A 483,554-nucleotide genomic window follows, 5' to 3' on the forward strand; every position below is an offset into this window, starting at 1 on the left:
TAGAAACCAAACTATGGATCTGATTTAGAAGATGGCGGCAAGAATACTCTGTCACAAATGTGACAGATATCCCGTCTGCCATATTACAATCCCCATAGGATAGAATGTGATCATAACACAGCGCATGTGATATCTGTCACAGTTGTGACGGAGTGTTCTCCTTAGCCCTCTACAGATTTCTAAATCAGACTCAATGTATGTATTTGCAGTAGGCTCACTCACTGCAAAGGTCAATTTCAAAATGTTGATGTGTCTTTGAAAACAATGAAAATTGGCCAGAATTTGCAGTGTATTTATTTGTGGAAGAACATTTTGATTTGTCGACACACCAGATCATGTGCACATATCACTATGACACACTAGAGGACACCAAAATGCTTGCCAAAGCAATACCCAAAAAGTTGGATGTGGATGAAATTCCAGAGGAACTTCAGCATTGGAATGTTTATAAAACAATACTGATACAACTTTTTCAAGCAGTAGTTTGTATGGAAACAAAGACTCGGAAACTATCACCAACTGAGCTTCAGAAAGGCTTAAAGGTAGAGTTGTGCATTTACCTTTAGATTATAAAAGCAATTTCGAAACTGTGGATGTAGAGAAAGATTTGGATACCCGCTTGGTATTCTTGTAAATGGTGTGCCTACCCAAAAACAAAAAAAATCTGGCAGGGACATGTGGATGTGAATAAGGTGAAGAAAGCTATTTTCTATCTTAAAGATATTAATGTGTACTATAAATATGAGGATGTTGTCACAGATGGAAGTTGTATGGAGGAAGAAATGGCTTCAAGTGGACAGTTTAAAAAAGTAGATAGAGGTGGGTCTGAAGAAATTTATGAGCACTACAGTATCCATCCACTGCATTCAAAAGAGTTTATGGGGATGCTATTGAACTATATCTGATGAAACAAGCTAAAGGAGCTCCAATGAGTGTGTGGAAGAAATGTTTTGAAGATTAATGGTTTCCTCAAATATTTCCAACTGGGGTAGGTGGACAGTATGATGACTTCCCTGTGCAGGTACCTGTAGGTGAGTATAGATCAACAAGATTATATTCAGAGGATAGCAGATATCGACAAAGTATTCCATATGTATTCCATCTGTTATTTAAAAATTATTTGCCTGGACTGTCAAATGTTGTTAACCACAGGATGTAATTTATTAAATATGTCTGCAAAAGACTTTGTTCACAAAATGTATGGAAAAAATGAGAAACTGGAGTTCAATTTGATAAACCTGGTGGCATGACAACGTGGGACCAATGAGTACTGGTGTCGTCGTCATTGTGAGCTGAAGTGTATGTTGTGAAATTTAGGTGCACCAACTTGGTCTGTACCCCTGAGTTGTGCATAGTATGCATGGGATGATGTACATGACTTTTTGAGAGAAGCAAACTGTAATATTAAAGGCATAGAACTGAAGACACCAGGCTCTTTGGATCCTGCAAATGTTTGCAGGTATTTTAATCACAGATTTAAAGCTACACTGTCCTTCATCTGCAACAAATAAAATCCACCTCTTGGAGAAATTACTGATTTATTTTGGTGAAAAGAGTACCAAGCAAGAGGTGCCCTCTTATTCACATGTTGTTGTAGTGAAAAGATGCACCTAAATTTGGAACAGACAAAGATGAGTCCATATTTTGTTTCATAGAAGATTATATTACATGTAGCATTCCTAAAGAAACTGATGAAAAAGTCCTAAAGCAGCAAGTACTGTGTTTTCAACCACATAGATGTGGAAAGTACTGTCACCTGAAGTACGGAGGAAATGGAAAATTACATACAAAATAATGTTGTGGATTTCCAAGGCCTGTTATTTCAAAAGGAAGAGTGAACAGTTTTATGTCTGCAATAAGATACACACTTACTCGTAACTCACCAAAAAACACTTACAACCTCAGGAGAACAGAGACTTTAAACTATATTAATGACTACAATTCCGTGATTTTAAAAATGTGGACTGGCAATATGGATATTCAGTTTGTAGCAGACAACTCTATAGTTGTTATTCGTTATGTTACTTCATCCATAACAAAGTCTGAGAAGAGGTAGATGAAAGATGTGTTGAAAAGAAATTTCTGCTGAAAAGTCTCCAACAAAACAAATGTACATCTTCAGTTTGAAAATGCTTTCACACATTGAAATTGGATCCAATGAATACAGTGATAGGTTGAGTTTTGCTAAGGTATATTCTAAGTCGAAAGGAATTGTTTGGGTGAATCTAGGCCTAGCATCAAGTCAAAACAGAGTTTTGAAATCTTTTACTGGCAGAGTTAGAGTGATGGTACAGACAGTGTGAAAACAAATATCTTAGATACTTACTATCCAAATAGGAGTGTACATCTAGAAAAAAATCTGTTTAGATGAAGTACTCCAGTCCTGCACATATAGAAACAATGCTACAGAAAAAGTAGATTAAGTAAAATGTGCAGTAGTTGGTTGCAATGGCTGTTTGGTGTGACATAGCAAGGCCGGTCTAATTAATAATTGAAAACTGAGTTGCTACACTGTTAAAAAAGATAATTTTTCTATTCAGCACTCTTGTATTCTTTAAACCTTGGTGTTCTGAAACAGAATTACTAGGAGAGTTTGACTGCTTTGAAGGCTGTTTCAATGCTGCAAAGGATAGTATTGAGTGCTCAGATTTCCAAACTACTTGCAAATGTTGAATGATAAAATTCAAAAGGAAGATACAATTGCTGCTGAAGTAAATGATATGGCTGAGATACCCGCCACCCCCTCTCAACACAATCCCCAAGGATGGGAAGACGGAAACAGTTCTGAACTTGTGGAAGGCGGGAGGGAGTTACCCTCCCGGCCGTATTTATTAAAATATGAAACAAAATTAAAACGTTAAAAATAACAGTTTCATATCATGTACAATTTCATTTACACATTACGATGTTCGTGGCTGACCTTAACACATCTCTAATACAAAGGTTCTCCTAGCCGATACTAAACATCCTGCAAATGCATTACTCAAACTTTGAAATTGTACATCCTAACATTTACGGGCCAACGGCAAGGTCGTAACCGGTGTCAGATCCCCACTACCAGAACTCCCCCCCTCACTTGTGAGGGGCGGTCGCACAGAGGACTGTACCTCTGTGCCAACTTCCAATTTCCCTTGTCTTAGCGGGGGCCCCTTGATGACTCGACGCCATCTTTAGTGGTCGTCCGAGGACTCGTGTGAGGTGCCTAGAAGGTAGCGTAGACCCCCCTCCCACCCCACACAACTTACCACATCTGCCGTCGCAGATGCCCTGGCCCCGGGAAATTCCCAGGAGGGGCCCTAGCCCCTCCTCCCCAGGGAGGGGCCTATGGCCGCCTTCCCTTTCGGCGTCCCCATCCTTAGAGGGGACCGCCTCCCCGTTAGAGGGGCCAATGGCCGCCTCCCCCCGGGCGCTCCCATCCATAATGGGTGACGCCCTACCTCTAGGGATCTTCTAATTCCTGCTCACCGATCATGACCTTACCGCCCGACCAAAATAAATACGACAATCTAAGACTAAAATGGAGAAAAACAATTTATACTTAAGCGAATCGAAGTATAATCTCTACCGAGCATCCGGTGCAACTATTTTGTTGAATAAAACATGCTGAAAAGGAAATAATTATCGACTTTATTACACACCAAATTACCAACTTTATTCAAAACAACCTGTAAGAAAAAACAATATTATGACACTCGACTTTATTCCAGAAATCGCTGTCATCAGGGGCTGGTGGGTGGGTCAAAATTGGCTCTTCGTTCCGTCTCGAGCTCACGTGCAACGGGGAGGTGCAGCTTCAGAGCACAGGAACAAGAGGATGCTTCCTTGGCTTGTCGCTCCTTTTATCCTTCTTCGGGCGGGCGTGTACCCACCTCCAATCCGCCTCCAGGGCGTGGCTAGCGGTGTTGGTGTCTAGGACAACCCCCTCTTGGGCGGGAAAAGGCGCGCCCCGGCTACGCCGCTTCGGGCATACCAGCCGAGACTCGCCTCCCGCCCAAAATGGCTTCCCGGGGGGATCGGGGTACTCCACCATACGTTCGGGGGGACCGAGTGGTCGCCCCTTTCCATATGGCTGAGATACCCGCCACCCCCTCTCAACACAATCCCCAAGGATGGGAAGACGGAAACAGTTCTGAACTTGTGGAAGGACCAACGCCCCAACTGTTTCACTTTTTCCACACTCAGACCCCTGGCTGTAGCCTCTGTAGCAGCCCCTATCCTGAAGGAATGGGTCCCAAACTCTCACGGGTTCAAGCCCGCCGCTGCGATCGCCATCGTTAGCACCCGCTGAAACTGAAACCTAGTCAGCGGGGTGGCGTCGGCGTGCCTCAGCAAGCTTTCCTCCCATGATGCCGCCCTCTGCGCCAAATACTCCTCAACGCATGCTACCGGGCACATGGGAGATCCCGGAATCCGCTGAACCACTACACTGTCCCCGATCGCTTTCTGATCGGTCTTGGACCTGACAAATGAGACTACCATTGTCTCCCCCTTAATTTGGATGTGCTCACGGCACAGACCTCCCCCCGTATCCTGCTTGTTCCTCGCTACCAGCTCGCTTACCCGCATAGCCCCGTGGAATGCTAATGCAAAAGCGGCCCGGAATAGCACTGTCTCTGATTGAGACGAACATGTCGCAGGGAGTACGGACAGTAACAGGGCCAACCTTTCAAGACCTATCGGATGTCTTTCATCCACTCTGCAACCCTCACGGCGTTGCCACCCACGCAGCACCTTCTGCACCAAGAAAGACGCCGTGGGATCCTGTATGCCATGGGCCCGTGCCATGAAAGAAATGGCGGCCCGGTGCCTATTGGCCGTAGCCACTGATTTGCCTGCCTGATGTAATGATAACAAAAAGTTCAGGACATACTCTTCTTGGCCCCACAGCTCCCCCCTAGCTGAACCCAAAAAGGACAAATAAGAACGGAACGTCCCTTCATAAGCCTTCCTTGTCCTGGGTGCTAAACTCTCTCCCACGAGGTCTTGTAGTCCGGGGCACCGAGAGACCAGTGAGCTTCGGGGAATGGTGCCGCCACCGGGTCCGCTGAGGGCAGAAAACCCCAGAAGGCCTGCATACGGGAACGAGAAAGTGCATCCGCTGCCTGATTTAACACCCCTGGTACATGTTTCGCCCTGAAGTGGACGTTTAGTCTCATACACAGCAGGACAATTTCCTTCAACAGTCTCAAGATCCATCTGCAGCGTGCTGCCTGACTATTGATACACTCAACCACGGTCATATTATCAGACCAGAAAACCACAGAGCGATCACGAAAATCCTCAGGCCATGTTTTCAAGGCCACCAGGATAGGGAACAGTTCGAGAAACCCAATGTTACCCGTCAGCCCATTCTCGTGCCACCATGTCGGCCAGGTTCGTGCCGACCAATGATTACCCAGGATGGCGCCAAAACCCACGCTCCCTGCCGAGTCCGTCCACAACCCCAGCTCCACGGAGGAGACCGCTGGTTTGGTCCACACGACACGACCGTTGAAATCCGCCAGGAATGCCAACCATATGCGCATGTCCTGGCGAACCTCTGCCGAGAGCCTTGTGCGGTGATGTCCTTCTTTAAGGCCGACCATGGCTTGAGCAATAGAGCGGGAAAAGGGGCGAGCCATCGGAATTACTCTAAGGGCAAAGTTCAGCTGACCCACAGCTTGCTGCAACTGATGCAAATTAACCTTCGTCTCACCAATACATGTTTCAAGCGATGTCTTAAACTTCGTTACCTTTTCCTTAGGCAAACGGAAGCACCCCTCTTCGGAGTCGAGCTCTATTCCAAGAAACTCTAGCGAAGTAGCCGGGCCCACTGTCTTACCTGGTGCCAATGGCACGCCAAAGCGGGTCATGAGATTACAAAATTCATTCAAAGCCTGTGCACATTCCATGTCCCCGGGTGCCCCCAGAAATAGAAAATCATCAAGATAATGCATAACATGTGTAAACCCTGTTGTTCTTGTGAACGCCCATTGTAAAAAACTACTGAATTTTTCAAAATACGCACAAGAAATGGAGCAACCCATTGGCATACATTTATCCACATAATAGCGTCCCTGAAACATGAAACCAAGGAGACGCTGATCATCTGGGTGTACCGGGAGCAACCGGAACGCCGACTCAATGTCCGACTTGGCCATCAGCGCTCCGGGCGATTCAACATGGCGACAGCCTCATCAAAAGATGCGTACCGTACCGAACAAACTCCTGGGTCAATCGCGTCGTTCACCGAAAGACCCCTTGGGGCTGACAAATTATGTATCAACCTGAATTCCCCTGGGTCCTTTTTGGGGACCACTCCCAGAGGCGAACAAACAAAATTAGCAACAGGCGGCATGTCAAATGGGCCGGCAACCCGACCTCGGGTCACCTCTTTCCCAATCTTAGCTTGTACCACCGCCGTATTCTGCAGAACCAACAGTTGGTTCCTGCATTGCGCTTTACCCTGAAAATCCCCCGCCGGGATGCGGAAACCATATGAAAAACCATCTCGCAACACCCCAGCGGAGATATGATCCGGATATTCGTTCAACCAAGGAATCATTGCCATGATATCAATCGGGGTAGGGAGAGGCGCCCCTCGGACTATTTCAGACCTGTTTGGCGCCCCCCCTACTTCCCGGATCACCATTCTTGGCTCTGCACATGGTCTCGGGGTGAGAGGACTGCCCGCACCCAGTACATTCATGCCTAAACCTGCAAGATCCCTGCGGCCTAGTACATTTACCTCTGTTAAAGCTCCAGCAGACCCCTTTTTTACCTGAGTTGCCATTATTCCTTGTGTGCTGATCATTGCTCGATCCTGCCCGAAAGGGCGTCCCAGACGAATGGCGGGAAAACTCGACCGTACCCCCCCCCCTAAAGATGGCGACTTCGCCGTGCCTGACTTCTCCATTTTCTGCCAGGAAATGGAGTCAAAACAATCCCACGTCAGGGATGAGTCGTGCTCCTTGGACTTACGAAATATGCTATCGTAATACAACCATTGATTGCCACCATATGTACAAAAAAATTCCATGATACGTGTCTGATACACGGCTAATCCCACCAATAATTCGGGCCTACGTTCCCCCATAATTGCAATGAACATTCCAAACCCTCTGCCCCAATTGTCGATCGACTCATCCACTCTGAAAGCGGCCATCTTGGCGCGCCATACACTAGGATGCAGAAACTCTTTTTGATTTTTTACATGCTCAATCTCATAGTGATCGGTCAACAAGGAAAACATGTTCACATATTTGTCAGCCCATATCCTTTCTTTTACATCAATCGGGATATGCTGAACAACTTTTTCCCTCCTTGAAGGTACCGATCCCTCCCCCGCAATCGGCAATGGCTGCTTACCTGAACCGGCCACTGTGACCGTAGTTCCTGCCGAACCAACGCCCGCCCCTGGTTGTTCCACTGGAGCCTGCGGGGAAACAAAAGGAGACGGTGCCTTCGCGGCATCTTTCGATTGCCGCAACTGCTTCATTATTGCCCTGGCTTCCTCAGCCGTGGCCCCCTCGTTTTCTTTGCCTAACCATGCCGCCAACTGGGCAGCCAGCTCAGGAGGCATATCCTCCCCGTTCACAGGAGTGATTACCACAGGGATCGGTTGGCCCACGTCTGGGACCGGAGTCGGGGCCTCAATCGGGGTGACCGGGTGCGCAGGGGGTACTTCGGGCACCGGGGCTTCCCCCCCCGACGCTCCCTTCTTGGCCCTTCTGCCTCTCCCGCTAGGGACTACTCCCGGCAATGCTGGTCCGATGACTCTCTTAGGCCCCCCCACACCATTCATTACCGCCATCTGCTTTTTCATATCCGCCATGTCTTTCATCAGCATGCGGAGCATCTGATCGGTCCCGATCCTCTTTCCGACCTTCTTGCTAGGCATCGTCCACGTATATTCCTCAAAGGTCCTAAGCAGAAAGCCCCGAACTCACTGAAAGAAGAAAACACACGATTAATTCTCAAAATTGGCTCTTCGTTCCGTCTCGAGCTCACGTGCAACGGGGAGGTGCAGCTTCAGAGCACAGGAACAAGAGGATGCTTCCTTGGCTTGTCGCTCCTTTTATCCTTCTTCGGGCGGGCGTGTACCCACCTCCAATTCGCCTCCAGGGCGTGGCTAGCGGTGTTGGTGTCTAGGACAACCCCCTCTTGGGCGGGAAAAGGCGCGCCCCGGCTACGCCGCTTCGGGCATACCAGCCGAGACTCGCCTCCCGCCCAAAATGGCTTCCCGGGGGGATCGGGGTACTCCACCATACGTTCGGGGGGACCGAGTGGTCGCCCCTTTCCAGGAGAGTTAACAAACCAGCCAAAATTCAGGTCCTCAGAGTCAAGACCCGCTTAGAGAACCAATAATTCAAAATGAGACTGCTACTTCAATGAATGAGGTGGAGACTGCCATGGAGCAAGCAAGACAGAAAACAATTGATTTGGCAGATTCAGTTGGATAACTAAATGATGAGCAATTTCAAATATATATGGAAGTGAAAGCTACAGTTGAGCGTGGATGCTTCATGACAGGAAAGAGTGTGCATGTTCAACATATAAGCCTATACTGTTGTTTGTAAGTGACCAAGCTCCTACTGGTAAAAGTTTCTTAATACACGTTCTTACTGATTTTCTAAAGAAGACTACAGACTGTAATTGATCATGTGTGGTTACAGCACCTACTGGACCAGCAATTATGATGCCCTATTCAAAGGAAAACATGTGATTGTTTTTGGAGATCAAAAGCAACTTAAACTTGTGAAGGATCTGCCTGTGTTCAAAACACTGCTCCATGATGAAACTAGAAATTCTTTGGGAAGCATTGGTAATGTGGATATTTGGTTACATTTCAAATACAAAAAATGAATGATGACTATTTGACTAGCATCTGACATTGAATATGGAAATATTCTAAAGGCTATTAGAGTAGGTGTTCTTTCAAAAGAGGGAAAATGTGTTCTAGAAAGTCGTCTTCGTAAAAAACGTTATACAATGAAGACGACAGCAGCATAACTAATGTTCAGTTTTATACTAGAAGGTAAACAAATTGTGTGTCTAATGACTACTCTGGAGGAGTGTGCATCTTTCAACGATAAATTGCTGGAGTTAGAGAAAGAAGAAATTGTGTAACTGAATGCAATAGATAAAATTGAACACCAGGGTGTCACTGTATTGATAAATGAAAAATTACAAGGAAAACTGGATTCATTAGAGAAATCTGTTTCACAAACTGCAGGATTGGAGAAATGTTTAAGTGCATGCAAACCTGTAGAGGTTTGGTTAATGGTGCAATGTGTACAGTTGTTGATTTTATTAATTTTCGTAATAGGGATGTGGTGGAGTGCCTTCTGATTAAATTTGATCAGATTGACAAAACGAAGCAAATTATATCGGCTGCACATTTTTTTGATTGTGAAAGATTTATATGTTCAACGGAAACAATTTCTAGTTTATCTAGCATATGCTGTCACTACTCTTAAATCACAAGGTTTAAAGTAGGGGAGGGCGCCAAACTCTGCTCTGCCGGAGGAGTTCACAGAGTTTTGCCTACTCAGCACGCCGCTTGGAATGCGGAGTTTGGCAAAATCCAACAACCACTTGCGAGCAGAGCAGAGTGCTCAGATCTCAACCCTAAATATAATAACAGCAAGAACTTTCAATGACCCCTGGTTCACAAGTTCGTATCCGTGACGTCGTCATTTCGTGACCCGGCATACCGACGGTAGACGCTGTATTGCTCAAACTCGACTGATACAAATTCTCACAGCTACGCTAAGTGCTGATAGACTAGTTGCCCGAAAATCATCAACCAGCAAGTTTATACACGCCGTATTACAGATCCCATTTCATCTATCGGATCCTTAGCTCCATCAGCAAGTTTTAACAACCTGTATTGCAAATCCCAATCCATCTATCGGATCCTTAGCTCCACAACTCATGCTGCTCTTTATAGCTAGAAGCAAGCCCTTGTGGAAATTTCAGGGGGTTTTCCCAGCAACAAACTGTTTTGTCCTGACGTTGGCACCAACACACGACCATTGTTTATTAATGAATTTGGTTGTGTGTAACAATTTTCAGGAGTTGATGTCTAGTTCTGAACTGATGAGTAGATGTTATACATACCTCTGTTCATAACTTTTTTTCTTGAATTTATTTCTTTGTATTTGTCTCCCCAGATTTTCATTTGACGCTTCATCACTAAATACAAATCTCTTTTGAATACAATTTACTTCCTCCGTGTGTTCTCTTCTCCTTCTCTTGATTTATTCTAGGTAAATTCTCAAGTGTGATATCCTGTGGATACACTGGAGTGTGATACGTTTGTACGACTCTTAACTGAGATTCACTGTTCACTGAATCAAGTCCCTTGTAGCACACTTTGACCTTAATCATCCAGTGCCCAAGCCTACAAGGGTATATTGGGTTTCCCCTGCTTATATCACCAAGTACAGTGTGGCATCGAAGACACTCCAGACTCTCGGCTCTCCCTTTTGTATGCAATTTAGATCTATCAAAATAAATGTGGTGTAATATTTTGTACTGGATGAGACGCAGCCCCAACTTAATCGCCACTTCATGTGGATGCATGAGAGCGGCCTCCCAATCTATATCCTCCAAGACACCAGTGATCTTTTCCCACTTTGCTCAAAGGGGACACAATTTATCGGGCATGTTATTAGTTAATGTTTTGTAGGTAAATGAAATAGCCTTGGCTAGGATTTCCTCTTGGAGGAGACGACCTTCTAAGGGGGTGTATTCCAGTATTGCCGCCCCATCTAATCCCTCCACCCCCATGCGTGTTACAGACAGAGGTACGCATATGTCTAAGTGTCATGAAGTTGACATCGAGCTTGGAGCTTGTTGAAGGAGGCCAACTCACCATGTTCCAGGATTTCCCCTATTTTAGAAATACCTATTAGGTCCCACTGCCTAAAGCCGCTCAAATTTCCAATCTCTTTTAGCCTAGTCCCCTCCTACAGTGGGGTTTCTCTGGAGCACTTGTGGTCCCACTTCATTTGTAGATCAGCACTCTTCCAAGCATCCAGCGTCCTCTGAGTCGCTTGGAGCAGCCTATTATATCCTTTACCTCCATAAATGTAGTGAAGATGGGTATGATCTCTAAACGGCAGCCTTTTGAGCCTATAGGTCGGGTGATCCCCAGATACGTGGATCCATTCCTTGATTGCAATAAGGTGGGCCACTCTATAGTACGACCTAATATCTGGTAGAGCCAGGCCCCCTTTGCATGGATTCCATTGCAGTGTTGGTAGTGCAATGCATGGATGGGCTCCATCCCAAAGGAGTAAGCGCAGTTCACTATCAATGCCTTTGAATATCATATCTGGAATATTAATATAAATATTTTGCAATATGTAAAGCAACTGTGGGAGTGTTACCATTTTGTACATGGCAACCCTCGCCATAATTGCTATGGGAAGCTTCCCCCATCTCTTAACGTCTTCCTGAAAGTTTAAGAAGACCCACCTAATGTTGCAAGCTAGACTGGCAGCCAGATCCATCGTAATGTAAAGACCAAGGTAAGTAAATCCTTCTGTGGACCAGTGCAGGCAGCTGGGGAAATTCCAGGATTCTATCCCCTCCACCGGATACAGGGTAGACTTAGTCCAATTGATCCTATATCCAGCATTGGCACCCATAGTCTTCAACGTTTCGTAGGATTTGAGGGAGTGTCTCTGCTGGATTCATCACATATAGTAAAATATCATCCGCATATAAAGATATGTGTTTTTCAGCTATCTGTCGGGAGTCATCCACAAAACCACCCAGCCCCAAGAAGGCTCTAATGGCACAGGCTAGGGGCTCCAGGATAAGGGCAAACAGTAGGGGAGAAAACCGGTATCCCTGCCAAATCTCTTGCCAGATCAGCCAGATCTCAGAAAGAGTTCCATGACCCTAACGCTGGCCTGGGTGCATTGTAACAGGGCCACTCACTCCCGGAATCCCGGGCGAAATCCAAATTCCTCCAAAGCGTATCTCATAATAGGCCAACGGATGGTGTTGAATGCTTTTGGGCATCCAGGGAGAGTAGCAGATGAGAGTCCTCTCAGTCTCTGACCACGTCCATCTAGTTGGCCACACGCTGTAAATTGTAATGGTGGCTCATTTTGGCATGAAGCCGGTCTGATCTTCATGTATAAAGGAGGTGAAAACAGATATAAGACGTGTCGCCAGGATAGTGGCCAGGATTTTAGTTTCTATATTTAGTAACAAAATGGGGCGATAGGACCCACACTCATCTAGGGGTTTCCCCTCTTTGGGAATCTCCACCACCGTTGCCAGTCTATCGTCTGCCGGGAGCACCCCTTCCTCTTTTGTGGTCATAAACATCTTAAGTAAATGCGGAGCCAGCAGGGCGCTATATGTTTTAAAAAATTTCCCTGGATGCGATTAGGTCCTGGGGTTTTCCCTGATTTTAGTCGACCAATAGCCTCTGTGACTTCCACCAGAGTGACATCCTCCTCAAGCCTGTCCCTCTCATCGGGGGCAAGGCAGGGGATCTCGACCTCCTCAAGATATTGAGTTATGTGTACCTCAGTTGCATGTGTCTGGGCTACATAAAGTGTTAAATAATATCGGGCAAAGGCATCCACAATCTCCTGAGGCATGGCATAAAGCCTGCCTTGTTCCCTGATGGTTGAAACCCACCTCGACTCTTGTTCCTTCCTGCCCGACCACGCTAGCAGTTTACCCGCTCGCTCCCCAGTCTCGTACAGTTGGATTGCAAGGTGATGCGCCAGTGTCTCTTTAGTAACCAGCACCTGGTATTCTCGTTTAGTAATTATCAATTTGACAGAGAGTATCTTCCCTTAGGGGATGGGTGCCCTCTGTTTCAAGGTCTGTTAGACTACGTTCCAGCACCAGTGTCTTGTGAAGGTCTTGTGTTTTTTAAAGGCGATAATATTTTGGGCTCTGTCAGGTATCACAGTCTTAAAAGCCTCCCAGAGAGTGACCGTCGATTGCCCAGAGCCTTCATTTTCTTTAAAATAAAGTTTGGCATCTACCCAATTTCTTTAGCGACTGTTTCATCCTTCAATGCCCAAGCATTCAATCTCCATGTTGCACCTTGACTTCTCCGTCTCCCACCCACCCGCAAATAAAGTGGTGTGTGGTCTGAGATACCCCTGGCTAAATATTCTGTCCCCTCAACGTGCTCAATCTCACCCGCTGGGGCAAAAAGGTAGTCTAACCTTGAAAACACCCTGTGGGCTCCAGAAAAGTAGGAGTATGCACAGATGGATGGATGGTTGTGTCTCCAAAGGTCAGTGAGCCCCAATTCCGCCTGGAACTTAGCCAATGCGGTAGTCTCATATGGCCTCAGTCGCGTTAATGTGCGATCCAAGGTGGGACCCCCAAACCCTCCCCTTTTTTTTTACTTTAGCACACATGCCTTTACTACGTATTTCATAGTAAAGGTATGCATGATAAAGGCTTCTCGTTGTAACCACGCATGCGTTGTAATGCATGCGTATTTATGATGTGCGTGGAAACGGCCGCGTTGTAGTGGCCATTTCCCATGTGATTCCGGGTACCCTGAACCACGATGTATGTGCCCTCCAGGTCCTCCCAACGTCGAGTGACCAGGAAGGGGGGTGACTTTTTGATGAGAATCGCCACTCCCCTCGACCCTCGGGTAAACCCTGCATGTGCCAGAGTGATGTAGTGCCCCCTACCCAGGAACAAGCAGTATGGCCTCATGAGATGAGTTTCCTGTAGTAATATGATATCTAGTTTATGCCTTTTAAGATAATTCAAAACTAACCCTCTTTTAATTTTATTCCCTAATCCATCGACATTCCATGTCATCACTGAATGCCCATCAATAGCCACTGTGTAAAAGAAACTAAAGCATCCCACGCCCCTCTAAGTCCCACAACACTGCCCAAAAAATGCCCGTTCATATCAGTGTCTGTATGCAAGAAAGTTAACTGAACCAAATTACCCTCTCCTCTACCCAAAACATATACTCCAGAACATGTAGTAATATCCATTGTATCCCTCTCCTCAAACTCTGTAGGTACCCCCACCATCCCAAATCTGTCAACGTGACAACACTGGTGCAGGTAAACTACCCGGAGGTCTGTAGCCCTCCCCCATTCCCCTACTCACTCAGCTATACTACAAAACCAAAAAACAACTACCCACTGTATACTTTCCTCTTGTGTGGCAAGGTTCCAAATGTCCTCTAAGCTTCAGGAATCTTACAGCATCTCTAGGAGGGCGTCTGGCCCCAACTTATCATTCCTCCTCGCCAGTATTTGAGTATTGCAGTGTCTGAGAATCCCCGCTAGGAGGGCCTGGGCCCAAAGCCTCCATCTGCTGAATACCCTCCAAAAGAGTGTGGGGATCTTCTCGAGCCAGGGACTTGTGTTTTTCTGACTGATCAAAGTCTCCATGGTCACTTGATCTATGAAACGTTCTTGACGTGCATTCCAGGGCTGTGTCATCATCCGAATCTGGTATGGTAGTTTTCTGGTCTCTGGGCCTCAGGTATCTCCCCGGCCTAGCCCTGATGGAAGTCCATTGTTTGAGTACTCCCCTTTGTCGCTTTTCCCAGGGTCGTTCCCAACTGGGGCTTTGGTCCTTGGCAGGTAAGCAGTGGAAGGTGACCCACGCCTCAGTCGAGGCCGTTCTTCAATCCAGGACCACGCCTCTTCTGGTATCTGGAAGAACTGCGTACTACCATGTGTGAGAAGTTGGCCTGGTATATGATGATCACTAATTCTAGTGAGCACCTTGCACCAGTCCAAACGACCCTTATGATGATTGGTTGTAAGTCAACCTTATAGACCAGCTATCCTAGGGGCAGCATGGACAAAAGCAGTCTTAGGCAAAACTCAAGAGGGCATGTGAAGCCAGCTGTTTTACCATATGCAATCCTTTAAATACCAAATGAAAGGACACCACACAAGTTATATATTACAAAATATATGTATTTATTTCTAGAATAATCCCCTATACTCTTTATGAGCACAGAAGCAAAAGCGTTAAACAAAGAACTCAATATAACATACAATAAGTTGCACAATTATGGATAGGCCGGGTGGCTACTCAAACCATATATTAAAAAAGTGGTATAAGTACCACGTCACGAACAATGGTAAAGCCTAGGGACTTGGGAATTGCTGGGCCTACACTGGACTAACGAAGGTTAGGACATAGGAAGGCCCACAGGATGCGGGTGCAGTGTCTATAGGCAACTGCATTTACCATACAAGTCAATGATGCGTAAAAATCAGAAAGTTATAGGTTTAGGAGACTTCCGACTGGACTAGAACCTAGCCACTTGAAACTATGACACTAGGGATGTAAATAACTACAGGGGCACCGGAGTACCCAGATTACCTCACTTACAGGAAGCAGGTGCATAGGTGCCAAAGTGCATCAGGTTTCTTCGTAGAGTTCTATGGAGCCTGGGGAAAAAGATGCTGCAGGCGGGCAGGAGAGAAGAGTCCGGTTGGATCCAAGGGTGGATCAAAGATGTAGAGTACCTGAAAGCAGAGGAGACAGAGTCTAGGTCACTAGCCAGTGACCAGGATGGAACCAGGACGGAACCAGGCAAAGTCGGGTTGCGATCAGGTGCTGTTGAGTAGTTTGTCTCCACTGCCACGTGGACCAGGAAGGATCGAGGATGACCAGCTGGTGGACACGAGCTGCCCCACAAAGGCTCTTGCTGTCGGCGGTGTCGGTTCTCGAATTGGAGTCACCAAGCCTTGGTAAATGCAACCCACGCAGGACTCAAAGATGTCTTCTGGATCAGACCGGGAAGATCAGATCGGTGGCTCCTTTTCAGGGGAGCTAGGGCCAGTCTGGAGCAACCAGACCAGCAGTTCAAAATTGGAGGTTCGTCATCTCAGAGGCCACTAGCCAACGGGCAAGTGACCGGACAGCGCGTCAAGCAGGAAAAGTGCAACAGGGCACCACGCAGCACTCGGTGAGTGTGGAGAAGTGATCTTCAGTGCACACGCTGCTCGGGCTGGGGCTTCTCAATCCCAAAGCACAGCCTCGAGGGTGTCTCGGGAGCTGCACAGAAAGCACTTTGCTGGCTTTCCAAGATGGCCGGTCCCATGTCTCACGTCACCTCCACGGGTCCAAGCTTTGCTAGGACTGTGGATTGGGCTGTTGGAAGTCTGGGAGTCCAGGTCTTGTTGGTCTCTGTTGTTTGAGCTCCAGCAGGAGCAACAACAAAGAAAACCTTTGAGCGCTGATGGTGCCTGCTTGCAGAGGGGGGTGGCCACTCCTTGACCACAAGGGAGATTCTTCAGTCTTCTACGTCGAGTAGGATGTCGAAGGGTCCAGAGTTTCGTTTCAAAGTTTCAGTCAGGATGATCTGATGTGCCATGGCACAGCTCCTACCTTTATTCCAAATCAAGGAGCTGGATCACCTGCTAGGTCCCTCCTATGGGTGGGACCCAGGAAGGGGGTGGTTACACCCCTTTCCCTTTGTCCAGTTTCATGCCAGAGCTGGGGCTGGAGTGATCCAGCACCGGTTTGAACTGGACTTTGCATGGGACACCTTGTGTGCCCCAGGCAGTGTCTAGTTTCATTCAGCCCTCCCTGCCCCAATCCACTATCTCCTGTCTGGGGTGGTGTAACACCTCCCTGTGACAGGAAACCTTTTGTCCAAGCCTCCTCTGCCGGAGTTTCGGTCAGCAGCAGGAGGCCAGACTCGTGTCTGTGGCAGCAGCATCCATTTTGTGATGCTGAGGCTCTGGTTAGATTTAACCGTGTTTAAGGAAAGTAACATGTCTTCTCCCTCTAGAAGGGTGAAATGCTACCCCGTCACCAGGACTGGTGAGGGGGTAGTATTCCAAAGCGTATGACACCTTACACGACATGTTTTGAAAAAGCCAAACCAAAGTTAGCAAGTAACCGCGAGGATTATAATGCATTTAAGATTATATGGTATGGCAATATCCCAGAACAGCTAAGGGACATGGTTCCGAAAGCTGCAGACAGGCTCAGCTCATGCTAGAGCACGATCTCACATAAAACCAAGCACTCTGCCTCCAGGATTGTTAAGACCCGCCATAGGAGTGACTTATAGGTGTATATGTGTCCAGATATAGGTTTAGACATAGGTATACTATATCTAAGCAAGGGGTGATTACACCACCTTGCCCCAGCTGAGTGATCAGCCAGTTGTGTCATTTTGGATGGCCAGCCAGGGGTGGCAAAAGATATGCTGCAGCCCCTGGTAGGCCTTGGATGCACCCATGCCCTGGGTACCTATAGTACACTGTACAGGGGCTGATAAGGTGACCCAATATCCAATTGGAGATGTACCTAGGGTACATGGATTCCATTTTAAAGAGAGAGCAGATAGCCTGGGGCCCTGATTAGAGAACACCATAATTCTTGTATTCTCATATTTGATCTCACCCTTCTTTCGTAACTTTCGGAGTATGTATCGCTGTCCTGAAAATTCAAGAATCAAGCTATCAGCGGCTGAGGGAGGCCCCCGGTTGCCGTTGGACACCAGGCATCCTGCGCGCTCTTTCTATAACAAAGCATGAGGAGAATTGTGTCTCCGGAAGGGTATCCTAAAGAAAGGTCAGTAGGAAATGTCCCGGGTCAGAGCATTCCGCGTTCTCCTGAAAACCTATAAATCGCAGGTTATTCCTGCGGGCTCTATTTTCGGCATCATCGATTCTCCGGACCACGTCCTTGACTGTCGCCATAAGTCTGGTTACTTCTTTACGTGTGGCCTCGAAGTGTCTTCGAGTTCCAAGACACGCTGTTCAAGTTCGGTCACTCTCTCAGTAACCTTGTGCAGGTCTAGGCACATCTGTGTATGGGCGGGTGCCGATTTTCCTTCTGCCCCTGTATCTTCACGAATAGGTCAAACTTCCCCTGTTTGGATCCACTGGGCTCCTTGTCTTTTGCGATTGTGGGTGTGCTATGACAAACCGCCACCACATGTCCCACATAGAAGAGGTGCCTATCACTGTTCCAGTGGGGGGTATCCCCGCCCCTCTCACCCTGGACCCGTCACCTGGCATGTAGCACTGCAACATGTACTCCTGCCAAGCCACAAAGAGTCCCAGGAGTATGTCTCTGTCCCCCTCACCAGCCAGGCAGGTAAAGAAACAGTTCGCTGCTCCGCTCTCTATTTACGTGTGTCCAAAGTGCAGGCCAGAAATCAGGACAGAGTCATGCACTTACTTCATTCCCCTGGGTGGCCTGTGGGACCAAGCTAGAATCTGCTCCACTCCCTGATGTTATGTCCACAGTGCTGCGATAAGCCCCGCTGCCGCGCCGTCTCACACAATATGCCCGGGAGGTCCGAGCTCAATAGCCCTCTCGTGTCACAACTTGGAACGCTCAGATGTCACAGTGATTGATGTCAGGAGAGTGATGGCGGGTGCACTCCCAGGAGCCACACCACCACAGAACGGGCCTACCTCCAAAGTGCTTCCCAGACCCATGAGTGTGGCACAACCCCTTAATGTGTCCAGGCTCACAGGACCTTAGGCTCACTGTCCGCTGAAATCACCACAGGGCCCAAGACCAATCTTCCAACCACACTGATGCCCTGATTAAGTCAGTAAATATTCTTTTGTTGGGTGCCAGTCCCTGTCACTCAGCTCCTCATTTCAGCAGGAGACCGACCCTTCACAGAGGCACCCACCGCTCCTCAGTCAACAATAGCAGGCTGCAACATTGACCGCAGCAGCCTCAGAACTCTGTTGCTCACCAGCGAGGGGCATCACCCTCCCTTCCGACCTCTTCTCCTCTGGCAAATTTGGCGTCACCGCACCAGCAGAGGGGTTTCACAAGACAATTGCCAGTCAGACTGCGGAGGTAAGAGAACAAAGCTGTGTGCTGCATTAAATACTTCCCCTCAACCGAAGCGGCATGCACCTACTATGACGCGCAAGTAACTGCCGCTCCGGTCTGTAGTGTAGCAGGGGACACAGGGAGTCAGACGTCCCACTGTGCAGGTTCCCACCGCACTTCAGTTGACACCCGCAGTCCCCAAGAGCGGCCGCCATAGCCACAAAACTCTGTCTCCCGCTGGCTCCCCTCTCCTCTGACTTCTGCATTCACCTCGGCGCCGCTGCGCCAACGGCTGGATCTCTCCGATCAGCCCACAAGCCTCTAAGTATGCCACTACAGTGGAGGAGCAGGTGGGGTCGCAGTGCCAGTCTCACTCACCACAGCTGACACTCGCCCAGGCCCTCCACTAGTACACCTGACGAGGGCTCCACAGCTCCGGCCGACAGCCTCGCCTAGTCCGCCCCGGGCCAGCATCTTAGGAGACCGCCCGCTGAACATCGCGCCAAGAACGTCTCGATTTCGGCCAGGAAAAACACCACAAAGCACCCTACTGGGCACACACTGGCATGCCTGTGCCCTCCGACCACCGGCACAGTGTTTTGTAAATGAGGAGGAACAGGATATGAACAGGACTCAGTTAGGGGCCAGTGGAGCTCGTGGAAAATGTAGCTACCTGGCCATGCAGTTGGCCACACCCCCATTGTCAGGATTTCTGACATCATATGGCCAACCAAGGGTGATGGCTTCATAAGGTTTTGCCTATGCTGGTGAGCCTTATATATGTACTAGTACTTCTAAGGATGGCTTTCTCATTATGAGCATATGTTTCTTTGGATTAGTAGAGAAGATATAGGTAAAATGATAGTGAATGTAATGCACAGTCTTGCTTACTTGCACTGAAATACTGAACACTTTTGAGGTTTTTTATACCATCTGTATGGTTGTTTTTCCCCACTGTTCAAGGATTATTCTTTATATAGCACATCATTTGTCTTGTACAAGTATACAAATGTAGAACAGTGTAAAAGGGAATCAAATGTTTTATTCCTATTGTAACATTGCATTGCAGCACTGGAAATGTGTAGGGATGCGTTGCTTTTATAAAGTTATGCATTGCTAAAAATTTAAGTTTTAATATTTTATAAATTCTAATACTAATTCATGTTTTTTCCTTTTGTATGCAGGTGAATATCACAGTTTATTGGAGTAATGTGGTTTACAAATGAGTTCTTCTAGTGTTGTGGTATTACTTTATATTGTGAGTGTGTTCTAGGGTACAATTAAAAAAAAAACATGTAGACCCACGCTCCCCTCCCTCCCTCCCTGTGACTTATAAGGTCAGACAGCCACTTACTCTCCTATACAGTCACTTATACACTCACCCACACACTTAGACAGATAACACACACTCAGTCAAACAGTCATTCACACAATTACACAACCATACAGTTATTTACATTCATGCTAACACACCCATACATTACTGACACGGGTACTGACATGCCTACAGAGCAACTCAATTATTAACTCACACTTTCATATAGTCAGTCACACAGCTATTTACAGATGGAGACGCTTAATCACATAGACTCATACAACCATACAGATCTTCACACACAAGCTCTCACTACCACACAGGCACTCATATGCCAATACAGCTACTCGCAAACATGGATATACTCACTCACATACTGATACACCACTCACACTCCCATACAGCAAGTCACACACACTGATAGCGCCACTTAAACCCCCACTCATACACTGCTACACCCACTCACATACTTAGGCAGCCAATCTCATACCAAATCACACACTCAAACACCTATTTATTCACCCACACAGATACTTACATCCCTAACACAGCAAGTCACTCACACAGCAACTGACATACTCACAGAGCCAGCTACACCCCCACTCATACACCCATTCACAGTCACACACCCACTCACACACCTATATACATACACAGACACACATCCACACACTGATACAGCCACTCACACACCCACTCACACACTGATTCAGCCACCCACTGACCCACTTACACACTGATACAGACACACACCTACTCAGACACTCGCACACCCATTCACAAACCCACCCAGGCATTCACATACTGGCGCACACACCAATACTGCTACACACACCCAGTCACAAACAGTACAGCCACTCACATGACTCACACACTGATACAGCTACTCTCACACTAATACACCGACTAACATACCCACACATACACCCTCACATACCCATATATCCACTCATACACCCACTCTCACACCTACACAGCTACTCACACAGACACTCACAAACCCATTCACACACCCACACAGTCATTCATACACCTACTCACACATGGACGGGGATACACACTGACACACTGATACAGCCACTCACACACCCATACAGCCACTCACACATCCATACAGCCTGTCACACACCCTGTCACATAGAATTACAGCTGCTCACATACCCTCTCACACACTAATACAGATACTCACACACCCACTCACACACCCATACAGCCACTCACATGGACACTCAGAAACACTTAAACACACAATTGCACAACAACATAAAACATGTAGTTAGCTCTTTCTTTGACCAGATGAGGTGGTTCTAACAAGAACCGTTTTTCAGACAATTTTATTGATTTTTTTTATTCTGGTACATAAAAAACCAGGGTTGTAAAGCAGGTAAGGGAATGAAAGTTGGAGGAAGTAACTGGTGTCAGTATTTTGAAGGAAGGAAACATTAAACAGAGAGATCACTTTTGTGTCGGAAGACATACGTGAGAAGGAAGGCGTCGATAGAGGAGATAACTATCTGTGCCTGAATTGGCACAGAATAGCGACGCAGCTACTGTTACATGGCATCCTTGTGATCTAAGAAGTAAGGACACCCCTGAATTACACAGAAGGGAGTAAGTTCCATAAAAATCTACTAAAACAAACTAGTGGGTGACCCCAATGGTCCAGGATTCATTCGTTTTTCCAGGACTGGGAATTCAGCGAAGATTCTTTGTTTGGAGACATTATTTATCAGTCCCAAGACTCCAAGATAAGGTCTGAAGAAGCCCGTGTTGCGCAAAACACGTAGGCTGTGGATTGTATGAATCATAATAAAAGCACTTGGATAATAAGTCAACTGTCTGGAGATCCATCACTCCTGTCGTCCGTTTATGTTTAATGCATAGCATTTGAAGCTAAAATTTGCATTGTACACTTTGCTTCTCCACATATGTGTAAAAAAGTTCTTGATGTAAAGTTAAGACCAACATAGGTGGCTGGTTTTAGGAGATGGGCAATTGTGCGTATTGCGTCAAAAACAAAGGAACAGTGTTTAAGAAACTGCTAGTCAGTGCGGCAATAATCCCTACCACCTGGTTCTGTATTGTAGATCAAAAAAGAATTAACATCTGTGGCTGTTGATTGCATACACAAATGCAGCCATAGAAGACATGTTTCTCCCAACAGGCATGTGGCATTTGCCTCATTGAGTTCCATGGTTGCAGATTGTTCTGAAAACCTGGAATTTTTATCATTTGTTGAGATCCCGAACATTCTCCAGATGTTGTGGCTGCTGTGGATGGGCCAACGGCTGCTTTGCCTCTAATTTGGTATAATTCCGTTCACCGGTTCAAGCTGTATTATGTCCAAACCCCCAATGGTGAAAATTGAATGGGGAAAACACATTTTGGGACACCTCCCTTTTTAAAAACCCTCGCTTGACAGATCAGCCTGAAACTTTACAGTCAGCAGCTGAAGTGACCGCCAAACTACTTTTGAAACGTTTGTGATCTTTCATCAAATGGCACCAAAATTATTAGTGAAACAAAAAATGCTTTTCCTATTGAACTAACTACTTACTGGAAAAGAAATATATATCTTCAAAGTTCATATATGTAGATCAAAAATAGTAAATCTGCACTTACATATATATATACTTACCTTCACAATATTTTGGCAGTCACATTTTAAGTCATAATATTTTTATGCATCAAAATTTTTCCAACATCCTCCTCAAAAATCATTCACAAGCTGTAACCTTTTATCATCTAGTCAGAAATCGCCAATTTGAATGCTTTAAGTGGAACCATGGAAATTTTTTTGGGATGGGTCATATACCTATGCGTTTGTGTGTGTATGTGTCTATCTATATATCTATCTATATATATATTATATATATATATATATATATATATTCGCTAAAAAACTAAGGTTACAAGGATGTTATATTTAGGCTCCGATTTCACTCTTGCAAAACCAATGAAATTCAGCAGTTTTAGTTTCCTGGGCTAACTATAACTTACGGCCCGGCAATGCCCTGCTCATGACCTCACATATTACATCACTAATTAAATGATCAGTGACATTACTGATGACATCTCAAATGACATTACTGATGACATCATCCAGTGAGTGAAAGTTTTTTCTAAGAGTTGAGTGGCTGTTTGAGTGTGTGTTTGGCTAAGTGAGTTGGTGTGTGAGTAGCTGTCTGAGTCGCTGTATGGGTGTGTGAGTGGGTGTCTAAGTGGCTGTATGGGTGAGTGAGTGTCTGTGTGAATGGATGTATGTGTGAGTGAGCAGATGTGGGAGTGCCTGTATGGATGTGTGAATGGGTATGTAAGTGGTTGTGTGGGTGTGTTAGTGAGTTTTGTATGGTTGAGTGAGTGGCTGTGTTGAGAGACTGTATGGGTGAATGAGTGGGTGTGTGAATGGCTGCGTAGGTGAATAAGTGAGCATGTAAGTAGCTATATGTGTGTGTGTGGCTGTGTGAGTGGCTGGTTATATGAGTGGCTGTGTGGGTAAGTAAATAGTTATGTGAGTGACTTTATGAGTGAGTAGGTATATGAGTGGCTCTATTAAGGAGTGAGTAGTTGTGTGAGTATTTGTATGGGTCTGTGAATAAGTATATGAGTGATTGTGTGGGTGTGTGGGTGTATGAGTCGTTATAAAGAGGTGTGAGTGGGTGTGTGACTGATTCTGTGCATGATGTCATCACTAATAACATCAGTGATCTCATTTGAGATGCTATCAATGAAGTCATCAGTGTTGTCACTGACCTTGTCATGAGTGATGTAATGTGGGTCATAAGCAGCGCATTGCCGGGGCATAAGATATAGTTAGCCCTGATAACTATAACTGCTAAATTTCATTGGTTTTGTACCAATGTAATCTGAGCCTAACTATAATGTTCCTGTAACCTGTGTTTTTCAGTGATTTTCAAAGGCTTTTTTAATTCTATGTGTTAACTATACTTTCCCTGTAAGCTTTGTTTTTTCTTAGTGCATTTCTACTTTTTTTAAATGTTATTTCCTAACTATAATGTCCCTGTTATCATTGGTTTTTAAGTGAATGCCTAAGGCTTTTTTTAAATGGTATTTCCTGGCTGTAACCTGTAACCTTTGAGAGTGCATGAGTGTCTGGGTGGGTCTGTGAGTGGGTATGAGAGTGTCTGAGTATTTCTGTTAGTGAGTGGTTCTGGGAGTGGTTGCATTTGTGTCTCACTGTGTGTGTGAGTGGGTGCATAAATGTCTGAGTGGGCCTGTGAGTGGGTGCGTGAACGTCTGAGTTGGTCTGTGAGTGGTTCTGTGAGTGGGTGCATGAGTGGGTCTGTGAGTGGGTGTCAGAGTGTCTGACGCAGGGATCCAGGACAAGGCCCTCGACTGGATCTGCTCCTTCCTCTCTGGCAGAACGCAGTGGGTCAGACTCCCCCTTTCCTCTCGGACCCTATACCAACCACCTGCAGAGTCACCCAGGGGTCCTCCCTCAGCCCTACGCTCTTCAACGTCTGCGTGGCTCCGCTGCCCCCATCGTCAGAACATACAGACTCAACATTGTGTCATACGCAGACGACACCTAACTCATCCTCTCCCTTTCCAATGAACCCAACATCGCCAGACACAACTTTCGAGAAGGCATGGAAGCCGTCGCTAAATGGATGAAAAAAGCTGCCTACAACTAAACACCAACAAGACAGAAGTACTCATCATGGGCCCAAATGCTGACGCCTGGAATGACACCTGGTGGCCCCCCGCCCTTGGAAACCCACACGGACCACGCACACAACCTGGGAATCATCCTGGACTCCGAGCTCAAAATGGACTGCCAGGTCAACTTCGTCTTGTCCTACTGCTTACACACTCTCCGCCTTTTACGTAAGACCTTGAAATGGATCCCCCATGTGCACAGAAAGACCGTCACTCACGCCCTGGTCCCCAGCAGACTCGACTACGGCAGCACAGTCTAAGCTGAATAAACAAAAACCTCACCCACAAGCTACAGAACATCCAGAATGGCGCAACAAGACTAATCCTCTACCTGCTAAGACACTGCCACATCTCCCAGCACCTGCGTTCACTCCAGTGGCTCCCCATCGGGGCTAGAGACACCTTCAAGATGCTCACCCACGTACACAAGGCCCTCCATGACACTGGACCAGCATACCTGAATAGCCGACCCAAATTCCACGTACCCCAAAGGACCCTATGATCAGCCTGCTCTCCTACGCCATGGTCCCTTGCACCAGAAAGACCAGATCGCGAGGCCCCTCCTTCTCCTTCCTCGCAGTCAGAGCCTGGAACGCCCTTCCACTCCACCTCAGACAAACAACATGGCTCCCCATCTTCGCAAGAAACCTCAAAACCTGGCTCTTTGACAGACCCCCTCCTTGATGGACTGTAACCTGCACTCTCCCACCCCCAGCGCCTTGAGACCCTTACGGGTGAGTAGTAGTGCTTAACAAACGCCTGATTGATTGATTCTGAATGGGTTTGTGAGTGCCTCCATGACTGTGTGAGTCTGCCTGGGAGTGAGTGTATGAGTGTCTGAATGGGTCTGTGAGTGAGTGTGTGAGTCTCTTAGTGGGTCTATGAATAGGTGCATGAGAGTGTCTGAATGGGTCTCTGAGTGGCTATGAGTGTGTGAGTGGGCACGAGTACCTGAGTAGGTTAGAGTGGGTGTGAGACTGTCTCTGTGCATCTGTGAGAGGGTGTATGAGTGTCTGAATGGGTCTATGAGAGCCTGTGAGAATTTCTGAGTAGGTCTGTGAGTGGGTGTGTGGGTAGGTCTGTGATTGGGTAGGTAAGTGTCTGAGTGGGTCTGTGAGTGGCTATATTAGTGCCTGAGTGGGCCTGTCAGTGGGTGTGTGAGCGTCTGAGTGTTTGAGTGGGTGTCTAAGTTTCTGTGTGGGTGTGTCAGTAGCTGGGTGAGTGACTGGACCACAAAGGAACCGGACTTGTGACTTAATCCAACAATATTCCACACTTTTGCACAAAATATCTACCCAGGTAGAGGACTTTCTCTGGCGTATTCCTAAGTGCTACCTTCTTGGGTATCTGCCCAGTACGTATTCTACACTACAGGTGCGTAATGGAACATGAGAACATTTCATCAGTGACCTTGTGTGTGTTTTGGCAATGTGATTGTTCCTGCTGTGTCTTTATCAAGAAATATGTGATGACATAAATCCTCCTATAGAGAAGACAACAAGATTACAGAGAGGTAAATCTCCACCAAACAATGGCCTTTCGTCTCAACTATATGTATCAATTGCTTTTTTGTTTGTTGGAGATGTTGTCATATTCCTCAGCATCAACAATGCTTTACCAAAATTGGTGGGGGATGTGCTTGGGGGGTCACTTGTTAAGCTGTCCATCATCCTAGCAAATCCAGGAAGGCCTTTGGATACTACTAAGTTGGGTGGGACCAAATAGCGAAGCTTCCAAGTGATTTGTACATTTGAATACTTGAAGCAATTTAAAGGAGAACCATGGATTCTGCTCTCACCAGGTAAGGACAAGAATGGACCCACTCGGCATGGTCACTACAGAGTGCCTCCAATAGATCAATCATGCATTTACTTCCACAAAGCATTTCTGATCATCTGTAAATATGTAATTGTTGAGAAAGCACACTTGCTTTGCCATTAGCCAAGTCCAGGAGTTAGAATAATTTGTTCTTTACAGAAATGGAGTTGCAGCTGGGACACCTGCTAAGATTATATTTGTAAGCGCTTCCTCTGAGTTTTAATTCATGGGAAATGAAGATCAGGTCCAGGACAGCACAGGGGAGCCCATCCCCTGGGGCTCGACCATGACTTAAGGGGGAAAGAGGCTGCCTGGCCTTCTCCCCAAACCAATTTCTGCCCGTGGACCCCATCCCTGGGGCCTGCCGTAATTCAATGGAGAAGTGGGGGGCAGCAAGTTCCCTCCCCAGACCAATTTAGGCCCCGGGGCCTGGCAATGTCTCCCTGGATGCCCTTTCCCCGCCCAGGGCACCCAGTGGGCATGCTGGGGGCCGAGGAGGAAGCCTCAAGGCCCCCAATGTCCCTAGTCAGCTCTCTCCCTGTCTCCTGTGGCAGCCAGCATTGCTCTCAACCACAGGGAGCTGCTGGAAATGCAGATCCCTATGTGCAAGAGCAATGCCTTAAACTTTTTCCCTGCCTGCCTGCCTGCGGGCAGGGAAAGAGATGAAAACTCAACTCCCAGCCAGCAGGAACGGTTTGACACCTCCTGCTTGCTGGAAGCGGAGTGTTTGCTTTCCTTGGCGGGAGTTGCTACATTAAAAAACCTCAGTTGTTTATTGGAAAAAACAAAGGTTAAGGGAAGTTAGAGTTAGGTGAAAATGTGAGTTAAAAATTGATATTTCAAACTCGAGTACGTATCACTTTTGACCTCGCCATGCACAGCTTATAATTTCACACATTACAAACACTCATGACATGTTCTATGACATAACTGATGACAACTGAAATTACATTATTGATAACGGGCCCGATTCACAGAACTAAATTAAGACAAAATCCTATACTTACTACCATTTTCATATTCACAGAAGGCACTTACTCATTTTGGTATTCACAGAAGACACTTACTCATTTTGGTGTTCACAGAAGTTAGGAGTCCTAACTTTAGGACTCCTAAATGCATTCTATGAATACCGAAAGTTTTAAAGTTAGGATGTTTCTCAGTTTAGGAGTAGTAAAGTTAGGAGTCCTAACTTTACTACTCCTAAACAGAGAAAAATCCTAACTTTAAGACTTTTGGTATTCACAGAAGGAATTTAGCAGTCCTAAAGTCAGGACTCCTAACTTTACTACTCCTAAACTGAGAAAAATCCTAACTTCTATGAATACCGAAAAGAGTAAGTGCCTTCTGTGAATACCAAAATGAGTAAGTGCCTTCTGTGAATACCAAAATGGTAGTAAGTTTAGGATTTTGTCTTAAGTTAGTTCTGTGAATCGGGCCCAACATTCCTGTGCATGGTGAGGCTGCAATTTTATAGTTATTTGACATAAGCATAACTGGTGAATTTCAGTGGTTGTTTTTGTTTAAAAAGTTACATTTTAACTGAAGTTTTCAACTAACTGTAATGTCACTTTAACCTTTATATATTTCACTGAATATATACATACACACAGGCACACGCACACGCACACTCCCTCACACACACTCACTGACACATAAATATATATAACATCATAGGTTAAAGGGATGTTATAGTAAGGGGAAAAAATGTCAGTTAAAACATACTTTTTCAAACTAACAAAACCACTGAAACTCACCAGTTATGGTTATCTCAAATAACTGTTACTCATGCCTTAAAATAACTATAACTCGTGCCCACCATTCAATGGAGTAATCAGTAATGCCATTTCAAATGTTACAGTCTTCTGTAACATGTAGTCATGTTATCAATGATTTCATAGAACATGTCACCAGTGATATAATATGGGAGGTAATTAGCAGTACATGCCAAGGGCCTTAGTTATGGTTACTTTAGGGCAGGGAAACTGTGACCTGGGAGTGGGATCCCTGGGACACAAGAGAAGAGCCGGTCCTGGGGGACCCCAGGGCCTTTCAAGGCTTAGGGAGGGGACTACGCATCCCCTACCCCTATACTAAAGTAGCAGCCCAGTGGGGATGGGGGTCTGTGGGTCCTCGTTGAGGCTCAGGGAGGGGGCTGCACACCTCCTCACCTTTAATTGAAACTTAGCCCCGGAGGAATGGTGTCCAGGGACCTTTCAAGGCTTGAAAAGGGGGGACGTGTGTCTCCCTCTCTGGTAATTTAACATTTTACCGGGACCTCCAAGAGTCTGAGGGAGGGGTGCCAATTATACATAGGTCCTCCCCCCAGGCCAGTGGGAAGGACAGGAGCCCACACTTTTAAAAACAAATGTTGCAGCAGATTCACAGGTACACTGCAAATTTGTGAAAATATTCTTTTAAAAATGTTTTGGGGCCTGTGTGGGGACCACAAGGCCTAGAGGGGGCAGGGTATCCCTTCTCTGACCCTTATACAATTTTTTAACTTTTTTTTTTTAACAAGACTCGGTCCTGGGTCCTAAGACGGCTGCCTCTGTTGTTGTTAATTTGGTGGCAGCCAGTTGGATCTCTTCTTGAGATCTGCCGGCACCACGGAATCTTCCACTGTGTGAAATATCTATATTTTTTTAATCCTTTATTTACACCAAATCACAAAAACCACTCTTTGTGGACCAAGATCTAGCTTTCTGCTAAATTTGGTGTAATTCCGCTGTTGTTGGCGTATAACTGTTCAATTTCCCTAAGGCAAAATTTTGGGGGAAAATGCTGTTTGTGATCCCCCCTTTTTCTTGGTCCCCGCTTGGTGGATCACACCAAAACTTTCCAGCAAGGTGGTGAGTTAGATGAGACATTTTTTGGGAAAGTTTTGTGAAGATTTGTTTATCTGAGCCAAAGTATTAGGAAAACAAAAAGAAATCCTATGGAAACACGATTCTAACTATCACTAGTAATATATAGGTATATATATATCGCCACAAACTCCAACTGTTGCTGCTTTTCCTTCGCAGGATGCACACAGAGTGCACAGACCACCAAGCAGATTTTAAATGCCTTTTAGTTTATTTGCATAGTAAGCAACAAACAAACGCTGGCAGCCATGACCCGTTTCGTCCCTGCCTCTGGGACTTGATCACATGACGCTTCACTACCAATGGCAATTCATTAAATAGGTGAGCACTTTTTTTCAATTCATTTTTTTACGTTTTTTTCAAACCATTTCATTTCTTGTTACAACTCTACTCATTATGGTTGCTTCTCACCTTTGCATACTCTTATCGTGTATACAAACTAACCAGAACTTTACCATAGATTGTGCAACATGATTTACAATTAAATAACATACGCAAAATTAATGAAACAATACTTTGTCTGTTGAGAATGGCGTTGTACTGGCTTAAATGCCGAGATATGTTGATCTTTTACAAACTTTAAAAGAAAGACTTTTTAAATACGTATCTCAATATATACATATATACATATAAATAAATACAAATATGGTATAAAATATTGTCTTGTTTAAACAACCCATTGCCTCATTCTTTACTTGGCATAGTAGTAAAATACCATTTTCTTATGAGGACAACTTGCATTTTCCAAGTATTTAATCTCACGAATTAGAATTCCTCAAATGTTTCACTAATTTGCATTTTATCCTTGTTATCATGCCAATAGTTTGATCTGGTTACACAAAAAGTGCTAGTGATTAAGATGAAAGAAAGTGACTAATAAATAGTGCATAGTGGTTAAAAACGGTAGTAAAAAATAGAAAGGGACATTTTTTGGCTATAGGGTGAAGGGGTAGGCCATGTTGTTATTGTGTCTCTCACGTAGTGTTTTTGATATCTTGCATATATAAGAGACTTAATCTAGGCCTAATGGCCGGGGCAAAATGTAATATCATGGTCCTTCCACTTAGGAATTGTTTGCTTGACACCGACAACTTTCCCCCAAAAAGAAGTTGGGCTGATTTGAATTTCTTGCATGGTAAGGTTATTTAAATTCGACTGGCTTTTATGATTATGTAGAATGATTTATTTAGTTACAGTAAACATGCATGTAGTTCCTCCGAGGTATTTAAATCATTTGGATGCTTACTATCCAGATTGAGGATGTAGTGCATTTCCAATATTCTAAGGTCTCGTTCTCTATCTCCACCTCGCTTGTTCTCCGGGACAGAGTCTATCAAATAGTATTTGAGATCCTTAGAGTTGCCATCATGTTTTTCATGACAATGCCGAGCTACTGGGTAAGATGGATCCTGATTTTTAATAGCTCTTATGTGTTGGAATACCCTCTTGTGCCCAGGTAGAGTTGTACTTCCGATATATTTCAATCCACAGGGGCACTCCAACACATACACCACATGATCTGATTTGCATGTGAGACTCTTAGCTATTTCCCTATTGGGGCCTCCAAAAGGTGTTGCAATTTCAGTGGTGTTGATGCCATGCTGGCAGGCCTTGCACACTTTACACTTGTAAAATCCTTTTCTCTGTGAAAGCCAGTTGCCCTTGGCTGGCGGTCCACATGGGTCGTTTACCATAAGGGTGTCTTTCATTGATACTGCTCTCTTGTATGTAATGAGAGGGTTTTTTGGCACCGTTTTACCTATTACAGGGTCATGTTTAATGTAATGCCTGTTTTTTCTGATAATCTTACGTACTGCAAGATGTTCTTTATTGTAGTCTAAGATAAATCTAAAAGTGTTAGTACTTTCATCATTCACACTTTTCTTTTTCCTGGTTGAAATTAAAGCTTGTCTTTCTACTTGATTGCATTTTACAAGAGCTTTTTGAGGCATGTATTGCTGTAACCCCTATCCTTAAATCTGGTTAAACAGTCCGCCTGTGCTGTTTGTGCTTGCTCGCTATGGCTACAGATTGTTTTAATACGCAATAGTTCGCCATAAGGGATACTTTGTATTAGGTGGCTAGGATGGGCGCTGCTGGCATGAAGGATCGCATTGCCCGCAGTAGGCTTGCGATGTACTTCGTTTCCAGTTTGTTTTGATCAATATAGATTTCAACATCAAGTAAAGTAATTGTCGTTGAACTTATTGTTGCAGTAAAGGTGAGATTTAGATCATTCTGATTTAAGCTAATAGCCTCAACTTCACTACCCTGCCAGATTACGCAAAGGTCATCAATAAACCTCCACCATCCTTTTACATGTTTTCTGAATGTATCTGCGTGTTTTACAATGAGGACCTGCTCCTCCCACCAGCCAAGATGTAAACAGGCGTAGCTGGGGGAGAAACAGGCCCCCATAGCAACACCCCTTAATTGTTGGTACATTACATCATGAAACATGAAGATGTTATTAAATAAACACAGTTCAATCATATCCATGATAATTCTACTATGCTCATTATATAAATGCCCTTTTCTAGCCAAAAAAGTACTTGATAGCTCTTACCCATCACTATGTTTGATAGATGTATATAGTGAGGTTACATCTAAAGCAATCAAAAGATATTTGCTGTCCCATTCAAAGTCTTTTATCTTAGTTAAAAAGTCTCCAGTGTCTCTGATATATGAGTTCAAATTACAATATATATATATATTTTTGTATATATATATTACCTACTGGCGGTCGCCAGTAGGTAGTTATAGTTAGGACCTATTTTCCATCGGAAATCCGCAACATTCTATTTGGAATAACTTTGGCGCAGGTTGATAAATCTTTGCGAAATTTATAAAACTAATGGCCAGCTCCGTTCATCTCCTTTCCTGAAAGTTTGGGGGTGATTCGTCAAGCGGGGGCTGAGAAAAAAGGGGGTCCCAAAACATGTTTTCTCATGCAATTTCCCATAGGACCTTTAGCCACAGCTACAGCCCGAACTGCTAAACGGAATTACACCAAATTTGGCAGAGATTTAGTCCTCAGTTCGGACTCTGCCTTTTTCTTAAATGGTGTCAATCTGTTCAGTAGTTCCTGAGAAAATTACAGTTAAAAGCATATATATATCTATGGGTGCAGTGGATCCGCTGACTGTGAGCGCACCGTAGGCACACCATAAGCGTACCCTTCAGATCACGCGCTGAATGCTAATTGGTTGTCAAGTGGTTATCAACATTTGAAACCAGGAACTGTTGGCAGCCATTTTGTGCCTCGGTAAAAGTGAGGCTGAAGAAGTTAGTGGAACAAGTGTGGAAAAACTAGAAAGGGGGCAGGGTAGAATTACCCTGATCCTCTAGATCTGTTTAGGGGACCCCCAGGGCTCAACATTTTTTTTTAAACCCAGCAGGTGTTTCCCAATGGGGCTTCTTTTATAATTAGTCCCCGGGGGGCCAAATCCCGGGGGCACATTTTTAAAATGTATGGGGGGCCCAGAGGGGCCCCTTAGCCCCAGGGACCACCACCCCTGCTCTCTCTTTCAAAATCCAAACCAAGTTTGCTATGGGAGGGCGCACCCATGCCTCATTGCTCACCTTTTTGTGGACAGGACACCTTCTACATCATGCAGTCCTGCTCTGCCACCAAGAAGTCTGACATATGGTGCAGAGTCTTGATATCGTTATGGGAAAGGTTATACTTGTGCACCTACCTTCATCACAGGTTCCTGACCCGCTCAGTCCCTGCGGTACCACTAACTCATTGACCTAAGAGGCCACGCACGTAGTGGTGGACCATTGTACTCGGTTGTTTGGGCCTACATGAGGCGTCCGAACCACTAGCATGGGCCGTCACAGCTCTTGCGATGGGAGCAACTCTAAAACGGCGTAAAGCACGTGCGCCTCGTCTTTTTTATTGGTAGGGTCACATGTGTAGTGACTCATGTGCTGGATGAGTGTGGTGTGGGTGTATACCAGCCATGAGGGAGTGTGTATGCGCCGTTCTGACAACTAGACCTGGAACTAAGAAATCAGTACAATCAAAATCTGGGCAATGTTGCGTTTTTGTTATTTCCTGGAAGCGGAAGTGGAGTGGGCTGGACTGAAGTATGCCAGTGCTGCATGAGGCTCTGAACTATGATTCCAGAGCTATGGGCGTGGTTCCGTTGTGAGCTATATGAGAAATCAAGTGATTCGGTGTCCGTCTTGTAGTGCTGAGGTCACCCGGATCTTAAATGCAAATGTGTCATTATATCTGTAAAGTTCCACAACATGGCCAACATGGAAGGTACAGGGTATCACTGACTCTAAATTCATTCATAGTTGCATACATAAAAGATGGTGGCTATGACGCATTTCTGCGATTATGAATTTTTGTTGTACATTTAGTGGAGTGTTGTAGCTGTAGTAATACAGGGCTGTGAAAGGTTTAAGTTGCAGTTTTTGGCACATGAAAGGTAGATAATATATATACGTATGTGGTCATTCAGATATACTGTTGAACTTGGTGCTGGAAATCAGTGTTCGAGGTTCGGAGTTGCGTCCACATCCTGTTATTGTAGAGTAATGACGTAATCTACGCGTGCCTGAAAATGTACTGTAAATACGGTGGTCATGTAATGTGTTAATATTGTTTTGGGTTGACTTCGCGCTATATAAATATGCTAAAAAAAAGAAAAAAAAGAAATAGAACACATTTATAAATTGACTATACAGTTTCTTTGCAGTATTGCGATGATCCATTTTGTATGTTCGTATTTGTAGAATGATATAGAGGAGGTTTTATAATCAACGTTTTTGTTATTGACAGAGGTAAGATGGTTGCATACACTGTTTACAGCACAATATGATGTGGTAGGGCGCAGGAGCATCATTTTACAAACATAATAAGTACACTGACACAGATAGATAGTTGAAGTGGGTACGGGCACGTGTGTTCAACTCCATTTTAATACGTTTCTGTTGGTAAGAAGTAGAATAGTAATCATGATATCATACACAGATATTCAATCATAAACGGTTTATACATTCTGCTGTACAAAGTTAGGAGCATTATATGTGAAATAATAAACAGAAGATTCTATCGTAAAGGGTTTATGAGTTGTGGTACTCTGAGGTAGGGGTGGTTTGTCTAGAGCCTGGGATGATGCGTGGTTCAAGCAGAACACACTGGTAAAAATGTCTTTTGGCAACTGAATTTTTTCTTAATAAGGCCACGTGGCGATTATTTATGGTGCACTGAGTTAGTGGTACATTTGGTGCTCAGCGTGTGCTCACCCTGCGATGATGCGTGGTTCTAGCGGTCTGACTAAAAATATTGAGTGTTGCATACTGGTCTGCATGAACTTTGAGGTTAAAAAAAACTACCATCAATGGTTATCAAATGCTCTGATTGCTACCCATAACAAATTAAACGATTGCATTTCATACAGTACATTCTAACTTTCTCAAAATGGGGACGTATGTCTGGTGGCGATGTTGAAGGTGATACCCCAGAGGTACTTGGTATTGCCGGTGGTGGAGGTACATTTTGGCGCTGTGTTCTACATTTTTTGTAAACATAGTTCACAGGATGTAGGGATTAAAGGGGCTTGCACATACTAGCAGTGTCTCTGCCTTAAATAAATCAAAGCTAAATTCTCTAGATCCAAAGCTGAATTCAAGTTGTAAACCCTGCTGTCCGCAGAGTAGATCTTAGTGTGGACTGCATTAGGAAAGATAGAGCATGTATCTAGCATACATATTTTTTATTCAACTAAATCTATGTGATATTAAAGAAGTTTTTGAAGGAAGCATAATAAAGGGATTTTGTGTAGGTTTGATAGGTGTTATACTTATTTTGGTTTGCACTGAGTTAGTGGTATCTAAAACAACAAGGTCATGTGGAGCCTGCGATGATGCGTGGTCCGGGCAGGCCGTACTGTTAGTAATCTTTTTTGTGTTGTGAATGCTGCCTTAGTAAGGCCACATGATAATCATTTTTGGTGCACCGAGTTACTATTTCCTTTGGTGCTTAGCGTGTACATATCCTGCGATGATGTGTGGTCTGGGGGAAGGGGGCACAGTAATTGGAGTAATATCTTTTGTCGATTGGATTCTGCATGAATTCCACTTAAAAGTGATAGTATGCCTCATTGCTGACATAAAACTGTTCACTCTTCTTTCCGATGATTTATGGTGCACTGAGTTAGTAGTATCTTTGGCGCTGAGCTTGTATGTACCCTGCGATAATGCGTAATGCAGGGGGGCTGTAATGGGAGCAATTTTGTTTGCCTAGTGAATTCTGTTTTAATTAGGCTACGAGGAAATGACTTGTGGTGCAGTGAGTTAGTGCTTACCCTGTGATGATTCGTGGTTCGGCGGGGGGTCGCAGTGGTATAATGTCTCTTGTCTACGGGAATGCGTCATGTACAATCGTCATTCCATCTGAATGGTGAGCCCTCACAATGTAGATCGAAGGCAGTAGTCATCACTGACATCAAGAAATTATTTTTTGTCGTATCTTTTGACAAAATCTGAGGACATAAAGTACAATTAACTCTACCTTAAAAAAACACAAGGCTACAGTTCATGCTGTTTGTAGTATAGATTCAAAGCTGAATTCAAGATGTGAACCCTGCTGTCCGCACTGTAAATCAAAGGCAGTAGTCAGCAGAGATATCGACTAATGATTTTTGTCACTTATTTTAACAAAATCAGAACACATACAGTACAATTGTCTCTGCATTAAATTAATCAAGGTTGAATTCCTCACTGTCCATAGTATACATGCAAAGTTGACTTCAAGTTGTGAACCCTGCTGTCCGCAGAGTACATCGAAGGCAGTAGTTGACATAGACATCAAGGAATGCTTTTTTTGTCACATACTTTAACAAAATTTGAGGACACAGTACTTTTTTTACGCCTTAAATAAATCAAGACTGAATTTTATATTGTCTGTAGTGCTTATGCGCCACTGGTATCAAGTGGTAAACTCTTTTGATAGCAGTGTACATTTGAAAACAGAATTCTGTACAGTCATTGAGGAATGTTTTTTGTGGCATCCTTTAACAAAATAGTCTTTGCCTAACATAAATCAAGTATAACTTGAATGCTGTCCATAGTGTAGATGGAAAGCTGAATTGAAGTTGTGAACCCTGCTGTCCGCAGTGTAGTTCGAAGGCAGTAGTCGACACAAACATCGATGAATGCTATTTTGTCACAGTTAACAGAATCTGAGAACACAGTACAATTGTCTCTGCCTAAAATTAATCGAGAATTAATTTAATGTTGTCTGTAGTGCTGATGCCCTTCTGGTATCAAGTAGTGAACTCTATTGAACGCACTGTACATTTGAAGGCTGTACTCAGTACAGACATTGAAGAATATTTTTTGTTGCATCATTTAACAAAATTGTCTCTGCCTTATATAAATCAAGGCTAACTTCAATGCTGTCCGTAGTGTACATGGAAAGCTGAATTCAAGTTGTGAACCTTACTGTCCGCAGTGTAGATTGAAGGCAGTAGTTGACACAGACATGGAGGAATGCTTTTTGTCACTTATTTAAACAAAATCTGAAGACATATTGTAGAATTGTTTCTGCATTAAATAAATTAAGGCTGCATTTCCTACTGTTCATACTTTAACAAAATCTGAGGACATAGTACAATGGTCTTTGCTTTAAATAAATTGAGACTGAATTCAATGTTGTCTGTAGTGCTTAAGAGCTACTGGTATCAAGTTGTGAACTCTTCTGACCGCACTGAAGATCGAAGGCAGTACTCAACACAGATACCGACGACAAACTTGTATCACTTATTTTAATAAAGTCTGAGGACATGGAGTAAAATTGTCTCTGCCTTACATAAATTAAGGATAACTTCAATGCTGTGCATAGTGTAGATCCAAAGCTGCATTCAAGTTGTGAACCCTGCTGTCCACAGTGTAGATCGAAGGCAGTAGTCGATACAGACATAAGTCTGCTGTGCTCTGGTGCTGAGTTTGCAATCTGCCTCTATCGAGGAGGCACATGGTCATGGCGGCAACAATTTGGCAGGGTGAGGACCTTCGCTGTGGCAGAGTCTTTTCTCTTTGCAGAAGTGAACCACGCCCAAGGCATAGGCTAATTATTTATACTCTTACGCTGACATTGCATTCATTGGATCAGCCCACTTCAACTCTGCTTCAAGGGGGAGACAACACAGCAACATGACCGAGATATTCCCCAGAGTCTGAGATAATATGGTTGCGTCCACTGTGCAGTACACATGTATCAATGGTATATCTACACACGGAAAAGTTGTTGGTTTCTATAGTGAGATGTGTATAGCATTTCACCGGAAGTCTTGGCAATGTATAAATTATTGTTGATGTACGAGTTCCTTCCCTTATACATAGTTGGTTGCCACATCTCTGAACATTGAGCTGGTGTGCTGTTGAGGGGATTTATTATTTTGGGATGGTCCGTTGTCCTGTTTTGCGCTACCTCTGAGGTAGTAGAGTTGGAGGGGTGGTTGTAGTGGTAATGGCGCTGGGTATTGTGATTTTGTTGGGTGTCGAAAGTGTAAAATTAGTACCTCTATCACATATTGCTCTTTAAATATGGGTGTAAGTTGGATGTAATTCATGCAGTACATAGTCGACTTCCTTACACTAGTTAAATGTTGATGTTAATTTGTTAGTGGTAAGTGGGACTATTGTCTGTTTTTATTAGGTAGGATTGCAGATTTGGTTTCTTGTTGAAGATATGGTGAAGTGGTGAACATTATTATTAGGAATTGTAATTTAAAAGCATTTGAAATTCACTGAAAAAACTAGGGGTGGGCGTAATTTGCGTAATCGCGTTACGCAAATCTCCACAAAACGGTAAAAAATCTCCACGAACATGCAGAAATTCCGCGAACACGCGGAATTGCTTGTTCGCAATGCTTTTTTACTGTTTGCAATCACTGCTTGCGTGCTCGGGGGAAATATCTTGCAAACACGCATTTTAGAACGCTAACAAGCAAAAAATTTAGCGAAGTCGCGGAACGCAGAATTTTGGGCAATTTCGCATTCTCCGCGGAACGCGAAATTACCCAAATTACCCAAATTCCGCAAATTCCGCGAACGGAACAGAATTAACCACCCAGGCATAGAGAAAAAAACATAAGTTTCAAGCAGGTTATAGTTAAGAATTATCATTTAAAAAACCTTAGAAGTTCACTGAAAAAAACATAGGTTTCAGGGGTGTTATAGTTAGCTGGATATTTCACTCATACAAAACCATTGAAATTCCTCAGTTATAGTTAGTTGTACTAACTGTAACTCTTGCGCCCGCAATCCACTGGTGATGATGTCACATATTACATCATTCATGACATGGTCAGTGACATCACTGATGACATCTCAAATGACATCACTGATTACATCATCCATGTGATTATCAGATACACCTCATCATACACTAGTATAACCTTTCATTTCTCACTGTAAAACACAGAGTACCATATTTGAATCCATTGACACAGCAATACAAGTTTCTAAAAACCCACTCAGTGATTCCTAGATCTACACACACATCTAATCACTTACCTATAGATTCACTCATACATGTTGTCAATGATCAATAGAACACTATCAAATATACTTATCTACTTATATTCACATTACAGACCAGCACACATCCTATTCACTTATGCAGTCATCCTACTCACTTATGCAAACAATAGATCATACTTATATTTACTCAGCTACACACGTATACAAACACCACTTCATTTATTCATATAGATAGTAACTCATATTTAGTGTGTTATAAAATCACTTTTACAAGTATACACTTACCCATACAGTCTCTCATACAATCACTGATTCTTGTGTATACTTATTTATATACAACAAATGTCACATACACTGCCTTTTACTTTTCTAGTTTGTTGGACATGTACCATTGAGAGATATATTTTCTCATCACCGCATCCAAAAAGATATTTAGTCATCCAAACATCTGTTATAACATGTAGTCTTAACCTCATATACCTACTGAATCAACTATTCACACATCTTTGGACAGTCACACCCACCCCAACAAACCACACACACATTCACTCTGCCATACAAATACTCAGTTAAGTAACCAATAACTAATATTGACTTTCAAGTAGCTAGTAACCAACTGGTACAGCAGTTTACACAACAACTGACCAAGTAATACAGATATTCACACAGTTTACTCACTATCCAATATATTTAGTGAGACACTATATATTACTCAAGTAAACAATCAATCACACTGCTACTAAATCCTCTAGCCAGTTATTTATATATCCACTGATTCTTCAATGCAGATTGATGTATATATAATACATATTTAAATAACAAACCAAACCACATTCACTGGATGATGTCATCAGTGATGTCATTTGAGATGTCTTCAGTGATGTCATCAGTGATGGCACTGACCTTGTCATGAATGATGTCCCGAGTGGGATGGGTATGCTCAGACGTGAGTCCCATGCTCTCCACACCACTAAAGTCAAGCTATCCTGGCTGAAGGCGGCTGATAGCCAGAAACCGGTCCTAGGATGCTTGATTCCGGTCCAGGAAAGACATGGCTTGGCAGTTCGGGCTGGACTGTTCCCATGAGGCACAGGGTCAAGGCTGATTTGCATATGGCCATGTCTGAACTGGGGTGGTGTGGAGTACAAAAAAACAATGGATTTAGGCCCAGATCTCTGTACTGGGGTGAATGTATGACATTGTTTTGCATTCTGTCCATTAATTGTTGTTTTTGCATTTGTCACCCCGAGTGGGATGGGTATGCTCAGACGTGAGTCTCATGCTCTCCACACTACTGGAGTCAAGCTATCCTGGCTGAAGACGGCTTATAGCCAGAAACCGGTCCTAGGATGCTTGATTCCGGTCCAGGAAAGACATGGCTTGGCAGTTCGGGCTGGACTGTTCCCATGAGGCACAGGGTCAAGTCTGATTTGCATATGGCCATGTCTGAACTGGGGTGGTGTGGAGTGCAAAGAAACAATGGATTTAGGCCCAGATCTCTGTACTGGGGTGAATGTATGACATTGTTCTGCATTCTGTCCATCAATTGTTGTTTTTGCATTTGTCACCCCGAGTGGGATGGGTATGCTCAGACGTGAGTCCCATGCTCTCCACACCACTGGAGTCAAGCTATCCTGGCTGAAGACGGCTGATAGCCAGAAACTGGTCCTAGGATGCTTGATTCCGGTCCAGGAAAGACATGGCTTGGCAGTTCGGGCTGGACTGTTCCCATGAGGCACAGGGTCAAGGCTGATTTGCATATTTCCATGTCTGAACTGGGGTGGTGTGGAGTGCAAAAAACAATGGATTTAGGCCCAGATCTCTGTACTGGGGTGAATGTATGACATTGTTCGGCATTCTGTCCATCAATTGTTGTTTTTGCATATGTGACATCATCACCAGTGGATTGCGGGCGAGAGAGTTACAGTTAGTACAACTAACTATAACTGAGGATTTTCAATGGTTTTGAATGAGTGAAATATCCAGCTAACTATAACACCCCTGAAACCTATGTTTTTTTCAGTGAACTTCTAAGGTTTTTTAAATTCCTAACTATAACCTGCTTGAAACCTATGTTTTTTTCAGTGAAAAAAAAAAAAATATATATATATATATATATATATATATATATAGAGAGAGAGAGAGAGAGAGAGAGAGAGAGACAGAGAGAGAGAGAGAGAGAGAGAAACAAATGTATACTTTGAGTTGAGTGAGAGACAAGAAAATAATCCGAGACAGAAAGGGCGAGGAGGAGTAGGGAGGAGAGAGAGAAGAAAGAGTGTGGATAGTGTGTGAGAGAGAAAGTGTGACCAGGAGGGTGTGCATGAAAGACAGAGAGGGAGCGGGTGAGAGAGACAAGGGGTGCACTCATGAGAAAGTGAGTTAGAAAGAGGGAGGGGTGGAAAGATTTAGGCTACACCCCTATCCTTGTTCAAGTTGAAAGCTTTACAAACTCAACAAAGTAATAAAAAAATAAACTACATATCAGAGGGAAACACATACCTCCTGATAAAATGATAAACTGAACAGCCAGACAACTGAATGTGAGCAGACCGTTTTATACACAATGAAAAAATAAACACATAGCTGGACTAGACATCTTCTTCAAAGTCAAAGGGGGTCCCTATTAAGAACATGGCACACCCCGAGGCGATTATAAATACATGTATGTCCGAGCTTCTGATTAATTCTACCACAAGTCTCATAGATATGGAGGCGACGGTGCTCAATCCTGAGGTGCCCCTTGATTGTGAAGAACGGATTAATGACACTAGTAAAGTTCGATGCTCTCCAAGAATTGTAGCAGAGAGAACAGTTCCCGAAGTATCCAATAGCCGGATGGTTCCAAACATTAATGTGATTAAGTTACTTTCATGGAACATAGCGGGCCTCCAAAAAAATTGGAAAATCCAGAATGGAACAAATTTATTAATATGTTTGACATTTGTATGTTCCAGGAAACCTGGAGCATGACTCCCCTATATGAAAGTTGGTATTCCACCCATTTTATCCCGGCAACCAGCGTAGGGAAAGGTCGCCCATCGGGAGGACTTTATATATGGATTAGTGTGGCACTGAACTGGGCACTTACTGTGCATAATTTCTCCACTGAGGACATATTATACATTACCGTTAAGTGTCCCCATACTGGAAGCTCCATGGAGCTGTTTAATGTGTATGCTAGAGGTACCCCGGGAGGTCAAACTTCATCTACCATAGCACTACTTGAGGTGGCATTAGCGGGTATCCCCCCTTGTCCAATGTTATTGTTGGGGGAGATTTTAATTGTACATATGAACCCCTAAGTGAGGAAGATTGCCTGGGCTCCAGTGAAGAGGACACTAGACAGTTTATCCCGCCCCTGACTTTGGCTCCAATTAGGAAATGGACACCTAGAGCGATCCAACTAAATGCGCTAACATTAGAATATAATTTACGCGCTTTAAATGGCAGGACTATTTCAGACCCAAATGGTGCGATGACTTACAATAGACTTAGTTGCCTGTCCTGTATCGATTATATTTTACTTGATATCCTATCTTGGGGCAGATTAGTAGATATGGAAGTTAGACAGTCGCAGGATAGTGACCACATCCGCTCTGTATGAAAATGAGATGGGGGAGCGGGAGGGAAGTACCAAATGGTCCACTAATGCTTGCAAAGGAGGTAGTCCCATCTCGTTGTAATCGTAGATTAAAATGGAATAGGGTGATGTGTCAAGAAGATAAATTGATCAGCATCAAAAAACTAGTCGAAGGGGAGACTAGAGTACTTTTACCCCTTAATTCTGTCCAGCCCATTGAACAAAGTATTAAACTCACGGACTCTTACAAGAGTCTAATTAAGAAAATTGGTTTATTTTTTACTATTGGGGATACTAGAGGGTCCAGGAAGAATATCTCAACCATAACTGGTACGCAATGGTATACGGCTGAATGCAGGAAAAGGAGAAAGGCTATATCGAATTCCATTAGGAGGAAGGATATAATGGCAGTAAGGGTGGCCAGAAAGGAATATAAAAATTGTATTAAAAAGGCAAAGAAGGACTGGGAGGAAGAGCATTGGCAACAACTTAAGATTGCTGCCTGCTCGAAGGACTCTACACTGTTCTGGAATCTGATAAACAAACTTGATAGGAGGGGAGTAGAGCCCCTCACCAACCATATAACCGAGCAGCAATGGCACTCTCATTTTTCAAAATTGTATTGTGATGAGGCTGAGATAGGCCAATCTTTGGGGCCACAAAATGATTTTATCATAGAGAAGAATACACCTGTAGAATCCTTCGCAACCCGGGAAGTATATGATGCTATTATGAGTATAACCCCCTCCAAAGCAGCAGGTCCGGACGGGTTACTGGGTGATCTACTCATATATGACCCGAAGCTGTGGTCTGACTTCATTGCCCTTCTAATGAACTTAATTCCTCATGGACATTCTGTCCCTGATTCATGGAAGGGCACGGAAGTAATTACTATCTACAAGAAAGGCGATAGGGAGGATCCTGCCAACTACAGGCCGATTAGTCTGATAGATGCCATTCAGAAAGTAGTTGGCAGGGTCATTATTAACAGAATAGGATCTTGGCTTGAAGAAGGGAACATATTGACTCATTTTCAGGCAGGCTTTCGTCAAAATGTGGGAACAATGGACCAGGTTTTCAGGTTTTGCTCAATATACTGGAAATCTGTGACCATCAAGAAGGGGAATTTATATCTGGCCTTTATAGACCTGAAGAGCGCTTTCGATCTGGTGCCCCGTAATAAACTGTGGAAGGTGTTGTTGGACATGGGGTTCCTGCGATACCTCCTGGAGCTTATTGTTAAACTCCATCAAGATAACTATGCCAGAATCAGATGGGGGAGCCAGGGGCAGTTAACAGAGAGGGTACCTGTGAACAGAGGGGTGCGCCAGGGCTGTGTGATGGCCCCGACACTCTTCTCCCTCTTTATTAATGGGGTGGTTGACCATTTGAGGGAGGAGTCTGCCGCTGCCCCGGTCCTGGCAGGGGAGAAAACACCCATCCTTCTCTTCGCAGACGATACCCTCCTGTTGTCAAAAACCCCCTCTGGACTCCAGAAACTGTTGGACAGATTTAGTGTGTTTTGCGACGAACGTGGGCTGTCCATTAATACTACCAAAACAAAGTTGATGGTGTGCCCCCACTTAAAAAAACAAAGAGAATCCTTATTACTCTCAATGGGTCGCCGTTAGAGGTGGTGGAGGCATTCGACTACCTGGGAGTCAGGATTAACAACAAAATTAAATGGGACTCCCATGTTGCCAAAATGCTCCTAAACCTCAAAAGAGTATCTGGTGTAATTCTGAGAAATCAGCGAATGTCCGTCAGCAGGCCTATAGCTCCGGCTCTTGCTGTTTATGAAGGAAAGGCATTAGCCTCTGCAGTTTATGGGTCTGAACTATGGGGCTGTGAGAATATAGTTGATTTTGTCAGAGCCGAGAATAAGTTTCTGAGGGACTTAGTTTCCCTCCCTATCTCGACTCCATTGAAGCCCTTTTATCACGACATGGGCAAACGCTCGATTTCAGACATAGTTCGCCTCCGCCCCTTGCTGTTCTGGGTGCGCATGAGAAGGACACCAGAACTGGCAAATTACGCCTTGGTGATGGACGAACTGATTGCTCTGAACAGTGCAAACAAGATACAGTGGCTTAACAAATTGAGACAGCTTGTTATAAAGCTGGGTCTGGCAGAATTTTGGATTTCCCAGTCCCCGCCCCCTAAGCAAGCTGTTAAAAAAATCTATTGGGTGTGGGTACAAGCCGAGGAACTAAAGAGAGTAAAGTGGGGAGCCCTAACTACTCAATTTTTGGAACATAGGCCCACTAGGAAGCTCGAACCATTTTTGGATTTTATCCAAATTCCTAAAGACAGATCACTTTTCCTGAAAATGAGGTATGGGACACTCCCTCTTAACAAATTCACTGAGGGCTGGAAAGGAACGCGGGTTTTACATTCTACCTACCCTAGCTACTCATGTGTGACTGAATCCTTACCACACTTTTTGTTCGCCTGTAAAGCTTACAAGAGGGCTAGAGTAAAAAAAAACAGTATGTAGGGAGTTGGGAGTTAGTGACTATAGGGTTGCCCTACGCATCCTCTCATCAGACACAACATCTCTGTTTATTGTATGTGGGGTTGCAAAATATTTATCAAGCGCTTGACTCACACGTACTATATTGTTTAATTCAAACAAAGCCTAGATCTTGCCTCTGTAGAAAGATTATATGTATACTACTGCTGTCGTATTTTAATTCCCGCTACAGGCTTTTATTTTTTATTGTCTTTTATATTTCTGAATTGGATACATTAGTTAACAGTGATTTTAGGTTTGAAATGAATGTATGTACTTTTATGATATAAATATATCGAATAAAGTATTTCAACAATAAAAAAATAAACACATAGCTGGACTAGGCAGAGTAAATCAGAATAAAACCTCTGTACATGACAAACAAACCGAATACAGTTGAACTACAAAGCATACAATCGAAACAAACAGTATCTGCACACAATGAACATACTCAATGCACATAGCTAACCTAGAAACCATACGCCCAAACAGAGAGTCTGCACACACTGAACACACCCAATGCAGGTAGTTGGCTAGTCCAGACAGCTCACACGGGAGCAGAGAATCTGCCCACGATAAAGAAACTAAGCACAGGTAAACTAGACAGCAGACACCCGAGTAGATGATCTGCACATTACGAAGAAACCAAACACCTGCAGCTAAAATATCCAATATACATCCGAGCACAGCATCTGCACACAATTAAGAAACGAAGCACAGGAAACAGAAGTAGACAGCACATCATCTGCACAGAATGACATATGCAAACATAGTCAGTTGGTGCAGGCAACCTACACCCAAGCATTGGTACACAATGGAGAAAACTAAACGCAAGAGGCTGAACTCGATAGCTTTTACCGGAATAGCATCTACGACCAAAACCAAAACAGGTATACAAAGCAAACAGCAGACACTCGAGCATACCATCTGTACACAATGACAAAGCCAACCACAGGTAGGGAAATTAGACAGGATACACCCGAGCAGTGCTTCAGTACACAGCGAAGAAACCAAACCCTGGGGGCTGTAACTGGACCGCAAAAGACCCTCTGTCGTGAACAAACCAACACACATAGCCAAACTAAACGGCAAACACGCCGGCAGAACATCTGTCCAAAAGCGAAGAAACCGTAGCTGAACTAGAAAAGACATAACCGAGCTCAGCATCTACACACAAAGAAGAAATCAAATGCGAGAAGCTGAAACAGGTAGCAACATACGCCCGAGCAGAGCATCTGAGTATGATGAATAAGCCAAACAAAGACAACTAAGCCATTCAGAATATATATCCGAACAGAACACCTGCACGCACGGACAAAGGGAACTAAATGAGGAGGTACCAGGTCAAAAGATGGAGAGTGGAAGCATGTCTACACAGTGGAGCAGAGCTGCCAGCAACATACCCTGCACCATAGAAAGTGACATTACTTTCCCTCACATCGTGCCCCAAGTAAAAGGCAATCACTGCTGGGATGCGCTTGACACGCACTGCCACGGGCAGCGGGTTCCTGTAAGATGGCGGTTTCACAAAGCCTGAGGTGTGTGAAACGGTGTAATATTGGGAAATCTCCTGTCACAAGCCTAAGGTACATTTCCTGAAATACGTGAATCGCGCAGGTGTAATTTATATTTCTCCTTGGCCTTGCCCGGCCATTACAGGATTCGTTTTGTGCTCAGAGAAAATGCAGAACCGGCAGAAAAGGCAACAGGATGTCACTTTGTTGCAAGAGATAAAACACCAAATCCTTGCTTAGAACCGTTCCATAACAAGCCTAATGATCCCCAATTTATCACCATTAAAGAAAAATAAAACCCGCGTCATCCAGTCAGAATCTGCAGGGTTCAGACAGATTTTTGCAGCAGATTATTTAAACCTTCCATCTGTGTTGTCTGAATTCTAACCCGAAGGTTACACACAGATCTTTACAGCAGCTATTTCAACACACTGAGCTAACTGAATTTCTCAGCAGCGGGCGCAATAACCATCTAGGCTACATAAACAGTTTCTGGGTAGGTGCGGCGGAGGGCCCCTCCTGCCCTGCTGGCCCCGCCCTGTGCCTGGCACCAGGTGGTTTGTGGCGCAGATGGAGCGCTCCCAGCCTCCCACCTGCGCGTTATCGGTCAGGAGTGACAGGGCGGGTGAGAACCAACAGGGGTGCTTGCCAGGAGATCACGAGCGCATCTATTCGCAGCTGGAAGAGCCGGAAGGGAGGGCAACAAGCGACTTTCAACCATACACATCAATCAAACAGGTGAGCGGGGGGCGCTTTGTACATTACATGCATTTCCTCCGTGTGGCAGTGCTGGAAATGGAAAAAGAGAAGTGCAGGTACTCTGTACCAGAGTTCCTACGTGTTTCTGAGAAGTGCCGCTACTCTGCAATTTAAAGTATTACGTCACTCTTTAGCAGTACAGGTACTCTCCAATTTAAAGTATTACGTCACTCTTTAGCAGTACAGGTACTCTCCAATTTAAAGTATTACGTCACTCTTGAGAAGTGCAGGTAACCCCCCTCTAAAAATAAAAAAAAAGTGCCAGTACTCTGTATCGCCCTATTTACTTCACTGCCGTGAGGTAATGTCGCTGCACCATGAACTGCATCACTTTTGCTGACTGACTGATTTGTAAGACCCATAAAGTGCCCCTCGTCCTTGTGCCACTGGCACTGGTGAGAGAAGGCCAGACGCTGTCCACCCGCGGGGGAGGGGCTGAGTGGCCATAGTTACAAGTTGGGTCATCCTGTGCCTTCAATGTCATATGAATTTGATTGGGCCTGGTCTTAGGTCTCTAATAAGAAGGGGACAAGCAAGGGCGTTGAAGACATTATATTTCTTGGGGGGCACGATTAGTTCGCCTTGTGAGCCTAGAAAGGTGGTCTGGCTTACCTCTAAGACCAAAACACGGCCCAAGCCATCAAAAGATGTGAACTCAGGGAACACATGTAATGAAACATATAATAAAAGACTTTAAAATGAAAAAAATATCTCAGTTAAATACATCCGATTATGTTACAGAATTGAGTGACATTTATTGAAAGTCATATTTTTTTAAACCTGAAACTTTCAAGAATACAAGGCGTTGCCCAAAATGTGTTAGTTTGTAGTGTTCTCTAGTTACATAGCCTATAGTGTTAGTGAATGTGATGCAAGATTTATTTTATACTGGCCATATATAACTGAGGTTTTTGTTGAGCACAGATCCTATCAGGGTACAAATCAGGGGAACATGGTGTCCTCCTACTATTCTCACAGGGTGGACACCATCCCCCTGCCATGAAGTTGGGGCCAAGTGAAATATGCTGAGTTTTTCCAAGAGTAACTGGCCAATACCGTGACAAAGGCCTGTGAATTGACTAATTTCTGTTCTGAGCAGCAAAGTGTAGGTGGGGCAGGGGCTTACTTATTTGAGATTTCAGCTGGGCCCCCAAAAAAGCCCGAATTTAAAGAGACCATCTGAAGCCTCACAACTAGTTGCCAAAATTGTATCACTTCACAAACTGGACAAATCACTTAATCTCCCTTTGCCTACCAAAAAATATGAATGTGTGCTTGTGTAACGTAACTGTTGCTCATCTAAAGCGCTCCAATAACTTCGGGTCGAGTTTGTGCTATTAAAAAAACTGCAAAAAACCCAAGTATCTAAGAGAAAATATGATTTGGAGGCATGATTTTCACTTTATTTAATCCCTATATATCAGCTATATGTATGAATGCAGGATGTATCGGTCTGAAAGAGTATTTACAGAAAGAACAATTTAAATAAAACTAATTTTGTCAATGTAAATATTTTATTTTATTTTATTGTATTGTATTGCAGCATTTATATAGCACTTCAACCTCTTTGTGGTGTCATGTGTCCCAGTTAGGCCTAGTAGGAACATTTCAGTTTCTACATGTACACAGATGGATCTTTCCTACAGTTGTCTTCACTTTTCACATCTACTTTTGACACACTTTAACATTCGTGACACTTTGTGATAATTTCCTGGAAACACCAACTTTGCTTACACAAATCAACTTCCCAAGAACACTATCACATTGCCTTGGCATTGTGTATAAGGCGTACACATACGTTGTGCAAATGTGTTTGTTATTTATGTCCATATGGTGACACAGCTATCAGTAGAATACAAACAATGGCAGCTTGATCACCATCTCAGCCCAAGGCAAAGCTGACTTTTTCTACATTTAAACGTTTGTTTACAGGTATAATCAGAGGAGGCACTTCTGCTGACTTCGAGAGGTCCCTTCATGCTGAAGCTTTCGCCCAGTAGCTGACTGACATCTCTGTGAGGGGTGTCCAGCTCGTGACCAAGACAGGATCCTGCATTCTTACCCATTAGGCACTATACAGCAATCTTCCGCTCTTCCCATAGATGTCTGGGCCACCTGCCCCTCTTGGCAATGTGGGAATTACCTCAGTGCTGTGAAAGCACCAGTGTCTGTTCTCCTTGTCTCTCAGGACTGCGAATAAGTGTCCTGCGGGTGGCCCGAGAACAAACCAATCCGGTACGCCCACCCTGACCCCTCAGTACCAGCGAGCAGGGACTCACGCCCGTGCTTGCTTTTGGATGACTGGAGGCTTCACTGATTAATTCCTGAATACTTTGCCTACTGCTAGGAAGCTACGAAGTGCGAGCGCCCCCACAACCAATTACTGGCTCTAAATCATCGCAAGGGGGTTCCACACTCATTGGAGAAGACCAAGGCTCTCCTATATGCAACTGTCTCACCTGAGACAGGATGGCACAAATGTTATTGCGCCCGCCAGCCCAACTGGGCATCCTTAGGCTGTCACTATTCCCCGCCTTTGCCCTGATGAAGACCTGCACTGACTAGACAGTAGTGCAGACCCTGGCTTGAAATGTTGACAATATCCCCTAAGTCTCTGCGAAAAGACTTATTTATTTAGTTCGCAGAATTACTTAATATCTATTGTCTTGCTTCCATATTTTCTCAGCACTTTTAGCCACTCTGTACATATTACGCACCATCACTGTATCACTGAGCACCACATGTCACCCTGTCACAGATTATATTTCACAGTGTGTCTTGACAGCCCTTTAAAATCAATTTGGGTATTTATAAATGACGCAATTTATATACATTTCTTAAATACCCCGCATGGTCTTTGTGTGTGTTCCTTTGACTAAAAGCCAACTGTTTTCTACGACTTAACCTATAATTTATTCCGTTGTTTAAGAAATATTTTTTCGCCCGACAGAACCAACTGTGTTTTTTTTGCATATGATTGCCCAGGTTCTGAGGGATACTGGGTTACCCAATTGTTACTAAACCAGGGGGACGACTGTGGCACTTGTGGCCACCCCAGGCAGCTCAGAGCTGTGGCAAGAGCTTCCTGTTGAGGAGGTCGCCTCCGTCGGGGCAGAGCCTTCCACTCTAGCACCCCTGGACTCTCCACTCCTGATCCTCAGTTTGGCCAGAGCCTCCCACCCTGGCTCTTGAACCGCATCTGCCGGCAACCACATGGTGTAGCCACTCTGTTTCGGAAAGGGGTGGTGGGTGGCACCCACTTCCTTGTGCTTCTGGGTGGCGGCCGGCAGAAAACGGAGCAAAGTCTCCATTAGCTCCGCTCTCTTCGGTCCGGCCCTCCACCACGGCTGGGCTCCATCCCAAGTGACATTGGCGTTGCTGGGCAATGCAGAGGACTTCCTGGGCTGGGATTCCTCGCTATCTCTGCGCCGTTTGGCAGCCCGGGGCTACATAGCAAAACCCCAGCTGCAGCAATGTCAACAACGATGCCGGAACACAAGAGGGAGAGCGCTTCTGTTGCTGTAGCTCTCCCCACCCATTACTCAACCTCCCCAGGGGAAATGCAACCCTACACATGCTGCACGGTGACAAGGAGAGACCTTTTCTCCTCTCAAGGCAGGGTGAGCCCGCTCCTCAAGCGAGTGCAGCACAATTTCAAAAGCGCTTACCAAGTGCTTATTAGCAAACAGGGAGGGCTGCCCTACCCAGTCCCTGGTAGAGAGAGACATGCGCTAACCTCCTCGCAGGTGGTTTTGCCTAACAGCACGGTAAAAATTGTAATTTGTAACTTTTAACCAATTTAATTCACTGTTTGGAACGTACCTGTATTGGGGTGTTGTTTTTAATTGATTTTAAAATTGGGAACTTCACTTGCTTCTCGAGCACATCACTGTCCTTACTTTCTTCACCCAAACGGCACTTCCGCTGCAACAAAGCGGTCTAGCGCTCAGGGAGGAACAGCTGCTGCACAGCAGGACTGATAGGTGGGGGGGAGGAGCCAAAACAATATCTGTTATGCTGGAGCAAGCGCGCAGCGCGTGCGCCACAGGTGCACCAAAGACGCATCTAAGGCAAGCCAGTTGGCGTCCGCCGAGCCCGGCCGGAACCACGGGCCGGAACCCCTGACTCTCACATCTACTACCCAGCAGAAGAACTCCTAGCCTTAGCCCATGGTTCTGTCAGTCACTAAATAACAATGTAGCAGACCTCCTCAGAGCGGAAGACTTGCTAAGGATCTCAACTGCAGTAGGAACTGTAGGTACCCCACTGCACCGCCCTAGACGGGCCAAGCTTGCTAACACACAGGAACTCCGGGTAGCTATCCTGAATACCCGCTCCCTGCAGAAGCACAACTTGGAAGTCTTCTCACTCCTCCAGGATAACTCACTAGATATCCAGGGGGTCAAGTAAACTGGCTCGAGGATTCCTCCACACCTGACATAGTAGCAGCCCTGCCCCCGGACTGTGCGGCTTATGGCACAATAGATAAGGAAATATGAGAGGTGGGGAGGTAGCAATTTTATACAACCTACAATTGGGGATAGAAACGATTGCCACAGAAAACATTGAGGGTGCAGATATTTTGGAAGCCAAGATCTCTCTCAAAACAACCTGTCTTGCCCTAGTTGTGGTCTACTGCCTCCCCGTACCTCCCCCAAATTCATTGAGCGCTTTACCGAACTAGTGACAGACCTTCGTTCACAATACCAATGCATCACGGTGCTAGGGGATTTCAATCTACACTGGGACCGGGTTCCCAGAGACATGTATGCACAGCAATTGGAAGATGCATTAGCTATCCTGGAATTCAACCAACTTGTTAATGCACCCACCCATGACAAGGGTCACACCCTTGACCTAGTCTGGACCACCCACCCCTCAGCTAGTCTGGTAGACATCAGCCCTTGCGCCTGGTCCGATCACTTTCTGATCTATTGCGTGATTCCGCTCGAAGCGCGGGCGCCCCCACCCCCAGAATGGAAAGTCTTGCGCGTGTGGAAGAAAATAAAGCATGTGACCTTGTGGGGACCCTATGTCATTCAGCCACAGGAAGGCCAGTACGAGGTAATCTCGACCGGGAAGCAAATCTCTCTCGATTAGGTTGAGGAATGCCATTGATTAAGTCGCCCCACCACCAGTGGCGGCTGGTGGAATTTGAACCTGGTGGGGCTTTTAAAGTAGTCATCAACGAACGGGAGCGAGCGAGCGAGCCCGACGGCAATAAGGGGGGTGTGGGGGGGTTCTCCCCCGCGAAGAATTTTTTAAAAAATAGGCATTTTTTGGTGTAATTTTCCGCACTATTTCTGTGATAAATGGACTGAAAAATCAGTTCTTCTAGGCATTCATAAAAGAAAACTGATACATTATTTCAGAGAATTTCTGTGTTGCCAAGCAAGACTGACTTCTGAAGAGGGCCAGGGTACTAAGCCAGGTTGCACATCCACAAAGAAACACACTTGTAATTTTGTTCCTACCAAAAATGACGGCTGACCATTTCCTTTTCTGCATCAGCTATTCAACGTTGATTGCCCAGTAATCTTTATGACATTTTAAATAGCTACATGTATAAGAAATATCAATTTGAAACAAACATTTAATTTTTAGGAAGTCAGCAAAAGCTTTGCATTTTTGAGCAAGGCAATTTTGCAAAATAATTAAGTAAATATTGTATTTAAAATAGTTCATATAGCGCTCTGAAGCCCTTGGGTCTATCAGTATTTTAGAAAACCACTAAATAAAAATAAGTTAGGAAATGAGTGTAATATGCATTGCTTATAATTTAAGAAATATCCATTAAAAATCTTTCGTTTATTTAAGAAAGAAAGAACAAAAACGTTATTTGCATAAGCAGGCTAGGTACAAATGTTTACTTTATTTTTAAATACTTTGCATGCCACTCTCAGGCCCTTGTGGCAGTCAGTATAGTAGAAAATGGCTACATAAAAATAAAATATGAAAATAAATAAATGTATATTTTAAGAAATATCCCTTCAAAACCAATATGATATTTGTAAACACAAACAAAATTATTTTAAATAATACTATGTAAATTGTTTGAATGCCACTCTCAGGTCCTTGTGCCCTTCAGCCAGCACAGCAGAAAAAGTTAAACAAAAAGAAATCATGGAAATAAATAAATGAACATTTTAAGAACTTTCAAAATCAATATATTTTTAAATATATTTTTAAACTCAATTGACAAAATAAAAATAATATTTAAATACTTTGCAGGTAGAAGGGTTCCTGTCCCTGTCAGTACAGTAGAAAACGGTTAAATAAAAATAACTAAATGTTGTACATATAAAGACATATACCCTCAAAACACTAGCAACAAAAATATTTTAAATAATATTAAAATATGAAAACAAATATATATAAATTCACAGATACATAAGCACACATATATAAATACATATCAACTGTACAGGAGTTGTATGAATATTAAATGGAATGAGAACATTTCCAACAGTACTTCCTAATGTTATTAAACAAAACAAACTGAGCTATAAACACCTGAAACTATGATCACACATCAGATTCATATTTTCTATTTATATAGAAAGTTTGCTCGTCGATCTTTAATATGAACAAACTTTTCGATTGTTCTTTTGTTGAATTCTGGTATTTCCTTTATTAGCTCTTTTTCCATTGACAGCATAGCCAAAGCATTAAGTCTAGCTTGAGTCATAGTGTTTCGCAAAAAAGTTTTTACCCTCTTTAGTGTGGAAAAACATTGCTCAGATTCTGCTGTTGTCATGGGTGTAGTAATGACAACTCATAACCCCTTAAGTGCTGCTGACGGCCAATGGTCGTCAGCAGCGCTACCTCCCCAGTGCTGCGCACGACCATTGAACGTCCATTCAGCACTAGTTCTAATGGACAGCGCAGCACTGGGGAGGAATGTGTAATAGCAGCTATGAGGTTAAGAGCTTTATGGTCTCAGAAAAAGATTTCTCTAAGTTGTTTTCACACAAAAAGCTAAATAAAGCCATGGCACCACCAGTAGTTTGACGGAAGTCTCGTCTTCCATACAGGACCAAAAGTTCTGTACTCAATCTGGCTTTGTCTAACATAGGATAGGCTTCTACCGTTTCTGCGAGTGCCTCAGCTGGTAAAGATTTGTCATGGCTTTCAAAAAGGTCACTTCGCAATAGTGTTGCACTTACAAGATGCTTTGTGAAAGCAAAGCGCTCTCTGGCATGGACCACAATAATGTCTCAGACTTCTTTTGCTTCTTGGGTTAAAGTACTTATTTGCAGTCTCCGGTTTACAAATGTACATTCTTGTGGCAGTGTAGAATCCAAACTGTCAATGGATTCCTGTACTTTGGTGATGCTTGTCACAAAGTCTGTAGTAGCTTTCTGGACAGACACACTGTCAAAGTCTCGCTTTTGCAATTGATTATATAAAATGTCTACCTGGGGCATTATTTCGAAAAAAAGAAACAGAAAGAATATAAACTCTCTATCATCTAATGTTCTACTAAATCCCTTAGCTTCACATATAGTATTCGACTCAAAATCACCACTGTTTGCAATGGTTGACATGCATTCAAGAAGATCTTCTCTGAATTTATAAATTAGCAATATTGCTCGAATATTGAAGTTTCAGCGAGTTGCAGACCCTCTTGGAAGTCTTCTTGAAACTATTTGTTCAAGAATTTCTGTCCCTTTCGGGGAACGTGCAAAAAATGCTGTTATACCACCGATCTCTGAAAAGAAAATTTTAACTCTAGATATTTTGGAGGAAGCCTGTTCCATAATTAGGTTAAGTTGGTGGGCATAGCAGTGAATATAATGTGCATTTGGGTAAACATCCCTGATTTTCTTTTGCACCCCACCTGTTGTACCACGCATGACGCTGGCACCATCGTAGCTTTGAGCAATTACTTTTCCTTTAGCACATTGCTCAGGGAAAACAATGTTTAATTCATTAAGAATGGCTGGGGCAATTGTTTCTGCAGATGAGTCTTTTAGATGTGTGAAACAATAAAATCTTTCAGCTACCTTGCAATTTCTATCAATGTAGCGGAAGACCAGAACTGACTGTGTCTTAGTAGAGACATCAGTTGTATCATCAGCTTGGATAGCTACATAATCAGTGGTTCTCAACTGCTGTATAATATAGTCTCTTATTACTCCCAGCATAGAGTCCAGAAATTCATTTTGAATAGTTTTAGAAGTGCCTTTAAACACGATGGCTGTTTTTAAATGTGTTTCCATAGCACTGTCAATGCTGGAGACAAAATCAACAAGGCCCCTGAACACGCCAGGATTTAGAGACTCTTCAGTTTCATCATGGCCTCGTAATGCCAATTCAAAGTCACCACAAAATCGAATACAGTCAATCAATTTTGATAAAATGTATCGGTTTTTATCCACTTCTGCATTATGTTTTCTTACTCCCACACGGTATGCTTCGTTTAATTGCTGTACAATGTCCGATTTTCCAAAAAGAGATAATTTTAACATATTTGTCAAATGGGATTTACAGGAATCATGTTTTTTTATTTTTTCAGCCAGATGCTTTAGGTCAGTAACTCCTGTTTTTGTCCAGGTAACTTCACCTCCAAAGAGTAAGCATGGGAAACAGAATAAAGCATTTTTAGAAGCGCTACAAGTAAGCCATTCAATCCTATCATACCATGTACTGGTAAAGCGACGTGTGTACCGCTTTCCCCTATCTTTTGTAGACTGCTCAATTTTAATTTGAGGTTTATCAGCTCCTAATGTTTTCACTTGCAGTTTATCTGCATGTGTCAAACCCAAAAATGGGTTTATGAGTAAACTGTCAACTGTGTTCATTGTGTCCAGCAATATATCAGATTGTAAATAGAAAACCTAGCCTGTTTTTTAAAATTCCCTTGGTTGAAGACACAAAAACGATATTACGCAAAATACTAAATAAACACTAATATAAATTGTCATGCACACAGAAGTAACAGCAATTATTCATCCACATCCATCTTCAGTCTGACAAGAATGCAACTGCAGCAGCACGTACAGCTGTTCCCCAAGCGGTATAGCCTTGTAAATTTTTGCAGAATTTCTCCTGGGATCCTGTTAATAATTAAAATATGGTGTGAGCTTTGAGGCTAGGTGCCATAGCATGCACAACACCAGTGGTGATTGAAAAGCTTGAGAATGTCAATTCAGTGATCTGCCTAGAATTTAAAGGGTGTACTTATACATTTTGACTTGACTTTAGATGGCAAATAATACAAAACATATTAAAAAATGTCTTCAAAAGAATGAGAGACTAATTGAGCAATACCCTTTAAAAGGGTTCAAGGCAGATCTCTGATATATCCAGTACTCATCTGTACCCAACACAGCAAAATAAATGCATATTTTTTCAATTAAGAGTTTAACATTGCAGTTAGACCATTTTGATATTCAACACATTGATGAAATGACCTATTTTACACACAAGACAGACTAAAATTACAGCCTATAGACAGTGCTAGTCCTATCAGTGATCCTATTACTAAATGGACAACAGTCACAACTGTCACAACACATTAGATCAATTTAATATATCCAACTCACTGCACATACTCTGTGTGCAGTAAAACCACTGTGTGCAAAAAAATAGGCTGAAAAACATTGCTGTAAAAAATATTGTCGACTGAAAAAACTAGAATGAAAATAAACAGTGGCCTAAAACATGGTAAAATGCCATGCATTATCGAACAAAGATAAGTGTACTGGGATCAGGGGTAAGAGGCATCCTCCTAAAGTATACAGGAGCATTTAAAATGAGGTGGGGTAAAGGGGCCGGAGACTAGCAATGCATTTTAACAATTCAAGTATAGTTATCTTTAAGGGATAGTTAGGAGATTTTAGGGTAGCACTAAGTAGTAGCAGAGGGCTATAATGAATTAGAGTAGTACTTTGTTAAGTAGGAAGAAAGGATAAAATATATGGGCAGTTTGGGGTTTAAAGGCTTTAAGGATGAAAAGCATTAAGGGATAGTAAGGGATTATCAGGCCACAGTAAAATAAATGAAAGTGTATAAAAAAATAAAAGATTTCAAAATCGACATTTTGGGAATTTTCATAGTTCATGATGAAAAACAAAAAATGATTCCCTTGAACTTTCAACTCGCTACAAGCTCACACTCTCTGAACTGTTCTGCTAGGATAAGCCAACAGGCAGTCCTCCACACCTAAAGACCACACAGTTGGCATCCATATACAGCTGAATGTGGACCTTTGCCGTAAATAGAGAACCATGTCCTACCTTGTGGCCTGAGATTAAGGACCACGAAGCTGAGTTTTGATCAATGTCCTGTTACAGCAGAGTCAGAACTACCACTTGTCCTCTTTCGATATCTCTCAGTACTGATCTTGAATGTGATTATATCACGGCCAGTTTGAACTCCAATTTTTCATGTGCTAAAAGAATTAAAACAATAATTATTACCAGCAATTACATTGCATTCATGTAATGTTTCAAGCCAATGTGCTTCCTGTATAATAATGTTTTACACAAAACAAATAAAAATAATAAATTCAGGTGTTTTTTAATGGAATGTGCATGAGTGCAAGTGAGCTCCTGGGTCTCTGCAAGCATGGTGATGTGTGAAATTTTGTGTAGAGTTGAATATTTCTGCAAAGAAGTGCATGCCCATGTTTAAACATGAATCTATGTGAACGAATGTGTGTGTATGTTTGAGTATGTGTGCATTGCAGTGAGCACCTGTGCCGCTGGCCCGAACTCTAGAATCCTGTTGAAGTAGTGAGCAGAGGTATGGGAACACCTCATGTGACTAGAGGAGGGATGGTGAGTTAAGGTTTTACACCGGCTACATTCAGGGGGCTAGAGAGTCAGAGGACAGATAAGCCAGTGATCATTTCCAGCAACCAGACCCCAAGGTTGCAAACTTTCAGCACCAAGGCCACTGCCACCTCTAAGTAGCCTATAGTCCATCGCCTTTCTGGAAAACAACAGTTGGCATAGGGCGACCCCTTGGTTCTACGTGGAGCACTCTCTGCCAGCCGGGTCAGGAACTGTTTTTGTTTATGACTTGCACTAACTGAAGAAAGTGTTTTACACTGTGGGAAAGCAGGCAGTTTGGCAAGAAATTGGTGATTATTTTTTCCAGGCAGTGCCGAAATGTGATTTTGGCAAGAAAATAAGTGGGACAGACTGTATGCTTTTCACGACCACGATGCACTTACTGCCAGCGTGCTTGCTGCCTAAACGCAGCTACTCAGAAAGCATGCAAGGTGGTTAGGGCCCAGGTGTGCTATAGCTTGAATGAATAAAGCATTCTAGTGTGGTGATGCGGACACCAGCACTAGTCTGACCACTAATGAGTGGTACTTGACAGGACTACAAATGTGAAAGTGAACGCTCTTCAACATTTTAAAAAGTGTATCTTTTTAACATTTGAAAGCTCTGACATTATCAAGTCAAATTATAGCACTGCACTAAGACTTAAACATAGAAGGAGGGAGGGGCTGACACCTCCACCTGAATAGGGCTATGCCTATTAGAAACACAAATAGCTATATAACCGCCTGTAGTGTGCCTGGAGCCAGAGAAGACAGGGCAGGGGCCTTTTAAGGATCAAAGACAGCTGTCTTTTGTTGTCTCCCCCACTTCAAAGACACATTTTGGTATTAGTACTAGACCTCGCTGTGACATCCCCAAATTAGTTCACTTTGGGGTCTGGAGGAGACTCTGCAACTATGAGGTACAACACTGCTAGGAATGACTGCCCCTTTGTCACTTGCTTTGCTGTACTGCTTATGCACTCTGCTCAGCTATGTTGGCCTGCTCCCTGCTACCTCTGCAATGAGGGACAACTGGACCTCTATATCCTACAAGTTCCCAAGAGCTTGTTAGCTTTCCTCCTGTTATGGAAGAATCAGGACTATTTGTATGTTATTGGGCCACCAGACACACTCACATAGTCTAGCGCTTGCTGTGTTGGCGCTCGGTCACCTTTTGCTACTAGTCGTACTCGACACTGCTGTTTCTGAAGATACCGCAGCAGTGTAGACCTTTACCCTCAGTCAGCGCCGGGAGCACCGAGTGGCGTGAGCGCATTCTGGTTGCCTAGCAACACAACGATCTGAGCTCACTCTCTCCAGGCTCTTTGGGAGGAAGATTCACAAGACTGCATCTACTGTGGCTGAACACCAGTCCTGCCTGCCTCTGTACCTCTTACCAACACGAGCTCCATGTGTGAGGCCCGCCAACACAGCAATATGGGGCCACAAACCTGCCTGTGCTCCAGCGGCTATGCCAGAGCCCAACTCCTCTTCATACCACGTGGACCCCGTGTGCGAGACCGCCGACAACGAGAGCAGTGACTCCAAGCCCCAGGTACTGTCCCGAAGGCCTGTGCAGGCTAACTTCAACCCCCACTGCATTGAAAACCTTTTCGAGGCGGAGGAGGCCGGTGGGCTCATTTGAGGATTACTGTAACTCTTTTAAAGGTTCCTGAGCACTGTGATGAGCTATTAACGTTACTAGTACTGGCATAACTCTTGATAGACTATTGAATTGCTGTCCTTTAGGCCTGGTTTTAATTACATAAAGATGGTCTATTTTTCTAGAACTAGTGTGGAGTGTTTTGCTTTGTCTTTCACTGTTACTTTACTATGCGTTGCAGAAATACTTTACACATTGCCTCTTTGATAAGCCTCCTCTGCGCCAAGCTACCAGACGAGGAGCACAGGTAATCTTGCATCTGAATTAACCTGAGTGGTAGTGGGTACTGCTTGGCTTAGGTGTATACCTTAGCCAAACAAAAACCCCATTTGTAACTGACACATTCAGCAGCGCCTGCTGCTGCACGTTGCCTGCTATCATTCCGAGCTGCAATGTGCAATTGGAGGGGGGCAGCAGCTTATCAGATTTCACCTGGGCCCATAACAAAGGCCGAAGTTAAAGGGCCTTCAGGCCTCCTTCTGTTCCAAGGAGATATCTGGAGCCTCAAACCTAAAAGCAAATGCCTCGACCAATGGGAAACAGCTTCCCTCTTCCTGCTGGACCTCTCAGCCGCCTTCAACACCGTTTCCCACCACACCCTCTGCACAAGATTCCACGATGCCAGCATCCGGAACAAAGCCCTGTATGGATCTGCTCCTTCCTCACCGGCCAAACACAGAGAGTAAGACTTCCACCATTCAACTGAAAACCCACAGAGATCAGCTGCAAAGGGTCTCAAGGCTCCTCCCTGAGCCCCAAGCTCGTCAGGCCCCATTTGCAGCCATCGTCAAGAACCACAGACTCAACGTTGTCTCCTACGCGATAACATCCAGCTGATTCTCTACCTCACAGAAGAACCCACAGCTGCCAAGAGCAACTTCCACAACAGGATAAATGCAGTCACCACCAGGATGAAGGACAGCTGCCTCAAGCTTAACTAACTCAAACAAGACCTAAGTCCTCAACCTGGGATCCACCCCCAAGTGTTGCCACCCCCTCTGCCTTGGTTGACTCTTGGTGGCCCAGGCAGAGGGGGTCTGCAGCACTTGGAACCCCCCCCCCCACACGCCCACTGACTACGTGCGAAACCTTGGCAACCTCCTGGACTTCTCTCTCCCAATAAACCACCAAATCAACGTTGTTCATTCCTCCTATTTCCACATGCTCCATCTACTTCATGAAATCTTCCAGTGTGTCCCCAGTGAGTACAGGAAAACTGTCACCCATGAGCTTGTCAGCACTCTATCCAGCACCACCCAGAAACTCCATAAGAAACTGCAGAACATCAAGAACACCTCCGCCAAACTCATCCTGAACATCCCACGCCGCAGCCACATCACCGGCTACCTGAGAAGGGAAATATCCATTACAACGAATCCAATACAACGCATGCCATTACAACGCATGCCAACACAACGCACGTACCATTTACATCGCAATGCTATTACAATGCATAGCATTACAATGTAAAGCATTATAATGCATATACTTTTACCACACATGCTTTTACATGAATTTCTTTGTATAGGCAAGCATGGTAAAAGCATATGTGTTTTACATGTAAGTATAAGGTAAGTATAGGGTTTAGGGTGGGTTTGGGTTTTGAGGTGTAGGGGTATAGGTTTGGGTTGCCAAGATTAATTTTAGGGTTCAGGATGGGTATATGTTTTGGGGTGCCAAGGTTCATTTTAGGATTCAGGGTGGGTTTGGATTTTAGGGTGCCCAGGGTAATTTTAGGGCTCGGACAAATTTGGATTTTTTGGTGGCAAGGGTAATTTAAAGTTTTAGGGTTTGGGGTTGTAAGGGTAATTTTAGGGTTCAGGGTTGGTTTGGGTTTTGGGGTGGCAAGGGTAATTTTAGGGTTTAGGGGGTATGGGTATTAGGGTGGTAAGGGTAATTTTAGAATTTTAAGGCGGTAGGGCTATTGGCACTGGTACAAAGGGTAATTTTGGGGTTGCATGGGGGTATTAATATATATATATAAATATATATATATATATATATATATATATATATATATATATATATATATATATATATATATATACGCACACAAACAGAGACACACAATTACTTACCTTAACCCCTTTTACCAAGTATATGCCTTTACCACGCATGTCTTTGCCTTGTAATGGCATGCGTGGTAAAGGCATATGCATGGTAAAAGTGTGCTTTGCAATGGTAATGCGTTGTAACAGCACTTGTGTTGTTACAACCGCGTTATAATGGCATTCTTTGTGTTGGCACGCAATATAACGTCATATATTCCCTGAGAGACCTTCACTTGCTATCTTTCAACAAAAGAATTACCTTAGCTCAAGCGCCTCACGCATGCCTACAAATCCCTCCACAACGCCAGACATACATAGCTCAACCACCAATTCTGCTTCTACACTCTCCCCTGGCATCTCCACTCCGACCAACTGGTGCAGGCCACCATCACACATCTGTAGACCAGTGCTGGAGAAAGATCCTTGTCTAAACTTCTGGAACGTCCTGCCTCTGTACCTCAGGCAATCACCATCACGTCCGCAATTAAGGAAGGACCTCAAGACTTGGCTTGTCAAATCAATCGTAGATCCCCTCCCTCAACACCCCACACACAGCGCCTTGAGACCCTACGGGTGAGTAGTCTTGCTTTAAATAGTAATTGATTTGAAGCAATGGAGCAGAAAGAAAGGCTTAAAGCTTATCACATCATAAGACGCTTGCTTCTGAATTTGTATTTGCAAACATTTTAAATTTAAATACCACTATTTTGTTTTTATTTCTTTTTATAGTGATACTCATCCACATGTAGGGTGTCAAAGCACTTTAGATCACATGTACACATATATTGACAATAAATGAAGAGTATAAATCAATGTACAGGTTGTGTAACAAAAGTAAGTGAGGGTTACAAGGTTGAAGAGTTGCATGCTGTTTATAGCTCACTGTGCTATATGAGAAGGATTAAAATGTATGGACTGTACATAACCAAATGAGCTCTGTATTAAAAGCAGTAACCCACTTATCTAGCTTCATAAAATAAAAATATGTCATCTGCATATTACATAGCATTTTGCATGAAGTGCACTGCATGAGACACATTAACCTTGCAAGTTCATTTAAATGCACTCACGAGTCATGATACTAGACTAGAGTGTGCTATATGTTAAAATAATTACAAAGTAGTATATTTAAATAATGGAAATATTGCAAAAATAATTTAAAAGAACAATAATTAATACTTCACACTTACCCCAGTTATCAGGCAGGTTCTGTCTTGGTCAGTCAGCCGTTGATGCTAGTTGCTGGCTGGCTGTGCTTCTCCTTTTGTTGTCCAGCAGCTACTGGTTCAGAGAGAGCTAAAACAGTAAAGCTTTCACTTTCAGGATGAAAGTGAAAGCTCTACTCTGTGCAGCATGTGACACCACGTCACAGGGTCATGAGTTAAGTCTCATGACTCTGTGACATAAATAAAATGCTTACAGCGTTTTTTTAAAAAATAAAGTTAAAAGTTTATATACAATAATCATTCAGTGTAATGATTATTGTAATTTAAAAAATGACCTTTCCCAAATGAGTCGTTTTTGAGAGATGGCTGGGATCAGTTATGCATGACCCCACCCCCTCCAGTGACGACTGATCAAAGGGTGGGGTGAGGGTGTACTCGTCATCATGCCCCAGCCTTCATGCACACTAGACTTCAATGCAGCCTAGGGCTTACACTGTACCCGCCCGAGGCTGCTGTAAATTTATGATGCTGCCTTGCGTCATTTCTGGGCGGGCCCCAAAAGGGCCATTCTTTATATTCCCGGGCTGGAACCTAATGCGCCCGGTGTTTACATTGCCAGTCTTTAGCCTTAAATTGTGACACATGCGCGAAAGCGCATGTGTCACAAATCACCCCACACGCTGCCTCCATTTCCTGCCTGGCCTGCCTGCTGCTGCAGTGACGCTCGCTCGAGTGCGTCCTAAACTGATGGCAGGCAGGCAGGCAGCAGGATGTCAGATGGCCCGGGGCTTTGATCGGCAATGCGCTTCGGGATTTAAAATGGTAAGTAACATTGCTGTTACTTAGCATTTTAAATCCCTGGCTTGCTCTGTGCCGTAATGCCAGCCGAGTCGATAGGGAGGGCGGAGGCCCGCCGCCCTTGAAAGAAAACCGCCACTGCCCACCACCCAGGGAAAGGGTTAGGTACAAAGGCAAAGAGGCCCCCTGGTTCAATGAGGCCTTGCGAGGGTTGAAACAATCACTGCGCCTATTGGAGAGATCCTGGAGCAAAGCTTACGATCCAGGTGCTCTCTCTGAATACAAAGCCATGTTCACTACCTACAAAAAAAGCCATCATCGACAGGATGGCGGACTACTATGAATAAAGGATTCTGGCCACCAAAAATAAACAGAAGGAGACTTTTCGGATCCTAATGGAGCTGAGATAGTCACAAGAACAGAACCCCCAGGCTTGCCCCGAAGACTGTAACCTCCTGTCGGTCATTCACCATACCCCCGCTGTTCACATCCCTCCAGTGGATGCTCCCAAACTGCTCGTCTATGACAAACCCCTCTCCGCCTTTCCAAAATTAAATCATGACTCTCTGAGCCTCCTATTGGACCACCCCAAATAAGGGTCGCCAGCGGCCCCCTGCCACCTAGGGTATTCCACATGGCACTCCCCAGGTTGGAGAGCGAGGTCGTGAACCTGCTAAATCGGTCCCTCAACACCGGCCAAGTCCCGACCAATTTTAAAGAGGCAAGAGTCATACCCCTGTTGAAAAAACCTGGGGCAGATACAACGAATCTCAACATTTCAGGCCTTTTTCCTAGCTCCTTTTTTAGGTCGAGCAGACCTACCCTCAATGCGTGAGCATTGAAGGTGTCTGCTTCAGACCTATTGTGGCCCGTTAGTGAGAATGCTGGGGAATGAGGACACCAATCTGTTACGAGCTCGCAATTTTCCCCGCGGGAGCGCGCGTCTGACCCGCGCTTGCGCAGATCAACTCACAGCTCCTGCTCGCACACAGCCAGCCCCCACCCCTCTGCATGCACGCATACACAGGCGCGCGTGCGCACACACACACACACACACACACACACAGGCGCGCGCATGCACACGCAGGCATACAACACACATACAGGCTCAATCACACACAGTCACGCACGCGCGCACACACACACTCCCCCCCTCCCCTCCCAGGCATACACACAGGCACGCACGCACTTCACTTCAGCCCTGGGCCCCACTCACCGACTGCGCTCTTCCGGCGGGCTCCTCACGGCGCGGCGCGGCTCGTCTCCTCTTCTTAATCGGGCTCGCGGACCTCGGGAGGCGGGACTTCCGGTCGGCCGCGACCTGATTCGCCGGCCGGCCAAGAGCTTCCGGGTCGCCGCGGGCAGCGCGGCGGCACTCCGATGCGCAGTCCCTTTTCTTCAGATGCAGGGGTGTCCGTGCTTACAGAATTTTATCGTGATTGAGCCTCAAATATTGCAAATAATCCCTGATGTCCTTTTAAAGTGTGGTCCAATTCTTTGAAGACTATTGAATTTAGCTGAACAGATTTTGGGCTGAATTCTCAAAAGGAGCAGTAGAAGTACAGAGACTGCAGATGCACAATTGTTTTATTTACACCACCAAGGAGTAGTACAGCTGGAAAGCTGCAAGAAACGCCGATTTCCATGTGTATTAAGGAGTGAGCCATGTGATTTTTAGGCATGGCTTGACCCCTCAGCTGTCTGCTTAGCCTATTGTTACCAATGTTTTAAAATATATACAGAGTGGGCAGCGGCGTAGTGTGGGTTGCCATTCTGGTCCGATTATTGTGCATTATAATTTATAAATATTTCAATTTTTTAAGTAGACCTTTTAAAGTGCTAAATTTGATTATGCAGCAAGGAAAACAGAAAAACAGATTTTAAGTAACTAGTTTTAAGCCAGAAACATCTCCAAATGTTCTTTGAACGTCCGGGGGTCTCGGTGGAAGTGGAAAGGTGTTCTCCCACTATGACTGTACAACTTGGATGTGCCTAAGGGATACACCAGGCTACTCAATGTGGCCACTTATCCAGTATGAAACTAAGCTTAATGTTTGTCCTATCAAGCCTCTTCCGGGTTTTATGCTCAGACAGAATAGGACATCTATTTTTATGTTAAAATGGTCTGTTGACACATCCAGACAAGCGGGCGGTGTGGTTGAAAATTGACGCACTGTCATATGGTGGAAGCTCACAAACCACAAGGCTTGATTTTTCTCTTCCTTTTTTTATACACTTTTCTAATTTTATAATGCTTTTTCGGAGGCCTGAAGTAACCTCTACAGTATTTTGTAGAGCACTGGTTTTGTACAAAATTGTAGCATTTTCTTTGCTGAAACTATAGATATTCAAGTAGAGGTTTTGGAAGTGTAGCACACACATTTCTGCAAAAAGGGAAGGAAGTTCCTCACCAGTCGTTTGTTCGCCTAACTTCCTCTTCAGTTTGTCTGGTTGTGCTACTTGGTTTTGTAAACTTGTTTTAAATCTGTCTAAAACAAGAAACCAATTTGTTTGGGGAAAATAGGGCATGATGGATGACGGCTAAAATGTACATTTTAGATTTTTATCCTACCGTAACTACTATTTAGAAACCGATTTGAACTGGTGGAGTCGTTCAATTCGGTGAATTAGCATGAGTGTACTCTTACACCGAAAGTACATAACCCTAAGTAGAAGACATTAAACTCCAACTGCGTATAAAACGTGAATGAGAATTGTTTTTTAAACTGTAAAATAAAGTGGGTAATATTAGATAATCTGCCAGAGGGTGGGGGAAAGCCAGCTTTTATGTTGGTTTTAAACCTAAAGTGCTACTTAGCAGTTTTCCTATTGCAGAGGTTGTATATGATTGCATTGAAACAGGATTTCATGGAATACTTTTACTGAGAAACCATTTTGCCTAAAGTGTTTAATAGAAATTTGCATGATGAATGAGATTTACCATTTAAAAGAAAAAAATTCCTAAAATGCCTTTTTTCAGTATTGACTTTTGCATACTTATTAACTTTGAAAAACAGTTCTTTATTCTCTCATAGACCCTTTATCCACACACCTCCTGTCTTTCTATATCCGTCATCCGTTTGGTTTAGACACACATCTTCACCCACCCTCACTCGCCCTCTCACCCTCACTCACCCTCTCACCCTCACACACCCTCTCACCCTCACACCCCCTCTCACCCTCACACCCCCTCACCCATCCTCACCCCCCCTCACCCATCCTCACCCTCACCCTTGCACAGCCTCACACACCCTCACACCCTTACACCCCCTCACCCACCCTCACGTAAATACAACACATATTGCATTACAAATGCTATAGGTGTCACATTTGCGTAAGTTATAACTAGTGGCATTGTAAATGACAACGCGTTTAATTTCGCTGTTTTCACACAACATAAATAAAAAAAATGTCATTTACAATACCAATAGCTCAAACTTTCCTAATGCGAGACCTATTGCATTGCAAATGCTTGTTGACAAAGGTGCTGGAACAACATGTGCTGAAAACCCTATCCCTCCACTTAGAGAGCAACCACCTCTTTCATATGAAGTAGGCTGATTTTAGGGATCACCACAGCCCAGAACTGGTAATGCTGGCAGTCCTGGACAAACTGAGCTTGATGGCCGACAACAAGAAGCCTCGCGCCCTGGTCCTCCTAGACCTGTCCGCTGCATTTGATACGGTTTACTTACCTGTTGCTGTTTGCTGCCACCCTGCTTGCTGCCACTTTGTTTTGCGGTCCCGGCGGGGACGCGCTGTCTGTTGCTGCTGGGCTGCTGGACTCCGGAGAAAAACTACCGCTCCCAGCTCCCCGAGCGCCGCACCCACCGCTGACGCCATCCATCGCGCCAGGAGTAAAGGCAGGGGCCCGCGGTATGCAGGATGCGCACGGGCGGCGCCCGGACAAAGCCCGGGCCAAGGGCAGGCCCGTCTGAGGCAGCCGGAGGCCGAAGGAGCCTGGCCTGGGCCACCCCTTTTCCATATGGCGATTGTCGATGCAAGTTTCTCTAGGTGAGCTAAGGAAATTACAATTTCATATTTAAAAGACTCGTGTGTCAAAAGTATTCATGGGGAAACGTGTAGGACAAGTGGTATTCAGACCTGCCATAACCAGTATTGACACCATGTTGGAAAGAGCAGTCAGCATTGTTAGCAACAAAATCGAACTGACTGAGAGGCATCTCTCTCTTGGCTTAGGGCTACCACTCCAACCTCTTACCTCGGCAGCTGAAGTTAGCAGTTTTATTGTGCATGACTCAGACATATTAACTGCCACCTGTAAGGCCTCAGGAGATGTTGTATAGTCAACACCCCCTCATCAGATACCCCCATGACCACTGTTGCACCTATCGGGTCAAAACGTAAGAGGAAGCCAGTCAAGACTGTAAGCGCAAAGAGAAAGCAACCCACTTGCCCCTGTTCTACCCGCACAACATTGAATTCCTGGATACGTCCCTCTACCAATCTTGCACCAGTTGAGGCTCAAGTGCATGCTCCATACACTAAACCCTCTTCACTGCTCTATCGGCACTCAGACTGAGACTGATCACGTTTTTATAATTAGCAATGGCAGCAGCAGCAGTGAAGGGGCCATGAGCTTAATTATGGACACAATTACTGAGCGTGTCAAGTGTGTTCTTGATAATTTTGTTTCTTCTCTTAGGGGCTCTTTGCCTGTTGTGTTTTCCGCCCTTCCTGACGCCCAATCTACGATCCCTAATATTACTCCCAGGGTAGATCTCACTATTCTTGAAACCAATGGCACAGGAACACCAAGCGAACACAGGTCTGTTGAATAGTAGAGAGGACCAGTTAGTGAATCTCCTAAGTTTTTATAGTTTTTAAACGCTATGGACTTGCAGCAGTGCCTTCTAGGGACGGTCATATTGAACCCACTTATAGAGGAAGGGGTGCATCCTCTACCATTGATTATATCTTTATTACTGCTTGCTTAGAAGATTATGTGACAAAGGTTGAGGTAATCCCCACACTCCAGGGGGACCACAATCCGATAAATATGACCTTAAGTTTTACAGACAGACCAATCTATGACCACGCTCACGGTGCTAGTGATTTAACAACCACCACTGATAACCTCTGACTGGTGTGGCGTGGCATAGATAACAGAGCTGTATTTGAAAGGATGGTAAGATCTTATCCTGATTTGATTGACATCTGCTTGACATTTAGAGAATGTAATCGGGAGGTGGTTGGTGCCTTTACACAGCTTTGTACTGGTATTAAACCCCTACTGTCCAAGCCAAACAAGAAAACTAACTTAGATCCTGGATGGTTTAATGCTGACTGCTCTGTAGCTAACAGAGCCCTGCAAAGGGTCCTTGCTATCAAACATAGGAACAGCTCTCTTGTTACATCGCTTAGGATAAGTTATAAGAGAGCTATTAAAATCAGAAAAGAGGAAATCATTAAAGACCACTGGGATAATCTTGTTCGGGGAAATACCTTAAAAAACTGTAAGGATTTTTGGCAAGCAGTTAAAGGTATGAGATCCCTGGGAAATACAATGTCGACTATTAGCTGCAATATATCTAGCGAGTCCTGGGAGAACCACTTTAGTACGATTTATGCTGCTCCGGACCCTAGTTTAGTCTGTGAGGTGCTTATCCCAATTATTGGGTTACGGATTGAACTATTTAAAGTTGAGGAGGCAATTACTCAGAGCCTGGGACATAAAGCCACCGGACCGATGGTCTCCCCATCAATCTAATAAAGAGTCCCCCGACTTTTGTGCACCATTACTTTTAAACGTTCTTAACAATTTAATAAATTCCCCCATACCCCAAACCTGGTCCTCCAGTATCATAGTGCCAATTTTTAAGAAGGGGGACCGGTCTGATCCAAGTTGCTATAGGCCGATCTCCCTGATCGATAACACATTGAAAAGTTTAGGGAGGGTACTATACAACAGGATCAGATCGTGGGCTGAAGAATGCCAGGTTTTACATCAATGTCAACTGGGGATTAGGAGCAAAGTGGGAACTGTAGAACAGTGCCCTAACCTAAATCTGATTATTGGCAAATATAATATAGCCAAGAAAACACCTTTATACCTCGCATTTATGGACCTCACGTCGGCTTTCAACTTTGTTAATAGATCCCGGCTGTGGTCCACTCTTTTAGCTTATGGGTTGCAGGAGCCATTGGTCTCTCTCTTAGCATATTTGCACAGAGACCTACATGCCAGTGTTCATATTCGTAGGGATGGTGAGGTCTCCAAAGCCATTAGAGTTGGTAGGGGGTCAGACAGGGTTGTGTCTTTGCCCTCCTTCTATTTATTTTATATATTAATGATTTAAGTAAGTCCTTGGTCACTTTAACTCAGGACGTCCCATCTAATAATGGTAACAAAATCCCGGCATTGTTATATGCCGAGGATGCGGTACTGATGGGACGTACCCCAAATGCCTTGCGCATTTTGGTTAATGGCTTTGTAGAGTTCATTGCCACCCTAGATTTATGTACACATTTAAAAAAAATCTTTTTTGATGACGTGTGACTCTAAAATGTATTTTAATTCACCTATAGTTTTAAATTCAAATCAACTATTGAGCACTCGCACTTTACCATACCTTGGCTTGGTGTTCACATCTAATGTCTTGTGGAATGACCATGTGGGTTATTGTAGGAGGAAGTTTACCAACTCTATTAACACCATACCTGGGTTTCCCAAGCCAAGGAGTGTTGAGGTGGTGCAATCTATTCTCAAGATTTATAGACTTCAATGCATAACAGTCGCAACCTTTGGTGCGGAAGTCTGGGGCACACGACTAGTGGTTGCATCCAGGGTGAAGAGAATAGATTTTGTCGTAAACTCGTGGGTGCACCTATCTCCTCATCCAAGTATGCAAGCCATAGTCGAACTCAATCTCCCATACATAGAAGATTATATCAAGGTCAGCGCCACGTTATTTTGGTTGAGAATTTGGAACAACCCTGCAGCAGTGCTAACAAGAGAGATAATTTTACATTGTTTGAATTGTGACAAGGGGATGTATATACCATGGCTGGCTGCGGTTCGCAAAAGACTAGCCAGTGTGAAGCTGGAACATGTTTCTTAAATCCTTAACACATTAGCTCTATTAGCAGTAAATCCCTTCAGAAGACCTGTATGCCTTATATAAAAAAGCTAGATTGACTACTGAATGTAAAAAAACCTCAGTTGTTAGATACATGGAAATCGAGAATGTGACACCAGCGGTATCGAGATATCTGTTGAAACCCATCAGCCGCTGGGAAAGGGGTTTACTTTTCCGGTTAAGAATAGATACTATGAAATACATTTTGTCATTTCCAGTGGGTTTTTCTAATAACCTTGATCTTCTACCCTGCCCCTGTAACAACCAACACAAGCAATCAATGCTTCACTTTTTATTCTTTTGTTCTTATTATTTACTTCTCACCAAAAGATTCTTGATCCCGTATTTTATAGCTCTACAAAAAATGTATTATAAAGCTGCTTATGGGAGGGTGTTAGGTTTAAACGATGATGAATTAACCTTTTGGGTTGGATCGTTTCTGAAAGCTGCAGTGCGCACTCGTAATTCCATGCAACCCTGTTAAAATGTATGCACTTTATTGTATGTTTTTAGTCGATTATTTTAATGATTGCTTAACTATGAATTGTGTACCATGCTACTGGAGTTCCATATTTATTCTGATGTATGCTTTTTAACTTGTACTTTTATGGATATTTTGCTTTTTATCCGAATAAAGTTCATATTGATTGATTGATTGATTGATTGATTGATTGATTGATATGGTCAATCATGACCTACTCTTGTCACTGATTAGGGAGCTGGGAGTCCAGGGGGTGGCATTTCAATGCCTGGTGCCCTTCCTGTCTCAAAGGATCTAACTTGCTGACCAGGTATCTGATGTGGGTGAGTTAACGTGCGTTGTTCCCCAGGGATCAGCACTGTCCCCCCTTCTTTTAAATGTTTACCTCCAGCCCTTGGTGACCGCATTGTCTTGTATGGAGTGCCAGGTCTTCAGCTACGCAGACGACACTCAAATCCTCATCCAGATTGACAACTCCCCTACGGCACAGGCTCAGTTGCAGAATGTCCTAAAATTCACAGTCAACTGGATGACAGCCAACTACCTCAAAATCAACCCGATAAAAACTGAGGTCCTGGCCATCACCACTAATGCTAATCCTTGGAGTGACCTCTTTTGGCCACAAGAACTTGGCTCTACTCCCAATCCCGCCCAAGCTGTAAAGAGTTTGGGTACGAAAATAGATGCCAAACTCTCTATGTCCCACCAGGTCTCGAACTTGGTGGGGACATGCGTGAGCCTGCTGAGATTGCTGCAGAAACTGGCCCCTGTCCTCTCATTGACGGCACTCCATATGGCAGTATCAGCTTTGATTATCTCCCGCCTAGACTACGGGAACTCCCTATATGCGGGCCTCCTGCAAAAACTGCTGACTAAACTCCAGGTAGTCATGTACAACACTGCCAGACTGGTTTTCAGGCTCCCAAGGTGAGCTCACGCCACCCCCCTATTGCAGCAGCTACACTGGCTACCGGTTAAGCAGAGAACCAGATTCAAGGGGCTATGCATAGCGCACAAAGCCATCTATGGTCAGGCCCCAGCATATATTAAGGAATGCATGGTAAATTATATTCCGGGCCGGTCCCTCCGGTCCACTGGTGCTGTGGCCTGCCCCCACTTCTCAACCTCCTCCATAGGGGGCAGAGCCTTCTCTACAACGATCCCCCAACTCTGGAATGAGCTTCCTGCAGGGCTCCGTAAAGAGCCCGCTCTCTTCCCATTTAGGAAAAAATTAAAAACCCTCCTTTTTACCAAAGTCTGGGGCACAATCTAGGCCAAATCGGGGTGCACACTCACAGAGGTGCCAAGGTTGGGCTCTCTTTCTAAGTGCTTAGAGACCAGTAGGTGATAATGCGCCATAGAAATCCCAATTAAAATTAACATTAACAACTGGGGGGGAACTACAGCAGGTAACAAACAGCAGGCTAGCTCATCAGGGTCTCCTTGTCTTGCAGCAGAGTGGCAGTCCTTCTTGTGACGTAGCAGGCGACAGGTAAGCACAGCAAAGAAAGCAAGTTTAGATGGGGGATTTTCCAGGCAATACAGCAGTTCCTCCTGGCACTGTGCCATCCATGCAGTGCCTCTATTCATGGGTCACAGCCCCTGTCTTTATAGTCAGAGAGTCTTTGTTCTGTGGGGGACTTCAAACACTGTTTAGAAGTGCACATCACCCCAATTCACATTTCAAGCCATAGCCCCAGACACACTGTAGGGGGCGGAGACAGCATTGTAGAAGGCAGGCCCTATTCAGGTGCAGGTGCAGGTGCAACTCCTCCCACCACTCCAAAAGCAGACCAGGCCTATTCAAGTGCAAGGGACACTCCTCCCGTCACTACAAATGCAGCCAAGGTCTATTTAGTCTAGCGCTGAGTCACCCAGGAAAAGCAGGACACACCTTAGCCCCCCTTGTGACTGTCTAGTGTTAATGCACATCCCCTCTCTACTGTCAGTCAAAACCAGACGGTGAACACACATCCAGGCAGGGCACACAGACACATCAGCACAAAGAAATGCCCACTTTTAAAATTATTCAGAAAAGGGGGTGGTGATGAACAGAGTTTCTGAATTAAGCAGACCACTCTTACCCAGTCCAAAGATCAGGGCATGATCCATCACCGTTTTCTAGCTCACTGCACCGCCGGGCCGAAGACGGCTGTAATGCCAGAAACCGGTCCCCGGAAGCTTGTTTCCTTCCCAGTATAAGAATTGGCTTGGTAGTTTGGTCTGCCCTGTTCCCATGATGCACTGGGCCAGGGACAGACTAATTTGCATGTAGCCGGGTTCTGAGCTGGGATGGTGCAGTGAGCTAAAAAACTGTGATGGATCAAGGGATTGGTGTCACTACAACGCGGTTTTTTACAACGCATTCCGTTACATCGGAATTTTTACAACGCAGGATCCATTACATCGGATGCCATTACAACGCATGGCATTACATAGCAGATGCTATTACAACGCATGGCATTACATCGTAAGTATAGGTAAGTATACCTTTTTTAAAAAAATGTAATTAAGTTAATTTAATTAATTTAATTTAATTAATTTAATTAAAATACATTTTAAAATAGTAATTAATTTAATTTAATAAATTAAAATCTATTTATTTAATTTAATTTTAATAAAATTTCTAATTAATTTTATTTAATTAATATAATGAAAATAATTTAATTTAAATATTTTTTAAATTGTAATTAAATTAAATTAATTAAAATAATGTATTTAATTTAATTAATTTAATTAAAAAATGTAATTAATATGATATAATTAATTTAATTTAATAAATATATTTTAATTAATTTATAAATGGTAAATATAATTTAATTAGCCCTAAACACAAAACTACCCCTGAACCCTAAAATACCCCTGTACCCCAAAACCCAAACCCAGCCCTAAAACCTAAAAACACCCCTGTACCCCAAAACCCAAACCCTGCCCTAAAACCTAAAAACACCCTGTACCCCAAAACCCAAACCCTGCCCTAAAACCTAAAAACACCCCTGTACCCCAAAACCCAAACCCTGCCCTGAAACCTAAAAATACCCCTGTACCCCAAAACCCAAGCCCTGCCCTGAAACCTAAAAACACCCCTGTACCCCAAAACCCAAACCCTGCCCTAAAACCTAAAAACACCCCTGTACCCCAAAACCCAAACCCTGCCCTGAAACCTAAAAACACCCCTGTACCCCAAAACCCAAACCCTGCCCTAAAACCTAAAACACCCCTGTCCCCCAAAACCCAAACCCTGCCCTGAAACCTAAAAATACCCCTGTACCCCAAAACCCAAACCCTGCCCTAAAACCTAAAAATACCCCTGTACCCCAAAACCCAAACCCTGCCCTAAAACCTAAAAATAACCAAACACCCCAAAACACATACCTCAGTACCCCAAAACATATACTCCTATACTCATACTTATTATAAAAATTACTTAAATTAATATATTTAATTTATAATATTAAAAAACATAAATAAATATATTTATTTATAATTAATAATAATTAAATTAATTATATAATATTAAATAAAATAAAATAAAATTATATACTTACCAATACTTACGATGTAATGGTATGCGTTGTAATAGCATCTGCTATGTAATATCCTGCGTTGTAATAGCATCCGATGTAATGGAACCAGCGTTGTAAAAGCTGCGTTGTAACAGCATTACGATGTAAAAAATGCGATGTAACAGTAACATACCTGGATCAAGCCCTGATCTGTTGACTGGGTATGAGTGTTCTGTTTAATTCAGATACTCTGTCCATCACCACCCCCTTTTCTGAATCGTTTTGTCCACCATAAGCGTGGAAGGGTATACTCAGATGTGAGTCCCTTGCTCATTGCACCATCAGGATTCAAGCAAGCCGGGCCGAAGACGGCTGTAATGCCAGAAACCGGTCCCCGGAAGCTTGTTTCCTTCCCAGTATAAAAATATGGGTTGGTAGTTTGGTCTGCCCTGTTCCCATGATGCACTGGGCCAGGGACAGACTAATTTTCATGTAGCCAGGTTCTGAGCTGGGATGGTGCAGTGAGCTAAAAAACAGTGATGGATCAAGCCCTGATCTGTTGACTGGGTATGAGTGTTCTGTTTAATTCAGATACTCTGTCCATCACCACCCCCTTTTCTGAATCGTTTTGTCCACCATAAGCGTGGAAGGGTGTACTCAAATGTGAGTCCCTTGCTCATTGCACCATCAGGATTCAAGCAAGCCGGGCCGAAGACGGCTGTAATGCCAGAAACCGGTCCCCGGAAGCTTGTTTCCTTCCCAGTATAAGAATTGGCTTGGAAGTTTGGTCTGCCCTGTTCCCATGATGCACTGGGCCAGGGACAGACTAATTTGCATGTAGCCAGGTTCTGAGCTGGGATGGTGCAGTGAGCTAAAAAACGGTGATTGATCAAGCCCTGATCTGTTGACTGGGTATGACTGTTCTGTTTAATTCAGATACTCTGTCAATCACCACCCCCTTTTCTGAGTCGTTTTGTCCACCATAAGCGTGGAAGGGTATACTCAGATGTGAGTCCCTTGCTCATTGCACCATCAGGATTCAAGCAAGCCGAAGACGGCTGTAATGCCAGAAACCGGTCCCCGGAAGCTTGTTTTCTTCCCAGTATAAGAATTGGCTTGGTAGTTTGGTTTGCCCTGTTCCCATGATGCACTGGGCCAGGGACAGACTAATTTGCATGTAGCCAGGTTCTGAGCTGGGATGGTGCAGTGAGCTAAAAAACTGTGATGGATCAAGCCCTGATCTGTTGACTGGGTATGAGTGTTCTGTTTAATTCAGATACTCTGTCCATCACCACCCCCTTTTCTGAATCGTTTTGTCCACCATAAGTGTGGAAGGGTATACGCAGATGTGAGTCCCTTGCTCATTGCACCATCAGGATTCAAGCAAGCCGGGCCGAAGACGGCTGTAATGCCAGAAACCGTCCCCGGAAGCTTGTTTCCTTCCCAGTATAAGAATTGGCTTGGTAGTTTGGTCTGCCCTGTTCCCATGATACACTGGGCCAGGGACAGACTCATTTGCATGTAGCCAGGTTCTGAGCTGGGATGGTGCAGTGAGCTAAAAAACGGTGATGGATCAAGCCCTGATCTGTTGACTGGGTATGAGTGTTCTGTTTAATTCAGATATTCTGTCCATCACCACCCCCTTTTCTGAATCGTTTTGTCCACCATAAGCGTGGAAGGGGATACTCAGATGTGAGTCCCTTGCTCATTGCACCATCAGGATTCAAGCAAGTCGGGCCGAAGACGGCTGTAATGCCAGAAACCGGTCCCCGGAAGCTTGTTTCCTTCCCAGTATAAGAATTGGCTTGGTAGTTTGGTCTGCCCTGTTCCCATGATGCACTGGGCCAGGGACAGACTAATTTGCATGTAGCAGGTTCTGAGCTGGAATGGTGCAGTGAGCTAAAAAATGGTGAAGGATCAAGCCCTTATCTGTTGACTGGGTATGAGTGTTCTGTTTAATTCAGATACTCTGTCCATCACCACCCCCTTTTCTGAATCGTTTTGTCCACCATAAGCATGGAAGGGTATACTCAGATGTGAGTCCCTTGCTCATTGCACCATCAGGATTCAAGCAAGCCGGGCCGAAGACGGCTGTAATGCCAGAAACCGGTCCCCGGAAGCTTGTTCCCTTCCCAGTATAAGAATTGGCTTGGTAGTTTGGTCTGCCCTGTTCCCATGATGCACTGGGCCAGGGACAGACTAATTTGCATGTAGCCAGGTTCTGAGCTGGGATGGTGCAGTGAGCTAAAAAACGGTGATGGATCAAGCCCTGATCTGTTGACTGGGTATGAGTGTTCTGTTTAATTCAGATACTCTGTCCATCACCACCCCCTTTTCTGAATCGTTTTGTCCACCATAAGCGTGGAAGGGTATACTCAGATGTGAGTCCCTTGCTCATTGCACCATCAGGATTCAAGCAAGCCGGGCCGAAGACGGCTGTAATGCCAGAAACCGGTCCCCGGAAGCTTGTTTCCTTCCCAGTATAAGAATTGGCTTGGTAGTTTGGTCTGCCCTGTTCCCATGATGCACTGGGCCAGGGACAGACTAATTTGCATGTAGCCAGGTTCTGAGCTGGGATGGTGCAGTGAGCTAAAAAATGGTGATGGATCAAGCCCTGATCTGTTGACTGGGTATGAGTGTTCTGTTTAATTCAGATACTCTGTCCATCACCACCCCCTTTTCTGAATTGTTTTGTCCACCATAAGCGTGGAAGGGTATACTCAGATGTGAGTCCCTTGCTCATTGCACCATCAGGATTCAAGCAAGTCGGGCCGAAGACGGCTGTAATGCCAGAAACCGGTCCCCGGAAGCTTGTTTCCTTCCCAGTATAAAAATTGGCTTGGTAGTTTGGTCTGCCCTGTTCCCATGATGCCCTGGGCCAGGGACAGACTAATTTGCATGTAGCCAGGTTCTGAGCTGGGAAGGTGCAGTGAGCTAAAAAACGGTGATGGATCAAGCCCTGATCTGTTGACTGGGTATGAGTGTTCTGTTTAATTCAGATACTCTGTCCATCACCACCCCTTTTTCTGAATCGTTTTGTCCACCATAAGCGTGGAAGGGTATACTCAGATGTGAGTCCCTTGCTCATTGCACCATCAGGATTCAAGCAAGCCGGGCCGAAGACGGCTGTAATGCCAGAAACCGGTCCCGGAAGCTTGTTTCCTTCCCAGTATAAGAATTGGCTTGGTAGTTTGTTCTGCCCTGTTCCCATGATGCACTGGGCCAGGGACAGACTAATTTGCATGTAGCCAGGTTCTGAGCTGGGATGGTGCAGTGAGCTAAAAAACGGTGATGGATCAAGCCCTGATCTGTTGACTGGGTATGAGTGTTCTGTTTAATTCAGATACTCTGTCCATCACCACCCCCTTTTTTGAATCACTTCTAAAATTAGCATTTTCTAAAATACACGAGACTTACAGGTACATTAAATATGCTCAACAGTTGTAGACCTATCTTGCCAAGTTTAAGAGAGAGTGCTTTGTAAACAGCAGTGGTAAAGTGCGCATAAAACCAACAAAAACAGGTCAGAAAAAATACAGGAGGAAGGCAAAACGTTCTGGGATGACCTTGCAAACAAAGGGCCAAGTTCAACAAAGTCCTGCTATGGTTTGGAGTAGGACGTGCCGAGGTTCATTAATATCCTCTTTTGAGAGGAAGGCACCCATGGGTATGATATTCTTTTGACCGAAAAGGATTGGCCACCTGATTTCGTAATGGCCAGCCCATACGGTGAAGCAGTAATTTTCCAGCCTTTTTTGACCTCATTCCTGAATCAGTTAAACATTCTTCATACACCAAAGAGTGGGCTCTAGTGCTAGCTCCTGTGTTATACCACAACCATGTGAGATGAGATGAATGATGGTTCACTGTATCATGACATTCCATTGAGGAATACCCCACAACCTGAAAGACAATATCCAATAAAAGATTAAGCTAAACTACAGGTTAGGGAAATCCTAGAACAACTCGAATACCAAGGTGTTCTAGGAAGTTGCACGTCTTCAATGAGTAATTCTTTGTTTCCTGTAATGAAACCAGATCATTCATATTGTCAGGTATTAGATTACAGACATTTAAACACAGCTGCTTGCACATTTGCAGTACAAAACGCACACAGTGCCGCACTAATGAATAACATTGTGTGGAAAAAACACAAAACAACACTAGATATCTCGCATGGATTTTTCTGCCAAAATATAGTGGCTGAAAGCAGATATATGACAACATTCAGCTCACTAGGCTCTCAGAAACAATTCTGACGTTTCCCAGAGGGTATAAAAACAGCCTTGGGCTGCTATCAGCCAAAGTTACAGAATACTTAAACATTTTATTGATCATATTTTGTCCTATGCCAATGACATATATTTGATGGACGATTACCTATGGAACACATGACCAGAATGAACTGCATAATACTGAGGTTTGCTCACATGGGCTATAAATGTAATTTCCAAAAATTGCCCACCTCAGTGTCCTATTTTTGGGATACAAGTTGTCAAGTGAGGCCAAAAGCCTGGCTCACCATTTTTTTTTTAAATGTATGTTGCTTCAACCTCCAACGACACTAAAAAGACTGCAGTCCATATTTGGATTCCTACATTTTGCCAGCACATACATTCTGGATTTCGCAGAATGGGTAAAACCATTCTTTGACATGATACATCCAGACTTTTCAAGCACACACTGAACACAGGAACACATCAAAATGTAATGTTCTGTTCACGCTGACATTATAGCTTCCAAACACCTACACACACATGCAAACACTACAAACCTGGTGATCCGTGTAATCACGAGTACATCAGGGTACACGTATGTCAAGTTCAATGAAGGCGATACAGTACCAATGGCAAATAAATCAAATTTATATACCAATGCTGAAATGAGCTTTGCACCTTCAGAAAAAATACTGACAGCAGGACAGACTGCTGTACTGATAGAACAAGCCCTGGCTCAAGGGAAGCACATACCTGTTGTGGCCCAGGTACCAACCCTGAAGGTGGTCACCAGAGCAAATGTTCCAAATACTAAAGCTCTACATCCAGGATGAATACACTGGGCTAATTCACTCAATGCAACAGATGTAGATTACAAATTTGTTTCTACTCTACAAACACAATCATTCCTGTAGAACGAACAAGAATATCCTCTGTCTAATCAAATCATGCCTCTAGAACGCTATGACTTTTTTGTGTCCTCAAATATCAATACTTTGGAGTTGGAAGTGTTGGAGGTCCGTTTCTCATTCTATCCCAACATTCTGGGGCTTCTCCTGGGTAAGCGCAGAGTGTGAGTGGAGAATATCTTCTTCCCCTTTACTTGAGCCCCTTATTGTCCGCTTTCAGTGCAATTTGGTTACTAGGTTGAGCTAGTCAATATGAACACTCCTTCAAGTTCCCACTTGAATGCATTTATTGCATTGCATAATCATGAGACCATACAATGCATTTCACCATCTTTAATTTGTGAGTTTATTGTTTTCCCAGATGTTCCAGAATGTATTTCTCTTTTCACTATACCCACTCCTGTCTAGTGTATTTACTCTTTGTACGGACGTCACCCACTCTTTATGTGCTGGAGGTGTACATTTTACCCACTTGATACATATCTCTCTTCTTGCTAAAAGTATCAATATAAAGAGAATTTTCTCTTGGTCTTTACTCAACTTAGTTGCTTCAACCTCGTTCTGACTTATCGCAAAAATAACGAAATCTATTCTCATCTCCACCTGTCGTCCTAGTATTTTAGACAAGGTCTTACCCGTCTCCTCCCAAAATTCCTCGAGTTGGGGGCACTGCCGAAGCATGTGTAGGTCATCTGCACCCAGCTCTCCGCACTTGGGGCAACTTAACTCGCCTTGGCCTCTTATCTTAGAAAGCCTCTTTGGGGTCCAGTACGCTCTGTGGATAGTGAATAAGTGGTTTCTTCTCAGTGGTGCAGATTTTACAATTTTCCAACAAGTAGACATAGATACTTGACATTCATGTTGGAAATTCAGCTCCAGCAGTACTCCTCCCCAGGAATTCTGTAGTGTTCCTCCCCCTCTTATATCAGTGCCCAGTACCAATATGCTATTTCTCTTTTGATGATCTTGTTTCCCTGCAGCAATTCCTATACTCTCCCGTTTCCATCTTGGCTGTCTTTTAAGTCCTTGAACCAGCTGATTATTTGATAGTACTTAAATCTCAAGATTGTGCCCTTAGTTCTTTCACTCAGCACTTCCCACTCTATGACAGAGTTCTGTGTCATTAACTCGCCCCATTTTGTGATATGGTTTTCCCTCAGGGGGTTTGCTAGTTTATCTTTTAGATAGTCTGGGGTTCCTGGGGAATCGCATATGAGCGCATATCTGCTTAAGTATGGTATTTTGAGTGTCCTTCTCATTTGGTACCAGAGTGTTGCTGCCGCCTTCAAGGTTTTTAGTTTTATTTTCTTAAAGTACTCGGGGTGACCAAATTTATATAAGTACTGGCTTTGTTCCTTGTTGGCTGCCACCTTCAAGTGGTCAAGATATTAGATCAAAACTTTCTAGAAGTTTCCTAATGTTTTTAAATTGAAACGCTCTACAATATTGTAGGATGTCTGCCTTGTTCCTCCTTGTCTATTTCCAGGCTATCCTTGCCCCCTTTTGCTGCCATGATAAAGCTGCTTCGTTCTCCTTGCAGTTTCTTTGTCTGATCGATGTTGAATTCCAGCGGGATAGTGCTGAACGCGTAGGTGAATTTTGGGAGTATAGCCATTTTAATTATATTTAATCTTCTCATAAAAGACAGCGGAAGACCCCCCTATACTTTTAGCAATTTCCTTACTTGTTTATGAATTCTCTTGAAGTTTAGACTTGCAATTTCCATTATTTCCCTGTCAGGTCTATGCCCAGATATTTTATTTTATCTTTTACTCTTGGGTCTTGGGAATTGTTGTTCCATTCTAGGATTTCTGTTTTTGCTTGATTTGCTATGTACCGTGATACCATTCCATATATTTCCAAAATATCTTCAATTTTTGGGAGAGAGACCTCTAAATTTCTAGTAAACACCATCAGGTCATCCAAACAAAGGGCAACCTTCTTCTCCCAACCTGATGTTTGAACGGTATTATTCCCTCCTCTTCTCTTATTAATTCCGCTAATAGCTCTACGTAAAGGTCAAACAATAGGGGGGTAAAGGGCACCCTGCCTTGTTCCCCTTTTTATCATTATTTTTTCTGTCAACATTCCGTTCACTAGAACCTTCGCTGAGGGGCTTTTGTATATCTGTTTAATTGCGCTCTGAAAAGTATCTCCCAAGTTAAATTTAGCTAGAGTTGCATTTAAAAAGGGCCAGCTCACCCTATTGAATGCTTTAGTGGTGTCCAGAGTTAAAATTGATAATGGGATTGCATGGTGTGTTGCTATATCGATTGTAGTAATAAGCTCATGCGTATGTTCTTGTATATACCTTCCTCTGATAAAACCTTTTTGATTTGTGTGTACCAATGAGCCTGCAATCTTTCCGAGTGTTTTTGCTAGAATTTGTGTATGGACCACGTAGTTGGCATTTAAAATTGAAATTGGTCTGTAGGATTCGCTTTTAGTGGGATCTTTCCCTGGTTTGAGTATGACAGTAATGGTTGCATCATTCCAGGAGGCTGGAAGAGTCTTTTTCCCTATAAATACTTCATTTAGGAGTTCTGTCAGGGGAGTGGCCAATACCTCTTTCAGATGGATATATAGCTTGTTTGGGAGTGCGTTCGGGCCTACCGCCTTACTTCTTTTTTGTCTCTTCAAGGTTTCTAGTACTTCCTCCCTGCTAATACCTTGGTTAAGCTCTTTGTTCTTGTGAAGATTTTGGAAGCATTATTTTTTCCAGCACTAATTGTATCTGCTCTTCCGTGACCACATTTTTCTCTGAGTACAACTTATTAAAACATTCCACAAACTCCTTCCTGATATCTTCTTCTTCTGTGGTATACTGTTAGTCTTCTTTCTGTATCTTTACTATCCTATTACGTGTTGCCTCTGTTTTCAATTTCCACGCTAGTAGTTTCCCACATCCTTCCCCAAACTCGTAGTGTGATATCTTGCTTGCCCCCCATTTGTCTTTTACTATTGTTTCTAGAAAGTCTGCCAGGTCGTTTTTTTTTTCCAACATTCTCTTCTCCTCAATTCTGGTTTTCTCTTGCTCTGTATTATTATTTTTTGTTAGGTTCTAGCTCCAGGGATATTATCTTTTTTTCTAGTTGTCAGATCTTATTTTTTTAATTTGTTTTTATATGTTGTGAGACTGGCTATTTTTCCCTGATAAAGGCCTTATAGGCCTCCCAGGTGATTTGTTTCATAGTCTCTTCTTTGTTTATTTGGAAGAACTCCTCAGTATCTTTTGTTAATGCTTCTACGCTGGTTTTGTCTAGAAAGATACCTCTATCTGCTGTCCATCTAGGGATAGGCGCGAGACAATTTAAATTGAGGTGCAAGATCACTGTGGAGTGGTCCGTCAAGTGTGCTGGTAAATGTTCTACCCCTCACGTAGAGTTTAATAGACCCCTATATATTAGAAAGTAGTCTATTCTTGAAGCATGTCCCAGTGTCTTGTTTTGCAGCGTGAATTTATTGGTCTTATCTCCTTTTACCCTCCATATATCCATGATCCCTAGCTCTCATTTTAGGTAGGTATGGGCCGTTCTTGTTTCTGAACCTGTCTTTCTTCAGATCCAGTATAATATTAAAGTCTCCCCCCATTATTATAGGAGCTTGCGCTGGTAGGAGTTGCGAGTAGATTATTTGGAGTGGTTCTGGGTCATCCAGATTGGGTCTGTAGTATCCAACCACTGTATATAAATTGTTGTGGGGTCCGTAGTATCCAATCACTGTATATAAATTGTTGTGTATCTTCACTTTCACCACCACCCATCTACCTTTCTTATCTACCTTCGTGGCTTCAAATCTCGCTCCCAGAGATTTCTTAAAAAGTATCACCTTCCCTTTCACACAACACTCTTGATTTGTACAAACACAAGTTTCTATCCATTTCAGATTTTTAATAATGTTCTCCCATTCTTCTTTCAATAAATGTGTTTCTTGCAATATCATTATTTCACAGTCGAGTAATTTTAAGTAGTCCAGTATTTTTGCCCTTCTTTTTCTTATCCTAAGTCTGTTAACATTCCATGTCAATATTTTAACAGCCATTTAGACAAATCCCTTTTATACCCATCCGATTTGTTGAAACCTTTCAATTTCTTGTAAGGTTTGTCTGGGACTCTTCTCCCTCACATTGCTTAGCTGGGACATTTTTGTTTTTTCCCCCTATTTTGCTCTCCACCTTGTGCCTTTTTTTGTTGTTACAGTTTTTTCTATGTGATTTCCCCTCCTCTTTCCCCTCCCAGGAGAAGCCTCCCCTGACTCTTCTTGGGGTATTCCTTAGCCCCTTTTTGAGCTCCTCACTCTTTTGTTGCACCAGTTTTTGTTTTGATTTGTTATGCTTGATCCTTTGATTGTGTCTTAATTTGTTCTACGAAGCACTCCACCTCCTTGGGGTCTCTAATGTTGTGCATCTTATTTTGCCACAGTATTCTCAACGAGGCTGGATACCACACCTAATCTAATGTCCCTATTTTCTTGTGGAAGCAGGCTGTCATCAAATTCTTTAACGCTTGTGGCATCTGAGGCTAGTTCTTGTTGGTCCAGTGTCATTAAAGCACTGTACCTGTTGCTGACTGTTGACATTGTTTCGCCGCCTCCTCTCTGGGAGCTTCTACTTGTCCTTTGTTTTGGTTCTTATTGTTATACTTTTCCGCCTTCTGTATTTCCTGTACTTTAAATAAGGACTTTAAGGAGGGTGTTATCTTTTGTTTTGTCGAGCCCAATGCTTTTAGTTTGGCCTGACTTGCTCTGGACAGAGGTGGCTGTGATTTCCCTACTGCAGTTTGTCTTTTCTTTTTTGTGTGCTTTTAGGGACCACAGAGGGAGATACATCAGAGGTAGATGGAGAGGTTTTAATCTTTGAGTATAGCTTTACTGGTTTGGGGGAGTGCTCTGCCTCCACTTCTTCTAGTGGAAGACTTTTGCTCCTTAAACAGTAACCTATGTTCTCCCTTGGTTGCCCTGTTTGAGCTATTTCCCGTGGGGCAGCAACGAGGGTGGAAGGGGCTATTGCTGCCTTGATTTCTGTGCTCCCTTCAGCATTTGCCACCTTTACCTCTACTTCCTCCAGCTCTACAACCTGTGGGTGAGCCTGAGGTTTGTATTTTGTCTCGAGGGCACTTCTGGTTAGCTTACTTGTTTTAGCAACCCGGCTCCCCCTTACTGCATATTGGACCTCTCCCCTTTCACTTACACGAAGAGCATGGTGGCTCCCACCTCTCTCACCTCCACCCCGAGCTGCATATACTGCTGATCCGCCTTACTCGGTGTACGGTAATCTCCGGGGTCGTTTTGTCTTTTTGGTGAGATGTGCAGTCCGGGTGTCTTCCCCCTATATGATACTCTTGCCGCAGCTCTCCTGTAAGACCGACAAGCCATGGCCGCCTCAGCCCACACTGAAATCGCGCAACAGCGCAGCACTCCCTCCACCTCCACTTTCGTCCGCTTCACTTCACGTCCCTGCATCTATTCCAGTTCAATGCTGCCTGCGTTGAGCCGGAATGGGAGGTTCACAGCTCCTGTTCTCTACTTGCTCCGCCCCTTCTGCTCCGTTTGCCTCCGGCTTCCAGCCTCGACTTCTCGGGTAATTTTTCCGTTCAATCGTTCATTTGTTTTTGCTCAATTGTGCTTCTTTTCCTTTTACTTAATATTGCTGAGTGCTCGCATCATCTTCGCATATCGGGATCCTTCTTTTTGTGCTAGTTTACCGGTTCGATTTTCATGTATTTTCATGATAGCAGAGCTCACGACGAGCTCTCTAGCTGGCCGCCATCTTCTCCTCTTTATGACTACATAATTTACACTGATGGTTCTGCTTAGCCTGCAATAGGGACACAACTCTGATACTCAGCCGCATATGCAATTGTTAAAAAGGCGTATGCATGATGGAGAATTCCATGCTGAGAAACCCAACATGTAGTCACTAATTGAGTGCACAGCAGAGCTGGCAGAAGGAAAGGCTCTATTACTGGCACTACAGAATACGGATTCTGGGTTCCCCACACGTATAGTGTGTGATTCATATTATTGTGTGCAGTCATATAATGAGTACCTATGTTATTGGAACCAGAATTAATTCAGAAATTCAAAAGGCTGTACAGTAAAGCACTAGCTGCTTTGGGAATAAGTGGCAAAGCTGAAAGAATGCTTGCCATGGGCTCATGTAATTCATACACTGAGCCATCAACGTGTTGGTGTTCACGTTGCAGGAAATTCAATGGCTGGTGAAGTTGCAAACGTGACAGTTCAGACTGCTGCCATTGCTGCAATCACGTGTTCTAGTCGCAATGACACACACCTGCCAAAAGGCTTTCTACTCAATTACTTCTGCAAGTCAGATTCCAGGAGTGGTGGATAGAGTAGTACAGAACAGTGATCCCAGACTGAGGTTAATTAAAGCTGCACATGAGGGTCTGTCTTCTGCACATGCAAGGGTGGCTGCTTCAATTTCACTATTGAAACAATGCTATTAGAGGCCAGGTTTTTAGAAACAGACCAAGGACTTTGTCCTCAGATGCAACATCTACTAGCAGATGAATGATTCCACCATGGCACATCCACCACAGACACCTCTACTGATTTCAAACAAGCCACTGGCTTGTGTTTATTTATACCATTGCGGCCCCCCTATTATCAGACGGCGCTTTCAAGTATATCTTGGTGGCAGTGGATTTCTGCTCTTGATTCCTTTGGGTCTGGCCATAGCGATTGGCTGATGCCAGAATGGTTATATAGGATCTGCAAGTCTTTATCGGGGCACATTACATTCCAACCAGGGTCCGGAATTTAGCTCTCAGGCTTACAAAGAAGCCATGGGAAGTTTGGGTGTGACCCTTCCTTTCACTTCTCCATACCATCTTGAAGGGAATGTGGAAGTAGAGAGGTAAAACCGTGACTTAAAGCACTCTTTAACAGCAAGGGTTCTAGGCTATGGTCGCAGTTGGGTCCATCACCTATATGGGGTCCAGAGGGCTTTAAATAATATGCCAAGAAAGTCCCTGTGTGGTCGGACTCCCTTTGAGATTCTGTCTGGGGTTAAGATGCAGGTCACAGACCTGTGCAATGACAGCACAGTGGTGGTAGAAACACCATTTGACATCAATGAACGTTTGACTGTTTCACAGGAGCTGAATAATTTCCGGGACAAACAAAGCAACGTCCAAGTAAAACACACCACCGCTGGAGAAGTGAAGGTAGATCTGGCAATGACCGGCAGGATCCTGAACATCAGGGATCTGGTCCAAGAAAAGATTGTTCACAAAAAAGAGTTTGGGCCATTGTATAGAGCACCTGTGCCTGTCCTAGCTGTGAAAGGTACACAAACTGTACTTCTTCTGCCCCTTGCCGTCGAGATAAGCGGTTTGTCTGCATTGATCTGATCAAACCACACCATGTGGCCACTTCTCAACGGTAAGCCGCCTGGGCTCCTGGGAAGCTACCAGTTTTCTCTCATTACCAGACAGGAGGTTAGATGGAAGCTTTAATTGTGAATGAAGCTTGTTCTCTTCAACAAAAGACAAAACTAAATAGCAACAAATTATGTATTCTACCTGTTGCACATTGGAGCAACCTCTGCCCCCACCAGCCCTGCATTTTGAACTGAAGATGCTCGTTTTCAATCTTTGGCTGAAAAGAACACGCGTTGTTTCTCCATGGTTACACTTTTGGATTGCAATTGCATTACCTTTCCTGGTCCTTTGGATTAGTTTTGTGACAGTGTTCTTTCTGCTTCTGAATGGACATTTTATTCCAGAATGCTCTGCAGTACACATGGCAAACTTGATTCTAAAACCACACACATCATCACCATTGTGAACATTTCAGCTGTTCCAGTTTAGATGGGATTATATGGGATAAGGTATCATTTGATGTGTATGATTCTACTGAATTTTTATAAATTCCACTTTTATTTAGAATTTCTTTAAATTAAATTATTACCCCTAGTACTGTTTCTAATTAATGGGACATTGATGCAGTGTATGAAATGCTAGAAGATCAAAGTATTCAACTGTGTTTTCTTCTGATGAGATATATGATGGTATAGCTAACTTTGATGAGATGTTTTATTTTCAACATTATGGTCAACATTTTCTACACAAAGCTAGTATTTCTCGTAAAGTTTTTAACTTTATTCAATGGGAACATTGCTGTAAACCACCATGGGGTAGTACAAAAGCATTACAACAGACGTTTGATTATTTTTCTGGGTATGAAATCCCTAACCTGACCCCTTTCTATTATAGGCTTGCACTGTTTCCTGCCAAGAAAAATATGTTCACAGTCACTAAGCTGATTTACTCTGCTTCTTTCCTTTCCCACCTCCTGAACAAGGTTTCGACTTTTGGAGGGATACAATAGATGTGAAATCTATCTGGGGGACTAAAGATTGGCAGGTTCAGGAAACTGATGCTTTATTTAGAGGCTGTTTAATACTACAACAAATTATTTTCTTGAGCAAAACAGTGCAACAGACTACATGTCTTGGCATTGCCAAGATAAAAGATTTGAATACACCATTGGTTCCCACTCTTACACGATTTGAAAAATGGCAGCAGTTAACACCATACAATGAGGATAACATAGACAGCATGCTGAGTAAGAGTAAGCATACCTCATCAGACCCCAATTGGACGGGAAGGTTATTTTGGACAAACAAATGTCAGGTTCAATTCCTAGAGAACAGCAAGGGATTTACAGCAAATAGGCCCAACATGCGATATGTGCAGACTGACCATTCGTGGGTGGTAACACCTTACAGTGTTGGGAAGTTGTGAATTGATTGGCTAAAGACCTCAACACTGTCTCAGGTACAACAACACTTGTCCCTTTTATCTGATGCACTGGAACCACGTGACATTTTCTTGGGTCCTCGAAAACCATGTGAAAAACGCTTTCTTTAAGCAGTCTATAATGGGAAGGGAAAATATCTCAACAGGAGGCTGCTGAAAGATTGTGCAAGATTAACAGGGTTCACTTAGAACAGGTTCTTGTAGTAGTGAACAATGGTATGACTACCTCATCCTCCAGAATACATTCCCTGGGTAACATTGTATCATCCACCATAGACGCCATACAGCAAGACATGTCTGCATTACAACAGGGACAGTCCCAACTTAGGTCTAGCATATTGTTGAGCTGGGCATTACAGACACTATGTCCTGGCCACAACCATGGTGACACATTAACACCACAAATCTGTTTTCACTTTCTTAACTTACAGAACAACAGATAGCTATGGCATGGAAGATTGCAAAATACACTATGTTATATATTGAAGGACTGGTGAAATTACCTTTCACTGTTGATGAGATAGCATCCTCGGATTGGATAATTAATGGGTACATTACACTGCCAATCTCGACATTCCACTTTCAGTACAGTCTACAACATCATCAAGTGGGCAGATATAAAGGGTTCGGTAAAAGGTTCATACATGAACATTCGGAGCTTCCTTTTAAATTCTGGTGTCGGAATAAAGATACTGAAGATTTTCTAAGCGGTTCTGATTGGGAGAATAATTTGAATGGGTCCGTAGTATGCAGAAATGTTTTGTTGCACGGAGTATGTAATGCCTCTGTGGCAAACTTGTCTTGCTACTTGAAACGCTTTCTGGTGGCTGTGTTACGTTTAACTTTCAGATTACTCTCAAATGGGAGTTACCTGATGTTGAACAGTCAAGGTTGCTGTGGGATGAAACCAAGGGTTGCATATGTGGTGACCTTGTCTTCCATTGTTACTTGTTGTACACAAGTCCTGTTTCTGCCTGCCCGTACAGTTAGGGAGGATACACTATGGCATTCAATTAATCTTTATTGACACCCTGAGCAAACTGAAAGCCTTATTCTTTCAAAAAGATGTGGCCCTAACCTCGGCCAAGGAAAAGTTTGATCTTCAGGTGGCACGTTCTCTTCACAGATTCAGGCGCTACTCCGCACCAACTTCCCACAATATTTTGGGGAAGTGGCTCATTGTATTATTAACATGTTTAGTACAATTGGAATAGCTGAGTTTTTCAGAAGCATGAACTCCGGGTTGGTGAGCACCTTCCAGGTGGTTTTTGGAGTTATTTAATCTTTTATCCACTCCATCCTCGGAATCATCTTTGGAGGTCTTCCACTGGACCTGCTCTAAATTGCTGGGATAATGCATTTAATATTTTTACTCTGCAATGGATTCCCCATTTCAAGATCAAATTGAACTTGCACTCGCTCAAGTCCTGTTGTGCCGTGAAAGCATGTTGCATTGCTTTGGCGCACATTTGCTTCGTGAACTCGATGAGCCTTGCCTCATGCCATCCTGGCCTGTATGGCCTCATTGTGTGCAGTCCGTGATCTGCTGCCTTCTGTTCACTTCCGAGTAGGCCCTGGAATTGGGGTTGCAATTGGTTGAAGCTTCAGACATACATGTACTGATGGACCCACTGAAGCCCCATTTGTATAGATGTCCCTTGAGCATTCCATTGCTCCTGGCCGCATTCTATGAACCTCCCTGGGTTGCCTCTGCGCCTGGTGGTTTGGATCTTGTCTCTGTCTCAACGAAACACCAATTGGCTGTTTTCGCTACCAGAGCGGCTGCTGTTCGGTAGGCATGGGAACATACTTGCTATATCAACTTGCTCTGAGGTGTGCCTCTGGGACCATCATCTGCAGACACAGGGAATAGAAATCTTTTGTCTAACACTCGGAACACATAAATATGTGGCTCTTCCGTGTTGTGGGATCTTTTATTGGCCTGGTTTTAACTTCTTTTAAATTACCCTACGTTTTATAACTTTTATATATATATATATTTTTTTTTTATTAAAGTATAAGTCAGGGCAAACGTACACAGATCAACAGCCGTCTTTGTCTGCATTCATATAACTTTTATATTTTTAAGACATATTTGCTTTCTGTATGCTCTGGCTCTGTGAATAGCTTGAGTGCCAGTTTTCAAGTGCTTTTATCATTATTTTATCAGATGATTTTTAGTAATTTCCTTTACGCATGCTGTTGCATTTTTAGTAGTAGGATTCTTTAGCTTTAGATTGCTTCTTACTCAACTTATGTCCTAGGAGTGGGTTCATGTGAAATGTATGACCTTATAACGCATACACTTACAACACATGCCTTTACAACACAGTTTTTTACATCGCGACATCCTTCACAACGCATCCTATTACATCGCATGCCACTTAATTGCATTTTTAGGAACTACCTTAACAACGCATTCCATTACATTGCATAATACTTTTACAACGTATACCATTACAACGCATACCATTACATTGCATTTAAGGTAAGTATTGGATAGTATAGGGGTAACAATTACTATTCTAACTCCAGGGGTGCAACAGTAGGGTAAGTGTTGGATAGTGTAGGGGTAAAAATTACTATTCTAACTCCAGGGGGTGCAACAGTAGGGTAAGTGTTGGATAGTGTAGGGGTACTATGCATTGTAATGGTATGCATTGTAATGATATGCGATGTTATGACTGCGTTGTAGTGACATGCAATTTAATGACTGCGTTGTAGTGACATGCATTGGAAAGGATGTTGCGATGTAATGACTGCGTTGTAAATGTAGTGCGATATAATGACTACGTTGTAAAGGTTGTTTCCCGGCATGTGTCCCAGTTAGGCCTAGTAGGAAATGTTGCCATTCACTTTTCACATCGACTTTTGACACAATTGCATGTGTGACACTTTGGGTTAATTATCTGGAAACACCGACCTTGCTCAAAAGGAATCAATTTCGCAAGAACACTATCATATTGCCATGGCATTGTGTATAATGCTTACACATACGTTGTGCAAATGTGTTTGTTATTTACGTTGATATGGTGACATAACTATCTGTAGAATATAATCAATGGCAGATTGATCATAATCTCGGCCCTAGGCAAAGATTCATTTTTCTGTATATAAAAATCTATTTTCCGGGCATATTCAGAGGAGGCATTTCCGAGGACTTGAGAGGTCCCTAAGCTGAAGCTTTCACCCAGCAGTTGACTGACATCTCCATGAGCGTTGTCCAGCTCGTGACCAAGACAGGGTTGTACATTCTTACCCAGTAGGCAATGAGGTGAGATCATCCAGTTAGGGGCTTCTTTTTTTTGATAATCAAGTTTATTTGAATTTGAAAAACAGACCAACAAAAGGACAGCATACAATTGCATAGTAAATCAGAGACCATCTCTAACAGACAACAAAAGCCACAGTCATGATTGAAGTAATTCGAGCAGACCACCCCAGTTGAAAGACAGTAGAGCGATATGTGAGGAAAGCAGAGCAAATAATTCAAAACAGTAAGTTCAGCCATTTGCCCCATACCTTGTGGAACTTCCCAGGACATCCCTGGGCCTCAAAGAGAGGCTCCTCCTGGGACGTGCACCAGTCCAACCCCGTCACCACTTTCGCAAGGTAGGGGGTTTGGCCTGAGCCTAGGCCGACACGATGTCTCGCTTGGCCACCGCCGCCGTTGTGCCCAGAAAATGTTTGTCGGCTCTAGAGCCATCCAAACCATCAAATACCCCCAGAAGAAGGAGTATGGGATCGTAGGGAACCTACCATCCCAGAGTCTACGTAAGCTCAGATTCCAGACCCGACCAGAACGGGGCAAGACCAGGGCACAACCAGACCATGTGGTAAAAATCGGCCAGGGCTTGGTCACATTGTGTACAATCTGGGGAGGAGCGCTGTCCCACCTTATGTAGGCACACAGGGGTGAGGTAATAAAGTTTGATGAGACGGAGTTTAGAGGAGGTCGTAAGAGTATTGGGAGCCATAAGGGCCTCACACCAGTCTGCTTCGTCTAGGGGACCAAGCCCTCCCTCTCAGTGGGTTTGCAGCAAGTCCAGGGTAGTGGGGCCATTATTCACTAGGGAGCGGAGTATCCGTGACACCACTCCTCTGGCCAAGTTTCTCATTATAACCTGGGCCTCCAACGGGCTAAATTCTGGAATCGATGTAACTGGCTGAATATGTGCTGTAAGGGCGTTGCAGAGTTTTAGATACTTATACAATTGGGAGGTGTGAAGGGAGTGACGTTGTTGTAGATCGGAGAAGGCCCTGACATGATCTCCCACCCAGAAGTCTCCAAGGAGCGAGATCCTGACATGATCCCATTGCCGGAAGGCTGCAAGGGTCAATGCCATCCGCAGCCACGTGCCATGCCACAGAGGTGTATGTTGAGTAAGTTGCTTGTCCCAGTGCGTATATCGCAGGGGCAGAGTGCCAGGCTACTAGGACCACTCTGGTGATAGGTGGGATCGCCTGTGGAATGGGAGCCCCGTATAGGTAGACTTGGATTTGCGGGAAGTCCATGGTTCTTAGCTCAGTCCAATAGGCCGGGTCAGACCACCCCCCAGTGGACTAATCATGGATGACAAGGAGGTAGCCAAGTAATAGAGATGAAGATTTGTCATACCCATGCGTCTGTCAAAGGGCGAGATCCGGCAGCGGGCCTGGGCTATTCGTGGACAAACCCCCCCCCCACTGGAACTTAGTAATTACCCCATCAAAGTCCCTGAACCAACTACCCGGGAGATGAGAGGTGATACTCTAGGAAGCGGGGAGAATCATCATTTAAAAGAGTGCCCCTCTTCCAAGGGGGTTAAGTAGGAGGGTTTGCAAGTGTTTAAGGTCGTTTTTGGCTTTCAATGACCAGGGGTGTAATATTAAGCGCCCATTCTAACTCTGGGAGCAGAGTCACACAGATCACAAGATATTTAAATGATTGTCTCCTGATAGGGATTTTTGACTGCCAATCAAAGCAAGCACTTGAGATATGGAGGAGGATCAGAGTGGACTTTGCCGGGTTGAGACGCAGGCCCAAGACGTTCGCGAAGGCCCAGAGCACCTCCAGGCAGCGTGGGCCGGCGCACTCTGGGTCAGCCAAGAAAAGCAGGACATCGTCCACGTATAGGGCGATTTTGTCACCTGGTGGGGATCCCAGGACCACCCTCGGATTTGGGAGTCATTACGTATGAGTATGAGGCAGGACAGGGGTTATATCACCAGAGTGAATAAGAGTATTAAGAGGGGGCAAACCTGACACGTGCCTCTTTGGATTTGAAATGCCTCCGAGAAGGCACCGTTGGTCAGGACCCTGGCTTTGGGGTTGGAATAGAGGACACGGAAAAGGCGTCTGAAACGTTGGCCAAATCCCATAGTCACGAGGACATCCTCCAGGTGCCTCCAGCCAACCGTGTCAAAGCCCTTCTCAAAATCTATAAGTATCAGGGCCAGGTATGGTGTGAGGTTGTGGCGATGGGCCAGGGCGAGGTGGAGGCGCCATGTGCAGTGCCGAGTGCTGCGTGCCGGCATGAAACCACATTGGTCTGGATGGAAAGGTTTGTGCAACAGGGGATGGAGGCGCTGGGTCAGGGCAGTGACGAAATTTTTCATTTCAATGTTGATTAAAGAGATTGGACGGTAGTCCGCACAGGAGGAAGAATGTGGTGCGGTCTTCGGGATGAACACTATACTAGCCACATCAGTCTGGGGGGAAAGGAGCCCTCCTCAGCCATGTGTTGGAAGAGGTCCACCAAATGGGGCACCAATAAGTCTCTATAGGCCGCATAATACTCCTGTGGGAAGCCATCTGGCCTTGGTGTCATCCCAGAATTCAACAGGGAAATAGCCCCATGTGTCTCCTCTGGGGTAAAGGGGAGATCGAGGTCCGTCAACTCTGCCTGGGGAAGGCAAGGGAGCCGGACAGCCGCCTGCCCCAACAAGTCGACCAGAGAGGCCCCAGGGGGGTGGGCCGATTACAGCTGGGTGTAGTAGCCCGTAAAAGCCTGGGCAATAGCCCGCGAGGTGAAGTGCTGGGTTCCAGCAGCGTCTCGGATTTCGGGGATAATTCTGTTTGCCTTGGGCTATGAGACTAAGTTGTGAAGCAACTTTCCATTCTTGTCACCCCACCCGTACACACGCGCCACAGAGGAGCGTCACAACATCTTGGCAGAGTCAAGGGAGATCTGATGGATCTCATCCTGGATCGCTGCAAGCTGTCTGGTGGGTTGAGCTTCAACCGCAGTTGTGAGGGTCAGTTCCAGTTGTGTGGCTGCGCCTCCAGCTGGGACAAGTGAACAGTCTGTGCTGCCCGTTTCGTGTGCACTAGGCCCCTGGCTATGACACGTAAGGTAGCCTTGACCGGCCTCCTAGAGTGTGCCAGGGGAGAGGACCGAACTCTGGTTGCTAAGGAAATAATACTGCAACTCTACTGCAAGCACGTCCTTAATCTCTGTGTCTTGCAAAAACCACGTGTTAAGTTGCCACACCATCCGAGTCCCATCAGTGGCACCTCCCAAGTGTAATGAAATGGCTGAGTGGTCTGAGATTCCGCAGGGGAGAATAGAGATATTAGAGACATGTTGGCAATCAGTGGCAGGCAGGAGGAGCAAATCGACGCAAGAGTGAGTGTGGTGGGCCACTGAAGTGTGGGTATATTGTTTCCCCCGGGGATTCCAAATCCTCCAGGTGTCACATAGACCAAGGGCAGCTGACCAATCTGACAGCCTCTTGGAGTGAGATAGGCGCAACAAGGATGGTTCTCCAGTTGTGTCAAGTGACGGTTGCATAACTGCATTCAAGTCGTCCCCAATTACTGTCTGACCCAGGGGCAGCGCGGAGATTACAGCTGTATGTTCATGGAGAGTAGAGGGGAGTGTGGCGGGTGGGATATATGTGAGATTAGGTTCAGGGCGTGACCTTCAAGCCTACCGGATATGGTCACATAGCGGCCCTGTGCGTCGGTCGTCCCCTGTGCAGGGGTGAAGGGAAGGCCTCTCCGGATTAGTATGGCCACCCTCCGGGAGCCCCGGGGGAAACCGGAGTGCCTCACCCTGTCAAACCTGTATGGCTTGCTAGAAATGGACAATGGGTTCCCAGGAAGTGAATCTCCTGAAGGAGGAACACGTCAGGAGTGTGACGTTGGGCGTATTTGAGGATCACTGCACTTTTGATGCGATCCAGCAAGCCATTCACGTTCCATGACAGAACGTGGAGAGATCTACTACTGGCGGGCATCTGGATAGTATTTTAGATGTGGGCAGGGAGGACCAAAGGGGCCCGGGTCCCAGGGGGAGCAGAACATCGCGGCTAGGATAGAAAGGTGTTGAATGTGCAAGGTGATATGCTGTCTGTCGATGGTGATGTTGTGTACAATTGGCAGGCTGTCGTTAAAAACATAAAACAATGGCTCAAACGGAACCAGGACAAAAACAATTCGGAGGACAATGGCCATCCCCCTCCCCCAACCCCCCTACCACCCCCACCCTATACTTCCGGAACTGAAGCATCTGTCGCCCTGAAAATAAATGAGTTAACAATAACAAATAGCTAAGCTAAAAAGTTTAGCAGGGCAGTTTGTGGCAATGATGGACCCCTCCATATTGACGGATATCATAATGTAATCAGTGGCTTATTAACGTAAGATACCACAAGAGTTCGGCCTCAGTTCCAGCCTCGTAGGCCTCTACAAATCAGATTCCTGTGTCCTCACCGGATCCTTCGAGCGCTGGACTTCTAGACAGATTGGAGTCTGACAATGTGGGGCGCACTGCCCCAGATGGGTCCGCACCATGGCTCAGATAATTCAGCAAACGGGCTCGGCTGTTGTTGTTAGGAGCTGGAGGAGCCTCAGAAGAGATCAACAACTGGGACCCGACGCCCGGCAACTGCACTGTCCCCCCTTGCCGATTCCCCCTCCTGTGGAACTGGGTGTGTCTCTGTTGGGGCTTGGGAGGAGATGAGTGTGTTTGTGGAGGATCAAACAAGGTGGGAGGGGAAGCAGACCGGATCCACAGAGGTCGTTCTTCAGTGAGCCAAGTCCAGACAGCCTGCGGGGTGTCAAAAAATATTGTCTTGCCCTGAAAGACGACTCTGAGACGAGCAGGGAAGAGGAGACTACAATGCAGTCCTAGATTGCAGAGTTTTTGTTTGACGTCTGCATACGTGTGACGCTGAGCCTGCACCTCTCTCGTATAGTCTGGAAAGAGCATAATAGTGTTGTTTTGGTATTTCAAAGGACTGTGGGCCTTTGCCTCTCTAAGGATAGCATCTCTGTCCCGAAAGTTGAGGATCCTGATGATGATGGGATGGGATGGGGCCCCGGGCGGAGGCTAAGGCACCAGGGAGCGATGAGCGTGCTCGACTGCAAACTACACAGAGAGAGCGTCTTTGGGTATCCATGACTTCACCCAAGACTCCACAAAGGTGTCTGCCTGTCCTTGCTTGACCCCTTCGGGGAAACCTATCAGGCGTAAATTGTTTTTGCCGAGAACGGTTTTCTGCATCTTCTGCTTGACGGTGTAGTTCCAAGTTTTGATTCTGTAGGTCAGCCACTTGGGTTTTCAACTCTCCCAGTTTTTTTTTTGCTGTGGAGAGATGTGACTCCGCCTCCGAAATTCTCACAGTGGAGTTACGAAGGTCCTGACAGATAAGGGCAATGTCCACCCGGACTTCACCGATCTTGCTCTCCATTGAGGCCAGGGAGGTGCTGATAGCTTGCATGATGGTTGAAAGGTCTCCCTCAGCAAAGGAGGAACCACCAGATGCCCCCTCCGCTGGGTTCCCCTCGGTGGTGGTGTACTGGTCCATTTTAGTTTGAGTCTGTGGAGCTGGTGTCTTCGAAGCGCGATCTCTGCCCATCTCAACCGTGAGTGTAGGAACCCGAATATCCGGTTGGCTGGGGGTTATAGGCTCACGGAGGAGACGCTTTCCCGGCTGGAGAGGCCGAGTGCCCAAGTCGTAGATACTCAGGCCCGGACACCAAATCCACCCCAGCACAGGCCCACCGACGCCGAGGTACCTGCCAAGTCCGGACACCTCTCCCCCCGCCGCCCGAAGTGGCAGCCAATCCAAGAAGAACAATATCTCACCCAGTCCGGTGATGGCACCGCAGGCCAAAGGGAGGAGGAGAGGATGGCGGAGTAGGTCCGGACCCCGGGCCCCCAAAGCCGCTCGATGGCTGTGGCGGGTTCTGCCTCCCTCCGTGGGACCTCTGCAAAGTGTAGTTGTCAACTTGGTCAATACTCCTGGGTCGGTAGCACAGGATCAGGCATCTGGGACCAGCAGGGCCTGGTTCGGACTCTCTAGGAGCAGCATCAGGGTGACGAGCCGGCGGAGAGGGGCCTGGTGGTGAGGACCCCATGCCGCTCGGTGGGTGCAGCCGATATTGCCCCTTCTGCCTACAGTGGTGGGAGCACTCCTAGGGTTGGAGCCACAGTACCGGTCATGTGGGCCCTAAAGACAGAGGTCCATAATGATTTCGGGCTGCTGCAGAGCCGGGGTCAAGGATAGGGAGCGATGGAGGGGGCCCTCCTCCAGGACCACACGCTGCTCGACCAGTGCGGCCGATTCCACCTCCTAGTAGGTGACTTTCAGCACCTGGGGTGCTCCCGAGCCAAGGCTGAGGATAGGGAGCTGTGGAGTGCGCCCACACCCAGGACCCGTGCCGCTGGATATGTGTGGCCAATTCCACATCCCAGTAAGTAGCTTATAGCACCTGGTGCACCGCCCCACTCCGGGCCGCAAAGCCAGCAGTGCGAGTCTGAGCCTCCAGACCCTGCAGATTCTGGCCATGATCACAATGGCAGGTGACGGAGGGCACCCCCAGGCTCGTGGAAAGGGCGGAGCTGCAGGCCAGGTCACTGACCCTCAGGAGTACTGCAGAGCAGGAGGGGGGACGGGGAGTGTGGGTGTTGTTGGGGACCCCCGCTCTGCCCCATCACACAGACAATCAGGCATCCACTTTCGCTCCGGCTCACCGGTCACCACGACAAGCAGGCAATATCTCAAGGCGGAAGACCAGCTGTGTGTGGGGCGGCCTACTGGGCCAGTCACTACAGGTAGGCCGCAGCCGAATACCAGGAGCACAGGCAATAGAGAGTGAGGGGTGTGGCAGCCTAAACAAGGATGATGGGATACTCTGCCGCAGTCTCCGCAGGGGGGCCGCCCCCAGGGTGCCTGGCAGGTCAGACAGTCAGGCCCCGGTGCCCTCGGCATGCCCAGTGCTCTCAAGAGGCCCCGTGAGATCGGTCGGGCACCAGAGCGTCAGCGGGAGGCCGCAGGTCACACGTCTACCCCTGGGGTTCGGGAGCTCGATGAGTGTGGCCGTTGGGGCAGCCCAGCCAACAACAAAAATCAGCCCAGGCCACACAACAGTCCGTCCCAGTAGCCGCAGCAAGTTCACGCCTCCAGGAGGACCTCAGGGATCGCTTATGCCAGCCCCAAGTCCAACAGATTCAGCGACGGCCCGCGGCAGCAGCCGGGCGGGGCCTCCAGGGGCACAGGGTTCGGACCATGCATGAGCAGAGAGAGGCAGGCCCCGGGACTCTGCCGCTTGAACCAGCGGCCGAAACTCCGGCTATTGCGTGCCCAAGCAGGGGTCTCTGACTCCGGCGTCACATGCCAGGCCAGCTGTTCACGTGAGCCCGGCCAAATGGGGAAGGAAGATCATCTCTCAAGGCGAAAAAAAGATCATCAGGCACCCCACCTCCGCAGCACCGGGGATCAGCAAGGGAATCTAGACACAGCGCGGGAATGCCTGCCCCCAGCCAAGCTGCGCCGCGCTGCAGGTGCTATCTGAGAAAGGAGCCTTGGGGAAAAATGACCGCCATATTAGGCGGGGGCACGCCAAAGTCTGAGTAAGGGGCTTCTTACAGAATATATACATACGTCCTGGACACGTAGGTTAGAGTCTGCATTGTAGGAGTACACAAGAGTATCCACTCTGGAGCCGGAGTGGCTCCTTCAGAAACAGCAGAGATGGGGAATCAAAAGTATGCCAGGTGGCATCAGTTCCACTATTGTGGGTGGGAAGGGAAGGAGATCCTTTTCTTTATACAACCCTCACTCACTCTAATAGTGCCATGTTTCATCATCAGGTTCTCCCGAGCATGGAATCCAGAATTGATCCCAGGATTTTTGCTTTCACTTTGTGTAGTTCTGCCACTAAATGGTCATCTCTTTATTTCTCCTTATTTCACCCTGCCTCCGCGGCACCAGGGATCAGCTAGGGAACCTAGACACAGCGCGGGAATGCCTGCCCCTAGCCAAGCTGCACCGCGTAAGTAAGAAACTTCTTCAATAACTCTTTTGGGGTATTTAATCAACTATAATATTGTTCCATGTATAACAAGAAGGTAAAGCCTTTTATGGTGCACATGGCAATTGACTTGCATGTGACTTCTGCCTCCCACGAGTCCTGCAACTTCATGCACCAAAAATTAAAGACTAAAGATGAACCTTTTATGTAAAACAGGAGAAATTAATGGAGGGGTAAAATGTACTATTCCCACTCCAGTGCGTGCCACAAGCAAAGAAAGTGTTGGACTTCAGAGGGTTGAAATTTACATTTCCCACTCCAGTCTGTGCAACTGGAGGGAAAGTGTTGGACTTCGGACGGGTTAACTTTATTATTCCCACTTCAGTCTGTGTAACAGTAAGGAAATCGCTGGACTACCAAGGGGTAAAATGTACTATTCCCACTCAAGTGTGTGCAACAGTTGGGAAAGAGTTGAATTTTGGAGGATTAGAATGTATTATTCACATGCCAAGCTGTGCAACAGTAGGGAAAACGTTGGACTTCGGAGGTGGGAAGATTAACTATGTCCACTACATTCTGTGCAACAGTAGGGAAAGCATTGGACTTCACAGGGGCAAGATTTACTACTCGCACTGCAATCTATGTATCAGTAGGAAAAGTGTTGGACTTTGGAGCGGTAAAGTTTACTATTCCAACTCCAGTCTGTATAACAGTAGGTAAAGCGTTGGACTTTGGAGGGACAATATTTACTATTCCCACTCCAGTCTGTCCAACAGTAAAGAAAGCATTGGACTTTCGAGGGATTACATTTACTATTCACACTCCAGTCTTTGCAGCAGTACGGAAAACGTTGGACTTCCGAGGTGGGCAGATTGACTATATCCACTACATTCTGTGCAACAGTAGGGAAAGCATTGGACTTCACAGGGGCAATATTTACTACTCCCACTGCAATCTATGTATCAGTAGGAAAAGCGTTGGACTTTGCAGGGGTAAAGTTTACTATTCCCACTCCAGTCTGTGCAACAGTAGGTTAAGCGTTGGACTTTTGAGGGATAATATTTACTGTTCCCACTCCAATCTGTCCAATAGTAAAGAAAGCATTGGACTTTTGAGGGATTAGATTTTCTATTCACACTCCAGTGTGTGCAACAAGAGGGGAAAGAGTTGGACTTCGGAAGGGTTCACTTTTCTATTCCCACTCCACTCTGTGCAATAGTAGGAAAATTGTTGGACTACGGAGGGGTAAAGTTTAATATTCTCTCTCCAGTCTGTGCAAAAATAGGAAAAGCGGTGTACTTCAGAGGGGCTAAATTTACTATGTCCACTCCAGTTAGTGCCATATTAGACAAAGCATTTGAGTTGGGAGCGGTAATATTTACTATTCCCACTCTAGTCTGTGGAGCAGTAGGGAAAACATTGGAGTTCGGAGGGGTTAAATTTAACTAATCTCACTCCAGTCTGTGCAACAGTAGAGAAAGTACTTCACTTCAAACAAATAACAAATGTGAATAACCCTATTAATTCACAACAAATATCTAACTCTTAACATGAATATTATTAAGTAACCCAAAAAATTATACATATAAAAATAAAAGACAATTAAATAATTTTCATGATATTTAAATGTGTTCATTTTATTTTATTTAGTTTTTAGAGTTTTATATAGCGTGAACTAGACCCGAGAAATCGGATATCAGAGCGCTTTACATGAGCACCATTTTCGGTACAGATGGACACATTCCTTTTTTTTTGGGTTAGGCAGGGGAGATTAAGTGATTTGCCCAGAATCCCAGGATGTTGAGCGTCGTTGCCGATACTCGAAGCCGGTTACCCAGCTTCGAGTTCCACCGCTGTAGCAGTAAGGCTACATCCTCTCCCAATTAATAATTAACGATAAATTAATAATAATTGTTATTTAATTATTTAATACTTTACTTCCCACACTATACCCCCACAATCCTAGCAGTCCACATCTAAAATAACTACTAAAATGAATATGTTTAACACAATTAACATAATTAATAATCAATTAAGTATTAACTAATTAACTTCCCACCCTATGCCTCTGCAAACCCAACAGCCCACACCTAATATATAACTAAATTATATAATTAGTACATAATTAACAACATTGATAATTAATGTAATAATTAATGATACATTAATAATTAATTGTTAATTTATTATTACTTGATTACCTTCCCACCCTATACTCCTACAAACTAAGCAGCCTGCACCTATTATAGAACATAAAATATATAATTATTACACAAATAACATAATCAATTAAATATTTTATAATACATTATCCATTAATTGTTATTTAAATATAATCAATTTCCTTCCCAAACTTTACTCCTACAAACCTAACAACCCACACCTAATATATAACTTTAAAAATATAATTATTACAATTAACATAATTAATAATCAATTCAATAATAATAAAATAAATAATTAATTGTTGTTAATTAATTAAACTTAATTAACTTCCCACTGTATACCTCTACAAGTCTAACAACCCGCTACAATACTATTAGCAATCAAATTAAAAATGATAAGTCACTTAAAATTACAACCTAAACATAAAACTAATAAATGAACTAAAACACATGAAGATTATTGAAAAATATATTTTTTACAACTATATTATTGAAAACAATATTAACAACAACAATCTTCTTGATAGGGATATGCCTAAATAGCAATATTTTCGTATCACAATTTGTGGCACGATATTTCTGTATCTTCTTATTGTTGTGTTCAATATTGTGTCAGTGATCTGAAGAACAAGTGACTCACCATCAGTAACACTATTTCCATTAGAGACTCTAACTAGCAAAAGATTCCTCACAGACCCTGCTGCCTTCCCAGTTCTGTGGTTGGACTCTATCCATTAACAAGATCCCAAGTCTAAGAATCTGCACACTGGTCACACCAATTTGCTTTGGTGGCTTAACCTTTGAGGGCAGAGATACTCTCAAAAGCAACTGACGTCAGCACTCAGGAGTGATGCCTATATGGGCTCTGTATGCAATTTCCAGACTGGAGTGGTCTTAGGTGCAGAGCTGCACAGTGCAATCCACTGGCACATAGGGTACTGTTGAAAAGTTTCCAAATTTTTTTAACAATATTCTGTAAATTGATATTTAAACTCAATATTTTATCCAAATACCATCTTCTTCTGATAGAGACTTCTAGTTGCAGATTTCTCACCTTTTGAGTAGATACCAAACCAGTACATATCTAGAGGTGCTTCTGTGAATGGTCTCAAACCGGAAAGTTCTGCAGGACCAACCGGCAAAATGCCCTTCACTGCAAACCTTCCTGCCCGGACAATAGTGCTTCATCGATCTTAGCCACTTGAGAAATGTCCAGGGCAACAATTCTGCATGCTAAACCCAATGGTAGAAACTTCAGCTGTGGTAGAATGATCATGCAGTTCTTCTGGAGGCTGCTTTTAGCCCAGTGCATAACAAATCTTAGTGCAGAGCACTATCTAGCAGATGTTCACTTCTGTACAGCGTTGCCTTTTATGCACCCCAGAGAACCCTACAAAGAGCTGATAGTCCCGCCGGTATTACTTTGTACTATCTATATAACTCATTGCTCTTGTGCCATCCATGTAATGCAGTCTCTTCTTTTCTTTAGTGGGGTGAGGCAGAGCATAGAATGCTGGCAGGGTGATATTCTGGCCAATGTAGAACAGTGTCACAACATTAAGCAAGAAAGATGCCCTTGTCCACAAGACCACAAGGCGCCCTTACCTTTATTCCTTAACCTTATTTCTAAAAGATCAGGTACACCCATAATGGGGAGACACAGGGTGGTGGCATACCCTACAAGCAAAGAGCCTCTTTACATTCTGTCAACACTATGGATGCATTTCTTCAGCATACAGCTGAGGTCCTGGACAAGGATATTGAACTGGTTGCCAGACGCCTATCTCGTTCACCGGTCCAAGATCCTGTTCTGATCTCCCCGACCACCCCACAGGTTGACACTCATTCCCGGCTCCAGTCCTTTCCGGTAGACCGGGTTGATCTGTCGCCATCTCAGATGGGTGGCACTGCTTTTCTTTCTCCAACAGTCATTATGCGCTGTGGCACACTCTCGCCAGTTCTAGTTCCAGATTCTGGACCTGACCAGGAAAGTCTCCTGGCAATGGCTTGAGTGCAGGAGGTGCAAAGAGGAAGCACCCACCGGTGGGGGGTCCATGTAAATGTAGTAAGAAAACAGGACCCCAGTCAAGTCCAGTAGTATACTAAGCAACTTCCATCCTGGATGCAACTATGCTAGATATGGTTTTTACAACAGCAAAGGTGCACCACAAAATATAATAAATCAATGTATATTCTACAATGAGTCGCATACGATGGTTTTCCTTTGGATTTCAAATCTTTATTTCAAGCGTATAAATGAAGCACCACACAGCCGACGCGTTTCGTCCCACGCAGGGAACTTCTTCAGGGCTTCTTCAACCAAGCCAATTCCGTAGGAAATCTATTAATTCTCTCGAGGCATTCAAGTTCAGGTGTATCACCATTTACGGGATGGATGTCAGTATATGTAGGTCTCTTAATGGGATAAACCGATTCTGTAGTGTTTCTATGTTCTTTTGAGAGGATCAAGTTGATGTGTAAATAAAGGGGTCCCCCGTCCAGACCACGATGCGTCCTCCGGTAGCCCGTGACGGGCTACCGGAGGACGCATTGTGGTCTGGACGGGGGACCCCTTTATTGAAACCTACAGGACGGTCCTATCAAGACTGATCTGGCATGGACTTTTCTCTTCTACTCACATCCTGATCCTGGATATAACTAGAGTGATTTGGCTATTTGAATCTTAGATAGATATCCACATATATTTACCTACCCCGTAGCTGGTTATACACATCAACTTGATCCTCTCGAGAGAACATAGAAACACTGCGGAATCGGTTTATACATCTGAACTTGAATGCCCCGAGAGAATTAATAGATTTCCTACGGAATTGGCTTGGTTTAAGAAGCCCTGAAGAAGTCCCCTGCGTGGGATGAAACGCGTCGGCTGTGTGGTGCTTCATTTATATGCTTGAAATAAAGATTTGAAATCCAAAGGAAAACCATCGTACACAACTCATTGTAGAATATACATTGATTTATTATATTTTGTGGTGCACCTTTGCTGTTGTAAAAACTAGATTGAATTCCCTAGGGTATAGGCACCGTTACGGTGGGTACCATTCAGTGTGCACCCGACCCCTTTTCTAATACTTAGGGAGAAACAAAAATACATATAGGGTTATTGTATATTAGTTGCTGCCAAGAGGAAGGGATCACCATTAGGCCTGTTTTGTCTCACAATGCTAGATATGCTTCAACAGGTTTATTGTCAGCTTTGGACATCAAATTGGACCCCATTTTACTCGCCGCATTGGAAAAGAACCCCAGTAAATTAGCAGCCGCCTTGCAAAGGGTCCGTGCTTCTCCTACTGCTAACCTTCCCCCTGCAAGACCTTCATCTTCTACTGCTATCCCTAGCTTCAGCGGCAGCGGTTCGGGGGTAGGAGACGCAATGGCGTCCACGGCAGAACAATGGTCTAACCTTGTGGCTAGAGTCACCACAGTACCAGCCTTGACCAGGCCCACACCAACTGATCGCCCAATCACCAGAAGGAGGGTTAACATCTCGAGCTCTGTCTCCTCCCAACCTCGCCAACCTCAGAGTGCAAAGGTCGGCGGATTGTCTCGTTATGCTGTCAGGCTAGATGGTTCTGAGGGTATGCCCCTTTCCTGCAGTGTGGGTTCTGTTCACCTTCCTCCTGAGTCCACTCCACTTGTTGTGGTGCTAGACAACGTACCGCGCCTTGAACCTGGGTCCAAGGAAGACTTTTTTCAGCTAAAGAATAAGGGGGTACATTGGTTCAATTCTAACATTGCTCCTGGTCCCAGGGTGGAAAATCCAATTCTTATGGTGCGCCGGACACAGTGGGTTGGTGTCACTAACAAATCTTGGCAGGGGGATTGTATCATTGTTAATTTTACCAATTCAGCTATTGTCAACCACATTTTAAGCTCAGTAGTGCAGTTTGATTATAGGTGTCGGAACTCTACAATCCTGGCTCTCCTGTTGGGTTTCTTTTGCCGACCAAGTACTCCCTTTTTTGGACCCCCAACGTGAGAGGCCTTTTGCTGGGGGTTATGGGGTTCATGTGGAAGGGATCCCAGGGTTTACCACCGTAAACAGATTTGCTCCATTGAGTACGTTGGAAGATTGACTCTGTGCAGGTCCCTCAGACCCAGTGATTCTTGCTACACAGGGAAAATCCCATCCCCAGAGCAGGTAATAAGTAAGTACGGCGGGTGTACGTTTCTTTCTTGGAACATTGCGGGGCTGGTGAGTAAGATCAACAACCCTGGGTCGTGGGACCTTGTGAAAAGATTTGAGGTAATATGTCTCCAGGAAACCTGGGCTATTGAGAATAACTATCACCTGGATGGCTATAAACCCCTGTTTGTTCCAGCTATCCAGTCCTTGTCTGGGAGAGCAAACGGGGGGCTTATCATATTTGTCTTATTAGCCGTCCTTGACATTTCAGCATCTGTACTTCATGCTTCATCCAACGTACAGGTGATGTTGTTGTCAAGTGACAAGAGTAGAGTTCTTTTTGTAAACTTTTACAATGCAGGAGTCACACAAGGGTGTGAGTTACTCATAACACAGTTGGGGTCAATATTGGGGGGTTGCATCCTGAATGTCCAGAATTATTTTAATATCTTCCTAATGGAATTTTAATATCCACATGTGTGGGGATATTAGATTAGGAGGAGTGGAAGTCATGGGTTGTGCACGACAATCAAGCCTGCATATGGAACATACGGCTAGGCTTTCCTGTTTTCAGTTTCTATTTTTGGTAAATTCTGGTGGGGTTTTTTCAGTTTTTTCAATACCTTAAAAAACAGTGGTTATCAGTGGTTACACATTTTCGTTCCATTAAAAACAACAGAAACAGTGTTTTTCCGGTGTTTATGGAATTTTAATTTAATTTTAATTATTGCTTGCTTTCTGCACTGACAGTGCATGTGTATAGGTAGCGTATTCACAGGGTATATGAGGTCCAAATACATTTTTACTGCATCAGAATGGACTACAAAGTTATTAGCATTCTTCATTAACTCTGAAGATTGTAAAGATGCTTTCAGCATACCATCTAGCACGTGGCAAGGATCTCTTACAGGGAAGCACTTCAGCTCAGGTATCTATTTTGACAGATCATCATACACCTTTTTCATATACGTAACTGAATTGCTGCAAATACAAACAATATCGCTCAAATCTTTATTGAACTTGGAAGGAATTTTTTTCAGCAACATTCCAAGTGACACTGCATTCCAGGTTTACCAAACGCCTGGTGTAATGTTTTCACCACTATCTCAGATGCTTGGTGACAATATTCTTTTCACATATACCTGTCACTACATCTTGCATTGTATGTTTCAAGACTGGGGTGTTTGGCAATTCACTTACAATCAATACTGAATCACTAGAAAGGGAGTTGATGTATCAAAGGATTTCACCAATTCTCTGTCAGTAGGTAAATGTGATGGTACATATTTTGAAAGATTCTTATGAAACCAGCCAATTTACCTATTAGTGAAATTAAATGTAGCTAACATTTTAAATTTGCTTTTGATACTTCCCGATTCTCTACAGTTTATAAAATAACGAAATAAGACCTAAACATGCTTCTAAACACTGCATCTTTAGAACAAAGACCACAAAATTGAAAAAAGCAGAAGGAAGAAGAGAAAATTTTTTAGCGACATCCTTGAACAACAAAACTCAAGCAGAATAATGTAAGCCCAGTCTTTCTTGATGCTACCTTGTATAACAAAGTTACATTGTATTGACCCATTCAGGAAGAAATAAAAATTACTCTTTCACTCATCTTTTCCTTTCTATGAATGGCACTTAGTTTGTGGTTGCAAAGGTGTTTTTTCAGTGTTTATATGTTTACACCGGTGATGGCTATTTTCCTTACGGTGGTGTTTTATCAGTTATTATAGGTTTAAACCTAAAACCAGATAGCCTAAACATACCCCTCAGGGTACTGAGCTTAACTCACTTCTTCTGGAGTTCGACTTAATATCAGTTATGAATAAGCTGCCCCCAGGGAAAACAGACATTAACCCCACTTTTATCTGTAGAGGGTGCAAGACTTTTATAGATTTTACCTTTGGGTCTACCCCCTTCTTTACCTAGGTCACAGATTTTTCTGTCCAGGCAAGTGAATTTTGTAACCATGATTCTAGCTCTATAATAACAGGTAGGTCCCGTGCACATGGACGTTCAAAGTTGGATGGGGGAGGAGTCCTTCTCAAAGTGATCGAGGTAGGGAGGAGCTTAAAATGGGGGGTGTATAGAACCAGAGTTGGCCTCGCTGGGCTAGGAAGTGCAGATCTTTATATGAACCCTGAGGGAATTATAAAAAGGACCTCGTTTGGGCAAAGGAGGTTTATTTAAAAACATGTAATTGTGATAGAGAGGGCAAAGAGTTGTGTATGCATAGTGCGTCAAAGTATGTCGTATTGAAAACGGTGCCAACTACCGAGCCTTATCTTTTAGGGCTTAAAAGTATTCACAAAGGATTTTTACTGACAAGGTTTTGGCTCGACCTCTTTGACTACTTAATAGCACACCCCCAAGGTTCCCACAGAGGCCAGTGCCTCATGCCCTGTGGCTGCAACGGAGAGTCTCCTCAGGACATGTTGCAATTTTTAATGTTTTGTATTTTTTATATTGTACCTAGAAAGCTATTTATTATTCCCATTTTTTTAAAAATGGGTTTAGGAGGGTGAGACCAGCTTTTATTTTTTTACAACTTCTCACTAGCGATTCTGTCTTGTACACTCTTAACTTTTTACGGGTCGCCATCAGACTCAGGACAAGCTGTAACTAATATTTGTATGGTGAATTATGTACTTTTATTCTGTGTTTTGATTATCTGGATTTTTTCATTATTGTCAACCTGTAACTTGAACATTGGAATATTGTAGGTTGTTTGACTTTTATGGTTTTATTTTTAAAGCCAAATAAAGTTTGTTGAGGATGATGGTGTGGCTAGAAGTCTCTATCAGAATACCTACCACTCATACCTAAGCCCAAGTGCATTTTCCACTTACTGCTGCATATTTGTGAAAATGCATAACCTATGTATTTATTACAAGGTAACGTAGGCGATGTGCAGCATGGCTTCCGAGAGACATGCTCTGTCTGTCACTATTTGATCTTCACTTTTGGCTTTAAAATCTGGGATGGGTGGGGGGGGTGATAAATCCTCCTGTCTCCTACGGTTCTTCTGCCCATGAGCACTAGAGTAGTTGGTGCCACCAACAAGTTTGGGGACCCTGGGAGGTTTCAGATCATCGGGATGCTCGGCCGAGCACAACCCAGGCAAAGGACGGGGTCCCCTGAATAACCATTTCACTGGCTTTTCCTGAGGACCCTTCTCATCACCCGTATCCCAAATTCATGGGGATTTCACTGCTCACAAATGAGAAGTGTAAATGATTCTACCACTCTACCACTATACCACTATGGCACTCAGCTAAGAAGTGGCTATGGTATCCCATTAAAAATGTGGCAGCCCACCTGATAAGTGCCTGCAGGACACCATTACAATGTGGCAGTCCAGTCCAGCAAAGATGCCCAAGCACAGCCCCATTAACAGTATGGAAACCCAAATGAAAAGTGCCTAGAGCGTGTCTTTAAAACTATGACCCCCACCTAAAATGCAATTAAAGATATGGCAGCCCATGTAGTAGACCATTAAAATTATACCAGCCCAGCTGAGAACTACGGATATAGTCTCATTAGTGGTATAGCACCCTAACTGATGTGCTTGTAGCGGGCCTTCAAAAATACGGCAGCAAAATTGAGAAAAAAACATTAAAAGCCTAGCAGCCTATCTGCTGGTACTGTCTCATATGAAATGTAGCAGCCCAACTGAGAAATGCCTGTAGTTATTAAAGTCTAGCAACACAGCTGAGAAAAGCCAACAAAAGAACAGTAGCCATCAGAGAAGTGTCTGGACTGCCCCATTACTAGTTTAGAAGGAGTGTTTCGTTTAAGCCGACCTTGGGTCCCAGCACTTATTCTTTTTAGAATCTAAGCACTGGTAGAAGCCCAGCCAAGAAGAGCAGACTCTAATCAAGTTATATTCATAAAGGCCCAACTGAGAAGTGACATTTGTTGGTCATAAAAAAGTATAAAAGCCGAACTGAGAACTGCAATTATTGTCCCATTAGAACTATACCGCAGCCCAGATGAGAAGTGTAAATACAGTGCCAATAAAGTTATGGCAGCTCTAATGGCAAAGGTTACTAACGTTACATTAATGCATAGCACCCTTTGTGAACAGTGACTTTTGGACACCATTAAAAGTACAACAGCCCAGGTGAGGGGGTTACGATCGACATTGATAATATAGCAGTCCATCTGAGAGTTGCTAAATTTTGCCATTAAAAGCACAGCAACCCTCCTGAAACTGGTTGCCACGTGCACAGAGGGTCATGAAGATGAGTATGTTTTGTAGCTTTGGAGGAAGGCTTCCATGCTCTCTCAAGTGAACATCAGTTTGCTCACACACTTAAGGTAGTCACAGGTGGTGCAGTAGATCAATAAAACCAACCTGCCATTTTTTTAATTTATTATTGATGATGCTGTCACCAAATTGTACCAAATGTTGAAGCTTCGGTGTTTTCTGTTTCCTCTGATAACATTTTCAGATTGAATTCACCAGGCAGAGCATCTGTCTGGTTGCAAAGACATATTGTGGGCTTACAAAGAACATAAAGTGGCTTGCAGCCCACCCATTGCTTAGCAAAGAGTAGCTTTACTGTCACTCTTATTTACCTGCTTCTTATTCAATGACCTGCCCCTGTCCTTCCCATAGAGCAGGGGCCAATCTACTTGTGTCCTTCGACTGCTCATTTTAAGGGAACTACTTTTTTCTTTTGTCTTAAGCACTCAACGAGTGTGTATGTGTTTTCTAGCTCTCTCCCCAGTGTGCTTCTCTTCCACCCTCCATGTTCCATGTTGCTCTCTCTCACCCCTCGGCTTCTGCCTTATATCTATCTATGATGTGCTTCCCATATTGCTTTCTCACATTTCTGCTTCTCTGCACCAGCTCCACATTGCTCTATCTCTTGTCCAATTGCTTTTCCCTGCCCCAACTCGTGCCCCCAGTGTTGCTTTCCTTCACTCGCACCCCTGTGTCAATTCCTCCCACCCATGCCCCCTGCATTGCTTCTGTCCCTAGGGCCCCCATGTTATCACCACTATTTTAATGTCCCCTATGTTTCTTCTGACTCCCCTCCCATGTTACTTCCGCCCGTGCTGCTTCTCTTTACCAACTTTCAAAAGAAAAAACACTTTCATACACTTTTTTAGTTATATTTCGTACTCTAACTTTGATCGATTATTAAAAAGAAAGGCATGGACATGCGTGTTTCGTGCACCTACACAATGATGCACCCGTTCCTGTTCTAGGCCTTTTTATTTTAGGTCTCGCTTGCCGATGCGCTTGCGCATTCGAGCTGACGAGAGATTAAGGGGCTTATCCAGAGTTTAACCAGACTGGCGATTTGATGCAGTGCAAGTGCGCTTTTAGCTCAATGCACAAGCGCAATAAGTTAAAATGCGCGTGCACAGCATCAAATCGTCAGCTTGGTGCCGCCAGCAGCTCTTCCCGCTCCGCCCCCTGCTGCATCAAAGGCTTTGCGCTCTGCCTCAGCCCAGCCATTCTCCTCCCCTAATTGCCCCCTGCTGCATCAAAGGCTTTTTCACGGCTGGCTGGCCGGCCGTGTCTCCTTTTTTTTAACTAGCAGTGGCTATTGACACATAGGAATTTGGTTTCCTAGTCATTCTTTCCATTAGTTTACTTCTTGTCATCATCTGTTTGTTTTGTAGGGATTACCGTTTGCCTTCCATTTTTTTTCTGTTTATTTTCTTGTTGCTGTTTTATTTTGGTTTGGTGTCATGTGATTTGCTTTGCAGAGAGCATGATGCCCAGCCCAGTTCGCCCTCCGGTTGGGTGACTTGGCAGGGTGGTGAACGTCACGGATATGTGTTGCCCTGGACTAATGCAGCCGTTAACATAAAACTGGAGTTTGGGAGGTGCTTGGAACACATGTGTAGGACGTTTTCATGCGTCACTGGGGAATCTAGTGAGTGTGCGCTTTCCAAAACGAACCTATTCAAAACAGGCATTTAATTTGTTTGAAATCGATGACTGGGACGAATTACCTCATAACAACGTTCAGTTTCTTTCTTTTTAGCATCACATGGCAGTCTGAAAATAGAATTCTTAATCAGTGTTGCAGACTTGTGCAATTTAATGTTTTTAGGTCTTGCGGACAGAGAGCTGTAGTTATTCATCAGAGATGCCATTTTACCACACAGTACAGAGAGAGTGTGCTTTTGGTTCAGCCATTTGCTGTTGCCTATTTTATCCGCTGGTACGATAGTCATGGCAATGTAAGGAAGGCTGCATGAGTGTGACATTATTTTCCGACTGGGTGTTGTGATAGGGTGAGGTTATATGAAGATCCTTTTCCCTGTGCAACAGTTCATTCTGCACCTCTTCACAGCTCAGTGCCCTGTTGTGCAGGATGTGGCCCCTCTCTCAGCCATTTAGCTTCTGCCTTTGCCAGTGCTTGTTGAATTGTGTCGTAAGCACAGACCATTGCAACCGCGGAGCCCAGCCATTTGAGGTGTTATTTTTTCATGCAGGCATACAGCCAAAGGGATCTAGATGTTGCTTCACACAGTACCAAGGCCATTTCACCCCCTCATCCTCACACACCCTCACTCACCCTCACACCCTCACCCCCCTCACAACCCTCTCACCCTCACACACCCTTACCCTCACCCCCTCACCCTGACACACCCTCACACCCTCACCCTCACACCCACTCACCTCACTCCCTCACCCTCACCCCCTCACCCTCACACCCCTCACTCACCCTCACACCCCCTAACTCACCCTCACCCTCACACCCCTCACCCACCCTCACACACCCACTGACCCTCACACACCCTTACCCTCACCCCTCACCCTCACACACCTTCAGTCACCCTCACACTCACACTTCCTCACCATCAGCTACCCTCACATCCTCTCACCCTCACACACCCTTACTCACCCTCACCCACCCTCACACCCCCTCACCCTCACACCTTCACTCACCCTCACCCCCTCATCCTCACACACCCTCACTCACCCTCACCCCCTCACAACCCTCTCACCCTCACCCACCCTCACCCTCACCCTCACACCCCTCTCCCTCACACACCCTCACACACCCTCACCCTCACACACCCTCACCGTAACCCCCCTCACCCTCACCCCCCGCATCCTCACCCCCCTCACCCTCACACACCCTCACCCTCACACACCCTCACCCTTATACACCCACAGTTACCCTCACACCCCTAACCCTCACACCCTCACACACCCTCACACACCCTCACTCACCCTCACACCCGCTTACACCCCCTCACCCTCACACCCCCTCACTCACCCTCACCCTCACACCCTCACACACCCACACACCCTCACCCCCTCACACCCCCTCACCCTCACCCACCCTCATTCTCACACCTCCTCACCATCACATACCCTCACATCCTCTCACCCTCACACACCCTCACTCACCCTCACCCACCCTCACACCCTCACCCACCCTCACTCACACTCACCCCCTCATCCTCACACACCCTCACTAACCCTCACACCGTCACCCCCCTCACAACCCTCTCACCCTCACCCACCCTCACCCTCACCCTCACCCCTCACCCTCACACACCCTTACCCTCACCCCCTCACCCTCAGTCATCCTCACACCCCCTCACCCCCCTCACCCTCACACACCCTCACTCACCCTCACACACCCTCACCAGCATAGCATAACAAAACCTAGCATAGCAAACATAACATAGCATGACAAAACAAAGCATAGGATAGCAAAACAAAACCTAGCATAACAAAACAAGAAATAGCATAGCAAAACACAATAAAGCATAGCATAACAAAATACAACAACACATAGCATAACAAAACATAACAAAGCATAGCAAAACAAAACATAGCATAGCATAACAAAACACAACAAAACATAGCATAACAAAACTTAACAAAGTATAGCAAAACAAAACATAGCATAACAATACACAACAAAACATATCATAAGATAAAACATAACAAAACATTGCATAACAAAACATAGCAAAACACAAAGCATAGTATAACAAAACACAGCATACATAACAATACATAGCATAACAAAGCATATCAAAACATAACATACCTTAGCATAACAAAACACAACAAAACATAGCATAGCATAACATAACAAAACACAACATAGCATAGCATAACAAAACAAAGCTTAGCATAGCATAACAAAACAGAGCATAGCATAGCATAACAAAACATAGCAAAACAAAACATAGCATAGCAAAAAAAACACAGCATAATAAAACACAACAAAACATTGCATAGCATAACAAAACATAGCATAACAAAGCATAGCATAGCAAGACACAACAAAACATAGCATAACAAAACATAGCATAGCATAACAAAACAAAGCATAGGATAGAAAAACTAAACATAGCATAGCATTAAAAACAAAGCATAGGATAGCAAAACAAACCATAGCATAGCATAACATAACATTACATAACATAACACATAGCATAAGAAAACACAACACATAGCATAAAAAAACATAGCAAAACACAACAAAACATAGCATAGCTTAACCCCTTAACTGCTGGGCCTTTCCCCCCCCCAGTGCTGAGCCCTTTTTTGGCTATTTGTAGTAGTTCGCGATTAAGCCTCTGTAACTTTTTGACCACATAAGGGATCCATGTCATTTTTGCGTCCTTTTCTTCCAACATCATGGGGATTCTAAAGGTACCCAGAGTTTGTGGATCCCCTTTGAGGGGTCCCAGAAATTAAGCAAAATACAGTGAATTTTTAGGGTTTTTTTGAAAAATTTGAAAAACGGGCTCCAAAGGAAGGCCTCTGGGTTTTTCCCTGCAAATGGTATCAAAAAAGGGTTTGTGGGGCTGAAATCACCATTTCCCCAGTTGTTAGGGAATGGCAGTCTTTTGTCATAGAACAAATATTTTTCACACAGTTTTGGCATTTTTCTGGGACATAGCCTTTTTTTGCTATTTTTAGTGCTTCCAACCTCCTTCTAGTTAATGGTAAAAATTAGTATGAAAGTAATAATGGATCCTGGAATACTATACATTTAATTAAAGTAGACAAAATTCTGAATTCAGAATGGGGTTATTTGTCTAAATCCATGAAGGTTTCTTTATAGAAACATGCATTTACTTTTTGGAAAAAATGAAAATTAGTTGAAAAAAACAGCCTTTTGTGTCAACGTTTTCACCTGTAACTTCTTATATTTATGACTGCTCTCTGCAAGCAATATACCGTTACATTTGCTGGACCTTCCTGGTTGTGGAGATATATAGGACTTGTAGGTTTACCAAGAACCCGACGAATCCAGAGCCAAAAACTGCGTAGCAACTTACAATGGAATTTTATTATATACTGGCTTTAGAGCAATTATTCTTTGAAAATGTATACATGGAATAATCGTTATGAAATACACCAATGTATTTCTGAAACGGGTACAAATTATAGAATTTAGAAATAGTTCATATTTACACATTTTCAAAATTGGGAATACTCATACTAGCATGAGAAATATTGGTCATTTTCAAAATGACTTCTTTTTTACACGATGTCTTTCATTTGGAAGGCAGAAAAGCATCAAAACTCAACAGGCAATAACAGTTACTTTACAAATCTGAATTACCCTATGTCTCTCGATAAAAATGGTACCTCACTTGTGTGGGTTGGCCTTGTGCCTGCGACAGGAAACGGCGTAAAACGCGACGTGGACACTCCTCAATTTTCGCAGTGAAAAATGACCCATTTTTGACAGAATGCCTAGCTGTAGTTTTTGTACCCTAGCTCGGCCGGCACATAGGGAAACCTAGCAAACCTATACATTTTTGAAAACTAGACACCCAGGGGATTTCATGATGGGGTGACTCAACTGCCTCCCACCAGGTTCTGTTACCCAGAATCCCCTGGAAACCTAAACAAATGTGAAAAAAACCCTTTTTCCTCACATTTCTGGAATCTGCGTGGATCAACAAATTTCCACCCACCCAGCATTCCCCCAGGTCTCCCAAAAAAAATGATACCTCACTTGCGTGGGTAGGCATAGTGGCTGCGACACGAAACGCAACGTGGTCGCACCTCAATTTCCCAGTGAAATCTTGTGCTCTTTGGACAAAGAGATTACCTTTTGTTTGTTATACATTTTTAAAAAGTAGACACCCAGGGAAATTCAGGATGGGGTGACTCCTCTACCTACCCTCAGGTTTTGTTACCCAGAATCCCTTGAAAAGCTAAGATTTTGACAAAAAAAACACATTTTCCTGACATTTCTGTGGTGGAAAGGTCTGGAATCTGTGTGGATCAACAAATTTCCACCCACCCAGCGTTCCCCCAGGTCTCCCGAAAAAAATAGTACCTCACTTGCGTGGGAAGGCATAGTGGCTGCGACATGAAACAGCGCAAAACGCAACATGGTCGCACCTCAATTTTCCAATGAAATTTTGGCCTTTTTGGACAAAAAGACTACCTTTGGTTTTTGCGCCCTAGCTCTGCCAGCACCTAGGCAAACCTAGCAAACCTATACATTTTTGAAAACTAAACACCCAGGGAAATTCAGGATGGGGTGACTCCTCTGCCTACCCTCAGGTTTTGTTACCCAGAATCCCTTGCAAAGCTAAGATGTTGACAAAAAAAACACATTTTCCTGACATTTCTGTGGTGGAAAGTTCTGGAATCTGCGTGGATCAACAAATTTCCACCCACCTAGCGTTCCCCCAGGTCTCCCAAAAAAAATGGTACCTCACTTGCGTGGGAAGGCATAGTGGCTGTGACATGAAACAGCGCAAAACGCAACATGGTCGCACCTCAATTTCCCAATGTAATTTTGGCCTTTTTGGACAAAAAGACTACCTTTTGTTTTTGTGCCCTAGCTCTGCCAGCACCTAGGCAAACCTAGCAAACCTATACATTTTTTAAAACTAGACACCCAGGGGAATTCAGTATGGGGTGACTCCTCTGCCTACCCTCAGGTTTTGTTACCCAGAATCCCTTGCAAAGCTAAAAATTTGACCAAAAAAACACATTTTCCTCACATTTCTGGGTCGGAAAGTTCTGGAATCTGCGTGCATCAACAAATTTCTACCCACCCAGCGTTCCCCTAGGTCTCCCCAAAAAAATGGTACCTCACTTACGTGGGTAGGCATAGTGGCTGCGACATGAAACAGCGCAAAATGCAACGTGGTCGCACCTCAATTTCCCAATGAAATTTTTTGCTTTTTGGAAAAAGAGACTACCTGTTGTTTTTGCGCCCTAGCTCTGCCAGCACCTAGGCAAACCTAGCAAACCTATACATTTTTAAAAAGTAGACACCCAGGGGAATTCAGGATGGGGTGACTCCTCTGCCTACCCTCAGGTTTTGTTACCCAGAATCCCTTGAAAAGCTAAGATTCTGACCAAAAAAAACACATTTTCCTGACATTTCTGTGGTGGAAAGTTCTGGAATCTGCGTGGATCAACAAATTTCCACCCACCTAGCGTTCCCCCAGGTCTCCCAAAAAAATGGTACCTCACTTGCGTGGGAAGGCATAGTGGCTGCAACATGAAACAGCGCAAAACGCAATATGGTCGCACCTCAATTTCCCAATGAAATTTTGTCCTTTTTGGACAAAAAGACTACCTTTGGTTTTTGCGCCCTAGCTCTGCCAGCACCTAGGCAAACCTAGCAAACCTATACATTTTTGAAAACTAGACACCCAGGGAAATTCAGGATGGGGTGACTCCTCTGCCTACCCTCAGGTTTTGTTACCCAGAATCCCTTGCAAAGCTAAGATTTTGACAAAAAAAAACACATTTTCCTGACATTTCTGTGGTGGAAAGTTCTGGAATCTGCGTGGATCAACAAATTTCCACCCACCTATCGTTCCCCCAGGTCTCCCGAAAAAAATGGTACCTCACTTGCGTGGGAAGGCATAGTGGCTGCGACATGAAACAGCGCAAAACGCAACATGGTCGCACCACAATTTCCCAATGAAATTTTGGCCTTTTTGGACAAAAAGACTACCTTTTGTTTTTGCGCCCTAGCTCTGCCAGCACCTAGGCAAACCTAGCAAACCTATACATTTTTTAAAACTAGATACCCAGGGAAATTCAGGATGGGGTGACTCCTCTGCCTACCCTCAGGTTTTGTTACCCGGAATCCCTTGCAAACCTAAAAATGTGACCAAAAAAACACATTTTCCTCACATTTCTGGGTTGGAAAGTTCTGGAATCTGCGTGCATCAACAAATTTCTACCCACCCAGCGTTTCCCTAGGTCTCCCCAAAAAAATGGTACCTCACTTGCGTGGGTAGGCATAGTGGCTGCGACATGAAACAGCGCAAAACGCAACATGGTCGCACCTCAATTTCCCAATGACATTTTTTGCTTTTTGGAAAAAGAGACTACCGTTTGTTTTTGCACCCTAGGTCTGCCAGCACCTAGGCAAACCTAGCAAACCTATACATTTTTAAAAAGTAGACACCCAGGGGAATTCAGGATGGGGTGACTCCTCTGCCTACCCTCAGGTTTTGTTACCCAGAATCCCTTGAAAAGCTAAGATTTTGACAAAAAAAACACATTTTCCTGACATTTCTGTGGTGGAAAGTTCTGGAATCTGTGTGGATCAACAAATTTCCACCCACCCAGCGTTTCCCCAGGTCTCCCGAAAAAAATGGTACCTCACTTGCGTGGGAAGGCATAGTGGCTGCGACATGAAACAGCGCAAAACGCAACATGGTTGCACCTCAATTTCCCAATGAAATTTTGGCCTTTTTCGGACAAAAAGACTACCTTTGGTTTTTGCGCCCTAGCTCTGCCAGCACCTAGGCAAACCTAGCAAACCTATACATTTTTAAAAACTAGACACCCAGGGAAATTCAGGATGGGGTGACTCCTCTGCCTACCCTTAGGTTTTGTTACCCAGAATCCCTTGCAAAGCTAAGATGTTGACAAAAAAAACACATTTTCCTGACATTTCTGTGGTGGAAAGTTCTGGAATCTGCGTGGATCAACAAATTTCCACCCACCTAGCGTTCCCCCAGGTCTCCCAAAAAAATGGTACCTCACTTGCGTGGGAAGGCATAGTGGCTGCAACATGAAACAGCGCAAAACGCAATATGGTCGCACCTCAATTTCCCAATGAAATTTTGGCCTTTTTGGACAAAAAGACTACCTTTGGTTTTTGCGCCCTAGCTCTGCCAGCACCTAGGCAAACCTAGCAAACCTATACATTTTTGAAAACTAGACACCCAGGGAAATTCAGGATGGGGTGACTCCTCTGCCTACCCTCAGGGTTTGTTACCCAGAATCCCTTGCAAAGCTAAGATTTTGACAAAAAAAACACATTTTCCTGACATTTCTGTGGTGGAAAGTTCTGGAATCTGCGTGGATCAACAAATTTCCACCCACCTATCGTTCCCCCAGGTCTCCCAAAAAAAATGGTACCTCACTTGCGTGGGAAGGCATAGTGGCTGCGACATGAAACAGCGCAAAACGCAACATGGTCGCACCTCAATTTCCCAATGAAATTTTGGCCTTTTTGGACAAAAAGACTACCTTTTGTTTTTGCGCCCTAGCTCTGCCAGCACCTAGGCAAACCTAGCAAACCTATACATTTTTTAAAACTAGATACCCAGGGGAATTCAGGATGGGGTGACTCCTCTGCCTACCCTCAGATTTTGTTACCCGGAATCCCTTGCAAACCTAAAAATGTGACCAAAAAAACACATTTTCCTCACATTTCTGGGTTGGAAAGTTCTGGAATCTGCGTGCATCAACAAATGTCTACCCACCCAGCGTTTCCCTAGGTCTCCCCAAAAAAATGGTACCTCACTTGCGTGGGTAGGCATAGTGGCTGCGACATGAAACAGCGCAAAACGCAACGTGGTCGCACCTCAATTTCCCAATGAAATTTTTTGCTTTTTGGAAAAAGAGACTACCTTTTGTTTTTGCACCCTAGCTCTGCCAGCACCTAGGCAAACCTAGCAAACCAATACATTTTTAAAAAGTAGACACACAGGGGAATTCAGGATGGGGTGACTCCTCTGCCTACCCTCCGGTTTTGTTACCCAGAATCCCTTGAAAAGCTAAGATTTTGACAAAAAAAACACATTTTCCTGACATTTCTGTGGTGGAAAGTTCTGGAATCTGTGTGGATCAACAAATTTCCACCCACCCAGCGTTTCCCCAGGTCTCCCGAAAAAAATGGTACCTCACTTGCGTGGGAAGGCATAGTGGCTGCGACATGAAACAGCGCAAAACGCAACATGGTCGCACCTCAATTTCCCAATGAAATTTTGGCCTTTTTCGGACAAAAAGACTACCTTTGGTTTTTGCGCCCTAGCTCTGCCAGCACCTAGGCAAACCTAGCAATACTATACATTTTTAAAAACTAGACACCCAGGGAAATTCAGGATGGGGTGACTCCTCTGCCTACCTTTAGGTTTTGTTACCCAGAATCCCTTGCAAAGCTAAGATGTTGACAAAAAAAACACATTTTCCTGACATTTCTGTGGTGGAAAGTTCTGGAATCTGCGTGGATCAACAAATTTCCACCCACCTATCGTTCCCTCAGGTCTCCCAAACAAAATGGTACCCCACTTGCGTGAGAAGGCATAGTGGCTGCGACATGAAACAGCGCAAAACGCAACATGGTCGCACCTCAATTTCCCAATGAAATTTTGGCCTTTTTGGACAAAAAGACTACCTTTTGTTTTTGCGCCCTAGCTCTGCCAGCACCTAGGCAAACCTAGCAAACCTATACATTTTTGAAAACTAGACACCCAGGGAAGTTCAGGATGGGGTGACTCCTCTGCCTACCCTCAGGTTTTGTTACCCGGAATCCCTTGCAAAGCTAAAGATTTGACCAAAAAAACACATTTTCCTTACATTTCTGGGTTGGAAAGTTCTGGAATCTGCGTGCATCAACAAATTTCTACCCACCCAGCGTTCCCCTAGGTCTCCCCAAAAAAATGGTACCTCACTTGCGTGGGTAGGCATAGTGGCTGCGACATGAAACAGCGCAAAACGCAACCTGGTCGCACCTCAATTTCCCAATGAAAATTTTTGCTTTTTGGAAAAAGAGACTACCTTTTGTTTTTGCGCCCTAGCTCTGCCAGCACCTAGGCAAACCTAGCAAACCTATACATTTTTGAAAACTAGACACCCAGGGAAATTCAGGATGGGGTGACTCCTCTGCCTACCCTCAGGCTTTATTACCCGGAATCCCTTGCAAAGCTAAAGATTTGACCAAAAAAACACATTTTCCTGACATTTCTGTGGTGGAAAGTTCTGGAATCTGCATGGATCAACAAATTTCCACCCACCCAGCGTTCCCCCAGGTCTCCCGAAAAAAATGGTACCTCACTTGCGTGGGAAGGCATAGTGGCTGCGACATGAAACAGCGCAAAACGCAACATGGTCGCACCTCAATTTCCCAATGAAATTTTGGCCTTTTTGGAAAAAGAGACTAACTTTTTTTTTTTGCGCCCTAGCTCTGCCAGCACCTAGGCAAACCTAGCAAACCTATACATTTTTGAAAACTAGACACCCAGGGAAATTCAGGATGGGGTGACTCCTCTGCCTACCCTCAGGTTTTGTTACCCAGAATCCCTTGCAAAGCTAAGATTTTGACACAAAAAACAAATTTTCCTGACATTTCTGTGGTGGAAAGTTCTGGAATCTGCGTGGATCAACAAATTTCCACCCACCCAGCGTTCCCCCAGGTCTCCCAAAAAAAATGGTACCTCACTTGCGTGGGAAGGCATAGTGGCTGCAACATGAAACAGCGCAAAACGCAACATGGTCGCACCTCAATTTCCCAATGAAATTTTGGCCTTTTTGGACAAAAAGACTACCTTTTGTTTTTGCGCCCTAGCTCTGCCAGCACCTAGGCAAACCTAGCAAACCTATACATTTTTAAAAACTAGACACCCAGGGAAATTTAGGATGGGGTGACTCCTCTGCCTACCCTCAGGTTTTGTAACCCAGAATCCCTTGCAAAGCTAAGATTTTGACAAAAAAACACGTTTTCCTGACATTTCTGTGGTGGAAAGTTCTGGAATCTGCGTGGACCAACAAATTTCCACCCACCCAGCGTTCCCCCAGCTCTCCCGAAAAAAATGGTACCTCACTTGCGTGGGAAGGCATAGTGGCTGCGACATGAAACAGCGCAAAACGCAACATGGTCGCACCTCAATTTCCCAATGAAATTTTGGCCTTTTTGGACAAAAAGACTACCTTTGGTTTCTGCGCCCTAGCTCTGCCAGCACCTAAGCAAACTTAGCAAACCTATACATTTTTGGAAACTAGACACCCAGGGGAATTCAGGATGGGGTGACTCCTCTGCCTACCCTCAGGTTTTGTTACCCAGAATCCCTTGCAAAGCTAAGATTTTGACAAAAAAAACAAAACACATTTTCCTGACATTTCTGTGGTGGAAGGTTCCGGAATCTGCGTGGATCAACAAATTTCCACCCACCCAGCGTTCCCCCAGGTCTCCCGAAAAAAATGGTACCTCACTTGCGTGGGTAGGCATAGTGGCTGCGACATGAAACAGCGCAAAACGCAACATGGTCGCACCTCAATTTCCCAATTAAATTTTGGCCTTTTTGGACAAAAAGACTACCTTTTGTTTTTGCGCCCTAGCTCTGCCAGCACCTAGGCAAACCTAGCAAACCTATACATTTTTGAAAACTAGACACCCAGGGGAATTCAGGATGGGGTGACTCTTCTGACTACCCTCAGGTTTTGTTACCCAGAATCCCTTGCAAAGCTAAGATTTTGACAAAAAAAACACATTTTCCTGATATTTCTGTGGTGGAAAGTTCTGGAATCTGCGTGGATCAACAAATTTCCACCCACCCAGCGTTCCCCCAGGTCTCCCGAAAAAAATGGTACCTCACTTGCGTGGGTAGGCATAGTGGCTGCAACAGGAAACGGTTCAAATCGTACGGGGGTGAATTTACAATACCCAATTGCAAAACAACTTTGATTTTTGGGGAGGGGGCAACTGAGTTTTTGGCCCAGGGCTCGTGGTATTCTTTGGAAAGTACCAAAACCAATCAGTTCTGAAAATTAGACACCCGGGGGAGTCCACGGAGGTATGGCATGTGTAGGTCCCCCAATGTTTTCCTACCCAGAACTCCTTGCAAACCTTAAAATTAGGTAAAAATATCACTTTTCCAAACTTTTTTGCGTGGGATCTCCATGCCAGCAAAAATGTCCTACCACCCAGCGTTCCCCTTGATCTCCTGAGTAAAAGGATACCTCACTTGTGTGGGTGCCCCAAAGCAGAACAGTCCGAAAATGAATTTTGAAAAAGTAGTATTTAAGTTTTACAAGTTAAGCCCCCCTGCCTTAGTCACAGGTCTTGGGCCCACCCACACAAGTGAGGTATCATTTTACTCGGGAGAACAAGGAGAACGCTGGGTGGAAGGACATTTGTGCCGACACGGAGATCCCACGCAAAAATGTATGGAAAACTGTTTTTTTAACCTAAATTTATGGTTTGCAGGGATTTCTGGGTAGGAAAACATTGGGGGATCCACGCATGCCATACCTCCCTGGACTCCCTAGGGTGTCTAGTTTTCAGAACTGTTTGGGTTTGGTAGTTTCCAAAGATGTCTGCCGAGCCCCGGGCCGTAAACTCAGCCCCCCCCCCCCCAAAAAAGAAGGTAATGTTGCTATTGGTTATTGTAATTTCTCCACCGTACGATTTGGACCTTTTCCTGTTGCAGCCACTATGCCTACCCACGCAAGTGAGGTACCATTTTTATCGGGAGACCTGGGGGAACGCTGGGTGGGAGGAAATTTGTGTGAGCCCAGTGATGCCACGCTTTCCCACACAAAAAAAATGTGAAAAATTTGATTTTTTCAGCAGAAATTGATGTTTGCAAGGGATTCTGGGTAAAGGAACGTTGGAGGATCCACGCAAGCCATACCTTTTACGACTCGCATTGTATGTTGTTACACAGTTTTCTACTCTTACATTTTGTTTGCTTTAGATACTTGCACAAGTGCAACCATGGCCTACGTAACGTTTGATCTTGTGTTTGAAAATCTGCCATTTATTGCAGTATTATACCTCTACTTGTACTTTGTATGCTTCTGTAACCTGCACACATATCACCTTTTCCATCCTGTAATAAACTGTTTGCAACCTCTTGCATGTGTTTGCTCACAATTGTCACTTATGCCTCATGTACCCTAATGTTTGCTTTTGTAAATTGATCAGTTACAAATTTCACATCATGTATCAGTACTGATGCTATTGTGAAGCTCTCTGACTTTTGTAACATGCACACGTCACTTTTTGCAAATCTTACATTTTGATTGCTTTTGATACTTGCACAAGTGCCACCATTGCCTACGTAACGTTTGATCTTGAGTTAGAGGTATAATACTGCAATGGCAGATACTCAACTTGTACTTTGTATGCTTCTGTAACCTGCACACATATCACCTTTTCCATCCTGTAATAAACTGTTTGCTACCTCTTGCATGTGTTTGCTCACAATTGTCACTTATGCCTCATGTACCCTAATGTTTGCTTTTGTAAATTGATCAGTTAGAAATTTCACTTTATGTATCAGTACTGATGCTATTGTGAAGCTCTCTGACTTTTGTAACATGCACACGTCACTTTTTTCAAATCTTACATTTTGATTGCTTTTGATACTTGCACAAGTGCCACCATTGCCTACCTAACGTTTGATCTTGAGTTAGAGGTATAATACTGCAATGGCAGATACTCAACTTGTACTTTGTATGCTTCTGTAACCTGCACACACATCACCTTTTCCTCCTGCAATGTACTGTGTGCTACCTCTTGCATGTGTTTGCTCACAATTGGCACGTTTGCCTCATGTAACGTAATGTCAGGCGCTCAGAGACCTTTGGGTAAAGTCTAGGCTTTATAAATATACATACAAAAAAAAAATGTCCCCTAGAGGGGGTCGGCCACTGATCAAAAGGACCGACCCTCTGCAAATATCGCCGCCATTTTTTTAAAATTTACTGCGTATTATCGACATTTTGGGGGGTCGATCGCACCCCCCCAGGGAAAGCAGAGACAAATATTTAAAAAATGTGCCCCCGGGGGGGACGACCCGTCACCACAAAGGCCGACCCCCCCAAAGACATCCCTGGTGTCTAGTGGGGTTTCCTGGCCGTGGATCGCAGCGCTGCTGCGATCCACGGAAAGGAAACCCTCTCAGGAAGGCCTCGTTTGAAAGGGGAGATTCTCCCCTTTCAAACGAGGCCTCCCTGAAAGCTGGGGAGGCTGTTTCCAGCGAGATTTCCCCCTCAGAGTCGAGCGCGGCCTTACCTGCTGCTGTCCTCGGCTCCGGTGGGGAACTCAGTGACGTCAGAGCGCCTCGTGGCGCGCTGACGTCACAGATGGGCGGAAAGGGGGGCGGGAGATGATGCCTAAAGCCTTCCACGTCTCGCCCACAGCAAACAATAAAAAAAAAACACAGGTGCGATGCAGCAAAGAATTAATTACAACCCTCCCTGGTGACGTCCAATGGACGTGCGCAGCACCAGGGAGGTAGTGCTTCTGACGACCATTGGCCGACAGAAGCACTAAAGGGGTTAATGAAACACAACATAGCATAGCATAACAAAACAAAGCTTAGCATAGCATAACAAAACCTAGCATAGCATAGCATAACAAAACATAGCATAGCAAAACAAAGCATAGCATAATAAAACACAACAAAACATTGCATAGCATAACAAAACATAGCATAGCATAACAAAGCATAGCATAGCAAAACACTATACCACTCAGTGCCACATAATTATATGCTACATAATTACACTGCACTCAATGCAACATACTCTCCAAATACCACTCAGTGCCACATAATTACACACCACATAATTACACTCTACTGAATGCAACACACTCCACACAATACCACTCAGTGCCACATAATTACATGCCACATAATTACACTGCACTGAATGCAACATACACTCCAAATACCACTCAGTGCCATATAATTACACTCTACTGAATGCAAGACACACTCCACACAATACCACTCAGTGCCACATACTTATGTTACATAACTACACTGCACTCAATGCAACATACACTCCAAACAATACCACTCAGTGCCACATAATTACACACCACACAATTACACTCTACTGAATACCTCAAACACTCCATACAATACCACTCAGTGCCACATGGTATGCTACATAATTACACTGCACTCAATGCAACATACACTCCAAATACCACTCAGTGCCACATAGTTATATGTGACATAATTACACTGCACTCAATGCAACATACACTTCAAATACCACTCAGTGCCACATAATTACACACCACATAATTACACTCGACCGAATGCAACACACTCCACACAATACCACTCAGTGCCACATAATTACAAGCCACACAATTAAACTCTACTGAATACAACATACACTCCTCATAATACCACTCAGTGCCACATAATTACACGCAACATAATTACGCTCTACTCAATGCAACATACACTCCAAATACCACTCAGTTCCACATAGTTAAACACCACATTATTACACTGCACTCAATGCAACATACGCTCCAAATACCACTCAGTGCCACATAATTACACGTCACATAATAACACTGCACTCAATGCAACATACACTCCAAATACCACTCAGTGCCACATAATTACACACCACATAATTACACTTGACTGAATGCAACACACTCCACAAAATACCACTAAGTGCCACATAATTACAAGCCACACAATTAAACTCTACTGAATACAACATACACTCCTCATAATACCACTCAGTGCCACATAATTACACGCAACATAATTACACTCTACTCAATGCAACATACACTCCAAATACCACTCAGTGCCACATAATTACACCCCACATAATTACACAGCAGTCAATGCAACTTATACTCCAAATACCACTCAGTGCCATATAATTTCACACCACATAATTACACTGCACTCAATGCAACATACACTCCAAATCCCACTGAGTGGCACATAATTACACGCCACATAATTACACTGCACTCAATGCAACATACACTCCAAATACCACTTAGTGCCACATAATTACACGCCACATAATTACACTACGCTCAATGCAACATACACTACAAATACCACTCAGTGCCATAGAATTACACACCACATAATTACACTGCGCTCAATGCAACATACACTCCAAATGCCACTCAGTGCCACATTACACGCCACAAAATTACACTCTATTGACTACAACATACACTCCAAATCCCACTCAGTGCCACATAATTACACACCACATAATTACACTAAACTCAATGCAACATACTCCAAATCCCACTTAGTGCCACATAATTATACGCCACATATTTACACAGCACTGAATGCAACATACACTCCAAATCCCACTCAGTGCCACATAATTACACACCACATAATTACACTACGCTCAATGCAACATACACTCCAAATACCACTCAGTGCTACAACACATATTGTGTTACAATAGGTGTCACATTTGCGAAAGATAAAACTATTGGCATTGTAAATAACAAAGCTATTAATTTTTTTAACATTGTGATTTGTCAGATCAATACATGGTCGACAGTGAAAAACTAAACCTGTACCTTTACTAATGCTATAGATGTAACATTTGATAATTGTATAACTATTGGCATTTATAATAACAAAAAAAACTTTTATAATTTGCACAACATAAAAAACTTGTAAATAATATTTAAATTTACCACACCAAAAACTCAAACTTTTCTATTGCGAGATCTATTGCATTTCCAATGCTTGTTTATGTTAGCCATGCTGCACAGCAGGGCCAGCTCTAGGGCGGTGTGACCAGTGCCAACGTGCTGGCTTCAGGTGCGCCCTGTTTGCAAGTTAATTTCAGTTTTAAAAGCGCCTGCTTCCACCTTCATGGACTCCAGTAATTTCAAGCCAACAATAAAAATGTAAGGATAACTCCGGCGATTAATGTTCTTCCTGGAGAGAGCTAGGAGTATTGTTTAGTCGTGACTCATCACCAAATAGAACAGAGGCATGAATATGCCTGCTGCAAAGAACGTGTACCATGAAGATCCAAAAGAACTTATAATGTAAATAGGTCAGTGGGTTACTGCTTTTCTTTAAGACCTCGGGGCATATTATCAAGATAGGGCCTTATATTATCGCTGCTTTTATCGGCAGGAAACTGCCGATAAAGCGGCGGTAATGGGCTTGATAATATGCTCTATGAATTCCAATCGAAGCCCATGTTACATGTCTTCACATCTAACATGGGCTTCGATTGGAATTCCATAGAGCATATTATCAAGCCCATTATCGCCGCTTTATCAGCAGTTTCCTGTCGATAAAAGTGGCGATAATGTAAGACCCTTTCTTGATAATATGGCCCATCTTTTGTTACTTGCAGTGTATAAGTTAAAATCCTAATATAGAAAAGTGAATTATTAACTGCCATCAAAGAACTGCAAGCCCAATGCAAAGTATTATTATTATTATGTTTATTATGTTTGCACTTGTAAAGCGCGCTGCTACCCGGAGGTTTCCTGGCGCTGTGCAACGCTGGGGAACCCGTCCTGGCTTTCCCTGTGGGATGGTCCCTGCTGGGAGTCCCCAGGGTGGAGCCAGGCATCCCCGGCGTTGGGGGGGGGGGGCGTTGTGGAGATTAGGCAAGCTAATGCCCAGAGTTGCCGAGTGAGACCCCAGATTAGAGTAGGCACCGAAGCGAGAATTATCGAGTCCGCTGACCCAAGTCCACGACCTTGCCGCGTCGGGAATTGAACCCTGGTCCCGGCCGACTTCTGCTCCCGGGTCTGCCGCCTCTAACTAGTGAGCCACACCACTCCAAAGTATGGATCGGAGCACAGATTAATGTTGCAAATTTTTTTAATTTGGGTAGAAATAGATTCTTATTATTCAATAGTGGTCTACAGGCAGTAGTGGTGCAGCAGGGGGGGTTAACAAAAAGAAAAAGAAAAAAATCCACTCACCTGCCAGCCGCCATATCTCCTCCGTCCGACGCAGGAAACAGGTAGCACACAGGCTCCCAGACTCCCCATAGCCAATCACAATGCTGCTGTCACCAGCATGACTGTAGTTTAGTGATTGGTTTGAGCGCTGTGGTTTGGTGCTCAGCCAGAGATTGAGACCCTGTGCATGTTCTCCACCCAGGCTGTGCAATACAGCTGGGTGGAGAACATGCTAAGTGAGCATGACTGTAAGGCCTGCCCAAGACGGCCAGCCAAACCGTCATGCAAACTTAGAAAGTGCTCACCACTCCTCCCCCTGCTCTGTGGGCAACCCAGCCCTGCACCGCCACGCACCTAAACAGAGCCAGTACTGAAAACAAATGCTAAAAACATGGTGTTATTATCCTTTTATTTTTCCTGTAGGGTGACGCTCCTCTGGCTTAGCGGAGGAGCCACCGTTGTTCTTATTAAAGAGAATCCCCAACTATGGTGTTCCGTTTTCAATTCTGAGTTTGTCCTTCTCCAGACCAAGTACTCTTAAACTATACTGCCAGCCGGTTTGGCTGACATGTCACTCTTGTACCTTGTAGTCCTATGGAATATGCAACATTTCCTATACACTGATTTACACACGTATCATTGTCTCTGTGCAATGTGTGTGTGATGCAAAGTGCTCCGACACCATATACTGGTATGAGTGGCCCTATATAACGAATTAATTGCATCTGAAAGAAAGCAGTCATGGAGACGTGAGGGGAACTGTTAAAAGGTGGTGACGAGGGAATTCTTGGTGGAGGTGGTCACCACCTCTCCCGGGGATGGGGCGCCAACAAACATTGTCGCACTGGGCGCCGCCAGTGCTAAAGCCGGCCCTGCTGCACAGCATCAGGGATGCTATACAGCATTGGTAAAAAATTATTTCCAAAGCCAAGTGCTATCAAATGTGGAAACTATCAGCTTCGCCAATGCTGGTTTTATAATTAGAAGCAGGTGCTTGTGCTATCTGCCATGAAGGGAAGAAGTGGGGCCCAACAAGCAGTTTTTGACTCGACCCTAGTAAAACAATTTGGAAGGATTGGAAAAACCGAATCACCCCCTTGTCTGTATTGCATTGGTTGTGCCAGCTGCTAAAGAAAGGTATGATAAGCTTACAATGTTTCCTCACTTCAAAATTTCCAAAAGTAAGGGCAGAAATGATATTTCCCGTTGGTGTGTCAATTAAAAACTCTTAAAATGAAGATTCAAGGCAGTAAAATGTAAAATTAACCAAGTTCAAAAGTTTTTGAAAATAAAATCTTGAAATAAGCTGGTTTTTTATATAAATAACAGTATGAAATTTCAAGCCGCCATTGTTGCAATAAAACTCAAAATGACCTAATGCGTTTTGTGCACCCACTGGATGTCTTGACACTAGTAAAGTGCTATCAAGGAATAATAGAGTGAAGAGATTGTTTGCTGAGCCAATTTACTACCCGATTAATACATAATGTAAACAGAGTAGGATGCCAAGACACAAGCTCGGCAAACACCTCAACTTACATTAAAAAGTCCTTATTGTGTCACCAAGTTCAGAAATTTTTGAAAATAAAATCTTGAAATAAGCAGGGTTTTGTATGAAATTTCAAGCCGTCATTGTTCCAGAAAACTCAAAAAAACCTAATGCGTTTTGTGCACCCACTGGCTGTCATGAAACTAGTAAAGTGCTATCAAGGAATAACAGAGCGGAGAGATTGTTTGCTGAGCCAATTTACTACCCGATTAATACATAATGTAAACAGAGTAGGATGCCAAGACACAAGCTCGGCAAACACCTCAACTTACATTAGAAAGTCCTTATTGTGTCACCACGTTCCCAACTCTTACAAAACTGTAGTGTAGCCAAATCAAAACAGATAACAAATCTTTAAGGATTTGACGGCTAGATATAGCAGCCAATAAACGATTACAAGCAGGACTGTGAGCTGAGTTGCAGTATCGGCACCTCTGTAACAAAAGCAGGAGTGGTGCTTTTTACTAGCACCTCCCGCTCCCAGGGACGGTTGAGCAGCAATCTGCCAGGGCTGGTTGCTGTTCCAAGTCCTGCCCTGATTATGAGCGATGTTGTGGAATGTTGAGGAATGCAGATTTTCGGTGAAAAAAAAACACAAACAAACACTCAGGCATATTCTCAAGGATCCATCCCCGAGTTTTCGGCACTTTATCGCAGCCAAACCTGCGATACATTTATCACCCCATTCACAAGCTGATGCCAACAGCCCATATCACCAGTTTCCCTGTGATAGCAGTCGCAAAAAACATTGCCACAGATGACCCCGGCAACTAATGCTAACGAGATGCAGAGTAGGTGTTCCCGTGCCAAAACCTGCGACAACACCACTCCACAAAATTCTCAACGACCTGCCAGATCAGCGATAAGAACACAAAACATGCGATAAGGCGATCCCGTCACGAGGCCATTGCCATCGTCCTGAGCGGAGTTGCCTGCGATCCTGTGCGCCTGCTGTTTCCCGAACCCGTCCTGCCCGTCCTTGCGCACTCAGGCCTCGCTGCTCACCTGCTGACACCAGCGTGTGTCAAAGAGGGCCCACCAAGTGCCGAGGCACCTCCAAGCCCGAGTCCCATGACCTTGGCAGCCTGGTCAGACCATCACGGCCTCCCCGAGCAAGACCTGAAGTCCTCCTTTCTCATTGACGTACTCCACCGGCATACACAGCGGTCAAGTAGGTCACACATTTGGAACTGAGTCTTGATTACACAATGGCAGAGTTCATATTTACGGCTGATTTTATGTCACTATACCCCCTTCGATGTGGTGCCATCAAGTCTGTATATAGCATTCCAACCACAAGTGTCTGTGGGCCCTAGCGGACTACTGCCATCGGCCCACACTGCGCTCGAGTAGGTCGCACATTTGGAACTTAGTCTTGATTTCATCATGGCAGAGTTCATATCATTGCATGCAAGTAGAGGTGTCAGAGGAAGATGTGTTTCAGTCAGAAGGAAAAAAGAATAATTGTTACGGGGGTGATCGAGCACTGCCAGCAACTGCCCTGGTTTCACTAACTCTGTGCATTGCAAGCCGATGACACGTGCTTGTGGGCAAGAAGAAAGTTGTGAGCATGTATTCCTCCTTTCCAATTGTTTATGTTCACCCCATCAATGGGTATTTTATTCTTTTTGGTTTTCTTGAAGATAGCACAGTACAAGTTTGGTCGAGTGAACGTAGTTCTTTTTATTTGTTTTTCACTTTATTTCATCCATTTTCACTCATTTATCATTTATTCATTGTAGAAATTTGTTTAAGGAGAACAGGAGAGAACAGCCAACACATGTTTCACCCTATGTGGCGAGTGAGGCCAGGGCTTTCTCAAGGCTATTTGTATTTTTCCAAGGCAGCAATGTATCAGGGTCAATTTAATACATTTTCACACAGTGTGGCAAACATCATCAGAGGGCAACCAGATCTAGAAGCATAAGCACATTGAGAGATGGTCGCCATAAAATAACACGTCTTGTCACCGGGTAAATCCGCTACGTGCTTGTGGGCGCCTGCTGACCGCTGCCTTCGGCATATACTGCGCTCGAGTAGGTGACACTTTCAGAACTCAATCTTGATTTATTTATGGCAGATTTAATATCATTGTACAGGCCTCATCGCAGACTGCATCCCCTTTCAGCTCCGGTGCCACTACGTCTGTTCCCCGACATCCATGGACACTTTCTGTTTGAACTTTGGTGATACTGACTTGGTGGCAAAAACGAGGAAGTGGCATTCCAATCCTCCATTTGCCGCTTCCGGACTGCTTCTACCCTCTGCATCATGCCCTGGAGGACACCTTCTACTGTCCCCTGCAACCCACTTCCACATTCACCTTGGACATCGATGAGGAACAGCTTACCTTGAGTGGCCCTATCTCACTGCACCCCAAGTCACCATCCCGTGTTGGGCAGTGTGCCTGTGCCAGCCACAGTGCATCCTGGGCCACTAACTCTGTGCAGCTGAGACATTGGATGGCCTGTGAGACAATGGCCTTGGGTCATCAACGCCATTTGTATGTGACCCTGCGCTGTCCGCTGCCTCCGGCCTCAACTGCGTCCACCAGTGCTCACACATCAAATTGAGTCCTGACCGGCCCGGACGTCGCATCACTGCAGGAGGCACATGCCACCACCGCCAGGACCACCTCCAAACGCCAACTGCCAGAGTCGAAACAGGCAGTGTGGGAGACCTGGGACAATGGTAAGGAAGATGATGCAGGTGTAACACACCCCAGTGAAGCTGCATCAGGAACATCCCGAAAGGACAGAATCCTAGAGAATTTGTTCACATGAGCACGCTAAGTTCTAGTGCCCCAAACTCAGTGCACTGCAACTCATGGACACTTCTGTTTGCATATTGGGTGACCTCTGTACTTGCTCCGGCTACCACCATGATGCTCCGCAGTTGTCTCTGATGCTTGTGTTTTCTGTTTCATTTTTAATGGTGTTCACTGTTCAAGTTGTTGCCAGCACCAACCACTCCGTGAGGGCTGGCTTACACTCACCCAACACACATCCAGCACAGGCGTCACTGTACATGTGACCCTGCCAATAAAGGGGCCGGGTGCACGTGCCCGTAGGCAGTTGAACAAACTAGCTGTGCTGTCCATGTGGTCATAATGTATGCATGAGGGCCCGGGCCCTACAATATTACATTGTGCTGTGGACAGCAGACGCAAACATGTCCCCGCAGGCAGCGGGTAAGACCTTGGAGATGTAGCTTTGTCTTCACCCACTCACTACATAAGAGGAATGGACTGGGCCGTCGTATGGAGGTCCAGCATGGGTGTGTGAATGCTAATTGCGGGGCTCTGGGCGTGTTTCTGTAGAGGCAATGTGCATGTGTCTCTGTCGCTGTGTGGGTCTACTTTGTGGGGTGTAGGTGGTCCCTGATGGGACTTAGATACCCACGTATGTGATGTAGTTCGGCTTCCATGAGCTCTGACCACACCCGCACCTGTTAAGCCACCTCCTTTTGGCATTCTAACACCTGGCATTGGAATGCAATGTGTGCCCCGGTAAAGTGTTGGGAGCCAGCCATGGTGGTGGGTGCTTCCTGCTGTGTGGTCTGTGCAGCGGCTGGGGTCTCCTCTTGGCTGCCCTGCTCCTGGGGGTGTGTTGCCAAAGATGTCCATGCGCTGTTGTCGGGCGTCGGTGTCAAAGGTGTGGTGGTCCTCTCCAGCACCACTGATGAGTTGTTTGCTCTGCTCTGCTGGAGGTGTTTTTGTCCCTCTGCTATGTGAAGGGGAGATGCATGTTGACATTGTGTTGACATGTATGTTGGCGAATTGTTCTTGTTTACATGCAGACTGTATGACAAGGTACATTATGACTGTTTGGGAGGTGATGCATATTTGATGCAGGACAGTGTACTTTTGGACTGCATGACGAATGTGAGGTTGTACACGTTCATTTCCATCTCACAGTTTCCTGCTATGTTGGATGTGATTGGCCTGTTTCTGTGCATATGCGAACCCAGTTATGTCCTCTGTTCTGCATTGTCGGTGTTGCAATTTGTAACACATTGTCGTCGGATGTGCTGTTGTTGCTATGTGTGTTTGCTGCAGTGTCCCACGGGGATCATGGACATGTTCCTGGGTAATTGTGGGTGTGCAGTGTGCTACACATCATTGTGCATGTTTGCTATTGTGCCCACCTCCCCCCATCTCCCCAGTCCTTGGTCGTTACTCATCCAGTTGATGTTGTGTCAGGTCCTATCGAGCTTTGTCTGTACTCCCAACTCCTGGCAAGTCTCCACATTGATGACTGTGGCCTCCATTTCCTCCAACTCCCCCTGAGGCGCAGGACTCCCACCTCCTGTCGCCATTGCTGCCTTCCTGTTGGCAGTGGGTTTGTGCTTGGCTTGGCTTTTCACATCATGCCAGCGCCTCTTGGCCTCCTACATTGCCCTCCTCGACAATCAGACTGCATTTACATTTGTCTAATTGACGTTCAGTTGATGGTAGAGTTCTGTCACCTCCGTGACGCTGATCTTGTTTTCCTGCATATTGCACCCCATCTTCATCCTCTCCTTGGCCTTCTCCGACCCTGAAGTTCCTTCCTGGTGGTCTGTGGGGCTTGTGGGGTTTGTGTTGGCCTCTTCACTTCGTCCTGGTTTATCCATGGTGCTACGCAGTTTGATTTGGTTTTGGTGTGTTTTTTTGTCGCTTTTACAGTGCTTTTTCCCACATGACACGTGGGAATTATAGGCCTGTCACTGGTTTTTGCTGATTTTTGTATCGCGATTGGCCTCATCGCAACTTGTTTTGCATTCGTGTTTCGCATTTTTGTGGCGTCGCGTTGACTATATGCGGACATTTGATGCGTTATCGTGGGCCTATCTCATGGTCACGCCATGTTGTGAATACTAAGTTAACACAGCGTTATTTTTCAGCGATAGACCGTGATGTGAAGAGTTGCGTTAAGCTAATTTTGCTGTACTTATCACACGTTCTTGAGACTATCCCCCACAGATGCTCTCTTTCAGGCAATGAATTATCAAATTAGCAGGCTAAACTTAAACACTTGATTAACTGCTCTGATACGTTTCTAAAGCCCACCTGACAATAGGACCATAGTTTATTCTTTTCAATACACATCACAATACGCTAGTTGACTCCATAAATCTGACATCTAAGCTGCTTTCCAATTTTTTTTTAATACAGCTTTGAAGTTTGTGTGCTATTTAATGGTATTAATGATATTGTTTCCCTTCATAAAAGCCAAAAGTGTTCTTAGTTTTTTTACAATGGGCATCAAACCAAGACTGGGTGGCATGTGCACCGCTACAACGCCGAGTGAACCTAGCCAAAAAAGGGGTTAGCTTCGCCTAAAATACTTCATGGAGCAAAATCTGTTGTTAGGAAGATGTTTAATGGTGCATAGCCCATGAAGGATGGTCATTAAGGCTAACTGATTCGAAGCTTTGGCAGGACGAATAGCGGGGGAGCTAAGTTAAAGAAATACCCCATATTAATCTGCTTCTTTTTTGAGCTCAGTAAGGCCACCTATGGTTTCAAAACCCAAATAAACTCGCTGACTGCTATGTAGTAGGTAACATATTCTGGAAATAACCTTTTTCATTTTTCTCTCATTTAATGAGTTGTGCTCCCATTATATTGCTTGGTTCATACAATTGTTACTTGAGGGTTAGCAATGCCAAATCAACCCTTCTGGTGATTTAAGTTTTCAATTTAGGCATGGGCGGATTTCGCGGAACCACGATCCGCGAATTTGCGGATTTGCGGATTCGCTGATCCGCAAAATCCGCGAATTTGCGGATTCGTGGATTTTGCGGATCATAGTGGGTAAAGGGCGGGAAAACAGTGCACATCACTAGTGTGAGGGGCAGGGCCAAACGGGCGAGGCTTATATGCGAGTTCACATGCCTCTTGTGTGCATAAAAGGACAGGCACGGATCAGAAAAGCTTGTGGTCACAGGAACTGCACAGGGATTGATATGGGGAGAACGCACACCTGCCCAGCCTCGACAAAACTCACATTTTTGGGGGGGCTGATTAACTTTGCCATCATACCGAAGAGCACCGGGGTCCCTCAAGTGAGCTGTCCTTCATAGTGGGTAAAGGGTGGGAAAACGGTGCACATCGCTAGTGTGAGGGGCAGGGCCAAACAGGCGAGTCTTGTATGCGAGTTCACATGCCTCTTGTGTGCATAAAAGGACAGGCACGGATCAGAGAAGCTTGTGGCCACAGGAACTGCACAGGGATTGAGCTTGTGAAAGTCAATAATGCAAAGGCCTCCATCAAGCATCAAAGCTAATTTTCGACGATAGATATGGGGAGAACGCACACCTGCCCAGCCTCGACAAAACTCACATTTTTGGGGGGCTGATTAACTTTGCCATCACACCGAAGAGCGCAGGGGTCCCTTGAATGAGCTGCCTGCCAGTGCCCATCATCCTGTAACTATTTTAGGATGGAGCCGGCAAGCTGCCAGCGCCATCCTAAAATAGTTACTAAGTTAGCTTCAACAGGAAGCACTAATAGATAAAATAAAGCAGGTGCTTGAGCACCTGCTTTATTTTATCTATTAGTGCTTCCTGTTGAAGCTAACTTAGTAACTATTTTAGGATGGCGCTGGCAGCTTGCCGGCGCCATCCTAAAATAGTTACAAGTTCAACAGGCTTGAACTTTTGCCCCCCAAATCCACCACTCGCGGATTTCGCAGATTTTCAGTAAATTCGCGGGAGTTCGCGGATTTACTGAAAATCTGCGAAATCCACGAGCGGAACAGATTTTGCGCTCACCCTTAGTTTTCATTTATTTTTAAATTGACATCATTCTTCTAAGGTGTCTGCCTTTACTCTTGATCAACATGCCTGAGATCGAACTACCGTCTCTGTCTTTTCAGCATTTAATAAATCAGTCAATCAGTAGTTTGTAAAGAGCAGCTATTTATCCGTGAGGTTCTCAAGGTGCTGAGGGGGTGGGGGCAGCTGATCCATCTAGGCGTGGAGATTGAGTCGAAGAGCCAGGTCTTGAGATCCTTCCTGAAACTTGTCAGTGACGTGGATTGCCTGAAGTGGAGGGGAGAGTGTTCCAGGTTCTTGACTGTGAGGTAGGAGAAGGATCTTCCTCCGGTTCTGGTCTTGCGAATCCTAGACTATTGTTACCTCCTTAGCGGTCTTCTTTATCCATTCCAAACAGTTAATTCTCACATAATTACTCACTGTTTTTCAGATACACCAGATTCGTATGTATGTTTGAGACGCTACACTTCCTGTCTGTTTGCAAGTTATCAATCAAACAATCAATCACAGTTTTGAAAAGAGCAGCTACTCATTTGCAAGGGTCGCAATGTGCTAAAAAGGGGGCGGGGGGGGCGGCTCCGTAGTGTGCTGGGGTCATCCGCAGAGCCAGGTCTTGAGGCCTTTCCTGAACTGGTGAAGTGTGGGTGTTTGCCGGAGGCGGAAGGGGGAGGTCGTTCCAGGTTTTGGCTGCGAGGTAAGAGAAGGACTTTCCTCCCATTCTGGCCTTGTAGATGAGTGGGATGGTGGTCAGTGAGAGGTCGGCTGATCAGAGGTGTCTCTTGGGTGCGTGGAAGGAGGGGAGGTTGTTAAGATATGTTGGTCCGATGTTGTGGAGGGTCTTGTAAGTGTGGGTGAGGGGCTTGAATGTTATTCTTCTTTTGATGGGGAGCAAGTGGAGATCGTGGAGGTGTTGAGTGATGTGGTGGTGGCAGGATATGTCTAGGACTAATCTGGCTGCAGCGTTCTGGATGGTCTGGAGCTTGTGAAGTAGTTTCTTGTTAATTCCGGCGTAGAGTGTGTTGCTGTAGTCCACTGTGTTGCTGATGAGGGCATGCATGACCGTTATTCCGGATTCAGAAGGGATACATCTGAGCGTTTTTCGATATATGTGGAGGGTGTTGAAGCATGACAAGGATACAGCGTTGATCTGGTGGTTCATCATGAGCACTGAGTCTAGTATGATGCAGAGGTTTCATGCATGGTCCGTCGGGGTGGGGGGTTTTCGAGGGCGGGGGTCCACCAGGTGTCATCCCATGCGGATGGGGTGAAGCCATGGATAAGGACTTCTGTTTTCTCTGACCTGAGTTTCAGGCAGCTCCTCTTCTTCCAGGTGGGGACGGTTTTCATCCCTTCTTGGAAGTTGTGACCTGGTAATGTTGGGATCTTTTGTGAGAGAGAGGATGAGCTGGGTGTCGGCGTAAGAGACTATGTTGAGCCCGTGGTTTCTGATGAAGGTTGCGAGGAGGGCCATGTTGAAGAGGGCGAGGGTGGGGCTGAGGGAGGATCCCTGGGGTACTCCACAGCTGGTCTCGGTTGGTTCTGCGAGGAAAGGCGGAAGTCAGACTCTCTGAGTTCTGCCTGTGAGAAATAAAAATATCCAGTCTAGGGACTTTCCGTAGATGCCGGCGTTGTGTAGACTTGTGGCTAGTGTGCAGTGGGAACCGGTGTCGAAGGCAGTTGAGGGGTCCAGGAGGAGGAGGGCTGCTGTTTGGCCCTGGTCAAGGAGTGAGCGGATGTTGATGGTGGCGGCGAGTAGGGCAGTCTCTGTGCGGTGTTTGCTGCGCGATCTGGATTGTGAGATGTTCAGGACGGTGTTGTCTTTGATAAAGTTTGCTAGCTGGGTGTTGATGGTCTTTTTGATGACTTTGGCTGAGAATATGAGCAGGGAAAGGGGCCTGAAGTTCTTGAGGTCCTTCGAGTCTGCAGAGGGTTTCTTCAGGAGGGGATGACTTTGGTGTGTTTCCAGTTGTCAGGGAATGTGGCGGCTTCGAGGGAGCTGTTGATCATCCAGCGTTGCTCGGGTGCGATGCCCGTGGTGGTTTTGTGAAACATGCGGGGTGGGCAGGGGTCTGAGGGTGCTCCAGATTTGATGCTCTTCATGGTCTTTAAAGTGTCCTCTGTCATGAGCGGGGTTCACGTGAGCACAGTCTGTTGGATGGCATCATTGGGGTGGGAGCTGGGGCGGTGCATAAATCTTGGGTGTCGAAGTTGTTGTATATCGCCTTAATCTTGAGGTGAAAGAAGGTGCTGAGTCATCTGTTGTTTCTCTGCCGGGTTTGGCAAATTCCTTGAAGATGGGGAAGAGTGCTTTGGAGTTGTGGGCGTTGGTGAGGATTCTGTCTTGGAGGAAATTCTTTTTTGTAGCTTTAATGAAGTGGTGGTGGTTCCTCCATGTCTCTTCGAGTCGTCGGCAGGATCGCTTGGATTCCTGGAGTGCAGGGGTGAACCAGCTTGCTTTCTTGATGCATCGCACTGTGGCTTTCCTAATGGGGGCGAGGGTGTTAGCGCAGTTCATGATCCAGCTGTAGAGGTTGAGTGCCGCGATGTTGGCATCAGGCATCATCGGTGGTGGGGTGCTGGTGAGGGCGGAGGTGAGCTGGTGTTCAGTGACTTTGTTCCAGTTTCTACGGGGGTGGTGGTGGTCTGTCCAGAGGAGTTCTGTAGCGTGGCTGTAGGAGACGCTGTTTCCTTCTTCGAAGATGGGGTTGAGTGTGTGTCCCGCTGTATGCGCGAAGGATGTGATGAGTTGCTTCAGTCCTATGTTGGTGAGTTTCTCTAGGAGGGCGGTGTTGTTGGGGTCGTGGTGGTTGTCCAGGTGGAAGTTTATGCCCGAGTAGTATGCAGTCTGTGGAGGCGAGAGGGTGAGGTGCAATGAAGTCTGCGATGGTGTTAGTGAAAGGAGCGCATGGGCCATGCGCCCTTTAGATGAGGGTTCCACAGAGAGTCGTTTTAGGGTTGGTCTGGATCTGGAAGTGGAGATGTTCCATAAGGGTAGTAGCGTCGTCCAGGTCAGTGGTTGTCATGCGGAGGGATTTTTTGTAGACGATGGCGATTCTTTCTCCTGGGCAGGTGGGGCGGTCATTCTTAGGATCTTGTATCCGTGGAGGAAATCCAGTTGCGATGTCCAGATTGGTTCAGGTTTCTGTGAGGAAGGCGACATTGGCATGAGGGTGTTGAGGAGGTCCGACATTTCTATGGCATGCTTGTGTAGGGAGTGCACGTTGAGGAGGATGCAGTTCAGTGGTTTATTTGCAATGACATCTGGTAGGCATATGGGCTGCTGTTGGGCGCTGGAGGTGGGTGACGGTGCACCGGCAGTGTCGGCAGGAGATCGGGCCTTGGGTGTTGCTCAACGTCGAAAGCTGGCTGTTGTTGCTGTGTCTGGGATGGAAAGCGTGGAGGGTGCTGGAGTCATAGCAGAGGGGGGTCGGAGGACCATGATACCTGATGTTGGTCACGGTCGGGTCATGGACGGGCACAGATGGGTTTGCCTTTGGCGTGCCTGTGTCGTGGCTGCGCAGCAGCCCCCATTTAGTAGGGGGCGAGGAGGGCTGTCAGCTGGGAGGTGGGAGCGGGAAGGGCACGCTGGAGGGAGGAGGGGCAGTGAGGGCAGTAGCGGCGGGGAGCGTGAAAATGAAAAACAAGGGAGCAAAAGAAGAGCGGTAGCAAAAAGAGAAAGAAGGAGCAAAAAGAGAAAGAGGGGAAAAAAGAGAAAGAGGGAGCAAAAAAGAGAAAAAGGGGTAAAAAGAGAAAAATAGAGCAAAAAGAGAAAAGAGAGAGCAAAAAAGAGAAAAAGGGCACAGAGAAAAGGTGGAACAGCAGAAGAGCAGAGTGCTCTCCCACTGGACCACCAGGGATGAGGCACAGGCAGGACCCTGCAGGTGGAGGAGGACCTCGAACATGCATCGGAACGGAGAGTACAGGTCTCTCAGGCAAGCACTTAGCGGTGGAGCTGCGCGTGGGAAGAGCAGTCTTACTCACCAGGTCAGTGGTCTAGCTCTTCTTGCCGTGCAGCGGGCACCATTAAGTAGGGGTCGGGGGAGGTCAGTCAGCTGGGAGGACGGAGTGGGAAGGACACACTGGAGGGGCTGCAGAGGCATCAGCGGCGGGGAGCGCATGGAGCACGAAAATGGAAAATGGAAAATGAGAGAGCAAAAAGAGAGAGAGGTAGCTAAAAGAGATAGAGGGAGAAAAAAAAGAGAAAGAGGGGTAAAAAGAGAAAGAGGGAGCAAAAAGAGAAAGGGGTCAAAAAGAGGAAAAGAGAGAGCAAACAGAGAGAGCAAAAAAGAGAAGGAGGGCACAGAAAAAAGTGGAACAGCAGAGTGCTCTCCCACAGGACCACCAGGGATGAGGCGCAGGCAGGAGCCTGCGGGTGGAGGAGGGCCTCGAACCTACAGCAGAATAGAGAGCACAGGTCTTTCAGGGCAGCCCTTTGTGGTGGAGCTGTGCAGGGGAGAGCATTCAAACTAACCAGGTCAAAGGTTTAGTTCTTCTTGCCGCGGAGCAGCCTCCATTAATTAGGGGTTGGGGAGGGCAGTCAGCTGGGAGGCGGGAGCAGGAAGGACAATCTGGAGGGGTAGGAGCTGCAGGGTAACAGTGGTGGGGAGTGCAAAAATGGAAAAAGGAAAAAGAGAGCGCAAAAAGGGATAGAGATAACATAAAATTAGGAGGGAGCAAAAAGAGAAAGAGGGGCAAAAGGAGAAAAAGAGAGAGCAAAAAAGAGAAAGAGGGCACAGAAAAAAGCGGAACAGCAGATGAGCAGAGTGCTCCCCCACTGGCCAACCAGGGATGAGGCCTAGACAGGAGCATGTGGGTGGAGGTGGGCCTTGAACCTACAGCAGAACGGAGAGCACAGGTCTCTCAGGGCAGCACTTAGTAGTGGAGCTGCACGGGGGAGAGGAGTCACACTGACCAGTTCAGTGGGGTAGCCAATTGCACCCTATGATAGATTTGATAACGCCACCAGCAACACATTGTAGGTACAGATCAAGGTGGCCTACTGTGTGTTTAAATACTACTCAGATGACACTGATACACTGGAATACTACTGTCCAAGAGGAGGTGTCACTACATGCCCATCACTACTAACGCTTATATTGCACAACCTCGATTTCTGTCCAAGAATCATGGGTAGGGGTTTACCTCTTGGTTCCCGCTGAACACACATCCTTTAAAGGACCTGTTTGCAGGGGGGGGGGGGGTAATTTCACTTAGACAGAAGCACATTGGAACAAAACAAATGTGGTGGAATACTGGCAAAAGAGTTACATAGACATTGTCTGAGTTGAGTTTAACTGTCTACTTCAGATCGATTTAAAATAAATTCTGGTTTAAATTAGCCAAAAGGGCACACATCTTCATTACTTAACAACCATGATTAGTGCATATCCTTGCTACAAACATGAGATTCACATTTGAACATTAATATCACCTTTCTGGAAACTGTTGTTTCAAAGAAGAACATTAAGCTTCAAATCAAATTCAAAACATTTTTCCATGAGAGGTGCTTTATGACTTTTTTGCAATGTTAATTGTTGGGCAAGTCTACATCCAGAACACTTTGAGCCAAAAGTATACATCAGCTTTTAATTTCTGGGTTTTTTACATGAACCAAAACTGGTCATTCCAGATCCTGAAGGCCAGCGTAACTCTTTACTTCATGTAAAATTGAAGTTTGTTTTGTTAGTAGTTAGCGGATCCAGCATTATGGCAAAAAGAAGTTGTGAACTCAAAGTAACATGTTTGTTCTCAGTAGAAATACGTACGTCTTCATAACAATTTAATAGTCTATAGTGTTGATATTTTTTGGGAAATTTTTTAAATGTGTATCATTGTGGTCCTTTGCAATTTTCTGGAATGTCTCTCTTGTATACTGCACTTATTTATGTCTATCATCAACTTGGCTATCTCGTGAAAGTCTTGTAGAAATTTGTTTTTATAAAATCATTCTTACTAAATAAATACCCCCCCCCTACCTTGAGGGTCCTACATTGGTTACTGGTTGCCAGAAGATCCACTTCAAGCTGCTTTGTATCACCCACAAAGCAATACATGGAACAGGACCCCTTTTCATCAGGAATAAAATCACCAAAAACCTTCAACAAAGGGACCTCCGCTCAAGATAGGCATCTAGCCTATAAACCCCATCATTTAAGAAAAAGACCATAGGTGGTAGATCTTTCTCTATTCAAGCAGCAAAACTATGAAATTCATTACCCCCTAACATAAGATCCACAGATAACTATTTTACCTTCAGAAGACTACTCAAAAATGGCCTCTTTCCTACCTGACCAGCATACTCAAACACTAATGTACAGCATACCCCTGTGTATGTAAACATTTATAATTTGATTATATGTTCGTATTTAGATATATGTATTTTTCTGTACAAATGTCATAATAACTGTGGTGTTTTAAAATATATAAATCCTCTTTTAGGTCTGCTTAACAAATTTATATATATGTGAGGAATCTTCTTTTGTAACCAAAGGAGCAGAGCGAGAATGTATTGCGGAGTCCACAGCCGCAAATCCGCACCCGCCCGAGAGTGCCCCACTTCTAAAGTGGAGCTGGAGCGCATATATATATATATATATATATATATATATATATATATATATATATATATATATATATATATATATATATATATATATATATATATATATATATATATATATATATATATATATATATGCACAAGTGAGGCTCTTTCACCAAATTATCGCAGCCGCCGCCACAGCAATGTTGGAAAGAAAAACCACGCCACTCCAACGTTCGTCATGGGCTAAAAACAATTTATATATATATGTGTGTGTGTGTGTGTGTGTATATAATTATAATGAGAAGCAGTACCACAAGCTTGTGAGTAAACTACAGAAGAAATGTTAATGAATTGTAACTTTCTGTGGTTTAACTGCAATAATATACTTGGTCATGTATCATCTGTATAATGATTTGATAGGATGTTTTTAAGTTCTCGTCCGGTCTAAATATATCTCTGCTGCTATATGTCATTTGTCACTTTAATACATTCAGTAATTTTGCACTTTATCCCATTAGAAGAGAAAAAAATCCCTCCCCCCAGTGGTTATAAATTTGCCATATTTGCACTTTTTTGCACTATGCACTTCTTTTCACTATTGTAACATCTTGCAATTGGCTATATGCCTGAATATTATATTGCTCTCATCCAATGTTTGGATGTAATATTTTTGCACTATTCTTTGCACTCTTTTAGTATGTGGTTTTAAACTTTTTTTTACTGGTTTCATACAATGGCCCCACAACAGCATAATATGCCATTTTATCAAATGCGAAGTTTGCACTGGCTAATCATAGAATTGGGCACTTGCCTTTCATTGATGACGAATTTATTGATTAATGTTTACATTGGAATAATGCACTTTCTGTATTCTTTCACAATTTGTTGTTTATTAGCCGAATTTGTGGTAAATGGTATTTCTTCTATGTTGTTGAAATTATGGGAGGAGCCTTGTGTCAGTGTAACCAGTATTTAACCACATGATTCTCTGGGTTTGTCATGTGATCAAGTCCGGGTTTCCCGGACGAAACGCGTCATGTTGCCGTCCCCATCGATGGAATAAAGCACTCTATTCACTTTTAAATCCTCGTTTGTGGTCTGTACCTGGTTCGTGTCTGTGCGTGATTGCTGGCACCTCAGGATTGTGGATTTATATATATATATATATATATATATATATATATATATATATATATATATATATATATATATATATATATATATATATATATATATATATGTGTGTGTGTGTGTGTGTATATGTAATTATAATGAGAAGCAGTACCACAAGCTTGTGAGTAAACTACAGAAGAACAAGGATGTCATAATTAAAAATGCGGACAAAGGGGGAAATACAGTGTTGTGGCAAACTAAATATTACATTATCGAGGCAGAGAGACATTTATTAGATTCTACATGTTATCTCATGTCAACCCAATTTGCGATGACACAGAGCCATGCAACAACCCGCAGGAAAATTCAGGCTTGGAAAAGATTGGGACTATTAACAAAAGATGAATGTAATTTTCTCAACAACGAATATCCAGTCACACCAGTACTTTACTTCCTCCCTAAAGTACATAAACAATTGACACCCACTCCAGGTCGCCCTATCATTGCCGCCATTGGCAGCATGAACGAAAACCTCTCCAAATACGTGGATTACTTTCTGCAACCCCATATGTCTAGTCTTCTATCATATCTAAAGGACACCACAGACTTTTTAAACAAACTTGAGAATGTTGATTGGTGTGACAATCACCTTTTCCTGGTTATGGATATCGAGTCACTCTATACCTCAATCCACCATCAGCAAGGAATTAATGCCTGTGAACATTATCTGAATGGTAGAGACATTTGTTTTCGAGAGCACAACAGAATGATACTCGAAATGATTAAAATCTGTCTGACCACTAACTTTTTCCATTTCCAGGGCCAGATATACCAGCAGCTGCGTGGTGTGGCGATGGGCTCGTGTTTCTCCCCCAGTTACTCATTTCTTCATGTGGGCTGGTGGGAGGAACACGAGCTCATGGACCACGCACCGTCAGTGGTTACCAAATATCGTCAACTACTGGCGTTTTATCGACGATGTTTGCATAATTTGGAAAGGTACTGTGGTGGAAGCTAATGCATTTGTGATGGATATAAATACCAATGAATTGAATCTGAAATTCACATCTACCATCACAACCAATACAGCAGAGTTTCTTGATGTTCGAGTGTTTATACAGAATAACAAAATTGAAACATGTCTTCACCGCAAGCCTACAGCAGGCAACGCGATCTTGCATGCTCAGAGCGCCCATCCTGCTCATACTATCAGAAGCATCCCCTATGGGGAGTTCATTCGCATCTGCAGGATCTGCAGTGATAAAGAGTCACTTGATGTCTGTCTCAGGGAGTCCAAAGAACGTTTTCTTAATAGAGGCTATTCTGTTAAAATTCTAGAACAAGCTCTTCAGAAAGCATGTTCCATTGGACGTGGTGCACTTTTTGCACCAAAGGCCCCTAATGTTCCTGCGTCTGAATGTAATGTGAGACTGATAACTAATTTCAGTACACAGGAAGGTAAGATCAGGCGTATTATGTGCACTGAATGGCCCATAATTTTGACTGATGTCATTCTTGGGCAATTACTTTCTAAAACACCTAATATAACATTCAGGAGGGCGCCCTCTGTGCGTGATGCATTAGACAGGCCAATGCCAGAGGGTCCACTTAAGAAGAGTCTTATACACAAAACGGGCTTTTTTAAGTGCACCTCATGTCGTGCCTGCACATTTGCGAAAAACAGTACACACTATGTTACTGCCTTTAGTACAACACCTATAGCCATCCGTGAATACCTTACCTGCAGGTCTGAATACTTTGTGTACAAACTAAGATGCTCTTGCAATCTTGAATACACCGGGATCACTAAGCTCCCAGTACACCAACGTATTCTTCAGCACATTCGTGCTATCATCAACAGCGACAGTAATTATCCTGTAGCTAGGCATTTCCGTGCAGTACATGATAAAAAACTCAAAGACCTTGAGTATACTGTTTTATGTTCGGTGCCGCAGCCCACTCGGGGAGGTGACTGGATAAAGTTACTCAGACAGAAAGAATCACATTTTATACTATCTTTGGATACTAAGGCCCCAAATGGCCTTAATCTGACGGAAGATCTGAGTACCTTCTTATAAAAAGGCTTCTGTGCTTACTTATCCCCTGTCTTTTTTCATCCTTAAGGCGCTCGCCCTTTTCCATAGGTTCATTGTTACCATCTAGCTCCTTCATTACTGTTGACCTTTTGGGTGTGCCTGTCTTGGGTTAGTCACCGACTGGTGACTACCTTCTTTGTATATTTTCTGTAAATAGATATATAATGTATTTGGGAACTGATTACTTTATTATATGATTACTATATCAATTTATACTAACTGTCTTCAAGATTGTCTTCTTAATGTTCATAGTACCCTGCTATGTGCTTTCTTTGGATCAAGATTTTACTATTTCTTTTGGTTTACCTCATCACAATACTGTTTTTTCATTATGTTTTTTCAACACGTCTATTTTCACCACTTTTTTATGTTAGATCATTTTGATTAGAGAGACAGTCTATTCTAGTTTATACTTTACAATGTGATAATTGCTTGAATATGAAATGGACACTGTGTTGCAATAATAGTTCTGCTGTTTTTCAATGAATTTTGGTAAACACCCTTTGATTTTCTCCATTGAAACAGGCACTATGCCGGCATTTTGTTGACAGGAAATTTGGGGTTTGGTTTACCCTATAAATGTAATATTTAATACATTTAACCATTCCATTGTTTAATGAATTACATATCCAGTGTTTATATTTATCATTTTTCACAAATGTATTTATTTTTTCATTTTGTGAATGGCAGTCTGTCTTTCTGTGTTTTCTTGCACTTGCAGTATATCTAGTCTTTTTACCATTTTTATTTTAATCTGTAAAGAGGGTGTGTACACTTTTTTGTATTGTCCTACCTTTATTTCCACTATATAAATGTTTGTAATGGCTCTGAGCGCGCTATGTGAACAAGCTCCCTAGTGGAGTGAAACGTGTCATCCTTTATCAAATAAATCGCCACTCTGCAACTCACTCGAGGCTTGATTGTGTTCTTGGCTTGATTTTCGCTGCATTTTATTGGGGCCATTGGAGGTCTAAACCTGCTGTGTTCCGCCGATTACTGACGGAACAGGGACAGTTTTTTTCATTCATATATATATATATATATATATAGAAGAAAGACTCGTCCCAAAATCTCCAACACTGCCAGATATTGCGCAGTCCTGAACAGACGAAGAGAGGAACCCAGAAATGGTGCCGAACAAGTGTGTGTTTATTCAAGTTCAATCTTGCTCAGCATGCCCGCCATTACGCGTTTCGACAGTATCCACTGTCTTGATCACATGATGTGATCGCAAAGCCACATGGGAATTTATCCTCATTTACAATGACACAAAAGGTGGACTAAAATTCAACCACCATAATCCAATACAAAATGTTTTCAAAGGGTACATAGAAACAAACAAAGGACTAGGCCAGTAATGCATAGTCCTACTCTGTCTTAAATACAACCCAAGTGGGTGAATGAACTGAAGTATATACATACATGTGCAATATTACGCAAATAATAAACATATGCAAAAACTTCATGAATATATACATATAAATATATAAATATGTAGATCATAAAAACAAGGTGTTAATTTCATATTTTTTAAAAGACTGTGTTTCCTGACCCTTTTAAAAAAACATTTAGAAAATATATCCCAAGTGGGAATTTCCAATAAAGTGTCAAGTGCTTCATGTAAACAAAATCTTATGTAAACATACACAATTAGCGCCGTTTGATTCCCATAATGCGGCAAGGAGCAGCCATCATCGCAAAAGTGCAAAAAAGAATATTTAAAGTGCCAAGTGCAAGTAAATTATAACAAAAAATTGTTTAAAAAGGGAAGAGCCCCTCCCCTTTAAGTTCATTTTACTGACAGATGTTAACACACAGTTCTAACCGGAAATGCAAGACAATTCTATTAACTTTTTTTCTTTCTTATTTACCAAACAGTGGCACGCAATTGCTAAACAGTATGTCTATTCTTACTAATCGGGTGTAGCCACAGATAATATGAAATTTGGAACTATAGACAGGTGTACAAGTCCTCACTGGAGTTAAGACCTCCAGGAGTACGACTATTTAATTCCAAAATATACCGAGTCTCAAGGACCCTGAGTAGCCCATCCCTATTCCCACCTCTTTTGAGGGGTAGAACACAGTCTATAACAAAATAGGTGAGGTGCTTGGGATCACTCCCATGTACCGCCTGAAAATGGCGTGCCACCGGATAGGATTGTTCGTTGTTGGAGATTGCCCTCAAGTGCTGCAGTATTCTCCTGTGAACCGGAAGCCGGGTACTCCCTACATACCTAAGTTCACAGGGGCACTGCAGCACATAAACGGCAAATTCCGTTTTGCAGGATAACTGTTTTGTTATCAGTACAGGTTCTTCCTTGAATGGAGTACTGTAGCGTGTTTTATTACATCCATTCTTGCAGGCCTTGCAGCTGGAACACTTCAAAAAACCTTTTTTCAGATTCATAAAGGTTTTTGATATCGGAGGTTCCAAATGGTTCTTAACCAGCCTATCTGACATAGAGGTGGATTTCCTAAAAGAAAATTCTGGCCTTCTACCTACCGAACCCCCAATGACGGGATCCCCCGTCACCAGGTTCCAGTTACGGCTGAAAATCCGCCTGATCTCATTGTGTTGTTGGTTATATGTAACTATTACCCTAGAGCATTCTTTGGAAGTTTCACTCTGAACCGCATCAGATTTTGGTTTAGGCGCCAGAATCTGTGCTCTTGTCATGTTATTAGCACGCTCCATGGCCCTAGTGATAGTTTTCGCAGAATACCCGCGTGCCAGGAAGCACAATTTGCTTTCCTCCATAGTTCTTATGCATTCTCTATCATCACTGCAAATTCTTTTAATACTAAGCATCTCCCCAAAGGGGATGCTCTGTATCAAGTGATGAGGGTGTTGACTTGCCGCGTGCAGGATGGTGTTGCCTGCAGTCGGCTTTCTATATAGCCTTGTGGCTAGATTACCTGCATGTATGTAGACCTCTATGTCAAGGAAACAAAGCTGTGTTTTACTTAAGGTGGAAGTGAATTCCAAATTGAGATCATTACAATTGAGTTTTTCCACAAATTCCTGGGCTTCTAGCATAGTACCCTGCCAGATAAAAAAGAGGTTGTCTATATATCTGAGATAGACTGGGACATGCCTCCTCATAATGGCCTGATGCTGTACCATAAGGACCTGCTCCTCCCACCAGCCCATGTGCAAGCACGCTAGGCTGGGAGAAAAGCAGGCCCCCATAGCTACCCCTCTAACCTGCTGATACACTTGACTGTTGAACAAAAAATAATTTTGCTCCAGACAAATCTTAATCATGGCAGTGAGCATGGAATTATGAGCAGAAAAACTGATTGACCTCCTATTCAGAAAGTAATTCACTGCCCTAATACCGTCCAAACGTCGTATAGACGTGTATAAGGATGTGACATCTAAACTCATAAGTACACAGTCTTCATTCCAAACAAAATTACCCAATTTCCTGACAAAGTCAGAAGAGTCCTGTACATAAGAATCCAAGTTTTTAACACTGTCCTGCAAAAAATAGTCAATATAGGTTGACATCTTCTCAGTGGAACTATTGATCGCTGAGATTATGGGCCTCCCAGGAGGGATTTGTGTGTTCTTATGGACTTTTGGAAGCAAGTAAAAAGAAGGGATGACCGGGAATTCCTTCTTCAAAATCCCCAGTTCCTCCTTAGTGATTAAATTGCCACATTTCCATGCAACTAGCTTGGTATTTTGGTCTTCCCATGCCAGCCTTACTGCTCCAAAATTGCTCCTTCTGTAACATGAATGGTCCTGTAACTGTTTTTCCGCTTCCTCAATGTACATTTGACGAGGCCACAATACTATGTTTCCACCCTTATCAGCTTGACGGATCAGAATGGTGTTATCCGATTCCAGTTTTTTCACAAGGGTATTATAACTCTGATTCAAATTGTTGATCACTCTATGTTTTTTATTGATGGTGATGTAGAGCTGCTTCAAATCCTTGGTAATTAGATCTTGGTAAACATCAATATTGTCGTGTGGCATTATAGGGAGAAACACCGATTTGGGTTTGAAAGGAGTAACCCCCGATATCTGGTCAACTCTCGACCTCACCAGAGGTATCATTGTTGAGGGGTTCGTCTCCTCCTGTAACTCCCATATCTCGTCAAAGTCCGCTCTGTCTCCTGCTTCCAAGGAGATAGAATCAGTTTCAATTGCCCCCAATCTTTTCTTTCTCGCGGGTTGCATTTTGAAATATTTCTTCAGTTTTAGTTTTCTCACAAAGCGGAAAGCATCCATTCTTGTGTCCGCGTAATTAAAGTTACATGGAGGACAATAAGACAGACCCAAACTTAAAATATTGGATTCCTTTTCAGTTAATTTTATTGAGGTCAAATTCATTATTGAACTGGGGCTGCCGCCTGTGTTTTCGCTGCTTTTTTGTTGTTCCAGCGGTTTTTCTTTTGATTGCTGTTTGTTTTTGCTTTTGTTGCACCTTCTCCTTTCGCCTCGTTTCCTGTTGGCCCTTTGGCGTTTTGACCGCCAGTCTGTCCTCTGGATCTCAATGTGTCTCGGCGGTCCTGACACATACAGCTCATTTCCTGGGCCTTGGAGAGTGCTGTAAACCCCAACGGCATACTTCTTGCCCCCTCATTCTCTGATTCGCTGCCAACAGAACTTGCATCTGAGGAGGAAGGAACATTTGGAACACTATCGGGTGCGACAACGCGAGTCTTTCTGGCTCTCGCTTTGATGTTCTCATAGCGCTTAGCATAAGTGAAGATTTGCCCATGTAAATAGTCCAAGCGATCCCGCTCGAATTTGTAGGCCTTGCGTTTCTTTATTATATCTTCCTCTTTGATTAGCCTGGTCTGCATTTCAGCTCGCATTTTATCCGTCGCTTAACTTGTTCCCATACCTCCTATTTCCTCTTCCAGTGCTTCAATCTGCGTCTGTAATTTGCAACGGTCAGATTCTGCGTACTTTACCAATATTCTCATTAATTTTGCAGATGACTCTAAGTTCGCTTCAGCCCACTCAGTGAGCATGTCTGGATCGGGTGTCTCATAACTAGGGGCTAGGCTGATTCGTAACCCTCTAGGAACCCGTCCCTCCTGCAGGTACATAGTCAACGATTTATTTTCCCACCATTTAGACTGTTCTTTGATTTTTAGTTTCTCCAATTTCCTGTATAAATTTCGAATTGTTGGATTTGCATTTACAACGGTTATTGGCCGTGTTGAGTCAGTTCCCCCAGCCGGGGGTTGTACAAATACGAGGCCGGCAGCCTCCTCTCTGCTCCGCAATACATCCGCGGACATGCTTATGCTGTAACTTGCTTAATTAGAGCCACACTTTGTTAAATTGGGAACCGCGTTCACAAAGGGCAAATTACCTCTAGCTGGATCGTGAACACAGCCCTCGGCACACTCCCCACCGGACAATCTCACTTCGCCTACCTCGTAGGATTACCGCTATGCAGTCAGTTCTCTCGAAACCAAGCGCTGCGATTCCAAAAACCAAGGCAGGATTCTTCAGCGTCCGGGGGTCCTCGGCGGCTAACTTCAAGCCGAAGTTCGTAAAGACAGCTCCGAAAACGAAACTCTCTGCTTCCCGCCGCCAAACCACATCAAAGGGGGAGGGGTTCCTCTCGCACCAACGGAAGCCTCCAGGTGCAACACATAGAAGAAAGACTCGTCCCAAAATCTCCAACACTGCCAGATATTGCGCAGTCCTGAACAGACGAAGAGAGGAACCCAGAAATGGTGCCAAACAAGTGTGTGTTTATTCAAGCTCAATCTTGCTCAGCATGCCCGCCATTACGCGTTTCGACAGTATCCACTGTCTTGATCACATGATGTGATCGCAAAGCCACATGGGAATTTATCCTCATTTACAATGACACAAAAGGTGGACTAAAATTCAACCACCATAATCCAATACAAAATGTTTTCAAAGGGTACATAGAAACAAACAAAGGACTAGACCAGTAATGCATAGTCCTACTCTGTCTACTTTTTTGTATTGTCCTACCTTTATTTCCACTATATAAATGTTTGTAATGGCTCTGAGCGCGCTATGTGAACAAGCTTCCTAGTGGAGTGAAACGTGTCATCCTTTATCAAATAAATCGCCACTCTGCAACTCACTCGAGGCTTGATTGTGTTCTTGGCTTGATTTTCGCTGCATTTTATTGGGGCCATTGGAGGTCTAAACCTGCTGTGTTCCGCCGATTACTGACGGAACAGGGACAGTTTTTTTCATTCATATATATATAAAGAAACTTATCCTCCAGAACTCTAGATGAGAAAGACAAGCGGCACACCAGGAATTTTGCACAATTATTTTAATGTACACCACGACAACGCGTTTCGGCGTTAACTTTTTTTCGAGTAAGTTGTTACTGCCAATTCCCTTAGAAATACATGCCTCGGTTTATAGAAAGTGACAACATACTTCTTTCCCTACTCATATATCTAAGTTAAGGACATTGCATTACAATTATTTCACTTCGAATGACCAGGGTTCTAAGTCCCCACATTTGATGTAAAACCATGTATATTAATACATTATTTGCATATGCATGGTAACAGTTATCCACCATATAATACGGTTACTGTATCAGAAGTTATACAATGTTAACAATGCAAATTTACATTGTCAATAAAGTTTCAAATAGCGTTTCTTGCGGAACAACTGAGTTGTAAGAGAATACTTCTACATTTTCTCTAATATTTGTTCCAAGACACGTACATAATAACATTAAACAGCATGTGTGAATGATAAACCGGCCAATTGCAGAACAACAATAAGTTAGCGAGATTTCCCTCTTTTGGGAATAACCTTTAACTCTTGTTTATTTCTTTATCGCTTCATAAACAGTAATGTACCATAATCATAATTACTCAGTTTCAAGCCTTCTATTTTCTGGTTGTGTACCATAATTATATTGTGTCTTAGAACCCTGGTCATTCGAGGTGAAATAATTGTAATTCAATGTCCTTAACTTGGTGCACAATAAAACAATTGTGCAAAATCCCTGGTGTGCTGCTTGTCTTTCTCATTTAGAGTTCTTGAGGAAAATTATGGCGGCTGCCGCCACAGCAGCACTGACACTGTTGGAAGGAGAACTGCGATAGCAGCAAGTGGAGTGATGTATAATATTTATTTATGTATATATATATATATATATATATATATATATGTATGTATGTATGTATACATATGTATTCACTCAAAAGACCAAAGGTTACAGGGCTGTTATAGTTAGGAAATGGAATTTTAAATACTGTAGAAATTCACTGAAAAAACAAAGGTGACAGGGATGTTATAGTTAGACCTAGATTTCACTCATAAAAAACAGAGAAATTCAGCAGTTATAGTTACCCGATCTAACTATAACTTATGCCCCTGCAATGTACTGCTTATAACTTCACATACCACATCACTGATGACATGGTCAGTAACATCACTGATGACATCTCAAATGTCATCGCTTATGACATCATCCATTGATTGTGAGTGTTTCTAAAGGTTTTTGTGTGTTAAATGTATATATACAAGATACCACAAAAGTTGAATTAGTATACTTTGCACACTAGTATTGAGTGATTCCTTTCTTTAATATAGTTTATGTGGGTGACTGTGTGACAGTGTGTATCCATGTGTGAGTTGGTGTCTGAGTGACTGGACAGTTGTGTGAGAGGCTGTATGGGTGTATATGTTGGGGTCTGAGTAGCTGTGTGGGTGACTTAGTGGCTGTGTGAGTGGCTGTGTTGGTGAGTCAGCAGGTGTGCCAGTGGCTGCATGGGTGGGTGAGTGAGTTGCTGTATGGGTGGGTGAGTGGGTGTGTCAGTAACTATATGGGTATATGAGTGGGTTTCTGAATGGCTGTATGAGTGAGTGACTGGGTGTGTAAGTGGCTGTATGGATGAGCGAGTGGCTGTTTCAGTGAGTGTTTGATTAAATGAGTTGGTGTGTGAGTGGATGTATGGAAGGATGAGTGCTTGGGTGAGTGAGTGACTGTGTGAGTCTTTATATGAATATGTGAATGGGTATGTAAGTGGTTGTGTGAGTGTGTGTGTGAATGGTTGTATGGGAGAGTGAGCAGCTCTGTTGAGAGAATGTATCGGTGAGTGAGTGGGTGTGTGAGTGGCTGTATAGGTGAATAACTAGGTGTGTCAGTAGCTGTATGGGTGAGTGTGTGCTGCATGATGGTCTGTATGGGTGAGTGATTGGTTGTATGATCAGGCTCTATGAGTGAGAGATCAGGTGTGTGAGTGACCCTATGGATAACTGAATGGTTGTGTAAGTACCTGTATGGGTATGCAAATAGGTCCGTGAGTGGTTGTTTGGGTGTGTGAGTAGGCATATGAGAGTTTGAATGTGGTTGTGAATGGGTATGTGAGTGGTTCTGTGGATGATGTCAATCAGTGATGTCATTTGAGATGTCATGAGGGATAACACTGCCCATGTCATGAGTGATGTAATATGTGAGGTCATAACCAGTGCATTGTGGGGGAGTAAGTTATTGTTAGCTCATGTAACTATAACTGCTTCATTTCACTGGTGTTTTGAGTGAAATCTGAGACTAACTATAACATCTCTGTAACCTTTGTTTGTTTCAGAGAATTTCTGACGTTTTTTTATTCTGTCTTTAATGTCCCTGTAACCTTTTTTTTTTCTGTGAATTTCTACAGTTTTTTTTCATTCTATTTTCTATCTATAAAGTCCCTGCAACCTTTGGTCTTTTAAATAAATATATATGAATACATACATACATACATATTTAGGGTTTAAGTGAATATATATTCACTAAGTGAACATATATATAAATATATAAATTTAATTTTTTTTCCTAAAAAAATAAAGATCACAGGGACGCTATAGGTAAATTCATACTTTACATGCACAAAACCATACAAATTCATCTGTTATAGTTAGAGTTATTTCAAGTAACTATAAGTCGTCCCCTAAGGTAACAATAACTTGCTCCCTCGCCATGTACAGTTATCTCATCAATAATTTTACTGCAAATGCTAGTGATATTATCAATGATACCATAAAATATGTCATGAGTGATGTAATATCTGGGGTATTTAGCATGGCACGCTGAGAGTGTGAGTTATAGTTCCCTTAGGGCATGAGTTATAGTTACTTAAAATAACTCTCACTAGAACAGCAGAATTTCTATGGTTTTGTGCATGTAAAATCAGAACGGAACTATAATGCCCATCTAACCTTTGTTTTTTTTCATTTAATTTGTAGAGTGTTTTTAACAGTAAGTAAAATGCCCATTGCAATGCACTGTGACAGGCGAAGTTGGACACAGTGCCTAGCCTGGCATTGTGCTGTCCCCATCCAAGCTTGCTGCTCCTGTCCCCCTCCTCGATGCCATCCATTGTCCAAATCTATACCTCTGTTCCCTCATTATAGCCTTGTGTGGCTGTTGGTCTGCCACTGCCGTGCTAAATCCATGCACCAGCCCCCCCCCCCCCCCTCCTGCCCTGGATGGTCTGATGTGCTGCACTGCCCTCCTTTGACCTTAAAGTTCCTGCCCACTCCTCCTGCCCTACATTTCCCAATTCTATGCTGCATCATTGCCCTCATGCTTAGCCTCCGTGTTTAGCCTGGTGCCTCTACCCTCCCTCGCAGCCCTCCAATGTCATGTGTGCTTGCCCCTGCTCCCTCATTTTTGCTCACCTTGTTTCATGGATCTTCCACGGCCCCTCCTATTTACTCTGAGAGTTCCGTTGAGCTGCTAATGCCCCTCCCAACTGCCTAGCATGGTCAGATGACTACCGCCTGTCCCTGTCACCTCCACCCTGCCTATCTGAGTTCCATGCCCCGATCCCATACCTCCTGTCCTCCATGGTTCATTTTGCTGCCACTTCCTTCTGCCCTCCATGCTCTGTTGTGGTGCAATTGCTTCTCCTGCCTACTTGAATGCTCTGTTGTGAAGCCCCTCTCAGTGCCCTCTCTTGCCTTTGTCCAGCCCCTACCCATCCCTTTTGTCCTCCATGGTCCTTTCTTGCACTATTTATTTTAGCTTAGTGCCTCGTCGTTCAAACTGCATTAGTGCTCTCCACAGAGACGTGAAGGGAAACAGCCTCACAAAGTAAAATACACATCACCTGTCGTGCACGCTGAGTGCTCAAACACCACAAGGCGTTATATAAAAAAAATACAAAATTTGTAGGTGTTAGGTTGAAAATACTTTATGTTGTGCGTTATATCAAGTTTTATATTTAAAGAGCTTGCTCGCTGTTTTAATTTTTTTGTGCTTGCAAGTGTCTTTAAGGTGTTAGACGCAACTTTAACATCTAACAGGAACATATATTTTTCAGTTCAGCCACAGGTTTCTTCCCCATTCTTTCTAAAGTTTGCTTTTTTCTTAATGGGGCAGGAACAAAAGATGCTTCAGTCTTCTTGATTTTTTGGTTGAAAGTAGGTTACTTCTCTCACTTACACAGTTGAAAAGCGTCTTTCTGTTCCAAGGCACATTTGTGGCATTCAAGGTTTGAGTGTTTTCAAATGGGGCAGATTTCACAGATGAGCAAAGACCAATATATTGAATTGGGACAGTGTAAGGAGATAAAGGGCGCCCCTTAACACTCGCACAGTCCCCAGCATTACCCTTGTTTGTCAGCAGTACGCCTTTGGCAAGAACTCCATGGCTTGCAGGGGAGGCGATGGGCTTCATAAGTGGAAAAGTAGAAACCCACTTTGTTTCCTCCCTGCTTCTCTGTAGTTCATGGTGCCTTGGTTCACTTCTGCCAACTTGCGATATACGAAGGATGGATACTGACTTGTAGGGTGGGAGGGGTGCAGTGACATTAGAGCGGAAGGTTGTTATTGCAAAGCACAGCTTTGTGAAAGCTTTAATTTAAAGGAATCACTGACATAATATTGACAGACACAAATCGACCTACCATATTATCGACACAAAAATATCCAATACACTAATATCAACAACCTATACTTAATAAAAATACACTAATATCAACACCAAAATATCATCACATTTATATCGATATCAGTATTATCAAACACTAAAATATCGTTCTCTGAAATACCAAACATAGTTAAAAAATATACAACATGTAAAAAATATTGATTAGAACAATATAGGCAGCAATAATATGATTCAAAACAAAATATCAACATCTTATAAACAGTTAAAATAAATGAAAATTAACACCCAAAATATGGTGTTATCAATAAACATACACTACATACAAAATAAATCAAAAGCAACCTATTTAAAAAAAATATATATATAATCCAAATTATATTCTAAATACACTATTATTAACTATTTAAATATAAATAAATTATAAACCCACATAATTTAACTTCAAATACAATAAAATACACATTTAATGGATTAAATCAGTTTTAAAAAAAAGCACTAACTGATTCTTAATTAGCATTTTCCACATATGGAGAACAACGACCAAAACAATTAACACAATAAATAACAACCAATGAAATGAACACAATATTAAAATAAACCAATCACATTAAATAAAGAATTAATTAAACACTATATAAAGAACGAAAATCATTATTTGACACCTCAAACCAAAAAGAAACAGGAAGGCGAAACTCTGCCAGATTGCTGTCAGAACACAAGATTCTATTAAGGATAAATCTATTTCCTACTTCAGAAAGTAAGTAAAATGCAATTTATAATCTAGCATTACTGCTAGTTTTCAAAAACAACTGTTTATCATGGATAAATAATTAATATATATATTTTAAATGCATATCTTCTCTACAGATAATTCTTAAAACATCCACACAAATACATAACAGTGTAAAGAAACGACTGAGAAATAAAGTATTAAAGGAAATTCAATTAAAAAAATTCCCTAAAATACCCAACCAAACCCCAACTTTATCCCAAATTTCCATGTAACTTGTGCACAATTGAACAAAATTATTAAAATTATCTTATTTTCTATCAACAGAAACATCAGCAACAAAACTGAAATCCAACAATAAAGAAAGGGCATCAACATTAAAAACATCCTCAAATTCAACACTGTAAGTATATAAATAACAATGTATTTGTATTAATTAAAAAAACCTGTACAGTTTTCTTTTTAATAATTTTGTATACATTTTTCTTAGCATTTAAAACACAATGACTGAAGGCACCCAATTCACGACTTCACAGAAAGGAACGTTTTTACTATGTTACATGGGGTATTTCGATAGCCAAGAAAAGCAAAGTGGACTGAAAGTAAATTGGAAATGGAGTTAATACTTTTCTAATAAGTGTTATGGGAGGGCTACAACTAAAGAGACAGCTGTTCTGTCTGTTAGGGATTATAACCACCCCCCAAATGTCACAGAAATAGAGGTTAGGCATGCCCTTGACTATATAAAAGAAGCTAGCACTAGCTCACAGAAATCTACCACAGAAATAGTGAAGGAAATGCTGTCCAAAGTACCCCAACATGCTATTGGCCAAATGCCCTCTATTTCTTCCTTGAAAAGAACTATAGCTCGAACAAAAAAAAGCCACTACCACCACCACGCCTGCCCCAAAATTGTTTGAAGAAGTAGAAATTCCCACAAAACTATCAATTACACATAATGAAGAAGCATTTCTTCTTCATGACAACAAATCTAAGGATAAGATATTGATTATGTTTGCAACTGCTAATAATTTAGTAAAACTCTAACATATGGAACTACTATCTAAAATTAAACAAGAAACCAATAATTATTTTCCACAAAAAATAATTATTGATTTTGAGCAGGCAATGAGAAGTGCAATCCTTAAATCCTACCCACACACAGCAATTCCGGGTTGCTACTATCATTTTAATCACTGTATATGGAGACACCTTCAGAAATCAACACTAAGGGGCTCATTATGATGCCAGACGGAAAAGGCTCCCGTCTGCCGTGCTCGCAGCAGAAATCCACCCGCATGACCCTCAGCATCTCCGTCGGTTAAATTATGATGCAATGCACGGAATATCCTACCAAAACCCAATGTGCAAGTACTATTGTCCCAAAGCAAAAAAAGGCTCACATCAGCACAACACATGCATGTAGACTCAGCCAAAAATCACAAACCTCATGGGGACAGTACAAAAAGCACAACGGAAATCAGGAAGTTGCGTCATAGTATCCAGTCATAGCAAAGTCACAAATATCCTAGCATGAACAGAAGTGGATGATCAACAAGTTGGTTCCAGAGGGCATGTTCTTGGAAATACAATATCTGTACATATGAAATTGTTGCTACAGCCATGTCACATCACTAACGAGCAATGTATCTACCTCCACATCCTGTCCCACTACTGACAAACTGTCATGAATGACAAGTAATGCCAAGATGAAAAGTCATGTTGTCTCAATCAAAATGCCAATATCAAAGTTGTGCTGTGTACTGAGCATGCAATGACAATCCAACCTCTGTTCAGCTGGTGACTCGCCAGCAACAGCAGGCGCCCGTGCCATGGACTAGCCCAGCCAGTCTCCCACCAAAGAAGCTGAACCCTCGGATGCAAACTCCCTGTTTTTTACAGATGAGGAAGGCCAACCTGGCCCCTCCGGTGTGCCCAGGCAAGCGCAGTCTCCAGCCCTCACTGTCTCCACCACCACCACCACTCCCACAATAGCTGCAACAACAACGCTGACCCCTGCAGCACCAACCTGTGTGGCAGCCAACTCCACAGGTCCCTGGCAGCAGGGCATGTGGGAGGACAACTGGGGGTCAGCCGCAGGAGGACAATGAGACAGAGGCCATGTCACCATGCAAACTATCCTTGGGGCATACCAGCAGAACCAGGGACCGATGGGCCAGTCCTTGACGAACTTTGTGAACGCCGCCTGCTGCAGAGGTTCATGGACACTTATTTGGGACAAATTGCTGAGTACATGGGCCAGCTTGTGGGTGTCCTGAGGGACGGACATGCATGCAGCACAAATAGCTGGCCACCCCCCATGGCCAGCAAGATGATAGTCACAACACCTCAGCAGCGGCCACAGGGAGGTGGAGAGTCACATCACAGCGAATCCTCAGACACCTCCGAGCATGCAGCAGGTTCCCCCCCGGCCAAATGGCATAGGGGGCATCTGAAAAACTCCCAGGGAGGATCACACGGCAAAGCACCGTGCCATACCAGTTCTCGGAGCCAACGTTGAGGTCAAAAGTGTCACACCGAGCATTGACTTTGTTGTAAATCCGATCCCATATTGCTACAAGGATGGGAGTGTATGTACTGTTGGACTAGTGGAGAAGTGTGGCTCACTGGTTAGAGGAGGCAGACCTGGAAGCAGAGGTCAGCCCGGGAACAGGGTTCAATTCCCGGCTCGGCGGGGTCTTGAGTCCTAAAATGTCCATGGACTCAACAATTCTCGCTCCGGTGCCTACTCGATTCACGGGTTCACACTCTGCGACTCTGGGCAATAGCTTGCTTAATCTCCACAACGGTCCCTCGCGGCGGGATGCCTGGCTTTCACCTTGACGATACCCTGCCGGGGTTATCTCACAGGGGAATACCAGGACGGGTTCCCTAAGCAAGCGCTTAGAAACCGGTCGGTGATTTGCGCTATATAAATTCCTGTACATGTACATGTACTGTGGAACCATTGTGTGTTCTACCTGAACTATCCATGTACCATCACTTTCAACTTCAACCCTCACCGTCACTCCTTAACAAATAACACAAATCACACCCATATGCCTTTGTGTCAAGATGAAATTTTTATCATAGTAAGTAGCATGTTAACTCACATTGCAATTTATCATGAGACGTGAATGCGACATCCATTGACAGATTAGAGGAACTTGGAACGACACAAGGAAAAGACAGTGATTTGACATATGGTGGCAATACAGAAAAAGCACTGCACTAGGCAACACTGTACAAGATGCATACCAATTAACACATGCCAACACCATCAACATGAACAGAAGGGGGATAGGAGCACACAACTTCACCTCCCAGCACAGTTTACCCCTCAGCATCCTGTTAAATGCACTGCAGTTGAAATGCTCGCTTGTCTTTCCGTAGAAGTGAGTCACTCGGCTGGATGCAGGTCAGTGCTGTCAATCCCTAGACACATGTGTTGCACGACATTATACCACATCAGTAGCAGTATGATAAATTGAGATCAGTGTCTGCTGAGCAAGCTGCCACAATACACTAATTTCTCGGTACCTCTCACTGCCCAAAAACCTCAGGTGAAATACTAAAAGCTACATTGCAAGTTAGCATTTTGACAGAACTGCATTCACCAGAATGCCAAGGGGTGAAATGTGTTGGGAGGTGAAGTATGGTGCTCCCATCCCCCTACTACCATCAATATGGATATGACATAAGTATCACAAAACATACAGCGCTGATCAATGAATCCCACAAGAGCCAGCATCAAAAGAAAACACATCCTGTCATGTGGCCAAAGGTGACATGGTCGAATACACAAACTCAAGTACAGTTACACAGGGCTTTTCATCTGTCATGTTCAGTCTTTATGCATTTGTACCCACATGAACAACAGTCCCTGACGACATACCCACGCCAAATCTACTTCTCAATGGAAGTTATCATATCCTGAATGACCACAACTGCTGCAGTTTACGGGCAGGCCTCCCGTGAATACGAATACTTGCACTTCGTGTTCCTTGCTGTAGCAGTGTTCTCTTTACTACCCCATATGAGCGTGTAGATAGTTAGTTGTGGACTCACATTCCCGCAAGGAAAGCAGACTTCAACTAGTGATGCAGGCTCAATGGGCTTTTGTTTCAACAAGTAGTCTCTCTCACATCAGACCGTGAGACCTTCAGATTCCAGGTGTCTTGACCGTCCTGCGCAATTCAGTGTCTGCAAGGCCCGACACTTCCACTTGTTTTTGGGCTAATGACACGCCAAATATCAATGGCGTGTTATACTGAAGACTTTGCTAATTTTTTCTACTTGTAAGCTCTGGTCTTGTCACTTCATTGCGCACTATTTTTGGAGCCCTACCCGATGTCACTCCTCATATTTACCGACTGGATTTGGCGGTTTCACATCAACCCTTTGCCAGTACTGCATATTGCTGTTTTCCTGACTACTCTCACTCAATGGCAGTCCGTCCTCTGCTCCAGGCCAATCCCGGACTGTTGAAACTGTACCAGGAATGGATGCAGCTTGTCTTTGGATGTATACCATTGGCTGTGTTCCACATCAGTTATAGGCTGACCATCCACTATGCCTATTTCACCTGCGTGCAACCTGTGTTCTATAGTTGCCAATGCCTCTTTCAATGAGCCATGGATGTCTGCATTTCAAACACATCCCATGCTGATCTTGATTATGACCTAGGGGTGAGTTCTTTGTTGGCCCATGACCAGGCCTGTTTCGGGGATAGCCATTTATGGGATGCCTTTCAACGTGTCAGACAGAATGCCAGCTGCACTTGTGCATTTGATCAACAGCTCCTGTGCCTTGTCTACATCAAGCCACTTCCAGCTTGCCATGAAATGCTCCTTTCATTCTCATGGTATAAGGAGCTCATCTGCTCCTTCATGCTACTGGATTGGATGGTGGTCCTTTTTGCTGAAGCGGATTTGGATCGTCTTTTGGAACTGCTTGCCTTCGAAGTTGCATGTGCCTTCTTGGATCCGTAAATACTCACCAGCATCCCGATCTGGTGGCAACTAATTCAATATTGTCTCAATATTTCTCGTCTCCTTCTGACAAAGTTTGTAAGTCATCTCTGACTTTGGCCCTGTCTGCTTTAGCTTTGACTTTGCTGACCTCTGCGGTCTGTTACGCTTGTTACCTCAGAACTGAGGAAGGGGAGGCTGTCATGTCCGTCGGGGTAATTGTCGCATAGTATGAGCCCGGATTCCATCATGCGGCTGACTCGTACATAAAATCCCTGACTTTGAAGTCTTGCAAGTAGTTTCGTCTATGTCTGCTACATGGGAACTGTCAACAGAGCTTGATCTCTCCGCGCTCCTGGTGTACTGTCTTCACATTCTGTCCGTGGTCGGAGAACAATGTCCCTTGTCATTCTGTTCAGGTCAGGCCCTATCACACACGACTCAACAGAGTCTTGCAGCTGCGAGTGACCACGGCTGCCTCTTAGATGTTATGGTGCAGTGGGCTATGTGCACCACACTTGGGGAGGGGTCTATCCAGAGAGAAGAGCGGCACAGCACATTTGATGTACATTTCACCATCTATGGGCTGAGGAGTGGGTTCTGCTCACAAAGCCTATAATTTAATGACCTTTGATATAGGTTCTTCCAGAAGGGGGAGGAAGAATGGGTTTGTAGGGCTTCATCTAGAGGGCTGATCGATATGCCACTATTACTTAATGATATGTGGACATGTTACTATGCTAAATGTTTTTGTGCAAAATGCATTTCTCAAATACTTTTGTGCCATATACTGCATGTTCTTACACTGTTGTTAAAATTAAACTTCTGAACCGTTTCTTGTCTTCAAATGAACCTATTGTGGACAAGTATAAAAGTCAGGGCGACAGCATTTATCTTGTTAACACTATTCCTGAGAGATCTCATAGTGTTGTGTCCTGGGGTGTCTGTGCGCTTGTATCGCTGACAGTGAGTGTTTGAGCTAGTGAGGCACTATGGCTTATAGGTCCAGTGCTTCAGGGTGCTCATGTGGTAGGATGACTCCTCCCTGCCTGCCTAAGTCCTCTAATCCTGCGCATAGTTCTGTGGGTGGATAGAATCCCTGTAACAATCATCAAAGTTTGGTAGACAACAGCATAGCACACAGACACAGCCATAGTCACTCATTGTTCACTTACACTCAACGGAAGTAGTTGGAGATGAGATGTTGACGCACGTCAAGGCCTTCTTCCTCACCAATGTCATCATCACTGGGCATGTGTGGGTTTGGAGTAGGGGGCTGCTGCTACTCATCATCATCCAGAATCAGGGGGATTTTCTTGTGCAAGGCCAGGTTGTGTAGCATGCATCAGGTGACTACTATCTGGCACACCTTCTGTGGGGAGTAAAGTAGTGCATCACCACTCTTGTCTAGACACCTAAATCTAGACTTGAGCAGTCAAAAAGTGCGCTCCACCACAAGACCTGTCCTCACATGGGCATCATTGTAGTGGACTTCCCCGGGTGTGGTTGGATTCCTCAGTGGGGTCATCAACCACGGAAGATTCGGATACCCTGAGTCACCTAGTTGTGAGGAACACAGACAAACATTGCAATCAGAATATGTGAGGAGAGTAGCATGTCACACATACATCATAGTCATTGACACAGCACACTCACCAACAAGTCAGGGTGCAGATTAGCCATCTATTGTGGTATGCTGCTGTTCCGCAAGATGTAGGACTCATGTGCAGAACCAGGATACTTTGCACAGATGTGTGAGATTATCTGATCCACCTGGCATACCATTTGCACATTAATGGAGTGGTGGTGTTTTTGGCTGCAAAAAATGTGTTCACATGCCTGTGGTGGAACGAGGCCAATGTGGGTACCATCAATAGCTCCCACAACATTTAGGATGCCTCCCAGATCAAAGAAACCCCCCTTCACAGCTGGCAATTCATCTCGCCTCGGAAAGTGGACATAGCTGTCCTTGTACAGCATCAATGCTGACAGGACGTCACGCAACCCCATGCTGAACATGGTCTGTGACATCCCATCTGTGCGGGACAAAGACCCAGTGGCAAAGAAATGCAGTGCAGCCATCACTTTCACTGTAGCAGACAATGCAGCAGGATATGTTCATTTTGGCTTCAAATGGTGCTCCAAATGAGCCAAATGATCTTGCAGTGTGAGGCGATCCAAATGAAATTTCCTGATGATGTCTTTGCATGAGATGAGTCAAGGATAGAGATTGCACTCAGCTTAAGCGTAGACTCACACAAGCACAACATTGCCTTGACTCTTGGATACATGACATGCACAAGTGACACGCATTCAGACGTTGCTTTTCTTCACTCACTCGACATACGCACTACTTCAACATCCATAGTAGCTCAATGTGTATGGCAAATGGTATACTGCTACATTAAGGTTGAGCTGCCCGATGGTTAGATGCCACAGCATCTATGGAGATTTGCCTGTAGCTGCTGTCACTACATGACCTCAGACTTCAGTCCCACAATACACAACTACATTATGGAATGAGGGCAGTGAGTGTCACCTGGCCAATGAAACATGTATAATCAGCACGGTGGGCAGACAAATGTTAACATTATGAGGTCAGTACATCATGACTGTGTGGTGATTTCACGTGAAAAACATTGCCATGTTCATCTTCATGAGGTACATAAACACATGGATGGTGTATACATGCACACATGGCTGTGAATGGCAGATGATGACATTCAGGCGATGATTTTTTGTTACACATGTGCACTCTTATGAGGTGTGTGAGACATTTACAGGCATTGACAGCTTGGCCCACTGCATGCCACACCAGTACGTGTGTTGGAAGTGCTATGGATTACCAGTGTGTCTGAGTTGCAGAGAATGGACACCTCGAATTGTCAACCTACATCACTGGCCCTTCAGAAGACGGCCCATGGCCACAGATTCGCTAAGCACATAGCAAGAGATATACAGGCAGTGTTAACAGGTTGTTAATTTCATTACACAACATTGGTACAGTGCGAGAGTCCTTTGGACTTTTTGACTCTTTGACGCATTTAAGGCCATGCTGGCCATGAGGTACGACAAAGAATGTAATTTAACTCTCCTTTTCTTGGACAATCAATGTGTGTGCAGACTTGAATCAAAGGTCACACTCTATGATGCCTTCACTGGATGCACACATCACTTTTGGCTGATGTTTTGGGGTGTGTGATGCAATTCGCATGGCGACAATGCAAATGCCTGATACTTTTACAGGCATGGTAACTGGCGTCCACAGCGAAAACACACATTGGCCTTAATTGAGTGGTGCAGGATTGCGGACGGTGATTCCTGGCCGACGCGGTGTGGAACTGCCTATGTGAAAGCGCTATCTGGCCAATAGGAGCTGCCAGCAGAGTACAGTTTTAAATGTCGCAGGGTGCGCGCTCTGCATCTGCGGGGCACAGCATTGGCCCCACTTGCCTTCAGGGGCCCTGAGGTGTCACTCATGTGAATTTGGGTGGGCCTTGCACATTGCAGTTGTCAGGTTGCCACATACATTGTGGGGCTGGCCTGGCCTGCATGCTTGCTGGGAGTTGTAGTTGTACAGGGGTTGAATGGAGGTGTTTTGGACGTACCTCTGCTGTTGAGCGGGGGGCATCTTATCTGCCAGAGGTGCACCAGGTAGAGCAGCGGAAAGCCGTGTAGGGCTGGATACATGGTGGCTCAGCTGGTCTGGATGTGTTCTGGGTCATCTTATGCTTTTCGTAAATGTGCTTCCGCCATCAGCAATGTGGTGGTTTTTACGGCGCGTTGGGAATGGCTGTTTGTTACATCGTAATCTTGTTGTTGGACGAAACGTGTTTACGCACGCTGGTCTAGATCTATAGGCTCTGTCTGCCACCCTTACGTACCGAGAAAATGTGCAGAGCCAGAAAGACTGTGTCGGATGGACAATGGCCTCTGTTGGCCCATTGTAATATGGTGGTCACAATATACACATCAGGGTCAGAGAAAAAGATGTTTCTCGCCACCGCTAACAATACGGATGGGCTTCCGTCCGGCATCATAATGAGCCCCTAAGTGTTGAATATGCGACAAATAGCTCCTTCGCATGCCAAATTAACTTATAACACTGGCTTACGTCCCAGTTACTGACGTGGCCGAAAACTACAACTTATTGATAGAAAGTCCATACTATCAAAAAAACGAACAAAAATTAAGTCCCCTTCTAGACTATTTTGAAGATACCTGGCAGTGAAGACTACACAGATCAGGACACAGAAGGCAAAACTACCACTTTCCATGGTGGAATGTATGCCACAGCACACTAAATAAAGAGGCAAAAACAAACAACGTTGTTGAAGGAAGGCCTAATGCCTTCCAAGCAACAACAGGCAGATCTCCACCTACTCTACACAAACTCCTACTATCTCTCCAAAAACAACAGAGCTACCAACAATTAAGAATGGAGAAATCTGTAACACAAATAGAGACCAAACTAACCAAACAAACTAAACAAATGTTTGAATACTTACAGTATAAAGTCAGACTATATCCTACAACAAGAGGCCTAGAATACCTACAAACAATAGCCAAAAGCCTACTTTAAGTTATAAATCCACAAAAAGTCAATACTTTTCTCCAAAATCAATACAAATATATACATATAATTTGTATATTTTCACAAACATAAAAAATGTGTCAAATATATTTAATTTGAAACCATAAATATATATTGAGGTAGGGGCTGGACACTAAACATATATATAATTTACTATTCCCACTCCAGTTGGTATTAAATCAGGGAAGGTGTTGGACACTAAACATAATTCATTTACTATTCCTACTCCACTTAGTATTAAGTCAGGGAAGGTGCTGGACACTTAGGGGTCCATTACAATAGCGCATGTATCACTACCGCCTGTATGGTGGTGGCGATCCAGCCGCCATTACCAACCGCCTGCCTCCCATTTCCCCCCACCATATTACGATGGTGGGGGGGACCCTGGCGGATGGGAAGACCATCCGCTGGCTTTCCGCCTGTCGACAAGTCGACCGGGCAGAAAAGGAGGCAGTGTCTACAAGACACTGCCATGCATATTACAATACAGGCGGAGAAGTGCCTTTCCATGGCGGTGTTGCCGCCATGGAAAGGCATGCTGTTCCTGAAGTGGGGGCCCATTGCGGGCCCCCAGGGTGTTGGGGGTGGGGGTTCACATGGGGGGTACCTATGGTACCCCCTTCATTCGCATGCACAACGTGGCAGGCACTGCGCCATGCCTGCCATGTTGTGCATGCAAATGCACAACATGCCTTTTTTGCATTGTGACGGGTGCTGCTGAAAGCACCACGCACAGCAATGTAAAAAATGCTGGATGTGCCCACCAGTGTGGTGGGCGCATCCTAATATGCATTACGGGACTGCAGCACATATGGCGGGCAGTCCCTTTTGCCGCTATGCCGCCCGCCATCGTAATAGACCCCTTAACCTATATAATTTACTATTCCCACCCTAGTCAGTATTAGGTCAGGGAAGGTGCGGGACACTAAACATATATAATTTACTATTTCCACTCCAGTTAGAATTAAATCAGGGAAGGTGCTGGACAATAAAAATAATGAATGCAATATTCCAACTCCAGTTACTCTTTAGGGGCTGATTCCGATTTCGTCGGATGGGCTCCGAATGATGGTCGGAGCCCTTCCGACCGAACCAGAATGTGTGGGCCGGATTCCTTTCCGAACAAGCCATTCTGATCGGCTCGGTCGGAAAGGAATCCGACTCGGATTTCCGGATTGCAGACGACATGCTCAGAGAGCCTGACCGCAGTCCGGAAATTCCTCAGTACTCCCTCGGTCGCCTCTTTATGACGGAGGGAGTACGATGAAAGCTTTTCACTGCCTTTTCATGCCGGTGTGTCCGGCACGAAAAGGCAGTCGGAAGCTGGCTTTGGGGGCCCCCAGCAGGGCCCCCATGGGTGTGAGGCTGCCGGATGGCGGCCTGGAGGCACCTATGGTGCCCCTCCGTTGATCCCTGCACCCGGTGGCAGGCACCTTGGGGTGCCGGCCACAGGGTGCAGGGATGAAGTGCACCCCTGATTTCAACAATGCAGGCATGCATTCAGCTCGGAATACATGCCTGTATTGTTAAGTATACGAATGCGACCGAACCCTGTTCAGTCGCATCGTTCTAGTAGGGCTGTAACCGACGACAGCAGGTCCGTCAGTTACAGCTCCTGGCCGATGTCGGACATACTCAGGTCCGTCCGACATTGGAATTGGCAGGGAAGGTGCTGGACACTTACCTATATAATTTACTATTCACACTCCAACTAGATTTAAGCCCGGGAAGGTGCTGGACACTAAACATAATTAATTTACTATTTCAACTCCAGTTAGTATTGAGTCAGGGAAGGGGCTGGACACTAAACATATATAACTTACTGTTCCCACTCCAATTAATATAATATCAGGGAATATACTATCCATAAAACATATTTCATTTAATATTTCCAATTAAAAAGATTTAAAACATTTAACTTGATTATTACAATTAATTAAAAATATATAAGATTCCTAAAATTAAATATAACAAAAAATTGTAAATATAATAATAAACATTAACAATGTGTATATGTCCCATATAAATAATAATTAATTGTAATTATTATACATACTACTTAATTTTATATTCAATATTTCAACCAATGTTTTCCATCTATTTTTTTAATTATTAAATATAATTAACAAATTATATTCTACCTTTATTATAAAACACAAATAATGCCTTGATCACGGTAAGAAATCTAATGAAAGCAGGTGTGCTGGGGCGCGCTTTTTTAGAAAAACAAAGTACATCACATGACTGTTGTTATTTTCCTACAAGTCCCATAGTGCACTGTGAAAAGTATTAACCTTCCTCCTAGAAGTCCTCCGGTTTTCTTTCTCCAGATGGCATTTGTTTTCAAAAACACAGGCACAATTAATTATTTTGGGCAATCCTGGAACAGTCAGGTGAAATTAGGACAAAGTGAAATACTTCTTCCTTTTAATTGGTAACTTGAGCTCGAGTCCGTCTTGCAGCACGATCATTGCAGGAGGTCACCCTGCATAGAATCTCTTCCTCACGCTTGCTTTTCACTCAGTGGCATTCCCTCTGTAGGTTTGCAGCGCGAGTGGGTCTGGCTCCTCAGTTTAGATACACAGCAAGTCCCCCGTTCTGGAGCCTATATATATATATATATATACATATTATATGTAATAAGGAGCCATATTTTATAATAATTGATTATTTAAACTTATCCACTATTAACACAATAATTATAAATAATTTAGAAACTTTTAATTTCACACCTTCAATCTAAATAAAAACAATCTAACAATCATAAAATTAAATACCACATTTTTAAGGGATTTGTCACTTTTTTTTTAAATGTTTAAAATATTTTTTAAACACTCCCCACCCATATCCCCTATAAACCCAACATCCCGCTCCTAAACAAATACATTGTAAATACAATTTTTGAATTTCGAATTTATTTAAAATGTGAAATTCATTTTTTAAAACACTCCCCACCCTTATCCCCTATAAACCCAACACGCTGCTCCTAAAACAAAAATTTGTAAATTTAATTTATGAATGTTACATCTATTTAACATTTTAAACATTTTTTTTTAAAACGTCCCCACCCTTATCCCCTATAAACCCAACATCCGACTCCTAAAAATTAAAATACAAATGTACATTTTTATAACATTAAATAACTAGTCAAGTCAAGTTTACCTTTATTCGGTTATCAGATAAAACAACCATAAAAGTATACGTACAAAATTTCATCATAATACAAAATATTTGTGCACTAATATAAAATTCGTCATAATACAAAATATTTGCACACATAGCTAAAAAAAAATAAGATAAATCAATTTTCCTTAATTCATTTAAATAATTGTCTTTCGAAATCTAAAAACAGACTTAAAATAAGCAGACAAATGTGCAACAGTTAAAATATTGTCCAATTTCTGAAGTTCTAAAAATGCAGGGCGACACTGTCTACATTCCATAATTTCCTGGAAGGGCACAATCCATGTTTTCCTAGGAATCGTGTAAAATCTACAGAAAAATAGGATATGAATATCTGACTGTTCTGAAAAATCATCACAAGGGCATTTGATAAATAGCTTAGTCCAAATATTCACAACAGGGAAGCTAATAGATCGATGTAACAGGTTGAGCCTGAAGCGTATCAATAAAAACCTTTCAAAGTCGCTCATTTTTAACTTAATGTTCGGTTGCATGTGAGCAGAGGTCAAAATCATTTGGTGTGCGACCACAGTTTTCTTTGCCAGTTCTGTATTAGTCCTAAGGTCGCACAAATGCCTCATGCCAACATTTTTTAGTGATTTCCTAGATATGTCACACATTCTTGTGGGGTCGTCATAATATTACTTATGCCCTATTTTAATATGGAACGTTCATACATAAGTTAACCAGGCCACCCTCCCGACATTGTCTAGACTCATAACATCCATTAAAATAGAGCGGTTAAATAAACATTCCTCATTTAACTAAATCCTGTGCCACAGGAGTACCGGGCCACCTTAAAAATATTTTCAATATATGATACCCCTAGCTCAACATGACTGACATAGGTTAAAACACTATGAGGTACCCTAAGCAAGGATTTTAGGAAGTTATTCTCTACTACTTGTAGGGTTTTCGTATTTACATCACCCCAAACCCCTGCTCCATATGTAGCAACTGCCACACAGGTAGCACTGTACACAGTTAGAAGCTCCCTGATAGGATTTTTGCCCATCATTCTACTGAAGGTTTTCAAGGCTGTGATAGATTTGCAGAACAGTAATCTCCTCGGTTGTATTGCGTTACCCCATCGGCCTGCTTCATCAAACAATACTCCAAGATATGGATATGTGGGAGTCTGTTCGAGAGGCTTAGGACCAATAAATATTGTTTTACCCTTTTTGTGCTGTCCCTGGCCGCATATCATACTAAAGGTCTTAGTGCAGTTAATTTTTAGGTCAAGTTTAGTCATAAAACCTGTAAATGAATTGACAGCACCTTCCCATTGCCAGTGGTGTCCTGGCCATTAAAACTGCATCGTCAGCATATAGGAGAGCAGGGATAGATCTTCTCCCAACAAGTGGCATTTCCCTGCCCTCCTCTAACAGGGTTTTTTCCAGACCATTAATATAAATAGTAAATAAAAACGGGGCGAGGACGCAACCTTGCCGTACTCCTCTTGACAAGGTGAATGGATCTGTGCATTCTCCACTCTTACCGTACCTAACCCGAGCAGTGGCCCCCCTGTAAAGTTCCCTAAGGAAATTAATTATGTCCTTGTCTACTTCCAGGTTCCGAAGGACCAACCAAAGCTTAGTATGGGTGACACAATCAAAAGCAGACGTCAAGTACACGAATGTTAAAAACATACAGCCACCCTTCGCCTTTGGTTACTTTTCTAGCAATAAGTGCAAGTTAAGACATTGGTCAGTGGTGCATAGGCCCTTCCTAAAACTGTATTGAAGGTCGCTTAATACTGACCGTTCGTCTTCCCATAATTGCAATCTGTTTAAAATAACCCTGCCCAACATTTTAATGGTAGAGTCCAAGAGCGACATAGGGCGATAGCAGTGACAACTCGCTCTGTCACCTTTTTTTAAAATAGGAACTATTATGGATTCACACCATGAGGGTAGTAGCCCATAGGAACAGGAAGCATTCAAAAGTTGTGTAAGCAAATTGGCCGCATAGATCTATGTTGCTTTTATAAAAGTCAACTGGAACGCCATCAGGGCCAGGAGCCTTGCCTCCAGCACTATCTCTTATACTCTTCTTTACTTCACACAGGGTAATCCCCAGTTCCGTCACCCTACTCTGCGCTCCCTCCAGCCTATCTTCATTAGGTACCTGGTCATAGTTGGTCTTAGCACTATAAAGTTCTTCATAATGTTTAACCCATTTAGTTTCAAAAATCGCTATCTCGACCCTGGCCTTTGAGTTATCAGAAAATAAAGGATCATTTACCACTTTCCAAAAGGCAGCAGAATCCTTGTTCTGCGATGCCTCACACAGTGCACCCCAAGCCTCCTTTTTAATAGTGTCTTTCCTCAGCTTGAGGGTTCCTTTATACTCTTTTCTTAACTGTCTTACAAGATTCTTGTCTCTTATAGGGGCATTCAGTGCACGCTTCAACTTAGTACAAGTCTTGGTGCAGAGTGTATCAAACCATCTTGGCTGGTGTACTTTTGGGTTATTTGTCTCTACCCATAGGGCATTTTTAATGTTTCCTGCTATAGTTTTAAAATTGGACACGATAACCGAATCAGCCACATTGTCTTCAAGACATTTTTCAATGTTAAAATTGCATTTCTGGATCACCTTATTCAGGTTGTCTTCGGGTACTATTTTACTCCATTTAAGTGTGTAACCATTCTGCCGATTGAGAGTTATATCCTGAGCCTCCTTAGTTGGGGCTCCTATTTTTGGGGGGTAATTACCCAGTTGAGCGATCTTCAGGCTTAAAGGGAAATGGTCACTCAAAGGATTGTCCAGAGTCTTAAAAGCTAACACCTCCTCGCCATATCTGGCTGATATCAATGCTAAATCTATGGTGGAACTTGCACCCCTGCCATTAAATGTTGGCTGAAAAGGGATCTCCCTCCTGCCGATTCTATTTGCGAAACCCAAATCACAAGAAAAAATAATCTCATTTAAGTGATTCTATGTCAGGACCGGAGGCTCCGATTATGCTTTTCTTCCTTCGCTTTAATCCAAACCAAATACACACAGCAGCCAGAAAAGCAGTAGAAAATGACTTTTTCTTATAAACAGATAGAAAAAAATTTAATTTATATCCAAAGTAGAAAAGTCCAGTCCATAAACAACAATTCCCATGAGTCCTAGGGGTTATCACGACGGAGTCCTTCCACGCTGTCCATAACCCCTTAAAAGCTCCACCATCTTGTGAAGACCCCCTCTTTCTTCGCTGCTGCGCAGCTAGATAAGTGCCTTTTTCTTCTCTCTCTTCAAGCAATTGTTGGGTGTTTTAAATACGTTTTTACTGATGATTTAGCCTAATTTTGCTAGTGCTCGGTGTTGTAGGGGTCCGTTTGGAAGGGGCGCTGTGTTGTTGTCCTTTTCCCTTTGCAGGTCCCCTCTTGCTCTTTGTCGTTTTTGGCCGCGGGAGCGCTTGGCTCCTTACGTGGCGGGCCACTGAGGCGCGTGAAAAATAGGACTGCCAGGGGGCGCTCCCGCGTCTTGTTGCTCCCTCAGCGCGGCATTCTGCATAGCGGAGCCGCGCTGAGGAGGTAACGGTCTGCCAGAGCTTGTCCCCCCGAGCCGCTAACTGTGACGCCCTTCGGGGTCTGTATGCCTCACACCTAATTGTTTTTTACGCCCCGCGGGATCCGTATATTCTTACTACTCGCCAACTGTGAGATTGCACAGCTGTTACACGGGCGCGCTCAGTAGCGGCTGGGTCGCGTCAGTTTCTCCTGATGATCCGCGAGTGCCTTGGCTCCCTGTGCGGCCCAATGTTGGATTCACCAGCCCGAAATAAGTATTGCAGCCCTCCGGTCTGCCCACAGTCCCCTAGTGAGTGGGGGGATCCCCTTCTTGCTTCTCTCTTGCCAATCAGTGACACGGTTTGCAGTTAGGCCTGCACTCGGGGTAGGGGAGTCCTCTCTCTCTCTGGTTTGCAGGCTTAGTTGACCTGCAATACTCACTAGTGTCTTTGGGGGGTTGAGTACCCTGAGTTTTGGCAGCATACTTACCTGGCAGGTAGGTTAGGAGATCATGGATTAGGAGGGATATTACGAGGAAGAGGAGGCGACGCAGTACCTACCTCTAGACGACGATTTTTTTGAGGCGGTGGATGCCTCAATTCTTAGGTGTGTCACGGAGGTAGTGACTCCAATGGAAGACCGCCTCACAAACCGCATTATTGCGCAGTGCGCGCGGTTAGCGCAAGCCCATGGATCCTCCCCGAGTCCCGGTCCTCTGCCCCCGGTTGAGGGACCCCCGCCACCCAAGAAGGTTGGTGCAGATAGCGCGGAGGGGGCGCAGGGGGTGGGCAAGGATGCTTTTGAATGCCTGTAGAGCGCGTTCTTGGCCAAGTCTGTCCCACCCGCTTCTGCACCTCCACCGCCACCAGAGCCGCCAGTGTCCATGGCACCTCCTTTTCCGTCGCAGGATGGGGGCTCTCCGACCGACTCTGAGGATGACGAAGGGTCTTCGCGGTCTTGGCGTCCGGCTAGCACTTTGACCGCTTTGCCACAGGATGCCTCGGGCATGCTTGATCTAGAAGAAATTATTCATCCACGGTCAGCAGCTTGGGTGCCTGGGTCAAGGTGGCCAAGTTTGTGGCGATCCGCCTCCGCAAGCCCCAGGAGAAAGAGGCGCGGGGATGCCTAAGGGCAGAGTGACCGTGTCCTACGTTGGAGGGGAAGGTAGCTCTTACCCCCGAGCTTGATTCCAAAATGGCGACCTTCCTCGCTAAGTGCATGAAGGACCCGCGTAAGGGGATAGATCGTTCCTGGCGCTCATGCCAGGATAAGCTCCTGGACGCCATCGGTCCAATGACCAAGATCCTAGACATGGTGGAGGAGGCGAAGGCAATGGGGTCGGTCATCTCCCCTGATGTTCTATCCAACTGGGCGCAGAGGGCAATAGCCTTCATGGGTAATGCCAACTGCGCCCTGTCGACAGAGCGCCGTCGCTCCTTACTTATCAAGCTGGACCCAAAGTTGGGGGATTTTGCATTCTCTGAGGCAGGTGCAGTGGCCCAAGGGGGACTTTTGGGGGACCCCTTTGTAAAGGAATTAGGTAAACTTGTGGCCACGTTCACCTCACTGGACAAGGCCCAATCGAACATCAAAAGGGTCTTTCAGTCCTGTTTTTCCCAGGGGGCCGGAGGCGGGAGGGACCACGCGACCGGCCGCGGCGGTCAGCAGACCAACAATAGGGGACAAGGCTCCGGCAGAGGGCCATACCAGACCTCAGCAAACTTCACTAATTTCTATTATCCCTGAGAGGTCAGGGCATACGGATGATTGTGTATCTGGACGACATCCTCCTCATGGCGCAGTGTCCGAGAACATTACTGTCCCAACTGCGGCTGATGATATCCCTTGGGGTTTGTCATCAACAAGGACAAGTCGGTTCTCTCTCCGACCCGGAATCTAGTTTTTCGTGGGTTCGTCGTGGATTCCGTGAATTTTTCTTTGAGTCTGCCGGCCCACAAAATGGCCAAGATTCGTCACACTTTGCAGCAAACCATCGTCAAGCCAAGGACATCTCTCCATCAGATAGCACGGGTGGTGGGCCTTCTTTCCTTTTCCATACAGGCCATCTTACCGGGCCCGCTTCATTACCGGGCCCTGCAGCGCTTAAAAGCACATCACCTCCGCAGAGGACTGTCGTACGAGCAGGTGGCTGCAGCACATGGAGGCCTGGAATGGCCGGACAATCTTCGGTTCGTCCCCGGATCTGGTAATAGGTGCCCCAGCCAGCAGGTCTGGCTGGGGCGCCCGATGCGGAGAGTTCTCTACCGGCGGCGTGTGGTTGTTAGAGGAGCAACACTTGCACATCAATTGCTTGGAGCTTCTCGCAGACATCAGGCGTCCTCATGCGTGCTCCTGAAGATGGACAATGTGTCAGCGGTGCGTTATGTCAACCGCTTAGGGGGACCACGCTCCCGCGCCTTGGCGAACCTGGCGAAGGAATTTTGGGAGTATTGTCTGTCCCATCAAGGCTCGGTGACCGCGGAGTATCTGCCGGGTCACTCCAATCAGGTCGCGGATTGGCATTCCAGGCATCTGAGGGACTCCAGTCTGTGGAAGCTGGATGTGCAGGTCTTCGGATGGTTGAGGGACCTTTGGGGGCCTTTCTCGGTGGACCTCTTTGCCTCCCGGCTGGACCACCAGCTCCAGCGCTTCTTCATTTGGAGGCCGGACCCTCTCGCGATGGCCACGGACGCGTTTCTCCAGGACTGGAGTCTGGAGAAGGGTTACGCTTTTTCTCCGTTTGCGATGGTGGTTCGGGTGGTGGCCCGGATCCGGCTCTTGAAGGTGGAAGTGGTGATGGTAACGCCATATTGGAGGTCTCAAGTCTGGTTTCCATTTCTTCTGGAACTTTCCTGGGATTCTCCAATCCTACTCCCCCAGTTTCCTCATCTTCTTCGGAATCCGGATGGGGACAATCACCACCTTGTTCTCGAAGGATCTCTCCACCTCATGGCATGGAGGCTTTCCGGAAACGTTGGTCGCTCCCAGGCCTTTCGGGACGGGCTCAAGGCCTCCTGGCAAAGGCCTGGGCAGACAGCACCGCTAAGCGATACAGGTCGACATGGACCAAGTGGCTGCGTTGGTGTCTTCGACGGGGTCTGGATCCCGTGGTCACAGGCGTCTTTCCTCTGTTGAATTTTCTAGCTGAATTGGCTTCAAGCAGCCTAGCATATAGATCTATCAATGCGATACGATCAGCGATATCGGCGGCCCACTGTCCGGTGAAAGGTTCCCCGATTGGGGAACACCCGTTTGTCTTCAGGCTCCTACGAGGGATTCGTTTGTCTTTGCCTCTGGAGCCGCGTTACTCAGTCCTTTGGGACATCAACTTGGTTCTGAATCTCTTTTTGTCCTGGCAACTTACGTTGAAGGAGCTTTCGGCTAAATTAGCCATGCTTTTGTGTTTGGTGTCCTGTCGTAGAGTCTCGGGCCTTGAATATTACTGCAAGAGTTTTCTCCCCAGACGGGGTTACGTTTACGCTTGGTCGTCGCACCAAGTCGGATTCCAGGACAATTTCTTATCCAGCCTTTGTGGATGTGCCCAAGCTTTGTGTAGTGAACTGTCTGAAATCCTATGAGGAAATGACAATTGAATTCCGCCCTCCGGGCGAACGACAACTCTTGATTGCCTTGCGAAAAACGCACTGTGCTGTCTCTTCCCCCACGATTGCTAGGTGGGTGAGATGGGTCATGCAGGAGGCAGGTATTGATACCAAACAGTTTGGGGCACATTCCGTAAGAGGTGCGATGGCCTCCAAGGCTTTTTCGTTAGGTGCTCGGTTAGAAGACCTTATGCGGGTGGCGGATTGGTCCTCCGACTCCACCTTCGAACGGTTTTACTTTAAACCGGTGGTAGAGGTAGCTCAGTTGGTGGTAAGTAAGTTTTGAACTAGCTGGTGGTAAGTAAGCTTTGAACTAGCATAATCGGAGCCTCCGGTCCTGACATAGAATCAAAATTTGCCTAGCTTAGTAACGGTAAGTTCCAATTGTGTTAAGGAGGCAAGGATTATCCCGCCCGCGGCACCTCCGGTGCGAACCCCCCCCCCCCGTACTCACGTAAGTAATCTGGTTCAGGTTTTGTGATAGTTCAAGTTGCTTGAATTCTACTGTTTTCCAGATGTAGTGATCTGTACCAAAGTGACTGAAGTCATTATTATGTGCGGTTCCTTTCTTGCAGGACATGAGGGAGCCAAGCAGGACCAGTGATGGGCAGGCGTGTCTTGCGCGAAGAAAGAGGAGGTCTTCACAAGATGGTGGAGCTTTTTAGGGGTTATGGAGAGCGTGGAAGGACTACGTCGTGATCACCCCTAGGACTCATGGGAGTTGTTGTTTATGGACTGGACTTTTCTAGTTTGGATATAAATGACATTATTTTCTATCTGTATATAAGAAAAAGTCATTTTTTACTGCTTTTCTGGCTGCTGTGTGTATTTGGTTTGGATTAAAGCGAAGGAAGAAAAGCATAATCCTTGCATCCACGTCCTTAATAGAATTGAAACTTACCGTTACTAAGCTAGGTAAATTTCGATTCCCACAGGCAGTGTGCTCAAAATGGCTTAAACTAGTCAACTTATCTAACATTAAGCCAAATGTACCCTTTTCCCCATGTCGACACAGGGAACAATGAAAATCTCCACCCAAGATTATACAGACTGATTTCACTCTCCCTTCTATCTGGGTTTTAATATCCTGGCCTAATCTTACAAATGTTTGTTCCATGGCTACCACCAAGACATTGTTGTAAAAATTTACAACAACCAGATGTATGTCTCGGTCACTGATAATTCTAATGATATGTTAATACTGATTATTAACAACCATCTCAATCTTACAACATATTAGCAGATTGGACACGTAGGTACACTGACCTCCTTTGGCCCTACCATGAGCTGAGGGGATCGAGGGTGAATGGAAAGTCTTAAAGCAGCACAAGTGTGAGGCTTCTAACTCCCAAGTCTCCTGGAGACTTACAATATCATAGTCTTTAATTGCATCTAACCATAATGGATTAAAATTTTTCGATTTAAGGCCCGCAATATTCCAGAACATAATTGCCTAAGATATCACTGTAGTTATATCTTCCTCCGTGATAATGGGTTTAAAGGTATCTCGATTAACTACAACTTCAATAGTCAGATTATTACTGTTGTCAACAGTAGTACTAACACAATCTTTATTATTGACCTCTACGCCTAATCCTAGATCCCCCCTGCTGTCACCACCTCCATTGGTTCCCTTATCCTGTTTTATATTTCCAATAACTCTTGAAGGGTCTAGAATGACACCATTTGCCCTACTTCCAAGTCAATCCACTCCCTCTAATCCGTAGAGTGACTCAAAATGATTGGCCAAGGGGAGACAAAACTCTTACCTGTAGGCAATATTTGATCGACTATGTGGTATTTCAGTCCAGTTTCGTAAGAATAGAGGGGTACCAAATGCTGGTCGAGGATAGAAGTGGCTTAGATCAAGGGTTTGGATCCCACCCTCCCTTCTTTACCCATTTCCATCACATATGAGCCTTACCACCCTAGGATCTCTAAAGTTTACAATTATGCAGTCCCCCCCCCCTGATCCTTACGTCTCTTGCCCAGCCAACTCACCCTTCTGACATGTTGAATTTCTGCGTTTAGATGGCCCGGAAGTGGTCTATTACAATTAAGCCAGAAGATGACCTTATTTTTCAGGTCCCTGTGATTTTATGATTTATCATGTTTGATCTCTGGTACCCCTGACAATATCACAGTGTACGGTGCTGAGTCAGGGGGTAAATCAATGCAGGGATGTTTTTTCTCGGCCCAATACCTCCTTTCCTGTATCAGTTGCCCCTCCATCAGAATTTGGAATTATCTGCTCCTTTCTGCCCTCACACACCAACACTTCTACTCCGTTAGTATTATGTTGGTTTGTCTTTTTTATCCCTGTAATGTCCACAATATCAGTATGTTTTATTTGCCTAGATAATCTAGGCCACTTTTCTTGTGGGCTATCTGCAATGGTACCTCCAGTTCCTAAGGCTGTTCTATCTTTAACTATACAGTCAGACTCCGATATAGGACCCACAGCTTTTTCTAATACTTTCTAAATCTTGTCTAGACTAGACTATAGCAATGCCCTTTTTTTGGCTGCCCCAGAAGCGACAATTAATACCCTTTAACGCATCTAGAATTCGGCGGCTAGGCTGCTTACTGGTACATCTTCTAGATCCTCTGCCAAACCTGCACTCAGGGCCATTCACTGGCTGCCAATACGGGAGAGGATTAAATTCAAGTCCCTGTGTATCGCCCATACATTTTTACAGGGTAAGGGGCCCCCTATTCTAGGGAGTCTTGTTCGCCCTTACAAAGCTGCCAGGTCCCTGCGCTCGGACTACGGAAATCAGGCCACAGTCCAGAGAGTCAAGAAGGCCCGGACTGGGGGGGGCGCCGATTCTCAGTCAACACGGCAACCTTATGGAATGCCCTCCCTGTCAGGATTCGAACTGAACCAAGCTACCTGAGGTTTCGAAAGCTCCTCAAAACGTTTCTGTTTCCCCAGGACTCCTAAAGACTAGGGCCCTTCTCGGATGTCTTTTGTTCTATAGCGCTGGGACGCTTCCGGGCAGCCATGCGCTTTATAAATCTAATTTTATTCATTCATTGGCAGTAACACTTCTCTCTAACTTCCCTATGTTTTCATTAATTATTTTTATTCTCTCGAGTAAGGGTAGCATCAATGACCTCATGAGATGCTCTATTTGTCCCAGGAGGCCATCAGGATTCTGAGCTCCCAGTGGCATGCATTGTGGCTGCTCAGATATCTGATTTCCTTGATCTTTATTAGGGGGCATATTATTAGTGGCTAATTGAGTCACTTTAGTCAGGACCCCCCCTGAGTTAGTAATTTTGGTAACTTTTGGGCATCTTCCCTTATGTGCACCTCCCCCACGTTTTCTTTTCCCAGTCTTTGTGATTGCATTTGTGTCCTTTTTAGATCTGTGTTCAGTTACTGTTCTAGGGGTAGTATAGTTAGTTACGATACAAATGGCGGACTCATCTGATACAGCTCACTCTGTACTAGTGTCCAGCCAGTTATCCTCCTTGGGTTGTTCTACGGGTAGCCGCTCCGGGGTTACAGCTTCCCTGATGGTACCCAGCGAGGATCTTTTAGAAAATATTTTTTCTAATGATGGTTCTAGTGATAATCTTTTTTCTGTTATCGCTATCTCACGTTCTAACACAACTGCAACCCTTGTGATGAAATTGTCCAGAGTTCCATGCTGCTTGGCACAGCTTTTTTCCCCTTTTCAACTTTATGCGCCATGATAGTTCGCCTCAAAGGATATCACTGTTTAAACTACCAGTGGAATATAATAACAGTAACAATCACAATATAATATTTCAGCCAGACAAAGTACACACTTAGGGGGTCATTAGGATGGAGGAAGCCACCGCCGGCCCGGAGGATGCGGAAAATCCTCTGCGGACCCACCAGGGCCCACCGCCACATTAGGATGGCTGGTGGGTCCTGGTTTAGGTCCGCAGCTTTTCCGCCACGGCTGGCTTACAACCGCGGCGGAAAAGCACTAAAATGGTGAAGGTGTCTCTTAGACACCGTCAGCCAGATTAGGATGTGCTTGGGAACATGCTTTTTCGCGGCGGCTTTTCCGCCGTGGAAAAGCATGTGTAACTGCACTGCAGGGGCCCGTTGCGGGCCCCCTAGGTGTAGTGGGGGTGCACATGGGGGGTACCTATGGTACCCCCCTGCATTTGCGTGCACAATGCAGCAGGCACCGCGCGGTGCCTGCCGCTTTGTGCACGCAAATGCTGTGCATGCATTTTTAACATTGCTGCGGGTGCAGCTTGAAGCTCCACCCGCAGCAATGTTAAAAATAGAGGATGTGACCGCCACCCTGGCGGTCACATCCTAATCTGCACAGAGGGAACGCCGCAGCCCATGCGGACGTTCCCTCATGCTCTGGGGTCGCGGACGGACTCAAGTCCGTCCGCGATCCTAATGACCCGCTTAGTGTGTGCCAGTTTAAGATGTTACTCCAGCGCTGCAACTAACATGTATAATGTATCGTTCTTACAAATGTCCATTACACTTAACTGTTTTTATGTCCCGGCTCACGTTGGTGGAGTTAGGGTGGTGGCCCAGCCCGGCTTCCTCTGGCCCAGGAAGGCCCCGCCCGGCTCGTCCCGCGACGCGGGGGAAGGAGCTCCAATAAGTACTAGGTGGTGGGAGGGGCTTCAGCACGACATTGGACCCAATACTTCCTGGGTCTTGTGGTCCTTGTTGCAATATTCACCAATGCCACTGGCTGTAAAATGACCGCAGTGTCTCCCACGAAGGAGTTGCGGTTACAGCTGCAGGCAATTCCTTACTTCTTCCTTGGAGCCGTTCCAACCCTCAAAAGCAGCCTCACTTGAACTAATATTATATCAAAGACAAACATAAAACATAATAAAAAATACTATAACGATATTCTGACATAACAATATTATGACAGTTGACATTTCAAACTTTGATATTTTTTCCAACACTAAAAATCTATATTTTTTACATTGATGTACATTACTTTGATATTTAATACTGTTGATATATGAAACTCGATATTAATGTATGTATATATTAAAATTTCGATATTATGTTCACTTACCAATTTAAAGCAGAGCAAAATTCCGCCCATTCGCGGGACGCCGCAGAATTTGGCAAAGTTTTTCAGTAACTCTGCGGAATTTCACGGAGTGAAACTCTGCAAGCTCCACCCAGGACTAAGTTAAACAGTTGTAGAGGTCGTACTGCCAGTGTGTGTATTGCAGCAAGGGAGACAGAAAAAGTGTTGGATGGGGATGTTATAACCCTAATATACCCAGACAGGTTATGACTGCCAGCGGGGTATGCTACATGGAGACGACTGTTACAGGTAGGCAGGGCCATGTTACACTCATATCTAGTTTGGGTACTCAATCAATAAATTTATAGAGTGCGCTGCTCACCCGTGAGGGTCTCAAGGCGCTGAGGGAGGGGGGGTGTCGCTACTGCTCGAAGAGCCAGGTCTTGAGGTGTTTTCTGAAGGTGAGATGGTCCTGGGTCAGTCGTAGGTGCACGGGGAGGGAGTTCCATGTTTTGGCTGCCAGGTAGGAGAAGGGTTTTCTTCTGGTGGTGGTTCTGCGAATTCATGGGACGGTGGCGAGGGCGAGGCTGGCGGAGCGGAGCTGGTGAGTGGGGTTGTAGAACAAGAGGCGGTTGTTGAGGTATTCAGGGCCCTTGTCGTGTAGCGATTTGTGTGCATAGGTAAGGAGCTTGAACGTGATCCTCTTGCAGACGCGGAGCCAGTGCAGGTTTTTCAGGTGGGCAGATATGTGGCTGTGGTGAGGGATGTCGAGGATGAGTCGTGCAGAGGCGTTCTGTATGCGTTGAAGTCATGTCTGAAGTCTGGCTGTGGTTCCTGCGAATAGGGCATTTCCGTAGTCCAGTCGGCTCATCACGAGGGCCTGGGTGACGGTTTTCCTGGTTTCGGTGGGGATCCATCGGAGGATTTTTCAGAGCATGCGCAGGGTGTTGAAGCAAGATGATGAGACAGCGTTGACTTGCTTGGTCATCGTGAGGGAGGAGTCCAGGATGAATCCAGGGTTGTGTGCGTGGTCCGTGGGTGTTGGCGCTGAGCCCAGAGCTATGGGCCACCAGGAGTCATCCCAGGCGGATGTGGATTGTCCGAGGATGAGGACCTCCGTTTTGTCTGAGTTCAGCTTCAGGCGACTGAGCTTCATCCATTCTGCGACGTCTTTCATTCCTTCATGGAGGTTGGTTTTGCAGTGTCTGGGTCTTTGGTGAGGGAGAGTATCAGTTGGGTGTCGTCGGCATAGGAGATGATGTTGATGTGTTTGCGTGCAATGGCGGCGAGGGGGCTCATGTAGATATTGAAGAGGGTAGGGCTGAGCGAGGAGCCTTGGGGTACTCCGCAGATGATCTCGGTGGCCGCTGATTGGAAGGGAGGGAGGCGGACTCTCTGGGTTCTGTCAGAGAGGAACCAGGTGATCCAGTCCAGGGCCTTTCCTTGGATCCCAGTGTTGCGGAGGTGGGTTGTTAGGGTGCGGTGGCATACGGTGTCAAAGGCTGCCGAGAGGTCTAGGAGGATGAGGGCGGTTGTTTCTCCTTTGTCCATCAGGGTCCCATAGTCGTCGGTGGCTGCGATGAGGGCGGTCTCGGTGCTGTAGTTGGCTCGAAATCCGGACTGGGATGGGTCGAGTGAGTTGTTTGCCTCGAGGAAAGCTGTCAGCTGTTTATTGACGGTCTTCTCGATGACTTTAGCCGGGAAGGGAAGGAGGGAGATGGGGCGGACATTCTTGAGGTCATTGGGGTCCGCTGTGGGTTTTTCAGAAGGGCGTTGATTTCTTCGTGCTTTCAGCACTCAGGGAAGGTGGCTGATGTGAAGGAGTTGTTTATGACGTTCCGGAGGTGGGGTGCGATGATGATGTTGGCTTTTTTGAAGTTATGATGGGGGCAAGGGTCAGAGGGGGAGCCAGAGTGGATGGTGTTTATGACGTGGGTGGTGTGTTCCGTGCTGATGGGGTCCAGGTGCTGAGGGTGGTGGTGGAGGTCGATACTTCGGTGGCTGGGGGCGGAGTCTGGGGTCTGAAGCTGTCGTGTATATCTGCGATCTTGCGGTGGAAGAACGTGGTGAGGGAGTTGCAGAGGTCGTGCGATGGGGTGATGTCGCTGTTGCAGGCACTGGGGTTGGAGAGCTCTTTGACGATGCTGAAGTGTTCTTTGCTGTTGTGGGAGTTGTTGTCTAGCCGCTCTTTGAACTATGCTCTTTTGGTGGTGCGGATCAGCTGGTGGTATTCGCGAGTGGTGTTCTTGAGAGCTGTCAGGTTTTCTATTGTCCGTTTGTGGTGCCAGGTTTTTTCGAGGGTTCGGCAGGATTTCTTTGAGTTTTTGAGGGTGTCTGTGTACCATGAGGTTTTCCTGTTGCCGGTCTTGCCTGGGGGGTCCTTCAGTGGGGCGTCCGCAGGGGGGGGCAAGGAGGGGCGCTTGCCCCCCCCTAGAGCAACCCTCCTTGCCCCCCCTGCGGACGCCCATGAAAACCATGACTTTAAGACGGGGTTCTCACTCCCTTTCCTCTCCTTTCTTTTATGTGCTTCCCTGTGAAATGGATCCAAAAAAGAGACGCTTTTGCTGGAAATGTTGCATTTTAATTCCAAAGTGCAGCATTGGGAATAAAATGCTAAAAATATGAAAAATAGATAAATAACTAAATAAAGTAAGGCAGAGTGGTAGCAAACTGGCAAAACTGATTTTATTCACACTGAAACACATTAGCGCCACTTTTACAGAGTTTGCCAGTGAAGCGCTATTTTGTTTCTTGTCTTTGTTTTCCCTAGACTTGGAACTAGTGCACCAATCCTGGAGGTACTGCAATGTGTGGATTGGAAAACAAAATGTGTGCTGCGGCTCTGCGTCCAGGGATGTGGTCTTTTTACCATACTGCTTACGTTTTGTAAGGATATAAGCAATGGCCACTGAAATGGGTCCATTCAGGGCCCTGTAGTCGTGTCCTTAACTTTTCCGGCAAAAGCACTCACTGGTTTTTGAATAGGGAGTGTAAAAGCATTAAGGTAACCATGTTGTTCCTGCTTACATTTCCTTTGCTAAATTTTGCATTCCCTATAAGTGTTTGCTTTTTCCAGGATGTTGTTACTTTTTTTTTGTAGGCCGCATATTGCTCTCGTCTAGTGCGTAATTTAAATTGAGCTGCATCCAGGTGTTTATAGCGGGTAACAATTGGGTTGTGGTTGAAGATAGTGGGAGTTTTTCTCAGTAGGGCAGTATGGTGTTCAGTGAGGGAGAGGAGGTGGCACTATGGTCAGAGCTGCTGAATTTGGAACTGGGAACCAGGTTCAGCCTTAATAACCAGTCCACCAGACCACTCTCCTGCGAGAGCACAATCACATGCTAGACCTTAGAAGGCTTCGCAACACCTTAGAAGTCCTGGTGTCTTTCGCACAAGCAGGTGGACACTAGCATGACAAGTGTAGGTTAACCTTCAAGGCTTGTCCACCATTATCCATACTCAAGTTCACCTCCAGTCTTGCGAGCAGGCCTATGAAGCAGCACACCCTAGAACAACAGTCACTGAGGTCACAGGACACTTGAGAAGGGCCAGCTCTAGGACGGTGCAACCAGTGTGACCGCACCGGGTACTGACTTTAGGTGGAGGCATCATGTTTGCAAGTATATTATGGTTTTAAAAACGCTTGCTAATTCCTTCCTGGTCTCCAGCACTTTTCGGCAACACTAAAAATGTCATGATGACTCTGGTGATCAATGTTCTTCCTAGAGAGAGATCAGAATTTTGTCTAGTGGAAGTTTTGACTCATGGAAAGGTAGCTCAGAGGGTTAATGTACCGGCTGCAAAGAACATGCGCCATGCAGATCACAAAGTGCACATAATGTAAATAGGTCAGTGGACTACTTCTTTTGTCAGAAAGATCCTTTTGTTACTTGCAGTTTATAAGGTAAAATCCTAACTTAGAACAGTGAGCTATTAACTGTCATCTAAGAGCTGCATACAAACTGCAAGGTATAAATTAGAGCATTATGCCCCCCCCCCAGTCTTTGATTATCCTAATGTCCCAAAAAGTGTTCTTTTGGACAGAAATCAATTCTAATTATTAAGGAGAACCCCCAACCATGGTATTACGTTTTAAATTCCGGGTATTGTGTTTCTCCAGACCAATCACTATAAAGCTATACCGGCTACTAGTATGGTTGTCATGTGACTCCTACACCTTGTAGTCCTTAGTCTTATGTAACATTTTCTATACAGTGATTTACACACATATTGATTGTCTCTGTAAATCAAATTAAATGCATCTGAGAGAGTGGTTATGGAGACTTGGGGGGCACAATTAAAGGGTGGTAGTGAGGGAATCCATGGCAAAGGTGGTCATTGGGGGCACTAACAAACATTAATGCACAGGACACCACCAGTGCTATGGCTGGCCCTGCCCTTGAGGCCAGTCTGCCTCACCGATAGGTACCTCCATTGGCCTTGTTTCAGCAGTAGTACTTGCAACTCACCAGGGATTGGCAATGCAGGATTTGCACGCACACCAAACTACATTCGCAAACTTCACAGTCTCCCTGCTTCTATCACATGCACATTTAACATGTGCTGCCTGCTGTGGGGCCACTGGAATTAATTATGTAGCAAAGGATGACAACATTATGCCATAGTGTTGACTAAATTATGCATTAAAAAAAAGGCTGCAGCGTAATGCAGTATATTCTCAGATATTTTATTATTTTGAAGGGTGTACACATGCTTACAGTCTCTGGAAAGATTTTGCCTTATTAGTACCAGTGTAACATACAAACGCAGCAGTGAGAAAGGTGACCAGTCAACCTTTACAATAGGCCAGCCACTCCGCAGCAACACACGTCACATTTTATATTAACTTTTGATATGTTTGACCTACAAACAATTTATTAGTTTAAATGGTCAGATCATGCAGCAGATCTTGCATTATGAGGCAAATATGGCAGAGCCATAATTTTAGAGAAAACATTTCCAAACTAGGATATTTTGCCATTCATGTTTGAACTGCTGTTGCGGGAAAAGGGAGAAGTGCTGATGACAGAAACTCCATGGCTCGGAGACAAGTGGCTTGTGTTTCCACATTTTATCGTATTGCGTACATTCTGTGATTATTAGAAGCATATCCCACTTTGTGAATATATTTTAATGTCAATAACTCATTATAACCTTAAATAATCATGTGTATACATTGGTTGATTAAACTGGGCAGTGAAATTCCAAACAAATACTAAAAATTGGGATGTCTGCGCATTCTGGCCACACCTTTGGCTCCACCCACAGATACAATCCTTGGGTTATTCCCGCCCTCTGATTCTCTGCCCACAGTTCCCCTACGTTTTTTCCCCACTTCGACCACTGTGTAAGACTCAGCATCCCTTGACCTGTAATGTGCCGCCGCTGCGGGCACCTCATGTGCCACACATTTACGTTGCTGGGCTTCTGCATAAGGGAGCTGGCCATTATTGTATCCCTAAACGTGCGCACGTTGTCAGTTTGACATTGACTACACGTAGAGGGACTCTAAGTTTCTTTTAAAAAATATAGCTAACATTTGGACCTATACATTTTATTTTGTATAAATTAATTGAATGTGTGTAAAATTTAGCAATGCCCAGGGAATTCTAGTAAAGGGAGCACCTATTGGCGAATCACTAGTGTGTGGTATTGCTGCATTATTTATTACTAACTTTGACGTTGTGCTTTAACTTTGGATAAACGTTATCATGAATTCTAACACCAAGAAGCCAATATTGGTGAATATGTGTGCTACAAATAATCCCTAACATACACTGTGCATACAGTATATTTAGTCTGGTGCTTTAATCATAGGCTGTTTTAAAGTATTCTGATAAAAATCGAATCGTGCTGAAGACAGCCTTGATTAGTGTTGGATCGAGGACCCGGAAGTCTGCACACCTAGCAGACAGAGATAAAGCACCTTGTCAGAAAGTTTAGCGTTTTCCCTACAGGTGGTGTTTGTTGGCGGATTGCCGTCATTATCCCGCATTTTTTATCCCGCGGACTTTCAGGCCGCATACCATTATCGCGCAAGGTCATTGACCTCGCATACCATCATCCCGCATTTTTTCAAAACGCATGTGCATTTATCATGCATGCCTTTACAACGAATTACGTTTTAAAGGCATGCATGGTAAATGCATTTGCGTTGTGAAAACCACGATGACGAGAGAGGTAAGGGGATTTGGGTTAATTTTTTAGGGGTGGGGGTCGTGCTGGGGTAGTGATTGTGTAGTATAGTGTTGTGTTAGTGTAGTGTAGAGTTGTGGTGGTTGTTTAGTGTAGGGTCGTGCTGGGGGAAGTGATATAGGGGTTAGGGTAGTGTTGTCGTGTTTGTGTAGTGTAGGGTCATGCTGGGGGTGTTGTTTTAGGGTTTAGGGTAGTGTTGTAGTGTTTGTGTAGTGTAGGGTCATGCTGGGGGTAGTGTTTTAGGTTTAGGGTAGTGTTGTAGTGTTTGTGTAGTGTAGGGTTATGCTGGGGGTAGTGATTTAGGGTTAAGGGTAGGTTTGTAGTGTTTGTGTAGTGTAGGGTCATGCTGGGGGTAGTGTTTTAGGGTTTTGGGTAGTGTTGTAGTGTAGGGTCATGCTGGGGGAAGTGTTATAGGGTTTAGGATAGTGTTGTAGTGTAGGGTCATGCAGGGGTAGTGTTTTAGGGTTTAGGGTAGTGTTTGTGTAGTGTAGGGTCATGCTGGGGTGTAGTGTTTTAGGGTTTAGGGTAGTGTTGTAGTGTTTGTGTAGTGTAGTGTCATGCTGGGGCTAGTGTTTTAGGGTTTAGGGTAGTGTTGTAGTTTTTGCGTAGTGTAGGGTCATGTAGGGGTAGTTTTTTAGAGTTTAGGGTAGTGTTGTAGTGTTTGTGTAGTGTAGGGTCATGTTGGGGTGTAGTGGTTTAGGGTAGTGTTGTAGTGTTTGTGTAGTGTAGGGTCATGCTGGGGTGTAGCGGTTTAGGGTAGTATTGTAGTGTTTGTGTAGGGTCATGCTGGGGGTAGTGTATTAAGGTAGTGTTGTAGTGTTTGTGTAGGGAAGTAAAGTGCTTTATGGTAGTGTTGGGGGGTCGTGCTGGGTAGTGTAAATGTAGTGTAAATGTAGGAAAAGGACTGTGTGTCAAGGGTGGGTGGTGCAGGGGTACTACATTAGAGTGTAGTGTTGGGTAGGGTAGGGTAGGGTAGGGTACTTTTACTTACCTTTACAACTTTTACAACGAGTATACCTTTAACATACATGCCTTTTCGTTGTAAAGGCATGCGTGGTAAAGGCATATTCGTTTTAAAAGTTTTCGTTCTCTTAAATTGCGACCTAATAGTACTTGCGGTATGATATTTGCGGTATGATGGTATGCGGGATGTTTGTCTGCGGTCTCACGTCATATATTCGTTTGTTGGCCTGTGGCAGGGTCAGTCACATGTCCTGGATTCCTGGCATTTAATTGAGTCTATTCTAGTTCTGCCCCCAGTGTTTCTTGTGCCCCACCTGACACACATCATGTCGAAGGATGGTGATGACGTTAACATTTTGCCCCTGGAAAAATTTCTGCGGACGCCCATGGCGAGGTCGTTGGTGCAGTTGGTGATCCACTGTGCGAGGTTGTGGGCTGCGTAGTTGGTGTCAGCGGGTGATCTTGTAACCGTCCGGGATGGCTATGGCGATGTCGGGGGCCGAGGACGCGTTTATCCAAGTCTCTGTGAGGAAGGCGATGTCTGGTGCTGTTGTGTCGAGGAGGTCCCAGAGTTCGACGGCGTGCTTGTGGACAGAGCGTGTGTTGAGGAGGATGCACTTGAGGTGGTTGTTGTTGATGTTAAGTCCGGTGGGTGGTCTGCAGGTTCGGAGGCAAGTGAATTTGCAGGCTTGACAGGTTAAAGGTCCCTGGGTTTGCTTCAGGGACGCTCTGTAGCAGGTGGGTTGTCGATCGGTGTTGAGTGCGTTGAGGGCGGAGGAGTCGTATCTCAGTCGAGTTCCCTGGCTCTGGCTGAGGCCAGGGGTTCTGGCGCTGGGCGCGGTCCAGGCGCGGACGGGTGCAGACAGGTTTGCCTTTGGCGCGCCTTCGGCGTGCCAGCAGCGCGGCCGCTGCATGGCCTCCATATGAAGGGCTGTGGGAGAGAGGAGCAGCTGGGAGGCGGGAGCGGGGCGGCGAATGGGATCAGCGGGGGTCGGGCCGCTGGGACGCAGCGGCGGGAGAGGAGGCACAGAGGGACACGGGGAGAGGACACGGAGGCAATACAGGGGGGAGGGGGCACAGAAGGCAAAAAGGGAGTACAAGTACACCAAAAACAAAATGCAGCGAGGCAACAAGGGGGCACATAAGGCAAAGGGGGTATAAGATGCAGCAAAGCAAAAATCAACAGGCAACAGGTGAACGAGAGACAAGAGCAGGGGCAGGGGGACTCACGAAGCGGCAATCAGCAGCAGGAGCAAGGCGATCTCACAGGCGGGGGCAGCGACACAGGAGGACCGTGTGGCGGCTGGGGGGCGACCTGCCTGAAGACAGGGTCAGAGGTACTAAATCCAGATATTGTGAGCTACACAGAGGCAAGCTCCAGTTACAGTCAGGAGAGGTCATTTAATATTCAGACAGACTACAGAACTAGGCAGAACGAGTTACACAGAGATAGGGTTCTTTTTTAGTATTCCAGCTTATATACTCTGTTTCAAACAGTCTGTTACATCCAGGACAGCTGTATTACACAGAGGTTGGGATCTCTAACAAGCAGGTAGCCAGAGTCATGTTACAGAAAAGCAGGGTGTGTTATACAGAAACCGGGATCTGTGACAGGCAGTTGGGTCATCTATGTCCAGGCAGGGTATTAATGCCTGGCAGGACATTTTGCAAAGAGGCAGTGTGTGAAACATAGAGTCATGGCTCATTTACAAGAAGGCATGGTCTGTTATTCCCAGCATTACAGCCAGATATCAATAAAGTTCGCACCCAGGGTTGAACACAAGAAGAAATCGACAGGTATGAATGGCAGCTTAACTTACAATGCAAGTGAAGGAAATAATGGAAGAAAGACAAATTAAACAGATCCTACAAAACAGCCATCAGAAAAAGTGGAATGTGAAATATGTGTAATTTGCTTTCATGTAATGTCATAACATTTCTGAGGACACATTTCAGGCTAATAAAATAGCTAAAAACAAATCGAGCCATGAGCAACAGCAAATCGGTTCTGATCATTTGCACAACTCTTGCGCTATAATTATGCTGCAAACAGTGGAACAATTACGTGATGTGGTAAAATGGTGTAATTTCAAGACTTTTGGATAACAAATGTGACGCGAAATAACAAACAATTTGATTTTAGACTAGGTAGAGCTACAGAGTCAACCTGAATAACCATATGGGATGACCTAAACCTCACAGTCATCAAGAAAGGAGTGGCTGCACTGTATCTCCTGGACCTATCAGTGCCATTTGATACTCTCCACCCCTACTGAAAAGACATAATCATCTCAAAATATGTCAAATCACTCAGAAATGAATTACCTCATACCTCAAAGAAAAACAAAGCCTGGTGCACCTACCACTAGAGGTGGGCGAGCCAAGAAGTTAATACGGAGAGCCCAAACCAGAGCAGAGACAGGGTCCTGGCTGGGCTCAAAGTGCCCACGCATGAGCCACGCCCTTGGGATAAAATCATGCAACAAACTTAATATAAAGGCGGTGTGGCTTGGCGCCGATGGCGGAGGAAGCTTAGATCCAAGCTCCGGCAGGCAAACCCCATCTAGTGCCATCCTGAAGCTCGTGGGGGCCCAGAGGAGAACAAAGGCCCCCCTGGCTCCCGACACAAGGGACAAATGAACTGCCTGCTACCCGGCTCTAAGTTATGCAGACAAAGCGAGTTGTGAGGCTCTCATCGACGAGATTACGAGACAAGAGGAAAATAGCACCTGGGGTGCCGAGCTGAGACCAGCCGAGAACCTTGTGGTACGAGCAGCCCATAGAGCCCACCGATGAGCCCCCGCAGGGGGAGGGTGCGGGACACACTATGGGGAAACCTACCAAACAACAAGATTAGGATCAGCAAGAGCTGCTGGGAGAGGAGTCAGGGGGCACATCCACGAGGACAACTGGCCGAAATACGGCGAAAGAGACGCCGGAAGACCCATCATTATCGGACATCCTCCGGGCCATAGAAACATCAAGGACAGCGGTGGAGAGCAAAGTTGATACCCTCAGAGAAGAATTGGGCTTACTGAGAGCAGACCACCAAAAACTTGCAGACCGGGTCTCATCAACAGAGGGAGAAGTGCGAGAACTGAAACCCCAGAATAATACAGCAAACCAAAGGCTCTTCGAAATGGAGAAAAGAGTACAAGTGCTGGAACTCAGAGTGGAGAACGCCAAAAACAGAGCACAGCGTCCTAATCTTCGCATAGTAGGTGGCCTACTTAGAACAATGGATCAGCACCGAAGTGGCAGAAGAGGGGGCTATCCCAATATTTTTTGCTGCAGTGAGCACACAGGGTCCCTGCAAGATCACCTCCACCGGGACGACCGCCGAAGACGGTAGTAGCACGCTTACTATTCTACCAGGACAAGGATCATATACTGAGACAGGCCCGGCAGAAAGGCCAGCTTAAGGTGACGAACAGCATTGTCAGGATCTTCCTGAACTTTTCCCGTGAGGTCCAAAGACAGAGGGTGTCATATGTAGCTGCCAAACGAAAGCTGAGACAACTGAAAATCCAATACTCAATGGTGTTCCCGGCCAAGCTAAGACTGTTGATAGCAGGCGGGACCAAGTTCTTCACTATGCCACAGGAGATGTGAGAATGGATCGATCAGCACGGCCTGCAGGGCATGTGGGTCAGTAACAAGTGTAAGGCGTGCCCTGTTTGTGCTTATCATTTGGAGAATGAAATTCATGTCCTCTTCTTCTGCCCATGGCATCAGGGTGCACGTAAGCACTGGCTAATTCCAATCTGCAGAAACCTAGGTTTCCCCCAGTGCTTACACACAACTAGAGTGTTAAAATATGACACGCACCCCCTATCATTTTTGCTGTTTTGCGCTTCTTGAATGCAATGTGGCACAGACGTAGGAAATCGATCTTAGCAGCTAGTGTATAGCACGTTCTCCCTTTTAAATGAATGTGAGGTTCGATAATGAATTTCTAGTTTAATCCTGTTTTATTGCTCTATGAAGTATTGTCATTTTATCCAATTGTATGCTAATTGTATTTTAAATGTAGTCTATATTTATTTATTATTTTAACATCTGTATTGTATGCATTTCTATGAACTTTTATGGTCCTTTGAGGCCGAAATAAAGTTATCGAACGATAACAGTTTCACTCAGTCAATCGGGCATGCTTTGTTTCCACAGAGTTTACACAGAAATAGATAGACGGGCGTTTCAATAAAAAGGGTTTATTGCCATTCTTATTTCTTGTGCAAGAGATATGAACTGCTACAATCGTAAGACAGAATGCGAAATATAATCGGTACAGTGATAGCAGGTTGATTAGATAATAATGCAATAGCATGGTTTGTAGCTATGACATATAGTCATAAAAATACATACCTAATAACACAGGCTAAAATGTGAATACTCATCAGATGCTTCTAGTTAGTTCTACCCCAGTGTACCTAACCTAAGTGTAGTAAGAGGTAAGAAATAGGTGCTGTTTCTAAAGTATAGCTAGCTATAGTTTAGTTTTGCCTGAGTTGCCAAGAGTCCCCCTAGGTTCTAGTCAGCTCCATACCTTAGAATGATGGAGGTTGGAATCTCTTTCTGGGTCTCGATCTCTAACACCCCGCAAGAGGAGTCAGAAACACTGGAGCTGGATTCTCTGCGGGGAGGATGACAACATCTGGTCAGTGCGTCAGGAGGGGACTTGACTTCCTTCCGAACTTGCCGTGGCAAGCCGCGTCGTGCAAGTAGGCAGCCGAACCGTGGTTTGCCATGGCAAGCGAAGGTATATTTATACCTCGAAGGTGTTTAGGAATGCCAGTATTAACGTAAAAGTCAGGCAGAAGAACGTCATGAATGAACTCCTAAGGAATAGATGTTCATGCATAATAAATGAGTTCTTGGTTAAATCAATAATCCAAGCCAGGGGAAGTCCTAAAGGCTTAAGAGTCTGGTTTTCCAAGCACTCTTTGTGACGTTGATGGACGGATATAGGTGGCCATGCCTGTATTTGGTTAGCATGGATAATGCCTAAATAAGGGTAGGATTTCTATGCCTAAATATGGGCAATGCGAATTGTGGCTGTATAAGGGCATGAATCGGGAAACCTATATACGGTATCTAAATCGACACAGAACAGGGTGATCGGAAGAGACACATTAAGACCACTAGAGGGGATAAGGAATCATTGGGCAGAGGACATAGGATGCTCCATGGGGGACAAGGACTGGGAAAATATACTGCAAAGCACTCCAAGGGTATCTCAGAACACACGATTCAAGCTCATAAGTTTCTACACGTTACATCAAGAATACATCACCCCGGAACAAATAAACTGGTACTTCCACAGGGATGACGGAGAGTGCCCTAGAAGTAGAGAAGTAGAAGCAAATTTTATCCACATGATGTGGAACTGCCGGGCATTGGTCCATTACTGGCAGGAGGTCACAAGGGAGACGGCCCAAATCGCTGAAAAAATAGTACCCTGTACACCGACACACTGTCTGCTCAATATGTTTTTCCACACGGCCAAGACCAAAGTTACAGCCAGATTCCAAGACCTGGCTTTCATATTAGACAAACAGGAAATCACCGGCAGGTGGAAGGCATGGATGGCCCTAGCATCACTAGGTGGAGGCGGGAGCTGGAACGATGGGCGGGTTGTGAGAGCAGGGCCCTGATGAGTAACGCGAGATGCGGCATAGGCAGAATAGAGAGGGCCCAAGCATGGGAGATACTTGTGGAGGAGATGAAGCACACTGGCCAAGAGTCTGGCAACTCCTCCCCAGTGGCAGGATCCAGACAGAGGAGCCCCCAGAGACAGAACCCTGTGCCTGACCCAGGGCTGGGACCCGAGGAAAATGCCCACAGAATTAGAAAAGAGGACTAGATCAAGTACGTCTAGGAGGTGCAGATATGAATATTACACAGCCCGCTACTGATTATTAAAGTAAAAGCGATCCATAATAGAAGGCAAGACTTGGGACAGCCTGCAGTGCGAGGGAGGCGGGAGATTTGGGGAGGGGGAGTTTGAACGAGCTAAAACTGCTTGGAGATGCCAAGACAGTAACTGGGTTATTAAGAAAAACAGAACGTAACTCAACAACAGTCAGTCATGTAGCATGAGATATGTAATCTTAATTAAAGACAGCATGAGAATGTGTATGACACCATAACCCAATAAAAAAAAAATTAAAACATGATATGGAATATGACATTGTCTTTAAAATTAAAAGTTATTTCTCTAATATGCATAAGCGTTCCAAAAGCGGTTCACCTTAATATATAAGATTGTTTTTGCACAGCGCACACCATGAACTCATGTATTAGAAGATGCCCTCAAATATGATAACAAAGAAGAAGGAGGCTCTGCAAACTAAAGTAATTGACAAGAATTAAACATTTTAGTCAAGCAGGAAAGCCAGGATTAGTCCCAGGTTTTCTGGTTTCACATTATGCAGTTCACCCACTAGATGGCTACTGCCTCTTTCTCTCCTTTTCAACACCAAAGGTTTTTGCTTTGGTTTTCAATTCTATGTGCCTGATGGTAGAACACGGGTGGCAGGCAGAACCCACACGAAAGCTCTGTTCATTTTGAACTTGAGGGCCCAAGAGTACATCAAGTTGAGTCGGAGCCAGTCCTCTGGCTTGCACCTTGCTCGAGCCTTAAGTGGCTCGCCCATCTCTCCCTACCACCTGTCACATCAGTCTTGTGTATCCAATATTTTTGCGTCCCTCAAGAGTACACCTGAGCAAAATGTTGATTACAGTGGGGTAATCTGAGTAATTTCATAATACTCTTGTGATGTTAAATTACTAAAATCACACGATTACACTGGTTCAGGGAATTTAGAGTAATCTGGGGCAAAAAACAGGCACAGGAACAGATCAAGCAGCTGCTGCTGTTCCTGCTCTATCGAATTTAGCACTATTTTATTAGAGTAAAATGTGATCCTCTGGGTAATGTTAGACACGAAGGTGCATTTTGTGCTGAGAAAATAGCTCTAAAGGCAGGGTTATGCTGCTCGCATAATTCTGTGTATTTTTGCTGTAATTTCATGTAATTACACTACAACAAATTATGCAAGTTATGCCCACAATCTCTTCTCTCAGTCAACATTTACCTAATCCCCTTACCAGACCTAATTAGATTGTTCAACCTAATTTGCTACAATTTAGTAGTTTATACACAAATTATTCCAAAAATGAATGGCCACAAATAATTCTAAAAATGAATGGCCACAAATAATTCTAAAAATGAATGGCCGCAAATAATTCTAAAAATGAATGGCCACAAATAATTCTAAAAATGAATGGCCACAAAAGGCTAAAAAGACATCTAAGGATTTAGAGATAATGAATGCCTCCATGCTTTAAATGCATGGATGAAGAATAACCACCTAATTTCTACACCTCATAGACAGAGATTATGACATGTGGACAATGGGACACACATCAGTATGCTGACATATGGCCTAAGGAACTCAGGGACCTTCCAACTACATCAAGACAAGTAAGAAACCTAAAGGTAACCACAGATTCAGACCTATTCTTGATAACACATGTCAACCAGGATGAGAGGGGGGGTGGCGTAACAGCCAGAGCTGCTGACCTTTGAGCTGGGGAACGAGGTTCGAGTCTCAGCGTTGGAGCAACATTCTATGATTCCGGAAAAATCACGTAATCTCGTTGTGCCTATCAAAAACGAATGTGGTCTTGTGTAATGTAACTGGTGCTCATGTGAAGTGCTCCAACAGCTTCGGGTTGAATTCACGCTATATAAAACGGAAGAAAAAAAATACAAGGTCACAAGGAAAATCAGTGGTGTAACAATGGCTCCAGCAGTGCGGGCCCCCTCAGTACAGTAGCCTGCCGTGACAGCTCCTGATTGAGTCCAGAGGGGGGTCCCTCCATGTAGTTTGCATGGGGGCCCTGAAGTTTTATTATGCTATTGACTGGGAGAAATCTTCCAAAACCTTGGATAACAACAGAAGCTACAATCCAGCCTTACACTTACAATCTCCAAACTCAACTATGCCACCAGCCTATATTTTTGCTCCTCCAGTTTCATCATATGCAAAATGTAATTAACCCATAATGTTACTTCAAGACTGTTTCTCCATCTCCACCCCTGAGAGCGCATCACACCATCTTCCAAGCACTTCACTGGATACCTGTAGCAAGGTGAGCAATGTTAAGGTACTTTGCATCATCCACACAGCCTCACAACGAAAAGAAACACTATGCATTCAAATTAAATTCAAACAATGCAAACAAACTGGGGCACTGCGGTGGGGCTTTGCATAATGGATCGTCAAAAAAACCATTGGAGGCATCGCTTTCTCAGTACAATCCGACAAACCCTGGGACACACTCCCTAAGAAGAGCGCAAGAGCATTTACAGTTCAGAACTGAGGTGAAATCACAGCTATTTCCGAGATAACCACACCAGCCCATAGCCCTGAGATAGGACCCAAAACAAAAATCACCACAAATACAATATACGGTCTAAAGATGGGACAGCCCCACCATCACACAACTTCCAATGTCTGGTGATTTCTCTGATATTACCACAAACATTGCTTGCAGCAAGCACAACTCCATGCAGTGTTTCATGCCTTGCAAGAGGTTTATACAGCGTGCCTCTGCAGGTACAAAACTGCCATGATTTGCAAATGTGGACCGTTTGATTGGCTTAAAGGGGCCGCGTTTAATTTGGTGCCAGGGCTCATTTTTGGTCCCATTTCCACTCTACAGGTAGGCTGGGTCTTTAATGCCCAGGCAGGGCCTTACAGTCAAGCAGGGTGTATTACAAAGACGCAGGGTGTGCTAGACAGACACAGTGCTCTTGTAGAAGCAGGCAGTGTCTGTGGCACCCAGGCAGGGTGTGATACACACAGGCATAGCTCTATTGCAAACATGGAAGGTCTGCTACATCCCGGCGAGGCTTGTTACACCCACGCGTGGTGTTATATACGCATGCAGGGCGTGCAACACTCAGGTAGCACTCTGTGACGGACAGGCACAGTCCTGCTATTCCCTGGTAAGGTGTGTCCCTGGCAGGTGCCATTGAACAATTATGTGCCTGCAAATAGACTGGTCAGAGATAAGAGGGGAAAAAAAGAGGCTTGTCGGAGTCATTACCTTCTGAGAAGGGCAGGAAGGAAGGAGGGACCTGCGCGGAGCTCCCTCTTGGAGCACACCGAGGCCCTCTCCCTGGGCCGCCGCCAACCAACGACCTCACGCCGCCCTTGAGGTGCCAGGTAGGAAAGGCAGACGACGCCTCGCCTAATAATATCAATGATAACTTGTTTTGTAGCTAACTGTTCATGTTCGAGTCCGGCGGGTTGATAGCGCTTTGGCTAACACTGTGGGTCCGGCGGGCAAACCTGTGCTTTTGGCCGCGGGACGAGACGCACGTGCCGCGTGGCTCGTGTTCGGAGGTATTTAGCTCCAGGTGACAATTAAAATGCGCGAAAGGGAAATACGCGAATTTCGCACAGCCCCTAATATTAGTTATTCTGTGATGGGTGTACTATTAGTCTGGCTCTAAACAAGTGTTCGCGGCGCTTGCCATGCTCTGACTGTAACAGAACAAAAAAAATCGCCCCTTTTCAATAATTTTAAATGCCTCTTGGATCCTTTGTCTTGTTCGTTAAACCACTTTCATATTAAATGTAACAGTAGAACCCCGATCCCTGCCAGTTTCAAGGATCTTGACAACCTGCTCTGATTTCCTTTATAGAACAAATATATTACTCTACAAAACTTTGCGTACAAACAGCTCATATTACCTTAAATAGCACGGACGCCAGTCTAAATTCAATAGAAACGCAGCTGTGTTGCTGATTGTTTGCTCCATGATTCCCACTGCTTCGGATGGCATTTTCTTGCACATGGAAAAATTGAGTTATTTGCACTTTGGGCTTGGCGCTCTAACGCACACCTGAGGAGCTGAACTATGAATGACATTTGGCCTGGTAGGTAGTTGAAGCTTTGGCTCAAGCCGGTACATTTTAAGAGCATGACAATGCTGGCTACAGGACGTGCAAGAAGAAAAATGTGTCTTAAAATGTTATCATCAATAAAAAAAAATGCAACCTAATAGCATCAATAAAAATCACCAAAATAATAGCATCAATAAAAAATATAAAGTACTAATGGCATCAATACAAAAAAACAAAAAAATAGAATCAGTAAAATAACAAACAAAGTTTTGTGCTGTTGGAATTGTAAAAAAACAAGCCCACAACCGCAACACTTGAACTTCCCAGTGGTTTGTCTTTGTGTGTTAATATTCTATTTCTTCTCTTTCGATGTGCCTTCACGAAATGTATCACCCACTTTGGCTATGTCCACCACATTCGGTTCTTCATTCTCCTTTACCCATCCTGAGGTAGGTTCTCTACTCTCAATGATGGAAATACTTCTATTTCTATTTCTATGTGGAATTTGTTAAGCGCGCGGACACCCAGGGGTTTCATGGCGCTGGAGGAAACAGATGAGAGATGGAAAATGCGGGGTCAGAAGATGTAGGGTTCTAGCCGTACGCTTGTTTAAATAGCCAGGTCTTCAATGCACGTCTGAACTCAATCAGCTTGGAGCAGCTCCGGATAGACAAGGGCAGAGAGTTCCAGGTCTTTGGGGCGAGGTATGCGAAACTGGATCCGCCGAGTCGTTTCTTTTTAAATGTCGGCGCCTTAAGAAGGGATAGGTGGGCAGACCGAAGCTCCCGGGGCGGGATATGTTTGATAATGAGTTGGTTGATGAACCTAGGGCTTTTTCCGTGAAGAGCCTTGAAGATTATGCAGCCTGTCTTAAAGGTGATCCGATGGGTGATGGGGAGCCAGTGGAGGGAGGCTAGCAGAGGTTTGGCTGACTTCCTACGGTTGCTCTTGAAGATTAATCTGGCTGCTTGATTTTGCACAATCTGCAGGCATTTAGAGATGGTGAGGGGAAGGCCAAGGTAGGTTGAGTTAGAGAAATCTAGCCGCGAAAGGACTAGTGCGAGTACTGCCTGGATGAGAGCAGAGTGAGACAGCAAATGAGAAATTTTTAAAATTTTTCTCAGTTGAAAGAAACAGGAGGAGATCACTGTTCCGACCTGGGTTTTCAGAGAGAGATCGGCGCTGAGAGTGACCCCAAGGCTTTTAGCTGACTGGGAAGGGGATGGGGGTGTGCCCATGGAAGGTGGCCAAAAGTGGGGCCCCCAGCTGAGTGCGCTGTCACAGTGGAGTACTAACTCAGTCTTACCTGGGTTTAGCTTAAGGTGGTTCCGATCCATCCAGCTCTGGATATGCAGCATGGTCTTTTGGAATTCCTCGACGGAATCCAGGGAGTTGAGGGGGAATATCAGCTGCAAATCGTCAGCGTAGTTAAAAATGATTACTTTTCTGTTTTTCAAGGAGTGCAGAAGGGGTTTAAGATAGAGATTAAAAAGTAGGGGAGACAATGAGGAGCCCTGTGGGACACCGCAGGTGGATGGGAGAGTGGGGGCTGTGAAGTTCTCCAGCTTTACCGCCTGAGATCTGTCCGTCAGGAAGGATTTAACCCAAGAGAGAGCCGTGCCACTGAGGCCGGCTTGTTCGACACGGTGTAATAGAATAGTGTGGTCCACCGTGTCGAACGCGGCAGATAGGTCGAGTAGTACGAGGGCCTGATGGATTCCGTTATCGGCATTGGTCCTTAGGGTGTTCTGCACGGCAAGGATCACCGCCTCGGTGGAGTGTGCCTGGCGGAATCCCGCTTGGTTGGGTTCGAAATAGTCTGATATTTCGATAAAGTTGGATAAGTAGCTGGTTACATAGGCTTCCAGTAGTTTTGCGCAGTAGGGGAGAAGGGAGATGGGGCGATAGTTAGAGAGGTTGGAGGGATCGGCGCCTGGTTTTTTTATGAGAGGGACCAGGGTGGCGTTTTTAAAGGAATCGGGTACTATTCCTTGTGATAGGGAGGTGTTCAGGATGGGGAGTATGCTCTGAGGGAGTATGGTGTAGACCTCTTTCAGAATGTGCGGGGGGCAGGGATCGTTGGGTGAGCCCGATTTTACTCGGTTCATTAATTCCAGTAGTTTGGGAGGGTCAATGAGGGGGATGTCTTGTAGGGTATTGGGATTTCTGCAGATGTCCGACTCATCTGCAGGGTGATTGGTTTGAATGCTGTTTTTTATGTTGTCGATCTTCTCCTTGAAGAAGTTGTTGAGTTGGTTACACAGCATTTGAGATGCGGGTTGGGAGGGGGCAGTTCTAGTGTCATTGCAAAGGTCGTTGACGACTCTGAAGATTTCCCGTGATTTGTTTTTGGCATTGGAAATTTTATCTGAAAAGAAGGTAGATTTAGCCAATAAGATAGAGTCCTTGTAATTTTTGCGGGCTGTCTTATAAAGTGCTCTGTCTGTGGCTAGGTAGCTGTGTCTCCACTTCCGTTCGAGTTGGCGGAGTTCTAGTTTCTGCTCTTTTAATTCAGCAGAAAACCATTTGTGGGCGTCCATGCGGCGGGCGCGAGAGAACTTGGTCAGGCGGGCATGTTCATTACATGCGGAGAGGAGCCACTCGGAGTGCGTTTTGTCCGTCAGATTGATATCTGGTAGCTGGGTGGGGATGGAGTTGGACAGAGAGGAGAGAAAATCTTGGAGGTTTAAAGATCTCCATTTCCTGACTGATCTTCCAGGGGGCGCATGGTTTTTTTGATGACCCTGAGTGGTAATAGAAAATTGTAGTAAGTGGTGGTCGGACCAAATGCATGGTGAGGCCGTGGGACAGGAGGTAAAGATGTTGTGAGACCAAATGTGGTCTAGGGTATGTCCCTTTTCATGGGTGGGGGTCGCAACATGTTGGTGGAAGTTTAAGTTGGAGAGGAGTTCAAAGAGTTCTGTGGCGTGAGGTCCAGCATCAGCGTTGTTATACCAGTAATTGAAATCTCCTATGACCATAACTTTGTCGTGGTCGACGACTAGACCAGCTATTTGCTCAGACAAGGAGGCAGGGAAGGAAGGCATAGATGTGGGAGAGCGGTATAGCAGTACTAGCACCATGGTGCCTGTCTCGGTGTCAGATTTGATGACTAGGTTATCCGAGTCTGGTAGGTCTAGAGGGGGTAAGGAGGAAAATGTGTGGTCTTTATGAATAATAGCGGCCACACCTCCCCCAATTTTACCTGCTTTTCTATTTGACTTGACTACTTATTTAATTCCACGTGGGGGTCTTCTCCGGCAAGGAAGCAAGGTACCCTTTTCCATAATTTAAGGGATTGAAAGGAAAAAGATATATTAGAGAATAGATGAAATTCCTATTGGCCAGGATGGCGGAGAGCCAGCGCACGTCACCTCATCGCCATGGAATGAAACTCGTCCCCCGGAATCACTTGAAAGAAAAAGGAAATGCGGACATAAGTTAATTACAACCTCATAAACCATCACCAGCTGATCGAAGTCCAAAGAGCTCGCAACTCAGTGCCTTCGTTCCCACATATTTTCTTGTAAACATTTAAAACACGTCCTTGAAAGAAAGAAGCACAATACATACTGAGAACATTGAGATAGTATTGTCAGCCATTGTGGTGGCATATACACACTGTCTAGGAGCTACGCGGGCAAGAACGCAACCAGCCCATTTAAATATAATGTTATGCTATATTAAGATATGTCATGTTATGTTAAGTTATGTTATGCTATGTTTAGTTATGTTGTGTTATGTTAAGCTATGTTATTATAATTGTAATAATTAATATATATATATATATATATATATATATATATATATATATATATATATATATATATATATATATATATATATATATATATATTCTTCCCAAATGTTCCCGTAGCAGAGGGAACTGCTTACGTTGGTGCCCGCGTGTGGAGACCGGGAGCGTGTCTCCAAGTAATTAAAAAACAAAGGCAAAAACGCAGCACTCTTCTTTTCACGGCAGATTTATTTTTCAGGTCTCATGCAAAAGCTCCTACGCGTTTCGAACAAACGTTCTTGGTCACGGCAGTGTTCTACACAAGTCCCTTTTCTCTTTCCACATTTTATACTCTCTCACTGGATTTTACAAAGTGAGGAATTATGGGCCTTGTAGTTTTTCACATTAAATGTATGTTTTTCATTTTATATAAACATTTTACATTATAGAAGGGTATGCGTGTGGGTAAACTTTCACAGGAATGAAACTTATCATAAATTGTACTTCTTGAATGAAGCATGCATTCAAATACAAAATTAATGGTTCATATTCTATTAGTGCTTCAGGTTAGGCACTTTATCATAGACAGTTCAACATATCTGGTATTATGTTGTTTGTTTGTCGGGCTGAGTGCCCTATGTCCCACACTTTAACCCAATACCTTATCACATAGGCCATATTTACAATTACTCTTTCACACATAGTTCATATCAAAGTCAATAATTGTCAGTGTAAGTCATTTTTCCTCTATAGATGCACATGCATTTCCTCATCTGCGTTCAGACCCCTCGGCTGCTTTGTTTTAAACTTGATTATAAGTTTTGACTCCAGTCGTCTCAATTTTTGGAAAAGAGTACATAGGAAGTACTAAATGCCCTTTAAAGAAAAGAATTTTAGAACATATTCGGGCAATACAAAACAACGACAATACATATGCCATGGCGAAACATATGAAACCACACATAGGAAAAACATGGCAAGACATCAAGTATTTGGGACTAGCATCCATCCCCACACAAGAAAGGGGGGGTGATAGACTGCAAAAATTGAGACGACTGGAGTCAAAACTTATAATCAAGTTTAAAACAAACAAACAACATAATACCAGATATGTTGAACTGTCTATGATAAAGTGCCTAACCTGAAGCACTAATAGAATATCAACCATTAATTTTGTATTTGACGCATGCTTCATTCAAGAAGTACAATTTATGATAAGTTTCATTCCTGTGAAAGTTTACCCACACGCATACCCTTCTATAATGTAAAATGTTTATATAAAATGAAAAACATACATTTAATGTGAAAAACTACAAGGCCCATAATTCCTCACTTTGTAAAATCCATGGAGAGAGTATAAAATGTGGAAAGAGAAAAGGGACTTGTGTAGAACACTGCCGTGACCAAGAACGTTTGTTCGAAATGCGTAGGAGCTTTTGCATGAGACCTGAAAAATAAATCTGCAGTGAAAAGAAGAGTGCCGCGTTTTTGCCTTTATATATATATATATATACTAGCAGCCCGCCCCGGCGTTGCCCGGGGCAGAAGGGGGCTGGGGGCAGCATCGCAGCAGGAGAGATGCAGCAGAGTGGCTGGGAGCAGCAGAGCGTACTTATAGTGTTTCCTTGCTCCCGTTTTGTTGGTCCTGGCCGCTTCTGCCCACGCTCATGTCCGCTGGTTCTCTGCGCTTGTTTTCTTGGTCCTGGCCGCTTCTGCCGACTCTCCTGTCAGCTCTTACTCTGCGCTCCTCTGGGCATGTCGACGCTCATCTACTCGCTCCGGTCCTTGGAGGGTGTCGCTTCCGCTGTTTCTCCGCGCTCGTTTTCTTGGTCCTGGCCATTCTGCCGACTCTCCTGTCCGCTCTTACTCTGCGCTCCCCTGGGCATGTCGACGCTCCTCTACGCGCTCCGGACCTTGGAGGGTGTCGCTTCCTTTCTCCTGTCCGCTCCTCATAGGGTGTTGCTTCCGACTTCCGCGCTCCCCCATGATGTCAGCACGCATCAGCACGCACGTCGTTAGCTGGCGCTACTTCTAAGGGACTACTTTCCCTTAAAAATTACGTTTCCCTTCTAACGTATATATTTTGTTTTTATATAGCCTATGACCTTCTGCTTGCCCTGACGTTTTCAAAGATGTATTGGGTGTTTGGATTGGTGGTGTACTTTGCGAGCTTACCTGGCTCAAAGGACACAGTTCTCTCTTTATAATAGTAGTATATATATATATATATATATATATATATATATATATATATATATATTGCAAAACCAAAGTTTTCCCTGCGCGGAAATAGCTCATCACAGCTCGCACAAGGAACACAATGCCCAGACCAGATTCTGCTGTGCTCAAAATTTCTTTAATCGCGTGCCGGCTTCCTCATAACGTTTCGGCACACAGGTGCCTTGCTCACATGACCGCCCATTTAAATATAATGTTATGCTATATTAAGATATGTCATGTTATGTTAAGTTATGTTATGCTATGTTTAGTTATGTTGTGTTATGTTAAGCTATGTTATTATAATTGTAATTATATATATATAATGGCGGCGTGTTTTTCTGCACGAGGATGAAATAAATATATTTTGCAACTTTCCATTTGGGTCCGGTTTCGTTGGTGTTCTGGAGCTGTATTTGGGGCATAACGGAGTTCGTCTCATATATATATATATATATATATATATATATATATATATATATATATATATATATATATATATATATATATATATATATATATATATATAGTGCTTACTACCCTTGATGAGTCCTTGAAGCACTTTTAAGAAAGAAAACCACTACTCTGGAACCCAAAGGATTAGTATAGGTAAATATAAGTTGTTCATTTGGTATTGATTACAGGGAATCTGTTACCTTGACTGAACAGGATTGTAAAATGATACTTGTATAGCGCACTACTCACCCACAAGGGTCTCAAGGCGCTTGTACGAATACCGCTGTGGAACCCATCCTGGCTTTCCCTGTGAGGCATCCACTCCTGGGCACCCCCAAGGTGGAGGCCAGGCATCCTTAGCGTTGTGGGGGCCGTTGTGGAGATTAAGCAAGCTATTGCCCAGAGTTGCAGAGTGGGGACCCACGATTGGAATAGGCACGAGGCGAGAATTATCAGGTCCATGGAATTTTGAGCCCAAGACCCGCCGAGGCGGGGAATTGAATCCTGGCCCCGGGCTAAACCTCTGCATCAGGGTTTGGCGCTCTAATCATTGAGCCACAGTTCTCCACTGGATAGAGGAGGCAAGGAGGTAAAGAAGAGAAAGGGTCTGTATAGCGTTAATTGGGAGTTTATATTAGTCAAACGAGGTTTGGGATGAGTCAAAGGAGGGCTAGAGGAGGGAAGAAGTTGAAAAAGTAAGAAAATATGTTGACTTTTTTCTGTAAGAATCTGTCAGGTCTTTACCATCTTTTGTGCTCGATACAGGAGACTTATTGAGCAAGATAAATGATGTGGAGTGGAAACAGAACTATTTGTTAATTTCACTAGATGTTACCTCATTGTACACCAGAATTTTCCATAAGGATGGGCTTAGAGCAATATAACATTTCCTTGGTTCTAGACCTGCGTGCCTGACCGAACATACACGCATGATTATAGCCATGATCACTCTGTGCCTTGAAAACAACTTTTTCTTATTTGGGAAACAATTGTTTCAGCAAACTAGGGGAGTGGCGATGGGGGCCTGCTTCTCTCCCAGTTATGCCTGTTTGCACATGGGATACTGGGAGGAGCAGGTCCTCATGCCAAAGTTCGGCGAGATCATGAATACTAAAATCATCAAGTGGCTATGTTATATAGATGATCTCTTTGTAATTTGGGATGGGTCACATTCTGAGGCAGCCGAGTTCATTGACAATTTGAACCATAATAATCTTAACCTACAGTTTACTGCCCATATCAGCGATACATCAATCTGTTTCTTAGATGTGGAGGTTTTCCATCGTGGGGGGAAACTGAAAACCAAACTCTACCGCAAACCAACTGCGGGTAATAGTGGCCTGCACGCAGGTAGTCACCATCCTGCCCACCTGATAAGGAGCATTCCCTATGGGGAAATGCTCCGCATCAGGAGGAATTGTAACACCGATATTGACTGTAAAGAGGCCAGTTAGCTTGCAAACATAGATTCCTGCAAAGAGGTTACTCTAGTGAGAATATAGACAAAGCTATCAATAGAGCGAACTCTCTAGACAGAACAATCTTACTGTCTAAAACTATTCAAAGCAGGAATGTTACATCGAGAGTTGCGGATAAAGAAACTAGACTCATCTTTACATTTAACAACCAGCACTCGACTATCAGAAACATAGTTAAGCGTAACTGGGCACTCATATCTAGTGATCCAGTCCTAGGCAGTCAGGTTAAGGGCACCCCTAGCATAGCCTACAAAAGAGCTAGGACCATAAGTAATTGTTTGGTTTCTAGTAGCCTTGAGATTAGGACCACAGGCTTGTGGTTGGACTCAAGTAAGGGCTTCCTCAAGTGCTCCTCTTGTAAAGCCTGTAAAAATGGAATAAGCAGAAAAGAATATACTACTCCATTTGGTGACAGATCCACTGTCATTAAACACAAATTGACATGCCGCACCGAGTACGCAGTGTATGTGCTGGAATGCCCCTGTGGTCTTCGTTACGTCAGTAGCACAAGACCACAGGTGCACAAATGCATCCTTCAGCACCTAAGGGCCATTATCAATGGCGACACTGCGTACCCGGTAGCTAAGCATTTTGAGGAGTTACACGGAAAAAATCCTGCAGGATTGAGACATTTTGTCATAGATACGGTACCACCACAGAGGAGGGGAGGAGATCGAGACTTGCAGTTGCGTAGATTAGAGACCAGACACATAATTTTATTAGATACCAAGACCCCTAATGGTCTCAATGGAGGGGAGGATTGCTACACATACTTATGAATACTGTCCACATAATTGATTAACTGTATATATGTAAACATACTAGCTATCTCAACTATGTTTTTTCTATTTTCTAAAAGTATTGTTTTTATATAATCACTTTGTAATTTCACATTTTTACTAGGTAGCACTATTTTTATATTTTTATGCCAATATTTATTGCTGAATTTGCACGTATGCTAATCTTTGAATATTGTATGCTTAAACTGCCTAACCCACTTGGGTGTGATTTCCCATCAAGTGTTAGCAATTAGAATGCGCAACACTTGAGGGTCTGCCTGTGTCTTGTTTAACACAGACGCATGGCCTTAGCAAGGGCAAGGGCACTTAATTAGAACTCAGGACCCGATTAATGGCATAGTTTCCTTGCAACAACTGAACAACTGAACAAACAACCTGTATGTACATAGATAGGATCAGGATAACAATGATAATGTGGTGTAGTAATAATAATATTAATTTTAAAAAGCCATACCAAGCTATTCATTCATGTGTTTTACACTGCTTATATTGCTGCTATATTTATAGGTGTATTTATATTTATATTTATATTTATGAATTTATAATTATAGACTCAATTAGTATTATCCTGTTGTACATACCCTGGTACAGTTCGTATGCAGCACGAGCACTTTACAAAGGTATTTACGTGCATACTTGCATTCATGCAGTAATGTTTTTCAGATAGGATGTTTTCCATGTCTATGAAATGAATACTTTTTTTGTTGGCACTAGCACTTTAAATTGAGCACATACGCCCCTACAACGTTGTCATGTGATCAAGGCCTGGCTTGGCCGAAACGCGTAATGGTGGTGTGGTGGAGAGCGAAATAAAATAATCAGCAACAGTACCTGGGTTTGTCTCGTCTATCAAACCTGTGTGACTGCTGGAGACGTGTTTCTGCCCTATATATATATATAGTGCTTACTACCCTTGATGAGGCCTTGAAGCACTTTTAAGAAAGAAATACACTACTCTGGAACCCAAAGGATTAGTGGTGGATTAGTATAGGTAAATATAAGTTGTTCATTTGGTATTGGATACGGGAGTCTGTTAGTTTGACTGAACAGGATAGAGGAGGCAAGGAGGTAAAGAAGAGAAAGCGTCTGGATAGCGTTATTTGTGAGTTTATATTAGTCAAACGAGGTTTGGGATGAGTCAAAGGAGGGCTAGAGGAGGGAAGAGTCTAGAAAGAGTTATTTTGGAGATCGTAGTAGTAAATTGAGGTTTGGGATGAGTCAAAGAGGGAAAGAGGAGGGAGGAGCCAATAAAACATCTTAGGGAGACCATAGCAGTAGGTTGAGGTTTATGATTAGTCAGAGAGTGACAATAGAGGATATATTGAGAGAGTTAAGGGATGAGACATAGAGAGTGAGTTGGAGGGGGTTAAAGGTTCTTTCTTTCTTTCTTTCTTTCTTTCTTTCTTTCTTTCTTTCTTTCTTTCTTTCTTTCTTTCTTTCTTTCTTTCTTTCTTTCTTTCTTTCTCTTCTCCTCTCTCTGGGTCTTTCTGTCTTTCTGTTTTTAGATACATACCTACATAGAAATAGTATACATTTATAAGGAAAATGAAAAAGAGATATAAAGCATAAAGTTCCATATGTGCAAGGATGGATAGAGAGAACTTCAGAATTTCAGGTGTTGCTGTATGTAAAAGGCAATTTATTTGAGTATTTTTATTTTATTTTTATTTTTTTTGTTTTTTGGTGTTCAAACTGCTTTATTGCATAATGTGGAGAATACACTGCTGTTGTCGCCTACAACCCGGAGGCTGGCAGCATCATGACAAAAGTAATATGAATCGACAGTAGGTAGAGGTATACACAGCCTGTAAACCGGCATTCCGGAGGCCCGGTGGCGACAAACCGAAGCAGTGAAGAGTGGCCTGGCGACCAAAAGAGTAAAGAAGGGGGGGAGTGGGAAGGAAAATAGTAGGGCCAGGGAGTGGACCAAGAACGGAGAAGAAAAGAATGAAAAGGGGGGGGGGTGAGAAAGGAAGAGAAAGTGAGTACAACTTAGGATTTACTGCAGCAGAACAGGTTTTACATGTTTTTTTTCTCCCAGATGTATTCTATCCCCAACAGTGAACAATACAAACAAGCCTTATACGCACGTCAGGGTGGGAAAAGAAAAACGGATCAATACGTTGCTTATGTGAGAGAACCAATAGGAAGTTATATGGTCGCCCCGTGGCGGCCGTAGTGCCAGTCAGTCATGAACCGAAACAGAAGAAGGTTTTTGTGTGGTGTCCCGGTGGGACAAAAAGTACGTGGGATTGCGGGACTGTGATGTGCATCGGATGGTGAAGTAGCTTGTGTATGCACCAAGTGTGAGGTCAATATCAATACTAAAACTAGCGAGGGAAGTGTGTCAGACCGGGGATGTAGGGTGCACATGTGTCGGGGACAGACACCTCCCAGTTCCCGAAGACGAAGGCCTGTTCAGTCAACCCCTAGCTGCCGTCCCAAGGCCGTGTCGTCCTCCTCTTGAGCAAGCAGGTAGGAAACGAGCGGGCTCCAGATGTCACTCGGCCTGTTAGGGAGCGGCAACAATTCAGAATAAGTGACGTGTTGGTCCTGACAGTAAGTCATGTCCGAGATCCAGTCCTTAAACTTCGGTGCCCTGCCTCGGCCCCAGCGACAAGCCACACGGCGCTTAGCCAAGAGCAGAGCAGTATCAATGAATTTCCTGCTGGCTTTCGGAACGTGCAGTGTGTGACCCAAGAGTGTGAGACGCGGCTCCGCCTCAATGGTGACCTTGGTCATCACTGTAAGAGCATCGGTTACCTGTCGCCATGAACGGCGGGGCACTCCCAGGCCAGGTGTAGAAAGTCAGCACGTTCAGCCCGGCATCTCTCACATCTGTCATTATCCGCCAGGCGGAACCTGAATTTTCTGACCGGAGTATAATATAGCCGATGAAGGAACTTATAGTGTATCATCTTGAGTCTGCTACTGGCTGATATCCTGGCCGTGAGAGAGCAACAGTATCGCCGCTGCTCATCGGTAAGCGTGGAGGACAGGTCCGCATTCCAGGACGCTCTAGCGCCCGCCTCAGGAGGGTCTGTGTCCGATCGAAGTTGGCGATAGAGGCCAGAGACCAAACGCGCACCGTCCTGCGAGCAAAGCAGAAAGTGCAAGGGACGAAGTAGTTCCGGTTCATTCGGGAAATCGGGCAGGATATCCTTCATCCCCTGTCGGAGGCGAAGATAATAGAACACGTCGAGCGGTGAGCGAGCCTGCGCGGCAAAGAGTACCTCCATGGATTTGAAAGTTTTATTCGCGAACAGATCGCCCCAGGAGACAAGATTGAACTGTTCGCAAAGCAACCGAAAGCCACGTTCCTGCAACAATGCGAGTGTGGGATGGTAAGTCAGGGGAAGGCGAGGGGAGTAAGGGAAGGAGCAAGACATCCTCTTAGCCAGACGGCGCCATGCATCTAGAGTGCATGAGACAGATGTGTTCGGAGTCTGGATCACCGACTCCGGACAATGGAGTAACCCATTCAAAGGTACAGGGTGCACTATCCAGTCTTCCACAGCGAGCTGTGGCATAAATGGCATGGGGACCATCCAGTGGTACGCGTAGTGGGCCTGCGCGCAAAGATAATAGGCCTCAAGGTCAGGAACGTCAAAGCCTCCCGATTCGTAAGGCAGTATGAGAGTGGACCATTTCAGTCGCGGGGCCTTGCCCCCCCAGAACAGACGGCAGAGCTCCGACCTCAAAGTCTTGAAGAAAAAAACACCCGGGTAATACGGGATATTGAGGAATAAGTATAGGAAGCGGGGTAGTACCACCATCTTGATGAGGGAAGCTCTACCAGCCATGGAAAGTGGTAATGTAATCCAGCGATCGACCGAGGCTGTAAGGGCAGTAATCGCCACCCCGTAGTTGGAGCGAAGTGTCTCCTCTCTGTCCCGTGAGATTTGTATACCAAGATATCGGAGCTCCGATCGACACCACCCCAGAGGGTAGTCAAGAGGGAAGTCGACCACTGAGTCGGTGAGGGGGAAGAACTGTGATTTGGACCAATTTATGTGAATCCCCGACATGCCCCCGAAGGCCACAAATTCTCGTAATAGGGGATTGATATGAAGGTGTGGGTGTTTAACATAAAGCGTTATATCGTCTGCATATAGTGACACATCTATTTGGCGCTGCAGGCATTGCACAGCACCTTCACGGTGCAGTTGACGGAGCCGACAGGCTAGGGGCTCGACTGCAATCGCGAAGAGGAGGGGGGACAAGGGGCATCCCTGACGCGTGCCCCTTGTGATGGCTATTGAGTCAGAGAGGCGGCCATTGATAAGGACTCTCGCCGTCGGTTGTGCATAGAGGAGTTGTATCCAGGAGAGAAAACGTTTGGGGAACCCCATGCTCGCCAGTACTGAGAACAAGTAGGGCCATTCTACAGAGTCGAATGCTTTGGTAGCATCTAAGAATACAGCAGCCACCGGGATTTCTGGATGAACTGTACGGAGGAGTGAGAATAGGGTGCGCAGGTTGTGAGAGGTGGATCGGCCCGGGACGAACCCCGATTGGTCGGGTAACACAATCCTGGTCATGAGGAGGGATAGCCTGTTGGCTAGGACTTTAGCTAGTATTTTCACGTCACAATTTAGGAGGGACAGAGGACGGTAGGAACCACAGGAGCCGGGATCTTTACCGGGTTTAAGCAGGGAGGTGATAACCACCTCTCGCATGGAGCCCGGAAGGACTCCATCAGCAAGTGATTCCTCATAGACCTCGCGGAGGACCGGGGCCATGATGTCGATATAAGTTTTATAGAACTCGGCCGGAAGGCCGTCTAGCCCAGGCGCTTTACCATTCTTAAGGGACATTGTGGCCTCACGGATTTCGTCCAGTTCAAACGGAGCGGCCAAAAAGGCCCTGTCCCCGTCGCTAAGCCAACAGGGCGCTACGTCGCCCAAATAATCAGCATAAGGTATATCAGCTGGGGCATTGGTAGTGTAAAGAGTATGATAGTGTGAAGTAAAAGTGGCTAGCAGTGCGTCTGAATCCCTGATTCTGTGTCCCTGGTCGTCAATGAGTTCAAGGACGGTGTTACGATCACGGGAAGTACGTGTCAACACAGCAAGAGCCCTCCCCGGTCGGTCGCCCTCACAGTATCTTCTAGCCTGCCAGTGTTTTCCCTTGAATTTAGCTTCCCTGTCAGCTTCCTCTTCATATTTAGTCAGTGTGTCCCTGAACTCGGCATGCAGTGTAGGGTTATCCTCAGCTATCATTCGAACCTCTAATGCCCTCAGCTCTCCATGCAGTCTACGGATGGTGGCTTGAATGTCTCGAAGGACCCCAAAACTTTTAGCTATGCAATACCCCCTGACAGTGACCTTGAATGCCTCCCATATATGCTCCACTGAGTCAACCGAACCCTTGTTTCTTGGAAAGAAGTCAGCTATTTCCTCCCCCAACTCAGACCGGAATAAGGCGTCCAACAAGGCAGTCGGCTGCAGCCGCCATTGCGGCCTAGGGCATTCCCACCCGGGAATCCGGGTATGCATCAGGACAGGACTGTGGTCAGAATACATTCGCGGCAAATGTGTGACTGTCAGTACTTCCGGTGCAACCCCATTGGAGACAAGGAAATAGTCCAAGTGCGCCCATGTGTTTGTCTGCGATGTGAAGTGGGTGCCTTCCAGTCTAGCCGGATGTAAGTACCGCCATATGTCTACCAGGGTCCCCTCAGCGACGATACCCTCTAGGGCTTCCCTCGCTCTGGGTTTGCAATTGCCAGCCCCATCCGCTCTATCCAGACCAGGCACCAGTGCTAAGTTGAAGTCCCTACCCCAAATCACATGGCGGGAGCCAACGTCCACGATTTTACCCCAGAGTGTAGAGAAGAAAGTGGGCGTGTCTATATTAGGTGCATAGCAGTTTATAAAGGTGACAGCATCCCGCCCCATGCTCCCCCATAATAAAGCGTAACGACCCTCCTTATCCGACAGTTCCCCACATTTCTGAAATGGCACGGCACCCCGCAACAGGATGGCAACCCCCCTGGCATATGTGGAATAGGATGAGAATAAGCGGGTACCAGCCCACTTACATGCGAATGTGGTCTGTACTTGTGGCGACAGATGTGTTTCTTGAAGCATGGCAACATGTACATTATGCCTGGTGAGGTAAGCTAGCACATCACGACACTTCTTGGCGTTATTAAGTCCACGAACATTCCACGACATGCAATGTAACTGTACATCAGACCCTAAGACCGCCATGGAGAATAGAACAGCAATACTTCCCTCTCAAAGCACGATAGGACAGCAGTTCCCAAATCGCGTGTGTAAATCAAAGCAACAAGGTGTGTCAAATACCAAAACATCAGCCAGCGTGCAGGCTTCACCCCCCCAACAAACCCCCCCCCTCCACCCACTACAGCATCCCAATCATGTCTGCAGCCAGTCAATCCCACCCTCAGTCCCTCCCCGCCACCCCCCCCACAACACCCAATTCCAACAGGTTAACAATGAGCATGGGGTACACCCGGTAGGGTAACAACATCAAGGGCGCACAGCCACTATACCCGCCGATGGCCTCCGAAACTGTACCGCCCTCGATGGAGGCCAGGGCTGGGCAAGCGGAGCTTGGCATACGTTACCACAGAGGCGACCAGGCACCGCAGGTGTCTTGTTGAGTAGAGAGCATCTTCGGAACCGCAGGCCGAGCAGGGAGTGCAACAGCACCGAGCAGTCAAATGTGTAATGCAGATGAATGGTCATAGTCAGTGTTCGTCTTCTGCGGCGGATGGATCACCATCCCCCAGATCCGCCTCAGCAGCATGATCGCCTCCTCTGGCCCTGCGAAGAGATTTCAGATATTCCTCGGCTTTTTGGGGGTTTGTGAAGAAGCGTTGCTTCCCTTGGTGCGTGATCCGGAGCTTCGCGGGGTAAAGTAAGGCATAGTCCAGTTGTGCGTCACGCAGTTTCTTTTTCACAGGGATAAATTTACGCCGTTCCTCCTGCACCATTGGGGTAAAATCTGGATAGATGGAAAATGCGATGCCATCATATTGGAGGGATCTTTGAGTGCGAGCAGCTCTCAGCGCTACATCCCGGTCGCGATAGTTCAACAATTTGGCGATGATCGGCCTAGGCGGTAGACCAGGCTTGGGGACTGGTGCTAGCAATCGGTGCGCTCGCTCGACGATGAACTGTGGAGAGAAGGCATTTTCACCTATGGACCCCTTGAGAAGCCTCTCAACGTACAGTTCCATCCTGCCTGTGTTGGTGGACTCCGGAATACCCGTGACGCAGATGTTGTTGCGCCGACTGCGGGCTTCCAAATCCTCGTTCTTCGCCGCTATAATCCTGAGTAGATTGTCCATGCGGGCCAACTGAGTAGTATGAGTGGAGGGGACGTCGTCCACATTAGAGATGCGTTGCTCAGTAGCCGTGAGTCGTTCCTCATGCCGGTCCACCTTGTGGGCCAGTGCATCCAGTCTGGCGGTCACGCCATCCACCTTCTCCACCACGGTCGCAAATCCCTGTCGCATTTCCCGGATCAGGTGTTGTAGATCGAGTTCTTTGGCTGGAGAAGAAGCAGCGGATGATGTAGCGGCATCGGGACTGGGGTCGACAGGGACCGCTTTCGTAGATTTCCTGGCGCCGTCGAAGCTGATCTTCGTTTGGCGGTTCTCGGGGCGCACCATCCCGGCCTCCTAGTGCAGCACCCCCGCACGCAAAGGCCCCACTGGTGTGGCACCACCGGATCCGGTCGAGGAGAGCGCAAAGAGCACGTCAGTAGGACCTTATTCCAGGCGTATTGTCCACTGGGGTGTCCAGTTGCGGTCCAGGAAGGCAGCTCAAAACGTGTGTGCCACTGTATCAGGATGGATCAGGTCGACAACCCAGGCGAGCAACAACCCAACCAGGACGGCGCGCAGGTGTCAGCAGGCGTAGGCAGGACCGTTATGGCGTGAGCAGCCCGATGAGGTGGCAGCAGCAATGGTGGCACAGCGTGCAGAGCCTAGACTGCAGTCCACGGGGGCCGCAGCGGGGGTAATGGCCTGTCGTGGTGCAGCTCAATGGCCTGTCGTGGTGCAGCTCAGGGGCGAGCAAAGCAGAGTCAAGGCGGCAGTGCCAGTAGGAGCCGTGTAGTGAGGCAATCAGGCTGACTGGGGCCAGGGGTGAAGTAGTGTGGCGCCACAGTGGAGCGTGGGTCCCCACTTCTCCCCGGCCGCCGGTAGCAACTCTGCGGGGTCGCCGCTATGGGGGGAGGGCCACCCACCTCGTGTCCAGTCAGCAATGGCAGCCCCCCACAGCCGCCGGCAGCACGCTGTCTCCCCACACGTCAGCGCCGACTCCCGGGATGGCCAGCGGCAAGTCCACAAGAAGCAGGCACTCCCGGCGCTGGGGGCGTTCAGCCAGGCAGCGGGGTCCCCGTCAGCCCGGGTGGTAAGAGTCCGGGCGGGCGCCGCACAGTAATCCCGAGCGCTGGGGCGGGTCGGGCCTACCGCCACATGGCAAGCCCCCACCTCGCGCAGCGTCCGGCAGTCGGCCACCGCAGCCCGCAGTCACCAAGGTGCCGCCGGTCAGACTTCGCCAGGCAAGAACTCCGTCCACGAAGCAAGCAGCAGGTCAGGCTTTTGGGCGAGTGTAGGGGACTGCAAACCGCTTCAGGCGGTAGGCATAATTGCGATGCAGGACGCCTGTGGTAGAGGATTTTGAGAGGATTAATGGCCAAGGTGCGGGAGCTGCGACGTTAGGCAGCCATTCCGCGTGTGCGCCCTCTAGCGCCCCCTATTTGAGTATTTTTATAAGTTGTTTTAACGTTTTCCTCAATATTTTAATAGTGAACCTTTTATAGATGCAATTATTTTGATATTTACATATTGTGATGGATAAATAAAATAAGCCGAGACCCATAACCATCTAATGAAATACTGTATATGAGAACTATGCAGTGAACAATATGCATGTTAGGCATAAAATAATGCACATCTATCTATCTATCTATCTATCTATCTATCTATCTATCTATCTATCTATCTATCTATCTATCTATCTATCTATCTGTCTATCTATCTTGCTATCTATCGCTATATATATATATATATATATATATATATATATATATATATATATATATATATATATATGAAAAAGCAAGAGCGCAAGCGCTTTGGTGAAGGCTCACCACAGCGGCCCGAGCCTCCGGCTTCTTGGTGGCACCCGCTGCAGAGTTGCGATCCCCTCCTGATTACCAGGGAGATAAGTCCGACGCGTTTCGGGGCCTGAACACTCCCCTTAATCATGGACTGTAGTAAGAAGATGCCAAGATTGCCTTACACTGTTCAAATACGTTTTATTTGACAATGGGCGTCGTCCACCCTGAGTGGGAGGAGTTTTGCGGCGCCATGAACTAAGGGAGTTGCAGTCCAGTAAGGTAAGCGTTTTGTCATGCCCTTTAGTAGGGTGGCATTTCTTAGTGTTTAAAATGTCCGTTCATTCCTTGAGTAGGAGGGAGGGATATCAGCAGCTTTGCTTTTTCTTCAGGGGTCGATGTGCTGTCAGGCGATTGCAGTTCCCTTCGCCTCAGCCTCCTGGAGGAGAGCTGTGCAGCTGATGGGGCAAAGAAAGACTGGATGGTCGGTTGCGCTGTGGGTAGCCCTCCTGAAGCGCTTGGCGCATTGCTTTTTCATATATATATATATATATATATATATATATATATATATATATATACAGATATAGATAGATTGAGATATATATGTATCCATTATTTTATAACCTACTGTCAGTCGCCTACAGGTACTTATAGTTATTACCTAGGAAATTTGTTTTTTGACTTCCCTATAACTTAGGGGCTGTTCGACGAATCTTCAAGAAATTTCCCCCAAAAAGTGCAAACCTGATTTTGGTTGCGCATGGGAAATTTCAGGGTGATCTGTAAAGCAGGGGATGAGAAAAAGGGGGAGGGGGTAAAAAAAAGTGTGTTTCCCATGTTCATTTCTTTAGGGGCTTTATGCACAACTACAGTCCAAACTGCTGGACAGAATTACACCAAATTTGGCAGAAAGGTAGCTCTTGGTCCAGAAAGCCCTCTGTTTGTTATTTGATGGAAAAGTATTCAGTAGTCTTGGAGATATTACTGAAAATCCAAATTTATATATCTATGGTCATAAATACTTAGGAACTATTTTGCAATGAATCACAAATACTGACCTCTCAGAAATCCCACGGTGTGGGACTTACTGAAGGTAAGAGAAATTCTCACATTTCCCCAGACCTGAGAGCTCTCAACTGGCTACCGTTTGAAGCCAGAATTCACCTAAAAATCGCTTGTATGACACACAAAGCCCTCTACCACAACGCCCCACAATACCTAGCTCAGAAACAGGTGCTCTCCGCGGGCAACAGAGCCTCCAGGAGTGCCAAGACTCTTCTCCTACAACCTCAACGATTCTCCAAGAAAAAAACTTATAACTGGTCCTTTTTGGGGATGGCTCCGAGGATATGGAACGCTTTACCTAGTGCAACAAGAATGAACCCTTCCACTGCCTTCTTCAAAAGAGAAGTGAAAGCTATCCTCATGGCTAAATTCACTTGAACTCTATGTCTATTCACTGTAATTTTTTATTGTGTTGTTCTTTGTACACTATATCTTGCCTTAATTATGACCTGTAAAGCGATCTGATACTCGCAAGAGTCTTGTTCGTGCTATATAAAACCTTCAAAATAAAATACAAAATAAAATAACAGGAGGGGTAGTTGGCTCCATGGACGTCCTTGGGGGCCAACAACAACTGGCACACTGATGGTTGGGGGATGAAGTCCTCTTGGTTCCAGAGGGTCTTTGTGACCAACAATCCCTCCTGTTACCTACAGTAAGGCCCACACAGCGGGATTGCTGAGAGGTCTTCGGAGGCCACACCCCATTTCTGAATGTCATCTGAAGTCACCTTGGCTCCAGAGGGTCCTTGGGGTCAACTTTCCCTCCTGATATATCCGGTAATCCCAACACAGTGGGATTTCTGAGAGGTATTTGAAGGCCAACCCCACTTTTTCTACCACTCTGCAAACGCACCTCCTGATGCTCAACTTGTTGGGGATGAAGTTCACTTTACTCCTAAGGGTCCTTGGGGGATAACTACCCTTCGTGTTACCTACAGTAAGTTCCACACAGCTGCATTGCTAAGAGGTTATTGGAGGTCAGGCCCCCTTTTCCCACCACTCTGCAAATGCTCCTCCTGGCACACTACTGGTTCAGGGAAAAAGTCCACTTTAGTCTGAGGCCCTCAGGATGCAAGGGGACATCATCCCCCAATCAGCAGTGCACCAAGAGGTGCGTTTGCAGAGTAGTGGAGAAAGTAGGTGTGGCATCTGACCTCTTTTCAGAAATCCTGCCGCATGGGACTTACTGAAGGTAAGAGGAGGTCTTGTTGGCCCCTAAGGTCCCTCAACGGTCAAGGAGACTTTATCCCCCAAACAGCAGCACACCAGGAGGCGCAATTGGAAAGGTTACAGAAAGGAGACAAGGCCTCCTGCTTCGTGCCGGTAGAATATTCTTTATTTAACTATAAAGGAAGGGGGGCCTTGTGGTCCCCCTTCACTGGGCTGTATTTGGCCCTAGGGACCCCTTCCCCCAGGACCAGACATTTTAAAAATGGGGGTCTGTAGTGTGCTTGCCCTGTTCCCCCCATGGCACTCCCACATCCAGGGCACCCACTACCTTTTATGGCTCCCCTCATCCTGCGGGAGCGGGCATTGCTTTTACATTTTGGGAGCTGCTAACATGCTGCTCCCTGTGTGTAAAGGCAAATTGTGCTCCATTTTGAGCAAGCAAGAGGAAAATGCTCTTACTTGCTCAAAGTGGAGCACTGTTTGCTATGGCTTGGCATGAGCAGTGCTTCCACCAAGCCCATCTGCCCCCCTCTTTTCTTTGTATTTGCCTCAGGGAGGTGGTGGTCCCCGGAGCTGCGGGTAGGCACCACTACTCCCCACACTAAATCTAAATAAAGCCCCAGGGAGGTGGCAGCTGGAGGGTTCATGTGGTCCCCTGCTTTTATTAAAGCCCTGGGGAGCTGGTGGACCCTGGGGCTTCGGAAGCATCCATGCAACCCCCCACAATAATTTATAAGAAAGACCCAGGACTTGGCTCACCTGTGGGCAGTAAATGAAGAGCAGTATTCCATTCTTTTTTTTTTTTTTAATTTTCAGCATGATCCACGGATTTTGCCCCCCCAAAAATGCTTTTTTGGCCCTGAGGGGTCCCAGTGGGACCCACCAAGAGGCCTAGGGGGTCAGTGTGTCTCTACCCTGCCTCCTCTTCGATTGTTAATATTTTTTGGGGGACTCTGTTCAACCGAGTACCAAGATGGCTGCCAACATTTCCTGGTTGAAGTATTGGCAGACAATCAAATTTCAGCAGCATTTCTGTAAGATTTTGTGCTACCCAAAATATACATTATTTATGGTTTAAATCTTTTTATTGCCGTTTTTATCACATACAAAAATAATCTTGCAGGCTTAGCCGTAGTGTCGTTAACATTGCTAAATTCATGACCCTGAAGGGACAAGCCAGATCCATTAGTACGATAATGAGTCAGTGCCAAATTAGAAAAACCTTACATGAAATATAATTAGCGAGAAGAAACTTAACAGTGGGAAAACATAATAAACCCTCCCCTTCCCCTTCTCACCCACCACCTGTGTTCCAAGTCCACCACTTAAGCTATTTAAACTATACTTGGCCTCAATTTCTATTCCGTCTGTTGGGTATCAGAGAGGCGCAGTAAGCGGCGATATCGGGGGCAAGTAACTTCCCGGAATTCAGAGGCCAACATGGATAGAAAGGGTTGCCATACTTTGACATATTTGGATCCCTCCCCCGCTGTTGTCAGTGTTAGCTTCTCCATTCCAAGTACATGCCACATGTGGTGTAGCCAGCCTGTGAAGGTTAGGATGTGGGAGGTACGCCAGTGTGTGAGTATATTTTGCATCGCTGAGCCTAGCGCAATTGCTATCTGGCGGCCTCTACGGGAGCGTAGTGGATAGGTCAGGGGGTTTTGGAGGCCCAAACGAACATATGCAGGAAAACGTGGAATTTCTGTATCAAAGTGTTTATCCACTTCGTCCTGCACCTGTTTCCAATAAGGTTGGATATGGTCGCACTCCCACAATAAGTGTACCAAAGTGCCACAAATTCCGCCCTATCCTGGTCGAGTGCCGCTAGTTGTTGGCGCACTGCCTTAAGTTGCCTCCACACTCGAGGAGCTCCCGTTCTCTGATGCATCTGTTCCAGCTCTCTGTTTTGTTGGGTGAGTTCTTTCCTCTTGCGCCTACGCTCTACATTGTCTGCAGCTGAGATGGCTATTAACTCCCCCCTAATGACTGCCTTTAGTGCCGCCCATTGTGTTGCGAGGGTGGTGTCGGTGTTCGTATTGTGAGAGATGTAGTCAGTGATGGTGCGCTGTACCCGCTTAACCACTTCCTCGCGATGCAGTAATATATCCCTGAGGCGCCATGCAGGTTGGTGTGTAGGTGGGTGGGTAAGAACAGCTGTTACCAGTGCATGATCTGAGAGGGAGGCGACTCCTATTTCTACCTTTGTCGTTAGCGCGTGTATGGGTGTGGATGCCAGCAGGTAATCTAACTGGGCGTATGTTTTATGCTCACTGGAGTAGTAAGAGTATTTGCGGCTTTGGGGATGGAAGCTACACCATAGGTCGCTGAACCCTAAGTCATGTAAATGCGTCAGACCCTCTGCGGAAAGAATGCCTGTCTGATGTGTGCGTTGACATGGTCTGTCTAGGGTATTACCAAGAACGAGGTTCAGATCTCCCCCTAGAAGAATGTGGTGATTGGACGTGGCTTCCATTACAGCGGAGTGTAAGAATCATTCCTGGCCATCATTTGGGGCGTACACTGAGCCAATGGTGAGTGTTAAACCACCTATGGCAAATCTAAAAGTCAATAGTCTACCCTTTATCTCTGCCTCTTTGTGTAAAACCTCCCCTTTAAACCGCTGAACTACAGGGTAGCAACCCCGGCTGTTTTGGTTGGACCTGAGGAGAAAAACTGAGTTGGGAACTTCCGTGACCGGAGGCGGTGACAATCTTTAGACAAGATGTGCGTTTCCTGCAACAGGCAGATATCTGCTTGGGTATGTTCAAGACACAAAAGACTCGCTCTGCGCTTCACCGGGTTATTAAGACCTCTCACATTTAAGGTGAGCATTTTAAATATGGTAGCAGGCATTCACAATGGTAACAGCATAAAAAGCAATGGTGGGGCGCTGGATCCAATTTCTACAGAGGGGCGGGGTATTCTCTCGCCTTAGAGTGCCAGAATGACGTAGACCTACACTAACCCTGAAAGGAAGGTGGACAAGGAACACTGGAACCCCACCTCCCAAAGTATAAAGTTTGAAAACGGAGAACAGTAGCATATTGTCCATCATCCGTAAGTGATTGGAAGTGTGGAAAATTGGAGTAGTTGACCAAGATTCGAATAGCCCCCTTCCCACCAATGGCCCAGGGCATTGAACAATCAGTCAGCCAGGTTGAGATGTAGCCAGTTCTGTTGAGGCAGTTTCAAGAGTGGCCTGCTGGCCCTTCGTTATTTCTGCAGCTGGGCGTTTCCTAGGACGACGTCTGCGCCATCGAGGCTTGGGGTCATCCATTTCCGCTTTGGGGTCCTCCGTATCATTCTCCTCCATAGGGGGATCCCCCCCCCAGCAAGTGGCAGGCTTCCGACAGGGATCGTAACTGGTACAGTTTATTGTCCATGCGGAACACCAGATGAAACGGACGGCCCCAACTGTATGAAATATTGCGCTGTTGTAAATGAGCAGTGGTGGGTCTAAAGGTTCTACCTTTTTTTCAGGGTGAGTGCTGACAAGTCCTGGTATAGAACCGGTATCTGATCGTGAAACGTCAGAGGTTGTAGCTGGTGAGCTTTTTGGAGGATATCTTCTTTGATGCGGTAATCTTGCACGCAGACCAAAAAGTCCAATGGCGGAGCCGTTGAGGCCCGGGGGGACCCAACCTATGTGCTAGGTCCAGGAGTAGCTCTGTTTCTGGGGTCTCCCTAGGATGTGATTGAATAGCTCCCACGTATACCTGAAAAGGTCCTTTGTGTAGTCTTCTAGTTTCACTCCTCGAATCTGGACATTATGGCGCCGGGAGCGTTTTTCCAGGTCTTCGAGGTGTGTCTGGGTCAACCAGCTGATCATTAATCCTGAGAATCTCCTGCTGCAGCACTGCTAGTTCCGTCTCCCTTCTGCCGCTTTGTCTCTCAGCTTGGCGACTCGTTCACCTATGACGTCCATGTCCCTGTGGACCTCCTTTATTTTCTCAGCGAATTCTCTCTTGAGCGTTTGGATATCTTCCCTTAGCGCAACAAACATAGATTCCAAGAATGCCTTGGTGATCGGTTTTGCCCCATCATCTTGCTCAGATGTGGGACGGGTAGTGCCTGATGCCATGCTGGTAGATTGTTGCCCGGCCTGGGCTTTTGCCGAACAAGTCTTTCAGTCTCTTATCTTTGCGCCCCCGGGAGGAGGACATATCGCGTCAACAACTGAGTTCCAGGGGAGCTGTGAGATAACAGTGTTCCCACCAGGGTACCAAGAGCACTACCCCAGGGAACGTTGGGATCTGGTATGTCTGACCTTCTCGCTGCACTTAGCACTTTTGGGCAGCAGGGCACCATGGTAGGCGGGACTGGATGGTGCTGTAGCTGTGCAGTCACAAGCGGAGGGGCCCCGGTGTCTCTCTCCGTGTGCCCCCTCCAGTAGGCCCAACTTCTCACCCCCATGCTGTCTTACACCCAAGTCTGCTGATGGTTCACTGTTCACAGAGGTAGTCTCCCTCGCCGCTCTTACCCACCAAAAAGCTGCACTCCTTAGGCGGCACTTGCCTGAAGACATCTGCGGTCTCTGCCAGACTGTGTGGAGCTCTGAGGGACCGGTTCTTCTTCTGCTAGGATCCAGCAGCCGCATTTCCTGGAGTGACGGGGCTCCCCCAGGCTCCAAGGGCCCCCTGTGAGTCTTGTGCCCACCTCCCCCTCTCTGGCTTGCAGCTCGTTGATTGGTATATGGAACTCTCTTCATGTTCCAGGCCGGGCCTCCGACCCCCACCTCCGTGTGGCAAATGCCGAGTTAGGCTGCTCTGCACCTATAGTGGATCCGCCAAGTCAGATCATCCTCTGTTTGCACTCCGAGGCGCAACCGTCTGGGATGCCTGCGCAGGCCACTGCGTCCCCTCACTCTTCCCCAAATGGCAGCCACGTCCCTGCTAGCCGTGCTGATGGCAGGAGTTTGGCTTTACACCCCCCGGTGGGGCAGGGAGTCATCCAACTGCAGGCGTATCTCTCTCGCCGCTCCCCCCTGTGGCGTAGATGTGCTCAAAAAAAGGAAGAGAGGGGCAGTTGCCTCTGATGGTCCGTTGTCTCCGCGGCACTGTGTCAAGTCCTGCGGTGCCAATCCCTATCACCTGGGGCCTATCAGCCGCCGATCCCATCGCAGGAGTGCTCTACTGGGCCCACAGAGCCCACTATCAGCGTCCTATCGGACAGTGTCTCCCTGTTGTATTTCTCCGTGGGTGGCCGGTAGTTCTTCCCTCGTTGCACTGGCAGAGCTTCGATATCGGGCCTCGTGGTGGGCTTCACCGAGGTAGGCCGCTCTCTCTCCCCGCCCAGTGGATCGCCTGGCAGTAAGGCCCAGATCAGGCTGCAGTGTGCCCAGCCGGCTGCAGCTCGTCCCCCCGCTCAGCAAATGGTGGTTGCGTCTCTGCCTGCTGTGCTGTCTGCAAAATTCCACCTTCTCTGTCCCAATGAGGTAGGGTTCTCCGATGGGCAGCGCGCTTCAAGTAGAGACCGGGTAATGATCCCACTGTACTCCGCAGCAACTCTGCTTCTGCAGTCCTGCCATCGGCAGCCGCCTGGCCCCCGTCTTTATGTGCCTCACCAGGACCCCGGGCAACAACGGTGGCCGGTTTCTCAGATGCGCCTCCACGTAAGGGCCCAGGATTACTGCCGGGCCCTCAACCGTTTCAGCGTGCAGCGGGGTTTGGCGGAGTCACTCTCAAAATGGGGGACTGGAGTATTTGTCTCTTCCCATCTTCGCTATCGAACTGCAGTAAGGCTCCCCCTTGGCTACGCCCCCTGTGACTGCTCTCTCGGTGGATTGGGACCCCCAATGCTGAGCACTGTCTCTTTTAGGCCATACGAGGCCTGCCACTTCGTCACCTGGGCTTCCCTCGGCCCCGTCAGCAGTCACCGGGCCTCTCTTCGCAGTTCTGCGGTTAAGTTGCCTTTGTAGTTGTTTGTCTCACGCTATTGAGGGTAAGCCCTCCTGGGCTCCTTGACTGCCTCGGGCAGGTGCCCCACCAGTACCGCTACTGCACAAGCCCTGGTGCTTGGGCCGACACCATCTAAAACTGCTAAAAGCCAGTGCTATAGCGGGCCGTCGCTGGAGCTCTGGAGCAACACGTCTGCTCACGCCGCCATCTTGGCCACGCCCCATCTATATTTTTTAAACTTAAATATCTCTATAACTACTGAACAAATACATACCAATTCACAAAAACACACTTTCTGGACTAACCGCTAGCTTTATGTCAAATTTTGTGTACTTCCGTTCAGCGGTTTGGGCTGTGTTCGTGTTCAAAAAATGAAAAATCCCAAAGACATAACATAGGGAAAATGTGTTTTGGGGAACCCCCTTTTTTCTTGGCCCCCGCTTGATGGATCATCCCTAAACTTTCAACACAGCAGTTGATCCTAATAGGGGACATTTTTGGAAAGTTATTGGCAAAACAAAAAACAGCTTTCCTTTCGAAACTTTGGACCTGTGCCTGCCTGCCCCGCCTCCAAGCGCCACATAACGGCTCGCGGCCCCCGCTTTGGTCCTAGCCATAACTACCAACTGGCGACCGCTATTAGGTAATACATATATTAATATATACATATATTCATATATATATACCATAATTAATATGATGCTGCTCGTAGCGCAAATCTTTGCTGGGGTGCTGGTAGTTGCTGAAAGCGGACTCCAAGGACCAGGAGCCCTTCAATCCCGCTCGCCTGTGCCTGCCTGCTCCGCTTCCAAGTGCCACATAACGGCTCGCGGCCCCCGCTACGCGAGACGTGCGCGGGCGCCCGGCGGGCCAAGCCCGGTCAAGGGCAGGCCCGTTTAAGCCTCTTGTAGTCCAGAGAAGACCGGACCGGACCCCCCCCTCTAGCATTTAGCATTTGCCATATTGAGGGTTGCCCCACTGTTTCGTAAGTACCTTTTAAGTTAATTGCGCTTGGACTCGATAATGGCTGGGCACGAAGGTAGGGGAAAGAAGGCGATGACAGGTGGGTATGTAGCTGGGACATTAGATCAATTTATCACGAGGGCAACGTCCGTTTTGGAGCATGAGATTGCCATAACAGAGCGCCGGCTGTCTCAGGACCCTGTCTAAATTCTGATGACAAGATAGTAGCATGTAGCTCTGAAGTTTCCGGCACTCCCTCACAGTCACATGGGCGTACCGAGGTGGCAATGCCCAAAAGGAAGCGGGCGGGAGTTGCTATGCGGGTAGAAAGCCTAAGGTGCCAAAGCTTAACAACAATAAGGATCCTGCTATCGTGGAGCCAAAAGCCACTGAAGGCCTGCAGGAGATTTTACCTGCAATAATTGCTTCCGATGTGGCAAATATTGCGCAAACACCATCCTTGGCAGAAGAATCATTTTTGTCTAAACTGGGTGCTCTCATACTATCATCGCTGCAGCCCTTTGAGGGAAGATTGCTATTAATAGAGCAAAGGCTAACACACATTGAAGAACTCTCTAGGTCGAGTCTGGACTTTATTAAGGGTAAAAAGGCAAATCAGGGTCAAACACCAGCAAAGCATGCCCACTAATTCAATACTGACTCGTAGTTGTCCTTCTATTCCTTTGGATACTTTAACTCATCCAACTACCACTGCTTGTCCAGAGGATCATTCATCCATGGCTTGCAATACTAAAACAACTAAAGCCCTCCAACACTCGGGAGAGGAAGACTGGAAAACCATAGGCAAAAGGCCGAAAAGAAAATCAAATCTTGAAGAATTGAAGATCAACCTTCCATATATTGACCTACCTCCCGAAAGTGCACCTTATGTAGTTGTTCTGGCTGGAGTCCCTAAACTGGGCGAAAATGTAACTGAATCTTATATTGAATTAAAAAACAAATCCATCCATTGGATGAATAACAATAGACCTCTTCCAAGAAATGTGCAATGTCAAATATTATTTGCCAGAAGAGTGGGATGGGTGGGACGCAGACCCAAAGATGTGGAGGGGGACTGTATTGTCATTAATTTTAAGGACAGTAGGGTGTTCGAACATGTTTGTATGGAGTTCTCTAAAAACTCTCAATTGTCAATTCAGCCCTTGGACTTAAGTTATTTCTATCCTCCTCCTAATTTTCATGAACCAAGGCTACTATGGACACAATAGGGGGTGGCGAGCCCAACATGTTAGCCAGAGTCATAGAGAAGAGGCCGGTGGAAATCAGCACTCATCATGTGTTCCAGTAAGCAACAGATTTAGTGTATTAGATCTGGTAGGCTGACTACCATCCACTATTTCATCTACAGCCATAACATCAAAGAGGCAGAGGGTTACAAATATAGGAGGGACCCCCGGAGGAAGAATCGAGACCCTTTGATTAATGAGGTAATAGGGTCTAGTGATAGTGGAAAAACATTTATAGTTGATCCAGATGTAGAGGATGGGAATCACGCTCTAACGATGGATGTACACATCCCACCCAGTGAAGCTAGACTATTCCCTGAAGTTGTATCTTCTCCCCGCCTCTCTGCTAGTCTTTCTGGTTCACTGGACTGTGCAGGCTCCAAGGTAAATGTAGGGAGTGCCTCGGAGGGTTCCATTGGTGGCCTAAAAATGTTGTCTTGGAACATCGCGGGCCTTGTAGCTAAACTTGACCTGCTGAATTGGGGAGATTTTATTGACTCCACTGGGATCTGCCTTTTCCGAGAGACTTGGGCCCTAAGCCCCGTCCATAGAGTGGGGTTTGTGACATATTGTGCTGTTAAGGGCCCTAGAGGTAGACCATCGGGGGTCTATGCATATGGGTGGGAACCCACCTTGGATGTGTGGTGAAAAGAGTGGACACCCACTCTCCCGAAATAATTTGTATTCTTTTGATTCATAGAAAATTACCAAAACTGGCACTCATTAGTATCTATTCTCGGCCGGTTCAGTACGGTGGTATATCCCCGACCTTAGATTCCTTGGAAAGTCTTTTGAATTCCCACTCAGGTGATGTGTACATTTTGATTGATGGGGACTTTAATTGTCATTATGAACCCCTGAGTGGTTTTATGAAACCTATTACTAGCGATAAGGATGCAATTTGGTCAATTCCACCGCCAAATACATGCCCAGTAAAGGGGTGGGCCCCACTGGTCCTCCAAATGACTTAGCTCATACTTACTTTTTCATTGAGGGCCTGCAATGGGAGATTCCCGAGAGATAATCCAGGGCACCCAACCTTTGAGAGGTTAGGCCAGGCATCAGCAATTGATTATTTTTTAACTAGTCTTGAAATTTGGCCTAAAGTGGCAGATTTTAGTGTCGAGCAGCGCACCAAAACTGATCATAATCCTTTGCTCATTTTGCTAGATTTTTGTATGATTGAAACAGATCAAGGTACTGTAATTCCTCCTAGAAATGATCTTAGAGTAGTCGATGGAGGGAAGCGCATTTGCTGGGCCACAATTAACCAATCCCCAGAAACAATGTCAAGAATGTATAATAGTATTATCCCCTTTCTAGAAAAGGCAAGCATTGTTTCCGGAAATACTCAACACTGGATACAGTGATGACCTGGGGAAAATTCTCCAGGAAATGGTTGTAACCTTGAAGGGACTACTTTTATAGTAGTAGGCCAACCATGTGCAAACAACGTGGGGAAAAAAAAACCCTGGTTTAGCAGGGGTTGTAGGGTGGCAAAGCAAACTTTGTTATCATCCCTCAAGGGGGTGATCGTTTACGTATAAAGGAAACTAGGGCAGATTTAAAAAAAATCCTTTTTAAAGCGAAATCAGAATGGGAAGCAGATAGATGGCAGGCTATTAAGATTGCCCTAGACGCAAAAGATGCGAGGGCCTTTTGGAATTTGGTCCACACAGGGAAGTCAGAGGGCAAGACCATTATCGAACCAAATATTGGTGAGGAAGCCTGGCGTCTATATTTTAAGGAACTATACTCAATCTTGTTAATTGAATCATGTGAGTCGCCGGTTTGTCTCCTAACCTCGGATCCCTCGTGGAGTATACCACCTCGGCTGAGGTGCAATTAGCCTTAGCTAAGCTCCAATTGAATAAAGCGCCAGGATTAGATAGGATTCCCGGAGTCCTGTATAAAAACAAACAAGCAGTGGGGGTTTCCTATCTCCAATTACTTTTTAACGCAATCCTTCAGGGCCCTCCAAGCCCCTTGTACGTGGGCTGGGGCTGAGATTATCCCCATTTATAAAAAGGGTTCTCCCCTGGAACCGGCCAATTATAGGCCAATTAGCCTAATCGATGTATCTCAAAAAATTTATGCAAGGGTGTTATTAGAAAGATTGCAGGAATGGATTCGAGACCATGATATTTTGACCCCATTGCAAGCAGGCTTTAGGGCCAAAACTTCTACTATATATCAGTAATTCAGGCTCCAACTAATTTAGTGGAAGCATGTAGTCTTGGAAGGTGGGAGCTTATATCTAACCTTCGTGGACCTGAAATCAGCATTTGATATGGTAGACCGTAGCCAGCTGTGGAGTATTTTGCTGGCTATGGGAGTTCCACCATATCTATGCTTCCAGTTTAAACGACTCCATGAAGATACCTTTGCCAGAGTAAGGTATGGCAAGAGCGGGCAATTGACGGCTCCGTTTCCCATTGGTAAGGGGGTGAGGCAGGGTTGCGTGCTCGCGCCGACCCTCTTCTCCCTCTTCCTAAATGGGTTGATTTAAGATCTACTTGCCACCAAGGACATAGACTCCCTGAAATTGGCACTCTGCAGATTTCCCGCATTAATGTTCGCGGATGATACCCTGCTGCTTTTAAAGTCAGCTATGGGTATACAGTGCGTGCTAAACACATTTAGCCAGTTCTGCAAAAAGAGGAACCTGGTGGTTAATATTAATAAAACCAAATACATGGTCTTCAATGCTAATCCCACTAATTGCCCGCACCCGATGATGGAGGACAGACCCCTTGAAAGGGTATCTATTTTTGATTACTTGGGTCTCTCCTTGAATGATAAAATGGGGTGGGGTCCTCAAATGGATAAGGCTAATTTAAAACTAATTCAGGCTGCGTGGGAATTTTAAAAGGTCAGACGAATTGTGTTTTAAAGATTATAAGCCCACCACTTGAAATATACAAAGTTCAAGCCAGGTCAGCATCCGTATATGGGGCGGAACTGTGGGGGCATAGATCTTCTAATGCCCTCACACTAACTGAAAATAACTTTATCAGACAAATTCTGACCCTACCGAAAAATACACCATTAGTACCGCTAAGGATGGATCTGAATATCCTCCCTATTGCGGATCTTATCTCGACACTCCCGTTGCTTTATTGACGGCAGTAGTGGAGTACTCCAGAGTTGGGCTGCTATAGGGAAGAACTAATAGCGGTAATGACATCATTAGGGGCTGGTAGTATACCCTGGCTTTCATTTGTAAGGCACTCTTTTAGGGCAATTGGTAGGGAGAACCTGTGGATTAATCCAGAAGTTTCCTGCCCAGCCATTTCTAAGAACATTTTGGCTAGTGCACTAAAAGAGTATAAATTGACAAAAAATCCTGCAGTCAGTTAACTCTACGAGTTTAACTTATGGGTTCCTGGATTTTAAGTGTCATTATGAATTTGAGCGGGTGCAACCAACGTTAGCTAAGAAGTTGTTTCTGCAATTTAGATATGGAACTCTACCGCTATACGCGATCACAAACAAGTGGGTGGGAGTATCCAATTGCCTTTGTCCTGGCTGCCATGTGGAGGAAGAGACTATGGTTCATGTAATGTTCTTCTGTGTGGCATTTAAACAAGCTAGGCAGAAATGGATTATTCAACTTTGTAGGAACCTGGGTATTCGGAAATATCTTGATTTTTTTAGGATCCTAAAAACAGACACTGACCCACTTTACGTGGTTGCAGTATCAAAATCTTTGTTTTCTATGTAGTCAATATGAAGGAATTTGCTAAAATTGGAGCAGATCACAAGTAATTCATAGCACCTTCTCTTTTTTATACTTGGTATTATGACTAAATTCCGGAATCCTTAATCTTAGCCCGAGGTGGACGGAGGTAAACCCAAATGAGATTTAGTAGTATGTATTTTGGGATCTGATGGGACCACAGGATTTTTAGAATTTTATGAATTTTTATACTTAATTTTTATTGTATGTTTTAAATTCATGAAATTCCCATAATGATGATTCTACATTCTTAATCAATGGTATTATCCTTTATTTATGCCTAGATGCCAATGTACCTTATGATCTTGCAACTTTAATCTAGCTTGAATTTGTAATTTATGTAAATGTAATGTGCTTTTATGGCTATAACAGCCGCTTAACGTTTTTTTAAATTGAATTGAATAATTAATATGTACATTTGTTAAGCAGATCTAAAGTATCTCTATATATTTTAAATCATCAGTAGTATATATTTGTACAAAAAAAATCCCATATATAAATACATACATATAATTTAATTATACATATTTACATGCACAAGCATATACTGTATATTTGTGTTTGAGTGTGGTGGTCATGTGGGAAACAGTCAATGCTTAAGTAGGTTCTGAATATAAGATTGCTATCTTTGGCTCTTAAGCTTGGTAGTGATGAATTCCATATTTTAGCTGCTTGAACAGAAAAATATGTTCCACCCATGTTTTTTTCTTGTATGCTGGTGTTTTGAGGTGAGGTGACAATCTTGAGCGGAGGTTCTTTTGTTGAACGTATTTGGTGATTATATTCCTGATAAAAAGTCATCTTGTTCCATGTATTGCTTCGTGGGTTACACAAAGCAGCTTGAAGCTGGATGTTATATGCCTTTGAAGAGTGCTTACAACTACAATTATATAATTATTGCGGTTTCTCACTATGGGTGCCTTGTGTATGATGTTGTGAGTGCCCCATCAATCCATTTTGTCTGTTGTATGTTGGTGTTGGTGTTTGGTTGTACACGTTGGTTAGCAGAGTTCTTTTCAGTGTTTGTGTTAAAAATTGTTTGTGTTGTTGAGCATGAAGGTAAATTGTAGTAATTTTGGAAGATCTTTATAGTATTGTATGCTCATGGACTAGCTTGCTGAAGACATTTCCGTTCTCTTCAGAGGCATCATCTGTAGACAATCTCTAGCCAAGAATAAAGTGCTTTCCACAAATACATCACTATCCATGGAGTTCAGTATTCAGAATGTGCTGAAATCAACTGTTGTTGAAAGCCCCTTTTCTCACGTTCTTATTTTTGTTTAATTACATTTGTTGTCTCACACTTTTAAAGAAATTGATGTCAATGGGGTGACATAGATGTTAAATAAGGTCACCGATAATGCTGAACCTTGCGGTACCCTGATTTCAAATTGTCCCAGCACACCCTCTGCTCCCTTGATGTGAGAAAAGGGCCTGTAAGAACCTTTCTAGTTTGGAACACCTGTGCATTGATGCTGTGTGGCGAAACACCCTATTTAATAAGAAGTAATATAGACACTGACAGCATATTATGAAGTCATGTGACAAGATGCATCATGGTTCTACTGTTCCAAAATTTTCTTGCCTTGACAGACTCTGACTTACAGGGTATAACACATGTTGGCTGTTTCGGATCTACATTTTAATGTGCTGTTATGCTTCGATCAATGTGTCTGCTGTGATTCGAACACATTGGCACATCATATATCAGAGCAAAGACTGTGAATACGTAAAAGAAGAAAAACAAATCACTGATCGATCAAGAATTGTATCGCAATTGTTGATTCTTAAGTTTCTGTTGAACCTTTGACTTGCTCAAATTGTGGGGTCGCAACAAACTCATGTTGCATTGTACGAATCTGTGTTTGACCTCAAGGTCACAGCTTCAAATCCCGACGGGTCCACTTAGACTTGGATCCTTCCAATATCGATAAAATGAGTACCACTGAATTAAGTAAAACGATACGTTTGTTATTCTGCGTCAAGATGCCCTTAGTGTAATGTGTGTTTTACGGACACACGTTATGCAAGGTTTATGTTATGCTGCATTCAGGCGCCATACCATTTGTCAATCAGGTAATCAAGGACTTTGTGCAACATCTCTTGCTTTTTGCGGTCTCCCACTCCTTCTTATGTCTTTGATGCAGCGCAGTTCCAGAAATTCTCTGTAAACCATCACCTTATCCCAGAGAGCTATTCATACATTACTCATCAGTGGAGCTCATAACACTGCGAATCACTCATACACACATTTACCCTGCTCCAAGAATTCGGTGAAGACCAAAGGAGAGCTGCTGGATTATAGCGGAGTGTCTAAATAATACTAAATGTTGTACAAACTATACATCTGCAGTTTATTTCTATTACCATGGTTTGATTTTAGGAAAACATTTAAACACACCACCATTATTTGTTAATGGACCTGCTAGTAAAAGTTAACTAAAGGACAACAAGACCAGCTTAATTCTCCATTTATTTAATTTTTATTTAGAGATTAAGTCTCCTAGCATGGCCTCTCTTTTATTAACTCTAATTATTAGTCATTTAAGCATCAATAACCTAAAAAGAAAAAGTGTTTAAATCCAAAACATTTATATTTATTAGCATAGAAGTTTAGAAAATAAACGAAAATTCATATTATCAAGATTTCAGAACACAGATATTAGCCTAAGGACAGAATAGTTCCCAAAAACACCTCTCTATCTCTCTCGATGTTCTTCTCCCATAGGACTCCACACCCATTCAAAAGTTAAAGTTCAGAAAATGTTCAAAGTCCTTGCGCCATAGGAAAAGATTTTGCAGTCTGGCAGCATGTCGGGGTGCAAAGATAAAATCGAAAAGCAAGCTTTTTTCATACTTCCAAACGTCCTCTTTTATACCCTTTTTCACTAATTTATCTAACTAAAAGTTGTAACTTTTGGGGTCTTAGACTGCCGGGATTGGTCAATTCAAGGTTTGGATGAGCATAACCTCATCACCTTATTGTTCAATTTCCGCAGAGTCATCGTTACAATTTAGAAAATAAAGTTACTATTGTCCTTAGCAGTCCTCTCCCGCTTGTGTCCTTTAAATGGTTATTTGGTCAAACTTTCCCATGTTCACAATGCTGACATTCAAAAAAGTTGGCACCCATTCGGTAGCCAGGCCACACTGTCCTTGACCCATTCTGCACAGGCACAGGCTGCTCGGGCTCTCCTCAAGTTCTGTCACGCTTGCGCACATTATCGCAAACAGCTTCCATTTTTGATGGGCCACATAGGCCACAATTGGGAACTAATATAGAAACAAACACAAATAAACGTTAATTTTGGAAATATAGCCCTTCTGTTTACCTCCCCCATTCTAAGGTATCCCAATTAGTTATTACCTAGCAGTTTAAGCAACACATAAGCATGATTTACTCACCATTCTCCATCATTTATGCCACAATAAGACAGACAAAAAGCATATTCATGCAAGTTTCGATTAGATTATGACAAACGCAGACAGATTAACAAAACAACACTACTTAATTAGTAGATTATGGTTCACAATACATGCAAATTAATATCCCACGTGTGTTTGTGTATGTGCATTCTATTCTTTGTTGGTTAATTTCAAAACCACACGATTAATTCATGTTACTGTTATGGAGAAGCGATTTCATGAGGGGTATACAAAAAAATTTGTTTTCCAACCTCGCTCCATCATCCTCAAGCACATATTCTCTTTATACACGTATAGGAAGGTTCGGACTGACCTACAGGGCAATCAGGCAGAACCCAATGGGCTGGTCTGACAAATAAGTGTGCGGGCCGGTTTTTTAGTAGTTGTGGGCTGGTTTCATGGCTAGGTGGACCAGTTTTTGCTGTTGATTTCTCTGATATCCCACTTTTTTTTAGTTATTTGCTTCACTAAAGAGGCCACTTTTATTGTGGTGTCTGTGCCTGTTTTTTGCTCCAGCCCCACCCAGCTGTACCTAAACTTGTTAAAATAGCAAAGGCAGAAGTTAAACCTATACGCTGGAGCTTATTTGCTTAAGTGAATATGTGCTTAGAAAGTTTACGAAGTGTGCTCATGGTGTAACTTTCAAAGGAGCTGCCTACCAAACACACATATGGAAATGTGCAAAGTTGTTTTTATAAATGAAAACATATATGTAAGAATGTGCTGTTTGCAGAGTACTGTACTGCAGATAAGGTAACCAATGAAGTGAAACACTGCCAATTGGCAAGCTGAAGTGTTGCCAGGCAAACTAGCTCAGATGGAACATGTCCCTGCAGCAGACATATGAGTGTAATGTACAGGCTATGGATTTTTACTCCTACTGCTACTGCCATCGTCTGCATGCAATCTGCAGGAGAAAGGCTCCAATGCCGGTAACATGCATCAGTGTTTTAGTGCAGTTTCAGATGAGAATTGTATAAAACTTACAGATTTGAATATGATAGCCCTGTAGGCTAGTGCTCCTACTGCAAAAACCTGTGAATGACCTGCAAGTTTTAGCACCAGGCACATAGCTCACTTACTTATGGGGTATAGTTTGCACTGCTTAGCCAACTCCAGACCTAGGGCTCTATCTACCTCTTACATGGCTCTAACAGGGTGGCCACCTGAATCCATGTCATCACAGACACCTTAGTTCCAGGCCCAGACTTTTCACTTAGAAATCATTGCTGTAAATAAAGTGTGCTAGTATGATTAGTTCAAGGAAAGTGAACCAAGATTACAACAACCAGAATGAATTAGGCTGATCCATAAAGCCAAGGACTGGCAATTGTGTGCATAATTACATGTAGGTAATTGGTCACCCTAACTCTAACTGCTTTGCAATCCACCCACCTGCTAGACTCAGAAAGAATGTTTTCAGTGGCTAAAATGTTACATGCACTTTACAAAGGCAGGAAGCCAAAAGTCCCTTCCACGACCCCCTCAATATGCCCAGGCAAAAATGTCAACATGCAGTTTTCATTTCACAATTGTGCATAAGCCACCCAGGTCTGTGGCGGTGAAGGAGTCATCAACCATGACTCTGCCAATGTATTCTTTAAATGTAGGCTTGAAAGTGTTGATTGCTTGCAATGCTGTTGCTGTGTAAATAATGTAAATATTTTCAGTTCAGTTCAAAAACCTTTATTTCGGTCACTAGGACCATAAAAGTATACAAAGATAAAAGGAACTGGCATTATAAATTTAAAACACTGAGCAGTGCAAATGAGACCTTTTCTATCAGAGAAGATTTGCCTACACATGACAACAAAGCATTTCCACTAATAGAGTACAGTGAAAGTGGCGAGAGGAAGGAAAAAACACAGGGGCAGAGATACCAGGTAGCAGATAAGTTCATTTAGTGTAAATAATTAAAACCAATGCATACGACAGAACAGCGGTATACAATAAATAGTTAAAACTACAGGATTCAGTTACAATGCTACATTCAACATAAAAGCTTTAAAAGCTGTTTCCCATTTATAAGCAATACGATAGTCTATGCATTGGACACTTGTGTTGATACTGCAGTCTGGCTAACAATTATAATTGTTTTTCCTTTTCTAAAAAATCCCATCTCCTCCGGCACATTGCATTTAGAAATCGAGAGACAGAGAAAACAATGGGCTTGGAGGTGTCGTACTTCAAAACTCTGTATGCCGCCATACATGGCACAAACCCCAAATTCTGACACAGTTGAATAAGCCAGCACCGCCTTGCTGCTTGATACTCGGGACAAAAGAATAGAACATGCAGTTCAGACTCCTCCCGGTTATTACAAGCAGGACACCCATGTAGGGACTGTCCAGCCCATTTAGAAGTGAAGGCCCGGAGGGGTAAAGTACTGTATCTGAACTGAACATACAATATCCTTGCTGTGAAGGGTAGGATGTCATTCAGAAAGGGTTCTAATTTGTAGTCCTCCTTAACAATGAGGAACTGTGTAGTTGAAGCACCTAATTTCGGATTTACCTGGATGGCCTCGAGCTTTTGAGTTTGATAGATTCTCAGCAGTTCAGCTCGAGAAACCAAAGAGCTGGTTTCTTCAGGATTAGTCCATAGGGTTGGTTTGCCTATCTTTACACATACATGCCTTACATGCGCAAACAAAGGAACTTTTTTTAATACCCCTGGGTAAGCTAGTAGGTCCTTGGTTTCTGCTTGGTACTCTTGGGGGTCACCCACAGCCTGCGCCAAAAAGTTAGGGGTCGTAGAGTAGCCTTATCTTCGATCGGGGCTATGCCTAAGTCTAGTAGCAAGGGGATTAACGGGGTGCTAGGCGGGAGGCCCAGAATTTGTCTAAGGAAACTGTTCTCAACTTTAAAGTTAAAGTTAAAAGTTTTATAGAGCGCTCGTAGACCAAACGGTTTCTTGGCGCTGAGGACGGAAGTACGTGAAAAGCAGGGGGGCAACCTACCTGGCAAAAGCTTGCAAAAAGAGCCGGGTCTTCAGAGCCTTACGAAAGTCTATGTAAGAAGCAGTGGTTCTAATACTAAGGGGTAGAGAATTCCAAAAAGAAGGAGCCAAAAAGGAGAAACTCATGCCGCCATGTTTCTTGCTTTTACAGCGGTGAATGCACAGAAGGTGTTTAGAAGAAAACCGAAGGTCACTTGTGGGAACGTAAGCCTTAAGTTTTGCGGCTGTAAAGGCAGGAGCTGTGCCGGCTAGAGCCTAAAAAATCAAACAGCCGAGTTTGAAAAAAGAGCGTTGGGAGAGAGGTAGCCAATGTAATGCCTTTAAAAGAGGGGTAACATGGTAATGTTTGGGAAATTTGTAGACTAACCTGGCAGCCTGGTTCTGGATTAGTTGGAGATGGCGAAGCTCGTATGCCGGAATACCGACGTACAGACAATTTCCGTTATCCAGACATGATATGACCACGGCGAGCAAGATTAGTTTCAGTGCCGCATTAGAAAAGAAACAAGAGATTTTATGTATAATACGTAAATTGAGAAAGCAAGATGAGACCAACGCACTGATTTGGGAGTGCATGGAGAGATCACTACTGACTTTAATACCAAGACTTTTAGCAGAGGCGGAGGGAGAGGGAGGGGGACCAAGAGAAGCAGGCCAGAAAGACGAGGACCAGGGACTGGATGCACTACCAGTAAGCACCAGCTCGATCTTATCAGGATTGAGCTTAAGGTGGAAGTCATAATTGATTGAATGTTGAGAATGGAAGAAGACGAAGAAGAGATGTTAAAAATAAGTTGGAGGTCATCGGCGTAGTTAAACACCCTGACGTCCAATTTTTGAAGAGCAGAGATAAGGGGAAGAATGTAGAGATTGAAAAGAAGAGGGGAAAGAGAAGAACCTTGGAGGACACCATAGGTGATATGGCGGGTAGCGGCGGAGAAGCCGGCCAGCTGAACGGCCTGCTGGCGATTCTCCAAGAACGAGGAGATCCAAGCCAGAGCGCCCTTGACACGATCGATCAGGATGGTATGATCGACTGTGTCAAAGGCGGCTGACAGGTCCAGGAGGACCAAGGCCTGAAAAGAGTTTGCATCGGCTCCGTATCTAAGCTCATCCAATACAGAGAGGATGACTGACTCTGTGGAAAGCGCAGGACGAAAGCCTGTCTGGTGGGGGTCTAAACAATGCGTATTCTCAATGAAAGAGCTAAGACAAGCTGTAACATGGCTCTCCAGGATTTTCCCCAAAAAAGGAAGCAAAGAAGTACGGCGAAAATTACAAGGAGAGGACAGATCGGCCCCTGCCTTCTTCAAGATGGGAATGATTTTAGCAGATTTGAAGAGGTCAGGGACCGTCCCCAGTGAGAGGGAATTGTTGAGAAGTGATAACGGGGGATCCGGGCAGACAGAGAAGATCTCTTTTAGTAAGTGAACAGGACAGCTGTCAGAAGGGGAACCAGATTTGACTTTGGTAAGTAAGGAAGAAAAAGTTTCCCCAGATATCTGGGGGAACTGTTCCAGACGGTAATGGTTGGAGGGAAGATCAGGGCAAGAGAAGTTGGGTGAGGGAAGAGGGATATTAGCTCTAATTGTGCTGATTTTGTCAATGAAATACTCATTGAGAGAGTTACAGAGGGCTTGTGAGGGGGAAGGCTTGAGGGTGGCTCTTGCAGAAGTGGACAGATCATGGACAATCGAAAAAATATCTTTAGGCTTATTAGCTGAAAGAAGGATTTTTGAAGTGAAATAATCCAATTTTGCCTGATGAATAGATTTCTTATAGTCATGTTGTAAAGTGAGGTACAGTGATTTTAAAGTAGGACAACACCGTAGCCTCCAATGTCGCTCAGCCTACCTAAGGGCCAACTTTTTAGATTTTAACTCGGGGGTAAACCATCTATTGGAATCATGAAGGCGGCGAGTCCTGGGACGTTTTGGAGGGGCCAACTGATCGCAGGCTAATGAAAGCCAGTTTTTAATTGCGATGGCCTGGGAATGAGGGGAGAGGTCAAAATAGGTTAGGACGTGAGGATGAGAGGGAAGAGCCGAGGAGGGGTATGTCCACTCGTCCCCAATTTCGAGCCCTGGTGTAGGAAGGAAGCAGAGGTTTACTAGCCTCCACAAGGTCAAAGGAAAATGAAATAAAGAAGTGGTCAGACCAAGGACATGGGCTGATGGTAGGAGTAGGAATGTGCAAGTTAATTGACCAAACCTGGTACAGTATATGGCCATGAATATGTGTTGGGAGTGTAGGTGCTGGGAAATATTCAAATTACAAAGTAGGTCAGTAAATTCTTTAGAGTGGGGGTCCTCCCGAGGATCAGAGGGCCAGAAATTTAAGTCACCCAACACCAATACACGAGAGTTATTTACAACCAGCGTAGCCAACAGTTCCTCGACTGCCTGAAGAAAAAAGGGCATGGACTGTGGTGGGCGATAAAAAAGAACGCAAGTTAGAGGGGCAGTGGTGGAGGTGTAATGAACGATGAGAAAAGTCGAGGAACAGTGATCCCAGAGTTCGGCCCCATACAGCATGGCTCCCATCGCTTGCGTCCTATAAATCTCAATGGCAGGGGCAATAGGTTTGGTAGTGGATTCCCTTACCAATTTAGCTGTACCCCCGGAGGTCTGAGATAATTTTGGCTTGGCTTTGGCTATTTGGGGCGCACACTCCCTATTTTCAGTAAGGGTGACGCCCAAATAGTCAAATACAAAAACCATTTCCTGTGCAGTGCCGTTTAGTTGGGGATTTGAGCATGTTTTCTTGGGCGGATTAACTACCATGAACTTGGTTTTCATGGTGTTAATCACCAGGCCCCTATTATTACAAAAAATGACAAACCTGTCCAGTATCCTCTGGATACCCATCGGCGACTTGGACAGCAAGAGAGTGTCGTCAACAAACATCAATGCTGGTACCTTTGAGTTTGCTAGCTTAGGGGCATCATTGTCCTCAACCTCTGAATGTTGTGCAATGAGAGCGTTGACAAAGAGGCAAGACAGGGTTGGTGCAAGCACACAAGCCTGTCTCACTCCTCTGTCATCTGGGAGTCTGTTGATTAATTCTCCACCCCTGCCACATCTTAGTGGAGCATAGGTAACATCGTGCAGCTTGATAAGCATGCTGAGCAAATAGGTGGGAATCCCCAGTTCTCTTAGCACCTCCCAAAGTTTAGTTCTGGGCACCAAATCAAAAGCTGTTTTCAAGTACACAAAAATCAAGTAGAGGCTGCCACCCTCAATTGATATCATCTTCCAAACAATAAGTTGGAGTCTATATATTTGGTCCACGGTAGAGGTGTTCTTCCTGAATCCGGCTTGGTAGGGGCTTATGATGTCATTCTCTTGGATTCGATCTAATAGTACCCGTGCAAACAGTTTTTGTGTTACATCAATCAAACTGATCGGTCTATAGTTTGCAGGGTGTAGGGGAGAGACCTTTTTAAAAACTGGGACAATTCCTGCCCCCGCCCAGGTATCAGGGATCGGCATGCCATTCATAATGGCACTAAATAGCACACACAAATAGGGACCCCGGATGGATGGTTCCTCATGAAAAAAATCCCCTGGTAACCTATCTAAACCAGGTGCTTTGCCCGCTGGTAGTTTCTCAATTGCTGAGATTACCTCACGGAGGGTTATCCCAACAGCCACCTCATCGATGTGTCTAAGGGCAGTGGCAGATGAGTCTTCCACCTGACCACTATCTGCGCCTGAATCTGCGCCTGAGTCGCCTAGAGGAGCGCTATGGCTAATAGAATGTGGGTCCGGATCAGTTTCTACTGTATACAAGGCCCGAAAATGATCAGCCCATAGGCCTGCTGGAATATTTGGTTCAACTGCTGCGTTACTCTCCCTACTACCTGTTCTAACTATGGCCCAGAATGCTTTCATGTCCCGGTTCAGTAGGGCGGTTTTCATGTCCACCCATTTGCTCTCTTCCCAGGACTGCTTTGCTCAACAAACAACTTCTTTGCATTGAACTCCCCTAATTTTAGTTCATGTCTTGTATTTTTCTTTAATGGACGCTAACAGCGCACGTTTGGCATTACGGCAGTTGTCATTAAACCACATATGGGTTATCATTTTTGTCTTTTTAGGGCGTACTACCGGATAAAAGAAATCGGCTAGTTTAGTTGTCAGATTCTTGTGGAGTGCCGCAACCTGCTTAATATGGGCTGGGTTATCCCAATCAGTAGGAACACCGCTAAATTCCTGCAAGGCTGGTATTAGAGCTCCCAGCTTCTCGGGTGTTTGTTTTATTGCCCCCCCACCCAATTCTTCTTCTATTGCTGTTGAGAGATAGCCTTTTCTCCAGAGAAGAATTATTAGCAGGGAGAATACCCGAATCTGGGACCTACAGCGTTAGTGTCAGGGCACTATGGTCACTGTCATGTCGTGGCATGACAGCAAAACCCAGAACCCTATGCCATGATCTGCACTCCACTAAGATGTAATCTATAAGAGAAGCTTGGCCGATTCTATTAAATGTTGGTTTACCCTGCCTGTCAGAGGATGTGCGACCATTACAAGTTCTCAGAGAATGGTTTAAAAAATGGCATTTATTTGAAGTACCAAGGGGGACCATGTCTTGACCGATGGACTTGTGGGTCTGAAATAGCCCACTGCAGGTCCTCCTCATTGATAATCATAGCGTGAGCGCCAGAGAGGGGTTTGAAATGACGATTTAGATCTCCCCCAACTATCAGCCTCGAATTTAACGGCACCATGGGAATAAAAGAGTTTACATCGCCTAGGGTTTTTGATTCCAGGCACAGGCTTACAGGCCGAGAAAACACATTAAAATGGCAAGCCTCAGTTTAGAAGGAAAGATAAGCATTACACATTGGATGTCATTAGAGGGGGTAGTCAGGGGAGTAGGTGTACAGCCACCATGAGAGGCAACCCAAATGGATAAACCTCCAGACATTCTGCCCCTCTGTCTATTGGTAGCTGGGATGTTCAATATAACAAAACCCACCCTAGCATAGTCGTCTCTTGCCCAAGTCTCCTGGAACAAACAAACGTCAAACTGATCCACAAAAAATCCCCACTCAAGGCAAGAAAATGTACCCTTAATGCCAGCTACGTTCCAGGATAGGATCTTCAACACACTATCTGGGCATGAGTCTCCTCCCGAAAAATCAGTGGAAGCTTCGATTGTACTTAGACGGTTTATCCCATTTACGGTGTCGTTAGAATGGATAGAAAGATTAATGGGTATAGACCCAAGTGGGTAAGATGGTCTCACCAGAACCCCACTCCCCAAGGTGGGTTGAACACAAGCCCCCATTTCAGTACCTAGCCCCACTAAGGATAACCGCTTGGAGCTCCCCTGATCTAACTGCACGCACCCTCCCTGGGGTTCCTGGATACTCTTTTGAGAGCCCACACCGTTTAAACTTAGTGGTCAATCTACATCTTCCAGGTGCCCATATCAATTGTTTACAGGCAGATTAAAAAACAAAGATCTACTGATAGGATATCTGTGCCAAGAGTCCGTTCCTCCTCCATTTGTCTAAGATGCCCCAAAGGAGTTTTTGCCCTACCAAAGTTGAGACAATGGGAATAGAAATATTCCAGAGGAAGTGCTCTCACATCTGTGTGGGGCTCATCAGCGGTGGCTTTGTGGTTTACTAACAAACGTACTATCTGGGGATTTTTAAAATTGACGACCGCACAGTCTCCTGGATTAGATTTATTACTGGGTCCCACCCAATCTACTCTCCGCACCATTAAAATTTCCCCAGCCCTCTCATAGGGGAACTGCCTATGTGTTGCTAACCAAAATAAGCTCTTGTTCCTGAGTTCTAGCTGTGTCTCCCTCTAAATGTCTTTGAGAGGCGGGAGCCCTGTTAAAATAATTGCATAGGGCGATGATTCCCAGGGAAGGTTTATAATTGGCAGGGCCGCATCTGCCTTACTCCTCAGCTCTTCTCTGATTGTACTTAGCCCTGCTACAGTACTGGTGGGTTGGTGGGCGCTCAACGTATTGACCATTGGGTGGGTACTCTCATTCGCACTGCGAGCTGTTCTCAGCGTTGTGTTTGTAGTGTGCTCTTGCTCTCACTGTGCGGCAGGGTGTTGGGGGGGGTAGAGCTGTGATCTCGACTAGTGAGGTGCCGGGTATTAGAAGCTTGGACGCTAGAATGCTCCTCTTTGCCTATAGGTGCCCTCAAATTAGGATCAGGGTCAGGATTTGGGCCTCCCTCCCTTGCTGGATACTAGGTTGCATTTGCCTCATTGTTACCATAGATGTCAAAGACTTTAATTGATCAACTAAAGGGGCAACCTCTTGCTTAATCAGATCACTAGAGTCGGGACAATAAATCTGCTAGTAGCGACTGGGCCCAGATTGGATACTTAGGATCTACACTAGGTGCTGATAGGGGTTCTATTGATGGATTTTGATTGGCAAGATGTTCTGCCCATGAGTCACACCCTCTTCTTGCCTTTTTACTCATGGTTGCCCTCCCAGCTATCTGTATACGTTTCCTGTTCTTGCGTGTACCTACACCCTCATCTACCAATTTTGTTGCAGCCATAGTGACATTCATTTGGAGTAAGGGGGGCGGGAGATCATCTCCAGTTAATGACAACGCTACAGGAGGAGTATTGGGACTGGGCAAGTCCACTATGGGCGGGAAAAGGTCAGGGGTAATTAACAACCGCCTTTCAGTGTGTTTGATTTTTGATATAACAACACCTATTGCCCTTTAAAGCATCTTATCAATTGATGTCAGAGGGGGGGGGGGGGGGGGGGGGGTAGAAGAATTAACTTGGGCCCGGGTTGTTTCGGGAATACGAGTGCGGTTCCCCATATTTAAATATGAAAGAGCAGCACGTTTTGTTAACACCATCAAAAGAAATCAGCAAATCAAGTGGCAATAAACAAACACACAGCGCTTATTATGGGGAAAGGCTCAAAAGAAGGGTACAAATGTTTTTGATATATTCCTGAGCGATGGTACCTCTCAGGCAGAACACCTTAAGGTCCAGGCGAAAAAAAGTCACTCAAGTATGATAGACAACATTTACAGGTGATAAAAGTCCAGAAAACACCAAAGGTGATCAGTCTACTTGCAGTTAAAGAGGGGTAGGGTTGGAGTTCAATGGTGTCCTCGTTGGCGCTGGTCTTGGAGCAAAGCTAATGTAGGAGAATAAATTCAAGGAGGGTGGCCTTGCCCTGTCTCTAACTGTCAATGACGGACAAGGACGGGCCTGTGCCCATGCCGCGGGAAGGCTGCAGCGCTTTTCAGCGCGTGATGGCTGCTCCCCCGCAGCTGTGTCCACTCAGTGAAATCGCTGGGCACCCTGGGACTTAAAGTCCCACCAAGGTCAGCGCGGCTCAGTCCCCATCAGTGGAGGCACGGCAGGAGCAGTGATGACAGCAAGAAGTAAATCCTGCGACAAGGGTCCCAGCAGGGTGCTGCAGGCGATAAAACTAGCCCACAACCAAGCAGCTTCACGAGTCCAGCGCTGCAGAAAGGCTGCAGCGCTTTTTAGTGCGTGATGGCTCCTCCCCCGCAGCTGTGTCCACTCAGCGAAATCACTGGGCACCCTGGGACTTGAAGTCCCACCAGGGTCAGCGTGGCTCAGTCCCGGTCGGTGGAGGCATGGCAGGAGCCGTGATGACAGCAAGAAGTACACCCTAGGACAAGGGTCCCACCAGGGTGATGCAGGCGATGAAACTATTTATTTTATGTATCTATTTATTTATTTATTTAGGAAGTTTTATATAGAGCTAGCCTGACCGGAAGGTATCGGAGCGCTTCACATCATTACAGAGCAGTGTAAAAGAAAGCAGCAACAATACAGTAGAGCAAGACATTCAGGATAAGAATCGTAGTGAGGTGAAAGCAGAATGAATCATTACAGGGCTTTGGTATTCCGCCTCCGGGAGGGGAGAAAAGTCGCTTTGGACACTCTGAACTTTTCCTAACTGTTAGATAAGGGCCGGTCAAGGAACAGGGTTTTGAGCTGACTTTTGAATTTAGGGAAGGAAGGGATAGTTCTGATGTGAGGGGGAAAGAGATCCATATTTTGGGTGCATTTCGGAAAAGGATCTGTCCACGGTTTTTTTGTTTTCGAGCTTTAAGCAGGATCAGAAGAAGGGTGTTAGAGCTTCTGAGGTTCCTGTTCTGACCGGCTTTTTAAGTTTGGACGCCAGATATTCGGATTTGCCTGTGTGAAGGGCTTTGTGGGTGAGGCAAGCTGTTCTAAAGATCGCCCGCATTTCTATTGGTAACCACTTGAGATCTTTTAGTGCTGGAGAAATGTGGCCGAATTTCTTTATTCCAGTGACCATTCTGGCAGCTGCGTTGAGGGTTGTTTTTAGTGGAGCAAGATGTGTTTTGGCTGTTCCAGAGAGGATTGCATTTCCATAGTCAAGTCTTGACAGCACCAATGCTTGAGTGGCTTGTTTGAGATCATTGGATAGAATGAAAGGTTTTATTTTGCTTAATGACTTCAAGTTGAGGAAGGCGCTCTTTGCCGTGATCTTGATGTGTTTGGTCAGGTCAAGTTTGGAGTCGAGCGTGATGCCTAGTGATTTTACGGAGTCCGCTGGGGCGAGGTTCCCATTGAGCGCATCAATGTCTTTTAGCCACTCAATCATTTGTGGGTTCTCTTCTTTGTTTGAGATGAGGAGTAATTCAGTTTTGTCCTGATTCAACTTTAGGTGGTTGATTGACAGCCAACGTTGTACTTCCTTTAATGTTTCATTGAGTCTGTGAATGTCATTGACAGAGGAGATTTCCAGGTAGACTTGGGTATCATCTGCATAGAGGTGGAAGGTGATGTTAGCTTTTCTGAGCAAAGTGGAGCAACCAAGCAGCTTCACGAGTCCCGCGCTGCGGGAAGGCTGCAGCGCTTTTCAACACGTGATGGCTCCTCCCCCGCAGCAGTGTCCACTCAGTGAAATCGCTGGGCACGCTTGGACTTGAAGTCCCACCAGGGTAAGCGCGGCTCAGTCCCGGTCGGTGGAGGCACGGCAGGAGCAGAGATGACAGCAAGAAGTACACCTTGGGAGAAGGGTCCCACCAGGGTGCTGCAGGCGATGAAACTAGCCCCCAACCAATCAGCTTCATTGCTCTTTAATGCTATGTTGGTCTGTTCTATGTCATCCGTATGATGAATAATGAATACGGCCTTAGAATCGCATTATTTTCTAAAACAAGGATGGAATAGTGTACTTGGTATCTTTCTAAGATGGAATGTGCAATGCTTAGGCGGATCTTCATGAGGGGTGTTGAAAGCCTAACTGGTCTGAATGTGGTCCCCCAACTGTGGCAAAACAGGGGCCCACGCCGCAGGCCACAGGTGCAGGCTGGATTCCACCACTGCAAACCTGTGGCCAATGGTGGGAGCAACTCTGAATTTTCGTGGGCTCTGTCTGCACTGCTATTGGTTGCCTGGCACTGGCAAGAGGGAGGTCCCCTGGGCACCAAGTAGCGGCAGGCAGTGGACAACTTTATCTGTTGTCACCTCGCTCCCTGGAGCCCTCCGACAGATGCGACACACCCACCTTACCAGCAGCAGCCAGATTCCCTTCATTGTTCTTTAATGCTATGTTGATATGTTCTATGGAGTGTTTATTATAAATAATAAATACCCAGAGGAGTGTCATGATTTCTGTAATGCAAGGACGGCACAGTGTACTTGGTTTCTTCCTGTGACATAAAGTGCAATGCTTAGGTAGATCTCCATGGGGAAGCCTGACAGGTCTGAAAGTGACCCCTGACCTGCCAATTGCATTGCTGATGGACGCTGGGGCTGGAGATGCTTCTAGAGGGAAGAGGATGAAGGTAAATACGATAAGCAATGTAGAAACACGATTGCCAGCTGGCCAGTAATTTATAGACGACCCGTATTTTTACCTGAAGGACAAGAAACATTTGGGAGTGTCGGCCAAAGGCACTATTTTTCCCTTTGAAAAATAAACTTGAAACAGTAAAAAACAGAAAATACGACGAAACGCATTTTAGAGCTGGCACAACTATTTCTAAATGATTATTAAAGTAAACAGAAGCCGGATTCGTATTTAAAAATTATTATCAAGATTTCTGCACAAAAACTTATTTAAATGCCAGGTCCAGGCCCTTCCCTATCTCAAAATATGAAGAAATCAACACAACCTTTATTTTGTGTGACACTGACCTTTGCAGAACCATTGTCTGCCATTTTGTACGTTTTGGGCTAATACTTTGCCGTTGTGTTCAAATCCAAACGCTTCACAACACCATGTTCTTTGTTTAAAAAAAAAGAAATCTCCATCTTAAGTGGCAACATTACACAGAGGGGCCGATTCCGATTCAGTAAAATCCTATACGAATAGCCGTACGAAGCATTTTTCCCATACGAATCATATCCTCGAACGTCCCGGTACGTACGATGTAGTATGATGCGTACCCAAAGCAGTTCTCCGTCCGAATCGTACCAAAGCCTGTACGACTCAATAATCCGTACAAATCGCATTCGAAACGTGCAGTACGAGATATCCATACGGATCGAAGCATCATTTTCCGACCCAGCAAGTACGATTCGTCCAGTCAACACTCCGTACGACTCTTTTTTACGAGAGCTCAAAACGTCCGGAAAAGCCGAATTCGACTCGGAATGTGTGCAAAACGGTTTCCCGTATGGTTCGTACACCCCATGATCTTAGTGGTACGGTTTGTACACCTTTGATCATGGGGTATGATTCGTACACCCCATGATCGTAGGGGTACAGTTCGTACACCTACGATCATGGGGTACGGTTCGTACACCCCATGATCTTAGGGGTACAGTTCGTACACCTATGATCATAGGGTACGGTTCGTACACCCCATGATCTTAGGGGTATGGTTCATACACCTATGATCATGGGGTACGGTTCGTACACCCCATGATCGTAGGGGCACGGTTCGTATACCTATGATCATGGGGTACAGTTGTACCCCTTGATCGTAGGTGTACAAAACGTACCCCTATGATCCTGGGGTGTACGAATGGTACCCCATGATCGCAGGTGTACGAACCGTACCCCTACGATCATGGGGTGTATGAACCGTACCCTATGTGATTGTGTGGCTCTCCGTACAAATTGCTTACACGTGACATTTACCGTACAAATTGGGTACTCATTCCCCGGTCAGAATCGTACTTGTCCGGTCGTACGGCATGTTACGATTCGTACGGTTCACTTTCTGGCTCCGTATCGTACGGATTTTCCCTTGCTTTTCGTACGGTTTGCAAAGATTCGGACGCATTTTTTTACTACGGATCGTACTACGCGATTCGGACGGATTTGTACGATTCGTACAGAAACGGCTACAAATTCGAATCGTCGTACGGATTTGTTTCCCGAATCGGAATCGACCCCAGAATGTTCTGGTGAAGGCCAGATCTGCACGAGGTTTGGGTAATTTTTCCCTGACAAACTAGTGGAAAAATATTGCCTTGTCATTAGTCGGATGGGTCAAACGTATTTTCGAAATTCCTGACCTGTGGCGCACGTGTCCATCACCAGTGCAATTTATGTGGTCTGGACCAAATCCTTCAGTAATATATTTAGGAGACTTAAAGGGAAAATTAGGCTCTTTCACCATGGATGCACAATACGGTTTGGGCGCTTTCTGGGCAGAACAGCGGGGGATGTAGAAAAGGAACTATACACCCCAGTTACAGAGTTGTAAATGAGGTATATAGGTCCTTTGTTATTTGCAGAGAAACCACTGCAGGGGCTGGGGAAACATTAAGGTTGTTGCGTTTGACATCACGACAAGTGTTGTATGACATCCCCACAATGGTTACAGGAGGACAGCAGCATTAAGTGTCCTCCAGAATGGCCATCGTGCTTGGGGAGGCAGCCCCCAAAAAAGCGTCATTTAGCTTAGGGCTTTGTACGCACTGATACAGATCTGCCATCTGATCTAAGCTGGGCGGATTCCAAACAAGCACTGACAAAGGCAGTAGGTTTCTCTTTTGTATGGTGCGCACATACATGCACACATACATGTGCACACAGCAAGACCATTTCAAGTGTACATATGTACACTCAGACGGCACACAGAGAGGCATCCATGAACTCAAACAATACACATAGAGCCACCCAGGTGTTCAGATAACTTGGAAGCAGCCATGCACACACAAAACACGCATACAGGCACACCTGCGCAACCAGGCACCATACATAGGGGCACCTCTGCACCCAGACAACACACAGCCATGGATTGATACACTAAGAAAATACACATATAGGTATACATGCACTCAGACAACACACATACAGGTATACATGCACTCAAACAACACACATACAGGTACACATGCACTCAAAAAAGAAAGCTCAAGCATCCATACACCTAGACACACACATACAGGTACCCATGCACTCTAATATCATGCAATCACCCAGGCACTCAGAAAACATGCACAGAGGCAGGACGGCAACACACAGGCAGGTAACGATAAACTCACAATACACTTACAGGCTTCCCAGCACCCAAACAACACACATACAGGCACAGATACACTCAGACAACAAAGGGCCACACACACAACCAAAAGAAGAATTCCTTTCTTTGTAATACAGTTTTAAAGCATTAATGTAGCTTGTAAACAATGACATTTGTTTGGATCAATTATATCCCCGACTCACCATACATTGCATTTCAACCACAGCAGAACATTGGATGTATCTAAATAATTTTTATTTAAAAAGTTTCTTCCATATACTTAGTATAGACACTTTATCACAAGAAATAAAATCATATAGTTTTTTCCAAAACAACAGTGTACATATATTTACTAGACACATTGCAACCAGACAAAATACATACAGGTAGGTGCCCCTGCAATGAGAAAAACTCACATGCAAGTATCAGTGTGGTCAAACAAAACACAGAGAGGCACAAAAACAAGAGCATACACCGAAGCACACAGGTAATAAACATTCAACAATCACCAACCCACAACCAACACACAGGAGCGTACTCCGCTTCACTCTTCCTGGTTTATGTACGGCTGATCAGGGGTACAACTAGACTAAAATTTAAGGGGGGGGCTAACACATGGATTGTGAAGACAGAGACATCATTAGAGTCGAATCACAATTACTTGTGGGGTGCTCCCTTCGCTTTTCCGATGTAATGAGTATAAAACCGAGTCATTCTTTGAGACTACATGTGGCAAATAGTGCATTTTAAAGCACACAGGGTCAGTAACATTCCTGGTATACCATAATTTTGGGGCTCTCAAGGAATTTTTAGAACAGTGAATGGCAAATGTTCTATTTTAATACACATTAGGCCAGTAAACCTGGTGCAATGTGAAACACCAGATTCTATTTTACATCACATTCTCGGGCAAAACATACACTCCAAACACTCTGGGCCAGTTTTGTCAACCTAACTAGTCTTAAAAATATCTTTTACAGGTTTTACACGATATTTCACCATCCTTCCAATAACGGAAGGTTTTGAAAATTGGAAGCAAATAATGCAGTTTAAGCAAATGTATTTAGTTACTGCTCTGTTCATGCTTCATTTACCTGCACACAATCCTTTTATGTTATTTTCTGAATATGATGTTACTATAGTAAACAGCTTTGTAGCTGTTTGGGGGAGGCTGCCACATATCCTAGCTCTATAGCACAAAGAATGTTGATTATATATTATTTTACCTCTGGCGAAGCGAAAATTAATAGGGTCTCCCTGCAAGGTACGTAGACGGGTCCCCTCTGTGCTCAGGCCAGAGTGTAGTGCCGCGGGGGCCCCCTATAGCTTGGGTGCCCCCTGCACTGCAGGTGCTGCGGGGGCCTGAGTTACACCCCTATTTGTTCCAACTCCCACCAAATATTTTTTAATTTGAAATGCTTGGGTGGTCATTTAGCAAGAAACACAACCCATGTTTGATGAGATTTGCTCCAATAACATACATTAAGGATAGAAACTGAGCACACAAGCTTGATTATAGATGATACCCTCACATCACAGATGGGTGTCAATCTGGGATTACCAAGGTGTTAACATAGTTTTCCATTTGGCTCTCCTCGCACTGCACTCAGGACCCCTTGTCTAAGTGAAAGGATTAGAAATTAAACAGAGCTTTAAAAGTCTTATGTATTTTTTACATTCCAGTCCCTCTACTTAGCCACTCTTCAGTAAATAAGTAGCTGGTACGGAGCTAAGCAAGGGTAAAGGGATCAACCTTTGATGCCACTACAGCTATTGCTGCCATTTTAGTGAATAAATGCCATGGCAGCTTAGGGCTGACATTCAAACCTGCAACGTACCCTTGAACACAAATGGGAGCAGATTATTAAATAGCAATAACATTTATGAACATTATTTTCAAGAGTGCTCAAAGAATGAGAATGTATTTACTGATAATGTTTGCCGATTTCTGTTGAATTCTTGTGAGAAACAAATGACGTATGGAATATGACTTCTTTGGGTGGAAGTAATCCCAGAAAGAACTTTGAATGCATCAGTCTGTCGTCTAATAAGATTGATGGGGCTAAATTAGAACAATTGCATAACATTTTGGAGTAATCATAGTGTGAGAAGAAGACTGGACTGCAGACAAACTAGTCGCTGCTTTGTTGTGGCAGGCAGGAAATTAGGCACAATCGCAAGGCCCTGCAAACAAAATCCCAACCTCATTTCAGTTAACATATTGGCTCTTCTGAGCAGGAAGCACTTACTGCAGAGACAGAAAACAAACATCTTCATGAAGTTGTATCCATTTTAAGCACTGCCCCTCCTGCTAACAGAGCCTTCTGCCCTATAAACTATTGCAGAAGACAAGACATCAATGCTGGCCTCTGTCCTCTTTCCCCCCTGCTGTCTCCTCAGCTAAATGTAACTATTATAGCGAGGATCATGAGAGATCTGCCTTGAGGCCCTATGTAGAAGGTGGACAGCTCCTGCTTCCAAGGGGTTCTTCCTGTCCTGCCCTAGTATCTCCTGCTCTCAAAATACTTAGTCACAGCCGCGGTCCGTGCAGGTAACAGCGGTGGGGCCGTGTATGGGGGGATTTCGAGGGATGATGCAGAGGGAAAATAATTATTTATTTAATTTTCCCTCTGCATCGTCCCTCGAAATCCCCCTTACACCGCCCCACTGATGTTATCTGCACGGACCACGGGTGCCTGGTCAGATGTTATTCTTTCAAATCACTTTTCATTACCAACAGGGGAATCTAAACAAAGCTTCACTGATACACACAGATTAGAACTTTGGCCTCAAAACTGGCATCCCAGCCCTCATTCATTTTGTTTAGGAAGCTACACATTGATGGAACTTCCTTCTCTGTCCACAAAGCAACATTTTAAAACTCACTCCCTGCAAAGATAAGAAACATCAAAAAGACCCTCAGATTCAGGGATGCAATAAAGACCTGGCTATTCCTTAAAAGGTGACACCCCTACGGCAAAGCAGTCCCAAATCCTAACAACCCCACAAAGTTGAGTCAGTCACCTATGTACTGGTGGTAGATACTTGCATCTCTCACCCCTCTTGGCTCCATTCCAAGCTTAAGTGTAGCTAAGAATATTGCATTCATATATCTTTTCCTAAAAACACATTGAAAATTATGCTCATTAGGACTGCACAATTTTGTACTGTGAACTATGTAATTCTACTCAGGCCCTGATTACGAGTGCCTTGGGGAGAGTGGGATACCTATTGCACATGTTCAGTTAGAAACTAAGAGGGGGTGTCAATTGTGAGTTTTGTCTGAAAATGGGACACACAATACAGATTTAAGTGTTCTCTGCACCAAAATCCACATGATCTGTTATTTTCAAGGCACTTATCCCCCCGGCAAATATTTCCCAGGTACATTTTGGCAAGGGAATCCTGTTGAAATTTACCCGGGAAAAGTGTTGTGGTGGTGGGGCTTGCTATGTGGATATGTGCTGTACCAGAAGTTACCATACATTTCAAAATTAACTAGGCCGAACATATTCAGTGGCTTTAACCACTTAAGTTCATATAATACAAAGTTTTAAGCATTGTAAAAAGGTGGGCACTACAAACTACAACACTTAAAAAATATATCTCAAACGTTTTTGAAAAGCATCATTGATGGTGCTTTTAAAGCTGTACCTAATTCTGAATGACTAACGATTACTCCACAGCACACAACATAATGAGGATTTGTACAAGTGCTGTGATTTAAAAAAAAGCAACATAACTGATGCCCTTCTGTACTTTTGAGACTTCTATTTATAGGGGTTCCAGTATACAACACACTGTAAACTTAGCATTGCTTGAAAACTGTTTAAGTTAAATATATAAATTTGTGTTCTACATCACACAGGCTACAGGATATTTGAAAGTTTTGCAGGATGGGGTTAGCTATTTTATCGATCCCGGAAGGATTAAATGGTAAGATGCATTTGTTGGAATTCAAATTCAAATCCATGTCCGGCGGCCTTTAGAGTTGGTTGAGTGACGGAAGGTTCAAGCCAGGCTCGAGCCAGATGCCTTGCTCTGGCTCACCTTGAGGTCCTCTTAGACCCTTAAGACCAAAAAGAGCCAAGTTTGCTTGAGGCATGTCACTGCCCCTGCCACTCACACTCTAACCTCATGCAGCAAGAATTAAAAACAAAGCAATGACCTGTGATGTAAAACAGAAGAAAGTAATAGCCATCTAGTGTCTGAAATTCACAATGAGAAACCAGAAAAACTGAGTTCAATTATGGCTTCCTTGCTTGACTAAATTGTGTGATCCTAGGCAATATTTAATGTCACCATACCTACATTTATTATTGCACAAGGGAGCACCTTGAAATATGTGAGCACTGTATAAAAACGTCTTGTATTTGATTTAATAGTCTATAATGCTTCTACATGTATAATACAAATCTAGGCCATATTTATGGTGCGCATGCCAACTGTCTTGTTTATTTATTGGATTTTGGCATAGGTCTGTATAACAAGACATCTAACTGTGCTGCCCTATGCCAAAGTGAAAGGGCAGGAATTCATCATATTTTTGCACTATGGTGCATTCCTGTCCTTTCACCCTGTGCTGATTGCAGCACACATAGAAAGAGGAAACAATGAGGAGAAATGAGGAGAAATGAACATATTTCTCGTTATGCGTCATCTTGTGAAGCATACAGATTTGGCGCTTCACCAGGTTTACATGACTTTGTAAATCTGGGGCAGTGTCAAATTCTATTAGTGTTGAGTAGGAAAACCCACTGTAACACCCATAGAACGCCTCCAGGGCGCAAAGTAAGGCGACGCAGTGATTTATGCTGCATCGCCTTAGTCATGAATGATTTAGGTGTGGCATCTAAATTAAAATGAGAGCTACTCATCCGAAGTATGTATGGCAGGGTGTTGGAGTGTGTTACATCACACACGTATTATATAGAGACAATGACTCATAAATGTAAAAGTGAATGTATAGGAAATGTTACTTAAGACATTGAGGGTTACATGGTGTAAGAGTCAGATGTCATCCATACTGGTAGGCAGTGGATTAGCATGGGCAGGGCCACAGGGGTGGTTGACCCGGGGGCACAATGTTCTTAGGGGTACAAAATTTTAAAAGAAAAAAACATTTGTGGTGGAAGGGACTCGAGTCACGTCAGTGCCATTGTCTGCAAGTGCAGTTTAGGTTGCCTTGCTCGCCTTTCCCCGCAGAAGGGTTGCACAGAGATGTGTCCTCATGCATCCCTCATGGCCTCGGGCAGGTGGGAGCTGTCTGCACTGTTTTCCAGTGGCATGAGAGCAGCACCGCCCAGTGGCATAACCATGGAACATCTCTTGTAGTATCACGGCACCATTCAAGGAATTTGTTTCTGTTTTTTGGCAGGCAGAAGGAGCATTTCAAGGCCGAGTTCTGAGCTTGCTGCCTAACGTCATGTGTCGGTTTGGGATGGTGGGTTGAGTCACCCGGGGGTGTGACATCCATTCATTCTTTGATCCATTATTCAGTCTTTCACCATTCATTCTGTCCTTTAATCAGTGTGCCCATCCATATCCAAACCTATTCAACCATTCCCAAACCTCTCCATCATCTAACCTTCCATCCATCATTTTACTCATCCATCCCTCCACCCACCCTTTCACTCATTCATCCATCATACATCCATACTTTCACCCATCCATCATTCATTCATCCATCCATCTACCCTCTCACCCATCCATCCATCCTTTCATTCACTCATCCATCCATCCATTCACCCAGTCACTCATCAGTCCATTCTTCCGTCCATTCACCATTTCACTCATCCTTCCATCCTTTGGTCCAGCTTTTCAACCTCCCTTTCACTCATCTATGCATTCTTCCACTCTTCCATTCTACTTTAACTCATTCATACACCCACTTGCCCATCCATCCTGTCAATCATACATCCATATTTCACTCATTCATCCACCTTCCCTTTCTCTCTCCATCCCCCTTTCATTTAGCCATTCTTTCACCCATCCATCCACCCAACAATCCATCCACTCATGAATCCATCCATTGACCCTATCACTCACCCAACCATCCTTTCTCACATCCATCCACCCTTTCACTCATTCATCCATCCCCCCCCCCCCACCCCATCATCATCAAGCTTTATTCGGTTTGGTTTCAACCATAAAAGCATACAATGTAAAAAAAATATACAGTCATATAATAACAAGCAACATACATTTAAAAAAGGGTCAACAAAGATCTCATTAGATTAAGTAAATAAAATTAACTGATCCAGTTAGTAGTAATATCAAAGACTTTACATGTTATGCACCCGCCTAATATTGACACTTGTTAAATGGGATGGAAAAGTTAGATTGAGGTAGGTTGCTAAACTTAAATAATCTATGAGAAAAAAGATTAAAAGAGGGGAAACTGTACTCGTTTGGTGGCCAGGAACTGTGGGCCAGCTTTGGGTTGTGAATGGCAGACTGATCCCGATAGGTGTTGTACGATTCACTTGGATAAAAGTCATGTAGGTCCCAAGTTGTTATAGGGCCATCACTTTCTTGGGGCAGCCACGACTGTAGATAGGGGACAACATGTCTGCTCCTAAATCTGATTAGAATCAGATCCCCACAGATATCTTTCCGATGGGGACCCAACCAGCCCACTCTCCTCACGCTGACTATTCTGCCATCGAGGTTATGGGGTAGGGGTCTGTTTTTCGTTAACCAGAACTTAACTTTATTTACCAGATCACTGGTTCTCTCGATTTTACCATGTTTCAGAGGAAGAGCCCCCGACAGGATGGACACGAATGGAGCGGCCTCTGGGGGAAGATTGATATGAGGGGTCTTAATACTTTTCAATTTTGGCTCAATAATGCGTTCTGAGGAAGGTGTGGGTAGTGATTTAGGGACGGGTGGGCACACAGTAGTGGGAACTGATACTTGTGTTGTGGAAACTGTGTTTTGCACAGATTGTTTAGGCAAATTAGGTTGACCGGTCAGGGGTAAACACTTAGATGTTGCTGTGTATGGCTGATTGTGTTTAACAGTTTCCTCAATCCCCGTTAGTCTTTCCCCCAAGCTGTTAATTTTGTCGATCAGGGGATGAATGATAGTTTTAATCAACTGTTCCATCATGGTCAGTGAGATCAATTGGGGAGAGGATACTGGGTCGTCTATTTTTTTGCCCATCTCCTGGATTAGCAGAGCCATGTTAGCAGGCGGGTTTGATTCTGTTAACTCATGCTGCAATGTTGGTGAATTGGTTTGGGACCCACTTTCTCCAACCCCATCAAGTTTCCTTTTTCCAGATATGGCGTTAAGGGGAGTTGTTTTGTTTGCTTTTAATTTTACGAAAGTTGGTTGGGGCCCCTGTGTACTATCGTTAAGAACTAGCGAACTGGCGTTAGAAACCAGGTAGGGCGATGTAACAAGGGAGTACTTGTTGTTACACAAACTGTTTAGGTCATCTATCCATGGGGGATTAGATGCAGTACTGGGCGTTTTCGTAAGAGGATCCATGCTGGGTATGTTTAAAGTGTAAGAAAACAAGACAAACAGCTATGACTAGGGGAATACTTTGAGTATCCGCTCCCTTGCAGGAAGGGGAAACAGTCACAATCCAATGTGATAGTCAGTGGAGTTGGCAGTGAAATGGCAATACCTCTTCTTGGAAGACCAAGTGGGATAGCCCGTCCCGGCCTCCTCTGGCCTCTGAGGGCCACAGAGGGCCCGCCCTTTGCCCGGGCTTAGCCCGGCGCCGTCCCGCTCGCGTCCCGCGAGGCGGGAGGGACCTCTGTCTTTTGTGCGCCTCCGTGCGCGATTCCCGGTGGGCGTGTCACCGCCAAGGATGCTGGGGGCTGTAGTCTCTCACACACGGCTGCCGCGTGGTGGAGGAAGCGGCAGCCGGAGACCAACAGCAACGGAAGAGTGGCGTGACCCCCGGTGAGTTAGCAATGCCCCTGTCAGCTTCTGAGACCCCCGCTCGTCCGCAGGGACCTCTGTCTTTTGTGCGCCTCCGTGCGCGATTCCCGGTGGGCGTGTCACCGCCAAGGATGCTGGGGGCTGTAGTCTCTCACACACGGCTGCCGCGTGGTGGAGGAAGCGGCAGCCGGAAACCAACAGCAACGGAAGAGTGGCGTGACCCCCGGTGAGTTAGCAATGCCCCTGTCAGCTTCTGAGACCCCCGCTCGTCCGCAGGGACCTCTGTCTTTTGTGCGCCTCCGTGCGCGATTCCCGGTGGGCGTGTCATCGCCAAGGATGCTGGGGGCTGTAGTCTCTCACACACGGCTGCCGCGTGGTGGAGGAAGCGGCAGCCGGAGACCAACAGCAACGGAAGAGGGGCGTGACCCCCGGTGAGTTAGCAATGCCCCTGTCAGCTTCTGAGACCCCCGCTCGTCCGCAGGGACCTCTGTCTTTTGTGCGCCTCCGTGCGCGATTCCCGGTGGGCGTGTCACCGCCAAGGATGCTGGGGGCTGTAGTCTCTCACACACGGCTGCCGCGTGGTGGAGGAAGCGGCAGCCGGAGACCAACAGCAACGGAAGAGTGGCGTGACCCCCGGTGAGTTAGCAATGCCCCTGTCAGCTTCTGAGACCCCCCATTCATCCATCCTTTGGCCCATCTTCCATCCCATTCACTCACTCATCCATACTTACATCCACCCTTTCACTCATCCATCCATTCACCTTTTCACTTATCAATTCATCAATCCATTCATCATTTCACTCACTCATCCTCCCTTTCACTCTCCCATCATCTATCCTTTCACTCATCTATCCATCCTTTCACTCCTCTATCCACCCTTTTACCATCCATCCACCCTTTTACCCTTCCATCCACCTTTTTACTCATACATCCACCATTACACTTATACATCTGTTTATTTACCCTTTCTCTCATGCATCCTTCTACTCACTCATCCATCTATCCTGTCTCTGATTATGCATCCATTCACCTTTTCACTCATCCATTCATCCCTTCACGAATCCATCCAGCCATTAACCCATTCCTTCACTTACTCATTCACCCACCTTTTCACATTAATTATGAGCTGAGCCTTTGTCTGCAGAGTTGCGGACAGAATAGGCCCATCAAGAACTTCACTCTTACTGTTGTTCCCAAAGCAAGGCTCGGTAAGGGGAGAGTTCACTATGCCCCTGCTCACAGGCAATCTGAAAACTTGGAAGTCATGGGTCATGCATGATGCCCAGTGCCAGGACCTGAGATGACTGTGACATGATGTTGTTTTAAGGGCTTTATATTGGTTGAAAAAACCTGGGGGTCTCTCCAAAGGGCGTGTCCCATGTAATTAAGGGCATGGCTTAAAACACATAAACTAAAAATCTGTGCTTAGCATAGTGTTCTGCTACTTCTGCTATTGCATCCAGATATATAATACATCACACCTACAACAAGCCAGGACTATTGGCTTTGTCAATGGTTGTTAGTTGCATAAAATAAAAAAGCAGCACCTACAACATTGTTGTATATAATATTGAAAAGGCTTGAGTTCTAAAATGATGGGACTGAAAAAACTATAACCCCCCTCTTTTTTAAAAAATTCTATTGCTGTCTTCTTTTCATGAACTGGATTCTGTACATTTCTTTCATCTCGTGAAGTGCATCATTGTTCTTTATGTACTGTTAAAACAGAATGCCCTGCCCTAGACCGAGGCAGGAGGAGGCCACCACATGCTTTAACAGCCCAGAATTTCCCACTGTCATTCTGAATGTGACAATCAGCAGGCATACGGAATGACAATGGGCAGGGTGGGGCTGCTCTTGTGCTTAGAGGAGGAGTGCGAGGCGGCTCCATCTGGAGTTGAGGCTTCTCGCTGTGGAACAGCGCTGCTTCCCGCAATGCCCAAAAGTACGGACAAAAGGTGTCCGTAAAAGTGATCATCAGTCATGGACAATGGACGTGAGGTCCAAATCACAGACGCCCTTGAAATTTATGAACGGTTGGTCAACGTACTTGAAGGTCAGGCTGGAACGCAGCAACTCCAGCCCGGGCAGCACAGCTCAATGGGTGTTGCGAGCCTGCAGCTGATCATGTGAGATATAGTCATGGTGATTTCAGTGTTACATAGAAGGAAAACTCACATGCCCAATTGGACAGCTTTCAAGTGGCACCATTTAATTTGGGGCACCACAGGCAGTCCTCTCTGTTCTGGACCAGTGCCATTCCACATGGCAGGATCTTTAAGCAAATACTAATAGCAAATTCAAATGAAAATTACAAGATCCAAAATGCAGAGTACTTCTATGTAAAAATCCAGAACAGTCAGCCCAGCTACTTCCATTGTTCTTTACGATTAAGTGCCCCACTCAGCATGACTGAATATACAACACATTTTATTGCTAAAAAAAACTATATTCAACACAGTACGTGTGTACAGTGAAAAAGGATGACCCCCTTGAACTTGTAAATGGCTGTTTTAAATTATGTGTGCTTCTATTTATTGCTCACCGCCAATAATCAGTTGAGTCCATCTACTGCAGCTTAATGACCTCTGTTCCACTCGCCTGCTTCTGAGCTGTCGGTCAGGGGGAGGTGCAGGGCTCTTTGCATGACACGCTTTGTGCCATAGTCAGGGCACGAGTCGTAAAAAAAGAAGTGGGGGGACGCTGGCACCGGAAGTGACGTCACGACCGGAAGTGACGTCACGAAAGGGGCCGAGCTTCGCGCCCCGGAGAGGCCAAAAAGTGAAGTCCAGTTGTTTGGCAGGGGGGGGCGGCGTCCCCCCGGTGAAATAAGTGGGGGGACTCCGTCCACCAGCGTGGTACCCCGACTCGAGCCCTGGCCATAGTCGTGTGTGTTGTTATTTGACTAGATCAACAGATGACAGAGGGGAAGGGGACAAAAGCACAGCGACTGACCCGAACCTGGCGACTCTGGAAACATATACAAACCCTTCCTTTGTGTGCAAACACAGATTAACAAACAATATTCCTTTGTCTTGGGGGAAGAAAATGGAACTTGGTATGAGCACGAAAGGCTGGCAGCCAGAGAAACAATCAGACATCAAGCACAGCTAATAACACAATGGATGCTTTTGTATATTTTGTACCGTGGTAATTTAACCTTGCATCTTTTTAAGAGTGCCTACCTGTAAACAACCCCAAAACCAGACATCCTAATAGTAAATCTGAGCTTAAATGTTACCCAAATGCCCTCATGCTAACCAAATATAAATCCCCTAGAGCTAGCTAACCCAAGCCCTAATCCAAACCTTTGACAATAATCCTCTAGCTAATTCCCCAACCATCCTAACCCTAAACCTAACATTAACATTCACTGCCTAAGAGTGCACCAAGACACATGCGTAACTACCAATCCCTAAACCTAGCCCTTCTGCTAACCTTAAATCTATACCATACACGTAACCTTATCCCTAACCCTACACTTGGCACAACCTCCAGCCACATTCTTAACTCTGTTACATTCATCGCTAGGCCTAAAATTGACCTTTTTCCCCTGACCCTAAGCTTCAAACTAACTACCTTAACTCTAACCCCTAAAGCGTTACAATAATCCCTAAGCTTAAAAATGACCTTCACACTGACATATGCTTCAAAAAATAACTAACTTAACTCGAACCCTAAACCTAATATAAAGCTCTTAACTATAACCATATATGATGGAAATATTCGACCAAAATGTGGAACGTGTAAAACCTGCCAGTAAAGACATTTTGCAACTGGAAAGGGTTGTTGAAGGTTCTGCGAACCTGTTATGTCTCACAACATTCTACAGAATTTCATGGCTTCATTGTTTAGCTTTTTTTTGGGAATGTTTCAGAGTTTCACGGGAGTTTGCCTGATTCACAACCCACCACACAACGACGATACATTCAATAAAGTTTGTGACTGCTCTTCGGGAGCCTTTTCCCTTCTGTTAGGTAGAACACTAAAGCAAAGTTTCACAAATCACAGCTCTTTCATTCCCACATTCCTCAAAGCAAATAAAAAAAATGTGTCCGTGCCTAGCTACAACCATAACATTAAATTATTATCTTAGAGAACTAGCCCTTATTGCAAATGTAACTTTATAATCCTAATCTCAGTTTTGCAACCATAACCATTACTTTACTGTATCCTTAATTCTAACCTTAAAGCTACAACACTTACCTGAGTCCTAAACTTAGACCTTTGACCATCAGCCATACGTTACCCTAACGTCAACACTGGGCTGTGCATTAATCTTCATCCTCCCACGTCAACCCTACCCTAACTACAAGGCTCTTTCTTATCTTGCATGCTGTTTGAGTATGTTGGGTTCTGGAATGTTTAGGTTTGGTTGCCTGGGAGATTTTACTGGATCTGCTGACAGGACGCTCTATGCTTCTGTGGCTGTCCTTCTTATAACTTACTTGTTAATAAGCCCTGTTTGTTCCTGGTTACCTGTGACCCTGCTGTAGACCACTATCACACTTTGAAACTTGCCTGCCCTGAACATTCTAACACAGCCCACAACCCTAGCCTTTTTAGCTACAACCTATAACCCTCTAAATCCTCTCCCCAGCACTTTAGATTTAACTCTAAAAAAAATGAAACATTCTAACCACAATCATTTACTTTACAACTCATCATGAAACCCTAAGTCTAAGCCTATTTATAGCCAGACCCAAGAAACTCTAACTTTAAGTTTAACAATGCAACTCTTTAAACTACCCTAATTTTTACCACCTAAACCAGGATTCTCTAAACCCGGTCCCGGAGGGCTGGTTCCATGCCAGATTTTTAGCATATCAGCATTTAGATAAATGTAGTTAACTTAAAAATCTGGAAAGGATTTGGCCCTCCAGGGCGGACTTTGGAGGACCCTGATCTAAATCATCAAACTCTAACACCAGTTTTAACCCTAAACATGTAATCCTAACTCTAATCGTGTGCCTGATCCTATAACAAATCATCTTCTCCCTCTAAATGTAACACATATTAATATTTACCATTTAACAATATCGTTACCCTTGAGCCTAATCTTAACTGGGTGCCTGATTCACATTGGTAAATATACATGTGTATACTTACTCGTGTATATTTACTTCTACACCTATGTGTAATTCCACTTTTTTGTTATTCACCATTTTCGTGTGGAGAGTTCCACTAAGGTATAGACCTACATGGTTCCACCACTTCAAAGGAAGGGGTGGAGCCTCCTATGGCTGTATTTATGACTGGAAAGTTATGACAATTAACTCTAGGAGTGTATTTTCAGTTCTGACGGGTTGGCAGAGACCTCCACAACAGATATGGCGAGCTCCTTATGGGAAATTATAGGGATATAAAATAAAGGTTATTTAAAAAAAATACAAACATCTTAATGTACAATTTAAATGTAAAAAACATTCCAATTGTTATTATTATCCCAGGAATAATAAACTATGACTCATATGTTCTAACCTCATCTCTGAGCAAATCAAATAACCCTCTCAACCTGACCATGGCCCTATCCGCAATCTTCTAACTCCATTTCCAACCATAACCATCAATTTCTATCCTACCATTAACCATTCAACCCTATCACCATCTATCTGTTCTCCCAGCCCTAATAATGTGGTATCCGTTTTTTTTTTTTTTAGAGTTTTATACAGCGCAAACTAGACCCGAGACATCGGGTATCAGAGAGCTTTACATTCATTTTTTTGTTAGGGGAGATTAAATGACTTAAATGATCTGCCCCAAGCCCTAATTCTAATCATCAAGCCAACTTCAATTCCCACACTTGCACACCAACCAGCTTTACCTTCCCCAACACTGACAGCGCCGACCTCTGAAACATAAGGCCCAATTTAGGAAGCCTGTGTAAAGGCAAACAAGAGGGCGGCACGTGCTGTAACATCTTGATAGTGTCGTGGTCGTAATGTTTTAATGGGCCAATAAAAACATGGCTGCCAGAAGCAGCCATTGCTGGCCAGGCAGGGCCATAATGCGGGCAGAAATGGCTGGTGGCTGTAGCAGGCTCTGTCGGTGTTTGGAAAGGGGCAGGCAAAGCTGCCCTGCCTGGCACTGCCGAGCAAAGAAATTATCCGAGAGATTCCACGTTTTGTGCCAGACATAATTTCTGGAAATGTATGTTCCTGGGTACTCAGGCCAGCTCTTGTCGTCTGATGTTATATGTGGTGCGAAGCATAGAATGTGTGAATGGGTCGAATTTTGCAATTCGGCCAGGCTCATGGTCGTGGTACAGTTACCCTGTGTGTTCTTCCGCAAGCCTCCCTTCCCGATTGCGCCTTATCTATTCACCGCTTATTATCAGTAGCCTTTGTACTGCTTTAAAATGCCATCATTTACACTTTATCTGTAACTAGCAGCCCTTCCCGACGTTGTCGGGGTATGAATTGCTGCCAGCCAGTAGTATATTGTTTTCTAGGATTTCGTTTAGATAGCATTTCTTATCTGTGACAGGCCTGTGAAACGCTTCGATTCACAGTGCACTGCTGATGCACTTAAGAGTGCGCGTTCAGTAGTGCGTGAACTCGAGTTTCCCTACTTTATTTTTCCTTGCAATATTATATAGCGCGAACTCGCCAACATGGCATGAGCACAATTTACATTACAGAGGAACACATTCATTTGTGGTAGGCACGGGGAGACAAAGCGATTTGCCTGGAATCACAGGATGTTGAGCTGATGCTGAGATTCGAACATAGCTCCCCAGCTCTAAAGTTCGCAATTCTAGAACTTGTGGTGGGAGGTGTGTCTAAAAGTGTATGTCGGTGCTGGCCATCAATGAAAGATCCAGGGGCAGAGCCAGCACAAGACGCGGAGGAATCCCCACGAGCGGCCTGGGACCACTGTGTCCATTCCCCTTAAGACACGCGGTAAAAACACTATTGAGGTACACTATACCTCTTCAAGGTCCACAGTGGCAACACAATATCCACTGTTATTACTACACAAATTGTGTGAGTACAGTTTCTCTTTAAGTTTGTTTGTCCTGACGAATGCTCCCTAGACCCGGCTGGGCGAGGTGGGGCAGAAACATGTTGACGATTTCTTTGAACCTTAACGTGGTATAATCAGACCTAGTAACTCGATCTGTGTGTATACCCGACTTTTTTAACCAACAAACCTCATCCTTCAGGTAATAAAATACTTCTTGTGATGTAGGTTTGTTCTTTTAAATTAATTCTGTGGGCCGATATATATCTCTGGACACTACTGCGCTATACCAGAGGTTTCCTCAGGCTTGAGGCTGGCATACAGCACGAATTCAGATAACTCGATGATAATGCCATAACGCATATGTGGGGCGGAGAAACGATATAAACCGCAACCGATATCAACATAGCGTTTATGAGGGCTGTCTAAGAAAACCACTGCAGCGCAGTTACAAGTGTCCATTTTCATATTGATTATTTGCATCAATGAAAGAGACCTGTGCATTTTTCAAATGGGTGGTGAAAAAATATGAGTATGTTGCTGGAGATGTGGGCCGCTGTGCCACCAATGCACTTACTGGGGGAGGGTAAACACCCATTATTCTGCAACTTTTTTTCCGCATACCATCACTCCGCATACTTTCATTACGAAAGTACCATGACTCCGCAATGCCATTATAACACATGGCATTACATTTTATATGCTTTTACCACACATACATTTACAACGAAATTAGTTGTAAATGCATGAATGGTAAAAGCATGTTTTTTTTTAATGTTTGGATAAGGTAAGTATGGGTATAGGGGTATATGTTTTGGGGTACTGAGGTATATGTTTTGGGGTGTTTGGGTATTTTTAGGGTTCAGGGCTAGGTTTGGGTTTTGGGGTACAGGGGTATTTTTAGGGTTCAGGGGTAGGTTTGGGTTTTGGGGTACAGGGGTATTTTAAGGGTTATGGGGTAGGTTTGGGTTTCGGGGTACAGAGGTATTTTAGGGTTTTGGGGTAGGTTTTGGTTTTGGGGTACAGTGGTATTTTTAGGGTTCAGTGCTAGGTTTGGGTTTTGGGGTACAGGGGTATTTTTAGGGTTATGGGGTAGGTTTGGGTTTTGAGGTACAGGGGTATTTATAGGGTTCAGGGCTAGGTTTGGGTTTTGGGGTACAGGGGTATTTTTAGGGTTTAGGGATAGGTTTGGGTTTTGGGGTACAGGGTATATTTATAGGGTTAAGATGGGTTAGTGTTTAAGGGTGTTTGGGTATTTTAAGGAGTAAGGGTGGGTTATGATTATGGGGTGCAGGGGTATTTAAAGGGAGCAGGGTGGAATTAGCACACCATATGAGACATGGCATGAAGGGCGGAACGTACCACACGCCTCCAGCGTTTGCCACGCCCCCAGCACACGCCCACAGCACAACGCAGATACGCCCACAAGAGACTACTTTGCTGGCACGGTTCTTTTACCTTTTAAATGTATATGGAAGGCGTCTGCATAGCCTATGTCCTTCTGCTGCAACTGCCCTTTCCAACGATGTATTGGGTGTTGTGATTGGTGCTGTGGTTCCTGAGATTACCCGCCTCAAAGGTTTGGGCTCTCTCTTTATTATATTAGTATGGATCACAGCTAGTAAAGTAGGCAATTCTGTGGCTCTGGCGTTTCCTGCATAAATATGATTTACACCGCATTTGCCACAAAATCCACCTTCTTCTGGTTATATTTCAACAAAAAAAAAATATATTTCCTGCAAAAAAGCATTAAAGTTTCTCAAAAGGTGTAAGACGAGGTGCCACGTAGTGGCAAACTCTTTGCAAAGGCTACCTATTGTCATATCTGCTGTCTAATCTAGTTCTACCAAGGTTTAAACCTTTGTCCAGACAATATTAATATAGGTTAAAATGAAGAAGCAGTGAAATAAGAATGCAGCCGCAGAGTGCGTTCAGAGCCACTGATTTTGTAGACTACTATGCCGCATAAATTGGTCCTCCTTCGTATGATTATTCCTGTGATCGTGGCTGCAGTAAGTGGCACTGACCAATCTCCACCAATTTTTTTGTTTGAAACATTTGACCCGCTTGTGTTTTGCGGCATTTATTTTTATGCTCCTATTTTTTAAATATTTGATGTAGTATGTTCTCACCATTGTATTTTCTGTTGACTTTATTCTCTTTATAATCCCTATTTTCTGTTGTGTCAAAGTGCTTGTTTTATCTCAGTGATCCCTTTGATTTTATTTCTCAATTTTTTAGTCTGACCTACTAGACTGAGCCTACTGCCTAGCTGCGCACAACCTGGCCACTACGCACTCCCTATCTACAAAGGTCAAGCCATGGGTATCTCACGCACCCACTTACAACAACCAGACCACCATAGACTACATTCTACTAGGTGAGAGGCTACAAAAATACATGCTAAACTTTGAAGTGCTTCCACAGAGCGAAAGTGACCATGCCGCCTTAAATCTGAACGTAACCATCAGAGCAGACATCCGCGACACCGTCCCCTGCATCGGAGCATCCCAGGGTGAAGAACAGTATAGGCTGCTTAGAAGGATTACATGTGGGGCAAAGACAACCAATGAATTTGCCTTATGGATAACATCATAGGTCGGATGACAGACCGGCCCCAATAAATGTGGTTGTACAGGGGAATGGGCCAAACTTGAATATGCACTGGCCACACTGCTGCGGGGGAACACCTACATACAGTATCTCCCGAAATCCAACATACGTTCTGGGTAAAGTTTCAGCGATAAAGCAATGCACTAAACACTTAAAGGCCAAACGAAGGGCCTATCAAAAACTAGGTCAGAGACTGCCAAAAAGGAACTTAAATTTGCTGTTAAAAAACATTTACAACAGGTTTTGAAGGCAAAACGTGAACTCACTGAGGCAAAATGACTGTACATTTTTGACCTATTAGTACCATGTAAATCCCAAGAGTACCTAAACCAACTATTCCACGGGACCGCAAACAGAGAGAATCCTCTTGATACAGCTACATGGGTAGCCCATGTTAAAAGACTGTATACCGATGACCCGAATGGCACTCCGCAGAACAGTGCCTTAACATCTGGAGAGGTACATGGAAACACCCTAGCAGAGCCGGCAGTCCCTCCAGAACGCTTAAACTTTCCCAAGCAAAGGGGAGGTCTGTTTAATTCTAAAAAAGGATACAACAGATGACGACAGAACAGAGCCCCCTCCCCTAGTGGTCTACCAGGTTCCCTTTTTAGGGACGATACAGACTTCTGGTCAGACACCTTGGTACAATTATACACGGAATGTAGGCTACTGGGGGATGTCCCAGACCCTTGGAGGGGTTCACTGTTGCAACCAATATATAACAAGCATTTTCAATGCAATGGTTTCGCCTTTGGAAAAGTTAGAGCTATTGGCATTGTAAATGACAACATTTGAATATATGTGTTGGTTTTGAAAACAGATAAATAAATGGCATTGTCATTTACATTGCCATTCGCTTAATCTCTGCAGTCACTCTGCAGTCCCTAGCACTCCCTGCCACTCCCTAGCACTCTGCACTCCCTTGCACTCTGCACTCCCTTGCACTCTGCACTCCCTTCCACTCTGCACTCCCTAGCACTCCCTAGCAGTCCCTAGTCACTCTGCACTTCCTAGCACTCCCTAGTCACTCTGCACTCCCTAGCACTCCCTAGCAGTGTGCAGTCACTCTGCACTCCCTAGCACTCCCTAGCATTCTCCAGTCACTCTGCACTCCCTAGCACTCCTTAGCACTCCCTAGCAGTCACTCTGCAGTCACTCTGCAGTCCCTAGCACTCCCTAGCACTCTGCAGTCACTCTGCACTCCCTCGCACTCCCTAGTCACTCTCCACTCCCTAGCACTCCCTAGTCACTCTGCACTCCCTAGCACTCCCTAATCACTCTGTACTCCCTTGCACTCTGCACTCCCTTGCACTCTGCACTGCCTAGCAGTCCCTAGTCACTCTGCACTCCCTAGTACTCCCTAGTCACTCTGCACTCCCTAGCACTCCCTAGTCACTCTGCACTCCCTAGTACTCCCTAGCATTCTGCAGTCACTCTGCACTCCCTAGCTCTCCCTGGCACTCCCTAGCAGTCGCACTGCAGTCCCTGCACTCTCTAGCACTTTGCAGTCACTCTGCACTCCCTAGCACTCCCTAGCACTCTGCAGTCACTCTCCACTCCCTAGCACTCCCTAGTCACTCTGCACTCCCTAGCACTCCCTAGTCACTCTGCACTCCTGAGCACTCCCTAGTCACTCTGCACTCCCTAGTCACTCTGCACTCCTTAGCACTCCCTAGTCACTCTGCACTTCCTAGTCACTCTGCACTCCCTAGTCACTCTGCACTCCTTAGCACTTCCTGGCACTCCCTAGCACTCCCTAGCACTCTGCACTCCCTAGCACTCCCTAGGCACTCTGCACTCCCTAGCACTCCCTAGTCACTCTGCACTCCCTAGCACTCTGCAGTCACTCTGCACTCTCTAGCACTCCCTAGCACTCTGCAGTCACTGGGGTTGTCAAAAGGCCTGGTGCAATGAAGGCGCGAGACGAGGCGGTGCCAGACCTGGACTCTATACACAGGTGAAGCATGGGGGGTGGGGCAGGATCAGCTGGTTACAACGTCCCGCAACTTAATTGAGTGATTTCAGGATAAACCCCTCTGCCCCCGCACCACCTCTCTTTCGCCACACTCATTTGTAGCTACCACTGCCCAGAAGCAGGGAGGCTGCCCGCGAGGCGCTATGCACAATCCTAGTCAGCACCTTCATTTCGGAAGACATGGTTGAAGCACTGGATGCTAGCTTTTCAAGGCCATCCCAGTGCCGGACATTCAGCAGTGTGTAACAGGCGGGAGCACCAGTCACAACCTTTGCCTTCCACCGCAGACACCAACATCCTGTCACCACCGACCTCCTCCCAGCTCTTAGAAGGCATGTTCTGTACAGTGTGCGCTATACACAAATGGTCGCTTCTCCATACGGCAGCTGGAGTAAGGGTGCTGCAAGAAATACCCCCCCCCCCGTTCACCCTTCCTGTTCCACCTGCCCCTCCCTCGGTGCTGAGACGTGTCCCTGCGTCCTGGTATCACCCCATGACTCCCCTCTTTGTGCAATTATCGTCCAGTTCCAAAGTGTCCCCAGGCCACCGAATAAACCTTAGGAGACTCCCTGGGTTCTGTCCTTCACACGTGGCATCCGCGCCGTGTCACTGTCCCCTGCATCGCGGGCCCTTCTGCACTGCTCGTTTTGCCCCAGTGCATACGCGTGTGTCACGCTGCCCATATCGCCGCATGTTGTGACGTCGCTGCCATGCTCGCAGTCTTAGGTCACGGTGCCTCTGGACAAGTGTCAGAGATGCCCGTTGCTGCCTCACATTGTGTGTTTTCGAGGATACTTGTCACCCCCGGCGGTTGTTTCCAGGAGGCCCTAAATCACAATGCCAGTGTCACCCTGTGCCACAGGGCAGTGCCGGGGTGCCGCTGCGGCGCTGCCCCATTACAAAGTGTCACTGTAATGCCCTGCCTTTTGCCCCGTATAGAGGCATCTGTGACGTGCTGGTGCACTCTCACTGTCTCCCCTTGTCACTGTGCGGCATTGTTGCCCCACGCTGTGGCATCTGCCACACTGAGACACGACAGCCCTGCTGCGCTGTGTCACTTTGTTGAAACAGTGATGTCACATGTCCTGGTGTCTACGTGGACCCGTGGCTCGGTGACTCCCCCGACCACGGTGTCACTGTGACTCCTTGCAGCACCGTGGTGTGTTATCTCTGTGCCACACAGTTGTTGCTACGGGCGGGGGTGTCACCGTGGTTCCTTGGCGTCCGATGTGCGGTGTCACTGATGGGTTCTCTCACACGCAGCACCCTGACACAGCGTCGCCCCCCTTGGCATCTCGTTGTGTCTCCTGTGGTGCTGCGCTGCCCTGCACCACCGTGTCGTGGCATCACTCGCTGACATGCCTCGTGTCATGGTGCCACTGTCACCCCATGCTGTGCTGTCTCTGCCACGCCACCCCACACTGCGGTGTAGCTTGACAGCGCAGTATCCCTGTCTTAGCCCGTCACTGTACCCTTGTGAGTCGCTGTCGCGACATGTTGGTCCATGCGCGGATCACTGCGGCCCGTGTCGGTCATGTACTGATGCCATGTGTCTTTTGTCATCCCACACTGAGGTGATAATTCCCCCCTACTTCCGCGTGTCACCATCAGACTTTCTGCCCAACGTGCAGTATCACGAGTCACGACGCGCCGTGTCGCCCATGTCAAGGGGTCACTGTCCCGCCTCATCCCTGCATGCTGCGGTCCCTCTACTGTGTCTTGTCTGTGGCCCCTTGTCACTGTGATGCCTCTGCCCCCTTTGTCCTGGTCTCTTTACTGTGTCGTGTCTGTCGCCCCTTGTCGCGGTGCCGCTGTGATGTCTCTGCCCCCCTCCCTGTAACGGGGCCTCTTTAGTCCCTTCATATCCCGATGCCATGGTCATGCCCTGTCGTCCCACACGCAATGCTGCTATCGCTAAAGGCTGTCGCCATCATCCGCTGTCACCAATGTCGTGGTTTCACTATCGGGACTTGTCACCCCATACTGCAGGGCAGCTTTTAACCCGTGGCAGTGCCCCTGTCAAGAGTTGTAGCCCCATGTGGCAGCATCTTTTCGCATGCCCCCCCATGGCACGGTGACATTATCATTTTATGTCGTGATGCCACTGTCACGTCATGTCGTGGTGTCAATGTTGCCGCATGCTTGCCGTTTCCCCTTCTGTATGGTTTGCTCTCTCTACCCTTCGTAGCATCTTTCCCCGCTTTAATTCTTTCTCTCAATCACTTCTCTTCCTTATCTCTCTATCTAAGCCCCATCTCCCGGCTCCTTCTCCCCCTCCTTGCATTCTTTCTCTCACTCACTTCTCTTCCTTATCTCTCTATCTAAGCCCCATCTCCCGGCTCCTTCTCCCCCGCCTTGCCCCGGGTTCGACAGCGGTCTCCGAAGCCCACTCGGTGACAGCAGCTCACAACCATCCCGCTTTACCCCACGCCCTCCCCCGCCAGGCTCCAGCTGCCACCTTCACACTCCATCGCCATAAATTCAATTCTAAGTCTGTTAAAAAAAAAAAACTCGAGATGAGTCACGATACACAGCAAAGTTAGCGCCCCAGCCCGAAAAAATGTAAAACTAGACCAACACCCCCCTTCCCGGAGAGGACAAAATCGGAGCGCCAGGAGGAGATTCCGTGATCAGTGCGCGCTATAAAAGAAAAATAAAATTCAAAATACCACACAAGACCCCGCCCTCGTTCATGGTTGGGACTGTGCTACAAGTACATGCAGCTACAGTTGCTTGCAGTAAAGCAAGCAGGGCTTCGGAGTTCCCGTAATTACACCCATTATTACAACGCGCCCAAGCAGAACGTTTGCCCCGCTCCTCTCCCCTTCCACCAAGGGCCCAAACTGCACAATGAGATTATGTGACGCGTGGGGCGGACAGCGGGATACAACCATGCGGGACCAGGACGATCAAACAAATGAGGAAAAACAGCCATGAAAAGAAAAAAAAAAAGTACACGCCCACAGTGGACACGTCTTCATGAAGTTGCGAAAAGCCTAAAAATCGCCAGAACACCCACGAATCTGCTCTTGCATTGACGAACAGATCTCTGTTCCAATGGCTAGCCTCCATTTATGGAGCTAGCCAATGGAACAGAGGGGCGGGACTACACACACATACTCTAGACTAAAGATTTCGCCTGCGCGAAACGCTGCTTGCGTAGCTTTCGGTGAGGCGAAACCTAAAAAGGGGCCAAACACTGACCCTGGGAACTACCGAATGATCGTGCTCCTCGCCATGCTTTTTGCAGAATTAGTGGACTGGGTCAAGGCGCAAGAACGTCTGCCCTTTTATCAGACTGGGTTTAGACCAGGGGATCAACTGTGGATAACATTGCTGTCCTGTCATATCTAGCCCATCAAACGGTGTCCCATTGCACCCCGCCACTTTATGCCTGCGTCATTGACTACTCTGCGACCTTCGATGGTGTAGACCGATCCGTTCTTTGGCAGAAACTGGCTCTCTGGAACATCAGTCCACCCCTATTACAAGCCATTAAATCACTATACTCGCGTACTTGGGTAAGGGTCAAACTCACCAGTCAGTCCGCTACAGAGAAAATTACTATGGACCGGGGGCTAAAGCAGGGATGTGTCCTGGCACTGATGCTCTTTAATCTGTATACTGCAGATATAGGCCGGGCACTGTATGGAGCCTCACTAGCCACACCCAGGATTGGCCTCACAAAGATACGCTGCTGCAGTACGCAGATGATCTGGTTCTCCTTGACCATACTAAAATAGGTCTTCAAAAAGCGCTTACAGCCCTTTCGGTATACAACACTCAGAACAAGCTGGTTGCTAATTCAACAAAGTTCAAAATAGTAATTTTTGGCCATTACCCGAAAAAAAAGGTGGCAAAGTTGGGCACGCTGACTCTGAACTGCGTCCAATCTTACCACTACCTAGGGGTTTGGATCAGCGAATTGGGCCGCCCACGGGTGCACCGTCACAAACTGCAGCAGAAGAGGAAAATGGCCACCTATGCACTTTGCAAATTATACGCGACTCTGGATAGCCCTACAACAATGGCCATACAAAGAGTCCTGAGGGCCAAACTTTTACCGTCCCTCAATTACGCACAACAGGCCTTCCCAGGGACATTTGTGCGAGACCTGGAAAAAATACACTGCACCGCCTACAAAAAGGTATTCCGTCTACCAGCTGGCACCAGGAACACCTTAATTTGTTTGGAATTTGATCTCAACCAACAAAAACTAGACAAGCTGGCGACTCTCTCAAAATACTTTTTCTTAACAACAGCGGCCCCCATAAACTCTATGAAGGCTGTTTTAAAATCGATTTCCTACAAACCAGCAACCCATGGTTTGCCTGTCTTACCTTAGCCAAAGATCATCTGCAGCTTGCCACAGAGAATTGGGACCCCAGTTTAAACAACTATGCTATCATCAAGTCAACAATAAAAAAGAAATTGCGGCTACGCTCTCGCACTTCAGACATGGAATCCAAGGCAGCAAGAGGCTTTCATGAGACCCAAAGTCTCCCACACACACAGTATAGCCAGAAACTCCACCGAGTATAAGGGAGTGCCGCTTCTGCAATTACAAACAAGAATTCTTGTCCCACATTCTATTTTGCTGTCCAGCCCTTCAGCCAGTTTATAGAACCTATCTTAGACCAATCCTCCTTCAACTGGGCACCCATACAGCAAAAGAGGCAGTCCAACAACGTTATACTTTGGACATTGTAAAGCACATGGCGAGCTTTGGGAAATTTGTTTACCACACTCGCACACTATAGAAGGGCAATTCTCCACACGCCGAGTCAGGAGCACCCTCTGGAGTTCCTTAGAAAGCTGGGCCCGGGTTGTAGAGGCTTGGACAATACTGAACTTTTGACTTGCTTTGCCCATAACAGGTCTTTTTCAAATTTCTCTCTTATTTTATAAACAGAAACAAATGGTGGTTTTTAATAATTTTTCGAACAAATATTTATTGTTTTACATTTCTAAAAGTGGTTTTTCTTCTGTTCTTTTTAAAATATGATGCATTTTGTAATGGTTTTGATTAACCGCACAAATAAAAGTATTCATTCATTCATTCATTTATTCATTCATACTGCCTAGCTGCAAAAGTTCTATTGTGAACTTTCAGCAGCCCATACATGGTTTTCCATTGGTAAGCTTTATTTTCACCCTCATTTGCTTGGTACTTATTTAATGATTTGCCTTCCTATGTTAAAGGTTTCCCCTCCACTTTAGCACATCATCCCCTTACCATTTTTTTGATTGGCTAACTAATGTCTTTCCAATGCTTACTGTTAGGGATCGACTATTTTTTTGGTTAAGCACTCCAGGAGAGTGCATGTTTTTACTCCTCTCTCCCTTGAGTGCTTCTTCCACATCAAATACCCACGACTGTGCTCCATGTTGGGCAATTCCTCATGTGCTGCTGGCTGTCCACACTCCACCCATGCTACGTATTGCTCTCTTCCTTTTGCACTTCCCCCAACCCCTGTGTTGCTTTCTCCCCCGTGTGCTGCTTTTGCCCTCTTTCTTCAATCCATTTGTCCCTTTTTTTTATATTTTTATTATGGGCTAATTATGAGTCTGGTGGTCTGAGGACCGCAAGACTTGCGGGGCAGTGGTGGGGGTCCAGCCACAAGTGCACCAGCGGTCTGACCCCCATTACGAGTTGGGCGGTCAGACCGCCATTGCAACACCAAAGCCGCCAGGGAACGGCGGTTCCCTGGCAGTAGTGCCGCAATCAGGGTCTCAGTAATATGCTGGTGGTGCTGCTGCAGCACTGCCATGCATATAATGAGTTTCAGGACTGCCAGCGGTGTCATGGAAGTCTTTCCTCAATGAAAAGGCTGGAGGTCCAAAAGTAAAGGGGGCCCTACAGGGCCCCCTGTTGCCCATGTGCAATGGATGCATGCAGGGGGCATGACATGTGCCCCCTTACTGTGTGCATGCACCCCAGTTCCTGCACGGAATAGACTTTATAATCCATGCCATCCAGGAACTGCTTTTGGCGTTCCCATTACGGTGCCAATTTTCAGAGGCGCCACCGTGGGACCCCCAAAAACAGCCCAGCAGACACGAGGGAACCCGCGGTGCAACCACAGGTTTTGTGGTGTGGGAGAGGACAGCCAGCATGGCGGTCCGCTCCCACACCACCAAACTTGTAATTAGACCCGTAGTATTTTCATGTTAAAGATTATGTTTTTTTTTTTTTTTTTTGTTCAAATCTGTTTTTATTGTGAACACAGCGATAAGCCTACAACCCCGTGCTGGGGCCGGCCGCGCAGTAAAAAAAATGGATAGGCATAAGTAACCAGGGGAGGACGAGGTATTAACACAGCGCCCAGCCTACAACCCCAGGAGGGGCCGGCCGCGTGGCTTAGGGGCAACGATGGCCGAAGGCAATCACACGCTGATGTTGTAACGTTGTGTGGGGGAGGCGCGTGTGGGAGTAAAGGCAGTAGTGTCACGTTTTCCAAAGGCCCAACGGGGCCCAAACTACCCCATAGAGGGGCGGAAGCCAAGGCGGCAAGTAGGAAAGGAGAAAAAGTCGGAGGAAGAGAGAGCAGTAGCGAGAAGAAGAGTGGAGCCTGGGGAGGAGGACCGCAGTCGCCGGCCGGGGGCTAGGGGGCGCTAACTGGTGAGCTGAGTGTTAGAGTGCAACAGCGTCCGCGGTGGGGGAAACAGCTAAGGGTCTAATCTGCATGGGTCAGCGGGGACGAGGGCATCCTCGAATAGCTGCAGAGCGCGCAGCCGGGGGGGCATGTGGCAGGCATAGCTGATGGAGCACAGGTGGCGCACAAGGGGTTCCCAGACTGCCTTGAAACGTACCCCCCTCGATTGCACTCGCGCCGTAAGCAGCTCCATAGTCAGGACCTGCCAGAGGCGCACAAACCAGGAGGCTATCGGCGGTGCCTCAGCCCGCTTCCAATACAGAGCAATGAGTTGCTTAGCAGCGCCTAGCATGTGAAGAGTGAGGATCCAGTCGCTGCGCGTGAGGGCCCTAAGTGCAGGGGGTCGAATGCCCAGGAGGAGCGTGCAAACCTCTTCAGGTAGGGGGAAACCCAACACCTTCTTAATGTGACTGAGGACCTCCTTCCAAAAGACAGCTAGGGTAGGGCAGGCCCACCAGATGTGTACGAAGTCGCCAGTCGCAGTGCCACACCTCCAGCATAGCGGCGAGGAAGTAGGGAACATTTTGCTGAGTCTTAGGGGGGTATAGTACCATTGCGTTAGCATCTTGTATGCGTTTTCCCTCTGCGGGATACTACGATAGGTTTTAGGGATGTCAGTCCATAGTCGGGCCCACTGAGAAGGAGTGATATCGGCGCCGGTCGCCGACTGCCATTGCCTTTGGTAGGGGTGCGCAGGCGGGGCGGTGGGGTGTTGCAGGATGTTGTAGATCTGGGAGATAAGCCGTTTCAGCCCCCCGAGGGAGCGCACCAGTTTCTCGAATGGTGTGTATGCCCTGGTGGCAGCCTGGTACATATCATCTGCCATAGTCCAATGGCGCAGTTGGGCATACTGTAGGCTGGCGGTCGAGGGGAGGTCGAATTCAACCCTGCAGTCTGACCAAGATTTAGGCGCCCCTCCAAGGAAGAGGCACCCTATAACTCTGCAGTCCCCTTGTGTCCACCTCTCGAAAGCTCGGGTCCGGGCCGCAGGGGGGAAGTGTGGGTTACCTGCAATGGGGGTGTGCGGAGAGGGGAACGTGGTTAGGCCCTTTGACACTGCCACTCTGTCCCATATGTCAAGGACTGTTCTTGTTGGGACCGCCATGTACGCACTTCTGGAGCGCGCCACACGCGGTAACCAAGGCAGGTCCCATATGGTGCGTCCCGTGACCACCCGGTCCATGTGGAACCAGTGTTTGTCGCTTTCGCGTGCCCCCCACTCTATTACGAATCGAAGGTGCGCCGCCCAGTAGTAGTGGAGGAGATTCGGGCAGGCGAGGCCGCCCCTGTCCCTTGGTTCCATCAGGACTTTCTGCGAGAAACGGGGCCGCTTGCCCCCCCAGATGAAGGACGTGAGGTCGCGTTGGAGACTTCTAATGCAGTGGAGCGGGATCGGGGTGGGTAGGCACTGAAAAACATAGAGTATACGGGGGAGGATCGACATCTTGACCGCGTTGAGCCGCCCTAGCCAGGAGATCATCAAGGGCTTCCATTTCCGCAGGTCCGCCAGGACTTCCTTGCGGCAAGCCGCCCAGTTCCGTGTGGACCACGAATCCAGATGGGGCGTTAGGTCCAGACCCAGGTATTTGATGTGGCCCTCCGCCCAGCGGTAGGGCGTAACCCCTTTAAGGAAGGCGACTTCTTCTTCGGGGACGGTGAGGTTAAGCACCCAAGATTTGGTATGGTTAATCTTTAGGCCTGACGCTTGTTCAAACAGTGTGAGAGCTCCGTGCACCGCCGGAAGGGAGTCCCTAGGGCGCGTAAGTGTAAGAATCAGGTCGTCCGCGAACAGCGCTACTTTGTTGGTGCGTCCCCCGTGAGGGATTCCATGGATGTCGGGAGTACGCCTAATCAGCTCCGCCAGCGGCTCCACCGCTAGGGCGAATAGGAGCGGCGAGAGCGGGCAACCCTGCCTTGTGCCCCTGTGAATCGAAAGCGGCGCTGTCAGTTGGCCGTTGACCCGGATTCTGGCTTGCGGCCCGAGATAGGGGGCCATGCACCTAGAGATCATGTGAGGGCCAAGACCTAGTTTTTGGAGGACCGCCCGCAAGAAGGTCCAGTCGACCCGGTCGAAGGCCTTTTCTGCGTCTAGCGAGAGGAGGCAAGCCGGGATATCCCAATGCCTTACCTTCCCCACTAGGTGTGCCAGTCTGCGAATGTTGTCGGCCCCCTGACGGTCCCGAATAAAGCCCACCTGGTCCGGGTCGACTAGCCCCGGCATGTACGGGTCCAGCCGTTTGGCCAGGATCTTGGTGTAGATCTTGAGATCAGTATTCAGGAGGGCTATGGGGCGATAAGAGGCACACAAGTCGGGGTCTTTCCCAGGTTTGGGGATCAGGGCGATCTCCGCCAGGCCCATATCGGGAGACGGTCCAGTGGCGTCAGAGAAAGAGCCATATAGCCGCAGTAAGTGCGGGCGGAGCTGGGTCAAGAATAGGCGATAGAAGGTCAACGGTAGGCCGTCTGGTCCCGGGGTTTTCCCAGTGGGGAGGTCCTTGACAGCTTCTGTTATTTCCTCCTCCTGCAGGGGCCCCTCTAGCGTGGCTGCACATGCCGGGGACAGTGGAGACCCCTCAAAATCCGCGAGAACGGCCTCCCGTGCTTCCGCGAAGTGGGCTCCTCCTCATATAGGGAGGAGTAGTAGGCGACGAAGGCGTCCTGCTTGGCTTTCTCAGAGGTGGCGCAAGTGCCATCCTGCTTCTTGACGTTGGCGATGTGGGCCCTGGCCGCACGCGCTCGCAGTCTGCCAGCCAGAAGGCGTCCAACTTTGTCCCCGCCCTCATAGTAGCGTTGTTTGAGCGCCAGCAGGGAATGTTCTGCTTTGTTGGTGCGCAGAGTGCGGAGTTGCCCCCTGAGATTGGCGAGTGTTCTCTTAGACGCCAGCGAAGGGGAGTCCCGGTCCTGAGCCTCCGCTAGTTTGATTTCACTAGCCAGGTCAGTTTCCACTTTGAACGCCTCCCTCCTCCGTGCCACCACCAGGGAGGTAATATGGCCCCGAATGGTGGCCTTGAAGGCATCCCAGACCGTATGGAAGGGCATGTCGGGGGTATCGTTGAGCGCGAAGTACGAGTCTATGGCGTCACGAATGCTGGCAACGTCCTCCGGGTCCCGAAGGACAGCCAGCGGGAGCACCCACCTGCGTTCACGAGGTGCACGGGTCAGGGGGTCCTGCAGCAAGAGTTCTACATGGGCGTGGTCCGATAGGGAAATGTCAGATATGGTGGCAGTTAAGGAGTCTCGGGCCAGTTCAAGGGAGGTGAAGAGGTAGTCGATACGGGAGTATGTCCTATGGGAGTGTGAGTAGAAGGAGAAGTCCCTGGTCCCCGGGTTGTGGTAGCGCCACACGTCCACGAGTCCCAAGTCTGTAAGCTGCGTTTTAAGGGTAGAGGACATTGCCCCCATGCCATTGGAGGAGGCTCCCGCCCGATCCAACTCAGGGTCCCACACTAAGTTGAAGTCCCCGCCCAGGATCACGTTAGGGTCACCCGATGGGAACTGGTCTCGCAGGAGCGCCTGGAGGTATTTGTCCTGCGACTGGTTGGGCGCATATACACATCCCAGGGTGAGTTGCGTTCGCCCCATCTGTACCGTGGCTCGGAGGAAACGCCCATCAGCACTCTTGAAGGGTTTCGTGGGTCCCCGTCTGAAGCCCGCCCTGCAGAGGATTGCCACCCCCGCCGTCTTGGTGTCAGAGGAAGCCCAGAACTGCGTGGGGTATCTAGGGTGCGCCATACGCCTGGTGTCTCCCTTCAGAAATTGCGTCTCCTGTAGGAGGATAATGTCAGGGGAGTGATGCAAGAGATAGCGCCAAATCTGGTGTCGCTTGTTGGGGGAGTTGAGCCCTTTGACGTTAAGTGATAGGACCTTCAAGGGCGCAGGGATGTTCGCAGTCATCGCACTATGGGGGAACGGCGCCGCGCAGGAACCAAGGAGACAAACCCCCCCGCATGCAGAGCAGCAGCTGCCTTGCCTCGCCTCCAGCATGTCAGCCCCCGCAGGTCCCACCGTACCACCCTTCCGCAAGCGCGGGGAGAGAGTAGGAAGAGAAGGTAGCGTGAGAGAAAAGTAGGAAGGAAAGAGGGAGAAGGAAGATAAAGGGTATAGAGAAGAATCACAACCAAAACAGGCCAACAGGGCCATTGTACATTGTCCCAGGTACCGGACATCCTCTACCCGAGGGTTCGGATGTACACAGGAATGTCACTTCCTACGGGACAAAGTGAGGGAGCGAGGGCCGGAGTGGGGAAATGAAGTCCGGTCGTCTCGTGGCCCGTCCACCCCGCTGTCGCAAGGAAGTCCGGGGGTGCGTCGAGCCAGGTGAACCTCAGGTCCGAAGCAATCGCCAAGGGGGCGCTGGAACACGTCGTCGTGGACTAGGGCCCGATAGGGGTAGGACCCATTGTCTTTCCTTCTCGTCCCCCACAGGGGGGGGGAGAGCCATGGGGGCAGCCCTTCAGATAGGAGGGGGGTCGCAGTTCCAAGGATGGCGGGGGCGCGCCGCAGAGGCGTGGTAGGGCAGGGCCAAGCGGCAAGGTGGTGAGGACATGCTCAGGGCAGCCGGGGTCTCTTTAAGCAAGTTCAGTTGGTGTCTGGAGTTGAGGGGCGATCCCCTCCTTCAGTGCCGGAGACAAAGAGCTGGGAGGCCTGTTCCTCGCGGTCGCCCTCAAGAGAGCGGATGTGAGCGATAATGTCCTGCTTGGTCTGCGAGGTGGAGAGGTTGTCCACTGGGGGGGTCCGGCGGCGCCTGCGCACAGTGGACCAGTCTGGGCGCGGAGGGTCCCTCTCCGGGTGGCGAGAGCGGGAGGGGCTGTGATCAGGGGATCCCGGCATATCGAGCAATTGCGCCTCTTCTCGGTAGGAGCGAAGTGACCGTCTCTTACCTTCCCATCGAAAGATGAGGGCAAAGGGGTGACCCCATTGATAGGAGATATTGAGGGCCCGGAGTCTCTCCGTGATCGGGCGGAAGACCTTCCTCCTGTGGAGCGTGGTGGGAGCCAAGTCTTGGAAGATCTGGATCTTGTGGCCTTCGTACCGCAGATCTGGGTGGTCTCTAGCCGCCTTCAGTATGGCCTCCTTCTCCGTGAAGTAGTGGAGCCTGGTGACAATGTCGGGCAGGAGGCCCGTCTTGCTCCCCGCCCCAAAGACACGATGTGCACGGTCAAGGCGCGGTGGAGGGGCATCCTCCTCGCCCCGCACCTCCTGCAGGAGTAGGGCTACGTAGGCCATGGTATTAGTCCCCTCTTCTCCGAGTGGTACACCCCGTATGCGGAGGTTGTTGCGTCGCCCCCTGTTTTCCAGGTCCTCCTGCTTGATCTGGAGCTGGATATGCTGTTCTTCCAAGGTCACCACCCTCTGCCAGATCTGCTCCAGGTCTTCGGTGCGGGAGTCCACTGTCTTCTCCAGGCCGTCGACCCGATCGCCGAGGTCGGTGACTTCTTTGCGCAACTCTTTGACGCATGTGTGGACCTCCGTCCTGAGGGATCCGATTTCGGACTTTAAGTCCGCCATGAAGGATGACATGAAGGCCTGGGTCACCGGGGGGGAGTCGGCGGGTTGCTGAGGTTTCGCCCCTGTTGCTGGTGGGCCTCCAGAAGACGGCGGCGAGCCCGCTTTTCCCCACATGGAGGCCACCGACGCACCTCTTGTCGCCGCCGGCGGGGGGTCCGGCTTGTTCCCCTTGCCACGCGTCATGGTCCACTCTGGGCGTCGGATAATGGTGGGGGGGGGGAAAGGCAAGTCTTCGTGTGCAACCCCCGGTCCGCGGTAGAGGAGAGTCCAAGGGAGGTCCACAGGCGTCCCGGTGGGCCAGCAACCCAGGGACCGCGATCAGGGGCTCCAGGCCCCAAGGCAGGGGATGGCAGGGTGTAGTAAGGGCTCCGCAATCCCGGAGTCGGGCTGGCCTGGTGTTAGCCCGTAAAGAACGCCAGAGCAGCAGAGGGCTGACGCATAGGAGGGCCGCGTGGGCGAGGGAGAAGTTCCCGCGGGTAGGTAAGGCTGCGAGGAGGCAGAGGGGGTGGAGGAGGATTCTTGTCGTCAGACTCCCCGCTGCGGCCAAAGTTCGAGTCCCACAGGCTGGGGGCCTCCAATGGATGTGGCAAAACTCAGCCTCCCGGTGGCCCCAACGCCCTCAGTCGAGGCTCGCCAGATCTGCAGGGTGATCGGTAGCAGGGGGTCCTGTGTGCATGCGGGCCGGCCACCCGCCTCTAGATGCAGCCCCTCCAGCCGCCCCCAGAAAGTCAAGATGGAGGTCGGGGGTGAGGTAGGGCCCTCTCAGCGCCAGACCCAACCTAGGACAGCCAGGAGGGGGGGGCGGCGCGGAAGCTGCTGCTCACCGTGGTGATCCCGCGACAGGTGATCGATCAGGAGCTGGGGATCAGGTGCAGAGGGCCTCCGGCGTGTAGTCCGGGTCCGGTCTCGCTTTCCCGCCCAAGCCGGGGCCTCCTGCAGTCACGGAGCTCGGGCTGGCCTGACCCCTCCGGGAACCGCCAGGGGGAAGGGGCGACGCAGAGGCTGTGGCTCACCGCTCAAGTCCCTCGGCGGATGCGTGGTCTGGGGTTGGGGCTCGGATGGGGAGAGCCTCCGGCGCGCACTCGGGGCCCGGCCTCTCCTTCCCGCCAAAGCCGGGGCCTCGCGTAGTCTCCGCGCTCCGGCGGACTCAGCTCCTCCCGCCGGGGGGAAGTCCAGCGTCAGCCGTCCTGTTGGTGTGCCCAGGCACAATCGGCATCTCAGGGGAAGGCTCGCCTCGCGGGGGGCCCGGGAAGGCCCCAGCACCTCGCCAGCCTCTGAGATCAGCCCTGCTCCGGGGGAGTCGGGCCAGTGGACTCCCCGGCAAAACCCGAGGCAAGATGGCGGCCGGAGGCCGATCGCAGAGGTCCCGGGGCTCCGGGCGGCTGCAGCGAGGGTCTCAGCAAGGAGGACTCGTCCTCGGGAGGTGTCGCTGAGTGTGCTGGAAGTAATCGGGGGGCCCCCAGGTAGAAGAGACCCCCGGATGTCGCTGAAACAGGCTTTAGAGACAGCGGGGCGACGGAGCTCACTCGAGACGCGTCCGTTTACATCACTGTCTCAGCCACGCCCCTAAAGATTATGTTTTATTTACCAATCCAAGTGGTGTCCACCATCTTAGATGGGAAAAGGAAAAAAAGGAAAATGGCACTCACGTCATTTTATAGACTCGCATATGTGGTGAAGCATGTGTCCATCTACAGAAGGACCACATGTGGTGAAGCATGTGTCCATCTACAGAAGGACGTGATCATCAACAATTGTATCATCACCTTTTTATTTGCACCATCAGCAAGATGCATTTTGCTTTTTACCAATGCTGCTTTGCATTGACAAGTTGCATTATCAAAGCTAATAGGTCCAAAAGGCGAGGCCTATTGGCTTTGCCAATCTTTGGTTGTGCTAGGTACCTTTTCATTTGTTTTCTGTGACACTTGGCCAGGTCGAGAAGGCTTAGCATGTGGTCTTGTTGGTGAAGGAAGCAAACAACACCCCACCCCCACTCCTGCCTCCACAGTCCGTCAGTTTTCCATTGGAACAATGTGCCTGTTTTGAGAAGGTGGCTTTGTTACCCTTCATTGATAAGAGATAGGAATACCATTAAAAGGTAATCATTAAAACTGGGATGATACTTCACTACTCCAACCTACCTCGCAATGATCTTTTCTTGAAATAGTTGCCTGCACTGTGGTTCGGTGGGCAATGCTGGTATTTTGTTTTGCTTTTAGGTATGGTAATTTTTGCCATTGTGTGAGGTCAGCTTCTTCTCCTATCACCTGCACTTGATGTCTAATGCATTTATTATAATTTCTTTTTTTGGCACTCTATGTGTGTTTTTACGGTCTTTATGCTGAAATTCCTGATGCTTTGTCTCTGTTTTTATCTATTATTTAACATCATTGACTTCTGAGGTTGACATTATAGCAAGTCCGACTAATTTTACAGAGCTTTGCTTCAGCTCCACGTTTATAAACACAATATTTGACGATAATGAGAATTATTAGAATGTAATGCATGTACACATTTTGATAATGGTTATGAAGTGAGGAAGTAAAGAGATGGAAATTTGCCAGGATCAAGTGTTATACATAGGGTGGCAGAAATGAGTATAAAATCTACAAAAAACCAACTGATTGGGCTTTACTTAGAAGGATCATCTAAGGAACTGTAGTTTTTCGGTCTCGCAGCCATCGGCACAGCTTTGGGGGCAAAAACGTGCACGAGTTGCATTGCTTGCAATGGCAACGCATGCATGTCTGGCGATTTCCTTGCGGGAGCGCGCGGCACCATATGGTGGCGCCATATGGGCGCACGCTCCCGCAAGGGAATCGCGCAGGCCCCCTCCCCTGCTGCTGCGCGCTTGTTTTCTTAGTTTCTTTAGCAGTGGCACTTCAAACATAGCTGTTTCCAAGCCTGAGGGTCTTGAGTCGCTGTAACCTGTGCGATAGCATTGTTTCCAAAAGTTGCTGGCACCAGGGGAGCGTGTTTGCTATTGAGCAACTGGTAATATTGAGAGACTGGCGGTGCAGCAATCTAAAATGGAACAGAATCACCCTGACCAGTTTATAGAGCTGAATTTAGGGGAAGAGAATGTAGTGATTAATGCTTTGCAATCAAATATTTTCAACTCTAATATTCCACAAACGTGTGCAATGATGAAGGACGACTGCACCACCTGCTTATTTTTATAGTTTCCCCTCTAAGTGCTTCTGTGGGCAAGGCAACCGGTCATGTTTGGAGGAGAGGTTTTTCGTTTTTTTTTGTTCTGTTGGAAAACATGTTCAATGCTAAATACATGTCTATTCTTTTCAAAAGGTAGCAGAACACACCATGTATGTTACTTAAATCTCCGAGTGGCAGCTTGAATTTGGAGAATGTACCGTTTTCCAATTCTTTACCCCAAACGAGTGTTTTGAAGCTGTCTCGTTCTCAGCCCTCAGTGCAAAGGGGGCATGATAATGATACACAGTTAATAAAATACATTTAACACATGCTAATTCATATTAAATATGGTTTACGCCTAACATAATATGCACTTAGGTAGGGATGGGCGAATAATTCTGCCATGGCATAAACAGGTGCATTTCACATGGTTTTGGGACATTCTTATTGCTCAATCCTTGCTCCCACTCACAATCCCTTGCAAAATCACTGTAATTTCTCACCCTTCCTTTCTCACCCATCACTCCTCAAGCATCACTCTTCACTCCTTATCTATTTCTTCTCATCCCTTATCCTTCTTGCATCAAATCTCTGCTTCTTACTCCACATGCATCATCCATCCTTCCTCATTCCTCACTTTTCATTTTGCCATCCCCATTCCTTCTCCTTCACATCTCATCTTTAGGTCCTGACATCTCTATACACATCCTGTATTTCTCACCTCACTTGTCATTTCTCACCCTTCACTGATTATTTCTCACCTACTGCTCCTCGTTCCTCACTAATCGTTCTTTACTTGCCATTTCTTAGTTCTCAACTGAGTCCTCATCCCTCAGTCCGAACAAGGTCCCAAAAGCAAGACCTATTGGCTATGCTAATGCTTGTTTCACTTTAGTTTTGCTTTTTAAGCCAACCAGCTACAGTACATTCATTAAGGTTAATGTACAGGTGAATGTTTGGACAGTGTTCAAGGGACTGCAGCAGCTACTGACACAATATTGAGGTAAATAATATCGTTTGACACAGATACTGAGTCAAAAATATTGTTTACCAAAATATTGTGTCCCTATACTTATTATACAAAAATATTGGGAAACAATTATCGTTGACACTAATATCGTCAATATATATACAACATACATTTTTTTAATATAAATACAGTTTAAAGAATTAAATGGTAAATATTTTGGTATATACATTTAATATAATGTAAATTAAAAATTCCACTAATATTTAATATTTAATACTATATACAAATATATAATCATGTAAACACGCGAACATATATATATATATATGTATTTACACACACATATATATATATATATATATATGTGTGTATATAAATATATAGTGTAAAATTATTTATTTTACAATATATTAATTGTGTTAATACTATATACCATGCATACACCAAAAGATCGTAAAAAATATAAACAATTCAACAACAAAAATATATTAATTAATTTAGACAATAAATTAAATATTGCAGATTTAAAACCCCAAAAAACACATTTACTAAAAATACTATAAGATTACGGAAAGCAGTGGACTTCGGAAGGATTACATTACCTATTTCCACTCCAGTCTGTACAACAGTAGGGAAAGTGTTGGACTTCGGAGGGGTTAACTTGACTATTCCCACTCCAGTCTGTGCAACAGAAAGAAAAGTGTTGGACTTAAGAGGGACATAATTTACTATTCCCACTCTAGTCTGTGCAACAGTAAGGAAAGTGTTGGACTTCGGAGGTGGGACAATTACCTATTCCCACTCAAGTCTGTACTACAGTGGGGAAAGTGTTGTAGTTCAGAGGGGTAATATTTACTCTTCCTACTCCAGACTGTGCTAAAGTAGTGAAAGTGTTAGACTTTGGTATGGTTTACTATTTCCACTCCAGTCTGTGCAAACCCATTACATATTTGAGTAACCCTACTAATTGATAAAAAATGTAAAACTCTTAATATAAACAACGTTAATTTACATTAAAAATATGTATGTATATATATATATATATATATATATATATATATATATATATATATATATATATATATATATATATATATATATATATATATATATATATATATATATATATATATATATATATTCCAAAACACCAGGTAACTCCCATGGAGAAGCACACAAACAGGAATGTAAGGTTACCAGCCTTTAATTCGAGGTATGGACAAAGTTCGCATGCCAGTAAATAAAACAGCCTTGCATCCTGCCTGACGCGTTTCGAGACTGTCTCTTTTTCAAAGGCACTTTTCGCAAGGAGCGTGCTGTGGCAGTTGCTGACTCCCTTGATATAGTTGCTGCATGGCCCGCCTCCCAATGAGGCTATGACGATTCAGGGGTGCTTGAGCATTCTGGGAGTTGTAGTCAACACACAATGTCCTCCATAATTCGGCGCACTTATCACTGTTCAATTAGGCTCAAGATAAACCCAGCAATAGAATTTGTCCTTAATCCTCCATTCCCGCTCCACATCCGAGTTGTAACATCTATAACTCGTGGCCCCCCTGTGATTCCGGGGTGGTGCATCCTCCGCGGCCGGGGACGCCGCCTTATTGATTCCAAAACACCAGGTAACTCCCATGGAGAAGCACACAAACAGGAATGTAAGGTTACCAGCCTTTAATTCGAGGTATGGACAAAGTTCGCATGCCAGTAAATAAAACAGCCTTGCATCCTGCCTGACGCGTTTCGAGTATGTCTCTTTTTCAAAGGCACTTTTCGCAAGGAGCACCACCCCGGAATCACAGGGGGGCCACAAGTTATAGATGTTACAACTCGGATGTGGAGCGGGAATGGAGGATTAAGGACAAATTCTATTGCTGGGCTTATCTTGAGCCTAATTGAACAGTGATAAGTGCGCCGAATTATGGAGGACATTGTGTGTTGACTACAACTCCCAGAATGCTCAAGCACCCCTGAATCATCATAGCCTCATTGGGAGGCGGGCCATGCAGCAACTATATCAAGGGAGTCAGCAACTGCCACAGCACGCTCCTTGCGAAAAGTGCCTTTGAAAAAGAGACATTCTCGAAACGCGTCAGGCAGGATGCAAGGCTGTTTTATTTACTGGCATGCGAACTTTGTCCATACCTCGAATTAAAGGCTGGTAACCTTACATTCCTGTTTGTGTGCTTCTCCATGGGAGTTACCTGGTGTTTTGGAATCAATAAGGCGGCGTCCCCGGCCGCGGAGGATGCACCTCCCCGGAATCACAGGGGGGCCACGAGTTATAGATGTTACAACTCGGATGTGGAGCGGGAATGGAGGATTAAGGACAAATTCTATTGCTGGGCTTATCTTGAGCCTAATTGAACAGTGATAAGTGCGCCGAATTATGGAGGACATTGTGTGTTGACTACAACTCCCAGAATGCTCAAGCACCCCTGAATCGTCATAGCCTCATTGGGAGGCGGACCATGCAGCAACTATATCAAGGGAGTCAGCAACTGCCACAGCACGCTCCTTGCGAAAAGTGCCTTTGAAAAAGAGACATTCTCGAAACGCGTCAGGCAGGATGTAAGGCTGTTTTATTTACTGGCATGCGAACTTTGTCCATACCGCGAATTAAAGGCTGGTAACCTTACATTCCTGTTTGTGTGCTTCTCCATGGGAGTTACCTGGTGTTTTGGAATCAATAAGGCGGCGTCCCTGGCCACGGAGGATGCACCACCTCGGAATCACAGGGGGGCCACGAGTTATAGATGTTACAACTCGGATGTGGAGCGGGAATGGAGGATTAAGGACAAATTCTATTGCTGGGCTTATCTTGAGCCTAATTGAACAGTGATAAGTGCGCCGAATTATGGAGGACATTGTGTGTTGACTACAACTCCCAGAATGCTCAAGCACCCCTGAATCGTCATAGCCTCATTGGGAGGCGGGCCATGCAGCAACTATATCAAGGGAGTCAGCAACTGCCACAGCACTCTCCTTGCGAAAAGTGCCTTTGAAAAAGAGACATTCTCGAAACGCTTCAGGCAGGATGCAAGGCTGTTTTATTTACTGGCATGCAAACTTTGTCCATACCTCGAATTAAAGGCTGGTAACCTTACATTTCTGTTTGTGTGCTTCTCCATCAGAGTCACCTGGTGTTTTGGAATCAATAAGGCGGCGTCCCCGGCCGCGGAGGATGCACCACCCTGGAATCACAGGGGGGCCACGAGTTATAGATGTTACAACTCGGATGTGGAGCGGGAATGGAGGATTAAGGACAAATTCTATTGCTGGGCTTATCTTGAGCCTAATTGAACAGTGATAAGTGCGCCGAATTATGGAGGACATTGTGTGTTGACTACAACTCCCAGAATGCTCAAGCACCCCTGAATCGTCATAGCCTCATTGGGAGGCGGGCCATGCAGCAACTATATCAAGGGAGTCAGCAACTGCCACAGCACGCTCCTTGCGAAAAGTGCCTTTGAAAAAGAGACATTCTCTAAACGCGTCAGGCAGGATGCAAGGCTGTTTTATTTACTGGCATGCGAACTTTGTCCATACCTCGAATTAAAGGCTAGTAACCTTACATTCCTGTTTGTGTGCTTCTCCATGGGAGTTACCTGGTGTTTTGGAATATATATATATATATATATATATCAAAAATAAAAAGCAAATAAACAATTTTCATAATTAATAAACAATTGAATAATCAATTAACAATTAAAAATAATTATTAGTTAATTAACTTTCCACACTACACCCCCTACAAACCTAGCAGCCCATACGTAAAATATAACTAAAACGAATAAGTATATATCTAATTACATAATTAATGATCAATTCAAGAATTAATTCATTAATTGTTAATTAATTATTACTTAATACACTTCCTACCCTATATTCTACAAACCTAGCATCCCGCAACTAAAATATATCTAAATATATAATTATTACTCAATATACATAATTATTCATCAATTAAAATATTAATAAACATTATTCACTAGTTATATTAAATTATTACTTAATCAACTACCCACCCCATACCCCATACCCCTACTAACCTAGCAACCTGCACTTAAAATAAAACTAGCATAACTCAATATAGCATAATGTACATAATTAATATTAGTCTTATACTTACTTACAATTAATTAATTATTACTTAATTACCTTCCCACCCTATCTCTCTACAAACCCAACAACCCGTTACAGCACTATAAATTACTATTAGCAATTGAATTTTAAGGTGGGGCGTGGCCGAACAGCCACGATGGAGGACGGTCTCTGCTAAGGCTCCGCGCCCGGCCGGGCCTGATCCGGAATCCACAGTCTGAAGGAGACCATCGGCGAGCTGACGAGAACAGTCCCGAGGCAGAATTACACCCGGAGCAGAAGTCGCCGAGCTGCGGCGGGGTGCAACGCCAGGGACAGCCCTTTCTCCGGACGCACTGAGGACTGCGCCGCAAGGCCTGCGGAGCCCGGAGATAAGGTGCTGCGGTGATCCGACAGCGACACAACAGACCCGGGGACCGGCTGGGGCGTGGACACACGGATCAGAGGGAGGAACCGGAGCCCCGGCGGGGGGCTGGGATTTGCTGTTTGGGATTTGCGGTTTGCTCCCTCGCGGGGGACATCGGGCGACAGTGGAGCCAGTGGACTGCGGCGAAAAGGACCGGGGTGTCGGGCCGAGCCCCGGAGCCTGGGAACAGCCCCGAGGTAGGAAGGGCCGCCATTTTACTGGGACTAGCCGAGGGGAGGCCTTGTGGTGACGGGCGGACCCTCACGGTACACGGACCACCGGAGACCCGGTGCAGACTCGCCCCTCAGCAACCGGGACGCTCCCCCCCCCTGCTGGGGCCTCCCAGGGGACGGGACCCGGCTGGGCCTGGGGAGCAACTCCTGGTTACGGTGCTGGCCGCTTTTTGGAGCAGGCCTGGCTATGGCGCACTTCACTGTCTGGTGTGCTCCTGGAGAGGACTGGACCCCATTTGAGCTGGCCCGGTGGGGGCCTAACGACACTGCTGATTGCCCTTTCCTACCCGGGGGCCCAGTGTGAGTCCACTACAACAGGCAGACAAAGAGCCTGACCCCCCATAGACTGATCTGCTGACACCCGGTAGCTGAACCGGCTCCAGGAATGGCCGGTGACGAAGATCGGACGCACCATGGTCAGGAAGGGCCAAAGGCTCGTGGAAGGGCCTGGGGGAACAGGCGGACAAACTGGACCTCATCCTCCAGGAGATCCGTGACTCCCGCCAGGCGCTGGAACATCAACTGGGGACCCTCACAAACAACTTCTCCCTCTTGAAGGCGGACCATGGCAAGCTAGCGGATAAGGTCAAGGATCAGGGACTTACATTGGCGGACCTTACACCCACGGTGGACGATCATGGCAATTCTATCCAGGACCTCCGGCAACAGGTGACTGCACTAATGGAATGGGTTGAGGACGCGGAAGGACGCAATCGGAGGAATAACATCAGGGTGATTGGCCTGCCGGAAAAATGGGAAGACCCGCGGGCTGAAGAGTACATGGAACAATGGTTTAAAGAACACGTGGCACCGTCCGGCCTCTCCCCATATTTCTGCGTGGAACGAGCGCACAGGATCCCGACGGGACAACCCCGGCCGGGGCGCCTTCCTCGCCCTCTCATTGTCCGTATCCTAAACTATCGGGATAGGGATACCCTTCTGAGGAAAGCCCGCGAAAAATCCACCATCCACTTTGAAAACAAGAGAGTGTCGCTCTATCCGGACTTCACGAATCTGGTGCAAAAACAGAGGGCATCCTATATGGCAGTGAAGAAGAAACTGCGGAGTGCGCAGCTGAAATATGCTTTGCTCTTTCCCACCCGCCTGAAGGTCATCCAGGGAAGAAATCACATTTCTTCGAGAGCCCTGCAGATGCTGAAGAATGGCTAGAGGTGATGGGCTTGGACGGTAGCCAGGAAGTATCCCAGGAGGCAGAAACAGGGATCATGAACATGAACCCAGGGGGACGTTGCCGCTCCTCGCCAGGATCCGGGAAAGGGACTGATGAGCGCGGCCCATCGCAGAATCACCAGCGGGACGAGAGACGGGGGCCATCTCACTGGCCGGCACCTTCAGGGAAGATCCAGCGAAAATAACCACGGACTCTGATGATACCACTGGACACTCGGACTCTGATAACAGTGTGCTGCTTTTTCCTACTATCACCCCAAGAGCTGCTGATGAACTCATGGACAATTGATTTATCGAGTGCTGTCCCGAGCCTACTCCTTTGCAGCTTTTAATGCAGAGTATCCTTTTCTGTACTATTTAGAGTTTGGGAGACAGATCCCGCATGGGGTCTGGGAGGTGCGGGAGGGAGCTAGGGGACCGTGGAGTGGACATGGACTCCTTCCTGAATGCACGCCTCATCCTTTAGAGTGGACACAGTATTTGTGCCTCGGGATGAGGCTCGCAGCCACCTGTTAATAATGATACGACATTGTCTGTAATCACATTACACTTCCCCTATCATATTATGAGCCCGGCTGGGCTACCGTTGAGCCAGTAGAGACTGAGAATGGCTCCGAATGGATACATGTGTGCTGGGCCGACCCCCCCATGGCATATGCATGATTGTTTGGTTCCTTATGGTTTTACTGTTACAGTTGGGCTCGGCTATGTACAATGGCCGCGCCAAGTTTGGTTCTGACTGGTTACTGCTCTTTAAAGGGGCTCTCTCCTGGGTTCAGCTGGTTCTGACTGGTTACTGCTCTTTAAAGGGGCTCTCTCCTGGGTTCAGCTCCCCGGGGTTCTATACACATGACCAACTCCGGAACTGATTTTACCGCCTACTGATCATGGCTGAACAATCTGGTGTGTATAACGTCACCACCTGGAATGTGCGAGGGTTAGGGGCGGTGCAGAAAAGACATAGGGTCCACTCTTATCTCCTTAGACAGCAGACACAAATTGCCTTTTTACAAGAGACACACCTCACGGTCTCCGAGGCTCAGAAGCTGAGGAAGAAATGGAGGGGGAAGATATACTCTACGTCCTACTCGGCATTCTCGAGAGGGACCACTATCTGGGTGCGCCATGGGACACCATTCACTGCAATAGAGGAGAAAGTGGATGACCAAGGCAGATATATCCTGGTTAGGGGAATTTGGATGGCCAATTGATTGTCCTGGGGTCTATCTACGCCCCGAATTACGAACAGGAACTGTTCCTACAAAGGGTCTGGAGGGCACTCTCCCCATGGGCAGGTATCCCATGGGTGCTCGGCGGGGACTGGAACGCGGTGCTAGACCTAGCCCTCGACAGATCACATCCACCCCTACAGGCTGCTAGTGCAACCAAGCTTACTGACATTTTCAGGTCCTGGGTGGAGGGCTGGAGACTAAATGATGTCTGGCAGGAGAGGCACCCCACACACAGAGAATACTCGTTCTACTCCCCCGTACATGACCTTCACACACAAATTGACCGACTCCTATGCTCCCATACGATAGTCCCACTGATGAGCTCTCCGGAATACGTAGCAAAGACCTTCTCGGACCACAGACCCCTTAAATGTACTATCTCCTGGGGCAGGGTCCCGACCCCTGTTCCTCAACCTCCAACACCTGGAGGACGGCCTGTTCAAAGCAGCTCTTTCAGAGGCCCTGACACAGTACTGGGAAGTCAACTGGGATACTGCCTCCTCCAATTTGGTAGCCTGGGATGCGATGAAAGTGGTTGTGCGGGGGGGGGCGATTGAGAAACTGGTGGGTGCTAGGCAGGAGATCCATCAGAAGTTGTGTGACGTGGAAGACAGACTAGCGGAGCTAGAACGGGAGGTGGGGGAGGACCCAGGTAAAAAACAGACCCTGCAGGAACAGAATATTGTACACGCTGAGACACTTGAGACACTGTGTATCATTGATCACAAAGCCTACCTGCACCGACAACACACAGAAGCGGACCGATCTGTGGCGCTACTGGCCCGCTTGATCCGGGACAAACCTGACATCCCAGTTATAACCCAAATCCGAACCCGGGAAGGAGACTTGGTGGACACGCAAGTTGACATTAACCGGGCATTTCACGACCACTTACAGGCGCTGTACGGCCGGACTGAGACAGTCGACCCTATTTATATGACCGACTTCATGCAAGACTTCCCCTTTCCTCAATTGCCAGCGGAGGTACGGCAATCGTTGGAGGGCCCAATCACCCCACACGAAATACGTGCTGCGATCAAACACTTGAATAGAAACAAGACTCCGGGAATGGACGGACTACCTGTCGAGTTCTACTCCACTTACGCCGACATATTAGTGCCGGTACTGGAGCGAATTTATAAGGAAGCCCTCGAGAGAGGCCACCTGCCACCCTCCACCATGCAGGCCATAGTGATTTCTATTCCAAAGCCGGATAGAGACACTCTGGACTTGACGAATTATAGACCCTTGTCAATGCTGGCCACAGAATATAAATTTCTGAGTAAAGCTATAGCCCTACGTATCCAACCCCACCTGACCACTCTTATACACTGTGACCAGTGCAGATTCCTCCTGGGGCGCAGTACTTCCCTCAACACGAGACGCCTCCACGCAATTATGTCCGCGTCACCGCCAGAGCTACAGCGAGCGGGATGCATCGCTTTAGATCTTAAGCAAGCGTTTGATTCGCTCTCCTGGCCCTTTCTGTTTGGGGCCTTGACCCGATTTGGGTTTCCGGCCCCACTGCTGAGATGCATTAGGTTGCTGTATACTGATCCTACGGCTAGGGCCAGGACAGGACGCTATGTGCCGGATACATACACAGTCCATCGGGGCACTAGGCAGGGCTGCCCCCTGTCCCCACTGCTATTTGTGTTGGCGCTGGAACCAATAGCTATCGCCCTTCGACAACACGCGGAAACAATGGGGATACCAGTGGCAGGGACGTTGCATCTTCTATCCGTATATGCGGATGACATGCTTCTGTATCTCCGAGACCTGTCAGCTGATCACACGTTATTGTATAACATCTTCCGCCGATTTGAAACGATATCGGGATTGGCCATTAACCCGGACAAATCGGTGAGTTTCTACTTCCGTGAGGACTCTGGTCCGCCCTCCATGCAGTTTGGCACCTATGAGATCCCGGTTGCCCAATCAAACTTTAAATATCTAGGGATTCGCATATAAAGGAAACCGGAAGACCAACTGGATGGTAATATTACTAGGGCCATCAATGGTCTCCGGGGTAGTATCGGATTTTGGACTACACTCCCCTTATCGGTCATGGGCCGTATAGCGATAGCAAAGATGGTCATGTTACCACGCCTGCTTTACTACTTCGTGAACCTGCCCTTGTGTGTTCCACGCCGCATTTTCGAGTCACTTAAATCCTTACTGATCACCCTGATATGGTGATCGGGCAGACGGCGCATCAGCCTGCGGAAGTTACAACTCGGCACCTCCCAGGGGGTCTGGGCGCCTCTGACTTCCAAGGCTACTTTTATGCGAGTCAACTCCAGTGGTTGTCTTACTGGCTGGCCGGGAGAAACCTCCACGAAATAGGTTGGACGAAGGGTCGGCTTGACCGAGGGGAACTACAAGCTCTAATACTACCCAAGAGTAGGATTCCGCGTGGATGCCACCCACTGCTTCGCACTGCCCTTTTATGCTGGAAAAAGGCTCTGGCTTACACGTCCACGGCCCTGCCCTACGAAGATAATATCCCACTGTTGGTATCCCGACGCCGCAGGGACGACTTACCAAATACGCTCTTAGAGACTGGGCGATGAGTGGAATTGAAGGTGTGGGCAGCTTCTTTGGGGACGACCAATTGTTAGACCACCACACCTTTGTGCAGGTAACGGGGACTTCAGACAGACACTATTTGCTACACACCACTGTCTCCCATTACATCAGGACTACATGGGCTACACAACGCACTCACCCACAACAACAAGAGCTGGTGCATCTAGTACACTACATGGGGGCTGGCGGCCACTTAGTACGCTGGCTGTACACCGGGATTAGGACTCATGCTGCGCTTTCCCTTGACACGTTGCGGGCGACTTGGTCGAGGGACACAGGGGAAGAACTGACAGACACAACTTGGCGATTAGCCCTTGAACACCCAAGGAGGGTTTCCAGGAATGTGAAATTTAAGTATATTCAGGCCATGATACTACACAGGGCGTACCTCACCCCGGTGCGGATCCACAAGATGTTCCCCAGTGCTTCCCACCAGTGCCTATGCTGTAGGGCGGACGAGGCGGACTTCCTCCATATGCTCTGGTGGTGCTCACGGTTGAGAGGGTACTGGACCGAGGTGTGTCAAACGCTACTAGAAATTTCCCAGTTACAAATAAAGGAGAGTGCACTATACTGTCTGACAGGAGCCCGGCCCCGGCCCAAACCACTCAAGACCAAGTTAAGATTTCTGGATTTAGCCCTCTTGTTAGCGGTCAGAAACATCACGATGCGGTGGAAATCCCTGAGGGGGCCAAGGGTGGAGGCATGCGATCGGATGTAGCAAAATGGGGTAGAATAGAATGTGTGGCCCTTAGGAAAGAGGAGGAAGGCGGGAGGCAAAAAATCCCGATGGCACTTGACTGGGAGGTCATGCTGTTAGAGCTGGAGGATATAGACCGGCCCCAGTCCCAGGACACCTGAGTGTTTTAGAGGCCCAGAGGGTACACTGTAGTTTGTTCAGGACACTGAGGCGGGATGGAGTGGGTCGAAGGTACTTACGCTTGAAAATGATATTAAAAACAACAATATTCTTTAACAACAATATTACTTACCTAAAGAAATGATATTCTTGACAATGATATTTTAACCTTACAATATTTTTGTATCACAAAATGTTTTTCCCAATATCTCTGTGTCCCAATGTTAAAAACACAATATTTTGGCATCTAGAGGGCTGTGGCGGAAATTTGGGTTCACTTTTGTATTGAGAAGGACAGCCTGGAGTAGGAATAGTTTACAGGGACACCAAAGTAATGTGCTTATTTGTATATATTCTAAATCAATTAAAAATGTACTAAAACATAAATCTGTCCCACTTGGTTGATCCATTTGCTCCGCGGTGAGGTAGGGGAGTCAGTTTCTATAGTTAAAAGGATTTATATACCAGTTGTAAATACACCTGCCTGCCAGGAAGCTCACATTCTGTTCTATTACAGTAATATGAAGTAGTTCTTTTTTGTATTGACAATTTTTATTGTACTCACGTGGCTGCCACATGTACTCAATGGCAGTTTTTTGCATTTTTATTTTCGTGGCATGACCTTGCAATAAAGGTTTTTTTTTCAAACGAACCATCTTGCCAGGACCTGACTTTTGTTTGCCAATCCTTGTTATGGATGGATACTTTTTGTGATTACATGAGGCTGGCACAACAGCTAATGCTATCTATATGCCAAATCTTTCAAAATATTCAAAGGTCTTATGGAAAAAACACACATTTATGGAGCAGGTACACTGCTTTGAGCAAACCTCTCGACAGAAAACAATAAACCTGATGGATATGTACCTTTCAAGCACACCACTTCAATGCCCCTCTCCTCCCAACATCACTCACTTTACGCATGACTGTCCGCTCTTTGTTCACTCCCTTTTTATAGTAAGGGTGGGCAGAAGGTACTGCCTGTTCCTGCGTTCACACATCACCCTGACCGACCTCTCTCTATCTGAAAGAGCCCAGTTCCAGACTTCTGAAGTGTAAAAACATAAAAACACCTGCAAAATGAGGTTTCACTGAACAAACCATCCCAAAACCAAACAATGGGCCTATGTGCTCCATAAAATACTGGCATTCTTTTGGCTGTAATGTTTTGTTGGACCAATAAACACATGTGAGGTGGCCAACTTTCCACTATAACTTCTCTGGATGCTTTGCACGTGTGTTGACACATTGCTCTTGCAGAGACACTTTGCATGCATGGAAATATCAGAAGTCGCTAATTGGGGGCAAGTGAACTATGGGTCATGTAGCAAAATTTTGGGGTTGAATTTACCACCTCCCTGAAGGTGTGCGTTTTGAATATCAAAGCAGGAACACAGAGTGAACACAATATGGGGACCAGAAAAGAATATCAGACCCAAAAATATTGACATGCAAGTAGGTATACATTTTCAATACCTATCTCCATATATATGTACTTTGAGAAGATTTTTTTTTTTTGTGTAAGACCTTTATTAATCATAAAGCAGTTGACACAGCATGAGCCTACAACCCTGGGGCCGGCTCGCTACGTTAATACCATTAACCAACATTGTAAATGACTGTTTCATAGGAACACCTCTACAGTATGATGCAGAACCCTGTTGTGTATCGCATGTATGGCTAATAGCTGGTAACAGAAATGAGTCTTACATTTTCTCATTTTATAACAAGAACGATAGAACAACATTCCCCAACTTAGACCGTACAGTGTGACCCTCACGTGCTACACTTCAGTTGTAATGGCAGTTATAGTTCCCCCCAATTCCCGCCGCCATCCTGCACATGCACCTGTGGTTACCCATCCATTCGTCCAATCCATTCAATCCAAGGGTCGAATTTCCTCATTATCCTGTAGGGAAGCAAGATATTCCTCCAAATAACCCCAAATACTTTTTGGTCTGGACTTTGCCGGCAATAACTCTTCATAAGTTTGTAGTTTGTCTCGGCAGATGGACATGTCATGCAACCATGTTTTTACCTTCGGCACCTTGCGACTGTGCCAGCATTGTGCCACTTGCCTCTTAGCCAACAATAATGCTACTGCACAGAATTTGCGCTTCAAAGCCCTGAACTGTGGTACTATTCCCAGCAAGCAGACTTTGGGTGTACAGTGTACCTCCTCCTCCAGAATAACAGACAATGTGGTAGTAACCTCCACCCAGTAACTCTCTACTTTGGCGCAGTCCCATGCCAAATGCGCAAAGTCTGCCCCCTCCCTGTTACACCTTTTACATCTGTCATCCTCCTGTAATCCGAATTTAAGCAGTTTCGCCGGTGTGTAATAAATTTGGTGAAGGAATTTAAAGTGAATTATCCTCAGATTGCCGTTGGGTGTAAGTATCTGTGTCAGGGCGCAGGTGCTAGCCCATTCTTCATCTGTCAATGGTGTGTCAAGTAGTGCATCCCACCGCCCCTTTGCCTTCAACTCGTGTCCAGCTAGTTCTGATTGTGCAGCTGAATAAAGTCTAGACACCAGGTGTGATAAATCGTTAGTTGTGATCAATAATTGTAGTGGTGCAAGGCATTCTGGTTCCGAAGGGAACGTTGGGTAGTGTTCCCTCAAGGCTCTAGTGAGTCTGAAATAAGTGAAGCGAAACATGGATGTTTGGTTCTGAACATATCCCAGTTTGTCGAGGCCTACGAATTCGCCTCCCTGAAACACGTCCCCCAACCTATCAATACCAGCTCTGTTCAGTAGGGACATTCCGACACTCTCCCCAGTGACTGACAGCTCCTGATGGTGGTGTAGCATCATGGCCGGCGCATACAGTGGGGTCTTATGAGCCAGTTGCCCCAGTCTTTGCCAAGCTTTGACCGTAGTGTCCACCGTGTTAATATCCCTAGCATGTAGCGGGGGCGGGTATGTGAGATTATTGCTGTGAGGGGAACAGGATGCGCATCGCTCTCCTCTATAGCTGCATGGGCGAGGTATGGAACCGCATGGTACCAATACGCCGCGTATTGCGCCTGCGCACATAGGTAGTATAGGAGGAAATCAGGCACACTGAAACCGCCCTGCGCAAGTGGAAGTGTAAGAGTCCGCAGATCCACACGGGCCTGTTTGCCCGTCCAGATCAGGGTCCTCACCAGGGAGTTTATTCGACGGAATATAGCCTGCGGCGGTGTGATTGGAATGTTGTTAAACAGGTATAGTAGTTTGGGCAGTACGTTCATTTTAACAACCGCTATCCTGTCGGCCAGTGAGAGGGGCAGATGTATCCAGCGCTTGATACTGTCCTCCAGTTTCGAGAGCACCACACCGTAGTTCGCCCTTAGCACCTCTTCTGGATCTCTATGGTACATGACCCCTAGGTATCTGATCGGGTCCTGTTGCCACTCTAGCGGGAAATCCACTACGAAGGGGGAGGTGGTGTCAGTGAGGGGTATTATAGAGGATTTGGACCAATTTATGGCCAGACCCGAGTGCCCCCCGAATCTGATGTATTCCCGGAGTAGGGCGTTCAAGTGAGTCTCAGGGTCACGGACATACAGTAACATGTCGTCCGCATACAATGATATGTGAAGCGACCTGGCTATGAAGTTGAGAGCCGAACCTCTGTAGTTCTGCCGTATCAGACAGGCCAGAGGTTCCAGTGCTAATGCGAATAATAGAGGCGAGAGCGGGCAGCCCTGCCTCGTCCCTCGCTCAATTGCAAATTGATCCGAAACGTATCCATTGATTCTGACCCTGGCACGTGGTTGCGTGTAAAGCAGGGAGACCCACTGCACAAATCGCTTAGGAAACCCCATTCTATTTAGGACGGTGATCATATATCGCCATTCAATGGAGTCAAACGCCTTCGCCGCGTCGAGCATGACCGCCACCGCTTTGACCGAGGGCTGTAGGTAGTGCGAGAGTGCAAAGAGAGTCCTAGTGTTATGCGTGGTTGATCTGGAGGGCACGAAGCCAGATTGGTCCGGCAGGACCAAACTGGTCATCAGAGGTGACAGTCGCTTGGCTATAAGTTTCACAAGGATTTTCGAATCAACGTTTATTAGTGACAGTGGTCGGTACGAGTCGCACTCCTCCGGGTCTTTAGATGGTTTGAGGAGAGCGATAATCATGGCTTCGCGTAGCGTGGGGGGGAGCACCGCCTTTTCAAATGAGGTGCCATACATAGCCACTAAGTGTGGTGCGAGGATGTCCGCATATTGTTTGTAAAATTCCGAGGTAAACCCATCCGGGCCAGGTGCCTTGCCATTCGGCAGTGAACCTATTATCTCAGTTACCTCATCCGCCATGATAGGCCTTGCTAAGTATTCCCTATGCGCATCCGACAGCCAACCAATCGCCACATCGTGCAGGTAGTCATAGGTGTCAGCAGCCGGGGCTGTGGGCTGGGACCTGTAGAGTGACCCAAAGGAATTAACAAAGCATTTCAATATGTCTGCAGCATGAGTCTGTGGTTCTCCCTCCTTGGTCTTCACCCTAAGTATCGCAGTAGGACCTCGACCTGTACATATTTTCCGAGCTAAAAAAGCCCCCGGCCTACCTCCTTCTCCAAAGGCTCTAGCCACATGCGTACGGTTCAGGTATTTCATTTCAGAGTCGAGAAAGTCTGCGTGCTCCGTGTGTACTTCCCGGAGTTTAGCTAGGTGGAGGGCATCCTGAGTGGACTCATATAGGGATTCCAGGTCCCTCATCTGCTGCTCGCATCTGCGTATTTGGGCCCTAATATCCTTAAGAACCCCCGACGTAGTGCTAATACAGACCCCTCTGATCGTGGCCTTGAATGCCTCCCAAAGGATGCAAGGGTCGTCAGTCGACGGAGCATTAAGGTCAAAATAATCCTTTATCGCCTTTTTAATGGTGTCTGCATAAACCGTGTCAGTTAGGGCACGCGAGTTAAAGCGCCATTGGAAGGGAGGGGGTATATATCGTGGAATTTCCAACTGCAAGAGGACGGGATTGTGGTCCGAAAGTGTGCGGGGGAGCACCTGCAGGTGACGAACCCACAGCGCCAGGTCTTTGGTGCCTAGCCAGTAATCCAGCCTGGACCAGCTGTTATGTGAAGCCGTTATGTGCGTGGCCCCAGATGCGTCAGTGTTTCTCAACCTCCAAAGATCCTCCAAACCCAGGTCTTTCATCATGTGTCCCACCAGTAGGCGTGACTGCTTATGTTGCTCTACGGAATTAGATGATCGGTCCAAGCCGTCACGGAGAGTCATGTTCCAGTCACCCCCACATAATATGTGCGTGCTATTGTGCTTTTGCAAGTGTCCCCATACCTCCCGGAAGAAGTCCGGGGCGTCCGTGTTAGGACCATACACATTCAACAACGTCACTCTCTGGCCTCTCAATGTACCTGATACCAGCAAAAATCTACCAGATGGGTCCTGCGTTACAGTGTGAGTCTCAAACCCCACCCCACGCTTTACCAAAATGATCACCCCTCTAGAGTAGGAAGAGTAGGAGGCCCTGTAAACCCCCTCCGCCCACCTTGACCCCAACTGAGCGTGTGTGTGTGGTGCCAGGTGAGATTCCTGTAGGAATGCTATGTCCACATTCCACCTTGTCAGGCTGGCGAAGATCTGTCTTATTTTACGTGGCTGCGAGAATCCTCTAATGTTCCATGTGAGAACGTTTAAGCTGCTTCTACCCGACTCCCTTGACCCCATCAAATTTGAGTGACATAATGCGTGACAGCATCCCCCCAGTCAACTGTATAGGAGTAGCCAGCTCCTCCCCAGTAGGAGTCCTAATTGGTGCAGCGGTAGCCAGAACTAACGGGGAACCAGCACGAAAAGATACTTCATACTCTGTCGGTCTAAATATACATTCAAACAACCCGCCACCCCTTACCCCACCCACTCCAGCAACCCCAACCTGCCGAAGCCATTCCCATCCAGTGCACCATTCCGTAACATTCACAACCCTAACTACAGTGCCCAGAACCAAACTCTTATTGGGTTATACCCTCACAGAGGTCCGCCAGGGGCACAACTCTCCACCCGGTGTACAGGTGTGGGCGATACTAAATAAGCTGTATGACACGCAGTTTAGGTGATCATTCGCCGCCCCCCCCCACCTCCCCCCGAACACGCATCAACAGTGCCGCAGACTGAACAACATGCCTGGAGCAGTGCGACCCCAACGTAGTTACATTATTTAAACAGCAAAGAACAGACCCCACCGCCCCCCACATGTGCTGATCGCCACACATAGTGTATCGGAAACCGCAAAGGTAGTCTGTGATTGAAGCGTGGCAAAGCTAGTGCATAGTAAGCAAAGTATATCACACAAGGTTCAGCGGCCCACTATACGTGTACCGAGCTTCACAGTGTAACCGCCAAATGGCACCAGTGTTGCTTGTCAGTGTTGGTCAGTACAGCACAAATGAGGGGGCATGGATCGTGGGGCATTTACAATCCAAAGTCAGTATTACCCCCACATTATCGAACAGTAGTCTCTGTGCCCCAATAGGCCCCCTCCATCCAAACATGCAGTCTATGTTGTACCAACACCACAATCATTCACCCAGGAGATCAGAGTTATGCGGGCCCTCCAAGTGCGGACAACAGTGGTCATGCTAGAACGCATGTATTCGGACAGAACAAGAAACTCACCATTGGCAGATTAAGAATCAACCCCATGCCTTCAGTCCGAGTCACGGTGCTGTTCATTTTGCGAGTTGTCCCTCATCTCGCGTTGCACCTTCTTAACAAATTCTTGTGCTGCCTTCGGTGACGTCAGCACAATCGCTTTCTCTTTCCATACCACCCTTAGGCGCGCCGGATACATCATCGAATACACAATGTTCAAATCACGCAATTTGGCCTTCACTGTGGTGTATTCTTTCCGGGCCTGCTGGACCGCAACCGTGTGGTCAGGATAAAACTCTAAGGAGTTTCCCTGATGCTGAATCTTCCCTTTTTCTCTCGCTAGTCGAAGGATCATGTCCCTGTCGCGGTAGTTGAGGATTCGCGCCACAATCGGTCTCGGCGTGGCGCCAGGAGGTGGTTTCGGGGCCAGTGATCTATGTGCACGCTCCACGATGAATAGGGGCGATAAGGCCTCAGCACCGAACAAGTCCTTACATAGCGTTTCCACGTAGGTCTCCATCCGTCCTGTGTTGGTGGTCTCCGGCAGGCCCGCGATCGGTACGTTGTTGCGTCTCGAGCGCGCCTCCAAATCCTCCTCCAGGAGTCGTTCCATATCTGCGCACTTTGAGGTGGAGGCTCCCGCCTCATCTTCGACCGCGGATATGCGTGTTTCGGCCTCATCCAGACGCTCGCCATGCTTTTCCTGCCGTGCCGCCATGCCGTCCATTCTGCAAGTTAGGTTATCCAGCTTGCCATTAATGTCCTGCAGGTTCGACTGAATCGCCAGTAGGATCTTTTCTATGTTATTGTTGGGCACAGGCCCTGCCCCATCGCCATCCTCCACCACTTCGTCGGTTGACTTCTGCGCCTTTTTGGCCTCAAATGACAGTTCCTGTTGTTGCTTGTCCGGCTTGCCCATGGTGGTGGTCGGGGATACTGTCTTCCTGCTCGTGGGCCCCGATGCCCTAGTAAATCTGGTCGCCGTCGCCGTGGTGATCTCCACAATTGGTACGTCCGCCGTTGGTTATATCGTCCCACAGCGTTTTGTGAAGGGCAAAGTTGACACTTGCCTGGGTGCGAGGTTATGTGGCCGATCGCTGGCCGCCCCGCCGCCCAGCAGTCCTACTCAACGTGGCCGGCCAGTGGCCACTCAGCAGTGCAGTACGTGCGATAGGGTGTGGCAGCGCACCGTGTTGATGAGCTCCCGGGCCTCACCGTCCCCCGAGGCGGCGTGTGGTCGCAGCAGGCACTACGCTCGCACACTGCGTACAATGTCGCTAGTCAGCCAGCGCAGTACGTATGCCCTCCTTGCAGGTACAGACTCGTGACAGGCTGCAACCCCCCGCCTCCGCCCCGGTGGACCAACAAGGCCGGGGCCTTTGCGCGCCGACTGGAGAGGGGTCAGATACGCATGTGGTTGCTAGTCAGCCATCGCTACTCCGGCAGGCACCAACCTGGGCGCTATTGAAGAGGTGCACTGTTCTCTTGTAGGCTGAAGGGGCAGGACAGCGACATCGGAAGGTTCCTGGAGCAAGGCCGTACCCACGAAGTGTAGTAGTCGGCGCAGACGGACGAGCGGAGACTGTCCGCCTCACTCAGGTCACGCTTCTGTCATCCAGCGCTATCTATCCGTCAGGCACGCGGACGCGCCTCCACTTTCGCCAGCGAACAGTCCAGCAGTTCCCGTTGGGTGCGTCACAGACAGCAATCACCACCGCAGTTATTCCGGAGGACCAGCAAGGTCGTGGCATGTGCACTGTGTCCGGAGAGGGGTCAGCTATGCCCGCGTTTCTCGAATGCAGCCGCCATATTGTCAGGCATTAGCCTCGGTGTTATTGTGGGGGTCCCCGGTACTCTGTATCGTGAAAAGGATAGGGTAGCGGCATCGGAAGGTCCAGGGATCAATACCCTACCTCCGAAACGCTGTTCGTGGCATAGATGGACGATTGAAGTCTACCTGCTCCATTTTCGCTGTGCATACGTCCCCCAGCGTCGGCCATCTTGTCAGGCACTCGGACGCTCCATAGCCTTTACCGACGATTAAACTTGCAATCCATGTCTGCCGGGGGGCTCTCTGCACCACATCTAAAGCCGCATCACTTCCCCCGTCTGCCGAAGTGCTCGGGGAGCGGGTGGCCGGGGCGATAGCGGCGAACTCCACCAAAGTTGACGACCGCCCGGCGGAGCTGCTGCTCAGGCAGCCATCTCGCTGTGCGCCCCCTAGCGCCTCTCTACTTTGAGAAGATTTGTATATATCTTCGAGCTACGTAGAAGTGGAGTTAGGAAAGTAAAACTATACCTCCCTCTGTACATTTGCCTCTTCAGCATTTTGGGTTTTGATATTGTGGTCACAATACTGCGACTGCTTGATATTCCTCGTTGATATTCCACACTACAATTATCCAGTAATTAAGATTTGACTGCACCCCATTGCAACTTTTGAGAGACAAGTTTAGAAAATGAACAACTCTGATATCCAAAATAAATCAAATAATGTTATGTACTGTCCTGGAAGGGCAGGCTGGGCGCATAGTTAACACCCCCTAGGTACAACTGCGCTCATCCTGGTCTGTGTTGGCAAACCAGCCCATGTTTCTGAACATCATGTTAGCGCATCTTCCTAGCGTGTGTAGGAAGTTGAATGCACATCCCCACTGCCTTGAGAGAGAGGATGTGCTCAGGGCCCTGAGGTTACACAAGAGAATCGGCAACAGGAGTATCCCATCGGAAGAGCCGAACTCCAAGGCTTGGGAAGACCCACATGGAGGTTTTCTCACTACCTGGGAAGGGAACATCCATAGTACCCCCCCCCCCCCCCCATCCTTTTGGCCTACCACCCCACCCGCTGCCCATCAGGGCATCCCTTAGGGATGCTCTCATGGTATGGGACAACCAACTCAAGGTTGACTGAGGTGTAAGTAATGCCAACCTTGGCAGAGGTGTAATGGTGCCCCACAGGCCTGCTATGCCAGGCCTGATATAGTGTTGACAGGCTTTCTGGTAGGTGACACACTCAGTGCTATGTCCCACTACTAGCCAGTGCCGTACCCAACCTGGGTATGTGGTGTACCCGTTTATGGAGTGCACAGAGGTACAGCACATAAACCCATTACTTATGCACCCCTAGTCCAATGTGGGTGAAACGGGCGCATGAACCTTCACTCTTCAGTACAGTGGGAAGGTGCCCAGATTCCTAAGGTCATCCGGAGAGAGTCGGCTAAGCCTAGGAGGAAAAAGCCAGACGTTTGGGGGTAAATTACCCTTAGACAGTCCATGTCCAACACATCGTTTATATTGTTTTTTGTTAAATAAAGCTCACAAATTCACTGTAAAAAACAAAGGAAAAAGTGACTTTATAGTTAGGTTATGGGAATAATATCTTACTTTACATTAAAATAAAACCCAGAAATTCACAGAAAAAAAACAAAGTAACTATAACTCTCTTACTCGCCATGCACAGTGTTGTCATAAATGCTGTAATTTCAGATGTCATGAGTGATGTTATCACTGAACATGACCTGAGTGATGTCATATATGAGAGTCTAAGGAGTGCATGGCGAAGATCCGAGTTATAGTTACTTCAAGGCGTGAGTTATAATCACTTCAGTTAACTATAACTGGTGAATTTCAGTTGTTTTCTTTTTACCTAAAATGTTATGTTGCAACCGACATTTTCACCTAACTATAATATCACTTTACCATTTTTTTATTTCAGTGAATTTCGATTTTAAAAAATTATATAAAGTATGATATTATTACCATACCTATCTATAACGTCACCTTCAAGGTTTAGTGTTTTCAGTAAATTTTTAGGTGATTTTTCACATAGAGTTATTTTTTTACCATAACTTATTATAACGACGCTGTGCCATGCTGTGCATGGCCTTTGGTCATGCATAGCATGTGGTGGGGCACAGTACCTGGCCTGTTGAAAGGCACTCCATCCACCTCCCGGCAGGCGCCCAAGAGTCACCCCCTTTTTTATCAACGGTGCAGCGGAACTGCAGGTCCACCGCAAAATAACGCTGAGCACGGCTGAGCACGGCAATAGCTTTGTCACTCTGTGGTGCAGCAAACAAAAAGTTTTTTTTTTTAATTTGAACCTGAGGGGGTCATGGTACCCCAAGTCTGAACATGGCAGATGCAACTTTTACTTTAGGTTGTGGCCAGCCAATCCGATCATGTAGCTTTTGCTCGGGGAACCACAGATCTCCTGGGTGGTTTTTCTGTGGTTCAGGTTCGTGAAATATACGTACATTTTGAACCTAATTTCTCAAAAAGTACTGACCAGATGGCTTTTAATCCACAATCTCCTGCCTAGTAAAAGCTATATATTATAGTGCTAATGCTTCAAGTACATAAACATCACAGATCTATCATTTCCTTGCTCAAAGCAAAAGTTGCCATCAGGCTCCTATGACTATGTTGTTAATGAAATGTGTGCATACCTGTGACAAGATACGGGCTTTCAGCTAGCCCTGTTCATTCTGCACTACAGAATCAGCGTGGTGGTGGGGGGCGGGGGGGGGGCAGTTTTGTCAGCTCACTGCACTCTCTTCACTGTCAGTGACAGCATTATGCCTCTTCACAAGGAGCCCTTCTGAACACAAAGCAGTTCAGCTCATTGACAGGGACTACTATGGCAATATGTTTTTTTGAGAACAAAAATATTTTTGCTTTAAGACATTGTCTTCTGTTTTTTAGATTGATGAGGGCCCAGCAGTGTCCCCAACAATAAAGTTTTGTAAAAAAAACTAAAAAAAACAAGAATAAAAAACTGAAAAGGCTGGCAGCCACCGCCTGACCTACTGGTTGTGCCACCACTTATTGTATACTGCTTGCTAGCATGGCTGAAGAGCTGCAAATACCTTACCATTTTCCGAGGTAGTCATATGAAATTTACCAATATCAGAAGTCTGGGTGGCTGAGTTGTCCCTACTAGGATTGTGAGTTTTGACCTGCAGTTTGCAGTGAAAACCCAAAGCAAGTGTTTAAATCACTCAGCCATTACACCCTTTCTAACCTTTGTGTCATTCATAGGGGCAGATTTACAACTCCCTTGCGCCTCTTTTACGCCGCTGTTGCGTCACTTTTGTGACGCAGCGGCGGCGCAAAAGATGTGCCATGGTGCGGGGTATTTACAACGTGACGCATCTGGGAGATGCGTCATGTTGTAAAGCCCTGCGCCATAAGGAGGGGGGGTGGGGGGGGGGGGGGCGTTCCTGCGCAGGAACGCCTCCTAAAAGTGGCTGAGTGAAATCTACAAGATTTCACTCAGTCACTTTTAGGCCAATGCTGCGTCAAAACCCTGCACCTGCTTGAAGCAGGCGTAAGGCTTGATGCAGCATTGGACAGATAGGGCACCCCCGAGCCTTGCTGGAGCTGCGTCGCGCTTGCGACGCAACTCCAGCAATGCGCCACCTTTACGGCACAGATGCGTCACGCATCTGTGCCATTTTTACCCCATGGTGCGCCGCATTGTAAATGCAGCGCATCCAGGGTGGCGGAGCTGCGGCGCACAATAACTGGCGCATCCCCGGGGATGCGCCAGTTATTGTAAATCTGCCCCTAAGTGTTGCAAATATCCACCTACAGGCCATTAACATCCACTGTAGACTCCTTAATCACCCACTTTTGAAACAAAATAATAATAATAACACTTGTGAAGTGGTCGACTCTGAGGAAATCTCCTCATGTGCAAAGAGGCTACCCTGTCACCTTTTCAAGGACCGTCAGCGACTCTCAGCTGCATTCCAGGATTTTTCTTTGAATTCTAGCAGTTACAGTTTTATTGATCCCATTATAAAACCAAGACTCCAAGTCCCAGAAATAAAAATAAAAACCTAGGTTGGAGCAGCTAGTCATGACTGGACCTGAAAATTTTGGTAGCTCTGAAAGAAAAGACCTTTGGGCGCCAGTAATTTCTGGATCACGTCTTGATTCTAACATTTTTGTTGGGCAAATAAAGGCGTGTGAATAGAGGGAAGATAAACATTAATAAATAGGGAAGTAACCAAGCAGGTATGTCAATAATTTACTGAGACTCACGTGTAGGTTAATGATTGCAGGTAACCTCAGTAGCACCTTGCAGTGCTTAGAGATGATATGAGAAAGTCGCCATGCCGGTACCGCTGACAGAATTATCCATGTGATTAGATTTTGCATTGTTTGTGTGGGCCCTAGTTTCTACCACTTTCCATGCCCGATGCCGGTTGATCAACACTGAGCAGATGGTCTTGCCTGGTGTGAAAGAGGAACAAACTCGAACTGTCCAAATAGGCACTTCCTTGGCAGCACCATGTGTACACCTTGCAAAGCAACTATGCTATTGAGATGACCCTAGAGGCAAAAACACCTCGCCGGGAGCTATGAAATGTGTCTCAAGGTTAGGTCCACCAATGCACTAGAAGAATCTCTGACAGAATATCGAGAGACAGGATATCGACACTCAAAATATCGACGTTGGAATATCGAAGGCAAGTATATCGACATCCTATCTACAACATGGTAAGTACAAAAATAACGAAAAAAATAATATAGATGTTAAAAATATCGATGCTAAAAATATCGTTTTTTTTCTTTTAAAATATAAATGTAAAATAAATTAAATAACACTAATAAATAAAATCTACATCGTTAAAAGTATCTAATAATGTTTAAAATTAATAAATAATACATATATAATAATAATACATTAATTAAATATATACAGCAAATATATCATATATATGTACTGAACAATAAGTTGTAATAATTATTTTACTAATTTATAAATGAATAACATATATTCTAAATTACAAATACATTTACAAACATAAAACAATAACATAAATAAAATGTAAAAAATATAAAAAAATTACATATACTTTTAAAATTAATTATATAAAACGTTGGATAGCGTAAGGGTAAAAATTACTATTCCCACTCCAGAGAGTGCAACAGTAGGGAACGCGTTGGATAGCGTAGGGGTAAAAATTACTATTCCCACTCCAGAGAGTGCAACAGTAGGGAAAGCGTTGGATAGCACAGGAGTATAAATTACTATTCCCACTCCAGAGAGTGCAACAGTAGGGAAAGCGTTGGATAGTGTAAGAGTAAAAATTACTATTCCCACTCCACAGAGTGCAACAGTAGGGAAAGCGTTTGATAGCGTAGGACTAAAAATTACTATTCCCACTCCAGAGAGTGCAACAGTAGGGAAAGCGCTGGATAGCGTAGGGGTAAAAATTACTATTCCCACTCCAGAGAGTGCAACAGTAGGGAAAGCGTTGGATAGCGTAGGAGTAAAAATTACTATTCCCACTCCAGAGAGTGCAACAGTAGGGAAAGCGTTGGATAGCGTAGGAGTAAAAATGACTATTCCCACTTCAGAGAGTGCAACAGTAGGGAAAGCGTTGGATAGCGTAGGGGTAAAAATTACTATTCCCACTCCAGAGAGTGCAACAGTAGGGAAAGCTTTGGATAGCGTAGGGGTAAAAATTACTATTCCCACTCCAGAGAGTGCAACAGTAGGGAAAGTGTTGGATAGCACAGGAGTATAAATTACTATTTCCACTCCAGAGAGCGCAACAGTAGGGAAAGCGTTGGATAGCGTAGGAGTAAAAATTACTATTCCCACTCCACAGAGTGCAACAGTAGGGAAAGCGTTGGATAGCGTAGCAGTAAAAATTACTATTCCCACTCCAGAGAGTGCAACAGTAGGGAAAGCATTGGATAGCGTAGGAGTAAAAATTACTATTCCCACTCCAGAGAGTGCAACAGTAGGGAAAGCGTTGGATAGCATAGGGGTAAAAATTACTATTCCCACTCCAGATAGTGCAACAGTAGGGAAAGTGTTGGATAGCGTAGGGGTAAAAATTACTATTCCCACTCCAGAGAGTGCAACAGTAGGGAAAGCGTTGGATAGCGTAGGGGTAAAAAATACTATTCCCACTCCAGAGAGTGCAACAGTAGGGAAAGCGTTGGATAGCGTAGGACTAAAAATTACTATTTCCACTCCAGAGAGTGCAACAGTAGGGAAAGCGTAGGATAGCGGAGGGGTAAAATTTACTATTCCCACTTCAGAGAGTGCAACAGTAGGGAAAGCGTTGGATTGCGTAGGGGTAAAAATTACTATTCCCACGCCAGAGAGTGCAACAGTAGGGAAAGCATTGGATAGCGTAGGGGTAAAAATGACTATTCCCACTCCAGAGAGTGCAACAGTAGGGAAAGCGTTGGATAGCGTAGGAGTAAAATTTACTATTCCCACTCCAGAGAGTGCAACAGTAGGGAAAGCGTTGGATAGCGTAGGGGTAAAAATTACTATTCCCACTCCAGAGAGTGCAACAGTAGGGAAAGCATTGGATAGCGTAGGGGTAACAATTACTATTCCAACTCCAGAGAGTGCAACAGTAGGGAAAGTGTTGGATAGCGTAGGGGTTAAAATTACTATTCCCACTCCAGAGAGTGCAACAGTAGGGAAAGCGTTGGATAGCGTAGGGGTAAAAATTACTATTCCCACTCCAGAGAGTGCAACAGTAGGGAAAGCATTGGATAGCGTAGGGGTAACAATTACTATTCAAACTCCAGAGAGTGCAACAGTAGGGAAAGTGTTGGAAAGCGTAGGGGTTAAAATAACATACTTATTAATAAAAGCTTTTTTTAATAATAAAAATATAAACGATTAAATAAAAATAAACCATATACAATACCTATACATAATTATAAAAAACATGATTAGCTCAATATATTTAACCAAACCAAAATATTAAAAAAATAGCTTTTTATAATATTTAATTAACAATTAATATTTAATTAACAATTATATTATTAACAAAACAATTATTTTAAAAACATTATTACTTAATTACATTTACATTTCTTCCCACCATATTCCCCTATAAACCCACTACCCGCAACAAAACACATTTATCTATTTATGAATTAATTAAAATTATTTACTAATTAATTAAAATTAATTACCAATTAATTAAAATCAATTGCCAATTATTTAAAATTAATTTATAATTCCTACTAATTAATTATTAATTACACATAATTAAATTACTTCCCACCCTATTCCCCTATAAACCCACAACCCGCTACAGAACATATATATCAATTAATTAAAATGATATACCAATTAATTAAATTTATTTACCAATTATTTACAAATATTTTATAATAACTACTAATTAATAATTAATTTAACATAATTAAATTACTTCCCACCCTATTCCCCTATAAACCCGCAACCCGCTACAGAATATATTTATCAAATAATCAATTAATTAAAAGGATTTACCAATTAATTAAATGTAATTACCAATTATTTAAAATTAATTTATAATAACTACTAATTATTCATTAATTTTACCTAATTATATTACTTCCCACCCTATTTCCCCATAAACTCATAACCCGCTACAGAACATATTTATCAATTAATCAATTAATTAAAATTAATTTCCAATTAATTAAAAATAATTACCAATTAATTACAATGTATTAAAAAATCCTACAAATTAATAATCTATTTAACATAATTAAATTACTTCCCACCCTATTCCCCTATAACCCCACAACCCGCTCCAGTACAAAAACATATAATTTGCTTATAAATAAATGTATTAATATATAAAATTAATACACATATAATATAAATTATTTTAAGTACTTAAGTTATACATATAACTCATACATAATAAAAAACAAAAATATAATACAAATATCGATATTAGTGTCATCGAAATTAGTGACATCGATATATATGCTATCGATATTATTAACTTCGATATTACTTACATCGATATAAAGAATTTCGATATTACTTACCTCAGGGTCGATATTCTGTCCAACGATATTCTTGACATCGATATTCTGCACCTTCGAAATTCCTAACACGATATTTTGGTAGGTCGATATTTAATACTCGATATTTTGACTGTGTACCGCACTAGAAGCCATGAACCTGTATGTTTGTGTTTCACACTGTCACTGGCCAAATGTACTCCTTACAACACATATTCACAAGTCTCTTTTCTATAAATCTAGAAGTTCATGAAAACATTACACATAATGTATGTTTATAGCTTGACTAGCCAAATGGCAGTGGTGCGCTGTACAGGGCCAAAGGCAAAAGTATAGTCAACCAATGATTGGGAGGTATCTAAGTTCTGGATGTAGCGCTCCTAAAAGACGTGGGTCTTCAACTCTTTCATAAATTGGAAGAGGGTTGGAACTGTATTGGTGGAAACAGGGAAGTTGTTCCGGATCCTGGATGCAAAGAGGGACAAGGCTGGTTGCCTACTTTTTAGGTCTCGGCTAGTGTGGCTGCGCACATGCGTAGCTCGCTTGGCGAGATTTTATGATTTTAAGGAGCTTCAGTGAAGGGCTTTAAACCCTGCCCCTCTTTTCCATTGGCTGGCATCACCGTTTATGCTAAACGGTGGCCAACCATTGGAAAAGAGGTTTGTATGACGTATACTTTTTTCTTTTTGAGACGGCCCACTTGGACGGGCTTACCTGCTTTCCTTCTGAAGTAAAAGGTTTCTTATCTTTATTGGGTCATGTTTAAACACATGGGTCCATAAAGATAAGAAACCTCATCCTCTCAGTGTGCCCTTCGCTCCAGCCTCTATCCAACTTGCACTTTTCACTGCCTCTTCATAGCCATGCCTTCTACTCGTGCCCCCCTGCTTGCCGGCTCTCTCTGTCATTCTGCCTTGCCTTCGTGTCCCTAGCAAGCATGTCCAATCCGGTCTCATACAGCTTGCCCTCGTCTCGCCGAGTCCCCACAATGCCCAATTCCGTTTGCACATACACTCCCGGATTTGCCCCTTTCCCTGACGCCCTTGTTCTCCGCTGCGCCTTTCTCTAACATGCCATTCCACGCTACTGAACCGATAGTTTTGACTGAAATGACTCTCCTACGCTTCACTCAAACTTGGCCGGGCTCCTTTCAGCCCTCTCTCTATCATGCGCCCGTTGGTCTCCCCGGTGTCTGTTAGTGTCCTGTCCTTGCGTCTACAGGCAGCACATCATTTTAACTATTCTCTCCAAAGCCATACTCTTCTAGTTCCAGGTTCTTGTGGAGGACTGGGCCTGTGTACTCTGTTGTCCACTTTCCCAGGCTTTTTAACCCTTTAAGTGCTGCCGTCGGCCAACGGTCGTCACGAGCACTACCTCCCCAGTGCTGCGCACGACCGTTGGCCGTCGGGCCAGCATTTGTTATCCGAATGTTCAGCACTGGGCGCTGAACGTTCGGCGCTCGGAAGGTATTAATTGCACACCTCGCGCCCGCCCCCAAGCACTAGTTGCAACCCCATCCCGGAGCTATGCTCACCTTCTGCCATATCTGTCCGGAGGTGGCCACCTTGCGGATGAGCTTCTGAGGGGCTCCGGCTCGGTCTCCGGGTCACTGTCCGTGGAATCCTCTGGCGGCAGCGCCGCCATCCTGCAGCTGTGTCCGGGGTTGCGTGGCCCGGCAAGGGGCGACGCCTGCAGGGGAGCTGGAACTACTACAGCCCGGTGATCCGAGGCCTGCTTGTGATCTTGCGCCCTCTGCCGGGTGACTGGCGCTATTGCAGACTCGCATTCGAGGATTACAGGATAAATTGTGTGATCTTAGGCACACTTTTTACTTATTAACAACTAAGATCAGGAAGGGGGGCCTTCACAGATCTGGTGGGTAGAGAGGCCCTTTCACTTTCAGAAAGGACATGAAGATGATCTTGCTTTTGCCGACAATTTTAGTAAATAGAGAACACTGTTGAAAGAGTTGTTCTCATAGCTGCTTGTTCTAACAAGCATTGCAAATGCAATAGGTCTTGCCTTTTATTAAGTTAAAGCCATTTGCGTTGCTATACAATACCATTAGCAAAGCAAATGGCTTTAACTTAATCAAAGGCGAGACCTATTGCATTTTCAATGCTTCTTTACACTTCTTTTTCTCCAGGCTGATGGTGTTCTGGCTGAGTGTGCCGAGAACCACCAGAGATGGTAAGTACAGACTAATGCCTGTTCTGTGCACTCCCTTGTGAAGTCAAGTTTTAGAAGCTAAAACAAGGCCTGTTTGAGCCCAACTCCTCTGTCACTGTTCCTCCCAAAAGCAACAAGCATTGGCAATGCAAGTAGGGATGACTAATAGCTGAAAGTGCCTCTTGGGTCACTAGTGAGTTTCAATATATGCAATCTTCACTTATCCTTACACTCATGCATTCATTCATCCACCATAGTATTTACCTACTCAGGCATCTATATTAAAACACACATACATCTACAAGCATATGCAAGTTAAATATGATGACAGTGGGAGCAATGTTGCATAAATGTGACCATCGTGCCTACAATGAAAAATATGTAAAGACTTAATAGTGGGTGACCATCATGGAATGGTATTGTGCATAGAATATCATTGCTCTAGTAAACCAGGGTGGTCGCCATGTTGTTTGTAAATATGGGCGCCATCTTGGACCGGTAAAACAATAACATACTACGGACAATAACATTCCTAGAGCACCACCCAGTTTAGAAGCATTGGTCTCATAGGATGTGATGTACAGCAGATAGAATGAGCAGCAAGCGATGTAGCATTTTCTGAGGAGTTGCTGAGCACTGTAAGGGGAAAAAACTAAATTAAAAAGAGAGGAAAGAAAGACAATTATCTATAAATGATCTATATAAGCGATACATAAAAAGAGAACATGGGAAACTAAAGGATTGGTTCAAAAGTCAGAGCACTGATGCACACTTAATTTCAGGCAGATGGGCACATGTGAGCAGGCAATCTGCCATCACTAACAGGACAATAGAGCTAATGGCTACAGTACTCTGACCTAATATCCCATTCAGTATGCTGACATGAGCGGAAACAGAATGTGAATGGCACTCAAACAGACCAGTAGCTGAAATGTGATGTTCCAAAGCCCCTTTATGTATAGTACATGTGCTAAAGTATATATCCTGCATGGGTCAATTGTTATGGGACGTGGTAAAGCCTTACACAGAGATTTTGTTACATGGAATCTCACAGATAAAATTAGCAACCAAGGGTTTTGGTGTTGGTTAAGCGTCGGATAAAACCTTTGGAGTAGAAGATTAGAGCTGTGGTAATCCTTGTTAGACCTTCTTAAGTTGCGTAGTGTCCAGAATGCCCTTGTTTAAAAAAACATTAACAAATAAACATACATGCATATACATGCACAAAGGGTCTTAAGATCCACCTTGTTCTGTCTGTTCAAGTGTCATTATTGTGCTGTTTCTCCGCATCACACCCTATTGCATGTGTGGCAATCTGTTCACCCATTTCTTCAATTTGCCCTTTTGCCCTCTGACTACAACATTTGGCCAGTCACATGTGCACATTGTCTTGAAACTGAGTGTACTTCCTTGTCAGGAGCCAGTTTTTTTGTGTTCTATTTTTTGTATTTTATAAGTCCTCTTTCATTTCATTCATTCTTCTTTTTTTTATTTTTGAAAACTTTTATTTGCATTTTTCATTAATTGGCACGTAATATTACAATCTGACGGATATTGATACATGATGGTACATCGATTAAGGACGAAGCGGTTAAGTACATTTATATGCTTGTTCCGCAACTCTCCCTCATAGTCCATTCTTCGTATTTATATGAATGGTGAGAGCCCAGCAATTTTCCAATTGCCGCATTTAGTCAATGACATCCGATATTGAGTCTTCTAGTGGCGGCTCACAAATGTTTCCTCTAAAAGTCTTCCATTTTACCCATACCCTTGTCCACTTCCAAGGGCATCCCCTATGTACATATACCACTTTCTCCGCTAACATTGCACCGTCCATGTCACAGCACCAATGATGGTAGGAGGGAGTAAGTCCCGCCCCCAGTGTTGAGCTATATTTCCCTTTGCCATCATCATACTTAGCGTTGCCCAGCCCTGGGCCATTTGGGTGAGGTCTGTAGGCTCCCAGATGTATAAGAGACATCGGTTCGACAGGAGCTCCGGCCACCCGCAAGATGGTGCCCATTATACTCTCCCAGTACAGTTTGATCTCCAGGCATTCCCATAATATGTGGTAAAAGGTACTCTGCCCCCCACATTGCCTCAGACAGAGTGGTGTGTCAGCGTGACCCATGCGGTGTAGAGTTGTGCACGTATAGTAAATTCGATGTAGGATTCTTAGTTGCACTAACTTCAATTTTGAGGGTATTGCCGCCTCCTGCAGGGAAGCGAGTGCCTCCTGCCAGTCTGTCTCGTCCAGCTCACCAATGTCTGTCTGCCACCTGTCCCTTAGAGTTTTTGTGGGCTCTGGTCGGTTATTTATGGTCTTGCGGTAGGTTTGGGAGATCACCTTTTTTATCATGTGGTCTGTCAGCAGTCTGTCTTCTGATGGGGAAGACTCTGGGAGCTCAGTATCTGGAGGGAGCATATTCATGAATGCATGTCTAATCTGCATGTAATGAAAGGTTACGGTCGGCGCCATCCCATATGTTTCTTGTAGCTTACTGAATGGAACGACTGCGCCCTTTTTCCATAGATCCCCGACATGGGAATTGCCTATAAGGTCACATTGCTTGAACCCCTTACTATTGAATAGTTTACCCAAGCGCCGGGTTTCCTAAAGTGATGTGGCCTGTCTTATAACCCCCTCCCATCCAAGTGCACAAAGTGTGGTGAACCATGTACGCACTGTGTGTGCCGTTGGTCCTATAAAGGTAGTCCCCTGATGTTTATTGTAAAGTGCCCCCATAACGCCATCTGATCCGAGGATATATCTGTCCATACGCAATGCCGGTTCTTCCTGAGGAGCATGGACCCATTGGTTGATTACAGTGAGCTGCGCAGCCCAATAGTAGAACTTTATGTCGTGGAGGGCAATTCCACCATCATACCAGCTCTTTATCAATTTATGTCTCGCTATGTGTGCAGGTTTCCTGTCCCGTAGAAGATTATTTACTTCAGTATCTATTGCTTTGAAGTAGGTGGAGGGGACTGGGAATGGGTTGTTTTGTAAGGTGTAAAGGAATCTAGGGGAATGCATCACTTTGAAAAGGGCAGCTCTTCCTAACAATGTCAGTGGTAGGGAACGCCATTTTTTCACATCACGATGGAACCGACCAAGGGGCTCCAGGAGGTTTTTTCCCATAAACTGATCAGGCTGGGGCGTAATATGTATATATATATATATATATATATATATATATATATATATATATATATATATATATATATATATATACCCAGCTATTTTAACCCATCGTCCGCGATCTGTATATCACAGTTCCTTGGTAGTGCGGTGGGGGCCCCTAAGCACGTACAAAAGTGACTGTGCCCTATTAATGGTGTAACCCGAAACCCTACAGCACAGCTTTCCAAACTTTCCATGTTGGTGACACACCTATTTGTGAAAAAATGTTCAGGGACACGGTAACGCGAGCGAGCGCAGCGAGCGATTACGAACCACCCAAGGGAGTTTTGGAGGGGTTCTCCCACCGATAATTTTTGAAAAAGTAGTGGCAAATGGTGCATTTCCAAGCAAATTTGAGAAAGCATGAAGGTTAATAAAGCAATTGTTAATCTGGTCTAACAAAGCCAGTGACTGGCAAAACTGAGTGTAAGAAAGGTTAGGTTTGTTTGTGCATGAAACAAGAATATAATAATGCACACATTGACTTATGCCCCAGTGATGTGCGGCAAAAAAAGTACAGGTGCACGCCCTGCCAACCCTTTCAACCAGCACAAAGTCCACCTGCTGCCTTGCTGAATATGAGTTATACAAAAATCCGTTCTGGAAGGGGGAATTGTGAGTGATAAAACAATCATGCAACTTTTCAACCGGTCTCTGTGCATTGAACTCAGATGGGACAGCTTTCCTCTGCGCAGCGCGCCAAAAGGCAACAGAGAATAAGACTAGTCATATGTTTTCCACTCAGCACTTTGAGCTAAAATTAACTGCATGTAAGGGAGAAGGACAAATACATATGTCATAGAAATTGTAAATATTAAATTGTATGGGGACACAACATATCGCACGAAAACCCTTCATTGATTTTTTAAAAAAATGTATGATTTGTAATATAACATACATACATTTCCAAAACATGATGTCCTTTATGACTAACAATATGTAAATATGTGCAGGAATGAAAAACTTTGAACAAAAACAACAGCACTTACTATTTTATTGAGATGAATGAGGTGGATAAGATTAACACAGCTGGTCAATATTTGGTGGAATATTAGATAAAGACACTGATGCAATCATAGTCTTGGATTTCAGCATTTGGAAAGTGTCTCATAGCACAAGAATTACAATATGTGAATAAAAAACAACAGCACTTGTCTTACTTTTTCAATGCGATATATGAGGCTGATAGGACGCACACAGTTGGTCAATATTTGGTTGAATATTTGATAAAGACACTCGCATTTCATCATCAAGCATTTTTAAGCATCCACGTTTCAGTGTCTTTAAGTTTGTCATTGTTGAAAAGGATACTTCACATATGTATGTAGTAGAAAACGACAACAGAATTTTTAACGCTTTTTTACCTAGGTTTGGATGCATTTTTGTAACACAAACCCAAAAGCTGTCTAAATCACCCTCTGAATGCATCATGATCATACTTCGATCATTTTTTATTTCAGCTAATTCTTCTTCATCGATAAGAGAGAAGTTCCCAGGTGCAGCTGAAAGGAATGGATTTCTGATCCAATCATAGTCTCGGATTGAAATATTTGGAAAGTAATGAGAAACTTTCTCTCCCAGCAATGTTAAATGGTCAACAATCAGCAGGCTGATATCGCATTTCATCTGGCACTCATCTGTTTTGGAAAACATTTCAAAACTACCTTCTTTCACTTTCCTTTCCCAAATTTTTATTTTGTCTCTCAAACCACAAATTTTAGCTACTGCTGTTAAGATATTTTCTCATTTTCCTTGCATACTGGTGTTAATTTTATTCAAATGTTCAAATACATCAGCAAGATATGCCAATTTTGTGCACCAAAGTTTGTTTTGAATTAGACCACAGAATTCGTGCTGCTTATTGTCCTCAAAAAGTTTAAGCATCATGTCACGCAATTCATATACACGACAAAGCACTCGACCTCTTGAGAGCCAACGGACGTCTGTGTGCAGTAGGAGCTTTTTAAACCTTGCCCCCATTTGTTCACAAATATGAGCAAATATTCTTGATTTAAGAGGTCGACTTTTAATGTAATTCACCATTTGAATCACTTTGTCCATAACTTCCCTTAATTCATTCCCAATGGTTTGCGCGACTAGTGCCTCGCGATGTAAAAAGCAATGAGTGATTATGATACTTTCATTTTCTTTCTTTGCTAAAGCTATAAAACCTTTTGTTGAGCCAACCATTGACGGTGCACCATTCGTGCATATCCCAACACATTTTAACCAGCGCAAATTATTTTTCTTCATGAAGCAATCTAAAGTTTGAAATCTATCCTCACCTCTAGTTCTCAATGGAAGTTCTAGGCAACACAGGAATTGCTCAATAATTGTGTCAGTATGAATGAAACGTATAAAAACCAGTAGTTGAGATAACCCACTGACATCTGTTGATTCATCTAGTTGCAATGCAAAGATCATATTGTCATCTTGAAAAATATCCTTCATTTGCAGCTCATCGTTAGCAGACATATCTCGAATCCGTCTTCCAATTGTGTTATCTGCCAAAGGGATTTTATTAACTTCAATCTCAAATTCTGGCCCAAATATTGTTCGAACAATAGCACAGCAAGATTGCCTAATGGTGGTTTCGGCAACAGTGTGTGTTTCCTTGTTTTTGGCAATTATTTGAGCAACCAAGTAACTTGCCTTTTGAGATTTCTCCGATGTCTTCATTCTCTTTGTGAATGATGCAGACTGCTTCCTTATAGATTTTGCAAGCTCAATAAAGTATTCCACTGGTTTTTCTGACAAATGGCTGTGTTTTGTGGTAAAATGGCATTTTAATTTATTCGGCACCATACTTTCATTTTACCAGTATTTCCCCACAAACTAAACACTGGGGACAAGGATGGTTTTCATTACCAGAAAATGTGAACCCTAGTTCCATATAAGCTTTCTTATATAAACGGGGATTGGCGATTTTCCCTTTACACTTCTTATGCACTGAGAAAGATTGTTCAGTTGATTCTTGGGTGCTCTGCTCAATAGCTGCTACATTTTGTTCTTCGCAAACGTCATGGTCACCAGCTTTTCGCTTCCGAATTATAAACTTATCCATTTTGAGTTCCTGTTCGCCTTCCTGGAAAATGAAATGTGGAAATCTAGAGATAGGAAGAACATGAGATACGAAGTTTAAAAATCTTACGCCTCTATTACAGTCTGGATTCTCTCCAGTAACATTTCAGGATTTGAGTAGTATATAATCATGTGAAATCACAGCTCAAATGGTATTCAATATGCTCACTAAAAACAAGCACAACAAAGGTTCAAGCTGCGGCCAGTGCAACTAAGCACGAACGGTCTTTGGCATGGGGTGGGCATGAAAACTGACCATGGGCATAACACAGAAAAACATGGTTGTCAAGGCTCTGCTGTGCAAGCCAATCAGGGCATGAGTGGAGGGGTACTTTAACACTATTGGCATAAAATTAAAATTCCACCAATCTCAGAGTTGTAGTTTGTATCCCATGGTGCTAAGTTAGTTAACTAGTATGGCGCCAATCTCGGAGATGTAGTTACAACTAGGTGCTCATTGTGCCAATTAATTGCATCTCAGTTTAGAATGCTAAACAGAGTGGGGTCTCATTTAGTATAATATGCCTCTTTTAAATAGGAATGAACCTGTCTTGTGGAATCCCATTACAAAGTTACCAAGTTATTCCAGTTTTGCTGTACAGACAGTTCAGTCCTGGTCCATAATTTATATATTGGTCCTGCGCCAGTGCATTACTGACGCTGCTGGCGTTATCCCCCCTTCAACCCATTGTAACCTCCTTCAGGGCTGTGCACCGCTTCTCACACTCGAACATAGCTGACCATCGCTGCGTGCTCTCTTCAGAGAGGCCAGGTATTGGATGGGCGTACATCAGCCGTGTGATGTGACTACAGGCAGATAATGTCCCCCAAGTGACTTGTGTTCACACTATCTTTCTGCAGCTTGCGCCTGTTTAGTCCCCCCATGCACCCAAATATGCTGCATTATACCGCATAATTTGGCCTCTTTTTTAAAAAAAGAATTTGATATACACAACCTTGCTGCATACTATAGCCCAAGCCATCTTGCTGCTTATTTATCATATGCAAATAACAACCATCGCTGCGTGCTCTCTTCATAGAGGCCAGGTATTGGATGGGCGTACATCAGCTGTGTGATGTGACTACAGAGCAGGTAATGTCCCCCAAGTGTTGATATATATGTCGCCCATGTAATTGCGCAGAGAAGTCTCTGAGATAGGAACAAGAGGAGTTGCGGTGTGGAGAGCAAACAGACATTGGGTGTCGATATTTTTCACGATGATTCCAACAACTAGGCAATTCCCAATAGAAGCACGGCTCAAGGAAGGCATTATACCGATCTTTGTTTCCTACCAACCGTTGAACCATAAACATTCTAAACTAAAAATGCACTGGTGCCATCTCAAATACCAGTCGTGGGTTGTGTTTGATGGTAATAAGTTATGAAGAAAGAAGGGGGAGAGGGGGTATAGAAGGGGATGGAGAAATAATGGGGATAACTTGTCAGCGTGGGAGTAATAAAAGAGGAAAGGCCAAGGCACACCGAGAAATCATTGGGTCAAGCTCTCAGCTATGGTGGCGGTTGTCAGCACTTCCGCATCTATATGGTTCATACGTAAAGCGAGGAGGATGCACCAATGGATATTTCCGCAGTCCAAGTGTGTCCTCTCTGTGAAGCGCCACACTTTCAGCCTGCGCCCAGTTGTTCATTGACCGCTGCCTGGTCTCAAATTCCGGGGATGTGGGAGATATCCATCTTGTAGTAATACGACATTTGCCAATAATAAACCCCAAATCCAGAAAGAAGGGGGGTGGGGAGGGTCGCTCTGTGTTTTTTATTCCTGGGATATAGTCCCAGCAGGCATGTCTCCCAGCAGCGTAAGTCTGCGCACTCAGTGAAGTAGATAGGGCTGCTGTAACGGCACACCACTAATTATGTAGAGATGGGCAAGCCCATATAAAGTGTAACAAATTCGCAACTATACACAAGTATTTTGGGCATACATAATCTATTTTGCTATCAGTGCCGGGGCGGGATAAATCTGTCCCCCAGCACCGCCGCAAAATGAGGAGTTTTTGGGTGGCGTGAATGCGCACACAATCTGCAAGCCATCACGCAAGATGCCTGCCACCCCTCCCCCAAATCACCTGTAAGTAGTGGCCTTTGAGATCTGTTGGATGTTCCTTGCATAATAAAAACAACAATTCCCGGAATGAACGTCCACTGGCACTGTTAGTGTGCGTGTGTGTATGGAGGCGAGCTTACCTGCTGTATCGAGTTCCAGATCACGAGGCTCCGCTCTGCAGCTGCTCTGCCCTCCGCCTTCCGCCTTGTCGCGTGCACGTCGTAATCCTTAGGTGAGAGGGCTTAAGTCGCATTCCCCAGCCTAATATCGGCCGGCCTACGTCATCGCGTCGCATCTCGCGACACACCTACGTGTGGGGCGCGACACAGTAACGTGTCGCGCAGGACAGTTTGGAAAGCACTGCCCTACAGTATGCTGCACAGATATCCAGGAGGCAATTAATGGATGCCATGTGTAGTAATACATCATCCACGTATAGAGAAATGCCCTCTGACCATTTCAGTCCCGGATTTCCGGGTCACGTCTTATCCAGGCCGCCAATGGTTCAATCACCAACGTGAACAGAAGGGGTGAAAGGGGACATCCTGGCCTTGTCCCTCTGCTGAATGGGAAGTTGGGTGAGATGTGTTTGTTCATTACCACGTGTGCTAGGGGTTTCGCATAAAGAAGTTGGATCCATGCGCAGAACTTGGGGCCATGGCCCAAGTGTCTGAGGACTGAGAAAAGAGACGGCCATTGGACTAAATCGAATGCCATATGCGCATCCAAGGAAAGAATGACAGCATCTTCCTCCATAAGTGGTATTCGCGCCATTATGCCGTGGAGTATTCGCAAGTTGAGAGCCATGTTGCGACCCGGCATAAAACCAGATTGGTCTGGATGCACTAACTTTGTGAGATATGGTAGTAGCCTGGTGGCCAACATCTTAGCCAGAATTTTAGCTTCTGCATTTAGCAATGAAATCAGCCAATAGGACGTGCATTCCTGCAGTGGTTTGCCAGGTTTATGTATTGCCACTATTGTCACTAGACGTTGATCCTGGGGGAGCTCTCCCTTCCCCAGGCTGTCCACATACATCCCCAGTAGACGTGGCATGACATGGGTCACTGCTTTTTTATACAGTTCAATAGGCATGGCGTTCGGACCTAGAGCTTTCCCCACGTGCAATGCACCTATAGCTAGTGTTAGTTCCTCTGACGTCAAGTCTGCTTCTGATTCCCGCATCTCAATAGGGGCGAGCGTAGGCATCTGGATATCTCTGAAAAATACAAGGTTGTCATCTACTGTGGACGTGGCTGCTGGTGTATAAACTTTCTCACAATCAAGCGCCAGTGCGTCGACTATTTGTTGCGGGTCTGTAGTGGTGTCCCCGTTATCTAACATCAGTTTTGCCACCCACGCCATGAGCACATGACCCAACACCTACAAGGCCTCCACTGGCTCCCCGTCAAGAAGACGGTCATTTTCAAACTCCTCACCCATGCCTACAAATCTCTCCACAACATTGGACCCAAATACCTCAACAAGAGAGTATCCTTCCATGTACCTAAGAGGAACCTCCGCTCTGCCGACCTCGCCTTGGCAGAGGTACCCTGCATCCGCAGACACAGAACCGGTGGGAGGGCCTTCTCCTACATTGCAGCCAAAACCTGGAACGAGCTCCCTCTGAACATGAGGCACTCCCCGACCCTGCACAGATTCAGGAAGGACCTCAATGTAGGAAGGTACCTCCTGACTATGGTTGCCCCCAACTTTTTGCCCTGTGTTTTAGCTGGTTTTTGACATAGTCGACCTGGGGCCCTGCCAATCAGGACCCCAGGCCTACTGCCCTCTCTGTAAAATGGATTCCATGTACCCTAGGTACATTACCAATTGGTACTGGGCCACCTTATCAGACCCTGTAACTCAGGGCATAGGTGTACCCAGGGCTGCCAGGGGCTGCAGCATGTATTATGCCACCCCTGGCTGGCCTCCTAAATTTGACACAACTGGCTGCATGACAGCTGGGGCAAAGTCGTGTAATCACCCTTTGCTGTAGGTGTAGTATACCTATACCTAACCCTAAAATGGACACACAGATTCCTATCAGTCACTCCTATGGCAGGCCTTGACAATCCTGAAGGCAGAGTGCTTGGAATCGTGTGTGATGGTGCTCTGGCATGAGCTGAGCCTGTCTGCAGCTTGCGGAACCAAGTCCTAATAGCTGTTCCATGATATCGCATACCATATACTCTTAAGTGCATTATAATCCTCGCGGTTAAATGCTAACTTTGGTATTGCTTTATCAAAACATGTCGAGTAAGGTGTCATACGAATTGGAATACTAACCCCTCGCCAATTCTGGCGACGGGGTTAGCATTCCACCCTTCTAGAGGGACACGACATGTATGTAACTGTGAACCCCGGTTAAAGTTAACTGAAGCCTCAGCTCCACAAAATGGATGCTGCCACCACAGACACGAGTCTGACCTCCTGCTGCTGGGAGTCCTTCCAGCGAGGGAGGCCTGGACAAAGGGTTTCCTGTCCGGGGCGGTGCTAGCACCGTCCCAGACATGGTTTTGTGTATCCTGGGTAGGCAGGGCTTTTCAGGAAGGTGACTGCTGAGTGGCACCCCGGTGCTCACTACGCATAGGCCGGTCAGAACCAGTTCCAGGGGCACACCAGCCCCTGGCCTGGGGAAAGTCCGGCATGGCAGAGGGGTGTAACCACCCCCCTCCTAGTCCCACCCATAGGCAGGACCTAGTCACCGGGTCAGCCCCCTTTTTTAGTATAAAGATGGGAGCGGGCCCCCTGTTCAAATTAGATCATCTTTGGAATCAAGACACGACTTTCTGCGAAAGGACTTCAAGATTTCTTCCTCAAGATTCTCCCTTGTGGCTAAGGAGTAGTCACCCTGCATCAAGCGGGCACCATCCTAAGAACACTGCGGTCTGCTGCAAGTCCTTCTTCACGAATCCGACGACTCAGCTCGACGAGACCCGGCTTCCCTGGCACCTCTGACCTCTACTCACCTCTACAGCAAAGCTGAGAACCGTGAGTGCGACGAGACCTCGAGGGACCGACGATCGCCAAGACTGCACGACTTCTTTGCAACAAGCCCACCGAGTCTTCCACTGGTGAGTGCTTTGGGGTCCGAGAAGCCCCAACCCTGCGCAGCTCCAGCACCCAAGATCAGCCTCCCTGCATCTCCACGATCTGCGTGGGGCCCTTCTGCTGTTTGCTGTGCACCGCATTGTTTGGCTACTAGCCAGCTGGCTTGTGGCCTTCTGAACGACGCCCGACGACATCACTGCTGCTGGTCTGGTTGCTCCAGACTGGCCCTTGCTTCCTTCTTTAAGAGAGGCACCCCGGACCCTCCTGGTCCACTCCAGACGCCATTTTAGGTCCACCGCGTGGGCTTGAATTTGCCAAGGCTTTGTTGCCCAATCCTGGGTCCAGCGACGCCGACAGCTTCTATCTTCGTGGGACAGCTCGATCCTCCTTCCTGGTCGCCGACAACGCCTCCTGGTCCGTGAGATCTTCGAGCACAGCGTCACCCACTCGCCTTGTCGAGGTGGCTACCATCCGGTGCCCTCCTGGTGCCCACTGACTACTGGCTAGTAGTCTCGAACTTGGTCCCCTCTGCTTTCAGGTGTCATCTTCCATCGATCCAGGCTTGGATCCACCGAACTTTCTTCACTGGTCGCCTGCCAGCAACTTCTTTCTTCCAGGCTCCTGGTCCGTCAACGAGGATTCCCGACGTCTTTTGAGTCCTATGCAGCTGCAGCCCCTGGGCTAGGTAACTTCGGCATTTCGGTGCCCCAGCATAGCCTCACTATCCAAGGGTCAGAATCTACTTTCGTTTTCTCCCTACCAGGTCGGGTTCGCCCGAGAACACTAACTTTGCAATATCTAGCTACCATAGACTTTGTCCCGCATCTCGCGTGAGAGTGCACACACTGCACCCGAGTCCCCTGGGTCTCCTAGAAGTAATCTAACGATTCTATAGTCAAGTCCTAGCGATTCCAAAGCCTATTAGTACTGTACTTACCTGCTAGTAATTTCGCATTCCACTTTTCAAGTATATGGTTTTCCGTGCCCCTCGGGCATTTGTATATACTGTGCTAACTCAAGTATTTTTGTAAGAGTTTTGGTTTGTGCTTAGTACCCTGTCCTCATAAAGAGTACAGGGCTGTTGTGATTCTTAATAAATAACTGTTTATTTTCATAACACTTGTGTGGTGTCCTTTCACTTGGTGTTCAAGGGGTATATGTGGTATAACAGCTGGCTTAACACGCCCTCTCGAGTCTTTAGCCTTAGACTGCTCGTATCCACGCTACTAGGATAGCTGGTCTATAAGGTTGACTTACAACCAATCATCAATAAGGGTTGCTGGACTGATACATAGTGTTCACTAGAATAGTGAGCACTGCATATCAGGCCACCTTCTCACACTCAAGACCAGGCTCTTTGACTGATCCGGAGTCACCCCCCCCCCCCCCCCCCCCCACCCCCCAGAGCCTTGAGACCCTCACGGGTGAGTAGCGAGCTTTATAAACCCTTGATTGACGTCTATTCAGCCTGCCAGAAGTTTTCCCTCCTTATCCCCGACTTCATAAATAGTATTTTGGGTCTTGGTGAGCCTACTCTACGCCTCCTCCTACATATAATCCCAATATTGTTGTTTGGCCCAGTTTAGCTTGTGTGTCGTAGTGTCATTGGTGTTTGGGGCATGGTCCTCTTCAGCTTGACCCTACCGCACTCTCCAGCGCCTCTATGTGGCCCACTTGCTCCTTTTTATGTAATGTGATTAACGAGATTGCTTGGCCCCTCAGCACTGTCTTATATGCCTCTCACAAAGTTGTTGAGGATGTGACTGAGTATTAATTTTCCATGAAGTACTGTTTCGTGGTTGTTAGTAGGCCCTTCCATATCTTAGGGTTTATCAGGAGCCCTGGGTAGATGGGAAATATGTATCGTCAGGTCATGGTATGGGATGCATATTTAACCAGAACTAGAGAATGGTCAGAAATGCCCCATGGCAGGTGCGATATCTCCAAACATTCGCTCCAAACCAGTCGCTAGTGTAAAAATATAATCTATTCTCGGGAGACTGTAGTGTACTCCAGAGCGGAAGGTGTATTTACGCTTCTGTGGGACCAGGATCGCAAAGCGTCCACCGGAGATTTGTGCCACTCTGATCCCTGGAGGGCTGTTGGTCTATGGTGGCATCTATCACGACATTAAAGTCGTACCCTAGTATCAGTTCATCTTATTGGAGTACAAGGAGAAATTTACCCAAGGCAGGGAAGGCCACCCAATGTAGAGCCGGAGGGATATATACTGACCCTAGATTATATGGATGCCCCTCCCACTGGTATGCCACCGCTGCAAATCAGTCCTGCTCGTCAGTCCACGACCCAGCAATACCAATCGGGAAGCATTTATTGATCAGAACGCCCACCCTGCGAGACCCAGAAGTAAATTCAGAGTGCACTACCATTTTAAACCCCCACCAAACTAGGGCCTGGCAGGCTGAGCCCATCAGGTGTGATTCTTGGATTAGGGTCACTGCCGGTACCCTGCGTAAAAGTCCTCTTTTTATCTTATCACTAAGGCCGTTTACATTGCATGATATAACAGAGAGAGGGGTGCTCTCCCTATCAGGGGTCAGTGATCATGTAGCCTGTGGTTCAGCCCGAGCAGTTGTTTGAGCCATGTAATACCTTGTCAACTGGAGAATCCACAGAGCAGTGAAATGCCAACATCATGTATAAAGTTTGCATATGCCTAATAATCACGTAAAGTGCCTGAAACATTGAGAAAACCATAATGATAAACTGGCCCCGTACTCTCACCCCCCCTCCCTGCCTCCCTGCACAGCGGGCCTAAAACTACCCACCACACAAACATTGCAGAGTGCATTTGACCCATAACTTGTACTTGCGTAAGGGGGGAGAGTAGTCTCACGAGCATCCCGCATCTTTCCCCATATTGAAGGCATTGTATATCGGTTAGCAGTTCAATTTAGAAGTCTTTGTCCCACCTCAGCGAGAGCGTCAGTCAGCGTGAAGCTCTCTACAGTCACAATCACAGCCAGTGATCCGCTTCAGTCGAGCCGGCCAGCGCCCAGGACATCCATCAACCCTGTGTGGTTTCTTTCACAAGCAGACGGAAAATCACAGAATCCGGTCTTACTCTCACTGTCCACCTGTCGCCTGCGTGGTATCTTCTGTTGATCTTGAGTCCCTGGAGTCCGGAGATACACCCTCCAGCAAAATATGCTGTTGCTTCTTGTGTAATCTTTTAGGCCCGGTCGCCGGGCGCCAGCTCTCCAGCCGGTCACAGGCCTCTTCCAGCGTCTCAAAAACCCAAAGTTTCCCCTCAGCCTCGACCCTCAACCTTGCCAGGCAGAGCATAGAATATTTAAACTCCCGGGTTCTCATTTCTTTCTTAACCTCCAGGAAGCTGCGATGTTGTTCAGTTAATGCTGCCATATAGTCTGGAAAGAAGGTAACAGTGTAGTTCTCAATAAGGATTGGAGGAGCAAATCGTGCCGTCTGCAGGATCGCGTCGCGGTCACGGAATTTAAAGATGAGGGCGAGTATGGGCTGGGGGGTGCCGGGTCGCGGTCTGCCGCCCGGCATTTGGTGGGCCCTCTCAACTGAAAAGAAGTTAGACTAGCCGCATGGTTTGAGTTGGTTTTTTAAGAGGTCTTCAACAAACAAGTCCAGCGCAGGGCCTCCCGCACTTTCGGGTACACCAACAATGCGGATATTGTTGCATCTCGAGCGGCCTTCCTGGTCTTCCGGTTTGGCCGCCATTACTTTTTGTTATCTGCTTCCAGTTGCTTGACCTGGCGCTGCAGTGCAACTGTATCCGTGGAGAGAGTTGCCGTTGTAGTTTCATCCTCCGTCATCCTCGTGGCCATTTTCTGGAAGTCAGCACGGATTAGCGAGATGTCTGTTGAGATCGATCCCACGGTCGTTTGGAGCTTGGTCAGAGTGGTCATGATGTCTTGCTGAGTGACCTCCGGAGGCCTCTCGGCCGGAAGGGCACCCCCTCCCTCTGGGTGCGATCCTGATTGGTCTGACGGATCCTTACTGTATGCATATTTTTCCAATTGCCCTGTTCACTGGCCCCGGCCCTCCATCGTGAGCAGTTCTCCGTATATCGTTCTAGACTGCCCGGGCAGGCGGCAGTATTCGCCGCTGCCTTCCGTGGGACCAAACAGCCACGCGCAGCCTTTCCCATTTCCTGATATCCTCACCCCACAGCCAGAGCCTGTGAACGTGACTGGTGGGAGCCCCATCTGCTCTGCCGATGTGGCTGCGTATGGGAGTCCCCCCGGCCGTACTATGGGGTGTTAAAGTTGTAGTCGGACCAAGCACTTCAGTGTAGGTACCCTCAGGCGAGCATCCCCGGTCCTCCCGCAGCACCCCTCTCAACGCCTCGGGTCCCTTCGCCGCTTACTTCAGGCTGCAGTCTGAAGTGTAGGAGAGATCTGCACCAATGTTGAACCACTCTTTTACTTTCAAGCACTGCTGGCAGAGTGGTCTGGTGAGTGTGGCGGCATCATGGTCCTGATATCACGGGCAGCTCTAGGACGACAGGCACAGCACACTGCAGGCACCACCACAGGGAGCACTACATCAGGAATCACCGGCGAGTGCACGCCCAGTCCACCGGGTCTTAACGGGCTGATTCGCCCGCGGGCGATGAGAGTTAACTGCAGCAGGGCGGGGGCGTTCTTTATTAAATTAAGGAGAGTGCCTCCATGCTCATCAATAACACCAACAGCCGCAGTATGTCTCTCCCTCATGGGCGGGCACACCCCAATCAATTGCTATCGCACTGGGGCTTCACAGTTCAGTGCGTTGCCAGCTCGGCTTGTCCCAGTGCCGCCGCAGCGCAGACCCCCACTGGGTCTCAGCTCCGGCTGCGATGCACTGCACACTCAGAGGCGCCGCTTCGCTTTAGTGCTCACTTTTACTGTAGGATCGGGTCCGCTCTCCGCCGCAGATGATCTTGATCGCCGCCCGTCCCGTCAGTGGCTTCCCCCGGCGCCGCCCACAGCACCTCGCAGCCCCAGCTCCACCTCGATCCTCAGGCAGTGTCTTCAGCACAAGACATAGGGCGATGAATCTGCAACTCTTGGGTCTTGGGAGTCGCTCAGCGGGCTCCGCTATGATTCCGACGCCTCACTCTCGGTCTCTAGGGCATCTAGCACCGTCGGATCAGTGGACGGATCGATGGGGATGTTGCTGCAGACACAGAGCCTCTCTAGGCAGCGGCCATTTGCTTTGGCTACTAGCCACACCCCTCATTGTCCTTTTTTGAGCATCCTGCAGCCCCTACACATTCCTACCAGATTGTGTTCTTGCCCCCCCTCCATTTTATCTACAATGTGCTGTATCTTTTACAGTCACTATTTTATACAGCCATCTTGCAATGGAATTGTCAATAGTGTATCACTGTTTTACTTTTCCATTATGGCCATCATGTTTAGAAGCTTTATGTTGGCCACCTTGGCTTAGCTCAACAGGAATGTGCTATACAATTAAACATTTGCCCAGCTCCATATTTACTAACTGGAGACCTTGGCACCCTATTGTGCATACTATGTCATTGTTTTTCTACTCCAACTTTGCCAAATCATTGCCTCTAAACCAGGTAGCTATGTTGGAACTGTAAAATAATGATACACTAAACGCAATACCATTGGAAGATAGCCCCCACTACTAAGTTTCATTTTATTTTTGTATTTCAAGCATATGCCTGTCAAGATTAGGTGGCACCAGGTTTTCTTTTTTCCTAATTTTATTCTGTTAATTTATCTTCCATATTCTTGTAGAGGTTTGTATTCCTATCTTATTGCAGATGGGTAAATGGGCAAATGCAAGAATGCGTCGGTAGCTGGATGAATGCATGTATGAGTGCAAGAATGAAAGACAATGTCCATGCATGATGACTTATCAAGTGCCTAAACTCATCAGTGACTAAAGATGTATTTTCAATTATCAACCGGCCAATGATTGTTATAAAAAGAGTTTATTTGTGTAAACTTCCCAAACTCATTCGAGGAAGCGCAGACTCCTACCTCTCCTTGCAACGTCTTATACCCCACTATGTCTAAAAGACCCTTGGGGCCTCCAGCCCGACATATTTGTATACGTTCCACAAAGCTCTCTCAATCTCCACTGTTAGCTGTCTTGGACACTATCACACTGATGACATTTTCCAAAGGATAGAGAGAGGTGGACGGTCTTCTCCAAACCCTTGTCCTGTTCATCACCCCCTCCATGAGCCTCTATCGTGTTCTTCTGCTCACCATGGCGCTTGGCTACTTCTCTCTTAGAAAAGAAAGTTCGTCATGTTGTTCCATAGGAGATTGCACTGCGTACCGGTGGTGGTTTTTGTGTTGCACTGTGTTGACTCTTCTGTTGTTATGTGGCCTGTTGTCTTTTCATTCTGTTGTGTCTGTTATTCTGTTATTGTCGGTTGTTCACTTTAGATAGATCAACACCTGCTGCTACATTTCCAGCCACAGGCTTTGACATTTGCTGTGACAAGCAGCAATTTACCCCCTTTTGAGGCAGCTCTTCAACTACTTAAGACCAATCGGCCAAAAACTGTGGCAGAGACTGTCTTAGCTTAGAACTCACAGGGCTTGCTTTATGTGGTAGGCTGATTGTCTCTATTCTGTGGATTTTGGGGAGCCTGCTTAGCCCTGTGGGTGGGTGTGCGTGTGTGGGGTGTGTGTGTGTGTTCGCGCGTGCACGCCGGCATGGGTTGCGAGAGAGAGAAGTTAGCACTGCTGTGCGCGTGCTGCACATGCTCGGTGTGTGCTTGGAATCATGCACTGCTGCAGCTTGTGTCATGCACGTGTGTCTGTGTGCGTGTGTATGTGTGCACTTGTGGCGACACATGTTTGTGTAAGCATGAACCTCTGATACCTGTGGTGTACCTGTTCTGTGTGTGATGGAACCTTGCATTTGATTTCTCCACATACCCATGTCCTGCTCTTTGAGGTGGGGCATCTTGTGCTGCTGTTCGTGATACACGTGTCCTTTGTCTTAGTGAAAGATAGTATAAAACAGGTCAAGTCAGTGTTTGATTTTCTGCCGATTGTGCCAATCCCTTTATTGCATTTTCAGTTGAAGGCGCAACTGGCCTACTCCCAGCAGCTAGTCTTTCCTGCAGGGCTAAGATTACTGAATTTACTCTAGAGTTACCATAGGCTTTCCAGCCTAGCATATGCCAATTGGCACGATCTGTATTTACGATTATGATACAATGTGGGTATTACATACATTCAATTCAATTGAATTGTATTACATATATGCCAACAGACCTGATTCAGGGAAAAATGTTTTTTGTTTTAGCCGTCTCCCCTCTAAAATTGTCTCGTTTTCAATGTTAGTTAATGGGTAAAATAAGTTTCTCCGTTTTTTTCTGTATTTCTGCATCTTCTTCTTTCCTAGTTCAAAATGTCGGCATGTCGGTAATGATTTGGATGCGTGGAAAGAGGTCACAAGGCAGTGAGGGGTTACTGAGCTCAAAGGCTGGACTGGGAACCAAAAGCAGCCCAGGATAAACTTTTAAACCAGCTCAACTCCCTTCTCTCGTTCCATTTCTCCCCCCCCCTCCCTCTCTCTCTCTTTCCCCTTTCGCCTCCCTTATGCCTTCTGTACTTACCTAAGACATAGCAGCCAAGTTTTCAGTTTGCATATGAGTGACATTTCCCTATTTCCAGGGTGCTTATGTGAGATATTTTAATGCCTCAAGAGTGACACATTGAGTGACCCCTCATCACAAGTAGAAAAGAAAATATCTATATGTAATTAAAAAAAACGTTCAGAAATCACCCTTTTCTGCAATAAAATGGTCGAGAAACTGCCAATAACCCATGTGTGCCATAGTGGCCTATAAACTGCCTTTAAAATGCTCACAATGCGAAGTACGCATGACTGAAAAGCCAAGATGGACCAAAAGAGATGTACAAATTAGACACAAGGCTGCTTCACAGCTCTTTCAGGGTCTTGTTGCTTGTCCTTGCCCCCTCATTATCTTCCTCTAAAACACAAACATCTGTTTCTATCCCATAGAAGAAATTACATTTACAGTAATAGTGCCTTGTTCATTGACCTCTGATGGATAAAAGGCAGAGTTTGAACTTGACACCTCCAGTTTATGAGCTGATCTCCACAGGGAAGAGCGGTGGAAGCAACTACTGTGCTTCCTCATCAGGTATTATGACAGCACAACACTCAACACAGATCCATTCACCCCAAACATCACTAAGGTGTCTGGCATTGCAAATATTTCTCAAACTGACTTTCGTTCATTGATAACAAAGAACCGATACCGGGATAAACCTCAATGTAAATTACTGCATACCACTCTGTGTCAACTGAAAACTTCATTAAAATATGCAAGGACTGTCTTTCTAGTGACCTAAAATGAATCTGCTTTTCATGATTTCCTTCCCACGTGTTATATGTAACACCCACCAGTCCTGACTCATTGGCATGCCACTTACCATTATGGAACACTTACTTTTGTTTTCCATTGACAGTACACTGTGGTAGCCTGTTGTACCCTGTCCCTGCATTCAGACTGTCATTGCATTTAAAGCAAGGCCACTGGAATCATGCGGCAGGAGAGGGCCAACTTATGCAGCAAGGTTGAGTAAATTATATGGCAAGAAAACGCAAATTATGCGGCACATTTTATGTTAGTATTACTTTATTATTTTGCCATTTTTAAGCTTTGTAACACTTTATGGCCAATTGCTGCACCTCATTGGTCCCAGTTTAATATCCAAACATAGCAATAAGCAACAGAAAGGTAACCAGTCCAGCTTTGCAAAGGGCCTTCCACTGTGTGGCAACATGTCTGTGCATTTTTAGTATCCTTTGAACCGTTTGAGCTAGAAACATTTTTTTTAATCTACAGATTGTGCAGAAGATGATGGATTATGTGGCAAATGCAGCAAATCCATAACCATGTGAAAATCGCCGCGGCTGCACAATCACGTAATTCCATATCCCTGATTTAAAGGCGCCCATACGAGGTGTTCCACTTTCATGCATGAAAAACACGGAAATGATCTTCTTGACAAAAAGCACACTGCTGTTTGAAAAACGAAACAGCAGACACTGAACACATTACAGAATACAACATTGAACACCCCTAACTGCAGACAAATACATATTACGCTAGGTAAAAATAGAAATACGCCCAGAAGAAAGGCGCTGACCTCTGTGCTGCTCTTTTGTCCTAACCTCCTGGCTCTGCCTATGTGGCTGTTGCTGTGCTCACTAGCTAAGTAGGGAGAAGTGAACCCCTCTTCTTGTGTCGCTGCTGTCAGGGCCACGCGGCACGCGGACATTCTGGGGAGGGTCTTGCAGCTGGTCGCTGATTCACACACTTCAGCTCTGAGCTTCTTTTAGACCACCTCTGCTTTCTAAGTTCTTACAGGGCTGCTTGCTGCTGCTGGCATCATCGCTCTGCATGCAGCGTCTCTGCTGTGGTCTCACTGTGTTGCATCCGGAGTTACAGGGTGATCCAGAGGCTGAATGGTACATAGGGATACCCTCTTCAGGAGCACAAGAAGGGTGCAAATGGCAAACACCCCCAGGAGGCCTTACAGCAGGACCATGGCAGAACGACGGCGCCCCACTAGTCCTTCGGGTGGTTGTAAACCTGAGCAACCAGGGGCTTGCCTGGAAACGCTCCGCCCCTGAAAGGGCGTGAGTAAAAGGGTGGACTGGTGGCCGACGGTATGTAAGGGGGTGATTCCCCAAAATGGTTAGCACTGATTGCTTTGGCCACTGTGCAGTGGCTCATCAGGTGAGCAGGGCAGCGTAGGGGAGTCGTTGCTGCCTGCCCTTGGTTCGACCGTAGGTTGACCCACCATGTTTGCATATTTCTTGTATGAAATAAACCTCAGGCAATATTTTCTTCAACTATTACTGTGTCTTGTGTGTTTCTTCATTATGTGATTGCTATGTTGACGGGTTGGGTGAGTTGCCAATATTTGCACTAATCATTATGCGCACACTGCCTGGTGCCTGCCAGAGTGACCTCACCACCACAGAGCACTGTGAGAGTCGAACACGGCAGTATGAAAAAAAACAACGACCTGCTGCCAGAGAGACTATCGCTGTCTACAGTGTTTGGTCACTGGTGCTAGAAAACAAAAAAAGCTTGTCCACGAGAGGCTTTGTCTTGGTGGATCCCTCTCTTTATAGTTTTTTTCACTCACTGACATCGCTGCATGACCAACTGGTCCAGAGAGGCTGATCTTGCCGCAAATCGCTTAAGTTATGTGAAATTGTACCAACGTGTAGCACTTTGTATGGCTCTCCCCTGCCAACCAGGCTCAGTGAGCAGCAGCTCTGTGCAGCCAGAGCCGGCACAGCCAGAATCAGCCATGTTGGCTGCTTTTACTTCTACAGCTCCTGGAGCTCTTCTTGACGGTCCCAGATGAGCTATAATGCGTTACTAATGCATTATAGTGCAGAGATACGGACACTAGCGCTAAAATATGTTAGTCTAACGCCTGATCCGTGGTATTTAACGTGGCTGCTGAGGAGCTAGAGAAAGTGACAGAGTGACAAAGGCAACAGCAGAGGGTCTCTGCACTCACAAATCGGACTCCAGTGGTTGCAGCTCACCAGGAAAATGTCCATGTAATAAACGGGCTGTCAGGGCCTGCTTGGCTCCAGTTTTGCCAGTAGGAGCCTTTAGCTGCGGTGTATTGTGGTCGCCTTAAGGGTCAAAAACTGAGCAAAACATACACTCCTTGATACTTCACCCTGAGGATATCAAGGCCCAACAGTCCAACACTTACTCAGAAGGTAGTGTGAGGTAGAGACTCAAAACTCAGGAAAAAAACCTCTATTGACTCATTTACTTTAAGAATAACAAATTAATTATGGACTTGCAGCTAAATATTACAATCCTGCCCATGTGTACACATAAACACTACAGATGGTGCATAGTAGGAATTTTAAATAGGTCCTAATAATGATCTCACTACCTAATAGTCAGCCAGACCTATTCTGCGATGACCTCTTTGCTGCTGCCTGCTTTTTGCATTGCCTAACAGCTGTCCCAGTGTGTTGTGGGGCATGTAGTTTGCTACATGCAGGGTAAATTAAGGTGACTCCTATTATGTTCCCTTATTCTAGCCTTTTGTTAAGACATTAGCTACCCAGGGGCCTCATCAGTTATTCTTCTTCGTCAACAGTTGTGGACTTGGATATAACAAATCTTTGTCATATTAGACTGTCGTTATTTTGGTCCTCGATATTCTGGTCACGATATTGTGACCACTCAATATTCCTTCAGCAGTATTAGTGGTCCACACACCACAAGGCACGTATTCTTGTTGGGGGAGTGCAGTTCAGTATTCCCCTGTATTAAACAACTAGTTCCTCCTTCTCCAGGCAGTCTTACAGACCTTTATCATTCAACCTGTCAGGAGAACTGTCAATCAAAGATCCCAACTCTCACACACAGTTATTTACTCAATTACAATGCTTACTCATGTCCCGGTACTTGGGAATCCTTAGTACAATGAGCAGAGAAACTCCCCCCAGCTCTCACCAAACAGATCCCAGAGAGCTCCTACACTTTGGTCATTGGCCCCAGACAGGTCAAGGAACATTTTGTGTCAGTTACATGTAGTAGGAAAAGGGAATGAAGCTGGGAGTCCTCTGATAGGGATCACAAAGCTGCACTTCAAGGGAAGGAAAAGGTGTCTTGCCCCCTAGCTGTTGTAACTTCATTTAAGGGAAATTACCTGGGTATGGGCGGGAATCAGAAAGTGCTTACTATCGATGTACACATACAAACATTATTTTTACCCTCACCCACCAGCCAACAGACTCCAGCTACAGTAAACAATTCTGGGAATCTTTCAGGAATCTTTCTGGCCAGCCTGCAGGTTAAACAAAGTGACTTGGACAGCCACTGTAGGAGAGTAGGGTCTGCTTCCTATGGTTACCCCCACTTTTTGCTGTGATTCACTGGTTTTTGGACTTTAGTGTGGATGTGGCCTTGCTAATCAGGCCCACAGCCTAGCTGTTCTCTCTCTAAATTGATACCATGTACTTTGAGTACATACCAGATTGCTTACTGGATCACCCCTGTGAGTCCCTGTATATGGTACCCTAGGTACCCAGGGCATAGGTGCACCCTAGGTCTACCAGGGGCTGCAGCATGTATTGTGTCACCCCTGGTTAGCCTTCCAAACTGACACCACAGGTCTGTACTTGCAGCCTGGGTAAGGTGGTGTAATCACCCCTTACTTAGATATAGTACATCTATATCTACCTTATATATAGACACATAGTAACCTATAAGTCAATCCTATGGCAGGCCATGACAATCCTGGAGGCTGTGTGCTTGGTTTTGTGTGAGAGGGTGCCCTAACATGAGCTGAGCCCCTCTGCAGCTTTTGGAACCATCTCCTTATAGCTGTTCTATGATATAGCCATACCATATACTCTTAAGTGCATTATAATCCTTGCGGTTAATGCTAACTTTGGTTTGGCTTTATCAAAACAGGTCGTGTAAGGTGTCAAACACTTTGGAATACTACTGCCCCGCCAGTCCTGGTGGCAGGGGTAGCATTCCACCCTTCTAGAGGGAGAAGACATATAGTTACTGGTAAACCCGGTTAAAGTTAAACAGAGCCCCAGCATCACAAAAGGGATGCTGCTGCCACAGACACTAGTCTGCCCTCCTGCTGCTGGACGAAACTCCGGCAGGGGAGGCCTGGACAATAGGTTTCCTGTCCAGGGAGGTGCTAGCACCTCCCCAGATAGGCTTTAGTATATTGGGGCAAGGCGGGTTGCATTCAGTGAATGCTTTTCAGACAGTGACTGGGGCACACAAGGTGCTCCATGCATTTCCCAGTTCAAACCGGTTGCTGGGCACTCTGCCCCAGCTCTGGTGTGAAACTGGACAAAGGGGAAGGGGTGTAACCACTCCCTCCCCAGGTCCACTCATAGGAGGGACCTTAGAGTTAGTCCAACCCCTAAACTTACTATAAGTATAGAACCCCAGTCCTTAGGACTTTAGATTACCCTGGACAAAACTCTGCAACACATATCTTGGACCTTCAACATTCCATATCGACTGGAAGATGGAAGAAATCTCCCTTGTGGTCAAGGAGTGACTACCCTGTTCAAACAGGCACCAACTGCATCTTTGCCAGTCTGCATTTTCGAGGCTCCTGCCAGATCCTGAAGAATCTGCGACTCAGGACACAGATTTACAGACATCTCTGATGCTGACCTGCGCTCCCAGCAAAGCTGAGACCTGTGGTAGACACGAGAGACGTGGGACTGGAACTCCTAGACATCCTGCATTTTGCAAGATGCACCTACTTCTTGAGGTATCCCAAAGTTGTGCATTGGGGTGCTTGAAGCCTCAGCCCGAGCACCTTTTGCACCGAAGCTCAGAGGCCCACACTCCATGAGTGTCCCGTGGGCCTGCTTTGTGCATTTCAGCTTGATGCGTCTTTGCAGTTCCTAGTCCATTGGCTAGTGAGCCCCCACGAAGACTATTCTTTGATTTACTTTAGTTTCCTGGTTGCTCAAGGCTTGTTCCAACTTCCCTGCAAAGAAGGAGCTCCCCAGACCTTGCTGGTCTGCACCAAAGCCAATCTTGACATCTTGCATGGGTTGCGTTTACCAAGGCTTGTTGGGTCCAATCGGGATACCGACACTGCAGTCAACTAGATCCTTTATGGGACAGCTCGAATCCAGCTCCTGGTTGTCGTTGATGCCTCCTGGACCTCGTGGCTGAAGAGACAAGCTTTACCTTCTCACCTGAAATCACCCGACATCGGCTGGCATCTTCCTATCACCATCCTGGTCACTGGCTACAGACCCAGACTCTGTCCCTTCTGCTTTCAGGTTCTTCACATCTTCCATCCACCCTTGGATCCACCCGGACACTTTTCCTCTGGTCACCTGCATTACTTCTTCGCAGCTCTCCATTGGAATTGATGTCGAAACCTGACACCAAAATACGCCTATGCACCCGGCTTCCCTGGGTGAGGTAACACGAGTACTCCGGTGCTCCCATGGATATTGACTCTCCAAGTGTCCTAGTCTAAAAGGGTTTCATCACAATTCACCTCCTTGTACCCTTAATCTTTAAAATTGTAACTTGTTTATTCTCCATAGAAAGTCAATGGTAACCCGAGGCTGTGTTTAGACACTGCACGCGTCTCCCGTGGGCCTCCTACATCCTAACCTTTGGTTGTTCCTAGAACCCCAGTGATTTCACAGGTCCTAGGCCTGCTTTCTAACCCAGACGTGGTTCTTATTCCACTATTTTAGCATATGGTTTGTGAGGCCCCTAGGGCATAACGTATACTGAGCAACTTATCGTATGCTAATTAAGTTCCTTTTATTGTACTTTTACCTCTGACCTCATAAAGAGTCCAGAGGGGTTGTGTTTAGAATAAATACATATATATTTGATATATACCTTGTGTGGTGTGCTTTCATTTGGTACTCAAGAAATTATAAATGGTAAAACAACTAGATTAACTTGTCTCCAAGTCTTAGCCTGAAGCCTGCTCTCCACAGCTACTACTAGGATAGCTTTCTATAAGGTTGACTTTATAACCTACCATCAATAAGGGTCGTTTGGACTTGTGCAAGGTGGCCACTAGAATAGTGGACATCATATACCAGGCCAACGTCTCACAGCCACACTTTAGCCCTCCAGTTGTATAGCTATCCAAACCTAAGAATCCCAAAATGGATCCTGGTACCCAGACCACAAAGCAGTCACACACACTCCACACTTAAGCCACCTTAGACATGCACAGTGGACACACTCTCCAAACTTCATTAACGAATGCAGTGAAGGACCCGGTTAAAAGACATTAGAAGACCTCTTAACACAAGACGAGAGAAGCCAAATATTTCATGTAGGTGACAGGCAAAAAGTGTCTGTTCCACTAGATTTTAATGTTGCCACCATTGCCAATCTCAGCCCAGTGTGAGGAGAGTAATCAGTCTGTGCAGGTGGTGCGTACCTTGAATTCCCCCCTTGTCCTCAGAGCGACACCCTGGGGTCTCAGTCCTTTTAGATGGATAGTCCTCAGTGGAAACGTGTGATTGTCATGGTCACGGAGTCAAAATCGAAATCCTGCAAAGACATGCTGTGATCTTACCAGCAGTCAAACATAAAACATGGATGCATGCAGGGGCGTAGCTTAGTCAGCAACTTTTTGGAAGTGTGAACCTCACATTTCCCAACTAAAAAAGCAGGGGGCTGCAGGGTGGAGGAGTGAAATGACCAATGTTCAAGATGTACTGTGACACAGTGGTTGAAAAACGATGGTTTGAAATGCTACCCGAGCAATTGCTACTGGCTAATCTATCTGTAAGCATTCATCCTATCACCTTTTGGGTGTTTGATTGTCAGTGATATTTCTGAAAACCTGAGACTGACACAGCTCCCCAAGCCTACTACTGCCAATGTTTGTGAACTTCAAAAAGTAGTACATTTTCACCCATTCTAGCAGTTCTTATATGGGTGCAGATTTGCTAATTTTTCTGGTAAGCTGGTCACTATATAATTTAAGCTCCCGATCCAAAAAAATTAACATGTTAAAACCTCTTAGTTAAATGAGAACAAGGAGAAAAACAGACACAGTCATAGCAGAACCAGAATCAGAGACTCCAGACCAAACTACCAACCCATGAATGCATTTTGGGGCGTCACACCCCAAACACCGCCCTTGAAGCTACGTCCCTGCTCGTTTTCACTAGGCCTGGTAGTTCTCCCTGGTAACTCATGACTATGGTCATATACAAGACAATGACATGAAGTCCCTGCTCTGGGAACACTAACTTTAAATGTATTCTCACTGCACACACTCTTTTTTGCTGTTGCTACAAGAAGCCTTGACAGTAAAGTTCTCAAATCAATGCATCTAGGCAGAAACCCATGTTTCCAGTCCTCACATTTCACAAATCCTTTATCAATTGGCTGATTTCCCCATGTACTAAGCCCCAGTTGCAAATTAAGGTGCATGAACAGCAAATCAATAGGGTGAACCGGGTCGGGTGTGGCTTGGCTCTTGGAGTTCATGCTTGAGCCGAGCCACGAACACATTTGACATGTACATCGCCGTGCAACAAACATAATGTAAAAATATTATACAGCCCCCTCAAAATTTAAAAAGTGCATTTCTTTGAGATGCAGAAGCGTTCCACCTTCGAACATAAGAATATTTCACTGCATAGACAGACAGTTATGAAATGTGATAGTTTTTAAACATGAACTTAGAAACATTAATGGCTCACCCTTCAACGACAAAGCCATTCGTGAACTAAGAGGCAGCTCCGCTGTCTAGTAAACTCTAAACGTGGCCTGCCTACTTACTATTGATGGAGCACAATAATAGTCTGTCACGCACAAGAAGTGTTTGTACAATACACACCCTGAACTCAAGCATTCGAAATGCTTTCATACTTGATCATAGAAAAGGAGGCTTTGTGGAAATAAATGTTTGCCTAGGCTCACACAATTTGCACAAGTATACAAGCCGATATTGATTCCAGGTTATCTGGTTTCACATTTTGAAATTCAGCCAACAGATGTATATCTCGGCCTCTATTTCTCGTTTTTGTTTTACATCAAAGGTCAGACCTGATTCAGACACCTCAGACCTAACTAGCAAGCCAAGAATACATTTATATGGGGGGGGGGGGGTAAATATAGGGCGAACCACAATTAATAGTCTCTTATTTCGCCTGCCTAATTTATATTGAAATATTTGATACAGCAGCTCTTCCGAGGATCCTATTACATTTTTCTTATATTCTAAGTTGTGGACTGCAGTGTAAATGACCTCTAGTTATACAATGAAATCCCAGTCAGCTCGGATGCCCTTTGGGCTCCCAAACCAGTCCTCACGTTTAACAAACATATTTGATGTAAGGACTTTGGATAAAAGTGTCAAGACAACCAGAAATTACTATTATTCACCGCCATTCAGCTTCGATGCCACATATAATCTTCCTCAAGAATGGTAGTTTGGGATATCAAGTATAGGAATATTGTGATATCTTAATATTGCAGAAGATATCAATGACCAAAATGTGTATGACATGGCAAGTGCATATATGAAGGTATAGATTTACTATTGCTAATTTGTTGATTCAACATCTACGTGACTTGAAGAGAGAGAGAGAGAGAGAAAGAGATGGATGGATGGATGGATGGATGGATGGATGGATGGATGGATGGATGGATGGATGGATGGATGGATGGATGGATGGATGGATGGATGGATGGATGGATGGAAGGAAGGAAGGAAGGATAGGCAGGCAGACAGACAGACAGACAGACAGACAGACAGACAGACAGACAGACAGACAGACAGACAGACAAATAGATAGATGACTTTCCATTCTCACTCCAAGGTACGGAAATAAGAAAACAAGCGTCATAGCTCCATTCAGGTAGCATTTTTTATTATTTATTTATCATCAACAAACAGGGCAATGCAAGACCGACACGTTTCAGCCGTAGTCTCCCACAGGGCATTATATATATATAAAACAGACGATATATGAGAGCCGCCACTAAGAATGCCGCCACCTATCTATTGTAATGAGGGCAAAGGTTTAGTATGTCTCCTACATTTTATAGAAGCGTAAGGTCATCTCTGACCACACCGCCTGCCAGTATGGGCTCAATGCTCTACAATGCCAATATATAACCGTAAAGGTATATAGATGTGGAGTTAGATATAGATAGCTTATATACATACTTACCTGTACCTATTTTTTTCCTCGATTTTCTGGCTATGATACTATGGCATAACAATATTACAAACTCAGCACCCATTCCTTGCTCATTGAGATCTAATAAGCAACCCGCTATCAAGCAGCTCAGACATGGGCGTCCCCAGACATTTTTCCAGGGGGGGGCAAATTGTTAACGTCATCACCATCCTCCGACATGATGTGTGCCAGGTGGGGCACACGAAACACTGTGGCGCAGAACTAGGATAGATTCAATTAAATGCCAGGAATCCAGGGCATGTGACTGACCCTGCCACGGGCCAACAAACACCACCTGTAGGGAAAATGCTAAACTTTCTGACAAGGTGCTTTATCTCTGTGTGCTAGTTGTGCAGACTTCTGGGTCCTCGATCCAACACCAATCAAGGCTGTCTTCAGCACGATTCAATTTTTATCAGAATACTTTAAAACAGCCTATGATTAAAGCACCAGATTAAATATATTGTATGCACAGTGTATGTTAGGGATTATTTGTAGCACACATATTTACCAATATTGGCTTCTTGGTGTTAGAATTCATGATAACTTTTATCCAAAGTTAAAGCACAACGTCAAAGTTAGTAATAAATAATGTAACAATCACACACGCTAGTGATTTGACAGTGGGTGCTCCCGTTACTAGAATTCCCCGGGCATTGCTAAATTTTGCACACATTCAATTAATTTATACAAAATAAAATGTATAGGTCCAAATGTTAGCTATATTTTTGAAAAGAAACTTAGAGTCCCTCTACGTGTAGTCAATGTCAAACTGACATTGTGCGCACGTTAAGGGATACAATAATGGCCAGCTCCCTTATGCGGAAGCCTGGCACCGTAAATGTGTGGCACATGCGGCGCCCGCAGTTGCGCCACATCACAGGTCCAGGGATGCTGAGTCTTACACAGTGGTCGAAGTGGGAGAAAAGAAGTAGGGGAACAGTGGGCCGAGAATCAGAGGGCGGGAATAACCCAAGGATTGGATCTGTGGGTGGACCAGAGGTGTGGCTAGAATGCGCAGACATCACAATTTTTAGTATTTGTTTGGCATTTCACTGCCCAGTTTAATCAACCAATGGATACACATGATTTTTTAAGGTTATAATGAGTTATTGGCATTAAAATATATTCACAAAGTGGGATATGCTTCTAATCACAGAATGTACCAAATACGATAAAACGTGGAAACACAAGCCATTTGTCTCCGAGCCATGGAGTTTCTGTCATCAGCACTTCACCCTTTTTCAACAACAGCAGTTCAAACATGAATGCAAAATATCCTAGTTTGCAAATGTTTTCTCTAAAATTATGGCTCTGCCATATTTGCCTCATAATGCAAGATCTGCTGCATGATCTGACCATTTAAACTAATACATTTTTTGTAGCTCAAACATATCAAAAGTTAATATAAAATGTGACTTGTGTTGCTGCGGAGTGGATCGCCTATGGTAAAGGTTGACTGGTCACCTTTCTCACTGCTGCATTTGTATGTTACACTGGTACTAATAAGGCCAAATCTTTCCAGAGATTGTTAGCATGTGTACACACGATAAAATAATAAAATATCTGAAAATATACTGCATTACGCTGCAGCCTTTTTTTATTGTATAATTTAGTCAACACTACGGCATAATGTTGTCATCCTTTGCTGCATACTTAATTCCAGTGGCCCCACAGCAGGCAGCACATGTTAAAAGTGCTTTTTGAATGAAGCAGGGAGACTGTGAAGTTTGCGAACTTAGTTTGGCGTGCGCAAATCCTGCATTGCCAATCCCTGGTGAATTGCAGCTACTGCTGCTGAAACAAGGCCAATGGAGGTACCTTTGGATGAGGCAGACTGGCCTCAAGGGCAGGGCCAGCCATAGCAGTGGTGGTGTTCTGTGCATTAATGTTTGTTAGTGCCCCCCAATGACCACCTCTGCCATGGATTCCCTTAGTACCACCCTTTAACTGTGCCCCCCAAGTCTCCATAACCACTCTCTCTCAGATGCATTTAATTTGATTTACAGCGCCACGCATACCCTTGTAGGGTGTCAGAGCACTTTACATCACACACATTACACAGAGACAATCAATATGTGTGTAAATCACTGTATAGAAAATGTTACATAAGACTAAGGGCTACAAGGTGTAGGAGTCACATGACAACCATACTAGTAGCCTGTATAGTTTTATAGTGATTGGTCTGGAGAAACACAATACCTGGAATTTAAAATGTAATACCATGGTTGGGGTTCTCCTTAATAATCAGAATTGATTTCTGTCCAAAAGAACACTTTTGGGGGCATTAGGATAATCAAAGACTGGGGGGAGGGAACATAACGCTCGAATTTATACCTTGCAGTTTGTATGCAGCTCTCAGATGACAGTTAATAGCTCACTGTTCTAAGTTCGGATTTTAACTTATAAACTGCAAGTAACAAAAGGATCTCTGACAAAAGCAGTAGATCACTGACCTATTTACATTATGTGCACTTTGTGATCTGCATGGCGCATGTTCTTTGCAGCCGGTACATTAACCCTCTGAGCTACCTTTCCATGAGTCAAAACTTCCACTAGACAAAATTCTGATATCTCTCTAGGAAGAACATAAATCACCAGAGTCATCATGACATTTTTATTGTTGCCGAAAGTTGCTGGAAGCCAGGAAGGAGGCAGCAAGTGTTTTTAAAACCATAATATACTTGCAAACATGATGCCTTCACCTAAAGTCAGCACTAGGTGCGGTCACACTGGTTGCACCGCCCTAGAGCTGGCCCTTCTCAAGGGTTCTGTGACCTTAGTGACTGTTGTTCTAGGGTGTGCTGCTTCATAGGCATGCCCGCAAGACTGGAGGTGAACTTCAGTATGGATAATGGTGGACAAGCCTTGAAGGTTAACTTACACTTGTCATGCTAGGGTCCACCTGCTGGTGCAAAGACACCAGGACTTCTAAGGTGTTGCGAAGCCTTCTAAGGTCTAGCATGTGATTGTGCTCTCGCAGGAGAGTGGTCTGGTGGGCTGGTTATTAAGGCTGAACCTGGTTACCAGTTCCAAATTCAGCAGCTCTGACCATAGTGCCACATCCTCTCCCGCACTGAACACCGTACTGCCCTACTGAGAAAAACTCCCACTGTTTTCAACTACAACCCAATTGTTGCCCGCTATAAACGCCTGGATGCACAATTTAAATTACGCACTAGACAAGAGCAATATGCGGCCTACAAAAAACAAAAGGAACAACATCCTGGAAAAAGCAAACACTTATAGGGAATGCAAAATTTAGCAAACCATGTGAAATGTAAGCAGGAACAACATGGTTACCTTAATGCTTTTACACTCACTATTCAGAAATCAGTGAGTGCTTTCGCCTGAAAAGTTAAGGACACGACTACAGGGCCCTGAATGGACCCATTTCAATGGCCATTGCTTATATCCTTACAAAACGTAAGCAGTATGTGAAAATACCACATCCCTAGACGCAGAGCCGCAGCACACATTTTGTTTTACAATCCACACATTTTGGTACCTCCAGGATTGGTGCACTAGTTCAAAGTCCAGGGAAAATAAAGACAAGAAAACAAAAATAGCGCTTTACTGACAAACTCTGTAAAAGTGGCGCTAATGTGTTTCAGTGTGAATAAAATCAGATTGGCCAGTTTGCTACCACTCTGTCTTACTTTATTTAGTTATTTATCTATTTTTCATATTTTTAGCCTTTTATTCCCAATGCTGCACTTTGGAATTAAAATGTCAGAAAAATACTACATTTCCAGCAAAAGCATCTTTCTTTTTTGGATCCATTTCACAGGGAAGCAAATAAAAGAAAGGAGAGGAAAGAGAGTGAGAACACCTTCTTGAAGTCATGGTTTTCATGGGCATCTGAAGGGGGGGCAAGGAGGGTCGCTCCAGGGGGGGGGCAAGCGCCCCTCCTTGCCCCCCCCCCCCCTGCGGACGCCCATGAGCTCAGAGTTCAATATTTAACCTATGATAGTGGATACAGCAGCAGAAACAACACGCACACGTACAAGATGGCTGATAAATACTACAAATTCCGTCCCAGATAACATCTGCCCCTGACACCCCTTGCGGTTAACTGCTTGTGGAATGAAGTGCAAACACACTGCTGTGTGTGTTGTTATCTCGTGTGTGTTAAGACTGGGCTCCGACTCAGAGATGTTTGAAGGCGTGGGCGAAGGGGGCCCTGGCCCAGGGCCCCAACCTTTCAAGGGGTTGGGGGGGGGGGGTCTGATAGAGCCAGCTCTGTTCTGCAGAGACTCTTGCCTTGATGGCCTTGAATAATTCTTAAAACGATTGTTTTAAATACCGTTTTCCCTTATTTTATTTTTAATGTGGGTGGTGGAGTAGTTTTAATGTTTTTCAACACCATCTAACATCCATAAACAAAGTCTCTTTTACATCAAAACAGGACCTTACATATGAAAAATGGGCGGAGGTCACAAAGATTAGTTGCAATAATGTTAGTGAGCTGGTGATGTGTAATAATATTAAAAACACACGTCACTATGATATTTAGAATTTGGACCAGTGTAACTGTGCACTGCCTGTGATCTAGCCAAAAGGGAATGAATGGGCTCCCCCAGATTACTTTTGGCCCAGGTCGCCCCGAAATCATGAAAATATCCGTGCTCCGAATCACAGGGTACCTTCACACACCTGGCTCTGTGGAAGTAAAAATAAGATTGGGGTTACTTTACTTTCTCAAGTTCTTTGGCAGCAGTTTCCCTTTTCTGATCAGTGGGGAATGCGCATGAACAATAGGAAAGGTGGCCTTTGTTCGAGTTCCCTCGAACCTTATCCGCTAGCGGCCCAACATGGGCACAGCTCTGGGCATTCTCGGTCTATGACTAGATGATTGGACGGGAATGGGGTCTGCCACACCCCGTCAACCTCCAGATGCATGATTGGCATGCACTAGTGGGCATGTGAAGAGCTGCAGCTGGTGGGAGGTGAGGAGCTGGCAGGGCAGTGTGAGGCTGTGGCACTGAGGGGCACTGCGAGGAGCCAGTACTGGTGGGCATGGTGATAAGCTAGTACTGATGGGAAATGCGAATGGTTACAACTAAAGAGTAGTGTAAGGAGTTGGCATTGGTAAGCATTGGGAGAAGCTGGTATTGGAGGGAAGTGTGAGGGGGAGTATGACCTGGCACTGGAAGACAGCGCGCGAAGCTGGCACTGGAAGACAGCGCGCAAAGCTGGCACTGGAGGGAAGTGTGTGCATCCAGCACTCGTTGTCAGAGACAGATGCTGGCTCTAGTGGGCAGATTCTTTCAGAAACGTCACAAGACCTCATTGAAAATCTATTTTACTACCTAGTCAGTATCCCTTCACATACGACCCCTGCTTGCCCTTCCCCTCCCCACTTCTTTTCGGAAAGCTTCCATATTTTGGAGTGTCTAGTCTGCATTGAAAAGTAATGTCTGCAGATGATGCTCTATTCTCTCCAGTTGTGTCATCGCCTTCTGCCCCACCTCTTTCTATACCCCCTCTTACCCTTGTCTCTCTTTCTTTTCTTTTGCCTAGTTTCTTTTCCCCTGTTTTTTCTCCAGGGCACCGTTGAACTAGAATTCCCTCGGGTAGATGTAGCGCATTATAAATAAATGCATGCTAAACACAAAACATATGAGCGTGATCTGCTGGCGTGGAAAACCTGGAGCCAAAACCCTGTATCATCTCAAGTGCTTAGAAGTAAATCAGTTGACATAGTGCACTACAAAGATAACAATCTGTCCTATTATTGTCGCAGAATCCAATGCTAGACCCTTAGGGCCACATGTACAAACGCACAAACTTAAGACTTCTTAATTGCGACTTTTTGCGACTCGCAATGAGTAAATCACAAACAGCTAGATTCATGAAAGGAAATTGCGCTCGCAAAGGGCCAGATTCTGAGCGAGCGCAATTTTTGCACTTGGGATTCATCATCCCTAATTCAAAAATCGCTATTTGCGAAATCAAATATTTGCGAGGAATTGCATTTAAGGAATCTCTATTAGAGATTCCTTAAATGCAATTCATTAACCAATTTTAAACTGCGAATTCGCAATATTTGGCAGCTATTTACCACGAAGTCTGACTTCGTGGTAAATAGCGAAAAAATAGATAAATGCACTTTAGTGCATTTTTCTCTGTTGCATGTTACAGACACACATGTCCTTTGGACATGTGTGTGCGCAACACCTGTGTGAATTTGCATTTATGGGGTGCTACAGGGTGTCCTTTGGACATCCCTGGCACCCTTGAAATCGCTATCTTATTTGCGGTTAGCAATTTGCTTATCGCAAATAAGGAATACTCCCCATTCATTCCTATGGGCCACTAGGCCCATAGGAATGAATGGGGAGTTATTCCTTATTTGCGATTAGCAATTTGCTAATCGCAAATAAGGAATGTGTAGGAATCGCTATTTATTTAGCGATTCCTACATGAATCCCGTTTTGCAAGTCCTTAATAGCGATTCCTTAATAATCGCTATTAAGGACTCGCAAAACGGCTCTTTGATGAATCTAGCTGAAAATGGCTTGTACGTTCTCATGTTTGCCGAATTTAGCAACTCAGGAGTCGCATAACTAAATAGGAAATCGCAAAAAGCTATTTCCTATTTGGTCGCAATCTGTGAATGCAGTCCCAATTTGCGAGTGGAATCGCAATTAGCGACTGTATTTAAGAAAAACTCCTTTCTGCTTCTTTGGTCAGGGGAAGGACCCCAAACACAGGAAGTGCTGCCCAGGAGAAGCAAGAAGAGCAGGCAGAGTAAGGAGGAAAGAACTACCGCACACCCCAGAGTGACCTGAGCGGGCTATAAAGCACCCAAATTCCCAACCTGAAATGGCCAGCCAGCAGCCAGAGAAGGAGGCAGGGCTGATAAAAAGGAAATTACATTTCTCAGAAAGAGAACTTGAAATATTGGCTGAAGATTGCTGCAACAATACCGAACAGCTTTCTTTTTGGGTGTGCCTCCATGACTTTCCCAGAATCTCATAAAAGAAAGATCTGGAAAGATATGCAGCAGAGGATAAATGCTGTGGGAGTGGGAGTGGGAGAATGCTGGGAGGAGGAAATGAAAGAAAATTTTGTATTACCTGCGCCATAGGACAAAAGATAGGGTGGCGACATGCCTGCGGGACTCTCGAGAAAAGAGGGTGCTCCCTCAACTGCATCCCCACCCTCAGCAATGGCGTCAATGGTGGAGATGACCTTTGAACCAGAGGCCCTAGCAGGATCTGGGAGCCTGTCACGTATGTGCCTCTACCATATCCAAGTAAGTGCTTAATTTCAACAAGGCCAACTTTTCTGCCCTTAAACGTGGTGACCACATGCATGTAATACAGCCGTAAACATACCTATCTGGATGGTCCATTTACATGTGGAAAAATCACACATGGTGCATTATGGGAAATGTAGTCATAGACATAAACAGTGTAGTCAGTGTCATAAAAATGATGAAGAATGTAGCATGACCAATTAGAATGTGTATCACATGCCAACTTTATCGATAAACCTATTATCCAATTAGACACACCTTTGGATGTAATTGAAGAACCAGAAGAGGAGGGAGAAGACCAGACTGAAGTGACTTAGAGAGTGCCTTTTGCTTTGTTTTCTTACTTCAATAAAAACGATTTGAAATAAAAAATAAAAATAAAAAAAAAGAGTGCCCTCCACATCACATGGCCAGTCCAGCACTTTGCCCATGTCCTCACAGCCAGCAACAGTAGAGTGGCAGGATAGCTGACAGCCAGTCACTCCAAGCCGCCATCCAGTCGGCAGGTCCTGACAGCAGCGCTTCACTCTGGCTGGGTTCAGGCAGCATCACACAAAGCAGGCATCTGGGTCCCAGGCAAGTTCTGAGCAATATACGTTGTATGACAGGCTGAAGAAAGCAATGTTGCAGGTTCAGCACCTGCAGCAAAAACATATGCGGTTGATCAACCAGAAATTGACACTGGGGTTCAGCAGCCTGTCTTAACAGTTGGCAGACACTCAGACCCGCATGGACAGCAAAATGGATGACCTAACAGGTGCCATTACTGGACTCTGCACAGAGCTGTCAGAGGACAGGAGCCTGCAAAGGGACAGAGAAAGGAGCAGGGTAGCCCAGATGGATGCCATGACAAGGACCATGGGGAGGTTTGCACAGGCCACCACAACAATGCCTAAGGGCACGGTGGCCCTACAGGTGGAGATGGTCCACTACAGTAGTGATGTCTCATGGGGCCTTGCCCAGTTAACTGCAGCAGTGGAAGCTATCCAAACTGCCCACATTGCAAGCGGGGTGGCTGCAGAGGCTCCGTACAGTGAGGTGTCAAGCATCAGCAGTGTCTCTGCCTCTGATGCCCGTGTTCTGCGACACAGTGGCAAACTCCGGCACCTCCACAGGGTTGGCTTCAGCACTGGTGGTGCCCAGTGTGACAATCACTTTTTATGTCCACTCCCCTTGACCTCTTCCACAGATTCAATCACCACACCCCTCATGTGTCCGTAGCCCCTCACTGACATGCAATTCATTGGTTTTAAAGCACTGGTAAAGGCCGGCTTTACTAATCCAGTCAACTATCCACGTAAAATACAGCTCCGTTCTTTGCAGCAGGCATATTAACCCACTGCGCAATTTTATGGTGAGTCAAAAATGCCTCTAGACAGAACTCTGATTTCTCTCTCTCGATCAGGAGGATTAGTCACAAGAGTTATCTTGACATTTTTATTGCTGCCTGAAAACTTGAGGCACAAGGAACTCTGCAGCAGGTGCTTTCAAATATTAAGTTATTGCTAAACACAGCACCCCCGAGGGCAGCGTCCAGTGTAGCCGCACCACACGTACCGCCCTAAAGCCAGTCCTGCACCTCCACATGGTACCAGTTCAGATACTAGATGCACTTCACCTGCAGGCAATGTTGTGGAGTATGGCACAGGTTGCCACAATCTAGCAAACTGTCTCGGGCGCATACTGTAAGGCACCCCCACCCTTGTGCAGGCACCTAACGCTGCTTTTGAGGAGTCCAAATGTCCGCTCGATCACTGACCTGGTGCGCCTATGTGCTGTGTTATATCTCCTTTCATGTGCAGTGATTGCTGCCAGGTATGAGGAGGGGCAGGGCAAGCAAACAGCTGCTGGTTTGCAGTGCCTGTATTGCACTGTCTGGTTGTATATTTTGGGGAGTTCTGTCCCTGCCTTGCATTGTTGGTGTATGTTCTTCAGGGTAGCACCTATTTTGGACTGTCTGCATATTCCCACTCTTGCACCCCCAGCCCTAATGTCTTGCGTGCGAGGTACCTCGTGTTAGCTGGCACTGCAGCATGTAGGCGAGCACTTGAATTTCAGGTCTTGAGGGTCAGCACCTCGGTGGAGGCGCCTGCTCAGCCTTCACTGTGCTGAGGAATAAGGTGTAGGTAGGTCAGCTGGGTGAATAACGTCTATGGTCCTCGCAGTAGTCCATTCTTCTGGTGGTCAGGAGTACGCTGGGTCCCTCTCGGTGCTAGGGTTGGTGTTATGGGGGCCCTCTGTGGATTCAAGTTTCAGTCCAGGAACTGAAGGACCACTTTCCCCGTGACCTTTAGGTTGGCAGTAGGACCGGACTGGGAACCACAACCGGCCCTGGCAAAGTCCTCGGCCGGCCCCCCTCCCCACTCGGGTGGGGTTGGAGGTGCCGCCGAGCTCTTTGCGGGGGCCGGTTTTCGGCCTATTTTGGTACAGGGCCGATTTTGCATCTATGCTGCAAAAACGGCCCTGTAGCAAAAACGGCCCCCAGTGGCCCAAAACCTGTCCCACACCCGTGCGGCGCACCGAGGGATTGCCCGGTGCCCGCTATGGCCAGTCCGGGCCTGGTTGGCAGGCTCCCCACATCACGCTCCCTACGTGTCATTAGATTATATCATTTACTTTACTTTCAGTCAATGAAACACTGCGTACATTCCGCCAAGAGGCACTGTTCGCCCAGAAAACCTGTGCTGGCTGCTCGGGAGTCTGCACCAGTCTGTAGGAGAAGCTCCCTCTGCACCCTGGGTGCCTCTCTGGTCAGGGTGCTCGCAGGTGCGAGGCTGTCGATGCCACCCAAGATGTGGGAGTAGGGCAGGTGGAGAGACAGACACACAAATGCAGGCATCATCACACAATCACCAAGGACGCAGAAAGCAGTGCCACCAGAGCCCCAGTGCAGTGTGTGCTTCTACCGTTAAGATGCAAAGGCAGACAACAAGAGGGCATCACCACACCAACCAGTGCACTCCGGCTCCTGATCAATGCGCAGACATCTCACCATCACCAGCTGCAACAGAACAGCAAACTATCTAAGATCAGCGGGTGCCAGTGGCCTGGAGCAGTAGCTGGCACTGTGACTACTTACAAAAACAAAACACATTACAAAATAAAAGAAAATAAGCCACTTACCTAGCTGCATTCCTGGCTTCTGTCCCAATCTTCCACTTCCCTGCAGCATGGGCCCAGCCAACTCCCTTTGCCAATCCTGTTTCAGCTCTCCTGTTGTGAGAGCAGTGCCAGGATTGGACGGAGCAGGCTAGCTGGACACTACTTCAGGCCCTGTAGGCCGGTGCTTGGTTACAACAGCTGGGTGGAGAGCTTCAAAGTGCGCATATCACTTTGGCCGATTGAAGACAGCAGGCCAAAGTGACATGCGCACTTTGGAGCACCCAGCCAGCCATTGATCCTGTCCTCTGCTGCCAATCGACAGCAGAGAACACGCCCCATAAGTCTCTGGGCTTGGGACAGGCTGTCTGTTGCCGTGTGCACAACGATAAAAAATAAAATGGCAATGAAATCTTTTCATTACCATTTGATCTTTTCCTGTGCAGTTCGTTGGGGCCAGGGGGGGCGATGTTTCCCCGCCCAAGTGAAGAAACCGCCACTGTTCATGTGGTTTGGCGGGAGACAGGTAGAGTCTGAGGGCCTCAGGGCACATACACTGTCACCTGACAAGGCAAATATCTGTGAGACAAAACACAAAGACTGATGATTGGGCAAATATGTATATGGGTGATCATTAGCTTCCAGTACCTAGTAGGTAACCTTCATCAAACTCACCCCTTTCCAGTCATTTGTATATCCTACCGTGCCTGAACATGTAGGCGTCATAATTGCTCCATGGCTATTTTGCAACAATATCTGTCATGATATTGTGTGCATTGCAGTCCACTTGGATGTTCAGGGAATGGGTGTTCTTGTGGTTCCCGAATAGGTATTCCAGATGGAATTTGGGACATATGAGCACGTCTCCTGTCTATACACTCTATGACCTGTGGGAATCTGGCTATCCAATAAAAGTGCCATTTTTCAGTTTGCATTTCAACATCATTCCTGGACAGGTAAATGTGTTGATGTATGTGTAGAAACATCGCATCTAGGAAAGTGCGGAAAAAATGCGAAGGCACATTGTGCGACACTCCTCCCGCCACAGCTATCACATTTTGGCATCTACCACTGGCCAATAGGTGGAGGGAGCACAACACCTAACAAGCATTTACAATGCAATGGTCTCGCCTTTGCAAAAGTTAGAGCTATTGGCATTGTGAATGACAGAATTTTTTTTTATCTGTTGGTTTTGAAAACAGATAAATAAATGGCATTGTCATTTACAACGCCAATAGCTTAATCTCTTGCAAATGCCACACACAAACACAGAGAGACACGCACACACAGACCCACACACAAAGATCCCCCCACACACACAGAGCCCCACACACACACACCCCCACACACCACAGACACACATACACACAGAGCCCCACACACACAGAGCCACACACAGACCTGCACACACAGAGCCACACACACACACATAGCCCCCCCACACACACAGACCCACACTCACACACAGAGCCCCACACACACACACACACAGAGCCCCCCCCACACACACACAGCCACACACACCCACACAGAGCCCCACACAAACACACAGACCCACACACATGCACAGAGCCCCACACACAGAGCCCTCCCCCCACACACACACACAGCCCCCCACACACACACAGAGCCCCCCCCCACACACACAGAGCCCCACACAAACACACAGAGCCACACACACAGAGCCACACACAGACCCCCCACACACACAGAACCCCCCATACACACAGAGCCCCCCACACACACAGAGCCCCACACACACACAGCCACACACACACAGAGCCACACACAGAGACACACACACACACACAGCCACACACACACACAGACACACACATGATCGGGTACAGAGGGCAGGCGACATGACTGTACATCATGCAGGAGACATTCCCTTCCCATGTCAACATGTAACACTTTATTTTGTCTCCAAGTGTGCCCAGCTGCATCTCCCGATCCAAAATGAGTCATGTTAATTATGATGTCCACAAACTGCTTTTTGGGGTCATTCTCAAAGAGGGGCTCACATCTCTTCTCCTACCGCCAGAGTGCTTTTGGAGAAAAACTAGTGTATGGACCAAGCTTGAGCCTTTGGGCGGAAAAATGGTTACTGAAATTATCGGAACAGAGAAACACTCTGAATGACATTTTGAGAAGCGTGGAAATCAGTAAACAGGTGCCGCCTGCAAAGCGGTCTTAGAAGCGCGTTCACAGACCGGTGTCTGCTCGTGCACCGGTTTGTACCACTTGGGAGGCTCAACACAATGACAATAAGGCTCGCTAGCGACAGCGATTCGGCTGCAACGCCAGGCGAGCCCTAATAAGTCTCGCTAGCGGCAGCGCTTTGAGCTGCAACGTGTAATCCCCCCTACTTCTCGGGATCGAGGATATTGGTAAGAACAACCCACGGTAACAATTGTACTGCTATGTTCTTGTTTAATAAGCACAAGTACACATAGAATAGGGAAAACAATAGTAAGAGCGATTCAAGTCTCGCACTGTAAGGTCTCTCATACGTTACCCATCAGCCGTTGGCTCCTAGTTCATTAGGGCCGTGATCCAACCGTCCTCTGCATGGACACTGGTCCCGGTGTCCGGCCAACAGAGGACACTGTGCAGAGAAACGGCCGAAAATGCTGTTCGAAAACGACTGATGGGGGATCATGCTGAGGTTCTCCTCTTTAGTCTGCAACTCGCCTCGGGAACACCTAGCCTGGTGCTCCACCGAGGGGTCAGTGACAATATCAAAAACTTCCCAAAACAGAGACGCAGCAACCACCTCCTTTGGTGGGCGTCTCTGTTCCTGTCCGTCTCGGGAGCGTAGAAACCAACGCTCTACCAAGACTCCAATGCTGAAGAATGAAACGAGCCGCCGCTCGTTTCCAGGAAACTATACCGGAGTTCCAAACTGCAGTACTTACTCCAAATGCCGAACTGCTCACAGCTCCGTGCTCCCGTGAACCAAGGACAAGCAGGACACAACGGACAGCCGATCAGCAATCAAAATATTCGACAGTGTCCCTTCGGCCAATGCGCTTTAAGTACACATTTCCGGGTGCGTCATGCGTGCGCTTAGCATGCCGGATCTTGTGGTTCCTGAGCCTTCCGTGACGTGATCTGTCTTCTTTGCGGAGGTTGTGTTCAGCGTACCACCGCGCCCTGGAGATCCTGACACAACGCTAGGGGAGACCTAAAAAAAGGTTTCTACTCCCACTATAAATAGATGGGTAAATTAAGCTATAACCCAAGCTTACAGGTCAATTGGGAGGAGGTTCCACATAATGTGCAAGGATTCTCTACAAAATGAATATCAATTTATTGGGCTGAAATTAGTGGAGCCTCTTTAAAGGAAATTTGTAGTGCACCAAACTGATAGGTCCCGGAAACATTTATAAAGCATTAAAAACTGGACTTCAGTAAGTAAATGGATGAAAATGTTGGTTTTGTAGTATTTAAAACAGCAATGCAGTAATAGTTAGTAGAATACAATAATCTTTTCCTTTTGGCTTCACTTTTCTTGTTGGTGCAAATTTACACTTGGTGCATCCTCAAAATACATAAATTGTAAATAAATTGATAGCGCACTACTCACCCGCAAGGGTGCTTGTATGAATACCGCTGTGGAACCCGTCCTGGCTTTCCCTGTGAGGCGTCCACTCCTGGGCACCCCCAGGGTGAAGACCAGGCATCCTTAGCATTGTGGGGCCGTTATGGAGATTAAGCAAGCTATTGCCCAGAGTTGCAGAGTGGGACTCTATGATTGGAATAGGCACCGAGGCGAGGATTATCAGGTCCGTGGAATTTTTTGAGCCCAAGACCCGCCGAGGCGGGGAATTGAACCCTGGTCCCGGGCTAGACCTCTGCCTCAGGGTCTGCCGCTCTAACCATTGAGCTACACTTCTCCACATAAGGACTGGGACTGGGAGTAAGACGGGTGATGGGTAATATTTACTTAGCTGTAATCTTCATTACCCTGAATCATAATTCTACTTGTACCAGACCAATATCCCTCCCTCACTCCCATTTTTGCACCTACAAGAATAATGAAGATTACTGGTAAGTAATTGTTTTATTTCACAGAGACACCTTGTTTTCAGGCCAGGGTTTTCATTGTAGGAGTTTCAGTTTTGTTTGAGTTAAACTAAACAAACTGGACTACAGAGAATGGGATAATGCGGCAAAAAGAACAGCAATATAGTTATCATGTGTCTACCCGAATTTAGTCTAATGTACGAACAATACATTAGGCTGCTAGTACCAAAATGTGACACTGGATGCAAATACAATAAATAAAGGTCTAATGAATTCAGCTGATATAACGTATTCTGGGTACATGGGGTTTGAACTAGAGAATTAATGACAGCTTTAATAAACGAATTTCCGGTTGTTTTAAGCTTTTGCAAGTCAGTACAAATTCTCAACTACTTACTAAAGTCCCATCAAATACTTGTTCTGTCAATGGATAAATACATTTTTAAGTAAGTAACGTTCCCCTAAAAACCAAACTCACACACAAACCACCAAGCAAACATGTATTCCTCTTAGAAAATATAAAATACAACGCAATATGTCCACGGTCATAAGGCAATTAAGTTTTGATCTACACAAAACCATAACCAAACCATAACCAAACCAAAAAGAATAGTAAATCGCTGGGTCTAGTTAAAATGGTTAGCAGCATAGAAAAGGCTTGACCACACACTTAAATAATATAAGAAACAATTTATTTCTCTAAACCATATTTTTTAAGACAGACTTCAGAAGTTTTTAAACGGCTTTCTTAGGTGATGTAATTAACGAATGTCTGACATAATATCGACAGACAGAATATCGAAATACAAAAATATCGGCACAAAAATATCGACATCAAAAATATCGGAGTCATATCTTCATAAAGGTAAGTACAAAAATATCGAAAAAATAATATTGTAGTACAAAAATATCGAAATTAAAAATATCGTTTTTTTAAATGTATTAATAATAATGTAAAAATAATTTTAAAATACATATAATTTTACAAATATTAAATAAAAATATTAAAACAAAATTAAAACTAATACATATACATTTAAAATAAATAAAACACTTAATAATTTAATGTAATTTTCTTTTTTTTAATTTCATTTAATTGATTTAATGTAAAAAAAAAATATTTTTACCCTGTACGCCTGTACCCCAAAAACCCAAAACTGACCCTGAACCCTAAAAATATCCCTGTACCCCAAAAACCCAAAACTGACCCTGAACCCTAAAAATATCCCTGTACCCCAAAAACCCAAAACTGACCCAGAACCCTAAAAATACCCCTTTACCCAAAAACTGAAAACTGACCCTGAACCCTAAAAATACCCCTTTACCCAAAAACTGAAAACTGACCCTGAACCCTAAAAATACCCCTTTACCCAAGAACTGAAAACTGACCCTGAACCCTAAAAATACCCCTTTACCCAAAAACTGAAAACTGACCCAGAACCCTAAAAATACTCCTTTACCCAAAATTAATTAATATTATTTAATTACCAATTAATTATTAATTAACAATAACAATAAAGTAAATATATTAGCACATTAGCTGCAATTAATTTAATTTAATATTTAATATTATTTTTCCCAATTAATTAATTAAGAATAACAAAAAATTATATATATAAAAAATTACTCTAATTAATGTAATTAACTAATTAATATTAATTAATTACCAACTAATTAATTATTAAAAATATGTACAAAATTATATTAATTAATTAACTAATTAATATAAATTAATTACCAATTAATTATTAATTAAAATATGTACAAACATATATTAATTAATTAATTATTATTAAATTACTTCCCACCCTATTCCCCTATAAACCCATAACCCGCTACAGAACATATTTATCAATTAATCAATTAATTAAAATTAATTAAAAATTAATTCTCAAATAATTAATTAATAATTCCTACTAATTAATAATTAATTTAACATAATTAACATAATTAAATTACTTCCCGCCCTATTCCCCTATAAACCCACAATCCGCTACAGTAGTAAAAGACAATATTTAATTAAATTACATTAAAAATAAATAATAAAACATAATAAATACAATATAATATACACTAAATGTATTTAAAAATTGACATTAGTAACATCGAAGTTATTTATTTCGATATTATTGACATCGATATTTAAAACTTCGATATTACTGATATCATACTAATATCGATATTAAGACTGTCGATATTACTTACTTTCGATATTTTGTCCCATCGATATTTAAACTTCGATATAATTGTATATCGAAATTTAAAACTCGATATTTTGTCTGTGTACCGTAATCAACGTCTCTATCAGAACATATGACAGATGGAACCCGAAGGCAAGCATTTTTTTCTTTTAACGCAAATTTGCTATGGATGTTTAGCAGGAGAAAAATCTGTGTTGCATTGGAGAATTGGAAAATACCGACACCTTAAAAAGAAAAGAATGTGCGTGAGAAAAAAGATCCAGAGTTTAAAGTCATGACAGATGTAGTATCTTATGGTGATTGGCCTTAATGTAAAAAACCAAAGCCCTCCTTACAGGAACTAAATAAACGTTTAATTTGTTCGACTACAAACCACATCTGGAGCTCTTTGCGTGAAAGGAATAGACAGAAAAGAACCCGTCAACTCCCACAAATAATGATGGATGTTGTCGTGAGATGTTTATTTGCAAATCTACAGTGTTTGCGATGTCAGTGTACCGTGGTATGCTTTTCATGATGATCCATTCTGTGTACAGACTTTCGCAGGTTGAACAGCTAGTAGTTGAGAGCGCGAAGGTGAGAGTTTGAATGATCACGCTAAGACTTTCATAATAATGGTGGTCTGGTGTTCATCATTTATTCGACTGGCACCAAACACGTAGCTTCTACACAATGAAGCAGTACAGTATATGTGAGTGGCGTATGTTTAATAAGAGGTTTATCAGCATACAGCGGATTCAGACAAAGTTAAGGATTAATTGACATGCTCGCCTAAAAAGACGCGATATTCAATAATGCATTGTTTTAATCCATGTGCGCATTCCCACTTAAACGCAAAATGATTAATTAACAGAACGGACTCTTACCTGAAAAGCCGTCCCTTTCCGTAAACTGTCCGAAGTGCAATGGTGCGAAAATTAAATAGAAGAGGGAGGAAAAATAAACTGTGCCCATTGTCGTTTTGGGATTCCGCGCAGTTACGAGAGTTTCTTTGCAAGAGGCGCGCTCCGGAGTAAGAGCAACAAGTCGGCCTGGAGGACAGGAGCGTGACGCCGTGAGCGTGCACGTTGGTGTTCCCTGCAGCTCGCGCGTTCACGGACCGGTGTCTGCTCGTGCACCGGTCTGTACCACTTAGGAGGCCTTCGCAACGACAATAAGGCTCGCCAGCGGCAGCGCGCTTAGCGCTGCAACGCAGGCGAGCCCTAAAAATGGGTGGGGGCTGCCTTGCTGTGCTGCTTACTGCTTGCAGGGTGAGGCTTTAAGAGGGCTATTAGCTCCAAAATTACATTGCTACTCAGCCTGTATTGTTCAAGTATCTCTTCCTCTATCTTCTCAAACATGGTCAGCATGACTCGAATATCCTCTCCTGTCTCTGCCTCCTCTGCTAAGCAGCCAGTATGCACATTCTCCTCTCTATCACGTACAGGTCAGCCATTGCAGAAGCATTTGATACATTCTGGCGCTGCTTTTATACTTTGTAACCAGATATTTCCTGGAATGACTTGGTGGTAAATTGCATGTGGAAGTGAGACAATTTGAGACTAGTCGCAATTTGCAACTCACTTGTACATACAGATCGTGACTCGCAATTAGAAATGTCCTAACTGTGACTCGCAAATTCCAGTCGCAAATAATACAGACTGGCAAATTAGCTGCATCGCTTTTTCCATTTTGCGAATGACTGACATATATCACGTACGGCCCATTTTGCGTTCACAAAACGATTTGCGGCCAATTTGTGAGTCACAATTCATATGTACATGTGGCCCTTAATGTCTTCCCTGGAAACCATGGATATCCTTGAGAACAAAACACCATCACCTGTACCCATCCAGGATCGGGATATAATCACAGAAATAGACAAGTTATCCTCATAAAAGGTGTTAATAAAGAAGAAATTGTACACAATAGCATATGTTAGATTACACTCAGTGTATTCTTATAGAAATGCACAACACATTTACAAATTAATCATACATGCATTTCTTTTTCATCCTAAACCTCACAACAGTATATGTGAAAAAATAAAATCTATGCGGCGCCAGATGTGTTCCTTATCAGCTGTGGCTGTTTCGGCAGAGCAGGGGTTCCAAAGCTCCACTTGCCGTGGCACCACCCTCTCTCAAAAGCCAAGTCCCCTTCTCTCTGTACACTCACATGATTACAAATATTCCCAGGGTGCAGGTCTGCTGATGTGTTGAAGTGCCATTCCATTTCTTTTAAATACAAGCATTTCGTTTGTTTTTATGTGCTTACAAGTTTGGAAAGTAGCTAAACTGAGCCACTTGACTTCCTCTCAGACCTGCACCGTCGGCCTGGAGCCTTTGGGCTGACTCCTGTTAGCCATTTTTGAGCCAACGTGTTAGGAAACGGTCTCTTTTTCAATATTTCCCATTAGTTCCAGCGCCACTGTCTGCCTTGAGTGGGAAATATAGTATTATTAGGTCTGGCGTTAGATAAAATCTTTTGATTTTTAGGTCTGGCGTTAGCCAAGGCCTTTCGATTTTAATAAAATGTTATTTAAAATAATATACTTAGAAGGATTTTCAACCAACTCGCTTCATCCATTGGTCTGCTGTTGTGGCACTCATTTTCTTCCACCCACTAGCACTAGAGCATACACCCAGGTTCAATGCCCACTTCAGCCATTGACAAAATTCACTGTGAGTGTCGGTTTTTGCCTCTTGAACAATGTGCACTCGCGTGGGAAATGTAGTGCTCTTTTGTAACTAGGACTAGTGGCGCAATGTGTGCAATGTTGTGTAATCAGAACTCAAAGATGCTCCGAGCACCCAAGTTTCTTTGCTGCCTACAATATAGCGAATCGGAAGCAGTGGCCCCAGTCTGAGAGTGCCCGCTGAATTGATACATATCAATTAAAATATGTTTTGCAATAATCTATGGCCTCCCAAACTGCATTCTTTAAAAACCTTGCCTTGGTTTTAATTGGTGTCTATGATGTTTATTGGCGGTAGTTGCTATGTTAAATAAAGGCAGTGGTTAATTTGAGCTGGTGGTTTCCGGTGCTCAGCACCATCCCTTAATTACTAACACGGGCATTTATGGCAGCTTCTGTTTGTCCAAATAAGAGATGAGCACAATAACAGTTGTTTAAAAATAATACAATATACAATAAAAAAAACGACTAATACCTGCTACCCAAGCCTTAGTGGACCTGAAATAGTCTGAATTGTCACACTTGGAGGGTGTGATGGTCAGTATTTGCGCTGGTACTGCCATTGGTAGCACTGGCAGGGGCAATAGGAAGTGCAAGCTGCAGTGGCCTCCTGAGAAGGGCCTGGAGACTTATTTATTTATATATTTACAAATCAAAGCCCTTGCAAAAAATCGTCCGTTGGCACCCTCGGTGTACCCTAGGCCTAGTCTACACCAATTGATGCCTCATTCTCGCCGAAGCCTGTGTGGCACGCCGGTTGTGGTGCGCACGTCACGAGCTCCCTGTGGGGCCGTGAGTTTCCAGGAGGCTGGGCACATTAGCTGGTCCAGGTGCCAGGGGGTGGACGCGAACTCCCTCTGGGCCCGCTAATGACAGCCGTCTTTGTTGTTGGGATTATGGCGCCTCGGAGTGATGTTCCGGCGCACCTGCTGCCTGCAGTTACCTGGCAGCGCGGGCGCAGCGGGCACTGCCCGCCCGGGTCCTCGACTCGTCGTGAGCGCCTCGCTTCGTGGCAGTGAGACCATGCCGGGGTCCGGAGGAGCCACTAACCCGGTCGGAGCAGGCCCAGGAGCTTCCAGAGGGGGTGTCGCCAGCCTCTGACATGGCGGGTAAGAGTGGGGCGGGTGCCAAGGTCAGATTGCTAAAGGCGAGTAGAGGGATTGTTGGAGACAAGGAAGTAGTGGTGAGACTGCACGGGGGGCGTGGGACCGAGGAGGGAATGCATTGCTAATAAATAAGTGATAGTGATGTGGAGGGAATGCAGGGAGTGATAGTGACGTAGCCAAGGTTCCCAGGGGCCCCAGTACAAGGAAAATGGCCCAGCAGACGAACAAAGTCCATTGGCCCCCTTAAACCCCAGGTCCCCGGTGCCACTGCACCCCCTACACTTGTAATAGGCACGCCCTCGGTGACTGTGATGGCAATAGTCCCGAGGCGGAGCGACCGGCAGGCTGTGGAAGGAATTCGTCGTGGGATTGTGATGGGAAGTGGCGGGGCTGTCGAGTGAATGGCGGGGTTGCAGGTGGAATGGTGGGAATATGGAGAGAGTGGGGCGACTGTGAAAGGGGGGTGCCGCTGTGGAGGGAATAGTGAGGGTGTGGAGGAAACAAAGTGAGCCTGGAGGAAATGTCGGAACGGAAGGCGGTTTGACTGACTGACTGCATTTATATAGCGCTCACCCATCCCGATCCAGCCACATTTTAAGGAGTTGGGGGCGCCCGGCCAAAAGTATGTTGGGGCCCCCTATTCTGAACAGCTTTGCATTGATGATCTATTTTCAGCTATTTCAGACCCTTCATGTCCAGGTCCCTGACAAACTGACAGGCATACTGATACAAATTCTAAATATGTTTCCATCTAATACTCAGGAATAGTGATGTGTGTTTTCGCTACTGTAACACAGCAGCAGCTCACTAATTTTATAGCTAATAATCCCTGTGACTCTCTCCCGTGTTAAACATGTGAGGTCCTGTCTGTTTCCGATCTAAAATACCCCCCCCCCCCCTCCCACCCCCGAAAGGCTGGGTGCCTGGGCCTGTGCCTTAAAACGTCTCTGCCTCGGTCAGAGTCTCTTAACACTGGAGGGTCTCTGGGCGTAGGGGATGGCAGTGGCGAGTTAGAGAGAATGGTTGCACTAAAATGGCCGACAGTGGGGGGGCTGATCAATAAATCAAAGGCCTATGGAGGGACTGGTCATTGGCTTTATTCTTCTTCATGATTTGTGTTTTCATATTTAAACTTGAAGAGTTTCTACGGCTATGAAGAGAGTTGTGAATGAATGGCAGGAGTGTTAGGGCTGAAGTTGGAGTGTGGCGAGAGTGGCAGAGCTGCAGTTGTGTTGTAGAGCTGTGGAGAGAGTGATTGGTGCCGCTGTAGTGGGAGTGGTACAAAAGGGGGTGGTAATGGACGGAGCATCTGAACCAATCAAACACTCACGCCCAGTCAAAAGATCTGGGTTTAATCCATCACCGCTCTTTAGCCCACTCTGCCACCCCAGTTCAGACATGGCTATATGCAAATCCAATCCAATCCAATCCAAAAATTCTTTATTTCGGTCTTTTAGACCATAAAAGATACAATAAAACCATTCAACATTAAAAGACATTAAAAACATTTCATAAAAATCATTTCCTTGGGAGTCTATTCATCATCATCATCAGGGGGGGGGGTAGCATTAGAGTTCATATCAATGTTCAGTCTTTTAGTAGTTTATTCCTTATGTGCCACATGGCCATTATGTATTTGGCAACTGCAAAGACTATGTGGGGCAGAGTGCTAGTTTTCAATATTCTGTAAGAGTACAGATGGCTCCTTATGCCCAAGTTTCAACATAGTGGCACAAGCCAATATTTCCTTGGTCTGTTGTAGGCTGGGCAGAAGAACAGAACATGAATTTCCTCCTCATCATGATTGCTGCACCCTGGACCGATTTTATCATCCCTCTTAGTCCATTTAAAGGTAAAAGTTTTAATGGGCAGAGTGCCTAATCTCCATTGGATGAACAATTTTCGTGCTAAAATGGGGAAAATGATGTCCATAAAACCTTCAAATTGGTAAGAATTTTTGGAATCCAGAAATCGGTCTGTTAAAATGCCATTATTGGGTGCAGATGCCAAAGTAGATAAACTTTTTTCCTTGTGTATTTCCACCAGTCTTTTACGGGAAACCCTTTGGCAGCCTTGTTCAGGAACCTCCCATAACTCCGGGAGTCTCAGGCGATACAGTTCTTTCTTGATGAAGACCAACCAAGGAATTCTGTCACGCTTGTTCAAGTTCATTACGTGAATGAGGTCTTGCCTATAGTGAGCAAGCTCACTCGTGGTCCAAAGCCTGTGCCAGAATCTTAAAGGCTTTAATTCCAGATCATCAGCTATGGAGGGGAGACCCACATCTAGTCTCAAGGGGAGCAGTGGTGTGCCACGGGGGAGGGCTAGGAGACGTCTAAGAAAAATATTTTCTACACTGAGAAGTTCTGTCCCTGCTTTATACCCCCATAGCTCACTACCATAAGAAGCAGCCGCTTTGGCTTGGGTTTTATACATTTCTATTGCCGGGCTAATGGGTTTAAAGGTAGAGGTGTTTACAACCTTCAAAATTGCACCTGACAGTTGAGACAGCTTTAGCCGGGATCTTGATATTTGGGGGTCCCAAGATAGGTTCTCATGTAGGGTTACACCCAAATACTGAAAGGTTTTTACCCTTTCCAGTCTTGCTGGGCCCAAGGATGGGTTAGGTCTAGTTTTGGGGGAGGGATTGAATATCATGAATTTGGTCTTTTCTGTATTGATCTCAAGACCATGTTGTCTACAGAAAAGACCAAATCCATCTAAAATCCGCTGGATCCCCATCGGGGATTTGGAAAGCAGGAGGGTATCATCGGCGAACATGATAGCTGGTACCCTCCTGCCTGCCAAGAAGGGAGCGTCATTGTCCCTAACATTGTCGAGATGAGATATGACACTGTTAACGAAGAGGCAAAACAGGGTTGGCGCCAAGACACAACCCTGTCTTACCCCTCTAAGAACTGGGAACCTAGATGACAACGCTCCATCCCTCCCACACCTAACCTGTGCAAAATTACTAACGTGGAGCCTAACTATGGCATGTAATAGATGGGTAGGGACACCCAGCTCCTTAAAGACTTCCCACAATTTTTTCCGAGGGACCAGGTCAAAGGCTGACCTCAGGTCCACGAACACCATGTACAGCTTCCCCCCCTCAATCCTCACAGTTTTCCAGTAGAGGAGGACGAGGCGTAAAATCTGATCCATGGTGGACGTGTTTTTCCTGAAGCCAGCCTGGAGGGGACTCAGAATTTCATTTTCCTCCATCCAATCTAAAAGGTGGTCCAGGAGAAGGCGGGAAAATAATTTTGGGGGGACATCTATGAGGCTGATCGGCCTGTAGTTGGCTGGGAGAAGAGGAGAGCCCTTTTTAAAAATAGGCACTATCTCCGCCCCCAGCCAAGTACAGGGGATCTCCATACCTCCCGCGATTGAATTAAACAGAATGAGGAGGTACGGGCCCCATATCTCTGGGTGGTGTCTAAAGAGGTCACCGGGCAATCTGTCTAGTCCCGGGGCCTTCCCCTTCGCCAGTCTCTCTATTGCACTGACCACCTCGCCGAGAGTGAATTCTAATCCGGCTACAGGATCGGATATAACATCGGGGTCCACATCATTGGCAAATTCAAAGGTATCTTGGTACAATTTGCCAAAGTGGTCTTCCCAGAAAGAAGATGCAAAGTTTGGCTCCACTGCAGCTTTAGGTTCTCCTGTGCCTGTGTTTACCAAGGACCAACATTTTCTGGAATCCCTCGCTTCTAGCGCTAGGGAGAGGTCCTGCCATCTGTTCCAATCCCATTCCGACCTTGCCTTTGCCATGGCTTCCCTATATTTCCAACAAATCAAGAGTGTGGATCTGCACACCTATTAAATTTCCAATATTCTTATGTTCTCATAAATTGTCAATCTTAGCGTGCTTCTGGGTGTAAGGGATAGTGCCCCCTCCCCTCTAAGTGCTAGCAATGTACGTAAGAGACCAAGGAAAACCCTGGACTGCCAGATGCACTGCTTATGGGCTTAATGCCTTTACAAAAAATTACCTTCCAACCTAGTCATATAAATTGAGTTGGTAATCACATTGTTTTTAATCTACAACGTTATTAGATACTCTTAGGAAAACATATTTAGAAACATTGTAGTGCCTTACTATTCACAATCAAGCACTAATTTTCTAAGTTTACTGAAAAACGTTATTAAGCATATTCAACAAATTTCATTAGTTATGGAATTGCATGAATGAAGTAGCTGTTGTATATATAAGAATGGAAGTGTTGTATACATATCCTTGTGTTGCTGTTTTCTAGGTCCCGTAGAGACTTTGAATCAGAAGCTCATCATCTCAAGACTTTTACTGTACATTTCTGAATTGTGTATCCCTGAAGAAGGGTTCAGATTGAACCCGGAATGCAGTGGGAAACATGCACTTTAGTTTAGTTTAATAATTTTTGTTTATTCATTCATGCAATTCCATAACTAATGAAATTTGTTGAATATGCTTAATAACGTTTTTCAGTAAACTTAGAAAATTAGTGCTTGATTTTGAATAGTAAGGCACTACAATGTTTCTAAATATGTTTTCCTAAGAGTATCTAATAACGTTGTGGATTAAAAACAATGTGATTACCAACTCAATTTATATGACTTGGTTGGAAGGTAATTTTTTGTAAAGGCATTAAGCCCATAAGCAGTGCATCTGGAAGTCCAGGGTTTTCCTTGGTCTCTTACGTACATTCCCTATATTTCCGCCTAAGCTCGGTGACCTTACCCTTATCAGAACCTGCTTTTATTGTGGCTATTAGCTCCGTCTTAATCTTTTTACAGGAAGAATTGTACCAAGTTGAAGTTCAAGTCTTTTTCTTCCGTGGGACTACCACTGGGTAAAAAACCTCACCTAGAACTCCCACTAGGTCTACATGGATTTGAGCTACTTTCTGTTTGAAGTCTGATGGTCTAGGCTGATTAATTAATACATCCAGTTCTTTTAGCTTAGGGAGTGCTAATTCATAGATTTTAGTTAAGCTCTCTTGGGAGTTTGCCACTTTCCCCCATTTTACCCTACGTCTATTAGAGCTAAGAACCAAATTCCCTGGATCTTCACTGGGATTAGCGGGTAGTGACCCAACCGCAGGTACAAGATGCACCATATCTAATAGAAGTGCTGTCTGTTCTTACAATTACCCTAAAATCCTGGACCTTGGACCACAGACCAATGTCCACAAAAATGTAGTCCAACCTTGATTCATGATCCTTCCTATTGAAGGTACACAATGAAGGGGTGTCAGAAGGAGTACGTCCATTACAGGCCCTTAACGCAAAATTTAGTGTTAGGGACATAATTTGCACTGCGAGAGGGGACCAAGATTTAGGGTGGGGGGATTGACATAACGGAACACCCCAAAAGTCATCTTCAGCAGTAAGGGCACCCTCCTTCAAACCTTCCAGTGGTTCAAAATGACAATTAAAATCTCCACCCATCACTATCTTACAATCAGTGGGGAGTTGGCCCATAAATGACGAGAGATCTTCTAGTGTAGGTGACTCCATGGCCACACTGACTGGGCGAGAGTATACATTGATAATTGCCAGATTTACCGCATTAGGCCACTTGAGTAGAACACACTGGATGTCTTGCGAGTACGTCGGTACATTCTCCGCATTACACCCAATGTGACTAGCTACCCAAACCGCCAAACCACCTGAGGGCCTCCCTTTACCACTCCACCTGGCTTTAATTTCAAAAACTGCATATCCTACTCTACACAACGGTTCCCTGGCCCATGTCTCTTGGAAAAGACAGATATCACTACTGCCTACTAGGGAATCCCAATCATTTGTGTGTAGTTTATTAACAATACCCGCCACATTCCAGGAGAGGACCTTCAGGGTTTTGGCTGGAGATTTTAGTCCCAACCCCCCAGTTTTCTCTGGTTCACTGTCCGGTGATGGAACTGCGGGCCCTTCCAGTGAAGTTTCCAAGATGGATAAAGCAGTGGGTGTTAAGTTAGAACCAGGCGGAACTACGGGTGTTAGGCTATGACCAGGTAGACTACAGGGTAGGTTACTTACTCGGCCCTGGGAGCCAGAAGGAGTTAAGCTTTCCCGGGGGGAGGCATCAATTTCTCGAATGATGTCATCAATGACGCCTACAGGTTCACTAACAATACTTTGGGTACGTCGTGAGTATGCTCCCTTTTGAAGTCAATCTACCTGATCGAGGCAGCTGAATCTGTTGGGATGTACATAGGTGCCATAAGCAGGAATAACATTGCGGGTGGGCCTGTATCTTGACCCATCAACAGCAAAGCCCACCCTAGTCCAGCCGTCATCCCTCCTCATAGTCAAATCACGTACATTGGGATAGAAGTATGACAGGGGAACCAATTCTATGGAAGTATTTCCTGAACCCCCAAGCCAATTACAGATGTAGGTAGCAACCTGGGGACTCTTAAAGCTTACAATTATGCAGTCCCCCACACATTTCTTGGCAGTGTACCCAATCCATGGAACCCTTCTAACCATAAGAACCTCTCCTTTTAGGTTAGGTGGTAAGGGCCTTTGAATATTTAACCAGCTGATGACCTTATTACGTAGGGAATCATAAGATTCTACCACGTCGCTAGAAAGCTCTGGTGCCCCCATCAAAATCACAGTATAGGGAGCCGCCTCTGGAGGCAGGTTAACAGCTTTTCGCCGGTTATTGGAACTAGCCAACCGATTTGAGCAGTTAGCTGTTCCATTTGATGGTCTCTCCTGACCAGGTAAGCTGGCCGAAGCGGGTAGCTTCGACCTCCTTACAGTCGGTACCGGAGGCAGTTGCCTGGGGAGGGGTACAGGGGCAGGCAGTGCCACCGTGGCTATGCTGGTATGTTCCCCAGAGGGAGCTATTGGTGGAATAGGGGCCACAGTAGTTGTAACAATAGCGGTATGAGAAGTCCCGGCATTATCCCCATGGGCTCCATATATAATTACTCTTGGCCCTGGCTGATCGCCACCACTTCCACTTAGTCTTTCTATAGCTATAAGTCTAGCCTCTATGGAATCTAATTTAAGGGAGAGGGGATCCAAAAGGCTTTTGAGGATACCAGTGAGTGAGCAAATAATGTGCTCTGAGGTTTTAGGAGTAACCCTACCAAAAGTAAATGGGCCAGTGTGCGAGGGAATCTGAGTGGGAGGTGGAGTGCTCGCCGTTTCCATGTCGTTCCCAGTGACAGATGTTCCAGGGGCGTTCAGGCTATCTTCAGTTGTATTCATTATGGGGTCAACTTTAGCCCTTTTGGCGCCTTTGGTCTTCCTTGATCTTTTTCTTTTCATGGCAGCGTCCTCTCTATGGCCCACGTATCCAGTTGATGTAGGACCATCCCCCAGAGCCCTAGTTGGTACTGGCTCAACAGTGAGGGAGGGTTCCACCTCATCAATAATAGGTAGTGAATCTCTGTCCCTGTGAGAGTTGGATGGTGTCCTTAGCTGCTGTAGGATGGACTCTATGGTTTGGTCAATACTATCCATGAGTGATAAGTGCGTGGCATCAAGAAGTAGTGATGACCTGACATTAGATGGTAACCCCGGTGAAGCCAGATGCGAGTTTTCTATACCCTCCGCAATTTGCTTTTCCAACACAATAAGTCCCTTATTAACCACAGTATTTTCCTTTACAAGGAAATTATCCAAAGTACCTGAAGCCATGGAAGCGGCCTTGCTTCTTGTATCTCTTGTAGCCATTTTGTTTGATCCCCCACTTCTGGGCGGCCAGGCAGGGTGGTAAAGGTGACCTGGGAGGTAAGGCGTTAGAGGGGAGGCCCGGTCCGGTCTCTACCGTTCTCTAACGGCCTCAAACGGCCTCAAACGGCCCACCCTTTGCCCGGGCTTAGCCCGGCGCACGCCCGCGGGCGTTCCGCGTTGTGCGGGAATAGTCAATTAAAATAGGGTAGGAGGCGGGGCTGATTAGGGAAAAGGACCAGCTGGTGATTTCTGCTGTGAATGCTGGTCCTCGCAGTCCCCCACAGGCACGTCCGCCCCAAAGTCCCGGTCCAACAATCACACAGCTGTTCCAGCAGCAATACGGGGACCCGTGGAAAGCACAGGAAACAATGTCAGAGGCTCCAGTAGCAGGGCAAGGGAGGCTTCAAGCAGCAAACGGCACCCCATATGCAAATCAGTCTGACCCTGTGCCTCATGGGAACAGTCCAGCCCGAACTGCCAAGCCATGCCTTCCCTGGACCAGAAACAAGCTTCCGAGGACCGGTTTCTGGCATTCCAGCCGTCTTCAGCCCGGCTTGCTTGAATCCAGTGGCTGTAGTGGGAGTGGGCAGCAGTGGAGAGACTAGTGCCACTTTGGAGAGAGTGGTGGGGTCATCGTCCCTTAGCAGGAGTATTTGACCTGAGTTCAGCTCTCTCTGTGGCTCTCGAGAGCCACATCCGATGCACGCTGTCAGGGCGATGGTACAGGTAAATGACTTAATCTCCCCGTACCTACCAAAAAATGAATTTGTCCTTGTGTAATGTGACTGGTGCTCATGTAAAGTGCTTCAATACCTTCAGGTCGAATTTCTGCTCTATAAAACTGCAAGAAAAAAGAAAAAAAAGCTCAATTTCACAGAAACGCGAGAAAGTCGTGCTATTCTAAAATAGATGGGTGAAAGAAGTACAAGTCAAGCTATTTTTAGGTTCTTTGCCCTGTATAATACACAGCAGCATTGTGCAAACACTCACATATTAATGGATGAAAAAAACAAGCATATACTCTTCAAACAGAATTTGACAGAAGTCATCAGGGATGGTTGCAGCAGTTTTACCCCTGTACCATGAAGAATGGTGCCTGAAGCAGCGCTCTGGTGATGAATGGGGACATTGAGTTAATAGGTACTCGCACACTAATTTTAATTTTTCTCTACAAAGGTTTACTTTTTTTAGACTGACGTAAGACGTTCCTTGATCCCAAGAGACGGGTGCAAGAGAGTTCAGGTATTGTGAGAGAGGTTGGTGCGAGAGAATGATAGTTTTGCAAAAGTGTTGGGTGTGAGATAGTGCTGTTCTTGTGAGGGTATTTAGTGTGAGAACGGGCAGCTGTTGCAAAGGGATAGTGTGGCAAGAGTGTTGGATGCCATAGTGCTCTAATGTTGTGAAAGTGTTGGGTGCTTTTGCTGTGAGAATAATTGTAGTGAGAGAGCAACAGGTGTGACAGTTTGTGTATGAGAGTGCTCAGCATATGATGTACATTTATAGCTTTTACACCCAGCTTGTCTCTCACCCAGGCTGCATGTGAGAATGTTGGGTGTGAGAGTGCAGGTTTGAGTGTGTATTTGTGAGATCGCTGGGAGACTTAGGGCCAGATATACTAAGAACTTGTCACAAAATACTAGTTGCAATTTGCGACCAGTATTTTTGCAACCAGTGTATCGAATCGTAGTGAGTCGCAATTTGACTTACCAAATAAATATGTATGAAATAGATCTCAAATTGTGAACCCATACATTTTGTAGCCATGACAAGGATGTTGGACTTCTGGAATAAGCGGACCACCATTTTTTGATTGCTTTTACCCGCTTCTGTGCGTCAGACGGCCCCCGGTCACGGTGGACGTGTGCGGAGGACGGCCGGGGGCCGTCCAAACCGCGCACAGGTGGAATTCCCCAGCACAGCAGGGGATTTCTGAACGTAGCAAAGCTTTAAATAAAGCAAACTTTTATTTTTAAATGCAGCATGTTTTGCTCAAAGGAAAATGGGATGCATTTAAAAAACAAAAAACTATTACCTAACATTTCTTAAGAGTTAGCAATGACCCATGAGACAACTACTCTAAAAAAAATGTGTTTTTCAACATTCACGCCAGGGTCTTTGCTATGGGGTCCTTTGGGGACCCCTTCCTGCTTGCAAATGGATTATCACTATATTTGTGTTGGCGGTAAAATATTAATTATTTCAGTTGCAAAACATTGACACATTACATTCTCAATTGTTTTTTGGAAAGGATGCCCTAAATATGCCCCGTCCAAGTACTTTTTCAGTATGTGGTCGCAAACCCAAATTGCGATTTTGGAATGTGTTACCAACCTGAAATTTGGGTTCATACATTATAAAATGCCTTTTTGTGGCCACAAACAGCCTGATTCTGCGAAATCAAACGCAAACGCAAAAAAAGCCCTGTACATCTGGCACTGAAACCCCTAGCCCCTTTCCCCACTCATACTCACACAATTATGCTTAGACTGCTCTGTAGAAAGCTGACCCTCATTATTTCCTTTACTTCGAGCACTGCCTCGTTTTTTTATTCAGTATTACAGATAAGGTGGTCCTAGACATAGATTTCCACACACAATTATTCAAGAAGTTTCTCAGCTCAGTTGTTATTCACACCAGAAATTGATTCCTAAAGTGAAAAAACAAAAACATAATAGCCCAACAATACACAGGTGTCCGATACAAATACACACAAGCAATTTCTTGTTATCGTTATTAAAAGTAGAGGAGAGAACTCTACTATTTATTCATAATAAAAATCTCCTCATATGGCAGTATACAAATATACAATATCTACAATTCAGAACAGAAGGGGTTACGGAGAAAAAAGTGCGTAGAGTGAAGTTCTTGTGCTCGTGCAAAGGATAGAAAGAGCCCCATTGATAGGCCACGCAGTTCTACGGAGGAGACACAGCGTGTATATTGCTTCACAGAAAATCCAACTCATCATCTTTTTCGCCGACTGAGCGAGGTACTCGAGAGCACGCTTGATCGGCTCTCTTTTAATGAATTGACCAGTTGGCATATAGGCACACCACTGACAGGGTGTCCTACTTTACTACTGGGGTTACATGAATCCAATGTAACTATGCTCTTTCCCCTTCATCGTCCCGTCCTGATGAAGACCTGTCTATGAGGATACAAATTGCCCTGTTTATCCTTGGGTCGAAACGTCGACATCCTTTCCCTACAGCGAGCCGGCATCTCTTATGCCCCTGCCCATCCACCCTTCTTTGAAGACCAAAAAACCATCTGAGCAAAGTGACCTTTGTAAAGACAATTACAACTCCTTTACGAATTAACTTTTGAGGGCTGGCTCTGTCTAAATCTAAGCCAACAGATTCTTCTATGATCATACCATTCAATATCCCCTGACCGCTTGGTCCTTTCTATCCTTTGCACGAGCACAAGAACTTCACTCTACGCACTTTTTTCTCCTTAACCCCTTCTGTTCTGAATTGTAGATATTGTATATTTGTATACTGCCATATGAGGAGATTTTTATTATGAATAAATAGTAGAGTTCTCTCCGCTACTTTTAATAACGATAACAAGAAATTGCTTGTGTGTATTTGTATCGGACACCTGTGTATTGTTGGGCTACTATGTTTTTGTTTTTTCACTTTAGGAATCAATTTCTGGTGTGAATAACAACTGAGCTGAGAAACTTCTTGAATAATTGTGTGTGGAAATCTATGTCTAGGACCACCTTATCTGTAATACTCGATACCCAGGTCCTAGGACTCATTTTGGGTTACCCCATATATAATAACGATCGTTTTTTTATTCAACATTTGAATGTGTTAAAAATCAGATGTGTCCAGAGGACAGTGAAAAATTTAGGGCTGATGGACAAGAGGGTCCTAAAGGCACTTCAGCATCGCTAAAGGTTGTGCCTACAACTCCTAACATCTGGAAACAGGGGTGGGAAGCATCCTAGCACACAGGGGAAAGTGAGCTAAAGTGAGGGACGGACACAGAAAGAGAGTGGGTGAAACGGAAGAGAGAGAAAGTTAGTGTCGGAAGAGAAAACAGGGAGACGAAAGAAGGGTGAAACAGAGTGTTGTTGATGGTGAGAAAAGAGGAGTGAGGGATATATACAGAGAGGGAGAACCAGAAGGCTGGGACATTGAGAGTGAACCGTGAGGCAAGAGGAAAGTGTATGTCTCTTTCTTATGCCCCTTATACATCATCTATCTAACTCACTCCTTACAGGATCTTTTTCAACCATGCTTTGTCACTACATTCCTTTCTCTTCCTTTTCTGTTTTCTTCTCTTTTGACCTGTGTTAAAGTTTCATGATGAAAATATGTTTGGATCCCCAGGATTGTGTGCCAGGGCCACTACCTGCCACCATGGGCACAAACCAAGCACTGGGCTATTGCCTGTTGGGTCAACATGTCATGGTTGCCTGCTACTCCTTATTTTTGTTTCAAAGAAACAAACCTGAATGTGGGATTATTTCCGTAAAATAAAAATACAATTTCTGTGGTTGGGGGAGTGAGGGAGGCGCCTCTGAATTTTTCATGTTTGCGACACATGAATGGCCAGCCTCTTAAAGGTTTCTGACATCATATCAAGCTGAGATCCACCACTGGGAGCCTCTGAACGAGGGAGGGAACTTTGGCTGTGGAGTAAACTGGACATCAACGCGTGTACAGGCATTTGGGTGGTCTGTCCTGTTGCCTACACTCAGCTGCGTGGGATTCCGAATGTGCTGCTTTTTAGGTCGAGCATTCGAGACCTCTTGTATATATATATATATATATATATATATATATATATATATATATATATATATATATATATATATATATATATATATATATATACTTTATATATTATATGTGGGCTTATAGCCAGCCCACTGCTTTCATTTGTCTGTTTCAGTGTCTTATAAAATACTTTCTTGCTAGTGGTCAATTCTTCCTCTTGTCCCTCCTTTCTTCTTTTGTTTCCTCTCACAGCAGCCTGGATAAACTACTGTATAGTTACGTTCATTTGGGGGACTATTTTATTTCTGTTTCCTGTTCTCCTGTCCCCCATCTCTCCCACCTCCTCTCATGTGCTGCATGCCTGCCCCCACCTACTCCACCTTTGCTGTTTGTTTAGCCCGTACAATTCATATTTATCTAGCTGTTCTTCTCGTATTCCCGGGCTCCTTGACTTTTCACCAGAACCAAATACAGTTCCACTGAATTGGGGGAATTGTAGTTCTTTTTGGCTTTAAAATGCTGTAAGCGCAGCAATAGCACAAGTTTCAGGGACTATATGTCCCATCATGCCAAGCGCTTTCTCACCACCTTGATATTATCACCATGGGAGGAGGATCACAGAGGAGGCGGCTGGGGCCCTGGAGCAGCAGCAGCGTAAAACCGGCTGCCTTAATGAGACCTTGCAGTCAGTTCTATTTCTTTTTTAGGTCTCTCCTGAAACAGCATATGCGCTGCTCTGGCGAGACTTTTAGTAAGTGGGCTTGAAAGATCCAACCATGCGGTTTTTGTGTAGCTTAAAGCGTGTGGTTACGCGCACAGGTGCCATCTGGCTTTTCACCCTTACACTCGCGGGACGCTGCAACTGCTTTCACTTTTTCCATGCGTGCACGCACCACTCGCGCGCTTTTTAAAAGTTTTCTTTTAGCGCGCACACGCACACAACTCCCGGGAATGTTCTTTATTTGATTTGTTTTTCTGTGTTCTGTGCAAGCCAAACGGATTGCACTTTTACTTTCATATTCTCCTCTGAAAGGGTGTGTGTTTCCTTCAATTGAAGGCTTCAATGCCGTTCTATGCAGATAATCCGGGGGGCATATTATCTATGGCTGGCGATATTTTTATCGCTGCTTTAGCGCCAGGTTTCGGGCGAAAAGTGGCAATAATTCTATCACATATTAAACAAGGACACGCTAATGCATGTATCGTTGATTTATCTCCCGTTTCTGTCACCACTCGCTACGCATCGATAATGAGATGCAAAGTAGGCGTGGCACACAGAAACAACATGGGAAAATATCACGAAGGCAGCTTCTCGATATTAGCAAGGACGGGTAGCAATGATAATAATCTCGCTACCTCTGGCCTAACGCAGGAATTTAACATGTGCTAAATTCCTATGTTTTTTTGGTTCACCAGAATAAATGAACTTTTATTAGCGCAAAGTTGGTTTGAACAATAGACTGCAAATTATGACAAATATTCAACAGTCATAAAATTTCACGTTTGCGCTACTAGACCTCAAATACAAAAAATGGTTATAAAAATGGTCTAGTGTTGAAATCAGTTAGTAGGGTACAGTTCACTCTTTCCTCACGGATATGTATATTGTGTAAAATTGTTTACCGTTAATGTTTTTTTGTATATTTGTAACATAAGTGTTTGTTCACACCGTTTAATGCAAGCACTGTACATAGGATATACCCACTTGTGTATGACATAGCAAATTCCCTGACAAGTAGAACAATCCACACAAGTGATGCAACTTGTATTTTCTATAAAAACAAACTACAACACCCACTGATTAAATACGGTGGTGTACAAAAAATCTGCTCAAAATAAAAAAGTGGCAGAACCAAAAAGCGACTGGGTCCTCAATTATTATTTACAATAGTATGGTGTCCTACCCAGCGCTCAATAGGGCACAACCCCCCTTTGTGTTTCCAAATTCCTGTGTTAGGCATACCTAACATGGGAAGTGGATTATGGGGTTAAGGCCACAGGGCCTCATCACCAAGATCATCGCCGTTTTGGGAGGGACATCGCAAGTTTTTAGGCAATGTTTGGCCATTTGCCCGCTATCGCTAGAATATTTATCGCCATAGCGCTGAGTCTTGATAATACAAACAAAACAGGTGATGGACCGAATGTGGATCAATGTCACACATTCATCCCAGTCCAAAGATCTGGGCCCAAATCCATCGTTTTTTTGCACTCCACACCACTCTGGGTTAGACAATGGCGATATGCAAATCAGCTCTGACCCTGTGCCCCATGGGAACAGTCCAGTCCGAACTACAAAAGCCATGTCCTTCCCAGAACGGAATCAAGCATCCGAGGACCGGACCGGTTTCGAGGTAACACCTCTCATCAGCCCGGCTAGCTTGACTCCAGTGGTGTGGAGTGCCTGGGACCCACGTCTGGGCATCCCCAGCGCACTTAGGGCGGCAATTGCAAACAAAACAGGTGATGGACCGAATGTGGATCAATGTCACACATTCATCCCAGTCCAAAGATCTGGGCCCAAATCCATCGTTTTTTTGCACTCCACACCACTCTGGGTTAGACAATGGCGATATGCAAATCAGCTCTGACCCTGTGCCCCATGGGAACAGTCCAGTCCGAACTACAAAAGCCATGTCCTTCCCAGAAAGGAATCAAGCATCCGAGGACCGGACCGGTTTCGAGGTAACACCTCTCATCAGCCCGGCCAGCTTGACTCCAGTGGTGTGGAGTGCCTGGGACCCACGTCTGGGCATCCCCAGTGGATTTAGGGCGGCAATTGCAAACAAAACAGGTGATGGACCGAATGTGGATCAATGTCACACATTCATCCCAGTCCAAAGATCTGGGCCCAAATCCATCGTTTTTTTGCACTCCACACCACTCTGGGTTAGACAATGGCGATATGCAAATCAGCTCTGACCCTGTGCCCCATGGGAACAGTCCAGTCCGAACTACAAAAGCCATGTCCTTCCCAGAACGGAATCAAGCATCCGAGGACCGGACCGGTTTCGAGGTAACACCTCTCATCAGCCCGGCTAGCTTGACTCCAGTGGTGTGGAGTGCCTGGGACCCACGTCTGGGCATCCCCAGCGCACTTAGGGCGGCAATTGCAAACAAAACAGGTGATGGACCAAATGTGGATCAATGTCACACATTCATCCCAGTCCAAAGATCTGGGCCCAAATCCATCGTTTTTTTGCACTCCACACCACTCTGGGTTAGACAATGGCGATATGCAAATCAGCTCTGACCCTGTGCCCCACAGGGTCAGAGCTGATTTGCATAAAGCCATTATCTGACCCAGGGTGGTGTGGAGTGCAGAAAACGATGGATTTAGGCCCAGATCCTTGTACTGGGGTGAATGTAAGACATTGATCTACATTCTGTCCATCAAATTGTTTTTTGTAATTTTCTCCCTGAGTGTACTGGGGTAGCTCAGACGTGGGTCCCAGAGCCTCCACACCACTGGAGTCAAGGTAGCCGGGCTGATGAGAGGTGTTACCTCGAAACCGGTCCGGTCCTCGGATGCTTGATTCCGGTCTGGGAAAGATATGGCTGTTGTAGTTCGGACTGGACTGTTCCCATGGGGCGCAGGGTCAGAGCTGATTTGCATAAAGCCATTATCTGACCCAGGGTGGTGTGGAGTGCAAAAAACGATGGATTTAGGCCCAGATCCTTGTACTGGGGTGAATGTAAGACATTGATCTAGATTCTGTCCATCAAATTGTTTTTTGTAATTTTCTCCCTGAGTGTACTGGGGTAGCTCAGACGTGGGTCCCAGAGCCTCCACACCACTGGAGTCAAGCTAGCCGGGCTGATGAGAGGTGTTACCTCGAAACCGGTCCGGTCCTCGGATGCTTGATTCCGGTCTGGGAAATATATGGCTGTTGTAGTTCGGACTGGACTGTTCCCATGGGGCACAGGGTCAGAGCTGATTTGCATAAAGCCATTATCTGACCCAGGGTGGTGTGGAGTGCAAAAAACGATGGATTTAGGCCCAGATCCTTGTACTGGGGTGAATGTAAGACATTGATCTACATTCTGTCCATCAAATTGTTTTTTGTAATTTTCTCCCTGAGTGTACTGGGGTAGCTCAGACGTGGGTCCCAGAGCCTCCACACCACTGGAGTCAAGCTAGCCGGGCTGATGAGAGGTGTTACCTCGAAACCGGTCCGGTCCTCTGATGCTTGATTCCGGTCTGGGAAAGATATGGCTGTTGTAGTTCGGACTGGACTGTTCCCATGGGGCACAGGGTCAGAGCTGATTTGCATAAAGCCATTATCTGACCCAGGGTGGTGTGGAGTGCAAAAAACGATGGATTTAGGCCCAGATCCTTGTACTGGGGTGAATGTAAGACATTGATCTACATTCTGTCCATCAAATTGTTTTTTGTAATTTTCTCCCTGAGTGTACTGGGGTAGCTCAGACGTGGGTCCCAGAGCCTCCACACCACTGGAGTCAAGCTAGCCGGGCTGATGAGAGGTGTTACCTCGAAACCGGTCCGGTCCTCGTATGCTTGATTCCGGTCTGGGAAAGATATGGCTGTTGTAGTTCGGACTGGACTGTTCCCATGGGGCACAGGGTCAGAGCTGATTTGCATAAAGCCATTATCTGACCCAGGGTGGTGTGGAGTGCAAAAAACGATGGATTTAGGCCCAGATCCTTGTACTGGGGTGAATGTAAGACATTGATCTACATTCTGTCCATCAAATTGTTTTTTGTAAGAGTCTTGATAATACAGCACAAGGTGGGCGAGATATTCCAGCGATAGCAGCGATAAGGAAAAGCTTGCTAAGCGCGCTCAGCGATAATTATCGCCAGCCCTAGATAATATGCCCCCTGGAGAGTTATTTCAAATATTTAGGAACCAATGGAGCCTCTATTAGGCTTTCCTCATACCCAGATCTGTGTATGAACTCGTAGATAAAGATATTCTGTTTCTATGTCAGAAAACTATACAAAAAAGTGTTCCAGGGTCTGCAGGCGCTGCAGGGAATTTTTCAAGCGTTCATTATGGTTATTTCCTTTTAACTCGCGTGCGCACAATACTCCCGGGCTTGTTCTTTATTTTTTTGTTTTTCTGTGTTCCGTGCAAGCCAAACGGATTGCACTTTTATTTTCATATTCTCCTCTGAAAGGTTGTGTGTTTCCTGCAATTGAAGGCTGCAATGTCGTTCTATGCGGATAATCTGGAGAGTTATTTCAAACATTTAGGAAACAATGGAGCCTCTATTAGGCTTTCCTCATACCCAGATCTGTGTATGAACTCGTAGATAAAGATATTCTGTTTCTATGTCAGAAAACTATACAAAAAAGTGTTCCAGGGTCTTCAGGCACTGCAGGGAATTTTTCAAGCATTCTTTACGTCACTGAAAATGATTTTTTTTAATTTCCATTTAGCGCGCGCACACACAACTCCCAGGCTTGTTTACTCATATTTTGAACTCCGCTCTCTTCTCGTCTTTGCCGTGTTTGTTATTGCATATTGTTGTATAGCGTTTTAGGACCCTAGTGCAATTTTCGCGATTCATGCCCTTATATAGACATCGTACCCATATTTAGACATAGCCTATGCAGTCCTAATACAGGCATGGCTACTTCCACTAGTTCCAAAAAGCCACAACGATTTCTTGGAAAACTCGGCTTCGGCAGTCAGGGACATCCCCTTTCTTGAATATTGATTTGTCCTAGAAATCATGGCGTTTTCAAAGAACTACCGTTCTTTGGTGACGTTATTATGTCTGACTTTACATCAAACCAGGCACCTTCAAGGTATAAATATGCCCACACTTGCCCTAGCAAACACACGGTGGTTTGGAGCAGTTCGACTATCTACTTTTCCGATGCAGCTCGATACAGCAAATGCCGAAGGAAGCCGACCCTCCAGCTGACACACTGACAGAGAGGCTGCTTTTCTCTCGCTGAGAATCCAGCTCGTGTTTCCAAGCTCCCCTTGCGGGGTGTTGGGAAATCGAGTCCGGAGACAGAGATACCAGACCTCATTCATTCTAAAACCAAGGTACGGAGCTGATTAGAGCCTAAGAGAAATCTTGGATAGATTATTTGCAAAGAATCTAAACCTTTACTACACCTCACGTACTTCTTCCCTCGTACTAGACTTAGGTTAGGTACATCGGGGTAGGCGTATTTTAGAAATAACAGTTGAGCACTTTTAGTCTTTGTTATTTATGTATGTATTTTATGGCTCAGAAACCATACCATGCTTTTACAGTATTACTTTATAATACTCTTCTTGCTGTACGCATTATACTTTACAGCCAGTATTACGATTGTAGCAGTTCATTTCTTCTGCATGAGATAGAAGATTGTTCAATTAATACTTTTATTGAAAACGCCCATCTCTCTATTTCTCTGCAGCTCTGGTGAAACAAAGCATTCACGATTGACTGAGTGAAATATCTATCTATTGTTTCCACAACTCTGGAGATACATTTTATCTTGGGAAAACCAAGTTGTCATGTTTATGCAGATGTCAGAAACTAATCCCTTCTTATTTATTCGAGAAAGTTTCTAGTGACCTCTGAGCTAGCTGGCACTCACAATTAAGTCTAATATATTAGATAGAGACCTAGTCGACCTAAGTCCTACGTCAGATCTATAGGATATATAATTCCAATGCGCAGAGCCTATTGGGAATATAGGAGCTACACTACAATATCTGATGATTATGCAACATAGCCGAAAAACACGTTGAGGTATACACATGTGCAGCTATTCTTAGAACTGTATTCTGGATGCGTTGTATTCTCCCTTGTATTTAAAGACAGTCGGAAAGAATGTGCACGTGTCAAGCGTCTCTCAACGCTGTCCAGGCTCTGTGGGGTTTATTCATGTAGCCCGTCGTGTCCGGCGAATGTAATTGGTTGAGGGTCTCATTTGGCATATACGTTTCTGAACACAGTGTCCTAACCTCAAGGGTAGGGCACTTAAGAAGGTCACCCTGAGGAGGAGCTACGCTAGCAAACAAGATCGCTGCTTAGGGTCTCGGCTCCGCCGACCTCCGTATCCTGCCAGATGATCCTGTTGATTATCCTGTTTTTACGCCCGACCTCCGTGTAGATGAACCGATGCACACTCCGATGGTGCAATCCCGAAAACTTAATCGGCTTGGTTGACGGAGTTGTGTCGAGTTGAAGTTTGTGGCCTAGTCCAGCAGGAGAGCCGAGGCCTCGAGTTTTGACCCAGCTGGGTCGCAGTTGAACAACATCGGCCATGAGAATCAAGCTGGGTCCGGTCTACCGCAGTGGAGGTCTTTTTGCCCGATTTTGACGGCGGTCATTCTGATTGACTAACATTGAGGGAGGAGTGACGTGGCACGACAGTGGCTGTGGGTGGAGGTCCTGTCCCGCGGACCCGGTTTGCCGACGCCGGGGTTCGGTGGATCGTGGTCTTCGCTCGTGGCAGCGGAGTGCAGTTTGCTGCCGCAGAAACCGATCAGTCACCTTCTGACGCCGTCCGTTACGCTCCTATCTGTTCCCCCGGAGAAACCGGGCTTTCTGGGGGAAGTGAATATGATCGGTACTGAGCGAGGAGAAATGGACCGGACGGAGCGTGAGCCGTCGCTGAAGACAGTATTGGCAGCCATCGGGGCATTTCATTCACATATGGATGCCCTGATTCACAAAATGATTACGGGCTTATCTGAGAAGGAGTGTGTTGAACCGGACCCTGCTCCACTGCCGGAGCTGCTGCCAGCTACGATTTACATGACGACCATTTTGATTCTGGACGAGGACCCCTTCCGACAAGAGGTGCCGAAGCCCTCGGTTGGTACTCTGGAGAATCATGAATCAGGTGTTTCGAACGTATTACTACACCTACCATCATTGCTGACTTTGGTAGAATCGATTGGCGTTCCCTTCCCGGAGACTCCGATTGGTGATTGTTCTTGGACTTCTGTTTCATCCTTTCCCTCTTTGGTGACCGTACGATCGTGGAGAAAACAACATTGGGATTATCCGTCCATGAGGGAGCGTTACTGTGCTGATGGAGTTCTTGAGGAATTACTGACTCTGATTTGTTTGGGACTGACTTTTTTCAGATTCTTTTTGCAATTTGATTCTCCTGTAGAAGTAGTGGTCCTACCGGGAGGGGTTCGCATGATGGTTCGGAAGGGCCAAGGCTGAGATCGATTGACCGGGGTTAGTACTATGGCCTTAATGGATGTGGGATTCATAACTGTTGGTTTCACGAGAGGCTGGGCGGTGTATCACGGCTCCCCCTAATTTACTTTTTCTGTGATCACAGATAAAATTGTATTTTCAACATAGGGGATGCCTGTCTCTGGCGGGGGGGAAGGGAACCGGGAGCCCATACGGAAATGCCCTCCCCCATGTTTTCTCTTTTCTATTTTTAGAACCTAGTTAGTCGGGCCGACAGGCACACTGCTAGTTGGGGTTAGGCGATAGCCATATGCAGGGGTGCAGGGTGGGGGGATGGGTTTATTGTTTTCTTTCTGTTCTCGTTCTTATGGTTTTCTTGTCTTCAATCTTCTCTTTTGTCTCTCCCTTACTAGTAATATTAGCGACATATCCTGATTTTGTTTAGATTCCAGGGTCTGGTTGCCATGCTTTTTCTACTATGCTGATTTTATGGGTGGGCGGGCTCTCAGGGCCTGCGCTTAAATTGTTTGTCGATTGTAATGCCACAAATCCTGCTTCTTACTCACTAGCGCAGGCGTTTCAGCAATTCTTCTGTTGCTTCACTTCTATCCTGTCATTGTACCTGTGCACCCTATTATTATGTATGAATGTATGGCACCGGATATGTCTATTCCTTTTTCCTTGTTTTTAAAATAAATAAAAAGATTTATTAAAAAAAAGAAGGTCACCCTATCGAAAGTCACTTTCGTGGGAGAGCGCTCTGATAGGATGCAGTCAGAGTGATTAGTTTTGAGCAGCTTTGCATTGAACGCAATCAGAACGTAAACACGGTATGTCAATCGCGCGCAGCACTTGGAATGTGTTGGTGTGATGTGGGGGGCAGTAATACTTGGCAGTGCTGACCGGGTGATATGTGACTCCTTGTTTCAGTCCTATGACACATTTGCATTCAAGTGCATCAGCAGATGAGCATCTGGGGGAAATGGATTTTCCTAATGAATCTGCTACAATCATCTTTGAAAGCATTTTCGCGTGCTTTAAGGAAATGCATTCTAAGGTGGCGGTGCCATTGTTTTAAACTTTATTATTCGTTTACTATTCCGAGATGACTAACACCCGTCAGAGGGGCCAGGTCGGCAGGGTGATGCCCTCGGGATATTAATGGCGTCCATCATCCTTGGAAATAAGGTATCACTTTAGAGGCTTGGCGCCCTCTGTGCCCATCACCAGGGAGTCCCCATGTGACCCGCGAGACGCAGCACCCAGAAGTGCCTGCAGGATCACACCAATTTCACCACTACCCCATCCCCATACACACTCCCTTCTCTCCTCTGCCCCCTTCCTCTCAGCCCCCTACCGTGCACCTTCATTTTCTGATCCTCTCTTCCCACTTCCTCTCTCGCCTTGTCTCCCTCTGCCCCCTTCTCCCCCTCCTCTGTACCATATATTTCCCTCCCTCTCACACCATCTTCCCCTGCTCCTTCCCCTGTCCTCCCATCGCACCCCGCCACCCCTTCTTGTTCCCAACCCCCCTCTCCTGCCTGCTCGCACCTAGCAATACGCAGAGTGTTCTTTGTAATATTTGTAAACTCGCAGCTTCTATGCTGCACGGCTAACCACTTATATGGTCCCAAAGGCGAGACCTATTGGCTATGCCAATGCTTGTTTAGTTATGTAGCTGAAGCATTTCGAAGTGCTCCACAATGATGAAAAGAGAACATAAAATGAAACCGAAATTGAATTATAATAATGCGGCAGCAATGAGCAGTTGGTGCGTGAGAAATGAAGATGAGTACTATTTTACAAGGGATTTAGCTAAGTTAAACTTTTAAATGAAATACTGGCGGTATATACTGAGACCAGCGGTTAAATTCGCGTTTAAAGCTTTTGGTAAAGGCGCACCCTCGGCATCACCTCATTTCTGTCCAAGCCCAGTCGTATTCCTTGCCTACACTTTTCTTCCAATCTCTTTCTGATGCATGCACTAAATACATAATTTTCAAGTAATGTCTTGGAATGTAGAATATGTGCACAATCTCATGTTTATGGAATGGGAGAAAGCAGCAATATGTTAGTTATGGAGACTGTCTGGCTTTAAACACTTGGGGGCATATTTACAATAACTGGCGCATCCCTGCAAATCAGCAGGAATGCGCCAGGCGCACCATGGGGCAAAAACGGCACAGATGCGTGACGCCTCTGTGTCGTAAAAGTGGCGCATTGCTGGAATTACGTTGCAAGCGCCACGCAGCTCCAGCAATTTTCTGGGGGCCCTATCTAGTTAATACTGGGTCAATCCTTACGCCTGCTTCAGGCAGGCGCAGGGTTTTGATGCAGCATGGGCCTAAAAGTGACTAGGTGAAGATTTCACTCAGCCACTTTTAGGAGGTGTTCCTGCGCCGGAACCCCCCCCCCCCCCCCGCGCAGGAACGCCTACATGTGGCGCAGGGCTTTACAACGTGACGCAACTCCCAGGTGCGTCACGTTGTAAGTACTCCGCACCATGGCGCAGGATTTGCGCCACCGCTGCATCACAAAAGTGACGCAACGGCAGTGTAAATGAGGCACAAGGGGCTTTTAAATCTGCCCTTTGGGACCTATGATGAAGAGCAGCACTGCCTCGGTGCAGAGCCCAGGGCTATCTGTGGCCCACTTGACATTAATTTTGATCGCACCAAAAAAATCCCCAAACAGGAGTATGTTTTTAAGTAGCAAAATAAAATCAATGGCCCGGTGCAATACGATTTTTAATCAGCACAGGAGCCATTGATAACGTTCTTTGCCAAGTCCTCCATGCGGTTCCTTTCAGAAATGGGCAGGGAAAATCTGCCTGATGCACCCTACCCTAAATATTTTAACATCCCAAAGAAAACCGGCTTGTGGTTTCGTAAAATTATAGATTAATAAAAAACTAAACAAAAGGAAACAAGCATTGACATAACCTTGATTGTAGGCGAGGGCAAGTTTACACAGGAAATGCAAACCTACAAAAATACTTTAAGTGCTTGCAATCACAGCTTTGGTAACAGCAAATATTATAGTAGTGGATTTCCTCGCATTTATTGTTTCAAATGACAGCTTTAGAGCACACCAGGCATTACTTTGTGGTGTTTAGTAAATTGCAGGATTGTTATCCAGAAAATATGTCAATTTTGTGTTACGATCTTGCTTCGCTGTAAAACATTGTTATATTCTCCCATTATTGTTTTTTTTGTCAGGAATCCTAAAACTGTATATAGTTAAAGGGATAAAATATGATGGCCTACAGGAGAGATGTGATATTTTAGTTAATTTTTCATACATGCCCTATTTAAGAGGACTAAACCCAAGCTGTCCACTAGGGTTCAAGGAAAATGACAGCTTTCTCAAAGGGTGTATCTCAGGTGCAGGAAAGAATCCAGTTCAGAAACAGTACCATGCTCAGCATACAGCTTTTAAATCATATCCTGCAGCCATGCATACTGTTCCAACTAGTCATGCAGAATCTCTGAAAGAAGAAAGGCAAAGAGGGAGCACTTAGCGTTCTCACTGACTTCTTTTTAGCATTTCTTTTTCCCTAGGTTTAGGAAGCCAGCTCCTTATCTGTGGTATGCCAAAAAGAGGTATACCATGAAAAGAGTGCAGGGTTTTGCTTACTAGTGATCAGGGCCTTGCTATAGCAATCCCACGGTGCTATTCTAGAGGGTAGTGTAGTTGAGCAGCCGTAGGCTCTTCAAAGAGAAGTGTTAGACATCTGCACATACACAATTAGGCGCTCACTTGTATCGTATGCAGCAAATTAATAATCATTCGGAAAATGCTGCAGCCACAGAATTGCATAATTCAGGTAAAGTAAATGTTTTGATATAAACTTTATGTAATTACTAGTATCTGTTTTTATAGACAAAATACTCCCTCACCATCCTCACTGATAACATTTTCAAGTTGCACTCCACACCATGCCACATAATTCCAATCAGCATAATTTCACTCAATGCCACACACTTCCACACCACACAATTCAATTGTACCCATTTCCATACCACATAATTCGACAACAAACCACACAATTCAACTCAACAACACAACTACACAACACACCACATACATCCAAGCAACACCACAGAATTTCACATCATGGCACAAAATTCAGCAAAGTAACCACATAATAAAACTCCACTACATATCACTGTGCAACCCAAATACCATTCCACATTATTACACTTCATGTCACACAGTCCCACTCAACATAATTCCAGTACTCTCAATACCACATATTTCCTATCCACCTAATTCCACAGCACACAATGCCACGTAATTCCACTCCACGCCACACATTTCCACCACACACAATTCCAGTCCAACCCATATAATTCCTCTCCACACCACACATTTCCATTCCACTCCATACCAAACACATGGGTAAATGACATTGCCATTTACAATGCCAATAGCTCTTACTCTCAAAAATGTGAGACCTATTGCATTGCAAATGCTTGTTATACAGGCAGACAAGAGAAACCCTCATGAAGATGATTCAAGGTGCAAGATGGGACACTTCCTTGACAGATAATGGAATAGGTAAAATCAAATAAATAAATAAATAAATAAAGACACTTACCTTGCGCTCCCTGTATCGTCCTGCCCCACCCTGCTCTGCCCCTCCACTCTTACCTGTGCCAGCCGCGCCTTCTTTTTACCACTATATTACAGTTTGGTTAATAGACCATGACAGTGAGAATTGTCTACCCACTCTCCAAAGAAGTAATTTTCATTTTGTTTAAACCACAAACCTAATAATAGCTCTTAGATTGACTCTAACTATTTCTAATGTTTGACAAAAATTGGGAGGAAAGGAATACGTTAAAAATATGCTTACCCCAGAACACAAATCTTAATCAAACAGGATGCTCGGATAGTTACGCAGTCTCAAATTAGCCCACTAGACCATAAGTGGGGTGTATGTGATACTAATGGAAAGGTCAAGGGACTGTACTTTGGACTCTGCCCAGACTTAGATTATGTTGTTTATTTTCAGCATGTTTAGGTAAAGTGCTAAGGTCCGGAGTAGATGTAAAGTCTAGTGATGGTGCCCGCCCACGCCAGTAAATCGCCCACCTTGTTAGGAGTCGTGTGAGGTTGTATTTATAGTATTTGCTACATTTATTGGGCCTATTACTGATCATCTACAATATTTTCATATAATGCGAATGTGGTAGGTCCTTGGGCTATAAGTGATGACTGGGTGGTGCTACTGGTGGATACTGTTCTTTACCTTTGGGGTTTCAGGTCATGAGGCTATTTTATTTCATTTGGATGACAGTTAATAATATATAGAAAACCTGTCTGACCAAAGGAGGCAATAGCTGCAGTCAAGGTGTAGTCCAGGAAGTGGTAAACGGATTGGAACTCAAATATAGTGTGATGTAGTGATCACACTGAGCATGCTCAATATCTGGCCGAGCCTACTGAGTCAAAACATTCGATATAGCATATTTCATATAGAAGGGGTTCTGAAATGAAGCCCCCAAATGTGATATTCAACTGCAATTCCCACTGCTCCTCAAAAACATATTCTAAGGTGTCTGTGTGCATACAGTGTCCCCACACGCAATGGGGTAATGGAACTTGAGGGAGCCCCCCTCCAAAGTTCATTGCCCCCCACTGATCCAGTCAGGAGCTCTCAGGCCACCCGTGCACAGGGCCGGAGGGGCCCCTGTAGCTCGCGGTGGCTACTGTTACTCCATTGGCCACACACACAAACGTTCCTGTGAAGTGATACTGGCAAAAAGGTTGCTAGAGGAGAGGCTCCATAGACCTGAGGGAGCAGGATGTGAGATGGTGAAGGCATGGAAAAGGTGGGAACATATGAACATGGTGGAATAGAGAGTGGGTGGCAGAGGGTTAGACCCTGAGGGATGAGAAATGAAGAAGATTTGCCCTTTAACATGATTCCTGTGCTTTTGAACCCCTATTTCTATGCTTATTTGTATGACTCCCACATCCCAGCTATTGCCCTATCTCTCGATGGCTTGGCCATGCTCTTTTGTGACATAGTGTTCACCTCTTCTTGACCCTAGTGGACCGCCATCTTTCAAATATGTCCTGCAACCACAAACTGGCATTTCTGCCAGAGGCTAAAGAACCATGTTTAGCAATCCAAATTAGAGACCAACAACTCTCAAATATATTTAACAATCAGAGACCAGCATCACTCAATGACGTTTAACTATCACAGAAAATATAGCTCCAGTAAACCTGGTTTGTGATTCTTCTTACCTCCACTTGACCAACTCTGTTGTGTGATCCTCGACAATGGATTGTAATCACTAGGCAGCCTCAGTATATAAGTAGGCTTTCTCTTGAGCAAGGGGTGGAAAGGTATATAAATGTTAAAAATAACTTTATCTTTAATATTATACCTAAACGTATAATAGTTGTAAAATATATTTTAATAACATTTATGATTAGATTAAAATAGTGCTAGTACTAACAATAATAGCAATAACAGTAATCACAACATTATCAAAAGTAATTATAATATTGAACATTTATATTATGATTTGCTAAGTGCTTGTGTCTCCTGAAGTGGATATTTGGTCATACTTGATGCTGGCTGGCAAGGTTTGGTAAATGAATGTGTTGGTGAGTGATGACATATATTGCGAAGTGGAGCATTATGCATCGAGGGACATCCCGGATGGCATAGGTTTTTGTTTCATTCTGTTCGGTGGACGGTGGTCGATTGTTCAGCTTTGGGTGGTTGTTAGGTTTCATGGCTTCTTATGTCACCTTGTGGCTTTCATGCCATTCGTTCAATATGAGGCGGTGGCAGGATTAAGGTGGATTCTTTCAGCCGTGGCCCATGCAGGTAAGAGCGTGAGGTGGTGGAGCCCTTTGGGGGGGGGATTTCGATGGACGATGACGAGGGGAAATTAAATAAATAATATATTTTCCCTAATTGTTGTCTATCGAAATCCCCACCCACCGGGCCCCACTGCCCCATCGCATTTATCTGCATGGGCCGTGGCTGGATTCTTAAGAATAGTTATGTCTACATTAGTGAGAAGGTATACATGTAAAACTTTAATTTGGAAGGAAGTACCATGGAGGGGACAAAGGCTTAGCTAGCTATTTGGCTTGCATGTGATGGTGCCAGGCATTTCTCGATGGTGTAGGCCGAGGTATCAACATATCTTTACATGCATGTGGGGCTGAGGTGGCAAATTCGTTTCCAACTGTAATGCTTGGAGATTTTTTTTGTTGCACATGATGGAGTCCTGGATTGTAACTAACGTGTTGTTGCTGTGACATAGATGTTTTGCTACTCAAGATGACCTGGATTCATTTAACAGAAATGTTTAAACTTATGTTTATTATGTAGAATAAATGTAGCAGCAAAATGGCGCCTTTCTGATTGACAACGGCTGAGGATCAGCCGAAACGCGTTCCTATGCTCTATGTCTAGATTCACCTAATCCAATAAACAGGTCTAGTTCCTTCCGTCTTGGAGCGCTGGCTCTTTTTCATATTGGGAGGTTTCTGTGACAAATTTATGGCGCTAGCACCTTTACATGCACCACCAGCGATTAGGTGCAGGACAACAAACCGTAATTTCTGGAGGATATACACACATATGATTATATATATATATATATATATATATATATATATATATATATATATATATATATATATATATATATATATATATTTTTTTTTTTTTTTTTCACTGAAAAAACCATAGGTTATAGACCATATATAGTTAGGAATTAGCATTTACAAAACCTTGAAAATTCACTGAAAAAACCATAGGTTATAGACCATATAGAGTTAGGAATTAGCATTTACAAAACCTTATTTTACTCACACAAAACCATTGAAATTCGCATATATAGTTAGTTGCACTAACTATATATCGCGCACCCGCAATCCACTGCTGATCATGTAACATATTACATCATTCATGACATGGTCAGTGACATCACTGATGACATCACTGATGACATATCAAATGACATCACTGATGACATCACTGATGACATCTCAAATGACATCACTGATGACATCTCAAATGACATCACTGATGACATCACTGATGACATCTCATTTGACAATCCTGATCACATCACTGATGACATCATTCATGTGATAATACGATGAACCTCTTCAGACTCTAATATAACCTTAGATACACTCAGTGTAAACAGACACTCACAGACTGTCACTCATCCATGGAGTTACTCACACACCTAGTCAGTCATGCAAAGAATCAATCACACCTCCATTTCCTCAACTATACAGTTATACAAACTTTACTTATTCAAACATATACTAACACATATTTACTCTCTTATACAATCCCTGATACAAGTTCACAATGATCCATACAGCCACTCACACATTCACTGGCTCTTATGCACAGTTATTTATATATGTCAACTCTCACATGTACTGTGTTTTACATATGTACTTACTTTGACATGTAGCACTGAGATATCCATTCACTCACCAATACACTCATGCACACAGTCAACCGCCCATACAGCTGTTTCCACATGCACTTTTGAACCCATACATCTAGTGAATCAACTGCTCACACATCTATGCACAGAGTCATACACCTCCCAGCCACCCACACACACACTCAGTCTCCCATACAAATACTTGGGCAACCAATCAATAACCCATATAGTTACTCATATAGCTGCTGATCAACACATGCAGCAGTTTACAGAACAACAGACACAATGATGCACAAATTAAGACAGTTTAGTCACTAACCCATGCACTCAGTGAGACACATTTAATCACTCACTCATACAGTCAGTCATGCACCTACTAAATCCTTCATCCAGACACGTATACATCCACTCATTCTTCAATATGTAAGACATATTTTAACTTTACAGAAACATACAGTCACTGGATGTTGTCATCAGTGATGTCATCAGTGATGGCATTTGAGATGTCATCAGTGATGTCATCAGTGATGTCACTGACCATGTCATGAATGATGTAATATGTGACATGATCAGCAGTGGATTGCGGGTGCGCGATATATAGTTAGTGCAACTAACTATATATGCGAATTTCAATGGTTTTGTGTGAGCAAAATAAGGTTTTGTAAATGCTAATTCCTAACTATATATGGTCTATAACCTATGGTTTTTTCAGTGAATTTTCAAGGTTTTGTAAATGCTAATTCCTAACTATATATGGTCTGTGAGAAGTTGGCCTGGTATGCAGTGCTCACTATTCTAGTGATCACTATGTATCAGTCCAAACAACCCTTATTGATGATTGGTTGTAAGTCAACCGTAGACCAGCTATCCTAGTAGCATGGACCAGAGCAGTCTTTAGGCTAAACTCTAGAGGGCGTGTTAAGCCAGCTGTTATACCATCACATATACCCCTTGAACACCAAGTGAAAGGACACCACACAAGTTGTTATGAAAATAAAAGGATATTTATTTAGAACACAACAACGCTGGACTCTTTATGAGGACAGGGTGCTAAGCACAATACAAAGCTCTTACGAAAATACCTCAAGTTGCACAATTTACACAAATGCCCGAGGGGCACGAAAAACCATATACTATGAAAGTGGAATGCGAAATTACTAGCAGGTAAGTACTGGACTAATAGGCTTTGGAATCGCTAGGACTACGTTACTGAACCTTCAGATTACTAGTAGGAGGCCTAGGGGACTCGGGTGCAGAGTGTGCACTCTCACGCGGGATGCGGGACAAAGTCTATGGAGGCTAGTAAAAGCAAAGTTAGTGTTCTCGGGCGAACCCGATAAGGTAGGTTGAAAACGAAAGTGGATCTGGACCCTTGGATAGTGAGGCTATGCTGGGGCACCGAAATGCCGAAGTTACCTAGCCCTGGGGCTGCGGCTGCATAGGTCTGAAAAGACGTCGGGAATCCTCGTTGACGAACCAGGAGCCTGAAAGAAGGAGTTGCTGGCAGGCGACCAGTGAAAATTGTTCGGTGGATCCAAGCCTGGATCGAAGATGGAAGACACCTGTAAGCAGAGGGGACCAAGTTCTGAATCACTAGCCAGTGATTAGACAGGCACCAGGATGGCACCGGCTGAAGTCACCTCGACCAGGTGAGTGGGCGACGCTGGGCTCTGCAGTCTCACGGACCAGGAGGTGTTGTCGGCAACCAGGATGGAGGTGCGAGCTGTCCCACAATGGTTGATGCTGTCGACGTCACTGGACCCAGTATTGGGGCAACAAGTCTTGGCAAATTCAAGCCCACGCGGTGGACCTAAAATGGCGTCTGGAGTGTACCAGGAGGGTTCGGGGTGCTCCTCTTTTGGAAGGGAGCAAGGGCCAGTCTGGAGCAACCAGACCAGCAGTGTTGTTGTCGTCGGTCGTCGTCGGGAAGGCCACAAGCCAACGGACTAGTAGCCAGACAACGCGGTGAGCAGCAAAAAGCAGAAGGGCCCCACGCAGATCTCGTGGATGCTGGGGGGCTGGACTTCGGTGCTGGAGCTGCTCAGGGTCGGGGCTTCTCGGACCCCAAAGCACTCACCAGAGGATCCCTCGGCGGTCGTGCTGGATAGAAGTCGTGCAGTTCTGATGATGGCCGGTCCCTCGAGGTCTCGTCGCACCTACGGTTCTCAGCTTAGCTGTAGAGGTAGGTAGAGGTCAGAGGTGCCAGGGAAGCCGGGTCTCGTCGTGCTGGTCGGTCGGATTCCGGAGGAAGGACGTGCAGCAAACCGCAGAGTTCTTAGATGGTGCCTGCGGATGCAGGGTGACTACTCCTTAGTCACAAGGGAGAAATCTTAAGAAGAAGTCGAGAGTTCCTTTCGTAGAAAGTAGTTTCAGGATTCAAAGATGATCTAATTTGGAAGGGTCCCCGCTCCTGCCTTTATCCTAAAGAAAGGGGTGGGTACGCGACTAGGTCCTGCCCTAGGGGTGGGACCAGGAAGGGGGGTGGTTACACCCCTCTCCCATGCCGGACTTCCCCTAGCTCAGGGGCTGGTGTGCCCCTGGAACTGGTTCTAGCCGGCAGATGCGTAGTGAGCACCGGGGTGCCACTTTCAGTCACCTTCCTGTAAAGCCCTGCCTACCCAGGATACACAAAACCCTGTCTGGGATGGTGCTAGCACCGCCCCTGACAGGAAACCCTTTGTCCAAGCTCCCCTCGCTGGAAGGACTCCCAGCTGCAGGGGGTCAGACTTGTGTCTGTGGTGGCAGCATCCATTTTGTGATGCTGAGGCTTGAGTTAACTTTAACCGGGGTTCACAGTTACATACATGTCGTGTCCCTCTAGAAGGGTGGAATGCTAACCCCGTCGCCAGAATTGGTGAGGGGTTAGTATTCCAATTCATATGACACCTTACTCGACATGTTTTGATAAAGCGATACCAGAGATAGCACTTAACCGCGAGTATTATAATGCACTTAAGAGTATATGGTATGCGTTATCATGGAACAGCTATTAGGACTTGGTTCCGCAAGCTGCAAACGGGCTCAGCTCATGCCAGAGCACCATCTCACATGATTCCAAGCACTCTGCCTTCAGGATTGTCAAGGCCTGCCATAGGAGTGACTGATAGGAATCTGTGTGTCCATTTTAGTGTTAGATATAGGTATACTATATCTAAAGCAAAGGGTGATTACACCACCTTGCCCCAGCTGTTGTGCAGCCAGTTGTGTCAGATTTAGATGGCCAGCCAGGGGTGGCATAATACATGCTGCAGCCCCTGGTAGGCCCTGGGTACACCTATGCCCTGAGTTACAGGGTCTGATAAGGTGGCCCAGTACCAATTGGATATGTACCTAAGGTACATGGAATCCATTTAGGAGAGAGAGCAGTAGGCCTGGGGTCCTGATTGGCAGGGTCCCAGGCCAACTAAGTCGGAAAACCAGCAAAACACCAGGCAAAAAGTTGGGGGCAACCATAGTCAGGTATCCACCTTCCTACACAACCCCCCCCCCCCCAAACGAAAGGAGATAAGGCTATCCTTGACCAGGTAAGCCTATATTGCCTGAGTGGCCATATGAGGTGGTACATGCACTGGCATGGTTACCCCCTGTATCATGGTCCACTAAGCAACCCCTCACCCTAAGGGTATCTGAGGGTCTCCACCATAGGGAATCACTACCTGTGGTGTGCTTTGGCAAAGTAAAAGGCTGGTGTGGAAATGGAGTACTGAAGTGAGACTCCACTACTGTTGGGCTCAGCTTCCTCCAATCACTACTCACCAAATCTGCCTTCCTTTCCATGACTGAGTTGCTATGAGCTCTCAGGGTCAACCTCTGGCTACCTAAAGCTGGAGGCTGAGTCCCTCTATTTGGCTTACTGGAGGGACAGGTCAGGTTTGGGGTTTTTAGGCCCCAGGTTTGGCTGTGCCCAGCAGTGTCCAGCTGTGGGAGTTCCCTAACTAAGTTTAAGGGGGATCCCTCAGGAGTTTGTTTTATTTTCACTTGGCTAGGACTACTAGCTTCAGTGATCCTAATCTGCTGATTGGTGATTTTTGGACAGGGGCCCTTTGGGGTCCACCACTGGCCTTCCTGACCTCTACAGCCCTGGGCTGACTGAGGCAGGGTAGAGAGGTGCAGGCTACCTGCTCCAGACTGGGTCCCACCTGGGAAGGGTCCACTGCCATCAGGGGCTCTGCCAGGCTAGGCCTGACTACCTCTGGGGCAGTTCCTTCACCAGGGGTAGAGTCAGTTCCCTGAGGAGGCTGGCTCTCACCTAGTGTCTGGGAGGGGGAAGACTTTTCTTCCTCCTCAATGCTCTCAGTTTGGGTGGAGTGATCCATTGTTTCAGGCTTCACAACCCCACTATCTGTCTGAGTAGAGGCTGAGACCATTTCAACCTTGCCAACCTTTTCAGGAGGGCACTCAGTCTGTGTTTGGGCTGTGACTGTCACAGCCCTCCTATCCTGTTCAGGAAAGTCTGTCTGAGCCTGGGCAGTGGCTACCACTGCTCTTCCAACCTTTTCAGGGAGGAATGGTGCTGGGACTGGGGCTGTAGCTATTACTGCCCCACTAACCTTTCTGGGTAGGCCTATCATCCTGGAGTGAGTTTCTTGCTCCACCTCAGCCCATGCTGAGAGTTCCAGGTCATTCCCCAGTAAGCAATCTACAGGTAGGTTATCTGTCACTGCCACTCTCATGGGCCCTGTGACATTACCCCAACTGAGCTCGACTACTGCCATGGGATGCCTTCTTTTCACTCCATGAACGTCTGTCACCTGATAAAGGAAACCAGGGGTCAGTTGAGCAGAGGGGACCAGATGGTCAATCACCATGGTGATGCTGGCCCCTGTGTCTCTGTATGCCTCAACTTTCTGACCATTGATAAAGGTCTCTTGTCTATACTTTCCCAAAATGTGGGAACCAGTAGTGAAGTTGGCGAACCCCATGCCAGTCTCACAGACAAGAGTGTTGTTAGGGGACCTGGCTAGGCCATAGTCCACCTGGTTTCCCAAAGTAATGCCCACCAGATTTTTGGGGGCACTCCCACCACCTGGGGGATTACCACTAGTGGTAACAGGAGGTCTGGGAGTAGTACCTGGGGGTATATTCTCCTTATTGTTGTTGGCCTTGGGACAACTGCTATCACTTTTATAATGGCCTACCTGTTTGCAGGTATGACAATAAGGTTTCTTTTGGGTTTTGGGAGAAGTTTGGGACCCACCCTTTTCAGAGGAATTTTGGGGCCCTGTGGTTTGATCAGAAGATTTATTCCCACCCTTCTCTTGAGGCTTGGTTGATTCCTTCTTTTGGTCACCACCCTGGTTCTTAGGCCTGACCCTGGTTCTGACCCACTTGTCTGCCCTCTTACCCAATTCTTGTGGAGAGGTCAGATCAGAGTCTACCAGGTGCTGGTGTAATAACGGGTTCTGACAATTACTTAAGATTTGCTCACTCATAATTAGATTGTACAATCCTTTGAAATCAGTAACCTTACTTCCCAGTAGCCAGCCTTCAAAAGCCTTAGTGGCACAATCAACAAAGTCAGCCCAATCCTGAGACTGAGTTTTCTGGGTATCTCTGAACATCAACCTGTACTGTTCAGTGGTTAAACCAAACCCATCAACCAGTGTATTCTTCAGGACTTGGTAATTGTTAGCATCCTCAACTCTAGTAGTGAGGAGCTTATCTCTACCTTTGCCTTCAAAGGAGAGCCACAAGATAGCTGCCCACTGACTCTGGGGGACACACTGTACAGTGCAAGCTCTCTCCAAAGCAGTTATCCATTTGTGGATATCATCCCCTTGTTTAAAGGGGGGCACTATCTTACTCAGGTGTCTAGTGTCTAAACTCCTGTCTTTTTCTCTTGGGAGAATGCTGCCACCAGTGGGCTCTAGCCCACACAATTTTTGCTCTCTAGCAAAGGCAAGCCTCTCTTTGGCCAGGGCAAGTTCTTCCCTTTCAATCCTCAGATTGGCTTCCCTCATCTTAGCTTCATGCTCCCTTCTCTTAGGGGATGACATCCCTCTATGAGAAGAGGTCTGAGAGCCATTGGTTCGAATGGATCTGTTAGAGCCTCTGGATAGAGACCTAACTCGTCCATTCCCAATGTTAAGTCCACCTGAGAGTGGCCCTGGGGGTCCCCCAAGTCCATTCTCATGCCTACTTAAGTTGGTCCTAGTGAGTCTACTGACTTCTACCTGACCTTTGTCTGCCTCTTCCTCTGATAACTCCTCTTCCTCCTCCTCCTCCTCAGCATCATCTGCTGCCTGGAGGTGGCGGTCAGGGTCACCAAGGGTTCCCTCTAAGGGGGGCATATTCCCATCTGGATGAGAAGATCTGTGTTAACAGCCCTCCTAGCATCATAAGTCTCTAAGAGACCAATCAGAAAAGGAATGGTAGGATTAGAACCCTGTTTTAGCTTCCTGGATGTACAGATTTGTCTAATCTCCTGGAAGCTAAGAGCAGCATATCTGGAAGGGACCTGTGGAGGGTCCACAACCACAAGAGGGGTCTCTGAAGACTCTCCGTGGTTAGACATGCTTCTAGTGTGGTGTAAGTGATGCACCTACCTACAAAACAGCTGGTTCAGTAGAACTCAGAGTATTCTAAGCTAAGTTATATGTACCTTAAATACTTATGTGATCTTTCACAATGATATTCTTAGGATACGTGTGGTAAAACAACAGCAAGCTCAAATCCCAACCGCTGCCACCAATGTGAGAAGTTGGCCTGATATGCAGTGCTCACTATTCTAGTGATCACTATGTATCAGTCCAAACAACCCTTATTGATGATTGGTTGTAAGTCAACCGTAGACCAGCTATCCTAGTAGCATGGACCAGAGCAGTCTTTAGGCTAAACTCTAGAGGGCGTGTTAAGCCAGCTGTTATACCATCACATATACCCCTTGAACACCAAGTGAAAGGACACCACACAAGTTGTTATGAAAATAAAAGGATATTTATTTAGAACACAACAACCCTGGACTCTTTATGAGGACAGGGTGCTAAGCACAATACAAAGCTCTTACGAAAATACCTCAAGTTGCACAATTTACACAAATGCCCGAGGGGCACGAAAAACCATATACTATGAAAGTGGAATGCGAAATTACTAGCAGGTAAGTACTGGACTAATAGGCTTTGGAATCGCCAGGACTACGTTACTGAAACTTCAGATTACTAGTAGGAGGCCTAGGGGACTCGGGTGCAGAGTGTGCACTCTCACGCGGGATGCGGGACAAAGTCTATGGAGGCTAGTAAAAGCAAAGTTAGTGTTCTCGGGCGAACCCGATAAGGTAGGTTGAAAACGAAAGTGGATCTGGACCCTTAGATAGTGAGGCTATGCTGGGGCACCGAAATGCCGAAGTTACCTAGCCCAGGGGCTGCGGCTGCATAGGTCTGAAAAGACGTCGGGAATCCTCGTTGACGAACCAGGAGCCTGAAAGAAGGAGTTGCTGGCAGGCGACCAGTGAAGATTGTTTGGTGGATCCAAGCCTGGATCGAAGATGGAAGACACCTGTAAGCAGAGGGGACCAAGTTCTGAATCACTAGCCAGTGGTTAGACGGGCACCAGGATGGCACCGGCTGAAGTCACCTCGACCAGGTGAGTGGGCGACGCTGGGCTCTGCAGTCTCATGGACCAGGAGGCGTTGTCGGCGACCAGGATGGAGGTGCAAGCTGTCCCACGATGGTTGATGCTGTCGACGTCGCTGGACCCAGGATTGGGGTAACAAGTCTTGGCAAATTCAAGCCCACGCGGTGGACCTAAAATGGCGTCTGGAGTGGACCAGGAGGGTCTGGGGTGCTCCTCTTTTGGAAGGGAGCAAGGACCAGTCTGGAGCAACCAGACCAGCAGTGTTGTTGTCGTCGGTCATCGTCGGGAAGGCCACAAGCCAACGGGCTAGTAGCCAGACAACGCGGTGAGCAGCAAAAAGCAGAAGGGCCCCACGCAGATCTCGTGGATGCTGGGGGGCTGGACTTCGTTGCTGGAGCTGCTCAGGGTCGGGACTTCTCGGACCCCAAAGCACTCACCAGAGGATCCCTCGGTGGTCGTGCTGGATAGAAGTCGTGCAGTTCTGATGATGGCCGGTCCCTCGAGGTCTCGTCGCACCTACGGTTCTCAGCTTAGCTGTAGAGGTAGGTAGAGGTCAGAGGTGCCAGGGAAGCCGGGTCTCATCGTGCTGGTCGGTCGGATTCCGGAGGAAGGACGTGCAGCAAACCGCAGAGTTCTTAGATGGTGCCTGCGATGCAGGGTGACTACTCCTTAGTCACAAGGGAGAAATCTTAAGAAGAAGTTGAGAGTTCCTTTCGTAGAAAGTAGTTTCAGGATTCAAAGATGATCTAATTTGGAAGGGTCCCCGCTCCTGCCTTTATCCTAAAGAAAGGGGTGGGTACGCGACTAGGTCCTGCCCTAGGGGTGGGACCAGGAAGGGGGGTGGTTACACCCCTCTCCCATGCCGGACTTCCCGCAGCTCAGGGGCTGGTGTGCCCCTGGAACTGGTTCTAGCCGGCAGATGCGTAGTGAGCACCGGGGTGCCACTTGCAGTCACCTTCCTGTAAAGCCCTGCCTACCCAGGATACACAAAACCCTGTCTGGGATGGTGCTAGCACCGCCCCTGACAGGAAACCCTTTGCCCAAGCTCCCCTCGCTGGAAGGACTCCCAGCTGCAGGGGGTCAGACTTGTGTCTGTGGTGGCAGCATCCATTTTGTGATGCTGAGGCTTGAGTTAACTTTAACCGGGGTTCACAGTTACATACATGTCGTGTCCCTCTAGAAGGGTGGAATGCTAACCCCGTCGCCAGAATTGGCGAGGGGTTAGTATTCCAATTCGTATGACACCTTACTCGACATGTTTTGATAAAGCAATACCAGAGATAGCATTTAACCGCGAGGATTATAATGCACTTTAGAGTATATGTATGCGTTATCATGGAACAGCTATTAGGACTTGGTTCCGCAAGCTGCAAACAGGCTCAGCTCATGCCAGAGCACCATCTCACACGATTCCAAGCACTCTGCCTTCAGGATTGTCAAGGCCTGCCATAGGAGTGACTGATAGGAATCTGTGTGTCCATTTTAGGGTTAGATATAGGTATACTATATCTACAGCAAAGGGTGATTACACCACCTTGCCCCAGCTGTCGTGCAGCCAGTTGTGTCAGATTTAGATGGCCAGCCAGGGGTGGCATAATACATGCTGCAACCCCTGATAGGCCCTGGGTACACCTATGCCCTGAGTTACAGGGTCTGATAAGGTGGCCCAGTACCAATTGGATATGTACCTAAGGTACATGGAATCCATTTTAGAGAGAGAGCAGTAGGCCTGGGGTCCTGATTGGCAGGGTCCCAGGCCAACTAAGTCGGAACACCAGCAAAACACCAGGCAAAAAGTTGGGGGCAACCATAGTCAGGTATCCACCTTCCTACACGGTCTATAACCTATGGTTTTTCCAGTGAATTTCAATGGTTTTTTAATAGCAAATATCAAAAGCTGTAAAATGTATTCTTCTTTTAAAGGAAAAATATATTTTATATGTATTTAATATAATTTTTTTATGTATATAAATTTTTTGAGGGAACGAATTTATCAACTATCATGCTGAAGAAGAGTGTGGGGAAAAAAAACAAAGAGGAGGACTAAGAGGAAAGAACCATCAGTTCAAAAATACAATTGCTTTAAAGCATGAAGTGCTTTTCCACACATTTACATTTAAATAACTCATATTAGAACATACAAAATATCAACAGAGGAGACAGTGTACATTGAATTTTAGACTCTTCATTGGTACCTACATGTTGGTACTTACATCACCCACACAACACAACAGCTCTATTCAGAGCTACCCTACCTCAAAGCACTCTAAAATATTAAATTTACCTATTTCTCTTGGTTTTCCCCTTGTTACACTTTCCGGAACGCTACCCGGTGCGCGGACCGGGCGCTAACCGTGCGAAAATTTGAAAAAAAAAGGTTTTTTTTTTACATATATGGGCCTCCTCAGGCACCCTCAGAAACCCTAGGGGGTCAGGATATGTCTCCCGTGCCCCCTTATACCCATTCCCAACATTGTTTATCCTCCATCTTGTGACTAAATTCGTCCGAAACACAAGATGGCGGACTCCCGTTACGCTACCGGTGAGCTACTCGGTTCGCGTACCGGGTAGCGCTTCCACCGCGAAAAATCTAAAAAAAATGTATTTTATTTTTTGGCCCCGCGGGGCCCTTTAATAGCCCCCACATCAATCCTAGGGGGTCAGGAGGGGTCTACCTTGCCCCTTTCATTCATTTCCCCCTTCGTTTATTTCCACCTCTTGTCTCTCGATCCTACCGAGAGACAAGATGGCGGCCGCTCCGGACTGTTTAGAATGTTGAGTCTCACCGGAGAGCCAATCCGCTTCTCCTCGCGAAGTTCTGTTACGCGTCTGGTACGCGAACCGGGGCACTAACCGGGACGCTGTCACAGATATATATATTTTTTTTAAAGTTAATTTCTCAAAATCCACTGGAGCACATATCTTGAGACCTAGCAAAGGCACATCGGGCAAACAGGCTCTACAATTTTGCCAAGTTTCATAGAAATCCATTCAGCCGTTCGAGCTAAAAGTGAGTCTAACCGCCCTATGGAAAACTCAATGTTAAAAACACGTTTTGGGACCCCCCTTTTTTCTCGGCCCCCGCTTGACGAAACCCCCTAAACTTTCAGGGGACGCTCAGAAACAAAATGTGCCATTTTCCTGAAAATTTCAGCCAATTCCGTCCATCAACGCCAAAGTTATTCAACATATATATATATAACATTTCTATGGCAAAATGAAACCCCTCATTTTGTTCCTTTGCAACTTAAATGTTTTAAGTGTTAACACTTTATTCCAATCAAGATGACTTCAGGTGTGCCATACTTTTGTCATAAGTAAGACTGTTAGCGCTCTAGTTGTTCTTTAGAACACTCTGGGACATTCTGTCACTGGGCTATAGTTGGGCTACATCTGGCTGATATTTGGGCTACATTTGTTTTTTTTTGTCTCTGGTGGCCATCTTTGGGCTACATTGGGCTACATTGGGCTACATTTGGGCTCTAACATATATATAGCCCAATGTAGCCCAATATATATTTTTCAAAGTTAATTTTCGTAAAAACCACTGGAGCATATATCTTGAGACATAGCAAAGGCACATCGGGCTACCAGTCCCTACAATTTTGCCAAGTTTTGTGGAAATCCATTCAGCCGTTCGAGCTAAAAGTGAGTCAAACCGCCCTATGGAAAACTCAATGTTAAAAACATGTTTTGGGACCCCCCTTTTTTCTCGGCCCCCGCTTGACGAAAACCCCCCCAAACTTTCAGGGGACGCTCAGAAACACAATGTGCCATTTTCCTGAAAATTTCAGCCAATTCCGTGCATCAACGCCAAAGTTATTCAACATAGAATTTTCAGAAATCCCTATTCAAAAAAATCCTAACTATATATACCTACTGGCGACTGCCAGTAGGTAATATATAACATTTCTATGGCAAAATTAAACCCCTCATTTTGTTCCTTTGCAAATTAAATGTTTTAAGTGTTAACACTTTATTCCAATCAAGATGACTTCAGGTGTGCCATACTTTTGTCATAAGTAAGACTGTTAGCGCTCTAGTTGTTCTTTAGAACACTCTGGGACATTCTGTCACTGGGCTATAGTTGGGCTACATCTGGCTGATATTTGGGCTACATTTGGTTTTTTTTGTCTCTGGTGGCCATCTTTGGGCTACATTGGGCTACATTGGGCTACATTTGGGCTCTAACATATATATAGCCCAATGTAGACCAATATATATTTTTCAAAGTTAATTTTCGTAAAAACCACTGGAGCATATATCTTGAGACATAGCAAAGGCACATCGGGCTACCAGTCCCTACAATTTTGCCAAGTTTTGTGGAAATCCATTCAGCCGTTCGAGCTAAAAGTGAGTCCAACTGCCCTATGGAAAACTCAATGTTAAAAACATGTTTTGGGACCCCCCTTTTTTCTCGGCCCCCGCTTGACGAAACCCCCCCCCCCCAACTTTCAGGGGACGCTCAGAAACAAAATGTGCCATTTTCCTGAAAATTTCAGCCAATTCCGTCCATCAACGCCAAAGTTATTCAACATCGAATTTTCAGAAATCCCTATTCAAAAAAATCCTAACTATATATACCTTCTGGCGACCGCCAGTAGGTAATATATATATATATATATATATATATATATATATATATATATATATATACATGAAAGCTTCTATGAGACTAATAATGATTCTGATCAAATATGCTGACATTGACCGTGTTGCATTATTAAAGGAAATTGAATGCATTAATAATTTATTGGATGGATTGGATCAAAAAGACAAACCGCAAAGAAATAGCGGAACGGCTGATGAAACACGAAGATGATATCAAAGTAAGGAAGGCATTTAAATTTTCAATGGACAAAAGGGTCTATGAAATAGGACACATTTTTTTTTCGAGAAAATTTGACACTGCCTAAAGGCAACACCTAACCAGCACCAACATAGGTAGTCACAGTGTAGCCAGTAAAGTTAACATAACAGAAGGTACATCAGCCTCCGAGAGAAGTTCGCTTCAAAGTGAAACCGATTTGGAAGATGGGAGGGAGCGGTGGCAAGTGGCAATAGGAGCACTGAAGCAGTGAACTTCACGCTGGCGGAGGAGCTTGGGGCCAGATGTATCAAAGGGTTTTACCCATTCTGTGTCTATGGGAACATGTGTTGATACATATGTCCCTTGATTTCTTAAGGCAAGATCCCAGACAAACCTTATGCCCCCTGAATCCACAAGACAAACAAAGTGGAGGAGAAATCAAAGAAGACGGGTGAGGACAAAGCTCAAGAACCTACGGAAACAAGAAAACAAGGGGCAAAAAGGGGTTGAAAAGGTAAAAGCCGCTGACAACACAGTGAGTAATTTAACTGATGTGGAATTAACCAAAGCAGAGAAACAGCTATTGTCATTGGACCTTACTTTCTGTCCCGAAAGTAATTTCAATTGCAACCAAACCCGAATTGACGTTTTAAAAATTTATAAGGAAACTCAAACTAACAAAATTCCTCAAACTTAAAAATGCGATGAACCAGCGGTGTAAAGAAAATCCCAAGCTTCACTCACAACACGATGTGTTACAGGCCTCTGATGTTGAAGCATTGAAGGTACTGCAAGCGCTTGGAGAGGAGAAGGAATCCCACGATGCTGTTAAATCTACACAACAAGCAATGAGCAAAGCAGGTATTGACAAGTCCGATTAAACCTGTCTCAACATTTACGCCAGTGATGCCTAGGGATGCAGTTTTATTGATGAATTGAAAAAACTCAACTTGAAAATCAAAACATGTAAAAGCAAATTCAAACATTGTGAAAGGCAATATAATAATTTCATGAAGAAACTGAGCAACAACAGTGAAATCAGGCGGCAATGTGGTACTTTGGTCTAAGGCCGATTATCTTAAAGAGGCCTATAGGTGCCTGGATGATATCAGCTGCTATAAGAGGTCAACTATGGGACAAGACAAGGCTGTCAAAAGCGTAGTTAAAGACTAGTTGACTCAGTGGAAACATGAGGGATTCATCACAAAGGATGCATTTACATTTCTATACAATGATATTCCGATTTTGCCAGTCATATACTTCATCCCAAAGGTACACAAAGGTATTACACCGATACCAGGGCGGCCTATCATATCGGCAAGGAAAGTCTTTTTGAGAAAATCTCCCAATATGTGGACCTTTTTCTGCAGGAATTTGTCATTAACTTCCATCTTATATAAAGGATACAGGAGATTCCCTCAAAAAAATACGTATAATGACCTGGCAAGAAGACTATATCCTGATAACAATGAACATTGTATACGAGTATAGCACATGAGGGTGGCCTCCGGCTGACTGAATATTTTTTAAACAAAAGGCCAATTTATCTATATAATCACAATCAAATGCTGCTTAAAATGATTACATTATGCCTCACTAATAACAATTGCCTATTTGATAAAAAGATTTTCCAAGAGTTGAGGGGTGTCGCCATGGGAGCCTGCTTCTCCCTATGCTATGCGTGTTTGCACGTTGGCTGGTGGGAGGAGCGGGTTCTCAGAGTAAACCACAGCCAGGCCTATGAAGATCATGTGGTGAATTGGTGGCATTTTATAGATGATGTTTTTTATAGTCTGGAGGGGCTCAGAGGAAAGTGCCACTCTATTTGTTAATGCTATCAACAATAACACACTAAATTTGGAATTCAGGGCGCAGATTAACTGTCAAGTTATAGATTTCCTGAATGTTCAATTATATCTAAAAGTAGGAAAAATGGAAATACACAGAAAGGCAACAGCAGGAAACTCAATCCCACACACGTCCAGTTTCCACCCCAGGCATACAATTAGGAGCCTACCATATGGGGAATTCCTTAAGAGTGCAAATAACCTATAGTTCAGAAGACCATCCGGTTGCATGTCAGGGAGAAATGGCTGACAGATTCCTAGAGCGAGGTTATGATAAGGATTGCATTAATCGAGCAAGAATAAACGCAAATTCCAAATCCAGGGAGTCCATTCTATTGGAAACCTCAGATAGAGTTAATCAGGATACTGTGAGTGATCCTATGGCCCCAGATGAAGTTAACCATATAAGACTCATTACTTCATATAGCACACAGGAGAAAGAAATAAGATCAATAGTTAACAAACAGTGGCCCATTGTCCTTACAGACATCACATTGCATCAAATTCTCCCTAAAATAAAATTCTTACTTTCAGACGAGCACCTTCTATGAGGGACTGTCTGCTTAGCAGTAGCCCTGAATTGGAATCTAAATCAAGATGAATGCAAGGTTGTTGGAGCAGAAAGGAAAAAGACACATTTTCCCAGAACTTTTGGTGACAAACTTCCCCAACATCTAAGCGATAACACTCTCTCACCTCTGCTGATACTGTCATCACTGCTTTTGTCCCATCCCATTCCATTCCCCTTCATCATCAGAGCTATCCTGCTATTACACCACTGCTGACCAGGGCAATCTCAGTAGGATGTACTACTTGTTTAAAATAATTACCCACCCAGAGTTTTATTTAGGGGTGGGCGAAAAATTCTGTTTCATCCCTGGAATTGGCGGACTTTTGGGGACACCATATTACTCTTGTAACATGGAGTTCCAGCCAAGTACCGCCAATTGCTGCGTGGTGGAATGTTTTCTTGTGCACGGCTCCAGAACAGTTGGCGAGCGAGATTTAGCGTCCCAAAGCGCAATTTCCAGTTGCTAGGAGAACATCCAGTGAGATTTTTCTAACACAGGCGGTAGCGACCGTTTGCGGTCAGAAGGCTGCTGCTTGAATAGAAAATCTACTTGATCTGCAGCAAAATCAACTCACATTTAAAAAAAAAAATGATTGACTAGAAATAATGATCAGACTGCAAGACTCACATTTAAAAAAAAAATGATTGACTAGAAATAATGATCAGACTGCAAGCTAAATATGTCCAGCTTTAATGTGCTACTATCAAGGTTAACAATAGCAAATATACCCTTGGGTGGGTCATCAATACATACTGTGGTGCACTGTCAAAAGTATAACTGGTATTTGGTGTAAAAGCAAAATGTATATCAAAGAAAGAAGGTACCATTCCAAACAAGTAGTTACTTTCAACCTTAGCTGCATTCCATTTATAACTCTCTATTTGAACTACATCTTTTAACGATGTCAGCTCGAAGCGTGCAAAAAATATAGGCCTTGCAAACTGTGAGGGCTAAGGTGCCAGGAGCTCAGAGATTTATGATAATAGCAGCAGCCGCGGCGCGTGGAGGGAGTTGCGGTGGGGCAGAGAGGCGGGGCGGGGGAGGGGCGCATTCCATCATTTCCATACCAAAACAATGATCCAAGGCACCCAAATGTTTCATGCAGATTTTAATTCAGCAAATGCAAAAATTACCTTGTTCACGAATGTTGAGGTTTTGGTTCACAGTGATTTAAATAAACATCACATGACTTGTGACTACAAATGGAAGTGTAACCAGACTTCATCATTATCGCAAAGCAATGCACCATTATCTAAAACCACAATAATATTTCATACAGGTTTTAAAACAAATCATGAGTGCAGTTAAGCTTTGTCTTAGTACAAAGGTGGAAAAACGAGTGTAGGTAAACACAGATACGCAAAACAGGTGCCGCTTCGTGAACGGGACTGACTGAGTTCATTTCTTTCCACTCAAACTTGCTGAACTTTATTGTTCCCTATACGGCTACATAGTAGCAATTGTTTGTTTCTCTCTGTTGATGAATTGCATACGATAATTCATTTTCACAAATCAGTGTTAGGACCAGGGTGAATGGTGTCATCAAGTTGTGCGCTAGTGACCTTATGCATTGTCCTATCCTTGCTTAAGAAACGCGCTATATACACATACACTCTTTTCCATTCTGCTCCACTACACTCTACACCTCTCCACTGTACAAGACTCCACTCTATGCCACTTCAGTCAACGATATTCCACTGTACGCAATGCCACTCCTTTCTACGTCACTTCACTGTACTACACTCCACTGGACTGTACTCCACTGCGCTATTCCACTGTATGCTATTCTACTGGACGCCACTACATTCAACACTATTACACTGTATGCAACTCCACTCTACGCCTCTTCAGTGTACGCCACTCCACTATATGCTACTCCAGTATATGCTATTCCACTCTGCGTGAATCCACTGTATGCTACTCCCCTCTATCCTATTCCAGTGCATGCTACTCCACTGTATGCTACTCCACTCTAAGCCACTCCAGTGTATACCACTCCACTCTACCCCACTCCATTCTCAGCTATTCCATTGGATGCCACCCCACCGTATGCCACTCCACCGTATGCTATTACACTGTACCCCATTCCAGTGTACACCACTCCAGTCTACACCACTTCACTGTATGCCACTGCAGTGTCCTCTACTCCAATCTATGCTTTCTCACTGTATACAACTCGACTATATGCTACTCAACTTTACGCCACTGCAGTGTGCACCACTCCACTCTACACCCCTCCATTCAATGCTAGTCCTTTTGCAAGCCACTCTACTCTACGCCACTCCAGTATATGCTCTTTCACTCTACCCCACCCCACCGTATATTACTCCAGTCTACACCACTCCACTGTAGACCACTCCACTCTACACTATTCTACTCTACACTGTTCCACTCTATACCACATCTCTGTACTCCACTCTACACTATTCCACTCCATGCCACACCATTTTATGCCATTACTCTGCACACAACTTCAGTTTTTGCCCCCTGTACTGTACGGTATTCCACTCTACCACACTCCACTGTATGCAACGCCACTGTACGCTATTACACTCTACCCCACCCCACAGTATACCACTCCAGCCTAAACTACTTCGCTGTACGCCACTCAACTGTATGCTACTACACTATATGCTATTACACTTACACCACTCCACTGTACGCAATTACACTATACGCTATTCTACTGTATGCTATTCCTCTGTATGCTACTCCACTTTACAGTAATCCACTCTATGTCACTATAGTGTCCACCATTCCACTCTACACCACTCCATTGTAAAACACTCTCCTCCACTTTAAATAACTCCACTCTATAAAAGTCTATCACACTTCATGGCACTCTACAATATTCTACTCCACTCTATCCCCTTGCACTCCACTGTCCAACTTTATTCTCCACTCTATGCCCGTACACTTCAAAGTACAACACTCTGTTCCACTACAGGAAACTTTTCTATACAACACAGCACTCCATTTATACTGTATGAGACCCCACTCCAATTTATACAAGCTTACTACCACCACTACTCCAGTACACTCCACTCCACTCCATGCCACTCTACGCTGCGACACACCAATACACTCTATTGTACTTTGCTCCACATTACGTTGTACCACTCCACTCGACTCTACTCCACTGTACGGGACTTTACCTCACTCAACGCCACTATACCACAATCTGCTCTACGCAGCTATATTGTTTCAAACCCACTGTACTCTATGCAACTCCACTTTACAACACTCTACTACACTGCTCTCCATCATGTTATTCCTGTCTATATCCCTTCAGTCCCCTATACTATTCTGTATGCCGCTGTACAACACTTTACTCCACTTCAATAATAATAATAATAATAATAATAATAATAATAATAATAATAGACAGTTTATAAAGCGCCTGGTAACACCTTCCCGGTGTGTCCCCGCGCTAGTGAGGAAGAGCTAGACACTTTAGCATAGACTGCCCGCCCCGACGTGCCCCTATAGCCTATACAGATGAGTTTTCAGTAATGCTCTAAACTTGACTTCCGCGCTCTCTAGTCTCATCTCCAGAGGGAGCTTATTCCAGCTGCGGGCTGCCATTACACTAAAGGAGCGCCCTCCCATTCTTGATTTATTAGCCCGCGGGACCACCAACTGACCCGAGCCTCCCGAGCGAAGAGCCCTCGAGGGTTCATATCTAAACACTAGGTTATCCAAATAAGAAGGGGCCCTCTTCCATACAATACGATGGCACATCAGGAGGCATTTATATTGGACTCTTTTCTTAACCAGCAGCCAGTACAGGGTGTCCAGAGCCAGACTGGAGGCTGCTCTCCTAGGGAGTGATCAGGGAGTGGTGACACCCATCTTGGGACTCGGCCGAGTCTCAAGAAAAAATAATACAGGGGGGCAGGGTAAGAATACCCTGACCTGCTAGGCCTAGTGGTAGGGTCCCATAGGGAGCCAGCCTGGGGACAAACATTTTTTGCCATGAATTTGCAGAAGATCCATGGCAAAATTAAATTAAAAAAACACGGTCTCCTTCACTTGTTTTATTTCAAGCCCCTACCCTCCGGAACATAATCCCTATCGAGATAACCTCTCACTCTGGCGTCGATATATCGACGATATCTTGATATTCTGGAAAGGTGACTGCCCTAGCTGCGAGGCCTTTTGCCAATGGATCAACCAGCAGGACCCGTATTTAAAATTTACAGGCACGATCTCGGAGACATCTATACCCTTCCTGGATCTAACGATCCAACTGGATCCATCAACGATCAGCACTACCCTGTTCAAGAAGAAAACTGATAGAAACAGTCTGCTTCTGTTTAACAGCCACCACACGAGAGCACTGAGGGAGAATTTGCCCTTTGGTCAATTCCTCCGGATACGGAGAAACTGTAGCTCTGTCCAAGACTATAAACATGAAGCGAGTATTCTACAACATAAGCTCCAAGATAGGGGGTACCCTACACGACTCCTGAAGACATCATGCAAACGAGCACTCAATAACAACAGAGAGTCGCTCCTCGAAGTCCACACAAAAGAAAAGGATGAGACTATCACCTGTGTTACGTCCTACACAAGGCACTCGACGTTTATAAAAAAGGTCGTGAATTCACATTGGGGGATTCTCAATACGGCTGGCATGGAATTGCCTCGCCCGCGCTTTGCCTTCAAGAGGACAACAAACCTAAAAGATACCCTTATCCACACTCGCCCGAAACAATCAAGCACCCGACCAGTTAACACTCTTTGGGATCTTCCACCAGTCGTTGGGCATTATCGGTGTGGATCTTGTGTAGTTTGCCCTCAAACTATCCAGGGCAAAACTATCATACTACCCAGGGACTTCACTTGGAATATCAACAGACACACCAATTGCAACAGCTCTAGGTGTATCTATGTCCTCATATTCCCCTGCAAGATGCTCTACATCGGGATGACGATGAGCCCTGTCAAACTACGCATCATGGAGCATAATAGTAACGCCCGATGTCAAAAGACTCACACTAAACTATATGAGCACTGCAGAGAACAAAATCACAGGGCTGAGAATTTGCAATGGACTGTACTGGAATGCCATCCGTCTATGAACCAACAAACCCTCTTTAAAATGGAGCAAAGATGGGTACATCGCCTACACACTGATGAATATGGCCTGAATGATGCTGTGCCTTGGACTATGCTGTCCAGATAATACATTCTATGGGCTAACTGTCTATTTACCAGCTAAATCCCCATACATTACCATCTAATTCCTAACTGTCAATACTGGTCCACCTATTCCCAAACCGTTCCAAGATGGCGCCCATTGTCACAGCCAATACACATTTGGTAGTCCTTGCTTTCCATGCCCGCACGCGCCGCGTGTCCTAGCAACACTCGCTAGACACGCCCCCTCCTGGCGCGCGCGCAACCCGCTATGTGTAGGGGTGGAAACACGGACCGCTTGTACCGGCTTTCCTGCGGTTATACCGACGTGGGCGGGGTATGTGTCTACACGCCTGTGCAAGAAGCAAGTCAGGTAAGGCGTGTTGGCTGGACGTGCAATTCACCCGAGGCTTTGGATTTACGATCGTCATGAGCCTGTGACGTTGGTGACTCCATCCTGACGGTAAGCTTGACCGCTCCACAACTGTGTGACGAACGGTGATCCGCTTTCTTCCCTTTAGGTGCTAGTTAACCAGCACTGACCCCACCAGGTCAGCCGGGGGGATCACCGACCAGGGACTGCGGGTAAGCTCCGCACATCCGCTACCCCCAGACTGACTGTTTACCACTCACTATTGATTGGGGTGATTTAGTACGAACGTGATCACTGAGGGAGCTATGCTCTGCTGGAAATAAATTGTGCGTTTAAGTGGTAACCTTCCTTAGGTTCATTTTGTGATGTACAGACACACACCTCCCCAAACCTGCATGACACACATGTGTTACCCAACGTGGTGTTGCACATGATATATTTGTGATCAAACATAATGCATGCCAATTGATATTTTCCAATGGCACCTGATGGCAGGACACAATTCAATTTACTCTGTCCCGCATTTCATTTCTTTTCACCCTCTCTGAGTGTTAGTAAGTCACCGGGGTGTGACCCCCTTCAACACTCAATCACTTGCATGCCATGATTTCATGCAATAATGTCTGTAGTAACAATACAAACTATTGACTGTACCCTTCTTTTGTCTCTTTCTCTAGTCCCAGGGAGGGCTTCAATGAAGGGTTGATCCTGCGACACAAGCCAGGTCGTATACCCGGTTCCTTAATTATTGAGGAATCCTATAGCAATTTATGAGCACTTTAGGTCCTGATGAATTGCCCTGTTGGGCATGAAACATGTCGACCGCACTTGGACTGGGGGTTGAATGAGGCCTGATTACCCTAACCATCACGCCTCAGTACCCCTCACCTTTTCACGTATTTTAATGAGGCAGTGAGCCATGTTATTAAAGGTTCCCCTATTGGACTCTACTGACCTGTTTTAACCTCACCCACGCTCACCTTTGCACTTCCTAGGTCCCTCACACACATGCACCCATTGGCATATGGAATAAAAGATCTCCACGAAAGTGCAGCACTTTGTGCTGCCCGACGGGCATTGCACCGCCAGCCTGCCGTTGGAGCAGGGTGCCGATGATGATACTGGACATTCATCGGGTGGGATGACAACAGCCATTCAACCTTTGGTATGTGTGAGGCACCCTAGATTCCGAAAAGGGATTACTTCACTCCCTGTTTTTTCACACCCTGTAAGAGAGAGGCTCCTTTCAGTTACTTTAGTTAATCCCGGTGGGGAACTTTGTACTACTTTTTGTTGATTATTTCAAGCCCCCCCAAGGTGGGCCATGTCTGGGGAAGGGGGGAAATAAATATATTTGGGGAGGGGTGTGCCCGCGGCCTCCCTCCCCACATCAATTTGAACCCTGGATACCCCATCACCTGGGGCCTGGCTGTGATAACAAAGGAGAGGGGGCATGTGGCTACGCTCCCTTGGCCAATTTACGCCCCTGGGACTACATTCCCCGGGGTCCGGCCATGCATCATGAATGGTCCTGGGGACCCCATTACCCAGGGCCAGCTTTGACTTTCTGGGAGCCCACCCCTGGGACATAGCGGTTTCCTTGCCCGCACTGGTGTGGGCCGGGAGGCCTGTGTTTGCACTAACTTGGTGGGAGCAATATAAACCCTCTCACCAAGCGGGAGTAAATATCAAGTCTGCTCCTGTCCACTGGGAGAGGACATTTAATCTGTTTCCCTGCCTCCAGCAGGAGCCGGCTGTGGCCACAGGGGCCTTAGGGCTCCCCTTTTGTCCCCCAACATAGTGTAATGGGTGCGCCAGAGCACCCACAATTTGTTGGTCAGGCCCCAGGGGATGGGGTACCCTGGGCCAAAATCAGCCCAGGGAGGGGGGTTGCCTGCCCCCCTCCACCTTTGGAATATGGTCAGCCCTGGTAGAAGGGTCCCCCAGGGCCAAAATTGGCCTGGGGAGGGAGCAGTGTACCCCACAGTAATATAGTAGCGGGCCCCTAGGATGGGTCCCTGCAGCCAAAAATGTCTCAGGGAGGGGGGGCCCTTAGAAAATACAGCAGGCCCTTGGGGATGGGGTCCCGGGGTCACAATCGGCCCAGGAAGGAGGACCCATGCCTCCTTCCCTACAAAGTGTGATGGCCTAGAGAGAGAGGCCATATACCCCCTCCCCATTATATATGGTGCCAGGCCACAGGGGATGGGGTCCCGAAGGGCAAAATTGGACTTTGGAGAGGGGCCACGTGTCCCCCTCCCCCTAAAATGTGTTGCTGGGCCTCAGGGGATGAGCTCGCTGGTGTCAAAAGTGTCCAGGTGAGAGGGGGCCATGCCCCCCTCCCCTCTAAAAAATGCACCAGGTCCCATGGGATGGGTTCTCCAGGCCAAAAGGGCTTGTGGAAGGAGCATCTCTTGCTTCTCTTATGATGCCTTGTCGAGGCATTATGGGTAGAGTATTGTTGAATGTTTATAAGTTCATGTTTGAAAGCTATGACATGTTATACACAGCAATGCTGGAATATAACTGAATGTACCGAAGTAGAACACAAGTGATCAAGAAATAATCTTTATATTAATTTGAAAGAATCTTTAGCTTGTTTTTATATGGCACATGCTGGACATTTACATGCCAAATCTTTTGATGGCTGGGCTTGTGCTCCGACTCTTAAAACCAAACCAGACCCCTGCCTCGGCTCTAGATCAGCTCTCTCCAGGAATGTGCTGAATCTTAAGTATCCTGGTCAACCTCAAACCTCTTTGGAAAGCTACAATACCCTAGTATCTTGAGCTATGTTATTATTAGTGTTATTATTGGAAGAAATTAGGGTGATCCAGCTGGATTTCATATCTGGGAGCTATAATTGAGCGAGAATCGGGATCCGGAGTTGTCCCATTGAAATATGTTCGGTTAGTTCTGATGTAATTTGCTAACACATGGACACCCACATTCTGCACCACCACCATGTTTTCGGCTTTTTATTAGGAGTAGCAACCTGCAGGCAGCGAAGGAGCTTTCTTATTTTCTATTCTTATTTCAGTTCCAGCTGGGCTTAAAACAAGGCCTTGACAACAGGATGTGGGAGCACCTCGCTGACCTCTCAGGCAAGGTTCACCCCCGGCATTCTGGTAAATGCAGTCTCTTGTAGCTCGCTACGATATTTTCGAGTATTTCGCCAAGGTTGGTGCAGATAGTGCTGATCTCTAGACATGTGTTTCTGGTTTATTAACCGTCATCAGTAGAAAATACAGTCTTTATTTTGGGGTTTGCTGAGTAGGCTGCCAAACATTATATCAGGCCCGGTACCTCTCACTGGCGCACAGGTGCTTCATCCACGAGCTCGCCAGCTCAATGACTCACTGGAGTACTTTATATAGATAACAGGATGTGGGAGCACACCACTGACCTCTCAGGCAAGGTTCACCCCTGGCATTCTGATAAATGCAGTCTCTTGTAGCTCGCTCCTATATTTTCGAGTATTTCGCCAAGGTTGGCGCAGATAGTGCTGATCTCTAGACACGTGTTTCTGGTTTATTGGATGTATGACGTTACAACGCAGGCTATTACAACGCCTGCCTTTACAACGCGGTTTTTAAATCGCATACCTTTACAACGCATAGCGCTTAGAGGTGCTGGATAGTGAAAAGTTTAATTTTCTATTCCAACTCCAGTCCCCGTGGACACTAGGGAAGGTGTTGGATAGAAAATTAAACTTATTCCCTATCCTAGAGCGCCCCCCAGCGCAATGCGTTGTAATGGTTTGCGTTGTAATGACCGCGTTGTAATGGTAGTGTGTTGTAAAAGTTTTGTTGTAAAGGTTGTTCACCGGTTTATTAAATGTATATGCCACCATATTGTTTTATTTCTTGTATAGCGCTACTCATCCAAACGCTAGGTGTCAGAGCACTTTACATCACATATAAACATTACATTGAAATAAATCATAAATGTGTAATTCAAATATACAGGATGTGTTACTTAAGACAGTGAAGGCAAGGTGTAGGAGTCACGAGTCCTTCATAGCTCATTGTGCTATATTAGCAGGATTACAATTTATGAACTGCAGGTACCAAAAGGATGTTAAAAGCAGTAAGCCACTTACCTATCTACATAGAATAATAATCTGTCATCTGCTTGTTACATGATGTCTTTAGCAGGAGACATAATAATCCTCAATGCTACTTTGATTCAAAACTGGATCTAGACAAAACACAGATCTCTCCAGCAATTTTGTTAACCTCTAGAGTTTTCTTACTATTGGTATTATTATTCCTTGAGATTTACTGGGCGCACAAAAATCTCTGTAGCAAGTGCCTTAACCCCATAACATATTTTAAAATGCACACTTTGCAACAAATTAAGCATAGCAGATTTATTGCCATGTTTCTTCTTGTTAACATTTTCCATAGGTTTAAAAAATAAATGTATACATTAAGGCCTAGATTTTGTGTCGGGTTGCATCACTTTTTTAGGCACAATCCTGATGCAAAATCTCATTTGTTGAATCTCATAAGGTGCTTAAATGTACCCATGATAGGCCAGCTAAAGAAACATATGTGTGTAGTTATAAATCTTATGTTACATCTTGTGATGTCATGGGATATCACTTCCATACTGCGCTTAGTTAGTCCCCCCACTTCTCTTTTGTTTTCACTGTTTTATATAGCGCGAAGTCGAACTAAGGTTCTGGAGCGTTTTATATGAGCAACAGTTGCATTACTCAAGGATACATTCATTTCTGGTATGCACGGGGAGATTAAGTGATTAAGGGTGTTAAACCGACGCCGAGACTCGAATCTGGTTCCCCAGCTCCAAAGTCGGCAGTTCAGGTCGCTAGCCACATTCTCTCTTTTTTTTGGACTTGTTGTGCCCTGGCTCAACCCACTCAGCTGGCTGCAAGATTGTGACCTGTGGTTGCATTCCGTTCTCCCCATCCAGGCTGAACTCACTGGGCGATTTTACCGAGATTGCCCTATGGTCTTTTTCTATGACAACAGTACGTACATTGATCTTCTTTAGTACATTCTTTGAATCCCAGTACCATCATCTAATCACTAGAGGTCGCTGTTTGCCTGTTCAACGTATTCAGCGCAGCGAGGAAGTAAAAAATAAAAAAAAACAGCGTTTATGCCCAGTATGCACAGGCTAACTCACGATTGAGGGGTATGCTAGCCGCTGGGTGTGTCCTAAATGTACACAGCTTGCACTTTACAGTCTGATTCACAGCATTTCTGAGTAATGCCGACACGTCACTTGGCGGAAAACAGCGTCACGCTTGAAAGCTGTTTTAGCAGCCAACTACAGGCATATATATATCAAGAGCTCCAGAAGTGATTTTCTTTATTTGGCCTATATCAAGAGTTCCAGAAGTGTTTTTCTTTATTTGCTACTTTCACAAATTGGAGCGCACACCTAGTAGGGCAAAGCTATTAAACGAGTCGCCCAGCAAAATATGCAGAAGGTGCTTTGAAATTCCCAACATAGATAGCCTTAAATCAGAAGCGAAACTCTGGCCTGCCGCACTTGCATGTTGACGTCCCTCGGTAACGTCCCTTGAACCGGCGCACAATACACGTGTCAGAGTTGGTTGCCTCAAAAGCACAGCTGAGCATATTTTGAGTTGCCTCACTGCTCCTTTTCGTGGCAGTTGCACCGCCATGACAAGGGTGGTGGTGAGTCAACAAAGTTGTGCCTCGCAGGGGGCACATGTTGTGCCCCCCTGTAGTTTTGCACCCCCGATTCCTGCAAGGGAAGGAATGCCCAACATGGTGCATTCCTTCCCATGCAGGAACGTGAACTGGCAGTCCCGTAGCGGTGCTGTTTGAGGCTCACAATCAGACTTTCAACAGCACCACCCGGACAACCACGCCCCCGCCAGACCACAAAATTACTTGTAACCTGGCGGGCGGCGGTGAGTTTCAGCAGTCCTGGAGTGGAGCGGTGGCGTGCCACCCACTCCAGGACCGCCAAAACTCACAATAAGGCCCTTAGATCTTTAGGTGGCTGGTACAGAGTGGCTAGTCCATACTCACATGCACTGGCCCATGCTCACAGGTGGCTGGCATATATTCTCAGGTATCTGGCCCATACTCTCAGGTGACTGGCCCGTACTCTTAGGCAGGTGGCCTGTACTCTCAGGCGGCTGGTCCATACTCTCAGTCGGCTGACTTATACTCACAGGCAGCTGGCACAGACTTGTTGGTGGCCAACACTGAGTCCCTGGCTGCTGGCGGCAGACTCCATGGTGAGGAGCCTACGGTCACATGTGTAAGACTGTGTCGCCAATGTAGCCAAGGGGCCTCATGTAGATGTTTAAAAAATGTTTGTATAAAAGTTTCAGTAGTAATAATAAGTTGCAAATTCTATGTTCCAGCAGCAGACGTTTAGTATATCAGTTCCAGGTAATGGACAGTCCACATTAAACACTCGCAAACAAACATTCAACAGCAGTATCCAAAGCATCCGGAGACCACGCAAGCAGACACCTCTCTGGAGCCAACAATAAGACACACCGCTTCTCTCTTCTATGCACATAAATGAATCACACATACAGTTTAGCTCTAACATGTACAAACAAACAGCACGGAAAAAGACACAACCAAATCAAATTGTAAAAAACATATTTGAATTTTTAAAAAAATGCATGGAAGCTTAGAGTAAGTGAAAAATAATATCATACTGAACACCTGTGACCTCTGCCTTTTTGTAAAATATCTTCCATGCTTTCGGTACCAGGGGTTCCACACAGTGGTCAAGGAGAGCTGGATCCATGCCACATTTGTTGAATAACTATGGACTATGTAAATTATTCCCACAGAATTGTTGAATGTAATTGTTCCTAAAAGTGACATCCTAAAAGTTTAGGATGGTCTAGCCCTCTTTCATCAAAACTAGAAGCTGGCTCAGTTTTTTCAGGTTAATCACACTTAGAAACCCACTTGAAATTCAGCGGTTCTCTCCCCAGGCGGTAAGTGTGTGTCACCGTCATTGTGTTTCAATGTAAGCATCTCTTGATACAGGCAGGTTTCGGTACCACAATTCATAGAGCTGGGCCTCACCTGAGGTACCACAGTCCATAGAGCTGGGCATCACTTGGGGTACCACAATTCGTAGAGCTGGGAATCACCTGGGGAAGCACACTTCATAGAGTTACGCATCAACTGGGGCACTACTCTTCATAGAGCTGGGTATCACCTGGGCCACCACACTTCATAGAGCTGGGCATCACCTGGGGTACCACAATTCAAAGAGCTGGGCATCACCTGAGGTACCACAGTTCATAGAGCTGGACATCACCTGAAGTACCACAATTCAAAGAGCTGGGCATCACCGAAGGTACCACAATTCATAGAGTTGGGCATCACCTGAGGTACCACAGTCCATAGAGCTGGGCATCACCTGAGGTACCACAAATCAAAGAGCTGGGCATCACCTGGGGTGCCACACTTCATAGAGCTGGGCATCACCTGGGGAACCACACTTCATAGAGTTGGGCATCACCTGGGGCACCACTCTTCATAGAGCTGGGCATCACTGGGTCACCACACCTCATAGAGCTGGGCATCTCCTAGGGTACCACAATTCATAGAGCTGGGCATCGCCTGAAGTACCACAATTCATAGAGCGGGGCATCACCTGGGGTACCACACTTCATAGAGCTGGGCATCACCTGAGGTACCACAATTCAAAGAGCTGGGCATCACCTGAGGTACCACAATTCAAAGAGCTGGGCATCACCTGAGGTACCACAATTCAAAGAGCTGGGCATCACCTGAGGTTCCACACTTCATAGAGCCGGGCATCACCTGGGATACCAAACTTCATAGAGCTGGGCATCACCAGAGATACCACAATTTACAGAGCTGGGCGTCACCTGAGGTACCACAATTCATAGAGCTGTCCATTTCCTGAGGTTCCACAGTTCATAGAGCTGGGCATCACCCGAGGTACCACAATTCATAGAGCTGTGTATTACCTGAGGTACCACAGTTCATAGAGCTGGGCATCACCTGAGGTTCCACAAATCAAAGAGCTGGGCATCACCTGGGGAACCACACTTCATAGAGTTGGGCATCACCTGGGGCACCACTCTTCATAGAGCTGGGCATCACTGGGTCACCACACTTCATAGAGCTGGGCATCACCTAGGGCACCACAATTCATAGAGCTGGGCATCACCTGAGGTACCACAATTCAAAGAGCTGGGCATCACCTGGGGTGTCACACTTCATAGAGTTGGGCATCACCTGGGGCACCACTCTTCATAGAGCTGGGCATCACTGGGTCACCTCAATTCATAGAGCTGGGCATCACCTGAGGTACCACAATTCAAAGAGCTGGGCATCACCTGAGGTACCACAATTCAAAGAGATGGGCATCACCTGAGGTACCACAATTTATAGAGCTGTGCATTACCTGAGGTACCACAGTTCACAGAGCTGGGCATCACCTGAGGTACCACAATTCAAAGAGATGGGCATCACCTGAGGTACCACAATTCATAGAGCTGTGTATTACCTGAGGTACCACAGTTCATAGAGCTGGGCATCACCTGAGGTACCACAATTCAAAGAGCTGGGCATCACCTGGGGTGCCATACTTCATAGAGCTGGGCATCACCTGGGGTACCACAATTTATAGAGCTGTGCATTACCTGAGGTACCACAGTTCACAGAGCTGGGCATCACCTGAGGTACCACAATTCATAGAGCTGGGCATCACCTGAGGTACCACAATTCATAGAGCTGTGTATTACCTGAGGTACCACAGTTCATAGAGCTGGGCATCACCTGAGGTACCACAATTCAAAGAGCTGGGCATCCCCTGGGGTACCACAGTTAATAGAACTGGGCATCACCTGGGTTACCACACCTGGGGTACCACACTTCATAGAGCCGGGCATCACCTGGGGTACCAAACGTCATAGAGCTGTGCATTATCTGAGGTACCACAGTTCATAGAGCTGGGCATCCCCTGGGGTACCACAGTTCATAGAGCTGTGCATTACCTGGGTTACCACACCGGGGGTACCACACTTCATAGACCCAGGCATCACCTGGGGTATCACACTTTATAAAGCTGGGCATCACTTGAGGTACCATAATTCAAAGAGCTGGGCATAACCTGAGGTACCACTGTTCATAGTGCTGGGCATCACCTGAGGTGCCACTCTTCATATAATTGGGCTGCACCTGGGAAACCACACTTCATAGAGCTGGGCATCACCTGGGGAACCACACTTCATAGAGCTGGGCATCAACTGGGGTACTACACTTCATAGAGCTGGGAATTACCTGTGGTAACACAGTTCATGAGCTGGGCATCACCTGAGGTACCACAGTTCATAAAGCTGGGCATCACTTGGGGCACCACTCTTTAAAGAATTGGGCCTCAACTGGGGTACCACACTTCATGAAGCTGTGCATCACCTGGGGTACTAGACTTCATAGACTTCATAGAGCTGGGCCTCACCTGGGGTACCATCCCAAATGAGGAAAAAACATCACAAACAGTTTGCAAGTAGAGAATCCAAAAAAGCGGTTGCATCGTCGCAAGCCGTCATTTTAGATGCCTTTTTGTGAATGATTTGTGTATCAGGTGTGATTTATGACTTTCTACCAGCACAGGGAGCCACTATCTGACATCAGACAACAGATGATAGACACCTAGTGGTGTGGAAAACACTAGGCTGGTAGCAGCATGGTAGAGGCAGTGCCTGGCCCCTTGCACATGGCTAAAGGCTCTAATTAGCACCCCAGCTAGGCACCGCAGCGCACAACTGGAGTTGGCTGAAAGCAAAGGTTGGGCGCAGGGCTTGAAGCTAACCCATGCTCCACCTTGTGCAACAGGAGTTGACTGCCTGCGTCAGGTTAGGCACAAGGCTGGGTGCAGATCTGGCCCTGTAGCCAACCTCTGTTTTACATGTCAAAAGGCTGTGCACAGTGAGGGTTGGAATTTAAAGTAAGTACATCATTAAAAACATAAAAGTCACTGATTCTATTCATCTATCTATCTATCTATCTATCTATCTATCTATCTATCTATCTATCTATCTATCTATCTATCTATCTATCTATCTATCTATCTATCTCTCTCCCTCTCTCCCTCTCTCCCTCTCTCTCTATATATATATATATATATATATATATATATATATATACATACACATACATACATATTTTCTTAGTAGCAGTCACCAGTGAATACTTATGGTTAGAACCACGTTTCCACAGGAAATTGATTTGTTTGGTTTGCTTATAACTTTGGCGCCATTTGAAGAATCTTCCTGAAACTTAAAAAAAGTCTTATCCACCTCTGTTCCTTCCTGTGAATGTTCAGGTTGATCCGTCAAGCAGGGGCCAAGAAAAATGTGGAGGTCCCAATCGCGTTTAGACCGTGCGATTTTCCATAGGAAAACTGACCAGCGATACTGCAAAATAAGCTTTATATGATACGGTGTACATCTGTTGAGTAATTAAGGTTCAAAAACGTTTTATATTTCACGCCGCAGAGGATCTGTGCAGCCGACTGAGGTTGAGATAAGATCTGATTCGCTACCGCCACAACAACAACGTGGTGGCAGCCTTCATAGAACTCAGAACTTCCCCTGAAAATTTTTTAAAAAAAGATGTAAGGGGACAGGGATGGGGGGATATAGTTAAAATATTTTTACTACAAATTTGTAGTGGATCCCTGAATCTGCGGCATCATTTATAATAAAAGACAAAAAAATGGGCCCCGGTGGGGCAGACACATATATTTATAGATGGGAGGCGGTGTGCGTCTCCTCTCCTGGGACTTTTTGAAATCCCATCCCAGTGGGCTGCACTAATTTGAAAGGGAAGAGGGCACGCCCCCCTCCCCAAGCCTTTAACAGGTCCTAGGGACCCCATCCACTTGGGCTGAAGAATAGTTGCTACTGGTGCCCCGGTGCCCACCCTGGACACCCACAGCAATGGATGGTTCTCACAGCCCTTGCCGGCTCCCCTGCCTGCACCGTTTGCTTTGCAGTGAGAGCTGGCTACTTTGGTTTGCTCTTGCACTGTGGAAGCAGCTTTTCTTTGTTAATGCTGAGTAGGATCAAACTTGGATTCCCTGCCAGCAAGAGGATGGACAGAGAGTTAAAATTCTCCCTCCCTGCACTCTTGTAGGCAGGAAAATGCAGTGTCACTGCTGCCATTAGCTCTGGGGAATGATACCCGGTGCCACTGGGTTGTAAGAGGATGGTGCCTCACACCACACTCCACCCAAAAAATGCACAGGTTCTGGTGAATGGGGTTCGGTGGCCCATAGAAGGCTTGTGGAGGTGGGGCCCGTGTCCCCTTCTCAAGAACAAAAAAAAAGCCTGGGGGATGGTAACCATGGGGCCCTTGATAGGCTCAGGGAGGGGGGCCACACACCCCTTACCCAAAAAATGGAAATTGGCACTGTGGGAGGGGGCCTCCATACCCTTAAGCAGCTCAGAAAGGAGGCTCTATACCTTCCTTCCCTTTTAAAGAAGAAAAATAAATTGACCCTGGGTGATGGGGTTTCTGGGGCATTTGAGAGGTTTGGGCGGGGCGCACACCTCCCCTCAAAGATAAATGGTGACCCCAATGGATAAGGTCCCCAGGGCCTATAGATGGCTTGGTGAGGGGAGCCAAATGCCCCCTCCCCATTAGAAAAAATAAAGAACAAAGTGAAAGTGAAATTAGTGGAGTAGTCCATCATTTTACACTTCTCCAGCTTGACAGTGTCCTATAAGGCCCTAGGGCTTTTTTGAATAGATATGTTTCACTCCTGCGGAGTTCCTAGAAGGTGCACTTTTTAATGACAGGGAGCTGCTCGAAGTGCAACAGCCCTCAAGCAATATTAGGAAAAACAGTAAGGGCCTGATTACGACTTTGGCTGTCCAGCAGCGGAAGGTGGAAGGTGCCATCGCCGTAGGACCGATGAAGCCGTGGTGTGGCCACCCACCAGATTAGGAGTTAAATTCTGGTCTGGTGGGTGGTCCTGCGATGGGCTGATTGCGGCAGTCTGCTAGGCTCATAGAAGAGCCTATCATGCAGACTGCTGCAGTCAATGCACCTACTGCACCTTCCTGCACGATGTGGCATACATGCAAGATGGAGGTCGCAAATCCAGGGGGGGACACTACATGTTCCCCCTTCGCATGCATCCCCCAAGGACCAAATCAGGCAGGGGACCCTGTAAGGAACCCCTTTATTGCCATTCCGCCACCCTTTTTATGGCTGGTTGAAATGGAAACTCAGATTATGATGGGCAGTGCATGCGCATTCCTCGCCAGGAATGCGCATGCGCAGGTTTTCAACCTGTAAAAAATAATAAGGGGGGCGGGAAGGTGGGCGGGAAGCGGGAGGACGGCGGAAGGCCGGCGGGCGGGCTCCGCGAAACAGAAATATCGCAGAGAGGCACGGAGATTTGGTCAATCTCCGTGCCTCTCCACGATAGTCCATTCCACAAATTCCGCCCATCCCTAGTGAAAGTCACTCGAGAACTGGGACCCACTGTGTCTCACTTGGATCTACAGAGGGAAATCCATTTGTTGGATTTTAATGCCCTCACACACCTTTTCAGGTGTCATGCTTCATCATATGGGCTGCTCCTCGTCCGGTCGGCGGTGCAATACCCAACGGGCTCACCTCAAAGAGGGGCACTTTATCGGAGATCTTTTATCCAACAGCCGTATTGTGAAGTGCGGGTATGGTGCCAGAAAAGTGTAGACGTGGTGGTGAGTTTAAAATGGGGCTGGGAGTACCTGAAAAAATCTTTATTCTGGGGTCTCCTGCCTCAAATAAAAGCAGTTAACCGGCACTTATTGGGGTTTAATGTCCCCTATTAATGTGTCAGTTATTGAGAATTAGTGATAACGGTCAACATGTTTCTCGCGTATGCGTCAATTGACTCACGATTCTTCAGGACCATAAGGGAATGAACTACCTACACTAAACGAATTGTTTATATGCTTATTGGTTCATCAGAAACACAATTTCTAAAGTATCAATGTACCTGCAATGAGCTGGATCTACCTGTTTCAAAGAAACAAAAATTGCATACATTTCAGGTATATACATAAGTGAACCAATGTCAGGCGGTGCCTGTGGAAATTGATGGTGACTTTCAAGTAAAAACCGTTTAGTGGTGTGTGCAGTTATTGTTAAGGCACAATAAAAGTACTAAGAACCGTGGTGGTTGAGTGTCTACAGTGAGCTATGGTGCTTTTACATGCCCCTGTGGAGTATACATAAAAACAGCAGACAAATCGTATAGGACTCACCTAATAGTGTCAAGATTCCAGGGCTCAACAGTACCCTGCAGTCAACACATCAAGTTTGCACACCCATGTAAGTAGGGCTATACATGGAGGGATGGTTGCAATCAGATAAAAACATAGCTTAAGCTTGACAGACTACTTGTTTGCGAAATCTCTATGGTTAGTGGAGTAAGCATGTCCCTTGACATTACTCAATTAAAATAATAAAAATATATTAAAACCGGTGATTGCCTGTATCTCTGCTGTAAGGGGATATTCTGTTGTAGCTTCGCACATCATGCCCTTACTACTACTAACCCCTGTATATGCAGTGTGGTGTTAGCTGTACTTCTAGCCTATGCAGGGCAATGTGGGCGTGTAGGCTATGTATATACAAATTGTTTAAAATATCATCTTTCAATAAGAAGGAAACTCCAGTGGGGCTGTGTAGTCGGGCAGTGTCCCCGTAAAGGTTCTGCGGTCGGATATTAAGACTGTGCAGTGACACAGCCAAACTCTCGAACTATGCGTGCAAAGAGATCGTCCCAGAGCTCATTTTAGTCTATATTAGCTCTCATCGTGATGTGAGAGACTCTTAAAGTCAGAGTGCCCTCGTGCTGCAGTTTGTATTGGTAATAATGGGCTCGTGGGGCGGCGTGTATTAACAAGCGGAGGGATCAGGTTCTAACCGCTATGGCCGCAATGCGGTGTCTCAGTAGGTGTCGGTCAATGTCCTGTTAGCATGGTAGAGCGCCTTCGTAAGCATGCTCCGTTCGGGCTGAAATGTCTGCCAAAAGTCTCAAGGGTACGGAGGGTGGAAAGCATGATCGAAGCTCTACTCCCTATGCCCGCAATACCCTTTAAAATGCACAAATGTTAGAAACGACACACATTCTTTTTCCGACATTACTCACATTTCGAAGACCTGTGTAGGGCTATGGGACCTACCCACACTGCCGAGTCCGGGAGGTGCCGGCGTGTCGGGCGGCCATCATTAAATGTAGTATTGAGTATCATGTGACAGGGGGCGTGTATTGTATGTCGGTCACATGGTTGTGTAGGATGCCTACGGCGGCCATTACAGAGTGGAGTGTTCACCCGTTATGTGCATATAGCTTAGGGGTAGGAAATGCTAGAAAAGCATAGTGCTAGTATATGGCTGATCTCATGGTCAATTTAATATAAGGCACATAGGAGATGTCAAACTTATGCCAGTATAAATAATGACACGATCGTCAAATTAAATTAAATTATGGTGAGATCGTGAGCATTCCTTATGTATGTTTAATCAAAAGGTTGGTTGACGCAGGTGATTATTCACCGTGTTAGGGGCTGGTCTCTTCGTGCCCTGCAGTGTTGGTTAGCTGCAGCATTTAGTCTGTTCTGATTAGGTAGAATACAGTTACATGCTGTTCACAAAATTGTGCCATGTGGTTGTGTCACCATGTGGTGTATTGGAGTGCGGCATATAAGTTTTGTCATTTGGTTGGCTTTTCGTCAAATGCAACAGCAATGGTGCTATTCTTCCCAAAACCTCTAGGATGCTCCCGACATGTGGGCAGGGTTATAGGTGGTAGTCACTCTTTAAGGGTTTCCCAGTAACAAAGTCAGGGCTTGATAGTGCTCCAGGGTATGTCTTCATTAAGGCCAGCACTGTCTGTGGAAAGGAGGTGTATCCACCTTTGTTCTTTAGTGAAAAGGTTGTTTTTAGAGGCTCTGGAATTGGCCTAGAGTACTAGCCATTTCACGGAGTCCGGTGAGTGGCTCTGCTCCAGGTAGTGAGCACACATTTTAGTGTTGCTTTTCTTACAGCAGAAGTTGCTGCGGTGTTTTGAGATCCGTATTTTGATGGGGCGGGTTGTCATCCCCACATAATGGAGGTTGTATGGACAAGTCAGAAGATAAATGCAGTTTCTGGTGTTGCAGTTCGTGCGTCCTCTCATTTCCCAGGTAAATGAGTTGTTTAGCGTGATTGTTTTATGCACTGTGGTGAATGTGCATGCACTGCACGTACCATAAGGTTAGTATCCCTTCACTGCCGGTAGGTGCCACAAGGTTGTATGGTGGACCACTGCTTTTTTCTTTGGTCTAGTCTGAATCAGGATGTCCTTGATATTATTTATGCGTTTGAACGCGAACCAGGGTCGTTCAAAGTCTAGGGCTGCTGTATTGAGGATGTGCCAGTGTCTCATCAGTACCGTCTTTAGTTTGTTGGAGGCTGGTGTGAAGGTGGTCACACATGTCATCAACTCGGTGTTGGTAGGGCCTGTGTCTTATGTTCCAGAAGACTATCTCTGTGGTTGTTCCAAGCTCATTTTCTGGCAAGTGAGACGCTCCTCTGGGGGTAACTTCTAGTCGAAAGATTACTGGCTAGAGTTGCGGACTCAGATTTGTACTCCTCAATGGTGCCGCAGTTCCTCCTGACCCTAAGAAACTGTCCAAAGGGTAGATTCTCTTTCATGCTTTAGGGTGATGGCTACTGAATTGAAGGAGGCTATTCCGGTCCGTGCTCTTCCTGTACATGGTGGTTGAGAGAATGTTGCCCTCAATCTTAATGGTAAGGTTCAGGAAGGCTATGAGTGCAGGAGAAGCTGTAATTGTGAACTTAAGGTAAGGATTAAGATTGTTAATCCAGACAAAGAACGCACTATAAGACTCACTGTTGCCTGTCCAGAAATTCAGGATGTCATCTATAAAGCGTTTCCACAATAAGATGTTAGCGTGGAATGGATTAGAATTGTGGAAAATGTGTTTGCCTTCAAATGCTGCCATGTAAAGTCAGGCCAGGTCATTAAATCCATGACCACAGGAGAGCTCATCATATTTTTTAAGCACTCCTAGCTGGAGCTCGATGTTGTTCAGCTAGTATGCAGAACCCCCTCCCCTGTGTTTGCCCCAACGGCTGTACTTTGAAACTTTAAACTGTTTATAAGACTGAAAAACCATTTTTATTAAATAAAACGTTATCATTTCTTAATAACAACCATTTATATGAAACATTATGCTGTATGAGTTATTAAAATATGCATTTAATTATAATTATTGGTTATTTTTTTTGACAAACACAATAGGTGTGCTTTATATATGTTGATTTAGGCCAATAGGTCGCCTTTTTATATTTTGGTGTTGTGGCCTGTTGGCAAAGTCTGTAAATATAGCTAGCCATGTTCATCTGTGGGGTTTTGTGTCCCAGGCCCTGGGCCCTACCCATCATCAAGGGGGGTTGGGCACAGGGCCTTCACCCTATCGCAATCTGTGCCAGTCACCTGCTGTGCAAAGCTAGTGTGCAGTGAGGTGATTGGGCCACCAGTGGGGTGTCAGACACAAGGCCTGGCTACAAGCCAAGCCCTGCGACCAACCCCATGCGCACAGGGTTGAAGTGTGTGAAGTTGTGTGTGTGGCTTGGAGTTAGATGCCCGTGAGAAGCATGGCCAAAGACCTTGTGTAGTACCATCTAGTTGGGTGCCCATGAGCGGTTGGCTGGAGGGCCTGGACATAGGTCTGGCATTGCAGACAACCCCACACCAGGCACGTCCCAAGGTCGTGTTTTGTGACATGGAGCTGACATTAATTATGGTAATAAAAACTTACTTAACATTAAAAAGCCCTAGAAATTCACTGAGTAAAAATAAGATTAAATTGATTTTATAGTTAGGTTTGGTAATACTATCTTACTTTTTATAAAGAAACTTGGAAAATCACAGAAAAAAAGCAAAGGTTAAATGAATATTATAGTTAGGTGAAAATGTAAATCGCAATATACTGTTCTAAAGAAACAAAACCGCTGAAATTCACCAGTTATAGTTAGCTCAAATAACCATGATTCGCATCCTAAAGTAATTATGACTTGTGGCCTCACCATGCACTGCCAATTAAACAACATATTACAATACTAATTATATGTTTTATGAGATCATTGATAACATCGCTGCAACATCTGAAATTACATAATTGAAGACGACACTGTGTTTCTGCCCTGTGCTTTAAATTAACTGTAAGCTCACCTGGGGTCATACATTTAACAACCGTAGAGACTTACAATTTGAAACAAAAATACTTAGGATATGGTGTGCTCCTTTGCAGCCCTCAACAACACTTTTGTAACATGTTGGTGGTGCCCCCGGCCAGATGGTGGCGCCACATAACAGAGAAGAAATGTAAAAAAGCCCTTGAAGGACTTTACAGTGCACTCCTGGCAAGTAGAAGAGAATAATAAATGAGCAGTTTCTACCACTCATTTATTAATCACTTTTTATTTTTCCTTATTGTGTTTTTGGGTGTACCGGTCGCACCTGATACACCCACACTTTATGTAAATATGGGGAGGTGTGAGGGGGAGTCTCCGGGGTGGATGGGGTTCGGGACACTGCCTCTCTTTGGTCCCTGGGGAATGGGGTCCTGGGAGCCATTGTGTTGCTTGGGAAAGGGGCCCCAGCCCCCTCCCCAAAATAAGGATTTAAAAGGTAGAAGGGGTAATGGCTCCAGGTATTGTGCACTCCTGCATATAATTGAGGATATTTTTGAAGCTACTTGTCCTCAGCAATGGGAAACCCCTTCTCCATTTATTTCGTAACTGAGAGGTGTACCAGGACACATAAGAATATTTGTAGTCTATTAGGAATTAAATCCTTTTATTGAATCCAGTGTTATTTGTTAAAGGGACTCTTTAACTCTGAGAGTCTTTCAAGACAAAGTAAAAACAGAAAACAAAAGGTTTGTGGCACAGCCAACACCTGTTTCACCCACTACAATTGGCTTTTCAGCCTGGGTCTTCTTCAGGGCTTCCAAATCAAATGTATTAAAATACCCTAATCAAGATTAACATGCATAAGGAGAACACAGACATACAGTACATCAAACACAAATTTGTACACAAAGGGAAATTTGGACATCGAAGGCAAATTTGTACACAAAGGGAAGTTTGGTCATTGGGGGAGGGGAGAGGAGAAAAAGAATTGCAGAAATCATAATGGAGAGTGGTAATTAAACAATGCATAAAAGCAGAATTCCGTGTGTCACCAGGCAGGGAAGTGGGAAGGAAGGAATTTAGGATAAGCCCACAGGAGAAAATTAGAAAGAAACAATTTATTGAGACAGGGAAAAATAGAGAGGAAAAATAAATACATTTAAATGAAAAAAAATATTTGAAAGAGGATTTTTGTTGTTGTTTTAAATACAATGTAGAGACAAATACAAAGAGGTATAACACCCAGAGGGGAAGTCAAAAAGTACAAGGAACACTGAAAAAAGAATGCATAATATTGAAATCGTTAAATCCAATCATTTTGAAGTACAGGATATGTCATAAAATATTAGTTCCATGAGGAAAAGGGGAAGAAAAAAGATGAGTAGATTATATCGCATTTATTAACCCATCATGGTAAAACAAAAATAAAATAAAATAAATATATACATACGGTTATGTTGTAATTGTGATTAGAGTGGTAATCATGAATCCATGTATGGAGACAAAAAGCACATACCAGAGTTTCCAAACCATCAGCATATATGTCTTATGAAAATACTTACATTATATATAAATAGAGGATGAACACTCATAGGTGGTATGAAGAAAACCTATCTTTCAGGTGAAAAAATGGTTTTGACTTAGTTACGGGTGTATATAGACGCAGGGGAGTCTTATTTCACTTTTGTGGTGCCATTTAAGAGTGTACCTTAATAAGACGTTCTGCCCATGTTAGCATGTTCCAAAACAAGCATTAAAAAGGGGGTGGGTGGGCGTCCTAGTGATACTGGATATAGGGAACCACTCATGCAAGGTGGATTTGTATTTGTAATTTTTAATATTGCCATGTTCTTTAGGTGTAACCCTTCACCCTGTCAGTCTGGTAATTTTGCTTACAGTGGAAAAATCATAAATTGGGGTTTGTAAGCAGAGGGTATAAAAGCAAGAACCTGTTTTTCTCTGTTGCTTAAGTAAAATTCGAGGAGGGTATATGTCATTATTAAAACAGGGGGTTCCTACCTTAAATGGTTAAAAAAAAATCCGAATGGATGGTCCTTCTCGTTTTTCATTAATGGGGTCTTTCTGGGGGGAAAACAAATTATGACAAAAAATTTGACAAAATCGAGGTGCATGTTTGTTAAAAGTGTCTCTTTAACAAGGGACGTTGCGGATATGTTAGGCACTTGCGAGAGGCCTTATCGGCAATCGTTATCCAGAAAGATCTTCAGTCGGCGCAGGCAGCCGAAATGGAGATAGCATTCTTCTTATTTTGATTCGGGAAGAAAATATGACCTCCTGTATTCACAGGGACTTCCGGATCGTGGTGCGTCCTGTGAATAGGGGACACACCATCTTGTAATGGTGTTTGTGCATCAATCTGGTGAAAAAATGGGATAATGCTCCCACAGAGGGAAAGGGGGTGTGGTGCATGATAATGAGCCAGTTTTACAGGATGCCTAGAACAAATGTATTTTTTTACAATTATTTTCAATAAAAAATTGTGCTGAACCTGATCTTTGTAAAAAATAGCCATCTATAAATGGTTTAATAACATAAAGTGCTGTATTTGGGGGCAGATATTCTAACCAGTAAACACTGCCTTAAAGGCTGGGGTTATAACTTATAAGTACCCACAACCACAGGTAGTGTGGTAAGATTTTCTGTTGTCGTAGAAGCAACTGTTCTGTCCCCTAGCCAATGTTTTTCCTATTTTTTTTTAGAAGGTAAAAAATTTAATAAGTGTGAGGAGGGGAGGGCGGATCGAAAATCCTATGATCGGATCTCATGTGTCATTCCAGGAATTAAAGGGCTACCCTCTCTTATCGGTGTTAAAAAAAATGAAACAGAATTCTGGGAAAACATCAGGGATACGTCCCAGGGGTGTTTTCAGGTGTATGATAACATGAGTTTCTTTTGTAGACATGACCATGAGCAGACGTTCCTCATCTGTGTGGGAATATTCATGTTGATGTGTAATCTCACTTTGCTCAGCAGGATACTAGAAAATCAAGGGGAAGTAGGTCTAAAAAAGTTCCTTTCATTACTCAAAGATGTTGTCATTCACCTTAAGGTCGTCAGTCCGCAGTTCATATTTAAAAAGAGAAAAATAGATAGGAAGGTGAGTAATAAGAGCAAAAAGGTTTATGAGTAAGAGGAGCACACAACTTGGGTCTAGTGCTGACGTCCTCTTTCATCATCAAGCCAATATTGCAATTCTACATCTTTATTGAGTCCGTTTCTGATGGTGTTGTAGTGAAGAATCACCTCACTTTCTCTTCTGCGTAACCTGAGTTCTCGATGGCCACCTTGTCTGTAGTCTTTGTGTATTATTTCAATACCATAGAAAGGGAAGGTTTTAGACCCTTACTACGTGTCAAGCAGTCCACGGACAGCCAGCCTCATAGTGGTGTTCTGCTAACTGCCACTATTTAGATTAGGTCGGTCAGGTCGCCCTGGGATCACACAACTGTTAGAACTGCCGTTCCCTGGCAGATGTGCTGCAGTCCTGAGGACGCAATATGCTTGATCAGACAGCCCCCATCCCTCCAATCATATTGCAAGTTTACTCTCCGCCGCGGTTTTAATGGCAGTGAGCCTGCCATGAAAACCATGACAGAGAGGAAACAAAGTTGCCTTAAGGCCTGTGGATGCACAAAGGGGGGCACAACATGTGCATGCACCCCAGTACCTGCACAGCTTAGAGAGGTATGGAAATTCCACCTGATCTTTTGTTAACACACAAAGAAGAGCAATTCCTAATGAATGACAATAAAAGTCATGACAAACGAATACTAATATTTGCTACCTCTACAAACGTGTTAAAACTAGGCCTAATGTCAAACATGGATGATAGATGACACATTTAAAATGTGTCCCAAACAGTTCCATCAACTTTACACCATTCATGATGAATTTCGTAAAACTAGCACACCTTATGTGTATGCATTAATGCCAAACAAACAAACCAGTACCTACATAGAACTCCTATCTCAAACTTAAGCAGCAGACAAACAATTACTACCCCCCAAAAATTGTTATTGATTTCAAACAGGCTATGATCCAAAGTATGCTAAGGGCCTTATTTATGAGGCCTTGTGTAACTTTTATGCCGGTGGTGCGTTACTTTTTGTGATGTACCGGAGGCGTATCAATGCACCATGTTTCACCCAATTTACAAAATTACGCATCTCGGCAGATTCGTTATTTTGCAAAGGCCCACGCCACATTATACCTGCATCAGGTATAGTGTATGCAGGGTGGGCGTCCCCCACAAAAAGCCTGGTAGAAGTGCACATTGAAATCTATGAGATTCTAGGATGCCATTGCATCAATAACTTATGCCTTCCTCACAGCAGGCATAAGACTGATGCAGGCCCTTTCACATGGGGCTTGCCCCATGGGAAAGGGCACATTGCTGGAGTTGCATCTGTTTTTAGACACACACCAGCAATGCATCACTTTTGTGCCTACAGATACATCAGTAATACTGAAGTATCTGTCATTCCTTGAGACATGATGCATCATACAGTAAATGTGACGCATTCATCATGTCGCAAGGAGGGCACACTGAGAAGTGATGCATCGCTGTTTTCGCCCAGCGATGCGTCATTTCTCATAAATAAGGACCTAAACATTTACCCTCACACAGCCATACAGGGGTGTTACTATAATTTCAATCAAAGTATATGGTGTCACCTACAAAGAATCTGCACTGAGGCCCCCATTACGATGTCAGGTGGTAAGCCTCCAACCGGTGGTCGAAGGCTTTCCCCTTGACATGGCAGGTTTAAAGTCCGACTGCTGCATTTGGATGACAGGAGTTTAAACGCAGTTCCCACTGGCTTAAGGAGTCTGCTGGTCAGTCGGAAAGGCACCATAATCCCTTAAGGACAGCGTTTCCACTGTCAGGATTGTGATGTCAGTGTCCGACAGCTGGAAACTGACTTTGGGGGCCTTTGGCAGGGCCCCCTTCCCCCTGGCCCTCCATATTTGGGCCTGGAGGCGCCTATGGTGCCCCCTCAACATCCCTGCACTGTGTGGCAGGTGCATGGATATTTGCCAACTTCCATTTTTCAATGGGAGTATGTGGTTTGTGCTTTTTCTGCCCACCGCAAAGCTCCCATGAAAAATTGGAAATTTCTGACCACACTATGGGCCTGATTCTGATGCAGTTAGGAAAGCATTCCTACCTAGGTCCTGATTCTGATGCGGTTAGGAAGGCCTCCTAATGGCATTTGCTCCTTCCAAATCAGATCGGGAACTTGTCTTCCCAACCCAGGGCCCAATTATGATGCGGTTAGGATCATATGCTCCCATTGAAGTCAATAGGAGTCCAACCAAATCGTATCTGGAAGCATCCGATGCATCGTACTCCGTCGGTCGGACTCTCCCGATCCAAATGGGTTGGAAACCATTTCCAGACTGAATCGGTCTGGAAGCTTTCGAACCCGCATCAGAATCAGGCTCTATGTGCGGTCGCATCCTAATTGGGAATGCAGAACCGCCGACCCGTGGTCAGGTGGTTCTTTACTGTAACGGCGTTGGGCGGACGCAAGTCTGTCTGACATCGTAATAAAGGCCTAAGTGTGGAGTACACCACCAACAGCCAATTTGCCTTTGAAATAAAAAGATTAATAGCTCTAGCCTACTTTCCTGTAACTGAAGAAGCCAACTATTACAACATATCATTAGAAAGTCCCTATTACTAAAATAATGAAGACAAACTAGCTCCCATAATGGATTACTTCAAAGACACATAGGTAGAGAGAGTACACAGGTCCGGACACAAACGCCAGCCAAACTTTCACATAGCCTGGTGGAATGTGTATGACAGCACCTCAGCACAAGAATCAAAAACAAACAACGCAGTGGAAGGATGGCATAATGCCTTTCAGTCCACACTAGTAACAACTCAACCTACCCTACACAAACTACTATAAGCCTTACAAAAAGAGCAATGCTACAAAAACTTAGGGCCTGATTACGAGTCTTGAGGTCTTGCGAACTCCAGACTCACAGTGGCTCAGGAGTGATGGTCCATCAGTTTGCCAAAAACAATTAGAAAATCGTATTGGTGGTGGACCGCCAGCTGCGCCAGGGAACAGCTGTTCCCTGGAGGCGGCAAAGGAGCACCACAATGCATTATGCTGAGCAGGGACTGGCGCAATCCGCCCAGCATATTATGAGTTCCTGCACCAGCCTTTTCATGGAGGAGCCCCGCCACCGAAAGGCCGGCAGTGCAGGAACAAAGAGGGCCCTACAGGGCCTCCATGACCCTCCTGCCATGGTGATACATTGGGGGGAGCATAACATGTGCCTCCTGTCTTCTGTATTCCCCCTAGTTCCAGCATGGCCTGGATATCACCGTCTATGCCATGCTGGAACTTTTTGGGTGTTCTGATTGCGGTCCCTATTTTCAAGGCATCGCCATGGCAAAGGCCAAAGGCCCACCAACCGTATTACGAGTTGTACTTTTACAGCTCATAGTACGGCTGGCGCTCCATGCACGGGTTTGGCACAGCAGAGGCGGCATTGAGCCAGCACCGCTGAGCCAATCTCGTAATCAGGCCCTTAGACTAGAATAATCTGTGACACAAATAGGTTCTAAACTAACCAAACAAACCAGAACAATGTATGACCTTTTACAATTCAAAGTTAGTCTATTAATTAACAACAAAGGACTAGACTACCTAGAAATAATAGTGTAATCTATCCTCTAAACAACAGATATAACCTAACAACAATATAATAGATGTAATAATTTTTTTAAAGATAATAAAATAGTATTATTATAAGACATATTGCTACATTTTGCATTACTCACTGACATAATAAAAATAATTATACTATTATTTATAAAAATATTTCAAATTATTAAAGTATATACAAATAAAACTACTTACACATGCTTCCAAAAATACCTAATATATTTTCCACAAAACAATTTATTCAACAAATTATTAGCACATAATTATAAAAATACATTTCCCACCCACACTAAAATAATTGATGTTACTTCTGTTTTTGTTGCTGCAGATCTCTGTCCCATTTCAGAGAATTCTAAAGAGTAATCTACCAAAATCTTGTTTTAAAAGTTCTAAAAAGCCCAAATAGAATGCAAACATACAACTTGGAAAAAATAAATCCCTTGAAGTAATCCTCAATCTGTAGATTCCATAAAGAACCTAAAAAATACTTTCAAAAAAGACCCACTCCAGGACCCCCCCTAATGAAATCTATAGTAAACAAATTAGTTTTTAGTATCCAACGTCCTTTTGAAAACTCCATAGGAAAAAACCTACAAGAAATAAACATCCTCCCGCACAAATCATCATAACATCTCCAAACATCATACTACTTAATGCAACTCTACACAATTATACATTACTAGTTATAATTAGGGCTTCTGGTATATGGTATCTATTTTTTTACATTTCTGTCTGTATTTATCCATATTTATTTTTTGTCAACTTTATCTGTAGTTATCCATATTTATTATGGGTTTTGTGGAAAAAATAAAGCTGAAACTGGTACTTTTTCACATTTATTTAAACAATAAATATGCAGTAAAGCTTGAATGCCTGCAAGGTTTCAGTGATATGAACATCTGCAGAAGATAAATCAATGCACTTGTATGAAAATATGGACATTTCAGTATCAGCCTTGTGAATATCTACTGCTGTTTAAGCCTCCTTACTAAAATTCCTTATTTTTTTAACCCCCCTACCTATGAATCCAGACAGTTATTGGCCTGGCAGTCATGGCAAAGTGTATTTAGAATCACTCAAATAGCACCCAATTTTCGTTTTTATCCACATTTAAAAATAAAAACAGACAAGAAAATAAATGTTTTTCCATTTGTATTTATCTGTAAAAATCAGTAAAAACGGAAAAAGGGAGCCTTAGTTATAATAAACCTGCTAACAATACACAAACCTATACATGCTGAATTAAAGCATATAGCAACGCAACACCAAACACTTAAAAAAATTGTTAAAATTAAACTTACTTTCACCTACAAGCAGCACCCAACCGTGACCATTTTCCTCCATAAAGGACCTACAAATAACAGGGATAGAGTACTAAATGTAGTCAGTGGGGAAAAGAAAAACTATCTCCCGTAGAAAGCAATGGGAAAAATATGAGAAATATATTGAAAATGTTTACTAAAATGCTAAGAAAATGTAAATGCAAAAAAATGTAATACATATTATACTAATTGTAAAACATCTATTAAATAATATTTTACTACATATAAAATGATTTAATATATATAAAAGATGTGATTGTTAAACACCGGCTTAAAAATATATAATAAAATATTACAAAGAATGTAAAAAAGTTGTACAATGCTAAAAAAAAGCACATATTGAACATTAGTAAAAAAGTATTCAAAAACCGTTTTTTCTGTATATAATGTATACTGTATACATGTGAAATAAGAAATAATACATTTAGGGCCCGATTACGATGCAGTTAGGAAATCTTCCCGACCAGATGGGTTTGGGAATTGTTTCCGACTAACTCGGATCGGGAGAGTTCGACCGAACAAGTACGATGCATCCGGATGCTTCCAGATACAATTCGGTCGGACTCCCGTTGACTTCAGTGGGAGCCTATGTTACAACCGAATGCATAGGCTCACATTGAAGAAAGGGGTGGCTGGGGAAAATTGGGCACCCGGTGGTGGGCAACCCCTGGTGCCTGTCACATGGTACAAGGCTGGTAAGGGGGGGCCCATGGGTATACCCACGGGCCGGATTGGGAAGGCTCTGAGTGTCTGATTCTGACTACCGATTCAACTCCCAGGGCACGATTCGGAAAGGCTGTCTGAATCCATCATCGTACTCGGTAGTTAGGGAACGCGGCTCGTATAGACGTACGATTCTGCTCCATACGGCTCGGCCATTCCGAATGCCGTCGGGTTCGGATTGGGATATTCCTAACGCCCTAAATAGTATTATAAATCATATAATATTATTAAATATTTATAAAAATTGTATATTACTTACCAATGTTTATTTGTATGTAAAATATATATTTTTTTAAAATCTTTTCAAAATAGCAGTGTTATAAAAAATTCAAAAATAAATGTGTCAAAAAGCATATAAAAAAGTATCCAATATGTTATTTAAAAAAAATATTCTACTAAATATAACATAAAAGTATAGAAACTTGTACTAACTACTTTTTTCTTCAAAATAAAAATATTTTAAAACTACAGGTTTATTACAAGTTTGGCAATCCATGGTGCTGTCCAACCGCCGTAACCAAGAGGGTCTGACCGCCTGATTATGAGTCTGATGGCCAGACAGCCACCAGCCCACCACAACACAGCTGGCACCAGCAGGATCCTGGATCATGCTGAGCTGACGATGTCTACAGTGGGGAGGAATGGCGGCGGGGCCGAGCAAGGCACCGCCATCTGTATTACGACTTGCCTTACTGCAAGCCTTTTAACGGTGATGATAGCGCCATAAAATAGCTGGTGGAAAAGCACCATTCAGAACGCAATACAGGCTATATCAGGGAAAGTTTTAAACACTAAAAGGATTACATATTCTATTCCCACTCCAACATAAAATAACTCAGGGAAGGTATAGGACTCTAAAGGGTCAACATTTACTATTCCCACTCCAATATAACTTAAATCAGAGAAGATGCTGGACACTAAGAAGACAACATTATCCATTCACATTGCACTAAAACGTATCTCAAGGAAGGTTTTGGACACTAAAAGGGTTAAATATACTAATCCATCTCCAACATAAAATAATTCAGGAAAGGTGTTTGAGACTAAAGGGGCAACATTTAGGGCCTGATTCTGATGCGGGTTGGAAAGCTTTCCCACCTAGGGCCGGATTCTGATGCAGTTAGGAAGGGGTTCTAATGGCATTTGCTCCTTCCAAATCGGATCGGGAACGACCCAGGGCCCAATTATAATGCGGTTAGGAACATATGCTCCCATTGAAGTCAATGGGAGTCCAACCAAATCGTATCGGGAATCCTCCGGATGCATTGTACTCCGTCGGTCGGACTGTCCCGATCCGAGTGGGTTGGAAACCATTTCGAACCCGATTCAGTCGGGAAGAATTTCCAACCCGCATCAGAATCAGCCCCTTACTATTCCCCCTCCAGTGCAACTTAACTTAGGGAAATTGCCCAACACTAAGGGGTCGATTCCAATCTCAGCCAGAAGGGCCCCGAATGCGAACTGGGCAGAAAAAGGTACGTGTCGGACGTGTGTTTCCCGACCAACTCGGACACCTGTACAAGCTAACAAGAACGATGCGAGTGTATGCGTGTGTTCCAACTAAACCATTTCCGGATCCGTCCCATTCCAAATGACTTGTACGGACATGATTCACACCGCGCAAGGAAGATATTTTACAACTGAGCGAGTACGATGTGCTCGTTGGACAGCCGGATTGAGCTAAAGTTTCCGGCTCACATCACGTCTTAGAAGATGCCTTTGCGGGTCTGCGTCAGACTCCCTGTCACACACAGCCTTACCACTTGGACACAGGGGGAGACCCAAGGGTCTACCCAACACAGGCATGTAGGGTGCAGATGGCACCGATGCGTACCCACTGTTGGGGGGTCCTTGTGCGAGACGTACCCATTCAGTCAATGGGAGCCCATGTACGCGTGGTATGACAGGCTCCCATTGACTTCTATGGAAGTTCGACCAAACCGAGTCCGGCAGCATGCAGCCACATCGTACTCACTTAGTCGGACTGCAGGGGTCCGGCTCGGTCGGAAAACACTCCGGATCCGGCTCGGTTGGAGTGCTTTCCGACCCAGATCAGAATCTGCCCCTAAATAAACTAAACTTACTATTCCCAATCCAGTTAACCTCAGGGAAGGTGCTCCACACTAAAAACATAACAATAACCATTCCCAGAACAATAAGTCTTATGTCATTGAAGGTTTTCTACATTAAACATACACAACTTACTATTCCCACACCAATATCACTTAATTCAGGTAAGTCAGTAAACACCAAATGTACAACTTGCAATATTCCCACTACAATATCACTTACATCAAGGAGGGTGCAGCACAGTAAAAAAAGCAACTTTGTCCATTCTGGTTCCAATACAACAAACAATTCCAACAGTAAAAAGCAGCATTTAAAATTCCCACTACATATTAACCAAAGTCAGAAAACTACCTGTATATTAAACAAACAACATTTACAATTCACACTACAATATCACTTAACATAGCATAAATGATACACAATAAAAGTTCCAACAATTATTATTCGCACTGAACCATAACATAAACCATAACATAAACCAGGAAAGAGTGTGGACAGTAAAAAGAAAATATTTAAAAACCAAAACAAAATAAAATTAAAAATGGTTATATATTATACAATTAACTTAAAATGTGTTCATAAACATTGTTTAAAATGGTTAATATTTTATTAAAATATTTTAATTAGTAAATTATATTTATAAATTCATTTAAGAATTGTTTTTTACATTTTCAAATATATGTAACAAATGTCTAAAAGTTAAAAATCTTTCAATTTGTTTGTTAAATGTATGAATTTTTTAAAACATTGTAATAATTTACCCCACAAAATTAAAAGAGTTACTTTTTTTGCATTAGTTAAAAATTAAAACAAAATGTTTAAAAAACCCATCATGCAATATGAAATGTACAAAACAATACAAATTTAAATGTTTATATAAATAGATCACAAAAATAAACAGTAATACATATCTTCTTTAAAAATAATACCAAACCTTATTCCCTACAAATTATAAATACAACTTCTAAAACTGTAAAAAAAATGTATTTTTTGTTTACATTTTGTTTAATCTAAAACTTCCCTTCCTATTCCTATATACACCAAACACCCCACTCCTAAAAATTACATTTTTCTTAATTAAAAAAAATGACACCACAAAAATAAATATTTTATCATACTCCCTTCCCTTTCCCCTAGAGACCCAACATCCCACTAATATTTTTTTAAATTTATTTCTAAATTTCTAAATTATTCACAATATATTCTTGAAATACTCCCCACCCTTTTCCACTATAAACTCAACATCGCACTCCTAAAATATATAACTATTTATATCAACTAGATAAACTTAATATCAACTAATTAAATTACTGAAAAATACAATTCATAAAAAATTAACTACAACATTACCTACATTTGAAATAATTTACTATAAATAAAAACACATTCATAAAAACATTACATAATATTACACACTGATTTTCACTAAAAATTCATATTGGTACATTATTTACATTGATACCTGCATTGATATTAAATACATCTAAAATCGATTTTTTTTCAACAATATTACATACAACAATGTTTATGTATCACAATATTCTTGATACAATATTTATGTTAAACTGTATTCTGTTTTTGATATTTTGTCTGACACCCATGATTATATATGCATGTATAGCTTCAAAATAAATACAACAAAAATAGATGCAAACATAAATTAATGAGTTCATGGTTACACATGCAAAGCACTTTCCATGAATGCAATACAACTTTAAGCATAAGTGTAAACATATGTGAGAACTACATTTCTTCATAAACCTCTAGTCTCTACAGCGAATACACTTCAGTAGTACATTTGAATGCTTCACTCCACATTAATAATGTTAAGACACGTAGGGGCTGATTAGCCTGTCGGTCGGAGTTTCCTCCAATTGCCACATGGTGAATGGATTGAGAGGGGGCAAAAAAGGTGCCCTTCAGCACCCAACTGGATGTCGCAGAGAGAGGGGGGCCCTGCTAGGGTCTCCCAAAGTCCCTTTCTGACAGGCTTTCCGTGTCGGAAAGCCCGACATGGGAAGCCTGTCGGAAACTGACATCATAATACCAACAGTGTAAATGCTGTCCATGTGGTGGTTCTGACTGGCTGACGGGCTCCTTGAGCCCGTCGGAAGCCAGCCGGAATGGCCGGCCAGTTTGAAATCCGACCGCTGTAATAGTAATCTGGTGGTCGAAATGCAAACCAAGGATGTCGCTCGGAGAGCCTCTGACGTGTGATCAGATACATAAATATTGCGCTTCTATGACTCGGCGGAGCTCCACACTCATGTAAAGACCAGACTGTGTTGAATTTGCTCAAGGAAACTCCCACAAAACCCATTTTTGTTGGGAGATGTGTCCTGCAATAACATTTGCATTGCAGAATTCTCATGGCCACAATATTCCCGTTTAAACCTTGCAACTTCGCAAAAAATCGAAGGGGTTGATTACGATAGTGGTCAATTGACCCAACAAGCTGTCGGCGGTCCCGCATGCAGAACTACAATGTGACTGACTTCAAGGTGATCGCAAAGTGTATTTTTTGTATTGTGGCATGTGCTGCTGGCTGCAGCACACGCCTCAGTCCACAAAACACACATTGTACATATGCCTGCACTATGTGTCAGGCACCATGCGGTGCCTGCCACATGGTGCAGGGATATGAAGACAAAACCCAACACTGAGGGCTAGGGGGAAAGGGGGACCCGCTACTAACCCTCAATGTCCCTTTCCGCCAGCCTTATCATGGCAATTAACTCACCATGAAACGTCTGGCTGGGAGGGATAATCCCTACGGCGGTGCCTGGCAGGCACTGCCACCATTGTAGGGATCTGAGTGGCCTCTGACGGGCTCCTTGAGCCCGTCGGATCGTGGCAGTTGATCTCAAGGTCATCGTAATCATCCTCTAAGTTCTGAACATAATGCAACTTTGCCCTGTTTTCAGTTTAAGAGATTCAGTAGGTCATTAAAGAGATTACACCTCATACATTGGTATATTTGTGGAAAAAATAAACTGTTTATATGCTGGAATTATATACTTGGGGATTATTCTTATCTGATCATTAGGAAGGCTTTCTTATTAAAGCAGGGCTGGATAGGGAGCCTAATGTAGCCCTGGATTTTTTTTTTATTCAACACTCATGCGCCAAGTGAGGAATTCAATCTGACCATTGTCAAGGGAATTTTCGTGCTTCTCCCAAAGAATTTCTTTAAAGAATGGTTTCAAACCATGATCTGACGTTATATTTTGGTTTTTGGCTGCTGAATATATTGAATTGCGTACCCACAACTGGGCACATTATACATGACATAAAGTAGTGTTCATTGTATATATCAAGGGCCAGGGGCGCAACTAGGTCTTAATTTCGGGGGGGGCTAACATGGCAGATGAAGGGGCGTGGCTAATGTAAATCAATGGGGCGGAGCTAAAATGGCAGATAATCAGGATCGGTTAATGCTCAGGTCAAGCTGAGAAAAAAAAATGTGGTGAATTCTGCATTTGAAACTGGACAACAATTAAAGCACACATTTTTGTTAGTTTGATGCATTGCCCCCCAAAACCCATACTAACTCTGAATCGTAAAATTACCCCTGGCACACCAAAACACATACCCACGCTGAACCCTAAAATTAACCCCCTCACACCCTAAAACCCATACCCGCCCTGAAATCTATAATTACCCATGGCACCCCAAAACCCATACCCATCCTATCCCTAAAATTATCCCTCCCCGGCACCCCAAAACCCATACCCACCCCACACCCTAAAATTACCCCCTGGCACCCCCAAACCCAATACCACCCTGAACCCTAAAATCACCCCCCTAGAGCCCCAAAACCCATACCCGCCCTGAACCTTAAATTACCCCTGGCACCCCAGAAACCATACCCATGCTGAACCATAAATCCCCCCTTGCCCCCCAAAACCCAAACCCACCCTGAACCTTAAAATTACCCCAGGCACCCCAAAACCCATACCCATGCTGAACCATAAATTTCCATCTGGCACCCCATAACCCATACCCACCATGAACCCTAAAATAGACCCCTGACATCCCAAACCTACACTTGCCCTAAACCCTAAAATTACCCCTGGCACTATAAAACACATACCCACGCTGAACCCTAAAATTAATCCCATGGCACCTCAAAACCCACACCCACCCTGAACCTTAAAATTACCCCTGGCACCCCAAACCCCATACCCATGCTGAACCATAAATGCCCCCCGGCAACCCATAACCCACACCCTCCCTGAACCATAAATTCCCCACTGGCACCCCATAACCCATACCCATCCTGAACCCTAAAATTGTCCCCTGACACCCCAAAACCCACACTTGCCCTGAAACCTAAAATTACCCCTGGCACACCAAAACACATACCCACGCTGAACCCTAAAATGTCCCCTGGCACCCCATACCCACCCTGAACCCTAAAATAGCCCCCTGACATCCGAAAACCCACACCTGCCCTAAACCCAAAAATTACCCCTGGCACCCCAAAACCCATACCCATGGTGAACCATAAATTCCCCCGGCACCCCATAACCCATACCCACCCTGAACCCTAAAATTGCCCCCTGACACCCCAAAACCCACACCTTCCCTGAACCCTAAAATTACCCCTGGCACACCAAAACACATACCCACCTGAATCCTAAAATAGCCCCCTGACATCCCAAAACCCACACCTGCCCTGAACCCTAAAATTACCCCTGGCACACCAAAACACATACCCACGCTGAACCCTAAAATGTCCCCTGGCACCCCAAAACCCATACTCACCTTGAACCCTAAAATTGCCCCCTGGAACCCCAAAACCCATACCCGCTCAGAACCCTAAAATTACCCCCTGGCACCCCAATCCGTAACCCACCCTGAACCATAAAAGTACTCACTGGCACCCTAAAACCCACACCCACCCTGAACTCTAAAATTACCCACTACCACCACAAAAAAAAAATGAACACTACAAACTTACACTACATTTGCATATTTGGAGGGGACTGTCCTCTTTGACGTTTCTATTTATGTAAGTCAAGAACAACATTCAAAGTAACCTAGACATGCAGGCAGTAGGTAATGCTGTACTGAAAAATGCATTAAAGTTACTGGGACTTACATAAATAAAAAAACTGCTGCCTGCTCCTCTGATACTATACTGTGGAGGGTGGCTGATCAGCAGCACTGTGTCCTGGCATCCAGTCCCTCGAAGGTCTCAGAGTAGATAGGTGGGGGTCAAATGGCTCCTGGATTCTCCTTGCCTGGGCCTCCTCTGCTTCTTCCCTGGTGCCCTTGGATGCGAAAATAGAAAGATCCATGGCCCTGTTCACCATTTAGCTGGTGAGCAGCGCCTTGGATGTGAATTCCATCCAAGTACACAGACAGCAGGGGCAAAGGGATGGCCAGTGCAGGTGATGCTTTTCCTTTGTAAATTAATTCCTGCTGGCATCATAGCCCAGGGGTTGCTGTCTGCGCACTTGTATGAAATACACATCTATACAAGTGCACAGACAGCACCCCATGGGCTATGACGCCAGCAGAAATTCCTTTACAAAGGAAAAGCATCACCTTAACTGGCCAGCCCTTTCCCCCTGCTGTGCACTTCACACCCCATGCTCACAAGCGATCAAGTGCTTAGGTGAAATCCCTGCCTTCAGGCAAGGATTTCACCTCGCGGCGCCACCGTAAAGGAAAACAAGAGGTGGGGGCAGGAGGTCACTCACTGAAGCAGAGGCTGGCTGGCTCGGGCTGCTGGGCCTCTCAGAAAGCATTAAAAAAATCATTCTCCGATCGGATGCTATCTTGCACCATTTCAGTGCGTGTAATCTTAGCCCGGGCAGAGGAGGCGACGGGGGGGGGGGGGGGGGGGGCTGAAGCCCGGTGAGCCCAATGGGTGTTGCGCGCCTGTCAAGGGCCTTATAACGACTTTGGTGGTCCTCCAGGGCGGCGCCACCATGTTGTTTGCTGGAGGACTGCCAAAGCAGTGGTGAGCCTGGTGGCCAGGTTAGGACTTTAATCCTGGTTGGGAGGTGCTGCAGCAGTCTCATGGTGGTGGGCTGTTAGGCTCATAGGAAAGCCTAACATGCAGCCTACCACCGTGACAGCTCCTGCAGCACATTCCTGCATGATGTGGAACAGGGGTGCAATTCAAGAGAGGCGCAGCATGTACCCCCCTGCATGCACCTCCAGGCCCAGGAGTGGCACGGGGCCCTTTTAAGGCACAGAGGATATCCACTGCTTGCAGGTTTCTCTTCTCCCCAACAGAATTAAGTAAAACAACAGTTTGCTGTCATACTTCTGGGGGACAACCACTTTAGGCGACCACCCAGACATAACTAGTTTGGGGGTACCCTCCATGTGGATCTGAAAGGTGGGACTCAGAATCTTACCAACCTCTCTCCAGAACTCCTGAATACTAGGGCAGAGCACGAACATGTGAAATTCACATATGAAAGTGATCAGCATCCTATAGAGCACACTTATTACTACACGTCTCCTCTGCCACCTGCAGCTTTGATAGTCTCTTATGTGGCCAGAATGCTCCATGGAGGGAAAATAAATGGTTTCTTCAGAGATACGCGGGTTTCAACGTGCTGTACAAAAAACGAAATGATACTTGCCATAACTGATTTTTCCTTGGGTTAAGCAGTATGTCTCCCCACAAGGAAGCGACCAGGCAAGGTCTTCATCCGAGATATCCAAGATTAACCCACACCAAACTGCCAACTCCTTCTTTTGTTGAGGCCCGTTAACTAAATGCTCCTCCAACTCATTCGTTCTGCTCTTCTCCTCCCCCAGAACCTGAGCCCAGCTATGCAACTGGTAGAATTTAAATGTTGATACAACACCCCTTGTCACTGTCTGCAACTCCTCCCATGAGCAGGGTTTCCCATCCTGAAGGACCTGGCCCAGCTCTGCAATGTTTGCTTCTCCTAAGCCTACTGCTATCCTGTCTTTCAGGCACTCAGGGGTGCAGAGAGAGTCCACACAGGGGAATACCTACTTCAGCACAAAGCTTTGTTGTTCTCCTGATTCGTGCCCACAATAGGGCAGCAGCCTGCAGGACTTTGGCATCACCTTCTTGAAGTATCTCATGTCACCAAATTTGTGCATAAACGTAGTCCCTCCTCCTTTCATCTCGTTTAACAAAGCTTTCCTTAGTTGGTTAAACCCAGGCCGGCTCCCATCATACAGCAATGACCTGGAGGTTTTTAGTTAGAAGGTCCAGGCGTAAAGTTGAAAATCGGGCAGCATGATACCACCCTTGTCATATTTCCTGCGCAGCTTTCTTGCAATTTTAGAAGCCTTGGAGGCACATATAAAATAATTTAATCTTCCATGAAGGTAGGTGCTCTTAAAATAATGGGGATAGTATTAAAAAGATAAAGTGAATTTCAGGAGGATAGACATTTTTATCAAATTTGCTCTCCCATACAGCATGAATATAGCTCGTTACAATGCATGCGATTTGATCGCATGCCATTACAACGCAACGTTACAACAACCGTGTTGTTAGTACGAAGTATCATTACATCGCAAGTCATTACAACGACTTGCAGTAAGGGGCACGCTGAACTTAGGAATAGTATTATTTACTATTCCTACTCCAGTTTGTGCACCAGCAGGAAAGGTGTTGGATTTTAAATCCAATACCAGTGTGCCCCCTACAGCAAGTCATTGTAATGACTTGGGATGTAATTGTAGTGCGTACTATCAATGCGGTCGCTGTAACGATTGCGTTGTAATGGCACTGCATTGTGGAGACAAAGCTGTTTCCCATATAGCGCAGTGGAAGATGTGACCAACTTTAAAGCAACCTATTATTCTCCACCATTGCCCTGTCAAAGTTGAGCTCTGCAATTTTTTTCCAGAGAGCAACAAATCCTAATTCCCAGATATTTCAGTTTCATATTTACCACAAGACACCTTGTTGTGCTACACTGCATGAAAGTGAGAGGGCCGCAATGCACCATATGTACAAGATTTGGTACACTCCTGCTTTCTCCTTGTGGTGATGCACCTTTAGATGCCTAGTGCCAATTCAGGCACCCTTGCACCATTGCATCAGTCCTGCCTACATTTTAGGCAGGATTATTTTTATGCAGGAAGGGACACCTTTGTGCACAAAAACAATCCTTTGAGGCTTTTCCTCTTTCGATGTGTGCTGCATTCTGGCATAGCATTTTGATGCATTTCCAGGTCTACCACTCATGGTAAATTTGGGAATGTGTCAAAATCCATTGGAGGATGCATGGGAACACCCACTCTCCACCCCTGGAACACCACCCTGTGAGAGAGTAATGCAAGGTAGAGACTTGCACTGCCTTGCGTAACTCCAGATTTACCAAGCACCACAGGGCCACACAAGATGACCTTGCTTGGTTTGGTAATTCTCATCTAGGTTTACATACCCCTTATGGTACCTTGCATGGCACAAATGCTACACAAAACTCTGACAAATTTAGCCTCTAGGTTTTGCATCCCCCTTGCGTAGCACAAGGGTGTTGCAATTTTTTCAAATAAATATGCCCCTAAGTTCCTTTATATATGGGATAAATTACACCTGTGGTTCATTATAAGAATATTGCCAGTCACCGAAGAGTTCTGTGACCATATAAAGAAATGCAGCAGAAGGCAGAGTTCCTTTATAAGGTCATGGGAATACTGCAAAATTGTAATAAGAAACTTGGAGACCGGTTTTGCAGACTTCCATGCTATAAGGACATAGCACATTTTCTGTTACAGTGCATTCTGAAGACAACTGGCCTTATTTAGAGGTTGGCAGATTTTCTATTCTCTCAAAACGTGTCAGATATCCCGTCTGCCATAAGTGTCATAGGCTATAATACGCTTGCAGAATGGAGGACAGGATATCCGTCACGTTTGTGACAGAATATCTCATCGACTATGCTCTAAATAAGGGCAACAATCATAAAATATTTCCTGTCTCATTTCCAAAAATCATTATTTCTCAGCAGCAACCAGCCACATCTATGCTTGTTGGGCAATTGTGCTATGCTGCGTGCTTGTGCTATACCTGAATGTCTGTCTTTGTTCTTCCCTTTTAACACTTTTTTCCCTTTGTGCACTGCAGATACACCACCAAACTGGATCATTCTGTCAAAAAAGCGAATAAGGAGGTTGGGTCAGTAGCAAATGCCAGACATGTCGAAGCGGCTCTGCTTCGGACTGGTTATGGTCGCCTCAGTTTTGGTTTTCTGGCAAAGTTACAGTACACACAAAGCAAAATCGATAAAAGAACTTTCTGTCACACCAAGAGTCGAAGTGCCGAGGGAACCGCCCCAGAAAAAGTTTTCATTCCTTTTTGATGAGGCTCACAAGTGCGTAGGCCGCACACCCTTTCTATTGCTGTTAATACCCTCCATACCAGAAGAAGCTGCCACCCGAGATGTAATTCGGAAGACGTGGGGTAACGAGACATTGATGCCTGGCGTTGACATCATGAGGATGTTTCTTCTTGGTGCTCCTCAACCACCTGCCGTCTTTGCAGCTAAGCAGGCCTTGTTGAGGAATGAGAGCGCTAAGTTTGGGGACATCATACAGCAGGACTTCATGGACACGTACAACAACCTGACCTTGAAGACCATGATGGGCATGGAGTGGGTGGCCACCTATTGTCCCAATGCCACCTATGTCATGAAAATTGACTCTGACATGTTCTTCAATCCATTCTTTTTGGTCAACCAACTACTCCAGCCAAACCTTCCTGCCAAAAAGAACTACTTCACTGGATTAGTCATACGATGGGCTAGACCTTATCGTATCAATAACTCAAAATGGTTCGTATCCAGTGCTGTCTACTCCAAAGATTTTTACCCCACATACTGCTCAGGAACGGGGTATGTGCTTTCAGGTGACCTGGCTGCAAAGATTTACCATATTGCCCCTGAAGTAATACCCATCCACATGGAGGATGTGTTCATGGGACTTTGCTTGGAGAGACTGCGGATAGGGGTCACCAATTCCATAAATTCTGCCTTCACCGGATATCGAATAGAGTATGAACGGTGCAAGTTTACCAAGTTGATCACTGTGCATCATTACAAAAAGGAAGAAATTGAACATTTGTGGCCAGACTTCGTGGAGGCAGTAAAGAGCTGTTGAGCTTTGTAAAGAGAAAGGCTGACTGGAGGACACTTCTCTTGCAAAATATGAGACCTGAAAAAGCCATGCTAGATCTCACTTTGACACTAAAGGGGTTGGAAGAATCTTCATGTAGCCGATTACATCCAGACATCAGCTGGTCTGATGAAATATTGCACTTTCAATTAATTAACTTAACGCTTAAGATTTATGTGCATTCAATGGGATTTGACAATGTAAAAATGTTGGATGAAAATGCTCAAATCAGTCTGAAGTACTTTTACCGACTCAGCTGAAATTCCAGTGCATTATTCATTAACATGCCTGAGCCATTTGATACAGCATCCAATCAGTTGTAGATGAGTCTTAGCCCAGCACTAGTAGGGACAGTCCAGCCTGAGCTGCCAGGCCATGATGAATGGAAATACCAGCCCTCAAGATGTGTTTTAGACTTGTCGGGCTTCATCAGTGAGTTGAGGCTTGAGGCACAACAAGCTGGGGATCCACATCTGGACATACGAGAGGCTGGAAATGGTTGAATCAGTTTTAAAGTCACGGGCCATACTGAATAGGAACTCAAGCAACACCACACAAGTGTCAGTTCTTTTGCACCACATTAGTGAAGTGCAGCTTGAATTCCTGTGGCAGAGTAAGCGCAAGACCTATGTGTGGACATACCTGTGTCACTAAGATCCACTCATTCAGTTAGCAGATAACTGGTGAATGGAAATGTTTAGTCCTCTCTAATCCACTAGTAATTCCTACAGAGGGCATTCTGTTCCACCATTTTAGGTCAACTGTGCCATGACAGATGGAGACCAACCATATGCAAATCATTCATGACAGAGCCCCGTCCAACCCAATCGCTAGTCCACCTCCTCGTCTAAAAGGGAACACAAGCAACCCCATGTATAATTTCGTTTTTTGAGGCTCATTGGTGATGTGCAGCTTGAGTCCCATTGGAAGAGTGAGGTTGGCCATACTCACACTGCACAGAGAGATGAATAGAAGTGGTAGTCTTGATGTGAACGAATGAGCCTAAAGTCAATTCAGAATGTTGACCAACTTCAGAAGGTGTGGACCTGAAGGTTGTTTGTCATGATTTATCTGCCATATGTATACCACTAAAACTGAGTAGACAATTGTTTAAATAAAATACCTAACGTTTAACCATATGCTTCCACCTGTGCTCCTACTTGTACAAGTAATACTCTAATGTGATTGTGAAAGAAATATCACATGTTGAACAGTGCCATCGCTAAGTTGTAGGTACAGAACTATTAATCTATTGAACATTTGGGGAATTTGCCTGTGTTGTGATGAAGAGAAGCAGTACCTGGCACAATATACACAGATCTGATAAAAAAGGCGCTAAAGTCTTCAATTTAAGAAGGGCCTTCAGTTGGCAGAAAATTGAAAACTGTCAGCAAGTCTCAGAGCAGGCATATATAAGAGGATTTTCCTGTGGGTGTTTAGGAGAGTGCTGTGTGTGACACAGTACTCAGGTAGGGATAAGCGAATGGTAGGTCGAGGAAGCCAATCAGCTTCTCACTTCTTTGTACAACTGAATGCTGGTGGACATAGCCATGTTCTGATGATGATAAATCCATTGCTCCTTCACCATTGCTCCTTCACCATTGGTGAAAGAACCAAGCCCTACTAAGTTGTGGGCTGTGTGCATGGCAAGGCTAGGACCTAAGTCCAGCTAAATCAGACTGTTGATTCTGCCTGAGCAAGTTCATATATACATGATATGAAGTGGGCGCATTCCCTACTGTCCATTTGATTGCAGACATAGGAGGCTGAATTGTTGAAGGTTGGCATTGTTTGATGCATGTGTTGGAACACAAGAGTACTCCCATTTGAGACACCCCAAACTTTATTTCAGTAAGCGCTCCCACATTTCACTGGATCAAGGATGGTGTTAAACCTCCATTTCTTGAGGAAATGTCATCCCCTTGAGCATCAAAAAATAAAATCAATTAATAAAAGATTGGGGTCAACTCAGTGATCAAGTACTAGTTCACAGAAAAGTTGAAGGGTTTTATTACAGAGTTCAAGATTAAAGCGGTACAACGTCAATGTCATGAGATTTTAAACACAGTTATATAGCAGATGGAAAAATTAGGAATATTTTAAATCCCAAATGGGCTGCAAAATCAATAGAAAAATGGACAACATCCCTAGTAGTTTCGGAAAGTCTTCTAGCTCACCCCCAAATTTGAGGAATTTTATACTTTATTTTCACATATGAAACAATCTCAATGTGATGTGAGCAAATGTATAATTTTATCAGCAAATCAGGGCACATGGAAAATAAATGCGCATTGCCTTAACACCTAAGTATGATGTCAAGGCATGAATAATTTTTCAGCACCCTCTATGCTAATGTATTTCGGTGATGTAAAAAAAACATAACTAGGTACATGAATTTTTTTTTGTTATGTGTATGAATAGAGTACAGTAAATTAGCAGGAAGATCTTGTGAGATGTTTCAAATCATGGCAGAATAAGGAAAAGTTAATTGAGAACAGAATAACAATGACAGTGAAAATAAATCATTACATCTCAGCTTGACTGTGCGCTGCTGGATTATGTGAGGAGAAAAGGGTGTTAGGAGGTGGGGAGGGAAACACGATGAGTGACAGAGATCCCTTCCATCTTGGACCAGATGGTGTTTGCACTAAATTTAAGCCTAACATACATCATAAAAACACACTTCGGAGTGTGGCTGAGCCAGCCAAGATGGCAGATGTGGTTTCCTAGAGCTCCAATTGCCTGTCTGATAATCAATATCCATCCTGGCCAGTGACATGACGGGGAACCGTACAGCCCCACAGGGGTTCCACACATCATGCTGCTCCCTTGCAACACTGGTAATGCTAGACAGACCACCACATATGAGCCGCTTGGCTTACGGAAATATGGCGGCGGCCAGTCACTGCTAGATTGAGCAGGGGAGAGTACAGCTGTGGCGACCTCGGGACCTCCTGATGCGCACAATGAGGAGCGCTGCTGTCACGAGGACAGGCGACTGCCCTGGACTCCCCACAGCAGCCTTGCACTGCGGGGTCCCATATCCATCGGCCCAGACTGCTAAAGTGCCAGCACTGAAGTGCATAGGGACTTCCGTGGTGTCTTGCGTGCTTGGATACGGTGGTGGGCACCCCTTGATTGTGGATTGTGGGAGAAAAATATGCTACATGCCCCTGGATGGCTGTGACCGGTGAAGATCGGTGTAGTCAGATTGGGCGGGGAGCTGGTGGCAGGGGGACTCCCACCTGACCCCTGAGTCAGCTTCATAATCGAGGTGCAGTGGTGGACGTCCGTCAGATGATGTTGCAGGGTGGGTGTCCTGTCATTCCCTGCCTCTTCCCCACATTCTCCTTAAAAGGACCTGTGGCTCAGTGGCTGCTGAGCGGGCTGCAGGCCCTTAAGATACCCTCTGACACACACAGCGAGGAGTGCTGCTATCGCGAGCGGAGAGGACAGCACTGGACCCCCTGAGGTGCTGCTGACTGCGGGGTACCACATTTACTGGCTTTTACTGCCACAGTGCTTTGGGACACATCGCTGCACAGTGGCAGGGGCCTAAGGTGGGGCCACCACTGGAATACAGTCTCCTACCTGGCGGTGTGCATCACAGAGAAAACTGCGCTATAAGCCCCTTGATGGCTGTAGCAGGTGAGGAGCGGTGTGGTGGGGGCCTGGCAGCCGGCGTCCTCCCGCTCTTCCCCTGAGTCTGCACCATAATCGAGGAGCGGGGATGAACTTAAACTGGATGCTGGAGGGCCGGGCGCTGCCATTACCTGCCTCTCCCCGCATTCTCCTTGAAAGAGTTTGCTCAGCTGTGGGATCTGCAGCTCATCAAATCCTGAGTGGGCCGTGGGGCTTTGAGGACATGGGAGTCCGAATTGCCATGGGAGGAAGCACTCACCCATAACTACAGTCTGGCCAAGGACCACCACAGAATGGCCTCTACACTCTGGTGAGATATACTGGCCCTATTGTCAATGGTGGGGGACGCTGTGCCACTGCATTGCCGTGCTAATCCAGAACTGCGAGCCAGCGTCAAAATCAAGATGCGCGCACCACCTAATTTGGAACTAGTGTTGGAACTGGGCCCGTTCTTGTGCCTACGGGAGGCACTGCAAGGCCTCTGGGTGGGTGAGGAATGCCCCCCTCTCCCGCAGTGCCCCTGCGAGATTCCCTGGGTTTAGCCCCCTTTTGCCCGGACTATTCTGATGCCGATGGGGCACCTTGGGAGCAATACAGTGATATCTCCAGTTTAGGCGCAACCTCACAAGTGGGCATGCCGGGCCCACCGGGCATCACTCCCATTATCACCTCATCCCACAGACTCCATTGGAACCCACTTCCAGTCCCTAACAGCTTGGTACCTAACAGCACACCACCCCTAACTGAGCACGAATGTTCCCTCAAATCTGACATCACATGGCACTGTGAGCTCCCATAGATGTAGCGGACAGCACCTTACTATGAGCATCTCTCCTGTGTTAATCACCAGTGCTGAGGCAGCTTCTGACACCATGTGCTTGGCAGCTGGGGCCACGACACCAACCCACGTGATGCAGTCTTCTCCAATTACCAGTGTCTAGCAGGAGGAAGAAGAGGGAATGCCGGCCCTTACTACATTCGATAAACTCGACAAAGTACTGGGAGCCATATAGCACTCCAGAGTTTACCAGAGTTTCTCTGCTGATAGAGTTACAGATTGCAAGAAAACCTTATCTGTCCTACAACCACTTACTAAGGACAATCAATATGCGATCCAAGACCTACAGGTTTGTGTCACGCAACTAGAGAATAGAACAGATGGCCTGAAGGGGTGTTGCCTAAGGAGTAATATTTGAATCCTAGGGCTCCCAGAGGGAGTCGAGGGGATTGGCTCCATTGCTTACAGAGAGACTTGGTTCAAAACATTTACCCCAACTTCGGAACTTACTCCCTTCTCCTCCCTTGGGAGAGCGCATCGAGAGAGCGCATCAAATCCTGGTGTGGCGCCCGCTCCCAGGCTCCCCCGTCCAGTAACAGGGCGGCACCCCTGCAAGTGGAAGATAAGCGCATTGTGCTATTCCCCGACTATACCTGCAACGTACAACTCATTCCTGGAGGTAAAAAGATGCCTTCACCAGCGGGGGGTACAATACTGTTCCCTGCACGCCTTTAGATAATCTCAGAGGGCACTACTATTTTCTTTACTGAACCCCACAGAGGCATGGGACTGGACCGATCAGCATGTGAATGAACCGGGGGGCATGGGTGGAGCCACTCTGGACTGAACAGGCGACGGAGCAAGAAAAGGACTCAATCACAATCAAGGCCTCCATCTCGAATGTCATTGGCCAGCTTCCCCAACCTGGAACAAATAATATGCGGACCCTACTAGCCACAGCGAACATAGGGCCAACCTCCGCAGCCACCGATGACGAGAAAGGTCCCCACATCTTCACCGCTGAAGAAGACTCCTGCCGCTCGGGGGGCTCCCAGGCTGGTTCACCATCCCCCATCTAGTGACTGCCACCCTCATCCTCACACCCCTATCATTAAGGCATGCAGGCGCCATATGGCTCCGGAGATATGGGTAACGCAAATGGAGAATGGACGACTTGCAAATATCCTTCACATCACCATTACATCACTGTCCCCATACACATAACAGCGGTTTTCTCACCCTCAACATTCAAAGCTTTCACACCGCTAGAAAGCACTGTGCCCTCTACTCCTACAGCAAGCACCAACAGGCACAGATAGTTTTTCTCTAGAGACACACCTTACAGAAAAAAGAGTAGACCACTTGCACAAGCGCTGGAGAGGCACCTTTTCTGCCATGATATATTCTGCATATGCATGGGGTGCCATGGTATGGATCTGCCTTGGGGTCCCCTTCCAGGAAACTAACAGGGTGGTTGGCAAAGATGGTCGATACACCTTCCTTGAGGGCCACCTCAATGGCCAACCAGTCCTCCTAGGCAGTATCTATGCACCCGACATTGAACAGGGGAAATTCTGGGACACCCTCTCTGCCACACTAGCTCACAGCACATTGTCACCATGGATATTATGGGGGACTATGTCTGTGTACTTCCCTGGAATCTAGACAGGTCCCAACCTCCCCTACCTCATTCCCCTGCACACGCAGACAGAGCATTTATGAACCTGGGTACACCATTGGACACTTATGACGCTTGGAGATTCTGTCACCCCACATCCATGGCTAAACTCCTTCCATTCCATACCGCACAATCTCTATGTGCAGCTCGACTGATTCCTCTGCTCTCCCACATTAGTACCCTTGATACAAAACACAGACTACCTGGGTAGGATGATTTCTGATCACAATGAAAGCATTATGACCCTCAAGTGGATGTCCCCATCATCCCCCATACCCACCTGGAAACTGCCACGCAAAGGGCTTGAAGACCAGGTGTTACACAAGGAACAGGAGCCCTGTATCTGCCTATATTGCTCTGAAAATCAAACCCAGTATCTACCAGAGCACTGGATGGGACGCTTTTAAAGTGGTGGCTAGGGGAGCATGCATCCGACAGATATCAGATAAATACGGGTGGCTGATTGAACTTGACTGACCTCAGCAAGGTAACAGACGCCAAACCTACACTTTCTCTCTACAGTTGGCGGAAACCAAAACTGCCTTTGTGGCCCTCCCCGAGAGCCTGCTGCATTATAACTTCAAGGCCTATGCTGCCAAAGTTCACTGGGAGGGTGATAGACCTGGCAGACTCCTAGCATGGCTCATCAGGCAAGACTCTGTGTCTCACCCTGTCACAGAAGTGGTTGACCTCACTGGCGTCGGGGTTTGCACCCAAACTTGAAAGCCTTGTACGACTACTATGCTGCCATATGCAGGGTCCCGCGGGACAACCAGATAGATCCAGTATATAAGTTCTTAACTGACATCATCCCTACTCCTGTGAGGCGCTCCCTAGATGCAGATCACACCCACAGACGTGAAGCAGGCAATCTGCAACTGGACTCGAAATAAAACTCTGGGCCTGAATGGTCTGCCCCTAGAATATTATAACATCTATTCAGCTCTCCTGGTGCTCCGGTTGGTGGCATTGTATAAAGCAGCCCTAAACGATGATGAGCTCCCCCACTCACTTTGCGAGTCTGTCGTGATCTCAATTCAAAAACCGGACGGGGATCCTACCCAGTTAGGCTTTTAAAGACCCATTACTATACTCAGGCAGAAAACTAAATCCTAAACAAAACATTAGCTGATTGATATATCCAAGCCCTCCAGAACTTGTGCACTCAAAACGGGTTTGGCCTGGCCATAGCACCTCCCAAAATATTTGACGCCTCCTTCATGTACAAGATCAGGTGAGGGGTGGGTTTCCTTGTGCTTATTGCCTCATACTTGATTTAGAGAAGGAGTTCGATACCCTGACCTGGCATTACCTATTCGCTGTACTTACCCGCATGGAGTAGGACGCAAACTTCTAGCATATACAAAGTTATTGTACTCGAAATTAACCTCCCGGATCTGCTTGAGCCGCTAAGTCTTGGTTTACTTCCTTATATTCTGAGGAACAAGACAGGGACGCCCGCGCTCCCCTTTAATATTTGCGCTTGCTCTAGAGCCCCTGGCCATGCGTGTACGCAAAGGGAGCTTAAAGTGGGGTAATCCACTGCAGGGAGGACACAGGTTTTGTTCCTATATGCAGATGATCTTCATGTACAGGACATAATGGTCAAACTCACACCTCTCTGGGACATACCAGCAGACTTTGCCTCTGCAGATGGGCTTTTGGATAATTGGATGAAATCAGCCGTCTACCCACTCAGCCCTGACCTCCAACCTCAAAGTGTACACACTGGTGTCTCCTGTCTTACATGGCACACACAAGCACCTTGCTACTTGAAAGTGCACCTGTACCACATCCCTCATGACCTCTATGAAGGCAATCACCATGGGGCCTTGGCGGGAATATAATCTCAAGTATGCTTTTGGAGGACACTCCACCTGGCCACCGTCGGCAAGATCACCTTGACGAAAAATGGCCATTTTGCCACACCGTCCTTATTACTTTGCGAACCTCCCAGGTGTCCCGCCCCATTCTTTCTTCAAAGAACTGAACATGCTCCTCTGTAAGTTCATATGGGGAACTGGACACTGGCGAGTTGCCCTGGCTAAATTACAATGGACAACAGACAAGTGAGGCCTTAGGGCCCCATCCTTTGAGGCGTACTTTCCGGTGATGCTGCTTCAATGGCTGTCCTGTTGGACTGCTGGGCGCTACCTCTGGGAAAACCAGTTCGGAGTCCAGGTCCATGCCACTGCCAGCACATCGGCTCTTGCTCCTACAGGGGGCCCAGCCCATGTCTCCTTATCCCTGACAGGTGTCGGTGGCCAGGACAAGTATGGCCAGGGTACATTACCTCTCCCGGAAGACTCCGCTCTATACCTCTGATCTATAACCCCATCCTGCCTCTGGCTGACCTGCCCCACGATCAACATTATTAGACAGCAGGAGAATTAAGAGTCTGGACTAGTCATTTACTCCTTGAAGAGGATGCCCTCTTAGAGGGCTACCTCCTCCCTTTTAATCAGCTGGCCAAGGAGAGCGAGCTCCCTCCAGGGCAATTTCTTCTTCAGGGGAAACTTGCACATACCTGCTAAAACCTCTGGGACCTCTCTAGGGGAACCCACGATGCACCCGGTATTTCAGACCATGTTGACCATGAGGCTTGGTCGCCATCTCATCACCTGGATGTACAAAGCCATACGAGAGTTGTCGGCCGCCCCACTCACTACACTTCGCCAAAAGTAGGAGGATGAATTCAGGAGAGTACTTCACGGCAGAGAATGGGAAAGGGCGCTTGAATTCCCAAGAAAGGTCTGTCCCATTGAAAGAAAATCAGTGTGAATGGCACCATGCGCAGCACAAGACAACGCTACTTCTATCTGCCGCTTGAGTAGGTTTTCTACCCAAGCGGCAGCTTCCTTCAAGCAAACGGATGGTTTCTCAATGTGAGTAGTCACGATCATTCATGACTACCAGCAATTAGAAATCTCGCTGGGAGGTGATCTAGTGTTGAATTTTCCTCACTCGTCAACTTAAAGTGCTGAGTTTTCCGGAACTCTGCATGCTCCACAGAGTGCAGAGTGCAGAAAACTCCACAATATCCATAAACGGAGTGGAGTTCACCACCCAGGCTTAATCTATACTTGGGAGGCCTGTTCCATAGGCATATTCAAATTTAGGAAGCAGCACAAAGTACGAACTCGCTTCACAACCCTGGCCCTGCTTCTAGCTAAGCGATTTGTGTGTACCCACGGGCCCTCCAGTGCAGTCATGGACAGGGGACAGGGGCAGTGTGCAAATGAAGAGCTGCAGAGGAAGATACTCTCCGATATGAGGAAGCTTGTTGGATACGTCGGTGACCCATGTCTCCGCAGTGGGCTATCTTACTCATGGATTTCTGTCAAACAACCAACAATAACGATTTACCCCCGTAGATGTAGGGCCCCACCTTTTAGTACCTAATTAGGTATGCCTCCCTCCGAGATGACCACTTTCCCACATTAAGCCTGCCACTCTCAAACCCCGGCTCACTCCCATTAGTGGCTCACACCTTGGGGAGCCCAGGTACACTTTCCCACGCACATTCTATTGTCACCATTGTGGCAGAGCACACCAGCCTCCCCTTGGAACACTTCCTGTCACCACCTAATATGTAGTGCATTTGCCTAAATGATCTGACATGCTTCTGAAATCTTACAATGTTTACCATGTAATGTAACCTGTCACATGTTGTTGTTATTTGCAATGCAACGAAAAAAGTTAAAAGTCAAATAAAAATGATTTTTTTTAAATCATAAAAACACACTTCTACAGATCCTAGAAATTTCTTTTCAAACGTAGTAACACCTAATCATTCATGTAAAAGCAAGTGTGCAAAATGCATTCTGTACATTGTCAAGAAAACACATATAAATTCATAAAAATCTCTTATAAATCCGCCATTTGATTATTTTATAATCAATAAAACAAATATTAAAATGTAAACTAATCAAGAATTATAAAGCAGTCTGCATTATTTTCTGCTTCTTTCTGTCTGACTCCTCCATCATCTTCAGCTGGTTGTAAACACATTTTTGATATTCTCAATTTCAAGCTCTTCTGTCTTTCACTTTAAAGATTTTCTTTCACCCTATGCCCATCATTTTTTAGCAGACACCTAGAACATTTGAATAAGAAAAACAAAACAATTGCCCATATCATTATAATTATAATAGAGGCTAAAATTCATTTCAATGTTCTACCTCCCAGATTATTAATCCATTCACCAACCTTGCTAAAACTCTTCCCTATTTACTAACCCAGAAACCTAATATCTCCCACATACTATACTCTTCTAAGCCTGGACTTCACAGGAAACGTTAGTACCGTTTTGTATATATGCATTAATAACCATGCTGTTATCAGGTCTGAAGGTGCAACACTCCTTTACCTTAGTACCCTGCAAGCACCACCTTCAGTCACAAGAAGGATATCTAGCACTAAACGGGTCGGCATATTCATAGCCCACATTGCTTTTAGTTCATAGTTAGTTTGAGTCACAGGTCCAGCTGTATTCGAAGGAAGCCTATCAACAATCGTAGACAAACATCTAATTTTTACATCATTCATAGCCACACATATATGGGAAATTATAGCTCCTAATATACCTTATACTATCTGTCCAAATCCACGCTTCACTCTCTCAAACCAACTGCATCATCTACGTCACTCACATGATAGACTGTAGGAAATACTAAAGCAAGATAACAAAGTCAAACCCAGATACTTGGCAGTTGGAAATTAGCAGTCTTGCCACACATATAATAATTGTCATGACTGCCTGTCCCACTTGTGTATGCATGTCGTGGCGGAGCACCGACGAACTACTAAAATGGCTGGACCCGCTATTACGCATGTGCAGGGACCGGCAACAGAATTTAAAGCCTCTCAGATCCTGAGCTGAAACGCTTAGCGTTCAGGATTCGGGACTCTCATTATTCACTTTGACATAGCTGGGTGCAATATGTGATCAGGAGAGGTTGGGACCTTTTCAACTTTTGCATAGCGTCCCGGCGGAAACGTAAGAAGGAAGCTTGACAGAAAGCCCCTCTTAGTATTGGCTCTTAACCAACCATGAGATCACCATTTACAGCAGGGGGCGTAAAAATATGGGGCACACCCCCCTGGGGGTCCGTGGTGGCATTCCCTAGGGGGCACAAATGCCTTTTTTAAGGACTTGTAAATGAAGATGGTCTTGAAGCGTGACTTTGTTTATTTTTCATATTTCCAAGCCCTCTTCTTTTAAATCATGGGTATTCATAAACATTTCTCCAGTGGCCAAGAATATTAGGTGAGGGCCACACTGATGCCAGCGGGTTTGGGGGGTGTAACGTCGGCGCAGGGGAAGCGAAGCATGTGTATCTAGTGGCTGAATTTAATTGGTTAATGTGGATCTAGAAAATCTGGGGCATTCCCGGCTTCCCTACTTGACCAAATTGTGTGATTCTAGGCAATTATTTTCTTTCACAGTGCTGATATTGACGAAGGTGCTGCATGTAAAGTTCAAGAGGGCTACGTGTGGCCTCCGGTCCATACTTTGAGTATAAATGAGTAACATGAAGTGATTGAAGGTAGGTTTGCCACCTTTCACAGAGAAAATGTCAGCCATCTGTTCAGTTTTTATGATTCTGGAAAGGATCGAACACAGTTAGGTAGAACTTTATATAAGCTGGTCTCAATTCATTTTTAACATGGCTTTTCTGTCTTTGTTTATTTTAATTATCTGGTAGGGGTCATTAAGGCAGCTGTATAATACATTTAACGTGGTTTCTTCTAACATTTTCTGTCTAAAGTATGTACTGATAACAGGAAGCAAAACAGCTTTGGGTGATTTTTCTGATTTTTGTGTGATCCTGAGCCCAGTTGTGGTGGGGCCAAGACATGTCTAAAAACAGCATAATATTCTATTATATTGTTTTTTCACCTTCGTGGCAACTGCGTATGAATTAATGTACACACCTTAAATGAAAAATACATGTAAATTAAACTATTTGGAGGAACAAACACTTTTTTATATTGTGAAACATTAATTGGTTATTGCAATCATTTCAGATGTATTTTTGTGAGACCAGAGCAGAAGTCTAGAGCAGTGCAAGTGATGCAGTCGCACTGGTGCTGACCTCGGTTGGGGGGGTAAGAGGAGGGTGTTCTAGAAATAACACAGGTTTACAAAGCACCTGCTAGCCTGCTAGAGAGTTCCTTTTGTGTTCAGTAATTTTCAGGCAACAATAAAAACATCCAGATAACTCTGGTGATGAATGTTCTTGCTGGAGAGAGGTTGAATTCTGTCTAGTGGCAATTTCCACTCATGGTAACGTAGCGCAGCGGGTAATGTGCCTGTGGCAAAGAATGTGTACCACGCAGATCACCAAACTGTACTTTATGTGGATCACTCAGCAGCTTACTGTTTTTGTCACAGAGATCCTTTTGTTACTTGCAGTTCATAAATTAAAAACCTAATATAGCACAGTGACCCATGAACTGTCATTCAAGAGCTGCTTACAAACTGCACAGTATTGAATAGAAAGTTATGTCTTCCTCAGTCTTTGATTATCCTAATGTTGATAAAAAGGGTTCATTTGGGTATAAAAAAAATCTTATTAGTAAAGCCAACCACTGTGGTAAGTTTTAAATCCTGTACATGGGCTTCTCCAAACCAAACACCATACTGCCTACTATTATTGGTGACATGTGACTTCTACATCTTTTAATCCTCATAGTTTTATGTAACATTTTCTATAGTCTTATTTACACTGATATATTCATTGACTCAGATAAAGTATGTGTGATATAAAGTGCTCTGATACCCTGCACTGTTATGAGTAGCTCTATAAAAAAAAATCAAATACATGCTAGAGAGAGGCTATGGAGAGATGAGGGGCACTGGTGGAGGGTGGTTCTGAGGGAATTCGTGGAGAAGGAGATTGTTTCGGGATGCCAATACAGATTGTCACGCTGTGTGTCACCAACGCAAATGCCGGCATTGGTCCAGAGAGTCACAATATTGAACCCTCTTTGGGGCAGTGCAGAATAATGACATTGCATTTATAGTGCTATGAGGTCCCAGCAAGAAACAGAAAACTCTGTGAATATTTAAGCCATTATTTTAAAAATGTATTACACACAGTATAAGATATGGTGTCACAAAATGTTTTAGTGTACATGATAAAACAAGTGCTTTTCAAGAATACATATTAATAATAGAAGACAGCGTTTACAACGCAGTCATCACATCGCAGTTTCTTTACAACGTGGTTGTTACAACGACCGCGTTGTTAGAAAGCGATGCCTTTACAACGCAAGACATTAGATCGACTTGCTGTAGGGGGCGCTCTAACATAAGGAATAGTATATTTACTATTCCAACACCTTCCCTACTGTTGCGCAGGCTGGAGTTGGAATAGTAAATTATACTATTCTTAAGTCCAGCGCGCCCCCTACAGCAAGTCAATCTAATTACTTGCATAGTAAAGGTATCACGCTCTAACAACGGTGGTTGTTGTAACAACCGCGTTGTAAAGGAACGCGATGTGATAACATGTGTAGTAACATGCTGTATTCATTAATAATAGCTAATGAGATTGTACACAGTGCAGACATTTTTATAAGTCCATTAAAACGGACAATTTCCAAAAATCAACATCCTTACATTATCGCTCAAAATAATAAATGTCACCATGATATTTTAAGTGACTTGCTCAATTAAAGCACTTTAGAGACTCCATGTCCACACACTCCATGTATTTCAGGTCCCCATTAACAGTTCAGGGATGGTTAGTTTTAACAAATTGTATGGGAACCATTTTTGTAAATGACAGATTGAGTATCGGTCATGGCAGGGCTGAGCAAAATCCATGGCCTAGAGAAGGGGCGCTAAGTAGGGTCCATTTTTTCATTTACATATACAATGTTAACTCTCCTCTCTTTTTTTTTTATTATTACGAACCCAACACAGGCAGAGCCAGACAGAATCTATACAATACATCATATAACGCAATACATTACAGGTTCATTAAAAAGAAAAGGAGTAACAGAAATACATCAAATAACATCAGAGCAAGCAGCTAGAATGGAGCGATCTAAAAGCCTTATATAGTCATAGGATTATGTTTAGATTTCCAGTTAGTTATCGGAAGCCAGAGTGACTCCCCATGTTTCCTTGCTCTTTTTCCCTTTGTAGTATATATAGCCGTCTCTATGCTATAGATTGCCAGAAAACGGGATAGCCACATCTGAAAACTAGGAGATTCTTGCTCCTTCCAGCTAGCTGCCAGAATGATTCTAAAGGCAGCGGTCCCAATATATAGTATTTTTTGCTCTGTTTTAGTCAATTTTAGAGTAGTATCGAATCCTAAAACAAAGAGTGTGTCTGAATGTGGTACCCTATGCCCAAAAAGCTCTTCCCAAAAATTCGAGAGCATGTTCTTAATTAACACAAGTGAGGGACAGCTACTAAACATGTGTATCAGGGTGGCGGGACCTTTCGAGCATCTTGGGCAGATGTCATCCTCCCTTTTCCCCCATAGAAACAACTTGGCGGGTGTATAATAGAGATTGAAGACTGTTTTGTATAGTTGGGCTTTTAAGTTACTGGCCATAACCAAAAGTTGGCTCATCTCTAGTATCCTATCGATATCCACATCAGGATTATTTAATTTTGTAGCCCAGCTACTTTCTGTTTTTTCCAAGTCATCCGACATATTAATTAGGAGTAGCCTATAAAGTGCTCCTATTCTAGTGTTTGTATTGTAAAGGGCTTCAATTATCTCTACTCTCCCCAAATAAATAGAGACACGTTTTGCTCTTAAATGCGCTATTACCTGCGCAAATTTAATGTAGTCGCCATTTGAGAGTAGGTATTTCTGTTTCAGGTCGTTAAAAGTGGTTTCAAAATTGTTAATCAAGAAGGTGCCAATTGTGGTTATACCAATCCTTTCCCATTTTCTTGCTATCACATCATAGGATGGTGCACAAAGAGTACTATGTTTCCATAATAGCGTATACCTGTTAAGTTTCTTAAGTTGTATAAGTTTAACAACCTGTTCCCAGACTTTCCAAGCGCTTAACATAATTTCAACCTTGCATTTCTTTTTCATATGCTTAGTGTCGATTGCCTGGAGGAAAAGCCCCTTTGCTTCTTTACCAAGAACCAGCTCATATATTGAAGGAATGTAATCAATAGCGTGGTTGTTACAACGACCGCGTTGTTAGAAAGCGATGCCTTTACAACGCAAGAAATTAGATCGACTTGCTGTAGGGGGCGCTCTAACATAAGGAATAGTATATTTACTATTCCAACACCTTCCCTACTGTTGCGCAGGCTGGAGTTGGAATAGTAAATTATACTATTCTTAAGTCCAGCGCGCCCCCTACAGCAAGTCAATCTAATTACTTGCATAGTAAAGGTATCACGCTCTAACAACGGTGGTTGTTGTAACAACCGCATTGTAAAGGAACGCGATGTGATAACATGTGTAGTAACATGCTGTATTCATTAATAATAGCTAATGAGATTGTACACAGTGCAGACATTTTTATAAGTCCATTAAAACGGACACTTTCCAAAAATCAACATCCTTACATTATCGCTCAAAATAATAAATGTCACCATGATATTTTAAGTGACTTGCTCAATTAAAGCACTTTAGAGACACCATGTCCACACACTCCATGTATTTCAGGTCCCCATTAACAGTTGTTCAAGGATGGTTAGTTTTAACAAATTGTATGGGAACCGTTTTTGTAAATGACAGATTGAGTATCAGTCATGGCAGGGCTGAGCAAAATCCATGGCCTAGAGAAGGGGCGCTAAGTAGGGTCCATTTTTTCATTTACATATACAATGTTAACTCTCCTCTCTTTGTATTCTTTAATAAACTCACAGCCTTCATTACTCAAAACACATAAATACTCCTGATTAGTATTTTTCATTTTCTGCTCAATTTGTGCAATTGGATTTTCAAATGTACCATCTTTAAGACCCTTTTCAACACTTTCATCTTCAACGATAGGTAGATCTTCCAGCGAGATGTTAAAGTCCAATAAGTAAGGAGACAAAAGCTAATTTTTGTTACATATACTAGCAAATACATTACACAACAAGCTATAAGAAATCAGTAGTTGTAATCAGGTCATGCCTTCACCCGCAGAAGATAGTAGAAAAGTGCACACATATCAATTTTGAACATTCTTTATCTAAATATGTTTCAGTACATTTTAGGTCATCTTCTTATAAGATTTTCTTTATTGTTCTTTTTAGATTTGTCAAAAATGTAAACAATTCTGTTTTCATATTCATTAACAGGTTTTGTAATTTTTAAAGATGGTTCTTCTTCTTCATGACCACTTTCAGGTTCACTTTCAAAGGTGATTAGGCATCGATTTACTGGGCTGTAGATCTCTAGTTCTGATGCTTCTTCTTCTTCAGATATTGATGGTAGCTATACCCACTCGAATTAAGCATATTTTCTATTAGAGTTAGGTAGTCTGTTACAGGCTGGTGATTAACTTTCATCAATTTCTGATTCAACGTTAATTGCTTCAGTTTCTTAATTGTTTGGTTTGAGTCTCTCATTCTGTCAGTGCTTTCTTCTATAGGTTCATTCCAGTAACTTGTTTACTAGAGCCTTTCATCTTCACCAGTGGCTACTGCTGAATCTTCTCTACTCAAGAGTGAACTTATACTTGAACTTAGATCAGCAGCAAGTTTCACTGTAAACTGCTTTTTTCCTCTGTTGGTTCTTGTGTTTAAAATTTTTATTTGAAGTTTCTCACTATTTGGATCAGAAACTTTTTCTTCTCACTGTCACTCTTACCTTTGACTTTTTACCAACTCTGCACTCTGCTCTTCAGTTTGAAACTGGACATTGTTACATGGGTGTCACTGTTCTTTTCACCAGGATCTTCACTTTCATGCAGCACAACTTCTATAACTTTCTTTGTCACCAGTGTCACCATTTTCAAAATGCCCCAACCCTGATCCACGCTGCAAACTTGAGCTTGACTTTGTGAATCAGTGGTTGTTTTACCTACTTCGTCATCTGTCACCTTTGCTCTTTTTGTGTGAGCAGCGTGGATGCAATGTGGAGATCTGACACACTTCACAGCAGCGTCTGCCACTGATATCACTTCATAAGTGCCACACCACCTCTCCTCCAAGCAACACTTCAGAACGTGTCTTTTGACAACCACCCAATCAGTAAGGCTTAATGTGTGGCACTGACCTTCCTTTGCTGGCTCTGTTGCCAAGTTCACCTGATGGTTCACCTGATGAGACACAGGTATTACCATATCCACTAGACCTTTGCAGTAATCCAGAAGGATGTCATCACTTATTGAAACAAGTGTACCTGAAGGAATATACGCCAATCTCATCACTCTGCTCATCAATACTTCATTGTGCAAGATCAGTCTTTTTATCCGGGGTATTTACGCGGCGATGTTGGGAGCACAAGGTAAGTGATTTCGTTTTTTAAAATGTCATTTTCACTCATCAGTGTCTGTCGACTTCCCCACACACCTCCCCCTCATGCTTACCTGTACCAGCCACTCCTGCAACATTCACCTTACACTTCAGACCACAAATCAATAGGAATTACAATCTCAAAGGGCGAAGTCAAATCAATCCAAAGCATTTTTCAAAATGGTAGCCATTCCGTGAACTTCTTTCTACCACTTTTCAGGTTCGTCCTGTAATTTTCAAAAATGTGTGACAGAAAAATATCAGCTCTTTTTCAAGGCACATAATTCCCTCCATATATGTCTCTTTATTGAAATTCTGAAGCTATCCCTATTTCTGTATAACTAGATGACCCTTTCAACTTCTTCCCTGTCTCTAAAACTTTCTTTTTATTTGCTGTGCCTCTGTTTCATCTTTCCCTGTATTTCTTTAAATTCCTTCATTCCTGTGTTTTTCAACTAAATCTTTAATGTGAGCCCTTAAAGTCATCAAACGCAATTCAGTTTTTATCATTGCTCAAATCCATTTTGTACTTTTTTCAAATATTTATAATTTTGCTGATATCTGCCTCACACTCATCAGCTAATTCTTCTTCAAGCTTGTCATGTGCCTCCTATGCACTCCTTGCAACTTCTTTGATTAAATATCTAATTTCATCAACATTGTATGACAGTTGTCTGTTTAAGAAGACGGTCCTTTGTAAATTGTCTCCAAATTAAATTTTTAAAAGAGCAACATAAAAAATGTGAGGCTGTGATAAGTGGCTGATTGAGTGGAACTAGAGAAACAGTTGTAGATTTTCCACTAGTACACAGAAATTCTGTCATTGCAATCTCAGTTGGGGCACTCACTATTGTGCTTACAGGTGTGGGTGGTCCCTGTACTTGCACACCCATGCTATCTTACTCTGCACCCAAATCTAGTACTATAGCAGGACAAGGACCCTGTACCTCAACAGTATATGGAGAAGGTCTGGAATTCAAAAGTTCATAAAAAAAGTTATTCTCCTCATCTAAATCTTGATTTTGTTTTTCAAGCTTTCCCGTATTGGTTTTCTTTTTTTTCTATTGTCTCCTTGACTGTTGCAGGGAAAACTCTCATTCTTTTCTCCAGTAACTTTCCTGTCAATCTCATTAACTCTCAAGCCATTGTCTAAATTAACTTTTCACTTGCTTTGACGTTTTCTTTTCCTCCTTCTTTGTATCCATACAATCCCATTTGTTCAATGCCTCAAACTGTGTGTGTCGAGGCAATGGCAGTAGCAGTAGGTGCATGTCATTACGAAATCTAGGTACATGTATAGAAACCAATGTCTATTATCATTTCAATGGAGTAATTTCCTCAGCAGGTTCTTTCTGGCCCTCAGTAGAAGGTACAAAAGAAAATGTAGGCTTTTTGAATGTAGCCCTTAATATTTATACTCAAACCAATTGAATGAGCTAGTGAATAACAACCAATCCAAGCGTTGCTATGCTAAAAGTCAACCAATCACAGCACAGCACTCTAAGGAACCAACAAATGACAGCACAGCTTAGTGGTGACATCTGACCCATCTTAGCATTGCTCGCTGGCTGACTAATTGTAACATGACTTCTCCGAAAATGAGGGAAACACTGCCTTTCTCAATGAATGTTTACTAAATAAACAAAATAAACAGTGTCTGTTAAACATAAATAAGAGGAAACTCATCAAGTTAGAATAAGAAAAATCTAACAAACAACAGAAACAAGAATAGCACCTTCACACAGCACTGATTAAAAACCATTCACACTTAAGCAGACTCACGCCAGTGGTATTCTACCCTTGGATAATGTACTTTCACCCGTGCACTGAGGAGCAAAAGAACACCAACTTATATTAGACACACACAAATTTTCTAGGAAGGAAAACTAGTTAATTCAGAGCTATTGAATTTCGACAAATCTGATAACCAAACCAACTTATAATAAACCAAAACTTTTAAACACGGTAATTACAAGTAAGAAAATTAAATCCAAACAACAGTGATCAAAACACCAATTGAACCCAAAATCAGCATTGTATAACCTATAACCTCACATACAGCATACCAGCCCATTTCTTAGAACAAAACTAAAAACCTCAGTAACACACAATAGACACAGCAGAAGCACTCACAGTCACCAGAAACATTCCACCATGTTCAGCCTTACAATCCTAATCGTTCAGTAACAGCCCAGCAAGTCAGGTTCCCGAAAAATCTGAATTTCAGTTTAACCTTCACTGGAAAAAATACAATAACTAAGGTCTTTTTTTGTGTTTGAAAAGCTTTATTTAAGCAAACGGAATTGAATAAAGACATCAGCAAGAAGAAATATATTCAAAGATGACATAGAACAGTAACAGTGCTAATATCAATAATTAAAAAACAAAAAGCATTTTATGAGGATTTTAAGATGAGGAGAAAGGGGAGGAGAGGGAAGAACGAGGAAGAATGAGGAAGTAGGGGGAGGGATAGGAATTAACACTACAATACCTAAATATCAATATCAATTATGACATACAAACACATGTGGTACATAAACCATACCGAAGTTATAGCATAACAAATGATGTAAACATAAGAACCTGTAAAAGTTGGCACGAAGGAGAGAATCTGAGTCCTTCAAGGAGGTTTAAAGTTTTCTGAAGTGATATGTGGGAGTTTTTTCAGGGCCAAACGATCCAAATATGATGTGAGAGGTAACCAGAAGAGATCCGTGTTACGGATTGGTTTACAGGAAGAGGCAAAGGCAACATCAAGTCTGTGAAAATTGCATAGGGAGTTCCACCAAGCTTATGTGGAGATACTTATAAGTGATTTCCAACTAGATGAGATGTGTTGAAATGCAAGAGCAATCATGAGGTCAAAAAGACCACATGAGTGTGGTGGAAGATCGAGAGAATCAGAAAGACTACATAAAAAGAGAAGAGAAATAGAGTAAGGAACAGAAAGTGTAAAGATGCGAGCAAGATATAACCAAACCTTTTCCCAGAATTTAGAGACAACAGGACAGAGAAAAAAGAGATGCAGAAGATCAGCTTTAGGAGAACCACTTGTCCAACAATTAGAATTAGAAGAGGGAGAGAAACGAGACAAAGAAAGAGGGGAGCAATAGAGTCAATGATATAGATAAAACAAAGACTAAGTGAGAGAAGCAGAGCGAGAAACATTTAAGGATCTGGACCAAATTTTATCCCAGAGAGTAACAGACCAAGAACATCCCAAGTCCACCTCCCAAGAGAGTTCTAATTTAGATTTAACTCGATCTGGGTTAGGAGAAGAGAAACATTTATAAATAAGAGAGGCCTTAGGTAGGGTAAAGAGAATATTGGGAAGGGGAGATTGAGGTGTAAGAGAAGTTTTTTTTTTTTTATAAAAAAGACCTTTATTGATAGCAAAGCCATTGACATCACCAAGTGTAACACATGAGCACAGTGCACCTCCTCATACATTATGATAATCACATGAGCAGCAAAGTACTAGTCTGTACACAGCCTTGTTGCCGGCATCCCGGGGGCCCGGCGGCGTGGTAATGTATCGATTGTATAACAGTGCCAATGGAAGTGTTATGTCGCAAGCTACGTATTGGTACGGTGTGGCAACTGGCAATCTACTACTGCAATCACGGTCAACAGATCTAGTGCCGAGATAAGGTCAAGAAAACAACCCCAACTAAACTCCCACCACACCCTCTAGAGTGTGTCTGTGTGTCTGCCAACCCAGCCCCATCTATCATGTCCTCATGTGTACCTACACCGTGTCCCGTGTCCATCCTCCCACAGGGAATGGTCTTCCCCCAGCAGCCCCCAGTCTCACCTCAGCTCAGAATCCTCACAGCAGCCCCTACTCAACTTGGAGCACTCCCAACTCTCCCCCTTCTGTATAGCGATGAACACAGTCAGAACCTTACTCCCCCACCCTATCCTGTAGTTCAACCGCCTCGGATGTGTCAGAGCCTTTTTCCTCCCCCTTCTGTAGGTGCTCTTTATAAAGATCCCAGAAATTCTTGGGCCTACTCCTGGGCGGTAACAGGTCGCTGTATAGTTCTGTCTGGGTGCAGCAATACTGTAGGTCTCGCATCCATCTCGTTTTGGTTGGCAGGGGCCCTCGCATCCAGCAAGCCGCCACCACCCTCCTCGCCAACAGCAGTGCCATGTCCACCAGACGACGCAGAGAAGGGGCCAGTGGCTTAGAATAACCAATGAGCGCCAGCGCCGGAGTGCGGGGTAGAGTCTCCCCCAGAATCTGGTCTAGTTCGGCAAATACCTCCCCCCAGAAAGCCTGCACCCCAGGACACAGCCACGCCAATTGGAAAAAGTCCGCCACCATTGTTCGGCAGCGCTCGCATTCAGCCGTGGGGCGAAGGCCATAGCGGTGCAAACGCTCAGGAGTATAGTACACCCGCTGTAGGTATTTGAAATGTACCAACCGGTGCCTGCCATTCAAGGAAATCTTACGCGTGCTGGAGCAGCAGTATCGCCACATAACATCATCTATGGGGGATTGAAAATCAACCTGCCAGGCCTCCCTGGCCTAGGAAGGCTGTAGGCGCTGATGCACTACACCCTACTTGTTAACCTGCAAAATGAGCTTCGCCGACGAGGTGGATTTAATTACATAGGTCAGTTCCGGGACCTCCTCCGGTTCCTCTAAGTCTGGGCCCAAAATTTCACGGAACGCAGAGTGGAGTCTATGATATTGGAATTTCTGTAACAGGGTGGGGCCTGACTCCGTGGCAGCCAACTGATCCCAGGTTTTAAGTGTGCCATCCGCGAACAGGTCCTCCATTCTCACTATGCCAAGGGTGCGCAGGGCTTTAATCACTCCTTTTTCACCCAACGGGTCAAGCCAAAGGGCCCACTCGACGGGCATCAAAGGGGAGTACAGTAATGTGCAGCCACGAGAACTCATCAAGGAGTTCCAGGCATGGTTGGTCGCTTTAAGTGAGTCCATCTGGCCAACCGTGCAGTCCGTGGGCAAGCAGACAGTGGCAGGCAGAGGGAGCGGGTCCGCAAACAGCCGCTCCAATATGAGGTTCGGGGTCCGAGTATCACCGTGAATCCACGAGTGTAAATGCGATGCCTGTGCTACTCTATAATAGCGTTCTAGGTCCGGTGCTCCCAGGCCCCCCACCTCGCAGGGGAGTATCAGGGTCGTCCATCGGACTCTGGGCTGCTTGCCACCCCAAGCCAGCCAGATCATGACTTTGGTAAGTTGCCTAAAGAATACCTTCGACAATACCACTGGCAAATTCAGGAAGAGAAACAGGAATCGGGGAAGCACCACCATTTTCATTAAAGCGATTCTACCCGAAAGGGAGAGCGGAAGCCTGATCCAGGCATCGACGTCGTCGACCAGTTTGTTATATGCCACCCCGTAATTGTCCCGAATTAGGATCTCAGGATCTGTATGAAGGCGAATGCCCAGGTAACGGACAGAGTCAGAGGACCACTGCAGCGTGTACTCCATAGCGAACGGTCGTGTCACCGGGGTGAGCGGAAAAGCAATCGACTTATCCCAGTTCACCCTCAGGCCCGACAGCGAGCCGAAGCGGACCACCTCACGAAGAACCGCGGCCAAGTTAGCCTCCGGGTCTCTGACATACAATAACGTATCATCTGCATAAGTCGATATCCCTATTTTATAGGTGGGGAAGCTAATACCCTCCAGGCTGTGGTATTCCCGTATGGCACATGCCAGGGGTTCCGCCACCAGAGCATAGAGCAACGGCGACAGGGGGCAACCCTGTCGCGTGCCCCTTCCAATGTAGATCGGCTCCGTCACCCTGTCGCCCAGACGTAGCCTGGCAGAGGGCCGATGGTACAGCGCCCCAATCCGCTGCATGAACGGCTCGCCCAGACCCAACTTTCGCAGTACTCGTATCATGAAGGGCCACTCAACCGAGTCGAACGCCTTTTCCATGTCAAGGAAGATTGCCAGCGCGCTGTTCTCCTGCTTGACATGCTGCATAGTGCCCAGTACCGTGCGTATGTTGTAGGTCAAATTTCTGCACGGGACAAACCCGGATTGCTCCGGAGCGACCAGTCCAGGGACCAATAAGGCCAGCCGAGTGGCTATGACCTTTGCATAAATCTTCGCATCGACATTCAGCAGGCTGAGTGGTCTGTACGAGCCGCAAAGGTCAGGTGGTTTCCCCGGTTTAGGTATAGTGATGAGCAGCGCCTCACGCATAGTAAGCGGCATTTCGCCATTCTCACAAACGGCATCAAAGAGGGCAACCAAGTGTGGTAGCAGTAAGTCCTTAAAGGCTTTGTAAAAGCTAACCGTGAGGCCATCCGAGCCCGGGGCACTGCCCGATCTCATGCTCGCTAGAGCCTCCAGTATTTCGTCCTGGTGGAAGGGGGCCATCAAGAATTCCCTATCCGAGTTCTTGAGGAACGGCATCGCAATATGATCTAGATAGTCTTCCATTTCGTCCTCTACTCCCTGCGTCTTGGACTGATATAACCCTGCGTAATATCTTCTGAAGGTCTCTAGTATCTGCTCCTCATCTGTGACTGTGTCGCCCTCCGGAGTCCTCAGCTACTCAACGACCAGTGGGCGCCTAGAGCTTCGGACAATGCGCGCTAGTAACGCGCCAGGCCTTTCCCCTTCCCGTACACTCTGGCGGTGGCATATTTGCCCATATAAAGGATCTCTCTGTCCGCCAGAGCCTGAAACTCGGACAGAAGTTGGGTGAGCGCCAGTCCCTCAGTATCGCCGCCTGACGTCAGTCGCCTAGCCTCCAGCTCCGCTATCCTATTCTCCAAAGTGGTGAGGTCCCGTCTGATGGAGCGTAACACACTCGAGTGCTTTGACATAGCCACCCCCCTGATGTACACCTTAAAAGCTTCCCAGACCGTAAAGAAGTCGTCGACTGTGCCTATGTTTGTCACAAAGTATTGTTCTATGTCTTCCGCAAGCTCCCCCCTGAAGGCGTCATCCAGCAACAGGAAAGGGGGGAACCTCCAAGTGAAGGCCGGGATCCCCTTCCTGGCTGTTAAGAGGTGTAGGAGGATAGGGGAGTGGTCCGAGAGTGTGCGTGGAAGGACCTCGCATGCGCTAACTTTACCAAGTACCTGGGGGGATGCCAACCAGTAATCTATCCTAGTGTGGACATCGTGGAAGGCCGAGTAATGAGTAAAACCGCCCTTCGTGGGGTGTCTTTCCCTCCAAACATCCACCAAGTCTGATTTAGTCATTTCAGCTTTCATATATGAGGCCGAAGCCACCGGGCGCCGGACTAGGCCCGCGGAACGGTCCACAGTTGGGTCAAATACAAAGTTAAAGTCCCCACCCCATAACGTCCAAGGCTGTGCATGTGACCTGGCAAGAGCAGACAGAGTCGCGTAGAATTCAGGGTGGTCATAATTGGGGCCATAAACATTCACCACCAGTAGATCTAGGCCCTTACCCACACATCTAGCCAGGACGTACCTGCCCTCCGGATCAGAGTGCACTGGAATGAGCTTCAGCTGTGATGAGGGATTGGCCCAGATTAACACCCCACGGGCGTGTGTTGTGAAGCCCGCTGCGACTATGTTCCCAGCCAAACCCCTAGATTGTAACATTCTACTGGAGTGTGGTAAGTGCGTTTCCTGCAACAGGGCTAGGTCCACGTGATGTCTACTAAGATAGCTAAGGACCTTCCTTAATTTACGGAAGTCGTTCAGACCCCTCACATTCCAAGTCATCAGTTTCAACCTATCCGGGGCATGTGTAAGCAAATTCGGTGCCGCATTAGACATTACAAGGGTTCACTCGTGCATAATTAGCAAGGATGAGCGAAGCAGGACACAGCAGTTCACATAATCTCAAAATCGCCAGCCGGCGTCTCCGAACAGGTACAGCACCACACGGCAGTTCACACTCCATACAACCAAACCCCACAAACAACCCCAGGCAACAACTCTCCCCAACAAACCAGATCCTAGTCCCCACCCCTCGAGCACCAACCCACCCACAGCGGACCGCCCCCAACCAGGTCAGACAGGTCCCAAGAACCCCCCCCATCAACGCTCAATAAGTAGAGTGTTCAACAGTTCAACACTAACCCCTCAGAGAATAGCACAACCAAAGGCACCAGGCAGAGCGCGCCAAAATAGTGCACCACCAACTGTTCCAAAGGAATGTCTGATCAGCGCCTCAGTCCGGCCCCTCTTATATGACAGTGCCCCTCGAATTGCAAATGTAACAGCCCTCTCGCACCCATACTGGCCCCCCCAATTCTGCAGCATTCTGCAGCATTTATCCAGGATACCCTCCCCCGCTGCAACTACTACCTCACCTGTGTCCGATCAGTATCTCCACCCCCTCACAAAACAACCCTAGTAGAGAGAATGTAGGCCCCACGCGCCTCTGCAAACATGGAGTCCTCGTGGTGCCAGGGTCAGGTGACTACCTTCCTTGAAGAGTTCCAAACCACGCTACAGTAACCTCTAGTCCTGGTCGTCCAGGTTCGATGTCGAGCCGGCTTCGTCCTCCTGGCCTCGCCGAGCCTCCTTCCGCTCCCGCGTCCAAGTCTTCAGGGACTTATGAAGTTCTTTAGGGTCTGTGAAGTAATACGATCTCCCACCAGTGTTTATACGGAGCTTGGCGGGGTACAACATCGCGTAGTCCAGGCCCAGAGTTCGGAGTTGTTTCTTATATGGCGCAAACTGCCGCCTTTCTTCCTGCACCCTGGCGGTGAAGTCCGGGTAGATGGAGATATCCATACCCTCATGTTGTAGTTTGCCCTTCTCCCTCGCTACTCGTAAAGCTGTGTCTCTGTCGCGATAGTTAAGTAGCTTCGCAATAATGGGGCGAGGAGGCGCGCCAGGCTGAGGTTGTTGGCCCAACGAGCGGTGCGCTCGTTCCACGATGAACATGGGGGAAAACACCTCCTCACCTAGTAGCAGCTTCAGCAGTTTCTCTACGTACAACTCCAACTTCCCCGTTTGTGTAGTTTCCGCTACGCCCGTGATACGGAGGTTGGATCTGCGTGAACGCGCCTCCAAGTCCTCTGTCTTGTCTCGGATAACATGTAAAAGTCTGTCGAACTGCTTTCTTTCTTTGTCCCACTCTGTTTGGGCCTCCTCAGCTTCGGTGAGACGGCGTTCCGCCATGTCTAGGCGCTCCGCGTGTTTGTCCACACGCTCCGCCATGCGATCCATGCGATAGGACAGAGCGTCTATCTTGGTGCCCACAGATGCAATGCTATCCTGAATGCCCTTCTCCATTGCAGCCAACATTTCTCGGAGCTCCGTGGGTGCCGCGGCCGTCGCTGTGCCTCCCTTCGGCGATGATTCCGGCGCCGTCACCTCCGACCCTTTTGGTCGGCGCCGTTCGAAGGAGAGCTTCCCCTGGGGCGTGTCGTTCTTCCCCATCGTAGTCCCTAATGTGTAGAAGTTCAGAGCAGGGGAGCCCCTCTTCGGCAGCAGGCCGCGTATGCAGCCCCAGGGTCTTTGTAAGCAAGCGAAGCACTGCCACCAGTCTCCGGGTGTCCGACACGACCAAGATGGCGTCTGCAATGGCGGACAAAGCCCTTCCTTTCACTTCAGCAAGTCTCGCACCATCATAGCCCAGGAGGCAGTCAGGACCACAGCTCCTGCCCCAGTCAACCTCGCTCCTCCGTGACCAGGGGGCGTCTGGATAGCGGTTCGCCGCAGTGGGGAACCAGATCGGCAGTGGTACAGAGTTAACGGGCGCTCCACCCCGTGGCGCAGGAGTTCAGTGTTGTTTGCTTCCCCCCGCCGCCGGGCCTCCAGGCCCTTCACTCATGAGGCAGTCGCCGACTAGGAAGGAGAGGACGCCTCATTCAGTGACAAATCCAAACTATGGTGCAGTCCGCGCCCAGCCCGACCACTCCCAGCGCTGAAGCCGCACGTCCGGTGACGTTGCCCGGCCACCTCTCCAGGATAGTGCGCGGCTGCCGGCCTAGTTCTCCACCACCGCGCCGCCGGGGGCAGCACCCTTGAGAAGTCGGGAAGGCTCGCCCGCAATCGGTCCAAAAGGACCTCAAAGGCAGCTGGGGGTGCCAACAGATGTTCGAGAGCTCGCTATGGCATGTTTGGCACGATTAAGGATAGTTTAACAGGATTATTCCGGGGCTATGCGAGGAGCCGAAGGCTCACGCGTCCGCCATCGACGCCGGCTAGCTCCGCCCCCCCCCAGGTGTAAGAGAAGTTGAGATGGGGAGAGAATAATAAATGTCAAGATTAACTGCCATAAGATTAGTAAATTTCTGTGAAAAAGAGCGAGGGCAATGAAAGAAGATTTGAAATTGGGAGAAGGAGCAAGGTAACACTCCATCAAAGAATTGGTTAACCCACATAACGCCTTTTGATCGCCAAGTATTCCAGAAGATGGGCCTATTATTAAGAAGAATAAGTGAGTTATACCAGATAGGGGTGTTTAAGAAGGATTCACGTGTGATGATAGTAGGGTGAATCAAGGGTCTTAAGAGAGACAAAGTATGTTTAAGTAAGGGAAAATAAGTGTAAGGATTTTTGGTAGAAAAGTGTATAACTTCATTAAAAGAGAAAGGAAACAATAACGTTTGTTCAATAAGTAGCCAAAGAGGAGTGACGGGAGAGAGTTCTGATGCAAGCCATCTCGAAGCCTGGCGCAATGAGAAGGATTTATGGTAAAGGCGGAAGTCTGGAAAATTAACTTCACCATTAGATTTGGATTTCCAAAGAGCAGCTAGCGAGATTCTAGGTTTCTTATTTCTCCAGAGAAACTTTGAAATACATGAGTCAATACGTTTAAAATAGAATACAGGGATATGAACGGGTAACATGGAAAAGATATATATCAATATGGGAGCAATCATCATTTTGATTGAATCCAGACGTCCCCACCAGGAAAGAAAAAGGGGGTTCCAAGTGGTAAATGATTTTTCAATTCGGGTCAATACTGCCAACATATTCAACTTTATTGAGGATACAATAGAGTTAGAGAACCAAATACCAAGATATTTAATCTTCGAACTATTCCAAGCAAATCCAGTAGAGGAGAAGAGATGAGGAAAACAAGTATGCGTTAGAGGAAAAATTTCAGTCTTTTCTGAGTTAATCTTATTTCCTGAAACCTGTGAAAATGAATGGGATTCAGATAATAAAGGGGGAATAGGTGTTTCTGAATCAGAAATAAATAAAAGAATATCGTCTGCATATGCTGAAATTTTGAGCTAATTATCTCCATAAGGAAAACCAGAAATAGAACAATTGTTACGGATGGAGGTTAAAAAAGGTTCAAGAGCTAGAACAAAAAGAAGAGGGGATAAGGGACAACCTTGAGGAACGTCTCGTTGAAGAGTAAAATATGAGGAAATCTGGCCATTCACAAGAAAGGAAGCTTTAGGTGCAGAATACAAAAAAGAAATAAGAGATATGAATTTGGGACTAAACCCATGCCATCGTAATGAAGCAAACAAGAAAGACCAGTCAACCCTGTCAAAAGCTTTTTCTGCATCAACAGAGATAGCGGCTAAAGGAATAGAAAGAGAAGAGGCCTTATTCAAAACATTAAGGAATAGACGAGAGTTATCAGAGGTAAGTCTACCTTTAACAAAGCCACATTGCTCCTTACCAATGAGATTCGGCATAAAGGGATCTCAACGTAACACAAGCAATTTAGAAAATAATTTATAATCCACATTGACTAACAAAATCGGATGATAATTTTTACAGAATTGGGGATCGCAACCTTCTTTAGGGATAAGGCAGATACTAGCATCTTCAAAGGTGCCTTCCGACTTACCAGATGAATAAATTGATTGGAAAAGAATTAAAAGTTTGGGATCAGAAAAATGTAAGTAAAATTCAACTGGGAAACCATCAGGACCAGCAATTTTCCTTTATGGAGAGTATTCAAAGCTGCGGAAAGCTCGTGTAAAGAAAGGTCAGTTTCAAGATCCAAAAAATTAAGATGAGAAGTTGAGGGTTTAGGGAGTTTCTCAAGGTAAGTCTGAGTAAGAGAAGAAGTGAAGGAGACTCTGGTGTGTAAAGATGTTGATAAAACGATCGAAATTGGTTGAGTATCTCTTTATCTTTGTGAAGGAGAGTATTATCAGAAGAATAAATAGAGTCTATGAGAGTACGTTCCTTACATGCTTTGAGATAATTAGCTAAAAGCTTTCCTGATTTATTACGACCACCATAATAACGAGCACTACTACGAAGAAGAATTGAAGAGGCGTTATCAGTAGTAGATTTATTGAAAACCAATTTAGCTCGTAAAAGATCGGGTGAAATAGTTTTATCTGAAGAGGTATAAAATGTGTGTTCCAACAGTTTGATATGAGCTAGTAAGGATTTCAGTTTCTGGAGAAATCGCTTCTTTTTCTTAGAAACAAAGTCAATAATGAATCCTCTTGCAGTGGCTTTAAAAGTATCCCATAGAATATGGGAAGGGGTACTAGGCATTAGCAAAGGTATGAAAAGAAGACGAATAAAGAGAATCAGTGAGAAGGGAAGTATTAAAGCACCAACGAGAAGACTCAGGGTGTGGTAGGAGTAAATCAAGATCTGTTACGACAGGGGCATGGCCCGAAATTACTATGGGTTCAATAGAAGAAGATAACAAATTTTGAGATAAAAATTGAGAGAGAAAGATGTAGTCGAGATGAGAAAGAGATGCATGAGGAGGAGAGAAAAAGGAAT

General features: G+C 45.4%; 1 protein-coding gene across 3 annotated transcripts; it reads left to right on the top strand.

The window, feature by feature from the left end:
- The first annotated feature begins 47,206 nt into the window (after positions 1–47,206).
- Positions 47,207–455,681, top strand: LOC147748443 (beta-1,3-galactosyltransferase 2-like). Of its 3 annotated transcripts, none has more exons than XM_086961655.1 (2): positions 47,207–47,308; positions 452,329–455,478. In XM_086961655.1, the coding sequence occupies exon 2, from the start codon at positions 452,391–452,393 to the stop codon at positions 453,357–453,359; it is 969 nt and encodes a 322-aa protein (XP_086817781.1). In that variant the 5' UTR covers positions 47,207–47,308; positions 452,329–452,390; the 3' UTR covers positions 453,360–455,478. The 3 variants fall into 3 exon arrangements, with proteins under 3 accessions (XP_086817781.1, XP_086817773.1, XP_086817790.1); XM_086961647.1 differs by lacking the exon at positions 47,207–47,308 and adding an exon at positions 200,004–200,133; XM_086961664.1 differs by lacking the exon at positions 47,207–47,308 and adding an exon at positions 365,616–365,915 and having other exon boundaries at positions 452,329–455,681.
- The last annotated feature ends 27,873 nt before the right edge of the window (positions 455,682–483,554 follow it).

This window comes from Lissotriton vulgaris, chromosome 1_1 (assembly GCF_964263255.1).
Source record: "Lissotriton vulgaris chromosome 1_1, aLisVul1.2, whole genome shotgun sequence".
Lineage (NCBI taxonomy): Eukaryota > Metazoa > Chordata > Amphibia > Caudata > Salamandridae > Lissotriton > Lissotriton vulgaris.

Excerpts from the sequence above, each read along its gene's own strand:
- LOC147748443 (XM_086961655.1), top strand. The coding sequence starts at position 452,391 with ATGCCAGACATGTCGAAGCGGCTCTGCTTCGGACTGGTTATGGTCGCC.